This window comes from Lissotriton helveticus, chromosome 3_1, assembly GCF_964261635.1.
Source record: "Lissotriton helveticus chromosome 3_1, aLisHel1.1, whole genome shotgun sequence".
NCBI classification, from domain to species: Eukaryota; Metazoa; Chordata; class Amphibia; order Caudata; family Salamandridae; genus Lissotriton; species Lissotriton helveticus.
In genome coordinates, this window is record NC_136061.1 from 1,286,357,147 (window position 1) to 1,286,933,862 (window position 576,716).

Genomic DNA, 576,716 nt, shown 5'->3' on the forward strand with positions numbered 1-576,716 from the left:
ATGTTTTAAACTTCTAATTTAACCTCACATGTATGGTACTAATGATCAAGCATACAACTCCAGATGTGTTCACTTACACCTGCAAAGATGGCCTGGGTAAGAGGCGCAACCCTACTTTGAAAAGAGAAGATCAAGTGTGGGAAGGAAGGACATTTATAGAGCGCATGGCTACCCGGAAGCTTCCCAGCTGCACATTCGCTAACGAGCCTATGTTTATTTGATTTTATGTTAGCAAAAATGAATTTCCTACTTTGATCCTTGGGGCAAATTATTTAGGTATATAAAGTTCATCAGGAGCAATTCCAAGGAACAACATTATTTAAAAAGGTTTATTGATCACCTGATTTAAGATCTGGCAATGGAAGAAGGGTACAGTTGTTTACTACTGTGATTAACGAATAGAACTGGGCTGGACTGTACAATTAAAATAACAGCCAGATTCAAGAGTCAAAGCTGGTTATAATATTTACAAAGTAATGTCAGTATACTAGTACTAGAGTTGCTGCACTTATACTTCGAAAGTTAAATCCGCAAGAAAGAGAGGTGTAGAATAGGGAAAGACCCGCACCAGGAACAAGAGTTTATGATTGACAAATTGCATAGCTTTCCAGTGGTCATGACAAATGCTGTATCATTTTGAATCTTTGTTGAACGTCCATAAAGAAGCCTGCTATCACTAAATTTGCTTTATGTCACTAGGAATATTTAAACGAAGAATCTCATAATTTTGGTAGATGTTTTTGCATTTTAAAGGCAACACACAGCATTACTTATTGTCTGTTTGATAGTTCAACACACACATATATGATACATTTATGTATATGTGATGTATGCTTATCAGCAGCCTGTGACAAATGTATTGAACACTTCATTAACATTTGAAGATTTGTCACATTTACCACAAGGACATTCAGTGAACTGTTGTGAATCTTTTTGACAGAGGAAAGGTTTCTCAGCGAATGTGTAAAATGGGCTTGGATGAATCTAAAATGAATTTTGTGAACATTGTGGATATCTGTACATGTTATTAATGAATACTCTTACCACAGAACAACTCTTCACTGAGTTAAGGTGAGCGTTAACAACTGCAATGGCTGAGATATGGCCACTGCTTAGATAAAATGCTATAACTTCTCAGACCTACAATAGTTTCTTGAAGTAGCACATAGCTCTACTAAGACAATGATGAAGGTTCACAAAAGTGCATGCTCCATCACTTATTATTGGCTAATGCCATAAACTGCATGTGATGCTCCATCAGTACGTAGAGGATGAACTGAACAGTTCAACGGTCTTTTCAAGTCAATAGCGAATACTTATTTGCACTTTGTGTGTCATCACCGATCCATAGATAATCCAAATGAATGCTCGTGGATAGCTGATGGGTTTTTACCGATCAATAATAACCAATGACAAAAGATCATTATTGACTACTGCATTTTCTGGAATTGAAAGAGCTTTTCACACAGTAGATGATTAGTTACAGCCTAATGGCTGGCAAATGGTTAAGTAGCTTCCCATGCAATCGTTTAAAGACACCATATATCACAGTGAAATATTCCATTGAACTGTAAGGCAGTTGCATCATCGTAGAAAGATGTGTGGGCGTCAATGGGAGTACAAAATGGTACTACATTGGGTAACAACAGAGAAACACGTTACACCACTCTGTGATAAAGTTCAACGTATTTTGTCGACTAAAACTAATGGCTAGCCTTACCATTCTATTGCTTTCTAAACTGCTTTCATGCATGAATGGCAAAGTTGTCATGTGAGTGCAGAATCCGTAAAGAGGACACATACTTGTAAGGAAACAATAGGATTTGTGTAACTTAGTACATAATAAAAGGACATATTTTTGCAAAGAATAATAGATGGAAATCCTAGAGGCTAGCATATTCCTATTTCACCCTCGATCATTATAATATAAACACTCGAGGGGGACGTTTTCATTTTCAGAACATTTTTCACTGGAGTCGTTTGCAGGCATTCCAAACCAAGAAGAAGTCTTGATATTACACCACCATTTTGTTTAAGTCAAAATTAGGTTTAGGTCTTTTATGCCACAAGAGAAGGAGTTGTGTCAGTGTCGTGCCATGGTGTCTATCTCCAGCTTTAACTATGAAACAAGTGTACTGGATTTAAGATCCCTTGAAAACTTTCGGGTAAATCTTGACAATTAAGGATCATTCTCAATTGAACATATTTTACAACCTGCACTGTTAATCCAGTCCATGCAGGATGATGTAAGCCACACGAGCTGATAGTTATATTGAGTGTGGGCTGAAGTGGTGATTTTGAACAACTGACAACTTTGTAAGGACAGTGTTAAAACAGCAATGACTGTGATAACTGTGACACATGGGATTGGTCGGTGCAGCATTGGGACGAGGCTCTGCTCTCATTATTTTTTCTGAATCTGGTGCCAGTGTTTCCATCCCGTTTATGAGTGTTGGGAAGCACTTATGAGCCGAGGGTCCTTGAGTAAATGACTTAATTTCAATGCACTTGATGCGCGCAAGCTTGACATCGAATACAAGCTCTGCCACGCACAGCATTTTCTACTGCTCTGAATATCCCATATCGAGGCTGCAGATAGCCCTTGCATTATTGGGGAGCAATCCGCCTAACAATAAATACTTTGGCCAAGGGTTTTCTTTCTGTCCCTTGTCGCTCAAGGACACAATGACCCGGCCATATCTTTTTTACTATTCTAAAAACGAGCTGACAAATGGCATAAGGCCTTTCTCTTTGGAGAGTAACAGCTCATTTTGCTTGTACACTATTTTCATTCAGTCATGTGTTTCTTCTCAAGATCTCCTCTTAAGGCCTAATTATGAAGTCTGCAGTATTTTTCTTAGTAAATTTGCCCAACTGGATTTACTGATACCATTGGTAATGCTAGTTCCGCTGGGCACAGTTAATGTCGATTACAACAGTGGCTCTGAGATTCCCCTTAGAAATTATGAATTTCCAATATTTCTTGTCCCAATTTGCCCAGTATTCCCCATTTTTCATCAGGTGATTCTTCAGGTTTCCAGAAATACTTTGATCTCGGAATCCAGATTACCTATTAAATCGAGATTACAGCGCAATTGTAATGGGACCTCGTGTTGGGATTTTTCACCTGTTACATATATTTTTTAACATAGCCACATTTGTGCTGTTGATGAAGTTGAAAAACTGTAATAAAACTAATCATTAATTTGGCAAACTGACTGAACTTTTCATGCATATAGGTTTTCACCATGTAAATGGCTGAAGACTAGGCTGTCTCCATGTCCATTCTATCCTTGACCTTCATAATATATTTTCAAAGTAGTGATATCGGCATCTCAAAGCTTAGACATGGATACGGCACATGTATAGATGGTGATAAACAACTTGCCATATGAGGCAAGCTTTACTGCCCATACAGCAATATGCAAGTGGCAGGCTTGTGTAGGACAACGTTTGACACCAGACATAGCCATTCTGCCTCACATTTTAATTAGAAATGTAGGGCTATGGAAAGAGAGAAAATTGGTAACTCACTTTCCTACTTTAGATCCCTCCAGGGAGATATGCAATGAATTGCAAGGATACCATTGTAAGAAAAATATGAGTTTCATCTGTTCATACGAAGCATTTTATAACCCTTTTCTACAGATTATACCTATTTATTGTCGAGGGAATTGCCAGAAAAGTATATTAACCCCCACTCTGAACTAACACTCTGGTGGCACAAAGCAAACAAAGCAAGTGAGCCCTACCCTCCTTGCAAGAGCTCTCTTGTCTCCTAGTCCAGCCATCTACTCTGCCATTCACCCACTCTGCCAGTGGTTGATCCATCCATCCATGCACTCTGCCATCAATCCGTCCACCCATCCACTCTGCCATGCATTCATCCATACACTCTGCTATCCATCCTCCCATGCTCTCTAGCATCCTTCCTTTCAGCCACTCTGCCATCAATCCATTCTGCTAATTATCCGTTCTGCCATGCATCCATCCATCCACTCTCACATTCATCTTTGTACTCTGCCATCCATTCATCCACCCTGACATCCCATCCATCCATCCACTAGTCCTTCTACCCTGCTGTCCATGCATCCTTTTCCCCACTCATACATTCATCCTTTTACATTGCCATCCTATCAACTGTCCAGCCACCCACCCATCTATCCCTTTACTCTGCCATCCTTTCACCAGTCCGTCCATCACTCATCCTTTCACCCACTCATTCACCCACCCATTCATCAATCCATCCTGAGCTTTTGTCTACACCATTCACAGCAGAATCAAAAGTAAGACTTTTTATTCTAAAGTACCTGGGAGGGGTGTTCTGTTAATGCATCGGGAGCTGACATTTTTGGACACCATACATATTGTGTTGAAAGGCATCAGAATATCTGGGATTCTGACTGAAATCGAGGCAGATTATATGTTCACCACGTGGTGAGCTTGATTGGATGTTAAGGATGTTAAGCTACTGGTTTCTAAAATGTTTAGTTTCTCGTAGAATGGTAGAGGGTGGGAATTAGTTCAGGCCATGGCCATCTAATTTCCACTCTGGCGTTGGATAAGACCCATGAACAAATAACTTGTAATGGACAGTCTGAATGTGCCATCTCCTGCCTTCTAATGAGATATTTCAGTCTACTCCTAAAATGGAATCTCGCCTAACATATTTTGCCTGGTGCATTATCCATCAGGTTTCAGATCTGACTGTCTTAAAACTATTTTTGCAATTCTATCTTCTCCTGTTGCAGTATTAGAAGATGAGTGGACACTGTTAGTGTAGTTACAGCATTTGAAAATAAATGATTGTTTAAGAAAGGTGTTTAAGAAAGGTTTAAACCATTTAAATCCAGGCTTTTGTTAAAGTCCTACATGTGTATTATTTGTAGTTCTAGAAATATATTTTCCTAATACCTCTTCACTATAGACCTATGACTGACATCCTGGGGCCAGAGTTGCACATGAGCTCAAAGCAGCCCTTAAAAGTGTTGTAAACCATCCTGCTATTGCACGGAGTGAGTATGCACTGGTCTAGAGTTTGAACCTTCTCTGGGAGAGCTTTTGAGAGGGAGTCCATTCTTTTCCAAGAACATATATTTAATTGAGGAGAATCTCATAAAATTTGCCAATACTGAAAGATCTGGCACAGTAATCTGGAGTACAACCCCTCTGTAGTAGTAAACCATGGATGCACCTGCCACAAGGTTGGCCTGTGCTTACTACTGGTTACACTCTGGACTGCATCTGGAGAGGATCCGACTGGCCATCCAAATGTGAAAGCATTCCACTTTTCTCCCCCATAACTTTGTTACCATGTCCTTTTTGTCAGTCCAGCCCTACCTTGATTTCACTCTCATCATTATATCTTGAGTTGTATAAATGAACTGTCTTTAGCATTACCTTTGTAAGGGTAAGAGAGGAACAACAAAGTATAGGTCAACCAAAATATAAGGGGACATTTATTGGTGTAGCTCACACCTATATTGCATGGACAATTTCAAATTGAATGATTAATCTGAAACCTCAGAGCTAATCCAGAAGATCAGTGGTCACATGGCTGCTGACTGGGCTAGTCCAATGAAGTCTGACTCTACCTGTAAGGAGCAATACAGAAACAATAATTGGGAGCTGGAAGAGGATTTGTAGAATTTACTCTCAGTCTCAAGTAACTGAATGGATCCAGATTTCAGCACCGTAGAGCTCAACAGCAAAACCTTTCTTCCTATAAATATTTGGAAGCTGCTGTAACTTGGGAACTTCTAAAACTCTCTCTAGCTTTGGGGTTAGAAGCAAGCACCGTTCTCCTCTTTGTTGCGTGGGAGATATGTATATGTATCTTATAATGAGTATCTATCTACCATGCGGTTGATTTTTATTGACGGCTCCAAGTTACGCCATGGGCAATCGGAGTGCCAGGAACACAATAATCCGGCAGTAGGCATTTCTCTACAAACGATGCAACCTGGCACAGTCATTTCATTGCCTCAGCTGAAGATAACCAAGACCACAACTCCCAGAATGAAACCTGTAGTTACATGAAAGCTCATTACTAGGACATTGTGCCCCTGACCAGAGTGTCGCGAGACGGAAGGCATACCTTTCTCTCGACTTAGGGTCCAGAATAAAGTACTTCATGACCTTTGTACGATTGTTTCCCCAACTCTTTGGCACACTTGCCTGGTATGAGCATAACACAACAGTTATAAACATTGGCAATCGTCCTATTACACTACATTTTAGGGAGAGAAAACAAGAAAAAAGTAGGTCAAATCAGAGTTATTGTGTTCATCCAGAGTTAACCAAAAAGAGACAGGCTTGCGTCATCCCAATTAATGCCGAAAGCATCAAAAATATGTTTTGCGAGAGATTGCCTGAAAGTGATGAAAAACACCATGATCCCCAGTGTCCAGCTTTGAGTGCGGATTCCACTGCAGTTTAAGTGAATCACTGCCTTTGCCAAAAAATGTTCCTGCATGAAAGAGTGGTCTACTCCTGACATTTAAGCATTCCACGGTCTGCTTATCTGAGCCATTTCTGAAGTTCAGCGCACATTAAATTCTGCAGCCATTCAAACGTGATCTTTCCATCTAGCAGTTGTGAACAGCATGAGGGGTGGAGGGGGACACAAAAAAATGGCTGGAGGACCTTTCCAGAGATCAGCATTATTGATGCGTCCCAGCGATCAACAGGAAGGGAATGCTCCTTGAGAGACAGTGGTGGACACACTGCTCAATTTGTGCCAGTGTTTGCTGGTGCTCAGAATCAGCACTTACCCCATACTAACAGCACGTATTTATGACAACTTATGTAGTGCTGCTATTAGTCTATTTTGAAAAAAAAGCATGTGAGCAAAGTCTTTAACAATTCAAAATACAATTACAAAAAGAGTAACACGTGGATGCGCAGGCTGTTCTCACAGCTTTGGGATACTTAGGGAATCATTTCAGAGAAGTGTCGCATCGCTGCATGAAAGCAGTGATGCAATACTTCTCAGTGCGCCCTCCTTGCGACAGGATGGATGCGTCATATTTATTGTATGATGCATCATGTTGTAAGGAATGAGAAATACGTCAGTATTGCTGACGTATCTGTTGGCACAAAAGTGGCGCAGTGCTGGGGTGTGTCTGGAAACAGATGCAACTCCAGCAATGCGTCCTTTCGGGCCTGCATCACCCTTACACCTGCCATGAGGCAGGCGTAAGGTTTTGACGCATTGGCGTCTTAGAAGTGGTGTTGTGAAATCTTCCTCCATTCCTACGACCCTTTCTTTAGGGGGAATGCGCACCCTGCATACATTATACCGGACGCAGATATACTGTAGCACATGGGTTTACGAAGTGATGCATCTCCCAAGATGCGTCACATTATATTTACGGTGCAACATGGCGCATTATTTACCCTGCCGCTGCATCACAAAAAGCGACGCTACGGCGGCGTAAATGTGACGTAGGACTTCATAAATAAGGCCCATAATGTAGTCCAAGTTGTCACACTTGTAGGACTGTAATGTTAAACACTTGTTATTGGTACTGGTATTTGGCAGCACTGCCAGACACCACAGGTGGTGCAAACTGCTGTGGCCTCCTAAGAAATATCTTGAGATCTGGCACTTATTATCACAAATTAAGCACTGTGTGGTCAACATTTTTCTCATTTAGCTCAACAGCTCCATTGGCTTTAAAAATGCCTGTGTTTCATTTGTTAGCAAAAAAGTGTGCTGGAGCAAGCTGCTTATGCATCAAGTAGGGTAGGCAGCCAAAAGGGGGATCGAGGGAGAAACATTCCACCCCCAGTGAGGATTCAGAATATGGGGGGATGTGGTCTCGTGCCTGATGTAATGTAGCAGGGTCTGGAGTCCATGAGTTGCTACAAAGTTATATTTTGTCTCACTAGGGTCTATTTACTAAGATTTAATGTTCTGTGTTGCATTACAAAAGTGACGCAAAACAATGCTAAATCTTTTTTCACCTATGACGTTCCTGCATAAAAGCTTTTTTACCCTGGTATATAACTTCAAAGTAGCGTCAAGCAGTGCATAGTGCTGCTTTGCATTACTTGCAGCCATGGGGGGCATACCATGGAAGGTGCATGGGCATTCCCATGCAACCACCAAAGGTTTCTGACACCTAGCCCTATTTACTGAAAAAAAAGAAATAGCCAAGGTTTAGCATCAGAAAAGAGCACCCACTTCAACCAGGCGCTATTACGGAGAAATGCTTTCATGTCTCCTTTCTTTTCTGATTTGCATGTGTGCTGCACTGTACAGCACACATTCAAGGTGGGATAAGGTTTAAAATGAGTATCAGCATAGTGTTTTGTGCTGGAAGGGGTTCCTTCCAATACAAAACCTATGCTAGACTCAAGGAGATACCCTTGCACTATGGTGCAAAGGTGTATCCGTGGCACATGGCGCACATTTCTGTGCCGCCGCTAGGGAGAGGGGAGTAGAGTGCCATATTTCTGTAAATATGGCGCTCTCTTGCTCTCTCCTCCTGCAGAGCAGCATATGCGGCTGCTGCACTGCTCTGTGTGACAAGCTAGTAAATTGGGCCCTTCGCATCTATGCACAATAGAATACACACTTCCTCTTGTCTTTCATGGCTGTTTATTATGTGACCTAACCCTGTTCAGTTTAAATGCTTCACGCACTCAATTTTGCTTTTAGTCATGAGAGTTCAAACTGAATGTCATAAACATCAGATCACCGTAAGCTCTAGACTTTCGAGAAGCTGAAAGGACTTACAATGTGGCCATCAACTTTTTTGAACTATATTTCGGGGCGGTAAGGTCTCAATAGCCAACTGTACAAAATATTTGTGACCATTTTTAGGCCATCTCTTGTGAAAATGTCAAATGCTGATTTGAGGAACATATTGGTGTAAAAAATAAAGGCTTGCATTGGAGCACCAGTAAATGTGATGCGACAGCCACAGTAGGAAACCGGTGTTTTCAGAAAGCCTGAGTTTGAATCAAAATCAAGAATAATCAGATGGGGTACAGACAAAGGATTTGGTCAGCCTCGTTTTGGGTGTGCTCTTTCTTCTTTGTAAGCACTGACGTCAGTCTCTTGGTTTTCTGTTGATGATGTAATAAGAGTGACTATACTACCTGGGTTTCGTGCATGTTACATTGTAGTTGGAACCTTTTCTAATTCCGGATGAATAGGAGAATGGTTGTGATTGTGCAGTGTATCAATAAAGTCTGAGATTTTTACGTTACAGTCTCCTGTGTTTTATATCTTTGGGTGAAATTTGAGTACTCTTGTATGTCTAAGAATCCTACTTGACATTATGCAGTAGGGGACAAACTGTGCTGTTATCAAAATCTTTCCGTTTGAAAAAGTTATATAACATGACATTTGACCTACTGACAACACCACAGGAAGTGACACAAAGGCCTATGACTAAAATGTGCAGCTTTTATTTGTTAAAAACAACATTGAAAATCCTTACTGCTTCAGCATACTAATTTCAGCGGTGGCCGGCGCAGGTAAGTGCAGTGGAGAGGAGTCGGTGGGGGGCAGGGTGGGAGGTGGGGTAAGTCAACATATGATGGAATAGGCAAAATGAAATAAATAAAACCTATTACGATTACTAAGGAAGATAACATGGAAAATGCACATTTTTTACCCCACTTTATTTCTTTTCCCTGAAACCTAGGGGCCTCATTTCTGAGAAATGAAGCATCGCTGCGTGAAAGCAGCGATGTGTCACTTCTCAGTGCGCACTCCTTGCGACATACCTGATGCGTCATATTTAATGTATGACGCATCATGTTGCAAGGAGTTACAGATACGTCAGTATTTCTGACGTATCTGTAAGCGCAAAAGTGACGCATTGCTGGAGTGTGTCACAAAAGTGACGCAACTCCAGCAATGCTTCCTTTCACATGGGGCAAGCCCCATGTGAAAGGGCTTGCGTCATTCTTACACCTGCTGTGAGGCAGGCGCAAGATTTTGACGCAACAGTATCCTAGAAGTGACGCAGTGAAATCTCATAGATTTCACTGCGTCACTTCTAGGAAGCTTTTTGTGGGGAAACGCCCCCCCTGCATACATTATACCTGACGCAGGTATAATGTAGCGCAGGGGTTTACAAAGTGACGCATCTGCTTAGATGCGTCACTTTGTAAATAGAGCGCAACAGGAGGCATGTTTTACGCCGCCGATGCGTCACAAAAAGTGACGCATCGGAATCGCAAAACTGACGCAAGGCCTCATAAATGAGGCCCTAGGAGAGGAGCTAGATTTAGAATTAGATGGGCAGAGTAATTCAGCAGAAAAGTGATGAAGTACCTTGCCTTCAGAGCCCCTTGGTTTGCTCACTTCATTTAGAGTCAGGCAGTGTAGTCTGTTCGCTTTCTGGTAGTTAATGCATGTTGGGCCGTTGATGAAATGCTTCTTTGGACGGATCAATGGAGTAGGAAATGCCTTGGGGAAGAGCATTACACCACCCATCCAATTTAGGGTGGAAGGGAAGGTGTAGTTTCCTTTTTTTCTGGCCATCGCTGCCAGGTAACAGCAGATGATGAGTATAGAAAAATATTTATCCCATGTTTAGGTAAAACATGTTTTTGTGTGTCAGGAGTAGAAGTTATTTGTTTTTCAATAGCAAACTCACATTTTGAAAAAAAACCTTTATTAAAGTTTGGTGAACAGGCATAAAAACTGACTGCGGCTTTCCACAGGACTTTTTGTAACTTGACAGGAAACGCCGTGATGGCAGTCCCTATCAAGGTACAGAGATTACTGCTTTACTAGCAGTGATTTTTAAATTTGACGAGCAATAGTCCATCAGATTCCTGGAACTAATATCCTCTTGCACCCTGATGGACTGTGTTCTATTTGCCAAACTCTGAATCTGGCCCTTAGCTCCTAAATTTGTTGTATTAGAAGTTTATTTGTAGATTCATTAGACACCAAACTAGAACATTACCATTGGTAGGTTGGCTTAAAAGAGTAAATTATAGTATCTAGACCGTTAGTTCACTGGTAATACACAGATTCACAAATATGTAGAAAATCCACATAATAAAGACAAACCATTGTACAAGAGTATTTTGTTTCCGTGGTCCATTGCAAATTTGTATATATGCTCCAGATCCATAAATCAACAAGTTCTTGATTGGCTGGACATCACAGAACAATTTCTGTTGCAGCCTCCAGGATCCACTGTGTTGCACCAAGCATAGCACTGTGAAAAAAATAGGACATGAAGGTACATGGTGGGCATACTGTTACATGCTATCTCTTCCTTCTTGCAATGCACACTATGTTGTTCTATGTCCTGGATTCTAATTCCATGGGGAATTCTATGATAGAGTCTCTGGTAACTGAAAGGTCAGTTGCACTGAGCCTTCATGATGACCAGACTGCTCTATGTTGCTGTGCTGCAAATTAAATAAATACCTTTTAAATAATACTGGAATTGAACCTTTCTTACAATTTGGTGACGAGCTGAGGAAAACTGTACTCAACAAGGAGCTGCAGCACAGAGGCACAGTGTTCCTGAACCCAAAAACATAATCTACTGCAGATTGTGTTTCTGCCTCATCAAAAGAAAAAGGAAAAGATTTGACGTTCAACAGAGGAAACCTGATCAGCGTGAGCCTAGCAGTATTTTCATGGTAATTTTTGAACGAATACAGGACTTTCAACTGGTATGGTAAGCGTTTTCAGCTTCGTGCGCATTCGGACAGAGCGAGCGCTTATTTTAAAAATAATGAGAAATTTCCTAGTTATCACAAAGGAAAGTTTCAATTCTATTAAGGACGCGGAGGCGAGGATTTTGCTAGTCCTTTCTCCATTTTATTGGACAGCAAGTTAGAAGTAATAAAAGAAAAAACATCAAAACCATAGACTACCCTAACCAACATGGCAGCGGCAGTCATGGTAGCATATCAACCAATAAGAGTCCATCAAGCAGCATATAGGGATTCCCAGCCGGTAGTCCTTCCTCTTTCTTGGGTGCTGCCGTAGGAAAGAAGTCATCAACCACTAGTCCGCCTTTTGATCGGAACCTAGGGCAGAGAAACAATAATAATATCTTGTCCAGAACAATGTTGAACAAAGTCAAGAACATTGCAAAGGAGTAAATGAAACAATTTGCAGTAAGAAGAAAAGCATAAATGAACAGTAATCCAATATGTACATTAAGACATAAGAAAAAAAGATACTTCCCTCAGACGAAGAAAAAATCATCAGAATCTAGTCTTGGGAGGGAAGGCTCGATACAGCCTGGGTGGGAAAATCCTCGCCTCCGCGTCCTTAATAGAATTGAAACTTTCCTTTGTGATAACTAGGAAATTTCTCATTCTATGTCAGGAAGCGGAGGCGAGGATTTTGCTTGTTCAAAGCTTACTCACCACCAGAGATGCAGCCTCATGGATTGGTTTAAAGTAGAACTTTTTAAAAGTTGAATCTGAAGACCAATCCGCTGCATTCATAATATCTTCCAAACGTCCCCCTACCTGTACCGCCTTGGAAGCCATTGCACCTCTAGTGGAATGAGCCCCAAAATCAGAGATATTAATTCCAGCCCCGGACATAATCCACCTGACCCATCTGGCAATGGTGGGAGAGGAAATTGCTTTAAAAGGTTTTTTAATCGCAATAAGCAACTGTCTCTCGCCCGGAGGGCGGAATTCAAGAGTAACATCCTCATAAGTTTTGAGGCAACGAACCACACAAAGTTTTGGAGAATCTGGAAATGCTGGATAAGAAACAGACCTGGTATTACACTTAGTTCTTCTAGCAATTGTAAATGTAACACCATCCGGGGTAAACATTCTGGCCGAAATGTCCAGAGCACGAACGTCTGAGGCCCGTTTCCAAGAAATCAGGCAAAGAAGAATCGCCAATTTAGCAGAAAGTTCCTTACGTGAAAGATATTGATTATCCTGCCAGGAATTGAGGAAATTCAAAACCACATTAACATCCCATAACCCAGAATAACGGGGTTCTGGGGGACGTGAAAGGCAAACACCCTTGAGGAGTTTACAAATCCAAGGATGCTCACCCACCGGAGAGCCATCAACAAGAGCATGACCAGCGGAAATTGCAGATCTGAAAGAATTAATGGTGCTGTATGCCAATTTCTTTTGAAAAAGTTCAGCGAGGAAGTTAATCACGTCAGTGACAGATGAGCCCACGGGATCCAGGTGTTTTGCCAAACACCAACGAACCCATCTGTTCCACGCTGATCTATAACGTTTAGTGGTGTTGGGTGCCCAGGCTCCTTGAATGAGGAGCTCAGCGTCTTTCGAAAGTGAGTCGCAAGACCAACGTCCCCTGAAATCCTCCAGGCCATGAGATGTAGATGGCCTTGGAGAACTAGAGGATGCGGGTGACCCAAAGGATCCGTCAGAATGAGATCGAACGACGGTAACCGAAGAGGTCTGTCCCAGGACAGTTCCAGAAGAGAAGGAAACCAGCATTGAGCTCTCCAGATTGGAGTGATCAAAATCAGAGATGCTCTCTGTCTGCGGACCTGAGCTGCTACCCTCTGAATGAAAAGGAAAGGAGGGAATGCATAAGCTGGAAACTGGGACCAGTCTTGTAGGAAGGCATCCACTGCTTCCGCACCCGGATCCGGTTTCCAGCTGTAAAAACGGGGAAGTTGGGCGTTCCATCTGGACGCAAACAAGTCCATCACTGGCAGACCCCAAAGGTCCGAAATCCTCTGAAATATCGACTGATCCAGCCTCCAATCGCTGGCATCCCGAAAATTTCTGGATTGCCAATCCGCCACAATGTTCAGATCGCCTGGGAGATACTCCGCCGTGACTGAAATCTGACGAAGAAGGCAGCAATTCCAGAAGTCCTTTGCCAGATCCGCTAGGACTTTGGAATGAGTGCCACCCAGACGATTGATATATCTGACCGCAGTCGTGTTGTCCATCCGAAGAAGAACACAACACGAGACCTTGGTCGTGGTGAAAGAGCGAATTGCGAAAGAACCCGCGAGGAGCTCCAAGCAATTGATGTGGAGGTGAAGTTCTTCCTCCGTCCACCTGCTGCCCACCGAGAGGGATCCGCACCGGGCACCCCAACCCTGGCGACTGGCATCTGACTCAATCACAAGATCCGGACGGGAACCGAAAATCGCCTTCCCGTTCCACGCATCCATGTGATCCAACCACCAAAGAAGTTCTGATCGGGCTTCCAAATTTAAGGAAATCAGCTCCGAATAAGTGAGACCCTTGCGAAGGTGAAACGCCTTTAGTCTCTGGAGAGCCCTGTAATGAAGAGGGCCTGGAAAAATGGCCTGGATCGATGAGGACAGTAAGCCCACAATCCTGGCTAATTGACGGAGAGATATCCGATCCCGACGGAGAACCTTGCGAATCTCCTTTTTGATCTTGGAGATCTTTTGGGAAGGTAGATGAAGCGTTGCATCCGTAGTTATGATCAGAAATCCAAGGAAAGTCATTTCCTGACGAGGAATTAAATCCGACTTCTGAGCATTGATGATGAAACCCAGTGATTGAAGAAGGGAAATTGTAACCTGAAGGTGATGAAGAAGGAGATCTTTGGACTGGTTCATTAAAAGAATGTCGTCCAGGTAAATTATTAGGCGAATCCCCAAGGTACGGAGATGTTCCACCACAGGGCGCAGGAGTTTGGTAAAACACCAAGGTGCTGAGGAAAGACCAAAGGGGAGTGTACGAAATTCGTAAACCTGATTCCTCCACAGAAACTGGAGGAACCGACAATGAGGAGGAAAGATTGGAATCAAAAGGTAAGCATCCTTCAGATCCAAGCGAACCAACCAGTCGTTGTGCAACAGAAGGTCTCTCAAAAGATGGATGCCCTCCATCTTGAAATGCCTGTAAATCAGCCATTCGTTGAAGGAGCGGAGGTTTATTACCGGTCTGAAACCTTTGTCTTTCTTCTCCACTAAAAAGATATTGCTGAGGAAACCGTTTGGATGAAGAAAAGAGGGGATGATTGCGCCTTTTTGCAACAAAGCCTGAACTTCCAAATCTATAAGCTCCTGCTCTGCGCTTGAAAAAGTTAGAGGGCGAGGGCGAGAGAGTTGAACAGGAGAACCGTAAAACTCGATGTGAAACCCCTGAACGGTTTCCAGAACCCACGAATCTGAAGTTATCGACGACCAGGCCTGGGGAAACAACGCTAATCTTCCCCCCATTTGAACCAGAGAAATGATGCAAAATCTTACCATTAAATCCTCTGGAATTGGACTGGTTGCCACCACGTCCCCTGCCTTGGCCTCTGCCTCCTCTGGAAGGGTAAAAGGATCCCTGACGTCCGTCATTCCAGCCGTTGTTTCTTCTGGTTTGACCTCTATTGGGGCCTTGTTGGAATTGGCGGCCGGAAGAGCGACCCCTGCCTCTGCCGGCCCCGCCAAAAACCTTCTTGGGAAAAAACTTCTTCATAGAAGCTTGTGCTTTGTCTAGAGCAGAAAAAGTAGCAACGAATTTTCCTAACTCCTTAACAAAGGGGTCCCCAAACAAAGCACCTTGTGCAATCGGACCCGCCTCTGAAGACGACAACTCTCCCAATTTTGGGTCAATTTTAAGCAACAAGGATCGTCGACGCTCCGCTGAGAGCGCACAATTAGCATTGCCAAGAAGGCACATAGCCCTTTGCGACCAACCAGCAATATCATCAACCGAAAGAGGCACGCCTGACTCTTTAGAGCGCTGGGCTAATTCAATTATTTTCGTCAGAGGACCAACTACATCCAAAAGTTTATCTTGACAGGCTTTCCAAGACCTATCTATACCCTTCTTAGGGTCCTTGATATACTTGGCAAAGAAAGTGCACAATTTCGGATCAATTTCAGGAGTGCACGCCACCCTGAAGGGAAGAGAAGGGCGTGGGCACTCAGAACGCAGGCGTAAACGTACATCCTGAGGTAAAGGTTGTCGAAGCTTAGCAGCGACATAGTCAGCAGTAGACTGTTCAGGAAACCATTCTGATGACCTGGGTCTAAAAATAGTAGATGGGTCAAACATATCAGGAGGAACAAGATCACCCTCTGAAAAACTAGGAGCACTAGGTTTTGGGCGCCAAGACCTGCTCGCATCTGAAAAATCCTCTGAGGAAGCATCCTCATCCTCATCTACATAATCGTCCTCATCATCATCTCCCTCATTGGGAAACCCTTCTTCCGGGTCAAGGTCCTGGGTGGCAAAACCACCAGTCTCTCCGGTTGAGTCATCCCCCCGGTAGGGTGCGCTTCTTAGCGTGCGCGCACTCTTACGAAAGACTTCAGATAATTTGTTGAAGCCCTCCAGGTGCCCCGCGTCACGCTTCCTGGCCGTACGTGGTAGAGCACAAGGAACACCACTGGGCCCTGCCCCGCTGTCCCCAAAAACACCTGAATCAGTCTTGAACACATGGGCAGACAGCTTATTGACACTGTCCTGCAGAGGTGCCAGAGCCTGAGCTATCGCAGAAGAAAGAAGCCTGTCCACCTCTGCAGGAGGGCGCGGAAGAGGCAGCTGTGGCTGATCATTAGAATTCGCCACCACAACATTAGAAGGACTGGACTGCATTTTAGCAGAAAAACTGGTACCCATAAAACAAACACCCCAACTATATATAAGGGGAATCCCCTCACACAGGTACCACACAGGTTAACACTTTATATAAAGCCCGAAACTCAAATATACTGACTGAAAATAAATAGCAATTTATTCAAAAACCAGTCAGAAATACTAATTCTTGCCGTCAAACACGGCGTCCGTGTGAGGAGAGAGGCAAAAATAAACGAAGCGCAAAGCCTCAGCGCATTTACACACCAGCGCGAAGAGCGCTGAGGAGAACAGCCGGTCGGCTGTCAAAAGCCGACACCAGGACTGCGCACGCGCTTAGGAAAAACGCTCTGGCACAAGCCTACCGCGTTAAATACACAATCAAACAACCTACAACAAAGGCGAAGTCAAAGGCTAATCGTAAAATATCAAAACAAAGCTGTCAACAATCAAATTTAAAACTGCCACGACAAAGATCAAGATCTGAAGTAAAACGTGACTTATCTTGCCGAGGCAGCAATGGAGAAAGAGGAAGGACTACCGGCTGGGAATCCCTATATGCTGCTTGATGGACTCTTATTGGTTGATATGCTACCATGACTACCGCTGCCATGTTGGTTAGGGTAGTCTATGGTTTTGATGTTTTTTCTTTTATTACTTCTAACTTGCTGTCCAATAAAATGGAGAAAGGACTAGCAAAATCCTCGCCTCCGCTTCCTGACATAGAATTACCTTGGGCGCGCGCGCTGCGTCTTCAAACACCAAAGTTCGGAGGAATTATTCTTCTGAAACATATTTTTTCCAAGTACGTGTTCACACTACGTCACACAACGGAAGCGTGTGATGAAAATATATGCTACATGCAACGTGGGGGCCATTTTGAAGAGTCAGTAACAACCGACATAGCAACCTGTACGCGGGACTCGTTTTCGCGAAGAACAGTGAAGTCACGTTGTTTTTCCCACCGTATTTAAATATCAAGTACGTTCATCCTTATTTTATTTATACGGTGGATTAACTCATGGATTGGAATTTTCTTTTACACAAAATAAAATAACCAAGGATATTAAATATACTTTACTTTGCTACAAAGAAGAGCATTAACTGGATATTTTATCAATTACATTCCAGTCGTAAAGTAAAGGTGAACCTCTAATGGTATGGTCAAGCTGGAAAGAGTTCGTCAATTACATGAAGGCAATTTATGGGGAACGGATGGTGTAGGAGAGTAGGATCTTCTTACTATGGTTACCCCCACTCTTTGCTGTGTTTCACTGATTTATCGACTTTAGTCTGGCTGGGGCCCTGCTAACCAGGACCCCAGCCTAGCTGCTTCCTCCCTAAACTGATTGCATGTACATTAGGTACACTCCAGTTTGGTTACTGGGTTACCCTTGTTAGTCCCTAGCATATGGTACCAAGGGCATAGGTACCCCAGAGGCCTACCAGGGGTTGAAGCATGTATTATGCCACCCCTGGGAAGCCTTCCAAAATGACACCACAGGTCTGCTACTGCATCCTGTGTAAGGTGTGGCTTGCACCCCTTACTTAGATATAGTATACCTATATCTACCTATATATACAGACACTTATAAACCTATAAGTCACTCCTATGGCAGGCCTTGACAATCCTGAAGGCAGAGTGCTTGGGTTTGTGTAAGAGGGTGCCCTAGCATAAGCTGAGCCCCTCTGCAGCTTTCGGAATCCCTTCCTTATAGCTGTTCTGTGACACAGCCATACCATATACTCTTAAGTGCATTATAACCTTGCGGTAAATGCTAACTTTGGAATGGCTGCATCAAAACATGTTGTGTTTGGTGTTAAAGGAGGTGGGGCAGAGAAAGAGCAGGTGGCAGCACAGAGGACTGATCGGGACCCTGACAAGGACGGGGGCAGGGGGCCCCAGAGAGAGAGGAGGCAGCACAGAGCCCTGCTCGGGACCCTGACAAGGACGGAGGCTGGGGGCCCCAGAGAGAAAGGAGTCAGCACAGAGCACTGCTCAGGACCCTGCCAAGGACGGGGGCTGGAGGCCCCAGAGAGAGAGAAGAGGCAGCACAGAGCACTGCTCAGGACCCTGACAAGGACGGGGGCTGGGGGCCCTAGAGAGAGAGGAGGCAGCACAGAGCACTGCTAAGGACCCTGAAAAGGACAGGGGCTGGTGGCCCCAGAGAGAGAGGAGACAGCACAGAGCACTGCTCAGGACCCTGACAAGGACGGGGGGCTGGGGGCCCCAGAGAAAGAGGAGGCAGCACAGAGCACTGCTTGGGACCCTGACAAGGACGGGGGTGGGGGCCCAGAGAGAGAGCAGGAGGCAGCACAGAGCACTACTCGGGACCCTGACAACGTTGGGAGTGGGGTCCCCCAGAGAGAGCATTCTCCAGGGCAAATCTCATATGAGAAGGGATGAGGCAGCAAAATGGTGCCCTCAGGTAAGCACTCTTGTTAGAAGCACCATGTGGGTCGTCCGCAGGGGGGAGCAAGGGGGGCAGAGAAGGGTGCAAGGCAGAGGGACGAAGGGTGCAAGGTAGAGAGTAGAAGGGTACAAGGCAGAGAGGAGAAGGGTGCAAGGCAGAGGGGAGAAGGGTGCAAGGCAGAGAGGAGAAGGGTGCAAGGCGGAGGGGGAGAAGGGTGCAAGGCGGAGGGGGAGAAGGGTGCAAGGTGCAAGGCAGAGGGGAGAAGGGTGCAAGGCAGAGGGAAGAATGGTGCAAGGTAGAAAAGGGTGCAAGGCGGAGGGGGAGAAGGGTGCAAGGCGGAGGGGGAGAAGGATGCAAGGGGGAGGGGAGAAGGGTGCAAGGCAGAGGGGAGAAGAGTGCAAGGGGGATGGTGATGAAGTAAAAGATGTGCCCCCCCCGGAAACATTTCTGCGGACGCCCATGGCAACACACACTACGTGAGAGAGAATGGAGTGAGCGAGAGAGTGGAGTGAGAGAGAGAGAGTGGAGTGAGAGAGAGTGGAGCAAGAGAGTGAGTGGGGCAAGAGAGAGAGTGGAGCAAGAGAAAGTGGAGCAAGAGAGAGTGGAGTAAGAGAGACAGTGGAGCAAGAGAGAGAGAGAGTGGAGAGAGAGAGTGGAGAGAGAGAGAGAGAGAGTGGAGAAAGTGGAAAGAGAGGAGAGAGTGGAGAGAGTGGAGAGAGTAGAGAGTGGAGAGAGAGGAGAGAGTGGAGAGAGGGAGTGGAGAGGGTGGAGAGAGAGAGAGAGAGAGAGAGTGGAGAGAGAGAGTGGAGAGAGAGAGAGTGGAGAAAGACAGTGGAGAGAGAGAGAGAGTGGAGAAAGAGAGTGGAGAGAGCGTGGAGAGAGAGTAGAGAGAGGAGAGAGAGAGAGTGGAAAGAGGAGAGAGAGAGTGTGGAGAGAGAGAGTAGAGAGAGTGGAGAGTGAGAGAGTAGAGAGAGAGTAGAGAGATTGGAAAGAGAGTAGAGAGAGTGGAGAGAGAGTAGAGAGAGAGAAGGGAGAGTAGAGAGATAGAAGGGAGAGAGAGAGTGGAGAGAGAGTAGAGAGAGTGCGAGACAGTGGAGAGACAGTGGAGAGAGAGACAGTGGAGAGAGAGAGAGTGGAGAGAGAGAGTGAGTGAGTGGAGAGAGTAGAGAGAGGAGAGAGAGGAGAGAGAGTGGAGAGAGAGTGGAGAGAGAGTAGAGAGAGAGAAGGGAGAGTAGAGAGCGAGAGTAGGGAGAGTGAGAGGCAGTGGAGAGAGAGATAGTGGAGGAGGAGACAGTGGAGAGAGAGAGTGGAGAGAGAGTGGAGAGAGACTGGAGAGAGAGTAGAGAGAGTGAGAGTGGAGAGAGAGTCAGTGGAGAGAGAGACAGTGGAGGGAGAGACAGTGGAGCGAGAGACAGTGGAGATAGAGTGGACAGAGTTGAGAGAGAGAATGGAGAGAGAGATAGAGTGGAGAGAGAGTAGAGACTGACTGACTCAGAGTCTGAATACTGACTGACGGAGAGACTGACTGGCTGAGAAACTGACAGCGAGAGAGAGACTGACTGACTGAGAGAGACTGACTGACTGACTGACAACTGACAGAAAGAGAGAGATGGAGAGACTGACAGAGGTAGAGACCGAATGACTGACCGAGAGAGTGACTGACAGACTGACTGACTGACAGACTGACTGACTGAGTGAGACTGAATGACAGACAGAGAAAGAGAAACTGACTGACTGAGAGAGAGAGACTGATTCATTGAGAGAGAGAGAGAGAGAGAGAGAGAGAGAGAGAGAGACTGTGATGGAATTGGGGTCACAGTGAGTATGAAGCTATGCAATGCTTTTAAGATTGCTATTGTCTACTAATAAAAATGTGCTCTTCGTAGTTACATCTGCTTTTGAAATACTGCATTGTCGCGTTGTCTAATGTTTTAAAACGGAAACGAGAAGGAGCAGTGGATGCACTTTTGTCAAAACTGAACGATGAGTGGCCCCGATGTTGTATATCATGACAGGAGTCTGCATCAGGAAACCCACCTAAAATTGGGCAAACTTCCCTGGCGTACTGATGGCATGGACCCTGTTATGAATGGACCACCACCTATGATAGCCTGCTTCAGACTAAGCCCAACCTTCAACTCCACCATCCAGTGTTACTTATAACGGCTGTATTGGTGACAGTGGCGTAACAATCGCCCCGCATCCCCTGCAGTATGGCGGGTCGCTGGCTTGAGAGCTCTAGACTGGCATGGATGGGAGGGGAGCCCCCTCCATGTAGTTTGCATGGGGGGCCCCCTCAAGTTTCTTTACGCCACTGCAATGGGGTGTTTCTTTTCTTTTCTGGCGAGCAGCAATGCAGGAGTGAGGGACTGGCCAAGCTCCAGCGCAGGAGGGACAGGCCAAGCAACAATGTAGAAACGAGGGACAGGCCTAGCCCCAGCACGGGAGAGACAGGGCAATTAAGAATGTAGGAGTGAAGGAAAAGCCAAGCCCCAGTGTAGGAGGGACAGGGCAAGCAACAATGTAGGAGTGAGGGACCAGCCAAGCCCCAACATGGGAGGGACAGGGCAATTAAGAATGTAGGTGTGAGGGACAAGCCAAGCCCCAGCGCGGGAGGGACAGGGCAAGAAAAATGTAGGAGTGAGGTGAGGGACACACCAAGGCCAAGCCCCAGCCTGGGAGGGACACGCCAAGCTCGAGCGCAGGGGGGACAGGCAAGCAGGAATGTAGGAGTGAAGTGAGAACAGGCCAAGGACAAGCCACAGCCCAGGAGGGACAGCCTAAGCCCCAGTGCGGGATGGACAAGGCAAGCAAGAATATAGGAGTGAGGTGAGGGACAGGCCAAGGCCAAGCCCCAGCCCAGGAGGGACACCCCAAGCCCCAGCACTGGAGGGACAGGGCAAGCAAGAATGTAGAAGTGAGGTGAGGGACAGGCCAAGGCCAAGCCCCAGCCCGGGAGGGACACGCCAAGCCCCAGCGTGGGAGGGGCAAGGCAAGCAAGAATGTAGGAGTGAGGTGAGGGACAGGCCAAGGCCAAGGCCAAGCCCAAGCCCGGGAGGGACACTCCAAGCCCCAGTGCGGGAGGGACAGGGCAAGCAAAAATGTAGGAGTGAGGTGAGGGACAGGCCAAGGCCAAGCTTCAGGCTGTGAGGGACCCGCCAAGCCCCAGCACGGGAGGGACAGGGCAAGCAAGAATGTGGGAGGGATACAGGAGGGACGGGGCAAGCAACAACATGGTAGGGGGCAGGTGAGTCAGGGCAAGCAACAAAGTGGGAGGGGTATGGGATAAACATCAATGCCTCCTATATCACGCCAAGGCCCTACCACTGGATACCCACAGGGTGTGTCAATACAATTATGAGAAATTAATTTCCTGTGTAGATACATTACTCTTATTGTATAGTGCACACTCCAAACTGAACCAGGCCCTACCAGTCTTGGAGAGATTAGGGAACTGGAATTTGGAATGATATTGTGACATTGCCCAAGATCACGCAGTGACTCAATGTGGAGAAGCCAGGATTAGAATGCCACATAGGCTGTTTTCAAAACCTGTGATTTAGCTGTTAATCCACAACTGTTTGAGCTACTGTTCAAAACTGTGACCCCGATGCATTGAAATGGCAGTAGGAATCTGCCATCCTCCTGACGGATGATCGAAGAGGTGTGTGAGCGGAAATGTGTGGACACCATGGAATTGGGTAGGACTTGGCAGGGGCAAAGCATTCACAGGCTCCCGGGATGCTAGCCAGCAGAAGGCGAAAGTCCCCTCCCTTGGTGGCAGTCCCCTGTGAGATGCACACTAATTCCTATGGGAAGTTTTTCATATAGCGCTTTGAGTCGATTTTTCTTCTAGCTTCCTCTATGTGCTAGTACTTGGCAGAGAGGAATGAAGTAGTTCACCATTTGCAAGTGTGCCATGAATATGCATGGCAAGGTTGGCCTTCTACCCCTCGAGTGGCTCCTTTCTGTGTGAATAAGTTAAAAATAAGAAAAGCCTTTTCCTAATAACCAGAGACTGCTTAAATGCTTGGAAAAAACATTGTGAAAGGTGTTTATTTCATGTGCCCCGTGAACAGAGTTTGAGGGTTGAAGGCTGTGCTTGATTCGTAAACAAAGTAAGTGCCAGGGCCCTCCTCAGGAGTCCACAGCAGCCTACACCACCCATCGCCCCTGCCAGCGCTGCCAATGACAGTAACAAAACAACTACCAACCTACAAGTGGGACACTTCAGACTATTTCAGACCCTCAAGCTATGAGAATGGCTTGGGCGTAAGGTTATTGTAATTTTTAATGTATATTGAATTAATAATTAACTCTTGTTGTGGTCATCTCTAAATTACCCAGACAGCGCCACCTTGTGGTAGACTGTCACAAACTCAGGTGTTAACAATTAAGTGCCAGTGCCGAGCACCAGAAACCACTGGCTCAATATAAGCTCCAGTTTTAGGTGTTCTACAGTGCACCCAACGGGATCTCTTTTACTGCACTGTTAGACCTGGCACCATTGGCGTGAGTCTCCCTTCCATTTTTCGCTGTTGCCTCGTGTTTTTCTGGTAATAGATGCTTTGGGCACTGTGCCACTGCTGTCCAGTGCCACAGTGCGAGTGCTCCCTACTGTAAATTGATGTATTGATTAGTGGTTCCCTGAGTGGATATTTGGTTTACTTGTCAGACCCTTGTACAGTACACTGAGTGTGCCCAGAGCGTGTAAATCCAAATGCTGCTAGTGGGCTTGCAGCACAGGTTGTGCCACCCACAGAAGCGACCTTGGAAAACGTGTCTAAGATCTGCCATTGCAGAGCCTGCGTGCAGTCTGGTACTGTCATGCTGACTGGGCAAGTGCACACACTTGCCAGTCCCTAAACCTTCAGTTTTCTTCATATTAGTCACCCCTATAGTAGGCCCACGGGCAGGGTGCATTGTAAGTATAAGGTAGGACAAGCCCTGATGTGTGTGGCATGTCCTAATAGTGAATTACAGCCATTTTCATTTTTCACAATTGCAAGGCTACCTGTTCTCCATAGGCCAGGATGGGTTGTTAGAATTGTTACATTCTATAATCCTAACAGACTCAGAGAACATGGTAGAAATTTGAGTTTAGTATGCCTGGACTCAGAATAATAAAATACATCTTTTAGTAAAGTTTATTTTAATATTCTGTGTTTGTAAATACCACTTTTAGAAAGTAGGTATTTGCTTGCCTAACCATTTGACCCCGCCTCTGCTAGGTTCTGTATTCCTTGTCTGGGTTTGTGTGTGACAGGACTGGGGAATTCCAGGAGACAGGGGGGGCTGCCGGTGGTGAATAGGGAGATCTGCATCTAGATGGGAGGGAGGAGTTGTACCTGGGACCTGAATAGGGCTGGGCCTTCCCTCCACAATGCTGACTATACCCCCTGTGGTGTGTCTGATGTCTCTGCCCTGCACACTGAAAGAAGAGAAGGAAGACTGTCAACAAAGTGCTCCTGGACTGTACTTGCCTTCCACAATGCTGGCTCCACCTCCTGTGGGACATTTGATGTGCCTGCCCTGTGCTGTGAAAGGGAAGGAGAAGTCTGGTTAACAGAGTACTTCAGAACTGGCTTGAACTGGGCACAGGCCCCTCTCTCCTTAGAGAACAAAGGATTTTGAGGTATAAGTATTGGGACCCTGATTCCATGAAATTAGATCACTTCTGAACTTACAAGACAAAACCTCTACTGAGGAGAAGGAACCTGAAGAAACTGAGGAGAGACTATTCCCAAGCTGAAGTGCTGTTTGGGGGAATGGCCTGCAGTGGTTGCCTGACTGCCAAAGAGAGGAGAAAAGACTTTGTGGACTTTATCTTTGATTTTCAACTTGTGCAAAGATCTCCTTGGGCTTGGAAGAGAGCTTGCCCCCTGACCGAAGTCCCAGGACCAGTGGACTTCACCAGCCTTTGTGAATTGCTGCTGTTCCAGTGGCTACAGAGGCAGGGAGCTATGACCGACTCTCACGACCGGCCTGGTGTCCTGTAGGCACCGCATTGAGCAACGTCCGCCTCGAACAACGCAAGCTCTGCGCTCACCGACTCCATCAACGAGACGTAGCCTGCACCGGGACTCGAAGGACACCGTGACCTGCAACGCTTTCTTTTTCTACACCGTGACAAACCCCGGAACCGGCTCGCACATCCGTGCCGGCCGCCTCAAGAAAAAGGTACTGTGACTGAGTCCGTCGACATTTGAGTGGGCCCGGACCGTCGCGGTCCACAAGATCATGATTGTCGGTAGAAGGGCGGATCTCTGGGGGGACAGGTGGTGGCCTTCGGAGCTTGGGTCGGCCCCTCTTCCGGTGACGGAATTCAAAAACCTGGGAGTGTGGATGGATCCCACTCTCAGTTTTGTGGGGCACACGAAGAAAACGGCCGCCTGTTGTTTTGGAATCCTCCGGGCTCTGCGACCAGTCCTGAAGTTCTTCGACCCCCGCACCCGGCAGTTGGTAATACAGGCGACTGTTATATCGCGCCTGGATTATGCCAGCTCCCCCCTGGTGGGGGCTAACCTGGCTGAAGTCACCCGCCTCCAACGTGCGCAGAATGCTGCCGCTAGAGCAATCGTTGGTCTTCCTAGATCCTGCCCCGTTTCCAGTACTTTGAAAGCATTGCACTGGCTGCCAGTTAGGGCCAGAATTCAATTCAAGGTACTGTGCCTGGCCTTTAAGATTCTAAAGGGTACGGCCCCTCAAATTCTTACGGACCTCCTGTCCTGGTATGTCCCCACTCGGCCTTTGAGATCTTTGGGCCAAGCTCTTACTATCATCCCTCGATATAAGTTGTGCCGTGTTGGTGGTCGTTCCTTCCGGGTCAAAGCAGCCGAACTGTGGAACTCCCTCCCGGTGGAGATTCGGCTGTTGGAGGATCTTTTCTCCTTCCGTAAGGCTATTAAAACCTTCTTATTTTAACTTGGTTCCTTTTCTTTAGCTGTTTGTGTTTCCTGTGGCTGTTGCGTGTTACCTTGCCATGCGCCAGGACGCCCCTTAGCTGGGGCAGCTGTGCGCAGTACAAATTCACGTAACATAACATTTGTTAGACTCTGTGTTCTTTTCAGCAACGCTGTAGCCGGACAAGGCTACCGACTCGCACAGAACCTTGAACTAAGCTTTTTAAACCTGAACTCTTGAAATTTGATAGTGCTGTGGATCCTTTTTGTCGTTTATTGGTCTTGTGGTAACTCTATATAAAATATACTTATTTTTTATATAAAACCTGTGTGGTGTCCATTTGTAGTGTTGTCACTGGGTTACTGTGTGTGGTCACAAATGCTTAACTTACATCGCCTCTGAACTAGCCTTGACTGCTTGCGCCACGCCGCCTAGAGGGTGAGCCAAGGATTATATTAAGAGGGTAATTCCCTTTCCCTGACTAGAGGAGAGAGTCCCTGCTTGTCACAAGTACCTACCTGTGCCAACCAGAGACCCCCTATTCTAACATGCACTTAATTCATAAAACACTCCACACTTTAGACTGCCTCTTCCATCCACCTGTAGGACTCTTTCAGTACACGCTGTGTGGAAGGCCTCACTACTTCCAGAGCACTGGCTGTGCTCTGGGCGATGCGGTTGACATTTTCTGGTCCCGACACTGGGTATGAAATGTGAATGCACTCCCCACTCTGGGGAGGGTCAGATACAGGATCAAAGAGGGTGGGAAGGCCAGGTCACAGATTTTAGGATTAGTAAGTGTGATATCCTGTCAAAATTCACATATTAAAAAAAGTATGTGCTGCAGAAAAGGTTTGAGGTGCTCTCCTTTCAAATGTCTTTGCCAGGCTTCTCTCCAAACACAGCCTTTGTGCAGAACAGTGATACTCAAAGTATGGCTGCGACCGCATTCGGCCCTCCCAACCACTACATGCAGCCCCCTGGTCCACAGCAGCACTGGGCTGCTGTTTACTCCACTCAGAACTAACATTAAAAAGATGTTTTGTAAGCATGGAAGCATTTATTTAAAGGTTAATTTAAGTTAAGTAAGGAAAGTAACCAGGGAGACCTGCACCGCTTAACTTTAAGAGCACTTTCATTTTCAAAAATATCTTGCAGCAAAAGTGTAAACATATGATGAAGTCTCTTCAAAATTCAAAACGTTTCGGAACCATTTCACCTTAGTACATCAGATTATATCAGTGCACTGAGAAGTATTTATTTTAAAGTGATAGTTTTAAAACATGAATTAAAAAAAATGTATGCCCCTCCTGATGACAATGCCAATAGTGAACTAAGAGGCAGTGGCGGCTGGCAAGGAACGGAGCTGAAGGTGTGGGAGCAAAATATTAAAAAAGAAAAACACTTACCTTCTAGCGGCCGCCTCTGTCTCTCCTCCGTCGTTGCTGACGAGTCCTGGAAGCACACAGGCTCCCCTTAGCCAATCACAGCACTGCAATGCAGTGTTTTGATTGGTCTGAGCACTGTGGTTTGGCACTCATATGGGGACAGGGAGCCGGTGCATGTTCTCCACCCAGGCTGTGTATTACAGCCCACTAGAGAACATGCTAAGTGTGCATGACTGTTTGGTCGGCCCAAGACGGCCAGCCAAGCAGTCATGCGCACTTAATGTGCATGAACCACTCCTCTCCCTGTGCCACCAGCCCTGCCCTGCCCTAACCCAGCACCGCAGCGAAGAAAAATAAAATGATAACACTGTTATTATCATTTCATGGTTCCCTTTTCCACTGCTCTGAGAGCAATGGGGCAACGCTCCTCCACCTTAGCGGAGGACCCACTCCTGCTAAGAGGCAAGTCAGCTGTTATGTGCACTTTTTGGTTGGCTGAGGTTGTTGTTATACATGAACAACATTATAGTTTGTTAAATCAAACACAGGAGAAGACTTTACACAGTGCAAATCCTAAAGTGTGTTTTTCAAGGAACTCTGATATGTTATAATGTAGCAAAATGAGGTTAAGTGAAATAAATTCACTGCCTAGGATCACACAATTTGGTCAAGTGGGGAAGCCGGGATTTATCCCAGGTTTCCTGTTTTCACATTGAATAATTCAGCCCCTTAGATGCGGCCCTCAGTCACACAAAAGACCAAACCTTTTGGCTTCTGGGAAAATGTTGGCGAGTACCCATGGTGAAGAGTGACACCCCTCACAGAAAGGTAGTCTCCATATGGGAGCACCCATTACAGAGGCACAAAGAGGCTTAACCTGACCAACTGAAAGTGTGATCAAGAAAAACAAAAGGCCGGGCCTCACTTAAAGGGTTCCCTTCACCTTGAACAAACACGCTCTGTAGTTCCATCCTTCACCACTACCACCCAACAAAGAGCAGTGCCTCAGGACGTCTAATCAGCAGCCCAAACGAACAAAGCTTCATGGAACTGTTTTTTAGGGAGTCTAGTGTCTGAATCTCCATCCAGAGTAATGCAGGCGATAAGCTTTCACTGTCTGAGTAAGCTGTCCTGGTCCTCCACCTTCTGTCATGTCAAACCAGAGGTGTTCGAAAAGGACACCACCACGCTTTATAATTAATACTATGAGCCAGACCTCGTGATAACATCAGTAGGCATCCTTTCCAGCATCTACAGAATCCTCTTTGAATATTTGCATCCAGCCATTACTGAGCAGCTCTCTGTGATGAAACACTGATCTAGTGGTAACTTAGCAGTGAACTGACTTACCCACCATCCATCATAGTACCCACTATAGCTCTATCTTCACATGCAAATAATGTTGTTTCTTTCTACAGTTTTTCATCCTCAAATTGTGTGCCATCTCAGACAAATGCCCTTTATAGTTCTAAATTCAGGCATAAAAAATACTGATCTTTAATTAAAACTTCTGATGATCACCTCTCCTGTTTCCACTCAAATAGTTGTGCTTCCTGAGCACAACCTTCTCGATATCACATGCATCTTTGCGTTCATTTGTAATAATGTAGTTCTGCTCACAATCATTTAAAAAATCACAACCTCTTCTCTTTTGGAAAATGGTCCCCCTGCAATCTAACACTACCCATCTTCTTTTAGCTCGTCTATTAACCCCACCAAACATCTGCATGAACCCACGTATCCCCCTTTCCCCAAAAATGATCACACTTACAAGTTGCAACCTATTACTGTAATCTCCTACAAAGACGCTGGAGTGACATGCATGGAATGGAATGTTTGAGCGCACAAAACTAATCCCAATATCCAATACCACTGGACCAACCACTAACCTTGGTTCCGGTGCAGCATGCCGCCCGGTGTAAAGTGCTTCAAAGCCTAATCAGGTGTAGTAAGCGCTACATAAATGCAATCACAATACAATCCTATGTTCAAATCTGACACTGGCCACCCGGAGAGATTGGCATGCCCCAAATAGTCAAATAGATTTTTAAGCCTGCACCAGGATGTAGGACATGTTGTTCCTACACCTCGCAGAGTGAGGTATGTGTTTGCACTAATGTGTTAGTAGAAACAGAAAGATATAAGAAAAACAATAGAGTTGAGTGGTGCAGAGTAGAGCGCAGTGGAGTAGAGTGCAGTGGCATAAAGTAGAGTGGTGCAGAGTAAAGTGGTACAGTAGCGTGGTGCAGAGTCGAGAGGTGCATAGAACAGTGGTGCAGAGTACAGTGGTGCAGTGCAGAATAGATTGGCATAAAGTGCAGTGACGTAGAGCGTAATGGTGTAGAGTGGCATAGCATGCAGTGAAGTAGAGTGCAGTGGTGCAGAGTACAGTAGTGCAGTGTAGAGTAACATAGAGCCCAATGGTGTAGAGTGATGTAGCTTGCAGAGGTATAGCATGCAGTGGTATAGTGTGTAGTCTGTAGAGTTCAGTAGTGCAGAGGAGAGTGGCGCTGAGTTCAGTGACCGAGAGTGCAGTCTTGCAGAATAGAGTGGCATAGAGTATAGTGGTGAAAATCAGAGTGGCGAAGAGTAGAGTGGCATAGAGTACAGTGGTGTTGAGTAGAGTGGCCTAGAGTGGAGAGGTGTAGAATGGCGCAGAAAGAGTAATGCAGAGTAGAATGGTAGGGTATAGAGTGGAACAGAGTAGAGTGGTGCAGAGTAGAATAGAGTGGCATAGCATGCAGTGGTGTTGACTGATGCAGAGTAGAGTATAGTGGTGTGGAGTGCAGTGGTGAAGAGTAGTTTGCATAGAGTGCAGTGGCGTAGAGTAGAATAGAGTGCAGTGGTGCAGAGTAGGGTGATGTTGAGTTCGGTGGCAGAGAATGCAGTCTTGCAGTGGAGTGTGGTGCAGCGTAGAGTGATATAGAGCGCAATGATGTAGAGGGGCTTAACTTGCACTGGTTGAAAATGCAGTGGTGCAGAGTGTAGTGGTGCAGGGTAGAGTGGCGTTGAGTTCAGTGGCTGAGAGTTCAGCCTTGCAGAGCTGAGTGGCGTAGAATAGCGAGGCATAGAGTAGAGTGGTGAAAAGCTGAGGGGTGAAGAGTAGAGAGGTGTAGAGTGGTGTAGAGTAGAGCAGCGCAGAGCGGTACAGAGTAGGGTGGTGTAGAATTGTGCAGAGTACAGTAGTGCAGAGTAGAGTAGAACACAGTACAGTGGTGCAGAGTAAAATAAAGTGGCGTAGCCTGCAGTGGCATTGAATGTTGCAGAGTGGGGTATAGTTAAATAATCAACAGAGACGGGCCACCATAGAGTGACTAGTATGTCATGTAGTGTCTGACACAACAACAATTGTTTAAAAGAACCCTCACACACCAACCTAGTTGGTGTCATGCGTCATCATTGGGTTCCCAGTCGGGCAGCCGAATGCCACCCGACTTTGCTGTGATACATTCCGGTCCAGAAGACGCCGAAGTAGGTTTGGAAACGAGGAGCGCCACAATACAAGCACCAAGTAGGAGCTCTGCTCGCCCTGGACACGTAGAAGCATGGAATCCCGTGATTCACGATTTTTTTACAGCTAAACCAACATTTATGGTTAGTCCTTTTTTTTTTGCATGGTAAACACACCTTAGCGAGTGTGTAAAAAATGCTCTGCACACGTAGTCATTGATTTTTCCCACTCACCATTTCACTATTCACCACATTGATAAGATCCTGAAGAAAGCTCACAAATATTTTTATAGAGCTGAAACATGTCGACCTGACCTAAGGATGATTCAGACACTTAAATATAGCCCTAGAGTATTATCCGTGTCATTTTTAACCATAACCTGGGGCACAAAGAATAAAGATTGGTATAGTGAGTCCCCCAGAGGTATTTCTAAACATCACCACTCACACCACTTCATCACACACAAAAAAACAGCTCCACTGTAATCAGGTGTCGCAGCACAGTCGGGTGGCATTCGGCTGCCCGACTAGGAACGCAATGATGAAGCATGACACCAACTAGGTTGAGGGTTCTTTTAAACAATTTATGTTGTGTCAGACACTACATGACATACTAGTCACTCTATGGTGGCCCGTCTCTGTTGATTATTTAATTATTAGATGGGACTAGGACGGCCCACACACTGTCCTAACTCTCTTGATTGTTTCTTGGAGTAGAGTATAGTGACATGGAGTGCAGTGGTGCAGAGTAGTTGGGGTAGAATACAGAGGCATAGAGTGCATGGGGTTTGAGTAAAGTGGGGTTGAGTGCATTGACTTATACTGCAGGGGTTTACAGCAGAGTGCCGTAGAGGGCAGTGGCATAGATTAGAGTGGTGCACAGTAGAGTGGCACTGCATAGAGTGCAGTGGTGTAGAGTAGCGCAGCATGGAGTAGTGTGGTGCAGAGTGCAGAGTGCAGTAGCATAGAGTGAAGTGGCGTAGAGTAGATTGTTGCAGAGTAGAGTGAAGCGGCGTAGAGTGGAGTGGTGCAGGGTAGACTGGAATGGTGTAGGGTAATGTGCAGTAGCATAAAGTAGTGGCGTAGAGCGCAGTGGCCCAGAGTGGAGTAAATTGACTTAGAGTGCGTGGCATAGAATAGATTGTTTCAGGATTGTTGCAGGATACAGTGCAGTAGCATAGTGCTTTGGCGGAGAGTGTATTGGCGTAAGGTGCAGTGGCATACATTGCAGTACTGCAGAGTAGAATGGCATAAAGTGGAGTGGTGTAGAGTGGGGTGGTGCAAAGTTGATTGGAATGGTCGAGACGGGACTGATCTATAGTGCAGTGGCGAAGCGTGCTGTTGTGCATGGTAGAGTGGGGTAGGGGGCATGGCATAGAGTAGAGAGGTGCAAAGTAAAGTAGAGAGGGATTATATAGAGTGAAATGGCGTACAGTGTGGCACTAAATGCTGATGTTCAGGTGGATCCCCACAGAATCCAGAAAGACAGTCACCCAGACACTCATCACCAGCAGACTCAACTACAACAATGCACTCTACACCAGCATCATCCAGAAACAGCTCATGAAACTTCAGAATGTCCAAAAAAACAACAAAATGGTCCTCAATATCCCCCGCAGCAGCCACGGCACGCAACAACTCTGGCAACTCCACTGGCTCCCAGGCATCAAGAGAATAACTCTCAAGATCCTCCCTCACGCCTACAAAGCTCCACACGACGAAGGACCATCAAACCTGAACCACTGCCTCACATTCTACGTACCCGCAAGACAACTCCAATCCTTCCAGCTTGCACTGGCCTCCGCCCCCAGGTTCCACAAGACCAGAACCGAAGGAAGGTCATTCGCCCACCTTGCCGCTAGGACCTGGAACACTCCACCCCTCTACCTCAGGTAATCCTAGTCGCTGACCCAATTCAGGAAGGACCTCTAGACCTGGCTCTTTGACTGAATCTCCACACCCAGAGGGATCTGCAGCCCCCCACCCTCCCAGCACCTTGAAACCATCAAGGGTGAGTAGCTGTGCTATACAAGAGCCTGATTGATTGACTGGTTGATTGATTGAATTCCAGTGGTGCCTAAGTCAGCTCTGGTGGAAGACCATTGTTGTTTCAGTGGAACCTGTTCACCTGTTTCATTCTTGACAACTCCTGCATCCACTAAATAGTATTAAAACTGTTTTGATATAAGGAGGATATTTATGCTGTAGTGCAAATAATGTAGTGGGTTTCCTGCCTCCTGTTTGTAGTTTTCAGGAAAGCAGTAATATGTGCCATCTAGGTTTTATGGCACGGTGCTACTGCACGTGTTGCACACTCTGAGACTTTTGCTTAATAATTGAGTAGTTGTGTAGTCTTCACCTTTTGGCTTGACAATGTGAGTTATTATTAAGAGGGTTTGGCACTCGGACCCACTGGCTGTAAACCTGTGGCGTAACACCCTGCAGCTCCCGCGGTGCGGGGGGACCTCCCCAGCAAAAGTGGCAGATGGTGGGCCAGGGAGAGGGGGCTCCTCTCCATGTACTTTGCAGGGGGGCCCCTGAAGTTTTGTTACGCCACTGCCTCCAAAGAGTGAATCCTTCAGTCCTTGCTGGTCTGCACTGAAGCAAATCTTTGCATTCTGCGTGGGTTGCTGTTGCTAAGGCTTGTTGGGTCTGATCCGGATACCGATGCTGCAGCACTCGACATCCGATGTGGGACAGCTCGAATCCAACTCCTGGTTGTTGTTGACGCCTCCTGGTCCTCGTGGCTGAAGAGTCAAGCTTCACCTCCTGCACCTGAAATCACCCGACATTGGTGGGCATCCTCTTACTGCCCCTCTGGTCACTGGCAAGTGACCCAAACTCTGTCCCCTCTGCTTTCAGGTTCTTTAGATCTTCAATCCACCCTTGGATCCATCCGGACCCTTTTCATCTGATCGCCTGCAGCACTTCTTTGCAGCTCTCCATAGGAAACGACAACGAAACCCGATACGAAAAGACACCTATGCACACGGCGTCCCTGGGTGAGGTAACACAAGCACTTCGGTGCTCCCATGGGTATTGACTCTCGAACTGTCCAGTACTGAAGGGGTTTGTTCCTAGTCCACTTCTAAGTGTCCTTAATCTTTAAAAATCCAATCGCAACTTTCTCCATAGAAGTCAATGGTGATTCGCGGCTGTGTTTAGACACTACACGCGTCCCCCGTGGGTCTCCTGCTTCCCTACCTCGAGTGGTTCCTAGTTGCCCCAGCGTTCTACGGGCCCTAGTCCTTGTCTCTATGTTCACAGTGGTACTTATACCACTTTCTTAGTATATGGTTTGTGAGGCCCCTAGGGCAAAACGTATACTGTGCTAATATACTGTGTGCTACTTAAGAATACTTTGTGTACTTTTGCCTCTAGCCTCATAAAGAGACTAGAGGGATGTGTTTAGAATAAATACATATATATTTTATATATACCTGGTGTGGTTCTCCTTTCATTTGGTCATTCATGAGATCATAGACTGGTAAAACAAGCTGCTTTACATTCCTTCAAGACTTAGCCTGAAGGCTGCTCTCCACAGCTACCACTAGGATAGCTTTCTATAAAGGTTGTCTTTAAACCTACCATCAATAAGGGTCGTTTGTACTGGTGCAAGCTGCCCACTAGAATTGTAGACAGCATATGCCACTACTCACAGATGGGAGCAGAAAGAAAAAAAGTATATTTCTTCAATGCTTAGGATCAGAGGGACAGGTGATTTTTGGAGTGCTTGGTTGGAGAGACCATTGGAAACTTGGTATAATTTTAAATCCTAGGTCAAAGGAATCTGTCATGTTGGATGAAACTTTGTGTTCTAATAACATTTCTTTTACAGGTTGTGAAGACAAGGAAAGATTCATAAAAGACAGTAATAAAGAAGTTTTTACTGATTCATTAGGAAAGCTCAAGGAGTACTATTAGAAGGTGGCTCTGACACTATGGGCCGCTCGGATTTTCTGCTTTTTCAGCACCTTATTTTTGAGCTTTTACTGTGGAGGAGCCTCATAAGTTGGCCCTCACCCACAGTGAACTCAGGATGAAAGAGACTGCATGGGGATTTTACTAGTGTCCTCCGGCTTGACCAGGCCACTGCGTAGCAGCTGGAGTAAAGGACACCAGGCTGGCTACATGCAGACACATGTGTACATGCGTGTGCTGACGTGTAGGGGCTGCGCAGGGGAGCTTCCTTGCGTGCGCAGCCAAAGTGTAGGTGCAGATAGACTGGTGTGACTGGACTTATGCTGAATGGGGTGGTGACATGGAATCGGCTTTATACACTGGGAAGAAACATGCCAGGGAAAGCCGGTGTGTTTTACTGTGTTTGACTTCATTATTCTCCTATGGGGATGTGGAGCCCATGGACTAGATTAACTTTCCTAAGGCCTACGGATTCCAGACAAGTACTAAAAGCCACTGTAACGGAGGTGAGAAGAAGTATTCTGCAGAGTCCAAAGTCCTATTTCTACTACTTTTGGGTAATCCAGAAATGTCATATTTCTCTGGGTCAGCCACAACCAGGGCCTCGCTGAGGGATGACCTCAGCAGGCTGGATTGATTAGCAGCTATCACTGGGAGCCAGGCACCAGGCTGCACCAGGAAAAAGGCAGCTCTGGGGGGGAAGGGTCTTTTTCAGAGACCATGTGCTGACTTCAGCAGGCTAGATTGATAACCTTTCTTCCACGAGCTAAGGCTTCCTCTCCAAGGAGGAGAAGGTGGGTGGAGCTACAAGCTCATCCATCAACAGCTCTCACTGGGTGCCAGGCGCCAGGCTGCACCAGGGAAAAGGGAGCTCTGGAGGCAAGGGGATTTTTCAGAGACCATGTTGCAGAAGACCCTGGACGACGCCATCTTGAACCATCACAGAGACCTGGGCAGGAAGGAGGGAGCAGGGGCAGAGAAGTGATGTGTTGTTGTGTGATAGGGCAAACAGAGACATCCTGACAGCCCTTTCCCCAACTTCTTAAAAGAACTTGCACAGGAAGAGAAGCTCTCTCTGGGTTGTGGTCTGCTGAGGCAGAAGGTGCTGGAGCATGGCGCAATGGGCAGTTGGAAGGAGGAACCCCCTGACTTCTCCCAGGATTCCGAACAGTGCCAGGAGAAGAGACCAGGAACAGTGCGCAGAAGCAAGGGCCTATGCGCAGGGAGAAGAGAGGCCCAGGAGGAGAGCAGGCGAAAGGCTGGCACAGGGAGCCAGTGAAGATTTTCCCTGCTGAATCCCACTCTCAGAGACCTAGAGGGCAAAGGACAGTGCTCCCAGTGGCTGGGGAGTGCCACAAGAAGCAAGAAGAGGTAAAGATCGCGAGCATCGGCAGCCTGGGGGCTGAGATATGCCCCCAAGCAGGTAGGTGACTGTTGACCCCGCATATGACCGACAACGAAGCACGTGGGGCTCTGCCGACGGTCGAAGATGGGCCCCCGGGGTGGGTCAGGTCCCGGGGGCTGCCCCCACAAGAAGAAAAGTCAGGGAGCGCCGTTGCGCTCCCCGTGAACAATGCCCTCATCGGGGTGCCAGGAGCCGACCCTGGCGCCCGCTGAAACCTGGGAATGGGAAGAGGGGACCGGGATCCCAACTGCGGGCCCCATGTGAGGCAAGGAGGCAGGGGAGCGTTGTCGCGCCCCCACAAAAATGTGCGGATGGGGCCTGGGATCCCATCCCCAGGCCCGAAGATGAAGAGGAGCTGGGGGTGGTGAGCACTGCCACGCCCCCTGCAGAGAGGTCTTGAGGATCCCAGGACTCCATCCCTGGGCCCCGAAGCAAAGTCGGGGAGCGCTATTGTGCTCCTATTGAAGAAGCCCCCAAGTGGAGCGCCAGGAGCTCACTCTGGCTCCCGCCGACAGTGGATGGGGGGAGCAGTGTTGCGCCCCCCCAAAGATGTTCGGTGGCCTGGGACCCTATCCCCGGGCCCGAGTGCTGGAAGGCGGGTGGCCGGAGGAGCCAGCGAAGGCCTGCGCGTCTGGCCGCTGGAGTGGGCAGACCAGAAAGGCTGTGCCAGCTCCCGTGGTGGCACGCGAGGTTGGCTCTCCATCAAGATCTCCTTTTCTTTTTCTGACATGTTTTTGATAATGAAGTCATATTTATTTAGATAACGATGCTCCAGTTGTATTTCAGATCGTTTTCTGTTATGTTGTTTATACACATCTGATCATGTTTACACACCCTCCATTTTTGTAGTTCCCCCTCCTTCCGTGTAGATTCTTTTGTGGTACAGCCACACACACTTTTCTCCCATCTCATACTCTACTAACACGGCACGATGGTAGTCTGTTTTCACTGTTGCCAGCGTCAGTCCTATTTCTATGCTCAAGTTCCCGTTATTCCCGTACACACCCATTGCAGAACCGGGCGTTCACCACGGCGGTTTGGAGCACAAACTATTGAAAGCGGCAGACTTGTTCTCTTTGGTAAGCCGAGGTTTCATATCGCTCTTGACATACCATTTACACCGTGAGCAGTTTAGTTACCATTGACGCTTATCCCCGCACGCAGTATCCAGCACTATCCGCAGTTCACGTGCACTTTATTGACCCATTGTTTAGTTCATTCACGACGCCATCGAGTTCCTTGCTTTACACCCAGTAACTAGCACTATAGTCTATCACCTTTATTTCTACACAATCCGCCACGCTTGCTGCACTCCCATTCTCCATTCTGACCCCGGTTGTCACTTTGGATCCTCACTCGGCATGTCCCCGTTTCTTCTGACACATTACAGTTACATATGGTTTGTTTTTCTTTAGACACTTGATCCCCTGAAGAAGAGCCAAAATCGTCTCGAAATGCATCGGGGTGAATCAGGACTGCCATAAAAAATGAAGCTTATGTTCGAACAATTTGTGTCATGAGAAACACGTTTTTGACCAAGAATTACTTTTGGAACAACGCATTTATGATTTGATATGTGGACACTTTGAATAAAATTGATGACCACAAGAATTTATTCATACGCATGGATTACATTTGTTGATACCTACACCTATGTTCTATAGGCGTGCTCAAGAGCCCCCACCTTACCCTTGCAAGGTTTTTCTGCTAGTCTCCATCAAGATGGCCATGCGGGAGCCCGAGTGGGACTGGGCCCCCCGAGAAGAGGAGCGGCCGGGGATGGGCTCCCCGAGCTGCCGGAAACACTCACTGCAAGGAGCAGCTGGGGCTGTGCTCCCCGAGCTGCGAGGTATCCCCTGGGGGTCCGGATGGGATCAGGCCTCTCAACAAGCATGGCGAGGTGGGGGGCCCGGTCACACCCGGGCCCCAGCGAAGGCTGGAGGTTGCACAGGTCTCCCCGGCACAGCGGGTGAGCCGCTTTTCTGATATTCATGGCAAGGAATCGCCCATAATGACTTGCCGGCCTGAACAGGCCTGCAAGGGAGAAACCGCTTTTTCTCTGCTTGTGGTTACCCCAGGAGAATGGGGTCACCACCAAGAGAGAGCCAGGGTGCAGGGGGAGCTGCAGGAGAGCACAACATTGCTGTCTAGCAGCGGGAAACATAGTATCCCATTCTGCTGTGCATTTAGAGCATTTGATAAGTTCAGTTTAGCCACACGTTACCTATACAATAATGACTAAATGGAAGAGCGCAAGGCTCTGAGAAGTGCTCAAAGTTTTGGTTATGTGAACTGGAAGTATGGGAAAGAAAGCCCTGTGCACATGTATGCCATGTGAAGATATTATGGTTTACAGGTAAACTGTATTGATATGACTGGGTAATATTGATTATCATGTGTTAGCGGGATGGTGCTTTCCAGGAAATTATTGCATACAAATGTTCTAAACCATATTGTACACCTTTGAACCCTAAAACTACACCTACATGAGGAGGGTGTCTCCTCAGGAGCTAAGTACAATATTTTATACCTACATCACAGATAGGGATGTAGGGGTGGATTGACCTTGGGAGGGGACAGGAGTGGTAGGGGTCCTGGGAGATTCCCGTACTTTTTTAAGGGCAGGGAGGGTTTCCACAGAGGGGGCCCCAGACATCCTTCCCCCGCCAAAGGTTTTCTTGCCATTGGTGCATGCCAAAACCCCTGAAAGGGTGGGGCAGAAGGTTTCTTTACCCCGGGTAGTAACACCTCAGGGGTTCCCATGGTTGGGGACCCGAAGAAAGTTTTCCCACAGTAGTAGAAGGGTGTGGTAGAGTTGTGTGTCCAGCAGGCCCCCAGGTTAACTGGTGGGGAGGTGAGCAACCCAGGGGAGGCCACTGGTAGTGGGTGGCCCCAAAGGAGGGTAGTTCTTGAATGATAGTGTGTAGTGGTAGCCCCTAGGTACCCTAGGTGGGCTAGGTAACTGACCCTATGGAGATCTGAGTAGGGGTGAGGTACTCCCTGGTTTCCAGGTGAAGGGTTAGTGGTGGTGTGAACCTGAAGTGGTAGCTGGGGTGATGCCTAGCCGGTGACCAGACAGGTAGATCATGTGGGACTTGAACCCAAGGACCAGGAGCATGGGGGTGTTCCCCTAGCTCCAGGCAGGAGGTGGACTTCTGCAAGGTAGTACCACACTGAACACAGGTGGGGCCTATCTTAAGTAAAGGGACCCTGTATTTTACAACGGGGGTGGAGGCCTATACGGGATCTTTAGGGTCCCTGGCTTGGTGTGGTAGTACTACTCTGAAGGCAGGTGGGGCCTATCTTAAGTGAAGGGACCCTGCTCTTCACAAGGGTTGGTGTAGGCCATCCAGGGACCACATGGTTCCCTGGACGGTCTCCCACGGCGCTGCCGGGAGACCGGGGAGAGCCATGAGAGGTGGGCCTAGGTCTAGCTAACTCGGGCCCACAGGCTCTCTGCAAGGGTACTCCGGGAGGAGAGCGCGCTCTCGGAGGGAAGGGTGCATAGGCCCTGTTCTCACAGCGGAGAACAAGGAAGGGGTCTAGGTTCCCGGGGTAGTTTCCGTGTGGAGCTACTGACGGGGAATGAGCTGTAGGATGTCTGACGAGGCACCCTCAGTGTTCTTTCCTGGCACTGCCAGTGTGGTAGTCAGGCCGGTCTGAGGTCCTTTTCTGGGTGCCAGGCCAGTGGCCAAAGGAGCTTCTCTGTGTGGGAAAAGCATGAGTGGCTGTGCTTTCTTTAAGGAAGACAGTCATCCCGTAAGGGTGGTGGCAGCAGAATGACCCCAGTGGCAGACTGAGGGTGAAAGGTTGCATATTTGGGGTGCAAGGACCAAACTGAGAGAGGGTACTGGTTGAAACAAACTCCGGAAGGGAGACCAGCCAGTGACCCAGGGGATGGGATGTAGACCCATCCCTGAAGACCGCATCGGTGCTGAGGCACTGTACCCATGTCCAGAGAAGTGATAGGCATAGTGTTGCATGCCCAAGGGCAAAGGTGGGCCTAGTTAGTCTGAGTCCATGTAGACCATGAGTGACCTAGAGGTATCTAACCTAGAGCCTGGAGGGTTCTTAGGGTAGTCTGGGATCCCTGTCAAGGGTGAAGATTTCATGGATGGGAGGAGTAGGTGGTCTGAGCAGATCATTGGTGAGTAAGGGGGGTCTGGTCAGAACCCCTTATAACTAGTTATCACTGACTACAAGAAGTGTACCCATGTAGAGTGACTACTTCTTCCCTGTAGCAATCAGCTGGGCGCAGTGTATGTTAGGAGGTGGTTCTGACACTATTGGCCACCCGGATTATTTGCTTTTTGAGCACTTAATTGTTGAGCTTTTACTATGGGGGAGCCTCATAAGTTGAGACTCACCCACAGTGAACTCAGGATGAAAGAGACTGCATGGGGACTTCACTGGTATCCCCCCGGCTTGACCAGGCCACTGCGCAGCAGCTGGAGTAAGGGACACCAGGCTGGTTACATGCAGACAGATGTGTACAAGCATGTGCTCACGTGTAGGGGCTGTGCAGGTGAGATTCCTAGCGTGCGCAGCCAAAGAGCAGGTGCAGATAGACTGGTGTGGCAAGACTTATGCAGAATGGGTTGGTGACATAGAATAGGCTTTATTCACTGGGAAGAAACATGCCAGGGTAAGTCAGTGTGTTTTACTGTGTTTGACTTCATTATTCCCCTATGGGGATGTGGACCCCATGGGCTAGATTAATTTCCTAAGGGCTACGGATTCCAGACACACACTAAAGTTCACTGTAACAGAAGTGAGAAGAAGTATTCTACAGAGTCCAGAGTCCTATTGGTACTACTTTTGGGTCATCCAGAAATGTCATATTTCTCTGAGTCAGCCACACCAGGGCCTGGCTGAGGGCTGACATCAGCAGGCTGGATTGATAACCATTCTTCCACAAGCTAAGGCCTCCTGTCCAAGGAGGAGAAGATGGGTGGAGCTCCAGGCTCATCCATCAGCAGCTATCACTGGGTGCCAGTCACCTGGCTGCACCAGGGAAAAGGTAGTTCGGGGGGAAGGGGCTTTCTCAGAGACCATGTGGCAGGAGACCCTGGACGACACCATCTTGAACCAACACAGAGACCTGGGTAGGAAGGAGGGAGCAGGGGCAGAGAAGTGATGTGTCGCTGTGTGATAGGGCAAGCAGAGACTTCCTGCCAGCCCCCTCCTCAACTTCTTAAAAGAACTTGCACAGGAAGAAAAGCTCTCTCTGGGGTGTGGCCTGCTGAGGCAGAAGGTGCTGGAGCCTGCCGCAATGGCCAATTGGAAGGAGGAACCACCTGCCTGCCTCCAGGATCCCGAACAGCGCCAGGAGAAGAGCTCAGGACCAGTGCGCAGAAGCAGGGGCCTCTGTGCAGGAAGAAAAGAGGCCCAGTGTAGACAGCTCTCTGTGAAAATCGTCAGCCTGGGGGCTGAGATATGCCCCCAGAAGGTAGGCAGCCTTTGACCCTGCATATAACTGATGATGAAGCACGTGGGGCTCCGCCGCCGGTCCAAGATGGGCCCCAGGGTGGGTCAGGTCCCGGGGTCTGCCCCCACAGGATGAAAAGTCGCAGGAGCACTATTGCGCTCCCCGTGAAAAATGCCCTCCTCGGGGTGCCAGGAGCCCACTCTGGCCCCCGCTGAAACCGGAGGCAGGGGAGCCCCGCCGTGCCCGACTGGAAATGGGAGGAGGGGCCTGGGATCCCAACTCTGGGCACCGTGTGAGACGAGGAGGCGGGGGAGCGCCGTAGCGCCACCAGCAAAAATGTGCGCAAGGGGCCCAGGACCCCATCCCCGGGCCCCAAAGATGAGGAGGAGCTGGGGGCAGGGAGTGCCGTCATGCCCCACATGAAGAGGTCTCGAGGGGCCCAAGACCCCATCCCAGGGCCCGAGGCAAAGTCATGGAGCGCCGTCAAGCTCCCAGTGAAGATGCCCCGAAGTGGAGTGCCAGGAGCCCACTCTGGCCCCTGCTGATGCTGGATGGGGGGAGTGCTGTCACCCCCCTAAGATGTTTGGGGGCACAGGACCCCATCCTCAGGCCCAGAGTGCTGGAAGGCGGGTGGCCGGAGGAGCCGGCGAAGTTCTGCGCTTCTGCCTGCGGGCTGACCAGAAATGGTGTGCCAGCTCCCGCGGCAGCACGCAAGGGTGCTGGCCGTACGGGGAGCTGGCGGGAGCCACTGGGGTGGGATCCCCCGGTGGCTCTCTATCAAGATGGTCAGGCGGGGGCCTGGGTGGGACTAGGCCCTGCCAGAAGAGGAGCGGCCGGGGGTGAGCTCCACAAACCGCTGGAAACACTCACCACAAGGAGCAGCCGGGGGTGGGCTCCCTGAGCTGCGAGGTATCCCCTGGGGGTCAGGGTGGGCCATGGCCCCCCAACGAGTATGGTGAGGCAGGGGAGCCTGGTCCCACCCGGGCCCCCACGAAGGGTGAATGTTGCGCAACTCTCCCCGGCACAGCGGGAGACCCGCTATTCTGATATTCATGGCAAAGAATGAGAAATCGTCCATAATGCCTTGCAGGCCTGAACTGGCCTGCAAGGGAACAACCACTTTTTCTCTGCTTGTGGTCGCCCCAGGAGAACAGGGTCACCACCAAGTGAGGGCCAGGGTGCAGGGGGAGCTGCAGAAGAGCGCAGCCTCTCGAAGAACGAAGAATGAAATGTCCCTCCCTAAGTCTCCTGGGTACTTGAAAAGGATAACCCCTCATGGGCTCAGCCAGCATTGTAACTCCTTTTGAGCTGGAACTTTTGTTCTACAGCTGGAGGAGAATTGAAAAGTGCACCTAGGGTTGAAGGGCTGAGTTGGGTATGTCTGGAGAAGGGCATCCCCTGGAGGTGAAGAGTTGTAATTGCACCCATAGTGCATGTACTAATGTTATTTCTTTCAGAGGGACTGAAGGTCACATGTGTTATGTGAAGTGCCAGTGTAAGGTGATGTCATAAGCAAAGTGGGGTTATTTGCCAGACATTCCTGCTAGGGTGTCTGGCTGTATATGTGTAATCCTGTGATTTCATGTTTGACGCCTTTAAGGGCTGTAATTGCAATGCATTCTAATGATACACAAATGTGATGACTACTGTCTTTCTAAAGTGATGCTTAAACGTGTATTCTTGCTGCTGCGCTTAGGTGAAGAACCCAGACTGCTAGCCCTTAAGATGTAGAGGGGTATACTTCATGGTCAGTAGGAAATGCCCAGTCAGGGTTTTGTGTCAGCAAGGCAGGGTTACCTATTTTAAATGTTTGTTGGGATAATGGGGTAGGGTCGCCACTCGGATGGTGCCAGTGCACAAGGCGCTTGCTCCAGGTTATGTTCAACTAACTGCATTGGGCGCAAGATGATGTGCATACATGGGAGTGGTGGTACTAGACCCCACCCCCGTACAGGAGGTGTGGAGATGTTATGCAATGTCACAAAGTAATTCCAACAGCTTATGTATATTTGTAAATTGGTGCATAGTATTGAGTAGTCTCTGTGCTTAATAAATGTACTCTTACTTTTATAAGGCAAAGTACAGACTGGACAATCAATTATTGAGTGTTATTTCGGTGCACCTGCAAATGGCGATTACTAGCCCACACCACCTCCCTTGAGTAAGCCTCAGACGGCTCTGCAACGCTACCCTCTGAGACTCAGGCGCTACAATTGGGTGTTTGGTTCCAAGTGAAGAGAAAATGTAGTGATGTTATTTGTGCATGCCTCACATATGCTGCCTCGTCTTCCAACAAGTACTCACACCATAATAAACTTAAGAGCAATATCATCCCTGTCAAACAAAAGATTAGAACTGTACCAATTAATGTTAGGGAGGAGATAAAGGACTTGCTAGCAGAACTCGTATCAGAAGGGATCATTGAACCTATCGACTCTTCTGAATGGGTTCCACCCATTGTTTTAGTTTGTAAACCGTAAAAAAAATCGAGACTATGTGTTGACTTGAGAGCACTTAATGCAGGAATTGTGGTGGATTGTCACCCTCTTCCTAATATAAATGAGGTGGTGTCCATGTTAGAGGGTGCCAACGTTTCTTAAACCTTTGATTTGAGGTCAGCTTACCACCAGGCTCCACTTACAGAAGAATCCAAAATTTGAACTGCTTTCATTATCCCATGGGGTCTATTTCAGTATACGAGAATGCCATTTGGGATGGCCTCAGTTTTCCAGAGAGTCATGTTCAACATTTTTAGGGATGTGGATAATTTCGCCAAATGTTTTCAGGACGATATACTAATATTTTCAGCAAAGAGGAGGAACATCTGAGACATTTGTCGGAGGTATGTTGTAGGTTAAAGAAAAAAAGCACATAAATGTTAGATGTTTAAAACATTTTGGGAATATTTAGGCCACACACTTACAGGTGATGGTGTAGTACCAAAAAGATCTAAGGTAGAAGGAATTTTAAATGCTCCAGCTCCAATTAACAAGGAGCAATTGTTGTCATTCGCGGGCATGTGGGAATACTACAGCAAATTTGTGACTAACTTTGCTATTAAAATGGAGCCTTTAAGGAAGCTCTTAAGGCATAAAGTAATATTTGAGTAGGGTAAAGAGCAGCAAGTAGCATTTATCACCATCAAAGAAGAGATTGAGAATGCTCCAACACTGAGATCGTTCTGTATGAACAAGCAGTGTGTTATAACTGTGGATGCCAGTTTGTATGGCATAGGGGTGTTCTGTCACAAAAATGTGGAAATGAAGAATGAAATGTTTTTTTGCTTCCAGAACCATGAATGAAACTGAACGAAGGCATGCTGTCATCGAAAGAGAGTTGTTTCATGTCTGTGGGCTACAGAACACTATAGAAATTATGTATGGGGAAGTAAGTTTACTTTAAGAACGGATGACAAACCATTGGTTAACATACTCTCATCTGGTGGTGGATGGAACTCTACTGCGTGCATTGCCAGATTAACCTCAAGGTTACAGGAATATTGTTTAAAAACTGAGTTTGTTCCAGGTAAAAGCAATGCTACGGCAGATTTCATGTTGCGTCACCCCTGTAAGGTACATTCCTCTAAAAGGATGGATGATTGTGAAATTGTCACCACCATTCAGAATGTTGTTGTGGGAGGTTTCGGATTCATTTCTGAGGAGGAATAGAGGTCCAGTGAAAGGGAAGATCCATTATGGCAAACTGGTAAAAAACATATTTTGGAGGGTTGGCCAAGGAAAAGGGATATCAGCGAAGAACTCAGGCCCATGTTTAATGTAGCAGAAGACTTAGAATTAGAAAGAGATATTGTCTATAAAAATGGAAAGTGTGTGCCACCTACTGGTGTGCGTGATATAATTCTTAAGTTAGCTATAATTCTCATCCCGGTATGTTTGCTATGAAATGTTTAGAAAGATCATATTTATGGTGGCCAGGAATGGATTGCATGGTCGATCACACTGTTACAGAATGTGATGTCTGCATTTCTAGTGAAAAAATGCTTAAACTCAGTGTACCACCCCTTAAGAACACTGAGTGGCCTGATGAACCTTGGAAGAAATTGGCCTTTGATATATCTGGTCCATCTATTAATCTTCCATCGTATTCACGTTATGCCTTAGTGTTAGTGGATTACCATTCCAAATGACCAGAGGTCAAGTTTGTTTCAGTTTTTACCACTGACAGGGTTTTGGATTTTCTTTAAAGAAATTTTTGCGAGGGAAGGTTGTCCCTAAACCATAGTAATGGACAATGGAGTACAGCTTACTTCAGCCGAAATGGAAGAACATTTTAAATGTCACAACATAAAACATGTTACCACATTCCTTTATGCGCTACATGAAAATGGCCAAGTTCAACGCGTCAACCGGGTGTTGAAGGGTTACATCTCTGAAGTGGTCAAACTGAGAGGTGATTGGAGAAATGTATTAGGAGAGAGAAAATGGATGTATAGGATTACCCCACACACAGTGACAGCAGTTAGTCCTTTCTGTCTTCTGAAAGGAAGGGATCCTGCTTCTAATAAATGTCCCTGGTAGTTTAAAGCGAAATGTAAGGAAAATCTATTTAATGAGCATAATCTGTATAACACTTGTGATAGAGTTAAAGAGAAACAAACCAAGAACAAGGTGTGGTATAACAAAAAGTGGAATACCAAAGACCATGACTTCAAAGTAGGAAACTGGGTGAGAATTAGGAAACCCGGTTTTATTGGAAAGTGTATGATCCAATTTAGTAAACCCATTCAAATTACCAAGGTTTTTAGAAACAGTATTATCACGCAAGATGGTAAATTGTGAAATGTCAAACTTGTTGCAAAGTGTCCTGGGGGATTTAGATTATCATCTGAATCCAAAAAGGTTAACAGCTCTGATCTCAGTACCAACTTGGAGATGCACACCACGTCTTATAATGTACTACAAAATGTAACAGAATCTACATCTTGTCATGAAGACTCTGTTGCCTCCAGAGTTAAGTATTCAGGTCGAAAACCAGTTAAATTATTCGATTTTGTAAGATAGTGTTTCACCTTGTTTTTTTCCTTGCATATCTTTGCCTTTTATTATATAAGGAAGATATGTGACATTCTATCTCATCCTTCTTTGAATGCACACAATATTGTTCTATGTCCTGAATTCCATGGGGAATTCTCTGATAGAGTCTCTGATAACTGAAAGGTCAGTTGCACTGAGCCTTCATGATGACCAGACTGCTCTATGTTGGTGTTCTGCAAATGAAATAAATAGCTTGTAAATAATACTGGAATTGAACCTTTCTTACACATACCCTTACCCTGAAGTCCATGTGAAGAACTCAAAGAGCCATCCTTTGCATTAAAATTAATTTCACTCGATTTGCAACTCCCAAGCAGACTATTGGTACAGATAGCTCTAACTTTGATCTATTTCTAGCCCACTGACACATTTTTGTAATGTTCATTTCTCGAAAAGTAGTCAACATATTTAGACTAACCCAAGCAAAGACACTTCCCTGAGTTAAGTTCTAGTCTCATGCCAAGCTTCCTGTTTTTGCATTCAGGTTTTCTTTACTGAAGGGGCCCACCTTTGACAAATCCGTACAAATTTGAAAATGCTAAGTGTAAGCTTAACATGCTAATCGTGTGCAAATTTTATGCAAATCAGTCAAACATGGATTTGGTGATAGTCAAAATCAAAAATGCATATTTTCAAATATCAGACACCTCTATAATTCATGCCCAGACCAAAACAATTTTTAAATGCAAATGTTTCTATAGATTTAAATAAAGCTAAGCAAATGCAAATCCTTTTATGTAATTATGTTCAGCTATTTTTTCTGCATCAAAGATTCCTCAGGCAGTTTAAAATGAGAAATGTCACTTTTTCACCCCCTTATTTGGCCACCACTGTACAAATTTGGGTGAAATCAACTATGCTGAATCCAAAGTTGATGAACTTTCGTATTGTAAATTTTTTGTAAATTCTTCAAATGGCATACAATTTAATAAGAAGGCAAAACGTGGTTTGTTAATGGAACTGTGACCTGACCATAACAACAAGCTGTGCCACTTGTTTTCTTGTTCTTAATTCCTGGGCTGAGGATGGAGACTGGGAGCGAATCATATATAAATATCAATCCACTCCACGTATACAAATTTGCGCTTCAAAACACGGACCCAGATTCCAGTCTTCCCAGTTGTTTATTGCTTGTTCCGCCATAACATTTTGGCTCTGACGAGCCTTGATCACATATGTATATATATATCACATACATAACCAGTGAAATTCAGCAGTTATAATGTTAGCTGAGCTAGTTATAACTTATGCCCCCACAATGCACTGTTATAACCTCACATATTTCTTCACTCATGACAAGGTCAGTGATATCACTCATGACATCTCAAATTACATCACTCAAGACATCATCCAGTGAGTGTGTTTTCTAAAAGTTTATGATTGTTAAACATATATACCAAGGTACTGCAAAAGTTAAAATAGTATACTTTCTGTAATAATGAGTGATACTAATTCTAACATAGTTTATGGAGTGGCTGTGTGACTGTGTATCCATGTGTGCCTGTATGGGTGTGTGTGTGTGGGTGTATGGGTATATAAGTAGATGGGTGAATGGCTGTGTGGGTGAATGAATGGCTTTGAGCGTGACTGTATTGGTGAGTGAGCGGTTGTGTAACTGTATGAGCGAGTGACTGGCTGTGTAAGTGGTACAAAAGGGGGTGGTGATGGACGGAGCATCTGAACCAATCAAACATTCACACCCAGTCAACAGATCTTGGTTTAATCCATCACCGTTCGCATGAGGCACAGGGTCAGACCAGTGGCGGCTGCTGACATTGGAAAGTGGTGGGCGTAAAGTGATAATCACACTGCACCATAGCGAGCGAGCGTAGCGAGCAAGCCTAAACCCCCTAAGGATGGTTCGGGGGGAATCCCCCCGAGAAAATTTAGAAAAAATAGTGGAAAAATGGTACATTTTCAAGCAAATTTGAGAAAGCAGGAAGGTTAATAAAGCAATTGTGAAAGTGCAGGTATTACATTGTTAAAGAGCTGTCATATAACATAGCTAGCTGCTTATTCAGTATAACTACAGAGCTTTATAACAGACTTCAAGATACAATGCTGAAAACCTCACAGATTGTTTTTATTTAAACTGCAAACAACAAAACAAACAACGTTTTTGATTTAAACAGCAAACAACAAAAGAACCAACTAAACAGGTCACAAACTATCACCATTCAACATATTTACTTTTTGTATCTAAATTCAGCACGTCTGTACAATTTTTACCCTTGCAGTTTTCAATAGCTCACTGTTGTATGTTAGGATTTTTACTTACGGGCAAGTGACAAAATGATTTCTATGACAAATGCAGTGACCCACTGACCTATTTACTGCATTTTGTGCTCTGCATCAGGTACATGTTCTTTGCAGCAGGCACATTAACCTTCTGTGCTACCTTTCCATGAGTCAAAACTTCCCTTAAACAAAACTCTGATCTCTCTCTCGGAAAAACATGAACAATATCCTTGGTGCAACAGCAAGTGTTGCATGGCTAAACATTTATAAGGCCCCAAAGGCGCGACCTGTATGAGTCTTCAGCCAGCACCCTTCATTTATTGATCTGTTCAACTGTTATTCATATTTTGTTTCCACACACAATAGCATGGGGCAATGGGTCTGCCCACTCAATCCATTGGCTGGGTGGCGCAGTTTTGCACGTGTTTGGCCTGAGCCCTGAACACGTGCTCATCCGCCTGAAAAGAAGTGCATTTCAATGCCGACCCTTCTGGGATAGTCTTTTATGTCATAAACTCTATAGTTTTCCATTTTTTTCCAAAAATAAATATATCGATCAAAATTGCATGGTTTGAAAGGCCGAACCAATTGGCTTTGCCATGGCATAGCTTGTACATTATTTTCACCTGCAGCAGCCATCAGCGAAAACATTCCTGAGCGGAGTACATATACTAGTATAAAATAGTATCTCAAGGTATATTTCGTAAACATAAATCAGAAGTGTTGCAACTTCTGATATAAAACATTCCAGCTGAGTTTTTAGCATTAGCTTAGTATTTTTCACAATACGTTTTCTAGAACTACCGTATCCATAGTGCCATTAGGCCCGGCCTGTCCACCTTTAAAAACATAACAGACCAAAACATAGCATTACAAATAAATAACACCTGCAGCATAACACACTTAAAAATTACATAACATCAGAGCTGTTGCGCAGCACTAGAGACAGAGAACTTAGGGGATCAAAAGTGTTGCTGGCACAGCCTAAGATTGCTCCCATGCACGATGCACCGCCACCACCACCAATTACAGCACGACGTCACGCCTAAACAGTGCACACACCCTGACCTGCATATGAGCCTGCCTTTATTATTTCCTCCTGGAAATCGCTGGGCTCACAAAGATGTATGCAGGCTGTACAAATTAAGCACCGGTAAAAAATGCACCTATTACTATACCGAGTATAAATATTAATTTCGTGGCATCACGTGTTGCATATAAAAGTAGTGCTGCCACTTACAAATGAGGGCGTCTGTCTGCTTCGGAGGAAGCGCCTTGAGCGGAAACTTTGGCACTATGAGAGCCCGAGAGGCTTTACTGAAGAGCCCCATCATGACTGACATATGATGAGGGTCATAGACAGTAGTTCGGGGTAGTAGTAGTACAAGCAAGCGCTATCTCAGTTACAGACTGTACACATCTGCACCCTCTGACTGTCCCGTAACCCAGTGGTTTCAAGGGCTGCATTTTAACACTTGAGGTACACATACATGGTGGCCACAGAATCGACTGTGGCAGTATCCTATAACTGCTCACGGAAATACCAGTCCACTGGACTCATAATGACAGCTAAAGTGTATACTGTTGAAGTACTTGGTTGGCAAGTTCACAAGCACAATAAAAAAAGCGCAAATATAGAAATTTGAAGAGAAAGTAATATTGCATACGTATAAAAAGGACATCGTTTTTGTCAGTCTCCACATTTTTCCCTGCCTGATTTTGTTGATGTTAAAAGAGTGTACACTATGCTTCTACTAAACAGTGGCATAGCACATGTGATAGCATTCAGATGGATGACAGACAGAAGGTGAAATGCAATTACAAATGCTACAGAGGGTTTTGCGCCTAGGAGTCCCTGAGGGGTAGGGCGGTTTGGGCATAGTCTGATCTATGAATTGGTGAGGTGATTGTTTATAGGTGGTAAGGGGAGCAGTATTTGACAGTCTTTTGTTGTGATTGCGCTATTTTACCTAAATGACAAGGTCCTCACAACACGTTTCTGATTTTGAGCCACAACTAACAGGATTATTGTATCTGAGTTTGTATAGCCTTCCAAGTTTTCATGCTATTTATCCCTGTTTGAAGCCTAGAAAAAATATTAATTATGTGGCTCCTATCCAAAAGGAGTCACTTCAGTCATAACCGCCCATTTCTCATGTAATGTGTGACACCTTCAGCCAGTACTGGCTTTTACTTCAATACCACTACTCGTGCTGGGATTTTTATTTAACCTACACTTACAATGTTACGAAAAAAATGAAAGTCCCATAAAGTAACAGGCAGTTGGTTGAAAAGTCATGACTTACTGATAAGACGTTACATGGAAATACTTGGCAGCACTTTTTATGGTGCTACGAACCAGCGAATTGGTGATTGCAAACGCTGGATACAACTAAAGATATTCATGTTTTCTACGAATTTTGCATCCCCTCCAAAAACATACACTGTATGCAGGGCCGGGTCCTGCCGGTGCTAAGCAGGTGCGGAGAAGGGTCCTTATTAGGCTCTCCAATGTTTGCCTTCACCCTCAGGGTGAAAATAAAAATCTTCACTCTGCAGCAGTACCATGCTTCACAGGCTTTGATATAACTTATAAGAGACTCGTTTAACTTTTTTCACAGTCTCATGTCAGAATTGAAGCTTTTTCAATATTATATACAACAAAGCAGTAGTAGTTGCTTATTTATTTTATGCAACTAACAACCATTGACAAAGCCAATAGTCCTGGCTTGTTGTAGCAGTAATGTTACTTGTTTTATATATCTGGATGCAGTGACAATAGTAACAAAATACAAGTCAGCCAGCGCAGCACACTATGCTAAACACCGATTTTTAGCTTACGTGTTTTAAAGCAGTTGTAAGGCACGGCCACTGGCCAGGCCCCTTTGAGAGAGACCGCCCCCCAACAGTTTTTTCATCCCACTTAAAGCCCTGACTGTATGGTACCTGCATTTCTATCGCGTTTTCTCCTCACCTGACTGTGTGTGGGTCTGAAACACCAAAATACACTCTGGGCCTCTGGCGCTGCTCAGTGAAAGTTCCACCCCGTCCCCGTCGTTACTTGGTCCATCCGTACCACAGGCAGGCAGGACTCAGTCAGACTCCAAACTGCCCGCACCATTCCGGGGGACGATCGCCGCTTTACTGGGGATTCTTGGACCATTTTCCTCATGAACCATATTCAGCGATGGCCAGTGTGCACTGCAAACAAAATAATCCTTGTTGAAATTTGGATTCTGCAGCTCTTAAACTGTGAGTCCGTGACTAATATTGTGCACAATTAAAGCGCTAGGAAACATTGAAGGCTCACTTGCTGTTAAAAGACCTGCAGTCACACTGCTAAATAACAGTGCTTGAACAACAGTCCATAAGAGTAGCACTGCCACTTACTAGGTCTGAGTAGCTGCAATGACGCCCCTCTGATAGCAGCGCGAAGATGGCGCTGCGTTATCACCACTAGCAGCAGACAGCCCTACACGCCTCAGTGGGCATGCTTTCCTCGTGAAAGTTGAAGTGTTTATTCAGTAAGCAAGGTGCATGCCGTTTTCGGGTCCCAATTTTTTCTAAAGAATTGTATTTTCGAAAAAAAAATCTCGTGCATATTTAAAAGCAGATTTTATATTTTTTTTAAATTTGCACTAGAGCTGATTTTGGATGTGAGTGCTTCTGCAGATGTGTCACGGGGAGGAACGAGGCTTTGAATTGGGCATTCAGATAAAAAAGGAAGAAAGGGTGTTTTCGTTTGAGGAAGAGGTGACATTTACCAACTTTACCCATTACTAATGCCCAGCAAGGTTCAGAAGCTCTGTGTTTTTCAGAAGAGGATTTTTCTTCTCCCAGCTGCCTGTGTGTATCCCGTCCCCACCCTCCCCTGCCGATTTTTTTTAAGAAGATAGTTCCGCGGGTTGAGCTCCTGCTTCCAAGACCCTTTTGAGAGATCTCACGGTCAAATCTATCAACTCAGATTTCAATCCTACCCAGTAGGATAAAAGCAGCACTTCCATTGAGCTCTGTCATTGTGCAATCTATTATTCGAGTGCCTTGAAACGATTTTTTTGTTCTACGCCATAGCAACATCAAATTCCTGACAGCTGTTTCGAAAACTTTAATAAATGAGGGACTAGAAACGGGAGACTAGTTTTGCTGAGTTGGCGCCTCATTACCTGCACTGCACAGAACATGCATACCATTCACTGCAAGAGCTGTTGCTGCTCAGAGAAGAAGATAGAAAGAGTCCAAGCCCACCGTATAAGGTTGTATCTATGCCCCTCTATTTCTTTCATTATCTTTTTCAAACATTGTTTAATGTAAGCTGCGCATATTTACACTTTTGCACCTTCGCAACGCTGTGGACAGTTGCATTGTAATTGCAATTATATCGCGCTTACCCCTGACGAGGCGTTGAAGAGCCTGTGCGCTTGTGTTAAGAATCTGAAGATGCACATAACAAGGCAAGACATGCCAGTGACAAACTATCAGCACATGATGTGGTTTATGCCACTCACCACCATGATGTTACAGTCACCAGTCACCACTGCCGCCACATGCCCATTAGATGCCCTCTCAGATTAACTTTCTGCAGTATCAGAATGATCAACACTGATTCACTGAACGACCATCGCACGACTTCCGTCCCAGAGGTGACTATTGCTGGTAAAAGTGCAGACACCCACGTGCAAGGACAGCTGCGGATCTGTTAGCAACAGCCCCCGTCTATATTTCACCATCCCACTTGACTTAAGATGATGCCTTTGATAATTATTTTGGCACTTCAGAGGTTGTTTTCTCGGCCCACGCTTGTGATGACGGACGCTCTAGTCAGCCTCGTTAGCAGCAACAGATCAGTTTGATGATCATATTATAACATAACTTACGTGTGTGCCGCCCGGACGCGGTCCCGTCGTGCTAATCGATCAACGATGGATGTAAGCTGCTTAAGCAGGCCCGTCCGTCCAGGCAGCAGCCACTGCCAGCCAGCAGGCGGTCCGACTCCGAGTCCACACACACACACGCAGTACAGCATGCGCAGTGACCAGTGCCAATCACTGAAGACAATGGCTCAGAGCAGCCAACGCGCGCTGAACCATCCTGCCGCAGCAGCCAATCCTGGCGCAGCGTTAGCAGCGCCACTGCGCCAGGATTGGCTAAAGAGCAGACTGAAATCTGCCCATTTAGAGACCCGGGGCCCCGGGCCCAAGCCTATATCGAAAGTGATAGAGGAGGGGGTGGGGGTGGGGGGTCTAAAGTATGCGCATGCGCTGGCCCGTCGAAATCTGGACAACTCCGGCCTTTTGAATGCGCACTCGCAGTCACCCTCTCTACCTGTGCGCTGCCTCAGCCGGGGCTGTCACTCTCTGCTGCAGCCCCACGGGCCGGCCCACTTCCTTATGGATGCCCGATCCTGTCGGGCTCCTCCCGGGGCCTTGGTGCGCTCGGCGCTCCGATTTTTTTTTGGGGGGGAACTTGGAAATAAAACATATTTTATTATGCAGTGCAGTGTCGGCGGTCGTCCAGGCTAGTGGGGCAACGCCCCAACACCCCCAATGGACGCACCGCCACTGGGTCAGACTGATTTGCATATGGCCATGTCTGAACTGGGATGGCAGAGTGGGCTAAAGAACCTAGATCTGTTGACTGGGTGTGAGTGTTTGATTGGTTCAGATGCTCCGTCCATCACCACCCCCTTTTGTACCACTTTGTTCCCCATAAGTTGGCAGGGTATGCTCAGACGTGAGTCCCTTGCTCACTTTGCCACTGGATTCAAGCAAGCCTGGCTGAAGACGGCTGCAATGCCAGAAACCGGTCCTAGGAAGCTTGTTTCCGGTCCAGGGAAGGCATGGCTTGGCAGTTCGGGCTGGACTGTTCCCATGAGGCACAGGGTCAGACTGATTTGCAAATGGCCATGTCTGAACTGGGGTGGCAGAGTGGGCTAAAGAACGGTGATGGATTAAACCCAGATCTGTTGACTGGGTGTGAGTGTTTGATTGGTTCAGATGCTCCGTCCATCACCACCCCCTTTTGTACCGCTTTGTTCGCCATACGTTGGCAGGGTATGCTCAGACGTGAGTCCTTGCTCACTTTGCCACTGGATTCAAGCAAGCCTGGCTGAAGACGGCTGCAATGCCAGAAACCGGTCCTAGGAAGCTTGTTTCCGGTCCAGGGAAGGCATGGCTTGGCAGTTCGGTCTGGACTGTTCCCATGAGGCACAGGGTCAGACTGATTTGCATATGGCCATGTCTGAACTGGGGTGGCAGAGTGGGCTAAAGAACGGTGATGGATTAAACCCACATCTGTTGACTGGGTGTGAGTGTTTGATTGGTTCAGATGCTCCGTCCATCACCACCCCCTTTTGTACCGCTTTGGCTGTGTAAGTGGCTGTATGGGTGAGTGAGTGATTGGTTCAGAGGGTGCTTAGTAAAGTTAGATGGTGTGTGAGTGGCTGCATTGTAAAGTAGGTGTCTATGTGAATGGATGTGTGGGTGAGTGAGTGGATGTGTGAGTGCTTGTATGGATATGTGAATGGGTATGTAAGTGGTTGTGTGGGTGGGTGTGATTGCTAGTACAAGTGAGTGAGTGGCTGTGTTGAGAGGCTGTATGTGTTAAGAGGACATTCGCAGTATTCTGGTTGTTTCCTCTTGATGCTGCACACTCCCAATTCCTCCTTGGACCAATCAGTCAAATAAGAAATTTATACTCTTATCATACTGACTCGTCCCCGGGGAAAGGGGAGTTGCAACGAGAGAAAACAAGAGATAACAGGACTCGGCTTCAATCAGCTGGAGTCGGGTTTTGTGGTCTCTCAGGTTGAAGTGACTCTGGGCCTTTCTTCCTTGTCTTTAGGAATTCAATCCTTATTCAAACAAATTAACATCATTAGGCTAAAGAATACTTTCATAACTTCCTCCGTGTATTCCAAAGCTTTCAAAAGTAACAGCGATCAAACCTACCCTAATCCAGAAAGCCCATGCATACACTTCTTTGACATTGTTTGTTTTTTGTTTCATAAAAAGGTTACTGCACCTTTAAATACAAGAGGCTGTATTAAAACAAGAATTTAAATAAACAGTATACATCAGTCTAAACAGTCCTGTTAGTTTGATCAGTGTTAGTTTTAAAATGTTTCATAATGACAGACTTCCGAAACAACTTGTTCCAAAAGGGTTTCTGTAAAATAGCATAAGGTAGAAAAAAAATACACCAAACAATTGTATTGACAGTTATTTCTCCAATTATTTGAATGTGGAATCCTGTCCACAAGTTATTCTTAAAGACCATCACTCTATGGTTAAACAAGCAACAAGTATGCCTTCCTTCACAAATTGACAAGAACTGGACAAGAACTTTTTTGTGAGCAAGCAATGTTTAAACAGAATAAAGAAAGTATTCTCTTTTAAATGAGATCAGAAATGATGAAACGGAGTCAAAAACTTCTTTTCAACCAAGCAATGAGTAAACAAGAATAAATAATGTCAGTGAACGATTAGCATTCTAAAATGCCAGCAAGCATTTAACATTTAACTGATTCCCAATGTCTTTTTAAAAGAGTCTCGAACTTATCTTCTTTCTCAGATAGCGCTATTTTAATGTTTTCTTTTGAGCGCGATGTATTTAAACTTGACCGATCCTGGAGGTCACAAAGAAATCTAGATGAAAAGTCTTACGGCACGTTATGATTAACTGCAGTTGTTACTGGAATTAGTAGAACTGGGTTGGTGAGCAACACGATCTTAATGACGACGCTGGAACAAGAAGAAGCCGGAAGATTCCTGGAGGCGAGCCTAGGGAGACCAGAATCCAAAAGGGGAGATGCGGGACTGGAACGGAACCCACAATGCAGGCAAGAGATCCCCTTCTTTACAGGAAGCGAAGCACCGTTTAGGGATCGAGTTGGGCTTTTATAGCTGGTGTCATGTGGAGCGCTGCAGGTGTACAGCGTATTACACGTGGATTGGGTGTGACGGTTTTACAGCGTGCCAAACCAAACCCATGTGATTCTGCCTTGTGGTACGAAGTCAACAAGCACTGCTACCTACAATTTGCAGTTACTACATGGAGCAATGTATGTTCATAGAAAATATGGAGAGAACAGCAATAAACATAAAAATGGGCAGATTTGATAACAATCAGGGTGAAGCATATGATACTGAACGTGTTTTACCCTTAACAGTATGGGTGAAATGAGTGTTTGTATGAGTATTTGTATGGATCTGTGAATGGGTATGTGAGTGGTTGTGTGGGTGTAAGAGAGGTTGTATAGGGATGTGAGTAGGTATGTGAGTTCTTGTGTGGATGATGTCATCAGTGATGTCATTTGAGATGTCATCAGTGACCATAATCAGTGCATTGCCGGTACGTAAGTTATAGTTAGCTCAGCTAACTATAACTCCTCAGTTTCATTGGTTCTATATGAGTGAAATGTGATATATATATATATATATCCTACTGGCGGTCGCCAGTAGGTAGATATAGTTAGGACCTAGTTTCCATAGGAAATCTGCAACATTCTATAGGGAATAACTTTGGCGCCGGTGGACGAATCTTCGCGAATTTCTCAAGGAAGATGGCCCGCTCGCTCCGTTCCTTCTCTGAAAGTTTTGGGGGGATTCGTCAGGTGGGGGCTGAGAAAAAAGGGGGTCCCAAAACGTGTTTTCCCCATGTTATTTTCCATAGGACCTTTAGACACGGCTACAGCCTGAACGGCTGAACGGAATTACAAGAAATTTGGCAAAATGGTAGAGTCTGATTCGCAGATCACGCTTTTGCTTAAATGGTGTAAATCCCTCCAGTAGTTCCTGAGAAAATTAAAAGAGAAAATATATATATATCTATAAGCGCGCACGGTACGCGTACGGTACGCGTACCCCGCGATTTAAAAAAAAAAAAATGGGGGGGCCTTGGGAGTCCTTGTGGGACCCCCTGAGCAGGCCTAGGGGGTCAGGGTGCTTCTATCCTGCCCCCTTTTTGAGTTCTACACCTTTGTTTTTCTGCTTTCTTGTGCCTCAGTCTACAGAGGCACAAGATGGCTGCCAACAATTTCTGTTTTGGAGTGTTGACAGACAGTGGCAGTTCGGGCTGGACTGTTCCCATGAGGCACAGGGTCAGACTGATTTGCAAATGGCCATGTCTGAACTGGGGTGGCAGAGTGGGCTAAAGAACGGTGATGGATTAAACCCAGATCTGTTGACTGGGTGTGAGTGTTTGATTGGTTCAGATGCTCCGTCCATCACCACCCCCTTTTGTACCGCTTTGTTCGCCATACGTTGGCAGGGTATGCTCAGACGTGAGTCCTTGCTCACTTTGCCACTGGATTCAAGCAAGCCTGGCTGAAGACGGCTGCAATGCCAGAAACCGGTCCTAGGAAGCTTGTTTCCGGTCCAGGGAAGGCATGGCTTGGCAGTTCGGTCTGGACTGTTCCCATGAGGCACAGGGTCAGACTGATTTGCATATGGCCATGTCTGAACTGGGGTGGCAGAGTGGGCTAAAGAACGGTGATGGATTAAACCCACATCTGTTGACTGGGTGTGAGTGTTTGATTGGTTCAGATGCTCCGTCCATCACCACCCCCTTTTGTACCGCTTTGGCTGTGTAAGTGGCTGTATGGGTGAGTGAGTGATTGGTTCAGAGGGTGCTTAGTAAAGTTAGATGGTGTGTGAGTGGCTGCATTGTAAAGTAGGTGTCTATGTGAATGGATGTGTGGGTGAGTGAGTGGATGTGTGAGTGCTTGTATGGATATGTGAATGGGTATGTAAGTGGTTGTGTGGGTGGGTGTGATTGCTAGTACAAGTGAGTGAGTGGCTGTGTTGAGAGGCTGTATGTGTTAAGAGGACATTCGCAGTATTCTGGTTGTTTCCTCTTGATGCTGCACACTCCCAATTCCTCCTTGGACCAATCAGTCAAATAAGAAATGTATACTCTTATCATACTGACTCGTCCCCGGGGAAAGGGGAGTTGCAACGAGAGAAAACAAGAGATAACAGGACTCGGCTTCAATCAGCTGGAGTCGGGTTTTGTGGTCTCTCAGGTTGAAGTGACTCTGGGCCTTTCTTCCTTGTCTTTAGGAATTCAATCCTTATTCAAACAAATTAACATCATTAGGCTAAAGAATACTTTCATAACTTCCTCCGTGTATTCCAAAGCTTTCAAAAGTAACAGCGATCAAACCTACCCTAATCCAGAAAGCCCATGCATACACTTCTTTGACATTGTTTGTTTTTTGTTTCATAAAAAGGTTACTGCACCTTTAAATACAAGAGGCTGTATTAAAACAAGAATTTAAATAAACAGTATACATCAGTCTAAACAGTCCTGTTAGTTTGATCAGTGTTAGTTTTAAAATGTTTCATAATGACAGACTTCCGAAACAACTTGTTCCAAAAGGGTTTCTGTAAAATAGCATAAGGTAGAAAAAAAATACACCAAACAATTGTATTGACAGTTATTTCTCCAATTATTTGAATGTGGAATCCTGTCCACAAGTTATTCTTAAAGACCATCACTCTATGGTTAAACAAGCAACAAGTATGCCTTCCTTCACAAATTGACAAGAACTGGACAAGAACTTTTTTGTGAGCAAGCAATGTTTAAACAGAATAAAGAAAGTATTCTCTTTTAAATGAGATCAGAAATGATGAAACGGAGTCAAAAACTTCTTTTCAACCAAGCAATGAGTAAACAAGAATAAATAATGTCAGTGAACGATTAGCATTCTAAAATGCCAGCAAGCATTTAACATTTAACTGATTCCCAATGTCTTTTTAAAAGAGTCTCGAACTTATCTTCTTTCTCAGATAGCGCTATTTTAATGTTTTCTTTTGAGCGCGATGTATTTAAACTTGACCGATCCTGGAGGTCACAAAGAAATCTAGATGAAAAGTCTTACGGCACGTTATGATTAACTGCAGTTGTTACTGGAATTAGTAGAACTGGGTTGGTGAGCAACACGATCTTAATGACGACGCTGGAACAAGAAGAAGCCGGAAGATTCCTGGAGGCGAGCCTAGGGAGACCAGAATCCAAAAGGGGAGATGCGGGACTGGAACGGAACCCACAATGCAGGCAAGAGATCCCCTTCTTTACAGGAAGCGAAGCACCGTTTAGGGATCGAGTTGGGCTTTTATAGCTGGTGTCATGTGGAGCGCTGCAGGTGTACAGCGTATTACACGTGGATTGGGTCTGACGGTTTTACAGCGTGCCAAACCAAACCCATGTGATTCTGCCTTGTGGTACGAAGTCAACAAGCACTGCTACCTACAATTTGCAGTTACTACATGGAGCAATGTATGTTCATAGAAAATATGGAGAGAACAGCAATAAACATAAAAATGGGCAGATTTTGATAACAATCAGGGTGAAGCATATGATACTGAACGTGTTTTACCCTTAACAGTATGGGTGAAATGAGTGTTTGTATGAGTATTTGTATGGATCTGTGAATGGGTATGTGAGTGGTTGTGTGGGTGTAAGAGAGGTTGTATAGGGATGTGAGTAGGTATGTGAGTTCTTGTGTGGATGATGTCATCAGTGATGTCATTTGAGATGTCATCAGTGACCATAATCAGTGCATTGCCGGTACGTAAGTTATAGTTAGCTCAGCTAACTATAACTCCTCAGTTTCATTGGTTCTATATGAGTGAAATGTGATATATATATATATATATATCCTACTGGCGGTCGCCAGTAGGTAGATATAGTTAGGACCTAGTTTCCATAGGAAATCTGCAACATTCTATAGGGAATAACTTTGGCGCCGGTGGACGAATCTTCGCGAATTTCTCAAGGAAGATGGCCCGCTCGCTCCGTTCCTTCTCTGAAAGTTTTGGGGGGATTCGTCAGGTGGGGGCTGAGAAAAAAGGGGGTCCCAAAACGTGTTTTCCCCATGTTATTTTCCATAGGACCTTTAGACACGGCTACAGCCTGAACGGCTGAACGGAATTACAAGAAATTTGGCAAAATGGTAGAGTCTGATTCGCAGATCACGCTTTTGCTTAAATGGTGTAAATCCCTCCAGTAGTTCCTGAGAAAATTAAAAGAGAAAATATATATATATATCTATAAGCGCGCACGGTACGCGTACGGTACGCGTACCCCGCGATTTAAAAAAAAAAAATGGGGGGGCCTTGGGAGTCCTTGTGGGACCCCCTGAGCAGGCCTAGGGGGTCAGGGTGCTTCTATCCTGCCCCCTTTTTGAGTTCTACACCTTTGTTTTTCTGCTTTCTTGTGCCTCAGTCTACAGAGGCACAAGATGGCTGCCAACAATTTCTGTTTTGGAGTGTTGACAGACAGTGGCAGCCAATCAGCACGAGCTGCATGCTCATTGGCTTTCAACACTTCAATCCAGGAAGTGTTGGCAGCCATCTTGTGCTCGGTAGACCGAGGCACAAGAAATCAGAAAAAAGGGTTAAAAAAAAAAAAGGAGAAAAGGGAGGGAAAAGGTAATAGAGGAAAAAAAAACACAAATATAACTCAAACATATAAAATAGCAACAAAAAAAAAAAAATTTGGGAGATATGGAGGGCACCAACTTCCAAAAACTAGCAGGTAATCAGTCTCACCGATAGAGGGTAGATGGGGTTAGAGACCAAACACACCGACGTAAACCTGGCAAACCAACACTCCAGGAAAAGTGAGGGGGGGTTTTCCAAGGGAGGGGGGAGGGTTGGGGGGTGCAATGAAAAATCCTCAAATGCCTGTATACATTTTTTCACTCTTAAGTCCACCCACAAACAATACCAACCAACACCACAATGTTACTTCGAGAGAGCAAAAACTCTGCTAAAGTGAGGGGGATATAAAGAGTTGTGGAGGGTTAGAAAAGGAGAAAAACATGACAGAAATACATTTTCTATCCTGGAACTTCAACGGGCTGCGAGTGAAGGGGAGGAGACATAGAATTCTACAATACTTCAGGGATTCCCCGGCCCAGATTATAGTGTTACAGGAGACACACCTACTTAAACAGGAAGTGGAAACAATACTGAAAACACAGAAGTGGGTTGATAAATTTATTTGTACGAACCAGTCCGCCAACATTTGTGGGATTCTCATTCTGTTTAAAAAATCAGCAAAAGCGCAAATTTTGGCTTATGAGGAAGCTCTCAGTGGTAGGTGGCTGGTTTGTAAAATAATGTTAGATGGTCATCATTATACACTCGTAGGGTACTACGGTCCGAACCAGGACGACCCATCCTACTTTCAAAAAATCCAAGGGGCATTAGTAACTGTGAATCATCCTATCATATGGGTGAGGGACTTCAATATCGTCCTGAATCCCAAGCTTGATAAGTCCTCAAATTCCAGAGCGTTGGTATCATCCAAATCAAGACCCGTCATGCTGTCCATAATGTCGTCTCTGGGGTTGGCAGATGTATGGAGAGACAGGGCTGGGAATGTTCTTGGGGTCTCGTATAGGAACCTCAAGTACAAACACAGTTCAAGGATCGATTATGCTCTCCTCAGTTACAGTATCCAAGAGACGGTGAAGGGGTTTCGGTATATACCCCCCCCACCTCTCAGACCATTCAGCGATAATTTTCTCTCTGACACTCACGCAACAAAAACATTTTTTGTCATGGTCTTTCGATCGGACGTTACTCTTAGACCAGGTGGAGACCGATCTGTTGGCAGAAGAAGTCTCAAACTTTTTGGAAATAAATCTGGACTCAGCAGAAATAAGTATTGTATGGGAAACCCTCAAAGCTTTTTTAAGAGGGCATATTACAAACCGTGCATCATTCAGAGGAAAAGTCTATAGGGAAAAAATCAGAAACCTAGAACGGGACCTGGTTAGCCTGGATAGGAGATGTGGCTCTTCTGGGGGTACCTCTGCAGAGCAGGAAGAGCGAAATAAAGTGAAGTGGGAACTGAATAAAATACTACAGGAAAGAGTAGAGAGGAGGTGGGAGGCAAGTAAGATCTCGAATTTCGAATATGGAGAGGCGGCTGGTAAGGTTTTAGCTTGGAAAGTCAAAACAGATAAATCTAAAAAGTTTATAAAGGGCATCTGTAAGGAGGGAGACACTACTGTTAGGGACACCAACATTGAGATCGGTAGGGCTTTTCAGGAGTTCTTTCAAAACATATATACCGAAGATATTGAAGACGATCCCCAGGCAAGAAATCTATGGCTAGGTAGGATTCAACTACCCACCCCCTCAGGAGATCAGATCGACCGCCTTGATAGGGAGATATCGGAGGAGGAAGTGAGTAAGGTGATAGGTCAATTAAAGCAGGGAAAGGCGGCTGGGCCAGATGGCCTCCCAGGGAAAATATACCGGGTTTTGCGTCCAGAGCTAGTAACAATATTGACTCAGCTATTCAACAACATCTTCACAATAGGGTCAGTGCCTCCTGAATCATGGAGTGAAGCAACCGTAGTCCTTATACCGAAACCAGGTAAAGATCCAACTGACTGTGGGTCCTATAGGCCGATCTCGCTGCTGAATATCGATTATAAGATCTTCGCTGCAGTTCTATCAGCACGTTTGGCAAGCGAGATCGGCTCGATAATCCATGAAGATCAAAAGGGCTTTATCAGGGGGCGTCAGATGGCGGACCTAACTAGGGACTTGGTTGCAGCAATAGACATCGCCACAACTTTTTCCTTACCCCTGGCCACCCTAACATTAGATGCCACAAAGGCCTTTGATAGGGTCAATTGGTCCTATCTGACGGCAGTATTAAGGAAGTTCCGACTAGGCGAGAAGTTTTGCCGAACTATCCAGCTCCTATATAGAGCTCCTACCGCTAAATTATTAGTAAACGACACACTCACTGAGCCATTTAAGATTTCACGAGTAACTAGGCAGGGCTGTCCCCTATCCCCGCTCCTGTTTAACCTTTATCTAGAGCCTTTTGCGCAGATAATAAGAGAAGAACAGAGTATTATTCCCTTTGAGTTCAGCGGATGGGTGAAACGTCTGGGTATGTATGCAGATGACATTCTTATATATACGTCAGACCCCATTCAGGCCTTCCCAATAGTTGTCAGGAGAGCAGAAGAATTTGGTCAGATCTCGGGGTACCAGATAAATGCGGGGAAAACTGAAATAATGGCGTGGAATATAAACAACACACAACTGGACATAACTTCCTCAATGCGCTATCTGGGAATTACGATCACCCAGGAAGTCAGGAATATAGCTCATATAAATTTGGACCGGGTTTCCCGAGAATGTCGGGCGCTTCTAATGGCATGGACCTTTCTCCCACTGACGATCTACGGGAGGGTAAGCCTTATAAAAATGTCAATTACACCGAAGCTTACATTTACATTTAACAGCATTCCATTAGCCTTTGACCCTAAGCAAATTATGAAATGTCAACAGGACATTAACTCGTTCGTTTGGAATTATAAGGCAACTCGGATAGCATGGAAGAAACTGAGGAGGAGGAGGGAAAAGGGTGGGCTCTCCCTTCCAGACATACAATACTACGCCTGGGCCTTTCAGTTATCATTCTCAAGAATGTTACTGAAAACCCCAACAGACTCATCAGTAGGGAGAATGTTCAAGGCCATGTTAACTGGAACGGGCCTGCCAATGGACGGGTCTTTATTTAAATTAGGAGAAAAGAAGTTTTTCAAGAAGGTGAGGTTGAAGGTCTTGCAGTCGCTAGCCAGAGCTTGGACAAGGATTAAGAGGTCAACAAGGCTGGCCTACTACTCAAATCTGGCTCCAATTTGGGGTTCCCCGGAGCTCCCTCCGTGTCTGGGTGACAACCTCTCGACGCCACTAAGAGAAGGGGGGATTACGAGATGGGGAGACTTGTTAGCTGGAGGGGCATTAATATCATGGGATAATTTGCTTGAAAGGGTAGGCCCAGAGTTATCAAGGTTTAAATACATACAACTAGTAAGCTGGTCTAGAGAGCTCATTAAAAAGAATGCCTCGGTGGGGAGGTGTAGCATGTTAGAACAACAGCTGGTGGAGAAATCTCAGGGAAGCAAAGAAGTGGCACATTGGTACTGGGCAATATCGGAGGAGGTGGACGGAGACTTTGATCTTCCCGATGAAACATGGGCGGAGGACACGCTTCTTCAAGGAGAAGACTGGTGGATAAGATCATTCACTCTTCTATATAAAACTGTCAAACCGGCATGGTTGAGGCGAAATCACCTCTTCACTCTACACAGAGCCTATTGGTCACCACAAAAGTTGGCAAAGTTCCAAGCTGGTAAATGTTGTAATAAGTGTAGTCTTCAGGGCGCATCAGACGTTCACATGTTTATGGACTGCCCTCCAATTAAGACTTTCTGGGCGGAAGTCCTGGATACTCTGGGCTTGATACTCAAAGTATCCCTAACTTGTTCATTAACACTGATAATCTCTGGAATGGCTGATAATGTGACTGGTACAGCAAGGCCGCTATTGTTTTATGCAATTTTACTCGCCAGGCGTCAGATATGTAAATTTTGGGTAGACTCCAAGGCGCCAACACATGCCAGCTGGCTGTCATCTCTAATTGAAACATCAAAGGTAGATCTGGCTAGATCTTGTAGCAGTAAAAACCTCTCTTTTTGGAATCTATTATCTTCTTGGTGCTAGTGTACCGGGGGTTGTCTTTTTTTTTTTTTTTTTTTTCCGGTCCTATGATTATGCCTCCAAACTTCAGAGTCCACTGTGGCGGTTCCGTTAGACAAGAAATGGACCTCGCGGTAGTTTCTACCTCGATGGAGTCTGTGACGGGTGTAGCTGGTCGCTGCCGGTCACTAAAACCTCAACAAACCCAGATTTGGTCTCCCGCCAGGTTGGTCCCCAATGATGTGGAGATAGTTGGTGCGGTTCACTCCGAGTCGCACAAACAGGTGGTTGGCTACAAAGTCTGTGGGCAAGAGGTACAGGCAAATGAGGACAAAAAAAAAAAAGAAATCAGAAAAACAAACGTGTAGAACACAAAAAGGGGGCAGGGTAGAAACACCCTGACCCCCTAGGCCTGCCCACGTGGTCCCACAAGGACCCCCAAGGCCCAAAAAATGTTTGTTAAAAACCCGGTCTGTATTTTTTCAAATTATCCCCCGGGGGGACCAAATTGCGGGGGCATAGTGATAAAGAAGTGTGGGGGGGCCCCAATCCTCCTCCACACTGCCCCGGGAACCGCTGTTACCTGGGGCAAAGCAACGATGCAAGGGGAATTAGTTCCCCCTCTACAAACGCGCCAGGGGGCTGCATTGCAGAGAGGTGTAAAAACATTTTTTTTTCAATTTATATTAAAAATATGTAATGTAATTTAAAAAATAAAATATCTAAAAATAAATAATTTAAAATAATGTAGTAAATCAGTATAAAAAATATAACATTTAATACATTTAAAGATTATCATTTACAAAACCATTGAAATTTACTGAAAAAACCATAGGTTTCAGCCACATTATAGTTAGGAATTACCATTTAAAAAACCTTTGAAATTCACTGAAAAAACTATAGGTTTTAGCCACGTTATAGTTAGGAATTAGCATTTAAAAACCTTGCAAATTCACTGAAAAAAACATAGGTTTCACACACGTTATAGTTAGGAATTAGCATTTTAAAAACCTTTGAAATTCACTGAAAAAAACATAGGTTTCACACCAGTTATAGTTAGCTGGTCATTTTACTCATACAAAACCTTTGAAATTCCCCCGTTATAGTTAGTACTCACTATAACTCGCGCGCCCGCAATCCACTGCTGATGATGTCACATATTACATCATTCATGACATGGTCAGTGACATCACTGATGACATCACTCATGACATCTCAAATGACATCTCAAATGACATCACTGATGACATCATCCTTGTGAAAGAGTGGCAGACCTCCTCTCAGCGTAATATAATCCTTGATACACAAATTCAAAAATAGTAACCAAAATGCTCAAAAAAATGGAGATACCAATTCCAGTTAGAACAACCTATTCAGTAATTCCAAAATCTACATACACATCCAGTCATTCACTAACAGTTCTATATGGGCACTCGTACATATACTCACTCATCATATGTACTCATACACCTATACATCTTATTACACATGGATACTCATCTATAGAGTTACTCACACACAAACTCAGAAGAATCCTGTTGCTGCTGTTCTGCCATTTTGATATGAAAAAAGCTGGAATAAAGCAGAGATCCTTCTCTCAGGAAACCAAAAGAGATAGTGAGGGAAGTGGGTGTTTTTTTTCAAGATTCTGGAAAATAAACTACTTTAAACCAATCAAAAGTGTTGTTTTCATGTTACATGACTTTACGTGCGCAACGTGCGCGCACACATGCGTGCACGTTGCGCGACCGTCGCATATAAATGACGTTTTACCCGATTTTCATAAAAGCTTTTAAAAATGTGAACATGAGGCAGGGAAGAGACTCCCAGACCCCCTAGGCCTTCTCATGGGGTCCCTGAAGGACCCCGAAGGGCAAAAAACAACATTTAAAAAAAAAAATCGTGAGGTACGCGCACGTTGCTCACACCCTCGAGGCAGAACTGAGTCAAAAACAATAGTGGAGAACATGAAAAGGGAGCAGGGTAGAGACTCCCTGACCCCCTAGGCCTTCTCAGGGGGTCTCTGAAGGACCCCGAAGGGCAAAAAAAACATTTTTTTTTTAAATCACGAGGTGTGCGCACATTGAAGAAAAAAAAAAATTGACAAATTTGACTGTTTATATTTTGATTGTAGATGTAGACTATACTGTTTAACTTTATCCAAATCATAAAAACTAGCTGTGCCGTTGCATATTACAGGATACAGTCAATGTATTACAATATACAAAGGCAGTTTGTTGGAAAATAAATATATAAAAAATATAAAAATGGATATAGAAATTAGCATTTTAAAAACCTTGGAAATTCACTGAAAAACAATAGGTTTTACACACGTTATATTTAGGAATTAGCACTTAAAAAACTTTGTAAAATCACTGAAAAAAACATACATTTCACACACGTTATAGTTAGGAATTAGCATTGAAAAAACCTTGCAAATTCACTGAAAAAACCATAGGTTTCAGGCCTGATATATTTAGGAATTAGCATTTAAAAAACCTTGCAAATTCACTGAACAAAACATAGGTTTCAGGCCTGATATAGTTAGGAATTAGCCTTTTAAAAAACCTTTGAAATTCACTGAAAAAACCATAGGTTTCAGGTCTGATATAGTTAGGAATTAGCATTTAAAAAACCTTAGAAATTCACTGAAAAAAACTGTAGATTTTAGGGGTGTTATAGTTAGCTGGATATTTCACTCATACAAAACCATTGAAATTCCTCCGATATAGTTAGTTGTACCAAATATATCTCGCACGCCCGCAATCCACTGCTGATGATGTCACATATTACATCATCCATGACATGGTCAGTGACATCAACGATGACATCTCAAATGTCGAGGGCGTTTGTTCTTACCAAATAAAAGCTGATGGGGTTAAAGCTACTTTGTACCCGAGTGCTTCTTTACTGTTGGACCAACCACGGAGCACGATATATATATATATATATATATATATATAGATATATATATATATATAAAATCAACTCCTTGCAGTTTCCGCTATGTGCAGCAGCAGCACGCCAACAACGAAGGAGACGGACCAGCCAGGTACAGTGAGATGGAATTTATTGCTCACAGAGGAAACAGCTACGCGTTTCGGGCCAACTCGCCCTTGTTCACACTGTATTTTTACTGAGTAACAATTGTGTTTTTTGTATGCATTTGGAAAATAACCACACCTCTAGTGATGATGACACAGGTCACATGGTCATAGACATAAGCAAAAGAGAAAACCATATATATGTTTGCTCATTCTCTTCATTTACAAGCCTTATAAAAAGCAAGAAATAACAGGATAAATCCTTGAAAGCTTCGAAAATCAATGACATTGATAACGAAAATATTTCTGTATAAATACAATATTCAAGTTGTATAAATAGATTTGCAACTAATATATTTCATAGTCAAGTCCATAAAGTGACTAGTGCGAGAATTAAAGAAGCAGCAATTCAGATAAAGTGCATGTAGAAATGTGCAAGAAACTGTGCAAAGGAAGCAAAAAGTGCATACTGCGTGATCAAGAAGTTATTCAATGTATGTGAACTTTACAATCTCAGATCCCTGAGATAATAACATTAAAATTACTAAAACGTTCCTAAAAAGCAGTAAAACCATGTGCATGTGTGCAAGAACCATGAATCTAAGCAAGCTATGCATCGAAACATGATATAACATAAATCATAAAGAAAATGAAAAGACGAATCATCATCATGCACCTATACATATAAATACATATATCAAAAATGCATAAAAAATCTTAATAGAAAAAACAGTAGAAATGTTCACTTTGAATGGAGATATCACAATCTGAAAATAGAGAGAAGAGAAATACAAATTGATAATTTTGAATTAAAAAGCTGAATCAATATATATACATAAATAAATAGTTAAATATCTTTGTATCAAAAAGTATTTACAATCTATCTCTATATGTATATCATATAATTTTATATATATCAAACTTAGTCAATAGGGGGAATAGCTGTACTAATATTTACAAGAAACATGGAAAGATCAAAAATATATGTATATATATATATAGCCACTGAGAATAGTGTCACACTCAACAATAGGGATCCTAACTATTGAGTGGAATATGGCCATATTAGATGTTAAGAGGCATACAAGAGAGCAACGAATCAAAATGATGTACAGTGTATTCATATATATTGGTGCATCTCTTCCGTGGTATTTAAACCATTAGGCCATCTGCTATCAAATTCTAAAATCATTCTGGTTTCCAACTGTCTAAGCATAAGATCACGATCCCCTCCTTTTCTGAGTAATGGAATAGCTCCTACCACATAGTATTTGAGACATGAGACATCCTTGTTATGGACAGTCTTGAAGTGGCGGGCAACGGGGTAGGCCGGATCACTATGAATAATGGCTCTCAGATGCTGCAATATCCTGACGTGCACCTGCAGCCTGGTACTACCAATGTAGTTCAAGCCGCAGGTGCAAGTCAGGACATATACAGCATGGCCCGTTTTGCAATTGTAATTGCCATTTATAAGCTTGACTTCAGGACAGAAAGGGGTCGAATAGCGAGAGGTGTTAGCACCAAATTTGCATGCTCGACAGCTAGAGCATTTGCGAAAACCTCTAGCTGATTGAAGCCATATTTTCTTCTGTTTAAGCTCGGGTGCTGCCTTATCCAAGGATGATCCCATATTTTGAGCTCTTCTAAAAGTAATTATAGGAGATGAAGGAAGCATAGGCCCTAAGATGTTGTCACTTAATAAAATGGGCCAATTCTTTTTTACAATCGCTTTGAGCTGTCTGTCCTCTTTACTGAAGGTAGTTATCAGGCGTGGACAATTGGACTTAGCAATATGTCTAGCAGAGACAGTTTGGGAAGCATTTTCTTGTTCATTAGATATGAACAAGCTTTCTCTGGTTCTGAGTTTAGATTTATCAATGGCCAAATTGAGCATATCCTGAGTGTATCCACATGCTTTAAAACGGACAATCATATCATCTAGGCAAGTTTCAAAATCAGTGTCAGTACTACAGATCCTTTTTAATCTCAGGATTTCTACATAAGGGATACTAGAAATAGTATGTCTAGGATGCATGCTGCTAGCGTGTAGAGTGGTATTGCCAGCGGTGGATTTCCTGTGTAAGGTAGTATGGATAGTACAATCAGATACATACATTTCCACATCCAAGAATTGCATTTTAATGGCATGAATATGAGCTGTAAAATTCAAATTTAGAGAGTTAGTGTTTATCTCTGTAATGAAATCATTGGCTTGCTCACTGCTTCCTTCCCATAAAATGAAGACGTCATAAATATATCTTATATGATCATGCATCCATTTACGGTATTTAATTGCGAGGACCTGTTCCTCCCACCAGCCAACGTGTAAACACGCGTAGCTGGGGGAGAAACAGGCCCCCATAGCAACACCTTGTAGTTGTTTGAAAACATCTTTGCCGAACAGAAAGAAATTGTTATAAAGACACCATTCAATGAGTTTCAGAATGACTTTGTTATGTTCGTAGTATACGATAGGACGCTTGGCTAAAAAGTGACCAACAGAAAAAAGTCCTTGAGTGTGATCAATGCTGGTGTAGAGCGACTCTACATCTAAGGTAATTAACAGCATGTTAGGACTGCATTTTAAATTGGCAATTTTAGTTAAAAAGTCACTCGTGTCTTTTACAAAGCTGGGTAGTTGTTTAACCATATCTTGCAAGAAAAAATCTACATATGCTCCAACTTTTTCACCCATACTTTTGATAGCCGATATAATTGGGCGGCCTGGAATAGGACTAACATTTTTGTGGACTTTGGGGATTAAGAATAAAGATGGAAGAACCGGATATTCCACATTTATAAATTTGTGTTCTTCAAAAGAGATAAGCCCCTCTCTGCGCCATTGTCCAAGTAGTTTGTTTAAGGTAGATTTAGCATTGGTATATTCTTTATAAGTAGATTTAGCATAACACGTAGTGTCATTTTACTGTCTATTGGCCTCTGATATATAGTCTTTCTTAGGCCAAATAACCAAGTTGCCCCCCTTTATCAGAGTTCTTTATAACAATTTCATGATTGTCACTTAATTTTTTCATCAAATTAACATATTCCCGTTTGATATTTGAAAATTTCTTACTTTTTTTGTTCTTAGTCCTGTGGTATAACTTCTTGATGTCATTGTTTACACAGTCGTGGAAAACGTCGATACTGTCTCTAGGCATCAGTGGCATGAATGACAATTTACTTTTGAATGGGCTCAGTCCTGCGCCTTTTTGGCGAATATCAATTTTACTAAGCCTGGTTTGGGTGGCAAGATCAGGATCGGTTGAGGCAATATCAGTAGAGATGGAAGTATTGGCCAAATCTTGTGCGTCTAAAAAGGTATGGACATCAGATGCACTTAAAGCGTTTACATGATCTGTAGGTAATGTATCCGAGTTGCCATCTATCACTGGAATAGTGAGATCATGTGCCGATTTGGTTGAGAAATGTTTTTTCAATTTTATCTTCCGAATAAAACAGTAAACATCTATCCTAGTCGTGCTGTAATCAAAACTTTGAATGGGGCAGAAGTTGAGTCCCAAGGAAAGCAGTTGTTCTTCTGCCTTGCTTAGCGTGACAGTTGATAGATTGATTATAGTGTTGTCTACTGATGTTTGTTTTTCCATGTTTTTTTCTTTGTTAGTTGCTTTTTGTTTATGTTTGAGTCTCCTTGCTTTCCTGCGCCTATTTCGTCTCTTCTTGTTACTTGCCTTTGCTGTCTCGGTCGTAAGGTCTGCAGTCGTTGTTCCACGAGAAAATCCATCTCTTGTTCCAAATTTAAGAACACCGGTCTTTGTACATTACTGGCTATAGAGTCTGTGCTAGAGCCACTAGTGAGTGAGACTGTATCAGAACTGATTTCGTCATCTTCATCATTAGGATTTATTACTTCAGTGGCGGTTAAACTGGCCCCTAAATTGGATGTGGTAGGGGCGTTAGAGCCTTTTTTATTATTACTATACGCTTGTCTTTTAGCAGTGTTATATTTTCTAGCGAAAGTAAAGATCTGGCCGTTGTTGTAATCATCCTGATCACGGGTGAATTTTTGAGCCTTTCGCTGCTTAATTTTCTCCTCATGTTTGAAAAGATGATCATTCATTACATCTGTTAGTTTTTTAATTTCATCAACTTCAGTTCGTGTCTCAATTTCGTTTTCAATCACTTTGATAATTTGTAAAATTTCCTCACGATCAATTGCGGCGTATTTTATCAAAATATGCACAAGATTCATAGACGTCGCCAAATTACTCTGGCCCCACTCCTTTAACATTGCCGGGTTCGGTTTATCAAAACTTGGTGCCAAAAGTAGTCGCAAACCGCGTGGAACGCGGTCCACTTCCGCATATTTGCTTAGAGACCTGTGTTCCCACCATTTTGTTATCTCGATTTTTTTATTTTTCTCCAAGTCTTTAAATAAAGTTTTTAAACTTTTCACGTCGGTGTTGTTGTGACTTTCATTCGATGTTTTGTTGGTTATTCTACTTCGTGTAGATGATCCATCGAATATTCCACTTGCAGCTTCTTCGCGTTTTCTTACTACTATATCGTCCGACATAGTACATTCTGTGAGTATTTATAAGTTTTTAAGAGGAGATATTGCAGTCCTCTATATACATATATCTGGCAGAAGGACGTCTCGCAGCAGTCACGCAGCATCACAGACGAGGCAAACCCAGGTAATAGTGCTTAGAGTTTTATTCCGCTCTCCACCACACAACCACTATGCATTCCGGCCAAACAAAACCTTGATCACATGACATGATATATATATATATATATATATATATATATATATATATATATATATATATATATATATATTACCTACTGGCGGTCGCCAGTAGGTATATATAGTTAGGATTTTTTCTCTATGGGTTTTTTGAAAATTCTATGTCTAATAACTTTGGCGTTTGTGGACGGAATTGGCTGAAATTTTCAGGAAAATGGCACATTTTGTTTCTGAGCAGCCCTTGAAAATTTGGGGGGGGTTCGTCCAGTGGGGGCCGAGAAAAAAGGGGGGTCCCAAAACGTGTTTTTAACATTGAGTTTTCCATAGGGCGGTTGGCCTCACTTTTAGCCCGAACGGCTGAATGGATTTGCACGAAACTTGGCAAAATTGTAGGGACTGGTAGCCCGATGTGCCTTTTGTAGGTCTCAATATATGTGCTCCAGTGGATTTTGAGAAATTAACGTTTAAAAAAAGATATATATCTGTAACAGCGGACCGGGCAGCGGCCCAGGACGCGTACTTTTCGCGCAACGGAGCTTTGTGAAGCGAAGCTGATTGGTTCTCTGGCGTCTGTCAACATTCCAAACAGTCCGTAGCGGCCGCCATCTTGTCTCTCGGTAGGATCGAGAGACAAGAGGAGGCCAAAGCGAAGGGGCAAATGACCATAAGGGGGAATAGTAGATCCTCGCTGACCCCCTAGGTTTGATTTGGAGGTTTTAAAAGGGCCCCGCGGGGCAAAAAAAAAAAATAATAATAATAATCGAACGGCTGAATGGATTTGCACGAAACTTGGCAAAATTGTAGGGACTGGTAGCCCGATGTGCCTTTGCTAGGTCTCAATATATGTGCTCCAGTGGATTTTGAGAAATTAACGTTCAAAAAAAGATATATATCTGTAACAGCGCTCCGCCTCGCGTAACGGAGGTTTGCGAAGCGGATTGGTCATTCTGTCACTGGGCTATAGTTGGGCTACATCTGGCTGATATTTGGGCTACATTTGTTTTTTTGTGTGTCTGGCGGCCATCTTTGGGCTACATTGGGCTACATTGGGCTTCATTGGGCTACATTGGGCTACATTTGGGCTCCAACATATATATAGGCCAATGTAGCCCAATATATATTTTTCAAAGTTAATTTTCGTAAAAAACCACTGGAGCATATATCTTGAGACATAGCAAAGGCACATCGGGCTACCAGTCCCTACAATTTTGCCAAGTTTCGTGCAAATCCATTCAGCCGTTCGAGCTAAAAGTGAGTCCAACCGCCCTATGGAAATGAAGGAAATGAATGGGTAATTTGTAATTAGCAAATAGCTAATCGAAAACTAGGAATGGTAAAGAATCGCTATTTATTCCTTAAAGTTCGCTATTTAGGAAATGCAAAAAACTTTGATGATACATATGGCGGTTCATCTCTAACAAGATAAGAAGCATAGGGATACATTTATGATGACTGGCGCATCACCAGGGATGTGTTAGTCATTCTGTGCCGCTGTTCCGTCACCTATGGTGTGCTGCATTTACAATGCGGCGCATCATGGGGCAAAAACAGCACAGATGCGTGATGTATCTGTGCCGTAAAGGTGGCGCATTGCTGGAGTTGTATCGCAAGTGTGATGAAGCTCCAGCAAGGGTCGGGGGTGCCCCTGTCGCAGGGTTTCTGTTCTCACACAGAACTGTGGACAGAGGATTGGAACCTCGGCGAATTAGGGTGTCCCAAAACTCACGTTAGTAATCAAAAACTCCTTAGCAAGCTAGGTACAGTGTCACATTGGATATAACAAACTCTCAATGTTTAGACAATCCAGAATATGAACTTATAGTACCTCAGGATACGTGGAACTCATGAACAGTCGGTCGTTATATATTTCTTAGAAACCAGAACATGGAGTTAAGAAGAACACATGTGTATTTGAAATGTTTATTTACTAATGCCGTCTTCTGAGGCGTAGTATCTTAGATTATACAAGTACACATATTATCAGTAGCAAAATTACCAGCATAGTCAGTAGTACATAAAAAGCGAATGGTGACAGTATGTTAACATGCTGTAAATGAATAAGAGTTAGCAACACTTATAAGCAGCCGCGGGCCGTGGAGGGAGTTACGGTGAGGCAGGGAGGCGGGGAGGGGGAGAAGCAGGGTGGAGAATACAAGTACACATATTATCAGTAGCAAAATTACCAGCATAGTTACTAGTACATAAAAAGCGAATGGTGACAGTATGTTAACATGCTGTAAATGAATAAGAGTTAGCAACACTTATAAGCAGCCGCGGGCCGTGGAGGGAGTTACGGTGGGGCAGGGAGGCGGGGAGGGGGAGGGGCAAGGTAGAGAGGGCTCCACCCTGCTTCTCCCCCTCCCCGCCTCCCTGCCTCACCGTAACTCCCTCCACGGCCCGCGGCTGCTTATATCTCACCCTCCCTAATACACATATTATATTATTTGCTAAGAAGGTCTCTTTGTGTTGGTTTAGGGCGTGCCCATACTTTAGTGTCTTAGATTTGAAGGAATCACATCAGCATACACCAGCTCTCTCTTCATGTGAACCGCATCAACTGTTGTGTATGTGTGTTCGGCAAAGCAATATAAAACCCGCCTCATGCCCAGAATTGGCAGAAGTTGCACTTATGTTATGAGTATGAAGTCGTGGAGATCAGACCTCATAACAATTCTGTATCGTGTTGTTCTTGAAACTTTAGCACTCGCTGTACAGATATAGTTTAACAAGCAAAGCAGATAGTAGAGCAATAACATATTATTCTCATGTAAACCACGATGAACTACTAGGTGGAAAGCTAAAGCAACAACTAAGTGTCGTGTGCAGAAGTTGCAAAAAAGGAAAAATGGCGTTTAAACCGGTAATGAGCCCATGCTAACTTAACACGGTGTAAAGATATCCAGGACCTAGATGACACCTCCCCATGATCCGGAAACGAACTGAATAAGATAATAGAAGTGCCATCTCATGAGAGTAGATTGCAAGTTTATATGTGGACGGTCCGCAAGGTAAAGCATTAAAAACTAGGAAAATTTAATGCTAAAGAAAAATAAAACAGCCAAGTACTTTATCGAGTCTTAAGCCAATAGGCAAGGTAAATAATAAAAACTTGACAAATAAGTCAATGAATTGTCAATGAAATGCTAGTACTCAGCATATCAAACATGAAAAAGGTCTATGACATAACTGTGTATGCAAAATAAGCTGCAACAGCCTCCAATAGGAAGTCACCGTCTTCATCCGAAAACAGTTCAGCCATCCAATTTAAAAGCGGAAAAGAACATACGTGCTCTCCCAGCACCGGATCCTCTATCACCATCAGAGGACAGCTCGGTGGGTTTTCAAGAAAGCTCTGTTCCAAGAAAGACTGTGCTGCCGCCAGTAAATTCCAGGGACCAAGTAGTCCATGCATCAATGCCACAGCCATAATCCTTTCGCCAGGACAAACCAACTCGTGAGTAATGATAGGAGTCATCAGCTGATTAAAGTCGACGTCAGGAGAAACCGGTCCGCAGAGACACAAATCAATGGCCCAATCGAAATCACAGGTCAGGCAGTGAAATACAGGCTGGACACAGGTGAAGTAGGAGAATCGAAAAGATAATCCATATGCCGTGCTTAATATCGCCAACGGCATTGTGCCATAATATTCTAGCATGCGATTGCGGAACAGTGTCAGCATCTGCAGGGTGGGAGGTTGCATAGGAGGGACATCCATATTTAAAAATGTAAAAAAGCACAAGAGCGTCCGCTGGTAATGCAAGTAAAAATGCCAATCCACGAAGCAGAGTGGAGAAAATATAATGAAAGGAAGCAGGGATGACTCCAAAGATTTTCTCAAATGAAGTCACGAGACCACTGGTAACAACTTTAAAAAAGTGCGCCAGGGCCTTTGTGGAGGATGCGTTAAAGATAGTCGGAACCATCTTGCTGAAATTGAAAGGCAAATCTTAATTGAAAAGGGTCTGCACCTCTGTACGGGTGTTCGCTATGTGAAGCACGAAAGTTTCACGGGCCGAACTCAAGGCCACCTCTCTCTGAGACAAAAGAGCTCTTATTCTTGCCATGCCGTTGAAATGTGCTCCCAAGGTTGGTATTTGTGGCCAGATTGAAAACTCCCTATGTTCATGTGTGGGAGGAAATAGAACATTTCTGCAGCAAATAACCCGTTCACTTACTGTTACGATAAAAGGAATACTTTTAATTAACTCAGAACAATCTTCATTATTGAGCATCAAATAACTACCATTTTCCAACAACTTGAACGTGGGGATGATAGCAGGATCTGGCGTGCCTTGCAACACGCAAGCCATATTTGGTCGGTGTTTGTTGCATGAACCGTGTAACTGTATGTGCCTACACATTAGTGAATGATCTGGCGTCTCAGTGCATTCCTCTCCATTCAGATAAACTTCTTGATCATCTTTGAAACATCTGTATGTGTATGGAAGCGACCAGACCTCATGAAGAAAAGCACTACCTAAAGGTTCATAACGACCTATTGGTATATATTTCATACAATTTGAAAACTTATATAAAGCAAAAGGCAGCGTTATTAAACCGTGGATAAGGCACGTTGCCAAAAAACCCGCAATCCTCTGCTGATGATGTCACTGAGCATGTCATGAATGATGTAATATGTGACATCATCAGCAGTGGATTACGGGTAATAGTATCTCTAGTTTACTCCCCTATAGCTGTCTTTCTTTTAACATAAGTGTCTGTTTCCTTCCCTTATACTTACTGTTTTTGGTTCGCTTCCGGTTCGCGTACCGGCGAGCGAACTGGGAAGCGAACTAAGAGAAATAGAGGTTGGCACAGTTCCAAATATTGTACCAATTTTTTAATAACGGGGAGGTAGTTCTGAAAAGAACTTTTTTTTTATTGTTTTTGTTGTTTTATATTTTTTTATTATTTTTCGGAACATTTTTTTACTTTTTTTGAATTTTTCTGAACAGTTTTATATTTTTTTGGGTTTTTCTTGGAGGGGGCAATGAAAACGATTCATTGTAAAGGGCTCAACAGGAGCAACAAAACAAAAAAAGAAGTATTTATTATTTTGGGCGTTTCGTACAAACTTGCATATGATAGTCAATAGCTCTGTTGATCAGAGTGATGCTTCTTTCTCCGTAGGAAATGAATCCATCGCAAAATACGCAGATGTGTTTTACTTCACCAAATTTCATTTGTATATTTGGCACCATCTCCCTGCCCTCTGGTCCCGTTACTTCCGGTACAACAGATCTTCTGGCCATAATAGGGAGATTATCTAGGTCGTTCCGAAACTGTGCAGCACTGTAGTTGTTAGGATGCCACCTAGTCATATGGCGATGCATTGTGTAGTTTCCGAAACTGTATTTTTTCTCGGTTCCTCTGGACAGTCTATCTTGACATATAAGGCAAGTTACGTATCTTGCATTTACTTTTTTCTGACCTTTGGGAATTTTAAAAAATTGCCAAATGAAGTTTTCTTTCCGGTGAGACGTCTTGGGCTGCTCAGGCAAAAACTGCCTCTCTTCGTGCTCGTCGTCCTGTTCCTCTTCTTCCTCTTCTTGTTGAATTATAACTTGAGCAGGTGGTCCACTCTTCCTTGGATGTGGTGGAGGTGGTGGGGAAGCACCAGCTGAAGCTACTAAAGAAGCCATTGCTCAGTGATCACAAAGGGTCTTTCTCTCACAATGATGAAAGTCAGAGTGAGGAAAGAAGGAGGGATTTTCATCATTTGGGAAAAACAAGAGTTCTCAACCAATCAAAAGTGTTCATTTTAGATTATATGACCTAGTCTTACATCATTAGGAAACCAAAAGTGAAATGAACCAATGAAAAGTGTTATTACCAAGTCACATGACTTGCTGTGTTTACGTTAAGCGCTTTGCAGGGCCTCACGGTTTGCTTCCAGAAACCTGCGCTTTGCGACTCGCTTCGCGTACCAGTTCGCTAACGTAGCATGTCATATGACGTATCACGCGACAACGTGGAACGTCATGCGGACGGGAGGCGTCACGATGTTGTTTTCTAACGCGGCACTTGCGGTAAAGAAACGTTTACCGGCTCGCGGTCTATTTCGCGGCATCAAGGTCAGCTAACGGGAAGCTTCCCGATTCGCGAAGCGGGAACGTAGAAAAAAAAATATAAAAAAAAAAAATTATTCATAAACATATAAAATATATTTTTGGATTTAAAGAAGAATACATTTTACAGCTACAGATATTAGCTGTTAAAAAACCAATGAAATTCACAGAAAAAACCATAGGTTATAGACCATATATAGTTAGGAATTAGCATTTACAAAACCTTGAAAATTCACTGAAAAAACCATAGGTTATAGACCATATATAGTTAGGAATTAGCATTTAGAAAACCTTATTTTACTCACACAAACCATTGAAATTCCATATATAGTTAGTTGCACTAACTATATATTGCGCACCCGCAATCCACTGCTGATGATGTCACATATTACATCATTCATGACATGGTCAGTGACATCACTGATGACATCACTGATGACATCTCAAATGACATCACTGATGATATCTCATTTGACATCAATGGTCACATCAATGATGATATCATTAATGTGACAATACAATGCATCTCCTCACACTTTAATATAACCTCTGTTACACCCAGTGTTAAATACAGAGTATAATTTTTGAAACCATTGACACACCAATACTAGTTACTACATACGCACTCACTGATTCCTACGTCTACACACACATTCACTCATTCACCCATACAATCATTCATACATACAATCACTCATCTTTACAACACTATCATATGCACTCATACACCTATACAGACACTCACACTCTGCCACTCATCCATGGAGTTACTCACACACCTAGTCAGTCCTGTAAAGAATCCATCACAGTTCCATTTTCTAATCTACACAGTTAAACATAGAGTACCTTACATTTTCAAACATATACTAACACATACTTACTCTCTTATAGAATCACTGATACAAGTACACATTGATCTGCACAGAGTCACACACCTCCCAGCCAGCCATACACACACTCAGTCTCCCATACAAATACTTGTGCAACCAATCAATAACCCATATAGCTACTTATATAGCTACTGATCAACACATGCAGCAGCTTGCACAACAACAGACATGCTGATGCACACTTTCAGACAGTTTAGTCACTAACCCGTGCATTTAGTAAGACGCATTTAATCACTCACTCATACAGTCAATCACGCACCTACTAAAACCTTCATTCAGACACTTATACATCCACTCATTCTTCAATATGTAAAACATATTTAAACTTTACAGAAACACATAATCACTGGATGTTGTCATCAGTGATGTCATTTGAGATGTCATCAGTGATGTCATCAGTGATGTCATCAGTGATGTCACTGACCATGTCATGAATGATGTAATATGTGACATCATCAGCAGTGGATTGCGGGTGCGCGATATATAGTTAGTGCAACTAACTATATATGGAATTTCAATGGTTTTGTGTGAGTAAAATAAGGTTTTCTAAATGCTAATTCCTAACTATATATGGTCTATAACCTATGGTTTTTTCAGTGAATTTTCAAGGTTTTGTAAATGCTAATTCCTAACTATATATGGTCTATAACCTATGGTTTTTTCTGTGAATATATATATATATATATATATATATATATATATATATATATATATATATATATATATATATATACATATATATATATATATATTACCTACTGGCGGTCACTAGTAGGTAGTTATAGTTAGGACCTAGCTACAATAGGAAATCCGCAACATTCTATTGGGAATAACTTTGGCGCCGGAGGAGGAATTTGCGTGTAATTTTCCAAAATTTAGGCCAGCTCCACTCCGCTTCTTCTCTGCCAGTTTCGGGGGGATTCGTCATGCGGGGGCGAGTAAAAAGGGGGGTCCCAAAACGTGTTTTCCCCATGTTAATTTCCATAGGACGAATACACAAGGCTACAGCCCGAACCGCTGAATGGAATCACACCAAACTTTGCAAAATTGTAGGTACTGGTACGCAGAGGTGCCTTTTCTATATTTGGTAAAAATTGCTACAGTGGTGTTTACGAAAATGAACGTTAACATTTTTTGTATATCTATATGCGCGCTTCAAGCGCTTACAGGTACGCGTACCGAGGAGCGCACCCGGCGCGCCACTGGAGTGCGCGAGCGGAAAGCTGATTGGCTCTCGGGTGTCTGTCAACATTCTAAACAGTCCGGAGAGTCCGCCATCTTGTGTCTCGGTAGAATCGAGACACAAGAGGCGAAAAAAAGAGGGAAATGATTAAAAGGGGGCAGGGTAGACACCCCCTGACCCCCTAGGTTTTCTGAGGGGGGCCTAGAAGGACCCTGAAGGGCTAAAAAACTATTTTCTTTTTTTTAAAAACGCGGGGTAAGCGCTGGGTGCGTTCCCATGTTCGCTTCCAAGTACGCGTACCCTGAGCATACCACAGGGAAAAACAGTGAAAGAAAATAGTGTGAAATAAGAATTTGGAGTGCTTAGAGGTAGGGTAGCTCTAAAAAGAGCTGTTGTGTTATGTGGGTGATTTAAGTACGTACAAGTAGGTACCGATGCAGAGTCTAAAATTCAAGAGAAAGACTCTGTTCCCTTCATCTGAGAAATGTACACCGTCTCCTCTGTAGATATCTTGCATGTTGTAATGCAAGTTATTGTGGTATATGGAACTCATACAATAGTCTCTCAGGAAAGTAGAAACAGATCCTTTTGGGACCGCCTGAGAAGGCCTAGGGGTTGAGGGGCACTCTACCCTGCCCCCTTTTCACGTTCAGAGACAGACAGTGAGAGAAAGGAGGCAGGAGATGAAGAGATGTCAAATACACAGTGGAGATAATATAGTGGGAGAAGGGAAGTAAATATGAGTAATCTTACTATGTAACATAAAAATGTTGCACTCTATACTATAAGTCTCACTTTATACTAGAATCACTTCGCTACAACCTCATAAATTACAAATAAAAATGAATAAGGTCTCAAACAATTTTTAATTTGTAAATATAAATGTATTCTTCTGAATTTTCATAATTTAAAAGAACTAGTAACATGTTCTCATCATGAATTTCGTCTTCAATCATATCATCAGGAATCTCCTCATGAAAAGTCTGCAATGATGATTCTTGTAACTCTATGGTCTTCAAACATTCGATAAATTTGCAGTCAAGAGACTGATCCAAAAAATCATTCACGTCATCTCCTCCTTGTGAAAATATTTCATTATTGGTGTTGTCAATATCTGGGACATTTAGAATTTCAATAAATGTAGTGGAAAATTCAAAAGAAATTTCCACGGTCTCTTCATTGTGATCCATCTGTAAATTGCAGAAAAAAATATTCACTTTCATTTATCGTTTTTAGTAATACATAATATAAAACTAGCTTTATCAAGTATTTCGTTCTTTACAATTAATTGGGCAGTGTATAGTATCAGGCAGGAACTAGATTTATAAAGCAGTGCATGTGATGAAGCCTATCTTAATCCATAATTATAACAGAAGGACTGTAAATAACTAACAGAAAACATTTTTCAAATTATCTTAAAGTGTACAACATAGTTTCTTTTACAAATTACCAACTCACCTTTTTGAAAGTAGGAGAAGAGTTAGTACTGTGTAAATCAAAAACCAGAAATTGAGCACCAAAAATTCCTCACAAATGTACCTCAGACAGTAGTTTAACAAAATGGCCGTGTTTTCCTCTCATTTTAGATATATACATAACCAATCAAACTTCATCACACACAAATTCAAAACCAAAGTAACATTTTAATTGGTTCAAAATTTCAAGACTTTCAAATGTGTTTTCCCCATGCAGTTTTCCATAGGACATTTAGCCACGGCTACAGCCCGAATGGCTGAACAGAATTACACCAAACTTGGCAAAATGGTAGGGACTGGTACGTAGTAGGGCCTTTTCCATATTTGTTTAAAATTGCTCCAGTGGTTTTTATGAAAAGCAACTTAAAAAACACATATATATAAATTTGCGCGCTTCGAGCGCTTACCGGTACGCGTACCGGGGAGCGCACCCGGCGTGCCACGGAAGTGCACGAGCGGAAAGTTCATTGGCTCTCGGATGTCTGTCAACATTCCGAACAGTCCGGAGAGTCCGCCATCTTGTGTCTCGGTAGAATCGAGACACAAGAGGTATAAAAAAAGGGGGAAATGATTAAAAGGGGGCAGGGTAGACACCCCCTGACCCCCTAGGTTTTCTGAGGGGGACCTAGAAGGACCCTGAAGGTCAAAAAAACGAATTAAAAAAAAAAATTGCAGGGTAAGCGCTGGGTGCGTCCCCATGTACGCTTCCCGGTACGCATACCCTGAGCGCACCACGGGGAAAAACAGTGAAAAAAATTAGAGTAAAAAAATAATTTAGAGTGCTTAGAGGTAGGGTAGCTCTGAAAAGAGCTGTTGTGTTATGTGGGTGTTTTTTGTACCTACAAGTAGGTACCGATGCAGAGTCTAAAATTCAAGAGGAAGACTCTATTCCCCTCATCTGTAAAATGTACACCATCTCTCCTATAGATGCCTTGCATGTTGTAACGCAAGCTGTTGTGGTATATGGAACCCATACCATAGTCTCTGAGGAAAGCAGAAACAGATTTATTCACATGTTTCCTTGCTTTCTCAATCTATGGACAAAATTGGTTGGACCAGTTCCATTTTTGCCTTTGGCATATATTAGAATATACCAAGGCAGTTTTTTGGAAAAAGTGACATCAATTGCCCAAAGATGTCCTTTAAAAGCATTTCCAGACCTACCCCAGTCAAAGTGCCCAGGTCATTTCCACCACAGTGCACAATTATGAGGTCCGGGTGTGGTAGATGCATAAAGGATTTTACCAATGGTATCAATTGGAGACATCTCAATACTCTCTGGCCAATCCACATAATATCCACATTTGGTAAATCAAGGTTGGGAATACCTCTGTTCGCTGCATATTTTTCACTCCTGTGAACAAAGCTATGACCCACAATCCAGACTTTTGGCATCTTCAAGGTAGATGTGGTTGTATTCCGATGAGTTGTGGAAATTAAATGGCAGTTTGAAAGTAGGAGTGAAGAAATAAAAGTGGTTGAGATGCAGTGCCCTTGAAAGAGAAGAAAAAATTGGTGATTTTTAAAGTTCTCCACTGAAAATTAGGGTGCATGCTTTTGTTTTTTGAAAGAAGTAATTGTAATGGTTGAGAAAAAGTCATTGAAAGAAACATTGCACATGATTAGCTAGTACATTGAGAGGTCAAACACCCTTGCTGGATTTATTTGCAACATAGTATGATGAACTTTTCAACTGTGTGCTGAGTTAGGTGGGAGTTACCATGGTAACAGGCTGAATGAGCACTGGGGGAATGGGTGAATATTATGTGAGTTTGAAAGTGTTGAAATGTAGAACCAATTAAAATGTAAGTTTGCTTTTGAAATAGTGTGGCAAGATTTTTTATTGGTTAACTCCAGGGATATGTGTGAAGAATTACAGGGAATCAGGGCCATTTGTGGTTGCAGTGTTTGAGGTGCATTTCAGAGATTCTGCTTAAGAAATTCTGGTGTGTGTGACTGACACTGTTCTTAATCTTCTAAAGCATTTTTAAAGGTGAGTTATGATTCATTTAATATAGATAGACTGCTGTATGCATTATGGGAAGATTAAGAAGCATATTGGGCGTCTTTATTCTTGCATTGTGTGTCATGTTTTTTTGTAATGCTGGCAAACAAAATGAATTGAGCATATTGCCCCATCTCTCTCTTTGTGTGTGTCATTTCTCTCTTTGCGTGTGTCTCATGTCACTCTGGTAAATGTTTTCTGGTAAAATGTCTGGCTTCAAAATTTTGGTCAAGGATCACACTGAGTGTCTGTGTGAAATAAGGAATTATAGTTTCACATTTTTCAATAATGTCACCTGTGTCTGCTGACAGTTTGCCTCTCTTAGCTTAAAGGGTACTCGGTGCTCGTGTCTCAAGTCACTCTGGTAAATGTTTTCTGGTATAATGTCTGGCTTTAAAATTTTGGTCAAGGATCACACTGAGTGTCTGTGTGAAATAAGGAATTATATTTTCACATTTTTCAATAATGTCACCTGTGTCTGCTGACAGTTTGCATCTCTAAGCTTAAAGGGTACTCTGTGCCTGTGTCTCATGTCACGTTGTACCTGCCCAATCTCTCTCTTTCTGTGTGTCATTTCTCTCTTTGCGTGTGCCTAATGTCACTCTGGTAAATGTTTTCTGGTAAAATGTCTGGCTTTAAAATTTTGGTCAAGGAACACACTGAGTATCTGTGTGAAATAAGCAATTATATTTTCACATTTTTCAATAATGTCACCTGTGTCTGCTGACAGTTTGCCTCTCTTAGCTTAAAGGGTACTCTGTGCCTGTGTCTCGTGTCACTTTGTACCTGCCCCATCTCTCTCTTTGTGTGTGTCATTTCTCTCTTTGCATGTGTCTCATGTTACTCTGGTAATTGTTTTCTGGTAAAATGTCTGGCTTTAAAATTTTGGTCAAGGATCACACTGAGTGTGTGAAATAAGGAATTATATTTTCACATTTTTCAATAATGTCACCTGTGTCTGCTGACAGTTTGCCTCTCTTAGCTTAAAGGGTACTCTGTGCCTGTGTCTCATGTCACTCTGGTAATTGTTTTCTGGTAAAATGTCTGGCTTTAAAATGTTGGTCAAGGATCACACTGAGTGTGTGAAATAAGGAATTATATTTTCACATTTTTCAATAATGTCACCTGTGTCTGCTGACAGTTTGCCTCTCTTATCTTAAAGGGTACTCAGTGCCTGTGTCTCATGTCACTTTGTACCTGCCCAATCGCTCTCTTTCTGTGTGTCATTTCTCTCTTTGCGTGTGTCTCATGTCACTCTGGTAAATGTTTTCTGGTAAAATGTCTGGTTTTAAAATTTTGGTCAAGGATCACACTGAGTGTCTGTGTGAAATAAGGAATTATATTTTCTCATTTTTCAATAATGTCACTTGTGTCTGCTGACAGTTTGCGTCTCCTAGCTTAAAGGGTACTCTGTCCCTGTGTCTCATGTCACTCTGGTAAATGTTTTCTGGTAAAATGTCTGGCTTTAAAATTTTGGTCAAGGATCACACTGAGTGTCTGTGTGAAATAAGGAATTATATTTTCACATGTTTCAATAATGTCACCTGTGTCTGCTGACAGTTTGCCTCTCTTAGCTTAAAGGGTACTCTGTGCCTGTGTCTCATGTCACTTTGTACCTGCCCCATCTCTCTCTTTGTGTGTGTCATTTCTCTCTTTGCATGTGTCTCATGTTACTCTGGTAATTGTTTTCTGGTAAAATGTCTGGCTTTAAAATTTTGGTCAAGGATCACACTGAGTGTGTGAAATAAGGAATTATATTTTCACATTTTTCAATAATGTCACCTGTGTCTGCTGACAGTTTGCCTCTCTTAGCTTAAAGGGTACTCTGTGCCTGTGTCTCATGTCACTCTGGTAATTGTTTTCTGGTAAAATGTCTGGCTTTAAAATTTTGGTCAAGGATCACACTGAGTGTCTGTGTGAAATAAGGAATTATATTTTCACATTTTTCAATAATGTCACCTGTGTCTGCTGACAGTTTGCCTCTCTTATCTTAAAGGGTACTCTGTGCCTGTGTCTCATGTCACTTTGTACCTGCCCAATCGCTCTCTTTCTGTGTGTCATTTCTCTCTTTGCGTGTGTCTCATGTCACTCTGGTAAATGTTTTCTGGTAAAATGTCTGGCTTTAAAATTTTGGTCACGGATCACACTGAGTGTCTGTGTGAAATAAGGAATTATATTTTCACATTTTTCAATAATGTCACCTGTGTCTGCTGACAGTTTGCCTCTCTTAGCTTAAAGGGTACTCTGTGCCTGTGTCTCATGTCACTCTGCTAAATGTTTTCTGGTAAAATGTCTGGCTTTACAATGTTGGTCCAGGATCACACTGAGGGCCCCATTAGGATAGCGGGCGGAAAACCACCCCGCCCGCCATGGAGGCGGAAAACAACCGCCTGCCATGGAGGCGGTTTAACCGGCAGACAAATTAGGATCGACCGCCAGTACAGACCGACCGAAAAGCAGCGGAAAATACAAAACCGCCCACAGGGAAAGCGGAGACACCGCACGGGAAATTACGATATCCCCGAGGGTGTCGCGGGCGGAACCGCAGGCACCGACCGCCGTGGTCGAAGGCAGGATTGCATGGGAGAAATGGCGGCCAAGCACCATCAAACTCACCGCAGCGGACGAACATGAAATACATGGCGGTCGATGTCAAAGCACCGCAGTGATGCCAAATACTGCATAAACAAAGTAGCCCTGCCCCCAATAGATACAACAAACACACACAGATACAGAAATGTCAAACAAATATACAAAACAACATAACCACACCCACAACACACCTGACAACCACAATCCAATTGGACACACCCACACAGCTGAGTACAAAGCCACCCCCTCCACTCACCACAATCCTTTGCATCTTTCCAGAACAGAAGGCCACACACCACATCTGAGAGGAGAGGCAAAATCGCACACCACACCCACCCACCCACCACCACCAACACCACCACCATCACACCATCACAATCAAACCCCCAGCACATAACACGTCTCATCACCACACCCCTGCACCCACACACCCCTGCACCCACAAACACCTCAACCCCCCCACACCATGACATCACAAAAAATGCCAAAATTCACAGAGAGTGAGTTGACAGTCATGGTCAACGAGATTGTGAGAGTAGAACCACAACTATTTGGTAACCTAGTCCAACAGACACCATTAGCCACCAGGACACAAATGTGGGAAAGTATAGTCCAAAGGGTGAATGCAGTTGGGGACACCCCAAGATCCAAGAAGGAGATCATGAAGCGGTGGCATGATCTCAAGAGGGTTGTCAAGGAGAGGAGGAGCAAGAACTGGACGCTGGCAAACGCGACTGGCAGTGGCCCTCCCATCCCACCGAAGACATTCACACCATGGGAGGAGAAGGTGCTTGCTATCCTGCTACCTGAGAGTTTCACAGGAGTAGCCGGGGGAGTGGAGGCTGGTAAGTACCGACAAATGTGTAACACCACATTGAGTTTTACCTCCTTGCAATACCCAACCACCAATACACTGTCCATCCCTAACCAACATGTAGCCAGCCTTTCTGCTGAGGAGGCCTGTATGGGGCCGGAATGTCAGTACAACAACTCCCAGCATGCCCCCCTGTCCCACAGCCCAGCAGCATGGAGGCCTACCCCAGCCAGGAGCAAGTGTCAGCCATTGCACTGTTTAACAAACAAACTTACAGGTTGGTAGCCATCTTCACTTGGAGGCTGTTTGTGGCTGTGAGGGAGGGAGGGAGGCCTGTCTCACTACTCCCAGCATGCCCCCCTGTCCCACAGCCCAGCAGCATGGAGGCCTCCCCCAGCCAGGAACAAGTGTCAGCCATTGCACTGTTTAACAAACAAACTTACAGGTAGGTAGCCATCTTCACTTGGAGGCTGTTTGTGGGTGTGAGGGAGGGAGGGAGGCCTGTCTCACTACTCCCAGCATGCCCCCCTGTCCCACAGCCCAGCAGCATGGAGGCCTCCCCCAGCCAGGAGCAAGTGTCAGCCATTGCACTGTTTAACAAACAAACTTACAGGTAGGTAGCCATCTTCACTTGGATGCTGTTTGTGGGTGTGAGGGAGGGAGGCCTGTCTCACTACTCCCAGCATGCCCCCCTGTCCCACAGCCCAGCAGCATGGAGGCCTCCCCCAGCCAGGAGCAAGTGTCAGCCATTGCACTGTTTAACAAACAAACTTACAGGTAGGTAGCCATCTTCACTTGGAGGCTGTTTGTGGGTGTGAGGGAGGGAGGGAGGCTTGTCTCACTACTCCCAGCATGCCCCCCTGTCCCACAGCCCAGCAGCATGGAGACCTCCCCCAGCCAGGAGCAAGTGTCAGCCATTGCACTGTTTAACAAACAAACTTACAGGTAGGTAGCCATCTTCACTTGGAGGCTGTTTGTGGGCGTGAGGGAGGGAGGGAGGCCTGTCTCACTACTCCCAGCATGCCTCCCTGTCCCACAGCCCAGCAGCATGGAGGCCTCCCCCAGCCAGGAGCAAGTGTCAGCCATTGCACTGTTTAACAAACAAACTTACAGGTATATAGCCATCTTCACTTGGAGGCTGTTTGTGGGTGTGAGGGAGGGAGGGAGGCCTGTCTCACTACTCCCAGCATGCCCCCTGTCCCACAGCCCAGCAGCATGGAGGCCTCCCCCAGCCAGGAGCAAGTGTCAGCCATTGCACTGTTTAACAAACAAACTTACAGGTAGGTAGCCATCTTCACTTGGAGGCTGTTTGTGGGTGTGAGGGAGGGAGGGAGGCCTGTCTCACTACTCCCAGCATGCCTCCCTGTCCCACAGCCCAGCAGCATGGAGGCCTCCCCCAGCCAGGAGCAAGTGTCAGCCATTGCACCCTGCACACTCACCTTACAGGTATGTAACTACCGTATATCTTCATGAAGTGTGTGTGTGTAGAAATCAAATAACTATTGTACGCAATGCATAGACAATCAACCTTTATGACTCCATGATGTAACTCTGCACTATGTAATGTAACACGGTGTTGCCATGATTTGTACAACTGATGACAGCAAATTGCACTAGTGTACAGACAGCTGATGATACGCAGATGACACAAACACTGACCACTCCCCAGCTACTCCACAGGTGATGAAGAACTCACTGCTGGGGACAACACCAACGACCAGCAGAGCCAGTCTCCACCTCCGGCACATGGACTCACAGATGCAGACTCCCAGGACAGTTTGGATGATGAGCTCCAGGCCGGCCCATCTGGTGTTCCACAGAGCCAGAGGTCCCAGGCCCCCATCCTCCCCACCACCACCTCTGCTGCAACAACAACGCAGCAGACCCCTGCTGTCACGGCCTCTGCCTCCACCGCAACCACCACTGCAGCCACTGCCACCAACACCACCACTATCACCAGTACCACCTGCAGCACCCTCCCTGTCCCTAGGGATGACCAGCCCACACCAACAACTGTGGAGGGCAGGGAGCCAGTGCGTGGCGCACCAGTGGCGAGGGAAGAGGTCCGTGGCAGCAGAGCAGGTGGGAGGGCCAGGGTCAACACCAGACCTCGGGAGGAGTGGACACCATCCCTGGACCACTTCACCAGAGTTGTGGATGCCTACCAAGAGGTCCAGGGACAAAGTGGCCGGTCGGATGAACTATTAAGGGAGCTCATCCTGCTGATGAGGTCCATCGATAACCGCCTGGGACAGATGGTGGACCTCATGGGCCAGCAAGTGGCGTTGCAGAGGGACAGGCCTGTGTCCCAACCATCACCGCCGTCCCCTCCTGTTGTGCAGCAGGATGACAGTCCACCATCCTCCCCTGCGCCAACAGAGAGGGGCGAGTCCTCTGATGCCGCTGGCCATTCAGCAGGCCCCCCACCGCCAAAAAGATCTAGGGGGCGTCCGAAGAAGAGCCTCGGAGTCTCTGGAAGCAAAGCACCTGCCACACGCCAGTCACGGAGCCAGCCGTGAAGACAACCCTCTTCCCAACTGCATTCACTGTTTGGACTGTCTTTCCCCACATTGCCTTGGCAATTGCACCTGTCTGTTGGACTGGGTCACCACATCCATGTGGTGTCTACTCTTGCATCTCTGCGACCATGACTGTCAACTCACTGCTCATTCCCCACCTTCCTGTAAATATTCCCGCACAAATCACATGTCCACCCCGTAAATAAAATACCTGACACTCCACATTTTGTGTATTGAATTCTTTAGTGCAGTATTTACATTGATGATAATGTCCATGATGTGTAAACATGATGTACAGTATGCAGGGCAGGAACACTCTGGAGCACCTAGGGAGACACAACAGAACTACAGTCACTGGTCTCATCATGCCAACACACACAGATCACTGCTCCACAAATATCCAAATTATCACAGGTACACTACACATTGTCTAGCTGATATGCACAAATACGGTCCAGAATACATCTCCGTACGTAACGTCCATTCCAACAATACCATACATAGGTGACAGAACATGTGGCTATTGGGAACATCTGTGCATATCCATTCACAACAAAAGCTACCACACTAGACTATGTAGACGTTGTAACTTGTCACACACCTTCAAGTGAAGTAGCGTTGGATTAGCTGCTGGCGTAGGTCAACTCCTTCCTCCTCTCCACTGTCCTCATCACTGGATTCAGGTCCCTGAGCAGGTTGTGGCCTTGGTTCCTCACCATCGTCCAGGAGCAGGGGGACCCCCTTGTGGATGGCCAGGTTGTGTAGCATACAGCATGCCACAACGATCTTGCACACCTTCCCAGGCGAGTATGCGAGTGCGCCTCCAGTCCTGTCAAGGCACCGGAACCTTGACTTCAGCAGGCCAAAAGTCCGTTCAATTACCCGTCGTGTCCTGCCATGGGCCTCATTGTAGCGGATGTCTGCTCGTGTCTGGGGATTCCGGAGTGGGCTCAACAGCCATGGCCTACTGGGATATGCAGAGTCCCCTGTGAATGAAAAACACCCATAGCAATGTTGTACGGCCACAGTAAAGCCAGTGACACATAGCACGTGATAGCAGTAGTGTAACTCACCCACAATCCAGGCACGTTCGGGATGCAGATTCTCCATCATCCGTGGCACCATGCTGTTCCTCATAATGAAAGAGTCATGGGCCGAACCGGGATACTTTGCACACACATGTGATATTGTCATGTCCGCAAGGCACACCACCTGCACATTCATGGAGTGGTAGTGTTTGCGGTTCCGATAAATGTGCTCCGTCGCCTGCGGTGCCACCAGAGCCACATGGGTGCAATCTATGGCACCGACTACATGTGGGATGCGCCCAAGTGGATAGAAGTCCCCCTTAACGGCAGCCAATTCACATCCACTGGGGAAATGTATGTAGCGATTGCGATATATCATCATGGCCTCAAGTACATCCCTCAGCACCATGCTGAACATGGGCTGCGACATCCCCCCAGAGTTAGCCACGGTCTCTTGGAAGGAACCAGTCGCAAAGAAGTGTAGTGCTGCCATTACCTTGTAGGTGGGTGTGAATGCCGTAGGATAGTGACGGCGAGGCTGCAGGTGGGGCTCCAATAGATCACACACGATCTTCAATGTCGGTCTGTCCAGCCTGAATTTCCTGATGATTGCCTCATTCTCCATGTCCTCAAGCACAATCAACTGACGTAGGAGATTTGGCCTCCTCCTAGTTTAGGATTATAAAGAATAGGTCAATGACAAGCATCATGAGATGGCCATAGCACAAAGCATCAATGATGTAATGGGAAAACAACAAGGGCCAGAGAGATGCATGGCACATCTGGTTACATGGCTGGCCAATAGCTACACACAGAGGGCAGGCCTCTCCAGTGACAATACCCAAGTGACAGTAACACATCGGGTAATGTGAAAGTGGATATAATGATTGAACTTTTGACATGCGCAGACATGGAGCTACTAGAGCCACAAATGTAATGTGACTTAACATGTCTGTCATACCCATCTGCTGTACCTGCCACACCTCAATGCATCATGTACATTCTGCAACCATTCATTAACACAATGACCACAGTAGCAGGGACACTTCTGGTTGTGTGCATGATCAGTTGTGAATCCACAAGTCAGGTACGATACAATGCAGTGCCACCAGCCCGGTCAAGGTCTGCACTGACCAACAACACATTAAACCTCACGACATCTATGTAGAGCACCTGACGTCTGTCAATCATCATCACACATCAAAACCCTTACTAAAATGGCACAAACACATGCTAAAGTGGCTCACACTGAACGTGCGTCCTCATGTGGATGCAATGGCTGTGTGGCATCGTGTGTACAATGATGTGCCCTACACCATGTAGCTGCAGGGTACTTATACATTGTCCAGGATTGACATGCACAGCAATGTGTACGAAAATGCTAGAACCTACCGCCAGTCCCCGGCGGTGTGACCCCAGCACCACCATCTACCCAGCCAAGGTAGCCATTGGCACATGGACTTGTGTACATGCCGGTGGCTATGCTCCGCCGCATGAGTCGCGGTACCTACCGCCGGTCCCCAGCGGTGTGACCCCAGCACCACCATCTACCCAGCCAAGGTAGCCATTGGCACATGGACTTGTGTACATGCCGGTGGCTATGCTCCGCCGCATGAGTCGCGGTACCTACCGCCGGTCCCCAGCGGTGTGACCCCAGCACCACCATCTACCCAGCCAAGGTAGCCATTGGCACATGGACTTGTGTACATGCCGGTGGCTATGCTCCGCCGCATGAGTCGCGGTACCTACCGCCGGTCCCCAGCGGTGTGACCCCAGCACCACCATCTACCCAGCCAAGGTAGCCATTGGCACATGGACTTGTGTACATGCCGGTGGCTATGCTCCGCCGCATGAGTCGCGGTACCTACCGCCGGTCCCCAGGGGTGTGACCCCAGCACCACCATCTACCCAGCCAAGGTAGCCATTGGCACATGGACTTGTGTACATGCTGGTGGCTATGCTCCGCCGCATGAGTCGCGGTACCTACCGCCGGTCCCCAGCGGTGTGACCCCAGCACCACCATCTACCCAGCCAAGGTAGCCATTGGCACATGGACTTGTGTACATGCCGGTGGCTATGCTCCGCCGCATGAGTCGCGGTACCTACTGCCGGTCCCCAGCGGTGTGACCCCAGCACCACCATCTACCCAGCCAAGGTAGCCATTGGCACATGGACTTGTGTACATGTCGGTGGCTATGCTCCTCCGCATGAGTCGCGGTACCTACCGCCGGTCCCCGGCGGTGCATCACTGCCATGGCGCATTGCATACAGCCAATGGCATGGGTGTTCGCTGTGGCATGATGCATATTTGAAAATAGCGGAAGCTGTGCTCCGCCGCCGCAGAGGCGGTCATTGGATGCTTTTGAATGATGCACCATCGCGGTAGCGCACCCCGGACACCCGCGGTGCGTCACCGCCATGGCGCATTGCATACAGCCAATGGCATGGGTGTTCGCTGTGGCATGATGCATATTTGAAAATAGCGGAAGCTGTGCTCCGCCGCCGCGGAGGCGGTCATTGGATGCTTTTGAATGATGCACCATCGCGGTAGCGCACCCCGGACCCCCACGGTGCGTCACCGCCATGGCGCATTGCATACAGCCAATGGCATGGGTGTTCGCTGTGGCATGATGCATATTTGAAAATAGCGGAAGCTGTGCTCCGCCGCCGCGGAGGCGGTCATTGGATGCTTTTGAATGATGCACCATCGCGGTAGCGCACCCCGGACACCCACGGTGCGTCACCGCCATGGCGCATTGCATACAGCCAATGGCATGGGTGTTCGCTGTGGCATGATGCATATTTGAAAATAGCGGAAGCTGTGCTCCGCCGCCGCGGAGGCGGTCATTGGATGCTTTTGAATAAGGCAGACCCAGACAACCAATTGTAGCAGCTTATTAGCTTCCTAACTACCCCAGGGGGCTATAAATCTGTGGGAGTGAGCCACACATTCCCACTGCTCGCAGAGCCTGCTGCCTGGGACCCTCTCCTGCTTCTGCCTGGGACCCTCTCCTGCTGCTGCCTGGGACCCTCTCCTGCTGCTGCCTGGGACCCTCTCCTGCTGCTGCCTGGGACCCTCTCCTGCTGCTGCCTGGGAACCTCTCCTGCTGCTGCCTGGGAACCTCTCCTGCTGCTCACAGAGCCTGCTGCCTGGGACACCTCACAACTCACTTCCGCCACAGGTCTGCCATATCCACAGGGATGTCAAGAACAGATAAGATCCGTGCCAGTCCATTCACGAGTGAGGAGCTGGGTGTCCTTGTGAACGAGGTGCTGGCACAGTACCCACGCCTGTTTGGTGGCCCCAATGTTGTGGTAAGTCAACATGAAGGGAGCAGTAGGGCAGGGTGGTGTCAGACATGTATTCATGATGCTGCAGTATGTGCTTTTTGATGTGGGGTGCAGACAAACACTGACAGACAAGATGTTTCCAGGTGGTGGGAGTGTGTGTTTTGCATTGTGACTCTGTCCTAGGCCTATACTTGTATGTGTGAGTGGGATTTGCTACTTTTTCGGGCAGACAGAACCAACGGTTGTTTGCCTTGTAGCTGCCTGGACAGTGTCCGCTTGTGATGTAATTTCAGGGTGCCCCTGTAGTCATAGTCAGTGTGCCCCACAGAGTAGGTTCAGTGGCTGCACAGCCAAACGTTGTCCATCAGCCAACTTACATGCTACAGTTGCTTCACACTGATTAGTGGATATGCCCCATCAATGCCCTGTACTATTTCTGAATTACACAGTGCTGTCGATGCATTTGTGTTGAAGCATCATTCTTTAGTGTGATTATCATGGAGACTACGAACCTCAATGTGTGGATGCATTCACTAATGTTTATGCCATGCAGAGTGGCCTTGTGAGGGTATCCCCAGTTCTGGAGGGAGGGAGGTCACTGTGAGTCCCGATTCAGTGTCTGGCTGCTGTACTGATAGATGCTGACATATGACATTGTGTAAATGTTCATTTGGCCTTCTTTACTCTCATTCCTGCAGCTCAAGGTACACCAACGTAAGGCTGTCTGGAGGGCCATAGCAGCAAAGGTGCGAGCCCTGGGGGTATCAAACAGACGACACACACACTGTCACAAGAGGTGGGACGACATCAGCCGGCTGGCTAAGCAAGTGGCAGAGATGACCTTGGGGATGGTACCACGCACAGGGCGTGTGGCAAGGCGCACCATGACTCCGCTGATGGGACGCATACTGGCAGTGACCTATCCAGACCTGGATGCACGTCTGAAGGGGCTTCAGCAGCAAGACAGAGATGGTGAGTATCCGGGGAGGGTGAGTTTGTCTGGGAGTGGATGCATGTGTAGAGTGCCTGTGGCAGCGGTGACACATGTGATGTGCGTGTGCTGCCATGCTGTGATATGTGATGTGAGTGGCAACTGTGATGTGTGTCTGTATGAGGCATTGGCCCACCATGGCCTTACTGTGCAGCTCCTGCCTGCAGTTTTCAGTCCTTGACAGATATTTTGTTGTCCACATGGTCACTCTTCTTTGTGATGGTGGGTGTAGTCCCTATTCTGCCGTACAGCTGTCTCCACTTAATGAGTGTGACACCATGTCTGTCTACTTTGCATGCACCTTCATGGTAGTGGCCCACACATCTGACGACAATGTGAACCCAGATTGGCACATGGTGATTGTAATGGCCTATTTGACAATGTGGCATGTGTAGACAATACAGGTGTGTGTATTCCCCTCTGGATCCCTTTTGGTCTGTAAGTGGTGATGTTTGTTGTGGCTACATCATGTCCATGGGGCAGGTCAATGTGGGCTGGGGGAACACCATCCATGGGCAGGGTGTAGTGCTGTATGTCATCGACATTGGTCCACTCCTGCCTGTTTGTCCGCATGACAGGCACTGTTGTGGACTATATGGTGTGTAGCTGCACAGTGATTGGAGGGTGTGGTGGTTACCATGTAGCTCTAGGCCTCTCATGTGCTGCATTGATCTGATATTGTGTGACCAGACAATGACACTTAGACAACCATGTTTCTGTCACTAATGCAGATTTGCAAGACACCACGGCGGAACATGATCCTGAAAGTGGTGGCGAGACCAGCACGACAGCGGCAGCAGAGCAAAGTGAGACGGAGCCAAGTGACACTGACCACACCAGCGCTACTGAGGGTGACAGGAGTATGCATGAGGAATCTGTGGCTGAGACACAGAGTACCACTTCATCTGAGGGCAGGGGGGATGCGTCCCTGTTAGCAGCCACAGGAGATGGGGAGTCTGCTGCTGCATCAGACTACCAGCGGCCACTGCCCACCCTCCCATCCACTTCCTCTGGGGCTGCCCGTATCCGTGTCACTAAGAGGGGACGGGTGACATTCACACATGGCACCGCTGCACCTGCACCTGTCCCCCCTGCTGCCCTCAGTGCAGAGTGCGTAGATCTCCTGCGGCAACTTTGCGTGGGCCAGACCGCCCTGCTCAATGCCTTCAGTGCACACGATAACAAATTAGGCCAGGTTCTGGCATTCATGGAGGGCATACACTCTGACGTGGGTGGCCTACATCGTACACTCCTGTCATTGTCAGGTACAGTGACGTCAGCCCTCCAACAGGCACATGCCCCCTTTGCAGCTCAGGTGCCTGTGACGTCCACCCAGTCAGTGGCCACATCAGATGACAGTGAGCACTTGGGACATACATCAACTAAACGATACAACACTAGGAGCACAGGTCAGACCCAAAGCAAACAATCCCGTCCACAGACTCCATCTCCAAAGAAGAGCAGGCCCCCCCCCCAATATGCACAGACAAGGTGAAGTCACAGAAGAGCAAGGCCAGAAGAGCATTGTGTCAGACACCAGGCTCACATGCTGCAGAGGCATCACCAGAAATTGACTCAGCTATGCCCACAGAGGATGTGTGGGATGTCATGGCTACACCTGGGGAGAGCACAGGGACACAACCACCTACCACATCAACCCCTGAACAAAGTACATTGAGGCAGGTGGAGGGAAGCCCTGTTGTGACCAGCCCAGTCATTGTGGCAGAGGAGACCCCTGTTGTGACCAGCCCAGTCATTGTGGCAAAGGAGGGCAGTGTTGTGTCCAGGCCAGTGAATCAGGTAGAGGAGGGCAGTGTTGTGGCCATCCCTGGCAAGAAGGGACAGGAGGGCACTGTAGACACCACCCTTGGGGTAAGTGGGAAGGTGGTCACTGTGGGGGGTACACCTTCCAGAGAGGGTAAGGTGGTCCGGAGGCGTAGCCAGCCCAAGCGTACTGCAGGAGCAAGCACTTCTCCAGAGGGAGTGCCAGTGTCTGCCCCTGATGTGGGACAGTTGGGGGGTGTGCCGGTGGTGTCAACGCCACTTCCCATCAACCCCATGACAGGGAAGCAAATTCATATTCCGAAGAAGTGGAAGGGCACCCCTCCAACCTCTCCCACCCACACTGTGTCAAGGGCGTGCATGACTCCACCTCCATGTGCCACGGTGCCACCTGGTCCGCACAGCCTTCCACCTTGCAGGCCCTCTGTTATAGCCACATCACATGTCCCTCTGTCACACCAGTCAAGTGGACCTGCAGTCCCTGACTCACAGCCAGGTCCCACTCCACATGACAGCCAGGAGTGAGTTGTCAACACCCTCAGACGCCTGTGCCACACAGAGGTGTGCTACTCTAGACCATTGTTAGAGATCTGGGTGTGTTCCTGGGCCTGTTGCTCTGATGTACTCTGCCCTGCTCTGCCAAGGACTCTGGGCCTGTTGCTCTGATGTACTCTGCTCTGCCAAGGACTCTGGGCCTGTTGCTCTGATGTACTCTGCTCTGCCAAGGACTCTGGGCCTGTTGCTCTGAAGTACTCTGCCCTGCTCTGCCAAGGACTCTGGGTCTGTTGCTCTGAAGTACTCTGCCCTGCTCTGCCAAGGACTCTGGGCCTGTTGCTCTGAGGTACTCTGCCCTGCTCTGCCAAGGACCCTGGGCCTGTTGCTCTGATGTACTCTGCTCTGCCAAGGACTCTGGGCCTGTTGCTCTGATGTACTCTGCCCTGCTCTGCCAAGGACTCTGGGCCTGTTGCTCTGAAGTACTCTGCTCTGCCAAGGACTCTGGGCCTGTTGCTCTGAAGTACTCTGCCCTGCCAAGGACTCTGGGCCTGTTGCTCTGAAGTACTCTGCCCTGCTCTGCCAAGGACTCTGGGCCTGTTGCTCTGAAGTACTCTGCCCTGCTCTGCCAAGGACTCTGGGCCTGTTGCTCTGATGTACTCTGCTCTGCCAAGGACTCTGGGCCTGTTGCTCTGATGTACTCTGCCCTGCTCTGCCAAGGACTCTGAGCCTGTTGCTCTGAAGTACTCTGTTCTGCCAAGGACTCTGGGCCTGTTGCTCTGAAGTACTCTGCCCTGCCAAGGACTCTGGGCCTGTTGCTCTGAAGTACTCTGCCCTGCTCTGCCAAGGACTCTGGGCCTGTTGCTCTGAAGTACTCTGCCCTGCTCTGCCAAGGACTCTGGGCCTGTTGCTCTGATGTACTCTGCTCTGCCAAGGACTCTGGGCCTGTTGCTCTGATGTACTCTGCCCTGCTCTGCCAAGGACTCTGGGCCTGTTGCTCTGAAGTACTCTGCCCTGCTCTGCCAAGGACTCTGGGCCTGTTGCTCTGAAGTACTCTGCCCTGCCAAGGACTCTGGGCCTGTTGCTCTGAAGTTCTCTGCCCTGCTCTGCCAAGGACTCTGGGCCTGTTGCTCTGAAGTACTCTGCCCTGCTCTGCCAAGGACTCTGGGCCTGTTTCTCTGATGTACTCTGCTCTGCCAAGGACTCTGGGCCTGTTGCTCTGATGTACTCTGCCCTGCTCTGCCAAGGACTCTGGGCCTGTTGCTCTGAAGTACTCTGCCCTGCTCTGCCAAGGACTCTGGGCCTGTTGCTCTGAAGTACTCTGCCCTGCTCTGCCAAGGACTCTGGGCCTGTTGCTCTGATGTACTCTGCTCTGCCAAGGACTCTGGGCCTGTTGCTCTGAAGTACTCTGCTCTGCCAAGGACTCTGGGCCTGTTGCTCTGAAGTACTCTGCCCTGCCAAGGACTCTGGGCCTGTTGCTCTGAAGTACTCTGCCCTGCTCTGCCAAGGACTCTGGGCCTGTTGCTCTGAAGTACTCTACCCTGCTCTGCCAAGGACTCTGGGCCTGTTGCTCTGATGTACTCTGCTCTGCCAAGGACTCTGGGCCTGTTGCTCTGATGTACTCTGCTCTGCCAAGGACTCTGCACTTCCCGATTGTGTTTGACCAGTGCATAGTCTGTGCCATTTGTACATGATTTTGTGACTTTCTGGTGTCTACTAATGTTGTGTAGCTACATCTGCGCAATATGTGAATAAATACAGTTACTTATAGTGTGTTTTCTCTGTCTCCTTTCTGATTAAAGTACTTTTCTTGTTTGCATATGCTTGACTGAGTACCATGCTCTATTTTGTAAATCACCATTGCAAGGCTCTATGTGGCCATATGATTTTTAGACAGGGGGGACAGGGTCTTCAGTCCATTCTGGCCCTGCTGATGTTGTACTCTGTGATGGCTATTTTACAGGCCATGCAGTTTTCGTGTTGGTGAATTGCTATTGCTGCATACACTGTTCACAGGTCACCTTGGGGGACACTGGCAGCACAGGGTGTGCAGCTGTGCTGTGGTTTAGTCGATGTCTATGATGTGATGAGGTGTGTGTGTTTTCCTTTCTGTGTGCCCAGGCGTGTATGTGTATGGTCGTCTTGTGTTGGCCCTTAGTCCTGGTGGCATGGCTTACATGGCATGTGTGGTGTTGGGTGTGGCAGAGGTGTGCAGTGTGAAGGGCGTTAGTTTGTAGTGTATGTATGTGTGCCCCTGTATGGTGTGAGACACACATGTGTCAGCCAGGAGTTGTATGCCTGTTGTTTGTTTTGTCTTGCCCTGTGTGGATGATTGTATGCAATTGTGTGGGCTGTGGGGAGTGCACTGGTGTTGTGTGTTCGTTGTCAGCCAATCCTGCAGTGCCTGTGTCCCTGGTTGTTTGTCGCAGTGTGTGTGTATTGTGCTTGTTGTTACAGTGCTTGTTGGTGTGCATGGGGGTGCATGGGATAGGCGCCTGGCCTGTGACTAGCTCGGATGGGGTGCAGTGTTGGTCGGGGTGGTGTGTCACTGTGATGTTTGGGACCTGGCCATGCCTTGGTGTTGCCCTGCCTTCTGCATAGTGCGCATGTGTTGACCGCGGCGGTGACGTGTCCGTGACCGTGACGTTGCTGCAGGTTGGCGGACGTTGTGTGTTCCGGATGCCGTGGGGTGCCTTGTTGTGAGGTGGGTGATGTGTGGGTGCCCATGTGAATGTGTTGTGCCCCCCAGCGGGATGCCAGTGTTTTGTTTGGGCACTGTGTCGGCATGTGAGATGTGTGGTGCATATGTGTAGTGGCGTACCTGCGACGGCGTCCGCGGCGGCCCATCTGGCGATAGTGTTGCAGCAGGTACATGACCCGATGCATGTGGAGGGCTGGGTCCATGGGGTTCATGTCAGGTCTCGGCGTTCGTGCTCCGCTGTCGACTTTCCGCCTGCTTCAGCTGTGCGGTGTCTCCGCTGCCGTGCGTCTGCTTGTTTGGGCCATCCTAATTTGTCGAGCGGGGCGGACGTCATCGGCCGCGGCGGAGGGTCTCGATTGGCTCCAGCCGCCGCGGTGGCGGGCGCACCTTGATGGAGGAGCGCGGCGCTCCGCGGCGGACGGGAAATGACCTGTGTTTACCTATCCTAATGTGGCGGACGTGAGTTCCGCTGCTCGGGGGCGGAAAAAGCTGTTTTATCGCCGCGGTAGTGCCACCGCCCAACATCCTAATGGACCCCTGAGTGTCTGTGTGAAATAAGGAATTATATTTTCACATATTTCAATAATGTCACCCGTGTCTGCTTACAGTTTGCCTCTCTTAGCTTAAAGGGTACTCTGTGCCTGTGTCTCATGTCACTCTGGTAAATGTTTTCTGGTGAAATGTCTGGTTTTAAAATTTTGGTCAAGGATCACACTGAGGGGCACATTATGATGGCGGACGGACCTGAGTCCGTCTGCCACCATAGAGTAGGAGGGAACCTCCGCATGGGCTGCGGAGTTCCCTCCTGTGCAATTAGGATGTAACCGCCACCCTGGCAGTCACATCCTCTATTTTTAACATTGCGGCGGGTGCGGCTTCAAGCTGCACCCGCAGCAATGTTAAAAATGCACGCATTGCATTTGTATGTAGAAAGTGGCAGGCACCGCGCGGTGCTTGCCGCTTTCTGCATACATATGCAGGGGGTACCATAGGTACCCCCCATGTGCACCCCCACCCCCACTTCACCTAGGGGGCCCGCAACGAGCCCCCGCAGTGAAGTTACACATGCTTTTCCACGGCGGAAAAGCCGCCGCAGATAAGCATGTTTCAGAGCCCATCCTAATCTGGCTGACTGTGTCTGAGAGACACCGTCACCATATTAGTGCTTTTCCGCCACAGTTGTAAGCCAACCGCGGCGGAAAAGCTGCGGACGGAAACCAGGACCCACCAGCCATCCTAATGTGGCGGTGGGTCTTTGGTGGGTCCGCAGAGGATTTTCCGCATCCTCCGGGCCGGCGGTGGCTTCCGCCGGCCCGGAGGATGCGGAAAATCCTCCATCGTAATAGACACCTGAGTGTCTGTGTGAAAGAAGGAATTATATTTTCACATTTTTCAATAATGTCACCTGTGTCTGCTGACAGTTTGCTTCTTTTAGCTTAAAGGGTACTCTGTGTCTGTGTCATGTCACTTTGTACCTGCCCAATCTCTCTCTTTCTGTGTGTCATTTCTCTCTTTGTGTGTGTCTCATGTCACTCTGGTAAATGTTTTCTGGTAAAATGTCTGGCTTTAAAATTTTACTCAAGGATCAAACTGACTGTCTGTGTGAAATAAGGAATTATATTTTCAAATTTTTCAATAATGTCACCTGTGTCTGCTGACAGTTTGCGTCTCTTAGCTTAGAGGGTACTCTGTGCCTGTGTCTCGTGTCACTCTGGTAAGTGATTTCTGGTAAAATGTCTGGATTTAAAACTTTGGTCAAGGATCACACTGAGTGTCTGTGTGAAATAAGGAATTATATTTTCACATTTTTCAATAATGTCACCTGTGTCTGCTGACAGTTTGCCTCTCTTAGCTTAAAGGGTACTCTGTCACTGTGTCTCATGTCACTCTGGTAAATGTTTTCTGGTAAAATGTCTGGCTTTAAAATTTTGGTCAAGGATCACACTGAGTGTCTGTGTGAAATAAGGAATTATATTTGCAGATTTTTCAATAATGTCACCTGTGTCTGCTGACAGTTTGCCTCTCTTAGCTTAAAGGGTACTCTGAGCCTGGGTCTCATGTTACTTTGTATCTGCCCCATCTCTCTCTTTGTGTGTGTCATTTCTCTCTTTGTGTGTGTCATTTCTCCCTTTCTGTGTGAGGCAGGCACAGAGTACCCTTTGAGCTAAAAGATGCAAACTGTGAGCAGACACAGGTGACAATATTGAAAAATGTGAAAATATAATTCCATAGTTCACACAGACACTCAGTGTGATCCTTGTCAAAAATGTTAAAGTCATACTTTTTACCATAAAACATTTACCAGGAGAAGTGTGGCTCAGGGGTTAGAGGCAGCAGACCCGGAAGCTGAGATCGGTCCTGGACCAGGGTTCAATTCCCCGCCTTGGCGGGGTCTTGGGATAAAAATTCCACAGACTCGATAATTCTTGCCCCGGTGCCTCCTTGACTCACGGGTTCACACTCTGCGACTCTGGGCAATAGCTTGCTTAATCTCCACAACGGCCCCTCGTGGCGGGATGCCTGACTTTCACCTTGTGGATACCCTGCTATCTCACAGGGGAATACCAGGAAGGGTTCCCTAAGCAAGCGTTGGGAAACCCACTGCGGGTAGCTGTGCGCTATATAAGCTCAACTACATTTACATTTACATTTACCAGAGTGAGATGAGACACACGCAAACAGACAAATGACACACACAAAGAGAGAGAGATGGGGCAGGCACAGAGTGAGATGACACACAGGCACAGAGTGAGGTGAGACACAGGCGCAGAGTACCCTTTAAGCTTAGAGATTGAAACTGTGAGCAGACACAGGTGACATTATTGAAAAATGTGAAAATATAATTCCTTATTTCATACAGACTGTCAGTGTGATCCTTCTCAAAAATGTTAAAGCCATACTTTTTACTATAAAACATTTACCAGAGTGAGAAGAGACACACGCAAACAGACAAATGATACACACAAAGAGAGAGAGATGGGGCAGGCAAAGAGTGAGATGATACACAGGCACAGAGTGAGGTGAGACACAGGCACAGAGTACCCTTTAAGCTTAGAAATGCAAACTGTGAGCAGACACAGGTGACATTATAGAAAAATGTGAAAATATAATTCCTTCTTTCATACAGACACTCAGTGTGATCCTTGTCAAAAATGTTAAAGCCATACATTTTACCAAATGGCACACACAAAGAGAGACATGGGGCAGGCACAGAGCGAGATGACACACAGGCACAGAGTGAGATGAGACACAGGCACAGAGTGACATGAGACACAGGCACAGAGTGACATGAGACACAGGCACAGAGTGAGATGGTGTAGGCAGAGAGTAAGATTAATAATGAAACTGTACTGCACTGTTGATGTGACACAGTTGCTGTGGTATAAACTTACTTACATTGTAAACTAGTGTTTATATCGTTTACTTGTTGTAATTGCTATGTAGTATGTTTGTAGTGGTCTATAATGTTATTTTTACTTTACCACAGATTGTAATCATCTATAGAAAGATAAAAGAATATGCCAACGAAGGAAAGACGACAAAAAATATATAAACATGATTTATGGTCCAAGAAAACACAAATAGAAGATTCATCCAAAACACAATCTTCAGTGAAAAAAAAGAATGCTCCTGGTAAGCAAACAAAGGACTTTTTAAGGAAATTAATGAAATGTAAAAAAAAAAAAGATGTTCTTTCAAAGAAAAAAAACATCTCTAAATACAAAGAAAAAACTGTGCCCCTCAAAAAATGTTAGACCTGTAGAAGGAGATGATATTCTCTATAGCAATAGAAGGAAAAATCAATTTATTGACATTCGTAGACGAATGTTTTATAACAGAATAGTTTCAAAATTATTAAAAAATGTAAAGATGTATCAAAACACGAGTGCCTTTTACAAGAAGAAAAAAATCATAGTGAAGATTGTGGATCAGGCATCTAAAGTGAAAAATAAATTATATGGTTTAGTAATCAATAGAATTCGTACACTAGATAAGGTAATCAATGTGTTCAAATCAAAATGTAAGTGGAAAAGAATAATTAATCGGACTAATTTTTGTGATGTTTTTTCTGGAGAATGGAAGCATAGTTCAAGATGTGAGACATTTTTTAATGAAGAACGTTACTTTCAGGATAATGATTTGGTGCATGCAGTTGACACCAGTGGTCGAGCATATGAGGTGAAGGACGGTTGTCCGGTTGAAAAATGAAACAATTGTGCCTAGAAATGCAGAAGAGGTGTTAGCTGATGAAGTTTTAGGGAGACGTCCTAAGGCTCCAGTGTATACTTGGAATTGTAGTAGTATTTGTAGTGTGCGACAGGATTCAATTGATTTGTTTCTCAATTTCTTACGGACATATATTAAGAAAAGTCTAAAACAAAAGATGAAGATTTTGCAAGAGTTAGATCCTTGTAGAGTGAGAGAAAAAACAGGTTTGCATGGGCATTCACTGGCTTGTCTTTCAAGAAAAGTATGTCAGAGTGTTTTTCACCATTTTAGGATGTAAGCAGTGCATCATAATAAAGTGAGGAAATTAGTGAGAAGGTTGTATTATGCAAAAAGTCCAGCACTTAAGCTAAAACAGTTAAACAGTGCTCTTTTGCATGGAACTGAATTAGATGTGAAGAACATTTGTTATTGTTATTGTTATTGTTAACTTAGTTTTCTATAGCGCCAACTCACCAACCGGTCTCTAGGCGCTCAAAACAAACAGTGCATGAGGACGAGGGAGAGGTAGGGCATGTTATAAGACTATTTAGCTGAATCGAGTCCCTCCCTAAATAAAAAGGTTTTTAGCAGCTTCCTGAAACGCAGGAGATTCGCTTCTTTCCGAAGTGATTCTGGTAGATTGTTCCAGATCTGCGGAACCAGAACTGAGAAAGACCTCCCTCCTTTGGTTTTTAACTTATAACGAGGGCAGACCAGAAGCTGGGATTTGGCGGACCTCAGGACTCGCTTGGGGGTGTACACCTCCATGCGCTCTTTGATGTAAGCAGGGGCTTGCCCATAGATGGCCTTGTGGGCTGTGCACAGGCTCTTAAACTCCACCCTCTGTTCCATGGGGAGCCAATGTAGCTTGATTAGTAAAGGAGAGGCATGAGATCTTCTAGGTAGCTTGAAGATCAGACGTGCCGCGTCATTCAGGACCACCTGCAATCTATTAATCAAGATTTTAGGCAGGCCTAAATAAAGGGCGTTCCCATAATCCAGCCTCGAGACGATGGTGGCAGAAACCACCATACGGAGTGCGGAGAAGGAGAGAAGAGGGGCCAACTTTCATAACTGTCTGATTAAGCCAGTACACTTCCCTACAACTGAGGAGATCTGACTGGCCATTGACAACTCATTGTCAATCTTTATTCCGAGACTTTTTACTTTGTCACTCGGTATCGGTGAGGGTCCTAATTCCTGGGGCCAGTAGAGATCACTCCAAGGTGAGGCTGAGGTGGAGACCACCAATACCTCCGTTTTTTGCGGATTTATTTTCAGCGAGTTTGCCGTCATCCAGCTGACTGTATGTCTAAGAATGTTCCATGCGCTAGTTTGTGCCAGGAGCGTATTATCAATACTCAGCAGCAGCTGGGTGTCATCAGCGTAGTTAAATACTCGACAACCCATGTTAGCTAGAGAGTCAATCAACGGCTGGAGGTAAAGGTTGAAAAGCAGTGGGGATAGTGCGGAACCCTGAGGGACTCCGCACTCCAGAATACCCACCTCAGAAATGGCATCCCCTAGTTGGATCCTCTGGGTCCTGTCGGTCAAGAAAGAATGGAGCCATTGATGGACCTGACCCCTTATCCCAAAAGCGGTTAATCTGTCCAATAGCAGGGAATGGCTGACAGTATCGAACGCCGCCAATAGGTCTAAAAGTATCAGGGCGCTCGGTTTCTTACTGTCAGCCATACCTCAAAGCTCATCCAGCACCGAGAGCATCACCAACTCGGTGCTGTGATGTGCACGAAACCCTGCCTGACGCTCCTGAAGAAGATGGTGTGATTCCAGGAACGTGGAAAGGGACCTCAGCACATGTTGCTCTGGAATCTTGGACAGGAAGGGCAGTTGGGATATCGGCCTATAGTTTTTTAAAATGGCCAGGTCAGCTCCCGACTTTTTTAACAGTGGCTTAACACGTGCCTCCTTGAGACTGGATGGTAGATGACCGGTCTCCATTGAGCTGTTAAGAAGGGAGATAATATGATCTTCCAGGATAGGGCGTGCCAAACGAAAGATCCTAGGGCGACACGGGTCCGCTGGGGAGCCTGACTTTGTATTGTTCATAATCTGCTCAAGACTTAGAGAGTTTTGTGAAGAAATTGAGTTTTGTTACTTTGGTGAAAAAGAAGACAGTGTAGAAACTGATACAGTAATAGAAGGTAATGTGGAAGAGAATGTACAGATTTCAAGGACAGAAAAATTTGAACATGAAATTACAATGTTTAAGGTCAATTCAAGTGAAAGTCCTAATTTTTCTTGTGTGTGTTGTCGACGAACTCATTATAAGAATCAGACTAGATTAGTTGATTTATATGTAAAAAGTGAAATGGAAAATAATGATGAGTGGAAGGGTTTTGCAACTTATTTGTTGGTAGAAAATTGTTTTGATTTGGTTTCTGATCAACGTATTTGTAAATATTGTTATAATAAATTAAATGAAAACAGAATGCCTGCTAGAGCTGTTCATAATAATCTGGAGTTGGTAGACATTCCTTATGAATTGATGTATTTAAATACCTATGAGTCTATTCTGATTCAATGTGTGCATCCTTTTCAGGCTATTGTTCGCATGGAGCCTAAGACAGGGAAATTGCCTCCTTCAGATTTACAGAGAGGATTAAAGGCAAGAGTTGTTTATTTGCCTCTATATTTTAAAAAACATATTGATACAATTGGTGTAGAAAAAGTAGAAGAGGAACCTCTGGTTATTCTAGTTAATGGTGTTCCAACAAAGAGTAAAAAAATCTGTCAAGAATTTGTGGATGTTAGGAAAGTCAAAAAGGCAACGTTGTATTTGGTAAAAAATAATCACTACTACAAAAATGTATATGTTGGAGAAGAGGAAACAACTGTAGAAGAGGGCAGTGATTTCTCAGCTGGGCAAATTGAAAAAGTTGATGTCTCTAGAAGTGAAGAAATTTATGAACATTATAGTGTTCATCCATTGCATTCCAAAGAAGTAATGGGGAATGCTATTGACTTGTTTCAAATGAAAGAAGCAAAAGGAAGTCCCATTAGTGTATGGAAAGAAAGTTTGGAAGCTCGTTGTTTTCCACAGTTATTTCCAACAGGTCAAGATGGACGATATGACGACCGACCTGTTCAAATTCCTGCATCTGAATACCGGACTTTAAGATTATATGCAGAAGATCCAAGGTTTCGTCAATGCATTCCATATTTGTTTTATCTACTGTTTGAGAGTGACTTGTCTGGACTTTCTTATGCAAGGAACCATATTCTGAAAAGTGGAGTGCATCTGCAAAATGTTTCGGCAAGTGACTTTATGGATAAAGTCAAACTGCAAGACAGTGTTTTGGAATCTCAGCTAATTAATATCATGGCATGTCAGCGTGGTACTAAAGAGTATTGGTACCGTCGTCATGGGAATTGAAATGTATGCTAAGAAACTTAGGAACTCCTACATGGTTCCTCACTCTTAGCTGTGCTGAGTATGCTTGGGAAGACTTACTTCAATTTCAACGAGAGACAAATAAAAACATTGAAAATATTGAATACAAGACACCTGGAGAACTGTGCTCTTTGGATCCAGTTAATGTATGCAGGTATTTCAATCATAGGTTTGAAGCTATGATGTCTTTTATCACAAACAAAAAAAGTCCTCCGCTTAGAGAGGTTTTGGATTTCTTTTGGAGAAAGGAGTATCAAGCAAGAGGTGCTCCTCACATACATATGCTGCTATGGATCAAAGATGCACCCACATTTGGAACAGATTCGGATGAGACAGTGATGAGTTTCATTGAACAGTATTCTACATGTGCTGTTCTGAAAGGTATAGAATAAAACAATTTAAGAGATCAAGTCTTACGCTTTCAAACCCATTTTTGTGGAAAATACTGTCGTCGAAAATACAAATCCAAGGACAAGTTCTACACAAAATGTCGTTTTGCATTTCCGCGTCCAGTAACATCGAAAGGAAGAGTGAACAATTTTATGTCTTCTCTGCGACATACTGTGACAAGAAAATCACCGAAAAATACATACAACCTAAGAAGAAATGAAGAGTCGAAATACATAAATGACTACAACCCAGTCATTTTGTCCATGTGGAATGCTAACATGGATATTCAATATGTTGCTGACAACTCTATTGCTGTGGCTCGATATGTGACGTCATACATAACAAAATCAGAAAAGACGGAACTATAGGAAATGTGGGAGGAAATTTCACATGAAAAGAGTCTAAGTAAGAAATGTTATAGTTACAGTCTGAAGATGTTGTCTCATCGAGAAATTGGAGCATATGAATGTTGTGATCGGTTATCATCAGCAAGTCTATATGCCAAATCTAGAACAATCATTTGGGTGAGTCTAGGTCTTGCTGCAACACAAAACCGAGTTTTGAAATCTGTACAAGAAATAGAGTATTTGGCGGAGAAAGTACCAAACAGTACAGATATTTTGAAGACAAACATGTTGGATACATACTATACAAATAGAAGTAGTCATCTTGAGAACGTTTGTCTCTATGAAATTCTGCAAACCTATACTTTTAAGAGGAACATCACAGAAGATATCAATAGAGGTGTATATGCTGTAATTGGATGTGAAGGATGTCTGGTTAAACAAAGAAAAGGCCATTTGATTAATCATCGAAAATTGAGTTGTGAATCTCCTGACAAAAGGGAATTTTACTATTTAGCTCTTTTGCAACTCTTTAAGCCATGGCGTACAGAAGAGGAACTACTTGGAGATTTTCTCAGTTATGAAGATTCGTTCAATGCAACCAAGGATACCATAGAACATCCTGTTATTTCAAATTATCTGCAAATGTTGAACGAGGAAATTCAGCAAGAAGCTACAATTGCAGCAGAGATTGCTAGAGACAGTTCTCAAGACAGTCAGAGTTCTGCTTCATTGAGTCAGGATCCACTAGGAGGACCAATTATACAAAATGAAGCTGCCACTGCCATGGATGAAGTGGAGAGAGCCATGGAACAAGCTCAGGAGGATGTAGTTAACTAGAATATTTGGAAAAATAACTAAACGTTGAGCAGAGACAAATATATGACGAAGTCACAGAACAGATAGAGCATGGTTTATGTCATGAGAAAAAAGAGTGCTCATGTACATCATTTATACCTGTCCGACTGTAAGTGAGTGGAGAAGCTGGAACTGGAAAAAGTTTTCTGATTAAAGCAATTGCAACTTATCTGCAGAAAAGAACAGAGTCATCGCTGTCTTGTGTTGTTCCCGCTCCAACTGGGTTGGCAGCACATAACATTAAAGGGATTACTTTACATCGTTTATTGATGTTGCCAGTAGAGCATGATAATAAATTACAATACCACAAGCTATCTGGAGAAGCTTGTTGTGAAGTTTCAAGAGTCCTAAAGAAAATGAAACTTCTTATCATCTATGAGGTAAGCATGGTATCAAATGTAATGCTTGCTTTTGTGCATTTAAGAATGCAAGAAATTCTTAAAACAGAGAATGATGTGTTATTTGGAGGCAAACACATCATTGTTTTTGGAGATCTACTGCAGCTAACTCCAGTGAAAGGACAACCAGTGTTTAAAATGCTTACACATGAAGATACCAGGAAGTGCTTAGGAAGCATTGGAAATGTTAACATATGGTTAAATTTCAAATATGCAGAACTGCTTCAAAATATGCGACAGTCAAAGGGTGAAGATTATATAAATATTCTACAAGATGTAAGAATTGGAAAAGTAAGTGAGCATGGCAAAGAAGCTTTACATGCGTGATTAATTTTAAATTTGTTTCCAAACGAAAACATTCTCCCAGAGAATATTTTTAAGAAAATTCCTGAAAACAAATCTGTCATATGCTTGATGCCAACTCTGCAAGAATTTTCAATCTTCAACAACAAAATGTTAAAGTTAGAAAAACAAGAGATTGTGAAACTGGAAGCTATTGATAAAATAGAGCATGAAGGAGCAACTATTATTTTGTCAGAAAAGTTGAAATCAAAATTGGATTCTTTAGAGAAGACAATATCTAAAACTGCTGGTTTGGAAAAGACTCTGTATTCATCTTTAAATTGTCGTATAATTTTACAACGGAATTTACATGTGGCAAGAGGTTTAGTAAATGGAGCAATGGGGCACATTGTTGATTTTGTGGATTACCAAAATAGAGATGGAATTGAATTTATAAAAATTAAATTTGATGGTATTGAAGAAGTACAACAAATCAGTCGTTGTTCTGCTCGATTATTGCTTGTGAAAGATTTATATGTCCGCCGAAAACAGTTTCCTGTTTCTTTGGCATATACGGTGACTATTCATAAATCTCAAGGTTTAAGTGTAGATAGTGCTTTGGTGAATATTGGAAGTTCTGTGTTCAAGGAGGGTATGGCATATGTTGCTTTATCTCGAGTCAGAACTTTATCTGGATTGTACTTGATTGATTTTGATGAGACAAAGATTAGTGCAGATCTGAATTGTGTAAAAGAATATAATAGGTTAAGAAGAGAGTATGCTCCAAATTTACCTCAATATCCTCTATTTGAAAAGCGTGTTGTAGGCCGAAAAAGAAGAAATTAGAAAAATTGTAGTGAAGTTGTAGCAAAAAGAAAAAAAGTAGATGAACCAGTAATTGTAGGCAGAAAGGAAAAGGATTCAGTTAAAGATGTTGTTGGATTTCAGTTTGAAAACAGTTCTGGTGTCAACTGTTATGCTAATGTAGTGGTTAATGTTGGGTTTTTTCTCCAAACTGTACAAGAACAGATTGTTGAAAATCGTGATCAAATATTTTGTTGTTTGTTCAATTCTGTGTTTGAGAAATGTAGCAGTGATAGAACAAAAATACAAAGTGTTTCTGAAATTCGAAATGTTCTGGTCTAAATCAATTTTCACAGAATATTCAGCAAGATTGTCAGGAATTTCTAATGTGTATGCTTGTTGTATTGCAAGATGAAGGTGTAGATGTAGAAAATCTTTTTGGCGTTTCTTATAAATAGCAGCATAACTGCGACAATTGTTCCTTTTCAAGTACTACTACAATAGACACCGACAGATTTATATATTTGACTTTACCAGACTGCAAATCAGTGTCTTTTAATAATCTAGTTAGAGAAGCAAATCAAAACATGGTCTGTACTCAATGTAAAGCTGAAATGCTATCAACATTATTTATACAAAGATATGGACAGTATGTAATTTTAATGTTCCAATGATGTAGTCCTGATGGAACTAAATTGACAACTTTAAATAAAAATGTTGTGGCTACTCAATGATCAATTTCAGGAAGAACCTTTGCAACTGCAGCAATTATTTTCCATGATGGTCCTTCGACAACATCAGGACATTACACAGCTTATTTAAAATGACAAAAAGGCTGGACTAATTGTAATGATACTCAGTTGACTTTCAAACAACATTTGCCTTTTGACTTACCAAATTTTTACCTAGTGTTCTTACAACCAAAATTTTAGGAAAGGTAATTGGCCTATGAAGATTGGAGCAGTTAATAAAACTTAGTCTGCTGTTCAAAATAACTTTGTGAGTGAGAGTGATCAAGATAATAAAAAACTTGTAGTTGTCATAGAGGTAGTGTAAGTGTATCACATAGTGAGTGATATGAGTATTATAGGAAATGTTAATCATGAGTAAGCCAGAGGTGGAAATATAACTATTGTCTCATGATGTAAAAGATGTTGGAGCTTTTCTTTCAGAAACTCGGGTAAATGGAAGTTTAAGAATACTATTGAGTAATTTCCAAAGAAAAGGACTTTCCATATACTATTTGGCCTCGTGGAAAAGTACGTGGATCAAAAGTGAGTTAAGATATGTTTTTTCTAAATTTTACATTATTTATTGAAACGTTGTATGGGTTTTTTAAACACAATCTTTTTGATTGTGTTTTTTTTGCCCGCTGTCATATGATGAGTAGTATTGAACTCACTGTTTTAAGTGAAATTCAATATATTCTGAAAACAGCAAAAATAAACCATATAACATGTTGTACAAGTTAAATTATATTTTGTATTATGAAATGTATATTATACTCCCCTTGTCTCATGCTCACTCACTTTTTCCACCCTCTATCACTCCTCTTAACTCACCCTCACTGCCCTTCTCTTATTCCACTTCCCTCACTTATCCTCATTCCCCATTCCATAACTGCCCTTTCCCTCTCTCCCATCCACCACTTTCCAGCTGTCAGTCACTCTACTTCACTCCCCTTCCCCTTCTTTCCTTTCTTTGCTCCCTCAGTAATTCCCCTTCCCTTACTCACCTTACTCCACTTCACTCACTCCTTCTCTCACTCCCTCTGTCCTCTCACATCCTCACTCCTCTTCCCTCTCTCTCTCACTCTTAGCCTCACTCTCTCCGTCCTCTCACTCTCTCACTCCTCTTCCGCAACGCTCACTCCCTATAACTCACCCACACTCCCTCACTTACCTTTCTTTGCTCCCTTACTCAGTCCTTTTCTCTCACTCTTTCCTTCACTACCTCTATGTCCTCACTCCCTCAGTCCCCTTGTCTTACAATCACTTGCCTTTATCCACCCTCTATCACTCCTCTTTCCTCCACCTCACTGCCCTTCTCTCACCCTCCCTCATCCCCGTTCCCTTACTCCACTTCCCTCACTTATCGTCTTTCCCCATCCTTAACTGCCCTTCCTCTCACTCTGCTCCCGCAGTCACCTTTTCACAGTCCCTCTGCTTCACTCCCCTTCCCTTCTTTCCTTCATTTGCTCCCTCAATCATTCTCTTTCCCTTACTCAACTTACTCCACTTTACTCACTCCTTCTCTCACTCCCTCTGTCCTCTCACTTCCTCACTCCTCTTCCCTCACTCCCTCTGTCTCCTCACTCTCTCACGCCCCTTCATCACCCTCACTCACCTTCCATCCCTCATTGTCGTGAATGCACCCTCACTCACTCCCCCTTCCTTCTCACTCACTCCCCTTCCCTTACTCCCCTTTCCTCATTTAGTTTTGCTAACTCACATCCCTTTAGTATCTTACTCACCTTCAGTTCATTTCTCTCTCCCTCTCTTCCTCTCAGTCACTGAATCTATCTGCCTCATTATCCTCTTAGTAATTTGCTCACCCTCTATTTTTTTCCCTCTCTTTGTCCTACACCATTCCTTTGTTTCCCTTTCTGTGTCCTTCACTCCTACTTTATCTCTTAGTACCCTTTTTTGACTTTTAATCTCCTGCCTTGTTTCTTGTATTTTGAAATATATATTATAAAAATTATAACTTATTTTTTTCCTCTTCCACAGATATTAAATTTAGTAAAAATATGTAATTTAGTTTACATAACTTATAAGGTAAGTTTGACAAACAAAATTTAGTTTCTCATCACTCTTTTCCTTAACCTCACTACTCTTCTCTCACCCTCCCTCAGCCCCGTTCCTTTACTCCACTTCCCTCACTTATTCTCATTCCCCATGTTTACTCCCCTTTCCCTCACTCCCCTCCCACACAACTTCTTTCAGTCCCCCTTCTTCTCTTCCCTTCCCCTCTCTTTCCTTCCTTCGCTCCCTCACTCATTCCCCTTCCCTTACTCACCTTACTCCAATTATCTCACTTCTTCTGTCACTCCCTCTGTCCTCTCACTTCCTCACTCCCCTTCCCTCACTCCCTCTCTCTTAGCCTTACTCTCTCCGTCCCTTCACTCTCTCACTCCTCTTCCGTCACACTCACTCCCTATAACTCACCTACACTCCCTCACTTACCTTTCTTTGCTCCCTCACTCAGTCCCTTTCTGTCACTCTTTCCTTCACTACCTCTATGTCCTCACTCCCTCAGTCCCCTTGTCTTACACTCACTCGCCTTTATCCACCCTCTATCATCCCTCTTTCCTCAACCTCACTGCCCTTCTCTCACCCTCCCTCACCCCTGTTCCCTTACTCAGGTTCCCCCACTTAACCTCATTCCCTATGTTCACTCCCCTTTCCCTTTCTCTCTTCACACACTCACCTTTTCATAATCCCTCTGATTCACTCTCCTTCCCCTTCTTTCCTTCTTTTGCTCCCTCAGTCATTTTCTTTCCCTCACTCACCTTACTCCGCTTTACTCACTCCTTCTCTCACTCCCTATGTCCTCTTACTTCCTCACTCCTCTTCCCTCACTCCCTTTCTGTTACCCTCACTCCCATTGTCCTCTCACTTTCTTATGCCCCTACACTCACCCTCACTCACCTTCCATCCCTCATTGTCGTGAATCCACCCTCACTCACTCCCCCTTCCCTGTTACTCACTCCCCTTTCCTTACTCCCCTTTCCTATCCGCCTCATTATCCTCTTAGTAATTTGTTCTCCCTCTATTTCTTTTTCACTCTCTCTGTCCTTCACCATTCTTTTGTTTCCCTTTCTGTGTCCTTCACTCCTACTTTATCTCTTAGTACCCTTTTATGACTTTTAATCTCCTGCCTCGTCTCTTGTATTTTGAAATAAATATTATTAAAATTATAAGTAATTTTTTTCCCTCTTCTACAGATATTAAATTTAATAAAAATATGTCATCAAGTTTACATTACTTATAAGGTAAGTTTGACAAACAAAATTTAGTTTCTCATCACTCTTTTCCTTAACCTCACTACTCTTCTCTCACCCTCCCTCAGCCCCGTTCCTTTACTCCACTTCCCTCACTTATTCTCATTCCCCATGTTTACTCCCCTTTCCCTCACTCCCCTCCCACACAACTTCTTTCAGTCCCCCTTCTTCTCTTCCCTTCCCCTCTCTTTCCTTCCTTCGCTCCCTCACTCATTCCCCTTCCCTTACTCACCTTACTCCAATTATCTCACTTCTTCTGTCACTCCCTCTGTCCTCTCACTTCCTCACTCCCCTTCCCTCACTCCCTCTCTCTTAGCCTTACTCTCTCCGTCCCTTCACTCTCTCACTCCTCTTCCGTCACACTCACTCCCTATAACTCACCTACACTCCCTCACTTACCTTTCTTTGCTCCCTCACTCAGTCCCTTTCTGTCACTCTTTCCTTCACTACCTCTATGTCCTCACTCCCTCAGTCCCCTTGTCTTACACTCACTCGCCTTTATCCACCCTCTATCATCCCTCTTTCCTCAACCTCACTGCCCTTCTCTCACCCTCCCTCACCCCTGTTCCCTTACTCAGGTTCCCCCACTTAACCTCATTCCCTATGTTCACTCCCCTTTACCTTTCTCTCTTCACACACTCACCTTTTCATAATCCCTCTGATTCACTCTCCTTCCCCTTCTTTCCTTCTTTTGCTCCCTCAGTCATTTTCTTTCCCTCACTCACCTTACTCCGCTTTACTCACTCCTTCTCTCACTCCCTATGTCCTCTTACTTCCTCACTCCTCTTCCCTCACTCCCTTTCTGTTACCCTCACTCCCATTGTCCTCTCACTTTCTTATGCCCCTACACTCACCCTCACTCACCTTCCATCCCTCATTGTCGTGAATCCACCCTCACTCACTCCCCCTTCCCTGTTACTCACTCCCCTTTCCTTACTCCCCTTTCCTATCCGCCTCATTATCCTCTTAGTAATTTGTTCTCCCTCTATTTCTTTTTCACTCTCTCTGTCCTTCACCATTCTTTTGTTTCCCTTTCTGTGTCCTTCACTCCTACTTTATCTCTTAGTACCCTTTTATGACTTTTAATCTCCTGCCTCGTCTCTTGTATTTTGAAATAAATATTATTAAAATTATAAGTAATTTTTTTCCCTCTTCTACAGATATTAAATTTAATAAAAATATGTCATCAAGTTTACATTACTTATAAGGTAAGTTTGACAAACAAAATGTACTTTCTCATCACTCATTTCCTTAACCTCTCTAATCTTTTCTCAACCACCCTCACCCCCGTTCCCTTACTCCGCTTCCCTCACTTATTCTCATTCCTCATGTTTACTCCCCTTTCCCTCACTCCCCTCCCACACTCAACTTCTTTCAGTCCCCCTGCTTCACTTCCCTTCCCCTCTCTTTCCTTCCTTCGCTCCCTCACTCATTCCCCTTCCCTTACTCACCTTACTCAAATTCTCTCACTCCTTCTGTCACTCCCTCTGTCCTCCCACTTCCTCACTCCCCTTCCCTCACTCACTCTATCTTATCCTTACTCTCTCCGTCCCTTCACTCTCTCACTCCTCTTTTGTCACACTCACTCCCTATAACTCACCCACACTCCCTCACTTACCTTTCTTTGCTCCCTCACTCAGTCCCTTTCTGTCACTCTTTCCTTCACTACCTCTATGTCCTCACTCCCTCAGTCCCCTTGTCTTACACTCAGTCGCCTTTATCCACCCTCTATCATCCCTCTTTCCTCAACCTCACTGCCCTTCTCTCACCCTCCCTCACCCCTGTTCCCTTACTCCGGTTCCCTCACTTATCCTCATTCCCCATCCTTAACTCCCCTTTCCCTTTCTCTCTTCACGCACTCACCTTTTCCTAGTCCCTCTGCTTCACTCTCCTTCCCCTACTTTCCTTCTTTTGCTCCCTCAGTCATTCTCTTTCCCTCACTCACCTTACTCCCCTTTACTCACTCCTTCTCTCACTCCATATGTCCTCTCACTTCATCACTCCTCTTCCCTCACTCCCTTTCTGTTATCCTCATTCCCATTGTCCTCTCACTCTCTTATGCCCCTACACTCACCCTCACTCACCTTCCATCCCTCATTGTCGTGAATCCACCCTCACTCACACCCCCTTCCCTGTTACTCACTCCCCTTTCCTTACTCCCCTTTCCTATCCGCCTCATTATCCTCTTAGTAATTTGTTCTCCCTCTATTTCTTTTTCACTCTCTCTGTCCTTCACCATTCTTTTGTTTCCCTTTCTGTGTCCTTCACTCCTACTTTATCTCTTAGTACCCTTTTTTGACTTTTAATCTCCTGCTTCGTCTCTTGTATTTTGAAATAAATATTATTAAAATGATAAGTAATTTTTTTTCCTCTTCCACAGATATTAAATTTAATAAAAATATGTCATCAAGCACACATTACTTATAAGGTAAGTTTGACAAACAAAATTTACTTTCTCATCACTCATTTCCTTAACCTCACTAATCTTTTCTCAACCACCCTCACCCCCGTTCCCTTACTCCGCTTCCCTCACTTATGCTCATTCCCCATGTTTACTCCCCTTACCCTCACTCCCCTCCCACACTCAAATTCTTTCAGTCCCCCTTCTTCACTTCCCTTCCCCTCTCTTTCCTTCCTTCGCTCCCTCACTCATTCCCCTTCCCTTACTCACCTTACTCCAATTCTCTCACTCCTTCTGTCACTCCCTCTGTCCTCTCACTTCCTCACTCCCCTTCCCTCACTCCCTCTCTCTTAGCCTTACTCTCTCCGTCCCTTCACTCTCTCACTCCTCTTCCGTCACACTCACTCCCTATAACTCACCCACACTCCCTCACTTACCTTTCTTTGCTCCCTCACTCAGTCCCTTTCTGTCACTCTTTCCTTCACTACCTCTATGTCCTCACTCCCTCAGTCCCCTTGTCTTACCCTCACTCACTTTTATCCATGCTCTTTCACCCATCTATACTCATGCTCTCTGCCCTTCTCTCACCTTCCCTCAACCCCGTTCCCTTACTCCGGTTCCCTCACTAACACTCCTTTACCATCCTTCTCTCTCCTTCCCTTTACTTTCATCCCCCACTCACCTTCTCTCAGTACCTATGCTTCAGTCCTCTTCCCCTCTATTTCCCTTCCTTCGCTCACTTACCTTACTCCACTTCACTCAGTAATTCTCTCACTCCCTCTGTCCTGTCACATCCTCATTCTCCTTCCTTCACTTCCTCTCTCTTAGCCTCACTACCTCCGTCCCCTCACTCTCTCAGTCCCCTTCCCTCATGCTTACTCCCTTTAACTCTCCCACACTCCCTCACTTACCTTTCTATGGTCCCTCACTCAGTCCCCTTCTCTCACTCTTTCCTTCACTCCCTCTGTCTCCTCACTCCCTCACTCCCATTGCCTCACGCTCACTTGCCTTTATCCACCCTCTATCACCTTTTCTCAACCTGACTGCTCTTCTCTTACCTTTCCTCACCCCCATTCCCTTACTCCGCTTTCCTCACATATCCTCATTCCCCATGTTCACTCCCCTTCCCGTCACTCACCTCCCACACTCACCTTCTTTCAGTCCCCCTGCTTCACTTCCTTTCCCTTCTCTTCCCCTCCTTCGCTCCCTCACTTATTTTCCTTTCCTTTCTCACTGTACTATACTTCACTCACTCCTTGAGAATATGTAAAGAATATAGCTCTTTTTGGAAAATTGGAGGTAGTTTTAAAAAGAACTGTTTTTTTTCTTCTTTTTTAGTTTTTTATTTATTTTTTGTTTTTCCGAACGTTTTTAAATTTGTTTTTGTATTTTTTGACAACAAAAACAAAACTAGGGAATGCCAAACTGCTCAACAGGAGCAAAATAAATGGGAAAAATTAGGGCCGAGGGGCGCAGCGGTGATCTTCTTTTTTTCTTACAATTAGCTGAATACTCTGCTCCCCATAACAAAGCAGTTCGTCACACTGCTTACACCTAATTGTAATGTCACCAAACACAGGTTGAATATTTGGAATCATCAGTTCTGTTCTTCCTCTCACTGATGATGTGGAAGCTCCAGTGGAAGTGGAGGGGCCTTCTTGTGGTAGATTGCGAGCCAGGGCTCTGGTGCTCTCCGGTGCAAAATTAATCGGGTGCCTCCTCTCCACATGCCTTATTAATGTTGCATTTCCAAAACTATATTTCCGGGTGGGATCTCCACGAGAGAGTACAGTGTCACAAATTTTACACGTGACTTTTGCTGCAATTCATTTCTTCTCCCCCTCTGGAAAAGAGAAAAATTTCCAAATTAAGTGGTCCTTCACTTTTCTCTGTGGGGGGACCTCAGGTAGGAATCCATCGGAAGAGTCTGAGGACTGGTCCTGAGAAGGGTTCTGGGAACCAGACATGATGGTAGAAGTTTTGTTTTTGCAGGAAGAGACAAGAGGTGTTGTATCAGAAAAGCAAAGAGGTTGTGATGGAAATGGGTAGGGTGTTTCCCTGCTTGTGAAAAAAAACTGTTATTAACCAATCAAAAGTGTTGTTTTAAGGTCACATGGCTTGACGCGCGCTTACGCTACACGCCCCGGGGTGCTTACGCGGCACGTACGTAGGCGCTTTCGGGAACGCTTCCGGGGGCGCTTACGCGGCACGTCAGAATGACGTTTTGCTAGATTTTATTAAATGCGTTTCAAGGTGAAATACGGGTATTAAAAATGAAAATTAGTACTTTTATTAGTATGCCATTGAATGACTTGCATTATTATTTACATACATGATACATGATTATATTTTTTTCTCACGCGGGAATAGCGCTCTCACTACGTTTACGGGTGTGTTTATGGGTGCGCGTACCCTGAGCGCTCCGGGGTAAAATGATTAAAAAAACAGGAAAAATACATTGAAAAATGAATTTTAGAAAAATATACATTATTTAAATAATTTTATAAAAATATAATAATTAATAGCTATAAAAAATAGCTATAAAAAAACTTAATAATTCACTTTAAAAACTGTAGGTTACAAGCTCGTTATAGTAAGGAATTAGCTTTTAAAAAACCTTTGAAATTGACTGAAAAAACCATAGCTTTGACACTGGTTATAGTTAGGAATTAGCATTTAAAAAACCTTAGAAATTCACTGAAAAAACCATAGGTTTCAAACCAGTTATAGTTAGATAAACATTTTACTCATACAAAACCATTGAAATTCCCACGTTATAGTTAGTTGGACTCACTATAACTCGTGAGCCCGCAATCCACTGCTGATGATGTCACATATTACATCATCCATGACATGGTCAGACATCACTGATGACATCACTGATGACATCTCAAATGACATCACTGATGACAACACTGATGACATCATCCAGTGTCTGTGTGTTTCTGTAAAGTTTAAATATGTTTTACATATTGAAGAATGAGTGGATGTATAAGTGTCTGGATGAAGGATTTAGTAGGTGCGTGACTGACTGTACGAGTGAGTGATTGAATGTGTCTTACTGAATGCATGAGTTAATGACTAAACTGTCTGAATGTGTGCATCAGTATGTCTGTTGTTGCGTAAGCTGCTGCATGTGTTGATCAGTAGCTATATGAGTGGCTATATGGGTTATTGATTGGTTGCGCAAGTATTTGTATGTGAGTCTGAGTGTGTGTGTGGGTGGCTGCGAGGTGTGTGACTCTGTGGATAGATGTGTGACCAGTTGATTCACTAGGTGTATGGGTTCAAGAGTGCATATAGAAACAGCTGTATGGGCGGTTGACTGTGTGCATGGCTGTGTTGGTGAGTGAATGGATATCTCAGTGCTGCATGTCCAAGTAAGTACATATGTAAAACACAGTGCATGTGAGAGTTGGCATATATAAATGACTATACATGAGAGCCAGTGATTGTGTGAGTGGCTGTATGGATCAATGTGTACTTGTATCACTGATTGTATAAGAGAGTAAGTATGTGTTAGTATATGTTTTTATATTTGAGGTGTTGTCTTTATAACTGTATAGATGAGAAAATGGAAGTGTGATTGATTCTTTGCATGACTGACTAGGTGTGTGAGTAACTCCATGGATGAGTGGCAGTGTGTAAGTGTCTGTATAGGTGTATGAGTGCATATGATAGTGTTGTATTCATGAGTGTCTGTATGTATGAGTGATTGTATGGGTGAATGAGTGGATGTGTGTGTAGACCTGGGAATCAGTGAGTGTGTATGTAGTTACTGGTATTGGTGTGTCAATGGCTTCAGCAATGGTAGTTTGTATTTAACACTGGGTGTATCAAAGGTTAGATTAGAGTGTGAGGAGGTGCATCGTATTATCACATGGATGATGTCATCAGTGATGTCATCAGTGATGTCATTTGAGATGGCTGACCATGTCATGAATGATGTAATATGTAACATCATCAGCAGTGGATTGCGGGCGGGCGACTTACAGTGAGTCCAACTAACTATAAGGTGGGAATTTCAATGGTTTTGTATGAGTAAAATGATCAGCTAACTATAACTGGTGTGAAACCTATGTTTTTTTCAGTGAATTTCAAAGGTTTTTTAAATGTTAATTCCTAACTATAACGAGTGTCAAACCTATGTTTTTTTCAGTGAATATATTACCTACTGGCGGTCGCCATTAGGTAGTTATAGTTAGGATTGGCTACCATAGGAAATCCGCAACATTCTATTGGGAATAACTCTGGCGCCGGTTGAGGAATTTGTGTGTAATTTTCCAACATTTTGGCTAGCTCCGCTCCGCTCCTTCCCCGGAAGTTTTGGGGGGATTCGTGGCGTGGGGGCTGAGAAAAAAGGGGGGTCCCAAAACATGTTTTCCCCATGTTAATTTCCATAGGACGGTCTGACAAGTCTACAGCCCGAACCGCTGAACGGAATTACGCCAAACTTGGCAAAATTGTAGGGACTGGTACGCAGATGTGCCTTTGCTATATTTGGTGAAAATTGCTCCAGTGGTTTTTTTTGAAAATTAACTTCAAAAACGCATATATATCTATAGGCGCGCTTCGAGCGCTCACTGGTACGCGTACCGGGGAGCGGACCCGGCGCGCTACGGGAGTGCGCGAGCGGAAAGCTGATTGGCTGTCGGGTGTCTGTCAACATTCTAAACAGTCCAGAGAGTCCGCCATCTTGTGTCTCGGTAGAATCGAGACACAAGAGGGGAAAAACAAAGGGGGAAATAATTAAAAGGGGGCAAAGTAGACACCCCCTGACCCCCTAGGTTTTCTGAGGGGGGCCTAGAAGGACCCTGAAGGGCAAAAAAACTTTTTTTTTTTTTTTAAATTTTCGCGATGTAAGCGCTGGGTACGCTCCCAGGTGCGCTCTCCGGTACGCGCACCCTGAGCGCACCACGGGGAAAAACAGTGTAAAAAAATAGAGTCCCTTTAGTCTCTCACTCCTCTTCTGTCACGCTCACTCCCTATAACTCAGCCATACTCCTACACTCACCTTCTTACAGACCTTAACCTTTACTTTCCTTCCTGTCTCTTTCCTTCTTTTGCTCCTTCACTCTTTTCTCTTCCCTTACTCTCCTTACTCCACTTCACTAACTCCTTCTCTTACTCCCTCTGTCCTCTTAGTTCTACACTTCCCTCCCTCATTCTCTCTGACCCCTTAGTCTGTCACTCCTCTTCTATCACGCTCACTCCCTATAACACAGGCACACTCCCTCACTTATGTTTCTTTCCTCCCTCACTCAGGGCCTCATTTATGAGAAATGACGCAGCGCTGCGCTCTCCTTGCGACATTCCTGATGCGTCATATTTAATGTATGACGCATCATGTCGCAGGGAGTTACAGATACGTCAGTATTTCTGACGTATCTGTAAGCGCAAAAGTGACGCATTGCTGGAGTGTGTCATAAAAGTGACGCAACTCCAGCAATGCATCCTTTCACATGGGGCAAGCCCCATGTGAAAGGGCCTGCGTTAGTTTTACGCCTGGTAGTTATAGTTAGGATTGGCTACCATAGGAAATCCGCAACATTCTATTGGGAATAACTTTGGCACCGGTTGAGGAATTTGTGTGTAATTTTCCAAAATTTTGGCCAGCTCCGCTCCGCTCCTTCCCTGGAAGTTTCGGAGGGATTCGTGGGGTGGGGGCTGAGAAAAAAGGGGGGTCTCAAAACGTGTTTTCCCCATGTTACTTTCCATAGGACGGTCTGACAAGTCTACAGCCCGAGTCGCTGAACGGAATTACGCCAAACTTGGCAAAATTGTAGGGACTGGTACGCAGATGTGCCTTTGCTATATTTGGTGAAAATTGCTCCCGTGGTTTTTTGAAAATTAACTTCAAAAACACATATATATCTATAGGCGCGCTCCGAGCGCTCACCGGTACGCGTACCGGGGAGCGCACCCGGCGCGCTACGGGAGTGCGCAAGCGGAAAGCTGATTGGCTGTCGGGTGTCTGTCAACATTCTAAACAGTCCGGAGAGTCCGCCATCTTGTGTCTCGGTAGAATCGAGACACAAGAGGTGAAAAAGAAAGGGGGAAATAATTAAAAGGGGGCAGAGTAGACACCCCCTGACCCCCTAGGTTTTCTGAGGGGGGCCTAGAAGGACCCTGAAGGGCAAAAAAAGTTTTTTGTAAATTTTTGCGGGGTAAGCGCTGGGTGCGCTCCCATGTGCGCTTTCCAGTACACGCACCCTGAGCGCACCACGGGGAAAAACAGTGTAAAAAAATGGAGTCCCTTTAGTCTCTCACTCCTCTTCTGTCACGCTCACTCCCTATAACTCAGCCATACTCCCACACTCACCTTCTTACAGACCTTAACCTTTACTTTCCTTCCTGTCTCTTTCCTTCTTTTGCTCCTTCACTCTTTTCTCTTCCCTTACTCTCCTTACTCCACTTCACTAACTCCTTCTCTTACTCCCTCTGTCCTCTTAGTTCTACACTCCCCTTCCCTCTTTCTCTCTCTGTTAGCCTCATTCTCTCTGACCCCTTAGTCTGTCACTGCTCTTCTATCACGCTCACTCCCTATAACACAGGCACACTCCCTCACTTATGTTTCTTTCCTCCCTCACTCAGGGCCTCATTTATGAGAAATGACGCATCGCTTCGTGAAAGCAGCGATGAGTCACTTCTCAGTGCGCTCTCCTTGCGACATTCCTGATGCGTCATATTTAATGTATGACGCATCACGTCGCAAGGAGTTACAGATACGTCAGTATTTCTGACGTATCTATAAGCGCAAAAGTGACGCATTGCTGGAGTGTGTCACAAAAGTGACGCAACTCCAGCAATGCATCCTTTCACATGGGGCAAGCCCCATGTGAAAGGGCCTGCGTTAGTCTTACCCCTGCTGGGAGGCAGGCGCAAGATTTTGTCGCAACGGCGTTCTAAAAGTGACGCAGTGAAATCCCATAGATTTCACTGCGTCACTTCTACGACCCTTCCTTGCGTCAATACACCCCCTTTGCATACATTATACCTGGCGCAGGTATAATGTGACGCAGGGGTTTACAAAGTGACGCATCTACCTAGATGCGTCACTTTGTAAATATGACTCAACAAGGCGCATTTTTAACACCACTGGTGCGTCACAAAAAGTGACGCACCAGGAGCGTAAAAGTGACGCATGGCCTTATAAATGAGGCCCTCAGTCTTCTACTCTCACTTTTTCTTTCACTTTCTCTGTCTCTTCACTCCCTTACTCACCTTGTCTCACACTCACTTGTCTTTATCCAGTCTGTATCTCCACTCTTTCCTAAACATCACTGCTCTTTTCTTACCCTTCCATACCCCCGTTCCTTTACTACATTTTCTTCACTTATCCTCATTCCCCATGTTCACTCTCCTTCTCCTCACTCACCTCCCACACTCACCTTCTTTCACTCCCCCTACTTCACTTCCCTTCCCCTCTCGTCCCTTCCTTTGCTTTCTCACTCATTTTCCTCTCCTCTCTCACTGCATTCCACTTCAGTTACTCTTTTTGATTTTTTAAGAATACAGCTCTTTTTTGAGAATTGGAGGTAGTTCTAAAAAGAACTTTTTTTTTTCTTCTTTTTTCGTTTTTTTCTCAACAAAAACAAAAACAGGGAATGTCAAACTGCTCAACAGGAGCAAAAAAAAAAGAATCAAAATTAGGGCTGGGGACGGCAGCGGTGGTTCTCTCTTGCTTGGACAATGGTCATAATACTTTGTCCACCATAACAAAGTAGTGCATCACAATATTTACATTTGTTTATGATGCCATGAAAAACAGGCTGAATATTTGGAATCAGCTGTTCTGGTCGCCCCCTCACCGATACAGTTGCTCCTCCAGTTGAAGTAGAGGCACCATCCCTTGGAGCCTCTCGTGCCAGAGCCCTGACACTCTCCCGGGCCTAGTTCTGGGGGTGCCTCCTCTGAACGTGCTGAATCATGGTCGAATTTCCAAATGAGTATTTCCTGGTAGGATCACCCCGTGACAGGACAGTATGACAAATTCGGCACTCCACCTTTGGAGCATTTACTTTTTTTTATCATCTGGAATGGAAAAAAACTTCCATATGAAGTGTTCTTTTACCCTGGGCTGAGGAGCCTCTACTTCTATGAACCCAGCTGAGTCCTCACTGCTACTGGTGGGTCTAGCAGCCATTATAATCCAAAAAAGATTGAGCAGGAAAAAGACAGGTCTTGCAGTCACAAAAGTGAAAGAAGAAGTGAAGAAAATTGGTGGGGATTTCATTCTTTGTAAAAACAACTGTTAGCAACCAATGAAAAGTGTTATTTTAAGGTCACATGACTTGACGCACTTACACTGCGCGCACCGGAGCGCTTCCGGGGGCGCTTACGCGGCGCGAACGTCGGCGCTTCCGGGGGCGTTTACGCGGCGCACCTGAGTGACGTTTTGGTAGCTTTACGGAAATGCAAAATCATTTCCATTCTGAAAATCAAAAATACTACTTTTATAAGTATGGTACTGAATGTCTTGCATTATAATTTAGTTTTCATACATATTTTTTTTACGAACGCAGAAATAGCGCTCTCGCTGCGCTCTCGGGAGAGCTTACCGGGGCGCGCACCCTGAGCGCACCAGGAAAAAATGATTAAAAAAAGAAAAATACAGTGAACAAGTAATTTAAAAAAAAATAATAATTATAATTAATAGTTATAAAAACAGCCAATAAAAAAAATAAAAAATCGTAGGTTACAAAGTCGATATACAAAGGAATTAGCTTTTAAAAAAACTACGAAATTCACCGAAGAAACCATAGGTTTCACAATCGTTATAGGTAGGAATTAGCATTTAAAAAACCTTTGAAATTCACTAAAAAACCATAGGTTTCACAATCGTTATAGTTAGGAATTAGCATTTAAAAAACCTTTGAAATTCACTGAAAAAACCATAGGTTTCACACTCGTTATAGTTAGGAATTAGCGTTTAAAAAACCTTTGAAATTCACTGAAAAAACCATAGGTTTCACACCAGTTATCGTTAGCTGAACATTTTACTCATACAAAACCATTGAAATTCCCACGTTATAGTTAGTTGGGCTCACTATAACTCGCGCGCCCGCAATCCACTGCTGATGATGTCACATATTACATCATTCATGACATGGTCAGTGACATCACTGATGACATCTCAAATGACATCACTGGTGACATCACTGATGACATCTCAAATGACATCACTGATGACATCACCCATGTGATAATACGATGCACCTGCTCACACGCTAATCTAACCTTTGATACACCCAGTGTTAAATACAAACTATCATCCTGAAATTATTGACACACCAATACCAGTAACTACATACGCACTCACTAATTTCTTGGTCTACTCACACATCTACTCATTCACCCATACAATCACTCATACATACAGTTAGTCATCAATAGAACACTATCATATCCACTCATACACCTATACAGACACTCACACACTAAAACTCATCCACAGAGTTACTCACACATCTAGTCAGTTATGCAAAGAATCAATCACACTCCCATTTCCTCAACTACACAGTTATACACACTAAACCTTACTTATTCAAACATATACTAACACATACTTACTCTCTTTTACAATCACTAATACAAGTACACATTGATCCATACAGCCACTTACGCAATCACAGGCTCCCATGTATAGTCATTTACATATGCCAACTCTCCCAAGCACTATGTTTTACATATGTACTTACTTGGACATGTAGCACTGAGATATCCATTCACTCACCAACACACCCATGCACATAGTCAACCGCCCATCCAGCTGTTTCCACATGCACTCTTAAACCCATACACCAAGTGAATCAACTGCTCACACATCTATGCACAGAGTCACACACCTCCCAGGCACCCACACACACACTCAGCCTCACATACAAATACTTTGGCAACCAATCAATAACCCATATAGCCACTCATATAGCTACTGTTCAACACATGCAGCAGCTTACACAACAACAGACATAATTATGCACACATTCAGACAGTTTAGTCACTAACCCATGCATTCAGTGAGACACATTTAATCACTCACTCATACAGTCAGTCACGCACCTTCTAAATCCTTCATCCAGACACTTATACATCCACTCTTTCTTCAATATATAAAACATATTTAAACTTTACAGAAACACACAGACACTGGATGATGCCTTCAGTGATGTCATCAGTGATGTCATTTGAGATGTCATCAGTGATGTCACCAGTGATGTCATTTGAGATGTCATCAGTGATGTCATCAGTGATGTCACTGACCATGTCATGAATAATGTAATATGTGACATCATCAGCAGTGGATTGCAGGCACGCGAGTTATAGTGAGTCCAACTAACTATAACATGGGAATTTCAATGGTTTTGTATGAGTAAAATGTTCATCTAACTATAACTGGTGTGAAACCTATGGTTTTTTCAGTGAATTTCAAAGGTTTTTTAAATGCTAATTCCTAACTATAACGAGTGTGAAACCTATGTTTTTTTCAGTGAATATATATATATATATATAGTTGCTGTTTAGTTCCGCCACTAATAAATTGGTTTGGAACTACCCCCTGCGAGTGCTGCTTTCCTTTTTGGATTTATGATCCTTGGATGTGTGAAGCTGATATTGTGTAACGGGCACACCCCCGTTTGGCGTGCACCCGCCCACGAGTGCAACCGGCTGGTGTTTTGAAGTTTTGGATATATATATATATATATATATATATATATATATATATATATATATTACCTACTGGCGGTCGCCAGTAGGTATATATAGTTAGGATTTTTTCTCTATGGGTTTTTTGAAAATTCTATGTCTAATAACTTTGCCGTTTGTGGACGGAATTGGCTGAAATTTTCAGGAAAATGGCACATTTTGTTTCTGAGCAGCCTTTGAAAATTTGGGGGGGGTTCGTCAAGGGGGGGCCGAGAAAAAAGGGGGGTCCCAAAACGCGTTTTTCCCATGTTAATTTCCATAGGGCGGTTGGCCTCACTTTTAGCCCGAACGGCTGAATGGATTTGCACGAAACTTGGCAAAATTGTAGGGACTGGTAGCCCGATGTGCCTTTTGTAGGTCTCAATATATGTGCTCCAGTGGATTTTGAGAAATTAACGTTTAAAAAAAGATATATATCTGTAAGCGCGGACCAGGCAGCGGTCTGGTTCGCGGACTTTTCGCGCAACGGAGCTTTGTGAAGCGAAGCTGATTGGTTCTCCGGCGTCTGTCAACATTCCAAACAGTCCGTAGCGGCCGCCATCTTGTCTCTCGGTAGGATCGAGAGACAAGAGGAGGCGAAAGCGAAGGGGCAAATGACCATAAGGGGGAATAGTAGATCCTCGCTGACCCCCTAGGTTTGATGTGGAGGTTTTAAAAGGGCCCCGCGGGGCAAAAAAAAAAATAATAATAATAATCGAACGGCTGAATGGATTTGCACGAAACTTGGCAAAATTGTAGGGACTGGTAGCCCGATGTGCCTTTGCTAGGTCTCAATATATGTGCTCCAGTGGATTTTGAGAAATTAACGTTCAAAAAAAGATATATATCTGTAACAGCGCTCCGCTTCGCGTACTTTTCGCGTTACGGAGGTTTGCGAAGCTGATTGGTTTTTCGGCGTCTGTAAACATTCCAAACAGTCCGTAGCGGCCGCCATCTTGTCTCTCGGTAGGATCGAGAGACAAGAGGAGGCCAAAGCGAAGGGGCAAATGACCATAAGGGGGCATAGTAGATCGTCCCTGACTCCCTAGGTTTGATGTGGAGGCTTTGAAAGGTTCTCGCAGGGCAAAAAAATATATACCGTTTTTTTAGTTTTTTTGCGTGGAGTGCGCTCGGTTCGCGAACCGGGAAGCGTTCTGGGGAGCGTACTTTCTTGAAAATTAGTGAAAAAAGTTAGAGTACAATAATAATTGTGAGTGATCAGATGTAGGGTAGCTCTGAGAAGAGCTTTTGGGTTTATGGTACATTTAGGTACTTATAAGTAGGTACCAATGCACATTCTTAAATTCAGAGTGAAAACTCTGTTGCCCTCATCTGAGAAGTGAACTCCATCTCCTCTGTAGATATCTTGCATGTAGTAACGCAAGTTATTGTTGTACAGGGAGCCCATTCCATGGTCTCTCATGTAAGCTGAAACAGATTTGTTTACATGCTTCCTCGATTTCTCAATTTGTGGACAAAATTGGTTCGACCACCTCCATTTCTGTCTTTGGCATATATTTGAATATACCAAGGCAGTCTGAGGAAAAAGTGCCATCAATTGCTCAAAGGTGTCCTTTAAAAGCATTTCCAGACCTACCCCAGTCAAAGTGCCCAAATCATTACCTCCACAGTGCACAATTAACAGGTCAGGTTTTGGCAAATGCATAAAGGTTTTCACCAATGGTATCAATTGGTGACATTTTAATCCTCTGTGGCCAAACCACTTAATTTCCACATCTTGTAAATTGAGGTTAGGTAAATTCCTGTTTTCAGCGTACCTTTGAGCCCAATAGATGTAGCTATGTCCAACAATCCAGACAGAAAACATGGCGAGAGAAGGTTCTCTTGCAGTCAGATGAAGTGTGGCAATGAAATGGCAGTTGAAAAAATGAGAGTGTAAAATGAAAAAAACTGAGGAGTTTCTGTGTTAATGAAGCAGTAAGAGTGATTGGTGGATTTTGATTGCTGAAAACAGAAAGTTAGTGTGCATGGATGAGTTCGTTGAAAGATGTATTTTGAGTGGCGAAGAAAAAATCATTAAATGAAAGAATGCTTTGGATATGCAGGTGCACTGAGAGTTCAGAGTTCAATTGCAACATTGTTGTGTGAGAGGTCTTGCAAGAGGTGGTTGCTATGCAGAAAAAGCAGAGAGGGGGCAGAGGGGGGAAGGGTTTTGCTTTGAAAAAAAGTGAGGGAAGAGTTTTGATTGGGTGACATGAGAGATCTGTGTGAGGAATTACAGCATTTCTGTGCTTTTGATAGCTGCAGACTCTGGAGTGCATACCTTTTGCTCTGCTGAAGACAAATTGGTGTGTTTCTGAGACTGTTTTGAAACTCAAAGTACTTGCTAAGGTGAGAAAAAATTTCTTTAATTTAGATAGAAAATAGTGTGCTTTAAGGAGAAAATTATGAAGAAAGTTGTGTTTTTCAAATGTTGCTTTGTCTCAAGTGTTTCACAAATAGATTTTGTTTGTTTGAGAAATTGTAATTGGAGAAAATGTGAAGTATTAGTACTGACAGGGCTTTTATGTGCATAGGAGCTGTGGAGTGTTTTCAAATTATGACTTGTAAATCGTTTTTGAGAAAAAGCAATGGTTTTAATATTGATGAGAAGGACATAATGGTGTCTGCTTCTTTATAAGGTAATTGAGAGTCTTTCCCATTTCAATGTAAGAAGTTTGTCTGTGGAGCAAATTGCTTGTAAATATGCTCCCACCTGTGCATGGCAAATTTAAATTTTGAATGTTTCCGTTACATAGGCATGTTAAAGGTGACTGAAACATGCTGCAAAGGCAATCAAAAAATGCTTTTATGTGTCTTAAGGACATTTTAAGTCATTTCCCCATGTGCAGTGTTTTCAAATTATGAGTTGAAAATCGTTTTTGAGGTAAAGGAATGTTTTCAAAATTTATGTGCGCCATATGACCCCAAATTTTTTTTTCAGGGGTGCAGCAGGGTGTTCTTGAGATACCCCTGCACCGTCGGAAAAATTCGTAATTTGCGATGAGGTAATTGCTAATCGCAAATTGCACCTTCATTCCTATGGGCCTCCTGCTGCATGGAAATGAATGGGTAATCTTGCTGAAATGCAAAGTCGAATCTGTATTTAAAAGGGTCTGCACCTCTGTACGGGTGTTCGCTATGTGAAGCACGAAAGTTTCACGGGCCGAACTCAAGGCCACCTCTCTCTGAGACAAAAGAGCTCTTATTCTTGCCATGCTGTTGAAATGTGCTCCCAAGGTTGGTATTTGTGGCCAGATTGAAAACTCCCTATGTTCATGTGTGGGAGGAAATAGAACATTTCTGCAGCAAATAACCCGTTCATTTACTGTTACGATAAAATGAATACTTTTAATTAACCCAGAACAATCTTCATTATTGAGCATCAAATAACTACCATTTTCCAAGAACTTGAACGTGGGGATGATAGCAGGAACTGGCGTGCCTTGCAACACGCAAGCCATATTTGGTCGGTGTTTGTTGCATGAACCGTGTAACTGTCTGTGCCTACACATTAGTGAATGATCTGGCGTCTCAGTGCATTCCTCTCCATTCAGATAAAGTTCTTGATCATCTTTGAAAATCTGTATGTGTATGGAAGCGACCAGACTTGATGAAGAAAACCACTACCTAAAGGTTAATAACGACCTATTGGTATATATTTCATACAATTTGAAAACTTATATAAAGCAAAAGGCAGCGTTATTAAACCGTGGATAAGGCACGTTGCCAAAGCAGTCAACCTTTTGGATTTATACTGGAAATGTTAAAGGAAGAATTACGGAGTAGGGCCTGTAAATCTTTAATAGACAACGAGTAAAATTACTCCAACCATCGTATTCCTCTAACTCCGGGATAGTAGGGGTGTTTAATTTTTTAGAAGTAGCCAATCCAAAGCATTTGGTCTGGGAAATTGTTTCATTCACAAACAACATATGTTTTGGGATGAGACATGCACGGTGGAAAGCCTCAGTGCCTTGTACCTGCCAGGTTCGTGAACCCCAAACTGATGTAGATCCTGGATATTTTTACTCTGTATTACGTTAGCATGGTCTCATTACTGGTTTAAACGCCATTTTTCCTTTTTTGTAAGTTCTGCACACGACACTTAGTTGTTGCTTTAGCTTTCAGCCTACCTGCGTCAAGATCTATGCCTGCTTCAAGCAGGCGCAGGGTTTTGATGTAGCTTTGTCCTATCTGATTGTAAATGCGGCACACCGTGGGTGGCAGAGCAGCGGTGCACGTTAACTGGTGCATCCCTGGGGATGTGCTAGTTAATATAAATCTGCCCCTTTACATTTAATTATGTGCAGGGGACACAGAGTAGGTGAGGTTTATCCAAGGTTAAGAAGAGATGAGTCCTGTTCAGTGAAAAATTGAAGATAGGCTTCAGTATATTATATACTTAAGTAGTGTGTTAAGTTTTTGATGACTGTTATTAATTTACTGTTGGGTAATAGTGGTTAATAACATTTTTTATTATATTTTACCACAGATTCAACTGCACATTATTTCAAGATTTTAGGATGCCTAGCAAAGAAAGAGTAAGAAAGGCTGGAAAACGTCAAAGACAGCAGGAGCATGGAATATTGCAGCAGTCCTCTAACAAAAAGATTTGTCAAGTCACCAAGAAAGCACCGGGTAAGAGTCGAAAAACAGTCATAAGAAATATGTCTAGTAAAAAAAATATTACTACAGAAAATGTTTCACTCCAGAAAAGGAGACCGAATTCAAATGGTAAGGAAAGGCCAATGAGAAATGTTACTGCTAGAGTAAGAGATAACTCTATGCATGAAAGTAGAAGGAAACAACAGTTTACGGATATTCGTAAACGAATGTTCCGCAACAGGATAATTGGGAATTTGTTAAAAAATATTAAGAAAGGTCAGCAGAAAGTGGTTTTTTATAAGAGAAAAAAAATAGTTGAGAAAGTTATTGATCAGGCCTTTGAAATTAAACGTAAGTTATTTATTTTGACAATCAATAGAATTAGGAAGCTAAACAAGGTAATTTATGATTTCAAAAGAAATAGTAGATGGAAGAGAATAGTTAATCGTAGTTATTTTTGGGAAGTTTTTTCTGGAGAATGGATGCATAGTTCAAGCTCTGAGGCATTTTTTAATGAGGAGAGTTATTTCCAGGATAATGATTTGGTGCATGCAGTTGACACCAGTGGTCGAGCTTATGAAGTGAAAGATGGTTGTCCAGTTGAAAAAGAAAAACTTGTGAGAACAGAGATAGAAGAGGTGTTAGGTAATGAGGTTTTAGGGAGACGTCCTAAGGGTCCTGTGTACACCTGGAAGTGTAGTAGTATTTGCAGTGTACGACAGGATTCCATCAATTTGCTTTGTGATTTTATACGGTCATTTAGTAAGAAAAGTTTGAAGCAGAAAATGAAGTTGTTGCAAGAATTAGATCCTTGCAGAGTGAGAGAAGTGATAGGTTTGCATGGTCATTCACTGGCTTGTCTTTCCAGGAGAGTATGCCAGAGTGTTTTTCATCATTTCAGGATGCTAGCAGTGCATCATAATAAAGTGAGGAAATTAGTTAGAATGTTGTATTATGCTAAGAGTCCAGCAATTATGCTAAAACAATTATGCGCTGCTCTTTTGCATGGTTCTGAAATAGATGTGAAAAATATATGTGAAGAAATTGAGTTTTGTTACTTTGGAAGTAAAGAGGAGAATGTTGAAATTGACCAAGAAGAAGAGAGTAATGTGGAAGATAGTGTACAGGTTTCCAGTACAGATAATTTCCAGAGGGAAATTGCGACGTTTGAGGTGAAATCAAGTGAGAGGCCAAATTTCACTTGTGTGTGTTGTCGACGCACTTATTATAAGAATCAAACTAAGTTAGTGGATTTATATGGAAAAAGTGAAAGGGAAAATAATAGTGAATGGAAGGATTTTACAACATACTTGATGGTAGAAAATTGTTTTGATTTGGGATTGGATCAACGTGTGTGTACTTATTGTTGTAACAAATTAAATCAAAACCAGATGCCTGCTAGAGCAGTTCATAATAATCTGGAATTGGTTGAAATTCCTTCTGAATTGAAGGATTTAAATACTTATGAATCTATTTTGATTCAAAGTATCCATCCCTTTCAGGCTATTGTAAGAATGGAGCCAAAGACAGGGAAATTGCCTCCATCAGATTTACAGAGAGGATTAAAGGGAAGAGTTGTTTATTTGCCTCTAGATTTGAAGAAAAACATTAACACAATTGGAGTAGAAAAAGTGGAAGAGGAACCTCTGGTTATCTTAGTTAATGGGGTTCCGACAAAGAATAAGAAAATATGGCAAGATTTAGTAGATGTTAGGAAAGTCAAAAGGGCAACATTGTATTTGAAAAAATATAATAAATACTATAAAAATGTATATGTTGCAGAAGAGGAAGTAAGTGAGGAAGAGGATAGCGATTTGTGTGCTGGTCAAATTGAGAAAGTAGAACCCTGTACTAGTGAAGAAATATATGAACATTATAGTGTTCATCCTTTGCATTCCAAGGAAGTCATGGGGAATGCTATTGAGTTGTTTCAAATGAAACAAGCGAAAGGGAGTCCCATTAGTGTTTGGGAGGAAAGTTTGGAAGCTCGGTGTTTCCCACAGCTTTTTCCAACAGGTCAGGGAGGAAGATATGATGAGCGACCTCATCAAATTCCTGCTTCTGAATACCGGACTTTGCGATTGTATGCAGGAGATCCTAGGTTTCGACAATGCATTCCTTATTTGTTTCATCTCCTGTTTGAAAGTGATCTGTCTGGACTGTCATATGCAGTGAACCACATCTTGAAAAGTGGTATACACATGCAAAACATCTCGGCAAGTGACTTTATGGATAAAGTCAATGTCCAAGACAGTATTTTGGATTCTCACCTGATTAATCTCATGGCGTGTCAGCGTGGTACTAATGAGTACTGGTACCGTCGTCATGGTGATTTAAAATGTATGCTGAGGAACTTAGGAACTCCCACATGGTTCCTCACTTTGAGCTGTGCTGAGTATGGCTGGGAAGACTTACTTGAATTTCTACGAGAGGCAAATGCTAACGTAGAAAACATCGAATTCAAGACACCCGGAGAACTGTGCTCTTTGGATCCAGTCAATGTATGTAGGTACTTCAATCATAGATTTGAAGGTATGATGTCTTTCATCATGAATAAGAAGAATCCACCTCTTGGAGAGGTGTTGGATTTCTTCTGGAGGAAGGAGTACCAAGCAAGAGGTGCTCCTCATATACATATGTTGCTGTGGATCAAGGATGCACCTAAATTTGGAACGGATGCAGACGACTCAGTGATGAGTTTCATAGAACAGTATTCTACGTGTGCTGTTCCAAACGCAAAGGAGAAAAAAAGCCTAAGAGAAAAAGTTCTACGTTTCCAAAGCCATCGATGTGGAAAGTACTGTCGTCGTAAATTCCGGAACAAAGACAAGTTCTACACCAAATGTCGTTTCGGCTTTCCACGATCGGTGATTTCTAAAGGAAGAGTGAACAGTTTGATGTCTTCGCTGCGACATAATGTGATGAAGAAATCACCTAAAAACACATACAATTTGAAGAGGAACGAAGAGTCTAAGTACATCAACGACTACAACCCGGTGATTTTGTCCATGTGGAATGCTAACATGGATATACAGTTTGTGGCTGATAACTGTATGGCTGTGGCTAGGTATGTGACATCTTACATCACCAAAAAAGAGAAGACAGAATTGAAGGATATGTGGGAGGACATTTCCCATGAAAAGAGCCTCAGCAAGAAGTTGTACAGTTTCAGTCTGAAGATGTTGTCGCATCGAGAAATCGGAGCTTACGAATGTTCTGACCGGTTGTCTTCAGCAAGTCTCTATGCCAAGTCCAGGAGTATCGTTTGGGCGAGTGTTGGTCTTGCTGCAACGCGTAATCGAGTTCTGAAACCTGTGCGGGAAATTGAGTATTTGGCGGAAAAGGAGCCAAACAGTACCGACATTTTGAAGAGCAACATGTTGGATACATATTATCCAAATCGAAGCAGTCACCTCGAGAATGTTTGTCTGTATGAGGTTCTGCAAAATTACATATTCAAGAGGAACATCAAAGAAGATACTGAGAAAGGAGTGTATGCTGTAATAGGAAGTGAGGGATGTCTGGTCAAGCAAAGAAAATGCCACTTGATAAACCATCGAAAATTGAGTGGCGAATCTCCTGAAAAAAAGGAGTTTTTCTATTTAGCACTTTTGCAACTTTTTAAGCCTTGGCGTGCAGAAGAGGAACTGCTTGGAGATTTCCTCTGTTACGAAGACTCTTTCAATGCTGCCAAGGAGACCATAGAATGTCCTGCTTTTCTCAAATATGTAGAAATGTTGAATGTGGAAATTGAGCAGGAAGCAACGATTGCAGCCGAGATTGCCAGAGACAGTTCTCAGGACAGTCAGAGTTCTGCTTCATTGAGTCAGGATCCACTAGGAGGACCTCTTATCGAAAATGAAGCTGCCACTGCTATGAATGAAGTGGAAAGAGCCATGGCACATGCTCAGGAGGATGCGGTTAACTTAGAAGAGTTGGAAAGACAACTCAACGTTGAGCAGAGGAAAATATATGACGAACTTACCATGCAAATTGATCATGGATTAAGTCATGATAAGAAAGAGTGCTCATGTACGTCGTTGAAGCCTGTCCGACTGTACGCGAGTGGAGAAGCGGGAACTGGAAAAAGTTTCCTTATTAAAGCAATTTCATGTTATTTGCAGGAAAGGACAGAGTCATCGCTGTCTTGTGTTGTCACCGCTCCAACTGGACTGGCAGCACATAACATTAAAGGGATTACTTTACATCGTTTACTGATGCTGCCAGTGGAGCATGACAACAAATTAGAATATCACAAGCTATCTGGAGATGCTTGTTTTGAAGTTTCAAGAGTCTTGAGGAAAATGAAACTTCTTATCATTGACGAAGTAAGCATGGTTTCCAATGTTATGCTTGCCTTTGTGCATTTGAGAATGCAAGAAGTTCTCAAAACAGAGTATGATGTGTTATTTGGTGGCAAACACATCATTGTTTTTGGAGATCTTCTGCAGCTGACACCAGTGAAAGGGCAACCTGTGTTCAAAATGCTCACGCATGAAGATACCAGGAAGTGCTTAGGGAGTATTGGCAACGTCAATATATGGTTAAACTTCAATTATGCTGAACTGCATGAAAATATGCGTCAGGCAAAGGATGAAGTTTACAAGACTATTCTACAAGATGTTAGAATTGGAAAAGTGACCGAGCATGGGAAAGAAGCTTTACATGCACGATTACTGACAAATTTATATCCAGACGAAGATGTTGTGCCTGAGAATATTTTTCAGAAAGTTACTGAGAAAAAATCTGGAATATGTTTGATGCCAACTCTTGCAGAATGTGCCAAATTCAACAACAAAATGTTGCATTTAGAAAAGCAAGAGATTGTGAAATTGGAAGCTATTGACAGAGTAGAGCATATGGGATCAACAATTATTTTGTCTGAGAATCTGAAAACAAAATTGGATTCATTAGAGAAGAGTATATCTAAAACTGCGGGTTTTGAAAAGACTCTGAATGTGTGCTTGAACTGCCGTATAATTTTAAGAAGGAATTTACATGTTGAAAGAGGTCTGGTAAATGGATCAATGGGTAATGTTGTTGATTTTGTGAAATACAGAAATAGAGATGGAATTGAATTTTTAAAAATTAAATTTGATGGCATTGAGGAAGTACAGCTAATTGCTCGTTGTTCTGCTAGATTTTTGCTTGTAAAAGACTTATATGTTCGTCGTAAGCAGTTTCCTGTTTGCTTGGCATATGCGGTGACAATCCATAAATCGCAAGGTTTAAGTGTAGACTGTGCATTGGTGAATATTGGCAGTTCTGTGTTCAAGGAGGGTATGGCATATGTGGCATTGTCACGAGTTAGGACTTTATCGGGATTGTACTTGATTGAGTGTGATGTCACAAACATTTGTGCGGATCTAGATTGTGTTAAGGAATACAATAGGTTGAGAAGAGAGTATGCGCCACATTTGCCTCAGTATCCTTTGTTTGAGAAACGTGTGGTAGGCCGGAAACGAAGAAATGTGACCAATACTGGGGAGGTTGTAGCAAAAAGACGAAAAGTTGATGAACCTGAAATTATAAGCAGAAACAAAAAGGATTCTGTTGAAGATGTTGTTGGTTTTCAATTTGAAAACAGTTCTGGTGTCAACTGCTATGCTAATGTAGTGGTTAATGTTGTCTTTTCTCTAGAAACTTTAAAAGAACAGATTGTGGTCAATTCGGATCAAAGATTTTGCAGTTTGTTAAATTCTGTGTTAGAGAAATGTAGCACTGATAGAACAAACATAGAAAGTGTGTCTGAAATTCGAAATCTGTTAGACAGATGTTCAGGCCAAACACAATTCTCTCAAAATAGTCAGCAAGATTGTCAGGAGTTTTTAATGTATATGCTTGATGTATTGCATGATGAAGGTGTAGATGTAGATCACCTGTTTGGGCTTTCTTATCAATGGCAGCATGACTGCGAGAACTGTAGGGTATCAGCTACTACTAGTGTAGACTCAGAAAGATTTATATATTTAACTTTGCCAGACAGTAAATCAGTCTCTTTTAATAAGCTAGTAAAAGCAGCTGATCACAACATGGAGTGTAGCCAATGTAAATCTGAAATGATGTCCACTTTATTTATACGAACATATGGCCAGTATGTCATTTTAATGTTCCAACGATGTAGGCCTGATGGAACAAAATTGACAACTTTAATTAAAAATTTTGTGGCTTCACAGTTGTCAATATCAGGAAGGACTTTTGTAACTGTAGCAATTATATATCATGATGGTCCTTCAATAACATCAGGACATTATACAGCTTATTTAAAGTGTAGAAATGGCTGGTCATTCTGCAATGATTCTGTTTTAATTTTCAAAAAAACATTGCCATATGACCTTAAAAACTCTTACCTGGTGTTTTTAAAACCAAAATTTTAGGGAAAGAATCTCGGGATGTGCTCTGAGGAATTTCAAGAAGTTCTTATGGCTCCTACACTATTTGGCCTTGAGGATAAGTGTAGTACAGAGACATAACTTCTAACCATAAGACTGGACGTCATGGAAAAATAACTGCACTTTGAATGAGTTCAGAAAAACTATTTCTTTTTATAAGCTAATTGAAGCAGCGAATCAAAACATGGAGTAGAGGGAATGTAAGTCTGCAATGCTGTCTACTGTTTTACATTGCTTTGTGATTAAAAGTGATGTAGAGAATTAAATAATTGTACTAGTCATAAAGGTAGTGTAAGTCTGCTTCATAGTAAGCAGTATCAGTGTGATAGGAAATGTAGAACATGATTGAGCAAGAAGGGGAAGATATTACTAGTCCAGGATTGTGTAAATGATCTTCAACATTTTAATTCTGAAAGTTGCGGAAATGCGAAAAGACGGGATTGGCTTACAAGAAATCCAAGAGTTATACATGGCTCTGACACGATTTGGCCTTGTGGAATCGTGTGGTAGAGAGCGAGAAGTCATTTATTGTATGTAACATGTTTTTGAAAACGATGGAAGTTTTCTTTCAGAAAGTGGCGGGTTGAAAGTAATAACAGCACAACAGAGTGTAAGCTGTTCATAGGACATCCTTGGCCGTCATGGAAAGTAAGTTAACTTTAAGGAGTTCTGAATTCTGATTTGTAATGTATGGGTTTTTTAAACACAATCATTTTGATTGTGTTTTTTTTTCCCCGCTGTTATATGATGAATACCTTCAAGTCACTGTTTTAGTGAAATTTGATACATTCTGAGAACAGCAAAAATAAACCATTTAACATGTATAATTAATTCTGTTCTGTTTGCATTTATGATGTACATGTAGAACTGTGTAGGAGGCATGGAGAAGGTGAGGCTTCTGTCAGTGTCAAAGTTGTTGCATACAGTGCTCATATTCTACGTAGTCTTTTATATTTCATTACTTTCACTGTTTCTGACAGATCTAAAAAAATTTTTTTTAAAAGAACAGTAAGTATAAGGGAAGGAAACAGACAGTTATGTTAAAAGAAACACAGCTATAGGGAATAAACTAGGGATACTGTTACCCGCAATCCTCTGCTGATGATGTCACTGAGCATGTCATGAATGATGTAATATGTGACATCATCAGCAGTGGATTACGGGTAATAGTATCTCTAGTTTACTCCCCTATAGCTGTCTTTCTTTTAACATAACTGTCTGTTTCCTTCCCTTATACTTACTGTTCTTTTTTATAAAAAAATTTTTTTGGTTCGCTTCCGGTTCGCGTACCGGGGAGCGAACTGGGAAGCGAACTAAGAGAAATAGAGGTTGGCACAGTTGCAAATATTGTACCAATTTTTTTATAACGGGGAGGTAGTTCTGAAAAGAACTTTTTTTTAAATTGTTTTTGTTGTTTTATATTTTTTTTATTATTTTTCTGAAATTTTTTTTTACTTTTTTTGAATTTTTCTGAACAGTTTTATATTTTTTTTGTTTTTTTTTCGGAGGGGGCAACGAAAACGATTCATTGTAAAGGGCTCAACAGGAGGAAGAAAACAAAAAAAAGAATTTATTGTTTGGGGAGTTTCGGACAAACATGAGCATGATTGTTAATAGCTCTGTTGATCAGAGTGATGCTACTTTCTGCGTAGCAAATGATTCCACTGCAATGTACGCAGACTTGTTTTACTTCACGAAATCTCGTTTGTATATTTGGCACCATCTCCCTGCCCTCTGGTCCCGTTACTTCCGGTACAACAGATCTTCTGGCCATAATAGGGAGATTATCTAGGTCGTCCTGTTCCTCTTCTTCCTCTTCTTGCTGAATTATAACTTTAGCAGGTGGTCCACTCTTCCTTGGATGTGGTGGAGGTGGTGGGGAAGCACCAGCTGAAGCTAGTAAAGAAGCCATTGCTCACTGGTAACAAAGGGTCTTTCTCTCACAATGATGAAAGTCAGAGTGAGGAAAGAAGGAGGGATTTTCACCATTTGGGAAAAAAAATAGTTCTCAACCAATGAAAAGTGTTCATTTTAGATCATATGACCTAGTCTTACATCATTAGGAAACCGAAAGTGAAATGAACCAATGAAAAGTGTTATTACCAAGTCACATGACCTGCTGTGTTTACGTTACGCGCTTTGCAGGGCCTCCCGGTTTGCTTCCAGAAACCTGTGCTTTGCGACTCGGTAAGCGTACGAGTTCGCTAACGTAGCACGTCATATGACGTATCACGCGACAACGCGAAACGTCATGCGGACGGGAGGCGTCACGATGTTGTTTTCTAACGCGGCAGTTGCGGTAAAGAAACGTTTACCGGCTCGCGGTCTATTTCGCGGCATCAAGGTCAGCTAACGGGAAGCTTCCCGATTCGCGAAGCGGGAACAAAGAAAAAAAAATATTTTAAAAAAAAAATTATTCATAAACATATAAAATATATTTTTGGATTTAAAGAAGAATACATTTTACAGCTACAGATATTAGCTGTTAAAAAACCAATGAAATTCACAGAAAAAACCATAGGTTATAGACCATATATAGTTAGGAATTAGCATTTACAAAACCTTGAAAATTCACTGAAAAAACCATAGGTTATAGACCATATATAGTTAGGAATTAGCATTTAAAAAACCTTATTTTACTCACACAAAACCATTGAAATTCCATATATAGTTAGTTGCACTAACTATATATCGCGCACCCGTAATCCACTGCTGATGATGTCACATATTACATCATTCATGACATGGTCAGTGACATCACTGATGACATCACTGATGACATCTCAAATGACATCACTGATGATATCTCATTTGACATCAATGGTCACATCAATGATGATATCATTAATGTGACAATACAATGCATCTCCTCACACTTTAATATAACCTCTGTTACACCCAGTGTTAAATACAGAGTATAATTTTTGAAACCATTGACACACCAATACTAGTTACTACATACCCACTCACTGATTCCTACGTCTACACACACATTCACTCATTCACCCATACAATCATTCATACATACAATCACTCATCTTTACAACACTATCATATGCACTCATACACCTATACAGACACTCACACTCTGCCACTCATCCATGGAGTTACTCACACACCTAGTCAGTCCTGTAAAGAATCAATCACAGTTCCATTTTCTAATCTACACAGTTAAACATAGAGTACCTTATATTTTAAAACATATACTAACACATACTTACTCTCTTATAGAATCACTGATACAAGTACACATTGATCTGCACAGAGTCACACACCTCCCAGCCAGTCATACACACACTCAGTCTCCCATACAAATACTTGTGCAACCAATCAATAACCCATATAGCTACTTATATAGCTACTGATCAACACATGCAGCAGCTTGCACAACAACAGACATGCTGATGCACACTTTCAGATAGTTTAGTCACTAACCCGTGCATTTAGTAAGACGCATTTAATCACTCACTCATACAGTCAATCACGCACCTACTAAAACCTTCATTGAGACACTTATACATCCACTCATTCTTCAATATGTAAAACATATTTAAACTTTACAGAAACACATAATCACTGGATGTTGTCATCAGTGATGTCATTTGAGATGTCATCAGTGATGTCATCAGTGATGTCACTGACCATGTCATGAATGATGTAATATGTGACATCATCAGCAGTGGATTACGGGTGCGCGATATATAGTTAGTGCAACTAACTATATATGGAATTTCAATGGTTTTGTGTGAGTAAAATAAGGTTTTTTAAATGCTAATTCCTAACTATATATGGTCTATAACCTATGGTTTTTTCAGTGAATATATATATATATATATATATATATATATATATATATATATATATATATATATATATATAATTTTTTTCACATTTAAAAAACCAAAGGTTACAGGGACATTATATTTAGAAAATATAAATTAAAACATTGTAGAAATTCACTGAAAAACTAAAGGTTACAGCAATGTTATAGTAAGGAAACAGAATTTTTTTTGAAAACTTAGAAATTCATTGAAAAAAACAAAAGTTACAGCAACATTATAGTCAGACTAACATTCTACTTGGAGCTAACTATAACTTATGCCGACACAATGCACTGCTTATGATCTCACATATTACATCACTATATATATCTATAAGTATATATATGTGCATGTGTTTCCACATATGTGTGTGTGTGAGTGTATATAGATACTTGTAGACTGTGTGTGTGTGCATATATTGCTCAATAGGGATATATTTATCCCTTTGGCATCCTTTCTTCGACTGTGGTGTCAGAATTGCTTATCATATCTGTGCTGATTAATTAGACAGAGATGGTCATTTGGCTGCAAACAATTGCCGTATTTAGATAATGAGGCACTTGTTTCCTCTCTAAAATTGCAAACTCATAAAATGAGTGGGGGCCGGTGTGTGCCTGGCATACCCAGCAAGAGTGCTCTGCCCCATTTGCCATCTGTGCCATTCTGAAATATGTGTCTCTTGTCCATCTTGCTTCCTGGCCTGCTTGACATCAGAGTCATCACATGGAAGGCACCACACAAAAATATTTTGTTAAAAAATGTATGCTACTGAAATTGCAATTTCTTTTTTTTCTGGCCGTTGAACATTTGTGTTCAAAATATTTTATTGAGTTTTATGATAAAACAAGGACATTACAAAAATAGAGCACCAAACTAAGTACCCATAAAAGTATTTCAAACAATAGCAGCACCTAAATATAAAAGAGATACAATATAATATGATAGATAATAAATTAAAAAGGAAGGGGACAAAAACATACAGTCATCAATGTACTAAAACCTTAATGGAGCTACTTATAATAACCGTGCATTATAAATAAAAAGCCATATAATTATCAATCGGTTTCCAAAATGAATGATAAGCAGAATTATGAATAATACCGGATAATGATTGGGTAGCATTTCTTCTAGTAAAATTATCCATGACTACCAAGTATGATATGATAATAAAGATACATCTTTCCAACATGCAGTAATAGATTTTAAGGCTGCTGATAATAACAAATATAAGAGATTACAATTCAAGTCAGATACATTTGTAGAAAGAGCAACAGATGTGCAAGTCAAAACATTAAATGAAAAGCATTTCAAAGAAATTTAATATATTTTTAATGGCATCCCAAACTTCCCTCTAAAATGTAAAATTAATTTACATTAAAGAAGCATGTGTTTTAATGGACGTAGATGCAAAAACATTGCCAATAATCAGAACTAGATATAAGTTTAGCTTGAAAGAACTTTAATGGAGTCCATAAGCAGTTAAAAAGAATGAAGGAGTTTGTATGAAATAATGATACAGATAACCATCCAGATATATTATATAACCAGATTTTCAACCGTATATCCTGAGAAAACTACAATGATGGTTCATTATTCCAAAACGTAGAAATCACATTAATATTGCTACCTTGTAATTATTCACATTTTTATAAATTAGTGATATTGCATGGGATGAAAGAGATATTGCTTGAATACAAATTGATGAATCTGTTTGAGGGAATATTATTAGAAAAGGAATTTAATATAGAATTACATAAAAGTTCATATTCAGAAAAATCAGGAGGTAAGCAACATTTTTGTTGCAGCTCATCAAATAAGAAAAAAGTGTTATTATGGTATATATCTTTTAAATAGAACATACCAGCTTTAATCTAAGAGTGCCAAAATGTTACAGTTCGAGAAAGTTTTATCCGTGGAGTGTAGCATAATGACATATCTAAGGTATGCAAAATAGTTGATTCAAAAAAATGAATCTAATCAATCAATCAATCAAAGCATTTGTATAGCGCACTACTCACCCGGAAGGTCTCAAGGCGCTGGGGGAGGGGGGGTCCGCTACTGCTCGAACAGCCAGGTCTTGAGCTGCTTCCTGAAGGCGAGGTGGTGCTGGGTCAGGCGGAGGTGGGTCGGGAGGGAGTTCCAAGTCTTGGCGGCGAGGTAGGAGAAGGACCTTCGCCCTGTGGTGGCTCTTCGGATGCGGGGGACGGCGGCAAGGGCGTGGCTGGTCGATCGAAGCTGGCGTTTGGGAGCGTAGAAGTTGAGGCGGCTGTTGAGGTATCCTGGGCCTTGGTTGTGCAGGGCTTTGTGTGCGTGGGTGAGGAGACGGAAGGTGATTCGCTTGTTGACCGGGAGCCAGTGCAGGTCTCTCAGGTGTCCGGAGATGTGGCTGCGGCGGGGGATGTCCAGGATGAGTCGTGCTGAGGCGTTCTGGATCCGCTGGAGCCTCTTCTGGAGTTTGGCGGTGGTTCCGGCGTAGAGGGAGTTGCCGTAGTCCAGTCGGCTGGTGACGAGGGCCTGGGTGACAGTCTTCCTGGTCTCGGTGGGGATCCACCGGAAGATCTTGCGTAGCATGCGTAGGATGTTGAAGCATGACGAGGAGACGGCGTTGACTTGTCTGGTCATGGAGAGGGAGGAGTCCAGGATGAAGCCCAGGTTGCGTGCGTGGTCTGTAGGTTTGGGTGCGCTGCCTAGGGCGGGGGGCCACCAGGAGTCGTCCCAGGCGGAGGGTGAGGATCCCAGGATGAGGACTTCCGTCTTGTCAGAGTTCAGTTTCAGGCGGCTGTTCTTCATCCATTCGGCTACCTCTTTCATCCCTTCGTGTAGGTTGGCTCTGGCGGTGGCGGGGTCGTTGGTGAGGGAGAGGATCAGCTGGGTGTCGTCGGCATAGGAGATGATGTTGAGGTTGTGCTGGCGTGCGATGGCTGCGAGGGGACTCATGTAGACATTGAAGAGGGATGGGCTGAGCGAGGAGCCTTGAGGAACGCCGCAGATGACTTCGGTGGCTTCTGATCTGAACGGGGGAGGCGGACTCTCTGTGTCCTTCCGGCGAGGAAGGAGATGATCCACTCCAGAGCCTTCTCCTGGATTCCGACGTTGCTGAGGCGCTGTACAAGGGTGCGTAGGCAGACAGTGTCGAAGGCCGCGGAGAGGTCTAGGAGGATGAGGGCCGCTGTTTCTCCGTTGTCGAGCAGGGCTCAGATGTCATCGGTTGCTGCGATCAGGGCGGTCTCGGTGCTGTGGTTGGCCCGGAAGCCAGACTGCGAGAGGTCGAGGGATCCGTTCGTCTCGACGAAGGCGGCCAGCTGCTTGTTGACGGTCTTCTCGATGACTTTTGCGGGAAACAGGAGCAGCGAGATGGGTCGGTAGTTCTTGAGGTCGGTGGGGTCGGCTGATGGCTTCTTCAGAAGGGCGATGAGTTCGGCGTGCTTCCAGCTCTCTGGGAAGGTAGCGGTGTTGAAGGAGGTGTTGATGATGTCCCGCAGGTGGGGTGCGATGATAGCGTCGGCCTTGTTGAAGACGTGGTGAGGGCAGGGGTCGGTCGGTGATCCGGAGTGGATGGAGTTCATCGTGCGGATGGTGTCTTCGGTGCTGATCGTGGTCCAGGCGCGGAGGGTGGTGGTGGGGGGCGGTGGTTCGGTTGTGGCGTGCGTCGGTTGAGTGCTGAAGCTGTTGTGTATGTCCGCGATCTTGTTGTGGAAGTAGGAGGCGAGGGAGTTGCAGAGGTCTTGCGAAGGGGTGATGTCGTTGTTTCCGGCGTTGGGGTTGGAGAGCTCTTTAACGATGTTGAAGAGTTCCTTGCTGTTGTGTGCGTTGTTGTCCAGTCTTTCCTTGAATGCAGTTTTCTTGGTGGCGTGGATTAGTTGGTGGTGTTTTCGGGTGGCGCGCTTGAGGGCAGTCATGTTGTCCGGTGTGGGGTCTCTGCGCCAGGCGTTCTCAAGGGCTCTGCAGTTCTTCTTGGAGCACTTGAGTTCGTCGGTGAACCATGGGGCTTTCTTGCTGCCGGGTCTGCTGGGCGGGGTCCTCAGAGGGGCGAGGTCGTCTGCGCAGTCGCTGATCCACTTTGTGAGGTTGGTGGCCGCTTGGCTGGGGTTCGTTGCGCTGGTGGGTGGGTTCTAAATCATGAAATATTAACTATGTGGATTTCGAAATTGTAGATTTATCAATTAACGTTCTATGAGAAGCCAAGTATGGGAATTAATAAGATGGGTATGATTAAAACAAAAGGAGATCCGTTTTAATATAAATGCTTTATGATAATTTAAAAAATCTGGTAAAATGAATCCTCCATTACCTTTCGCAATTTGTAATTCTTTATAACTTGTGCTGGGAGTTTTAATGTTCCAAAGGAACGTGGAGAAAAGTTTATCAACATTTTTTAAAACTGCATATGAAATTGGCTAGGAATCATAGCCAGGGAATAACATTTGTTATGGGCTATTATAATTTTTATTGAATCGATTTTCCCCCACCATGAAAGATGCAATACAAACCATTTGGAAAATGTGTCTTTTTCATGTAATTTATAATAGCTTAACAATTTAATGGAAGTGTTTTATTAATGGAATTGGGAAAAATAATACCAACGTATTTAAGTTCATCCCTTTGCCACATTATTTCCTTAATGTGTAACATATCAGGTGTACAATGAAGAGTTCCGTTTTATTAGTATTTATTGTATAACCTAACATCTGAGAGTATAAGGAGAGTATATCAAACAATGAAGGAAACGAGGATTCAGGATTACTAATAAACAAAAGTATATCATCTGCATAAGCTAATGTTTTTACAATAACATCATTGTTATTGATACCAGTAATAGCTATATAATTTCTAATAGTAGTGAGTGATGGTTCAATAACAATAAGGTAAAGTAGACAAAGGACTACCTTCGCTGTTACCTCTAAACAGAAAAAATTGATTAGAAATCTGGCCATTGATGAATAGTCAAGCATAAGGGCTCGACTGAAGAGCAGATATCATGCGGATAAAAGAATCATCAAAGTTAAACACCAATAAGGTATGGAATAAATATTGGCAATGATTTATCAAAAGCTTTTTCAGCATCCAATGCAAGTACTCCGGAGGATAAGGGTAAGACCCTTGTTCAATGGCATGTAATAAGACTCTAGTATTGTTAGCAGAGTATCTATTTTTTCAGGATACCAGATTGATCAGGATGAGTAAGGCACATCAGTATGGAGGACTACCTGGTTGCAAAAAATTTAGCATAGAGTTAACAATCTTGATTTATTAAGAAAATAAGGCGATAATTCAATACAATAGTTGGGTCTTTGTTAGGTTTTGGAAGAACAATAATCCAATGCTTCAGTAAAAGAGCCAGAAGTTGAGCCTGAAGCGCTAAAAAAGGTAAAAAGATTAAACAAATGAGGGGTGAGCTGCATGGCAAATTCTTCATAAATTTCCGCTGCAATTCAATCAGAACCAGGCAATTTACATTGCTTAAGGGATTTAATAGCCAATTCAATTTCTTCCATAGTGATTGGAGAGTCTAATTTATCTTTGGTTGACTATAACACTGTTGGTAAAAATTGTCAGTCATGGAAGGATCTCTTGAATGAGGTTTATTGTGCACAGTTGAATACTAATTTAAAAATCAATTAACAATATCGTTTTGGGATAGGGCAATCTTCCTATTGGAACCATGAATTGTAGGTATTTGAGTTTTATCATTTTTAATATGCAAATGATTTGCCAAGAGTCTTCTAGATCTATTAGTATTAAAACATAATTTGGCTTTAGTATTAGAAAGTTGTATATCAGCTCTTCTACTTAAAATTCAATTAAATTCATAAAAGTTTTTTCAATTTTATTTTATATTTAAGATCATTAGAGGTTATGAAGAATCTCTTTAATTTTGCAATTTGATCATCCGAATCCTTAATTTTGGAACTGAAGGATTTGTTTTAGAGAAATGGACGCTCCTCCAATATAGCCGTAAAGGCATCCCATCGAGTCACCTTAGACGTAGAGCCTTCGGGATTAAAAGTAAAGTAATCCTGAAGTGCTGATAACATTTTTGGTTTATTATTTTCGTTAAGGACATTACATCTATTAATACACCATCTATGCTGAGGTTAATGGTTTGAGCTAAATTGTAAAACCAACTAAAGAAAGCATGGTCAGAAATATCGATGTTATAGATAATTGATGCAGAAACTGATGTAATTAATTGCAGAGAAACTAATAAATATTCTAATCTTGAATAAGAGTTATGGGGATTTAAAAAAAATGTAAACATGTTTTCTGTCATATGATGTACACTCCAAATATTAATCAACTTAGGCCCATTAAGATGGCGGTCGGAAAATCACCCCAACCGCCATGTTAGCTGAAATCAACCCCCCGCCTGTCCTGCGGGAAAACCATCGGTTCGATTAGGATCAACCACCCCAAAAATCTGACCGCGGTGGAACAATGCCATCAAAGACCGCCCGTAGCGGTCGGAGCAGGTGGAAATACGTCCACAGCAGTTGGATTCACGGCAGAAACACACCAAACTGCTGCCAGGCCAGCGGAGAGACAGCACGGAAAATTAGGATTCCCCTGCTTTGACAGCGTGACGTACTGCTGTTTCCGACCGCCGCGATCGCAAACTGTGATGAATGGGAGAGCAGGCGGAAGGGCTGTTGCAAAGCCACTGCAGCGGACGCTCCGTGACAAATATGGCAGTCATCCAAAAAAACACTGAACAAGGCCAGCAAGTGCACACAGCAAACTATCCTTTCCCCAAAAACACCTACACATCCCAATGACACATCCCCATGTCAACTTCAAAAATACAAATCCCAGGTCAATCCACAAAACACAACTGACAGCAATATTCCATTTTGACACACCCACATAGCTGAGTATAAAACCAGACCCTTCCCTGGCCAGAATCTTTTGCACTACTCCAGCACTGAAGTTACCAAACCCTGCAGCACATTGGATAGGCAGAACATCACACATTTAATCTGCACAACAGCACACACATCCACCCTACGTACACCACCCCCATCACCCTCACAACTGCACCTCAACACATTAGCACATCACACAACATGGCACCACAGAAAATGCCCAAATTCACAGAGAGTGAGTTGTCAGTCATGGTAGATGAGATAATCAGAGTAGTACCACAATTGTTTTGGTCACCTGGTCCAACAGACACCATTAGCCACAAGAGCACAAATGTGGGCAAGGATAGTTGACAAGGTCAATGCAGTAGGGAACACACCTTGAAACCCTTGTTCCCCATCTGAGCAAGATGGAGCACTCCCTCCCACCCAGAAGCATGTGGCAGCTATTGCATTGTTCCCCCTCACCTAACAGGTAGACAGCCATATTCCCAGGGAGGGCTGTTTGGGGATGGGAGACCTGTACTACAATGCCCACCAGGCATCCCTGTCCCACCCCTAAGCAGGATGGAGCACTCCACCACACCCAGAAGCATGTGACAACCATTGCATTGTTCACTTCAAACTAACAGGTAGGTAGCCATCTTATGCTTCCTTGTCCCACCCCTGAGCAGGATGGAGCACTCATCCACACACACAGAAAGATGTGTCACAAATTCCACCCAAATGTGACAACAGAACAGGCAAGTAGATAGTGCATGCAGCCCGCCATTCCTCTCAAAAAGCATGGAGCCAAATGTCAACACCAACCCACACATACCACCAAAATATACACAGATACAATTGCCACTTACAGTGTGCAGACAGCTAAGCGTATGTAACTGTCACAGAAACAGAAGTGTGACCCAAAAAATCTCATCTCAAAACAAATCAGGGCACTAACATACACAGCACCTGAGCTTGAAGGATCATATGAAAACAAACCAAGCATAGTCTGTCGAACCAAAAAATCTAAGCCCAGGACATGACCAAGGTATTCATGAGATGACAATGCCCAGTACATGCGCAAATGAGTACATGTGCAAATGTAATGCCTGCCAGGTAGAGTAATCAGCAAAGATTCCGCACATCAAGTTGTATTTACCGCCAGTTGTCAGATGACAACATGTCCTCGTAATCACAGAATCTACAGGTGGGGCATTGTATCCATCTACATGTCACGCCATGGAAATCTAATGTATGTACCTCCAAATCATGTCATGAGGCACATCACTGTGCAGTCATACAATGTGTGAAAAAGTGAACTGTGTGTTGCATAACCATTATATAAGATACATCGACCACAAAGCTTTAGGGAGTACGTAAATTACCATTTCCCCTCTGTCCCACAGGTGACCAACAACTGACGGCAGAGGATGACAACATCAACCTGTAGGGCCAGTCTCCACCCACAGAACATGGACTCTCGGATGAGGACTCCCTGGATTATGAGGACGCGAAGCTTAAAGCCGGCCTATCTGGTTTGCCAGCGCGCAACAGATCCCAGGACCCCACTGCCCCCCACCACCTCAAACAGCACCAACAACAACTACACTCACCCCTGCTGGAACAACTTGTTTGGCCTCCACCACCACCAGTGCTGCCTACAACACTCTCTCTGCCCCAGAGGATGACCACCCCACCAACTGATGAGGGCAGGGAGAGGAGGTGGGTGCTACAGTGGTGAGGCAATAGGTCTGCGACAGCAGGGCAGGTGGGAGGGCAAAGGGAGTCGAAGCCAACAGGACACTGGGATCGAAGCCCTGAACAACATCAACAGAGTCCTTGGGGCCTATGAACTGGACCAGGAATGAACGGGCCAGGCTGCGGAAGATGCATGTGAGCTCCGCCTGCTGCTGAGGTCCACTGACACCCGCATGGGCCAAATTGTGGACTTCTTGGGCCAGCTGGTGGCGGTTCTGAGGGACAGGCCTCACCTCCACCTCCCTCCGTTGTCCTGCAGGATGTCCGTTCCACATCCTCCCCTGCAGGCGCAGAGAGGGGGGACTCCTCAGACCCCACTGGCCCGCAACAGAGACCCCCCCTACAAAACAACGAAGGGGCCGTCCAAAGAAATCCGAGGGAGGAACCCATGGCAAAGTACCTACCAAATGCCAGTCATGGAGGCAGCCCTGATGGCAAACCCTCTTCACCATTGCATTGACATTGTTGACTGTCCTTCCCCACACTGCCTTGTTATTGGCATCCATCTTTTGGACTGGGTCATCACATCAATGTGGCGACTACTCGATTGTCTCATCTACCATCACTGACAACACATTGCTTCACTATTCACCTATTCGTAAATATTCACTCCCCTGTCACATGTACCCATTTTAAATAAAAACTCTTGAGCCACAAATGTTGTTGTGTCTGCTCCGTGTTTATTACAGGATGTGCAGTCTTCACCATTATTACAATGTACCTGGAGTATTGATTGCTCGTAGGCAAGGAGAGGCTGAAGGGACCTACGAAAACAGAACAGAACGATATTCACTAGTCAGGTGGTGGCATCACAGCCATCACACAACACTTGCCATCAGGGTACTCCAACCTACCCACATTACAATGAGCAATAGTAGCGACCTGAACATCCTATATCTGTGCCAAACTACCCTGTCCCAGGAACATTGGCACCCATCACTGAGTCAACAACAGGCTGCAGTCATAAAGCTCACATACACCTTTATACCAACAACATCAGCAGGCAATGGCTCCGTTGTACATTGTCACTCACCTTCAAGTGAAGTAGTGATTGATGAGCTGTTAACGCAGGTCGACACCTTCCTCCTCTCTACTATCCTCGTCACTGGACATGTGTTGGTTAGCAGGTGGGGGCCTTGGCTGCTCATCAGCATCCAGGAGCAGGGGGATCTCCTTGCGCAAGGCCAGGTTGTTGAGCATGCAGCATGCAACTACAATCTGACACACCTTTTTGGGCGAGTATATAAGTGCACCTCCGGTCTTGTCCAGGCAGCGGAAACGTGACTTCAGGAGACCGAAAGTATGCTCCACCACATGATGTGTCCTCCCATGGGCATCATTGTAGGGGACTTCACTTGGGGCCCTGGTATTCCGCAATGGGCTCAGCAACCAAGGATGGGTGGTATATGCGGAATCACATAGGTGTGAGATAAACAGACCAACTTAGTAATATGACTGTGGCAGGGGCAACATGTCACACACAGTACGCTACCTGACTCTTCACACTCACCCACAATTCATGCATGCCATCAGCTGTGGCACAATGCTATTATGCATGATGTACGAGTCATGGGCAGAGCCAGGGAATTTGGCACAGATGTGTGAGATGATAATATGCGTCTGGCACATTGATGGAATGGAAATGCTTCTTGTTCCTATAGATGTGCTCACGTACCTGTGGTGGAACCAGGCCAACATGTGTGCAGTCAATGGCACCAACAACATTGGGGATGTGCCCAAGTACATAGAGATCTCCTTTCACAGCCGCCACTTCATGCTTCCTGGGGAAATGGAAATATCTGTCCTTATAGATTATCATAGCAGACAGGACATCACGTAGCACCATGCTGAACATAGGTTGTGACATCCCACCTGTGCTGGACACGGTGTACTGGAATGATCCTGAAGCAAAAAACATGCAGGGCCACCATCACCTTAGACGTTGTTGTGAAAGCACTCTGATATGTCCTGCAAGGCTGCATGTGGTGCTCCAACATAGCACATAGGTCTTGTAGGGTGGGTCGATCCAGATGGAATTTCCATATGACCTCCTCATCCTCCATGTCTGCAAGCACTGTGTAGGGATGATGCACATTTGGCCTCCTCCTAGGTGAGATGAAAGGGGACACATGTCAAAACAATCCAAAGGAGATGTGTTTGTCATCTTACGTTTTGACTGACACATCACCAACAATGACTGTCACCACAGTTAAGCTCACAGCCCAAATCACATGTAGGAACACCTTTAGCTATACCATCCGTACACCTGTCTATTTTTCACACAGCTTGAACCTCCCAAACAAAATTTGACTATGTGAATGCCCAAAGGCATATGTCCACATCTTGCATGTGCAGCCCTGAGAGTAGTTCAGACAGCATATGTGTGAAACAGCAACACTACTGTCCCACACCTAGCTGCTGTACCTGCCACACCGTCTTGCGTAAGACGAACCGGGCACACATCAACAACACAATGAGCCCAGTCTGTGCGTAAACAACAAGTTTGTGCATAAGCCACGAAAAGTAGACAGCCAAATATGCCCATTGGGTAGTCAGACATCCATCACTATGAATTGCTCTGCCCTTTCACACATTAACATGTGTACCCAGTGGAGAGTCCATCACAACACTGTTCTGTGTACATGCCCCGCAATATCCTAAGTGACATGTGAGGGAGTACATGCCAATTATTAAAATCATATACACAAACATGGCATGTGTAGTTAGCAGTGGGGTAAATGTTACATTGGCATTGTGTGCACTGTTGAGAACTGCCAATTGGCCATTGACACGGCATGATGTGCCCATATGTACTGTCAAAATGCTCCGCCACCCAAATCACGGTCAGTCTTAGCAATGTATGGCACCCATTTCGCGGTAGCTACCGCCTGGCCCCAGCGGTGTGTCACTGCCAATGCCAAAGCCACACTAGCGGTAGTGAGAGGCATATACCCATGGTCAAATGGCGGTTGGCATGCTCCGTCACCCAAATCATGGTAATTGGATTAAATGTATGGCACTCATATTGTGGTAGTTACCACCTGTTCCCAGTGGTGTGTCCCTGCCAATGCCAAATCCACACTCGCGGTTGTGATAGGGAAATGTGTATTGCCAAATGGCAGTTGACATGCTCTGCCACCCAAATCGCGGTTTTGGCTCAAATGTATGGCACCCATATTGCGGTAGTACCTCCTGGCCCCAGCGGTGTGTCACTGCCAATGCCAGAGCCACACTCACGGTTTTGATAGTGATATGTGTATTGCCAAATGGCGGTTGACATACTCTGCCACCCAAATCATGGCCATTCTTAGCAATGTATGGCACCCATATCGTGGTAGCTACCGCCTAGCCCCAGTGGTGTGTCACTGCCAATGCCAAAGCCACACTCGCGGTTGTGATAGTGAAATGTGTATTGCCAAATGGCAGTTGGCATGCTCAGCCACCCAAATCATGGTCATTGGATCAAATGTATGGCACCCATATCGCAGTAGCTATCGCCTGGCCCCTGCGGTGTGTCACTGCCAATGCCAAAGTCCTTACAACTAATGGGAACCGAATCGCAGTAGAATAATGCAATTTTGAAAATAGTGGTAGGCGTGCTCCGCCACCGCCGAGCTGGTCATTGGATGCATTTGAAAAAGGCTGACCTGGAATTCCAATTGCAGCAGCTTAGAACCACTGAAACTGCACCAGGATGCTATATATGTGTGGGAGAGAGCCTCACATTTCCACAGCATCTACAGCCTGCTGCCTGTCACCCCTCAACACCAACTGCTGCTGCTCCTGTCTCCAGAGCCTGCTGCCTGACACCCCTCACCACCAATTGCTGCTGCTCCCTTTGGCTATGCTTTGTTCCCCCTAAGTTGGCAGGGTATGCCCAAACGTGGGTCCCTTGCTCACTTTGCCACTGGATTCAAGCTAGCCTGGCTGATGATGTCTGATTAGCCAGAAACCGGTCACAGGATGCTTGTTTCCGGTCCAGGGAAGACATGGCTTGGCAGTTCAGGCTGGACTGTTCCCATGAGGCTCAGGGTCAGACTGATTTGCATATGGCCATGTCTGAACTGGGGTGACAGAGTGAGCTAAAGAATGATGATGGATTAAACCTATATCAGTTGACTGGGAGTGAGTGCTTGCAATGTTCAACACTCCGTCCATCATCCCCTTTGGTTTTGCTTTGTTCACCCTAAGTTGGCTGGGTATGCCCAGACGTGGGTCCCTTGCTCACTTTGAAACTGGATTCAAGCTAGCCTGGCTGATGACAGCTGATTAGCCAGAAAACAGTCCCAAGATGCCTGTTTTCGGCCTAGGGAAGACATGGCTTGGCAGTTTGGGCTGGAATGTTCCCATGAGGCACAGGGTCAGACTGTTCTGCATATGGCCATGTCTGAACTGGGGCGGCGGAGTGAGCTAAAGAATGAAGATGGATTAAACCCAGATCAGTTGACTGGGGTGAGTGCTTGCAATGTTCAACACTCCGTCCATCATCCCCTTTGGTTTTGCTTTGTTCGCCCTAAGTTGTCAGGGTATGCCCAGACGTGCGTCCCTTGCTCAATTTGCCACTGGATTCAAGCTAGCCTGGCTGATGATGTCTGATTACCCAGAAACTGGTCCCAGGATGCTTGTTTCTGGTCCAGGGAAAACATGGCTTGGCAGTTCAGACTGGACTGTTCCCATGAGGCTCAGGGTCAGACTGATTTGCATATGGCCATGTCTGAACTGGGGTGACAGCGTGAGCTAGAGAATGATGATGGATTAAACCTATATCAGTTGACAGGGAATGAGTGCTTGCAATGTTCAACACTCCGTCCATCATCCCCTTTGGTTTTGCTTTGTTCACCCTAAGTTGGCTGTGCATGCCTAGACGTGGGTCCCTTGCTCACTTTGAAACTGGATTCAAGCTAGCCTGGCTGATGACAGCTGATTAGCAAGAAAACTGTCCCAAAATGTCGGTTTCCGGTCTAGGGAAGACATGGCTTGGCAGTTTGGGCTGGAATATTCCCATGTGGCACAGGGTCAGACTGTTCTGCATATGGCCATGTCTGAACTGGGGTGGCGGAGTGATCTAAAGAATGAAGATGGATTAAACCCAGATCAGTTGACTGGGGGTGAGTGCTTGCAATGTTCAACACTCCGTCCATCATCCCCTTTGGTTTTGCTTTGTTCGCTCTAAGTTGGCCGGGTATGTCCAGACGTGGGTCCCTTGCTCACTTTGCACTTGATTCAAGCTAGCCTGGCTGATGATGGCTGATTAGCCAGAAAACGGCCCCAGAATGCTTGTTTCCGGTCCAGGGAAGACATGGCTTTGCAGTTCGGGCTGGACTGTTCCCAAGAGGCACTTGATCAGACTGATTTGCATATGGCCATGTCTGAACTGGGGTGGTGGAGTGAGCTAAAGAATGATGATGGATTAAACCCAGATCAGTTGACTGGGCGTGTGTGCTTACAATGTTCAACACTCTGTCCATCATCCCCTTTGGTTTTGCTACTGTCTCCAGAGCCTGCTGCCTGACACCCCTCACCACCAACTGCTGCTGCTCCTGTCTCCAGAGCCTGCTGCCTGACACCACTCGCCACCAACTGCTGCTGCTTCTGTCTCCAGAGCCTGCTGCCTGACACCCCTCACCACCAACTGCTGATGCTCCTGTCTCCTGGACCAAGTGATGTTGATGACTGAGAAGATCCGGGCCTGTCCCTTCACCACCGAGGAGCTGGAGGTCCTGGTGCACAAGGTGCTCACACAGTATGGGAGGCTATATCGTGCTCCAAATGTCGTGGTAAGTGTTTCAGAGTAGAAGTGAGAGTGCAGGGAGTGCACACATGACGTTGATCTGCTGCAGTATGTACCTGAGAGTGTGGGGTCATGTCATGCACTGCCTAGCATGCTGTCTCCAGGGGAAAGGGGTGTGTAGCCTATTTCACACATTTCCCTGCCTGCACATCAAAATTGGAGGGACATGAATTGTTTCTTTAGCCATACGGTGACACAGCGAGTTGGTAATCCAAAGTCAGGACAGAAATTGCCTGTGTGAATGGATGTGTGGGTCCCTCATGTTCTTCACAGGCTCATCTGTAGCCTTAGCAAGGGTTTACATCCAGAGGGTACTGATGGAATTGTGTCTGACTCATAATTTGCATCATGTATAGGTCAGCACAATGCTCAGGACTTTAATACCAGTGGGTTACACTCTTGGTGGTAACTCACCTATGACACAGGACATTGTAGTACTTTTGTGCACAGCCCCTTACATTTCTACCTGCATGTGTACTGACTTGCATGTGTAGGCACTGTTTAAGCTCTCAATTTGTCCCTTCATGTGACATTCCTGATGCCCCACATTGGACCTCAGTGTGAGCCCACCTGGCCTGCACAGTCATTCCCCAATCTGACAAGGACAAATCACTGAATGTACTGGGTGAAACACGTGTGTTGTTTGCTAGACTATCCATCAAAGAGCCATCTCAGCCCTGTAGATTACACACAACAGGCCTTGTAAGAGGGTGTGAGATTGTAAGATCATGTCCCTCAATGTGACTTTCATGACACAGTGAGCCACTCACAGGGGAAGGACATTGATGGCTGCGCAATGTTGGACTCAGTGAGTCTGCCCAAACATAATTTCCAATGTAATGTCTGTCTTGCTCATAGAAGATGTGGGCAGCCTACACATTGCTTTCTGTGCTGGCATCCTGCATGTGTATGAGATGGGCAGGTATTGTGTCCACCCTCATACCTGCATGCATTTTCATATGATTCTTCCATGCTAATGTACTATGTGAGAAGCTGTATTGTCTCTGCTAGACGTATCTGTGAAGTATTACTGAGTTAGTATCGTGGTCCTGTACTGAGAGATAGTGGTACATAACACAATGTCACTGATTTTCACCCTCTTGTCTCCCATGCCTGCAGCTCAAAGTGCACCAGTGTAAGGCTGTGTGGAGGGCCAGTGCACGCAAGGTGTGGGTCTGGGTGACTCCAACCAATGGCACACACACTGTCACAAGAGGTGGGATGACATCTGCCGGCTGCGCAAAAACAAGGTAGAGATGATGCTGGGGCTGCTTCCTCAGACTGGCAGTTTGGCGTCCTGGAGCATGACACCACTAATAGCCTGCATCTTAGCTGTGACATAGCCTTAGTTGGATGCACGTTTGAAGGAGCATCAGCAGAACACTGGGGGGGAGTATTCTGGGAGGGGTGACTTTGGTTGTGAGTGGCTGCATGTGTGCACAGCCTGGGCCAGTGCTGGGCTATGTGGTGTTGCTAGTGTGATGTAATGGCTTGTAAGTGGCCTCTCTGTTGGGTGCAGCTGCCATGCATTTTCCCTACCTATACTTTCTCATGTCATTGGAGTAATGGCCCTTGACATTTCGTTCTGAGTCATGGCCTTGTGGCATCATCTGCATTGGGGTAGTCAGGGACATCCCATGGAAGGGAACGGCAGTGTGATTCATCTGAGTGTGCTTTCATCAATGTGTCCATTGCCTGACATCAGAATTGTGAGGACTACACATCTGGCACCAACGTGCAACTGTAGTTGTGCCCCAAAGTACAACATGGTGGATGGCATGAGCTCATGGCCATTGTGGACTGTTTTCTTGGAGTATGTGTCTGTGTTGTCCACTCTTGCTGCCTCCAGATGTGACAGTGGCAACATCTTGGGAGGTACATCTTTCCCCCTCAGGGTCCTAGGTGTGCTCAGAGGGATCTGTGTGTCTGGTTACACAGAGCCACCGGCAGGCTATTTGGCTATGTGGTCATCACATGGGTCACTTATGGCACGTTTGCATGATAACACACAAAATTCGACTTTTGAATTGAGGTTGCACAATGTTACTGCACAGGGTGGTGTGCAATATGGGGATATCATCATCTTGTTTTGTGCTTTGCTTGATTATGATGTTTGTGTTAATGCCACTGAACTGACCCTACATCTCTGTCTCATGCAGCATTTCCCGTGGGCACAGATGTACAGGTGATGGACACCAGTAGTGAGGCATCAAGCACAACTGCTACACATGAGCACAGTGACACTGGTGTGACCAGCACCTCGGTGGGGGACAGGAGTCTGCTTGATGAATCACAGCCAGAGATACCAAGCTCAAGGTCATCTGATGCCAGCAGTGATGCATCTATGTTGGCAGGCACAGAGAGCGGGGACTCTGCCTCCTCTTCCACCACAAAGCATCCAGTGCTCACCCTCCCACCTACTTCCAAAATGCTGCCCATGTTCGCACCAGTAAGAAGGGAAGAGTGTCCTTCACCACAGGCACCTCTACCCCATCTCCCCTGCTGCCATCAGTGTTGAGTCTGTGGAGCTTTGGCGCCAGCTGTGTGTGGGCCAGACAACTCTCATAAACACCTTCGTAGACCACAACAAAAAGTTGACACAGGTCGTTGCTTTTATGGAGGGCATTCATTCCGATGTGGGGGGGCTACACCGGACTGTCCAGTCTTTGTCCTCTGCAGTGACGGCAGCCATTCAACTGGCACAATCTCAGAGTCCAGCTCCAGTCCCTTTGGCCACCCCCTGCAAGTGGCTACATCTGATGATAGTGACCACACAACACAGACAACAGGCTCAAAATACAGCACACGCAGCACACAATAGCAGCAGCCCAAGAGGTCTAGAGCGCAGACACCATCCCCCTAAAAAAACAAAGCCTCCCCAGAGGTCAAAGGCAAAAGCCCTTCAGGCGACATTCAGGGGCATAAAGCCAAGAAGCAGGCCTCAAGCTCACATGCCTCATAGGCATCCCCAGCCAAGGACTCTCCTGCCCCAAAAGCGTCTCGCAGTTGCCTGCTGATAAGCTGGTGCCTGCTACGAGTCCATATAAAAAGAGTTCCAATGTAGATTCACCCACAACCTTAACTCTCATCCACACCCGTTTGAAGCAGGGTAAGGAGGGCACTGTAGGGGGTACACCTGGTAAACAGGGGATGAAGGGGCAAAGGCAAGGTCAGGCCACATTTACCGCTGGATCCAACATGTCCCCAGTGGGAGGGCCAACGGCCGCACCTGATGCAGCTTTGTTGGAGAGTGTGCCTGTGGTGTCTGCTTCACCTTCCTATCCTACCAAGACAGGAAAGCCATTTTGAATCCCTAAGAAGTGGAAAGGCACCCTCCACATTCTCCCACGTACACTGTATCTCAGAGCAGCATGACTCCACCTCTACGTGTCACCACACTACCCAGTCCAAGCAATCCTCCGGCTTCCAAAGACACTGATACCTCTACCTCAGCTGGGCCTCTCTCTCCCTGGTCCAGTCCTTCATCTGGCCCTGAGACACAGCCACCTCCTAGTCCGGCTGATAGCCAAGTCTCAGTCAAAGTAGCCCTCACACACCTGTCTCTCCCACAGCGGTGCCTGGACTGCCCATTGTTATCACACTGTGTTGCTGACCATGGCAGGGTACATTCTCACCCATTCCCTGTGCAGGATCTCATGTACCTACTCTGCACGTTGTACTGGCCTCTGGCCTTGCTGTGTGCCCATTGCCTGTGTGGCTTCTCATGTACTTACTCTGCACCTTGGACTGGCCACTGGCCTTAATGTTCACTGCTTTTTGCCCATTCCCTGTGCAGTTTCTTGTGTACCTACTCTGCACATTGTACTGGCCACTGGCCTTGCTGTTCACTGCTGTTTGCCCATTCCCTGTGCAGGATCTCATGTACCTACTCTGCACCATGGACTGGCCACTGGCCTTGATGTTCACTGCTGATTGTCATTGCCTGTGCAGCTTCTCATGTACCTACTCTGCACCTTGGACTGGCCACTGGCCTTGCTGTTACCTGCTGTTTGCCCATTCCATGTGCTGGATATCATGCACCTACACTGCACTTTGTACTGGCCACTGGCCTTGCAGTTCACTGCTATTTGCCCCTTGCCTGTGCAGGATCTTATGTACCTACTCTTCACCTTGGATTGGCCACTGGCCTTGATGTTCACTGCTGTGTGCCCTTTGCCTGTGAAGCTTCTCATGTACCTACTCTGCACTTTGTACTGGCCACTGGCCTTGCTGATCACTACTGTTTGCCCATTCCCTGTGCTGGATCTCATGTACCTATTCTGCACTTGGTACTGGGCACTGGCCTTGCTGTTTGCCCATTCCCTGTGCAGGATCTCATGTACCTACTCCTCTTCACCTTGGCCTTGGACTGGCCACTGGCCTTGATGTTCACTACTGTTTGCTCATTCCCTGTGCAGGATCTAATGTACCTACTCTGCACTTTGTACTGGCCACTGGCCATGCTGTTCACTGCTCTTTTCCCATTCCCTGTGCAGCTTCTGATGTACCTACAGTGCACTTTGTACTCGCCACTGCCCTTGCTGTTCACTGCTGTTTGCCCATTCCCTGTGCAGGATCTCATGTACCTACTCTGCACCTTGGACTGGCCTCTGGCCTTGATGCTCACTGCTGTTTGCCCATTGCCTGTGCAGCTTCTCATGTACCTACTCTGTACCTTAGACTGGCCACTGGCCTTGATGTTCACTGCTGTTTGCCCATTCCCTGTGCAGGATCTCATGTACCTACTCTGCACTTTGTACTGGCCACTCGCCTTGCTGTTCACTGCTGTTTGCCTATTCCCTGTGCAGGATCTCATGTATCTACTCTGCACTTTGTGCTGGCCACTGGCCTTGCTCTTGTCTACTTTTGGTGCCTATCTGTGTAATATGTGAATAGAGACAGTTACTCCCGTTGTCTGCTTTGTCAGTGTCCTAGCTAAGAAAAGGATTTTCTGTGTGGGTATGGTTTAATGTGACACATGCTGTGTATGCCACTTCAACATTGCCAATGGCTGATCCACTTTTTCAGGGTTTTGCAGAGGTGACAGGAACTTCAGTTCTTCTTGTCTCTGAGGCTTGGGGGTGCAATGATGGTGCTTTGTGATGAACTACTGTTGTCATAATCATTCTTTGGTCAGGTTAGCTAAATTGTACACATGTCATGTTTGGATGCACTGCCAGCACAAAGTGGGATTCTATCCACAGGATTGCTGGCAGGCTGGCCAGGGTCACCATGTTTGTATGATCTTTCTTGATGTGTGAACAGCAGAGTTGGTGTACGGTCATCATGTGATGGCCAGTCATCCTAGTCACATGGTCAAAAAGTGTGGAGTGTAAAGGGCGGATTTTATCAGTAGTGGTCATGTGTGTGTGCCCTTCAATGGCAACTGCACACGTGTCACCCAGGAGTTGAGTGCCTGTTAGTTTGATTAGTCAGCCCTGTGCTTGTGATTGTGTGCACATGTGGGAGTTGTAGGTTGTGTACTGTGCAGTGTTGTGGTGTGTCCTTGCACTTCTGTGGGACCCCTACTTGTTGTAGGTGGCAATTGTGAGTATGCAGGGTGTGTGACTGGCAAGTCAGTGTTGTGTTTTGTGGATCAGCCATGTGTCTTGATACTGTTTGTGCTCACTGTGCAGACCTGCTCAGCCACATTGACATTGTGGGTGTGTTTTCTCATGTATTGCGGTCTCTTGAGGCTCTTTTGGCTCCAGTATGGCATGTGGGTTGGGGAGTCATAATATCCCCTATCTGTGCTTCTGATGCTTACCCATTGTGAGTGTGCACTCCATCTATTTGTGTATGGGGCATTCCATACATACACAACATTACACTCTCATGTCAGCTGCCCCCTTGGTTTGCCAGTGTGTGTGCCTCTCCACTACTTTATTTGTTAAACTTTGCTTTGTGGTGCTGATCTGATCACAGGACCAATGTGCCACCCAGGACAGTTTACCAATTGGTTATATGTGATTTTCTTGTGCTGTTTTGCAGTCACTGTTCCTCATATGCAGTTCAATTGTTTGTGCTGCACAGTCCTCTGGTCATGTTGTTTTCACCTGGGTGTCCCATACTTGTGCCTCTGTGGGTGATGGTTGAGCTGTACGTGTGTTTGCTGAGGTTCTTCTTCCCTTCCTTAGTGTGATATTGTATACTCCTTTTCTGTCTGGGCTCACATTGCCTTTCCTACAGGTCTGTGCTTGTTGTATGTCTGAGTATGTTGTTAGTGAGTTTTGTGTTTGGCTGTTGTTTTTGTGCCAGCATTGGTTCAGGGATCCCTGAGTGTGTGTGTGTGATGTTTGTGGATGCCCTCCAGGGAGTGTGATTGTTTGTCAGTGTATTGACTGGACATTATTGGCACCATTCTGTGTGTTTGACACTGGTGTTGAGTGCTGCAGGTGTGAGGTTGGTGGGTGGGTATGTGTGAAGGATCCAACTTGTCTTTTGACAGCCATGGAGTGTAACAATGGGCCCTGTGTGTTGTGCTGCTTACATACACCTGTCAAGTAGTTGGATACAGATGTGTGGCTGAACACTGTTTGACTTCAGAGACTTCCTTTTATCCCATTGCCTATGCATGGGTTGTCTTGTTGTCTCACTGAGTTGTTGCACAGAGGTGACTGTAGTTATCATTCCACTCACTGTGCCTGGCATGTGTGATTTGATGAGCTAAAGGTGTTGTTATATGTTCTTTCACTTACATGTGATGTACACATGCTTAGTGGCTAGCTCCTTGGCCTTACATTTGTGTCCACCTCACTTTAGCTTTCCCATTTCTTGTCCTCCATTGCTGCTGACATCTGGTCTGGGTATGTGCAGTGTGTCAGTGTGGGGTGTGTCTAGTTGAGTGATTGTTCCTTTTTTTTGTGAGTGTTAATTTTGTGATTGGACTCAGTTTGCTTGACATGAGTGTAGTGTGGTTGTGGAGTGAGGGTTGCCCTGGCACTGAGCTTATGCGCTGTGTGTTCCTGTGCAGCACCACCTGCTGTGACTGTCTCCTGGTTGTGTGGTGTGTGGTGCCGGGTGTGGGTTCACCTGGCTGGTTATTGTGCTTGGGGTGCACAGGAGGGGCACATAGCATGTCCCTTAATGGGTGTGGGGAGCCTGGTGTGTGGTGGGTGGAGGGGTGGCCATATGACCTTTATGGGCTGCCCATGCATGGTGCTGGCCCTGCCTTCTACATTGTGCACATGTTTTCCCGTGCCTTCACTGCTGCGGTGACGTGACGGGACATTGTATTAATATCGCGGGTGATGGGTGACCTAGATGCGGAGGGGTAATTTAGTGACAGGTAGGACATATGTGGGTACACTTGTGGATGTGTTCCTGTCCCCACCAGAGTGTCTGGTGTGGACAGGAACCGTCTATCAGACCATGAGGTGTGTGTAGTGGTTGTGTACAGAGTTGTGTGTTTCTGTACCTGCGGCGGCGTCCGCGATGGTGTATAACTTGCTGGTAGTGTATCAGGTACAGCACCGGGAAGACGTGTAGAACTGGATCCATTGCGGTTCGGACCAGGTAGTGTGGCCCAGGAACCTGGTTTTGCACTCCACAGTCGTGCTTCCGCCATCTCTGGTTGGGGCGGTTTCTCAGCTGTGGTGTGACTGTCTGTTTGGGGCATCCTGATTCATACGGAGGCCGGGATGCCATTCTGCACAGCGGTGGGTCTCTATTGGCTCCCACTGCCATGGTGGCGGGCGCATTTTTAAGGCGGTTCACGCTGCACCGCGAAGGAGGGGAAAGGGGCTATGTTCGCCCATTGTAATAGTGCGGACGTGAGGACTGCTGCTCGTGAGCAGAAAATTGCATTTCACGCCACTGCCAGCACCGCAGTGGTGCCTCCGCCCATCATCATAATTGGCCCATTAGCTGTTTTGAAGAATGACTTTAGAGTGAAGAAAGATCTAGGTGGTTGATATTTAGTTTGTGATGGTCTATCTAATAAAGGATCACAAATTAGATTAAAATCTTCTTCAAACAATAAGTGGAATATTGCCTAACTTGATCACCTCTGTAGTAAAAAGAGACCAAAAATTAGGATCATCAGTAGTTGGGCCATATACATGAATTAAAAACATAACTGTGTTTTGAATTAGAATTTTCACTATAATGTAATGGCCTTCCGTATCCACATATGTATTCATTATTTGAAAATGTAATCTTGTTGCTATGAGAATGGCAACATCATTTTTATTATGAACAGCAGGGGAAGATATAACAGTACTTACCCAATTTATCTGCATAAAAGCTAAAACTGTGACATCAATATTTGTCGCCTGTAGAAAACAAATATCTGCTTTATGACTTCCTAAATAATCTAAAATTTTAGTGTGTGGTACAGGATGTCATAAACCTTTAACATTCAAAGATACAATTTTGATATTATTTAAATTTGCCATTTATGGAGAGAAGAAGAGATAGAAAAGAAGAAAGAAATGAAATTTAAAATGTAGAATAGTATAAAGTAGCTTTAGAAATTAATATTAGGAATAAAAGAAATGGAAAGACACAGACAAACATAAAAAAAGACAACATATAAACATTAATGACAATCTTTAATCGCACACGTACAAAATAAGTATGACCGAACCATTGATTCCATCTAGAAAAAATGGTTAACTAAATTAGCTAGAAAGAAAAAATGAGGTTAATGTTCAAGTATCTGTTTCATGTGTATCCATGGAGAGTTGAGAATGTTGATCCAAGAATATATGAAGATCATCAAGGCGCTTGAAAGGACTTTGAGAAACCGTCTTTCTAAATCAGCATAATCAACGGGTCAAACATACCACATTTAAAACCAAGACTTTTCAATTGTGGTCAAAGATCCATGAAGTCTTTGCACATTTTAACTGTTTTTTTGCAAAATCCTGATGTATGAAAATGTTGTTGCCATTAAACATTAATGATGGGATTTCTCATGCTGCCATCCATATCAACACTAGGTGATGATGACATAGAACTTGAAAGATGTGGATTACGATGGGAAGTAATTCTATGTGCCTTATCAATTTAAAATGTCTCAGGAAATCTTAGGCATGAAAGACCAGGTAATACATTCTTCAAATATGACCTGCAATCATTACCTTCCACATCTTCCTGTAAGTTAAATATATGCAAGTTGTACTGGCTGTTCATTACGATTTTCAAAGTCAAGAAGTAAGTTGGTCATAGGCAATTTTTTTGCCACAAGGGGCAAAAATTTGTAAATGTTAACTTTTTTTATCCTAAATCTTAATTGCATTATCAGCTACTTTCATTGAAAGACTTCCATGTCTCTTTGTATATTTTTTACATTTCTGACGCAATAGAATCTATGTTAGAACGAACAGCTTGAATCTCATCGAATAATAAAGCTAAAGACGGTTCATTAGACTCCACCATTTTGGACTTAACTGGAGGTGGAGAAGTATTTTGCTTCTATTTACTATGTAGCACATGTGTATTTTTCCCTTCTATAGTAATGAAACTATAATTTGTAATTAGATGTAATAATAATGCAGAATTAAGCAATAAAAAGGAAGACCTTTTAGTATAAGACAGTGCAGCAGCTAAATTAGACTTTGAGAGTGTCTAGGCCACAGCGTCACCCTTGCCAGAATGCTGCTCCGCCCTCTGACAGGAGTACCTGACTGGTAAGGACCGAGGAAGAACAGGAGAAAGAAAAGACTATCCTTCTGAGTCAAAGAGTCTCACAAAACTACTTACTGGAAAGTGCAGTCACCAAAACGGTGTTGCCAGCAACGAAAATAAGGTAAAGTCAGCTGCAATTAGTAAAAATCATCAATTAAGGGCAGATGCAGGAGGAAATCACGGGGGGTGGCCATCTTAGCTTCCGTACTCGTGCAGCTTCGGAAATTGCAATTTCTAATGCTTAAACGTTTTTAGTTGTAGTTTGTAGTTGATGTAAAAATAATTGTAGCCTATATTATTTATGTTTTTGTGATTTCGACTATGGTAAAAAAGTGCATCACCCTTCAGGGTCTAATGCAATGAAGCTGCTGGCAGTGGAGAAGGGGTGATGTTTAGCACTGATGCTCCTAATCTTAGAATCCTTACTTGGCATTTATTGTCGGCTTCAGGACTTGAGTAAAAGGTTGTGTGATTCTGGACACTCCGCTCTGTCTCACAGTGCCAGATATGGTCATTCAACTCACCGCAGTGCAGCTTTATTCGCAACCATCTGTGCCAAAAAGCATTGCAAATAAATACATATTTACATAGCATATCTGTTAATATGCAATTGTGTGCGATGTTGCTTAATTCACCAAGTAGATAACATACTCAAAGGCAAGTGCTTCAGTCAACACTTCTGGAACATTTTGGGAACTTCGTATATATGGAAACGTTCACACTGGTGCACTGCTCCGTAGCCCTTGCGAGTGCCCTGTCTGGTCTGCGGAGCATAGATGGTCCTTTTAGCTCACAGTTGTGAATACAAATGTCTCGTAGTCCATGCATATTAGGTAAGTAGATTTATTCAGGATAGATGTTATAATGTAGAGCCCCACCAGGAGCAGCCTTCATGCTGCTCAGCGCATCCTCCAACTGACTCTCTCACTCACCAACATTCCACAGCCACCTCTCACACCAACATTCCACCACCACAGTCACACTGGCTGAGCAGCAGGTATAATCCATCTCCTTTTTTATACTAATCACAGTGGAACTCTAAAAAGAATGACATTTACACTAATGCATGTGAAAGAATGACATTTGAACTATAGCATGCAAAAGAATAGCATTAGAACAATTGCAAGCACATAAACAATGTAGCAAAGGACTAACGCGAGTGCATGAATATAACAGATGGAAACAATTCAAGCACAACACAAATTAAAATGATAAAGGCAACGCAGTAAAAAGTAGAGGAAACACACGCATACACCATCTCCCTTTCTAACCACATGAAATACGCACACTACCACACCACAGAACCACAAACCAAACCCAGATACCAACAAGCATTAAAAATTCAATAGGTCTTGCCTTTCATTAAGTTAAAGCCATTTGCTTTGCTATACAATACCATGAGCAAAGCAAATGACTTTAACTTAATCAAAAACGAGACCTATTGAATTTTTAATGCTTGTTCTATTCGTGCGGCGAACAGCGGCTTGTCAGCAGTAATGTGTAAGCAGTTGTGTGTCAGCAGTGGTGTGTCAGCAGCGGTGTGTCAGCAGTGGTGTGTCAGCAGTGGTGTCAGCAGTGGTGTGTCAGCAGTGGCGTGTCAGCAGTGGCATGTCAGCAGTGGTGTCAGCAGTGGTGTGTCAGCAGTGATGTCAGCAGCGGCGTGTCAGCAGCGGCATGTCAGCAGCGGCGTGTCTGCAGTGGTGAGTCAAAAGTGGTGTGTCAGAAGTGGTGTGTCAGCAGAGTGTCAGCAGCATTGTGCCAGCAGTGGTGTGTCAGCAGTGGTGTCGGACTGATGGCCTCAGCCTTTACAGTAGCGGGGACCAGGTCACCTGCGCCGGCAGCAAGCTTGAGCTGCTTTGCATTTAGAGCCCCGATGCACCAGTCACACTGCCTCCTAGCTCTCAGATCAGAACACATTAGACTGTAGGTGTAATAAGCACTCAGCCACTAAGGTCACTTCCCATCATCATATAACGATGATCAAATGGCATTTGGGAGAGCACATGATCTCGTAATTTATGGAAGACGATCCAGGACCACACAGAACTTAAGCCGTCAGCCATACCACGGAGACTCGTAACGTATTTCCTACACAAAAAGCATGGTGTGTGTCAGAATGGTTAAATGGAGAGAAGCTTGTCACATAGACACAGTGAGTGATTTTTCTTCAAGCTGGCGTGCAGAGCGTGATGAGGAACTGTCCTGCATGCGTGCAGCGCTTCGTCTCATTCCCCGGCAGTGGCTTTTAGCATGTCCAGCCCCTGTCGGTTGTAGTTTTCAGGATTCTGCAGTGCACAGATGTGGGGCTTGTTGAAGAGTATTTCTGCACATGTGCAGTGCATGGCGAGAAGCCACCATGCACATGTGTAGTGCCTGTTAATGAGCTGAGCATACATAGACACAGCGAGTGTAAAAGCACGAACAAAAAAGTAAGTTAAAGCACGTTAGAAACACTGATAGAAAAAAGAGAATAAAAGTGAAAACTCATTAAAAAAAGCACAAACACTAAAGTTAGTTAAAGCGCATGAGTGCAGCGCTTTGTCTCACTCCCCGGCAGTCCCTGCTAGCATGTCCAGTCCATGTCGGTTGTAGTGTCCAGGAGTCTGCAGTGCACAGATGCGGGGCTTGTTGAGGAGTGATTCTGCACATGTGCAGCGCATGGCGAGAAGCCGCCATGCATGCGTGTCGTGCCTGTTAATGAGCTGAGCATACATAGACACAGCGAGTGAAAAAGCACGACAAAAAAGTAAATTAAAGCACGTTAGGAACACTGATGGAAAAAATAAATAAAAGTGAAAGCTCATTTTAAAAAAAAAGCACGAAAAATAAAGTTAGTTAAAGCGCATGACAGTGAAATTTCATTTAAAAAAAACAGACGGCCCAAGTTATATTAGGCACTTGACAGTGAAAGCTCTCTAAAAAACAAGCCGCGTTAGCCTTTGTTGAAAATAAACGCGGTAATCCCAAAAAAGTGCTTAGCGGCTAATTAAGAAACACTGTCTCCCACCGCAAGTAAAAGATCCAATCCCAGTGGGCGGTGCCAAAAGTGGACAGGGTGGCAACCCTCAGTGTAATGATTGCTTCTGGTGCAATCATTACACTGTGTTTTGCATAATCCATGACGCAAAAAAACGCGCACAAATCAAAATTGCAGGCGGAGCTGAGACAGAACTTCTGGAACCGTATTGACTCCAAGAAGTCCTCGCATGGCGAGAGCAGTGCATGTGCTGGTAACCCCAGACGAGACCTAAAAAACAGCTGGCTGGCCAGGCCAACAAGAAAGTAGTACCAGGGTAGCGACGACGAGGCACGGTAGGGAACCATCTAAACAACACCAACAAAAAAATACTAAGAAAATGTGGAAAATCACTCCACACCAATCAAAAAGCCTCAATACTGCCCTCCACCCTTACCTGTAGTTAAGGTGGTAAGTGTGGAACACCACTCCACACCAAACATATGGCATTAACACTGCCCTACACCCAAACCCGAAGTTAGGGTGGTAAGTGTGGAATACCACACTACACCAAGTAAAATAGCTTCACTCATAGTTCAAAAGTTCGGCTTCCTCTCTGCCCTTCACCCTTACCCCATAGGCAGGGTGGAAAAAAACACCACGGAAATCACATGGAATGGGGGTCCACTCTGCCACACACCCGTAACAATTTGGCATCTACCCTGCCCTTCACCCAAACATGAAGTAGGATGAAAAAAAAAATCAAACCTTCAACCACCTATGAGTAGGCTTAATACTGCCCCTCACTCTTGCCCCGTAGTAAGAGTGGACACACATTTCATTCATTAAGCTTACTCTCAGCCCTTCACCCATTCACCGTAGACACAAAACAAACACAATTCATAACCAAATCAACAATGTACCTAGGCACCATAGGAGCCATGTTTCTTTGACCTACCAACTTGGCCCAAAAATGTACAAATATTACTCCTACAACAGCACAGTAACCCAATACAATATGGGTAGGGAAAGCCACTCTTTACCACAAGGAACTGCAACTCTGATGCCCCTGGTACACTTAAGTGATTAAAACATCCTTACAGCAAACAACCAGGGCACACCGAAGAACCTTTCATTATTAAAGAAAACCAAAAGCGCTAAACAGGAAACCCTGTTAGAGGACAATGGAAGATACAGCACAACATTAAAGCAAAACGTTTGAAATCTCAGCCCAAAACCAATGGTACGCCACTTTTAAATCTATAGTGGAGAACATTTGTGTCCCTTTCAATTGTGCTAACATATCTTGTATGCGTGGTAGTGGAAAACAATCAACTTGTATATTTTTATTCAAAGATCTCAAATCTATGCACAACCTAATTTCATCACAATTCTTTTTAAGTGCGACGACAATCGGAGACACCGAAAGTGAAGAATCAACTAGTTCAATGACACCATCTGCACATAATTGTTGAAGATGAATATTCAGTTTATCTCTGATGCTTAATGGCACATGTCTAACTTTATGGATGACTGGAATAGCATCAGGTTTCAATATGATTTTGTGTTGAAACCCTTTGACTGAGCCAAGTTTGTCATTAAAAATGGACTTGTGTTTGTCAAGAATGCTCACCAATGAATTTTCAGACTGTAAAGTAGCAACATTGGAGACATTTTCTAAAGAAATGGGGTTATCCGTACCAGGCCTTAATATCATGCGAAATTTAACTTGATCTTTCCAACCAAGAATATTATATCCCTTTTTAGCCACATACATTTTAGAATTAATGATACGTTCCTTAAAGTAGAGATCTTCAGTGAAATATCCCATCATATCTATTTCTTGACCTCCAAAGACCACTGTACGAATATCTGGAGGAAGTAATGTAGTATTTTTCCACTCTTTAAAGAAGAATTCGTCTGAAAGAATGGTAACAGTTGACTTTGAATCTACAGTGACTTTCATTCTTATAACATCAATTTTTATATCACAAATGGGTTCACCCTTATTAACTTAATCTGCTGAATCAACCATGTCTACAGACAGAAGAATTTTGTTAACAGTGGTGCTGCAAGGATTTCCTACATTAGATTCAACAGATTCTACATGCATCACTTTAGCTTTAAACTTGCAAACAGAGGTAAGATGTCCTGTTTTCTTACAATTAGTACACGTTATATTAATAGCAGGGCAATTAGGAGCATTCCCTAAATGAGATTTGGAACCGCATCTGAAGCATTGAAGAGATTTGTCTGATTTTTTCCACTCATGTCTAACATTAGGTGTTCTGGTACGTTGTGTCACGGGTTGTGTTGACATTTGAGGAGTAACCTTATTTACAGCTTCAATAGAAGTGTTTTTTGAATTACACAATTCGTTTGAAGCAGAAACAGATCTCTCAATACCTCTGGCAATTTCTAATGTCTCAATAAGTGAGGCGTTCCTACAGCACAATATTCTTTCTTGAACTTTATCATTCTAGCAGTTCACCACTATTTGATCTCTTAAGTATTGGTCAATAGGCCCTTCAAATTCACATGAAGCAGCTAACACTCTCAGTTCAGCCTAAAACATATCAATATTTTCCTGTTCATGTTGTTTTCGTGTATAAAATGTATGCTTTTCAACAATTATGCTCGGCTCATCTTTAAAGTGTTTTTCCAGTCTCAAGACAGCTTCAGTAAATTCATTCCAATCATCAGATGGAGGACGAACAATAGGAGGTTGGTGATCAAAGATCCTTTGCCCTTCATTGCCTAAGGAGTTGTATAACATTGCATTTTTCTTCACAGGTGGAAAGTCTTAACCATCAATAGCTATTATGTAACTGTTGAATGATTTGTACCATTGTGTCCATTTAATTTGAGGTGTTCCAGGTTCTGGTAAAAAAGGAGAAAGGAGGACAGCAGTTTGTGTAGCCATAATATAATGAACACTTAAAAGCAAGAGACTAAAGTAAGAAGGATATGGAGAAACAAAATAGAAAGTAAAAATAGAGAAAAAAGGACAAAATGTCAAATAAAAATGTAATGTTAAGCGTATGTTATAAGGTCTAAAAAATATTGATATGAAAACACATGAACATAGCATCTACTTCAATGTAGGAGGTACATTAATAAAGTCTAATTATTCATAATTAAGTAGTAATAAGTAGGTGTGCACGTCACCGTGCAAAAGAGAATAACTAGGTGTGCCCGTCACCGCGCTGAAATACCTGAATAATGATGAGGAGCAGGAAGTACTCTACGTAATAGATCCGTGTGACAAGAGAGGTGTGCACGTCACCGCGCTTTGATGAAGAATATAACCTTCGTGTTGCAGAAAGAAAAACGTCTTGTGATCTAAATATTAATCGGCGTGAGAAGAATGGTGTGTGCGTCACTGCACAAAAGTGAAAATTGGCTTCGTGTTGCTGGCATCTGTTTGCCTGCTGACGAGACGCGTTATGACGCGGAGGAATGTGTCTGCAGCATCTCCAGGCGTAAGGAAGTGAGAAACGGTGACACTAGAGTCTCTAAAAGTAATGTAGAATGTCCCGTCAATAGAGCCTCAGCAAGACCTTGTGGTGGAATGGGTAGGCGTCACGAAGAATGGCAGAGTCGTTGAAGAGAACAGCAATGAAGAATTCTACAAATTCAGTAAGCATAGAATTAAAGTTGTTTTTTTTAAAGTAAATATAGTAGCTCGAGAGGTTATTCCAATCTTCAGCTGCAATATTGAAATATCATAACCAAAAATAGCTACTGGTAAGTAATAAAGTATCAAATCGCTCGAAAGGAAAAATCCAGTCTTCAGCGAAATGGTTGAAATGATGAATATCAAAATAATTCCAACTTGTAGTAAAACGATCCACAGTAGATTTTAGCAACACAGGTATTACAAAGAGAAAATGTCAGTACCTCGTTCCAAAGTCACTTAATGGTATCAAGTTGAAGGCTGAAGGTTGAAGGGATAGCAGTTGGTAATCCTCGAAGTAGTCAGCAATCTAAAGGTTGAATCTGGAAGTCTTCAAGTTCAGTAAAAACAACAGGAAATTTAAAAATAATAATCTTCTAAAGATGTAGAGAAGACACTGAGAAGTTTCTGTTAGATATGGATAAAGTCGAAAAATTGAAATATTGTGGGTTCTTTGGAGAACTGTATCTGTCACCTCGTCGCCAAATTTATGTTGCATCCATAGAAGAAATATCCAGAGTCCAGTGTGAATTAAAAGTAAGATTTATTCTCAAAAGAGATAGAGCACTCCTGGTCTAACAGAGTGTCTCTGTAGTTCAGACTCGTGTTTCCAACTGCAGAGAAGAAGCTTCAATAGAAAACATTCTATGTTGCCAGGTAACAGAGAGAATAAAAAATGCATGCATACCTAACCTGAACATTCAATAACTATACTTACAATGATAAAAGAATGTAACAAGTTGCTATTTACCACTCCATGTGGAAAAGATCAAAGTCTCAAGCTCACTCCTACTCAAAGAGAAGGTTTGTGTCCAATGGGAGCGATGAAACCTCCCTGCTGAAAAGCAGTCCGATGAGACAGGTAAAATCCTAAGGCCACAAACAGGTAATTCACTGTTGGTTGTCTTTATTACCAACTGTAGCACAGAGTTTTACAGGGCCACAAGAAACTCTTACTTCTGAGACAGCGGGAAGAGAAATAAACCCTTGCTAGTAGGATTTCCAGATGACAAGGACACTGGTGGGGCACAGGCTTTTGAAATTTTCTTGTACACATCACCATAATTTCCCAGCAGTTCTCTGGACACTCTTTCTTGTCTCCCAGTTTCTCTATGTTTTTCTTCACCAAACCGTATTGTGTAACTTCAATCTGATTGTCTCTCAGCCCACTTGCACCTGCAGTTCTTCTTCAAAATCATGGCCAAAGTTGTGAATAAAAATGTCTTGTGGTCCATCTACATTAGGTAAGTAGATTTATTCAGGATAGATGTTATAATGTAGAGCCCCACCAGCAGCCTTCCTGCTGCTCAGCCCATCCTCCATCTGACTCTCACTCACCAATATTCCACCACTACCTCTCACATCAACATTCCACCACCACAGTCATAATGGCTGAGCAGCAGGTATAACAGTCATTTCTCGTGGTGGCATCATTTAAACTGTTGCAGGGTTGTAAAGAATTATGGCTGCCTAAACCAATTCATGCAGACTGTGTTTCCTACATTGTGAATTTTTCCAAGACATATTGAAACAATATACACATGTGATCCACCCTGCCAAGACACACATTTTACCCAACACAGTAAATTTTGTCTGATTCCAGAAAATTGCAGTAATTAAATCCTTGCTGGTGCTGTTAAACTAGGTAAACAGCAAGATACATTCGCACACGTGAACTTCTTACTAACAAACATTTATTTTTTAAGTACACATATGCACAGCCCTGTTTTTTTACTGACCAGAATGAAAGCTCGGTCAGAAGGGAGGTTACGTTTTGATAGAAGAGGCTTTACAGTTTCATTCAGGCAGAGCACTGCAAATGTGGGGCCAGTTAATGTGTTTGAGCAAAATTATGCTAAAAGCACATAACTGCACATGTTTACTGGGGGAGACAAGAAGTGGAAAGGTTCACACGGGCAGCACAGCAGAATAAATGTTAGTTTTTGTGTCAAGTCAAGTCAAGTCAAGTCATACTTTATTCGATTAGTTAAAATCATAAAAGCAATTCCATCACATTATTAAAAAAGAAACAATTCATATCTTAAAAACATTATTTGTTAAAAACAATCATTATCATATATTTACATAAAGTGCAGATGAACACATCCCCGCATATAGAAGGCTACATTAGGATCACATCTTTGAAACATTTAGCAGCGATTTTTTGGCCTTGATACGCATAGCAGCGACCAAGAAACTTGCGACCCCAAAGATTACCCTGGTACTACTCAAAAGCTGTAGGTAGAGGAGTGCAGGCCGGACTTGTGTAAAGCCTGCATCTCTCAAAATAGGGACCAGGAACTGTTTCCTACTATCCTCAAAATGACCACAGAACATGATAATGTGTATCAGTGACTGTTCCGAAGAATTATCACAGCTACAGGGGATAGATGGATCTGGTTTCCCCCATACCGGGTAGTTCCCCAAGGAATACTGAATGGTATTAAATCTGAATCTTACAAGAAGATTTCGATGGAACGGTCGGGTCACAATTTTCAGGTTGTGTTCTATTAGGGGAGTAGTCAGAAGCATGTAATTAGCTCTGATGCCCGGTTTTAGAACCTCCACTGCCTCCCGTTCCTGCTCTGCTTGACCCAGAAAATTTTCCTTGATCCATAGAACATCACCCTTCTGTATCAAGTTGGGGAAAGAGTATAGATCAGGCCTACCCAGTTTGCAAAAAGTATCCTTGATGTAAACTAACCAAGGGATTTTATTTACTTTGTCCAATGCCATGCAGTCTTTGAGAATAGAACGATTTAAAGTGATTTCAGTGTTAAGCCAGGTCTTGGCCCAGCAAATCAGAGGCGCCAGTTGTAACTGATCGCTGATAAAACCTAGGCCCAGCTCAGAATGCACTGAAAGCACTGGGGTCGATTGAGGGACCGCTAACAGGGATCTCAGGAATTTATTTTCTACTACCTGGAGTTTACCTTGTGGTAGAAATCCCCACAGGGAAGCGCCATGCATTGCTATTGAAAGGCATTTTGACTTATAAACTGTCAGCAGGGCTTCTATTGGGCGTGAGCCCAGGCGTTTTGCAAAACTCAATAAAGCTGAAGTTGATCTGGTGACAGCAATGCCTTTCGCGTTTAATTGGGGGCTCCAAGTGCCCCTTTCGTCAAAAATGACGCCCAGGTAGGTGAAGACCGGGACCCTAGAGATCTCCTCTCCAATACACAAAAACTTTTTTATTTTAGCAGTTTTTGGCCGTTTCCCTGCCACCATCACGTGCAATTTTTTATTGTTTATCTGTAGGTCCAAGGAGGACATAAATTCCCCAAATGAGTCCAGGAGTCTCTGCAGCCCTACCCCCGTGCGGGCCAATAGAACCGCATCATCTGCGTAGAGGAGTACTGGCACTGCAGAATCCCCTACGCGTGGAATGTCCAGTGTAGTCCCCTTCAAGAATGTGTCAAGAAAATGTATGTATAGGGTGAATAGGAGGGGCGCCAAGATGCACCCCTGCCTAACACCTTGTTTAGATCTAAAAAAACCTGTTACTTCCACCCTCTTTGTTAGTTCTTATTGAGGCTCGTAAATCTTGATGCAAGACCGCTAAAAAATTCACCAGGGAAGGGTCTATCCCTATACTAGTCAAAATAGCCAACAGCTTGGCACGGTTGACCAGATCGAAGGCCGATGACAGGTCCATAAACTCCATATATAGCAGACCCTCCTTGGCCAGAGTATATTTGCTAATTAGCATGTGGAGTTTAAGGCATTGGTCGAGGGTACCCCTTTTAGCCCTGAACCCATATTGTAGTTCAGAGAGGACCCCCCTCTCCTTCAGATGTTCTCCAAGTCGCTGCAGAATGACTCTGCCCAAGATCTTGACAGCAGAGTCAATCAGCGAGATCGGCCTATAACAGGCGGGGTCACTTCTTGAGCCTTTTTTAAACACAGGTATTATTGAAGAGGTGGCCCATGACGAAGGGAACCCAGATGTAACTGTGGAATTGAAAACATTAGTGAGAGTCTTTGACCAAAAGTCCAAAGGGGTCCTATAAAGGTCAGCGGGCACACCATCTGGACCCGGTGCCTTATTTTTCGTCATCTCCACAATGGCCCTTCGGACCTCGACCTCAGTAAAAAGCAAACAGGGGACTGAGTGAGTGTATGCTGGGCCCAACTCTGATGTATGTTCCTCCTCACTGTTATATATTTTACTGAAATGGGCAACCCTTTTCTCATCAGGGATCACAGAGTCCATGACCGAGTTATCCATGCTTGAGTAATAAGGATGGTTAATCACAGCCCAAAATTTAGAACTATCTCTAAGAACATCTATTGACGTTTGATTTACCCATGCCTCATTTGTAATGCACTTTTTTCGATTGGCCATGGCAAGTATGTAATTTTTCCTTAATAGGGCCACAAGCCCCCGATTTCTGGGTTTTTGTTTTAGTGCATACATTAGTTCTTTGTGGGCCTTTGGAGCAAGTCTCATCAAACCACCTTGGTTGGTTTCCACCGTCCCACTTCTTATTGCACTTCAGGTCATGTCTGACTTGTACGCAGATGTTAACGAAAGAGTTAATAATCTCTTTACCATCTGCCGTACTATCTAGGCATACAGCCATGTCCGCTTGTACCTTGCTCTCAAGATCCTGCATAAAAGTGTCTGGGACCACCTTGGCCCAGTTTAGTCTCCTACCCTGGTCCTTGGGAATAAGTTTATCATTTCTGCCTTCCAATCCCTCCTTATCCTTAGCTGTATACCCCCCAATAAGTAAAGACAGTACCAAGGGATTATGATCGCTAAAAGCTGAGGTTATAACTTCAAAGGAGGAAACCACATGTACTATACCGGATGAGACAAAAATGAAGTCAATTATTGTATCAGCCTCTCTACCTGTGAAAGTCGGGGCCCTATCCTCCCCCCAGGCTCCCTCGATTTCAAACAGATTAATGTTGGCAAGTAGGTCTTCCAGCAATTCCCCTTGAGGGGAATGTTCAAAGTGGGTGGTGGTTGAACCAGGGGGACCTGTTTGATGTTTTGCCAAACAATCCCATCCACATGGGTGTATATTGAAGTCTCCCATTAAAATAACTTCGAATAAAGCATTATGTGTTGACTTGTATTCATCTAAAAAAGAAGCCAAGGAACACAAATGTGTGTTCTGAGTATCCTTCTCCGGGGCATTGTAAAAATTCACTATTAAAATTGTGGGGGGCTTGGGGCAAGACCATTCTATACTCTGAAAATTAGCTGAGGTTATCTCCAGCTTACTAAATGATCCTTTCAGTTTAAGTGAGGTAAGGATACACAGCCCACCTTTAGGTCTCCCTCCAAGACCAGGGATGGCCTTTACAGAAAAACAGCACTACCTATCTAGACAATAATTTTCCCTTGTGTCCCATGTCTCCTGTAGAGCAATTAAATCATATTGTGACACAAAGTGTAACCATCTGTCATCATTTGCTTTCTTTCTCAACCCCGCCACATTCCAACTGATTATCTTATAGTTGGAATGAAATGTGGCCTGCCTATTCAGCTCAATGTCAGCCGTGTCAGTAGGTAGTTGTCAATCATTAGTGTCCAAACTGGAGAGGGGAGAGAATCTATTGATCAGTGGTACTCCTGAGTGGTGTCCTGAAACAATCTGGGGGGCTGTAGCCATTTCTACTGCCCTCATGGAGTGTTTGATATGAGCTACATTTTGTGTCATAAGCTTTCACAGGAAAACGTTGAATCTGTGGGGCTTTCAGTCAGCGCGGTTTAGCCTGTAAGTGGGAAGGTGGAGGGTAGAAATAACCTAGAGGTAGTGGCCTAATGCCAAGACCATCGAGCTCCGAGCCATCCCACAACAGGGTATCCACAATATTTGATCTTTTAAAATTGACAACCACACAATCTCCTGGAATGGTCTTTTCTCTCTTCCCCACCCACTCAACCCGTCTAGCCTCAATAATATTCGAGGCGATATCAACACTCCCACTGCTAAACTGTGAACACCACCTTCTTGTTCTGGCCAGAAGATCACTCTCAGCTTCCACAGCACCATTCGTTAGGCGTGGGACCCCTGTTAAGGTTACCACTAGGGGTGCCGCTTGTGGAGGAAGATTTTAATGTGGGTAGTTTTAAATTACAAGGAACAGGGGTAGGGCGATCCCGGCCCAAAGGCCTTATTTGCACGCCCTCAGAAGGTTTGACTTGTTGTACCCCCAGGCTTGTCGTTACCCTTTTCCCTTGGAGTGTGTGTCTCGCAGGCTAGATCTGCGCGGTGACACCGGAAGGAGAATCCATGTCTACCTCTTGACTATTCATCTCAATTTGAGTCTCGCGTGCAGCCCTGCTATGTTTACAATCATTATGTTGCACCCTGAATTCCTTCAGAAATGTATCAATGTTTTCGCATTTCTTAATAATATTTGCGACACATAAGTTCAAAGAGTCCACTATGTCCTTGGCGATATTCACAAGTACAGGCTCCAAAAGGGATTCAATTAGATCTTCCATCAAATCCGCAAAATTAGCAGGGAGACTAAGGTTGGATGTTGTGTCCGCTTTCCCTATGGGCTGGTTGTGGGGTTTCTTCCCATTACTGCAATTACTACTAGATTTTTCAGGTTCATGCACCTTCAGTTGCCCCAAACTGCCTCTCTGTAGGGAATCTGCGGGCATATGACCAGCCGAATGGGTTTGCAGAGGGTTAACTACTATAATGTCTGGTTCTAAAGGAGTAGGGGGGGCTGAGTTCAGTCGGGTTACAGAATCCGGGGTAGGGACAGCATCCGGGAGCAAATCAAGTCCCAATTCCTTTTCTACGTTGGCAATTTGATCATTAAGTGCCCCCACTGCAGATGTTAAGTATGATATTATGGTCTCTGATTTGCGGGGCACTTTAGCCTTCTTACCTTCGCCGTCTTTGGAAATCAATTTGCGCTTCCCCATCTGATGAATCAAAGGAGGTGGCCCGGCTTGGCCTCCTCTGGCCCCTGATGGCCACAGATGGCCCGCCCTCTGCCCGGGCTCAGCCTGGCGTCGCCCGCGCGTGTCCCGCGCCGTGGGAGGAGCCACTCGCCTTTAAGCGCCTCCGGGCACGGGATTGTGAGGCGGTGTTGCAGCCTCCCCGTCAGGGAAGCAGGGGATGCTGGGAAGTGTAGTCGCTGGGCCGCTGTGCCGCTCTCCCCTCTCGGCGGCCGAATTCCCAAGAAGCGGCAGCGAGGGAGAGCGGGAATGTCCTGCGGGACCTCTCAGCCTCAAGAAATGAAGGAATGAAGGTGAGTGGGTAGTAGAGCCCCCACGAGCCTGTGCCCCCGCTCCGCCGCTGGGGCCGCTCGCTTTATGCGCCTCCGGGCGCGGGATTGTGAGGCGGTGTTGCAGCGGCCCCGTCAGGGAAGCAGGGGACGCTGGGAAGTGTAGTCGCTGGGCCGCTGTGCCGCTCTCCCCTCTCGGCGGCCGAACTCCCAAGAAGCGGCAGCGAGGGAGAGCGGGAATGTCCTGCGGGACCTCTCAGCCTCAAGAAATGAAGGAATGAAGGTGAGTGGGTAGTGGAGTCTCCACGAGCCTGTGCCCCCGCTCCGCCGCTGGAGCCGCTCGCCTTTATGCGCCTCCGGGCGTGGGATTGTGAGGCGGTGTTGCAGCGTCCCCGTCAGGGAAGCAGGGGACGCTGGGAAGTGTAGTCGCTGGGCCGCTGTACCGCTCCCCCCTCTTGGCGGCCGAACTCCCAAGAAGCGGCAGAGAGGGAGAGAGGGAATGTCCTGCGGGACCTCTCAGCCTCAAGAAATGAAGGAATGAAGGTGAGTGTGTAGTAGAGCCCCCACAAGCCTGTGTCCCCCTAGTTTTTGTGTCATTCTGGCATCAAGGAACGGGGTGCAATGCACAGGGAGGCAGACAGACGTCCATGTGCAACTCCTGGGATATGCAACTAGTTTTTGGCCATATACGAGATGTACAGTTCTAACTCTGAGTGAATATTTTAAAAGCAAAACCTATAGACACACTGTTTTAAAGCACAAGCTTCAGCCCCCTGGGTTTCATAACACTCTACAGTGCATAGTTCACAACATAAAGTCAACTTTGTTGTGAGCCGTGGCTTCAGCAACACTGATTGCTGCCATGTTCATGCCACAGCACTAGTGTTTCAGTTACAATTAGCTGCAATGACGGTGTATGGGAATCCTCAGGTGCTGAATGTTTGTTTTTCTTTGCTGCTCACTAAAAATCCCTGGCTGTGTGTGTATGTGCTTTTCTATTTAACATATATTGTTGCTCATTTAATTAAACATGCAGGGTCGAACTGGCCTATAGGGCAGTCCAGCACTTCCCAACAATTAAATCATAGGCCCGGGGAGTTGGTGGTCCCCAGGGCACAAAAATGTCCTAGGAGGGGAGCCCTGTGTTAGAAATTGAGTGGACATGCCCCAGGGACCTAGCACACCCTGGCACTTTAGTATAAACAAGCATCGCAGACCGTCCTTGTTTTATTTTGCCGATTTTGCCCCAAATTTGTGAACTCATTACATTTTTAAGGGACTTTGTTTTTTAAAAAAGTGCTTTTTTGCCCTGGCAGGATCCCTCTCAAAACTAAGCATCAAGGTGTGGGCATCAGAGTATTCCTACCGTGCCTTATTTTCATTTTTTTCTATTTTTTGGGGGAGACTTGGCTTATGCCGAGTCCCAAGATGGCTGTCAACACTTCCTGGTTGAAGTGTTGGCAGCCAATCAGAGCTCTGCAGATCTCTGCACAAGGTCATTATTATTCACAATTGCTTCACAATTGTAGATATGCCAATTTGTATTTCTTTTAATTTCTCACAATCTACTGAATGTATTTACACCACATAACTGAAAGCATGAGCTGCATAACCAAATGTACCATCCTGCCAAATTCGGTGTAATTCCCTCCAGCGCTCCGAACTGTAGTCATGTTCAAACTAACATGGGAAAGGCACTTTTTGCTACCCTTCCTTTTACTCGGCCCCTGCTTGACAGATCAATCTAAAGCTTCCCATGCACAACAAGACCTAACTTCACACTTTTTTAGGGCAAATTTCATGAAGATTTTTCATAAGGCATTGTAGCTATAGGAAAGTCAAAAACCTCTTATCCTATGGAAACGTGGTCCTAATTATAACTACCTGATGGCGACCAACAGTAGACAATATATTTATATATTTGTGTGTATACGGGAAGAGAAAGAGGCAGAATTAAGGTGAGAAACATGCTGAAACAGGCAAGATAAAGATGAAAAACAAGCAGCAAGAAGCAGAATACAGGTCAGCAATAAGCAGAAAGAGGCATGATAAAGGTGAGAAAGGGGCAGAAAGATAAAAGAATAAAGGTCATCAACGAGTAGAAGGAGGACGTTTAAGATGAGAAATAAGCAGAAAGAAACAGAATAAAGGTCAGAGACTAGCAGAAAGAGGCAAGGTAAAGGAGAGAAACTAGCAGAGAGAGGCTTCTTACCCATTAAGAGACCCACTCAAATACTCATGTTACCATTCACAGACCCTGAGACTCAAGCACCCACTCACAGATCGACTTGGAAATTCATGTACTCACTCACAGCCCCACTCAGACACTCACACACACCCACTCACAGACTCACTCACAGACTCATGCACCTAGCCACTGACCCACTTAGAGACTCATTCATTTATTCACAGACCAACTCAGACACTCATGCACTTACTCATTGAACCACTCAGAGACTCATGCATCTACTCACAGACCCACTCGGAGACTCATGTACCCACTCAGAGAGTCACACACCCGTTTCATTCAGACCCTCATGCAACCACTCACAGACTCCACTCAGACAGTCACACCCAGTTACAGTCCCACTCAGTGAGTCATATATAGATTATGCGAACTCTCTCTTGTTAGGGGCCAACAAGGCGGACATTCTCCGCCTGCAGAGAGTCCAAAATGCTGCGGCACGGGTCCTGCTCAGGCTCCATAGATTCTGTTCTGTGTCAGGTGCCATCAGGCATCTTCATTGGTTGCCTGTTCAAAAAAGGATTGAATTTAAAGCACTCTGTCTTACTTTTAAGATTTTAAAATGTTCTTCTCCTGAGATTCTATCCAATTTAATGACTCCTTATGTTCCCAACCGCCAACTTCGCTCCTCGGAGCAGTTGTTGGCTGTGGTTCCCCGTGTGAAGCTGGCCAGAGCCGGGGGGAAGTCTTTTTGCCTTTTGGCGGCTAGGCTGTGGAATTCCCTCCCTGCCCATGTCCGCCATTTGGATGGTCTCTTCCCCTTCCGTAAGGCCATCAAAACCCTCTTGTTTCCTGCCTAGATTGTGCCGCTGCCTTTGTTCTGCTTTTTGCCTCTAGCGCCGGGACGCCCCTTTGCTGGGGCAGCTGCGCGCTTTATAAAATTACGTTATTATTATTATTATTATTATTATTATTATCATTATTAATATTATTATATACCCACTCATAGTCCCACTCCGAGATCTATGGACCCACTCATGGACCCAATCATAGACTCATGCAGCCATTCATACACCCACTCAGACACTCACACTCACTCACAGACTCACTCAGAAACAAATGCATCCAGTCACAGTCCCACTCATAGACTTGTGCACCCACACACAAAACCACTCAGAGACTCATGCAATACACTGACTGACCCACTCACTCACCCACTCACTCCTAAACTCAGAAACAGACAACCACTCACAGACCCGCTCAGACACTCAAGCACCCACTCAGAGACTCATCCATCCACTCTTAGACCTTCAGAAACATTCATGCAACCACACACAGACCAGGTCTGAGATTCACACACCAACTCACAGACCTACTCAGACACTCATTCACCTACTCACAAACCCACTCAGACACTCACACATCCAGCAACAGACCCACACAGACACTCATGCACCTACTCACAGATCCTTAAAGGTACTCCTACACCTACTTAAACAACCATGTACACACCCATGCAGTCACTCACACACCCACTCACAGACCCTTAGACACACTCACACACCCACAAAGCCCCTCAGAGACCCATACAGCCACTCACACTTCCACTCTCACAGGTTACAATTAGGGATTATTTTTTAAACCGCTGAACTTCACTGAAAATCAATGGAGAGAGCATGTAGAGTCAAAGATGCTGTGCCTCGTCTACTCCGGCAGAAATGATACCTATAAACAAACAAATAATAAGGCTTTGGTCTAGTACAAACTCTATCGCTTAAGGTATCACCTCAAAAAAGCTTTTTCAAATCTCAACCAACCTTTAGTTTTGTTTTCACCTAGATTGTCCTTAGAGGCTCCTTTCTCAAAATATTCAAACCTGTAGTGAGTATAATTTCAGCATCAAACCCAGAAGCAAATTCGGACGGGGTTAGCTTCATCCAAGTCCTGTTTGGCAGAGCCCTGCCAAAAGTTTGGACCAGTTGAACAAAAACACTGGTTACCTTTGTCTGAGGCACGATGTTGCGACTGAGTTCAGCACGTGGTAAAATCAAATCTTTTAATGCGTCTCTCCTTCACTTCTTGTAGTTTTTTCCATCCAGTTGTGAGACTAATGTGGGAAGTTCTTTGTGGTGAGGTCAAAGTGGGAGGATCATGGGAGCTGGCAAGACAGAGTACTGGAAGTTGAGAAACTGGTAAGTGGCAGGCAAGGAGGCTAAGCGAAGGCGGGGAGTGTGGATATCCTTTAAATAAGACTGCTTTAGAACGTTCATAAAGGTCACATGCAATTTGTTTGTATCAAGGAACAGGTTCAGATAATTAACTTGATGCTGCTGCCTTCTAGAAGGTGCTTTAGAATGTTTACAAAGGTCGCATTCTAATTGCTTGGAGCAAGGAATAAGTGCACTTGATTAGTTTGATGAGGATGTCTTCTAGAAGGTGTTTTAGAATGTTCACAAAGGAGATACTCTAATTGCTTATAGCATGGAAAAGGTACAGATGAATAATTTGATGAGGCTGTCTTCTAGAATGTGTTTTAGAATGTTTACAAAGGTCACGTTCTAATTGCTTATTGCAAGGAACAGGTGCAGGTGATTAATTTGATGAGGCTGTCTTCTAGAAGGTGTTTTAGAATGCTCACAAAGGTCACATTCTAATTGCTTATAGCAAGGAACAGGTGCAGGGGATTCATTAGATGAGAGCTGTCTTCCAGAAGGTTAATGTTGAGGTCATCTATGCTGGCTGCTTGATGCTTTTTCTGGTGGATTTTTTGGATGTTTCCATTGCAAGCCTGAAGCCTGACCTTGCATATGCATGGTAAAACCTTTGTAAAAGCTATCAAGCCTTTTCAAACTAACCGGGAAACACCATCTGCAGCTAGCTATTGCCAACAGCATGTAATATGGTCAAACGTCAAGGTACGAGACGTTTGTTCATTCATAAGTGTTGGGAGGAATGATATGAGTCATGCTGGTATATTGTGATAGTTAAGAGAGGTGGGCTGTGCCATGAATCCTTACAGCCATCTTGTAACAGCATGATACACTATTTAAACCATATTAAATCACACATATTCACAGAACCCTGCATCATAGAGTCATTAGTTCCTTCACAATGTCAGATCCTTGTTATTTAAATACAGACTCAATTCATTTTCTGTTACATCCAAATTTTTAAACAAAGGTTTTTTTCATTTTCTAATTTCATTATGCATTGCCTATCTCCTGTGAATTTTACTTTGTCACCTGTGCTCAAAATGGCAAACGTTTATTTTCTATTATTATGCCCCAGTGGGCTTTTAATTCATCCTTAATTACAATCGTTCCAATTTTGTTTGCATGTACCGCCCCTCTAGGGTTTTAACCCTTACTAAGGTAAAACACATTATATCCTCAGAGCTAACAATATTCACTTTAACTTACATTAAAATAAAAATCATACTAAAAATCAAACCAGCTTAGCTGCGGTCTACTCTCAGGGCTGAAACAAACGATGCTGAGGTGTCTATATTTTTCTGCCGGTTACATAGTTCTCTATGCTGTGACCCATCCGAACACACAAACACACACACACACGCACATGCACACTCACACGCACACACACACACACACACACACACACACACATTTTCTTGAAACAGTTCAATAATCAGTGCGCTCTCAGGGAAAAAGGACCCAGACTCAGTACGTTTAAAAATTCACCTCCAGTTTATTCACGACGCGTTTCACTTCAGAGAAGCTTGATCTTGTATATATATATATATATATATATATATATATATATACACACCATTAAAAACAAGGAAACAGATGTTCATTCCATTTTAGTAGACAGCAACTAAACTGGTTTGATTTTTAGCATGATTTTTAGTTCAATTAAAACCTCAACCAGGAAGTGTTGCAGCCATCTTAGGACTCGGGACTTGGTACTGAATCCCAAAAAAGGTACACAAAAGATGTAAGAGTGCAGGGTAGGGTTACCCTGACCCCCTAGGCCTGCTGGTGGGGTAGCAGAGAAGTGGGCCAGTGCCTAGAGGGGCAACAGGTGTGTTTTTTGTTTTTGCATTGAGATCCCATCTCCCGGGGTCCAGAGTATTTTTAAGGGGAGGGGGGCATATGGCTCCCATCCCTTGGTTGCTTTTGGCCTCTGGGGATCCCATGCTCCTGTGCCCACTGTATGTTTTCTGGGGAGAGGGGCCATGAGGCCCACGAGCCTCTAAATACCCAAGGGACCCCTTCCCCTGGAGCCAGCGCAGCTGCTGTGTCCTGGGGAGTCCACCCTGGGGATGGGGGTCCCTTGGGCAAAAAAAGGCTCAGGGAGAGGGGGCCACCTCTTTTTTAAAATTAAAAAGGGCAGTGCAGATGGGGTCCCCGGGGCCTAATGACGCTCTGGGAGGGGACACCAGGGACCCCTTCCCTTTTATAATATATATGGGGCTGGGGGATGGGGTACCACGGGCCATAGTAGGCTTGAGGAGGAGGCCTCATGGCCCCCTGCCCTTTGACTATATATATGCATCCCTGAGGGATGAGGTCAGGGAGGGGGCTATGTGGCATTCTTGCTCTTTAAAAGATATACAGCCTTATGGGATTGGGTCCCATATGTCTCAGGGGCCATGTGGCTTCCTCCCCATTAATAAAATGGGCTGATGCATAGGGTCCCCAGGGCCAAATAAGGCTCAGGGAGGGGGGACACAAGGCCTCACTTCCCTTTAAACTACATAATGCTCTGGGGGTTGGGGTCCCCAGGGACTACTGAGGCTCAGGAGGGGGCCTTATGGCCACCATCCCTCTTTAAAAAAGGCCTTGAGGGATGGGGTCCCCAGGGCCGGGCCCTCTGTCCAACCCCCAGCTGCACATGGCAGAAGGCCATCTGCAGCATGGTATTGGCTGCCTTTCAGGGGGTTGGGCAAAGGGCCTGGTTGCAGACCAGGCCTTGTGGTCAATCCCCCACCATCCATGATCAAAGGCCCTGCACAACCTTGGAGTTGCCTGCCCTTGGCAGGCTAGGCCTTGTAGCTAACCCCCGATGCACACAATTGCAGGCTGTGCACAGCATTGAGATGGGGGTTGGCCGTGGGTCCTGTGGCCAACCCCAACTGCCCACCACCTAAGGTCCTCCACAGCGCGTGATTGGCTGCCTTCGAGGGATTGGTTGCATGGGGGGGTGGGCTGCAGCCAAACACTGCTGCATACTGCCAAAGGCCAGGTGTGGCAAAGGGTTAGATTTATGTATGGAAATACATTAAATATTACTTTAAATTAAAACATACTCTAGAAATGTACTGAAAAAAGATGTAATGTCATATTTAGCTCAAATATTCATTAACAAAATAAAGTTGTAAGCTCACAATAAATTCACCAGTTATAGTCATCTCAAGTAACTATAACCCAGGCCCTAAAGTAACTATTTATTGCGCTCATCAAAATATCTGTAGCCTCAATTTTTCATGAACACTTTACACATTTGGTATACTAGTCATTTTTAGAAAGACTACCGATGAGCCAAACCGGTTATTAACTATCATTATCAATGGGGGAATGGATGTAATGCGAGGCACATTAGTAACAAGAAAATAGCATATAAATGAAAGGATAGCTATATGACAAGATAATCACTATAATTATAGAATGGTTTCCAAACTTAGTAATAATTGGGGATCGACAATTGAGATGTCATATTGAGATAACAGAAATAGTGACATAGAACTCCCCCCCTTTTTTTGCCTTAAACATAGGATTATAAGCTTAATCTAATTGATAAAGATGGTTGGACTTTTCCTCCAACAGGTATAGAAGAATATAAATATTTAATATTCCTAACCAATACTTCCCTGGAAAATATACAGGAGATAGACACAAGAAAAAGACCAGTGGGTAAGTGGCTCAAAAACTTTATGATAGGAGAACTCTTCAATAGACAATATGATGTTAGAATAATCAAAAAGAATAATATTCCATTCATAGGTACATGGTTTTGGAAAAGGACATTTTAATTATTGTGACCGAGTGAAACTGCCCCGCCTTGAGTCTAGTAAGTAAAAGGTAAATGGGTTTTATAAAAATCAATCAAATTATCGATTTGTAACTAGTAGAGATGTTATCCATAGGAGGCACATTGATATAACATTGATGACCCTTGCCCTCCCACTATACTTAAAATGGCCCCTGATATTATCTGTCACACTCTCACTGACATTTATAACGCTATGTTTACTTCAGGTATCTTTCCATCTATCTGGAAAAAAACAGTAGTCAAACCACTTCTTAAAAAAGCCACTCCTGACCCGTCCAAGGTCACCAGCTATAGGCCAATAGCATGTCTCCCACTTCCAGCAAAAATCATTGAAAAAATGATGAGCATCCAGATCTCTGAATTCATAGACAATAACAACTGTCTGGACGACTCACAGTTTAGATTCAGAATGGGTCATGGTACGGAGACTGCTTTAATAAAAGCATCAGATGAAATCAGAATGATCGTGGACGGAGGAGGTGCGGCGGTCCTCATAATGCTCGACCTCTCCGCGGCCTTTGACACGGTCGATCACACCATCTTGATCGACCGTGTCAGAAGAACCGGAGTTTCCAAGAGCGCCATCACCCTTCTCTCCTCCTTCCTGGCCAATCTGGAACAATCTGTGGCCATGGGCGGCTACTCATCCTCCCCTTTTGCTGTTCCTTGTGGCGTCACCCAGGGATCCTCGCTAAGTCCAACACTTTTTAACATCTATGTGGCGGACTTGGCGAGGATCATTAAATCTCATCGTCTAGCAGTTACATCTTATGATGACGATACTCAGCTTGCCCTGGCCGTCAACAACAATGGTTTGGAAATAGCCAACAATTTCAAACTGGGAATGCACGCCATCAGCAATTGGATGAGTAGAAATTGCCTAAAGCTTAACTCGGATAAGACCGAGGTTATGGTTTTTGGCAAATTCACTCCCACTTGGTCTCCGACCTGGTGGCCTCAAGAGCTTGGCCACCTGTTCCAGTTAACAAAGTTAGGAATTTGGGAGTGATTTTTGACAATAAACTTTCCTACATACATCATGCAAACTCCATAGTCTCCGCTTCCTTTTATACGTTAAAAATGATCAGGAAACTGCTCCCCTATCTTCCTGCACACACCATAAAAACTTTGATCTCTACTCTGCTCATGTCCCGAGTCGACTATTGTAATGCCTTACTGCTCAATGCACAGGAACAAATTTTAAATAAACTTCAGCTGGTCCAGAACACAGCCGCCAGACTTGTCACCGCAACACCTAAATTTAAACCTATTTCAAATGTCATTCGGAAACTCCACTGGCTACCTGTGAGGCTTAGAATTAAGTTCAAGGCGTTGTGCATAGCTTTCAAGACTTTCCATGAAAAAGGACCTTTTTTTCTTAAACATTCTCTCTGTCCATACAGGCCAGGCCGCAATCTCAGATCCTCTAAAGCAGTGTTTCCCAAACTGTGGTCCGCGGACCCCCAGGGGTCCGTGACACATTCCCAGGGGGTCCGTAGGCAACAGTTTTAAAAGCACAGAAACGTTTTCTTGTATAATTAGCAGCTTTCCAGCAACAATAAAAGTGTCAAGAGAATGCCAGTGATTAATGTATCTGCTGGAGAGCGAAGAGAGTTTTGTTAAGTGGCAGCTTTTATCTAACTAATGTAGCCCAGAGGGTTAATGTGCCTACTGCAAAGAACGTGTAACATGCATCTTAAAAAGCAGTATTTTATGTGCCTAGGTTCGTTGTTACTGCTTTTGTCACAGAGTTTCTTTTGTTACTGTGCAAAAGGACCTATAAACTGTCATCAAAGAGCTGCTTGCAAACTGCATGGTACCAGTTAGTAACTTCTATTTTGTCCCAATTATTTATCATCCTGATGCTGCTAAAAAGATATATTTGGGTGAAAATACATTTTTTATGTTAAAGTCAATGCTAGCCACTGTGTTATGTTCTGAATCCCGAGTTTGTGCTTTTCCAGACCAAGCACTCTTTAAACATTTTATATACACACTGATTTACATGTATGATTCAATGCCTCTGTATGTGTGTGATGTAAAGTGCTCCGACATCCTACAATGGTATGAGAGATGCTATAAAACAAATGAAATACATGTGACAGAGGGGCTATTACTTCAATATAAAATACTAAGGCCAGATGTACGATCTGTTTTATATGCGCGAACGGGTTCGCGAACCCGTCTGCGCATGCAAAAACCTATTGGGCCATGTATATAGCCTATTTCGCGAGTCGCAATTTGTTTGAGACTCTCTAAATAGGTTTTGCAACTTGCTATTTGGAAGGGGTATTCCCTTCCAAATAGCGAATCTCAAAACCATGTACAAATGTTTTGCGGTTGCGAAACAGTCACAATTACCACCTACTTCAAGTAGATGGTAATGCATTCGCAAATGGGAAGGGGTCCCCAGGGACCTCTGCCTGCCCTTAGAAAACGAAACGAAAATGTTTCATTTTCTTTTTTTTCTTTAATGCATGGTAAACATGCTGCATTTTTTTTTTTAAACTGCTTTATTTAAAAGCAGTCCGAGGCATGGTGGCCTGCAGAGCCCAGCAGTCCACCAACGCTGGGAGGGCTGGCATTCCCAATAGGCTCGCAAATTGCGAGAGGCTCATTAATATTAATGAACATCGCAATTTGCGACCCCATTGGGAATCCCAAACAGTGTTAAACACACTGTTGTACATTTCATTTAGCGACTCGCAATTTGCCACTCGCTAATGTGTCGCCAATTGCGAGGTGCTTAATGAAATGGTCGTACATCTGGCCCCAAAAACCTTAGTACTTGTTGAGTACTGTTTTAATGTTTGAAATTTAACTCATTCAAATTGCTTGGGGGTCCCCAGCTTCCAGTGGTGACTCAATGGGGGTCCTCAGGAGTCAAAAGTTTGGGAACCACTGCTCTAAAGCGAATCTCTTGGAGATAGCCAAAACAAAGAAAGCTACATGGGGGACAGAACGTTTTCGATTGCCACTTCCAAGCTGTGGAACACGCTTCCAAACTACCTTAAAAGTATTCCAACTTTAACTCTTTTCCGAAAACAGTTAAAAACTTGGTTATTCAATCAACAGATTTGCTAGTTACTCATAAACTATCAGCTATATTGTGATCATCTGTCTAGCGCCGAGACACCTTCGGGTATTCGTGCGCTCAACAAGTTTTATATAATAATAATAATAACCTAAGAAGAAGTGAGAACTAACATACATGTGCAAACTGATTTAAATCCATCTGCACTATTGAAATCCCCCTGCAAAGACAATATCCTGTGAGATTCACTAAAGTTACTAATGGTGTTGTAAAATCGATATGATGACGGTTTTACAGTAATTACTAATCGAGTCACTAGATATGTCCCTGAAACAGGACATACTGATTATATCATGTTGGTAATTTTAATTGGGAATTATTATGGAATAGAAGATGCACTGGACCAAAATAGCTAGTCTATGTCCATACAAGTAAAGATTGAATTTAATTGTAATTATTGTTAATTTTTAGATATATGGTCTGTTCTTATGGAAAAAGCTTTGATTACTATTTGAGTCCTGAGGAAGGTGTTAAGGAATTCAGAGATACACCGAAACGCCTCGACATATGGACTAATGAAATGATGTATTGCTTTAAAAAAATATTCATGTATTATGTGTATATGAGTGAAACATACCAGGAAATGTGTATATGGGAAATAGAGTGATATGTTTACTGCTTCTTGGAGCACAGCATTACTGGAGTAAAAATATTGGATGAAGTGTTATATTGTATTTTTGCTGTGTTTTATTGTTTAATATCAGAGTCAGAGTCAAAATCACTTTATTCGATTATTTTAAAATCATAAAAGTATGCTATACCTATACATGATGACTTTCAGAATTATATAGTATATAAAAACGATTTGATAAAAAAATACAGTACATGGATATAAAAGCAGCCGCCTATATACATGGTTCTAGGCATTTTTTTTTTACAAAATTATTCATTATCTAATAACAAATATTTTCTGAATTTGTAGCGTTATTAATTTATTATATACATGGGAGTTCATTTATGATAGCTGTGGCAATTAAACATTTTTTGGTTCCAATGATGTAATATCCCTTAGTCTGTTCCGTCTAGCACGGATAGATGCTATCAAAAAGTTCGCAACCCCAAACATCACTACTGGGGACTCCATAAGTTGCAAATATAGCAGTGCAGGTTTTAACTGTATAAACCCCTTATCCCTTAGCAATGGTACAATATACTTTTTCGTCCTTCCACAAAAAAGGGCAAAAAAACATAAAATGTATTAGATCTTGGTCAGAGAAACTATCGCATTTACATGGTTCATTCTCCATTGGTCTACACCACTTCACGTAATAGCCCCGTAAAAAATGTGCCTGATTAAAACGAAATTTTGTTAAAAGCCACCGGTGGTAGGGTCTTGTGACAATGGTCAAGTAAGGTTGTATAGACATTGTCGTAATCAGGGAATAATGTACCCTTACTGTTGGCTTAACAATTTCTCGGGCTTCACGCTCTATTTCTCTGTTACCAACAAAGTGTTTCTTTACCCATGGAATATCATCCTTGCTTAGGTTTTCAGGGTTAAGGTATAATTCAGGTCGACCCAGTTGCATTGCTGTGGCTTTGATAAATGACAGCCACTGGATATCCTTTGCTCTATCCCGTCCCATACAGGCCTTAATGATCTTGTTGTTTAGTGTAAGGTTTGGGTTCAACCATGTTTTGATCCAAAACAAGAGTGGTGCCATGTTAAGGGTATCCTCAATGTAACCCAGCCCCAGTTCCATATGTGCTGCAAAGGATGATGTGGAGTGGGGCAGCCCTAAGAGTGAATGCAGGAATTTATTTTCCTCTCTCTGTATTTGGGCAGAGTCTTTATAGCCCCATATCGCTGTTCCATACCTTGCTATGGCTATAGTTTTAGCTCTATATATAGCCAGTATGGCCTGTGCTGGTTTCCCACCCAGTCTTTTTGCGAAGCCTAATATAGCAGCCGACGATCTTCTCACGGAAGCTACTCTATTAGAGACTTGGGGTGCCCAGGAGCCCATGTCATCAAACACCACTCCAAGGTAGGTAAAGACTTTAACTTTTGATAATACCTCGCCATTACAGGAGATTGTGTTAGTATTATTCTTCCCTTTCCCAGGGACATAACATGGGATTTCTCCATATTTAATACAAGGTCTATTTTGTGCATAAAAGCCCGAAAGGAGTTAAGAAGATGTTGTAAGCCTATGGAGGTCCTTGATATCAGGACCGTATCATCAGCATACAATAAAACAGGCAATGGGCCCCCCCCATGTATGGGACATCAACGGTAGCTGTAGCCAAGGTATTTCCTAGTGAGTTGATATAAATAGAAAATAACATTGGAGCCAAAATGCACCCCTGGCGCACACCTCTACCCGACTTAAAGCCAGCAGTACACTTCCCCTCTTGTGTCATGCGTATTGACGCTTTCAGGTCTCTGTGGAGTTCTGCCAGGAAGTTCACAAGGGCCCGATCCAAACCCAGCTCCAAGAGCATTGTCCACAGCTTTGACCTATTAACTAGGTCAAAAGCTGTGGACAAGTCCATGAAGGCCAGGTGAACTGACCCCTTAGACGCAACAGTATATTTATTGATTATAAGATGCAAATTTAGACACTGATCTTCTGTGCCTCTCCCAGTTCTGAACCCATACTGCGCATTACACAAGATATCGTTGTTAATAGCCCATGTGGAAATCTTTGCCAGGATAACTTTCCCTAATATTTTATAGGATGAATCAATTAAGGATATCGGCCTATAACACCTTGCATCCCCCCTTTGGCCCTTCTTAAAGACAGGAATTATAATGGACCGGGACCAAGATGTAGGCAATCTAGTGTTATCTGTGCAGGCTACATTAAAGACATTTGTAAGGACGAGGGACCAAATATAGGGATTGGCTTTATACATATCTGCCGGCACCCCATCTGGGCCCGGCGCCTTATGTCCCGCCGTGTCATCTATAGCCTTCTGCACTTCCTTAACTGAAAAACTCATAGGGGGCTCTGAGCGCTCAGGTAATTTGGGTGTAAAAGGCTCTACAGCGATATTACTACCATAGATTTTCTCGAAGTGGTCCAACCATTGCCGTTCTGTGATATTAAGCTCTAAATTGTCATTTTCTTTACCATTAAAAAGAGGTGTATTAACAATCGACCAAAATTTAGCACTATCCCTCAAGGTTGATCTTTCAAAAAGGGACTCCCATGCATTAGTCTTTATTTCATTCTTACGGGTCTCTACCGTAGTTTTGTATTTTTTCCTTAACATAGCCACTTCCTGAGTATCTTGAGGTACCCTTTTTAGTGCCTCCCTTAGGTCTTGATGGGCTTTGGAACACTCCGTGTTAAACCACCCATACACTTTTTGTGCCTTATGGTTCGGCTTACACAATAGATCCAGAGCCACTTGTTGGCAAATTATTTCAAAGGCAATAGTGACATTCCCTCTTTACTTTAACGGGTCTCGACAGGTATTTAATTCTTAACCCACTTTTTCAGAAAGTTCATCAAAAAAGTCATCTGGGATAATTTTGCTCCACTTTACCCGTCTTCCCTGGTCATATACCCCTACCTTTAAGGGGTAATCTCTAATAACTTCTTCATTTAATAGGATTGGATTATTGTTGATCAGTTCCATGATCACCGGGTTGTGGTCGCTGAATGTTGCATGTATAGCATTATAAGAAATAACATTGCGTAACAAGCCTGGAGATACAAAAATGAAGTCTATTATAGTATTACTGCCCCTCGCACTATATGTTGCCACTCTATCATTAGTGTCAATAAACTCTGGCTCGGACAAATCTATGTCTGTCAATAATTCTTCCAGGGCAACCCCTTTTGCCGAGTGTTCAAAATGAGAGTGGGGCAGATAATCCGCATATACATAGGCTCCATATTGACAGTGCAAATTACATAAATGTGTATTAAAATCTCCAAGAAGGATGAGATGAACAAAAGTGGTTTGACCCTCTTTATAATCAATTAAAAATTTGGCAAGTAAGTCAATATTCTCATTACCATAGGTGCCGTGTGGGGCATTATAGAAGTTGACATACACAATTTTATGCTTATTAGGCATAGTTACTTCCAAAGTCATATAGTTAGGGGAGGTGGTGTTTAATACCTTAATGACCCCCATATGTCTAACAGAAATTAAAAACATAAGCCCTCCTCTATCTCTCCCTGCGGTTGAAGCTTGGGCTGCTAGGAAGTAAGATACATAGCCATCTATCCAGAAATAACATTCAGTGTCCCAAGTCTCCTGTAAAGCTACAACATCACAGCCCTTGAACTTCTCGAGCCATATACTATCTTCCCTTTTTGAACGAAGACCAGCAATGTTCCAGCTCATACGTTTCACAACTTTCCCTCTTACCTCTATATTAGTGGGGCTACATTGTATCTGATTTTCCGAGCTCGCAGAGCAGGTCAGTCAATCGTTTTCATCTAATTGTGATAGGGCTGTGAATCTGTTTGATAGCTCCAGGTCAGGTCTAGTTACTGGTGCGATGTCTTTATTGGGTTTTGGAGTAAAATCTGGTGTTTGTGTCGCCCAAGATGATAGACAAGTGTTGTGTCTCGAGATAGTATGATGTCCATTCCAGACATGAGGATAATTATGATGCTTGGGCGATGGGTAGAAGAAACCCAAGGGTACAGCTCGGATTTCTCCTTTCTTTACCTCAGTGGCATCCCAGAATAATCGAGTACACACATGGGGTCTGTTGAAATTTACTATAAGGCAATCCTCAGGTAAGTTTTTTTCCGTATGCCCCAACCAGTCAACTCTTCTCCCTGTACTTATGTTCGAGGATATGTTCCTTGGACCTGTACAGTTTATATCACACCATGACTTAATTTTTTCCAGTAAAGTACCCGGGGATTCTACCTCCCCTGGTTTCAGAGCGGGAACATTTACCAAAACGGCAACAAAAGGGGTAGCCTCCGGAGGTAAGTTGACCCGGAGCTTTGTATGCTGTCTTTTTCCCCCCATGTAGATCTCCTTCATTATGCCCATTAGCCTTTGTGGAGGGGGATACTGGGTTTGAATATACTCTGACCAGGTATCTTTGGGCCCGTAGTGTACAGAGCTGGCGTGGTTATTGTAGGCGGCTTTAGCATTGGGGGGGCAGGGAGGAGATGGGAAGCTATTGATGATACATTTCTTATCACCTCCATAGGTTGCGCCTGAAGATCCAGGGTCCCAGGTATCTTAGAGGGCAAGTGTTCAGGCATTTTTGTTGATAACAATGTATTAATCCCATCACATATGCCCAATATCTTAGACACACATTCTTTTAGGGTGTCAATAATGTCATTTGAGATCTGAACAAGGGTGGTTTCTATTTTATCCGAGAGCACCCTTTCAACCATGTCTCTTATCGAGCCTTCGAGATTACTTGAGATATAACATAATTTTTTATGTTGTTGCAAAGTTTGCGTTTTCAGCCTTTTTCTCAACCTTGTAGCTCTTTTATTGACCTGATTTGCCACCTCCCGTGTGCGATCTTGCTCATTAGCTTCGTTAATTGGATTAGGCTTTTCAGGGCCAGATGTGCCTTGGGCTTGGGGTATAATATCCTTAGCTGTGATAATATGAATCTTAGGTTCCAAGGGGACAACTTGTCTATTTTGTGGGAGGGACTCCAAAGTAGCTGGTGGTGTAGTTTCAATTCCCAGTTCCCGTTCTTTGTCAGCAATCTCTTGGTTTAATTTTCCCACAGCTGTAGTGAGGTATGTCATAATATTGGCAGATGTTGTAGATTTACGTGGGATTTTTATTTTCCCAGTACCCCCAGTAATAGATGTTTGTAACTTTTGCTTACCCATGCTTAAATATGAGGCTTAGGGGAGTGGCCCGTCCCGTCCCTCGTCGTCCCTAGACGGCCTCAAACGGCCCGCCCTCTGCCCGGGCTCAGCCCGGCGATGCCCGTGCGCACTCCCGCGACGCGGAGGTGCAGGCTCACTTTTGAGCGCCGGCTGGCGCGGAAGCTCCGTGTGCGGCGTGCGGCCGCAGGGCATTCTGGGTAGTGTAGTTCTCGCCGTTCGCCTCAGGTCACAGTGTGGCGGCGTTGCTGGCAATCACCCAGAGGTCCCCCAGTGGCTGCTGATGCTGACGCAGTCAGAATCCCCCTACTCCTGTTTGCTGGTAAGGTGTGGAGGTTTTACTGCCACAGTTGCATCGGCATGAAAGCACTTTGTGATTGGTCTGGTGTACACACTGGCAGTCCTCCCTTCAACAACTGCTTTTGCCTATAGCGCCGTGGGCTTGGGCGAATTTACCTGACAGAGTAAGCGGCACTCCAACCGTCCTTCATCCGTCAAACAGCCAGCACCTAAATATAGCGGGTGGGCTGCTTAGTAGGTGGGCGGGAAGACTGTCCAAAAGCGGTGGAGGGCAAAGTTCCGCTAAGATATAAATTAGGCCTTTTGTTGACGTATCCCCATGGGTGGAGGTTCCCCGTGGTCAGCATGATGTTCGCGGGACTTGGGATGACAGGAGGAATCACGGTCCATATATATGTGTTTATTTCAAATTTGCAAAGTGTTCATGAAAAATTGAGGTTACAGATATTGTGAAGTATTTACATCAATATGATGATTTTTAAATGTATTTTAAATTAAATGCAACCCAAAGCAGGTTCTCTTGCTTGCATTGTGTGGAATAAAATGTTTAAATCTAATTAGACATGTGATGACACTTTATGTCTGAGTGCAACTTTGGTTCAGTGCAAACTAATAATAACATCATAATTAATGTTTGAAGTGAATTTTCTTTTGATAAATCATTGATAACTGTACTGTGCATGGGGGGCAAGTTATAGTTAATGTAGAGCACAATAGTTTATATAAAAATAAATAATATGTCTTTGAACTTTTTTTAAGCATCTTTCAGGCAACAAAATGCGACCTTAGAACTCATGGGATATGTGAACTGCTCCTAGCACTTTTTTAATGAAAAAAGATTTAATATTCCACATGGAGCATCCTCACCTTTTTTTAATGTTGGAGGGGTTGGGAGGTGCCCCCAGGGACCCTGCAGGTAGGAGCCAGTGATTGCTTTACTGTGGGTTTGCCAGTGCCCACACGGGGCACCCAAAACATCTCTATATTTGGAGTTCATGGGGTAAACCCCAAGGCCCACGTAGTCCGTGCTGGCTCACCAGCTGGCACCTATTGTGTGCGTATCGGTGGGATCTGGCTACTACCTTACGGTGGGTGACTCGATGCCTACCCTGTTTTCTCTACTCCTGTCTGGGTGAGAGCAAAGTTGAATTGCCTGCCAAGGAGAATTTAGATAGGGAATAAGGCTTAAATTCCACGCCCACACGCTCCTGTAGCAGCATAATGTGACAAAATAATAGTGCAAAAAGACAGCTTTGTATTTTGAGTAATTATTTGCTTTTTCACAAATTTTTGTAATTTCATGAAGGCAAATTACGTTTCACATACCCCAGCACAGAGCCTGACAAACCTACTAAGGTAGAGGTGATGTATAAAATGTATCTATAACAGTTCTTGAAATCATTACCTTTTCCCAAACAGCAATGGGTAAAGAAACTCCACAAAGAGTTACTAGAGGAAAACAATAGACATAGTTTGTGGCTATCATCAAACTCATGATGGTTCATTGGAGGAAATATAAGAGAACATAGAAGCCTACATATGAATTTTGGAAGAACTCCTTAAAGGATAACAAACTATGATTACGATTTAGATGGTTGCCCAAAATCAAGGAATGCCTCCTCTGCACGATCTGTGACTTGGGCCTTATTGCACGGACCTGCTGCAGAAAAAAACAGTGGAACATATAGATATAGGATACAATGGTAACCTTGTTCCATGCACAGGAAGTGGAACCAGCAGAAAAGCTTTGTAGACTTGCGGACCACACGGTGTAATCAATATCCATTAAGCAGTGAAGGAATAAATGAAAAAGAATCAGGTTATCAACACTAAGACATGGCCATTCCCCTCTTAACCATTAACTTTTCCATAGAGACTGATAACTTTCAGTTTCAACCTTACCTAGAAGAAACTATGAATAGTGAGAAAGAACGGGTGAAAGAGATTCCAAAAAATCCTATATTAGAAAGAAAACAAGAAAACAAAAGAGAAACTAAGAAAAAGGGTGTACCTTTTATATTTTTCACCAACAAACCATTAAATCTTTAGCTGAAGTTTTGATCCCAATAATGGACACGCTGTTTGCTCATATTTTTGATAAAGGTGGGAATATGCCTCGTTCATGGGATGAGGCCACTGTAGCCTTGATTTTAAAGCCATCTAAGCTGGTGAAGCAGTGTGATTCGAATAAATCAATCTCTCTGCTTACCCTTGACTATAAGATTTTTGTCAAGGTGTTAGCAGAGAGGTTGAATGGTATTATGAGTGGTTTGTTACATCAGGACCAAAAGGGCTTCATTAGAGGGAGAGGAATTCAAGATCTAACCTACAATTTGATCTGCGCTATTGATCTTGCAACTATATATAAATTCCCATAGGCCGTTATTATGCTTGACGCTACTAAAGCGTTTGATTGGGTCAATTGGGTCTATCTAATTAAGGTATTAGAGAAATCCAATTTTGGGGATAAATTTTGTAGGGTTATTTCAGAAATCTACCATGCTCCAACAGTTAGAATCTTGATAAATGACAATCTCTCCTCTTCAATACAAGTGCAAAGAGGTACAAGGGAGGGATGCCTCCTTTCGCCAATGCTTTTAAACCTATACATAGAGTCCTTTGAAGAAAACATTAGGAGACATGAGGATATACTTCCGTTTAGATTCGGTAATTGAGAAAAAAAAAATCATTATATGCTGATGATATTATGGTATACACGTTAGATCTTGAGAAAACTATTCCCATTATATATAGCTTAGCCCAACAATTTGGTAACATCTCAGGATATGAGATTAACCAGTCAAAAACTGAGTGTATGGCCTGGAATTCTATAGTTTGTTCCCTTCAATTGAAAAAAGAAATGAGATATCTAGGAATAAAAATTACTCAGGATATTAATGATATACCCAAAACAAATCTACGCAAAATTGATAAAGAAATTTCCGATTCCCTAAAAAGCTGGGCATATTTACCCTTAACGTTAATAGGAAGGGTCAATTTGGTAAAAATTATGCTTTTACCTAAATTGATCTTTGTATTCCAAAATATACCGCTAGCCTTCAAAGAAGGAAGCTTGAAGAAAATTCAGTCAAAAAGGAACTCATTTATATGGGCTTCTAAAGGAACTAGAAGAAGGAAGAATAAGGGAGAGCTAAGTGCGCCAGACATAAGTATGTATGCATGGGTCTTCTTAATGAAAACTGGTAAAATGCTTATGAACGAGTTACATTTTTCAGACATAGGAAAAATGTTTAGGGAAATGCTGCAAGACCCAAAAGGAGCCGAACATGCTTATCTATACAATATTGGAGACCTGCGCTTCTTCAAGAAAGTCCAATTGAAATCTTTAAAGGATTTAGCAATCACTTGGAGCAAATTCAGAAAGCTTTTAAACATCAGCTACTACAGCGCTAAGGTGCCTATATAGGATACACCTGGCTCACCCGAGTGGACTAAAGACTTACTAGCAACACCTCTAAAATCAGCTGGCGTAAATTGCTGGGCCCAACTTATTCCAGAGGGATGTCTGCTACCCTGGGAAGATCTTAAGCTTATAACGGATAATCAACTATCTAAATTTAGGTACTTACATATAAAAAGCTGGCCCAAGCAGTAGGCATCTTGGTTGGTATTACAAATGAGATTGAGATCACTTTGAGATCCAGACAACGGAATAGGAAAGAAGTGGCAAATCTTTACTGGCTCCTGATGGACCTGGCAGACGGGGGCTTTATCCTTCCAGCACAGCAGTGGGGCGAGTGCTTGCTTGGCGCTAGCACAGAAGAATTATGGCAAGTATATTTTGACTTACTATATTCTACAGTCCAAGCTGCCAATTTAAGGAGGAATCATCTCTTCTCTCTTCACACAGTATACTGATCTCCTGTCAAATTATCAAAGTTTTCAAAGGGCACCATTCCATGCTGTCCAAAATGCCGGAAGGATAGAACTAACAATGAGCATATGTTCATAAGCTGCCGTAGATTACAGCAATTCTGGGGTCTGGTAATAAAAGGTATGGAAGACATATTTGGGTTTGATATTCAGGTGAGCATTTCTTCAATATTTTTTGGTATCCTCCCCAATTATGATTTGTTACGCTCAGATGTTAATAAGCTGTGTTTTTATCTCACTTAACTAGCACGTAGAGAAATTTGTAAATGTTGGATCAAATGTACCCCTCCAACTTTCCTAGACTGGCTTAACTCTACAAAATATGTATAAAATTGGATATAGCCACAAGTAAAGAAAATGGCAAGAAGAGGGCATTCTGGACACCATGTATAGGATAGATGGATAATCTTTGAATTAGGGGTATGTTTGTCCAATGATTATGCCTCTACATAGAATTACTTCACCACTTGGGTCCGTTCTTGGGACCACAGATAGAAGATGAGAACAGATGAATCACGAGAGGTTCTGTGTAAAGTGCAAACCATTAAGATCAGAGCTCTCTTGCTGATGCCAACATAGGGGGACAGCAGAGTTAATCAATTTAGCTCTGTAAAGATTTAATGGCGTATGAGGACAAAAATTAAAAAAAACACATTTAAAAAACCATTCAATCTTTCTGTTTTGCAAGATGAATTGGGACCTGATAGAATCTTTAACTCAGCTTTCTATGTAGATTCTGCTTTTAAAAGAGTATTTACAGGGACAGTGGGAGGCAAGATCCTTCCCAGGTATGTCCCTATTTTGTCCCAGATAGTGGTCTGCTTTACAGAGTTTATCCCACCAACAATCAAAAACAATTAATAATTCCAAACACTTTTAAAGACAGAACCTCTATTTGGTGCACACACACATTTAGTGGAAGGGCAATTAAAAAAGAGCAAGTGCTTTTAGAATGGCTCTACTGGCCAGGAATATTCACTCATGTAACAAATGTCCAATTTATCAACAAGTAAGTTCCATAAAAGTGCTCAAAAGTCCCCTTCAACTTTTATCCGTCATTGTAATCACATACCTTGCTTCATGTTCACCTCGTAAATGTATACTAGTAATGGGGGATTATGCCTCACTTTATCCAGAGGCTATTACTCTGATATATAATATTACGAACATTATAGCTACTGCCGTGCCTGAGATTTGGGTTTTCAAACTAAATACTTTCCAAACACGGTATACCATTTGTTTCTCAATTAGTGACGCAAGTATGACATGTATTCTAGTATACTCAATTACGTACTTCAGACTATCATTCCAAAATGAACAGACTTTTAGAATGACTCAAGGCTACAATTAAGGCTCTCCTACAAATGATAGAATAAAAAGGGAGAAATTTGGTAAAATATTTACCCGTTGCTCTGTCATTTCTCAGCGGGCTATTCTTCCTTTGAATCACATTTTGGAACGAACCCCAGAACGATTTGGATTTGGTTACTGAACAAGGGGAGAACTGCAGCAAAGTTGAAACCCCCCTCTTTTTTGTTAGTTTAGAAAGCTTTATTGCATCAAGTAAAACCGAGTAAAACATCATTGCAGAATCACAAGCAAAGAGTAACAGCAAAATGAAATACCTAACTGTATGGTGCAATCATGAATAAATCCCAAAAAGAAGGGAATGATAAATAAATATACTAAGAGAAAATGCATTTTTTAAAAGGTTTTGAGAAGAGAGAGAGAGGGGGACAGAAAAGCAGAGGAGGAGAGAGAGAGGGAGGGAAGAAGTAGAAAAGAAAAATGCTAGCATATCAAAAAGTATATATGAACAGTATATAAACAAAATCTAAGTTATACGTCTGGAAAGAAATTCAGTTAAAGGTAACCATAACAAGTCCCTTTTAATTAAAAGGGAAGTGGTAGTGGCGTAGGCACAGTCAAGTCTATGATGGTGACATAACAAATTCCACCAAGCAGTGTAAGAAATCTGCGAAGAATCCTTCCAGTTCGTAGTGATCACCTGCAAAGAAATAGCTATAAACAAGTCTATAAATTTACGAACATTGCTTGAAACAGTCCAAATAGGGGAAGAACCACCAAGGAAAATATGACCAATATCAAAAGTGTGCTGAAAACCTAGAATATCATTCAATTTGGACCAAATTTGTAGTCAAAATGATTTGACTAATGGGCAGTGGAAAAACATGCGAAAAATATCGCTATCTGCATGAGGGCAGGACCAACATTGACTGGATTCCAGGGATTTGAATTTAAATAAATCTGAAGGGGTAAGGACGATTATAAAAAAAATATAATGTCTGTCTATTGCTATCGGAGCGGGAGGTAGTGTGAATTTTAGACCATATGGAATCCCAGACTGAGAGAGAGAATTCCTCAGGTTTGGATTTGGGACGATCAGAGTCGGAACGGGAAAGTATCTTGTAAATGACAGCAGCTTTGAGAGGGATAGAAAAGTCTGGTGGAGAGGAATCAGACGAATCTGATAGGGACTGTTGATGAGATATGAGGGTGGTGAGGGCCGATGTGAGAGCGGGATAATGGGAGGAGTAAGAATTTGATAAGTTGAAAGACGTACGGAGAACAGAGAAATCCAACAAAGAATCGTCAACAAAAAGCTTATCCACATAGATAATGCCTTTGTCAATCCATTCCTTCCAAAAGAGTGCTTTGTTATTGATCTGAAGAGAGTTATTGTACCATAACGGGACGAAAGATTGGAGATGTATTGGAGAAAAGAAGGAACGGAATAAAGAGAGCGCGAGTGCCCTTGAATGTTTGAAAATAGGGGAAAGAAATCTTTTGAGAGGCTGAGACAAGCGAGTAGCAACAAGAAAAGAAAAAGGTAAGAGTTGCGCCCTTTCTAAAGCACTCCAGGCCGAAACAGGAAGAGAGGAGAATCTACTAAAAAGGGCCAAATTTGTTTTAAAGTAAAGAAGGAATGAAAACGGATAAGGTTTGGAAAGTAAACCCCACCCAAATCTTTTGGTTGCTGAAGGCGAGAGCGATAAATCCTAGATTTGCGATTATTCCAAAGGAACCTAATAAGAATTTGATTAATGAGCTTGAAGAACTAGGTGGGAAGGGAGATGGGAAGCAATGAGAGATAGAAATTGACAATAGGGAGAAGCATCATTTTGATGGTTGCCAATCTACCCCACCAGGATAAGAATAGTGGAGACCAGCGGTCTGTGAGGGCGGAAAGCTTAGAGAGAATATCCTTGTGATTAAGTTTGATGATTTCTTCGATAGTATTAGGGTAAAGGACACCCAAGCATTTAATGTGCCGCGAATTCCATTCAAAGCCAGAGCCATGAAACATATGAGGGAGACAGAATTTATTAAGGGGCAATACTTCAGATTTATCAACATTCAGCTTATATCCTGAGACCGAAGAATATTTGTGTAATAAGGAGAAAAGAGCAGGAAGAGAAGTATCAGGTTTAGAGATGTAAAGTAGAATATCATCAGCATAAGCGGTGAATTTGATATCAATATTCTTGTGAACGAAGCCAGAATATGATGGGGAACGACGTATTTTTTCAAGAAAGGGTTCTAAAGCCAAAATAAAGAGGAGAGGGGACAAGGGATAGCCTTGCCTGGTGCCTCTATGAAGGGGAAAGTAAGAGGATTGAACACCATTAACCCAAATAGAGGTAGAAGGGGCTGAGTACAGTAAGTGGATGAGTTTAATATTATGGGGACTAAAACCATGCCAGCGGAGAGCACCAAACATAAAATCCCAATTAACCCTATCGAATGCTTTTTCAGCATCAAGGGTTATAACGGCAAGTGGAGAAGTCAATTTAGAGGCGAGGTGAATAATATTAAGAAGGGTTCTAGAATTATCCGTGATGGATCTGCCCTTTACAAAGCCGGATTGGTAAATGTTGACAAGATCAGGAATAAGAACATTTAATCGGGAGGCTAACATTTTGGCATACATTTTGCAATCAGTATTAATCAGGGAAATTGGCCGATAACTTTTACAAAGTGATGGATCTTTATCTTTTTTGGGGAGTAGACATAACATAGCTTGTGAAAAGGAACCTTGAGATCCCCCCAAGGAAAGGAAATTAGTGATCAAGGAGGAAAGATGTGGTATTAAGACATTCTTGAAATAAAAATAAAAATGAACAGTGAAGCCATCAGGGCCCGGAGATTTGTCTTTAGGTAAAAGGGTAATAGCCTGAAGAATCTCCTTTTCGGAGATGGGTGCATCGAGGGAAAAGAAGTCAAGATCCGGGTTCGAGGATTTGGCGATAGACTGGAAAAATAAATCAATTTGAGCGGTAGAAGAAGTGGATTCAGGTGTATATAAGGAGGAGTAATACTGAACAAAACAATCAAGAATCTTGTTATCCGAAGAGTGACGGTTCCCATGAACATCAGTAATGACGGCGATTTTGGATTTCTGTTTCTTTATTTTGAGATAATTAGCAAGAAATTTGCCAGCTTTGTTACGTCCGCCATACATCTTAGAATTAAATTTAAGGAGGTTATTACAAGCAGCATCCAAAGAATGTTTATTAAGTTGAATTTTAGCTTTGACAAGGGCGGAAAGAGCATCTGCAGAGTTGGAGGTATAAAAGCGATGCTCTAACTCCTTGATTTGTTTGAGAATAGGGGAGGATTTTGAAAGGACCTGTTTCTTCTTACGAGAAACAAAATCGATAATATATCCTATAGCCGCTGCCTTGAAAGCATCCCAAATATAATGAAGTTGGGAGGCCGAATTGAGATTATTGTGGGAAAATTCCTCCATGAAAAGATGAAATTGTTCGGTGAGTTGGGGGTCCAAAAGAAGGGAGTTATTGAAACGCCAACGGCGGGACCTAGAGGCGGGGGAGGGTAACTCAATATCTAAAATAATAGGAGCGTGATCTGAAATAAGGATAGAGCCAATTTCTGCATGAGTTATGAATTGTAAGATGTGTTTGGTGAGAAAAATGTAATCTATGCGAGAGTGTGATGCATGTACAGGTGAAAAAAAGGAAAATTCCAAAGTATCAGGATGGGACAATCGCCAAGAATCAATTAAAACTCTAGAGGAAATGGCTTTATAAAAGGACTTTTGCATCTTGCTGGGAATAAATCTAGATTGGGACTTGCGATCTAGGAAAGGGTCCATCAATTGATTACAATCGCCACCTACAATTAAATCAGCAGTTGCATGTGATGAGAGGAGCTTTGAGAAATCATCCCAGAAAGTTAAATATAAACCTGTAGGACCATAAACATTACAGAAGGATACATCTGTATTATTAACTTGTACATCTAAAAATAACCATCTACCATTGGTATCTGAATATTCATTAGTTAACTGAATAGATAACAATTTGTGAAACAAAATGATAACACCATTTTTGTTATTAACTCAAGGGGAACAGAAAATTTCACCCACCCATTGTTTACGTAGAGAAGACAAATCTTTAAGGGAGAGGTGGGTCTCTTGCAACAAAGCAACTTGGCATTTCAATCTGGCTGAGTGAGATAGGACTCGCTGTTTCTTAACCGGGTTGCGAAGTCCTTTATCATTCCAGGAAATGACACGAAGACTGCTCATCTCCCAAAATCACAGAAAAATAGACTATTAGGTAGAAAGGAAAGAGCATAGCATAGTATGAATAAGCGAGAGAAAAAGGATAGAAAAGCACTAGGAAAAAATGTTGTATGTAAAATAGCAGATGAGATAGTAGAGTCCGTAACCGTCATAGTGAAAAAAAGGAGAGTGAATAATTTGTAGAGATGATGGAAGGACAAAGAAGGATCAGAGTATGAATAAATAAGAAAGAAGGGGTAGAGGAACAAGGGAAAATAGAGAGTGCCTCGAAATAAGGGAGGAACGAAGAAAGTTGAAATAAAAAGGGTGACCAAAAAGAGAAAAGGAGGAAAGAGAACAGGAAAAGAAAAGAGGTGAAATATGAAAGAGAGGAGAGAATTGGAGAATAAAATCCCCCAAGAAGAGAAGGCAAAAAAAAGATGACAAAAAGCCAAAGGACTTTAGTCATAAAGGACACTTTACCAAAAAACATTAGAATGGGAGAGGGGGCAGCGAGAGACCAGACAACCGCACAAGCAGGAGACACAAAAGTCGCAGGAACAATAATTATAAATGAACGAAAAAATAAGAAATCCGAAGATTAACTCTAACCAAATAAGACAAATGAAGGGAACTTAGCAAATAAATAAGAAGGGAAGGCAGTTGGGTGGGTTGCACAATACAGACATGAGGATAATACGATAAGAGATACGTACAACAAAAACAGCAGGAAGGAAACCTGTGAACAAAAAGAAAAGATAAGCAAACTTGTTATGACAACCAACAGAATGCGAGGGAAAACATTCTATCAATGCAAAACATCAAACAAGAAAACAGAAAAGAGAAACATTAAGGTTAGCTGAGTTCCATAGATTCTTCTTTATAAGGGTGAATGAACTTCCGAAGGTCAGCAGGATCATCAAAGCTGTAGGTCCGTTCTTTATAAATGACTTTGAAGAAACAAGGATGTATCAGACCATAACGGGCATTCATCGATCTGAGTGCAGGCCTCAAGTCCAAAAATTCCTTTCGTCGAGAAGCAGTTGGTTTAGAAACATCTTGAGTAAGAAATATTTTATGACCAGACCAGAGGAGCTGCTTATGTTGCTTGGCGGAATGAAGAATCAGCATGAGGTCCGAATAAAGGAGGGAATAGACGATAATACCTAATGGTTTAGAAGCAGAAGATGTGATCTTTGGTCCAAGGCGATGGGCCCTTTGAATATTGACATCCACATTCTTGGAAAGACCAGTAATTGGAAGACCTTGGGTCTTCAAAAATTGAATAATGTTTGACCCTTCAGAATTCTCCAAAATACTGTAAATGCGCAGGTTATTGCGCCTATTGCGTTTTTCCAAATCCTCTGAGGTTTTCTTGAGTTGATCAATCTCCTTGGAAAGGCTGCCGACCTTGGCAACAACATGCTGAGCATCACTAATTTTCTGCTCCACGTCTGTCAGTCTCATATCCATACTCGACCACTTGTCATCTAACTTCTGAAAAGTAGTTGCAGTGTCAGTCATGAATGGACGAATGAGGCGCAATTCCTCCATAATATCCTCCAAAGTGACAGGAAGCGGAGACTTAGACGGTGACGGAGGGTCTTTTTTGAGACGTTTGCAAGTTGCGGGATCCTTACAAATGTTGGAGGAGGAACCATGAGCCTTGGTATTGTGAGAAGGATCCATTTTGCATAGAACAACCAGAGAAGCTGGAGAAAAAGGCAATATAAAGACCAATGATGATGGCGCCGGGCAATTATGACATGGAATGGAATTATGTGGAGCGGCAGATAACCAGACCAATTTCTGACATGAAGTTGGAGCAAAAGATGTCAGATGCGGACGCCAGGCGGAATAACCAAAAAGTATGAGCTCAGTGTAGTAAAAAAAACAAGTAGAAAAGTTCAATCACCAAACTGTCATATATAGAGCACAAGCCTCTGCAACAAAAACATGCCTGAAGTGAATTACAAGCGTCGAAGCAAAGGCGCAGCCAGCAATTGAAAACTCAGCATAGCATGGCCAATAATAGATATAAGACAGTTAATCCAGATACTAGCAAGGGAATCTGAGGCCATGAAGAGCAAAGTTGGCAGCAAGAAGAGAGGAGGAACAACAAACTGCTGCGTAGAAAAAAAAAAAAAAAATGGCGGCCGTAATTTGAAGGGAGATATTGTAATTCATAACTCACTCAAATAGCCATTATTAGGACCGGAAGCAAGTCCATGGGTGCTGAGAGGCATTCCGACGATAAATGCCGCCGTTTGTCTCGTGAAAATCCACCGCGAAAGCAGTCCTTCGTAAACGAGCTCAGCTCGTCATATCGGAGCTCCTCAAGTAGCGGCCATCTTGGAACGCCGCGCGCCGCTCTCTCTCCTGAAAAACCCCTTTTGAACAATATTTTTCAAATAAAAATTCATATGCTTAACATTAGACTAACAGTTCAGACCAACATGGCGAGAGCTTAATATAAGCATCAATGTGCCAGATATTGAAAGTATTTTTGCAGTCGCAAACCCAGTGACTGAAGAAATCCCAGAATTTGTGACTTCAAAAATCCCTTTTTCATTTTTACTAACCCCATTTTGCAATTCAGAAAAGTGTTTCTGAATTGCAAAATGTGGTTTCTGACACATACTGAATCTCAATGTGGAAGTAACATGCAAGGGACTTTCCTTCCAAACTGAGAGTTGGTAAGGTATATCAAGGGTTTGCCTCTGCAAATCAGCCTTCGACCCCTTCACTTTAGGAGGTGGGGTGGCAGCTTTGGGGAGTGTAAGAAGTGGTCTGGGGAACTACTGTCGCTCTCACTGAAATTTTCAAAAATATATTTGTTTTTCATGTTACATCAGCCATGATTCATTTAAGGAACTCGGGCTGCTTAAAGAAATAAGGTTTTCCATTTTGGAATGCAGTCACTGCAATGGTGGATTGTTGTTTCTTGCAGGCCACTCGCTGTAATTCTTGCAAATTGCAGTTGTTAGAAATTAAGTCCTGCCTAATAAATATTGCTTAGGGGTGTTTTTCTGAGCCCCTCACAATTTCATTTTTTGAGGATGGACCTATTTACTACATAGGTCAATTTGCAAAATTATATACTATTCACAAACATTTGGTGTGTGATTTGCCACCACATTTGTGACCAGTATGTTACTACAGTTAACCATAAATATTTAAATAAAGGAGCCCAACTCATATGCTGTTCTAGCTTATCATAATATTAAACTGATACCAAAGTGAAAAGGACCATCTAAAGTTGTTAAATGGGTGAATGATGCACCAGAATGCACCAACCTGATTTACCATTATATCATAACAGAACAGAACAAAAAGAAATTAGACAATGCTCTATGAAATTCTAAAGAACACAAGAAAGTGGTCTAACAGGAAGCAAAGTAAATACTAAAGGGAGAGGGGTTGGCCTAACGGCCTAACGGCTAAGGCGCTCGACCTCGGACCTGGGGATCTGGGTTCGAGTCTCGGTAACGACGCCAAAAACCCCCTGTGATTCTGGGCAAATCACTTAATCTCCCCGTGCCTTAAAAAAAAAAATTAAAAAAAATGAAAGTGTGTCCTCATGTAACGTAACTGGTGCTATGTAAAGCGCTCTGATAACTGATTCGGTTCGGTTCTAGTTTGCGCTATATAAAACTCAGAAGAAAAAAAAAATAAAAAAAAATAAATAAATAAAGATGGGGGTTTTGATCCATCTCATAGTGAAATAATTTCTCTTGTGGGACTAATCCCAAAAGCAGATGGGAGTATAAGATTTTGAATAGACGTTCAGAAACTAATCAGACATCTCAGTCTACTTCTTATCAAAATCTCCACGTCAATGGCATGGTGGAGTAGCTAGGGACAAACACATATCGAACTTCCCTTAATCTTACAAAGGGTGCTAACAAATAGGATAGCTTCTAAATCTCTAGTTAAGAAAAACAGTTCTTTTTATCCTTAAAGGCATACATTCATTCATGGTAATACCATTGCGCCTGCATGGAGCACAATGAACGTTTAATGAACTACATACTGCAATTCCATCATGGTTATGTGGCCATGTATCTTGATGACATAATTATCTATAGTTACAGTCAGCAAGAAAACCCCAGAGGTATTAAATCTAGCGTTAGCTCAATAGAACCAGTGGGATTATATACTAATCCCAAAAAATGTTTTAGCTGACTCCCACGTGAAATACTTAGGATATATCAAAGGAGAAGGGCAATTCAATCCTCAACCAATTAAGGTGATTTACGAAATTAATGAGCTGTATTAAATAAAGGTGATCCGTTGCCAACCTCATTAGGCAAAAACAAGCATGTAAACACCTGCAGCATCCCTCTCCAGAGGTTGTCAATGCTTTAAGCAACTCAAACTAGGAATTTAGATTGGTCATTTACAGTCTCCAAACGTCTCTAAACTTTCCATTTATGAACAGACACTTTGTCTTATCAACCTAGTGAGCACCAAATGGAGCAGCCAATGCTGTTCATTTGTCAAAACTTGCATTCCAGAGATATCAAATGTCCTTCAATTGTGAAAGAGTGATTCAATTTTAAAGGGACAATTGAAGCACCAACATGTTCCTTGAAAGGTAGATAATTAATTTTGTTTTCTTACCATGCCCAGTTTTTAAATGGCTTGATAAAAATGAAGGTACTAACCCACACATAATGCAGTGGTTCCTCACACTGTATCAATACAATTTTTAAACACTGAATAGAGCTTAAAAATATCAAAGCAATGTAGAATTCCTCTCCAGATATCAATTACTGATCATACCTTGTCACCAAAATCCTAGCGAATGGTTCTGAAACCCGTTGCCTTATAATGGTCTCCCAGCTTTCTAAGGCTACTATGAGGAGTAGGCAGAGAAGATGGATGAAGATTTGTCAGGTGCCCCCTAGGAGCATCAAATGGGGACCCAGGTTCTAGGCAAGTTCATTTAATGGGCAACAGGGGAAAGCTGTCCATAGTATAAACCCTTTTGTATTTAGTCTAGCATTAGCCGAGACATGTCTGGTGATATCTAGTGATATGAATGAAGCCCTCGGGAACTTCACCAACTGGATATAAAAGGTGGTAGAGCGTCTCACCCCTGAGCCTCTGCCTAGGCTTATTAGGAATCCTCCCTCAACGCCATGGTTCTCTGGTTCCCTTAAAATTGAGAAACAGCAATGTAAAAAGCTGGAACGCAAAAGAAGACAGGAGTATTGCCCCCGTGGATAGAAGAATATTTTAAAAGGGACAAAAGAAATAATGTGCCACCATTGCTAAAGCTAAAAGCCTCTATTATGCGGAACCAATTGCCCAGTCTGGTAATAATGCCAAAGAAATCTTCGCCATTGTCCAAAGTTTCCTCTCCTCTGAAGCAGAGACTAGTGGCCATACCCCATGCTCTCTTGGTGTGAGGAGCTCTCCTGTGTTTTCATTAATAAGGTTCAATCTCTACAAGCTAACTTTGGCAACGAGGATAGCCAGCTAGTGACTACGGTCCCCTCCCTGCTGTTGCCCCTCTTGACCCCCGCTAAACTTTTAGTCTTCGAACCTGTACCTGTGAGGGATTCACTAGCAGTTTTAAACACCCTCAAATCCTGTTCGCCTTCTAATCTGTGGTCCCTCCTTCCTGAAAACAGACGATGATTTTTTCCTTGTTCAAAACATCTACGCTGGACCCTGCTCTTCCCTCCAGCTACCACCCTATTTCCCTTCTCCCAGCTGTGGCTAAGGTTTGTGAAAAACTGATCAATAAACAGCTATCTGACTTTGTGGAACAACATGATCTTTTTCACCCAGCTCAATCAGGTTTTAGAGCCTCCTATAGCATGGAATCTGCACTTGTGGAAATTTCCAAGGCCATCCGTGAAACTCTAGATGCAGAGGCAGGACTACCGTGGTCCTTCTGGACCTGCCGGCTGCGTTCAAAACCGTGCCCCATGCCCTGCTCCTGTCCCGTCTTCAGGAAATCGGCGTAATAGGGTCAGCATGGAAGTTGCTGAAATCTTACCTCAAGGGCAGAACTCAGGAAATCTGGATGCCTCCTTTTACAGCTACACCCCAGAATTTGTCCAGTGGGGTTCCCCAAGGTTCTGTATTGAGCCTTTTGTTGTTCAAAATGTATGTGTCTTCCTTTATTTGGCTGGCAGAGGATCTGGTTCCCAAAGTCATTGCGTATGCCGATGACACTCAGCATCTTTTCACATGGAATGAAAATGAGTCTTCCACCACCCATGTCAAAACATGCTCAACTGCAGTCTTCCACTGGCTTACATCGGCTCAGCTGAAATGCAACGAGGATAAAACTGAGATTCTTTTCTTTGGTGGTTTCCATTCTTTGTTTTGGCTCTATTTTTGGCTGGATGAGTCCCCTTGCCTACACCCCTGGGTCAACCCACTAAGAATTTAGGGATCTGGTTTGATGAAAAGCTGTGCTTTGGCCCCCAGATTAATAAGCTGACAGCAATGTGTTTTGGCATTTTGAAAGCACTAAAATAATTCTTCCACTTCTCCCGGTCTCAGCAAGGGAAACGGTTACCCTTGCCTTGATCACCTCTCGCAGTGACTATGCCAATGTGTTGTACGTTGGTCTGCCAGGCTATTTATTGAACAAACTTCAGATTGTTCAGAACGCTGCGGCCAGAACTCTTCTGAAAGTCCCTAAGGGGGTCAGGCAACACCTGCGTAGCCTGTACTGGTTGTCGGTGAAAGAGAGCATGGCATTTAAGTCCTTGGTCATGGCTCATGCAAACCTCCATTGCTTGGCATGGGGTATTTGAAAAAGCGTTTCAGGTCATATGCCTCTTCTAGGCAACTACGCTTTTTTTCAAATTATATGGTCAGTACTCCTAAGTTCCATCAACAAAGGTTAGGTGGCAGCTCCCTCTCTCATATGGCTGCTGTGGCTTGGAACCAACTCCCACTGGAGTTACGTGGTCTTCAGGATCCATACATCATTAGGAAGAGACTGAAGACTTTCCTCTTTAATTAGCTTGCTACTCTATTTCTGTTCTCAACCTACTGGGCATGCGCCGGGACACTCCTTGAGTAGCTGTGTGGGATACAAATATTGGAAACATAACAAAACATATGATGATGGGATGGAGGAATTAAGAAGGAATTCAGAGCAGGGCTACAATGCGCGTTTCGAGAGTAGAAAGACATTGGGGAGAGAATATTGCTAAAGTTCGGTAAAGGGGGGGGAGCCAACATAGCACTGAGGGAAGCAGACTCCAATGCAGAACCATGGAAGAAAGCCACTTACCAGGAGGGAGCCTCACTTTAATAAGGATGAGAAGAGAACTGAAGTGGACACTGACATTCCTAAAGTCAATCTAGAACGTTATTTGGGCTGGTGGTTCCTTGCTTCTGTCAGGAGCCAAGAGGATGCCATTGTCCCCAACCACATTCAAGGATGGACTGTAATGGGGCAAGGACATAGGAAAAAGGGAACCAAGGCAGAAGGGTCTAAAAAAAACATTCCTTTCAAAGAGAAAGTGAACAATAAAAAGAGGAAAAACATATAAATGTTCTATTTTGGTAAAGACCCCAAAGGGGGTTACAGGACAAATAAATAATAATTATTCTTTCCACTTTAATTAGCAACTAAAATGTGTATTTGTCATTTGTTTCTATTTATTGTACAACCTATTTTTTTTATGAACCCACACTATTGAGATTTTTGGGGTAAATTGATTCAATGATAAGAGGAATTAGGACCCAAGAAAGAAAATGGCAAAAGAGGAGACAGAAAGAGGAGCAAAAAGATAAAAACTAGCAGAAGGATTCTTGGCTAGACTGAAGTAGGCTAACAAGAGGATAATAGGAAACTAGAATAATACAAGAGATATTTAAAAATATGCGCACAAATAGGTTTTCTGTCTTGTAATAATTGCCCATTTGTCAGACCAGTTCTGTAAAATTAAATAGCAGAGCTAACCTTATTTATTTATTCTAAACATTTTTAAAAATAATTTAGTGTAATTACAAGCAGAAATCCTGAACTCTTCTTCTGCTTACAGGATATTGTTGATATTGTTCTTGTTATTATTGTGCTAGCTGGTACTCTATTGTATATGAGGCTGACAAAAATGTTTGTCAACAATGCATGAAATTTCCTGTCCATTTAACAATATTTATCTTCTATTGGAATTGTTTGTTCTCTGTTTCCCGGCTGCACGAGATTATTGGAGCCGTACACTGGCAGCCTCTGCAGTGTCTGTACAAAGTAATGAGGAGATTCATGATGTTGTATTAATAAAAAATGGTTGTTATTAGCTTTTCCCCGCAAAAGATGTACTCCAAGCAAAGAAGGTAATGGGGGAGTAAAAGGATAAAGTGTTGCTTTCACCTAGGGCCTGATTTAGAGTAGCTATGCAGCCAGGTTACTCAATCATAAATGTTACTGATATCCAGTTTAGGTTATTACATCTGGGATAAAGCCATACATTATAAGGATATTGCAATTCACAGAGGAGTTCCATGGCCATGTGGTGGAACAAGGTTGAAAGACTGTTTCCTTTATAAGCTTATGGAACCCAAAGTGACTTGCAATACCCTTATCATGTATGACAAAGATTGCTTTATTCCTTATAATACATGGTCACACCATGGCCTTCCCTACAAATACCTTAAATCCTTTGTACATCACTCTTTCATATGAAGGAGGGAGCATTTTGCAAACATGAAGAATAAAAATAGAAACTTCAGTGTAAAATTAAACGCATAAAAAGCTGTTAGATATTTGTTGCAAAAAAAGATATTAGAATCAATTTATTACAAGTCAGTTTTTTAAAAACAAAATAACTTGTAGAGTATAGGAACATGCAGTAATATTCTAACGTTTCTGTAATTGCTGGCAACTTCCACAGCTATCACCACTAATTTGACCAATTTCCTCTCTTGGATTGTGGCTGGTTTGGGCCTAATCTAGGAGATTCTGAGTGGGGGCAGTTCATAGATGAACATGACATCTGTCTATTTCAGGAAACTTGAGGCACAACCCAAGTTACTAGGAAAGGGTACTCCTCTTTCTAAATCAACGCTATTCTCCCAGGGGAAGACGGTCAGGAGCTTTAGCGATATGGGTGAGGGTAAACTGACAATGTATACTAAGGCGACTACCACTTAAGACCCGGGATGTGTTGGCAGTTAGAGTGAACTTTCATGATGGCATCTCATTACTGTTGTTTAATGTGTACAATTGAGTGGTTGATAGGAACGAAGAAACCAAAGCCATAAGTATACTGGAGAATTTCCTCTTGCAGTATAAGGGCAATGGGATGGTGTTGGCAGCTGGGAATTTTAATTTCACCTTTTAGCCACTTATGCCTGCTAATTTAAATTTGACAGCTGACCTGGATGCTGGATGGAAAATCCCTCCAATAGATCGTCCTGAACTGAAATGGACCCGTAGCGCTGCACAGTTGTTGGCATTTTCCCTCAAATTTGACCGCAGGGTTGTAAATGATAGATCTAGTTCAGATGGTAAGGGCAGCCGTACAATTAATAGACCTGGCCAATCTAGCTTGATGGACAATTGTTTTATAAATCAGACTGGATGGCCACTCATGTACGATCTGAAAGTAGTTGAAAGGATCGGTAGTGATCATAATGACCTTAGCCTGTTGATGTTGGGCTCATTAGTTCAAGCCCCATATACCAAAGGCCACGTACAAGTAGGGGATGTTAATGGAACAGCTATCAGGTGGAGGTGGCTTGAAAAGCACCCAGATGCCTTGGAGAAGGTGGTAATCAAGGCCAAAGAACAGCTTGTAATATTGGATGGACTTCTTCCAGCATGGAAAAGGCCCTTGAAACACCATTCACTAATATAAGAGACACTTTGATGCAGGGCAAGAAGTGTACTTTACAACCCCAAAAGGAAGCCCCTTGGTATACTAAATCCTGTGGACAGAACTTCTGCCAGCTGCTAAAGTTGAAAATATATCCCAACTTGTGCACTGTAGGGCAATTTATAAATGAGAAGGGGTCAAGAGAGACTGGGAAGATGCACTATGGGATGAGCTAACCTATGCTATGTGCTCTAAAGATAATATAAGGTTTTGGAATACTCTGGTGATGAGAGGAAATTATGGAGGAAGCCAGTGGAATGCTTTGTACAACCACAGGATTTTATATTGCACTTGAGTAATTCATAGTCTTCTAATGCAGACTCTGCAGGGGTGGGCATTGATCCAGCATTGGCAGCAACACATTTGAATCATTATACCCTGGAATTAGAGGCCAGGGAAACAATAGAGGCCATCAGCTCCACTCTTCGAGAAAAAGAGCCATGCCCTGACAGGATCCAAAATGAGATTTGTAATCCAACTTGGACATCTGGGGTCCCTACTTGAATTGTCACTCAAATTTGATGTTAAAGGGTATGAAGATCCCTCCTAGATGGTTCACTGCACGGATTATCCCAATGTATAAAAAGGGTCAACATAGCATCTCAAGTAACTACTGATCAGTCAAATAGATGCCTCACAAAAGATTTTCTACAGGCAAGTACTAGGGTATCTTTTGGACTGGATCAAGGAGAAGAACATAATCTCTGAGTTCCACGAAGGGTTAAGATGCAGTATTGGCACAGTTGATCAAATCTTCTAATTTAACTGCATCTTTTGGAAGGCTGTAACAATCAACGTGGGTCGATTTGTTTATCGCTTTTGTCAATCTCCACGCCGCCTTTGATCTATTCCTATGAGCACTGCTGTGGGGAGCCTTAGATAATATGGGCATCTCCTCCAATTTATTGGCAATTCTGGAACAGTTACACTAAGAAAATTATGCAAGTGTTAGGTGGGGAAGCAGGGTCAAATCATTGAACTTATAAGGACATTGCAGGAGGTGAGGCAGTGCTGAGTCCTGGCCCCAACCCTATTTTCGTTAATTGGCTGGATAGGGAGGGATGTGTCTCCCTCAAAGTCTCAGGCCGACTAATACCTGCCTTACTTTTCGTGGATGATATGCTGCGTATTTCAAACTCACTTAAGGGTCTACAGTATCTCCTGGATGATTTTAGCAATTTCTGTAATGAGCGTGGGTTAGAGCTTAATAGCACAAAACCAAATTTATGGTATTTAATAGTGCACGAAGTAAGAAGATAGAGCTTGCGCTGGCAATGCCCCCCAAAAACATTTTTTGACCCATTTGCAGCGCAACAATTGCTCTATATGTACAAGCTGACGTATCTGTGAGGATGCATCATTTTTCCAACCGCTGCGTCAAAAATAAACTGCGTCGGAATTGCCTGCGCCAAGTATTAAATATGCAAGGTAGGTGTTCCGTTGTAAATTCTTCTGTAAAAGTGATGTATGGATATTAATGACATTTTCTAAAACTGACATAGCCATGGCTGAAGGCCAGGTTTAGGTGCCTTGACATTTCAGGTGGAAGATTGCTGTACTCTCCCCCCAAATTGTTTGCAAAATGATATTGGTATGTGCAATACTACAAAACATATGTGTGCAGACAAATGTCGTTTGGGAATATACATCATTAGACATGAAAAGAAATTTCAACATCATAATACATGTCAGAAACCATTACTTGTCTTTCTGTACATTTCATATTTCAGGAAATATCGTACATTCTGTCAACTAGGACTAGCAACTGTTACCTGATACAGCTGCAAGGGTTTTTTACGGAAAACTCAGATATGCAGGGCGCTCTGCCTAGTGTGCCCATTGGGAGGGTTACAATAGCTAGGTGAGAGTATGGTGCGTCAGAGCGAACCGAAAAGCCCTTAACCGTTCAAATAGAAAATCTGCAAAGACTTTCACAGTATACAGAAACAGCGATGCTCTCGCACACAAACACAAGGTATAATATTGGTAGTTATGTAATAGTAAACATAAATAGCAACAAAGTAGACAGATGCAGATTCACGGGTAAATTTCATAAGGTGGGTTGTTTTAATAGGTCCACAACCAGCCGACACGTGTTTCGTCGTGTAGGAGTAGATCACAACGACTCTTCAGGGCTGGCAACAAAAAACATAATGGAGGTTGTATAGAATTTGTCAAAACATACGGCACATTTCTGTAGACAGAATTGGTGACTGAAGGTGACTGTTTATACACCTCTAAAGTGCCGATCATCCCCATAGATCATGGTTGTGATAGAGGTGGTTGGTGTGCTCTAGGTGACTGGTTCAAAAGAAAATTAAACATCAAACTTTGCATATTAAACAAACATCTAAAATCTCCTATATGACATATTTAGTCAATAAAGTTGGTTATACGAGACGCGAGGTTGTAATTCAGATTACAGTAGTATAACATGTGCCGTACTGATAACGATCCATCACTGAAAAGTCTCAGAGTGAAGGTGCTATTAGTACGTTATTGTCTCAGCATTGATTAGTGTGTGGCTACATGCAAGACTTAGGTGCGTGAAGTGAAGGAAATGTATCAGGGAGCAGAGGGGGGAAGTGCCTACCTTGTGGCACAACCTACACGTATGCAGGTCCGGAAGAGAAAGAATCAATGTAGATAAGGCTGGGTGTAGGGTAAGAGAGAAACATAAGAAAAGGGCAATATTTCCTCAATAATCCTAACAGTTGGGAGAGAAGACTTAAAGTATAGCTTACCAATATTTAATAATGGTATTCGTTCTGTAAATAGTTTTTCAGAATCATGTATTCCAGAGAACATGAGTGTGTTCATCTGCCGAAAATTGAGCCCACAGTGTAAACGGGTGCTCAGTTGAATTACGCTGTATAAAAAGAACCAAGTATTACGGTATTATAGGTTACGTCGAACATTAATAGCATCGTGTCTCCCACACCTATCTCTCTCATAGAATAGAAGATAACTGTACCTTAATATGTGTGGGTATTAAGACGGTGCCGGGAGGGGATCCACCTTCTGTTTGTGACACAGCAAATATCGCTCACAGTCTTGGCGTTTATTCTATTCAAGAAAGGGGTAAAAGGAAGCCAAGGCATAAATTAGAACAGCTATGGTGAAAGCTGTCTAATGATTTAGGAGATCGTAAACCGATCCTATTGTCTAAAAACATGATAAAAGCGCGTATTCTTTCAATCTAACTCACCAGATACGTGGCATCCCTCCTCCTGTATTCCCGGTCGCCGTTTTCCGAGAAACGGAAACGTGACCGGAAGGAGAAAGTGATTTTAAGCAATTGGGCTCTGATAGACTAGACCGTAAACGTTATTAGGTTGTCCGTCATATTGGGAATGTCAATATATTCATATAGTCATTAGCGGCCAAAAGATACGAATATGTGGGAGAAATGTATAATTTTTTCCTCGTACTCACAGAAAGCTCAATAAGCCATTGTGAGCATATTCCGAAAGTATAAATATTAGGTATCTATATAGGAAGACGAATGAGGATGGCAAAAACGTGTATTTTTAAACGACTATCTTCGTGCATATAAAGCGATAGTCAAAAGGCTGTTCAAGGCAACTTAACATCGAGTATAAAGATCAGTACATTAAAAATGTATATGAAAAGACATTAATATTCAGAATCGTTAAGGTTTGGAGGTGATGGACTTTGAAATATCGTAGGTGATGTACCCAGTGAGCCAGTGAGCCATCGTGTGGTTGGTATGTTCTAAACGTATTATCCTAAAGTGAACGACTCCACACCCTTGTGGGTTAGTGACTTGATACATAATAAAATTGTAATAATAGTGACTATAGTGGACCAGATAAGTCCTTAATGAATTTGTGACTCAGTACATTAAATGTTAACAAATATAATATCCACATTATGGTTTATGAATAAACAGCGAAATTCACATCTCAATCGCAATTGTATATCTGCATATTAAAGAAACAGAAGATTAAGCATAAGGTTCTGTATATAGGTTGCATGCGTGGAAACAAGATCTATGTATTCATATGTGGATCCCTTTGATAAGAAATTCAATCGCCCAAGGAAAATTGCATTTCTGGGTCAAAGTTAAGCCCGTGTTCCACGCACTGTAAGCGCATGATCCACATGGCTTCCTTTCGTCTTAGTGTAAGTTCTCAGTTTCCACCTCTAAAATTCAGTGGAATCACATCTATACCAAAGAAACACACTTTGACATCGTCCTCCATAGGTTGGCATTCTGCAACATGTAAGGCCACTGGATATATGTGGTCTCTTCTTTGTATGGCTCTCATATGCTCGGCTAGTCTGTCCTTCAGAGCCCTGATGGTACTGCCAACATAAATTTTGCCACATTGGCATTCAATAATGTAAACCACAAACTTGGTCATGCATGTCCCCCTAAAACTTCGCGCTGAGACCTGTACCCTGCGTTTTCGCAGAGGTTTGAAAACACATCTGTTTCCCCTGTGAGTCGTTATTATTATTTCATGGTCCCACGGTTGATGCACTGTTCATAGCGCCGGGATGCCTCAGGGTAGCTGTGCGCTATATAAGTTTTAATAATAATAATAATAATAATGTGATATTCTGTTTGATGTTGTATATAGTTTTGTCAAATCCTTTAAAGGTTTTCGTCCCGTGTTTCCCCCATATGTACATGGAACAAAAACCACATTTGTAGAATCCTATGCTCCGTGTTGTTAGCCAATTTTGGGCTGGTGTATTAGGGGGAACGGTAGGACTGAGTTTATTCCTTAATGTATATCCTTTTCTGTATGTTATTGCAGGTTTGTTAGGTACCCATTCTTTGAGAACAGGATCTGCTGTCAGGAGGTTCCAATGTTTGTTGAAACTCTTCCTTATAGTTTGATGTAACACATTGTACTCTGTGACTAGTCTCACTTGTTGATTGGAGGATTTAGGCTCTGTGCGTGTCTTCAAACATTCTGGTCTTGTGGTGCGTCTAACTCTTTTCTCAGCCTTTATTGTCTTTCATGTTAGTGATGCAGTTGTCAAATTCAGTTTGTTCACTGCAATTGCGCCTAGCTCTAAGATATTCTCCATAAGGGATTGAGCGTATCTGATGTTGTGGATGAGAACTAGAAGCATGAAGAATGGAATTGCAGGAAGTGGGTTTTCTATAGAGCTTGCTATGTAGTTTGTTATCCTTAACATAAAACTCTAGATCCAGGAATTCCATATTGCTTTTACTGTGTTGCATTGTGAAACTAATTTCCCATGTGTTTTTATTTAGATATTCAAAAAAGGAATGAAGTAGTTCATCGGTACCAGACCATAATAAAAAACAGTCATCAATATACCGACCCCGGAAAACCACAGAGTCAATATATTGTGCCCCCTTAGTACCCCAGATTAGATCTGCCTCCAAAGCTCCCATAAAGAGATTAGCAAAGGAGGGGGAAAATTTAGAACCCATAGCAACTCCCTTTTTTTGACGATACCATTTGCGATCAAAATTGAAGAAATTGTTATCTAGGATTAGATCCATCACCACAATGACGCCGGTCTATTGGATAATATTTTGCCTATAGCTTCCATACCTAGTTTGGGATTGATACTAGTGTACAAGGACACCACATCCATTGTTACTAATGTGGTGCCCTGCTGCCATTCCATGTCTGTCATGATGCTCAGTATATGTTTTGAGTCCTGTATGTGTGAGGGTAAATTTTTGACAAGGGGTCCCAGAAAAAGATCCACATACTCTGCTAGTCTTTCCATGGGACCCCCTATTCCTGAGACTATTGGTCTTCCCGGGGGAAAGGGGAGGTCCTTATGTACCTTGGGCAATGTATATAGCCAAGGAAAAGTAGGTCTAGAGACTTTGAGGTAAAGGTACTCGTCGTTATCTAAAAGACCGGATTGTTTCCAGTTAAGTAAAAGCCAGTTAATTAGCAGTGTTAGAGGACCCATGGGGTTCTGAGCTAGATATTCATAACATGAGTCATCACTCAATTGGCTCTGAATCTTGTTATTGTAATCTACGAGGTTCATAACCACTATATTGCCCCCTTTGTCTGCTTCTCTAATAATGATGTTAGAGTTGTTGCTCAAAGTAGACAGTGCTAAGCGTTCTCCTTTGGTCAAATTATCTCTGTACTTGAATTTTGTATCTAAATTTTATGTGTTTGTTCTATTCAGATCTTCAAGAACATGTCTGTGAAAATTATCTATTGCATTTCCCCCTGGTAGTGTAGGAGTCCATTTAGATTTACACCTTAAACCACTGGCCAACCCATAGTCAGTTTCGACATCAAGCTCTTCCAATAGTTTTTCCATATCATAAGGACTTTCCTCTCTGTCAGTTAAAGAAAGAAGCAAGTGTGTTGTTTGCACGTCTTTAATTGTTAGTAATTCATTGTCAAAAACATTAGGAATATTCATTGAATGCCTAATATTATCACTCTGTCCGGAAAAAAATGTTTTAATTTGAGATTGCGCACAAATTTGAAAACATCAATTTTTGTTTGACAAATATCACCAGTTGCATAGGGGTTGAAACTCAGGCCTTTACCGAGTAAAGAAATCATGTCTATAGTCAAAGGGTAAGAGGAAAGGTTAATAACCTGTACATCTTGGTTTGCTGTGGTTAATTCCTCTCTGTCCCTGATCTCAGTTTCTTTCGGTAATCTTCGTTTACTCCTGCGTTTGCCCCTGTGGGTTTTGGGTCTGGTGCACCCCTTGGAGGTTGTATTCTGTTGCCTCTCCTGATGCGCTGCATCTCTAATAAAAAAGCCGAACGTGTGGTGTCAGTGTTCTCCGTTATCTCAGTTTCTGGCTCACTAAGCCCAGTGGTGCTCAATGATGTTGTGCTAGAACTAATGGAACTATTGGTGGTGGATCTACCTGTTTGTGACCCTTGTTTGTGGCTAGGGATCATGGAGTCATATTTGCGTTCATAGGTGTAGACGCTACCATCTCTGTAATCAGCCTCATCTTTCTTAATTTGACGTGCCTTCCTGTTTTTAATCTCTGCTTGATGTTTGAGTAAGATTTCGTCAAGTAAGGTGTAGTTTTTGACTGTGGCCTCAGGTAGGTTAAGGTCTTTGATCTCCTGTTCTAGGATGGAGATCTCAGTTTGTAATTTGGCTGTTTTGCGCTCAGCACTTTCGATAAGAATATCCATTAATGCCATGGAGTTGTGGTTTAGAGAATCTTCCCATTTGGTCATCAGATCTAGATCTAGATCATCGTATGTGGGGAAGACTTGGGAGCGTAGTCCCCTCGGTATTTGTTTAAGCCGTATGTAATGCTTTAGGGTGGTTCCATCCCACCAGCGTGAGTTTTCTTGTTTTTTGAGTTTCTCAAGTTTTATAAATTTATCTCTGAGACCTTCTATGCATGCTGGACCTGTGGTGGCTGATGCCTGATGTGTGGGCATACCTCTTGCTAGATTCTCAAAAAGATGTGCAGCTACCTTAGCTCTATCCATGGGTACTAAACAACAAAGAACTGATCTTGAAATATTAAATGAACAGTGAGTCTGTGACAACGTGGAGGCGCCCAATCTAAGTGAAAATTAAGATACAGCTGCAAGGGTTTTTTACGGAAAACTCAGATATGCAGGGCGCTCTGCCTAGTGTGTCCGTTGGGAGGGTTACAATAGCTAGGTCAGAGTATGGTGCGTCAGAGCGAACGGAAAAGCCCTTAACCGTTCAAATAGAAAATCTGCAAAGATTTTCACAGTATACAGAAACAGCGATGCTCTCGCACACAAACACAAGGTATAATATTGGTAGTTATGTAATAGTAAACATAAATAGCAACAAAGTAGACAGATGGAGATTCACGGGTAAATTTCATAAGGTGGGTTGTTTTAATAGGTCCACAACCAGCCGACACGTGTTTCGTCGTGTGGGAGTAGATCACAACGACTCTTCAGGGCTGGCAACAAAAAACATAATGGTGGGTTTATAGAATTTGTCAAAACATACGGCACATTTCTGTAGACAGAATTGGTGGATGAAGGTGACTGTTTATACACCTCTAAAGTGCTGATCATCCCCATAGATCATGGTTGTGATAGAGGTGGTTGGTGTGCTCTAGGTGACTGGTTCAAAAGAAAATTAAACATCAAACTTCGCATATTAAACAAACATCTAAAATCTCCTATATGGCATATTTAGTCAATAAAGTTGGTTATACGAGACGCGAGGTTGTAATTCTGATTACAGTAGTATAACATGTGCCGTACTGACAACGATCCATCACTGAAAAGTCTCAGAGTGAAGGTGCTATTAGTACGTTATTGTCTCAGCATTGATTAGTGTGTGGCTACATGCAAGTCTTAGGTGCGTGAAGTGAAGGAAATGTATCAGGGAGCAGAGGGGGGAAGTGCCTACCTTGTGGCACAACCTACACGTATGCAGGTCCGGAAGAGAAAGAATCAATGTAGATAAGGCTCTGTGTAGGGTAAGAGAGAAACATAAGAAAAGGGCAATATTTCCTCAATAATCCTAACAGTTGGGAGAGAAGACTTAAAGTATAGCTTACCAATATTTAATAATGGTATTCGTTCTGTAAAAAGTTTTTCAGAATCATGTATTCCAGAGAACATGAGTGTGTTCATCTGCCGAAAATTGAGCCCACAGTGTAAACGGGTGCTCAGTTGAATTACGCTGTATAAAAAGAACCAAGTATTACGGTATTATAGGTTATGTCGAACATTAATAGCATCGTGTCTCCCACACTTATCTCTTTCATAGAATAGAAGATAACTGTACCTTAATACGTGTGGGTATTAAGACGGTGCCGGGAGGGGATCCACCTTCTGTTTGTGACACAGCAAATATCGCTCGCAGTCTTGGCGTTTATTCTATTCAAGAAAGGGGTAAAAGGAAGCCAAGGCAAAAATTAGAACAGCTATGGTGAATGCTGTCTAATGATTTAGGAGATCGTAAACCGATCCTATTGTCTAAAAACATGATAAAAGCGCGTATTCTTTCAATCTAACTCACCAGATACGTGGCATCCCTCCTCCTGTATTCCCGGTCGCCGTTTTCCGAGAAACGGACACGTGACCGGAAGGAGGAAGTGATTTTAAGCAATTGGGCTCTGATAGACTAGACCGTAAACGTTATTAGGTTGTCCGTCATATTGGGAATCTCAATATATTCATATAGTCTTTAGCGGCCAAAAGATACGAATATGTGGGAGAAATGTATATTTTTTCCTCGTACTCACAGAAAGCTCAATAAGCCATTGTGGGCATATTCTGAAAGTATAAATATTAGGTATCTATATAGGAAGACGAATGAGGTTGGCAAAAACGTGTATTTTTAAACGACTATCTTCGTGCATATAAAGCGATAGTCAAAAGGCTGTTCAAGGCAACTTAACATCGAGTATAAAGATCAGTACATTAAAAATGTATATGAAAAGACATTAATATTCAGAATCGTTAAGGTTTGGAGGTGATGGACTTTGAAATATCGTAGGTGATGTACCCAGTGAGCCAGTGAGCCATCGTGTGGTTGGTATGTTCTAAACGTATTATCCTAAAGTGAAGGACTCCACACCCTTGTGGGTTCGTGACTTGATACATAATAAAATTGTAATAATAGTGACTATAGTGGACCAGATAAGTACTTAATGAATTTGTGACTTAGTACATTAAATGTTAACAAATATAATATCCACATTATGGTTTATGAATAAACAGCGAAATTCACATCTCAATCGCAATTGTATATCTGCATATTAAAGAAACAGAAGATTAAGCATAAGGTTCTGTATATAGGTTGCATGCGTGGAAACAAGTTCTATGTATTCATATGTGGATCCCTTTGATAAGAAATTCAATCGCCCAAGAAAAATTGCATTTCTGGGTCAAAGTTAAGCCTGTGTTCAACGCACTGTAAGCGCATGATCCACATGGCTTCCTTTCGTCTTAGTGTAAGTTCTCGGTTTCCACCTCTAATATTCAGTGGAATCACATCTATACCAAAGAAACGCACTTTGACATCGTCCTCCATAGGTTGACATTTTGCAACATGTAAGGCCACTGGATATTTGGGGTCTCTTCTTTGTATGGCTCTCATATGCTCGGCTAGTCTGTCCTTCAGAGCCCTGATGGTACTGCCAACATAAATTTTGCCACATTGGCATTCAATAATGTAAACCACAAACATGGTCATGCATGTGATATTCTGTTTGATGTTGTATATAGTTTTGTCAAATCCTTTAAAGGTTTTCGTCCCGTGTTTCCCCCATATGCACATGGAACAAAAACCACATTTGTAAAATCCTATGCTCCGTGTTGTTAGCCAATTTTGGGCTGTAGTATTAGGGGGAACGGTAGGACTGAGTTTATTCCTTGATGTATATCCTTTTCTGTATGTTATTGCAGGTTTGTTAGGTACCCATTCTTTGAGAACAGGATCTGCTGTCAGGAGGTTCCAATGTTTGTTGAAACTCTTCCTTATAGTTTGATGTAACGCATTGTACTCTGTGACTAGTCTCACTTGTTGATTGGAGGATTTAGGCTCTGTGCGTGTCTTCAAACATTCTGGTCTTGTTGTGCGTCTAACTCTTTTCTCAGCCTTTATTATCGATTCTCTAGGGTAACCTCTTCTGAGAAATCTGTCTTTCATGTTAGTGATGCAGTTGTCAAATTCAGTTTGCTCACTGCAATTGCGCCTAGCTCTAAGATATTCTCCATAAGGGATTGAGCGTATCTGATGTTGTGGATGAGATCTAGAAGCATGAAGTATGGAATTGCAGGAAGTGGGTTTTCTATAGAGCTTGCTATGTAGTTTGTTATCCTTAACATAAAACTCTAGATCCAGGAATTCCATATTGCTTTTACTGTGTTGCATTGTGAAACTAATTTCCCATGTGTTTTTATTTAGATATTCAAAAAAGGAATGAAGTAGTTCATCGGTACCAGACCATAATAAAAAACAGTCATCAATATACCGACCCCAGAAAACCACAGAGTCAATATATTGTGCCCCCTTAGTACCCCAGATTAGATCTGCCTCCAAAGCTCCCATAAAGAGATTAGCAAAGGAGGGGGAAAATTTAGAACCCATAGCAACTCCCTTTTTTTGACGATACCATTTGCGATCACAAATGAAGAAATTGTTATCTAGGATTAGATCCATCATGCTTAGAAGCATCTTAGTGTGAGCCCACAATGACGCCGGTCTACTGGATAATATTTTGCCAATAGCTTCCATACCTAGTTTGGGATTGATACTAGTGTACAAGGACACCACATCCATTGTTACTAATGTGGTGCCCTGCTGCCATTCCATGTCTGTCATGATGCTCAGTATATGTTTTGAGTCCTGTATGTGTGAGGGTAAATTTTTGACAAGGGGTCCCAGAAAAAGATCCACATACTCTGCTAGTCTTTCCGTGGGACCCCCTATTCCTGAGACTATTGGTCTTCCCGGGGGAAAGGGGAGGTCCTTATGTACCTTGGGCAATGTATATAGCCAAGGAAAAGTGGGTCTAGAGACTTTGAGGTAAAGGTACTCGTCGTTATCTAAAAGACCAGATTGTTTCCATTTAAGTAAAAGCCCGTTAATTAGCAGTGTGCGAGGACCCATGGGGTTCTGAGCTAGTTGTTCATAACATGAGTCATCACTCAATTGGCTCTGAATCTCGGTATTGTAATCTACAAGGTTCATAACCACTATATTGCCCCCTTTGTCTGCTTCTCTAACAATGATGTTAGAGTTGTTGCTCAAAGTAGACAGTGCTAAGCGTTCTCCTTTGGTCAAATTATCTCTGTACTTGAATTTTGTATCTAAATGTTTTGTGTTTGTTCTATTCAGATCTTCAAGAACATGTCTGTGAAAGTTATCTATTGCATTTCCCCCTGGTAGTGTAGGAGTCCATTTAGATTTACACCTTAAACCACTGGCCAACCCATAGTCAGTTTCGACATCAAACTCTTCCAATAGTTTTTCCATATCATAAGGACTTTCCTCTCTGTCAGTTAAAGAAAGAAGCAAGTGTGTTGTTTGCACGTCTTTAATTGTTAGTAATTTATTGTCAAAAACATTAGGAATATTCATTGAATGCCTAATATTATCACTCTGTCCGGAAACATGTTTTTTTAATTTGAGATTGCGCACAAATTTGAAAACATAAATTTTTGTTTGACAAATATCACCAGTTGCATAGGGGTTGAAACTCAGGCCTTTACCGAGTAAAGAAATCATATCTATAGTCAAAGGGTAAGAGGAAAGGTTAATAATCTGTACATCTTGGTTTGCTGTGGTTAATTCCTCTGTGTCCCTGATCTCAGTTTCTTTCGGTAATCTTCGTTTACTCCTGCGTTTGCCCCTGTGGGTTTTGGGTCTGGTGCGCCCCTTGGAGGTTGTATTCTGTTGCCTTTCTTTATGCGCTGCATCTCTAATAAAAAAGCCGAACGTGTGGTGTCAGTGTTCTCCGTTATCTCAGTTTCTGTCTCACTGAGCCCAGTGGTGCTCAATGATGTTGTGCTAGAACTAATGGAACTATTGGTGGTGGATCTACCTGTTTGTGACCCTTGTTTGTGGCTAGGGATCATGGAGTCATATTTGCGTTCATAGGTGTAGACCCTACCATCTCTGTAATCTGCCTCATCTCTCTTAATTTGACGTGCCTTCCTGTTTTTAATCACTGCTTGATGTTTGAGTAAGATTTCGTCAAGTAAGGTGTAGTTTTTGACTGTGGCCTCAGGTAGGTTAAGGTCTTTGATCTCCTGTTCTAGGATGGAGATCTCAGTTTGTAATTTGGCTGTTTTGCGCTCAGCACTTTTGATAAGAATATCCATTAATGCCATGGAGTTGTGGTTTAGAGAATCTTCCCATTTGGTCATCAGATCTAGATCTAGATCGTCGTATGTGGGGAAGACTTGGGAGCGTAGTCCCCTCGGTATTTGTTTAAGCCGTATGTAATGCTTTAGGGTGGTTCCATCCCACCAGCGTGAGTTTTCTTGTTTTTTGAGTTTCTCAAGTTTTATAAATTTATCTCTGAGACCTTCTATGCGTTCTGGACCTGTGGTGGCTGATGCCTGATGTGTGGGCATGCCTCTTGCTAGATTCTAAAAAAGATCTGCAGCTGCCTTAGCTCTATCCACGGGTACTAAACAACAAAGAACTGATCTTGAAATATTAAATGAACAATGAGTCTGTGACAAAGTGGAGGCGCCCAATTTAAGTGAAAATTAAGATACAGCTGAAAGGGTTTTTTACGGAAAACTCAGATATGCAGGGCGCTCTGCCTAGTGTGTCCGTTGGGAGGGTTACAATAGCTAGGTGAGAGTATGGTGCGTCAGAGCGAACGGAAAAGCCCTTAACCGTTCAAATAGAAAATCTGCAAAGACTTGAACAGCCTTTTGACTATCGCTTTATATGCACGAAGATAGTCGTTTAAAAATACACGTTTTTGCCAACCTCATTCGTCTTCCTATATAGATACCTAATATTTATACTTTCGGAATATAAAATCACTTCCTCCTTCCGGTCACGTGTCCGTTTCTCGGAAAACGGCGACCGGGAATACAGGAGGAGGGATGCCACGTATCTGGTGAGTTAGATTGAAAGAATACGCGCTTTTATCATGTTTTTAGACAATAGGATCGGTTTACGATCTCCTAAATCATTAGACAGCATTCACCATAGCTGTTGTAATTTTTGCCTTGGCTTCCTTTTACCCCTTTCTTGAATAGAATAAACGCCAAGACTGCGAGCGATATTTGCTGTGTCACAAACAGAAGGTGGATCCCCTCCTGGCACCGTCTTAATACCCACACGTATTAAGGTACAGTTATCTTCTATTCTATGAGAGAGATAGGTGTGGGAGACACGATGCTATTAATGTTCGACATAACTTATAATACCGTAATACTTGGTACTTTTTATACAGCGTAATTCAACTGAGCACCCGTTTACACTGTGGGCTCAATTTTCGGCAGATGAACACACTCATGTTCTCTGGAATACATGATTCTGAAAAACTATTTACAGAACGAATACCATTATTAAATATTGGTAAGCTATACTTTAAGTCTTCTCTCCCAACTGTTAGGATTATTGAGGAAATATTGCCCTTTTCTTATGTTTCTCTCTTACCCTACACAGAGCCTTATCTACATTGATTCTTTCTCTTCCGGACCTGCATACGTGTAGGTTCTGCCACAAGGTAGGCACTTCCCCCCCTCTGCTCCCTGATACATTGCCTTCACTTCACGCACCTAAGACTTGCATGTAGCCACACACTAATCAATGCTGAGACAATAACGTACTAATAGCACCTTCACTCTGAGACTTTTCAGTGATGGATCGTTGTCAGTACGGCACATGTTATACTACTGTAATCAGAATTACAACCTTGCGTCTCGTATAACCAACTTTATTGACTAAATATGTCATATAGAAGATTTTAGATGTTTGTTTAATATGCGAAGTTTGATGTTTAATTTTCTTTTGAACCAGTCACCTAGAGCACACCAACCACCTCTATCACAACCATGATCTATGGGGATGATCGGCACTTTAGAGGTGTATAAACAGTAACCTTCAGTCACCAATTCTGTCTACAGAAATGTGCCGTATGTTTTGACAAATTCTATACACCCTCCATTATGTTTTTTGTTGCCAGCCCTGAAGAGTCGTTGTGATCTACTCCCAACACGACGAAACACATGTCGGCTGGTTGTGGACCTATTAAAACAACCCACCTTATGAAATTTACCCGTGAATCTGCATCTGTCTACTTTGTTGCTATTTATGTTTACTATTACATAACTACCAATATTATACCTTGTGTTTGTGTGCGAGAGCATCGCTGTTTCTGTATACTGTGAAAGTCTTTGCAGATTTTCTATTTGAACGGTTAAGGGCTTTTCCGTTCGCTCTGACGCACCATACTCTCACCTAGCTATTGTAACCCTCCCAACGGACACACTAGGCAGAGCGCCCTGCATATCTGAGTTTTCCGTAAAAAACCCTTTCAGCTGTATCTTAATTTTCACTTAGATTGGGCATCTCCACGTTGTCACAGACTCACTGTTCATTTAATATTTCAAGATCAGTTCTTTGTTGTTTAGTACCCATGGATAGAGCTAAGGCAGCTGCACATCTTTTTGAGAATCTAGCAAGAGGCATGCCTACACATCAGGCATCAGCCACCACAGGTCCAGCACGCATAGAAGATCTCAGAGATAAATTTATAAAACTTGAGAAACTCAAAAAACATGAAAACTCACGCTGGTGGTATGGAACCACCCTAAAGCATTACATACGGCTTAAACAAATACCGAGGGGACTACGCTCCCAAGTCTTCCCCACATACGACGATCTAGATCTAGATATGATGACCAAATGGGAAGATTCTCTAAACCACAACTCCATGGCATTAATGGATATTCTTATCGAAAGTGCTGAGCGCAAAACAGCCAAATTACAAACTGAGATCTCCATCCGAGAACAGGAGATCAAAGACCTTAACCTACCTGAGGCCACAGTCAAAAACTATACCTTACTTGACGAAATCTTACTCAAACATCAAGCAGAGATTAAAAACAGGAAGGCACGTCAAATTAAGAGAGATGAGGCAGATTACAGAGATGGTAGGGTCTACACCTATGAACGCAAATATGACTCCATGATCCCTAGCCACAAACAAGGGTCACAAACAGGTAGATCCACCACCAATAGTTCCATTAGTTCTAGCACATCATCATTGAGCACCACTGGGCTTAGTGAGCCAGAAACTGAGATAACGGAGAACACTGACACCACACGTTCGGCTTTTTTTTATTAGAGATGCAGCGCATCAGGAGAGGCAACAGAATACAACCTCCAAGGGGCGCACCAGACCCAAAACCCACAGGGGCAAACGCAGGAGTAAACGAAAATTACCGAAAGAAACTGAGATCAGGGACACAGAGGAATTAACCACAGCAAACCAAGATGTACAGGTTATTAACCTTTCCTCTTACCCTTTGACTATAGACATGATTTCTTTACTCGGTAAAGGCCTGAGTTTCAACCCCTATGCAACTGGTGATATTTGTCAAACAAAAATTTATGTTTTCAAATTTGTGCGCAATCTCAAATTAAAAAAACATTTTTCCGGACAGAGTGATACTATTAGGCATTCAATGAATATTCCTAATGTTTTTGACAATGAATTACTAACAATTAAAGACGTGCAAACAACACACTTGCTTCTTTCTTTAACTGACAGAGAGGAAAGTCCTTATGATATGGAAAAACTATTGGAAGAGCTTGATGTCGAAACTGACTATGGGTTGGCCAGTGGTTTAAGGTGTAAATCTAAATGGACTCCTACACTACCAGGGGGAAATGCATTAGATAATTTTCACAGACATGTTCTTGAAGATCTGAATAGAACAAACACAAAAAATTTAGATACAAAATTCAAGTACAGAGATAATTTGACCAAAGGAGAACGCTTAGCACTGTCTACTTTGAGCAACAACTCTAACATCATTATTAGAGAAGCAGACAAAGGGGGCAATATAGTGGTTATGAACCTCGTAGATTACAATAACGAGATTCAGAGCCAATTGAGTGATGACTCATGTTATGAACAACTAGCTCAGAACCCCATGGGTCCTCTAACACTGCTAATTAACGGGCTTTTACTTAACTGGAAACAATCTGGTCTTTTAGATAACGACGAGTACCTTTACCTCAAAGTCTCGAGACCCACTTTTCCTTGGCTATATACATTGCCCAAGGTACATAAGGACCTCCCCTTTCCCCCGGGAATACCAATAGTCTCAGGAATAGGGGGTCCCACGGAAAGACTAGCAGAGTATGTGGATCTTTTTCTGGGACCCCTTGTCAAAAATTTACCCTCACACATACAGGACTCAAAACATATACTGAGCAAATTGACAGACATGGAATGGCAGCAGGGCACCACATTAGTAACAATGGATGTGGTGTCCTTGTACACTAGTATCAATCCCAAACTAGGTATGGAAGCTATTGGAAAAATATTATCCAATAGACCGGCGTCATTGTGGGCTCACACTAAGATGCTTCTAAGCATGATGGATCTAATCCTAGATAACAATTTCTTCATTTTTGATCGCAAATGGTATCGTCAAAAAAAGGGAGTTGCTATGTGTTCTAAATGTTCCCCCTCCTTTGCTAATCTCTTTATGGGAGCTTTGGAGGCAGATCTAATCTGGGGTACTAAGGGGGCACAATATATCGACTCTGTGGTTTTCTGGGGTCGGTATATTGATGACTGTTTTTCTTATGGTCTGGTACCGATGAACTACTTCATTCCTTTTTTGAATATCTAAATAAAAACACATGGGAAATTAGTTTCACAATGCAACACAGTAAAAGCAAAATGGAATTCCTGGATCTAGAGTTTTATGGTATGTTAAGGATAACAAACTACATAGCAAGCTCTATAGAAAACCCACTTCCTGCAATTCCATTCTTCATGCTTCTAGTTCTCATCCACAACATCAGATACGCTCAATCCCTTATGGAGAATATCTTAGAGCTAGGCGCAATTGCAGTGAACAAACTGAATTTGACAACTGCATCACTAACATGAAAGACAGATTTCTCAGAAGAGGTTACCCTAGAGAATCGATAATAAAGGCTGAGAAAAGAGTTAGACGCACCACAAGACCAGAATGTTTGAAGACACGCACAGAGCCTAAATCCTCCAATCAACAAGTGAGACTAGTCACAGAGTACAATGCGTTACATCAAACTATAAGGAAGAGTTTCAAAAAACATTGGAACCTCCTGACAGCAGATCCTGTTCTCAAAGAATGGGTACCTAACAAACCTGCAATAACATACAGAAAAGGATATACATTAAGGAATAAACTCAGTCCTACCGTTCCCCCTAATACTACAGCCCACAATTGGCTAACAACACGGAGCAAAGGATTCTACAAATGTGGTTTTTGTTCCATGTGCATATGGGGGAAACACGGGACGAAAACCTTTAAAGGATTTGACAAAACTATATACAACATCAAACAGAATATCACATGCATGACCAGGTTAGTGGTTTACATTATTGAATGCCAATGTGGCAAAATTTATGTTGGCAGTACCATCAGGGCTCTGAAGGACAGACTAGCCGAGCATATGAGAGCCATAAAAGAAGAGACCCCAAATATCCAGTGGCCTTACATGTTGCAGAATGCCAACCTATGGAGGACGATGTCAAAGTGCGTTTCTTTGGTATAGATGTGATTCCACTGAATATTAGAGGTGGAAACCGAGAACTTACACTAAGACGAAAGGAAGCCATGTGGATCATGCGCTTACAGTGCGTGAAACACGGGCTTAACTTTGACCCAGAAATGCAATTTTTCTTGGGCGATTGAATTTCTTATCAAAGGGATCCACATATGAATACATAGATCTTGTTTCCACGCATGCAACCTATATACAGAACCTTATGCTTAATCTTCTGTTTCTTTAATATGCAGATATACAATTGTGATTGAGATGTGAATTTCGCTGTTTATTCATAAACAATAATGTGGATATTATATTTGTTAACATTTAATGTACTGAGTCACAAATTCATTAAGGACTTATCTGGTCCACTATAGTCACTATTATTACAATTTTATTATGTATCAAGTCACAAACCCACAAGGGTGTGGAGTCCTTCACTTTAGGATAATACGTTTAGAACATACCAACCACACGATGGCTCACAGGCTCACTGGGTACATCACTACTACGATATTTCAAAGTCCATCACCTCCAAACCTTAACGATTCTGAATATTAATGTCTTTTCATATACATTTTTAATGTACTGATCTTTATACTCGATGTTAAGTTGCCTTGAACAGCCTTTTGACTATCGCTTTATATGCACGAAGATAGTCGTTTAAAAATACACGTTTTTGCCAACCTCATTCGTCTTCCTATATAGATACCTAATATTTATACTTTCGGAATATGCTCACAATGGCTTATTGAACTTTCTGTGAGTATGAGGAAAAAATATACATTTCTCCCACATATTCGTATCTTTTGGCCGCTAATGATTATATGAATATATTGAGATTCCCAATTTGACGGACAACCTAATAACGTTTATGGTCTAGTCTATCAGATCCCAATTGCTTAAAATCACTTCCACCTTCCGGTCACGTGTCCGTTTCTCGGAAAACGGCGACCGGGAATACAGGAGGAGGGATGCCACGTATCTGGTGAGTTAGATTGAAAGAATACGCGCTTTTATCATGTTTTTAGACAATAGGATCGGTTTACGATCTCCTAAATCATTAGACAGCATTCACCATAGCTGTTCTAATTTTTGCCTTGGCTTCCTTTTACCCCTTTCTTGAATAGAATAAACGCCAAGACTGCAAGCGATATTTGCTGTGTCACAAACAGAAGGTGGATCCCCTCCCGGCACCGTCTTAATACCCACACGTATTAAGGTACAGTTATCTTCTATTCTATGAGAGAGATAGGTGTGGGAGACACGATGCTATTAATGTTCGACATAACCTATAATACCGTAATACTTGGTTCTTTTTATACAGCGTAATTCAACTGAGCACCCGTTTACACTGTGGGCTCAATTTTCGGCAGATGAACACACTCATGTTCTCTGGAATACATGATTCTGAAAAACTATTTACTGAGCGAATACCCTTATTAAATATTGGTAAGCTATACTTTAAGTCTTCTCTCCCAACTGTTAGGATTATTGAGGAAATATTGCCCTTTTCTTATGTTTCTCTCTTACCCTACACAGAGCCTTATCTACATTGATTCTTTCTCTTCCTGACCTGCATACGTGTAGGTTGTGCCACAAGGTAGGCACTTCCCCCCTCTGCTCCCTGATACATTTCCTTCACTTCACGCACCTAAGACTTGCATGTAGCCACACACTAATCAATGCTGAGACAATAACGTACTAATAGCACCTTCACTCTGAGACTTTTCAGTGATGGATCGTTGTCAGTACGGCACATGTTATACTACTGTAATCAGAATTACAACCTCGCGTCTCGTATAACCAACTTTAAAGACTAAATATGTCATATAGGAGATTTTAGATGTTTCTTTAATATGCGAAGTTTGATGTTTAATTTTCTTTTGAACCAGTCACCTAGAGCACACCAACCACCTCTATCACAACCATGATCTATGGGGATGATCGGCACTTTAGAGGTGTATAAACAGTCACCTTCAGTCACCAATTCTGTCTACAGAAATGTGCCGTATGTTTTGACAAATTCTATACACCCTCCATTATGTTTTTTTGTTGCCGGCCCTGAAGACTCGTTGTGATCTACTCCCACACGACGAAACACGTGTCGGCTGGTTGTGGACCTATTAAAACAACCCACCTTATGAAATTTACCCGTGAATCTGCATCTGTCTACTTTGTTGCTATTTATGTTTACTATTACATAACTACCAATATTATACCTTGTGTTTGTGTGCGAGAGCATCGCTGTTTCTAGTAACTGTTACCTGAGCTTATGGACTATCAATCTTGAAAAGTTACAGTTTGATTTCACTATCAGATACGTAGCTATTAAGGGCCCCGAACATGAATAGATGTAAAATTGCCAAGGATCAGAGGGGCCAGGAAGTGGTGGGGACACTTGACGCCTTCTTGTTGAGGGCTGATTCTGCCCTCATTCATAAAAATGTAATTCACTGAGCGTCGCCTTTCATTGGAACCGCAGATTCCCCAGGGACAATCAGTTTTTGTTGGCTGTCCTTTGCAAAAAAGCTCCTCAATACAGACAATACAGACATTAAATAAGTCATATGATAAAGAAACTCCTACACTCTCTGAGCAAGTGAAAGGCAAAACAAGGCCAAGCATAACTACAAGGGGCCGGAAGACCAAAAATAAAACTAGACAAGACTATAGCAGTGAGTTGTTACCTAAAAAGTCAACGGGGCGGGCCTCAGAAACAGAAAACCTTAGAGGCAACAAGAAGCGAAATAGCAACTGGAAAAACAACCCCAGACAGAAACAGCGCGCAGGGTTTCTGCTTAAGGTCAGAAACTGATGGATCCATTAGATTACCCTTGGGGACAAAGGAGGAAGACTTCTGGAAAATACTAGAAACCATTGTATCTGTTTTAATTGACCCTGTATTACAAAAATTGTTAAGGATTGAAGAAAGACTTAGTAATTTGGAGGGGTGATTTGCAACTAATGGCCTAGTTCTTCGGGAGCTACATTTGGGTATGAGACTCTGATTCAAAGTTGAATCTGGGAGGGAGGCCAGAGGTAAACCAAACTGTCATTATTTTGGACACCGGTATAGTACACTGCAATAATACTCAGGGCAGTCTCCATGGTGTAACAGCCCATTCGGGATCTGTTTTACAATGGGGAGTACCCCCCAAGCAGATCGGAGAGGCCCTGGGACAGGGGTCCCAGGTGCTTCCCATGTACAAGCATTAAATCCCCCTAATACAGCATTAGCTGCTGCAGGGATGACCACACTGGCTAATGAGGGAAGCGATCTTAATCAACCAAGCCCTCGATGATCTAACTGTAGATACAAATCGAACTCTAATGAGACCTGGCACCTCCCGCCAGAAGCAACCCCCTACACTAAAGTGCTGACAAACTTTCCTTCTCTACCCCTTTGGGACAACTCTGTGAAACAAAGTGCTGCACCTACTGAGTCCCAGAACTGGCCTAACCAACATTCTCTTCTCAGAATTCAAAATGGCGAGAAGAATTGGCTGGATTGGTAAATCAAATAAACACCTGGCAGGTGACTGTGTTATCTTAACCTTTAGATCCCCGTTCCTGGTGCAGACTATTCTTGGTAGGGTGGGCAACCAACTTAGTATGACCCAGGGGATTAACATCATACCACTGGGGTACTTTTATAGACAAGCTAAGACCATGTGGAATATCCGCCTGGTTGTGAATCATACAAGCAACATGCAACACAGGGTCAGGGTCCCCGTCAAACATCTATCTTACCAACAAGCACAGACTTGGTGGCGATATCCCTGGCTTACCACCCATAAATAAACTCTCCCTTGATGACAGGAAAAACAAAATGAATAACTATTCTCTAATGCCTGTCCCAAATGGGCGCAGAAATGTAATCTTGGGAGCTAGTAGCTTAATCTGCACAACACCTACAAACTCTAACGAATATCTAGATGTAAATCAGCCACCGCTCATTACCCAAGAACCGCCCCCCAATAACTATAGATCATCAGGGCCCTCAGTGAATGTTGATAGTACCATTTGGACTACTTGCAACCTTGCGTTTTGGAACATGGTAGACTTGCTGCCTAAGTTAACCAACCCTATATAGTGTGATTTCATACCTAATTTTGACATATTATGTCTTCAAGAAACATGGGCGATTGATGCATTCCATCTAAAAGGATTTAAAACCTTTCACACCCCAGCTGTCGAGGTAGCATGTGGTAGGCCAAAGGGGGGTCTATGCATTTATATTTCAAATAGGTTAAATATAAACAAGATAGAGATGTATTGTGAGAAGATTTACCACCAAGTGATAAAAATGTATTTGGATAGAAGACATTGTATTGTATTGACAAGTTTTTACAATAACATCCCTCCGGAAGAAACGGGGGTAGTTATGGAAAAAATGTTTAATTATCTGAAACGCGTATACAATGGCTATGCCAAGGATGCATTTCTGATTTTGGGAGGGGATTTTAATTGTTTCCTGTGTCCTGATACAGTTGGTAAACAATGTGGATTAATGAATGATGATGGGGCTAGTTATACACATTTTTGACACTCAAATTTGGGGGAATTGTTTAACAAGATTATGTTTGCCTTGATCTAGGGTTTGCAAATGAAATGTGCATTAGGCCTGTTCCCGATGAGTCAGACCTTCAATGGTAGAGGCTTGTTCTCCACCATAGATTATATATTAGCATCAAACATCTATGCACATAGACTTCAATCATTCCATACAGAAAATAACTCTCTTAGGGCCAGTCGCCAATTACCGGTCGGTAACGGCCGATTTCGGCCGTTACTGACCGGTAATTGGTTTTCGAGATGTAGGGGCAAATATTTTACAGATTCGGTAAATTTACAGAAACGGTAAATTTACCGAATCTGTAAAATACCAAATCGGTAATTTTACTGATTCGGTAAAACCCAGATGTAGGTAGCACTGTTGACAGTGCTACAGGCCTTCAGAATTCGGTATTTTACCACCCAATCCATTTGGGTGGTAAAATACCGAATACAGGTGTGCATGCACATCTGTGCATGCACACCTGTGCCATGTGACACACAGACATGCCCCTAGGGCATGTCTGTGTGCCACATGGCACACATGCCTGTATTTGGGTTGCTAGAGGGTGTCAAAGTGACACCCCCTGCACCCTTGCTGTAATCGGTATTTACCGAATCTGTAAATACCGATTCGGTAATGCCCATTGATTCCTATGGGCTTCAATGCCCATAGGAATCAATGGGCATTACCGAATCGGTATTTACAGAATCGGTAAATACCGAATCTTAACGATTCGGTATTTACCGATTCAGAAATACCTACATCTCCCCCCTCTATTTTACCACTTCTTAAATACCGAATCGGTATGATTCGGTATTTAAGAAGTGGTAAAATAAAATTACCTACATCTGGCCCTTAGTGACCACTTCCCATTAAGTGTGTCTCTATCAATGCTGGTAAGATCTTCTGGTAAAAGAGAGGAAACAAATCAGGTTCTGCAAAATCTCACCTTAAATAGGTTAAATGGTTATTCCTTGCGATGTGCGAAGGTGAGCCCTGTGGATATTACTAAACAAGTAGTAACTAAGAATAAATCAGCGGTCAACACTTGCCTGAGTGAAAAAGCTACTCCCGACTGTGTCCTCTTTTCCTTTCAGAAAAGTTCAGAAGCTGTAAGGGAGGGGGAGAAATAAAAAGAAAAATCATGGGTGGCTTGATTTGAAATGCACGCATGCGTATGCTAACCTGAAGAGTGAATTACATAAGATCCCAAGAAATCTGGCTAATGTTAGGCAGGCTAGAGTGGCATAAAGGCTTGCACTCAAAGATCGGAAAGCATTCCTTAGAAATGAGGCATGGGAGTCCCTGCATGAGGCCTCCTTATCGAAAGACAGCTCTGCTTTTTCGAGAGCAGTGAAAGCCCCATATCTGATCCCTGGTGATGGCCCATCAATTATATAGCGCTAGGAATCGACTCCCTGAGGAGTATCTCCACGCTTCGACCGCTGGGGAACCCATCCTGGCTCACCCTGAGAGATGGTCCCTGATGGGTATCTCTAAGGTGCGACCAAGCATCCCCGGCGGTCTGGGGGGGCCGTTGTGAAGATGAGGCAAGCTGATGCCCAGAGTTGCCGAGTGTGGTTTCTGACTAGAGTAGGCACCGAGGCGAGAATTATCGAGTCCGCTGACCCTGGTCCACGACCCTGCCGCGTCGGGAATCGAACCCTGGTCCCGGGCCGTTCTCTGCTTACGGGTCTGTCGCCTCTAACCAGTGAGCCACACTTCTCCATCAATAAAAATAGCAATAACAGAAAAACAATGGGTAGAGCACTTTGATAAGGTGTATAATGGCGGGCAAGGGAGGATGCTTCAGATATTTATTACCACGGGGAAACCACTTTGGTCTCTATTTCACAACACTCTGATCTCCATTTTGACCTGGAAGAAATCAACCAGGCAATCGCCATGGGCCTATGCGGAAAGCCTCCTGGGCCTGACCGGATCCCTGTAGATCTATTCAAGTCTAATGTGTTACTATTGTGACCACTCATAACCCAGGTAATTAGGAGCTAGTTGTGTTTGACCTTTCTTCACTATGTGGATGTAATCAATCATAGTACCTAAATTTAAAAGGGGGGACCGCTACGATCCGGGGTGCTACAGGCCAATATTATTATTGGACTCTCTGATAAAAGTGGCAGGCTGTGTTATCTTGGAACGTCTACAAGACTGGGCCGAGGCCAATAAGGTTATGTCCCATATCCAATATGGTTTCTGCAAGGGCTTATGGACAGTCAAACAGAGGCTTAATTTGACCAATATTATAGGTAAATACACACAAGCAAAGCAGGGTAGACTGTTCCTAGCCTTCGTGGATCTTACCGCAGCTTTTGACTGCATTAGGCATGACAAGTCATGGGAAATCCTTGAGGGTATTGGGGTGGACATAAACATAATACATTTTCTGAGACGGCTATATATTGATGCAAGGGCAAGAGTACGATACAATATCACTCGTCAGTGCTCTGTTCCTTTTCTGATTAGGAGGGGGGTCAGGCAAGGTTGCGTGTTTGCCCCCTTCCTTTATAATCTTTATATTAATGGCCTTGGTGAGGCATTGATAAAAGACTATCAAGATCTTCCCCAAGTAGCTGGACGTCCAATGCCTGTGCTTTTATACACGGATGACGCAGTTCTGATGTCACATACTCAAGTTGGTCTAAAAAGGTGATAAACTCCTTTGTAGCCTTAATGGGACACCTTGGCCTTAGAGTAAACACCACAAAAATGTGTAAATTCAGGAATATGTATATAGACGGACAGAAGATTGCGTTTACTAAAAGTTGTTCATACCTCGGTATAATTTTTTTCTCTGAGAATGACCGTTGGGCACAAGCAGTCCGTGCAAAGAAATTAAGGTTTTTAAAGTCTATGGGCGCTCTCCTATATTTTTCAAGAAAGTTAGGTAGGAGGGGCCTGTTGAACTTATTCAGATATATAAGTCAAAATGCATAGCCGCGGCCATCTACGGGGCTGGGATTTAGAGTTTTGCAGATGTGTTTCCTTTGCAAACTGTGGAAAATGCATTTTCACGTTATATTTTAGCTGTATCAAGTTGTACATTCTCGTTTGTCTGCCATTCTGAATAGGGTATACCGTACATAGCTGACCTTATAAAACTGGAGCCCATTCTTTTATGGCACAGGATCTGGACATCATCAAAAACTGTACTCAATCAGGCCATTTTATTGGATAGCATAACACTAGAGGGAGCTCTATCAATCCCCTGGCTAAGGTATGTGAGAGATTATATGCGTGAATATTTTACAGATCCTAGCACTATGATGAGGCTTATGAGGAAAGACCTAAAAAAGAGTGTCTTTCATTATTAGATACTTGTAGATTAACACAAGAGATCATAAAGCCTACCGTGCTGTACAACCAAATGATTTTAACAACCCTTAGTATTCAACCTTATCTGACAATGGTTCCCGGATGCCACGACCGGCTTTTATTAGCAAGGTTTAGATTTGGGTTACTTCATAAATTGATAAGCTTCCCTAAAATGAACGATTGGGATAGAGTTACGCAACTGTGCCCTTGTGATAATCATTCAGAACAATATACCATGCACGTTCTTTTATTTTGTAAATTTTAAAATGAATTAATAAAGATGTGGATCGTAAAAATTCTGAAATCTTTGGAGATCAGACAATGCAGCCCATACTTCATTGTATTACAGCACCTGGAAAATGAACACATAATATGGAGGGTTGCCATGTTTTTAAAGAAGGTTTTCAGTCATAGGAAAAGTATTGTCACATTATCCATGCATGTGTAATGAGGCAACAGATACAGTCTTTTTATGGAATAACTTTTAATCAATTATTTGAAACACTCTAAACCTTTTTCAGTTGTTTAATGAATTAATATGTTTTTTCTTATTGAGTGCTTTCATGGTTTTGTGATTTAACAATCGAATAAAGCTTGTCTTTGACTTTGACTCAGTGGCAATGAACTAGTCTTGAATGGTAAACAACGATGAGAGCACACTGCTAGCCTCTCCTCCGGATCGCCGCTCTGCATTCTGGTATATGCAGTGCGTGTAACTTGAAGAGTTTGGAATACATTTGTGAGTGTTTCACCAAAGTTGGTGCAAGTAAGTACTTAATATTTCCAGAATCTCTAGACACGAGACATGGCTCATGTTTCGGGATAGTATCCCTCATCAGTAGAGTAAAGTTCTGGGGTGGTTGAGAAGGCCGCCAAACAACCGTCACAGGCTTCGTTGCCTCTTAGGCACGCAGGTGCATCTCCAAAAGCTCGTCAGCTTAGGGCTCATGGGAGCCCTTTTAACAGGAAACAACGATGGAAGCACACTGCTAGCCTCTCCTCCGGATCGCCCCTCTGCATTCTGGTATATGCAGTGCGTGTAACTTGAAGAGTTTGGGAAAAAGTTTGTGAGTGTTTCACCAAAGTTGGTGCAAGTAAGTACTTGATATTTCCAGAATCACTAGACACGAGACATGGCTCGCGTTTCGGGATAGTATCCCTCATCAGTAGAGTAAAGTTCTGGGGTGGTTGAAAAGGCCGCCAAACAACCGTCACAGGCTTCGTTGCCTCTTAGGCGCGCAGGTGCATCTCCAAAAGCTCGTCAGCTTGGGGGCTCACAGGAGCCCTTTTAACAGGAAACAACGATGGGAGCACACTGCTAGCCTCTCCTTCGGATCGCCCCTCTGCGCTTTACAAGTACGGCTACATTTACATTTACATTTACATTTACATTCTGGTATATGCAGTGCGTGTAACTTTAAGAGTTTGGGAAAAAGTTTGTGAGTGTTTCACCAAAGTTGGTGCAAGTAAGTACTTGATATTCCCAGAATCTCTAGACACGAGACATGGCTTGTGTTTCAGGATAGTATCCCTCATCAGTAGAGTAAAGTTCTGGGGCGGTTGAGAAGGCTGCCAAACAACCATCACAGGCTTCGTTGCCTCTTAGGCGCGCAGGTGCATCTCCGAAAGCTCGGCAGCTAGGGGGCTCACGGGAGCCCTTTTAACAGGAAACAACGATGGGAGCACACTGCTAGCCTCTCCTCCGGATCGCCCCTCTGCATTCTGGTATATGCAGTGCGTATAACTTGAAGAGTTTGGGGAAAAGTTTGTGAGTGTTTCACCAAAGTTGGTGCAAGTAAGTACTTGATATTTCCAGAATCTCTAGACACGAGACATGGCTCGTGTTTCGGGATAGTATCCCTCATCAGTAGAGTAAAGTTCTGGGGTGGTTGAGAAGGCCGACAAACAACCGTTTCAGGCTTCGTTGCCTCTTAGGCGCGCAGGTGCTCTCCAAAAGCTCGTCAGCTTGGGGGCTCACGGGAGCCCTTTTAACAGGAAACATAGATGGGAGCACACTGCTAGCCTCTCCTCCGGATCGCCCCTCTGCATTCTGGTATATGCAGTGCGTGTAACTTGAAGAGATTGGGAAAGATTGTGAGTGTTTCACCAAAGTTGGTGCAAGTAAGTACTTGATATTTCCAGAATCTCTAGACACGAGACATGGCTGGTGTTTTGGGATCGTATCCCTCATCAGTAGAGTAAAGTTCTGGGGTGGTTGAGAAGGCCGCCAAACAACCGTCACAGGCTTCGTTGCCTCTTAGGCGCGCAGGTCCATCTCAAAAAGCTCGTCAGCTTGGGGGCTCACGGGAGCCCTTTTAACAGGAAACAACAATGGGAGCACACTGCTAGTCTCTCCTCCGGATCGCCCCTCTGCATTCTGGTATATGCAGTGCGTGTAACTTGAAGAGTTTGAGAAAAAGTTTGCGAGTGTTTCACCAAAGTTGGTGCAAGTAAGTACTTGATATTTCCAGAATTTCTAGACACGAGACATGGCTCGTGTTTCGGGATAGTGTCCCTCATCAGTAGAGTAAAGTTCTGGGGTGGTTGAGAAGGCCGAAAAACAACTGTCACAGGCTTCGTTGCCTCATAGGCGCGCAGGTGCATCTCCAAAACCTCGTCAGCTTGAGGGCTCACGAGAGCCCTTTTAACAGGAAACAACGATGGGAACACACTGCTAGCCTCTCCTCCGGATTGCCCCTCTGCATTCTGGTCTATGCAGTGCGTGCAACTTGAAGAGTTTGGGAAAAGTTTTGTGAGTGTTTCACCAAAGTTGGTGCAAGTAAGTACTTTTGGCAGCCTATGCAGCAGCCACATACACACGCCTATTCCCTGCTGATGAAAGGTAACGACCTTGAAACACTTGTCCAGGGATGGCCAGCACAACGGTGGACATACTCGAAATTTTTCTGAAGCACACACGCTGGAACAAACTGCATTAACCAGAATGCCCAAGGGCCAACTCGCTGGTAGGAGGAGCAGTGTGCGACCATATGGATTGTTGTTTATTAAGGCTCCCTTGAGCCTGTCGAGCTGACGAGCTCATGGTTACGCACCTGCACGCCGCGAGTGGTAACAAGACCTGAGAACACTTTTGGCAGCCTATGCAGCAGCCCCATACACATGCCTATTCCCTGCTGATGAAAGGTAACAACCTTGAAACACGTGTCCAGGGATGGCCAGCACAACAGTGGACATACTCGACATTTTTCTGAAGCACACACGCTGGAACAAACTGCATTAACCAGAATGCCCAGGGGCCAACTCCCTGGTAGGAGGAGCAGTGTGCGACCATATGGATTGTTGTTTATTAAGGCTCCCTTGAGCCTATCGAGCTGACGAGCTCATGGTTACGCACCTGCGCCCGCAAGAGGTATCAAGACCTGAGAGCACTTTTGGCAGCCTATGCAGCAGCCCCATACACATGCCTATTCCCTGCTGATGAAAGGTAACGACCTTGAAACACGTGTCCAGGGATGGCCAGCACAACGGTGGACATGCTCGACATTTTTCTGAAGCGCACACGCTGGAACAAACTGCATTAACCAGAATGCCCAGGGGCCAACTCGCTGGTAGGAGGAGCAGTGTGCGACCATATGGATTGCTGTTTATTAAGGCTCCCTTGAGCCTGTCGAGCTGACGAGCTCATGGTTACCCACCTGCGCGCCGGGAGAGGTATCAAGACCTGAGAACACTTTTGGCAGCCTATGCAGCAGCCCCATACACATGCCTATTCCCTGCTGATGAAAGGTACCGACCTTGAAACACTTGTCCAGGGATGGCCAGCACAACGGTGAACATACTCAACATTTTCTGAAGCGCACACGCTGGAACAAACTGCATTAACCAGAATGCCCAGGGGCCGACCCGCTGGTAGGAGGAGCAGTGTGTGACCATATGGATTGTTGTTTATTAAGGCTCCCTTGAGCCTGTCGAGCTGACGAGCTCATGGTTAGGCACCTGCGTGCCGCGAGAGGTATCAAGACCTGAGAACACTTTTGGCAGCCTATGCAGCAGCCCCATACACACGCCTATTCCCTGCTGATGAAAGGTAACAACCTTGAAACATGTGTCCAGGGATGGCCAGCACAACGGTGGACATACTCGACATTTTTCTGAAGTGCACACGCTGGAACAAACTGCATTAACCAGAATGCCCAGGGGCCAACTCGCAGGTAGGAGGAACAGTGTGCGACCATATGGATTGTTGTTTATTAAGGCTCTCTTGAGCCTGCCGAGCTGACGAGCTCATGGTTACGCACCTGCGTGCCGCGAGAGGTATCAAGACCTGAGAACACTTTTGGCAGCCTATGCAGCAGCCCCATACACACGCCTATTCCCTGCTGATGAAAGGTAACAACCTTGAAACACGTATCCAGGGATGGCCAGCACAAAGGTGGACATACTCGACATTTTTCTGAAGCGCACACGCTGGAACAAACTGCATTAACCAAAATGCCCATGTGCCAACTCGCTGGTAGGAGGAGCAGTGTGCGACCATATGGATTGTTGTTTATTAAGGCTCCCTTGAGCCTGTCGAGCTGACGAGCTCATGCTTTCTCACCTGCGCGCCGCGAAAGGTATCAAGAACTGAGAACACTTTTGGCAGCCTATGCAGCAGCCCCATACACACGCCTATTCCCTGCTGATGAAAGGTAACGACCTTGAAACACGTGTCCAGGGATGGCCAGCACAACGGTGGACATATTCGACATTTTTCTAAAGCGCACACGCTGGAACAAACTGCATAGCCAGAATGCCCAGGGGCCAACTCGCCGGTAGGAGGAGCAGTTTGCGACCATATGGATTGTTGTTTATTAAGGCTCCCTTGAGACTGTCGAGCTGACGAGCTCATGGTTACGCACCTGCGCGCCGCGAGAGGTATCAAGACCTGAGAACACTTTTTGCAGCCTATGCAGCAGCCCCATACACACGCCTATTCCCTGCTGATGAAAGGTAACGACCTTGAAACACGTGTCCAGGGATGGCCAGCACAACGGTGGACATACTCGACATTTTTCTGAAGCACACACGCTGGAACAAACTGCATTAACGAGAATGCCCAGGGGCCAACTCACTCGTAGGAGGAGCAGTGTGCGACCATATGGATTGTTGTTTATTAAGGCTCCCTTGAGCCTGTCGAGCTCATGGTTACGCACCTGCGCACCGCGAGAGGTATCAAGACCTGAGAACACTTTTGGCAGCCTATGCAGCAGCCCCATACACACTCCTATTCCCTGCTGATGAAAGGTAACGACCTTGAAACACGTGTCCAGGGATGGCCAGCACAACGGTGGACATACTCTACATTTTTCTGAAGCGTACACGCTGGAACAAACTGCATTAACCAGAATGCCCAGGGGCCAACTCTCTCGTAGGAGGAGCAGTGTGCGACCATATGGATTGTTGTTTATTAAGGCTCCCTTGAGCCTGTCGAGCTGACGAGCTCATGGTTATGCACCTGCGCGCCGCGAGAGGTATCAAGACCTGAGAACACTTTAGGCAGCCTATGCAGCAGCCCCATACACACGCCTATTCCCTGCTAAAGAAAGGTAACGATCTTGAAACACGTGTCCAGGGATGGCCAGCACAACGGTGGACATACTCTACATTTTTCTGAAGCGCACACCCTGGAACAAACTGCCTTAACCAGAATGCCCAGGGGCCAACTCGCTGGTAGGAGGAGCAGTGTGCGACCATATGGATTGTTGTTTATTAAGTCTCCCTTGAGCCTGTCGAGCTGACGAGCTCATGGTTACGCACCTGCGCGCCGCGAGAGGTATCAAGACCTGAGAACACTTTTGGCAGCCTATGCAGCAGCCCCATACACACGCCTATTCCCTGCTGATGAAAGGTAACGGCCTTGAAACACGTGTCCAGGGATGGCCAGCACAACGGTGGACATAGTCAACATGTTTCTGAAGCGCACACGCTGGAACAAACTGCATTAACCAGAATGCCCAGGGGCCAACTCGCTGGTAGGAGGAGCAGTGTGCGACCATATGGATTGTTGTTTATTAAGGCTCCCTTGAGCCTGTCGAGCTGACGAGCTCATGGTTACACACCTGCGCGCCGCGAGAGGTATCAAGACCTGAGAACACTTTTGGCAGCCTATGCAGCAGCCCCATACACACACCTATTCCCTGCTGATGAAAGGTAACGACCTTGAAACACGTGTCCAGGGATGGCCAGTCAATGTCATTTAAAAAAAACTTTACTCGCCACTTGCATCATGGTGCACCAAACTATAAAGTGGAGCATACATTTTGGAAAAAAATATGCATCATTTAAAAAAAAAAATGTTGATGCATCTCTGAAGCAGCACAGCAATGCGTCACTTCTCATAAATGAGGCCCTTAAAGTGTAAGTTGTTTGTCAACAAAGATCCCCTAGAACAGGTTTACAACTTTGAGTACCTGGGTTAACCCTAAACTTGGACTGCACCGTGCAGGTTCAAAAGTCCCATTGCTCTCTACTGCACTACCTCTCCAAACTATTGAAGATCTTTAGCGAAACCCACTCAAACAGGGTCGCTCTCGCCAAAGAGATTTATAATGTTAAGGCCCTGGCAGTGGTTTTAGACTAGGCCTGGGCGTCAAATTCCATTCCGCTCATGGAAATTGTGATAATTTGACATTTTCGCATTCTGCGGAGAGCGCGCAAATGCAAAAATTTCCGCTATCGCGCTGTAAAAATACATTCTTGCTCGCGCGATCACCTTACCTTGATCCCCGCGTTCGCCGACAAGTTTTCCCGATCCGGTCTAATGCTCCACGAGATGTTGGATTGTTGGGAGCCATTTTGCGCTATCTCGCGAGAGATCACGCCTGCGATCACGTCATTCATCTCGTGATCATGCACCGCGAGAGTATGAGATCTTAAACACGTCATTCTCCACCGCGAGCGAGAGCGTGAGGACGCGAACAAGTCATATCGAATGCAACAAGGAGCGAGAGAACCCGAACACATCATTCTCCACCGCGAGCGAGAGCGTGAGGACGCGAACACGTCATATCGAACGTGACAAGGAGCAAGAGAAGAGAACCCGAACACGTCCTTCTCCACCGCAAGCGAGAGTGTGAGGACGCAAACACGTCATTTCCAACACGATCACGCAGAAAATACAGCGAACGGGCAGGAAAAAAACTTCTGCGTCTTTGCGATATTTCCACTTGTTTGTGGAGATTTTCAACATTTTCACGATAATTTACGAAAGTCAACTTCACAAATTCCGCCCACCCCTATTTTAGATGGCTCCAAGATCTGAGGGAATGAAAAATGTAATATTAACTGTAGCGGAAAACAGGCACATTGGGTCCCTTTTCGCACTTCCATCGCCATTGCAATCCTGGCACAGGATTTGGACTTCGTCTGCCCCTGGTGTTTATAATGAACCCATAAGGGATCTCATGTCCTTCCAATCTGTTAAAATAATTCCTTGGTTAACGTCTGTCAGGTCGGCACTAAGGAAACTGGGGCTTAAGAGGTTCTGGGCCTGCCCGGAGGAACTTAGCTGTTTGTTAAAAATGAATCATAAGGCAATGCACTGGGAGTCCGTTTCAATTGATATTATTCGCAGAAACAGAGGTATTTTAACTACAGAATCAATACATTTTAAAGCATTCCCTGCATTTGAAAAGTCAATAGATGGAATTTGTTTGCCCATAGCATGCAAACTCTATCTGCAGTCTAGGTTTGAGGCGCTTCCTACTCAAGCAGTTTCTGCTAAATGGGCACTAGTTTATTTCGAAGGGGAAAATTGTCCAGGCTGCAAAGGACAGAGAGAAGACATCCCTCATCTCCTTTTTTTGCCTAGCCTACGATCTCCAGAGAAAGAATTGGCTGTTGCCACTGTGCATAGAATTGGGTGTTAAGAGGTACTTGGATTCTAAGACTAGATTGCTCCAAGCTGGTGATATTTTTTGTGGCGAAATATCTTATGTCCGGCTGGTTATGGTGATCAAAGCGTATCCCTGTGGAAGAGCATGAGTCACAATAATTCAATTATATTCTGCGTAAACGATGGATGGCCTGGAAGTAGCTGTTTTTATATGGTAGAATTCTCTTATGTACTCTTCTAGTTGTTATTCTCTGTTTGTGTGATCCTATTTTAAAATCTAGGATATTTATGGTCACGAGAAGAAAATTGTACTTTATTGCTAAAAATTGCGCTGATTTCTTGTCTGTTTTAAAAATGTTTGCGTACATTTAAGGGAGTGAATACATCTAATGGTCTTGTTCTAATGGAGCCAGAGTGATGTAATATGCAGAGAAACTGACTAAACAGCCCAAGTTTATAACCCTGCCGTTCTTATTCTGTATAGCCTTTTATGACATCATGATTGCTGTTTTTATGTCATTTTAATATACTTTTATAATCTTGATGCTAGAATAAAGTTATATGAACTGAACTGAGCTTCAATTATGCTCCATGGCCTGACCTGCCTTTCCTCTCCACTGCTGGCTCTGGCTGCAGGCATTGTGACATCAGAACTCAAGTGTAATAAGTTATTACAATTGAGCGACAACTTCATTTCTTTATAATAGGTGACTGGGTGCGTCACAATTTGCTTATTATAAAAAAATTGGAGACTGTTTTTTATATAGGGATTGCACATGTATCATAAGTGCATGATATCCAATGGCACCTGTAATAAGGTGGACAGAATATCTTTTACGATTGTGAAGGAGTAGTCTATCTTTCTAACTCTAAATCAGGGCCTTTGGCCTTTAATTTGAGTTTGGAGGGTGTCATACTCCATAGTCCCATCTTCCAAACTCTAATTAAGGCCCAATGATCTCTTAAATTGTTAGTCATGGAACATGATGTATGCATTATTCCTCATGAGGCAATGCAAATTAATGGGGCGAATATAATTGATTGGTCTTAGCAAAGTCTCTATAATCAGTTTCCCATACTTAGACTTGATGATCTAGTTAGAACAAAAATCACGATGTCTTACATTGAGTGTTGGTATGCCTTTCCAGTTGAAATCAGTGAGCATTTGAAGAGTAATACAGAATTAAAATGTAGGTTATTAGGCTGACACCCAATTTGTTTTATTTATTTGTATGTTTACTTACCTGTAACGCTCCGTAATCCACAGATTACTAGCCCCCACCCTCCCCTCCCCCTCCCCATGTCACCGTCCTGCGGGTACATCCATTACCGACCGCGGCTGATGACTACAGGGCGTTTTGCAATGCTGCCAAGCTGGGGGCTGATTTCACTGCGGTGGGGGCTGATTTCATTGATGGAGACCTGCGTGTGCTTTGAAATAAACAAAGCAACAAGCAGGTCCCCATCAACGAAATCAGCCCCCAGCTCAGCAGCATCCCAATATGCCTGGTAGCCAGTCCGGCTCTGTAAGTTGTTGCCTGGATCACCTCGCCCGCAAACTCTTTCCTTCATAATCTTTGTCTTGGAAAGGAACAGGCTTCTCTCACATGCAACATCAGGTCTCTGTCTTCTTGCAATGTGACACAAAGCAATAGCCAAAGAGATTACTGCAAGTTTAAGAGTTGGCTGGAAGATCTCAGTAAAAGTCCTGAATCAGCCTACCTCTAGGAGCTGTGACACACTAAAACAAGCTCAGCATGCTCATAGCATGAAACAAGGGCACAGTAGAGAATCCATTTAGGCTTGGAGTCAGTATCTATGAGGCTGGTGAATGCATCTCACTGGACCTACAAGGGATACAAGTTTAGAAGTATGTGAATGTGCTAGTCATTTAGATACCTGATTGAGATTTCACTTGTTTATTTTATGATTAAGTTGCAAAATGTTAATTTTTCAGACGATGTGAGCCCTTCTTGCATCTGCATCCACAAACTCATCAGAAGAACAGCTAATATGGAATTTCTTTTATTTATAAGTCATTGTGCTCATAGATGAGCGGGTGTATGAGTAAACCACATTGACACAGTCCTCTGGGTTCCATTTTGGAAAACCCTGGCCTGTTCCAGTGCAAACAATGGAGGTGAGGCTGCTTCACAGACAGTGGATTTACATTGCTAGCATTCCGGAGACGGGAGGAAGGTAATCAGCAGGGAAAGAGGATTCCCCTCAAAGTATGATTTGGTCCTATCTGAATTAGAGGGATAATGATCTTCCTGATACTGCGATTTGGTGGCTGGCACGGATGAAGCATCGGTTTTCAGTATTTGTTTTCAGGGTTCCACCACCCAATTTATACAGACCCTCCCTTGCATTGTGGATGAATATAGCTTTTTAATTGCTAACATCCCCATGCTAAGGGACCTGAATATCCTCCTAGAGAACACCAACAGTGAAATATCCCAAAACATCCTAATGGACCTAGCAGAAATCCAATTATTCCAACCAGGTGAAGCGCCCACCCACAAGCACGGCCACTTACTAGATCCCATGTTCTCTAACCTACCAGAGGAACCACTAGAAACTACATGGTCAGACCACTAATTAATACCATTACAAGTGAATAGCACAAGTATCAAAGTCATCACACCAGCACAAAATTAGACTTAACTAGTCTCAGCTAGATATAGGTGCATGGAAGAGCATGCTAACCAATACCATTCCTGAAATGAGTGGAGCTATAGCCAACAGACATAGCAGATATGAGGACCGGATGCAGAGCGCCTTAAGGATTAAGGGACCTCTGAAACAACATAAAGCCACTCATCCTGGAGAGAGGGCACCATGGTTCTAACCAGAACTCTCAGAACTGGGAGAGTAATACAAAAACCTATAAAGGGCATAGAGGAAACACTATGATGTGTCTTGAAAGGAGAATTATATGAAGGCAGTAAACATGTATAATTATGCCATCAGGAATGCTGGAGTCAACTTTGTTGCCTCTAAGATTAATAAGGCAGCTAATTCTTCTAAAGAACTATGTAATGTGTTAAGGAGTGAAATGAAACCTGCAATTAAAAGAATGCCACCCCCCCCCCATCAGAATCACGTTGTAATATGCGGGTCAACATCTTTCTGGAGAAGGTGAATAACATCTTCCTCACATTAGGTGGAGATGAAGAAGCCTTTAAGTTCCCTCAAATGTAGCCTGGAATGTTAAGCATATTTACAGAAATGACTCAGAAGAGGAGATTGTAAAGTCCTTAGAATCATGCTCTCCTTAAGACCCTGCTACCTCTGACATTATGTTAAAACATGGGAAAGCAGTGATCTCCATGCTGACAAATATGTTCAGCTGCTCACTTAATTCACGGACCGTTCCATCAATGTGGAAACATACTATTAATATGCACCTATTAAAAAAGCCATCAGCCGACCCCTTAAAATGTGAAAATGACCGGCCGATCTCCCTTCTTCCAGGACTTAGCAAAATCTTGGATAAATATAACAATAACAGTCTTTTACTATATGAGGGGTGTGTGGCCTAGCCGGCTAAGATGGCAGACGTGCCTCTCTAGAGCTCTGTCCAGCTGCCCGCGCTATCCGCGCACATCTATGCCATAACCCTCCCTTAACCCACCAGCCCCATGCCTGTGTGAATAATACCCTGAGCTATCTGCTGACACTGAAATCAGAGGCTGAGCGGCGCTCCCCACTGTGTATGTGGCCCCCCAGGTGATTCCACCATGAGACCAAGATGGCAGTGCCCGCCGAGTGCTGGGCACCCTGAGGTTGGGATGAGAGAGAGCCGGGTGCCCGCTGCGAGATTCTGGGATGCTTCTGGGTGTTCCCAGGTTAGATGATAATAGAGACGATCATGAGTGCCCGTCCAGACTCCTTAACAACTTAGGGGACTAAAGGTGAGAGCGCAACTTCATGACAGTGTGGCCCGGGACGCCACAAAGTGGAAGACAGCCCCGCAAGCAAGACCTAGCTGGCAGCGCCCTTTGGCTCTCCACAGCACAGTGCCAAACTCACCCTCTTCCAGCACGGCAGCACAGCGTCCCTCCCCCCCCCGCTCTGCGCCGGGCCTCGAGGCGCATGCCTGCCAATAGTGGCCGTGGTGCGGTCGTTTGCATTGAAGCTCCATGTGCACACAGAGACACCCAGCCATAGCACCCAGAGCACCCAATGCTAACAGCTACCCCAACACACAACTTCCAGCTAGCAGTGATCACCAAGGGATTGGGTGGCGCTGCAACTTTCAGGACCAGACGACCACAGAAACACACAAAGCCACGGACCCACTGGCCGCCAATGGCGTCAACACAAGAAAGTCGCCCTCTCACAGTTGAACTCACGCTCGGACTCCCTCACACAGCACTCCCCAGACCTGGAGCTAATTATAGCAGAACACAGGAGAGCATTGCAAGCGGCGGCAGTGGTGAGATCGCAGGAGGACAGCTCGGATGCAGATAAAGCCCCCCACATGTTCACCTCTAACGAAGAAATAAGCGATGCACATTCCTCCCACGATGGCTCAGTCATGCCCCCAATTGTCACTCAACAAAGCGCAGACACGCTACTATAGACCCCTACTGACAACGAAGTCTTGACAATAGCATACTGCACAAGTTGACACAAACTCCTGAACTATGAGCAAGGTCGTGGGAACACGGGGCAACGAGCCCATACCTCAAGAGTGGCTCACCACGACACATTGAAATGGGCTGCGGTGTATGATCAGCCGTATAGGAGGCTCTTTTTCGCATCTATGATTCAGCATCACAAAGCGGGCAGCCGGGACCCCGGAGACAGGCGCTACCACACAACCACCCCCCACCAAACAACAATTTACAGACAGTACATGAAGTACTGTTTGGACATATTGTCCCCTACGACATGTCCCTTTAGTTGGGAATACTCCCTGTTGTCCAAGTATATTTTTCTCCTGATTCAGGTTTCCCAAATGCCCTTAGCGGAGCTAACTCGTGAAATTCCAAGCCACAAGTGGGCAGTTGACCATTGGGGTGAGGGGAGGAGTTCGGAAGGGAGCGACGGAGCAACGCACAAACACGATTGGCCCGTAGTCATCGAACCAATGACCAATAAAGTCCCCAACACAGACATAAAATTCATCACGTTAAACGTTAGGGGCATGCACACGGCTAACAAGCGATACGACGTATATGCATAAATAAAAAGGCAACAAGCACAGATAGCACTCCTATAGGAGGCACACTTATTAGCGATCATGGTAGATTGTCTCCGTAAGAAGTGGCGGGGTACCGTCTGTGCCACCACATACTCAGCATTGGCCAAGGCACCCTAATCTGGATTAGACTCGGGATCTCCTTTCAGGAACTGTCACGAACCGTAGATAAAGAAGGCCAATATTCCCTGATAGAGGGGATACTGGAGGGCCAGTCCATTCTATTAGGAAGCATATACGCACCCAATTTAGACCAGGACCAGTATTGGAAGTGCCTCACAGGAGTACTCACGCGAAACACCACAGTACCATGGCTCCTAGGGGGTGACTACAACTGCGTTCTAGTCATTCATCTCAATAGGACTCATCCCCTACCGGCACATTCACCAGCACATAGAAAGACAGCCCAATTCCAAATATGGGTGAAACACTGGGCATTGACAGACCCATGGCGAGAACGGAACACAGACACTAGAATTTTACTTTTTCCAATCCACCCCACACAATTTACGGGTACGCCTTAATAAACTCCTCTGCCCCACAACAATGCTCCTGAGAGTACAACACTCCGATTATCTGGGCAGGGTAATCTCAGACCATGACGCACACATAATGACTCTAAGGTGGAGACCGCTCCACCCCCCCCATACCCACCTGGAAATTACCACGTGACTGTATCACAGACTAACAGCCTGATTCATGAAAAACGGGATTTGCGAGTCTCAAATAGCGATAAAATGCGAACCGCTATTGAGAACTCGCAAATCTGAATTCATGAAAATTACCGGAAAAAAAAGCGACTCGCACGCGGGCGCAAAATCCGTTAGCGACTAACGATAATCGCAGAATAATCGCTATTTCCGGCTACCTGCGTCGGGAATGCAAATTGCAATCATGTGCGTCGGGAATGCGAATCGCAATCACGTGCGTCGGGAATGCGAATCGCAATCACGTGCGTCGGGAATGCGAATCGCAATCACGCGCGATCGGGAAAACGGGAAGTCGCTTTTCGAGCACAGTGATGACATCACAACCAGGAAGCAGGCAGTTCCCACCCCCATTCACCACAGTGAGGCAGACCTCGAGGGAGCAAGTTGGAAAGCAGCAGCTATTCTTGTGATTGCGAATTTGCTACTACTCTGCTGCCATGTCTGAGGAACCTGTTCCTGGCCCCAGCAACAGCACAGGGCGCAAGAGGAAGCTAAAGTTTTCTGAGCAGGAGCTCGAAAATTTGATAGAAGGGGTGGTGGCCAACCACGACAGACTCTTTGGGATAAACTCCAGGAAGGTCCCGGAGCAAGACAAAAGGAGGATCTGGCTGGGAATAGCCTCCAGTGTGAACTCCGTGGGTGTGGCCGATAGGTCACTGGAGGAGCTCAAGAAACGTTGGTATGACCTCCGAGGTCGTGCCAAGGAGAGGGTGGCGGAGCGCCTTGGAGAGTCATCGGGCACTGGAGGTGGCGGACCTACAGTCCCTCCCAACACACCCTTGGAGGACCAGGTGGAGAACACCCTTGAGAGGGAGGCGTGCGTTGGCGTCACACTTCTGGACTCCTCCCGCCCCACCCAAGACACCGAAGGTAAGTGGCATGCGACTGCGACCCTGTCCCCTATGACCGTCCCTGACCAAATAGGCTCACATAATGTCCCTTAGTCATGCCTTTGTTGCGCATCAGGAAATGCCCTGAAGCATTGTGGGAGATGTAGTTTGTCCACAATGTAGTAGTACCACAATGCAACCAGACAGGTTCCAAAGTACGCAAATCCACAGCCATCCAGGGAATGTCACCCAGCATGCATGTAACATCAGCACGTCTGACAGTCACATGCAACTAATGAGTATCCACTTACCCTCACAGGTGGCGCAGAAAGCAGCGACAGCGAAAGGCTGCAAATAGATGAGGAGGCCCAGGAGGAGGATTGTCCACCGCAAACACAGGCACGAGCCCCTGCCGCTGCAACAACACCAGCAGCCAGGCACCCCACCGTTGTGGCCCCTGCATCTGCCATTCCACCCACAGCCAAAGCCAGGCCCCCCACCGTTGTGGCCCCTGCATCTGCCGTTCCACCCACAGCCAAAGCCAGGCCCCCCACCGTTGTGGCCCCTGCATCTGCCGTTCCACCCACAGCCAAAGCCAGGCCCCCCACCGTTGTGGCCCCTGCATCTGCCGTTCCACCCACAGCCAAAGCCAGGCACCCCACTAATGTGCCTCCAGTCCCTGCCGCACCAGCAACGCCTGCTGTGACACCACCTGCAGCTGGTGCTACGACATCTGGGCCTGCGACAGCGCCAACACAGCGGCCAGCCACAGTCACAGGCCAGCAGAGCAGGCGTGGGAGTTCTCGCCATCACACCACTGCTGCAATCAGCAGTAGGGGCAATGGACAGAGACATGCCTGTTTGAGCGTAGAAAGACGCATGTTGAGGATCCATCAGCGCCAGTCACAGCAGCAAGGTGCCATTCAGCTCCAGCTACACAAGATTGGGCGCAATGTGGCCGGAGTGGGAGACCGCATGGACCGCATGACGGCGGCCATGGGCCGCATGACTGCAGCCATGGAGGCAAACACTGCTGCGATGATCAAGCAGCGCAGTGCAGCAAGGCGGCGCCACCACCAGCTCATGAGCCGGCTGGCCTCCTACAGCAGGTCTAATTATGTGGCTGCAAATGCCACCTCACAGTTGTCGCGGCGGTCACTCACACAGCAGCACCAACTTGTACAGTGCTGTGAGGACATCACCAGGGTCCTGGAGCACCTCACCACGGCGGTAACGGCACTACACCCTCCTGCTCTACCTGCCACTGTAGGGGGTGACGATGGCAGTGAGGGGGCTTCCAGCGTCAGCAGCCAATCTGCCACACTAGTCCCGCCACTTAGGCGCAGCACCAGGGCAACGCCAGGTACAGGTGCCCCGGAAGAGGAAGAGCCTCAGAGGCGCTTGGGCATAACGCGCAGGAGGCGCAATTGACTCTTTCAGACTATCACTGGCACAGGCTGACTATAAGCCTGCCCTGTCATTCCACACTGCAGTATGAAGGAATACTGTTAGTTGTAAATAGTTGTACTGATTACCTTTTTTTTTGTGAATGAAACAAATATATTTATTTTGCAGCACACATTAGCGTTGTGTAATCATTACATTTTGCATGCAATTGAGATTTGTGGGGTGAGGGAAGAGGGTGGGCTAGAAATTGTTCTCTGTGATGTGGTTGCGACGTCTGTGGCCTTCAGCTGGGTTCTCCCCGCGTGCATGGTGCGCATGTGCTGGTGGCCGGTCATCCCCTTCTGATTCACTGCCTGAGATGTCAACAGGTATCCGGCGCTTGGTTGCAATGTTATGAAGCATTGCACAGACAGCCACAATGCGGCAGCACACAGCAGGACTGTAATACATGGCCCCACCTGTCTTGTGCAGTATACGGAACCTGCTCTTGAGCAGCCCAAATGTCCTTTCTATACAGTTCCTTGTCCGGATGTGCGCAACATTGTAGCGCCGTTGCTGAGGTGTGGCAGGGTTGAGGTAAGGGGTCAGGAGGTATTCCCGTAGGGCGTAGCCACTGTCACCTGAATGAGAGGAGCAGATGTTGATTGCCTGTGCAGCGCAGTTACTTCATAGCAATGTGACATTGTCGACAAAGTGTACTTACCAAGTAGGTGTCCTTCCCCAAACTCTCCCCTGAGCAGTCGTGTGTGGAGTCCGCTGTGCCTGAAGATAAAGGAGTCATGGGTACTCCCTGGGTACTGGGCGACAATGTCAGTGATGATGGTCTTGGCATTGCAGACCATCTGTATGTTGAGGGAGTGGTAGGACTTTCTGTTGCGGAACATATACTCCGTGGCAGCTGGTGGGCAGATGGCGACGTGGGTACAGTCTATGCAGCCGAGGACATGGGGAAAATGGGCTACATTGTAAAATTGTAGTTTTGTCAGGTCCAATTCCTGTTGGCTCGTGGGAAATGTGATGTGACGGTGGAGCTGGGTGAGCATGGCGTCAACGAAAGTGTGGAGGCAGCGTGACATGGTGGGCTGGGATATCCCCCCAGCAGCCGCTACTATGCCCTGGAAACTCCCAGAGGCCAGGAGGTGCAGGCTACACAATACCTGCACTTGTGTAGGCACCGAATTGTTTCGCCTTGTTGGGTGCTGCATGAGGGGGTCAAGTTCATGTATCAGCCAGATGATCATTTCCCCATTCAGCCTGTATTTGGCATATATCTGTTCTCTGGTTTGGCCCAGCAATGTGACCCGCTGCCGGTAAATCCTTTCCTGCCTCATGCGTCTCCTCCGTGCTGCTCGCTGTAGCCTTCGCCGCCTCACCACCATGTACATTCCTGGCATTGTGGAACGCCTAATGCTGCTGCTGAATGTCCTTATGTGTGATTGGTCAGGCCTGAACCTGTTGGTGATTGGCCAACGGTTTTTCAAATTTTACTTAATCATGGCTTTTATGGTTACCACCTGCTTTGAGTTGTCCTTAATTTGCGCCGCGCAAACTGCGATTTTGGGGATTTTCGCAATTGTATATTTTTCATGAATGCCGATTGAGAATATATTGCGTTTCGCTATTTATTTTCACAGATTCCGTGGTTGGTCGCTATTTCCGTATCGCTAATGCTCGACTACCAGGAATCTGCGACTATTATAGCGTAATCGCTATTATGTGTTAGCGTATTCGCTATTATGTGTTAGCGAATTCGCTATTTTGTTCTTGAATGCCAATTCCGTAAATTGCACCCGCAATTGCATTTTCGCTGCGATTGCGGGTGCTATTTAGCTTCATGAATCAGGCTGTAGGTGTTTTGTCATGACCACAGAAATGATATTCTGGAACACTTTGCCCTCAATTCAGGTACGGTAGCAACCAGGCTAATAGAATGGGATGCATCTAAAGCCGTGGCTAGGGGGCACTGCATACAACACATAGTGGGAGTACGTAAGACACTTGAAAGAATACTACAAAACTCAGAGATGGCGCTTGCTGCACTCACAAAACAGGGGGATGCTGCTAGTGCCCCCCCTGACCAAATAACAGCGGCCATAGCCTCCCATGCGGAAGCAATGACAGACCTGCGCAAGTACAATTTCCGAGCTTATGCCGCCAGAGTACATAAAGAGGGTAACATAGCGGGCACACTATTAGGGTGCCTAGCCAAGCAGGATGTAGAAGTTAAACCAATCATAGAACTTCTCGACGATACGGGGACCCCCAGACATTAGCAAGTAGAGATTCGGCATATTTTCCATGAGTATTACTCTAGTATTTACCGGACCCCTGCACAAACAAATCAGCATGTAATTGCTTGGTTCCTCTGCCCCTTACAAATTCCCCATATACCTTGTGCTGACAAACAAGAGTTGAAGACAAAAATCAAAGCCCCAGATGTCACCCATGCCATCAGATCGCTGGTGCGAAACAAAGCACCGGGAATGGGTGGCTTCCGACTCAAATACTACAGCACATTCTCTGCTCACCTAACCCCCAGGGCAGTAGCTATGTATAAGCATGCGCTAAATAGAGCTGAACTCCCAGGCTCACTCCGAGAATCCATTCTGGTCACATTCCTCAAATGCCAGAGGGACCCCATCCTCCCGGCCTTGTACAGACCAATAACGCTGCTAAATGCAGACTGTAAAATGTTAGGAAAAATCCTGGCGGACCGATACACTCAGATTCTGGTGCCACTGGTTCACCCCGGCCAAAGTGGATTTGTGCCGGGGCGTAACACCTCGCAAAACATACGCAGATTTTTTCATGTCCAAGACAGGGTGAAACACATTTCCCTAATGTGGCGTGTCTAATACTAGATCTTGAAAAAGCCTTTGATACTCTGTTGTGGCCGTACTTATTTGCCATTCTTCGCAGGTTAAATGTGGGACCTATCTTGATGAAGTATACAAAACTGCTCTACAAGGGCCTAACGTCCGGAGTGAGGATAGGTAAATATATCTCTGCTCCCTTTCTGGTTGAAAGGGGAACCAGGCAGGGGTTCCCCTTGTCCCCCCTATTATTCACCCTTGCAGTAGAACTCCTAGCGATAAGGTTATGACAGGAGGGTGACATCTGGGGTATACCGATAGCGGACACACTACACTGCGTATCACTATATGCAGATGATCTCCTGATCTATGTCAGGGATGTCACAAGTGAACTCACTCTCTCATCTGGACTGCGCTGAGCGATTTCAGGACAGTCTCAGGCCTCAAGGTCAATTGGGCCAAATCTACGCTATTCCCACTGAGCCCACACTTAGCCCCACTCGACATAATGGTAGGAACCTACACACTCGCCTGGAGCGCGGTTGCACCTAAATGTATAGGGGTGAGGCTGTTTCACTCCCCCGCAGATTTGTATGAAGGAAAACACTGCAAGGTATTAACGGGATTACGCGTGTCAGTAAACTTCTGGAAAACATTACCTCTTGATCCTATCGGACGAGTGTCCTTGGCGAAGATGAAAATGGTCCCTAGGCTCCTGTATCATTTCACCAACCTTTCAGTGATACGGCCAAGATTATTTTTTTGAGAACTAGACATGCTCCTGACCACTCTGATCTGGGAAGGAGGAAGACATAGAGTGGCCTTTACCACACTTTACTTACCCACGACTCAAGGAGGCCTAGGAGCCCCATCATTCGAAGCTTAATTTCTGGTGGCGCAGCTCCATTGGTTATCGTATTGGACGGCGGTACGATACATAGGGGAAACAATCACAGAAGAGGGGAGGATGCCCCTTCCAGCCATACGAAGGCTGCTGATGCCCGGTAACAAACACCTCCGCACTTACCCTCTGCAAGTGTACATAGCACGTACGTGTATGCTGAAAATACATTGCATATCCAGAGGAAAAACCCTGTATTCACCTTTACTCCCGCTAGTGGGATTCCCCATAGCGACAAATATTATATAACTCGCGCCCTCCAAGTTTAGACCAATCACTCCTTTACGGAGATAGAGTCCCTGTGCGAGGACGGACAGTTAATGACATATGCTCAATATGACCTCCACCCGGGGGAGTTCCTCCTGCATCGGCAGCTTCTAGACAGCAGCCGTCCATATTGGGACCTAAACACGGGGGAGCCCCTGACGCACCTGGTAATACACACTATATTACGCATGGGAACAGGTAGACATTTAGTGACCTGGTTATACAAAGCTGTTCGGGAACTGATTATCCGCCCATTGGATTCACTACGACAGACGTGGGAGGATAGGTGGGTCGGGTATTCAATGATAAAGAGTGGGAAAAATCCCTAGAGTACCCCAAAAAGTTTTCCAGAAATGCATGCTTCAGAAACATTCAATTCATTTTACTCCATAGGGCATACCTCACCCAGCAACGCCTCCACCATTTTTATCCTAACACCCACTTTGCCTGCCCTCGATGCCAGACTCCTGAGGTGGACTTTAAAAATATGTTCTGGGACTGTCCCGGCATTCACCAATACTGGGACAGAATACACAAAACACTCCGTGAGACGACCGACATTTTGACTTGTCCTCATGGGAAGCCAGTGCCCTTGGCATTTTCAACAGGCGGAAAACCGAGAAGATACAGTACCAATTCACCACCTTAGCCATTCTCTTAGCTAAAATAGGTATAGCTATGCACTGGCGTGCCCCGGGAGGACCCCCCGAGGCAGCTTGGATAGGGGCCATAAAGAAATGGGGCGCAGCAGAGGAGGAGATATCACGGGATGAGGAAATGAGAGGAATACGGATGCACCCAATCTCCATAAAATGGGCACAATTGATGCACTGATTTACTCACGAAACAACACAAACGTCTTCACCGACAGTCACACAATCGCAGTCTCCACCTTTATCCCTCCAGAGGCCAACGGCAGATAGCATATGATCTGGCACAGACGTTCAGGACAGACACCACAATGCGATGACCCCAGAGCCTCACAGGACATATAGAGCCGAATCTCCATGGGCCCGCCCGCTCTCCCCCAAGTGTTTGATATTGTAACACAGACTGCATCCACAACTAACCACATAACCATGCTATGCTAGTAGCTCCGCTTTAGTTTCCCCAGTTCACTCTGAGGTTTTCCTCCTACCACGGTTATTCCGATTCCGATGATAGCTTAATGGGAACACACAAGTAAATCACCAAGCGAGAGTTCATCACAAAGGAACGCGAAAGTAACACATCAGAATCCCTGATTACAACTGACATACTCAGTCGAGGGCTAGTTCATATAACACCATCAAGTCAGAGGATGGGCACGGGACAATACGCAGAATGTTCATCATACCATGTCTACAATGTCGGAACATGTACTACACGACGACTTCTGTTGTTTTTTAAAGTGATCTCTCAATTGACAACAGACATATGTCAATGTAATTCATGATGCAATGATTGTTATTGATATTATGATTGATGTAATGAAATACAAATTCCCAATAAAAAAAGTAAACAAAAAAAATCTGTCTTTTACTATATTTGTAAACCATTGGCATTCTACACCCTTCACAGACCACTTCAGACCAGGTAGTAGCACAGAAACAGCCTTGCTTGCAGACACAGAAGGGCTTAAAGCAATTTTAGATCAATATGGGTCTGCGGCTTTGATCCTTTTGGATCTTAGTGCTACGTTTGACACCAACTCAAACCCAGTGCTAGTCAAAAGACTAGAGTAAGTAAGCATAACCGGAACAGCAATTAAATGGCTTACCTCATTCCTCCAAAACAGAACTTTCCAAGTTTGTGAGGAAACCACACTGTCAGATATTAATTCTATGAACTGTGGGGTCTCTCAAGGTTCCTCACTGAGCCCCACCTGGTTCATTCTGTATGTCATCTTGCTGTCAAAAATCATAAAGAACTGTGGTTTCTCTGCAATAGCCTATGCTGATGACTCACAGATTATCATCTCCCTCTCCCTCTCCCATCAAACAGATAGTACCTCCATCCACCTTGATGACTGTCTTAAGCATGTTGTAAAGTGTATGGTGGTGAGTAGTTTGAAATTAAATAAGGATAAAACTGAGGTGATGGGAAAAAGACCCCTGGGAGTGGATGGAAGTGAATTTAGGCTGATTCTCTTGGTAGTCAACCAACCCCCAAATCGGGAGTCAAGTGTCTAGGCTGGCATATGGACAGGAAGTAAAAACACAAAGATATGACATATGGAAATCTTATGACCATTAACAACATTAGTAGGCCACGCCAGCCCACCTGGGATTAATCTACCTTGGTCTTCAGTAGAACATTGTCCTGATTATTAATATACAAATTAAAGAAAAAAGGGCTAAAATACAACCTTGGCGTACTCCTCTTTTTATTGAAAAATGACGGGAAACCCTAGGATCTTGATAAAATCTAACCTGAGCATTTGTTGCTTGTGGAGGTCTTCCAGAAAATAATCAATATTGCCATCCACCCCGATGGCCAACATGGTCTGCCAGAGTTTAGCTCTATTCATGCGATCAAACGTGGATGACAGATCCATGAAGGCCAGATGGATAGTACCGGGGCAGGCGTTTGTATATTTATTGAGAATCATAAGTAGGTTAAGGCACTGGGTTACGGTGGACCAGCCGGTGGAAACCCATACTGGGCGGCTGATAAAATTTTGTGTTTCTCTGCCCAGCTAGTCAGCCTATCTAGAAGAACTCAGCCTACCACCTTAACCACAGAGTCCAACAAGGATATTGGTCTGTAGCAATGAGTGCTATCTCAGTTGCCCTTTTTAAAAACAGGCACTATGGTGGAAGTGGCACATGATTCAGGACAACCTGTTTTTGCTGCCGCATTCATAACTGCTGTGAGAATGGGTGCCCAGAAATTTGGGTCAGATTTATAAAGATCCAACGCAATATCGTTAGGACCCATGGCTTTATTGCTTGACAACCCAACAATACCTTTTTTTAACCTCTTCTGCCTTAAAAACCAGTCCAGAAATCCCTGCCTCACAACTTGAGGAACTGTTTAAGTCACGGGGAAACTGGAACATAGCTTTAAAGTGAAGCACCCTATCCTCCTCTGTAATATGGGCACCCACCGTGTTTACTCCCTTTTCATTCAGGAAAGGGCTATTTATTATATTCCGAAACCTAGAAATGTTCCTCAAAGTACTAACCTCAATTAACTCCCTCCAGAATTCCTTCTTAAGCATTGCCTTAAGTCTGGCCATTTCTGTCTTATATTCCCTACAACATGTTCTAACTAATGTGGGGTCTCTCGTGCTCTAATTTAATACTTCCTTCAACTTCCTGTCCACCCGGGAACAATGAGACTCAAACCATCTAGGAACCTGAATAGTGTTTTGCTGTGCTGGGGCACTAAGGAAATCACTTATTGTAGCGGAAATAATCTTAAAAGCCTTGAAGACCTCTCCCAGGGCCAATACTGGTGTTTTACACACTGATAACTCGTTAGCACACATGGTGGTTAGTGATTTATGAAATGCCTCTGGGGGTATCTGGCCCAATTTTAACCTTCTTCCACCATGTGTTGGTCTCACCACCCCACTCTGCCCCCCCCCCCCCCTTGAGCCAATAAAGGTCGACTAAGATAAACACAAAAAGGGTTATGGTCACTATGTATACTAGCCAGAATGGTGAATCCCGTAGTTTGTTCAAGAAGAGGCGTTGATACCAGAATAAAATCAATAAAAGAACCTCCTCCCCACCCATCAAAGGGACCTATTGTGCACATAGGTGAAGCTAAATCAAATTCTTGTAAGAAACCATCAAAGTATATTGCCTTGTGACGTGTGTTCAAAATGAATCCCCCTCACGCTTGGGTAGCCCAAATCAATCAGACTTGTGGTCCTAGGATCTCCACATAAGTGAATATTAAAATCCCCAGCAATCACAGAGTTTTTAAAAACGACATTAAGATGTTTCTTTAAAAAGGAGCCCAACAGAGAAATGTTACACATGCCCTTGGCACAAGACATTGCTCTGTAAAAATTCAAGAGACACTATTTGCAGGACCCCTTACGCAATAGCAAGGACTATATTCAAGGGCTCTCAGTCGGCAACACAGATATCTTGCACACTGTTGCCAATGAAACATAAACTGCAAGACCCCCTCTCGATCTTCCTGAGGAGGGGGTAGTAGCCAGAACAAAGAAAGTCGTATACGACTCCAACGGAAAACTATTCCCGGTCAACCATGATTCTTGCAAGCAATTCACACTGAACTGTTTTATAAATAAAATCCATGAGGGAACTTATTATCTAAGCAAGCTACGTTTCATGACATAAAGTTGCTGTCAATTTCATCCATGGTCCCATTAATTTGTCGAGATTTAGCCTGCTGAGTATTTGGTGGCCCCGGTTCCACAGAAATGGCCCCAACTAAGTCAAATCCAGAGCGCCTAAAGGTGCAAAAGGATTTGATAGCTCCATAAGAGTTGGAACAAGCTACAGCCCACCCCTGATGGACAATGAGTATGGTTTAGATTTAAATTTGTGGGCCAGGAGGAAGGGTAAGATGAGTTCTGGTTGTCAAACGGGGCCCTTATTTTGTAAGACATATTATTCCACTAAAGTGCCTCAGGTTTATAGAAGAATCTGAGAGGAAGGGCCTTAATGGACGTCTGTGGGCCAAAAGAGATGTTAGTTGCGGCTGTTGCGAGAATCCTTTTTGCAATGTGAACTCTGTTAAAATTGATAATAACGCATTCTCCCTTGCAGGATTTATAGGAGCTACCTACCCAATGGACCCTTCGCACCATATTAATGTTTTTCTCCACCCTTGTGCCTAAGGCAGTATTACAAGACAGCCAATATAGCACTTTGTTCTTCAATTGAGAGTAGTCTTCCTTAACACCCTCTGAGAGAGGAGGCACATTCCCCAGGTTCTTAACATACGCCGTTGATTCTAGTGGAAAAATTATATCAATAAGATTCTGATCAAGGCCCCCTCTCTCCAACTCTATTACTCTCAGACATGGTTTGATCCTGTATGGGCATCCTTTCCGCGGGTCCCATTATTAAACCAGGAATTAAGACCTATGGGTCTGTGAAGAAGACAGGGACTGGCGGGACTGCGGGTTCTGTGGGCAATTAATAGCAAGACTCATGTGTCGCTTTGAAGGGGAAGATAGATGCTTCCTGGTGTTTACGTGTGAGGCTGCTAAATTGCATCCTTTGGTTGCCAGATGACCCATTGGGATCCTTGATTCCATATTGAGGGCCTCCCTCTTCAAGGGAATACCACATTTAAGGTCAGGGAGTCCCTTTTCAATTGAGGACAGACATTCCAATAATGAAACCAGTTTTGAATCCAATGTGACCTTTCGAGAGTCTTATATACTTGCCATGTCTGCCTTTGTGATTACTTGATCAGTTGGTAACGTCTAAGATGTCACCTCAGCTCTCAGCCTTTTGACCTTTCCCCCAGACATTTGGCCTTTTCTTTTCGTACCTAATCCTTGGCTAGCTGTCTCAACTCCTTCTGTTCTCCCTTGCATGGCAAGTCCAGAGGTTATCAATTTCTTAACAGGGCTGCCCGCCACATGCCTCTGGCTTGGGGGTACTTGGCCCCCCCAGATTGTTGACCACAATAGTGGGTGTGAGTGGTAAGTACTGATGCCTCGTACAGCTGTCCAGACCCTCTCATTCTTGCACCCCGGGACTATTTAATAGACCATCAGCGCTATCCGTTATCGTGTGTGTCCTGGCTGGATTAGCAGGAAGGTGATTGACAGGGGACCGAGAGAGATGCTGGGCTACCAGCATTATTCCTTTATCAAGCGCTCCTGCTGCCCTCTGTTGGAAAGAATCCATAGTCACTACTGTGCCTGTTGCAGCTCTGCCAGAAACTGTAGACTTCCTGTGTTTCCCCATGGCAGACCCAAATTAGTATGCACTCAACACACTCCAACCGCGGGCAGAAATGTAACAAGGCTCGTACTCCTGCTTAGTGATGCAAAAGGGAACCCCTCAGGAGACTGCTAACATAATCATGTGAAATGGAGGCCACACAAACCTTGGAACCAAAACACAAAAGTCCATAGATCACCTGGATGCTGTGACCCTATAACCAACTGCAAGTAGAGGTTTAAAGATGCCAATAATGTGGTAAGATGGAACACTGCCCTCCCTACCTGCTCCGACGGCAGGAAAAATGTAATGGCCCAGTCATAGCACCCATTGGAAACCTCCACCATGCGATGCACTGCTCCAAAACAGCTGTTGTGGTGAAATCTTAAGAATGAATTAAAAGAGAACCAAGAGGGTAGGCCCAGCCTGCTCCGGTCTCTGATGGGCGCGGCCCATGTGCAGCCTGTGCGCCTCCAGTGCCAAGGGAGAACAACTGCGCATCTCAGTGCGGCGGACAGCCCTGGAGGGTCCGCCTCCTCGCTCTGCCTTGCCTTCTCAGACAGCGAGTTCCTCCACACAATGGCCCCAGCAGCACAAAGATCTGGGCAACAGTGACTTCACTCCAATCTACTTCTTGCGCCACGGGAGAACAACTGTGCTTTTCAGCATGTGGCGCAGGAGGATCGGCCTCCTCGCTCTGCCTTGCCTTCTGGGACAGCGTGTCCCAGCAGCACAAAGATCCCGGCAACAGGGACTTCACTCCACTTTACTTCCCCAGTAAACATATGAGACTCTAGTTTAAGCTTGACCCCTCCACTGAGTTAACAAAACATGTAATTAATAAGATAAATAGGTTTCTGGGATGTTACTGGACTGCCAAATTCCTCACAGTCTTCTTGCACACTAGTCAGTGCCATGTTTGACTCCTCCTCACAGATCTACTATAAATATTTTGTGACAGACTGATGAACAGCTATATCCTGGCTCTTGCGCCTTGTGCCATGTATCTAGGGTGATTACTGGGACAGATCCTGGAATTTGCCATATGAAGTGCAGCAGAACAAACAAGCAGTCACTCAGTGGAATATGTGAGCCAGGCCTGTATCAGCTGGTCTAAAAGTGTCATAAGCTTGGGGAAAGGGTTTGGTATCATATTATGTGCACATGGTCCCATTAGAGCCCCAAATCAGAGTTGCATCCACAGAATCACCAGTGACCCATTAATGAGAGTGAGTAACCATATAATTTAATTTTCAGGAATTTCAAAGGAGATACCATGAAGGCATTTAGGGTGCAGATAAAAAGTGATGATCATCAGTGGTGACTTTGCAATCATGGTTAATTGTTTTGGAAGACAGTGGCAGAGCTGTACAAACAAAATGCCTAGTGCAGTGGGAACAACTAGACAGGTCAATGTGGAAATGGCAATAGTCTAAATACAGCTTTATGGCCATGAAAATAGTACATCTTCCTGTGCCGTTCCAAATAACTGGATTCCTTGTAGCTGAGGCATGCTGCTAATCGTAAGCCACTTTGCGAATTCAATGGTTTAATTGTGGGGACTACAAGGAAGCTGACTTATCAGAGATGGCACTGCTGGTGATGGTACAGTGGTAAACACCCATACATTGATAACTTAATTTTGTGGTGGTAAACAAAGTTTACATTGAATTATTATGCTTCGGCAGGGGTAAAGAACAGGCTTCTGGTGGTTTGCCTATGTTGTCCAGCATGTGGTGACTTGTATGGCCAGTGAATTTCACCAACCTGTGAGTTATTTCCTATATCATATAAGATCTGAGTACTTCCAGTTAGTCTTACTGCTGTAAAATGTTAGTTTTTTTAATATTGGAAGATGCACCACAAACTCCCACATCCTCAGCTGTAAATGTCAGTACCAACTAATCAGAATTCTAAATTGCACATGCATGGCTGCTTATGTGATGTCGTGCTGCAAGTAATGTCAGGAAACGTCACATTGGAGTGCGGGAAGAGGACTTCTTTACAACAGCTCAGTGGCAGCTGATGAGCTGGGCTGTAACCTTTTGAGTAAGCCTCAGCCATGTCAGTCAGAGCATGAAGTCACCAAGGAAGGTCCTGCCAATTATGTTCTCAATGCGTGTTACCTAACTGTCAAACATCTCCAACTTTGAGTCCAGGCAGAGCAAGAATGAAGGGAAAGGTGAACAAAGGGGCTGTCTGGCTAGATGCTGAATCAATGTCTGGACATCAGGTTGCAGCTAATCATAGAGCTGAAGGCATGTGCATAAAGCAGCGCAAAACACATGGCTGCTTCTGTAAAACAGCATTAGAAACATTTTTACTTCCAGGGACTTAGCATCTTATTCACGCATAAACAAACCTCCTAAAATAATCTCGGATCATAATCCTTCAGTACTACTACCTACTTATGATACCAATCTGACTCAACAATGTTCTTGGTCTTTCGATAGGAAGCTGCTATCCAACAATGAATTTATCAAATATATTAAAACCCGGACTGATGAATTTTTTAATATGAATCGCTTTAGCGCGTAAAGAAATATTGTATGGGACACTTATAAATCTGCATTAAGGGGGGAAACTATTAGCTTCTAAAATAAAACCGGAAAAATCCCAAAAAAAGAATATGAATTGAAAATTACAGCCTTAGCTAAAGCCGAGGAAGAACATACCGCCAAAATTATACAAAAACAAGAAGCTAGGCATTTGATGATGCAGGTGGAAGTGCTGAAATCCGAACTAAAGACTAAACTTAGTCAGAAAGCTGCCCAAACATATCAAACACACAGGAAACAAGTTTATGAAAGTGGGGAGAAAGTGGGTAGACAGCTGGCACTCTCTACACGTCAGAAAAATGTTAGGAATAACATCTCCTCAATAGTAGATAATGGGCAGACTTTTACCCACGCGACAGATATCAACTACCAATTCCAAAGATATTATCAGAACCTCTATTCGGAGGAAGCTCCGGCTACCGAAAAGGATATAGTAGATTATCTGGATAACTTTCTTACTAATCCAGAGGCTATGAAGCAACTAGATGATGCTGCTAAGGAAGAACTTGAAAAAGAAATCACACTAGCAGAGGTGGGTGCTGCTTTATCATTATTGTCATCTGGCAAAGCAGCAGGCCCTGACAAATTACCGAGTGATCTGTTTAAGATTCTTAGCCACCAACTATGTCCTATCTTATATGATTTGTTTATTGGGATTCAATGTAATGGTATTCCACCAGCCTCTTGGGATGAGGCCAACATAATCGTTTTTCCAAAGAAGGGAGAATCCCCCGAACAGCTAACCTCTTATCGTCCTATATCCCTGATTAATTCGGACTCCAAATTGTATACAAAGGTATTGGCGCTCAGACTCAGTGGGGTCGTCGACCATCTTGTTTCCCTGTGGCAACATGGTTTTATTCCTGGTAAAGGAACTACAGAACACACCCGTCGGGTAATCACCTTATTTGATGCCATGGTTGCCACGGGGGGACAAATGTCGATGATCCTACTTGACGCTGAGAAAGCCTTTGACCGCGTCTCATGGGACTTTCTTTGGGAAGCTATGAAACGCAATAATTTTGGCCCTAAATTCCTTAAATCTATTAAATCAATGTATCTCGGCCCCAAAGCAAAACTTCTAGCAGCAGGGTCGCTATCTGGCCATATCAACATTGCCAGGGGCACTAGGCAAGGATGTCCGTGCTCACCCCTGCTCTTTGCTTTATATATTAACCCCCTTATTTTGAAATTATTAGAAAGCAACATTATTAAGCCTATTATTAGTTGCCACTTTGAAACCAAAGTATTGGCCTATGCCGATGACATCGCGGTTACTACATCTGACCCGACCGAGGCTATTTGTGAAATAGAGAGAGTGACTACTGAATTCGGGCGCTATTCGGGTTATTCTCTTAACAAAGGAAAAACGATTATTTTGTGTACTGACAACACCATCTGTCCAGATCAACGAAGAGCCGAAAAGGCCACGTATTTGGGAGTTGTTCTCTGTGCAAACACTCAGTTATTACCAAAAGCTAATTTTGATCCACTAGTGGTCAAGATCAAGAACGATTTCGAAAGGGTCAATAGCCTCCATCTTTCCATTATAGGAAGAGCCAATTATTTAAAAATGAACACACTACCCAGATGTCTCTATTTATTCCGGGCAATTCCACTAGCCATTGATCAGGAAATGCTAGTGCTGATTAATTCACTTATGTCAAATTTTATGTGGCAAAATGGGAAGATTCGGAGATCACTTGCATTATTATCACTGCCTTTTGATAGAGGCGGCCTTACTATACCTAATATAACTCTTTATCACTGGGCGGCAGTCTTAAAACAGCGTACTCCCATGATTAGTAGTTCTAGTACAGAGAGCCCAGAAGGCCTTGGTGAAATACCCTCAATATATGAGCTCCTTTTAGGTCAAGAGGCTAAGGGCTTACTCTTACGGAAGACCGAGGCAAGGAATTATAAGGATTTTAAGGGAGAAGTTATAGCCAGTGCATGGAGAATTTGGAATAAAGTGACCTAATATATGCATATTGGGAAGATTAACCGATATACGCCGCTTCTGCGCTTAAATGCCATTCAAGGCCAGGATATTGTTCCTGTTGTAAAGAAATGGGACAAATTGGGAATCAGAACAATTGGCGAGTTTTTAACAAATGATTTCGATACCACCTTTTTTGATTTGAAAGTAAAAAATAATTTACCAAATAAAGATTTTTTTACATTTGCGCAGATATTTGCTAAATTAAAGGCCAAAGAGTCCCTAATCTGTCTTTCTAAAATAGAAATTATGGATGCTATACCTAGAATAAACACCAGGATAGGAACATTGTATAATATTCTCTTGAGTGAGGAACATGATGATCTTGATAAAACGGAAAATAAATGGGTAGTAAAATTAAACAATCCTAATGTAGATATTGATAGAGTGTTAGAGATGAGCCAGAAATTACTTATGGCTAGTAATCTTAAAGCGCAACTTTATAAAACTGTATTTGATCTTTATTTTACTCCCGCCAAATTGTTTTCGTGGGGTATACGGGAGAATGATTTATGTCCTAGATGTACCCAAGGGCCGGCAACCCTTATTCCTATGTTCTATAGCTGTCCTGACTTGATGCTGATCAAAAAAATGATATTATCTTTTTGGGAAGAGGTATTCAGCCATAAAATACTGGAATCAGAAACTTTGTTTTTACTAGGTCATGATTATTCTTTAAATTTAACTAAATCTGAAGAAAGATTACTTTTTATAGGCACAGCAGTATTAAGGCTAATTTTATCCGCTCGCTGGAAAGAAGCTGACCGGCCAAGTTTTCAGATGTGGCTAGCGCGCTTCCTAGCGGTCTATAGATACGAAATTGCTATCTTTGAAACTAGAGGAGTCAAATCCAGGGCGCGCGGGGAAGCACTTTGGCGTCCAATTACTAACTGTAAAGCTGGCATTACTCCTAGTGGTATTGGTTGATCTAAAAAAATTTATGTATTCATTTCCTATGTCTTAAGTGCTTATTGCTGTGCCTATGTTTGATGTTGTCTAATTTAATGCCTCTTCTTTTGTTTGATTAACTGTCCTGCCTGTATCACTTGTTGTATAAGTTTATTTAGGTTATGTTATTCCCAGCTATTTTTTGTAAAATTACTCTTGCTTTTCCTGGTAAAAAAAAAAAAGAAATATTTGCTTGCGCTGTTTTTATACTCTGGTCCTGAGTTTAAGATTAATACAAAATAAAACAATTTTCAAAATGGTTAGACATGAACTTAGCATTGGCGTCTTCAAGATAATGATCTCTTGCTAGATATGATCTAATGGTAAAATTACACCTTTAAAAAATGTTTTAACCTGTTCAAGTCTAAAGTCATATTATATTTTTTATGAGGATCAATTTGTGTTCCGACTTTATACCTCATAATATTTTAAATTTCATGTTGCCTTTCTTTCACAGTAGCATCGGAAATCTTACTTTGAATAGAGACCAAATTTATCCTAATGGCCCTACTTCCTGCTTATAGAAGGATTTTGAGGTTGTTGAAACGTAATAAATCTCAGTGAGTACAAAGTTGGATATGTGATATTTGTAAACTTGAAATTCTTGGGAAATTATTATTCAAAAGTAAAAACTGTTTAGAGAAATTCAACTGATTTGAATTTGAAGGTCTATATTTATGCTTGATATTAGATTTTATTCACCTAATTTTTCCTTATGACTATTTTATACCTTTGATATATACTTTTTTTAAGTTCAATAGTAAGTTTATTAAAGGAATGTAAGTGTCAATAGATAATACAATAAGGCAGTAAATAATCGCATAAAACAAAACAAAACTTAGGATAAAAATAGCTGGATACAGAAATCAGATAACAGTTTAAAGTAAAGAGTAAAAAAGGTGTATAAATTAAGTTGGTGTACACAAACATATGTTGCATTTCATACAAAAAATGCAAGAAAAGTTTAAAGTAATCAGATTACTAAATCAATAACATGAGGAACGTCATGGAGGTTGAAGAACTTCTTGTTGGATAGGGTTTAGGGAAAAGGAGTGCTTAGCACTAGCACCAATAAACATTATGATATGTAGCCATAAGTTTAAGCATTTTGTAGCCATGTGGATGGGATATACAAGGGTTGTATCTAATCTGTGATTATGTCAAATGGCGTACCACCATGCTTGATAAGATAGTTTGGTAAAGTCTTTCCAATTTTTGGTTATTTGTTGAAAGGCAACCGTTAACAATAGATCAATGATCTTTGTGTTGGAGTTTCAATTCGTCCAAATAGGGGATAAGCTTCCCAAGAACACATGAGTAGTACAAAAAGGGAAACTAGAACCAAAGATTAAGTTAATTTGGGACCATACATTTTTCCAAAACTTGTGAACAAGCGAAAATGTAAAAGGTAAGTGACTTAATTCTGCAAGTGGGGATGAACATGTCCAACAAGTATCAGGTGTATCAGTGTATCTTTTGCTTAAAGTAACCGGACACAGCAGAAGTCTATTGTTTATGAAGAAGAGAGTCTGCGTGGTATCTTCTGCCCTAGAGGACTTTCTGATTTTAGTCCAAATTTTATTCCATAAGGACGTCAACCAGCACACCTCTAAATCTTCGTCCCATGAAAGTTCCACTTTTGTTTTTTCTCTTATGGTGCATGAAGAACGTAAACAATTATAGATAACAGAATCTTTAGGGTTGGTACGAAGCAGAGTATGTAGCTTATTAACTGAGGAGGAAGTGGAGGTGTTAGGAGACGTGAATTGAGGAGATGCAATTTGAAGGGCTTGTTTCAAAAGGTTGTACTTAGATTGAAAGGACAAGGGCAAGTCAAAGAGTCTACTAACCTGTGAGAAAGACAACATTTCATTTTGTGCAATCAATTGATGGACCCAGATTAGGCATGTCTGTCTCCAGGATCGCCAGTAGAAAGACCTACCACGTATCAATAACACCTTATTATGCCATATTGTGGATTTGAAAAAAGAGTCTAAGTCTGTAGGGATTGGGGCTGAATTAGATTCCAAAATTTAGCAAGTGTTTTTAAGTATAGGAGTGGATAGGTATTGTGGCCTGCGAGAGAAGCATTCATACTCTTGAAATGAGAAAGGGGAGAGAAAGGAAGGTTCATGTGCAGCCCAGAGAGGACAATCCGCCAAATAGTCAGTGAGCCATTTCTAGGGTTGACAAAGTACAAAAGACTTCTGGTATGTAGAGAAATCAAGGGAATTTACCCTCCCTTCTGATTTTGGGCGTATTAGTTTTGACAATGACATGCGTGGTTTCTTATTATTCAATAAAAATGAGGAAAGTGCAGAATTTATCTTCTTAAACAATTTTAAAGGAATGGGTACTGGAATGGTGGAGATTGTATAAAGTATTATAGATGTTATCATCATCTTTATGGTGTCTAATCGGCCCACCAAGATAAATATAAAGAGTGCCATTTGGCAGTCTGTGTGGAAATTCTTTGTATACATTTATACATTCAGAGAACGTGTATCAGAAATGGATGGAGTAAAATGTAGACCTAAGTATTTGATGTGATTAGGACTCCAAGTGAAATTTGAAGTTACAAAATCATCCTTGAAAGAATATTTAGTTAAATGTAATATCTCACATTTGTCTTTGTTCAATTTGTATCCAGAAAAAGAGGCAAAGGATTAGACTTCTTTTAAATGAGCGGGATAGAGGACTGGGGTTGAGAGATAAATAGCAATATGTTGTCTGCATATGCTGCTTGTTTAATTTGGGTGTTCTTCAAATCAAATCCATGTATGTCTTGGTGTTGACGTATTCTAGATAAAAAGGGTTTGAGGGCTAGGTTGAAGAGAAAAGGGGATAAGGGGCAGCCCTGGCAAATACCTCTACCTAGATCAAAATATGAAGATGTATTACCATTTGCACATACTGCTGCTCATGGATTTGAGTAGAGGAGTGATATTAAAGATATGATTCTGGGGCCAAAATCAAACCACTTAAGAGTGTGAAAAATGTAGGGCCATTTAACTCTATCGAACTCTTTTTCCGTGTCCTATGCTATTGCTGCCAGGGGTTGAGATAAGTGAGAGGATTTAGACAAAATATCAAAAAACAAACAGGTATTATCTGTAATAAGACGGCTCTTAACAAATCCAGATTGTTCCATTCCTAACAATTTGGGTAAATGGGATTCTAGACATATGGCCAAGGCCTTTGAAAATATTTTATAATCAATACTAAATAATAAAGTAGGTCGGTAATTTTTGTAGTATTTTAAGTCCTTGCCATCCTTGGTAATAAGGCAAATTATGGCTCCTGACAAAGAGCCAGAGGAACCGCCTGAGTGTAAAAAATAATCTAAGAGGTTATGTAATTTAGGGAGTAGCAGCTGTGCGAATTGTAAAAAAGCCTGGGGCTTTATCTTTTTTTAAGAGCTTGTAAGGAAGTAAGGAGTTCATTTGTTACAGATTAGATTCCAAGAGTGTAAGATCCAGTCAGGTATCTGAGGAATGCTGGATGGTAGAACAAAACTGAGAAATATGATGCTCGGAAGTTGGATTCTCTGATGTGTAAAGTGATTTATAAAAAAGGAGAAATTCATTTATGATTTCTGTATCCTTAAATTTCAATATCAGATGCTCATCCATAATAGATTCTATATTAAGTTTGTTGTGTTTCATTTTCAGATAATTTGCTAATATTTTCCCAGCTTTATTTTGGCCACCATAAAATTTGCACTAGACATTAATAAATATAATGAGGCATTGTCTTTAGATTCCTTGTTAAACTGTAACTTTGCATTTATAAGTACAGATAAATAGTCTTTTGCTCTAGAAGAATAATAAGAATGCTCCAATTTCTTTATCTTGTTTAGAAGGTTATTTGTTAGTTCACATGTACATTTGCGCTTTTTAGAGACATAACCAATAGTACGGTCTTTAGCTAATGCTTTGAAAGTGTCAGATATAACAGAAAAAAGCAGAGTATCAGTTTGATTAAATAAAAAATATTTGTTAAAAAAGGAAATAAAAGAGGAGGTAAATGATGGGTCTAAGAGAAATGCCATCTTCTAGGAGTGTTGGTTTTTTGTAAGCTATCAAGCTGAATGGAGATAGGAGCATGATCGGATATTAGAATAGAACCAATATCCACAGCTGTTAAGGATTGGGATATACTATGGGAAATAAAGACGTAATCAATTCGTGATTGGGTTTGATGAGCTGGAGAATAATAAGTGGATTCTCTTGTGTTGGGATTGCATAATCTCCAAGCATCAATAAGTTTGTATTGTTTGATAGTTTCAGCAAAAGGTTTATGGGCCTTATGTGGGACAAAAGAGACAGTTGAATTGCGATCTATAAAAGGATCTATAACTTGATTACAATGACCTGCCAAAATAAAATTATCATCAGTACAGTGTGTAATTTGTTGAGCTAAGGAGGTCCAAAAAGAGGAAGCTCCAGTGGTGAGGCATATATCTTAAGTAAAGAAACCAGTTTATTCACAATCAACAATTTGGGGCATAACCAAGTGTCCATCTTTATCAGAACATTGAGAAAGTAGTTTAACAGAAAGTGATTCATGACAAGGGGTCAAAACTCTGTTTTGGTTACCATCTCCTGGTGATAAGATGACCTCCCCTACCCATCCTTTCTTTAATTTTAAAGATTCCTCTGCTGTTAGATGAGATTCTTGTACACATGCTATATCAGCTTCTAATTTAGCCAAGTGAGTGAAAACCCTTTGCCTTTTTATAGGAGAATTCAAACCTCTGACGTTCCACGAAATACATTTCAAAGACATGAGGTGGATACTAAGGGTGGGCGTAGTTTGCGAAGTGGCTTTACGCCTAGTGCAATTCACACTACGCAAACTATGCGTAGCTACGCAAACTGCGTAGTACAAAATGCTGTTCGCACTGATTGCACAGTGCCGGATGCTTGTCCGCGCTGTGCAATCAGTGCAAACTGCATTTTGCACAGTGCAAGCAGTAGTTTTCTGCCGCTCGAGTAGATTTCTACTCGAGCGGTAGTTTCTCAACGCGGACTGGTAGTTTCTCATCACGAGCGGTCGCGAGCATACGCGACCACTCGCAATGAGAAACCTAACCTCCCCACGGTGAGAATCTCGCCAGGAGGTCTATTTTCCATGCTCGCGATCGGCAACTTGATGTTGTTGATTGCAAACGAGGAAAAAGTCTTGCCGGGATGTCATTTTGCTTGCTCGTGGTCACCAACTTGACGTTGAGGACCGCGAGCAACCAACAAATGACCACTGCACTACACTACGTGTGTTTGCACTGTGCTACATGCAATTCGCTTAGTGCAAAGTAGCGCAAACTTTGCAAACAACGCGAATGTAGCGTACTGCTTTGCCCAGGGTTAATGGATACAAAAAGAAATAAAAGACACCAATCCTGACAATCCATTAAGCAACAAGAGACATACCAATGAAAAATCCAACTATGTGAAGAATTAATCATATAATACAAGAAATGATAGAAAAATAGATCTAATTGCATAAGTAAAATATTAACTAGATGAAAAAGGGAGAATTTGAATAAAGAAATGATAGAAGAGCACAAAAAAGATAGAGGGAAAGAGGGAAAAAAGACAAGGGAGAAAAAGATGTAGAAATACAGAAAAGAAGACATACCTAAAAATATCAAACAGGAATGAGGGGGGTGAAACCACATAGAACAAATGGCACGCCAAAATTCGAAGGAATGGCGGACGAGGGAGGACTGCACCACATGTAACAAAACAACGGCAGATTACAAACATCAACAAACCTGTGAAGGGGAAAAAATTAAGACAGTTGTTATAAAGATGCGCAGCCGAAACATGCTAACATGCATCATAACACAACATTAAAACTGAACAATCATGGTGTAAAATATCAGTATAGTAACAGAGAGAGAAAAGGAAACTATCCCGAAAATTCATTGGCACTAAGTGGTTTGAGATATTGAGGCTCCCAAGAAGTCCATGACCTCTGTTTGCAGGAGTTTATGAAGCTCTGTAGTTTGACTGGATCTTCATAAATTGTTGTTTTATTCTTACAGCTGACCTTAAAGAGACAAGGATGGAAAAGTCCATAACGGGCCCCTAAAGAAGTAGATCAGGTCTCAATCAATCAATCATAACACTTGTATAGCGCGCTACTCACCCGGAAGGGTCTCAAGGCGCTTGGGGGAAGGGGGCCGCTACTGCTCGAACAGCCATGTCTTGAGTTGTCTCCTGAAGGCGAGGTGGTCCTGGGTCAGCCGAAGGTGGATGGAGAGGGAGTTCCATGTCTTGGCCGCCAGGTAGGAGAAGGATCTGCCTCCGGCGGTGGCTCTTCGGATGCGTGGTACGGCGGCGAGGGCGAGGCTAGCGGACCGTAGCTGGCGGGTGGGCGTGTGAAAGATCAGGCGGTCGTTGAGGTACTTGGGGCCCAGGTTGTGGAGAGATTTGTGTGCGTGGGTGAGGAGCCTGAACGTGATCCTCTTGTTGATAGGGAGCAAGTGCAGGTTCCTTAGGTGGCCTGAGATGTGGCTGCATCGAGGGATGTCCAGGATGAGTCGGGCGGAGGCGTTCTGGATGCGTTGTAGTCTTTTTTGTAGCTTGGCTGTGGTTCCGGCGTAGAGGGTGTTTCCGTAGTCCAGCCGGCTGCTGACGAGGGCCTGGGTGACCGTCTTTCTGGTTTCGATTGGGATCCATCGGAAGATCTTTCGGAGCTTGCGGAGGGTGTGAAAGCATGAAGAGGAGACGGCGTTGACTTGTCTGGTCATCGAGAGGGAGGAGTCCAGGATGAAGCCCAGGTTGCATGCATGGTCAGTAGGCTTGGGGGCGGTGCCCAGGGAAGGGGGCCACCAGGAGTCGTCCCAGGAGGAGGGTGATGGTCCAAGGATGAGGACTTCCATCTTGTCTGAGTTCAGTTTCAAGCGGCTGTTCTTCATCCACTCGGCGACGTCTTTCATCCCTTCGTGCAGGCTGGTTCTGGCGGTGTCAGGGTCTCTGGTGAGGGAGAGGATCAGCTGGGTGTCGTCGGCGTAGGAGATGATGTTGAGGTTGTGTTGGCGTGCGATGGCTGCGAGAGGTCTCATGTAGACATTGAAGAGGGTGGGGCTGAGTGATGATCCTTGCGGGACGCCGCAGGTGACTTCGGTGGCCTTGGAGCGAAATGGGGGGAGGCGGACTCTCTGTGTTCTTCCAGCGAGGAACGAGATGATCCACTTCAATGCCTTCTCTTGGATGCCGGTGTTGCTGAGGCGTTGGACTAGGGTGCGGTGGCAGACAGTGTCGAACGCGGCGGAGAGGTCCAGGAGGATGAGTGCCGCTGTTTCCCCGTTGTCAAGAAGGGCTCGGATGTCATCGGTGGCTGCGATGAGGGTGGTCTCGGTGCTGTGGTTGGCTCTGAAGCCGGACTGCGAGGGGTCGAGGGATCCATTCGTCTCGAGGAAGGCGGCAAGCTGTTTGTTGGCGATCTTTTCGATGACTTTGGTAGGAAAAGGGAGGAGCGAGATGGGGCGGAAGTTTTTGAGGTCGGTGGGGTCCGCTGTTGGTTTCTTCAGTAGGGCGCTGAGCTCGGCATGCTTCCAGCTCTCCGGGAAGGTGGCGGTGTCGAAGGAGGTGTTGTTGATGTCTCGGAGTTGGGGTGCGATGGTGGAGTCGGCCTTGTTGAAGACGTGGTGGGGGCAGGGGTCAGTCGGAGATCCGGAGTGGATGGTGTTCATCATGCGGGCTGTGTCTTCGGTGGTCACTGCGGTCCAGGTGCGGAGGGTGGTGGTGGGATGCGTTGGTTCGGCGGTTGGGTGCGAGGAAGGTGCGCCGAAGCTGTTGTGGATGTCGGCAATCTTGCGGTGGAAGAATGAGACGAGGGAGTCGCAGAGATCTTGTGACGGGGTGATGTCGTTGTTGCCGGTGCTGGGGTTGGAGAACTCCTTGACGATGCTGAAGAGTTCCTTGCTGTCGTGGCCGTTGTTGTCCAGTCGATCCTTCAGTGATTTCTTCTTGGTGGTGCGGATAAGCTGGTGGTGCTTGCGGGTCGCGTGTTTGAGGGCGGTCATGTTGTCAGTGGTCCGGTCGAGGAGCCAGGCTATCTCGAGGGTGCGGCAGGTCTTCTTGGAGTCCTTGAGTTCATCGGTGAACCAGAGGGCCTTCTTGCTTCTGGGTTTGCTGGGGGGGTTCTTCAGTGGTGCGAGGTCGTCGGCGCAGGCGGTCAGCCATTGCGTGAAGATGCGGGCTGCTTCGTTGGGGTCCGTTGTGCTGGCAGGTGGGCTCTGGCTGAGGGAGGTGGTGAGCTGGTCGGCGGTGATCTTGCTTCAGCTTCTGTGAGGAACCTGTTGCGGGTAGTGGTGGGTAGTGGTTTTTCTGAAGCTGAAGTGGACGCAGCTGTGGTCGGTCCAGTGAAGTCCGGTGGAGTGGCTGAAGGCGATGTGCTTGCTGGCTGAGAAGACGGGGTCAAGCGTGTGGCCGGCGTAGTGGGTGGGGGTGTTGACCAGTTGCTTGAGTCCGAGGTTGGCAAGGTTGTCCAGCAGGGTGATGGTGTTGCGGTCCTTGTTGTTCTCCAGGTGGAAGTTGAGGTCCCCTAGGAGGATGTAGTCGGCGGAGGGGAGGGCGTGTGGGCTGATGAAGTCTGTGATGTCTTCGCTGAATTGTGTGCGTGGTCCCGGTGGTCTGTAGATGAGGGTGCCTCTGAGGGTCGTCTTTGGGTTGGTGTGAATCTGGAAGTGGAGGTGTTCGGCGGCGGTGAAGGTGTCGTTGGCGTCGGTCGTGATGCGGATGGTGTTCTTGTGGACGATGGCGATGCCTCCCCCAGTCTGGTCTCATGTTGAGGAACTCATTACGTCTATTTGCTGAGGCTCTGGCGTAGTCTTGTGAGAAGAATAGGGTTGAGCCAGACCATAAAACATGTTGGGTTAACTTGCTAGCTGCAAGAACCTTTAGTAAGTCTGTGTATTCGAGGAAATACAGTATGACTCCTCTCGGTCTTCGTGAATTCGATAAGCCAGACCATTGACAGCCTAACCTGTGAGCACATTGGATATTAGGCACAGTATCCTCTAGGATATGTAGTAACTGAGGAAGACATGATTTGAAGAAAAGGATAGGATCTGAGACTTCATTTCCTTCTGGTATGCCATAACTACGTAAGTGATTCCATTTATTTCGGTTTTCGAGGTCATCAAACTGTTTTTGAAGTGTAGAAACCTGAGATTGGAGCGCATCGACTTTAGTGTCTGTGAGCCCAAATGAAGCCACTCTTAATTCAACCACCTTGACCCTATCGTCCATCTGGGACCAACTATCTATGGGGAACTGCAGCTTGGTATTTGTTTCCTCCATAAAAGGTCGAAGGGTGTGTATCTCCTCCAACAGAAAATCTAATGAAACAGGGGAAGAAGATTTTGGTGGAGAGGGCGGATCCTTTTTCAGGCATTTTGTAGTAGTTTTCCCTGCTGCTAGAGGGATAGGATTTGACGATGCAGCTCCCTTAGATAAAGACAGTAGTGAGTCTTCCATTTTGAAAAATTCTGTGAAGATTTAGGAATTTTTGATAAAAGATTGTGTGAAGCCTGAAGCAGGGGGGACCTGTTTTGTTCAATCTTCCCATATGAGACAGTAGAAGAGAAAATGTATAGGATAATGCTGGTAAGAAAAGCCACAATGGAGCTGGGAAATTATGTGAGATGCTGCAGAGCCTTCAATAATTGGTGTGATAGTATTTTCACTGAAAAACAGATAAAGCGACCATAATTGGAAGGTATATTAAATTAATAAAGTATCCAAGCATAAAGGCGTGTGAGTAACAGTCCTTGGCAGAATAATCTTACCATATGAGACAGTATGGAAAAGGGCTGATATTCAGAAGCGCTGCTATGAAGGAAGGTCACACTGGAGCAGCGCAGTTTCCATGTGTTAGGAAGCTCCAGAGCTTTCCACTAGCAGTGTAGAAGCATGTCATGCAATAATCGAGAAGACCTTCCTGTTCACAGAGTGCGTTTAGCTAATGGACTCAAAATGTGGAGGCATTCATTCGTTAGTAATTCAATCTAAACTAAAATGGCGGCCGCTAGCTTCGTTTTCATCAGTAAAAGAGATGACCTGAGAGAATAAACAAATGCAACAGCAAGCAGGCAGGCATGTAAACAGCTCTTGGTGGCAGCGCATATTAATAAAGAATGTTCCAAAACGAATAGTTAGAAGCGCGCAGGCCACCATGATAGAAGTATTCATGAGGCAGTAGCATTTCAAAGAAAACTCCACATACAAAATGGCAGCCGTAATCAGTGCTGCACCGAAGCCGGAGGTACCTTCATGTAATTAGGCTCCAGGAGCCAAGAAGCAGTCACCACAGACATTTTCTGGGTCAGGACATCATCCACAGTCAGAGGTGCATCCTTAACTGTGTTAAACAGCAGGCTACCGCGGTCCTTCCGCACCACACCGAGGAGTCTCACTGGGGCGCCGCCATAATCCGCGGGCGTCAAGTCATGACCCCGTTGATCTATACTTAACTAAGATAATTTTTAAATCCTAAAACATAGACACCTTCACATACATGGGCTTTCCATCAACCCTCTTTATCCATTAGTATTTTGTATTGTCATTCACATTATTATTGTGCTTCCCCCAACTAGAGCACACAGAAATATGCAATAGGGAAGCCTATTGCAGTCAGTGGTTTCCTAACTGTGAATAGTAGCATTTAGTATGTGCACGATGTGCACATCTTAGATAACATAGACCTCTTTGTTGCCAGATACTCGCCGACCATTGGATCCCTTTTTAAAAAGAAATATTATTTTTATTTCTTCAAACTTACATTTATTGTTTTTATTAGCAAGAGCCCAGGAGTCCCTATAAAATGCTGCTGGAGCCTTGTTACTGATAACAGTGTGTTGCATCCTGTGTGGGTGCTGGTATTGGTGCCCTCTTTAAATGGCCTTTAAAAACATTAACAGATGGCCACCTGTGCATGTGCATGGATGGTCATGTTTCGGTGGACTTTATTTACTTTATAAAAAGACACATAATGATGGCCACACTCAACCATCTTGGATCGGCTTATAACAAAGAATATCAAACAAAACATTATAGGAGTGCTACCTATGCATGTTCATGCACAGACAGCCACCTTTTCATTGTTTTTGATAACCTTTACTGAAAATCATTTAAACGAAAATGGCATTGCCAAAAGCCATTAGGTAGACAGTCACAGCCAGACATTTTAGCCTTGCTAATGCTTGTTTATTTTGATTGATGTAGCCTGAACGTAAGACTTTCTTATTTGACGTGTGTGTCCTCTGAATTTAGGGTTTTCTTAGTCATGTGGTTCAGCAGAATGGATGTCGTGGAGCCTCTTATTACATTAGTCCTTTTTCACTTTAATAAAATGTAACAAAAACATATTACAGCAAGCATTTGCAATGTAATAGAACTCACATTGATGAGAGTTTAAGCTATTGGCAATGTAATAGTTTAACCTCTCGCAAATGTGAGACCTATTTCATCACTAGCGCCCAGGCGGCACTTTCATATTCATGAAGGGCACGCCCCTTTCTTTAGACAAGCTGCGTCTAAAGAAAGGGGCGTGGCTGGAATTAACGTGAAACCATAGCATGTGGGCTTTGACCAAAAAAAGCATCTATTTGTCAAGTTGACAAACAGATGTTTTTTTTTGTAAAAGCGCCCATGCCATGCTTTCCCTTTAATGTTGGCTGCGCACCTTTCTTTAGACTCAGCTTGTCTAATGAAAGGCACGTGGGCTTCATCAATGTGAAAGTGCCTCATGGGCGCCAGTATACAAAACAAAAAAAAAGTAAATAAATTATTAAATGAGTAAGCGCAGCCGCTATTTTTAAAGAGGAATGCGCTGCTAAAATAAATAAATAAAAAATCGTGTGCACGCCCACCAATAGTAAATAAAATAATAGCGGGCGGCGTGCTGCAAGTTAGTGGGTGGAATAATGCCAAATCATTTAACAAAATATTGCTCACAGCCAAGATAAGCAAAAGACACGCAAATGATGGACGGAATGCAGAACAAATCAAAACATTCTCCCCCATTCAAGAGATCTGGGTTAAATTCATCATTCTTTTGCTCACCATGCCACCCCAGTTTAGACCTGGCCATATGCAAATCAATCTTGACCCTGTGCCTCATGGGAACAGTCCAGCCTGAACTGCCAAGCCAGGTCCTCCCTGGACCAGAAACAAGCATCCTAGGACCGGTATCGGGGGTTCACCCTTCTTCAGCCAGGATAGCTTTATTCCAGTGGCACAGTGAGCCCAGAACCCACGTCTGAGCATACCTAGCTGTGTGCCAGTGTGTCTTTTGCTTTCTCGCCCTAAGTGCGCCAGGTATGCCCAGACGTGGGTCCTGAGCTCACTGTGCCACTGGAATCAAGCCATCCTGGCTAAAGAGGGGTGAAACCCCAAAACTGGTCCTAGGATGCTTGTTTCTGGTCCAGGGAGGACCTGGCTTGGCAGTTCGGGCCTTAACTGTTCCCATGAGGCACAGGGTCAAGACTGATTTGCATATGGCCAGGTCTAAACTGGGGTGGCATGGTGAGCAAAAGAATGATGGATTTAACCCAGATCTCTTGACTAGGGTGAATGTTTTGATTTGTTCTGCATTCCGATCATCAATTGCGTGTCTTTTGCTTTCTCGCCCTAAGTGCACCAGGTATGCCCAGACATGGTTCCTGGGCTCACTGTGCCACTTGAATCAAGCTATCCTGGCTGAAGAGGCGTGAACCCCGAAACAATAGGATGTTTGTTTCTGGTCCTGGGAGTACCTGGCTTGGCAGTGTGGGCTGAACTGTTCCCATGAGGCACAGGGTCAAGACTGATTTGCATTTGGCCAGGTCTAAACTGGGGTGGCATGGTGAGCAAAAGAATGATGGATTTAACCCAGATCTCTTGACTGGGGGTGAATGTTTTGATTTGTTCTGCATTCCGACCATCAATTGTGTGTCTTTTGCTTTCTCGCCCTAAGTGCACCAGGTATGCCCAGACATAGGTCCTGGGCTCACTGTGCCACTTGAGTCAAGCTATCCTGGCTGAAGAGGGGTGAATCCCGAAACCGGTACTAGGATGCTTGTTTCTGGATCACGGAGAACCTGGCTTGGCAGTGCAGGCTGGACTGTTCCCATGAGGCACAGGGTCAAGACTGATTTGCATATGGCCAGGTCTTAACTGGGGTTGCATGGTGAGCAAAAGAATGATGGATTTAACCCAGATCTCTTGACTGCGGGTGAATGTTTTGATTTGTTCTGCATTTCGTCCATCAACTGTGTGTCATTTGCACAGCCAAGATAAAGAAGACCATGAAACAAAAGAAGTAAAAGGTCCAGTCGTTATGGCAGGTAACAAATGCAGACAAGGCGGTACCAAGGAGGGTAAACATCACTTACAACGAAACTTTTACAATGCACTACCATTACAACACGGTCATTACAACGCAAACTATTACAACGCATTGCGCTGGGGGGGCGCTCTAGGATAGGGAATACGTTTAATTTACTATCCAACACCTTCCCTAGTGTCCACGGGGACTGGAGTTGGAATAGTAAATTAAACTATTCACTATCCAGCACCCAAAAGCGCTATGCGTTGTAATGGTATGCGATGTAAAAACCATGTTGTAAAGGCAGGCGTTGTAATAGCCTGCATTGTAATGTCATACATCCCCAAGGAGGGACTAACAAGCCTAAAACTGAATGGCAAGACAGTGTTTAGGAAAGACAATGACTCAAGCCAATTAAAAATATGGGCGGAGAGTGGGCGAGGCATCAAGTCCATACTTCACTACTGTATGCCTGCCTACAGCGCTTGCTCTGCCCAGGCTTGACCTAAAAATGCCAGTTTAAACGGTAAGAAGTGGTGGTAACCAGATTCAGTTGCGAATAAAGTGACGGCCAGAGACATAGAGGACAAAGGTACAGATACTAGTATCAAGGACACAGTTAATTAATTGAACAGTCTGGTCTCCTCCCTCCTGTCATAGTCTGTGATCAGGAGCATGGAGATGTTGATGCTAAGGGGCATTCCTGCCAATGCAACTATAGTTGGACTACCAGAAAATAACGAGGACTTGAGCATCTAGCTGTTCCTTGAGAAAGGAATTACAAATCATTGACTGCATCCTACCTGCTTCATTGTGGCCAAGAGGTTGCAGTGGTTTCCAGCAAAAAGTCCTCCTTAAGCAACGCCTCTGTCAATGTGCTTAAATCACATTGACAGAGATCTAATTCTATAAGAATCAATGAAGGACCTGATAATATGAGTCTCGAACATGATCCTTCTGTTCCTAGAGTACCCACAGATGTTGCATAAATCCATTGACAGCCATATGAACAATTGTGCTAGTTCCACCTCTCTATCTTCCAATTTTTTCAGCATGTCCGAAAGTAAAAGTAGAAAAAATGAATTGTGCACCAGTCCACAAAAGGCTTGGCAATCTGTGCAAGATCAAAGGCAAAAATATTGTAAAGCTTCATACCGAACATCATAAGGCAGTCATTGGTTCATGAAAGATGTTCAACTCTATATGCGAGTAATAGACAAGGTCCTGGACCATTGTAAATAGTATGGATGTGTGAACGGTAACATTTGTGAAAGAATTTACAATAGAGCTCGCCTGTAAACGGGCAACAGAGGAATAAAAGAAGCAATGCCAATAACGGAAGGTGACCTGGAGAGTAATGGATAGTAATGTCCAAAACATGGAGAGTGAGTTCACCCCTGTCTTTTGGTGATAAACCATGACCTACTGAGCCCTACCACAACTTTGCTGCAATACCTACTTGAACAGGTAAGTAACTCTGTGAAATAGCTAAGTTTCACTCAGAGTGACATTCACTGAATATGGGCAATTGGTGCTCCAGTTGGTGACCATCTAGGAAAGAAGGACTGGAATAAAGTTTTCTTCTAATGTCATTCTTGTTTTAGTATGTGTGGGCTGGAAGGGTTTCAGAGAAAGAATTTGGGCAATGTCTTCAAATTTGATTATAGTTGTCTATACATGTTCCTTGCTTTTTTGGGTGCAAAATAATAGATTTAAAAGGAACGATAGATATGGGGAGTCTCATTGCTAAGAATATTAGGGCCTTTGTTGTCTAGTCGAATGTTTTGTGTAACCAGGCAATTTAGACACTAAGGGCCAGATGTGCGACTGGTCGCAAACGGTCCATCAGGCCATTCTGGGGCCGGTAAAATGCATTTTCAAATGTAGCAACCCTATTTTGCAGGTCAGTAACTTTTTTCAACTCTCAAAATAGGGTTTGTGGGTTGCTATTAGGAAGGGGCGTTCAAGCTTCGCCAGACATTATCCAGGGTCCCTTTTCATGTCTAAACTGTAATTGGTGTAGTAATACACCTCGTAGTTTGAGACTTGTTAACCCTACTGATAATGAGCTCCATATTAAATGCATCTATTTTAATGCCAGATCAATGCTAAAGCATTCAGTAGAAATCTGGGATCTATTAAAGGAAACACAACCTGATTTTGTATTTATCACAGAAACGTGGCTGGTTCCCAAGAATAGCCCTGAAAATGCCACTGCCCTGCCTACAGGCTATAAAATCTTGAAACAGGATAGAGGGGTCAGAAGAGGAGGAGGTGTAGCCATGCTTTTTAAGGATTGCTACACCTGTCTTCAAGAGCCTGTGACCTGGCTAGGGAAACATGAGATACTAGCTTTTGAAATTCAGCGGAACCCTTATAATCTATTTGGTGGAGCAATTATCTATAACCCTTCTGGTTGCAAGGCAGACTTTAGTACTCATCTTCTTACCCAGCTGTTCCCCACATGTTTGAAACACAAAAGTTACCTAGTTATAGGTGATTTTAACGTCCATTTTGAGGATATAAATGACTGTTCCACTAAGCACCTTAGTAGCGATATGTAGATTTTGCAGTTAAAACAATGGGTAGGTGAGCCCACCCATATCGCTAGGCGCACCCTGGACTTGGTCTTTTCTAACATAAAATCGATTATTATAAACAAAATTAGACCCCTACTTTGGACAGACCACTCTCTGATTACTTTCTCTATGAGTCTCTTAAAGAAGTCCTCTCGTTCAGATATTCCGATAGTTGGAGTGAAGAGGGCGTGGAGGCAGGTTACTCCAGAGAAATTTGAGCAGCATTTTAACCTCAGGGACTGTGACGAGCCCGAATCAATAGTAGGAACCCTGAGTGCCAATTATCTCCAGGCTAACATTTTAAGTGCCCTCAACTTCTGTGCCCCCCCCCCCAAATCAGAAGTAAACACCAGGTTAGAATCAAATCAGAAAAATGGTACTCCTTGGATCTCAAGATTCGGAAAAGAAAATGTAAAACTCTTGAACATAAATGGAGGATGTCTAAAACAGACATAGATAGACAGTCATACAAGGGGGAAATGAAAAGCTACAACATGGCAATAAAAAAACGCAAAAAAGATCTATTTTTCTAATTGTGTGGCTACAAATAGCGGCTCGTCGAAGGAATTATTTAAAATTGTGAAAGAGCACTGCAATCCAGCCAGTATGTCGCAAACCCTGACTCCATCGCAAGAGGGCTGCAAGGCGATTAGTAGGTTCTTTTTTAATAAGATTGAGGGGATTTATACCTCCTTCCATGACAAGCAGCCAGTTGGTGATCTAAAACAGGAGGTTTTTTTAATTCCAAACCAGATATACTGGTCCACCTTGATAGCTTCAGTCCATTTACCGAGCAAGAGGTGGAAAAAATCATGATGGAAGTTAAATCTGGATCTCCATCAGACCCTTGTTCCCATTATATTTTTTCTCAAATTGCTCCAATTATCTGTCCTCTTGCTGTCCAAGTCATCAATCAATCATTGTGCACCACTGTATTTCCAGAGATCTGGAAGAACTCTACAGTAATTCCCATTGTTAAAAAAGGCAGGTGCCGTTGTCCACAATCCAGGGAACTATCGCCCGAAATCACAATTGCCCTATTTGTCCAAAGTAATGGAGAAATTAGTGAACAATCAGTTGACGCAGTATCTTGAAGCCAATGAACTTCTGGATATCTCCCAGACAGGATTCAGAACAATAGTACTGAGACGACACTCCTAGCAGTATTGGATAATATCAGATGTATGGCAGATAAGGGTAAAGCTGTTGCGCTGATATTATTGGACCTGTCTGCAGCGTTGGATACTGTCTTACACAATCTTTTGCTAAAAACTCTATTCACCGAGGACATCCATTCCAAAGCTCTGCAATGGCTCCATTCATTTTTTACCAACAGAACGCAAACCATACAGCTGGGTACTTTTTTCTCCACTCCATCTACCATCAAATATGGTGTACTACAGGGTGTATTGTTCAGTCCCACCTTGTTTAATATTTACGTGTCCTCTTTGGCAGGGATATGTTGAAAGTGGGGCATCAGCATATGCTCCTATGCAGATGATACCCAGCTGATGGTTGCCTTAGATGGACAAGAGGACTCAAGTCCTAGACTTATTAGATGCCTTACGGAAATGGCAGCTTGGATGTCGGACCACTGTCTGAAATTAAATGCAGACAAGTCGGAAATTCTATTGTTTGGGGGTGCTCGTCAAGTATGGAATTCAACTTGGTGGCCTTCTACCTTGGGTAAACCTCCGTCTCTCAAACAGGTTGCAAAAAATCTGGGAATTCTCGTGGATAACATGCTTACCATGCAGAATCATGTTCATGTACTTTGCGGGGAAAGCTAGGCTATCCTAAAATTGCTAAAGAGAGCATTCCAGTGTATTCCGCTGGAATGTAGAAAGACCCTGGTTCAGGCACTGCTTGTTTACAGGCTGGACTATGGGCATGCTCTTTTTGTTGGTATGGCGGACTACCTATTCTCCCGACTCCAGTTAGTCCAAAATGCAGCAGCTAAAGCGGTATGAAATGTGAAGAAGTATAGTTCCGCCTCAGAATGCACGAATACCCTACACTGGCTCCCTATGAGACAGAGGGCCATGTTTAAATTACTATGCCATACACACAAAGCCCTGCCTCCTTACGGACCGAAAATTCTCCAAGGCAGAGTGAAGTTTTATTTTCCTAATCGGAATCTGCGATCATGCAATCTGGCCAAGGCAACCTCTAAGCGTATTAAAAAGTCTAGACTATGGGGCCGCTCTTTTTCGTATTTGGCGGCAAAATCCTGGAATGAACTCCCAGTAGAACTTCGACTTATCAATTGCCACCAGCTATTCAGGAAAAAGCTGAAGACACATCTATTTCCTAAAGCCTGATAAGTTATAGAATCTCGCCACAATCTGTATCCTTCATTTGTAATGGGCAGTCTGTTAGCGCCGTTACATCCATTTGAATGAATGTCGCGCTTTATCAATAAATAAATAAATAAAAAGGGCATCCCCTCTTAATAGTAAGCCACACTGGAATGTAGGAATGTTTTGCACCCTACCAGGGACTCCTTCCCCTTTGTGAATATGGGCTTCAACATTTTTTCAGAACAGGCATCCCATGGACCACTGCCCACTCTGAAAAAATGAATTTTTAAAAAAAAAATTGAAAAGCATCCTATTGTCCTTTAAGGAAAACAAGTTGCATTAAAAAACTGCTTTATTTAAAAAGCAGCCGCAGACATGGTGGTCTGCCTACTCTAGTAGGCCACCATCCCTGTGAGTGCCGGCCATTCCCAATGGGTCTCAAATTGTGACCTGCCTCATAACAATTACTGAGCTAGGTCCATAGCGAAACATTTGGGAATCGCAAACAGTATCTCAGACACTGTTGTACGTCAGGTTTTGCGACTTGCAAATTGTGAGCTGCTAAAAATCTCTATTTGCGATTCACAAACCCTGATGGTCATACATCTGGCCCCAAATACCACTCCAAGAAAATAACTGAGCAATTATATCTTACTGTGGTATGCAGCTGGCAGGAAGCTGTTGGTTGTCAAAGGCCTCTGGGCAAATATTCAGGCTGGGACCTGAAAACAAGGTGGGAAAAGAAAAAAAAGTTACTAGTGTCTCAAATATGAGAATTGAAAGCACTGCATTGTGGAATTGCAGAAAAGTTGCATACAATCCACATGTTATGAATGGGCATGACCTGGGCACATGATCTTATCCTACCCCAAAATAATGCATACCCACATTGTTCATCGCCAGGAAACCCATGAAAGCAAATAGGCCCACTATGATGAGCTAAACAGAGACAGGTCAGTCCCTCACTCTTCATGTTCCCCATAGGCAAGAGTAGTAACCACTTACAACAGATTCTAGGTCCACTCTGTGGCTTAATCAATAATTTGGAATGTAAATGGGAGGTAGGTGAGAATCATCGGACACTTTAATGACACTGGTAAATGCCTGGTGAAACTTTGTTGCACATACTGAGGAAGAGGCACATGAAAAGGAGGATAGCTGGAGGTGGTAGTGGTCTGTATGTTCTTAAAACATATTAAACTAGAGTCCTAATTGTGGTACAATTCTGCCTGAGAATAACAAGCATTAACTTGTATGTTGTTGTCATGAAGTATCAGGGTACAGTTACACAGTCAGTCTCCGAATTCCTTATCTGGCAGCACATCTGCTAAAGAGACTTGTCCTACCCTCTCTGTAAACCACAATGTAGAAGACTGACATTTAATTGTGCAGTGAATGTAATACATGCAAAATTATCACAGGTCTGTTAAAGCTACTAGTGAAATAATTTTAACAAATAGTATGCAGAAACATTACCCTATACTAGAACACAATCATGGTGGAAGATTCTGGAATTCCCATTACCTAATTGCATTGAGATGAAAACCGAGAGCAATGGAGTTTGAAAAATACTAAGGCCCAGATTTACTAAGGACCTGTGTCACGCTAGGCGACACAAGGGAGGACCTGGCTTGGCAGTGTGGGCTGAACTGTTCCCATGAGGCACAGGGTCAAGACTGATTTGCATATGGCCAGGTCTAAACTGGGGTGGCATGGTGAGCAAAAGAATGATGGATTTAACCCAGATCTCTTGACTGGGGGTGAATGTTTTGATTTGTTCTGCATTCTGACCATCAATTGTGTGTCTTTTGCTTTCTCGTCCTAAATGCACCAGGTATGCCCAGACATAGGTCCTGGGCTCACTATGCCACTTGAGTCAAGCTATCCTGGCTGAAGAGGGGTGAATCCCGAAACCGGTACTAGGATGCTTGTTTCTGGATCACGGAGAACCTGGCTTGGCAGTGCAGGCTGGACTGTTCCCATGAGGCACAGGGTCAAGACTGATTTGCATATGGCCAGGTCTTAACTGGGGTTGCATGGTGAGCAAAAGAATGATGGATTTAACCCAGATCTCTTGACTGCGGGTGAATGTTTTGATTTGTTCTGCATTTCGTCCATCAACTGTGTGTCATTTGCACAGCCAAGATAAAGAAGACCATGAAACAAAAGAAGTAAAAGGTCCAGTCGTTATGGCAGGTAAAAAATGCAGACAAGGCGGTACCAAGGAGGGTAAACATCACTTACAACGAAACTTTTACAACGCACTACCATTACAACACGGTCATTACAACGCAAACTATTACAACGCATTGCGCTGGGGGGCGCTCTAGGATAGGGAATAAGTTTAATTTACTATCCAACACCTTCCCTATTGTCCACGGGGACTGGAGTTGGAATAGTAAATTAAACTATTCACTATCCAGCACCCAAAAGCGCTATGCGTTGTAATGGTATGCGATGTAAAAACCATGTTGTAAAGGCAGGCGTTGTAATAGCCTGCATTGTAATGTCATACATCCCCAAGGAGGGACTAACAAGCCTAAAACTGAATGGCAAGACAGTGTTTAGGAAAGACAATGACTCAAGCCAATTAAAAATATGGGCGGAGAGTGGGCGAGGCATCACGTCCATACTTCACTACTGTATGCCTGCCTACAGCGCTTGCTCTGCCCAGGCTTGACCTAAAAATGCCGTTTTAAATGGTAAGAAGTGGTGGTAACCAGATTCAGTTGCGAATGAAGTGACGGCCAGAGACATAGAGGACAAAGCTACAGATACTAGTATCGAGGACACAGTTAATTAATTGGACAGTCTGGTCTCCTCCCTCCTGTCACAGTCTGTGATCAGGAGCATGGAGATGTTGATGCTAAGGGGCATTCCTGCCAATGCAACTATAGCTGGACTACCAGAAAATAACGAGGACTTGAGCATCTAGCTGTTCCTTGAGAAAGGAATTACAAATCATTGACTGCATCCTACCTGCTTCAATGTGGTCAAGAGGTTGCAGTGGTTTCCAGCAAAAAGTCCTCCTTAAGCAACGCCTCTGTCAATGTGCTTAAATCACATTGACAGAGATCTAATTCTATAAGAATCAATGAAGGACCTGATAATATGAGTCTCGAACATGATCCTTCTGTTCCTAGAGTACCCACAGATGTTGCATAAATCCATTGCCAGCCATATTAAACAATTGTGCTAGTTCCACCTCTCTATCTTCCAATTTTTTTAGCATGTCCGAAAGTAAAAGTAGAAAAAATGAACTGTGCACCAGTCCACAAAAGGCTTGGCAATCTGTGCAAGATTAAAGGCAAAAATATTGTAAAGCTTCATACCGAACATCATAAGGCAGTCATTGGTTCATGAAAGATGTTCAACTCTATATGCGAGTAATAGACAAGGTCCTGGACCATTGTAAATAGTATGGATGTGTGAACGGTAACATTTGTGAAAGAATTTACAATAGAGCTCGCCTGTAAACGGGTAACAGAGGAATAAAAGAAGCAATGCCAAAAATGGAAGGTGACCTGGAGAGTAATGGATAATAATGTCCAAAACATGGAGAGTGAGTTCACCCCTGTCTTTTGGTGATAAACCATGACCTACTGAGCCCTACCACAACTTTGCTGCAATACCTACTTGAACAGGTAAGTTACTCTGTGAAATAGCTAAGTTTCACTCAGAGTGGCATTCACTGAATATGGGCATTTGGTGCTCCAGTTGGTGACCATCTGGGAAAGAAGGATTGGAATAAAGTTTTCTTCTAATGTCATTCTTGTTTTAGTATGTGTGGGCTGGAAGGGTTTCAGAGAAAGAATTTGGGCAATGTCTTCAAATTTGATTATAGTTGCCTATACTTGTTCCTTGCTTTTTTGGGTGCAAAATAATAGATTTAAAAGGAACGATAGATATGGGGAGTCTCATTGCTCAGAATATTAGGGGCTTTGTTGTCTAGTCGAATGTTTTGTGTAACCAGTGCAATCTAGACACTAAGGGCCAGATGTGCGACTGGTCGCAAACGGTCCATCAGGCCATTTTGGGGTCGGTAAAATGCATTTTCAAATGAGGCAACCCTATTTTGCAGGTCAGTAACTTTTTTCAACTCTCAAAATAGGATTTGTGGGTTGCTATTAGGAAGGGGCGTTCAAGCTTCGCCAGACAATATCCAGGGTCCCTTTTCATGTCTAACCTGTAATTGGTGTAGTAATACACCTCGTAGTTTGAGACTTGTTAACCCTACTGATAATGAGCTCCATTTTAAATGCATCTATTTTAATGCCAGATCAATGCTAAAGCATTCAGTAGAAATCTGGGATCTATTAAAGGAAACACAACCTGATCTTGTATTTATCACAGAAACGTGGCTGGTTCCCAAGAATAGCCCTGACAATGCCACTGCCCTGCCTACAGGCTATAACATCTTGAAACAGGATAGAGGGGTCAGAAGAGGAGGAGGTGTAGCCATGCTTTTTAAGGATTGCTACACCTGTCTTCAAGAGCCTGTGACCTGGCTAGGGAAACATGAGATACTAGCTTTTGAAATTCAGCGGGACCCTTATAATCTATTTGGTGGAGCAATTATCTATAACCCTTCTGGTTGCAAGGCAGACTTTAGCACTCAGCTTCTTACCCAGCTGTTCCCCACATGTTTGAAACACAAAAGTTACCTACTAATAGGTGATTTTAACGTCCATTTTGAGGATATAAATGACTGTTCCACTAAGCCCCTTAGTAGCGATATGTAGATTTTGCAGTTAAAACAATGGGTAGGTGAGCCCACCCATATCGCTGGGCGCACCCTGGGCTTGGTCTTTTGTAACATAAAATCGATTATTATAAACAAAATTAGACCCCTACTTTGGACAGACCACTCTCTGATTACTTTCTCTATGAGTCTCTTAAAGAAGTCCTCTTGTTCAGATATTCCGATAGTTGGAGTGAAGAGGGCGTGGAGGCAGGTTACTCCAGAGAAATTTGAGCAGGATTTTAACCTCAGGGACTGCGACGAGCCCGAATCAATAGTGGGAACGCTGAGTGCAAATTATCTCCAGGCTAACATTTTAAATGCCCTCAACTTCTGTGCCCCGCCCCAAATCAGAAGTAAACACCAGGTTAGAATCAAATCAGAAAAATGGTACTCCTTGGATCTCAAGATTCGGAAAAGAAAATGTAAAACTCTTGAACATAAATGGAGGATGTCAAAAACAGACATAGATAGACAGTCATACAAGGGGGAAATGAAAAGCTACAACATGGCAATAAAAAAACGCAAAAAAGATCTATTTTTCTAATTGTGTGGCTACAAATAGCGGCTCATCGAAGGAATTATTTAAAATTGTGAAAGAGCACTGCAATCTAGCCAGTATGTCGCAAACCCTGACTCCATCGCAAGAGGGCTGCGAGGCGATTAGTAGGTTCTTTTTTAATAAGATTGAGGGGGTTTATACCTCCTTCCATGACAAGCAGCCAGTTGGTGATCTAAAACAGGAGTTTTTTTTATTCCAAACCAGATATACTGGTCCACCTTGATAGCTTCAGTCCATTTACCGAGCAAGAGGTGGAAAAAATCATGTGGGAGTTAAATCTGGATCTCCATCAGACCCTTGTTCCCATTATATTTTTTCTCAAATTGCTCCAATTATCTGTCCTCTTGCTGCCCAAGTCATCAATCAATCATTGTGCACCACTGTATTTCCAGAGATCTGGAAGAACTCTACAGTAATTCCCATTGTTAAAAAGGCAGTTGCCGTTGTCCACAATCCAGGGAACTATCGCCCGAAATCGCAATTGCCCTATTTGTCCAAAGTAATGGAGAAATTAGTGAACAATCAGTTGACGCAGTATCTTGAAGCCAATGAACTTCTGGATATCTCCCAGACAGGATTCAGAACAATAGTACTGAGACGACACTCCTAGCAGTATTGGATAATATCAGATGTATGGCAGATAAGGGTAAAGCTGTTGCGCTGATATTATTGGACCTGTCTGCAGTGTTCGATACTGTCTTACACAATCTTTTGCTAAAAACTCTATTCACCGAGGGCATCCATTCCAAAGCTCTGCAATGGCTCCATTCATTTTTTACCAACAGAACGCAAACCATACAGCTGGGTACTTTTTTCTCCACTCCATCTACCATCAAATATGGTGTACTAAGGGTGTATTGTTCAGTCCCACCTTGTTTAATATTTACGTGTCCTCTTTGGCAGGGATATGCTGAAAGTGGGGCATCAGCATATGCTCCTATGCAGATGATACCCAGCTGATGGTTGCCTTAGATGGACAAGAGGACTCAAGTCCTAGACTTATTAGATGCCTTACGGAAATGGCAGCTTGGATGTCGGACCACTGTCTGAAATTAAATGCAGACAAGTCGGAAATTCTATTGTTTGGGGGTGCTCGTCAAGTATGGAATTCAACTTGGTGGCCTTCTACCTTCGGTAAACCTCCGTCTCTCAAACAGGTGGCAAAAAATCAGGGAATTCTCGTGGATAACACGCTTACCATGCAGAATCATGTTCATGTACTTTGCGGGGAAAGCTAGGCTATCCTAAAAATGCTAAAGAGAGCATTCCAGTGGATTCCGCTGGAATGTAGAAAGACCCTGGTTCAGGCACTGCTTGTTAGCAGGCTGGACTATGGGCATGCTCTTTTTGTTGGTATGGCGGACTACCTAATCAGCCGACTCCAGTTAGTCCAAAATGCAGCAGCTAAAGCGGTATGAAATGTGAAGAAGTATAGTTCCGCCTCAGAATGCACGAATACCCTACACTGGCTCCCTATGAGACAGAGGGCCATGTTTAAATTACTATGCCATACACACAAAGCCCTGCCTCCTTACGGACCGAAAATTCTCCAAGGCAGAGTGAAGTTTTATTTTCCTAATCGGAATCTGCGATCATGCAATCTGGCCAAGGCAACCTCTAAGCGTATTAAAAAGTCTAGACTATGGGGCCGCTCTTTTTCATATTTGGCGGCAAAATCCTGGAATGAACTCCCAGTAGTACTTCGACTTATCAATTGCCACCAGCTATTCAGGAAAAAGCTGAAGACACATCTATTTCCTAAAGCTTGATAAGTTATAGAATCTCGCCACAATCTGTATCCTTCATTTGTAATGGGCAGTCTGTTAGCGCCGTGATATCCATTTGAATGAATGTCACGTTTTATAAATAAATAAATAAATAAAAAGGGCATCCCTTCTTAATAGTAAGCCACACTGGAATGTAGGAATGTTTTGCACCCTACCAGGGACTCCTTCCCCTTTGTGAATATGGGCTTCAACAGTTTTTCAGAACAGGCATCCCATGGACCACTGCCCACTCTGAAAAAAATGAATTAAAAAAAAAAAAAATAGAAAAGCATCCTATTGTCCTTTAAGGAAAACAAGTTGCATTAAAAAACTGCTTTATTTAAAAAGCAGCCGCAGACATGGTGGTCTGCCTACTCTAGTAGGCCACCATCCCTGTGAGTGCCAGCCATTCCCAATGGGTCTCAAATTGTGACCTGCCTCATAAAAATTACTGAGCCAGGTCCCTAGCGAAACATTTGGGAATCGCAAACAGTATCTCAGACACTGTTGTACGTCAGGTTTTGCGACTTGCAAATTGTGAGCTGCTAAAAATCTCTATTTGCGATTCACAAACCCTGATGGTCATACATCTGGCCCCAAATACCACTCCAAGAAAATAACTGAGCAATTATATCTTACTGTGGTATGCAGCTGGCAGGAAGCTGTTGGGTGTCAAAGGCCTCTGGGCAAATATTCAGGCTGGGACCTGAAAACAAGGTGGGAAAAGAAAAAAAAGTTACTAGTGTCTCAAATATGAGAATTGAAAGCACTGCATTGTGGAATTGCAGAAAAGTTGCATACAATCCACATGTTATGAATGGGCATGACCTGGGCACATGATCTTATCCTACCCCAAAATAATGCATACCCACATTGTTCATCGCCAGGAAACCCATGAAAGCAAATAGGCCCACTATGATGAGCTAAACAGAGACAGGTCAGTCCCTCACTCTTCATGTTCCCCATAGGCAAGAGTAGTAACCACTTACAACAGATTCTAGGTCCACTCTGTGGCTTAATCAATAATTTGGAATATAAATGGGAGGTAGGTGAGAATCATCGGACACTTTAATGACACTGGTAAGTGCCTGGTGAAACTTTGTTGCACATACTGAGGAAGAGGGACATGAAAAGGAGGATAGCTGGAGGTGGTAGTGGTCTGTATGTTCTTAAAACATATTAAACTAGAGCCCTAATTGTGGTACAATTCTGCCTGAGAATAACAAGCATTAACTTGTATGTTGTTGTCATGAAGTATCAGGGTACAGTTACACAGTCAGTCTCCGAATTCCTTATCTGGCAGCACATCTGCTAAAGAGACTTGTCCTACCCTCTCTGTAAACCACAATGTAGAAGTCTGACATTTAATTGTGCAGTGAATGTAATACATGCAAAATTATCACAGGTCTGTTAAAGCTACTAGTGAAATAATTTTAACAAATAGTATGCAGAAACATTACCCTATACTAGAACACAATCATGGTGGGAGATGCTGGAATTCCCATTACCTAATTGCATTGAGATGAAAAAGGAGAACAGTAGAGTTTGAAAAATACTAAGGCCCAGATTTACTAAGGACCTGTGTCACACTAGGCGACACAAGGAAATGCAAGCCCTTAAGGAAGATTTACTAAGTCATGCAGTACAAGGCAGCTCAAGTTGCTGCTTTGCGTTACTCTGCATTGGGAAAACATTCCATGGGTGCAGTGAGGGTCTTCCCATGCATCCACCCATAGATATCGGAGCATTAACAGATTTACTAAGACTAGAAAATTCAACTGAGAATTTGTCAAAACATCCCTAGAGAGGCATAAGGAGGCATTCTGCAACACATGTAGAAAGAGGAAAATGCCTCTGAGAATTGCAGTCCATACTGTGCAGGTACTGGTGTTCATGCACAGGAGGGGGTGCATGTTGTGCTCCCCATGTGTGCATCCACATAGTGGACGGCACTAGAGGGCCCTGCAGGGCCTCCTTTGTTTCCTCACTGCCACACTTTTCATGGCGGGGAGGAAATTCGCAATATGCTTGGTGAGGCGCAGTGGCCCCATCAAGCATATTGCTGCCTCAATACCACTGAGCAAATGCCAATGTTTTTTTGACTGGCGGTTGTAGTGGTCCCAGTGCAGCCCGAGCGATCTAGTCATAATGGGGCGATTGGAAGACCGACACCACTGCACCCCTGTGAGTCTGGAAGTCTGTGGCTGTCAGACTCGCCCTAAACAACAGTAGAAAACATTTTGGACTTTAAAGAGGTCAAACTTGCTATTCCCAACCCATCCTGGCCAGTGGTTGGAAAATATATTATTTACTTACTTATTAAACAAATGAAATATTTGAAATTCTTCCCATTGAACTCCTGTCCAATAACCCATCAACTCGAAATAATATTTAAAAAATCTTACTATTTTGTTATGTTTAATTCACACAAACATTTCAGTAAAATTATAATTAAAAAAATGTTTATGTTATGCAAAATACACATGAATTTGTATAAAACAACTAGCTTACCCGTCGCGCGTTGCTGCGATCTCATAAGAAAGGAAATTCAAGGAAACTCGTTATGATAACATTCAATTTACATTGTCTCATTTTTATTGAAACGTATTCATTTTAATATGGAAATCATTTTAAAGTGTCGTTTTAATTCTATTTATTTATTCAAGTGCTTGTGGATACACGATATTTTTTGTTTTTCCGTCTGGTGCGTAGACAAATAAATCAGAAGGTTTTCCTTCGCTTGAGCTGGCCACATACAGTTGTCCAAGTGAGAAGCACGGATTCTCCAAATCTAGTCCACACACTTGCAGCGATTGTCCTTGTGCTTTGTTGATGGTCATTGCAAAAGCGAGTCGCACCGGAAACTGTAAGCATTTGAATTCAAAAGGCATATCTGTTGGGATCATTGGAATACGTGGCAACAGTACATCTTCCCCCTTGAATTTCCCATTCAAAATTGTAGCTTCGATGACATTGTTCATCATCTTTTACACCTAAAGTCTTGTACCGTTGCAAAGTCGTGGTAGATTGATGTTTCGGAGAAGAATGATCGGCACGCCAATTTTCAATGTTAAAATGTGCGGTGGCATACCTGGCAAATCCAGTGAATTCAAGAATTCCGTTGGGTAATTGACAACTTCGTCTTGATTCATCACAGTTGAAATACGTGGCAACAGTACATCTTCCCCCTTGAATTTCCCATTTAAAATTGTAGCTTCGATGACATTGTTCATCATCTTTTTCACAGAAAGTCTTGTACCGTTGCAAAGTCGTGGTGGATTGATGTTTCGGAGAAGAATGATCGGCACACCAATTTTCAATGTTAAAATGTGCGGTGGCATACCTGGCAAATCCAGTGCTTTCAAGAGTTCCGTTGGGTAATTGACAACTTCGTCTTGATTTATCACAGTATCGATGGACTTATACGTTGTCGCTTCGCCTGGTATTCCGTAAATGGAAAAATTCAGTATTCGAAAGATTATGAGGTCCCTGGGAGGCCGATATTTCAAAAAATCTTATGCCAGAAACCTTTGCGGGAGTGTACTAAACAACTTCCCAAAGTTTCATGGCGATCGGATGAATGGTGTAGTAATGCATATGCCAGAAACCTTCGTGGGAGTGTACTCAACAACTTCCCAAAGTTTCATGGCGATCGGATAAATGGTGTAGTAATGCATATGCCAGAAACCTTCGCAGGAGTGTACTCAACAACTTTCCAAAGTTTCATGGCGATCGGATGAATGGTGTAGTAATGCATAAAGGACAAACAGACAGACAGACATACATTTTTTTTTATATATAGAGATTAATTAATTAAAATACATCATGATTAAACTATCAAATTAAAATTCAAATTAAGTAAAAATCTATAAAATATTATAAATGATATATTTTAAACAGTTCAGACTCCATTCCCCTACAAAACCAACAAATTGCCAATAAATTTTAAAAAATCAAGAAAATATATTTAATTAAATATATTACCTTACCCAAAGTAATAAACTTTACAAATAAATGACTAAAAACAAACATTAAAATAATTATTACTTATATGATGAAAACTAATGAGATATTACCAAAAAATCTCAAAAATATATATTATGTGATGTGATGTGATGTGTGATGTGATGTGATGTGATGCAACATTTACATAGCACACTACCACTCCAAGGAGCAACTTGGCGCTTAACTCCATATCTGCCAGCAGATGTATGTGGCTATGATGTCCCCACTAGGAGGGAAATCCAACAGATGATAATGTCTAGGCTATCCCTACTAGAAGTGAAATTTATATTAGTGCTTTGCATCCTGTGTCTGACAAGGTATAGATCCACGTTTTTAGAGATTTTCTGAATCTTTGCTCAGTATTGATCTCACGAAGCTGGTGAGGTAGCTTGTTCCAGGCCTTTGCCCCAATCACTGCCAAGGATTTACCTCCCTTTGTCGCCAGCCTGAATCTAGGGACAGTGAGCAAGTTGGCTGTGGTTGACCTAAGTTCCCGAGATGGATGGTATTGCGTAAAATATTTACGCAGATACAGCAGACCCTGATGATGAAAAGCCCTATATGTAATAGTCAGGACCTCAAACAGAATGCGCTTATGAATCGGAAGCCAGTGCAGGGTGTCCAGTGCAGCAGAGGCCAACGATTTACTCGGCCATCTGAGTACCAGTCTGGCGGCCGCGTGCTGGACCATCTGAAGTCTGTGCAGGGCCGATTTATTAGACCCTGCATATAGGCTATTACAGTAGTCTAATCTGGATGTTATAAGCGCAACTGTGACCGTACGTCTGGCGCTCAGAGGAAGCAGGTCAAAGAATTTTCTATGGCCCATTATGATGTTAAAACAAGAGCCGGCCACTTCCCTGGCTTGCTGTTTAAAGGACAGGGTATCATCAAATTTGATCCCTAGATTTCGTGCTGTTGATTGTGTTGGGCGGGGGCTCTGCCTCCTTTGGCCACCACGACTGTGGGGAGAAATAATTATTTAATCCAAATGGCAAGATTTCCATTTTGGCGGAATTGCACTTTAGATGGTTATTAGTCATCCAAGTGAATGTCGCAGATAGGCATTCTTTCAGGATCTGTTCAGCATTGGCCATGTCCTTATCAAGGACAAGTACTAAATGTGTATCATCGGCATAAGCAATCGTGCTGATGCCAAACGAAGAGATCAGTTTGATCAGGGGGACCATATATAAATTAAAGAGTGCAGTCCTTAGACTTGAGCCCTGCGGTACCCCTGTCTTCAAGGCCTTCTCCTCTGAACAGAACTGTCCCAACATAATGACCTGGCGCCTATGCGTCAGGAAATTTCTAAACCATTCCAATACGGTGCCTGATATGCCTGCATTTGAAAGGCGATGTACAAGGATAGCATGGGACACCGTATTGAACGCTGCAGAAAGATCTAGTAGGATCAGGACAGCCTTATTGCCCTGATCCAATGCAGCTGGAATGGTCTCCGTTGTGGACAGCAAAGCAGACTCCGTTGAGTGATGGGCCCTAAAACCTTCTTTGTTGGGATGGAGAATATTATTCTCTTCTAGGAATGTCATAAGCTGTTTATTTACCCACGATTCAGTTAATTTACATAGGGCTGGAAGGAGCGAAATAGGGCGTAGATTAGATAGGGTTGTGGGATCCTGTAGAGCCTTCTTCTGCAGGGGTCTTACTGCTGCAACTTTCCATTTTAATGAAATCTCACCTGATTGCAGGGATGAGTTGATAATTGCATTTATTTCAGGATTAACCTCCTCCATTATGGCTTTTAACAAAATTGGAGGACAGGGATCAAAAGGCGACCCTGATATAATAGAGGATATACAGCCAGATTCATCAAGGGAAATTGCGCTCGCAAAGGGCCAGATTCTGAGAATCTGGCCCTTTGCGAGCGCAATTTATGCATTTATAGAGGATATACAGCCAGATTCATCAAGGGAAATTGCGCTCACAAAGGACCAGATTCTGAGAATCTGGCCCTTTGCGAGCGCAATTTATGCATTTGGGATTCATCATCCCAAATGCAAAAATCGCTGATAAAGAATTCGCAATTGTGTGAGGAATTGCATTTAAGGAATCTCTAATTGAGATTCCTTAAATGCAATTCATGAAACATTTAAAAATTGCGAATTCGCACTTTTGGGCCGCTATTTACCGCGAAGTCAAACCTCGTGGTAAATAGCGGACACTTAGAAAAATGCACTTAAGTGCATTTTTCTAAGTTGTATGTCACACACACACTTGTCTAGTACCAAGCCGCTTGCTTGGTACTAGATCCTGCCTTGAAGCAGAAAGATTATTACGATCTGATACCACGCAAACAGTGGTTTTCAGCGTTAGTCGGTGTCTGTTTGGCGTAAGCTTGATAAGGAAAAGGGAAGGTCTGAAATTCTAGGCTGAGATAATGAATGGGAAATTCATTGAGCTTAGCATGTGCACTTTATGAGTACAATTTGACATTTACTTTGATTTACATATCATGTATAAAATTCCCTTATTTTATTGAAGTAAGTTTTTTTTTTATTGTTTTTTTTTATTAAGAACCAGTATCAGCATAAGACAGTACATTTAGCATTTAAAGACTCTTTTCGAGGTATTTACTTGACTGTATTGGTGTATTATTAAATGACCTGAACATTTTATTCCTCAAATCCGCTTTAAAAAAAAAAGACTATTTTAGAGGTATTTATTTGACAGTATTGGTGTATTTTTAAATGACCTGAAATGTTTATTCTTCAAATCTGCTTTTTAAGAAAAAAATTCCCCTATATTATCATGCAATACTGAGAAATTTGAAATATCTTTGGAACATCACAAAATTGGTTAGTCAAATCCATGTAGAATCCAGAGTAATTAGTAGTATTGTATTTTATGATTAATATGATGTATTGTGGGAATGTGTGTTGTTTTATTTTTGCTGAAAACCTTTTATGGTTCTTTTACCAAAATAAAGACTTAATATTTCAATGATTTTATAGAAGTGACAGAGCGTGGGTTTTTTAACCTCAATTTCTTAGTGAAATCATCAAATATATTTCCCCATTGTTCACATGGACCTTTATTAGTAGACTTGAATCGGTGTAAGGGAGCTAACAATAGAAATACATTTCCAATTTTGTGAAGCCAATGTGACTCCACAATGAAAACCAAGAGTCAATGAATTCCACCACAAAGGTGTATTTCAGAACATTAATCCAATCAAAATATATGTAAAGAAAGAATAAATTCAAAAGATATAACAATACAGTCTGGAGACCAAAATGTGCTAGCAAATTAACTCATAACAAAATGAGATACAAAATAGTAAGAGACACAATGCAAATGGAACAGATTGACACGATCAGGTGTTCCATAAAGACATTTTCGCTTCCAAACCTAAACATACGCTGAGACCAAATTTAAAGTTTATTTCTAAAGAGGAGCACAGATAATGTCAGCAGAAGGTTGAACTTCAATAAATTTGATGAAATAGAAAGAGCGTTCATTATAAAGCTGCACACTCAGAAAATCTTGGCAGAGAGAGAGCTGTTCCCCCTCGAAGCCAGGATTAAGTTTGCCGAATTAGCAATGAAATAACAATTAAAAATACAGTTTCTAGAACATCCATAATTTATTCCCACCACTGAGAACCAGGCAGGTAACTTCGTTTGAGGGGGGTAAATATACTACTTAAATTTCCCATATCCAAATAATTAAAGGGTGAAGCCTAAATTACGCTGCTCCAGAAGTAAAAAGACTATATTCATACTTGCCATATTATGTTGTACAATATTATTGTCATCACAATATTTTTTAACAATATTCCTGTACCTTAATTTGTTTACAACAATATTAAGGTCAAACACCTCTAACTGACAAGCTAACTAATCTTAATTGGATCACAATCTTACCAGCTGATACTGTAGGAGGTCTTGTGAAGAAGGGCTTGAACTACAACTCTAGAATAGATGAGTTCTGACTCCTTGACACAGGAGAGCGTAATGAGGCAGTAGAGGAATTTGTTTGCAGCACTGGGATTCTGAAGAGCTGGAGCCTCAACTGATGTGGCTGCCTCCTGTTCAGAGGTTTCAGTAGCAAGAAGTGAGATCCAGACTGAGGGTGGCTTTTTAAATGAGCTACACACGATTTGAGCTCTCTCCTAAGATCTGGAACAAGAGGAAGTCTCATAGACAAGCAGTGCGTTATAGAGCAGATGTTTCTTTCAAACAAAGCTACACTCAAGGTTCAAACTTACAAGGACAAAACAGAACATCTTTCTGAAATACCACCCCCACCAGATTTGGCTTTGCTGGATATGGATGGTGAAATTGCTTGATCAGGAGAAGAGCATATTCCACTGCTGACTCAAGGGGTTCCCACATCCTATCCCAGAGCCTTTTTCCAGAATATGAGTTATTGTATACTCCCTCAAACCAAAGATTTTAGATGTCATTGGAAACAACTGCTGAATAAATCTCAAATATTGAGAAGAGATGTGAAAAAGATTGCATGTTTTTTAAAGTGATATTAGAAGGGTATGTCACAAGCTCTGCAGCTGGGGTGTATAATGTAATTTTCAATTGGGTTATGACAAACTTCAGAGATGGAAGCACTTTAAAGTACGGGTGGACGCCCCATTTGTAGAGTGCAGAGGTGAACACAACAAGATATTTTATAGTTGTTATTGTTTCATGATTGAGAATACACTGCCAAGCTACACAGGGAGAAACAAAAAGTGACCACTAGTTTGCATGGCTTATTCATGAAGAACCTCAAAAGGGCAGAACAGTCTTTGGAAAGAGCAAATAGCAGAAAGGGCTGCTGCCAAGCAGTGTATACACAACGACCATCACAACATCTGAAACAAATTAGGTGCCTGATGGGAAGTGAGGGGTGATTGTTAAAGTTGATAATACTAGCTGAAACAAATATTGCAAGTAAAAATATGATAAGGTTGACTGCCCTGGCTTTGAAACATTTTGGTCTGAATTCCACTTGACATACTAAGATTTGTTAGCCTCACAATTTCTTTGTCAAATCTACATGTTGTGGACAAGAACCACTCCCAGATATAATTCGGGAAGCTGTCAGCAATGTAATTCCCAAACCATGCAAGTTTCTTATTTAACTAGAAGATGCATTGTCCACTATCCAGGCTCAACCTATATTGCCAAGTCTTTAGAAAGATGATGTAGTTCATGATCAAATATTTGGATACTGGTCTAATATGTGATAATCAGATAGATCTTGTCCCCAAAGCCATTATCAGTTTCAGTGAAGAAAGATCTTCTGTATTATACAAGAAGTAAAGTGCTGTCACAACCTTCTCGCAAGAGGGCAGAGAAATTGTCCGACTCACTTGGATAGGAATTATATTAGGGTGCAACAACTACAGTAATTGTGGTGGGATTTGCTTTGAGTAGTCTGAAGAATACATGAGGCAGAGTTTTCTGTTTTCTCAATTCTCTTTACCGTAGCAATATTAATCATCATGAGCTTGCTGAGAAAGACCAGCAGTGATTAAGGTGATAATGATAGCTGGGAGTGAATATATCATCTCCCTGTGTGAAAGTAACCCACTACTATATGTTTGGGACCGTGATGATTGTATAATAGTTGTCCAGGAAGAGATTGACAGTTTTGTATGGTCTCAGGATTGAGAATCAACTGAGACAGGTCTTGTTTCTTCCCTGTTCACCCAACAAGGGAGGAAACATTTGATTACATGCTCCCCACTCATAAACGGACGAGCCTTCTAATTACAGAGGATTCAGATTTACTCCAGTGAAACTATCAGTAATTAATGTGAACCTCTATTTGCAGGTGGGGCCCACCTGTACTTATTTGTAGGCACCAGCACTTATGTTTCCTTATCACACTTTGCCGAAGAACAAAAGGGAGTAAAACACAAAAGGGGGAAAAAGGAGGAAGAGACAGATGGAAAAACAGTGACAAAGGGAGGAAGGAGAGATGCTAAAAATGTGCAGGAGTGGGAGTGTCTGTTGACGAGTTAAAGATGCAAATAGGGGACTCAACACTAATCAGCTTGGTATTTGGCAGCAGGACCTTCTGCAGCGCTGGTGGCAGCTTCAGGCAAATGTTTGGGCCGACACTTATTATTTAACAAATTAGGCAGCAAGTATCCCTCTCAGTGCTAGGAAGTGACACAGCGGTATAAAAATGAGGACACTCCTGGCATTTCTATACTTTCAGAAGAAATTAGTTTAAGTCAAGATTTTTTTCATCAAAGATATAGACTATTGTAATGGCAGAAAGAAACAATCTTTTAGAGCCTAGAATGACATAAAACTGCTTCGTGAATGAACGAATCAAAATGAATTTATAAAGCACAACTGCTGCTTCATAAGAAGCGTCCTGGCACTATGTCAGTAGTGGAAGTAGGACTGGATTACACTTCCTGAAAAAGAAAGGTCTTCAGCTGGGCCTTAAAGGAATCTTCTCTAGGAATAGACCAGTGCTACAATGGTGAGGCATTCCAAAGACTGTGATCTAAAAAAAGAAAAAGATCTGCCACCTGATCTGACTTTTTGCACTTTCGGTAGACATAACACATTTTAATTGACAGAGCAAAGTGCTCTAGGAGAATATTTCTTGAGCTTGTCCTGAATATAGCTAGAGCCGTTTTGATGATGTGCCCTGTATGTGACTATAAGTGCTTTGAACTGAATTCTAAACTTGACAGGCAGTTAATGTAATTGCTCCCGACCTTGCCATATGGACTGTGTTTTTGGGATATTTAGAACAAGCTGGGTCCCAGCGTTCTGGACTCGCTGAAGCCGATTCAGCAAATCCGGAGAGACTCCAAGATAAAGTACATAGAAATAATCCATTCTAGAGGTGATAAAGGCATGTACAATATCTTTATGGCTAAAGGAAGATAATTTTAAAACTTTCTTAATGATTTCAAAATTGCTAAACAAGTAGCACCCATATCCTGCACCTGAGCCTTGAAAGATAAAGCCATATATAAAATAACTCCCAGGTTCATGGCAACTGTTGTGGTAGTTGAGGCTTGTCCCAATTCAGAAGACTTAGGGCCTTATTTATGAAGGCCTTGCGTCGCCGGTGCGTCACTTTTTCCCATGTTAAAAATGACGCACCGGCGGCGCAAGGCCTTCATAAATCTGCCCCTAAATGCATTTGGCATCGACTGGGGAAGGAGTCTCAAAAACGAAAATTACTGATTTGTCAGTTATTGAGCACCCAATCGGCAACAAAAGTAAGACACCCCTTAAAATCACCTACCACAGTCTCATCAAGCTATTGGAATGCTATTGGAATGCGGGCATAAACTTTCTTTTATCAGCATATGAAGGGATGCTCAGGCTCATTTTTGAGTTATCAGTGCAAGTGGGGCCATCTAGAAGTTAAAGAGAGTTGGGGTAATGCTGAGCCCAGTGAGACACCACTCTCCACTCTAAACTCTCCTGTCTCTGCAAGAGAATTTTATGAGATACCTTGTTGAATGTGGTGGACAGAGCTAATAAAATGACTGCCGCTTTTCTTCTGAGGTTAAGGTTACATCTAATATACTCTGTGACCTCAAAGAGGGCAGACTCAGTGCTAAAGACGGCACAAATGCAAGACTGTGAATAATTGTTATTGTTATTGTTATTATTAACTTAGTTTTCTATAGCGCCAACTCACCTACAGGTCTCTAGGCGCTCAGGACCAGATAACAAGAACCACAGTGAATGAGGACAGGAGAGGCCTGCAACCCCACTTATCTAGCTGAGCCGAGTGCCTTGCTAAATAAGAAAGTTTTCAACAGCTTCCTAAAACACAGGAGATTCGCTTCTTCCCGAAGTGATTCTGGTAACTTATTCCAAATCTGTGGGGCCAGAACCGAAAAGGATCTCCCTCCTTTAGTTTTTAGCTTGTAACGAGGGCAGACCAAGAGCTGGGACTCAGCGGACCTCAGGACTCGCCTCGGGGTGTACACTTCTAGGCGTTCTTTAATATAGGCAGAAGCTTGCCCGTAGATAGCCTTGTGTACCGTGCACAAGCTCTTGAACTCCACCCTCTGCTCAATGGGAAGCCAATGTAGCCTAAGCAGTAAAGGAGAGGCGTGAGATCTTCTAGGTAACTTGAAGATCAAACGTGCCGCATCATTAAGGACCACCTGCAACCTATTAATCAGGGTTTTAGGCAGGCCAAGGTAGAGGGCATTCCCATAGTCCAGCCTCGAAACGATGGTAGCCAAAACCACCATACGGAGTGCGGAAAAGGAGAGGAGAGGGGCCAGCTTTCGCAGCTGTCTGATCAACCCAGTACACATCCCTAATACTGAGGAGATTTGACTGGCCATTGACAGCTCGTTGTCGATCTTGATACCGAGACTTTTTACTTTGTCGCACGGTATTGGTGAGGGACCTAATTCTTGAGGCCAGTAAAGGTCGCTCCAGGGTGAGGCTAAGGTGGAAACCACTAAAACCTCAGTTTTTTCCGGATTTATTTTCAGTAGGTTTGCCGTCATCCAACCAACCGTATGTCTAAGAATGTTTTGAGCACTAATTTGTGCCTGGGTCGTGTTGTCAATGCTCAGTAGCAGCTGGGTGTCGTCAGCATAATTAAATACACGACAACCCATGTTCGCTAGAGAGTCGATCAGGGGTTGGAGGTAGAGGTTAAAAAGTAGTGGGGATAATGCGGAGCCCTGAGGGACTCCGCACTCCAGAATACCCACCTCAGAGATGACTTCCCCTAGTTGAATCCTCTGGGTCCTGCCGGTCAGAAAGGATCGGAGCCATTGATGGACCCGACCCCCTATCCCAAAAGCCGCCAGTCTGTTCAATAACAGGGAATGGCTGACAGTGTCGAACGCCGCAGACAGATCTAAAAGTATCAGGGCGCTCGGTTTCTTACTGTCAGCCATACCTCTTAGCTCATCCAGCACCGAGAACATCACCAACTCAGTGCTGTGGTGTGCACGAAACCCCGCCTGGCGCTCCTCGAGTAGATGGTGTGACTCCAGGAATGAGGAAAGGGACTTCAGCACATGTTGCTCTAGGACCTTGGACAGAAAGGGCAATTGGGATATCGGCCTATAGTTTTTTAAAATGGCCGGGTCGGCTCCAGGCTTCTTTAACAGAGGCTTAACACATGCCTCCTTGAGGCTCAATGGTAAATAGCCGGTCTCCATTGAACTGTTAAGGAGGGAGATAATGTGATCTTCCAAGATAGGACGCGCCAAACGAAAGACTCTCGGGGGACATGGGTCCACCGGGGAGCCTGACTTTGTGTTGTTCATAAGCTGCTCAAGACTTAGAGAGTCTATCTCCGGGAGCTTAGAAATATATGCTTCCAAGGAGATTTGAACTTCCTGTGACGGAGAAGGGCCCTTCAAGGTGCTATTCCTGATCTCAGAAAGAATAATCTCCACCTTCTCAAGGAAAAAGCTTTGAAAGCTATCGACAGTTATTATTGTTTCCATTGTTTCTGGTTTTTTGCTCAGCTCAGTTAAAATTTTAAAGTTTCCTTCTGAGTATTCTCTGCTTGACTTATACGGGCTTCATAAAAAGCTGCTTTTGTTGCCATATTCAATTTTTTATAAGATTTAAGTGAAGATTTATATCTATAATTAAGGATGTTATTTCTTTCGACGTGCCTGGTAATTTGGCCATTTACCATAGATTCCAGCATCTTCAGTCTAACAGGCAGAAGAGAAATAGGCACTTAATTACTTAAAATAAGCAGATATGAATTGTTTTCTTCTCAAAAGTGGCACCATAAGCACATTATTCCAACTTGTTGGCACCTCGCCCAATTCCAAAGATCGATTAAGAAGGGCATTAATCTGTAGATTGATTGAAGTAATTGCCCTCAACAAAATACAGAGAGGAAAAACACAGAGCGGGGATGCAGATTTTACTTTTTGGATGATAAGTTCTGAATCAATTAGAATAATTTTCTTGAAGGACTCAAGCAGCTGACATTCCTTATCCTGCTGAGGGTTAAAGTTTGACCCCAATGAAGAGCTGTCCTCAATCCTATACAATCTAGAACATATTGTTTCCACGTTGTCTTGGAAAAATGAAGCGAAATCTTCAGCTAGCCGCTGAAAAGTTGGAGTAATTTGTTTGTTAGCCTTTTGCTGCAAAAATACATTGACGATTTCAAAAACTGTTCTTAGAGCATTCTCTGATGCAGCTATTTGTTTGGTGAAAAAGTCTATTTTGGCCTACTAAATGTTTTTCCAAAACTGTTTCAGAGCAATGTAGTATGCTCACTTCTTCTCAGAATCATAGTTCGACCTCTATTTTCTTTCACGTTGTTTACATCCTAATTTTGTCAGACAGAAGGCTGGAAGACAACTAAGCTGCTGAATGTGCAGTTCTCCTCCTTATGTGAATTTTTATTGGTGCCAATGTATCAAAACCTTGGGCCAAGGAAGACTTGAAGGAATTGACCACTTCATCAGTTCCCTCAAACATGTTTACCATGAATTGAGAATAAATGTCAACCAAGCTTGAGTCACGAATAGAGTGCCACCGCCTAGAAATCCCCTTAACCATAGTGGTGTCGTTCTGAACAACAGAATGAGACACATAAAAGGAAACTAAGAAGTGGTCAGTCCAGACTATTTGACGAGGAGGACCAGTGAAAAAAGAGCAGTAATTAGAGAAAATTAAGTCAAGTGTATGCCCACAATTGTGAGTGGGACCCATGACTAGTTCCACTAAATTGAGATCAGTCATAGATTCCCTAAACTGTTTAACCAATCTGCAGATGGGATCTTCCATATGCATAGCGAAATCTCCCATTATTTCAAAATTAGAGTACTGTAGGAGAAAAGGACTGGTAACATTAGTGAATACTTCCAAGATCTTAGGAGGACAACAGACTAGGGCACCCGAGAGGGAAACATTATCGGAAATCTTGAGGGAGAACATTAGCCCCTCAACTAATTCTAAGCATTCTAGCTTGATGGTGGTGTACCCAAATTCCGACTGGTAGATTATGCTGTCCCACCACCTTGTCGTCAAAACCTATGCAGGTGGGAGATGGACTAGCCCTCTGCTATAGACAGGGCAATATCGAACCCTGAATCAGCAATGTCCCAGCTTCAGTTAGAAATGTAATGTCCCAAACATTATCATTTAACATGCCCCAAATATACATTTTGTGTTTGGGAGGATCTGATATTAATTAAGCAGGCTTTCAACTCCGTTCTAACATTATTAAGGTCCTTATTACGAGTCTTCGTCAAGAATATTCTGGCAACTAAACTTACACTTGAAGTATTGCTTTAGAAAACTAGCCTCCTAAGAACTTATCAGTACCTCACCACATAGCAGACGAAGTGCTAACAACGCTTTTTACTATAGGATTGTCCCTGTGCCTGGGCTGAGGCAAAAGGGATAGCGTGGCTGGAGCTGGTCACGTTCCGGGCACTGACTGGTGCAGACAGGCCTGCCTTTGCCTTTCATTGAAATTATTAGTAAGATGCCTAGTGAATTACAGAATACTGCCCCTTTCTCTTTGTGAAACAAGCTATAAAATAGGCAGAGCACCCGCAAATTTTAGGATAGGTACTCCCTAATGTAGAAGCTCTCCTGTGACTATAGTTTACTTTCAGAGATGTGTTGAAAGCAAAGGTTTACAAAGGACAGGGATCCCCACAATGCCCGAAGGTGTGCAGATTCTCAGAAGTCCATTAGGTCTTTAATGTGCCCATTGGACACTTTCTGTAACATGATGATTGTTAAGGCTGTCAAGGACACGTATGAAATGGACCCGCAGAAACCTTACGAATGAACCCCACTATGCACTACTTGGGAAATGGGTACCCAATCAATAAATGGTACAAGTTACATGAAAGTGAGCAGACCTGTCTGGGATCAGGGACTGGAGGAAGACGAATCTGGAGTTAGAACACTGGGATGGTGTTAAGTATATACATTCCAAGAAGCAGGTAAAAGTTTGAAGGTTTAATTCGCTAGAGGCACAGTACATCTTAATGCATCAAAGTCAAAGCGTAACTGTCTTTATTGAACGCTGAAACATGTAACAGAAGTTGTACAACGCAGGTACAGCGTTCCATGTTTCAAGCAAGGGAGAGGGAAAAAAGGATAAGAGGAGGGAAAGAAACCAAGGAAGAATGCAACAGACGGGTTAATGACGACCACAGAATGTACTTCGGAATAGTGCCACTAAATAAAAGAACATGAAAATGCTCATGTTCTGGCTCTGATGCTGGTGTTGAAGAGTAGATATTTAGCATATGTTATAGTATTGCACAGTGATGCAAGATTGTTGACTAAATTAAATTAAAACTTTAACATAGTCCGTGGACTGCTACCCAGGTAGATAAATGAATCGAACTGACAATGCCAGTTTTAAAAAAAGGACACCCGCCACGGCCTGGCCTTTAGAAATTGGTTATCCGATGTCGACAAATGGGCACATTCAGAGGTATTCGTAAATATGGGTGTACATTGGTGACATTTTGGAGCAGTTGGAAACCATTCCTACTACAGCAAGTAGATGCACACGGCAATGGGGGAGAGATGTTATTCGCCAGTTGTCGCGATCATCCTATTCCAAGCCCCTCACGTGACCAACACAAAGTTTTCCTGTTGGCCTGTTCCTCCTATACCTTGCTCCCATCACATACAGTACTGTGCCTTCTACCCAGCCTGCCTGCACACTGAATTACCTTCCTCAACCACACCCTGCATCGTCCTGCCCCCTGAACCACCCCCTGCTACCGCCCTTAGCAGCACCTCTTTCTTGTGAACATGCATTTTAGGGTGTTTTTTCATTTCCTCAATTTTCTGATCAAAGATGTCCTGCTCACATTCATCAGGGAGGGCGGTTGGAGATATCTACTTCGCTTTTCAGAATCGGGTAAAATAGGGAAAATGTAGGTGCATTTGCAAGGCTGAGAATCTTTGTTCATGCCAACCTACGTGGTCGTAGTAAATAACCTCCCCCTGCCATTTGTGCAAAAAGTACATATTAACATATAAATTATGAAAATACAGCTATGCGAAGATGGAGTGAAGTAGACAAGGTGTAGTCTCATCTTCAGGCTTAACTAATCTATGCTTCATATTTGTACCCTTTCAAAACTCTCCAGAATTTATCCAATTTGTATTCTGCAACAAAATTGTCAGATCTGGACTTAAAAAAATATCCTGATTTTTAAAAAATGAAATACTTTTTTTGCCTATCTTTTATTGGTCCTGGGCTGCCACTTGGCCAATAAGAAAAATGGATAGAAGAGATGTATTACCTTACAGTGTCTCCTGCCCTGCATGGCCTGCGATGCCAATATGAATGTACATTAGAGATTGAGCACAACTCTTGGAAGTTCAGCACAGGCTGCCGGCACAGCTAGGAGGGAAAGACTACACAAGAGAGGGGGCAGATTTACCAACACTTCGTGCAACGTAGCGCAGCCTGGCAGCTTGGTGCACTGTGCTGCATTGCAAGAGAGGGAGACATCAGACATGTGCCATACTTAAAAAAGATAGGCCCGTTTCTGCTGCCTCGTTGCGCTGGTGCACTGGGTGCTGCCTAGCATCAATCAGGCAGACTTGCACAATGGTGCAAGTGTGACTATGTTTCAACCAGGTTTGTTTTTGTACAGGAAGGGACACCTTATTGCACAAAAACAATCCTTAAAGGGATCTTCTCTGTTTTCTGTGTGATCCCAGGTTTACAACTCTTTGTAAATCTGGGAATATGCCAAAATCCATGGGTGAATGTATGAGAATGCCCACACTTCACCCATGGAATGAAGACCAGGTTCTAGAGGGAGGGCCAGGTGGGTCAGGTCCACCCAAGGGAGCCACTGGCCCGCCCAAGTTCTATTCTGAAGCAGAGCATGTCCATTTGTTTTTTTTTTTAAATTATTTTTCAAGTGTGTTTGTGTGCCTTTAAATTCTGCTAAATCACCTCACTTGCATAATGTTGACTACGGCTTCTAAACCAGTCTGCATGTACAGGTGTGAAAGTCAGCAGAAAGAAGACAAAAGTCAGTAAATTCAAGTTCCCTACAGAGGTTAATAAAGAATGAAATATTAAAAGGACAAATTCAAGAGAATTTTTCTTAGACACAGACAATGCAATATTATCACAAAACCCCATCATAGATGGTCCTTAGATTCACACAAATAAAACCTTAGCTCAGTCTTTGTAGTTTGGCAAAGAGCAGTCAGGCATTACTAGAGGAACATGTGTTAGTCATTTCAGAGTACCAACATGGATGATAAGTAATTGACATGACTCAAGAGAATTCTGAAACTAATTTATAAAAATAGAGTGTATTTTTATTGTAATTTAGACATAAAAATTAATAGAATATCATACATGTAGCCAGAGTTATAGATTTTTGAAGCATATCAAATCAGTGCAGTGAAATACACAGACAAAGTAACATTGTGGTCAAGGGCAAAATCCACTAGTGACAATCGGTCACTTGCTGGTCGAGTTGCATAGAACCCTTGTGGGCCCCAGGACCAGGCTACAACATCCAGATCAATCTTACATAGCTCGTGAGGTTTGGGTGCAGAGTTGTTCTGATCTGTCCTTGGTGATAAAAGGAAGCCTTGGGGTGCTGTTTTTACTGCTTTCACGGAACTGCCAAAACACAACAGGTACACAGCTGCTGACATTGGATAATGGTTGCACAATGTTCTCTGTAGCTAAGTGTAGGGGTTGGGTACCAGACTGATGACCAACAAGCCTTTGCAGCGGTAAGCGCAATGAAAAGCTTTAAGAGCTTAACTGGTTCTGGTGAGTAATGTAGCACCTGACACTTCTAAGCAGGCAAGACTATAACTCCCACAATGCATTGGACCACTTGGATTTGAACGATTCGTCTGAGGGTGCAATGGCCATCGATTCTTTAGATCCAGTAAGCGTTTTTACCTGCAGTTTGCAGGGAACTAGTGCCACCAGCCCAGGGGAGACTGAATATGCTTCTTGCTTCCACAAAGGTCTCTCTTTTTGGGAGTGTGTAGATTTTGTCAAGGATGAGGGTTGTTCACTGAGTCCTATGTCTGATGCCTCCGGGACAAAGTATCCCTGTTTTGTTTTGTGCTGGTGGGCAAAGTCCTGTTGTTGGCGAAACAGATCTCCTCTTGGTTTTTCCTTGAATTAAGTTTGTCAAATATGAGGTTCTGATGTCAGGGGTTTCCCTTAAATCCTAAATTTAGAGGAGTTACGGGCATGTGAGCTAGTATCCAATGGCCTGCTAGTCCACGGTGGTGTAGGTCACCTTTTCTACCCAGAACCCGCTACTTCTGCCCTCCTAAAAATGGCAGAATTCAATTTTAGGTGTACAGAGCAGACTGTCCACCCTGGTGATGTGGCAAACCTTCCTCAGGGTGTACACCTCCTTCATAGGTAATTTCACACCTTGCTGGGGTACAAGCACACCTGGGGTAAAGGGTGGGCTTCTTCAGCCCAGATGCCTATGGGATGCAGTATAACCTTTGAAGCTCACCGCTCTGATGTGGCAAGTCACTACTCATCTTGGGAAAAGAAATGTGTGACCTCCTTCCTGCCCACCATTTGTCTCTGACTCCTAGGAATGATCACATGGCCTGGCAGGAGGTAAGAATCTTGTGTTGGTGGCAGCAGGCACGGAACAACGAGGACTAGTCAGCCAAAACACAGTAAAGCTGTGGTCAACCAAGGGGTAAAGTCTAAGGTGCCCTCTGGGTTGGTGCCATGTCACCCAGGGCACACAAATCATATCAGGGGTGAGAAGCCACATTGTTTGATAAAAAACATGACTTATTTAAGTGGTACCATAATGGAACTGCCAATCTCAAGGGTGCCCGGTTGGCAACTCATGTTATCCTATGGACTGCTAACACATATAGTGGTTTGCAATTGGGAACATCATGTCCACACCTTAAATATAATACTCCCTGCCCCCCGGACCGAGGAGGCCTTTCTTAAGGGTGCCTTATATACATTAAAAGCAGTGTAGGTGCCACTTATGGTGAGGGCACAGTCAAGTTTAAGTAGTTTGCACTGCTCCTGTAGTCTGCAATGACAGGCCTGCTGTTAGTAGGTTCCATGGGTCACCTAGGGTGGCACAAACCCATGCTGCAGCCCTAAGGACCCCTTTGCCACCAATGCCCGAGTACCTCTGGTACCATATCCTAGGGACTTATAAGGGGTAAAGCTTTTTCCAGTTTGGGATTACCGAGTCAAACATAACAGTTTAGACACTGGGGTCTTTGCAGCAGAGTCCTGTACACTGTTGAAGTCATAAACATCAGGATTTAGAGCAAAAAGTTGGGGTGACCATACAAAAAGGGGCACTTTCCTACACACACACACACACACACACACACACACATATATATATATATATATATATATATATATATATATATATATATATATATATATATATTACCTACTGGCGGTCGCCAGTAGGTAGTTATAGTTAGGATCGTTTTCCATAAGAAATCCGCAACATTCTGTTGGGAATAACTTTGGCGCCAAATGAGGGATCTGCCTGTAATTTTCCGCTCCTTCCCTGAAAGTTTCGGGGGGATCCGTCAAGCGGGGGCCGAGATAAAAGGGGGGTCCCAAAACGTGGTTTCCCCATGTTAATTTCCATAGGGCGGTTGGACTCACTTTTAGCCCGAACGGCTGAATGGATTTCCACCAAACTTGGCAAAATTGTAGGGACTGGTACCCCGATGTGCCTTTGCTATGTCTCAAGATATATGCTCCAGTGGTTTTTACGAAAATTAACTTTGAAAAAATATATATTGGGCTACATTGGGCTATATATAAGTTAGAGCCCAAATGTAGCCCAATGTAGCCCAATGTAGCCCAAAGATGGCCACCAGAGACAAAAAAAAACAAATGTAGCCCAAATATCAGCCAGATGTAGCCCAACTATAGCCCAATGACAGAATGTCCCAGAGTGTTCTAAAGAACAACTAGAGCGCTAACAGTCTTACTTATGACAAAAGTATGGCACACCTGAAGTCATCTTGATTGGAATAAAGTGTTAACACTTAAAACATTTAATTTGAAAAGGAACAAAATGAGGGGGTTCATTTTGCCATAGAAATTATGATTAGTGCTGAAGAAAGAAAAATTAGGGCACATTTTGAGTGACTTCTCAAATCCTCTTATATTTCATAAAAAAATTCTGATATGCGGTCTCCCAAGATGGCCACCAGAGACAAAAGAGCCCAAATGTAGCCCAAATATAAGCCAGATGTAGCCCAACTATAGCCCAATGACAGAATGTCCCAGAGTGTTCTAAAGAACAACTAGAACGCTAACAGCCTTACTTATGACAAAAGTATGGCACACCTGAAGTCATCTTGATTGGAATAAAGTGGTAACACTTAATACATTTAATTTGAAAAGGAACAAAATGAGGGGTTTCATTTTGCCATAGAAATTTTATATATATATATATTCACTGAAAAAACCATAGGTTACACACCAGTTATAGTTAGGAATTAGCATTTAAAAAACCTTTGAAATTCACTGAAAAAACCATAGGTTTCACACCAGTTTTAGTTAGCTGGAAAATTTACTCGCATAAAACCATTGAAATTCCCTCGTTATAGTTAGTTGGACTCACTATAACTTGCACGTCTGCAATTCACTGCTGATGATGTCACATATTACATCACTCATGCATATATTTAAATATTTAAACATTACTCGCTAATATATGTATTCACTAAGATACACTTAATAAGCCAGTTAACCAATCAAATTTTTTTTTTAAACACTGTCATGAGTGATGTAATATGTGACGTCATCAGCAGTGCATTGCAGACGTGCAAGTTATAGTGAGCCCAACTAACTATAACGTGGGAATTTCAATGGTTTTATGCGAGTAAAATTTCCAGCTAACTATAACTGGTGTGAAACCTATGGTTTTTTCAGTGAATATATATATATATATATATATATATATACACACTTGGAGAATATATATTTTAGTAGTGGTGTGTTTCATTTTCTTTCTACAATACGGCTTTTCCTAATATGCACTAAACAGGAAAATTATATTGTGCTCTGAAAATAAGTTAATAAAAGAACATTCTTTGTTCCATTCGAATTAGTTCACATGATATGCTTGTATATTTAGACAGCTATGAGTGCCACTTTGCAGGACACCATTTTTAGTGTCAGCATTTCATCCTCCTGAAACTGATAAAATGGGAAACAATTTGCTGCTATTTATAATGCTACAAATATTGCTAATTGAATTTTATGAAATACGAAGCGCTAACATGAAACGCTCATTTGTATATTTGTTTAATGAAAAAGTAAAGGTTTCAAAGGAAGTTAAACTTACGATGGAATGTAGACAGCAACACACTGAAAAGAACCAGTCTCAAATTTACTGAATCACATCAGTTAAGATGTTTCCTATAGTATTACACAACTACCTAACTATTGATGAATACTGCAGGAAGTCTTGGGTTATTGATGATCATTTAGAAGCTGCTAAGAATGCTGTATACCACTGTATGTTTTTGTCAAAAATTATATAATTTATGGACGTCAGTTCCTTTGAGATATATTTATGTTATAGCATGCACCTATTTTATCCTTGCCTTCTGTAAAAATGTATGCATTACGTTAACACAGAGATTCCGGCCCTTGTAAGAAGTTGACCTGAGATACTGCTCCTGATCTTGGTAATTTTGGAATCATGGTAATACTGTACTCAAGAGATAAATTGTGTGCACATATTTCAATACTGCAGATTAGTCCTTATTTTAGCATTTGAAAAAACAGAATGTGGGCGGCATTTTTACCCATGCTAATATCATAAGGTGCAGTCTTAAAATTATCCTCATTGACATTATTGGCTTGTTAAATCTCATATCCTGAATATCCGGAGTCAAATTTATCAGAAGCTAAATACCAGATTAAATTATAGACAACCCCAATAGAAAAGAGCGAGCAAGGTGAAGGATTCCAGGCAGAGTCATGGGAATGTTTTGGTACATTTTGAGGAGTTTCCTAATCCACTTTTTTGAGTTTTCCTTAGGGAATGGCCCCACTTAGTGGGAAAAGAGCTTCCTGTCCAAATGCACTTTTTTCTTTTCTTTCAGCAAGAAAAACATTTTTACCCAAGGCGAAAGCTATAACTCTACATCCACAGTAAGGGGGTCATTAGGATCGTGGTTTCCCGCATCCTCCGGGCCGGCGGAAGCCACCGCCGGCCCGGAAGATGCGGGAAAACCGCCGCGGATGCTTGAAAGACCCACCGCCAAATTAGGATGGCTTTTGGGTCTTTGAATCTGTCCGCCGCTTTTCCGCAGCGGTCGCCTTCCGACCGCGGCGGAAAAGCATTAACATGGCTGGCGGTGTCTATCAGACACCGCCAGCCATATTATGATGGAGTAGAAAGTATGCTTTTTCACGGCGGCTTTTCCGCCGTGGAAAAGCATACGGACCTTCACTGCGGGGCCCGTTGCGGGCCCCCTGGGTGAAGGGGGGTGGGGGGTGCACATGGGGGGTATCGATGGTACCCCCCTGCATTTGCGTGAAGAAAGCGGCAGGCACCGCGCGGTGCCTGCCCCTTTGTGCACGCAAATGCCGTGCATGCATTTTTAACATTGCGGCGGGTGCAGCTTCAAGCTGCACCCGCCGCAATGTTAAAAATAGAGGATGTGACCGCCACCCTGGCGGTCACATCCTAATCTGCATGGAGGGACCGCCGCTGCCCCTGCGGACGGTCCCTCCTACTCTATGGTGGCGGATGGACTCAGGTCCGTCCGCCATCATAATCGGCCCCTAAATTTGGTGGAGATTTGTTCCCCATCAGTTCCTGGAAGTAGAGTTACTCCAGTTATTTTCAGAGTAGAAAGGCAGCCAAGAAGAATTTGGGAATGCTCAGAAAATATATGCTCGTGGGTGTTCCTAAAAAAATTCCAAAGCAAATCACTTGTTGCAATGGCCACTTCCCACATCTTGAGTTGGATTTACTACAGTGACATTCTCTGCACTCTTGGTGGAGAAATCCAGAGTAATAAATGCATAGCCATCCAACTGTCAGGAGTTCCTTTGTGAATTTTTGGTAGGTTAATTTGGTTGTAAACCTATGTTTATGATGGAATTTACTTTTCAAAATAGAGCCCTATAGGTTTACATATAGGAGATAAATATTCAACAATGTTGTACTATGGCTCCATATTGCAATCCGCAGAGCTGTGATGTTTAATCCTTTGTACATATATTTATTTTACCCCAGCAGAACTGTGTGATGTATGATAAATCTGGCAGATTATTTCAAAATAATTCCCCTGTTTTTCAGGGCCGTAATCACGCCACCAAGCATTTCTGTTTTACTGGCTCCAACAAGATGCTGACCTCCTTTTCTCCATTGCTGACAGTCCTGGGGCAAGTATTCTAGTGATGGTCAGGGTGAAAGTACTATTCATTTCCCTGTTAACTCTCAGGGCTTAATGGTCGCAAGAAAAACAATTCTCTGCAGTGGAATGTCATGCAAGTCTCCAAGCAATAGGATGGGCCTGGTGCAAAAGGACTGACAGGCTTATAGTTTTCAATGATGCAATGTTTTACATGGAATGTGGGGTTCTTGTTACATGATATTCAATTATTAGGAAGTGATTTGTAAATCTCACTAGAACCCCAGTGTTTTGAACCAGGAGAATATGTTTTGAAAACAGATATACTTACTACTGCTGTGGAATTCTACATTGCACTAATTTCTGGCATTATTATTGGTTGATGATGTAATTGTCACAAATAATGAAAATAAATAATTCATCAGTATGACATTATTCCTGTGAGATATGTGTTTTGGAATTACTGCTGAAAGAATATTCTACTAATGATCTACTAACTAAAAAGCATTTCCTTTCACAAGGTATGGTCAGTTTTGATAACATTGCTGCTCCACCTTCACAGTCCATACTCTTTAGACATGCTCTGTAGCCAAAAAGCTCTTGCCTGCTATAATCTCTGGACATGGCTATGCTTAGTTGGCACTGGACATAGGGAATGGTAACTGCCCTTGCCCTCTAACAAGTACCATACTAAAAACACCCAAATGGTCGCTTCCTGCAGCTGTGCTCAGAGGTCAGTAGGCACATGGCATGACATGCACCCATGCCCTATGCCCATTTCTGCTGCAGACAGTACAAAGTGGATACTGAGAAGGGCCAGTGTTCTGTTCAAGTGGATCCAATATTAGTAAACATATATAGCTCATATACGGCTTTCACTTCGTGAACTTGTCGAATCTTGGACCTATATTGCCAGTGTCTAAAACAGCAGTTCTTCCAAAATGCTTCATTATGGCTCCCACCACATACAACATCGTGGCCCACCCATGATCTTTCATGGCCCTACCAGATCGAGAATCCTGGAGCAGGCCAGGATTGGAACGCCTCCCTTCTGCAAGGTAAAGTAAGGCAGCGACATGGACTGGTGTGCAGGGGTTTAACAAAGGCCCCCGCAGTGTGGGGGGGCTCTTGGCTTACCCATACTGGAGTGGGCTCCCTCAGCACCTAATGATGTGAGTGTAAGGGGCCCCTTCTGCATATTTTGCTGGGGGGGTGGAGGGCACAAGTTTTGTTACAACACTGCTGCTGTGCTTTACCTTGTATTTGCTAAGCCAGACAGAGCCACACAAGATGGCTTTGCATGGATTAGTAAATACCAGTTAAGGGCTTGTGTTGCCTTTAGTGACGCATGAGCAACACACGTCCCTAAAACATCTTGCTCCTGTTCTCAGCAGGTACTGGAATGACTTTTGGCAGCCATTGTCCTGGCACTCTTTCTTAGGGGTTCTCTTCATCCTGCCCACCTTTCTGTCCCTCTTCGGCACTCGTCTTCCTGCCGCCATCTTCCCAGTGGCACTTGTTTCCCAGTTCCTCCTCCGCACGTTGGACACCGCTTTTTTCCTGGCGTTTGTTGCATTGTCAGTTTGCACTTTATAAGTCGTACTCATATGAACATACCATCAATAAATAAACAATTATGAATAAGAACTAATAAAAATGCTATCACTATAGCGACCGATTCGGGAATATCACCTCCCAGTATTCCATATCGCGACATACTAGACAGAGTAGTGAACCGATACCCAGATAAAAGCTCTATCTGGGCATTCTTAGGTTACTGATTGGCCAAAATGACAATATCCTCGAGTACTTGAAAAGGGGCACAGAAAGCAGCATTTTGAATTATTGACATTGATATACACTGAAAAGCAATCTTGCATTTTTTGAGTGAGAATAACAGCTTATTTTTTATACAGAGTTTACCTGAGGAGTTTTTACTTTTATAACATCCTTAAAAGTCCAGTATATCAATCTCGGAAGGATGAAAGGTTAAGTCATCACTGCCAGGATTGGCTGTTAAGACCTGTAGGTCAAACCATACGTCAGAAAGCCATAAGTGTTACATTGAAACCGCCAAATCTTTCCATTATGCGAAGGAAACCTAATTTTGGGCTATTATCCCTTTCCGTGTTGGAATGACGAGGACACGCAAGCAATGAAGGCTTTAATTATCCTCTCCGCATTGCAGCTCTGAGGCATTGTGGGAGCGCCTTCGCCGTGACGGCACGCACGTAAATGTTTTGACGTGTTGGTGGCAGTGCGCTGACAGATTCTATCTCATAAAGGTTTTTCCATTTTTTTTTTAGGAACGAGCTTGAAAACCAAGTCAGCAGCCTTCACGGATTGATGCAGACATACGAAGAGAAAGGAAAGGAGCAGGAAACAAAATAATTAGTTTGCGACATACTATGAATCCCTGAAAACAGACTTTATTGAGCAGAGCCGGCTAGTCCCTTGGAAGCAACATTGTTTCATTTTTTGCCTATGATTATATTGTATCTCGCTTGGTGCCTGTCAAATTTACATTTCTTGCTTTCCTCGGATAGCTCTCTTTGAAATTAAGGTGTGACCATTTTGTTGTTTATACTAGCACGCAGAGCATGAAAGACATTGCCTGCTCAGGTCCACCTATGTGTGTGAATCAACATTTTTGTAATATGCCAGATACATACTGGAAGCTTTCCACTAGAAAATTAACCTAACAGCCTTATTTACCAAATATATTGATACAGGTTGACTGTGTCACCACTATCCGCTCCCTCTACTCTCGCGCCCACCACTAGGGGGTATACCTGGTAGACTTTTCAGTGCGGGACTAAGATCACTGATTTTATTCTATATCCGTGAACTGACTTCTAGCCGATTGGACAATGTTGTGTACTTTTCTTTCAATTTGGATCCCTGTTAGGCTTTATGGCAACCAGAAATTTCTTCCCCGAAAGACTACTACATTTTTGTTGCATATCCTGATAATGATTTTCAGCTTCCAGGAAAACATTCAAAACTTGATTTGCCGTTCAAATCCATGTCAGGTTTTGTGGGAATCTGTCAGCTTTTCCTGTCAAAACGTAAACTTCCTAGAACCCTCTTCTCACTTCCGTGAGTCATTTAGGGCAACATGTATGACCAGTTTTTGGATACAGGTTTGTGACCTGTTTGCGCATACATGGTCAATGTACAAACACTATTTTGCGACTCGCAAAATAGTGGTTTGCGACTCGCTATTAGGAAGGGGCGAGTGTTTTGTGACCGCAATTGCGGTCACAAAACACTCGCAAACTAGCACCCTCTTCAAGAGGGTGGTAATGGAGTCACAAATGGGAAGGGGTCCCCAGGAGACTAGCTCTAAAAATATTTTTTAAGGGCAGGCAGTGGTCCCAGGTACCACTACCTGCTCTTAATAAATAAACAAAATCGTTTCATTAAAAAAAAAAAAATGCATCCCGTTTTCCTTTAAGTAAATCGGGCTACATTTTTTGAAAAAAACTGCTTTATTGAAAAGCAGTCCCAGACATGGTGGTCTGCTCAGCCCAGCAGGCCACCATCCTTGGAAGGGCCAGTCATTCCCAATGGGCGTACAAATTATGAGTGGGTTATTAATATTCAGGAGCCTCACAAATTGCGACCTCCATTGGGAATCGCAAACAGTGTCGGAGACACTGTTGTACATTGTATTTAGCACCTTGCAATTTGTGCCTCGCAATTTATCGCAAATTGTGAGGCGCTACATCCAATTGTCGTACATCTGGCCATTAGTGGCTGCCAGTGGTCCCAGATTTGGCCCCCTGCATTCCCCCTGTGATCCCTGGCACTGTCCTCGGTTCAGGCTGCAAAAGTCAGCACCAGGAACCAAGGAAACTAAACATTTTCCTCTGAAAATAAATGCAGCATTTGGATTTAAACAGCATTTGCTTACGGCTGCTATTGCTGTGGACAGCCCACAATCCAAACTTGCCACTGTATCAATGTGTCCCATCAGCTTAGGGTTTGCCAATGTGTTGCCTAGCAACATACCCTACAAGGCCTGCAGGCCCAAGACTGCGTCAGGAAGGAACACAGGACAGCATGAGAAGGGATGAGGACTCCTGTCAGTAGTCTGCCCGTCTTCCCGGGATTTTGAGCCCCAGCTGTTTCTTTGGGCTTTTGTAACCAGTGCTGCCAACAAACATCTTTACAGACAGTCACAGCAAGTGCTTTTATTTTCTTCCAATAACTAAGGTTTCAGATTGCTAATGTGCCACATGCCCATGTTTTCAGTGTGTTTAGGTGTGTCATTTAATTGTCTTGTCTGTCACAGTCCGAATGCTTTTTTATTGCAAGTAAAACTAAGCAGCTTGTTGTGTATCGATTTAGATTCCGTATGAATTTCCTGATTCATGCCCTTATATAGGTACAATTCACATTCCCTAATATAGGCATAGAAACCCAGTCCTTATTTAAGCACAGCCCATGCTAACCAAATACAGGCATGGCTACTTACATCCGTTCATCTACGTCACCACGATTTCTTGGAAAACCAGACTATTAAGCCGTTAGGGACATCCCCTTGCTTGAATATTGATTTCTCCAAGAAACTCATTACTATGCATGAACATCTATTCCTTAAAGGTTCATTCATGACGTTCATATGCCCGACTTTTACGTCAATACTGGCATTCTATACAACTTCCAGGTAGAAATATACCGTCACTTGCTTTGGCAAAGCATGGTGTGGTTTGGTGCAGTTCGAATACCTACTTGCACGACGCAGCTCGCCACAGCAAGTACCAAAGGAAGCCAACTCCCCAGCTGACGCACTGACCAGAAGCTGTCATCTCCTGCTGAGAATCCAACACCAGTTTTCTGACTCCCCTTGCGGGGTGTTGGGAAATCGAGCCCCGGGAAAGAGATACCAACCTCTCTCATTCTAAGGTATGGAGCTGATTAGAACCTAGAGAAACCTTTGGCAATTCTTGGCAAAACTAAACCTATGCTAAACCAGCACATACTTCTTCCCTTGTACTAGACCTAGGTTAGGTACATTGGGATAGGCATATTTTAGAAGCACCAGTTGAGTATTGTAGCCTGTGTTATTTGTGTATGTATTTTTATATTTGTCATAGCAACAGACCATCTATTACAGTATTATTTTATATTACTGTTTACGCTGTAAGCATTATACTTCGCATTCTGTCTTACGATTGTAGCAGTTCATGTCTCTTGCATGAGAAAGAAGACTGTTCAATAAACCCTTTTTATTGAAATGCCCGTCTCTCTATTTCTGTGCAACTCTGTAGAAACGAAGAATGCTCGATTGACTGAGGGAAATAGTTATCTATTGTTTTCACGACTCTGAAGATATTGTTCCAACTCTAAGGGAAACCAAGTTGTCAAGTTTATGCGGTTGTCAGAGACTAATCCCTTCTTGTTCATTCGAGAAAGTTTCTAGTGACCTCTGAGTTAGCTGGCACACACAATTAAGTTTAATGTACTCGATAGAGACTGACCTCAGTCCTATGTGAAATCTATAGTGTATATTATTCCAATGCTCAGAGCCTATTAGGGATATAGGAACTACACTACATGGTGCCCAATGTTTGGTAAGGCACTAATTTAACGCTAGATACTGAAGTAACTCAGTCGTGCTTTTCTCAGAGAACCCATACTCATAATACTCCAATAGTCGTCTGGAGTGGGTAAGGGATAATATCCGCCATAGCTGAGTAGGACGAAAAATCCTATGTATTAGCTTTTTGGTTTGTTCAATTTTGAAGGATACAGTGCTCCAAAATATTGTGCACCTTATCTTTGTTCCCTTGAAACTTGCTCTACATTTTTCATTTCAAAATGGCTGACGAAGATACCACCACAAGCAGTGGAGCCATATGCAACAACGATGAAACAACTTTTAACTTTACAGGTTTCCAAGAAACCGATGTGAATGCTATAATCATTCCTCAAAATTTAAGGAAAGCCATCAATATAAAACTAATCAAACATGGCCTAACATCAAGAGGTTATAGGACAGTTTTTGTGATAGAGCCACATGAATATCACCAGACAGAGGTATTCTATTCGTGGATAGTCTTCCCTGAAGCAAATCCAGTAACACGTATGATTCACTTCTACAAAGAAGATGATCCATCAGAGGAATATGCTCCATTCGAGGATATTGAAATTCCACTCACATACCAGGAGCATGAGCTCTGGTTTAACGGCACCCTAAAACATTTAAATCACATTACCAGGCTCGGTCCACTAGGTAGACCAGGATCAACTTGGTCGGCCTTAGCCGCCTACACACCTGATCCTGACATTGAAGCAATGTCAGATGATGAATTACTTAGTAATATACAAAGATTAGTAGAATTATACAGTAAAACCACAACAATCCAAAAGTCCTGAAAAGGTCTTTTCTAAAAACAATCCTACCTCTTCTAAAAATAAGTGGTAAAATAGCAAACAAACTTCAAAAGTGAAGCGTTCTCATTCCCGAGGTAGGTCTCCTCAAAAGGAGCTCTCTGAAAAGAGGTACAACCTCAGGAATAGGGATAATTTGAGAAAACCTGATAGATATCAAGATCTTGATACAAGTTCCACTCGTACCTTTCAGACTTTGTCACAGAAATCCGAAAGAAGAGGACGGTCAGAAAACAAGGAAGAACGCGTGAAGTCCAAAGATGATCAACACGTTCAGAAAAACAAAAAACCTCAATTCACCAAAAAGAAGGTAGCAGGTCTAAAAATCAGAAATGCCGAGGATCTTGAGGACACAACTCAAGAACGGAGAATGGGCTAAGACAATGTTGGACAGCGCAGCAGAAGTAACAATAGCTCACCAGAACTTGAAGGGACTTCTGGAGACAGTGTACTTGAATGAGGATATTGGAGTTGAAACTGCAGATACCAGGGTTAGTTCTCCACATAGGTTATATGAAATAACACTCCGGATGGAGGGAGACATACCAAGAAAAGTAAAAAGCACTCTTTTGGGAGTGACTTTCTAAAGGCTATGACATACTTCAAGCTGAACAAGACTGGCCATCTGAATTTGTCAGGGAGTGCCCACATGGAGTAAATAGTCATTATGCCAGCCTTCTCTATCAAATTCCAATACATTTAAAATATACTTATGCCAGGAAGTGGGCAATCCCTAAAGCTCCAGCATTATACATAAATAATGTAGGATGGGATGAGGATTCTCCTCACCATAAAATCCAGTTGAAAAATCAACCAACTGCGCAAAGGCAGTACCCAGTTAAGCAAGAAGCTAAAAAACAGGCCAGGGAGATCTTAGATCAACTTGAATATCAAGGGGTGATTGAAACATGCACCTCATCAATGAACAATCCTTTGTTTCTTGTCTCCAAACCAGACAATACATATCGTCTAGTATAGGATTATAGACATCTAAACTCTTTTTGCAAAACATTTGCAGAAAAAAATACGCACTACAGCATTAGTGAATAACATTGTGCGTAAAAAATATAAAACCACATTAGACATATCAAATGGTTTCTTTTGTCAAAAGATTGCAACAAAAAGTAGGTATTGGACCGCTTTCACAATAATGGGGACACAGCGTCACTTCTGTTGTCTCCCTCAAGGAATCAAGAATAGTCCTGGGGTATTCTCAGCAAGGGTAACAGAGTTACTACAAACTTATGATGATGAGGCATTTTCATATGTCGATGATATATATCTGACAGACGATGACCTGGATAGGCACTTGAACAGGGTGAACACCATTATACTTTGTTTCGACTCAGAAGGCTATAAATTCAATGTAAAAAAATTGAGAATTGCCCATCTTAACGTCTTCTTTCTAGGCTATGAACTATCAAGTGAAGGCAAAAGCCTGGCAGCCAACTTTTTAGAAAAGTGTGCGCTGCTCTAACCTCCAAAAACACAGAAAAACTTTCAGTTGATGCTAGGTTTCCTAAATTTCAGAAGAACTTACATACTGAACTATGCAGAAAGGGTGTAACCTCTTTACGAATTAATCAAACCTGATTTCAAAACCATTCATTGGAAAAAAGAACGCACAGAAATTTTGCATTCACTCCAAACAGACATGTTAGCAACCAAACATTTACAAACACACGTAAACATATGCAATCTAGTGATCTGAATCATTCCGGGTCAATGCAGATTCAGCTACTTAACTTTTAACGAAGGTGAAAAAGTACCAATAGCATACAAATCACATTTGTACACACAAGCAGAAATGAAATTCACTTCTACAGATAAAATTCTGACAGCTGTTCAAACTGAAGAACTGGGATTTCAAGTACCCAGCGGCACCAGGGACACGCCCAAAGTCCTCTGGGTTCCCTTGCCTTGTTATACAGAGACACGGAATACTTCTAGGTGGCGTCAGAGATCAAATTTATTAGCTGCAGCTAGTAGCAGAAATCCCAGCAATACAACACGGTGTACAACTCAAGAAACTGCTCAATTTTACTAAGGCGAGACATCCCTATTTATACACAAAAAGGTACATTTAAAATGCACGCCCCTGCACCAAAATTCAACCAATAGAAAATACATGACCTCACACAGCATCATATAGTAGAGCTCATTTTACAGTGTCCCAACCCACAAGTTAATATTTAGGCATATCTAAATAATAATCTGGAAGGCCCGGACAAACCCTTAATTGAAAGCGTAACCCATGAAATGAAGAAACTGTAAAGAAAAGTGCAAGATAATGTGCAAGATAACAGAAATGTAAATAAACTTAAAAGTTAACAAATGTCTTGAATGGTGATTGGGAAAGTGGATAACGATCTTGCAGGGAAATTGGCTTGGCAGGGTCAATTCCAGGTAAAAGGCCAGCTTCTGAAATTAACTCCAGCGCACGATGGAAACCTTAGTTAATGTACACATGACCCACAAAAGGTCAGACTGCTTTGCTCGCAGACTAACTTCTGAGGCCTACGTAAAAGGCAACACCAGATGGCAGTCACGACGCATGGCAAAAACCCATGTTTAGAAAAGAAAGTCATGCACTTTAAGAGCACGCAAAATCACAGGACCTCAGACCCTCCTTTTGCCATTACGTAGGCAATAACCTAAACTCATGTCAATCTGAATCTAGGTCTTTATCTATTCTCATCAGGTCATCAAGGTATTGCTGTAACATCATCTTATTATCCTTCACTTCTCTCGGGACGGGTCTTCTCACACAGATTGTAGCACAAAGATTACAAATGGCGGGACCACACTGGATGCATAAACAACACGAAAAAAGGATAGCTAATGCCATACCAACGAACATCAGAATCTTCCATCCCCATTTGGACAACAATTCCCATAACCATCCCATCAACGACCAGTCTCCTTCGTCCATATGAATAGACTCAGAGATCTTATGTAGTCTAGAGATGGCTTGGTACACTGTCGGGGCATTATCTGGTATGAAAACGCAGCAACTAGATCTAATCAATTTGCATACCCCACCTCTATCTGCAAGTATAATATCTAAAACAAAGCGGTTCTGTAATGTCATAAGGCGATCCGCTTGAAGCTCAGCTGTAATATTGCTAAGAGCACCTGCAGTCTCATTTATAGTGGCCTCAACCACTCTCGTAAGCTGACGAATATTCCTACTATTAGCCATAGGACCCCAAAAGGGTAGGAAACCCTTAAAGAAGTCTCCAGCTTCTTGTGTGACAGTATCTTTCGCATCGATTACACCTCTACCATATCTTGTCTTATGGTAATCGGAAACAGCAGTGTATGTAGGGGAAGCAAAAATGGCACGTAACATGTGCCGGAAAAATCAGATGGCAACCATGTGTATGCTCTATCGTGACAAACAAAATACGTGCCTTTAGCTGGCCCGAACGGAGGAGATTTCTGGGACGTATAAACGTATGTGTGAACACACACACTCTTACCAAGCTGAGCTCTCGGATTCTGACCATTACCTTGCAAACAAAGATGACCTCGGTGGGGTTTAATCCAAATAGGAGGAGACCTTTGATGCCTTTCTTTCTCCGTCAAGCTAACACTATATGTCGTCTTATTCCAACCGACATATGCTCGTACCTCATCTCTAGGGATAGCGTTATACGCATCGATATCTCTAATCATATCAACTATTCCCCGTATCAAGGCAATATTACTTGCATTGTCTTTGACGGAACGTACAGGAGAGGCTTCATTCACATAGATAAACATTGATTGGAGTGCCCAAACTGACCCGTTAGGCGAAAAAGGCAAAACCAAATATGGCATTCCCTTATCTGTAGTATGTGGCATAAGACCACACATCCAACAATTCGTGGTATTTATAACTAGCTGATGCTGATGCAACATCTGTATAAACAAATTATTCACAAATTCTGATCTTCGTGTCTGTTCATGTTCAGGTAAAGTATGAAACTCATGTGGAGAAACAGTAGAAAAAGAAAGAGTATGTTGGGAGGTAGATGTAAGTGGCAATTGTGTGACATAGAAAATCCAACCCACACAAGCTAACGTAATATTCACAAGCATAAGAAAACACATTATTAAAAAACATTTGCTACGAACCAATGTACACATTTTCATTTTGAAACCACTTTTCTCAACACCTTTCTCAGACCCAAAAGACTCCATCCTCTAACCGTGCTGTTCGCGGCGGTTGGGTGTTCCGTGCTAAGGAATGCGTCTGTCAGTCCAGGGAAAGCCCTGATACCAACCAGAACCTCGACCTTGTGTCTTCGGCTTGCACTCCCAAGTCTTTACACCGCGACCTTACAGCTGAGTCCGGATGGTGACTTGAAAAAGGAAAAAGCAGAAAAGTCTCTTGATCTGACGAGGTGTAATTCACTATATAAAAAATTCCAGTTTCAATTTTATTTGTCCATATGTACAGTCTTTCGCGGTCTTAGATCGTAGCGTTCTTTATCAGGTACAGTTGGATCCTTAAATAAAAAGTTCCGGATTGGTGGTGTCAATCTTTAGATGAGGAGGCACATCAGCTTGCAGAACATCATCATCCTCCCGTTCTGACCGTGTCCATGTCAAATGAGCATCACTAAAAGGCACAAATCTGGGGACTCGCTCGCAATCTGTATCAGCTATACCATCCCTCACCCACTGATCATACGGTAAAGGCAAAGGAACTTTTTTCGTATGGGTGGCATGCACCCAGTTTTTCTTGCCAGCTACTCTAACAGCAGTTCTAGTGACCAGAAGAACTAAGTAGGGACCAGTCCATCTCGGTTCCAGATTCTTGGTGCGCTGGAAATTCCTAACGAGTACGTAGTGTCCAGGTTCAATGGAATGGCCTGGATCTGTAGTAGCTGTCGGTAAACTGTCATGGACCTGTTGGTGGAGAACACGTAATTTAGCAGTCAAGTCATGTAAGTAATCCACCAACATAGGGTACTCAATACTGCTGTATTCTTTAGGACGAGGCACACCCCAAACATTCGCAGGGCGACCAAACACGATTTCATACGGACTAAGTCCCACTCGAGAATGCACAGTCGTCCTTGTTGACAAAAGAGCCAACGGCAAGGCATCCGGCCATGTAAGACCAGTGCTCGCTTGTACCTTAGCTAATTTCAGCTTCAAGGTACCATTGTAACATTCAACAAGTCCAGCAGACTGGGGGTGATTCGCTGCATGGAACTTCTGATTTATTCCCAAACCAGCACATACTTTCTTCATGATTTGACCCACAAATTCACTCCCATTGTCCGACCATACAATTCTCGGCAATCCATACCTAGGGAAGTACTCTCTCAGCAAAACCTTGGCTGTAGACAAGGCAGTATTATCCTTTAGGGGGTAGGCCTCTATCCACCTGGAAAAGGCGCAAACAACCACAAGGACATACTTCAAATTATTGCATCTCTCCATGTGAATGTAGTCTAACTGTATCACTTCAAACGGATATGTTGGAGGAGCAAAATGACCAGCTGGAGTTGGAGTTCCCTTACCAGGATTATACTTCAGACAAATCATACAATGTTTCACCACGTTCTCTGCACATTTCGGAATTCCGGCATTCTGCCAAACTGGAGCCAACAACTTGCATATTCCTTTCGAACTTATGTGAGCCATTCCATGAGCCATAGTAACCACTGGGAGCACATACGCATCAGGCAACAACCATCGCTGGTGTTCTGACAACTCAACCCAACAACCTGTCGAATCCAACATACCCGTAGTCTCTCTCCAAACACTCACTTCTTTTTCAGTCGCTTCAGCCTGAATCATTTTCACACTTTCTATTGTGTCTTCACACTTTCCACCAGCCATAACCCAATTAGCTGGGCCTGCGACATACATACGGCTCATCATGTCTTTCGCCGTTTCCTTTGCAACTTCATCCGCAAACGCATTCCCTCGACCAACATCGTCCACAACTTTCTTATGTGCACTACACTTCACAATTGCAATCTGCTTTGGGAGAGTGAGAGATTCCAAAAGTTCATTCACCAACTGCCCATGCTGTATTTTGGTCCCATGCGAAGTAAGGAACCCACGCTCTCTCCATAAACGCCCAAAACTATGGGCAACACCAAACGCATACTGACTATCGGTGTAAACATTCACTCGCTTTCCTTCTGACAACACACACGCTCTAGTCAGTGCAATCAATTCTGCTGCTTGCGCAGAATTCTGTGGTATACGTGCTGTCTCAACAACTGTATGTAAAGTTGTAATAGCATACGCTGCAGTCGTTTCACCATTCGGAAGCTTAAAACACAAACCATCTACCCATAGGGTACCATCAACATCCGTAAGTGGAGTATCCCTCAGGTCAACTCTAGCCTTCGTTTCTTCCTCTGTACGAAGAAAACAATCATGCTGTTCCTGAGAATCCGTCTCTGTAGAGATCGGCAATAATGTAGCTGGATTCAACACATTACATCTTTTAATGTGCACATGACTAGCCAACAATGTCAACTCGTAACCTGACAGACGTGCACTAGTAAGGTGCTGTGTCTTAGTCCTGTTCAATAAGGTATCCACTGCATGTGGGACCATCACAATCAACGTATTGTCCAATACCAAACCAGCAGACTGTCGGATAGAAACAGACGCTGCAGCTGTAGCTCTCAAACAACTCGGCAACGCCTTAGCAACTGGGTCTAACATTGCTGAAAAATACGCACATGGACGCTGCTTGTCCCCAAATGGTTGTGTCAACACTGACAACGCACAACCTTCTCTCTCGTGCACGTACAACGTGAAAGGCTTACTATAGTCTGGAGTACCCAACACAGGAGCCGAACACAATGCATCGCGTAGTTCAGAAAAACTTTTCTGACATTCGTCAGACCAAGGAAGAGGATGCAGAGTATCTTTCAGAGTCAACGCTAACAGAGGTTTCGCTAGCAAGGAAAAATTGGGGATCCATTGCCTACAATACGAAGTGATACCTTAAAAGGCACGCACTTCTCTCTGCGTGGATGGCACATTCATTTGTGCAATCGCTTGAATTCGTTCTGGGGTCAATCTCCTTCCCTCCTTCTACAAGAGATGACCGAAGTAGGTCACTTCTTGGCAGCAATACTGCAACTTTGAAGGTGACACTTTATGATGAAGGTCGGACAAATACTGCATCAAAGAAAGAGTAGCCTCTTTACAAATCTTTTCATCATCAGCAGTAATCAACAAATCATCAACGTACTGAATAAGAGTAGCACCAACAGGTAACACAAAACCGTCAAGCTGAGTTTTCAACGCTTGACTATAGATGGAGGGACTTTCACAATAACCTTGGGGAGCTCTCTTAAACCAGAAGCTTCGGCCTCCTAATGAGAAGCCAAAAATATCCCTGCTCTCTTCAGCAATAGGAATACTGAAGAAAGCATTCTTCAAATCGATGACAGAAAACCAAGCTACCAAAGCAGGAATCAAAGTCAACAAAGCAGTGATATCAGGTACCACAGGAAACTGTGGCACGACTATCTTATTGACCTCTCAAAGGTCGATCACAAACCTGTACACAGGTGGCTGAGAAGCATCAGTACGTTTAAGGACAGGCAAAACAGGACTGTTACATACATTACCTCTCGTTTCCTCAACTACACCCTTCTCAACCAGATCATAGACAATCGCTAAAAGAGCTCTCTCACCATCACTCGAGATCTTGTATTGTGGAATACGAGGTAGCCTAGCATTTGACTTAAGGGTGACAACATACGGAGGAATCTTCAAAAGACCGACATCATTTGGACCCATAGCCCAAAGAGTATCAGGAAGCGAACGCAATTCCAGTGGCAAACAATCCTTAGACAAATACATTGGAGAAATCACTTTCTTACCAAGGGTAAGTTGTACTCCTAAAGGAGAACAATGCAATGTTGCATACAATCTTTTCAGCAAGTCCAAACCCAACAGATTCTCACCACAACCAGTCGTTAGAATAAGTGGAGCTTCCAATTCACAAAGGCCAATGGAAAGGGACAAAGGACTAGAAACCTGATTACGAACTGGGGTGCCTGAAAATCCTACTGAAACATTGGTCAAGCCAGACAAAGGTGCGCCAGGAAGTTTAGAGTGCATAATAGAACTCTTCATCGCACCAGTATCCAAAAGAAAAGGTTCTGCCACACCTGATGTAATCACTTCAACATAAGGTCCACTCTGGTCTACTGGAACTGACACTACTCCCTCCATTTGTCCTTGGCTGTCCTGGCAATCATTATACCCAGCACTCTCACCTTCAACACAGTAATCCTCAACATAATACTGGGCAGACTGACCACTCGGAATATTCTGTCTGTCAAAATAATTCGCAGAATTCTGTAGGGAAGAGGAACGCTCATTCTGGGGAAACACACCACGTCCCCTACCCCTAGGAGCTTGCTGAAAACTACCACGACCTCTCTGACCAGATACACCATTCGCACGCTGTAACAAAGCCGGGCAACTATTCTTGTAATGACCTTCCTCTCTGCAATAAGCACACTGATTAGGGCCAGGAAAGAATCGCGGAGCATAAGGCTCAGGCTTCTGTAACAATCTCTGAAATTGTGGAGGTTGCTGAAACTGAGGCTGATTCTGACGAGGCGGATAAGCTTGCTGCAAAAGAACTTTCGTCTTCAACTCTTTAGTTTTCTTCTCCACTTTATCCTTCTCATCTTTATCCTTATTCTCGTAATATTGTGCAGTAGCCAATATCTGGGCCGTCGAAGAGACAGCCCATGAACTCTCAGAGTCCTTTAACTTATTAGAAAGTTCGGGAAGCAAATTAAAGACAAATATATCCACAAACAACCTTTGACCACCCTCCGTACTCATATCCTGACCACTATGATCAATAAACGTCTCTTCAAACCTAGTGAAGAAATCAGATACACTCTCGTCTTTCTTCTGCTTACATGCTGCTAACTTATCCCAATTCACTCGTAAAGCGGGCATCATCGTTTTCATCAGATTAATAATTCTACCTGGTAATTCTGAAACTAGAGGTTCAGGTTTAGCACTTCCCTCCTGTCTACCATCTGCAGCAACAATATTCGCCCAGGTATCACCTAATTCCGCAGCATGATTCTCATGACCAATCTTCGCCCACAAAGGTTGAGGGACTACATTACCCATCAACATATCGATGTCAGCTAAATTCATAATACACGCTTCAACTGTCTGGGGCAACTCCTTGTAATAACCAGCAGCATTCTTACGAGGGTCAGGTAAGGTCTGCTTAAGAGGCAAGACCTCTGCTCTCTTCCAAGGGACATGTACCCATACTCGCTGAAAATGAGCCGGAGCGGCAACAATACCCTGATTTACATTAGCCTGGACTGCTTCTTTCCATACAGGAGGAAATTCTCTCATAGGGTACTGTTTCACTTTCCTCCTAACAGAGGAATCAGGTTCATACAATGTCTGAGGCGAAAGCCTAGATCTGAAAGCAAGTATCGTCTCTACGGCATCTGTAACATCAGATTCAACTATCATCCCTTTAGCAAAATCTGACTGAACATCGAGCACATCCTGCGGAATCGGACCCAACTCATTATCTTCCCATTCCTGACGCAGAAAAGTACACCTTACATCAAAAACATACCTTTGCTTAGGCGGCTCCCACTGAAAGAAAACATCCATAACTGCTGGCAAATCATACCTCGGAGCATTTAAAATCCATTTACGAGCCAACAAAAACAACACAGCCCGTTCCTCAGAACCAGGAAGCTGACTACGACTCTGCTTACGCTCCGAAACAGGGGTCCTATTCAGTGACCCAAACAATGGTGACAACAAATTAGAAACAGTTTCTGTCATTCGTTTTCGAACAGAAGGAGAAGAAGCAGACATAAGAACAGGAGAATAAGTATTTTGAGGCAAAGAAGGTGTAGGAATAAGAACAGTAGGAGTCTCAGATGCAGAAGCGGAAGGCAAAGGAGTTTGAGGCAAAGCTGGTAGCAAAGCTTGCGACCCTAGAATGGGTTGCGCAGGAGGAGGCAAAACCATCTGTGGAGCACCGGGTGGCTGAACAACAGCAGGAGGTTGAACAACAAAGGGTGGAACAACCGGGGGTAATAGAGGCGCAGTAGCACCCTGCACATAGGGAGGTGGCAATCTCAGTAAATGAGAGATCAAAGGATCTTTTTCAGGGTCTTCCATCACTTTCGGAGGAGAAGACGGCAAGGCCGGATAACATTTATCTATGGCCATACTACGCTGCCTATCTGAAACTTCAGTCGCTCGCTCTTCTCCATCTTCCTTAAACTGTCTAGCAGCTTGTAGTACTGACATATTCTTATCTTTCCTATCTCTCTTTGCTTGTTTAATTTCTCTCTGTTTGGCTTCCTTACGCCAAAGGCGGAAAGAGTCAAACATTGCCGGACGGGCTTTCTTCTTAAATAGCTTAACTTCTAGATTGTCTAAAATCTATGTTTCAAAACTACCATGTGGGGGCCATTGCAAAACACCATCCTTTTTTAGTGTAGCGGACCCATACTTCATTATAAGAAATAGGGCCCACTCCGTGTTTTGAATAGAGCTCATAAGTCGGAGTTCCAACCGGAGGTATCGGACATGAATCCTCCAATCGGGAATCCCTGTTACTACCACAAACAAATTCAGGATAGTGGGATGCACACCTTCTCTTAGAAAGTTCCCTTGTTCTGTGTAAATGTTTGTCATCTATGTACTCTATCAATTAGTCTTTGTAGGCGTGCAAGCTCGTTATGCGCTCTGTCCCAATGCGCTGCAATTGAAAACTGAACACGTGGGCACCACATTTCGGTACCCTTAAAGCTGCACAGCCAGAAACGAATTCAATGAATCAATTCATTAAACCTCTTAATTTTTTCACCATTTTCTCCAACATATTTCATCTGTTTTACTTTTTGCTTCTCATCAATTCATTTTACTCATTTGTTTGCCATTCTTTCCAATTCAAAAAAGGTCCAGGAATGCCAGTTGTTTCCTCATGTCACATTTATTGGTTACCCAATGCATTTCGGGAAAATTTCCCTTCTTCGGGGGTATGCCGTGCTATGAGTCAATCTGTATTTTAATAAAATTCTCTTCAACATATACATCTTCATTGTATAATGGTAACAAACGGAAGAACAAACAGGAGCTTTTCAGCGGCGTGCACCGCGGAATGAATGTTACCATTATACAATGAAGATGTATATGTTGAAGAGAATTTTATTAAAATACAGATTGACTCATAGCACGGCATACCCCCGAAGAAGGGAAATTTTCCCGAAATGCATTGGGTAACCAATAAATGTGACATGAGGAAACAACTGGCATTCCTGGATCTTTTTTGAATTGGAAAGAATGGCAAACAAATGAGTAAAATGAATTGATGAGAAGCAAAAAGTAAAACAGATGAAATATGTTGGAGAAAATGGTGAAAAAATTAAGAGGTTTAATGAATTGATTCATTGAATTCGTTTCTGGCTGTGCAGCTTTAAGGGTACCGAAATGTGGTGCCCACGTGTTCAACTACCACAAACAAACCAATTACCAAATTTACCAAGACCAGGCATCTTGCTCACTAGTCTGGTTTCAAACTTTAAAGGGAATCAAAAAATGATACACTCGTAAATATACAAGCCCTTCGGCTTTGGGTACTGCAGCAACCAAATCAAAACCAAGGAACCAGACAAAGTCGTGGGAGCGACCCACTTATACTTAACCAAATATCTGTCACGCCACCAGAAGACCGTCTATCGTCTCGCTTTACAAACATCAATCGGAGGGTCCAAGACAAGGCGACAGTCAGGGCAGCAGTCCTTCGTAGCCGTTGGAAAGTGGGAAGCCTCGCAGAAAAGACCTTTGGTCCACGTCGACATGCAGGGGTCGATGAAGTGGGGGCCCTCCTCCAGAGTTTCCTCACGTGGCTCCTCGCAATCATCGGGCTTGGACCGGTACCACTGAAGTAGCCCCACGTTCGGCGCCAACTGAAGAACTGGGATTTCAAGTACCCAGCGGCGCCAGGGACATGCCCAAAGTCCTCTGGGTTCCCTTGCCTTGGTATACAGAGACACGGAATACTTCTAGGTGGCGTCAGAGATCAAATTTATTAGCTGCAGCTAGTAGCAGAAATCCCAGCAATACAACACGGTGTACAACTCAAGAAACTGCTCAATTTTACTAAGGCGAGACATCCCTTTTTATACACAAAAAGGTACATTTAAAATGCACGCCCCTGCACCAAAATTCAACCAATAGAAAATACATGACATCACACAGCATCATATAGTAAAGCTCATTTTACAGTGTCCCAACCCAAGTTAATATTTAGGCATATCTAAATAATAATCTGGAAGGCCCGGACAAACCCTTAATTGAAAGCGTAACCCATGAAATGAAGAAACAGTAAAGAAAAGTAGTTTCAGATAATGTGCAAGATAACAGAAATGTAAAGAAACTTAAAAGTTAACAAATGTCTTGAATGGTGATTGGGAAAGTGGATAACGATCTTGCAGGGAAATTGGCTTGGCAGGGTCAATTCCAGGTAAAAGGCCAGCTTCTGAAATTAACTCCAGCGCACAAAGGAAACCTTAGTTAATGTACACATGGCCCACAAAAGGTCAGACTGCTTTGCTCGCAGACTAACTTCTGAGGCCTACGTAAAAGGCAACACCAGATGGCAGTCATGACGCATGGCAAAAACCCATGTTTAGAAAAGAAAGTCGTGCACTTTAAGGGCACGCAAAATCACAGAACCTCTAAACCACTGTAGCAAGAGAAAGAGCTCTAGCACAAGGTTATAGTGCTGCATGCGCGATCGTTAAAGGTCGAATGTGTGATGGCAAATTTAGACCTATGGTCACAAAAACACAATCTCTAGGAGATTGTACAGCTCAGCGAGCTGAACTACAAGCATTCAAAATGGCACTTGAAAATACGGATCACGAATTCCCCACACTCATTGTGTGCGATTCCTTTTATTGTGACCAATCTTGCAATGAATATTTACAGAATTGACTTCAAAACGGTTTCAAAGATGCAAGGTTGCACAATCAAGTATAAAACGCTTTGGGGAAAAGTAGTTCAGTTACGAGAAGGACTACAAAACACTCAGGTGATACATACACTGAGTCATCAACATGATGGCGTTCACGCTGAAAGGAATTCATTGGCTGACGAAGCCGATGAGGCAGCTGTGCAAACGGCTTCCGTAGCTGCAATCACTCATTCAAAAACAAAAATAGACAGTGAAATAATGCTGGCTGTCAATGTTACAAGCAAAGGCAGCGGTGCAGTGTTACCTAAAATGTTTCCACTCAAATAATCATATATAATTGATGCGAACAGCGTTCCTTTTGCTCGAATCCCTGGAGTGGGGGGTTGGGTAATTCCAAACATGGAACGAAGAGCGGCTTTGATATACAAAGCACATTTGGGAGAGGGTCTGATACATCAGGGGATCTCTAAAACAATATTAACTTTAAAGGAGATGTACTGGTGGCAGCGATGAATGCATGTATTCACATCTTTGTCATTAACTGCATAAACTGCAATAGAGATCGCAGCACAGAACGCCACCAGATACCTGACAGCATAGTCAGCCGAGTACAGACACCATTGTTAGACAGCATTAGCCTTTCTACGCATAGAGGTCCAGCTGGACAAATTTGGTCCCACAAATGTTAAGACAAGGTTCCTTAGGATGTGGCCTCAGTGCTCGGCTGATGCTCGAACTGTTATAAAATATTTGCGAGTCTTTATTGGCACATACGCAATTGGCATCGCTACATTCTGACCAGGGTCCTCCTGCGTTTAGCTCTTGAGCTTACAAAGAGGCCATGGCCAGTTTGGGCGTTGCATTGCAGTATTCTAGTCCATTCCATCCTGAGGGAAATTTGGTTGTTGAGAGAAAAAAAGGGACATAAACCAATCTATAACAGCTAGGGTATTAGGTTCGGGTGACGGGTGGGTTAAACATCTAATAAGTGTCCAACGTAGTCTTAACATCTTGCCAAAAAGTTCTCAAGGGGGTATCACTCCGTATGAGGTCCTTTTTGGGACAAGAATGTTAGTCTCAGACCTTGATTGTCACATCAGTGGTGGAACAAAAGAAATTTGATATCAAAGATCATTTGGCTATTTTAAAGGACTTAAATGAACTAAGAACAAAACAAAGCAACATGTTCCTGAAGCCAACCACCACTGGGGAAATACCAACCGTCCCAGCAAGGCCTGTCTGGATCCCAAAGCTTGGTGATCTAGTCAGAGAAAATATCATGGACAAGAAGGAATTTGGGCCTTCTTATAGACAACCAGTACCTGTCCTAGCAATCCACGGATCAAGAAATTTTGCTGTCGTCCCTTGCTGGTAAAAAGGAGAACACGCTTGTGTCTATCGACCTGTTCAAACCACACTATGTGGCCAATACTAGCAGTAGGCCATGTGGACTCCAACCAAGTAGCAGACGCACTCCTCTAGTTACAATCCAAGAGGTTCAAACTGAGAGACTCATCACCATTGAAGAATCTGCAGTGAGAAAAGAAGGACTAAGCAATAAAGCATTGGAACTCGTTCCTCTTGAGACCTAAATTACAGTTCGTCATGAAACACCTGTCTACAACGAAGTAACAAGTGATCAAGTGGTTTCAGTGATTTCAACAAATCCGGGTGCTATCCCAACTATTGACAGAACTGCCTCTGGCTATTTCATTAACTTTGATACGTTTTCTGAGGATCCCAGTGAACCTGAAACGACGCCAGCGAAAGGAACTTTCAAAGAACAAGCAACTGAACTTTTTTATCACTTGGAAAAGACTTATCGGTTTTACCATGGATTGAACTTTGGATTGTATTGGGAATATTTTTACTTCTACTTTGGTTGACTCTAGTAATACCTCTGGGTATGCTGATAAATGGAAGATATGTCAAAATGGACACAGCAAGTAAGAACGCCAGCTTACTCCTCAAGCCACACAAATCATCCCATTGTGAATGAAGAGACTTGTCAGCAGTAAATATCACAGCTGTTCCTATACCTGATGGTAAAGCTTGGGACAAAACAGAATATGACATTTTTGGCCCGTCTGAGCTGTTAAAGATTCCATACTTATTCAAGATTTCGTTTAGTGACTTTGTTTCATCTAGTACCTTTTCTGATGATTGGGACTTTGAGACTGTTAATAATATGATGTCAGATTTAGAAATGTCTGCAGTATTCACAAATCATGAATATTTAGAAGGTTCTTCAGACTATGAACAAATGTATTGTTATAACCATTATGGTCATCATTTCTTCCCCAAATCTGCAAGTCCTAGAAATGTATTAATGTATGACCAATGGGAACATTGTCCTACGCCACAAAAGGGTAGCTCAAAAATATTTGCTATGAAATTTCCATACTTTTCAGGGTTCAATGTATCCAAGCCAGAAACATTTTACTTTAGAAATGTGAACAGAACAGGAAGGAAAAGTATGTTGACCAATAACAAACAGATTTATTTGGCAGCCTTTTTTGCCCAACTGTCTAGACTAGGTTTTGAATTTTTGGAAAGACAACATTGAGACAAAAACTGTCTTGGGTACGAAAGATTGGCAGGTACAGGGTGTAGAGTCTATGTTTAGAGCCTGTATCATCCCTGATCAAATGATGTTTTTGGACGACACTGTCTAACAGATGTCTTGCCTTGGGTTTGCCAAGATCAAAGACATGAACAATCCGTGCATACCTACACCTACACCTGAGAGTGATAACACTTCAGAGGGGGAGGTCAACGTACATACTATTTTGCATCACAACAGAACAGATCCAGATTGGAATAAATGGTTGATCTGGCCCACAGACACAAACAACTGTCAAGATAGATTCCTGAACAAAACACAAGGGTTTGAAATCAATAGGCCAGACCCAAGATATGTTCAAAGACAGCATCCTGGAATAGTAACAACATACAGTGTAGGGAAGCTCTGCCTTTATTGGCTACAAAGATCTACACTTAAGGATGTAAAGCAACACTTATCTTTACTTAAAGATGGCGCAGACCTTAGGGAACTCTTGCTAGGACCAAGAAAACCACATCAAAAACGTTTCATATATGCCGGTATATATGCTGCATATAACAAAATATGGAAGATTACGCAAGCAGAGACTGCAGAACGAATACGAGAAATTAATCGTATTCATTTAGAGAAATCTCTGTGGTTGAAAATGGGTTAACAACTCTATCATCTAGGATATATTCATTAGACAGCATAGTGTCTTCTTCCATAGACATCATGGAACAGGACTTGGTCATGTTGCAACATGGTCAGTCGCAACTACGTTCTATCATGCTATTAGGCTGGACATTACAAAACCTTCATTCAGGCTATGTGCTCCTGGCATTTAATCAATACTACGTCACTGTTTTCAGAATTGAATCTCACTGATAAACAGATCAAACTGGCACAAAAGTCGAGGAGACTATACGGTGCTGAACATTGAAAACTGGAAAGATTACCATTCACAGTGGCAGAAAAACCAGCTACTGAATACATGGAACAATCACTCTGCCTGTTACAATTTTCCATTTTCAGTATTGCCTAAAACACATACCACAAGAAACCAATAAAGGGTTTGGCTCCTAAACAGGAAGGCCAAGCCTACTATAATCGAATAACAAAGAAAGCACCAGTTTCTTTCTGTTTCTTCTCAGAACCGAGAAGAAACAGAAAGACTTACACATTGAACCATTTAAGTTGCTATTTGAGAAAGATGCCAAGCATTCCCTCGCCGCTTATGCCTCCGCAATTGTTTCATTTGGACAACAGACATTGAACCAGACATGTAAAAACATTGTGTCCTTTTGCAATTGGCTCCGCGCCACCATCTGCTTGTTTCAAGAGTGACAGTTTGGAGAAATTAAAACGCTTCATGAACGGCTGAAAACTGAGCATTGGAGAAGCTATTCTGGTCCTGATGACAATCCCCACATTTGGAGGGGTTCAAAACACGTAGATCATTGTGTTAAGGCCAATCAAGGACCAAATTTGTATATGTCTTTGATTTAGAAAAATCTATTTTGTTGATGGCCTTGTTGGTTTTGCTAATTCCTTTATTGTTATTTTTTTGTTAATATTCTGGAAATTAGTTGGGGTATGTGTATGACGGAATGTGAAAAGTGTGTTGTGATGGAATGAGTGAGGTGGTGAATCTGATAGATTAAATGGAGTGTTGAGAGTGTGCACAAGTGAAGTTTGTATGAAAGCAAAGGAGTCTCATTTTTGTCTGTGAGGGATAGAAGGGTGGTTTGATATACATGTTTTTTCTAATAATTCGAAGATGTTTGTATTGTGTTGTTGGTAAATCTTTTATTTAAATTGTGCAAATTGGGATTAAATCCAATGGAAAAAGTGGTTGATGTGACATTCTTTCTTTTCAATACACTGAGAATAGATTTTGAAGGTAGTAGCAGCAATGGCGTTTTTTAAAACACATACTAGCAGGCAAATATGGATGTATGACGTTACAACGCATACTTTTACCACGCATACCTTTACAACGCGGTTTTTACATCGTAAACCTTTACAACGCATAGCGCTTAGAGGTGCTGGATAGTGGTAAGTATAATTTTCTATTCCAACTCCAGTCCCCGTGGACACTAGGGAAGGTGTTGGATAGAAAATTAAACGTATTCCCTATCCTAGAGCGCCCCCCAGCGCAATGTGTTGTAATGGTATGCGTTGTAATGCCTGCGTTGTAATGGTAGTGCGTGGTAAAAGTTTCGTTGTAAAAGTTGTATACCGGCAAATCTGAAAGGTTGGGTAAAGAATACATCAAGACATCCTGGGATTTACCATACACAAACAGATGTTTGTGGGGGGCGTGAGGTGTTTCTTAGCGGTTCAAACTGTGAAAATAGACTAAGCGGTTCTCTCCTTTGTCAGGGTATTAATTTACACGGGCCTGTGATGGTTCCTCTAACAACTTGTCCTGCCACCTGCAAGGTTCACCAGCTGCAGAGATTGATCCAATTTTTGGACAACTTTCGAATGGGAGTTACCTCATGTTGAACGATCACAGCTGCTGTGGCAAGTTGCCAGGTATACCATATCTAGTAACTGTGTCATCCAGGGTCACTTGCTGTATGCAAGTATTGTTTCCAAAAACCAAGACAGTCAGGGAGTCGCCTCTATGGCCTTCACTGAACATCTCTTCTATACGACTTGATACTCTAAGCAGAATGAAAGCCATTCTTTTGCAAAAAACTGTGCCACTGACCTCAGCCAAAGAAACCTATGATCTACAAGTCGCAAGGACTTCTGCCAAGATACATGCCCTTTTAAATACAAAATTCCCTATACATTTCTCAGAAATGTTAAGTCGTATCTTAAACATGTCTGATATGAGCAGTATTGTACATCTCTTTAAGAACGTATTTTACGGACTGTTAGCACCTTTTCAAGCGGTCCTCTGAATATTTCCCAACTTCGTGCACTCTGTGTTTGGCGGACTGCCAGTGTTTTGGGACTCGTTGCAGGAATACTATTTTTGCTCCTACTGCTGGGATATGGCAAGCCACATCACCAGCGACACCCAGTTCTCCATGGAGACAACTCTACTGGCATTGAAGTGTCATGAGGGCATCGTCCAAATTCTGGGTTTACCTCGTCTACGAGAAATAAATACCACATGGTTTCTGTCAATCAGACCAATCTGGCAAGATTGCATCTTACCTGTTCTACGCTGCCTGTTATGCGGAGAAGAATCCCTATCTGACACTTCCATCAGTCATGTCAACGGATGTTGATACTTTGCTGGACCCCGTAATGGCCCATGCTCTGTATTGTGTCCAGCGGCTACCAATTCTGATGATGGCATTCATTGAGATCTCACAGACGCAAAATGCTGATGCTGAGGTCTGAGAGGTAATAATAGGCATGCAGGTCCCATCCAATTCGAACATTGCTGATGCGACCATTGCTGAAGGCGATGCTTCACATCTATGTGCGGTTAATCTTCTAAACGAGGTAATCCAACTTTCACCTACAATGGTAGACAACTTTTTGTCAACAGACATAGATTTCATGTTTTCTCCCAGCCCTGACACTGACTTTTGATTTTGGCACACAGTGTTCTGAGAGATTTTGAATTTGACCTTAAATTTTTACAAAACAAAAAACTTTTTCCTATGATTAATTTTTTTTCTCCACATTTTTCTTTTTTCTTTTTTGGCACAAAGTAATCTGCTTATAGTAGAACTATTCATAGAGAACAAGAATTCTTTGAATACTTCCAGAGACAATATTTGACCTTGTCCACAAACAATCAGTTTTATGTAATCTGACATGAAATGGTTTCCGCCCTTTTTCTTCTGTATTTATGAGCCATTTCATAAATGTATATTTTTATGATTCATTCATGTTTGCATTTCAAAATGTTGAAAATATGGTATGAATGAATACTTGCTTTAATGTGTACAGTACCAATGCAATAGTTTGAATATATTATTTGCAATGTGTTTGTAACATGCTTTACGCACTTCGTTTCTAGATACATTTTAGATATGTTATCATGTTTAGAATTTAGTAATGTCGTACATACGAAAGTAGATTGGGTGTTGTGTATCAATTTAGATTCCGTATGAATTTCACGATTCATGGCCTTATATAGGTACAATTCCCATTGCCCTTATATAGGCATAGAAACCCAGTCCTTATTTAGGCATAGCCCATGCTAACCAAATACAGGCATGGCTACTTACATCCATTCATCTATGTCACAAAGATTTCTTAGAAAAACAGACTCTTAAGCTGTTAGGGACATCCCCTTGCTTGAATATTGATTTCTCCAAGAAACTCATTATTTTGCATGAACATCTATTCCTTAGAGGTTCATTTATGATGTTCATATGCCCAACTCTTACGTCAATACTGGCATTCCTAAACACCTTCAAGGTATAAATATACCTTAACTTGCTATGGCAAAGCACGGCGTGGTTCGGTGCAGTTCGACTACCTACTTGCACAACAGAGCTCGCCACAGCAAGTACTGAAGGAAGCCAACTCCCCAGCTGAATCACTGACCAGAAACTGTCATCTTCCTGCCGAGAATCCAGCTCCAGTGTTTCTGATTCCCCTTGCGGAGTGTTGGGAAATCGAGTTCCGGGAAAGAGATACCAACATCTCTCATTCTAAGGTGTGGAGCTGATCAGAACCTAGAGAAACCTTTGGGAATTCTTGGCAAAACTAAACCTATGCTAACCCAGCATCTACTTCTTCCTTCGTACTAGACCTAGGTTAGGTACATTGGGGTAGGCGTATTTTAGAAGCACCAGTTGAGTATTTTAGCCTGTTTTGTTTATGTATGTATTTTTAAATATATCATAGCAACAGACCATGCTATTACAGTATTATTTTATGTTACTGTTTACGCTGTACGCATTATACTTCACATTCTGTCTTACGATTGTAGCAGTTCAGATCTCTTGCATGAGAAAGAAGACTGTTCAATAAACCCTTTTTATTGAAACGCCCATCTCTCTATTTCTGTGCAACTCTATAGGAATGAAGCATGCACGATTGACTAAGTGAAATAGTTATCTATTGTTTCCACGACTCTGAAGATATTGTTCTGACTCTAAGGGAAACAAAGTTGTCATGTTTATGCGGTTGTCAGAGACTATTCACTTCTTGTTAATTCGAGAAAGTTTCTAGTGACCTCGGAGTTAGCTGGCACACACAATTAAGTTTAATGTACTCAATAGAGACATACTGACCTCAGTCCTATGTCAAATCTATAGTGTATAATATTCCAATGTGCAGAGCCTATTAGGGATATAGGAACTACACTACAAGCTATACCTTGGTAATGAGGCAAATTTCAGAAATGAGCACTCTCCCTTGCTCAACCATTTAAGTAATTTGAGAACCATGTTGTTTCTGGCTCTTGCAGTTTTTCAGTTTTGTATGAGTTGTTTGTTTAGAAAACCTCAACGTGTTGAAAGTGTGCCACTTTTAGCATATATAACAAAGTTACTAAAATGTAAGTCCACAGTTCAGTTCCCTCTCCTCCCACTCTCAAAGCTTTTCCTCCTGCTCTATTTCCTTCTCCTTTTCCATCTCTGCTCCTTCTCTCAATTTCTCTTTTTAGGCCCATGTCTCCTGGCTCCCCTATCTCCTATCTTCTTGTTTCTGGCTTCTCTCTCTCAGACTCCCTGGCCTTGGACTCCTGCTCAACTTCAGCTTTCCAGAGAGCCAGCTACAAGTTCAAGGTCCCTATTAGGCTCAACCCACTGAAGTAATTTACTCCTGGAATTGGGGACAGTGGCACCCTAGAGATTGGAGGTGGTGTGTGCACTAGGGGAATGCTGGATATTAACGGGCATGGGAGTTCAACTCTGGAAAATGCATTCGGGTCACACTCAGAGAGTGTCTTTGATAGACTCGTTCTAAGGGGGCACAAGAGCCTGATTCCATAGCGACCTTTCTGATTCCAACATTGTATATTTCCTTAAGTTTACTACATCCGCTTCCCTTTCATCCAATCTCTCAATCTGATCCCTACAGAAATCAGTAAGGACCTCTCTGTCCATACATCTGGGAGCCTTCCAGTCTCTGTCTCTACATAGATCCTTCATGTGATTGATGGACTAATGTCTACTCCCAGCACTGTCTTCACCATTATTTATGTGTCTTTCTGACAAAACTGTACTTATTGCTTTACTAGTGTAAATTGGAAATTACCTTTGTAATGGTTACAGCCTGGATTCCAAAGGGTTAAGTGTCCCTCTGACTGCTGTCAATTATCAAACCCCTCTGCAGAGGGCTACCAACACGCAGGAGTTACTGGGCCCAAATGTGGGGGATGAGACCTTTAACTCCTAATGTTCTAAGGCCTGACCAATTACTGGGTGCACACAGGTGATAGCTGGCACTTCACCGTGGCTTCCCTCCTGACACATGTGGTTATTGACTACCATGCACATGTGAGAGATGGCCCACACAATGGTGGCCTGCCAAACCATACCAATTAAATATCTGGGTCTGCTATTCACTAACAATCTTATAACTATGCTACAAGAGAATGAAAACTCCATATTTATGAAAATCTCTGAGCTACTGGATGGATAGTCACCAACATTTCTATCATGGTGGGGAAGTGTAGAAACAATTAAAATGATGATATTATCACTGATCAACTATCTTATTAGTATGCTCCCTATGATTCTGTCAGAAGACTTCCTGAAGAAAACGGATAAGGCTCTTACCAACTTCTTATGGCAAGAGAAGAAAGCTAGAATATCTCTGGTAAAACTTAAAAAGGCCAAAAGCAGAGGATGGATCGGTCTCCCAAACTTCAGAAACTATCAAAGAGCCTTCCTATGCAGATAATGGGCGGCCTGTTTGTGGAAAACATGCTACCGTCCCCTATGCCTGGAAGTAGAAGTACATTTAATCAAGGGTATCCCAGTTCCAGCTATCATGACTATGCACATGTCTATCCTACAACATTCCAAATATATTATCCAGAACACAAGACAGGTGCTCTCACAACAAGAAATACACACTTTTGTTAAGCTTGACAAATTTAACATGGCTTCAATCTGGGATAACCCTAAACTAAGAATAGATGGCATGGCAACCTTATCTTCTGGTAGGAGTGGTCACAGAAAGGTGTTAATTTTATCCAAGTCCTTTCTCTAAATCCTTCACCAACTACAAGCAGAGAAGGGGCTGACCAACGTAGACAAGTACACATTTTTGAAACGTAATATCCAAATGTCTAAATATTCAATAAAACCCCTTGATCCCCCTCTACCCCTCAGAGTATCCCAGCTGATCATCCACTCTCCCCAATGCTGGAACGGTGACTCACAAACAGGAGATCTATCACATATGCTGTTTCACTGCCCGATTGTGTAATCGTTCTGGGGTACGATCTATGAGTATATAACACATATTGTGCACATCAAACTGAAATTCTCATATATTTTGCTCTAGATCCACAAATGCAAAAGGACAAAGGACGGGACCTACTTGATTTAATGCTCACTCTAGCATGCAAAATAATCCTGGGTAACTGGAAATCCTTCAATTTAGTCTCTTTTCAAGATGTGGCAAATGTGGCTATCTTTTTAAGAGGCGCCGACAGCATTACTCTACAACTTTCTCCGTGGCGCTCAGCCCACAAGAAAATGTGGAACGCTATGGACTCCTCCTCCTTCATCTTTAAACCCCCATGACAATCTTTAACATACGATTCATTAAGGGACACACATGAGGATTTCCGTATTCTAGCTTGGTTTTTATTATCGTTATTGTTAATATTATTTATTATAATTTAATGGTTGTATAGCAAGATCTAACTTTAGTAAAATGTCTTATTTGCTCTGAAAATGGCACTTGTACCACAGTACCACAGCATGTTCTAATAATTATTTAACGATTTCTATTGCTAATGGGTCTGCCAACATATGTAGTATTGATGGAGAAAGGACTCGTAGAAAACAGACTTGCTCTGAAGCAATCCTCTCATTTAACTTCTAATAGTGTATTAACTATGTATTGTGTAAATTAATACGCACAACATTGAACATAAAAGACAGAGAAGCTTGCCTACGTGTTTTTACTAATAAGTAACTCGAGTGAAATTCTAAAATGGCTGCCAACGGGAAATCTTTGTTGCGCATGCGTCAACTGCACCTACGCAGTATGACGAGCTGTTGCTTGGAGGGAATTTCTTGCGCTTGCGCAGACGCTACTAAAATGGCTGCTTGAGAACTCACATGCTTAGCATCTGCTTTGCTGAAACTAACACATGTTATTTTACTAATGCTAATGCGGGGAGAGCATTAATACATAAATGGGATTAAAGTAGAGATAGATAGCATACAGTGAAATCATTTTATTTTGAAATTATTATTTGTCTTTCTGACTTTCCTATTAGTATGCATTTGGGTCTCCCGTACGAATCTAGATTCTATAACCCACCTGACCTCTGCACATGCGTGGTGTGACTGAGCCAGAAGAAGTGATGTGACATTTGAACACAGTCCAAGGACGCAAAAGATACATATCCTGGGAACCAGCTCCAGAGTCCTCTGAATGAATGGAAACACATGAAAATTATACTTTTGTGTCTAATAAGATGTGAATGCGGATGGGAATAAAGATTTGTGAATAAAAATTAAGAGGTGGCATCTTTGAACAATAGACTGATAGACTAAGATGAAAAATAAGCATTGGGTGATGATCATCTCCACTTGTCTGTCCAATCAGAATTGGTAGTTTCACTATATTGAAACATTAATGGGAGGTACATGAATATTGTAGGGTATAATTGAGGTAGTCTTAGTTAGAGAGATGCAGACGAGACGCAGATTCAGATGTGTGAGATCTGGATGCTGTCGTAGTGACGAGAAATGCTGATGAAGAATCGAATACAGAACCATCCATCCTAAATATTTTTACTTAGAAGAAGATTGCGGGAGAAACTAGACGAGGGAGAGAGTGTCAGAGACGGGTGCTACACAAGTGTTGGTGGTGGAGAGGTCATCTATTCTGTTCTGATTCCTGTCCTGAGGCCTTTGTTGCCTGAACATTCCCGGGAGACACTTTCCAGCTCCTTGGCCAGGGGGTTGGTCTCCACACCAACTGGCTGGAGCTCCAAGTTCAGGACAAAAGGTCTTGACTTCCTGAGATATGGCTCCTTACCCAGCATGAAGACTGGCAGACCTTGGTCTCCAGTCCTGGTTCCAATAGCAAGAAGTATTGGCGATCTTCACTCTCTAGATTAAACGTTACTGTTCAACAACATATGGGGCTAATGCTCCCGCCTTTATAGTCCAAATCGAGACACATATGTGAATTAGTGTCTGGCCTTTGAAATTTGTGTTGGGGGTCTCAGCTCCTTTGAAGTGCTCTCTCTGCTGCTGTGCACTTAGTCAAAGGGCACAGTCTGCCACTGCAGCAATGGGTCCAGTTCTGAGTGACCCGTTAACACAGGCCAATGAAGCAAACAGGTATCTCACTCGGCTTAAAGGTTCAACAGTCTAAGCCCTCCTCTTCATCAAGATTCCACTGGTAGTGCCTTATCAGTCATCTTTCTGGCATCTTCCTGACAATGAAATGAGGGCTCCACTGACCAGTAACTCTTCCTGAAATTATAGCACCCTTGGATGGGCACAGAGGATTCTTTGCTCCTCTCCCTTCAGTGTGTGTGTCCCAACCCAGCCCTCAGGAATGTCAGCATGTCTCCTGTCTGGGGGAGGCAGTCCTCACCAGTCCATCCTCTTTAGGACCTGTGCTTCCAAAATGGAACTGACTGGCCTTAATGTTATGTACCATCCACAGGCACACACATGCTACCTAGCCGCACACATTAGTATCATGGGCAGTTCATTGCTACACGCAATACATAGAGCGCACAGATGACTTAAGCATACAGCCTCTGGACTTTACACGAGTGGGATAGTAGGCCCCACTCCAGTGACACAGGGAAAAAGGTTTTGTTTACATTAATGATTCTGCTGAATACAAAATAGGTATGCTGCCGCCACCATACTTGTGTCACTTTACTCAAGATAAGGGCAGTACCTCTCTACCATCATGAGGGTAGCACACAGTGCACCCCTCAAAGTTTGAAGTCAACAGTACTGTGAGACAGGCCTATGCCATAGCACACGCATGCCTGCTCCGTGTTCGCCCGTTAACAAAAACAGCATTGGCATAGACAATAGGTCTCACCTTTGGGACCTTATAATTGTTTAGCCATGCAACACTTGATGTTGTTGCACCAAGGAAATTGTGCTGGATAGCTAAACACTTATAAGGTCCCAAAGGCGAGACCTATTGGCTCTACCAATGCTTGTTATGTTTGGCTTGCGGCATTCATTCATGCCAACCCTGTTGGTGATCTAAGAAAAGAACAAGGAGTGCATCAAATGCAATTGGCATCTTTGTGTTTGTTTGTGTTGGAGAGGTATTCAAGTTTTGCTTCAGATATAGAGCTTATTAGATCTTATAGATCTTATTAGATCTTATTAGATCTAAGATCTATAAGATCTTATTAGATCTTATAGATCTTATAGAGCTTATTATTATTATTATTATTATTAGAGCACCTTATCTACTGTGGCATCTGAAAATTTTCATTGGTGGAAGCGTTAAAAGTATCTGATTTTCAAAAACCATTTTAAATGCAGGCAACATGTGCTTGCACTTGTGTACCTTCTAACAATAATAAGTATTCAGTTTAGAAAACTCGGCCTCTCTCATCCCTCTTGTCATTACGAAGCTTAACACCAGTTAAGTTATAACAGTCTGTAGCCAGCAGTGTGGAAGAATAACAAATGTGTATAGAATTACTTTTGTAAAAAATGTTGTTCGTAGAAACGTGTTTACTTTGATAACATGGTAACAAAAATAGTGAAATAGCCAACAACATAAATGCCAAACGAGTGTTTTGTGCAAAGAGTTATACACAAAAAGACTGCAGAGCAAGTAGAGTTTGCAGGTCGCTCCTTGTATGCCAGACAGTATATAGTTGGTCCAGTGCATTTTGGGTGTTGTAATCACCTGAACAAAAACACTATATAATAATGACTTCTAATGTGAAGGCCAAGGACTGAATAGAAACTGTTCTATTTGCATCTAACAGTCTAGCAGCCAGAGGGGCTCATGGAGACCTGTAGGCTGGTAAAGGCTCCACCTGTGGCTAATCGTAGCTGTTATCCTGCCACGGCTTTGCGCCTAACTAAGGGGCCAATTACCATGGCGGTGAATCCGCGACAGCCGGGCCGGCGGTGAGGCCCGCCAGCCCGGCGGTTGCGGATTCACCGCCATCGACCTTAAAATTCCCACCGCCATATTAGGATGGCGGTGGGAAGGGAAAAGGTACCGCGGCGGACGGAAAGACCGTCCGCCGTGGTCCCGCAAGGCGGGCCTGTTCCGGCTGCCTTGCGGGACCAGGTACAGGGGGTTAATGGAGGCGGTGCCATGCAGGCACCACCGTGGGTATTAGAATGCCTGTTTTTGTGGCGGAGTTTCCGCCGCGAAAAGACAGGCGGAAAATGCCTTCGGGCGACCGTTGCGTGCCCCCAGGGGGGTGGGGGGTGGGGCATGGGGGGTACCTATGGTACCCCCCTACATTTGCATGTACAAGGCGGCAGGTTCCTGCCACGTTGTACATTCAAATGTAAAACATGTGTTTTTACATTGTGGCGGGTGCTGCCACCCGCCACAAAAACATACAGAATGTGCCCGCCAGTGTGGCTGACACATCCTAATTTGTCATGCGGAACCGCCGCACCTATGGCGGTCAGTCCCGCTTGCACCACGATGGCGGGCGGACTTTGGCCGCCCGCCATCGTAATCGGCCCCCTAAGTGTATAGAGTAGACTCTATAAGTACCAATGCAAGACAAAAAGTACAAATAAATCATGCCATGTTGATACAGGGTGGCAAGTGCAACGCTTCTTTTCAAAGGGGTGCGTTTATTCGCCTCTGAGATATCCACTTTTGTCAGTGTGGTGTCAAGTTATGTGTCCATAAATACAAGCCCGCTTGCCATATTGCTGCAGACAGATTAAAATACTGAGAACCAGCTCTAATGCCCGCTAGAGGGCGCACTCTTGCGTCCGTGACTCGAGTCACAGCTGGGAGGGATGCCCAAAGGTGAATTCCAGTGATGCCACAAGACTTTGAAGTGGTTCCTTGGAGGGAGTGGGATGCCAACAGAGTGACAACAGTTGGTGTTACATTTTTAGATTAACGATTTTGTCAGTTCATATAATCGGGCACTTGTATGACAACTATGAAACTGATTTTCAATATTTTAAGTGGTACATTTTGCCCAGACATGTATTGGCCCGAGGGACGAGCACATGTCACCTTGTGATGCTGCTTCGTGTTTGCCCATCTTGCAGTGGTCGGTGATTGATTGCATAGTACCCTGGAGACAAGGAGGGTGGCCTGTCCCGAAGGAATGTTGATAATTTGGAGTAGGCTCGGAAGTGCAGTTGAACCAGGGTGTGGAGAAAAATACAAAGGGGTGTCCTGAGCTCAGGAATTTAACAGCTCCAAGTGAGAATAGATCATGAATTCCAGGAATGGTAGTCCTGGTTTTGGAGTGGCTTTCATAGGACTAAAAATCCTAGTGTACCGTAAAATAACATCGGACTGGATGAGCTACTCTCGCGTGGAACTGAATCGCTTAAGCTCTGGATCTTTTGCGGACCCCCTGGAAGGCAAGGAATCCCAGTGAATGAGTAATAGAGCCCCAGTAAAATAACTGTGCATTTTAGAGGTATTGTGACTCTGTCGCTAAGAACGCGGTGCTCCACTTGTGTTCTATTAATTAGTTGTTAAGGTTTGCGAGTTTAGTTAGATCCAGTGTTGGTAATTGGAACTACAACTCCCAGAATGCATTGAACTGTTTACCTTAATCCTCGGAGCGAAGCACTGCATCCGAGGTGGCATAGGGTGATCTATACTGGACACCTATTTCATGGTGAGTTAGTATCAAGAATGCCTATGCACCTGAATGCCATGTGTGGGCTTGCTAACTTTACAAAAATGTGTGTTGCCGTGCCCACGCTGAAAGCGTGTATCCGGAAGCAGAGGTGTTGTGCTGTGTACTAAAGATAATTCAGTGACGAGACCGTGAGTAGTCCTGATACTATCTGAGCAGGCCATACCTGAAGCTGGCACGGGGGAGTTGGTGACGCAAAGCAGTGCGCGGTGTTGAAGGAATGCGTTTCATCTGTTCGAAAAGGAGCGCAGAAGAGGAATCATGGCTAGGAAGGCTTTTTCCCAAAGACTGCTTCAAAGGGCATCCTTCCTGCGTTGTGCTGCCACTGACGAGTAACAGGAACAGAGCGCCTCCATCAGCACCAAGGCCCGCCATATTCAAAGCGCCAAGGCGGTATGGGTGCCCTGGAGCCAAAACACAAAACGGACCCGCACAGCTCACTGAAAGGGTTCTGACAGGCGCTAAACAGAGAACACAAAAATAACAAGATGTGCGGCGATGGCGCTAAACAGAGAACACAAAAATAACAAGACGTGCAGCCGCGAGACGCGCTCTGTGGTGGGGGAGGGGGAGGAGCGTTGAAGCGCGAGCAAGCAAGACGGAAAGGCGGAGCAAAGCTTGTGTGCGTAACCGCACGCTCGATGCCTCAAAAAAAGCGGTGGTTGACTTTTTGAAGCCCACTAACTAAAAGTATCGCCAGGGCAGCGCATGCGCTGGCTCAGGTGAGACCTAATCAGCACCAGCGTTTTAGATATCCATGCAGCCAGGGCACTCAGGGTAGAGGTACACATCCATTGCCAAGTGGGGACTTTTCCCTCCCAACATATCAGCTAAACGTTTACTTCAGTTCACGGAAATCTACAAGGGACCAAGACCTGCCAGCACCCAGCTGCAGTTTACCCTGAAAGTGGGACTGAGAGATATGCTGAAAACGGACAGTAGCTCCTGGTGAGGTGTTTCCTCTTATTTTACATAAATTAAGGACGAAGGATATATTATAGGTCGTGTCCTATTTGTTTCATTCAAATAAGAAGGTACTTTTCAATCCAAATACAGAGCTTTAGTGAAGTTGTTATGAGACACTGATGAACCGTGACAGATTTAAAAAATCAGCTGCACGTGTGGCATTTCTTTTCTACCCAATAAAGAAGCTGACTCTGTGGAAGTAAGCATTGGATGAAGCACTGAGGGCAAAAGACATGCCTTTGGGAGCTCCTCAGATTTGAGAACTTATGATGTAAGGGAATGGGGCAAGCATAGAGTATTGTCAGCAAGACAAGAATACTTTTACTTCAAAGAAGAGTGAGGTCCTGAGTATGCAAACGAAATCACGAAGGGTCCTATGGTGAATGGTGTCAATGGTCATCTATACATCCAAAACAAAAATGGACTCTGCCAATAGCAATCTCTCCCTTGAGCCTGGCAAACCTGAGTGAAATTCACTTAGGGGCAGATTTATGAGCCCCTTGCGGCACTTTTACGCCGCTGTTGCGTCACTTTTGTGACGCAGCAGCGGCATAAACAATGTGCTATGTTGCGACTTATTTACAAAGTGACGCATCTAGGCAGATGTGTCACGTTGTAAAGCCCTGCGCCACATGAAACCTGCGTCAGGTTTCATGTGGGCGTTCTGTCGCAGGGTGGGCGTTCATCGTTGGAAAGCCTCGTAAAACTGAAGCAGTGAAATCTACAAGATTTCACTGAGTCAGTTTTACGACGCTGCTGCGTCAAATCCTTACGCCTGCTTGAAGCAGGCGTAAGGAGTGATGCACCACGTTATGTATGGGTGGCCCCTGTGCATTGCAGGAGTTGCGTCACGCTTGCGACGCGACTCCAGCAATGCGCCGCCCATACGCCACAAGATGCGTCACGCATCTGCCCTTCCTTGCACCATGGTGCGCCGCATTGTAAATGCGGGGCATCTGTGGTGGCGCAAGGAGGGAATTGCGTGACGTATCAGTTCTGGCGCATCCCTGCTGTATTTGCAGAGATGCGCCAGAACTTGTAAATATGCCCCCTAATTTCCTTTGCCGAAATTACGTAAAATGCCCCAAAAAACACAGACAATGTCACAGAATTATGTGAAATGTGGGGCTGGTATTTTGCGCGTTATTTCACGCAAAAATTGCCAGTTCATCCATTTTGGACATGAGGATGCATTTAGCCTAAAAAAATTGCATAACATTATCTGTGACGTGAACATAGCCCCTCGCTTTATGTTTGTTCACGTTGTTTCCATGCTCCTGCGATAGGATATTTAATTGAACATGTTTATTACGTAACATGGCTTAATGCCGCAATCTAGGGCATTTGGGATGACAAACAAGCATGATACAAAAGGCCGTAAATTACGTGAGATTATGAGAGCAAAAACAACATTTTGCCGGGGTCTATCTATACCCCACTGATTCATTTTCCCCTGATCCCCCAGTCACGGTTGAACTACAGAATTTATAACCTAGCAGCCCCGACATACATTGGCCAGCGAGCCAACACACATGCGTTTTCGCATTACCCCTTCATCGGGCACTTTCTTACAAAATACCAACGAAAAAGGCTGAAAAGAGAAATTGCTAAATGTTGGATTGAAAATACTAACCGTGGCGATTTGTCAAACTCAAAAACAGATTGTTAGAAGAAGGCTTGGACATTTATGGGATCAATTCACGGTGCTTCCGTCCTATCTGAATATTTTGTTAGGCCTTTTCTGCATAGGTAGCCATTTTGGGGACCTTCATACCTTCCTTCACCAATGCATTTCTTGAAAGAATGCTGGGATGTAATTTACCCACCTGTCACCCAGTTTCTCATGCTGCTGTCGCTGCCTTGGTGATGTATTGTGTGGCTCCACAGTGCAGTGTGTGTATTTCACAGAATGATGTCCGGGTCTTATTACAAAGGCAATGGAACTTCACTGCTTGAGGCATGACCCTCTTGCTGAAAGATAAAAAAAAGCCGTGCCTTCAAGAAACAACAGAAAATACCAAGGAGTAAGTTATTAGAGTGGAACCTCAAGCTGCTCTTTCGCATAATAAAAGCAAGAACAGGCCTTTCCTATAAACATGGATTAAAAGCAGGAGTGTCTGAAGTTGCAGTTTGTTTCTCGCATCCTTCTTAAGGCCTCATTAGGAGTGCCCCTGTGTAGGGGGATAAATTCCACACCCAGGGTAGATACTGATATCAGGCCTCCTCTGAGGGTGCAGAATTCACAGGGATAATGGGTTGAACCTAGCCGCGGCGGCTGGAGGAAAGAGCGCTGGGGCCGGCTGGGGGGGATTTCGAGAGACGACCACTAGGGAAAATTATTTACTTATTTAATTTTCCCTAGTGGTCGTCTCTGGAAATCCCAGCCCGCCACCCCACCGCTCTTACCTGCAGCGGCTGGTTGAATCCACTGAGAAATTAGGAATTACTGAGAAATTCAGTAATTCCAGGGCCGATTCCAAATACTCCCTCTTTTTCCCAAGCACTTTTCCCAGAAGGGGAAACATAGGAGGTTCCATGTGTTTCCACAGACCTTGTAATTCCTGATTGGGATTATCGAGCCACTTATAACAAGCCCCTTTAAATTCCATGAAACACCCTGCAAGCTTCACATAGTTGGAATGTTTTTGATATTACCACATTTGAGAGAAAATTGTGTCTATAGGAAAAATGTATCGCGCAAAAGATAAACTTGCAGAGACAAACTCTGCATATACTTACCAGTGTGCATAAAAAACTGTCCAAAATCCAAACTTGCAAAGAAAAAAATCCAAACTTGTGCCTTACATTTAATGGTACCTATGGTATATTTACTAATCAGATCACGTTAAATGTGCAAACAAAAGTATAGACTTTACAGCATGAGCTGCATATGTATACTAGAAGAAGCAGATCAGGCTGATGTTAGCTATGTGTACAGTCAGACATATCACTCAGCCCAGTTTAGGGCTTGCCAGACTGTTGTCTGGAGCTAGCTATACACACCTTCCGAGTGCCACACAACCTTGAGGTCATGTATTGGATCGCCATAAGATGTACCATTATATATTGAAGATGTGGAAATGTGACGTTCATGTGGGATCAGTATGCTCAGCCTGCAGAGAGCAAGGCCTGGCAATGAGTTTTGCCCAGGCTGGGCCATTTGCCAGGCTGGGGCAGAGTTACTGTGGCAATACAATTGATCTACCAGAGACAGAGTTCTCTCCCTGAAGACTAGTAGATCCTTGGACGATCCAAAGATGAGATTCTAGAACTAATATTAGCCCCCTTAACTGATACTTCTTTCCATTGACCCACATTCTCAGTGTGGGTCATTTACTTAGGTCAGGCCCCTTACTCCAACAGGATGTTTTACTTTTACATGAGTCATGCTTGCACCATACAACCATATTACACATGTGACACATTAACAGTGCAGATAGTTGATTACTTCAGAAGAGATTTTGATATGATATGTGAATCACCAGCTTTGTTACATTCAACCAATCAAACAAGAAGTACAATGGTATCTTGATATCATCCCTGTACAGTGACACATGTACACATACCACACAAACTCAATCAGATGTAGTATGATATCCCATTAGGTAGTCCACATGTCCACTCATCACCAGAGAGGAAGCTCTCAGTGACACACATGGCAACCCTTTCATAGTGACATAAGTCTTAGGACGTGGTCTCTTTAATGGTACCAGGTTGCATAGATCGTATGCATCAAGTCAATGGGGCTGGCTATAAAGGTGTCTGTAGAATAATGCACAAGTGGTTTACCCTTCCTAAGGTCACAATGGTGTGTCATGTTTCATAGTATCTCATTTCACAGTACATGTAGGATGGCCCTGGGCTACATTATGTGAGTGGGCTGGCTTAGTGAGTGTAGGACATGACCAGTGATGAGGATAGTCAGCAGATGACTACAAAAGTGTGTAATATTATATCATACAAGAGGAGATATAAAGGGCATTAGTGGGCTCACGCCTGCCCTTAATCACTAATCAAAACACAAAAGATGGAGTGACACCCCAGCGCTAAACTCCAGTTCGCCCTTTAGCGAAACCTGAGAAGGGGATGTGTTGACATCCATGCTACTGTTACTTACTTCACTCCCAGTTTATCGGCAATTCCAAGTGGCTCACTCACGTAAAGTGACATGTTTCATCATTTGCCACCTCGTTCCACCCTGGTAAGGTGGTACTACCAGGGTGGATTCAACCTAAGGCTGGTGCTAATCTAAGGGAGTTCTTAGATATTCCTTATCTTTTCTGGATAATACTATGATCCAGTTGACTGGTTAAATACTCCTTAAGATAAACCATAAAGTGTCCTTTAGTCAGATGGCACCCTATGTATATTAAATAGTTACCAAGGAAGTAACTACAGGAGGCACATTTGGGTGTAATGACCAATATGCGTCACTGCGTATGTATAAACATTCATGCCAACATGTTTCTGCCTTCCATTGGCCTATTCGCCTATGGCACATCAGAGCTGTATCTATAAGTCTATATACTGCAAGGAGTAGGTGCAGAGAGCCCATAGAGTAGAAATATATGGAGAGGAACGACCTCTCAATTATGATCTTTCATTTAAAAACAACCGAGGTCTGTTGCGCTAATTGCTGCATGGTCTGTTCAGGGTGGGTCTCTCCTGTAGTCACACTTTTGTCAAGGTAGAGGACCTACATTTATCCTACCGTGCCCCCATTTGGCTGTTCGAAGGGGCACAGTAGGATCGATGTGGGTTCATGCCATCTTTTGTGTTTTGATAAAAACGTGAGCATTCATGCCTTTGTAGGGCTCATGATGTGAGAACTACATGTTGTGTGTTAACTGTTGATTTATGCTTGTGCTAGATGTATACAACTTGTGTCTCAATCTATCAAAAACCTGCAGTGATAATCTATTTATTCATCTCTTGTATCCAAACAGGACAACACCCATCAAAAGTGGGCCAATTGGAAAGCCATCACCCGGAAAGTGAAGATCCTTGGGGTCTATGGCCGGCGTAACATTAATTGCAGGAAATGGTGGGAGGACCTAAGATGCTGAACCCGGAAGATCATGGAGGTCTAGCTGGGGAAGTCCACTCAAAGTGAATGGGGTTTGCCCGTACCCTGACCCCCATAATGGCCTACATACTGATGGGCAGTTGAGGGTCCAACAGCATCTACAAAGGGGTGAGTTCTGGCCAGAGACGTACATTGTCAAGTTTTTGGGTTACAAGCAGGCATTTCCCCATCAGTATTGGGGTGACCCATATGAGACACATAAGGAGAGTTCTTTTTTGTGTAGGTCTGGTAGTAGGTGCATGATAATGTGCTTTGCCCTTTGTCATTATCACCAGGAACACAGCAGAGTCCAGTCCACTACCAATTTACTGTCTGGAGCAGACACATGACTCTGCAATTTTTGCGATCGCAAACGGCCGATTTTTGCGATTCTCACGTTCTTTGATGTTCTGGGTGACAATTGTATCAAACAGGCCACTTGCCTTCATTGTGTAATGAGTGATGTTCCCTCACTACTGTCTCTCATGTGATGGTAGCTCTATTACATGTGACATGGTATACAGTGCACATTTTATACAGTGACTAAACATCAGCTCCCATTGGTAAGTTTGGTTTCTATAGTGACATGGGTGTGCAAACATCGATGGTGCTATCAGCATTTGTGCCTATATGTTGACCAGTGTACCTTTCCCTGTTGTTATTTCATCTGCAATACTGTTTCACGAATCATTCACTGACTGGTGACATGCATCGGGAGTGAAATGTAGCAATGTAGAGATCATACGTAAGTGCCTACACTCAGTCTTACAAGGCAATTTGTGTTTGCTTTACCAAATTGTGTCATACCAATAGGATTATAGTGATGCCACTTCTTCATGTCATAGATATTCACTGACACAATAACCTTCAAAGGTGTATTGGCTTCTAGGAATGCAATCTAAGAATGGTTTTGTCAACAGTACCAAGCAGGACTGGGGATGTTCATAGGGCTATAAGAAGTCTTATTGTGTGTGCATTTGGAGTATCTATCTGCCCCAAAACTTCAGTCCTCAATGTCTCTAGGCTACTTTTCTATGCCACATGTGATACACAACTAAACAAATCAGTCCAGCGTACATTAGACATTTTTTTGAAGCGTACATATGATGAACTAGCTCGATTCGCCATACGCTATTACTGACTGGGGTTTTCTTTGACTTCTCCTCACACAGATTGAGTAGACTTTCTGTCTATGCGCCTATCATAACTAGTGCTGTGATTTCTCTCACCCGCTCACTCATTTTAGACATTTGCTCCTGCAACTGTCCGACTCGGCTGAGTCTCCAGAACTATCCTTTATAGGAAGTTTGATCCTGTTCTTAGATATCTGACTTTGCTTCAAAATTCTACTTGCTCTTTTCCAGAAGGAACTCTTTATGGGTTCCTGAAAGGATAGGTCCTTTAGATTATAATAGGCACTATCAGGCACATGCATCATTGTAGTCATTTGCGATTTCTTAATTGCGAATTTTAAGAAATCGCAATTAAGAATTCGCAAATGCCTATGCATGTAGAAATTGCTGACAAATTTGCGATTTCTAAACATTCCTTAATTGCGACTCGCAAATTGCGAGTCACAATTAAGGAATCCCTCCCCATTCATTCCTATGGGCCTAGAGGCCCATAGGAATGAATTGGAAGACATTCTCATTTTGCGAATCGCAATTAGCGATTCGCAAATGGAGAATGCAATTTCAAGGGTGCAGGGGTGTCCAAAGGACACCCTGTTGCACCCCTGAAATTGATATGTGCACCCATGTTATGCACACACATGCCCCAGGGGCATGTGTGTGCGTAACATGGGACTTTGAAAAATGCACTTTGATGCTTTTTACAAAAAAATCGCAATTTACCATCACCTCACATGTCATGGTAAATTGCGATTCTTAATTACAAAATCACAAATATTTTTACTTTCTTGCATTGTATTTAAGGAATTGCAAATTGCGATTCCTTAAATGCAATCTCTTCTTGTTTCATGCATTCCAAAAGCAATTTTTGCGATCGCAAACGGCCGATTTTTGCGATTCGCACCGTTTGTGATCGCAAAATGCTTTGATGCATGTGCCTGTATATTCTGAATGGAACACCTTTTATTTGCAATGCCTGTTCTAATGAATCTTTTTGATTATTTCTGTAATTGACATGATCTGACTAACCTAAATAAAAGAAACAAAAATATCAACCAATCTCTTAATGAGAAAAGAAACTTTTAAAATTTCGCTAAACCTTTCTTTATTGGCTGAAGATCAAATGCACAAGAAGATGCTGTAGTGGTAAAAATGTTCCATTTTAACTCAGTGGCAATGGTTCTTTGACTTAGGAAGGCACAGAACTTCCAGGTTTGTTAAGTACGTTTTAATTGATGCTATTTACTGAACATTTCATAAGATTTCCGTGCTTGCAAATCTGGTTGCAGAGGATAGCGTAATACACCCTGAATAAAGCTACAAAATAGTACTCAGAAATAATTATGAAATTTCTGATTCCTAAAAAAACGTCCAGAACTTGAAGATCTGGCAAAGCTGTATGTGGTATGTGTTATTTCCTTGGTTTGAATGAATGTTGATTAAGAAGGAGTGGGAGAGGAAAACTAGTTTAACAAGAGGATGAAGAGGTATTTGAAGATGTCAGACTCATTGTAGTTAAAAAATCCCAGGATAAAATAATAATTGAAAACTAGTTTGCAGAGTTTCTGAGCTGTGGTATGTGAGGTGCTATCACCTGCACCAGTAACATAGGGTTATAAAGTTGTTGAGATTGATTAATTTTGATCGATATTAGTTGAACCTAATTGTGCAAATGGAGGAAACTGCATTGATTTGGGTGATCTCCCGCTGGTTGTGATTTCACTGGTTAGTGCTGAAAAGATTCTTGAATTAATGGGAAGCTTGATTTTTTTTAGTAGAGCAAACAAAGTGTTTTAAGAGTCGATAAAAATTAATTGTGTAGTCATGAAGAATACTGTAAGTGAGGGTGAGCCACTGTGAGGGGTGAGGTTGAGCATCACAGTGTTTTGCGCTGGGATTGGTCAGTTGGTGTGCTTTCATGCAGTGATTGGTTGGTATTGTGGTAGTTTTGCGCTGGGATTGGGTTGCTGAAGTTGAAACTTGAATTTGGATTTGTTTTCAAAGGAATGTGAAAATAACGATTGGAATGTAATCGGTTTAGCAGAAAATTTGAAGTATACAGAACAGAATCATAACATTCAGTTAGATCATGTTGTTTCAGAATAAATTGTCATCATAAAATGTTTTAAAGATTTTTAAAAAAAGATGAGAGGGGATGTTACTATTCCAGTAACCAAAGGTGTAGAGGACGCTTCCTGAAGGTATGCCTACATACATTATGACTATTGAACATGGATTGAATACATGTGCTTGGCTTCACAAATGGAGTAGGATTACTGAGAATGGGGGTGCCTTGAGTCTTCCTAGAAATGGGATATTAACACCAGGATTTTGGATAATTTGAAGGAAAAATTGTATGAAATGAAACCACCAACTAGACCCCTTTAGTGTGAAGCATTTAATGTGTGGTAGAGAGTGGCCTGGGAGAAGAAGAAGAAGAAATACCACAGGAGGACTAATAGGGCAGTGAAGAATTACGTGAATTTCTGTTGGGATGAAGAACAATGTACATGGAGAAAGGCTATTATTGAAGGGACTACATCATACCCAGTCCTTACTTCAGAGATTGTTAAGAAGGGAAACAACAAAGAATCAATTGTGAAGAAAGGGTATGAGTCAGATACTGATTCAGGAAATTAAATAATAGAACACATTTTGAAATCAAGACCCCCACCACAAGTGACCCTAGAAGAGCAGTGTGGATCAGGCGCTAGTACTAGTTCAATAGAGCCAACAGCTCCAGTACAGCAAAGTGCATCCCAAATTGAATGACCACTGCAGATATTGCAAATGTACACCCCAGTAAAAGTTCGACCACAAGTCACTGTTCCAACGGTGACTCCACAGCTGCAGTGACCAGTGTAACCTCAAAAGTCAGTGCTCCTCTGCTAATACAAACAAGTCTTGAGACTCAATTAGTTGCCGGAGGAGTATTCACTTTTTTGTTCCAACTTTCCAGAACTCACAGATAGTTGCCTGGAAGCCACTACTAGTGGTGCTAGCACTTATAGATGGAGGGATAGTAGTACTTACAAACCCAATCTCATCAGGAGAAATAGTTGCGAGTGAGGAAGGATATATACCAGCGTGTTTGATGAAATATCAGAACCTAGTAAGGCAGAGAATGTGGGAACATCTGAGAGGTCAGAGAGTGAAAAAGAAAAACCCTTAAATGTCTTTCAATTGAAAGCTGAATTGAAAGAAACAATAAGGGGGTGTTTAAAGTCCGAACACATAGAACAGTATTGAAGGAAAGAGATAATGTACCTGTGCAAGGAAGTTACGAGAAGAGCTGCTGTAACTCATGACAAATTGACTGAACTCTCTCAGAAATATGAGAAAGACCTTACAAAAAATATTCATCCACACAGAAGCTATAGGGTCCAATTGGATGATCTGACATTTGCAAATATGAGGATTACAGGACTGCGATTGCTTATTATAGAATTGATCCAGTGCATTTACAGGTGGGGCGAGATTGAAAAATTAGAAATCTAAGGGGCTAAGAACGTGAAGAAAAAAGGAAAGCAGCTATTGCAGGGAAGCAAGACAAAGGAAGTGAGGGAGAACCAACAGCATTTCCATTTAGAGAAATAGCAGGAGGAACATATGTACATGTTCCTTGGAGTCATGGTGATTTGGGTTATTCACAAAATGTTTCCCCAAAGTGTGCTGTAGTATGTACACGTGGTTTGGTTGATTAAGATTTCAAAGGTACTGTGGACTGATTTGAATATCTTTTTTAACATTGTAGGGCCTGCAGATTTATGTAAAACTGTGGTGCAGTTGCTTAGAGAGGAACAAGCAAGAGTGACTGGGACGATTGCGCGGTCTCCTATGGTGATGGAGAAGTATGAACCAGCTATTACTTTCTTGAAGGTCAGAGGGCCTCCAACAGATATGGGTTGGCTTAAAATTAAAAGAAGCCAAAGAAGGCTGTACATGATTATTATGAGAGATTGTTGCAGGTGTTCCAACAGCATAGTGGGTGTAAATATCCTGAGGAAAAGGAGATGGGGATTTTTGAGTCCCAGTCTGTAATAGGACTGAAGCCAGAGATCTGTTTGGGCATATTTTAAAGCATGATCTGTTGGCAAAATAAGTCATTCGACGAAATCCTTAGCAAGGCTAAATATTGTGGCAATAAGTTAGATATGAAGCAGAAGAAGATAAAAGAGAAATTTATGTTGGCTCAGAAAAAGCTGGCTAAGAATGGTTTTCAGAACCCTTCTCTTATTGGGTACCAAGGAAGCACGCAGGAAGTTGTGATGTCACAATCAGGTTTTCAAGGAAGAATACCCTTGTCACAGGGAAGAGGTAGATGTATTCTTGTGGTTACAGGATTTGGAACAGATATTGTTGCTATGAAAAAGATTACAGCTTGTTACATCTGTCATAGAATTGGACATTGGAAGAGGGAATGTCGATGTAATCATTAAAATGTTGGCTAAATGTGCACATGCCGCAAGGTATGCAAATGCAGAATGTGCCCTCACAGAGAATAAAAATGTCAGTGTAGGGGCAGATCCCAATGATGCCAATTGCACCTGAACAGATGGGGGATCCCAGATTTAATTTAAAGCAGATGCCAAAACAATAAATACAAATCAATTTCAGAATTCCATGGCACAATGTCAGAACCCAAACCTGAATACCTTGCAACAATTATTTAAAACTTAAGGTTCTGGTTTAGAGGATTCTCGATAATGGTGCCTGAGAGAGGAACAAGACTGCATAAATGGAGCAGCCTTAGAAGTAGACCAGAGTGCCCCATATGTAGATGCAGAGATTTATGGCCACCTCATATTATTTCTCAGTCATACTGGTGCTACCAGATCCACGGTTAGAAAAGCATAAGTTTACCTCACTTGGGGAAAACCATCCAAGTTGTAGGAGTAAAAAATAAACAAATTCAAAATCCATTCTCAGAAAGGGTACCTGTAAAGGTAGGATCCTTTGAAGAGAAGCACCAATTTGTTGTTTGCAATTTACGTCCTGTATTTGTTAGGGAGAGATTTGTTGTGCAAGTTAAATTGCAGTATTTACTGTACACCGGATGGTGTAGCTTTCCAAACACATGATGAGGATTTTAAATTGATCAGATAGCAAACTGAGACAGAAATATTCCCTTTGTTAACTATTGATGAGTTACCTGAAGATCTGAAAGAAATAGTGGCATATATTTACAAGAGAATGGCAAAGTGTGGCATTAAGCCAAAATTGCTAAAACCGCGCTCCGCCATTCTGAAAATGCAGGGATGTGCAAAATTTACAATAATACGGTGCACCACTATATTTTTCCTAGCACTGATGCTAAATTCAGCTGCCTAGCACCAACGCATACACCCTTGCACTATAGTGCAAGGGTGCCTGCATTGCATGGAATAATTGTTTATGTGCAGGAAGGTGTTCCTTCCTGTACATACCATTAAATCAATGGGGTAGACCCAATTAATCACAGGACCTGGGTAACAGTATGTATATAGAAACAAGGTGGTCCCGGATACAACTCAAGACACAATTCATGTAACTCCTGTTGTTAATATAAACAATTTCAAATAAACAGAATGAATAATCATTCATTCATTTATTCTTTATTTCGGTTCACAATAAAACCATAAAAGTCACATAAAAAGACAATAGAAGAAAATACATATCATACTGACATCAGTTGGGGAATCCGAAATAAGAGATAAGCATCTCTATTTAATATTTAAAAGGCGATTGTGATCAATAATACAATAACACACCAACCAAAAGGATCCTATTAAAATACTTAAATAATTAAAATCTAGACATAAAATATTTAAAAATAATAGTCCATTCAATCAAGGACATGATTTCTACAGGGCATATTATTTCTGACAGTTCCACACAGTTCCATTATATTATTATATCAGTACTTGGCTAACAGTAAGGAAGGGATTCTTTAAATGCGCAACTTGCAAAGCGTGCCAGCATGGCATAAATATAACTGGCTACACAACGGCATTTAACACCAAGCCTTGTAACATAGAACAGCATCTTAATTGTAAAACAGAATATGTGGTTTATGTTTTAACATGTAGCTGCAAGTTACAATATATTGGCAGTACAAAGCTACAAGCACATAAGAGGATCCTACAACACATGCGTGCCATTACAAATAACGATGAAAGTTACCCTGTAGCAAGACATTTTAAACAGGTCCACAACAATGATTTGAAACATTTTAAATATTTTGTCATAGATGCAGTGAGTCCCCAGAAGAGAGGTGGAGATAGGGAGCTTAAGCTTAGAAGAATGGAGACATCCTACATTCTAGAATTAGATCCTAAGCACCCCAGGGGGCTCAACACCAGTGAAGATCTGTATACATATCTATGACAGATGGAAGTGGACAAGGAAGTGATTATCTGTATCTCATAATGATTGTATGCTAATATGCCGCGGTCTGTTACATTTGAATTTTTGTATTTTTTGTACTTTTGTATTTTTCTACTTGTGTACTAGTTTTTTACCGGTTTTTACTGGATTTTACTAGTCTTATCTACCATCCTTTTCCATAGACACAGGCTTTTTTAAAGGAAGCTATTTAAAATATTTATATTTATACGCATGTTTTATGGAGAGGCAAATTTTAGGACTATTTATATTTAGATATGGTATTTATATAGGGATTTTAGATATGAATTTTGGAAAGTACATGTATTTAAACATGTATTTTTTATGGTCTGAGGTCCCAATAGGTGACATTGATCAAATGTGTTCACTATCTATTGTACTTGGTATATTTATAGTTCTTTGCTGATTTGCACTTTGTAAGAACATGACATCTCCCAATAATTGCTTTTGGTCTATAAGAGAAAAAATAGAAAATAACACATGGTATTGTTTACAAACATATTTTGATTTAGAACATGCCTAAATGAGGAAACTGAAATGGCAATATGTCTGTATGATATGAAATAACAATGTTAATATTGATTTCTATTGTAGTATTTTAGGGATGAGGGTTTTTAGTAGAGCACACTGTTTTATCAATATTTAATTTTGGGTACACACAGCTGTATTAAGGATTACCACAATTTATTAACTAAGCAGTTGGACAAGAAGATTTTTTGAATTAGTTATGGGTAGCACTATACAAAGGGGCATTTAAGCCGACATACACAGTGAAATGCATGCTAAGTTTTATTAGGGTATCTATAAAAACAACTACAGACTGAGTATTTATTTAAATGCATTTAAGCAGCTAATTTGCAGTCAAAATATCCCAATATGTATTTTACTGTGATATGAAAATAGCTATCCTGGGAACTTGTGAACTTAGATATGAAACATTTCTACTATGTCCATGCTTAGCTATGTTTTTTTCTATGCACTTGCACTTTAAATGGCGAGAGAAAATGAATCATGGTTTCATGCGATCAAGGGCGGGAGCGCCCGAAAAGCGTAATGGCAGAGATGGTAAAATAAAAGAATCTATTGCGCAAATATTGGGTCCACGCTCGTTCTTGTCCTGGAGAAATTGTAATGGTATGTTCGAGTTGGAAGATATATATATATATATATATATATATATATATATATATATATATATATATATATATATATATATATATATATATATATATATATATATATCACGCTCCTGGGTTGTCGCCACACAGTAAGAGAGCACACGGGCAGCCAAGAAGGTTTACCCCTTAACCTTTATTTCTTGGTATAGACGGCATGCAAAGATGGGACAAATGCAGACAGCTCCTTCACGACGCCTTATGCGTTTCGAAATCCTTTCTTCATCAGAGGCTTTTAAATGAAGGTTGCGCGCTGCTCCCAAACGCTGCTTTCATAAACCATGACACGCCCTGAATGAAATAAAGGTTATGGGTTAAACCTTCTTGGCTGCCCGTGTGCTCTCTTACTGTGTGGCGACAACCCAGGAGCGTGATATTAAGCGGCAGGCCAGCCGCGAGATGAGCACCACCCTACGAACTTTGGGGGCCACGAGGAACATCATATACCTACCTCCTGTGGGGCATCTAAGGCGGATGAGGACGGAAGCGAAGGTGGGGGGGCTCATATAGAGCCTTTGATGCAGCTAAGAGTGCTTCCATCTATGGACTTAAAACTACAACTCCCATAGGGCTGCAGGACACTGTTCCATTTGGACGGCCCATTCAGGCCGTGTCATGGTTTATGAAAGCAGCGTTTGGGAGCAGCGCGCAACCTTCATTTCAAAGCCTCTGATGAAGAAAGGATTTCGAAACGCGCAAGGCGTCGTGAAGGAGCTGTCTGCATTTGTCCCATCTTTGCATGCCGTCTATACCAAGAAATAAAGGTTATGGGTTAAACCTTCTTGGCTGCCCGTGTGCTCTCTTACTGTGTGGCGACAACCCAGGAGCGTGATATTAAGCGGCAGGCCAGCCGCGAGATGAGCACCACCCTACAAACTTTGGGGGCCACGAGGAACGTCATATACCTACCTCCTGTGGGGCATCTAAGGCGGATGAGGACGGAAGCGAAGGTGGGGGGGGCTCATACAGAGCCTTTGATGCAGCTAAGAGTGCTTCCATCTATGGACTTAAAACTACAACTCCCATAAGGCTGCAGGACACTGTTCCATTTGGACGGCCCATTCAGGGCGTGTCATGGTTTATGAAAGCAGCGTTTGGGAGCAGCGCGCAACCTTCATTTCAAAGCCTCTGATGAAGAAAGGATTTCGAAACGCGTAAGGCGTCGTGAAGGAGCTGTCTGCATTTGTCCCATCTTTGCATGCCGTCTATACCAAGAAATAAAGGTTATGGGTTAAACCTTCTTGGCTGCCCGTGTGCTCTCTTACTGTGTGGCGACAACCCAGGAGCGTGATATTAAGCGGCAGGCCAGCCGCGAGATGAGCACCACCCTACGAACTTTGGGGGCCACGAGGAACGTCATATACCTACCTCCTGTGGGGCATCTAAGGCGGATGAAGACGGAAGCGAAGGTGGGGGGGCTCATACAGAGCCTTTGATGCAGCTAAGAGTGCTTCCATCTATGGACTTAAAACTACAACTCCCATAAGGCTGCAGGACACTGTTCCATTTGGACGGCCCATTCAGGGCGTGTCATGGTTTATGAAAGCAGTGTTTGGGAGCAGGGCGCAACCTTCATTTCAAAGCCTCTGATGAAGAAAGGATTTCGAAACGCGTAAGGCGTCGTGAAGGAGCTGTCTGCATTTGTCCCATCTTTGCATGCCGTCTATACCAAGAAATAAAGGTTATGGGTTAAACCTTCTTGGCTGCCCGTGTGCTCTCTTACTGTGTGGCGACAACCCAGGAGCGTGATATATATATATATATATATATATATATATATATATATATATATATATATATATATATATATATGCAAAAAAGAAGGAGAGAACTCTGGGTAGGTCTCAGTTTAGGTGGAAAGCAGCTCCAGTTAGAGCACTCTCAACACCAGCGACACTCTAGATCTGCTCACCTCAAATGTCTGTTTTTCTATCAAAGTTTTTAAGCATAGGATTAGCACAGTGCTATCCACGCCGAGATAGAAAATGACAAAGTCTTTTGCCATTTAAACAGCAAAGTCTTTAAGCATAGGACTAGTACAGTGCAGTCCTTGCCGAGCTGTAAAATAACAAAAGCCATTTATCACTCCAGGCACAATATTACAGCTTTGAATTGGTAAAATACCAACTCAAGCCAACCTGAAATGAGTAAAAGCAACCCCTGACACAGTTGCTTTGTAATATTGTGCCTGGAGTGATAAATGGCTTTTGTTTTTTGGTTGCAGCAAGCCTTCACTCACGCTTTTCCCTCCATCAAATAAATGTGGCAGATACTGATCCTGTCGTGAGGCTCTTTTCTTACAGCAGGCAACTTTGTTGGTATTTCATGCGGCCCGCCTGAGCCGCAGAAAGAGCCCCGGTGCCTCACAGCACTCCAGCAACGACGCCAAACGACGCCGCTGCCAATGGGACAGGTGCCGGGTAGATGGAGAAACAGAGTGTAAGCAGTGAGTTGGAGCCTTTTGTCAACACCCACTGTGGAAGGATTTGAATAAACATGCACAAGGACACGCCAGCTCACTGAAGCAATACAGAGACACTACTAAGACCATCATGCCTTGGGAGCGGCCACACCCACTGAGACGAGTGGTGTCTACAAATGGCTGTGTCCGTGTTTTCTTCATGTCCGTTGCCTCTGAGGAAGTGGTGTATCCACGAAACGCGTCAGGCACTTCGGATTCATTTTGGTTGCAGCAAGCCTTCACTCACGCTTTTCCCTCCATCAAATAAATGTGGCAGATACTGATCCTGTCGTGAGGCTCTTTTCTTACAGCAGGCAACTTTGTTGGTATTTCATGCGGCCCGCCTGAGCCGCGGAAAGAGCCCCGGTGCCTCACAGCACTCCAGCAACGACGCCAAACGACGCCGCTGCCAATGGGACAGGTGCCGGGTAGATGGAGAAACAGAGTGTAAGCAGTGAGTTGGAGCCTTTTGTCAACACCCACTGTGGAAGGATTTGAATAAACATGCACAAGGACACACCAGCTCACTGAAGCAATACAGAGACACTACTAAGACCATCATGCCTTGGGAGCGGCCACGCCCACTGAGACGAGTGGTGTCTACAAATGGCTGTGTCCGTGTTTTCTTCATGTCCGTTGCCTCTGAGGAAGTGGTGTATCCACGAAACGCGTCAGGCACTTCGGATTCATTTTGGTTGCAGCAAGCCTTCACTCACGCTTTTCCCTCCATCAAATAAATGTGGCAGATACTGATCCTGTCGTGAGGCTCTTTTCTTACAGCAGGCAACACTGTTGGTATTTCATGCGGCCCGCCTGAGCCGCGGAAAGAGCCCGGGTGCCTCACAGCACTCCAGCAACGACGCCAAACGACGCCGCTGCCAATGGGACAGGTGCCGGGTAGATGGAGAAACAGAGTGTAAGCAGTGAGTTGGAGCCTTTTGTCAACACCCACTGTGGAAGGATTTGAATAAACATGCACAAGGACACGCAGCTCACTGAAGCAATACAGAGACACTACTAAGACCATCATGCCTTGGGAGCGGCCACGCGCACTGAGACGAGTGGTGTCTACAAATGGCTGTGTCCGTGTTTTCTTCATGTCCGTTGCCTCTGAGGAAGTGGTGTATCCACGAAACGCGTCAGGCACTTCGGATTCATTTTGGTTGCAGCAAGCCTTCACTCACGCTTTTCCCTCCATCAAATAAATGTGGCAGATACTGATCCTGTCGTGAGGCTCTTTTCTTACAGCAGGCAACTTTGTTGATATATATATATATATATATATATATATATACATACATATATATATATATATTTTTTTCTTCCCCTTTTTTTGCAATTTGAGCCATAAAGTTAAGCTTATGAGCACGTGGAGTAATACAGTTTAATTTAAAGTCATTATTTTTTACTCTGTTCTTTTCCAAAAGTAGTTATTATCATGTGAGTTTTAGGAAATGTATACTCAATTACAATTTCAGTCCCACTTTAGCTCTTATAATACTCACATTGAATAAAAACTTACTAATACTAAAAACAATTTTTTGAGATGTATCTGTTTTCAATATTCTTTCTGCCTCGGTGCATGTTGTACGGCAGAAGAATAGAACATGCAAATCGTTCTCCTTTGAGGTGCTATTGCATAGTTCGCACCATTCATTTTTATTTGTATTCCTGTTTACTGCCCAATTTGATGTATTTGCATTAATATTTAGTACACCATACCTAAATTTCATGTATAGGGCTTTAGCCATGGGGGGCGTATCTCGTCCATAAACATTTCAAAGCTGGCTATTCCCTTATGTAGAAGGAACTTTGATGTTATTATACCATTATCTGCATGATACATGAACTTATTTTGGATGTAGGTCCAAAAGGTGGCTTTTAGCAATGTTTTGCTACACCCGATCAATGGTGTTGGTGCTTCCCAAAAATGTATGAGACCTAATTCCTCGAACCAGAAGGAAACATGTTTTATCCACGGAGTACCCCTACCTTTGTCAATTTCTAAAATCTCTCTGTGGCCCTCTTTATAGCTGGTTAATTCAGGGGTTGTCCAGAGTCGCACACAACGTAATAGGGGTCTTAATACTGCCTGATAATCCAAACGTTTAACATTTATATCCATCAGGATGGGTATTAATGGTGTTCTTACTGGTAGCCCCAGCACCCTCCTAATGAATTTTTTTTCTCCCGGTTCAAAGGTCTTTTTGCAATATGGTCCCCAGATTTCGCACCATATAATGCAGCTACTTGTACTTTGTATTTATATACTTCGAGGGCAGGGGTCATTGCTTTAGAGGTGCTCCTCCCATGTATTTTTATTAATGGGAGCGCATTTTGAAGTTGGGCAATTTAATTGTTTTCCAGCTGCTGTTTCCAGGACAGCTTTGCTTCCAACGTTATCCCTAAAAAATTAAAACAATGTACATACTCTAGCTTTTGGCCTCTGATTGATAGATTCTGCTTAAAGGACTTGTGTGGGTTTATGGCCATGTACTTTGTTTTACCAAAGTTTATTTCAAGGTCCTTTGCAATACAATATGTATCAAAATAATTCAATAAAGATTGTAGACCTTTGGGGGTTTGAGATATCAGAATGGTATCATCAGCGAATAAAAGGGCTGGCATTAGATCCCCCCAGTTTAGGAGAATCATGTGCACAGCCCAATAAATAACTAGGGATGTCTTTAAAATAAAGAGAAAATAGTATGGGTGCCAACACACACCCTTGACATACACCCCGTCTTACAGGAATTGCCTCCGTCAATTCACCCCTTGGGCCCCATCTTACTTTTGCGAAATTGCCCTCATGCAATCTTATTATTTGCCTTAATAATTCTGTGGGAACACACTGTTGTTTTAAAGATTCCCAAAGCAAATTCCGAGGCACAAGATCGAAGGCAGCCTTAAGGTCTATAAAAGCTATATATAAGTGGCCCTTTTTTATATTTATGTATTTCCAACATAAACATAGAAATCTAAAATCCTGGTCGATTGTGCTTGTTTTTATTCTAAATCCCGCCTGGAACTTTGAAATCACCTTGTTTTCATCGAGCCAATCATTTAATCTCATTAAAATATGTCTAGAATAAATTTTTTGTAAAATGTCGATTAAGCTAATTGGTCGGTAGTTTCCAGGATCATCCCGATTACCTTTTTTAAAAATAGTAACAATTTCCGCCCCTTTCCAAGTTTCCGGTATCGGCGAACCACCCGCTATTGCGTTACAAATATAATTAATATAAGGGCCCCAAACACTATCATCATGTTTTAGTAAGTCCCCTGGGATTTTAACGAATATATGACGATACAACGAATTCCGTTGCAACGCATGCCTTTACCACGCATGCGTTACAACGGAATTCGTTTACCACGCATAAACTTTTCCTCGATTATTTGCGTGGTGACGTCATACGTCGTTAAGAGAAAACTGCATTTTTTCCCGATTTCTCTTAAACAACTCTGATGCCGACGTGACTTCTGGTGAGTTGTTTTATTTGGGGGGGAGACCCCCCCAAACCCCCCCCTTTTTTTTTTTACCTTTACCACATATGCCTTTACTACAAACATCGTAGTAAAGGCATGCGTGGTAAAGGCATTAGTGTTAACCACGCATGCGTTGTACTGCATGCGTGGTTAAAGATTTCGTGGAAACGGCTTCGTTGTAAAGGCCGTTTCCCGTTTCAAATATGGGGAGATCTGCAGTTAAATGAAGAGTGGAAGTGCTGGAGTACAAAAGCAAAACCTTAAAGCTTTTTTAAAAATATCTGTATGTTAAAAAAAAATACATGCATCTCGTTGTATAAAATGGACTGGAGCATTCCATCTTTCTCTGAAATATGTCAAATAGCGGTATTACGGATGCACTGACTTTACAAACTAGTTCTCCGCTTGTTTCCCTGTCTCGAGGAAACAGAACTCTCCCATGTCGACAGGCTCGTCGTCATCACTGCAGCAAACAGAGAGAAAGGGAAGACGGGGGTGGCAAGAGCATCTGTGACAAAGAAGCAGATGGGCTTTGACATTTCCAGTGTAGAACACGAAGGGTTAGCCCATTAGTCATAAAATGATGTGAGAATAACAGATGAGCCTCCGTCCCTTTTACCTGCACGGAGCAGGAGCAAGATGTTAGCAAACATGTTCACTTCACTCCATGAGGCCCGTGTTGCTCAGTGCTCCAGGGGACGGCAATGTTAGCTGGGCCATGCAGAGAATTAGTATCTGGGAATTAGTTAGAAACCAGACACATATTGTATCAAAAGCTGTCTCTGATAAGCATCATGGAGTACACGTAGGCCCAGCCGCCGCGAGGAGTTGCCCGTGGGCCTCCATTGGTCAGCTGCGCTTCCCGGCCCACGCTACTATCCTCTGGTTTAGGTTAGGCGTGTCAAGCTGAAGCGGAGGGTTCACTAATGACGATGATATGATTGCAATGATGATGGGCTCCCGACCTTTCATTAATGTTATTAGAACATGCTCCTGCCGCTTTGGTTTGTTTATACCAAAGATGAACTTTAGGTATTTGCAGGGCACAAGTCCTACAAAAAGAAGTGGGGGGACTAATCTAGTTAGGCAGTATGCAAGTGACAGCACGGCGCGTGACATCATGGCGCATGACATTACATGTGGTATCACACGAATTGACATTATAGGAAGTGGCATCACAAACCATGACTACGTTAATATGTGCGTGTGATGTAAAGTGCTCTGACTGCTTTTGGATGAGTAGCGCTATACAAGAAAAAATAGTGGTACTTAAATTATTTCAATGCGTCCTCAGGGGTACTAAACACTATACAAATTACATTTATTTTGTGTAAATAGTTACTGAGAGAGACCAACACATCTCACATTCTTACAGTGCATGCATATCTAGTAAACAGAGCCTGAACAAAGTGAAAAGCTGCCTCTCTTTTATGTGTGAAGTGCTAAGGAGGTGTGAGTTGTTGTTTCCTCTCTGCCGCATTTGCATGGAGTTGTGAGGCTCCTGACTGCTCCCAGCCAACTCGAACAAAAGGAGGCCTGATGACCCCTCAAATTTGCCCTTTGTTTTGGGCCCACATGGAGTCTAAAATAAGAAAGCCCCATCCCCGCCTGCACATTATTGCTTATCGAAAGCAGACAGTGTGCAGGCGCAGCTGAAAGTGTCCCGGTGTTTGGAAATCTCACCGGGCCCAGTTCAGCACATTATTTAGTAGGACCCAACTTCTTAGCCGGGTGGACGGCGTTCACCCGGTGAAAATAGTTGGTGGACGCCATTCACCCACGGGTACCCCCAACTCATGCCCTGGGCATTAGTCGAGTGAACTTGCTAACCAATGTCCATGAAAGGGAACTGGGTTTTGACAGCAAGAGGCCCCGTTCATAAAGGCTTTTTCTGATAGGATTTTACTCTTGGAAAATCAGGCATAGGTGTCACCTAAACCTGGAGTAGGACACAACTATAAAAAAAAGAATGCATTGTGAATCAGGCCTATGGTAAGTAGCTTAGGAAGGGCCAAGTAGGAGAAAAAGCTGTGAAAGATGCATTTTGATTGGCAGGTGTATATTATTTAATCTCAAGATTCAGAGATTTTAAAAGATACATATTGCCATTAGTACCCTCTTTCCAATCACATTGATTGAACAAGACCCCCTGGTCATTTCATTGCATGTTCTAATACTCGTCAAGGAATAGGGGATAATTAATTTATCTTAGAATGATCAAATCCTGGTCAATACGTGGTAAAATGTGACTCCAGAAAACATAAAGAAAAGGGTAATCTAGGGGCATTCCATCATAGGCATAAATTAAAATGGCAACTGGACTGTATTGAATAAACTTCTTTAAAAAAAACATTGAGCTTGTTCCTCATTACATTTTCGTTTTTAAGACAGAGTTTAAACAAGGGCAAATGAAGAAGGTTGAGATTTGGTTTCAAGAACAGTACATCTACTGAATCTGAGAAAGAATTAACTCAAGAACTAAAGATCAAATGATTTTCAGGAAACATGTGAATATGGATTTGCATCGAAAAGGTAGATTATGAAGCTGCAGCCGTAATAGTGTTCCTACCAGCAGCTACAGATTTACTACTTTTAGGATTACGCATAAAGTACCTATAGCATGGCTGGAAACCTACTAAAGACAAAAGGCTCTAGATGTATTCCTGTGAAGTTTTGACACGCTTCCAGGTTCCATTTCCTCACAGTCTAATGAACAATTAGGCACTCCACATTGTTTTTCTTTTTTTATTTTCTCTAGGGAGAATTTTCGCGTGACTGATGGACATTTTTCCACAGTGGTGAACTGTCCAGTCTGTCTTCCATCTCAAGAGGAGTAGCAGACACATAGCCAGCTACACTTAGCATGTTTTGAATTCACTGTCAGACCCACAGTTATTTGTCGTTTTTCAGAATTTTTTTTCCCCATGATGAAATCGCTTTCCCTAAACCCACTCTTACATTGGTGATGATCCATTATCATCCCAACAGAGCTACGCTGACCATTCTCTGGGGGAGTAAATGGTTAGATAAAATATTTTTTGCCCATTCCAATGGACATACAGGTTTGTGGGTGTTCACCAACTTTACTTGTAAGGCAAACCACACCTTGATTCTCTCACTCCCAACCTCTTCCATGGAATTGTTTGTGGTTTGTGCCGCCTGCCTGAGGTGGGTTGCCAGTCTAGTTGTGTGTCTCCCAGCCCCAGCTTTTGGAGGGAAACCTGGCAGCCAGGGTGCTCTACTCCTCCTGCACAGTGACAGTTGGGACTGGAACTGGTAGGAGCCTTCTTGAAGGTTCTAGCCCTTTCTGGTAGGTGGGGTGAGGGGGGTATCTATAGGGGCGCTGTGCCTCCATGTGCTAAGACTGAACATGGACTGGATTGAGAGGAGACCCTCTGCCAGGAGGTACCACCGCAATGGCCTGTGTGCTGGCCCCTGAGCCCATCTGTACCCCTCTGCTATCTACAGAGCCAGTGAGAGCCTTTGCTGCAGTGGAGACCACTATGTCAGGAGGAGTGCCACTTTGTGAGAGATGACTGCTTCTAAGAGCTGCTGTCCTGTACTGATGAATACCCACTGTCTGCTGATCTTGCCCCGTCTTGTCTGCCTGCTCTCCTGCCCTAGCACCTTGTGAGCACCATCGGTCGTTGGCCAGCACTCTAAGGAGGTGAGGAGCGTAGGCGCTACCCTCTTGTGTGGGACCCTGGAACTGTGCTCCACCTAGTGCCTTGTGAGTGCCATATTTGAAATGCCTGTGCTGCTCTGCCTGCACTCTAGCGCCTAGTGGGACTATTTTCTGGATTACCAGAAGAGGTGTGCTATCTTCTTCCCCTGAATCTTCTGGTGGGACCTAGCACCTCGTAAACGCTATTTTCAAAGTGCCCGGGGAAAAGGAGCTGACGCCTGCAGCGCTGTGCTGTCAAAGCACCATATCCAAGTTGCCAGGAGAAGAGGAGCGGGTGCCCACCCGCGTTATCGTGCCGCATTTTGCTTATTTACTCCAAGCGGGGGCCTACCCCGCCGTTTGCTGCATTCACCGGTGCCCACCCCGCGTGTGTGTCACCCCTGAATGTGTTAAAAATACAGGGGGTGCCTATCCCGTGTTTTGGGTGCTCTCTAGTGGGTGCCTACCCCGCTTCATGCAAATTTTACCGAGTGGGTGCCCACTCCGCATTTCTGCCACACGTTTGCTATTTAGACTGGAGGGGGCTCACCCCGCGGGCTTTATGCTAATTTAGTGAGTGCCCATCCTGTGTTTCTGCCGCCCGTTTGCTATTTAGACCGGCGGGAGCCCACCCCGCGGTATTTCTGCTAATTTAGCGGGTGCCCACCCCGCATTGCTGCCAAATATCGGTTGTGGGCCGCCGCGCTGCCTGCGGTGACCCGGAAGGAAAAGGGGCCTTGCCAGATGCCGACCGGAAGGAGAATCCTGGTGGGAGCCCACCCCGCACTGGACGGCGGCTGGAGTAGGACTGCACTCCAGCGGGGCACCCATGCGTTGAGGGAAGCCCTGTGCGCCTACCCAGTGAAGCCCCGGGTCTCAGGAGGGGGCCCGGGTGAAGACCCAAATGGTGCTGCTGTGGGCGGGGCTCTCGTGAGGTGAAGAGAGCCCCGCAAGTGCAGCTGCCCAGGAGTGAGGCGGAGGGGGGCCGAGGCGCATTGTCGGCGCCTGTCCCTGCCACCTGGGATTCCTGCCGCCTCCCGGGAGAGCCGCGGAAGGCTCCCCGGTGTGAGAGAGAAGAGTCCCCATGAGTGAAGCTGGAGGGCAGGTTTGAGGTGCAGGACCGGTGCCTGTAGTGGCTGAGCAGCCCAACAGGACATCGGACTGCTCCAACGTTGGGGGCCATATGCTTTTTGGAGTCCCCGTAGGGCTCCTACACGCAGCCTTATTTGTTTCAAAGCCCCCGTGGGGCTCCGCCATGGACAGGGGCACAGTGCCCCGGGTGTTACACAGTGACGCCGCAGTTGCAGGTCGCTGCACCGACGGGGAATTTTTGTTTTTAGAGTCACAGAGGAGGGACCCCAACAGACCAGTTCCTACTTCAGTTTCCACAACTGCCCCGCTGGACAGTGTGCGGTTGCAACATTTTGGGGCACGTGTATTAGGAGTACCCGAGTGGGGCTCCCATGGGCACAGTGGTGCCAGTACTCGTTTTAGGGCCAAGTCTTCCCTTCAGAGCTCCTGAGTGGGGTTCCTAAATAAACAGTGGTGCCAGAGACTATTCTGTAGCAGTGGGCAGGTTCATATTGAATGCCAGGTTGTGCCCACTGCCAGTGATATTTATGCCATGAGGGTGCCTCATGCTAGTATGATTATTCCTTTTGCATTCCTATGCCTATTTGGAGCCCTCATGTTGCATGTATGTTTATGGCTATGTCTAATCTAACAGCCTTCTTCTTTGATAACTTTATTTCGGTCGTAGACCATAAATGTGCGAATAAAATACATACAAGCACAGTAATAAAATCCATTGATAAAAACACTTAAAAAAGTTATTAAACAGTAAGTTATCAAACAGAGGGCTGTTGCCCCAGCTAATTCATTATAACAAAAGTAGTCCTTCTGCGCCACATACCATGTAGGAAGCGGGAAACCGAAAAAACAATAGGAGGGGAGGTGTCATATGTTAAAACTCTACAAGCCTGTGTGCATTGTTTAAGTCCCAAGTTTCTGCACAGTGGTGTCAACCAGCATTTCCGTATTTTACTATACGCCGGGCAGAAGAACAGAACATGCGCAATATCTTCTATACTGTTGTTGCAAGCTGGGCAGGTTCTCTCCTCCGAATCGGCCCATTTGGAAGTCAGTGCCCTAATGGGCAGGCAGCCATGTCTTAGTTGGGTGTATAATTTCCTTGCAAGGGGAGGCTGCACTAAATCTAAAAATTCCTCCCTCTTGGGTGCAATTTTCACCTGCAGGAATTCAGTGGACAGCCTACCCAGAGTTGTCGAACAATGTAACACATTAAAGCTGTAATGTCTAAGAGAGGCCAACAACTCAGACCTCTGCAACCTCGGGCAACTCTCCTCAGGGGACTCCCACAGTTGAGGCAAGCCAATTTGGTAGGAGAGGGCCTTGATGTGCGATAACCAGGGTATATTTTTGTTCTTTATCCGCCCCCAAACTGCAGAAAATTCCAATCTGTAATCTACAAGCTCCGGTACGGACCAGAGCCATCTCCAGTACAGCAGGGGTCGTGCGGCTATCAATTCTATAATGGGCTCGAGGCCCAAGTCTAGACACAACGGTATGAGAGGGGTGCTTTGGGGTAGACCCACCAGATTTCTCATAAAGGCCTGCTCAACCTTTAGTAGGCTCAGTGCATTTTTGTGCCCCCAAAGTTCTGCACCATACATATCTGCTGACCTTGCCTGGGTTCTGTAGATCTCAAGAGCAGGGGCAGCTGGTTTAAATTGTGATGTTTTGTGGAATTTGCCGATACCCCCCTATGATCTGTGAAAGTCTCAGGGCGGATCTTGATACCTGGCAACCCCAGATAAAATCTTCGGTCAGCGTGACACCTAGATAAACAAAGGTTTTCACCCGTTCAAGTGGGGTGCCATTCAGTACAGGATTCGGGCGGGTGTGCCTCGGGGGATTGAATATCATAAACTTGGTTTTCTCCAAGTTTATCTCCAATCCCCGCGAGGCACAAAAGGTTGTAAACCCTTCCAAAACCCATTTGGATGCCCGCTGATGTTCGGGACAGCAACAAGGTGTCGTCCGCGAACATCAGAGCGGGCACCCGGCCAGTAGCCAACCACAGGGCATCACTATCCCTGACACCAGCTAATTCATCCACCAAGCCGTTAACATAAATGCTAAAGAGTGTAGGGGCCAGGGCACAACCCTGGCGTACACCCCTGGTTACGGGGAAGTGGGCCGAGAGTTCTCAGTTCCTCCCGCACCTCACCTGGGCGTAATTCCCTACATGGAATCGAATCAAACCATCTAATAAGTAGGACAGGAGGCCTAGTTCTTCCAGCACCCTCCATAATCTCTCCCTAGGCACAAGGTCAAAAGCGGCCCGCAGGTCTACGATAACAAGGTAGAGGCTGCCACCCTCTACTCTTGCAGTTTTCCAGAAAAGGACCTGCAGCCTAAAAATTTGGTTCAGGGTCGAGATGCCAGATCTAAATCCGACTTGGAGGGTGGTCAGTATTGCCTGTTCCTCCATCCACCCCAATATTCTGTCCAGTAGGATCTGGCCCATTAGTTTTCGAGTAGTATCTAAAAGACTAATGGGCCTATAGTTAGATGCATCTAACGCGCAGCCCTTCTTATAAATGGGAGGATCTCAGTTACCAACCAGGTTTCCGGTAACTTGGAACCCCAGAGGACCGCGTTGAACAGAACTACAAGGTACGGTGCCCAGATTTTGGGCTGGGAGCGAAAGAGGTCTCCAGGTAATTTGTCAAGGCCTGGGGCTTTATTTAGGGGCAATCTGTCAATAGCAGATTCCACTTCCTTGAGAGAAATGCTCTCAAGGTTTTCAAAGGGAATCATCTCCCCGGCATCCAGGAGGCCCAACCGATATCCCAAGCCCGAGGCCCCCGGCAGTCGATACTCATGCAGGAGGTCTTGGGCCGGGAAGATCCGAAGGGCACTGTCTACTTCTGACATCTGATCCTGGCATTGGTACACATAAGCGCCAGTCTCGGGACTTGTGTAAAGGGCTGCAAAGTGTGCCTCCCATACTGAGGGAGCAATGTTCGGTAAAACAGCCTCTCCTCGAGCTTTAGCGCCTAAATTGACTATGGCCCAAAATGATTTGGCATCCTTTGAAAGGAGCGCATATCTCAGCATCCTTTGATAGGAGCGCATATCTCAGTTCTTCCCACCTTGCTTCCTCCCACTCTCTCTTGCCCCTGATGATCTCCTTTTTATACAGCAATCTAGTTGCCCTGATTTTTACATTATCTTTGGATTTGATTGCCGCAAGGAGATCCCTTTTTAGTTTCTTACAGGCACGGTCAAACCAGGGGTGTGTCCTAGGCGTGGATCGCTTATTTCCACTTACTGGGTAGAACAATTCCCCTGACGTCACGGCTAACTGCCTGTGTGTTTCTACGGCTTGCTGGTTGAAAGTCGGATCACCCATCTCGCTTATGCGGGGAATTGCGATCTGATATATTTTTGCAAGCCGGGTAGGGGAGTCCACAAAATGGGGCCATTTGATCCTTCTGCTGTTGTTTGTTACCATGAGAGATGGCATCACCATGGCAGGATTGTGGTCGGGGTTTGATAATCTAATGGGTTCTTTTTCCCTAATACCCACATGGTTGGTGTTCTGCATATGGTGCTATGTCCCATGCATATGTTTAGGCCTACTCAGATCTATGACTAATGTGACATATGCTCATGAGAATGCCTCAAGTCAGGTTATGATGTTCTGGGTGTCACTATGTTTGCGCTGTCTTGCTAATGTGTGTGGGCCTAATGCTCTGCCTGAAGGTTTGCATCAATGTGTTCATGCCCAATGTGACTTATGCCTGATCTAAATGCGTTTATAGGCCTAAGATTGAAGCTTAATGGGTTTTTTCCTCTTAAGGCTTACATCGTTGGGTTCCGGCCTAATGTACTTCTACCTGATCTAGGGTTGCCTATGCCTAATCGAATGGGGTTTAAGCCTAATGAGACGCACCGCGTTTCTAGGCCTAATGTTATGCACAAGGTGATTTATGCCTGAGTCTAAAGTTATAATGCTTTATGTTCCTGCCAGATTACGTTTTCAGGACCTATGCTAATGATAATGCCTTATGTTTAGGCCTGATACTTATAGCAATGTTGCCCAGTACCTGGACTTGCCAGTAGGAACTGGATGTTACACATTTATTGATGGACTTACATTTATTCCCATTGGACTGGTGATGATTCTGGCAGCGGCCCGATTAGCCCTGCCTTGTAAATAGTCCCCTGGATACTGCTACCCGTTGCCAGTTGGCGCAGCGTTATATATGCCTGTATTTATGACTCTAATGTGTTTTCCTAATACAAAGACTAGTTTTACACAACCTGGTGTGGAGTCTCTTTTGTAGTGTGCCTAGTGTGTCGCCTGTGAGTGTGTGCTGCGCAGATACTTTACACAATGCTCTGGAGTTTAGCCTACCCGCTCTGCACCACGCTACCCCGTTCCTAACATTGGTGTTCAGTGGTGGGATAGGACTTGTGTTTGTGCAGTACCATAGCGACAACTGGTGGCACTACAATAATCACAGGTTTTGGGGATTACTGTTCCTGATTTTGTTGCTCCCTGAAAGTGGCATTTTGAATGGTGCACTCCTGTAGCAGACCTTGCACCTAGGTCCCTTGTCTTGCACTGTGTCTTTGTGTCTTGCCAAAATGGAATCTGCCTTTGATTTTGACCATCTGTTCAAGTACAGTGTGTTGGAGTTGAGGGGGTTCTGTGAGGAGAGAGATATAATAGTAAGTGGGTCAGACACCAAGCCAGGCCTTCAGGGAGTCCTGATTAAATGGCAAGAGGATAAGTGAGACCGTGAACACTATGAGCAAGAGAGGGCCCTGGCCGTATGCCAGGAGGGTGGCCCTAAGGATCCTGAACAGGAGGTACAAGATGATAGGGCGGGGACACCAGTAAGTGAATGTGTGAATGTGTATGTATGTATACTTGTAAAGCGCACTATCACCTTTCAGGCATCCTGGCGCTGTATATCACTGTGGAACCCTTCCTGGCTTTCCCTGTGAGATGCTCCCTACTGGGCACCCCCAAGGTGAGGCCAGGCATCCTAGCGCTAAGTAGTGAAGACTCCATAGATAGGAAGTCCCATACTGGGTCCGGGGTCAGGGGTAATACTCCATCCGTTTCCCTGTCCCCAGAAGATTGGGTAGATAGGACAGAAGAAAGGGAACATCAGCTGGCTTTGTAGAAGCTCCGGTTAGAGCATTCCAAGGAGATAGCACAGCTGAGGGTGCAAGAGAAAAAGCTGGAGACCGAAAAGATCCTTGCACAGGAAAGGATGGCTGAGTCTGAAAGGGCCTTTGCCAGGGAGAGACTACCTCAGGAGGGTAGGTTTTCCCCTGAGAGTGGTTTCTGTGGTCTGGATTCACTAGTGAAGGTGGAATCCAGTGGTGGCAGCGAGAGTACATCCAGTGCAGGAAGTCCCACTCCCAGAGCCCGGAAGATGGTACCTGGTTCCTGGGAAGAGGGGCGCCGGTTAAAGTTCAAGGGCAGTGGAAAACCAGTCCTGGGAGGAGTTTGTGGAGGTGTGTTGGACTGCACTAGAGGATTGGATGGTGGATAGCGCGGTGAATGATTGGGAAGGGCTCTTCCATGTTATTATCAGGGAGCACATGCTCATAAATTGTTTCCCAAGGTTGCGCCACCACCTGTTTGACCGTGGGCTCTCCGATCCCAGGGAGCTTGCACAGGAGGCAGACCTTTGGGTGAGTGCCAGAGAGTCAGAGGAGGCACTGGGGAGTGATCCTGAAGGGAGTGGCTATGGGGTCTTCCAACCCAGCAAGATGGGAGAGGTGCCGAATAGCCCAGCTAGGTCCCAGGGTAGTGAGAGGGTTGTAGGGCCTCATGTCCTATCTACAAGAAAGAGTGAGATGGGAAGGTGTTCCGAGGTGCCCCAACCGCAGTCTCAGGGCCTGGAGAGTTCCATAAGGGAGCCCCAGGTAGGGAGCCCAGGCTGTCCTGATAGGCCGTTCATTGAAGGGGAGCCCATAGTGTCAGGAGAACCAGGGGCGTCTGTAATCAGAGCTTCAGGGGTCTTCTCAGTTACAGGGTTTAGACCCTGGGCTGGGATGCCAGGTTCAGGGACTGTCTGACCTGGAGGGTGGTCCTCATGTGCGAACATATCCATATGGACGCATCCCTATGTTTGGGCACTCTCGTTTGGTTCGTCAAAAAAGGACAGACTCCACTGTTTAGTAGCGTTACTTTCTTGATTCTTTTAATATCCAAGTTGCCAGGAGAAGAGGAGCGGGTGCCCACCCGCGTTATCGTGCCGCATTTTGCTTATTTACTCCAAGCGGGGGCCTACCCCGCCGTTTGCTGCATTCACCGGTGCCCACCCCGCGTGTGTGTCACCCCTGAATGTGTTAAAAATACAGGGGGTGCCTATCCCGTGTTTTGGGTGCTCTCTAGTGGGTGCCTACCCCGCTTCATGCAAATTTTACCGAGTGGGTGCCCACTCCGCATTTCTGCCACACGTTTGCTATTTAGACTGGAGGGGGCTCACCCCGCGGGCTTTATGCTAATTTAGTGAGTGCCCATCCTGTGTTTCTGCCGCCCGTTTGCTATTTAGACCGGCGGGAGCCCACCCCGCGGTATTTCTGCTAATTTAGCGGGTGCCCACCCCGCATTGCTGCCAAATATCGGTTGTGGGCCGCCGCGCTGCCTGCGGTGACCCGGAAGGAAAAGGGGCCTTGCCAGATGCCGACCGGAAGGAGAATCCTGGTGGGAGCCCACCCCGCACTGGACGGCGGCTGGAGTAGGACTGCACTCCAGCGGGGCACCCATGCGTTGAGGGAAGCCCTGTGCGCCTACCCAGTGAAGCCCCGGGTCTCAGGAGGGGGCCCGGGTGAAGACCCAAATGGTGCTGCTGTGGGCGGGGCTCTCGTGAGGTGAAGAGAGCCCCGCAAGTGCAGCTGCCCAGGAGTGAGGCGGAGGGGGGCCGAGGCGCATTGTCGGCGCCTGTCCCTGCCACCTGGGATTCCTGCCGCCTCCCGGGAGAGCCGCGGAAGGCTCCCCGGTGTGAGAGAGAAGAGTCCCCATGAGTGAAGCTGGAGGGCAGGTTTGAGGTGCAGGACCGGTGCCTGTAGTGGCTGAGCAGCCCAACAGGACATCGGACTGCTCCAACGTTGGGGGCCATATGCTTTTTGGAGTCCCCGTAGGGCTCCTACACGCAGCCTTATTTGTTTCAAAGCCCCCGTGGGGCTCCGCCATGGACAGGGGCACAGTGCCCCGGGTGTTACACAGTGACGCCGCAGTTGCAGGTCGCTGCACCGACGGGGAATTTTTGTTTTTAGAGTCACAGAGGAGGGACCCCAACAGACCAGTTCCTACTTCAGTTTCCACAACTGCCCCGCTGGACAGTGTGCGGTTGCAACATTTTGGGGCACGTGTATTAGGAGTACCCGAGTGGGGCTCCCATGGGCACAGTGGTGCCAGTACTCGTTTTAGGGCCAAGTCTTCCCTTCAGAGCTCCTGAGTGGGGTTCCTAAATAAACAGTGGTGCCAGAGACTATTCTGTAGCAGTGGGCAGGTTCATATTGAATGCCAGGTTGTGCCCACTGCCAGTGATATTTATGCCATGAGGGTGCCTCATGCTAGTATGATTATTCCTTTTGCATTCCTATGCCTATTTGGAGCCCTCATGTTGCATGTATGTTTATGGCTATGTCTAATCTAACGGCCTTCTTCTTTGATAACTTTATTTCGGTCGTAGACCATAAATGTGCGAATAAAATACATACAAGCACAGTAATAAAATCCATTGATAAAAACACTTTAAAAAGTTATTAAACAGTAAGTTATCAAACAGAGGGCTGTTGCCCCAGCTAATTCATTATAACAAAAGTAGTCCTTCTGCGCCACATACCATGTAGGAAGCGGGAAACCGAAAAAACAATAGGAGGGGAGGTGTCATATGTTAAAACTCTACAAGCCTGTGTGCATTGTTTAAGTCCCAAGTTTCTGCACAGTGGTGTCAACCAGCATTTCCGTATTTTACTATACGCCGGGCAGAAGAACAGAACATGCGCAATATCTTCTATACTGTTGTTGCAAGCTGGGCAGGTTCTCTCCTCCGAATCGGCCCATTTGGAAGTCAGTGCCCTAATGGGCAGGCAGCCATGTCTTAGTTGGGTGTATAATTTCCTTGCAAGGGGAGGCTGCACTAAATCTAAAAATTCCTCCCTCTTGGGTGCAATTTTCACCTGCAGGAATTCAGTGGACAGCCTACCCAGAGTTGTCGAACAATGTAACACATTAAAGCTGTAATGTCTAAGAGAGGCCAACAACTCAGACCTCTGCAACCTCGGGCAACTCTCCTCAGGGGACTCCCACAGTTGAGGCAAGCCAATTTGGTAGGAGAGGGCCTTGATGTGCGATAACCAGGGTATATTTTTGTTCTTTATCCGCCCCCAAACTGCAGAAAATTCCAATCTGTAATCTACAAGCTCCGGTACGGACCAGAGCCATCTCCAGTACAGCAGGGGTCGTGCGGCTATCAATTCTATAATGGGCTCGAGGCCCAAGTCTAGACACAACGGTATGAGAGGGGTGCTTTGGGGTAGACCCACCAGATTTCTCATAAAGGCCTGCTCAACCTTTAGTAGGCTCAGTGCATTTTTGTGCCCCCAAAGTTCTGCACCATACATATCTGCTGACCTTGCCTGGGTTCTGTAGATCTCAAGAGCAGGGGCAGCTGGTTTAAATTGTGATGTTTTGTGGAATTTGCCGATACCCCCCTATGATCTGTGAAAGTCTCAGGGCGGATCTTGATACCTGGCAACCCCAGATAAAATCTTCGGTCAGCGTGACACCTAGATAAACAAAGGTTTTCACCCGTTCAAGTGGGGTGCCATTCAGTACAGGATTCGGGCGGGTGTGCCTCGGGGGATTGAATATCATAAACTTGGTTTTCTCCAAGTTTATCTCCAATCCCCGCGAGGCACAAAAGGTTGTAAACCCTTCCAAAACCCATTTGGATGCCCGCTGATGTTCGGGACAGCAACAAGGTGTCGTCCGCGAACATCAGAGCGGGCACCCGGCCAGTAGCCAACCACAGGGCATCACTATCCCTGACACCAGCTAATTCATCCACCAAGCCGTTAACATAAATGCTAAAGAGTGTAGGGGCCAGGGCACAACCCTGGCGTACACCCCTGGTTACGGGGAAGTGGGCCGAGAGTTCTCAGTTCCTCCCGCACCTCACCTGGGCGTAATTCCCTACATGGAATCGAATCAAACCATCTAATAAGTAGGACAGGAGGCCTAGTTCTTCCAGCACCCTCCATAATCTCTCCCTAGGCACAAGGTCAAAAGCGGCTCGCAGGTCTACGATAACAAGGTAGAGGCTGCCACCCTCTACTCTTGCAGTTTTCCAGAAAAGGACCTGCAGCCTAAAAATTTGGTTCAGGGTCGAGATGCCAGATCTAAATCCGACTTGGAGGGTGGTCAGTATTGCCTGTTCCTCCATCCACCCCAATATTCTGTCCAGTAGGATCTGGCCCATTAGTTTTCGAGTAGTATCTAAAAGACTAATGGGCCTATAGTTAGATGCATCTAACGCGCAGCCCTTCTTATAAATGGGAGGATCTCAGTTACCAACCAGGTTTCCGGTAACTTGGAACCCCAGAGGACCGCGTTGAACAGAACTACAAGGTACGGTGCCCAGATTTTGGGCTGGGAGCGAAAGAGGTCTCCAGGTAATTTGTCAAGGCCTGGGGCTTTATTTAGGGGCAATCTGTCAATAGCAGATTCCACTTCCTTGAGAGAAATGCTCTCGAGGTTTTCAAAGGGAATCATCTCCCCGGCATCCAGGAGGCCCAACCGATATCCCAAGCCCGAGGCCCCCGGCAGTCGATACTCATGCAGGAGGTCTTGGGCCGGGAAGATCCGAAGGGCACTGTCTACTTCTGACATCTGATCCTGGCATTGGTACACATAAGCGCCAGTCTCGGGACTTGTGTAAAGGGCTGCAAAGTGTGCCTCCCATACTGAGGGAGCAATGTTCGGTAAAACAGCCTCTCCTCGAGCTTTAGCGCCTAAATTGACTATGGCCCAAAATGATTTGGCATCCTTTGAAAGGAGCGCATATCTCAGCATCCTTTGATAGGAGCGCATATCTCAGTTCTTCCCACCTTGCTTCCTCCCACTCTCTCTTGCCCCTGATGATCTCCTTTTTATACAGCAATCTAGTTGCCCTGATTTTTACATTATCTTTGGATTTGATTGCCGCAAGGAGATCCCTTTTTAGTTTCTTACAGGCACGGTCAAACCAGGGGTGTGTCCTAGGCGTGGATCGCTTATTTCCACTTACTGGGTAGAACAATTCCCCTGACGTCACGGCTAACTGCCTGTGTGTTTCTACGGCTTGCTGGTTGAAAGTCGGATCACCCATCTCGCTTATGCGGGGAATTGCGATCTGATATATTTTTGCAAGCCGGGTAGGGGAGTCCACCAATTGTGCCGCTGCTTTTATTATTTGAAACAAAAGGAGAATGTTCTTTGTAATGTATCAACAATCATGTACACCTAATTTGGCTGACACACCTTCCAACCACATTGCGCTAGTCCGTCTTTCATGTTTGTGACGGTTTCGTCACTTCCGTTTCCCCCGTTCTGGGTTTGTTTATACTGCATTCACAGTTAACACTGGGATCTGCCCCCAGTCGCGCATCGTGAGATGCAGGACAACTGGCTCTATGGGACCCGTAATTGTCAACAAATTCAAGTAAGTCGAGACCCGTCTCGCTACGTATTTAGCACTGAGCTTTTTTAGCCCATTGCGCAAAGGTATCTAACGTTGTTGCGTTCTTGCCCCTAGATATAATTTAACCAACGTCCGGACCCCATCGGACATGTAAGCGTTTTTCTCATCTCGGTTTTCACGGTTCCTCACGATGTATTCGTTCACTTGAGCACTTTTTCTCACACACCGGGTTTCCCTATTAGGGTACAATTATTGGGTTACTTCCCCCCATTATGATTGCATGAAGAACATAACGAGAACATTGTTGTTTACTCATTGTTTATTTGGAATTTATTATGATGGGCTATGTTTGCAAATTTGTGTTTCTTGTTTAACCATTTCAGAGCTCCTTGAAAAAGGGCACACCTGCCCGAAATGCATCGGAGCAGTTTATCATACAAATGAATGTGATGAAAGAAATATGATGATTTAATCAATTTATTTGAATATGCAAAGTTAATATTCAAGCGGATATTAAAAGAATCAAGAAAGTAACGCTACTAAACAGTGGAGTCTGTCCTTTTTTGACGAACCAAACGAGAGTGCCCAAACATAGGGATGCGTCCATATGGATATGTTCGCACATGAGGATCATTAAAGTCAGTGTAAATGGTCGGTTACGCCACCTATTGGAGCACCCATAATTAATTGAAATTGCAAATAAACAAACAAAATCTACATTAAGTTTACTCGTGCTGTGCACCGCGCCTATCTGTTCAATAATGACCTGGAGGGTGGGACACCTGTAATCAGGGTCCCTACCGGTGTGACTTCCAGGGGTACTTCTACAGGTGGGAGGGTGCGGAAGGGGGTGCAGAGGGAGGAAGGACTCACCTCTGGCACCAGCTCGACCACAGGGCTTCGATCCTGGGTTGGGAGGCCCGGTTCAGGTATTGCCTGACCTGGGGGAGGGGCTTCTGTAAGCAGTGTCTCCCCAGAGTTGTCTTCCAGAGGTACTACTCCAGTTGGGAACGTGCGGAACTCTGGGATGGGGTGCAGAGGGAGGGAGGACTCGCCTCTGGCACCGGTGCAACCTAAGGGTTTAGACCCTGGGTTGGTGGATCAGTTGCAGGGTCACGGCCCTGGACGAGTGAGAGAGTGGTGGTCTGAGGGTACCCCGCATACGAGTAGAGTGGAGAACCCAGAAGGAGAGGTAGGAGGTGGAGAGCCTCACCCCTGACGGCTGGTCAGCCTGAGGGTGCGGACCCCAGGTGGAAGGACTAATGGCAGTTTGGAACTGCAGAGATGAGAAGTAGAGTGGCCAATGGGTACTACGGGCCCGGGGCTACTGCCCCCGCTCTGTGATACATCAAGAGCCAGAGACATCTGGATGGCCTAGGGGCCAGTCCAAGCCGCAACCGACTAGAGAGTGCCAGTGGGGTGGCTTAGTTGGTCCCGGGAGCGTTGACAGAGGGAACCACCTGGGTCCAGAGTGGCGGAGAACTTGCTGGTGCCCCTGCAGTTGAGGGCCTGCGTCCCGGTTTTCTCACCCTAACCAAGGAAGCCCATTAAGGCATTGATTGGTCTACCCTGGCTTTTGGCTGGGAGGGGTCGTGTTGGACTTGGCCCTGTTTGCAGGATCATCCCAAACTTTTTCGCCTTCCCCCTAGCCTTTTTGCTGGTGTGGAATGAATGGTTGTAGGATGTTGGACACTATAGCGCTGGTTAGCAGTGCCAAGTGTGTGTGCTTTCTGCCTTACACAGGCTTATATTAGGACCCCGCCCCCCCCCCTTAGGGGACATCTACCCCATGGTAGGAAATGTATATGTCATGTGTGGTGTGAAAGGAAAATAAATGTTGTGCAATGGTGTACACATCTTTATTTTCACCATTGCACAAACTTCCCTTTTAAAATGGACGCCATGGCTGTGTGTTTGTGCCGCCTGCCTGAGGTGGGTTGCCAGTCTAGTTGTCTATATTCAAGCCCCCAGCTTTTGGAGGGAAATCTGGCAGCCAAGGGGCTGTATTCATCCCCCACAGTGACAGTTTGGACTGGAACTACCAGGAGCATTCTAGAAGGTTCTAGCCCTTTCTGGTAGGTGGAGTGAGGGGGGTATATGTAGAGGGGCTGTGCCTCCATGTGCTCAGACTGAACATGGACTGGATGAAGAGGGGAACCTCTGCCAGGACGTACCGCCGCAAGGGACTGTGTGCTGGCCCTGAGCCCATCTGTACCCCTCTGCTGTCTACAGGGCCATTGATGGGATTACTGTTTATTGCAGGAAGGTGCCCCCTCCTACACATAAACAATAAATAATGGTGATTTGCCACTTTTATGTGTACTGGATTCTGCAGTGCACATAGAAGTAGTAAATTGCCATTATTTAATGATTGTTTTTTTATGCATTACGGGACACCTTCATGCACAAAAACAATCAATAATGGTGTGTTGCTCTGTCTGTGTGTGCTGCAGAATGCAGCACAAATAGAAAAAGCAAAAATGGTGAGAAATAAAAGGATTTCTGCTCATTGCGCCAATCTAATGCCTGGTTTTGCATGGCATTAGTTTTTGGCGTTGCCTCAGATTTACAGATCCTTGTAAATCTGGGGCAACGTCAAAAAAGCAACGTGTGTTGCGGTGTAATGCCCACATCAACACCCATTGCACGCACCTCTCACACAGATAATTGAGTGAAAGGGTACCACATTTACAAAGCGGTGTTAAGCCACAAAAATTGGCTTAACGCCGCTTTGTAAATATGGAGCAGGGCATTGTGCCACTGGAACATCAGTAAACATGATGTTCTGGTAGTGCAATTCCCTTGTACATATGCCCCTCTGTCTCTCACACTAGAGATTCATTCAGAAGTCTTTTCAATTGCCTTTAGATGCAGATGCTTTTCTGCTTGCCTTTTGCGTATAAATTCCCCTTTTCCCCCATTTTAGAGCAGATGCTTGCTTCAGTACTTCATAGGCTTACTGGCAGAATGTTTTCATTCAGCCTTCTCTTCAGATTTCTCTGATTTTCTTTAGCTTAGCAAGTGCCCCTATATGGAAGAAAGGAGTTGCTCCATTTTATTTGCGACAACTATATAATCAGTTGTCACTGTTCTTATGATTTTTAATTGCTTTGAATATATTGATTAATTTATGAATTTGTGATTGCTTTACAATTAATCCTGTTGATTTGAGTTGGTAACTTTGAAAATATTTTAATAAACCTTTATGGTTTGAGCACGAACATTCTCAGTCTTCCTTATAGGGCCAAATGTGCTTCACAATATTGAAAGTGTTGAGTATGATGTCAGTCTCAGTCGGAATTAAAGATTTATCACAGGGTACTTCTTGGACAAGAATTTGCACAGAGCAAAGAATAAAGGACACATAAAAGAATTACCTCTTAGAAAATGTTCCCCCATCTATAAGGCAGCTTGGATCAGTGAGGGCAGCTTAAAGTGCACAAGAGTAAGTGGCAATATAAAGGTCATATGGAAAATATGTCAATATTTCTCTTAAGAAAACTTGGCATCCTATATTTTTGGTGAAAAGACTCATATTAGAGTCTCAGCTAGACATTAACGAAATAACAGTTGCAATAAAATGATATTTTACACCGAAAACATCTATTACAAGGCAGGCATTACATCGTAGTGCCTTTACAACACAGTCAGTACCATGACTGCGATGTTACCTTAAGTTTAATTACAACAACTTGCTTCAGGGAATGTGGTGTTGTACTGGTGTTGGATTTTAAGTTCAACACCTACCCTATTGATATACCGACAGGAGTTGGAATAGTAATTTAAACTATTCCAAAGTCCAGCTTTTGCCAAAAGCAAATCGCAATGACTTGCGTTGTAATGGAACTAATGGTAATGACACAGTCGTTGTATTGACTGGGTTTTTAAGCCATGTGTAGTTTTTGCATGCATGGTAACAGATGCTATTCAATTTACACTCACTGAAATAGCTTCCCGCATTCAGTTTTCAAGGGAGGGCATGAGTGAGCTACAGTGTCGTTCTTCAAGGCGAAGCACACATATCTTCATTATATATCACACAAATAAACTGAGAGAGGCACAAACAAAAAGCATGAATGTTTAGTACAAATACTATTAAGTTAATCTAAAGTCAGTGAATGGAACGTGTCTACTAATGCTCCTGTTTTCCATGCATACCACTATCCATAACAATGGCAATAGTACCCAAATTTTCTTTCTTTTAAATTCTGCTATATTTGCACAGTAATGTACTTGACTGAGCATAGCTAGACCATTCAAGTAATCAGTCTGGAACTTATGTCAGCAAGGAAGTGAGCAGTTGGAAATCTAGCACCTAAACTCTGATAATCGGAAAACAGGGCGCCGGCTACCCACCAAGATTCTTAATGGCAAAGACTGATACATATTTTGATACCTTCAAGAAGCAGACAAAGGTCAATACGATAAGGCTTTTGACTGTCAGAAAAAATAACCTGCTGTTCTGGTTTGGAACTGCTTCCACAGCCGCAAATGTCTTATTCGACTCTGCTTGTTTTCCCCAGTAGGGTTTTGGCACCACATTAATGCACGTAACAAAGTGTAACAGATGCCGATAAGACTGTTCGCTCACACGCTGCTTGCTTCAGTTAATATTCTACTGAGATCATGAAAAGCAGCATTTCATTACACTGTAATGAAACACATCCGCCCTGAGGAGACGAACAAGCAAAGCAACAAGGAGTAACGAAAGGAAAAAGAGGTAATGCAGGCAATAAACTGGATGACAAAAGAAACAGTGCAGGAAAGACTGGGATTACTGACTTCAGTAAGAAGTACTACAAAGGCAACACCTATCACAGTGCCGTATAACTTTCCCTAGTATGCGGGGAGCTTGGCGGGGTGAGCACAGCTGTTGTGCGCAGCGATAGTTCTGTTTTCCAAACGAAATAGGGGCTGAGACGGTATCTCTGCGCGAATTGATTTTGTGTCCAGCAAACACATATGTCTCCTTAATTGAGATTTGTACGCTAGTTCAGCAAGTGCAAGATTCAGTTTCTCTTTACCTGTTAAAGAACTTGAAATAATAACAGGTCAATGGTGACGCGTATTGATCAGCGCTTTTCTCCGGTTGCAGGGCTGCAACTGTGATTAGATCCACCCTGGTAAAACAAGAGGCTGCGACAGTGTCAGGACAGAGGGGGAGGCGGTGTTCTGTGTGTCGACAGGAGAGGAAATGGACAACTCCAGCTGAGCAGGGGAATACTGAATGGAATGCAGGAATCAGTTGTACCTGAATGCAACACAATATGGCAGATACACAGACAGACATACTTTGTGAGTGAATAACAAAAACACACCAAGCTCACAGATTTATGGTAGGCAATCTTCAGGGCAGTGTGAAAAATACATGGTGACATGGCATAGCATTTGGGCTCCTTCTTCCTTGCCCCCTGCAATGGCAAGTTATAGGTGCCTGAGAAATAAAAGGAAGTAGGATCAACTACTCTTTAACCATTACAGTGTAACCCATTTGGCTAAACAGTAAAGGTCAGAGTTGATTGATGGGATTAAGTATGGATTGATTACAAATTCAAAGCCAAGCTGATATAAAGCAGTCACAGAAATATAGAATAAAAATATAGAATCACTAAGGGATATCCTCAACGACGTACAAAATGTATCCTCAAAAACAGAAAGCAAATGAGGAATTCTGTAGCTGCAGAAACAAAGGGAAAGGAGTTGGCCTAACGGCTAGGGTGGTCAACCTAAAATCTGGGGAACCGGGTTCGAGTCTCGGCAATGGCGCTGAACATTCTGTGATTCTGGGCAAATCACTTAATCTCCCCATGCCTGAAAAAAACAAGCATTTGCAATGCAATAGGTCTCGCATTAGGAAAGTGTGAGCTATTGGTATTGTAAATGACACATTTTTAAATTTGTGTTGGCTTTGAAAATATATAAACTAATGGCATCGTTATTCACAAAGCCAATTGCTTACACCATTCTAATGCGAGTCCTATTGGCTATGGCAATGCTTGTTAGTAGCAAGCAAGGACAGTGCTGTTGTGGTGCTGAGTGATGATGTGGTGTGGCTGAGTGATGTGGTGGTGTATTAGAGTGATGTGGTGGTGTATTAGAGTGATGTGGTGGTGTATTAGAGTGATGTGGTGGTGTATTAGAGTGATGTGGTGGTTTATTAGAGTGATGTGGTGGTGTCCCAGAGTGATGTGGTGTTGTCCCTGAGTGATGTGGTGGTGTCCCCGAGTGATGTGGTGGTGTCCCTGAGTGATGTGGTGGTGCCCTCAAGTGCTGTGGTGGTGCCCCTGAGTAATGTGGTGGTGCTTCTGAGTGATGTGATGGTGTCCCTGAGTGATGTGGTGGTGTCCCTGAGTGATGTGGTGGTGCCCCTGAGTGGTGCCCCTGAGTTATATGGTGGTGCCCCTGAGTGATGTTGTGGTGCCCCTGAGTGATGTGGTGGTGTTCCCGAGTGATGTGGTGGTGTCCCTGAGTGATGTGGTGGTGTCCTCGAGTGATATGGTGGTGTCCCTGAGTGATGTGGTGGTGTCCCCGAGTGATGTGATGGTGTCCCAGAGTGATGTGAGGGTGTTCCCGAGTGATGTGGTGGTGTTCCCGAGTGATGTGGTGGTGTTCCTGAGTGATGTGGTGGTGTCCCAGAGTGATGTGGTGGTGTTCCTGAGTCATGTGGTGGTGTTCCCGAGTCATGTGGTGGTGTTCCAGAGTGATGTGGTGGTGTCCCCGAGTGATGTGGTGGTGTCCCCGAGTGATGTGGTGGTGTCCCTGAGTGATGTGGTGGTGTTCCTGAGTGATGGAGGGTGGAGTTGGAGGGTGGAGTTGGAGGGTGGAGTTGGAGTTGTAGGGTGGAGGGTGGAGTTGGAGGGTGGAGTTGGAGGGTGGAGTTGGAGGGTGGAGTTGGAGTTGGAGGGTGGAGTTGGAGCGTGGAGTTGGAGTTGGAGGGTGGAGTTGGAGTTGGAGGGTGGAGTTGGAGTTGGAAGGTGGAGTTGGAGTTGGGGGTGGAGTTGGAGTTGGAAGGTGGAGTAGGAGGGTGAAGTTGGAAGGTGGAGTTGGAGGGTGGAGTTGGAGATGGAGGGTGGAGTTGAAGTTGGAGGGTGGAGTTGGAGGGTGAAGTTAGAGTTGGAGTGTGGAGTTAGAGTTGGAGGGTGGAGTTAGAGTTGGAGGGTGGAGTTGGAGTTGGAGCGGGAGTTGGAGTGTGGAGTTGAAGGGTGGAGTTGGAGGGTGGAGTTGGAGTTGGAGGGTGGAGTTGGAAGGTGGAGTTGGGGTTGGAGGGTGGAGTTGGAGGGTGGAGTTAGAGGGTGGAGTTGGAAGTTGGAGGGTGGAGTTGGGGTGGAGTTGGAAGTTGGAGGGTGGAGTTGGGGTGGAGTTGAAGGGTGGAGTTGGAGTGTGGAGTTGGAGGGTGGAGGTGGAGTCGGAGGGTGGAGTTGGAGTTCGAGGGTGGAGTTGGAGTTGGAGGGTGGAGTTGGAGGGTGGAATTGGAGGGTGGAGTTCGAGGGTGGAGTTGGAGGGTGGAGTTGGAATTGGAGGGTGGAGTTGGAGATGGAGGGTAGAGTTGGAAGGTGTAGTTGGAGTTGAAGGGTGGAGTTGGAGGGTGGAGTTGGAGTTGGAGTTATTTATTTATTTATTTATGCCTTTTCTAAAGCGCGCTGCAACCCTACGGGCATCCTGGCGCTGTGAAAGTGCGACTAAGAACTGAGCGACATAGGGCAGACTGAGTGGAATGGGCAAAATGCTCTTGGACAGTTTAGGGAAGAGCCAAGTCTTTATCTTTTTTCGGAAAAGCATCAATTTGTTTGTTTTCCTAATTGTAATGGGGAGGCTGTTCCAGAGATGAGCTGCAGCTATGCTAAAGGCTCTGCCACCGTAAGTAGCTTTCCGGATCCTAGGTACACTAATGAGATTAGTGGATGAGGAGCGGAGGGTCCGTGTGGGCTCGTACCATTTGAATTTGTTTTGAAGAGGTTTGGGACCCAAACCGTGTGCTGCCTTAAAAACAGTGCATAGAGATTTGAACAGGATCCTCTGATGCACGGGCAGCCAGTGTAGCTCGGCCAGAGCCAGAGTGGTGGAGGACCGTCGTCCTCGAGAGAGTGCCATTTTTGCTGCTGACGCCTGGATACTCTGGAGTCTGGAAATCAAATATGCAGGAGATTCCAGTAGCAGAGTGTTACAGTAATCCAGGCGGCTAAGGATAGTGCTCCTGACTACGGTTGCTCTGGTCTGTGCTGGAAGAAGAGGCAGCAGCTTTCGGAGGCCCCGCATGAGGGCGAAGCAGCTGCTCACCTGTTTGTTGACGTTGGTCTCCAGGCTCAGGTTGTCATTAAAGCTGACCCCCAAATTCCGCACCGTTTTTACTGGTGTCAATGGCTCACCTGAGTCTGGAGGCCAAAAGTCAGCAGGCAGGTTTCTGGCTATTCTTCCCACTTTGCATTGCATTATTTCAGTTTTGCCGCTGTTAAACTGTAGTGAGTTGCTTTTTAGCCAGGTTGCCATTTCCAGCATGCAGGTGTGGAAGGTCTCAAGTGATTCTGCATGGGCACCATCAACAGAAATCATCAGCTGCGTGTCATCCGCATAGTTGATCACGCTAATGCCGTGAGCCTTGATGATGCCCATCAGAGGTTGCATGTAGACATTAAAAAGGATCGGACTGATCGCAGACCCCTGTGGGACCCCGTGTGGGACCGTAGCAAACTCAGACTGGTACGGGGGGAGTGCCACTGCCTGCCATCTATCTGTCAGGTAGGAGTGGAGCCAATCAAGCCCCGCTCCCTCCACTCCGGAGGTTTTCAGCCTTGTCAGCAGGATGTCATGGCTCACCGTGTCGAACGCGGCGGACAGGTCCAGCAGAATTAGAATTGCTGATTCTCCCCTGTTCGCCCTCATTCTTAGGTCATCCAGGACCATCAGTAAAGCTGACTCGGTCCCATGGGCTGGTCTAAACCCAAATTGCTCCTCTTCAAGGATGTTATTTGTTTCCAGGAAGAGGGACAGTGACCTACTGACCAGCCGTTCCATGATCTTAATTGGATACGGCAGGAGCGAGATGGGTCGGGAATTCTTATGGCAACTGGGGTCCAAATTCGATTTCTTTAGCAGGGGTGTTACCACTGAATGTTTCCATTTTCTCGGTACAATGCCTGTGCCGAGGGTTTGAACACTTAACTGACGGACTACAGGAAAGAATTCAGCCCCAAATTCCTTTACTACTTTGTGGGGTAGAGGATCCAATGGGGATCCGGATGTTATGTTAAGGGCGATTTGCGCGAACTCTTGTTCTGCGGGAGTATCAAATTTATCCAGAATCGCCCATGGCATTATGTGTCCATCCATTCCTTCACTCTTCTTCCCGTTCTCCATGTTGTTCTTGTGCTGCGCTAAGGAGGTGGGGGCATCCTCCATGCTCTCTATTAGTTTGGTAATTTTTTCCTGAAAGAAGGAGGCCAAACCGTCACATAATTCCTGTGAAGGTTTGATATTACTATTGGTGCACTCAGAGTGGGACAAATCTTTTACAATTTTAAAAATATCACGTGATTTATTAGAACCTTGTAGGATGATGGCTGCAAAGTATTCTGCTTTGGCTGTGGCAATCTATTTCTTGTACTTAGTTATTGTCAGCCTCCAGAGTAGTATGTTCTGTTCTGTGTAATCTTTTCTCCATTGCCTTTCTGCCTTTTACAGACATTTTTCAGGTCTTTCAGTGTTTCCGTATACCAGGGCGCGGAAGGGTTGCCTCTTTTCCTGATTACTTTCAGCGGTGCTATGTGGTCAAGTTTCCTGGTTACATGATCGCCATCTTGCTGGAGGTAGGGTTGCGGTGTAGTTGTTGGGCCCTCCCCCCTCCCAGGTTACTTAAGGGTGTGAAATATTTTCCCGTGACATTCGTGTATTTCTCCCCTGAGGCGGAAGCCGGGGGATCTTTGCTCCTCTTTGCACTTTGGATTGACTGCACGCTATTGATTAAGAATTGCGCTTTTTAAAATCTTGTAAATATTTTAAACAGTACTTTCTTAAATACCACCCCTTACCCCGGCGCGAGATTAGCGTCGCTCCGAGGTTCATAACTCGCTCTCCCTGCCCACAGCGCAGCCGTTTTCCTGGCGCTGACACCACACTCGACCCACCTCAGCCGCCATCTTGCTGGGAGGTAGGGTTGCGGTGTAGTTGTTGGGCCCTCCCCCCTCCTCCATCCCTGTATTATACATGTATAAAAGCATAGGACCTTCCCGTCCGCGCAGCAGGCGGGCGCAGCCAAAGGCGCGTCAAAGGCAAGCCCGTCTGCGCCCGTCCGCGCCGGGACCGGGCCCAGGGCCATGACCCCTGGCCTGGCACATACTAAACGAAATTTGGTCTATTCCCGTTCCTCCCTGATGGACCTCTGACCGCTCCCGGCTCCAGGCTGTATAATACATGACCTAATTTTAGCTCCAAAGGAAGCAATTATGCTTTGTCCACACTGTAACAGTGCGATACTAACAAACAATATCAAGACACATGCCAAGTCACAAACTAATTTTAGAGATACAACCATTGCTATGGCTCTCATTAATGGGCGCTCATTGTGCAAACATAGTCAGGAAATAGCAGATCTTACTACCGACTTTAATTTGGATCTTCTTTTTATTACGGAAACATGGACCGACGATTCGTCGGAACCTGATCTAGTGATTGCAACTCCTAGCGGTTATAAAGTTTATCGACAGGACAGAGTAAGAAAAAAAGGTGGTGAGCTGGCTATTATAGCCAGGGAACGGTTCGCAGTCAGAACCTCACCCATTCCTGCTACCTCATGTGAAGCCCTGCAGTTTGGAATTAAGCTTAGTGCTCTTTGCAATTTTAAGGGGGTACTCTTATATCGACCCCCAGGTACAAAGACAGGCTTTCTGGCTAATTTAAGTACGATATTGGAATCACTTGCCACCGAAGAGTCCTTTACGGTCTTGGGCGACATGAACTTCCATTTAGAAGAAAACAACCATAAAGACACCTCCGCTCTCATTACAGATATGGAGACATTGGGGCTCAGACAATTGGTTGCCTCTGCTACCCATTTGGTGGAGCACACCTTAGACGGTATATTTTCTAATGTTGAGGGTTTACAGGTATCAAACATCTTACCGATGCCGTGGACCGATCATTATGCCATATTTAGTAATATGACAATTAAGGCACTTTCGAGTAAGAAAGTTACTCCTTCCAGCCTAGGGTCCTTTAAAGCCTGGAAGAACATAAACCAGCTAGATCTAAAAACACAGCTGGACTGTACGCGACCGCTGGTGTCTACCGAACCTATTATGGCAACACGACAATTCCAGGACTGGCTAGGCCACGCGACCAATCTTTTAGTTCCCATCAAGTCTATATCTAAGTACAGATCTATTCCAACTGCTCCGTGGTACACGGATGAACTAAGAATGCAAAAACAACACAATAGGAACAGCGAAAGGCATTGGAGAAAAACATACGATACAGTGAGCAGGATCCGTTACCTCGAATCATTGGCCGTCTATAAAGCAATGATTGTAAAGGCCAAAAAGTCGTATTACTCAGATCAAATTGAGAAAGCCAAAAACTCTAGCAAACAACTATATGAGATTACCAAAACTCTGTCAGGCAACGTTCTCGACCTTACTCCACCCCCATCTCAAGTACTGTGTGATGCTCTGGCCAATTTCTTTTTCGCTAAAGTGGATGACATCTACCAAGCCTTTACTTCTAATCCCACTATAATGAACTCCTCTCCTTCCAGTATACATCCAGCAATCGCTTTTACCAGGTTCAAAGCTCTAACAATTGACCATATAAGGACCATTGTTTCTACAATAAAAACAGGATCCGTACTGGACCCCTGTCCTTTCTCAGTCCTCCCACCAGTGATGGACTCTATTACTCCGGTCATTACACAAGTATGCAATTCCATTTTGAGCTCCGGGACATATCCCAACTCTCTAAAAAATACTTTATTGAAACCTCTTCTAAAGAAACCAAGCCTAGACAAAAATGAATTAAAAAACTACAGGCCTATAGCAAGCCTCCCTTTTATAGCCAAAGTGGCTGAAAAGGCCATGAACTCACAACTATCGGAGCACATCGAGAAACACCGATTGCTGGACGACACAATTCGGTTTCGGAAAGTATCACGGTACCGACACTGCCTTAATTAAAGCCGCAGATGATGTGAGAGCAATTCGAGACCAGGGCGGGACAGCAGTTCTGGTACTGCTTGATCTATCAGCAGCCTTCGACACGGTCGACCATAAGATCCTGGTCGACCGTGTCGGAAAGATGGGCATTTGCCATACTGCAAGAGATCTGCTCGCATCGTTTCTCGCTGACAGAACCCAGGCTGTCACCCTGGGGCCTTACCAATCTGCTAAGCTCTCGTTGCCATGTGGGGTACCTCAAGGCTCATCCCTTAGTCTGACACTATTCAATATCTACGTGTCGGACCTTGCTAATGTCATCAAAGCACATGAGATGAGCCTAACCTCCTATGCGGACGACACGCAATTGGTACTGGCCATCAAAGGTGACGGAGGCAAGGTGGCTCAACGCTTCCAAAATGGAATGCTGGAAATTGGAGAGTGGATGGCAACAAATTGCCTGAAGCTCAACTCCGAAAAAACCGAGGTAGTCATTTTCGGACCTCTATCACCAGCTTGGTCATCAGCCTGGTGTCCACCTACATTTGGAGCACTCCCAAGTCCAGCAGCCAAGGTCAGGAACTTGGGAGTTACCTTTGATGAGGGTCTCAACTTTATGGATCACGCGAACAAAGTGGCAACCACAGCCCACTACAAATTACGTATGATAAGGAAAATCAGTCCGTTCCTGCCAGCGGCAGCCACCAAAACTTTGGTTAGTTCCTTGGTCTTATCATCCCTTGACTACTGCAATGGCCTATTCTTAAACGCTCAGGTTAGGGTCACGACGAAGCTACAGGCGATACAAAATGCTGCAGCACGTTTGCTCTCTTGAACACCTAAATTCGCGGCCATATTAGAAAACATTAAAAGATACCACTGGTTGACGATCCGGAATAGGATCAAGTTTAAAGCACTTTGCATAGTTTATAAGGCTCTAAACAATAAAGGTCCGCACTTTCTTAAGGACCAGTTGGTTCCCTATCAACCTTCCAGACAGCTCCGTTCCTCCACTCTTAACCAGTTAGTGATCCCACGTTCCAAAACAGTGTCCTGGGGCGACCGCCTCTTTTTGGTTGCGGCTCCCAAATTATGGAACACCTTGCCTCAAGACATCAGGCTAAGCCCTTCACTCCTCCAGTTCCGCAAGAGATTAAAGACATGGCTTTTTAATCAATAGCTTCCATCAAAAATCCTTTGGAGCATCTAATAACGAGCTGAAGTTATGCGAATTGTCCAGCGCCGAGACGCCTGCGGGTATTTGTTCGCGCTTTATAAATGGCAATAAATAAATAAATAAGATGGTGATCTGACTATCCCACTGGTTGGATTTTTCCCATGGCTATAAGATCTTCTTCAGCGAAGATTAGATCTAGAATGTTTCCTTCCCTGTGTGTAGAAGTAGTTACCCATTGTTTTAGCCCTAGGTTGGCACACGTTTGTATGATGTTATGGTAGGCTGTGTCTAGATTGCCGTTGGTCCATAGGTTGAAATCTCCCAGTACTAGTAATCTGCTATGGGTGAGTGTCAAGTTGTTAATGACAGCAATCAGTTCCTGTTGTTGCATAGAATTCATGAACCCTGGTGGCCTGTAGCAGATTAAGCCAGTGAGGCAGTGGCCTGAATAATGTTTAATCGACATCCCCAAAAATTCAGCGCAGGAGATTTTATCTATGTCCAACATAGCGATGTTCAATTCCTCCCTGAAGATGATTCCCGTTCCTCCCCCTCGCTCCTTAGGTCTCGGGTTATGGTGAATCTTATACCCCACTGGGCATGCCGGACCCAGTTCTAGCTCTAGTCCAGCCACTGTCCAGGTTTCCGTTAGAAACAGGATATCCAGGTTACTGGATTCGATCAGTAGCTGTATCTCAGTGGCATGTTTGGGGAGGTACCTAACGTTTAGTAACCCGCTTCTCAGCTCTCCCTTAGGTCTATATCCTTGTTCTGGATGCGGTGTCTTGCCTGGTAGAATATGGCTGTTGACTGAGGCTTGGGCAGAATTTGCTAATAGGTCGAGTGAGAGGGGGTTTATATGCGGTAGACAGGTTAGACAGTTTGGGCAGGGATTCCTATCCTTAGATGTTATATTAGGTGATAGTCGTGGGCAGGTAGCCTTACCTGCCAATGGATCAAGCATTATCAGTGTCTCCCTACTGTACCTAAAAATTACCCTGCCTGGGGTAGATCGGGCAGGGGGATGGCCCTGAGCCCGGGCCGAGCGCGGACGGGCCCAGACGGGCTTGCCTTTGGCGCGCCGCCAGTGCGCCCGCTGTGCCCGCCCGCTGCGCGGACGTGGCATGGTGTTCTTTTGAGGCAGCCGGAGGCTGCCGAAGACGAGAGCGCTACCCCCAAAATGGCCACCAAGCTCGGGCCCCAGGAAGTGAGGGTGCGATGGTATTACGACAGCCAGGACTCCCTCCACACAAACAACACAAGCTGCGGTGGACCGGGGAGGGGCGGCGCCAAATACCGAGTGAAGAAGGAGGTGAGTGAAATCTGCTTTTTAAGTCAGCTTTGGAGTTGGAGGGTGGAGTTGGAGGGTGGAGTTGGAGGGTGGAGATGGAGTTGGAAGGTGGAGTTGCAGGGCGGAGTTGGAGGGTGGAGATGGAGTTGGAGGGTGGAGTTGGAGGGTGGAGTTGGAGGGTGGAGATGGAGTTGGAAGGTGGAGTTGGGGGGTGGAATTGGAGGGTGGAGTTGGAGGGTGGAGTTGGAGGGTGGAGTTAGAGAGTGGAGTTGGAATTGGAGGGTGGAGTTGGAGATGGAGGGTAGAGTTGGAAGGTGTAGTTGGAGTTGAAGGGTGGAGTTGGAGGGTGGAGTTGGAGTTGGAGCTGGAGGGTGGAGTTGGAGGGTGGAGCTGGAGGGTGGAGATGTAGTTGGAAGGTGGAGTTGGAGGGTGGAGATGGAGTTGGAGGGTGGAGTTGGAGGGTGGAGTTGGAGTGTGGAGTTGGAGGGTGGAGTTGGAGTTGGAGGGTGGAGTTGGAGGGTGGAGATGGAGTTGGAAGGTGGAGTTGGAGGGTGGAGTTGGAGGGTGGAGATGGAGTTGGAGGGTGGGGTTGGAGGGTGGAGTTGGAGGGTGGAGTTGGAGGGTGGAGTTGGAGTTGGAGGGTGGAGTTGGAGGGTGGAGTTGGAGTTGGAGGGTGGAGTTGGAGATTGAGGGTAGAGTTGGAGGGTGTAGTTGGAGTTGAAGAGTGGAGTTTGAGGGTGGAGTTGGAGGGTGGAGTTGGAGGGTGGAATTGGAGGGTGGAGATGGAGTTGGAAGGCAGAGTTGGAGGGTGGAGTTGGAGGGTGGAGATGGAGTTGGAGTTGGAGGGTGGAGTTGGAGGGTGGAGTTGGAGGGTGGAGATGGAGTTGGAGTTGGAGGGTGGAGTTTGAGGGTGGAGTTGGAGGGTGGAGTTGGAGTTGGAGGGTGGAGTTGGAGGGTGGAGTTGGAGGGTGGAGTTGGAGTTGGAGGGTGGAGTTGGAGGGTGGAGTTAGAGTTGGAGGGTGGAATTGGAGGGTGGAGATGGAGTTGGAAGGCAGAGTTGGAGGGTGGAGTTGGAGGGTGGAGTTAGAGTTGGAGGGTGGAATTGGAGGGTGGAGATGGAGTTGGAAGGCAGAGTTGGAGGGTGGAGATGGAGTTGGAGTTGGAGGGTGGAGTTTGAGGGTGGAGTTGGAGGGTGGAGTTGGAGTTTAAGGGTGGAGTTGGAGGGTGGAGTTGGAGTTGGAGGGTGGAGTTGGAGGGTGGAGTTGGAGGGTGGAGTTAGAGTTGGAGGGTGGAGTTGACACCACAATGATTCAGCTGCAGCTGACAGATCTCAGACATGGTGTAGTACAGCTAGTGCAGTGCAGCCCCTGTGTGACAATGAAGAGTGAAAGAAAAGACTCAACAGTGAAATAAGGAAGTAATCCGTAGAGGGCAAGCTGATTGCCTCAAAAAGTGAATGCGGATGTTTGCAGACCCATTTAATTTGCTTTACCTAACTTATTTTCACGAATGGTGACGGCTGTGTGTTTCCATCAAAATGCAACTACCAGGCTGTGCGCATGTGACATTTGTCTGCTTCTGTGGAGTATTTAGTTGCAGTGGGGCAGTTTGCTTCTATTACAGCAGACGTACTTAGCAGCCCCCCGTGCGCCATCGTGAGAGAGGGGCCTGGGATTTGTGAATGTCAGCTGGGTTAAAGAACGCACTTCACATAGCTTGCATTTTTGTGTGAAATGAAGTGAACACTGACTGTCTGTACTTGCGTATCGAACCTGTTTACCTTGGCCTTTTTAGAAGCTTTACTTACCTGGCTATTGTTCTGGCCATGGTAGGGCTCCCCCAACAAAAAGCATCTGCGGGCTTGCAGAGAGGCAGCTCGGACCTAGTAGGAGGATGCCATGCTACAGTTTTGGAGCTCGGAGGCAGTAAGCAGAAAACGGAAGAAAGGAAGTGGACAGAAACTGAGGCAAGGTTCACAGCAGGACTGTTGACAAATAGGCTCACTCCGTGTGTGCTGAGAGTTCAGCGCGTCACAGCACAGCATTTGTGTCGGGGCCTATCTATAATAAGTGAAACGCTGTGTTTATGTAGGAGGGTGGTGGCCGGGCGGAAGCAGTGGCGGTGGAAAGCAACCAGGGAAATGCTGCTATTGTGTGGGAGGGCAATATTAAACAAGGAAGCGAGAGAGGAAACAGGGAGCTAGGAAAACATTTTAGGGAGGGAAGTGGGCAGGGTGGGCAGAGGAGGTGGGTGGGGCAGGGCAGAGGAAGGGGTGAGGTAAAGCTCAGCTAAGGATGTGACAGAGTGTGAAGGAAAGGGATGTAGCACGTAAGAACATCTGATGAGGGAGCGGGGGAGCGGCAGTCTTTGAAGTCTGATGCGAGGCACAGACAAATGGTGGTTTGTGACGTGGCTGGTTTGTGCACCCGCATAGATCACATGAACTGGGGCTAATCCGCCGTTTTGGCAGACTTTTCGGACCGCTTACTAGAAATCTCGACAAACAAGCATTGCTAAATTGTTGCTTTAGGTCGAGACCTAAAAATGAATGTCTTATGTAATCCAATTAGTGCTATGTACAGAGCTCTGATACCTGATACCGGGTCAAGTTCACGCTATATAAAACTCTGTTTAAAAAAAAAAGGTCTGGAGAGTAGATTGAAAGTTAAGATTGTTCTGCCTGTACATGAGATCATCTAAGAAGATCTACTAAATCCTATTCTAAACTAGAAATCAGGAAAACCCTAACAAGTCAGGGAAGCAGAGAAAGGTGCCAGCATATTAGAAGCTCTCTAAAGGAAAACAATATTGTATAGCATAAAACCTCAAAACAGAGCTGTCGCATAGAGGTCTGTACCTCTCAGATTCTAAAGGGAATCTACAGAAATATGATCCTCAATTATAGCTACAACAGAACCTTTGAGAATTCCATGTCACATGTCTCATTATTTTCCGTCTTCAAACAACAAAATTTGGCAACTGCTCTAAAGATTTTTTTTCTTTGGTCTACACATTATAACATTCTTGAATTCCGACTCATGGCAAAGTAGTGAGTCCTTCTAGAATCTCCCACAAACACAAAGCAGGAGTAGTAAGCGCTGTAAAATGCAGTTACAATACAATGCACAATAAAAGCATGGCAATTTTAGGCTACTAAAAGAGACATTAAAAATAAATACATCTAATCTATTTTAAATTGCATGCCCTCTCGAATCCTGCAGCCTTCAAACTAGACCTATACTACATTTTCCTCTTAGTGACTGTACCTGAGCTGTGGGATCTGCCTATTTCGAGCAGGAACCAGGAAGCGTTCACTAACTTGACCGTCAATCGAAGAGCTACACCTCCTGCAACTATTAATTTTTCCTCTGTCTCTTTTCCTGGGTGCAGTGTTTCTGAATAAAGCTGTTCCATGAATAAATAAAATTACTTCAGCTTTTGCTCCATCTCCACTGACGAAGGTCACCAATGTGACCCATTAGTCAAGACCACCCCCATCCTCTTTTCAAGACTATCAAGAGGTGTTGTGCCATTGTCTCTTAGCTCTTTGTGCTCTGTATTCTAATATGTGCAGTTTTTTATTATATTAAAAATGCAAAACTTTATGCATTATTGTACTTGTGTTCACAATGATCAGTTGCCCGCGTAACAATGATGCAGTTACTACCTGACCCCATATTAAGAGGGTTATCAACTTCCGCTAGTTCTGGCTATTAGCCAAGGCCACGGAGGAGTTTGAGACTCAGAGTTTATACCATTTCAAGTTTGTGTAGGGGCCCGACACAAGTCTTGGGGTGCTAGTGCATAAAAAACCCGGAACGGCCGAAGGTGACTCTCCTGACCTCGGTCATCTGGTCCCGGCAACTTAGCAAGCCTAAGATTCTCTTTTGCTAAGAAATACACAATTTTTCCGGCTTACTCGTTTCATGGATTGCTTTTAGTATCTGATCTATAACTAACTGCAAAGTCCATGTTGAAGTCCTAATCCCTTCGGACTCTGTTGTAACCGGAGTTGCCCGCCAAAATTACAAAACAAAATGTTCTGGTTATACATTTCACACTCACGAAGATTCAAACGGCCAAACTCAAATGTTGTAAGAAAAAAAGTGTTTGAAACAAGAGCATGGATTACTTGATTTCCCTAAAGCCTTTGTTGGATTATTTTAGCCTTTCTTCGCTTTGGACAAACAATGACTCAGGTGAAAATGTTCAACACAGAAGGAATGCAGCACGCACATAATGACTCCATGTTCTGCTGCTTGTAAATCCCTCCAGTTACTCACCAATGGAGGTTGTGCTGGAGACGACAGCCTTCTCGCTCACATCTGTTTGACTGGAGCCTTTCAAGATGGAATTCTCAACTTTTTTCTTCTCTGTCGGGGAAGGGATATGAGAGTGAGCCTCCATGACAGATTCTCATAACTTCAGCTCTCTTGGCACGTTTACCTGAATGACAGGAGAGAGGCGTGAAGTTCAAATGTCATTAAATAAACAGCAAACAGTAAAAAATAAAGCATCATACTCCTCAGCCGGTGTTCTAACTAGATGTTACAAGCATTGAAGAGAAAGAGCATAGTGCGGTTGAGTAGGATGATGAGCATGCGCAGAAACGTGGGGGAAGCGCATACCGATGGGGAGATGGGAACGACAGAACACCAACACTAACCAGAGCAAGGAACGACTGCAATGCAAACCACCGAAAATATTAAGACCTGAGAGGCTCACAGCAACAAAGGCCGTCACAACAAGACCACGCGCACATGTGTGCCCACACGCCGAAGGAAGCAGCGCAGCCATGTTTGTAAGTATCGTAATATCAGCAGTGCATCTGGTATTGTTTAAATTTGCACGAGAATACTGCCCTGTGTTTCCCGCTTTGCTGTGTGCAGGGCATGGGCAAACCAGCAATGTTAATGCATGCACGGCTCACAACACAAACAACTGCAGCATAACTAACATAAGTGTCTGAGTTCACTTTCACATCGTGGTGATAGTGCCCGGGAGTTGTGTGTGTGCGCGCGCACGCTAAAAGGAAATGTAAAAAAAACACGGGAGTGGTGCGTGCGGGCGACGGCAAAAGTGAAAGCAAGCTGACGTGTGGTGTGCAATGTGAGCACACCATAATGAGAGAGGAAAGCCAGATGGCACCTCTGCTCGTCATTGTGCGCGTAACCGCATGCTCTATGCCAGACAAAAAGCTGTGGACGGCTTTTTAAAGCCCACACATTAAATGTCTCGCCAGAACAGGGCATGTGTTGGCTCAGGCGAGACCTAAAAAGGCTTACTGAAATTGAAATACCTCTACAAGGGCAATACATAACACCCACAAGAGCAATGCCCCCTGTCAATATTATTAGTAATAAGTCTCTAAAGGCTGCATGATTTATCATTCAGATATAAGATTTAAATAGATTTTGGAAATGATAGGTTCTGAAAATACAAATAATGTCATATCAATTACATAGTTTAATTTTGGTATACAAATATAAATTTAAAAAAACAAAAGCTTCTAATTTAGTTGGCTGAACTGCACACATGAGAGCTACTCACAGGTAGGTGGAGAGCCACCAGTGACTCATGAGCTACACATTGGAGAAGCCTGACCTAGTGGCTTAAGAGGTGCAAAATATTTACATGCAATCTCTCCACCTTTGAAATAAGGATTTGTATTCAAATGTTTGAACATGAGGACTTCTGAAAAGGATACATCATAATTTGAAAAATAATATTGGAAACTACTCTGTCTATAGAATAAGCTTAATAGAAGACTCCAAGAAATTCCATACATCAAATGAATATGGTGGTAGGCTATACCCTCTGCAACAGAAGCAGGCACCTGGGTACAAATGTAGCAATGTAGCAATGTCTCTCATTCATAGTGTCAATGTATTCACAAAGCAACCTAAAATAAGCATTTAAAGAGAAATCTCCCCTTGATAAATGTGTGTGCAGTTTCTTAGTCCCCTCACAATTGTAGGTCACTATCAGCAAGATGTGGTGTGGTAGGGGTTAGCAGTAGGCTTACTCTCTCCTGCCTTATGTGTAGCTGAATATAACCCTGTAAGTAATTCGATTAGTACTACAGCTACAACTATTAGTGTGCCTGCTTTGATATATCAACTCCTATTAGTATTAAAATTGGCTTCCATTTCCTCATTGGAATCTAAACCCTTGGGTTGGACTTAGAAGCTGCAGAGTCTTCTCTGTTGTTTCCAACTGTGCAAGCAGCAAAACCACATTTTAAATAATATGCAACAAAATATGTACAAGAGTCTTCCTTTGCTCTACTCCATGTTCTTCTAAAGGACAAGTTTATGCTCCTTTGTCTGCCTCGGGCCTCTGTACTCTGCTTTCGTCTGTACAAAAGTCTATTTAAATGTATCTAATAATAAACTGTTCAAGTTCAGTGACAATCAGTTCCAGAATGAAGTGTTTCAGTTCTTCGACTAGCACTGGAAACATATTTGCGTCTAAGAAAAGAAACTCAGCAACATCCAGAATAAGATGTCTTAAGGCACTCAATTTTACTAACAAAAGAAGTTCAAAAGTAAAATCAAACTGGAGATCAAGTTCCCGAAGTTTCAATTGAATTTTCACAGTGGGACGTAAGTTCATTCAGGGAAAAAGTACTTCCGAAAGGGCATTCTTGCTCGCTTTGAACTTCTGAGTGCAGTCTCCTCTCCTCTCCCATCACTCAGACCATAAATATCAGTATCCTCAGGAATGACTGGGAGGCCACCTTCTCCCTGCGGGACCAGCCTCCCCTTCTCCTGCCTTGTTGTTATCTAATGTTCTCCTGCAGCCACTCCCGGTTCTACAGAGCTAGGCCCTTTGTTGGGTCTGAATTTGGCTCAGCCACAACCATTGAACTAGTCTCTCCTTTCTCAGCTCCGACAAATGACCCTCCAGGACCTAACGTAGGCCGCACAGGTGTGGTGTCTGGTTCCTGCTGCATCCCTACAGCTTGACTAACCTGCTCGCATTGTCTCTAGGTCACTAATGCTACTTCTGGGAGAGGTGCTGTTATACCAAGGCAAAATGGAACCCGACAAGTATGGGCAGCATGCACTAGTTGGAGAGACCCCCTCATTTCACAGCAGTCGTGGTGATAAGGATCTATTGGAACCGCCCACAACAGCAAGGCTCCAGATAGGTCTTTCATCCGTGTTTTTTCACCAGGACCCAATAACTAGAACTGAGGTCATGGTACTGCTCATGGTAAAAAAGGGCTGTAGCAGCTTCTACCTGAAGGATTTCATTCTATTATTGAAGTGTGTGTCTCAGTCAGATTCCAAAGAAGTCAGGAATCCAAATCTGAGTATTGACACTCTCAACAAAAGCTTTGCTACTGTGAGACTATCATTCCCTCTTGTGGGGTATGCCTCAACCCATTGTGAAAAGAATCACACAACAACCAACATGTACCTCAATTCATTTTACACAGGCATCTCAATGAAATCCAACTTCTTCCGTTGAAAGAACCACCTGACCTATTTATGTGACTTAGTGTTACTGCAGTTCTCTTTCCCTCATTTTTCGGTTGACATACAACATTTCAGTGGCCCAGTGCTTTAGCCATCAACCTAAACCTTGGATTTAACCAAGTTTTCCAAACTCACTACGCCACCCCAGTTTGGACGCGGCCATATGCAAATCAGTCTTGACCCTTCATGGGAACAGTCCAGCTTGAACTGCCAGGCCAGGTTTTCCCTGGACCGGAAACAAGCATCCTGGACCCGTTTTGAGGCATCACCCCTCATCACCAAGGCCAGCTTGAATCCAGTGGCACAGTGAGCCTGGGACCCACATCTGGGCACAACCGATGCATTTAGGCAAGAAAGCTAAAGACACACAGATGAAGGATGGAAGGCAGAGCAAATCAAACATTCACCCCCAGTCAAGAGATCTGAGTTAAATCCATTGTCCTTTTGTTCACCATGCTACCCCAGTTCAGACCCAGCCATTAGCAATTCAGTCTTGACCCTGTTCCTCATGGGAACCGTCCAGCCTGAACTGCCAAGTCAGGTCTTCCCTGGACCAGAAACAAGCATCGTGGGACCAGTTTTGGGGTAACACCCCATATCAGCCAGGCTAGCTTGAAACCAATGGCAAACGGAGCAAGGGATCAATGTCTGTAAAAAAATCACAGTTACAGTCAATTCTGTGAGTGGTGTGCGTGAGTGTCTGTGAGTGGGTGTCTGAGTGTATGTGTGCGTCTGTCAGTGTGTGTGTGATTGTGTGAGTGTCTGTGTGGGTCTATGAGTGGGTGTGCAAGTGTGTGAGTGGGTCTGTGAGTGGGTCTGTGAGTAGGTGTCTGAGTATATTTGTGGGTCTGTCAATGGGTCTGTGATTATTTGAGTGGTTCTGCGAGTGTCTGTGTGGGTCTATGAGTGGGTGTGCGACTGTGTGAGTGGATTTGTGAGTGGGTGTGTGAGTAGGTGTCTGAGTGTCTGTGTGGGTCTGTCAGTGGGTCTGTGATTGTGTGAGTGGGTGTGTTACTGTCTGTGTGGGTCTGTGAGTGGGTGTGTTAGCGGGTCTGCAAGAGTGTGTGTGTGTCTTGTGTGGGTCTGTGTGTAGGTATATGAGTGGGTCTAAGAGTGGGTGTTGACGTGTCTGTGTGGGTCTATGAGTAGGCATCTGAGTGTCTGTGAGTGAGCATGTGAGTGAGTGGATGTACTTTTTAAATTTATGTCTGGATTCACATATCTGCCACGATTTTACATGGGGGCATGCAGAGCTCAGCAGTAGATCCATAGAGCCATGCACCTAGCAAAAAAATCATTTAGGGCATTTTCTTGCCCATCAGGGGTCCCTTACAGACCCCTATATTGAACCCATTGGGTCAAGGATCCTCTACCTTGACACCTTCGGTTGCATTTCAATTCAATTTTACCACCCTGGCACCATTCACTGATATATAAAATTGTGGCCACAACTTTCCAGTCAAGTTGCAGCCAGCCAATGAGAGCCTTGTTTTTCCTCCAGCTCCACGTATTCTCTGCAAGTGGATACATGATGAATCCGTGTCCATAGATATCTATATTTATTTTACCTTTAATAATTCAAAAACTCCAGAAGGTATTCACACCAAATAACAATAAGAGATCCTTCTGGACAAAATCTGCGAAATGTTCTGTAATTCTGTTCATTTGTCAAACAGCACCAAAGTTGTTAGCAAAACAGATACCCTTTGTCCTGCAGAAAAAGTTGGTCCAAACTATAACTATATATATATATATATTCTCTCCACAAACTCTGGTAGCTCGGGTCGGGACACTGGAAGTCCCAAATCTCCTTTCCACCATTCGTGAACCTCAAACACAAACAACTGGAACGCCTCCGTGTGCAGAAGAAAAAGTATTTTTAATGGCAAGAAAGCAACGCGTTTCAGCAAATAAGCCTTTGTCACGCTCCAGAAGACATGTAAACATCACATTATTTAAACCTCTGCATGCATGGTAATAGAAACAGGACTAGCATACCAAAAGTACTCTGTATGTGGAACGCTGTTTCGGCCATTTTGTAACAGCAAGAAAGATGAATAAATCGTGCATACAATATACAAAATTTCCATGTATACACAGCAATATATACACATGTACAATGCGATGCCATTGAGATCTTTGAAAAGGGTGTCCTAATGGATCTTAAAAAATTGAGATATTCAAAGATTCCCTATTCCAAAAAGAACTTGAGTGAACATCAGATGCTGGCCATTCAAAACTTAAAAGCAGATAGCAGCATTGTAATCCGCCGGTTGAATAATGGGGGAAACGTGTTGTTTTGGATAAGTTAAAATATCTGGCAGAAGGGAACTGACAGTTGGATGACATTACATGTTATTGTAAGTCCAATGTGGCAGAAATTCTCTAGTCTAATACTACATATAGGGCTCTATTAGTAGATTGGAGAGAGAAAGGCCTATTGGAATGGGAAGAATTTTAATATCTACATTGTACTCATTCACGGATTCCCATTCTATATCTATTACCCAAGCTTCACAAAAACTACCATGACCCCCCGGGGAGACCCATTGTCTCTTCATGGGTTCCCTTTTGGAACACACTTCTAAATTTATTGACCACTACCTTAGATCATACGTGGTAGTGATGAAGCAAAGCTTCGCATATTTGCGGCTTGCCGAAGTCAAGAACCTCGTTTATGTGTAATACAGTAACAAGTGTATGTTTTACTAACATTTATGTTTAGTTGGGATAAGGATCGTGAAGCTTGCACATGTGTTTTACTAAAATAATTTACTCGAGTCATCTAAAAATGGCCGCCGCTTGTATTTAGTTACTGCGCATGCGTCAGCCACACTCACGTGTCCTGACGCGTCTGCAGAAGTGGAGGGAAAGTTATGCGCATGCGTAATTCATAGCTGTGCTTATCATGTGGTACTGCTCGTGCCACTGCTCTTGTGACTGTATCAATGTGGCTAACATTTAAACGCAATAGTTTTATTTCTTGATGATGAGTTAAAAGTACAAATCCTGTGATGTGTTTTCATATTGACATTATTATGTATTAATTTGTTTTTCGCTTACTTTTCATGTACCGCGGGAAATGGGGTTTGTCTGTACCGAGAACCATTTTGGAGGTCCTTCTGCGCCTGCGCGACTTGCCGAGGCACAGCGGACCTTGACTGATGGAACATAGCCAGTTGGCAGCGATGGGCGAGATGCTCCTGAGAAAGTCACCTCTGCCCTGCGAGAACAGCGAATATGGCTCCTTATATGTTACAATGTAATTGTATTGCTGCTTGCCGTGTAGTCTCTCATGGGAACCACTATCCCACTAGGCGGTACCAAAATATGTTAATGTGGCATACAAATAGACTGTTATGATTGGTGTGTTACCCAAATCCTACCTTAGGACCAATCGACATTGAGGGATTCTGACACTTTGCAACATTGGGGGGTGGTACGCTGTCCCCAAACTGTATATCTACCCTGGGTTCCCCTGGGAGCCGTCCGACTTGTCTGGTTTAGCTGACCTGTCACTGACCCAACGCACTCAATAGGTGACTGAAGATACAGAGAGCTGCGGAGCACTCTGTCCGAATTTGACCATAGACTAAGGTTCTACTGAACCTTAAAGTGCTGGCAAAGCACTTAGCTGGGAGTTCGCTGACCCAATCGGGGTCTTGATCGATAGCTGCAGAGCGGGTGGAGCGCAGGCGTTGCTTCCGAACTGTGGGTTCCGGTCCTGTCCTGAAGAGGTCCTGTCCTGAGGGTTTGCTGTCCTGTCCTGAGGGTCCTGTCCTGATTCCTATTCCGAGGGTATCCTGTTCTGTCCTGGGTGTCCATTCTGCACCTGCTGTCCTTCGAGGGGTATCCTTCCTTGAGGGTTTCCTGTCCTTAACTGACCCGTGGCCAGGGTTTGGTTTCCACACCTTTCTAGGTAAATATTGCTCTGAAAACTCTTAAATCTTGCACCTTCTGAATTTTCAAACTTTTGCTTTAATAAAGTTCATCATTGCATATGTTATATTTTCCATGCCTTTCCGCAACTATTGAAAGTCAATTACATATTTTTCCATAAGTTTGTTCCTATGTCTTCTCACTTGTTAGAAATTATATTTTGCATTGCAGTTTGTCATTTTCTGATATGGTCTAGAACTTCATTGCCTAGATTGTTCAAAGGCCCATTCACCTTAAGTGAAGCGTGTTACTCATTGTAGGCCCTCCTATAGTTACCCACACTTAGTCTGCCCATGTTTAGATAATACTGAATTGCATAGTATTCTTCTCGTTACATTTTATCAGTACTTTAATGATTACTCTGTCATTATTTCTTTATGCCTATATAATTTACGTTATCTTGGTTATTGATTGCCTTATTTTACTGTACCTCATGCAAGAAAATAATGAACTTTAGATAAAACATTTTAAACTTCCAGTTGTCCGTGGTCATTTAAAACAGTATTTGAATGTTGTTGGTTGGGTTTGTATTTTGTTGCCTTTCTTTACAGCTAGCTCCCTGATTCATTGTGGTCATTAGGTACCCGCATCGGTGGATGGTAAGTCGGGTGCACTGAAATAATAGTAGGGAACACACACACACAACTTGGTAGAGCTCGTGAAGTCACCTGATCGAGGTATATGGTGATTTTTGAAAAGTATATGGGCCCTGAAGCCGGAAACAGCGAAAACTATTGGTCGGGTGGCCTCGCGCGCTCTATCAGTTTTTCTGGTAGCTAGAGGATGGTTAGGGACTAGTTGAGAGTAAGGCAGGGATTAGTTGGACTAGTTGAGTCGGAAGCTGCTAGTATATTGATGCTGCTAGAAGAGCGGCTGTTCTAAGAGACCTGATCATTCTCTTGTGAATACGCTGCTGAAACTCATGAATTTTTGCATTGTTATTATTCTTGTTCTTATATTGTTATATGTACTAATCCATGCATTTGTAAACCGTATCGTTTCATGTTGTCCGAACTCCCCGGGGAATTGAAAGGGCAAGTGGTGAATAGAATCCATTGTCCTGAGGTCACAGGCTCGAGGAAAGTTAGGTGCAGGTTAGGATAACCGGGAAGCACTAACTAGGGTTTTCTGAATACATGTGTGAATAAATGACAGTAACGGGGTTCATTGGCAAAATTCCCATAGTGGCGTAACCTAGTAAGGGTCACATCGGAAGAGTAGCAGGTTCCTCGGAGCTAGCGTGAAAGCAGAGGGGTCCGCTGAGAAACCTTAAACTCGGAATATATCCCGGAAAGAAGTGGATGAGTTTAGGGGAATAACAGGTTCACCGATGCTAGAGTGAAGGGTAGGCGGAAGAGATCTGCCCGCAGTGAGTGAAAAGTAAATGGAAGTAGTTTACTTGCAGTAAAACAATTCTTTCTCTGTCTAGACACTTGAGCACTGTGGCGAATGTGTATTTGTTGTAAAATAACCAAGCACTGAGCACTTTAAAAGAACGAAAGTTTCCGTTACCTTGTGAAGGGAGGGGGTCAGCCGCGAAGCGTCTCTGACGTCACTCTGTGCCGCGCTGGGATTGGTAGAAGCAGCGGGCGGGTAGCGGAGCTGGAATTGTAAAGGAGGGGTGAGCGCCGGAGCGTGGGAACTATCTCACGAAGGGGCCGCGCACCCATTGGCGGAGCTTATTTAGTGTCGCGCACCCATTGGTTGCACGAATTTCTGAAGCGCGTTCTGATTGGAGGTAGTTTGTAAACAAAGTTTAGCGTAGAAGTCGTATGTGGCACTCGCAGACTACAGGAACTCGACCTGATCCAAGGCACCTAGGGTTTGAAAGGGATCAGTGGAAGACTAATAGATACGATATTATGTACGGAACCAAGAGAAAATTGTCCCTTGTAAGTAAGGTGAAAAATTATTTCAAAACGGACAAACCAATTAAATCTAGGGAAGGTGTTCTTGTCCCACCACCTAATACTCCTGCCTCATTCATGATGTTTGACCGAGGGTACAATACCTGTGTGTGGTTGGAGAATTGGGTGAAGTACACAAAAGATGACGGAGTATTGGCTTTTCCGTTAGATGGTACTTTCAATGGAAGGATTTTATTTAATTTAAGAACCCGAATGAATGAACTGCATCCCAGACCGAGACTAACGCAGTATGAGGCATTAGAGGAATGGGAGATTGAGGCTTTTGAAAGAGAGAGACCCCGAATGGACAAGGGTTTGACCAAGTGGTACCCCAGGCAGAAACAGGAGTCCCGGGATAAAAGGATGAAACAGTGGAGGCAGAGCATGATTGTTGAGGGTCTGTTTCCCATGATGCCGGCATGTCATAATGTTGGAGCAGGTGAGAAAAGCACCGAAAAGTGTAAACATTGGGGGGGTCCGGGGGAATCAGATGATGAATTGCTAGATGACATTTGTACCAGAAGTCCGCCACCTTATAATGAGGGAACCCGCCCTTCCAGTGTAGGAGATGCTCCCCGACGACACTTCCTCAAGGAAGAAGACAGATTCTTAGGACTGGGAGGGGGTGGTCAAGTATTGCCCTATCCTGAGAAACCCGAACCGGCGGAAACAAGGGATATATATCCCAAAGTGCCCGCAAGCCAGGAAGAAAAATATTCAAGTACGAAAGTTTTTTTTCCCAGACCCTTGTATGAAAGCGAAGAGAAACCATCGAATTCAGGACTGCCTTTTGTTCAACCTCCATATGGGGAAGAACGCAGGTCCTTTAACACTGGAACTTTATTTCCGAAACCAAATTATGGTGGGGGACCAAGTGAAACGCATCCTACTGCCCTGAGTTTTACTCCTCCCTTGACCCCACAGATATTACATGACACCACTTTAAGAAGGATACTAGTGGAAAAGGAGCAAGAGGCTCTAACTAGACAAAGGACAGAAATAATTCAGAAAATCTCCCAGTTAAATACCAGTCCTGAGGCATTGACTATTCCAGTAACTATTGGACCGGTGGTCCCATTGTACGGAAATGGTCAGGGAAATCCGATTACTCCAGTTATGACCCCAGTCATGGCGCCCCCGAGACAGGAACCGATAATCATAGATGATCAGTCCAGTGAGTGCGAGTCTGAAGTTGCGTTCTTGGACTTGCCAAACAAACAGACCGGAAAGGGAATGCAGCAGAGGCATAACCCTTTTAATACAAAGGAAATCAAATTAGAGTCAGCAACAGGTACTAGGAATGTCTCTCTGGTAACTCCGGACGAAATTGAGAGTTGGAGTCGTGAATTAGAGAAACAGACTCCGCAAACGAAACCTTTAGACCTCTACAAACTGAGGGTAGAAATAGAAGAATTAATGGCAGGAAATGTGGGGTTGGATCGATTGAACACTTACTCTGAAGAAGAATTGTCGTTCATATGTAAAAGCTTTACAAGGAACACCAGAGTGCTCCACGAAAAACTGAGCGAAACAGCAGTTAGTATGGGGGTAGATATCTCAAAATCCAAGCCCTTACAGAAACCGTACAGAGCAGACTTCTCAGACAAAGATATAGAGCACCTGAATGTGGCGGGAAAAAAGCTGCAGATTAAAGAATTAATGGGGGTACTGCAGAAATGGGGAGATGTGGAAAGATGGAGAAGCAGGTGGGCGAAAAAGAGGGAAGAGGTTCGCTCCCGACAAGTGACTCCTGAATTTGCTTTAAGGGAGGTAGAAAAACCTGAGCAGTTATGCCCCATGCGCGAAGTTCCAGGAGGGAAATATGTGCATGTCCCCTGGTCTAGGCAGGATATTGTGTCCTTCACGAACGATTTTCCAAAATTACGAGAGAAACCAGTTGACTGGTACAGGCAGGTGGAGAGGTTCGTGAAGGTACAGAAATGTCTGTGGAAAGACCTGGATGGGTTTTTCGACATTGTGGTTCCAGTAGATTTATGGACCCAGTGTAAAATAGCCATAGACTGGCCTAGTGAGGAGTACCCAAGAAATAAGGAAACAGGGGAGCCATCAAAGGATGTCATGCGAAAATATGAGCAGGTAATTCAGCATTTGAAGGAAAAGGTGCCCGCAAAGGAAACGGATTGGACAAAAATAGATAGAACAACACAGGAAAGGGACGAGACAGTGCACTCCTTCTATGAGAGGTTATTGCAGGTATTTAAAACATACAGTGGTATTGATAACATCGATTTGAAGGACATGACGCACTTTATTTACAGGTTTGTAAATGGTTTAAGACCTGAAATTTGTCAGTGGATAAAAGATAATAAAATCTGTTGGCATACTAAGAAAATGGATGAGGTCCTGCGGTACGCTAAGTACTGTGAGGACGAGATGGCAGAAAAGAAAAAGGCCCTTAAGGAAAAGGTGATGTGGGCTCAGGTGAAGCTCGCAGAACAGCAGGAAAAACAATTGAGTAACATGGTTAAAAATGCTGAGAACCAAAATCCTGGGGGAGGGGGTGGAGGAAAGCCCCGGCCCAAATTTAGCAGGGAAGAGGCTATGAAGAAATTTCCCTGCCATCAGTGCGGCGAAATTGGACACTGGCGAAACGAGTGTCCCCAATTATTAAATGATAATGCAAAAACTCCTGATTTAACTCCACAGACGCAGAAAGAAAAACCAAGAAAGACTCAACCCCAGGTAAAAACAGTTCAGGTGCCTCGAGCACCCAAGCAGGTATACAGGGGAAGACCGGCAGAGGGTGAGGAGATAGAAGTTTGGGAAAGCGGGGAGAACAGAAATACAGCAACTTCGCAGTATCTGCTAAATGATACCTTCCTTTGTAATGATCAGGACTGACGGGGCCTGAGAGGGGAGGACGAGGAGTGCGTACTTGGCGCTTCCTTGCCGGTAGACCAGACTGGACCATACATTGAAGGAAAGGTTGACGGAAATGATGTCACCTTTCTGTTGGACACTGGCGCTACCCGTTCTACTGTAAGAACAGTGGACGTTCCAAACCTACCCCTCTCGGGAGAAAATATCCAAGTAGTGGGTGTATCTAATCAATTGATTAGTACTCCTGTTACCGAACCAATGGAGATTTCAATTGGAAATTTTAAACAGATGCATAGATTTGTCGTCTGTGACACCAGTCCAGTGAATCTACTGGGTCGTGATTTGCTGTGCAAAATGAACTGTACCATCTTTTGCACACCAAAGGGTGTTGAAATACAGACCCCAGATGAAGATGGCATTTATAAACTATTGTTACTTAGACCTGACTCGGAAATTAAAAGATTGACCCTGCAGGACTTGCCCCAAGAACTCCAGGAAGCAGTAAAGCCAGAGGTGTGGGATTTCACTGGAAAAGATGTGGGGTTAATGAAAGATGTGGACCCCATACAGATAGCCATCAAGGACAATGCAGTATATCCTAACACTAAGCCCTACCGAATGAATGCTGAAGTGAAAGCAGGTGTCACTCTGGAAATACAAAAATTATTAGAAGGAGACATCATACAGGAAGTGATGAGCAGCCCATGCAACTCACCGATTATGGGCATCAAGAAGCCTAGTGGCAAGTATAGGGTAGTGCAAGACCTGAAAAAGGTTAACAAAATTGTAGTTCCTTGCTGCCCTATTGTCCCGAACCCTGCAGTGATTCTGTACCAGATTCCTTGGGATGCTGAGTGGTTCACTGTGATTGATTTATGTCATGCATTCTTTTCGATACCCCTGCACCCCGACAGCAAATTTCTTTTCTCATTTGCCTTCGAAGGTCACGTGTATTGTTGGAACCGGGTCCCTCAAGGGTATACAGAGAGCCCCTCTATCTTTAATCAGATCTTGAAAAAATGTCTAGAGACTTTGACCTTACCTGGGAACTCTGTGTTAGTGCAGTACATAGACGACCTTCTACTGGCGTCTAAAAGTCATAGGGACTGTGTAGTTGACACCATTGCCCTCCTAAATGATCTGTGTGAGAAAGGGCATAAAGTGGCCCCTGACAAACTACAGTTCTGTGCGAAATCAGTGAAATATCTAGGACACCAGATAGAAAAGGGGGTCAGAAAAGTCACATCAGAAAGAGTGAGAATAATTGAAAAGATGCAGTTGCCCCGTACTCAAAAAGATGTCAGAATGTTCCTGGGTGTACTAGGGTACTGCAGGCAGTGGATTCTGGGATTTGCAGCCTTAGCCAGGCCTTTGATAAAAATGACCACGAGAGGAATGCCAGATATTGTAGAGTGGGACGATGAAAGCCTAATGGCTTTCACAAGACTGAAAAACTGTCTGTGTACAGCCCCTGCGCTGGGAATGCCTGATTATTCCAAAGAATTTGCCTTATTCTGTGACACTCGCGATAATTGCGCATTGTCAGTCCTGACTCAAGAACATGGCACGACCAGAAGGCCTGTGGCCTATTTCTCTGCCACTTTGGACCCAGTAGCTGCTGGGTTACCAGGCTGTCTGAAAGCAGTAGCTGCTACCTGTGCAAGTTTGGAACAGAGTGAGTCCATAGTCATGGGACATCCTGTGACTGTGTATGTTTCACATGGAGTGGTAATTCTATTGACCAGAACTAAAACGCAGTATCTCACCCCTAGTCGGCTGACTAAATACGAGAGGATTCTTGTGGGTGCAGCAAATGTAAGCATTGTTAGGTGCGGCATTCTGAACCCTGCCACTTTGCTCCCCGACCCCTTGGAAATGGAAGGTGGGGATGATGATGAACATGACTGCATTGACCTGACAGAGTTCAGTACTAAACCACGCCCAGACATAAAAGAAACGCCATTGCCTGAACATGATAAAGAACTATTTGTGGATGGTTCCTGTCTAAGACATGAACTAGGAGGCCTGAGTGCTGCTTATGCAGTAGTCTCTTTTACAAAAATTGAAGAAGCAGGTTACCTATATAACATCAAGTCTGCACAAGTAGCCGAATTAATTGCTATGATAAAAGCTTGCAAAATTGGGAAGGACTTACGCATAACAGTGTATACTGACAGTCAGTACTGTTATGGAGTTGTGCATGACTTTGGCCAATTGTGGCTACAGAGGGAATTCATGACTTCCTCAGGAACTCCCATTCGGAATGCAAAGGTTGTTCATGACCTTTTAGAGGCCATCCAGTTGCCCAAAGAACTGGCAGTGGTAAAATGTGCTGCTCATAAAAAGAGCATGGACAAAGTATCACTGGGAAATGATTATGCTGATCGAGTGGCCCAATGGTGCGCCAAAGATCGGTATATTATAAATCCAAAACGAGGGGGGCCAGGAACCAGCTGCCAGCTTCAGGTGTTTGAGGAAGTGCCTACTTGGGATGAAGTGAGAGAGTGGCAGGAATCGGCTCCTTGGCAAGAAAGAGAGAAATGGAAGGAGGATGGGTGTAGACCGAGACGTGTGGATGGTGTGATTTTGGGCCCAACTGGTATGCCTGTGTTACCCCGACACTTGCTTGGCACAATGGCAAGATTAATACACGAAGGATCACACATTGGTAGGGATGCCATGATTCTGGTATTTCAACAGACTTGGTACAGTAAAAAGTTCAGGAAGGTAGCAGAGTCCCTCTGCCAGAGGTGCCTGTCATGTCAACAGATGAACCCAGGCAAGAGGACAATGGTTGAACTGAGCAAAATTGGGAGATCAGGGGGTCCCTTTATAAAAATACAGACTGATTTCATCACCATGCCCCGTTGTGAAGGAAAGCGATATGTCCTTGTCATTGTGTGCGTATTCTCGAAATGGGTAGAAGCTTACCCTACTCCCAAAAGTGACGCACTGACAGTAGCGAAGTGTTTACTAAAAGAACTGATACCTAGATTCGGAATACCATGCATTATTGAATCAGATAAGGGTGGACATTTCCAGAATGAAATACTGGCTGAACTCTGTAAGGCCTTTGGAATAAGGCAAAAACTCCATTGTGCATACCACCAAGAGGCTTCTGGAATAGTGGAACAAGTAAATGGAACTATCAAAAACAGGCTAGCAAAGCTGACAAATGCTACTGGCATGACCTGGGTGAAGGCCCTGCCCCTGGTCCTGATGGGACTGAGAAGTGTTCCTGACCGCAAGACAGGCCTAAGTCCCCATGAAATCATTATGGGAAGAGTAATGAGACAAGCATGGGTGCCAGGAAGCAAACTGTTGAGTATTACTGATGATTTGGTGCTTGAATACTGCAGAAGATTGGGTGACCAAGTGCGTTCTATCTCTCGCCAGATTGGAGACGACGGCATCCTCAATCCAACGACTCCTCTCCACAGCCTGGTTCCAGGAGACTGGGTCAAAATAAAGAAGCACACTCGATCAAGCTGTCTGGCACCAAGGTGGGGAAAGAAACGCCAAGTAATCCTGGTAACAACCACTGCAGTGAAGGTCGCAGGTGTTCCCCAGTGGATCCACGCGGGACACACCCAGAAGGTATTACCAGACAAAGAATTTGCAGAAGAAGGGCAACCAGCAGAGGACCCTGCAGGAGCCAGTCCAGAAGCAGCTGACAACGAGCAACCCAGCACCAGTCAGGTTGCAGGAACAGCAGACGTTGGCCCAGGAGTAGTTGACTACGAACTGCCAAGAATTCAGCCTGCTGAAGAGGTCCAGGAAACTGAGCCAGGAGTAGCTGAAGACGAGCTGCCAAGCATATGACCAGAAGAATGGATACCGATGATTGATCTGACCGAAGATCCTATCAGAACAAGAGAACGACTGTGTGAAGGTAGAGAGTGGATTAGCCAGGAAAAGCAAGGCACAGGCGAAGAACCTCAGCCGCTTGAGATTCACATCAAAACTGAGGAAGGAGAAGGTCAGACAGGGACAGAACAGGTGTTCGATACACCACCTCTAACACCTGATGCAGATAAGGGAGAGACTAGAAATAGAGTGATAGTTCGAGCAGAAGAAAATCAAGAGATCGAAGTGCTTGAACAGGATCAGAGAGGGTTAGGAGAACGGGTTCAGGAAACAGAAACAGAAACAGAGACAATCGAAAGCCAAAAACAAAATATTCCTGAACAAGGCCAGATTAGCAACCAGGCAGAAGAATTTGATGCTAGCCCTGGAACTAGCCAGATAGGGGAAGTAGAAGAAGAAAGTGGAGAAGAATTGCTACAAGCTAAAGAGAACAAGAGAATAAGAGAAGGAGGTGAAGTCCAAGTACCATCTAAGAGACTAAAGAAAAGAAACAACCTTGAGCTTAGGTTCATAAAGAGACTAAGGCTAAGGATAAAGACGGTGGAAGAGAAACGTGCAGAAGCAAGGAGAAGTGCACGGATAGCAGAGCAAGAAGAAAACTCTTCCAAAAGAAGGAGTGAACGATTAAAAAGACAAAACAAGAAATACAAGTCTCCTGAATGGACACTCGTTTTGGAAGAACTTGAAGATCTTGATATAACTGACCTGAGCGACGGAGAGCCCGTCCCTGAGTACTCAGCTGAAGAAGAAGACGAACCACCGTGAATTTGTACAAAGTAAGCTAGTTGTGAAAAGCCAAAAAGAGGGGTGGAGAAACTCCTTCTGAGCCAAAATGTCTGATTCAACAGTGAATGGTAGACCTAGTTGAAGCCGTTTTAAGACGTGTTGCAAGGTGTGTATATGTAGTGTAGTAGTACTGATAGTCATCTGGATAGGACTAACAATTTTCATTCCCTTTGCTGTAAGTAAAGATACTAACATTGTCCCTACTGAAACTGTAAATACTGACAGTGAGGAGTTGACAACACAGAGTGTAGCAAGACATGAGAGAGCACTGAGACAAACAAAACGAGACTTAGAAGCATCAGATGAGGGAGGACTACATTATCATGGAGTTAAGAATAAAACACATTTAAATGTTTTCGCAAACTTGTTAATACACTATGTAGAGACTATGGAAATTGAAGATTGCTATGTCTGCATGAAGCTACCTACTTCTGTGGCTGAAGGCGTGACATACCATCACCTGCCATTGACATATGGAATCTCCTGTAGCATTTTAGCTAGTTTATTTTACAAAAGAGGACCATTACAGTACTATTACTCTAATAATGACGTGATCTTTTCTGAACTTCCAATACGTGGGAACTTGAATCCTGTACATACAAAAAGTGACTCCATAAGATATATGGGCGACTACTTTCTGACTATAGGTAACATTGACATAGCAGACGCACACAGAGATAACTTGACTTGTTCTTTGCGTGAGCAGGAAAAGATGTTCCTGAACATGGCAGAGAAAAGAAGAATTAAAATTCAAAAGAAGGCTAATGACGAAAGTCAGAAAAAGCCAAAGTGGGCAGAGAACATGGAAGGCACCTCATCTGGTGGAGCGGGTCCTGCTCTGTTGCTGGATTTTGAAAGGAAAGGCAAGCTATGTCTTCACCGCGAGAAGACTAGCTATTATAATAATGTTTTCATTGGTTCCAGTGAATGCGAACATAATTACAAGGTAATTGGAGGTTGGGGTTTCAAAAATGGGTCAGAGCCTGTGTTTCCTGGAATTTATTATATTTGTGGGGACAAGGCTTATTTCAAATTGCCTGATCACTGGTATGGAAGCTGCTACTTTGGCATTGTCTTCCCGAAAATATACCATGTGAATGGGAAAGCTGGAAGCAATGAAGATACTAATGGCTTAGTGCGTAGTAAAAGAGAAAGTATAGGTGAAATTATGGGTAGTATTTTCAGTGCACTGATACCTGGAGTGGGAGTGGTTCTGAACACTCACAGAATTTGCAAATTGTCTACTATAGTGGATGTGCTGTCTACTGAAACAGCTCATGGATTTCTGCTGGTCAATACCGAAATGGTTGCGATCAGATCAATGGTTTTGCAGAATCGACTTGCTCTTGACACCTTATTAGCGAAAGAGGGCGGAGTCTGCCGGATGTTGAAGGCGCAACATTGTTGCACTTATATTCCGGATAAAAGTGTACAGATCAAAAGATATGTGAAAAACATTACTAATTTGGCAAAGGAACTCAAACCACTCGAGGTTGATAGTGCCTGGAAGCGACTGGTAGATTGTCTCTCAAATGTAGGTCATTGGCTTGCTAGCATAGGTAAAAGCTTATTGTTCAAAATACTGATGCCAATTGGTATTATAGGTCTTATTATATTTTTCATTTTTATCTGTTGTAAATGCCGCAAGCGCACCAAGAAGCACGAGGTAAATGCAAGAGGGTTGAAACGGAGTGTGGATGAGATTGAGTTGGAGGAAGTGAATGATCAGATATACAAAAAGGTGAAGACTTCTCACCCTACTAAAACTGAGAGAGAAAAGTTAGAACGACTGCTGGAAGAGATAGAGCTATATAAAGTATGAAAGAAAGTTGGCATCTGGTTCCATATTTTTTGTGATGATAGTAAATATCATCAAAGAGGGGATTGATGAAGCAAAGCTTCGCATATTTGCGGCTTGCCGAAGTCAAGAACCTCGTTTATGTGTAATACAGTAACAAGTGTATGTTTTACTAACATTTATGTTTAGTTGGGATAAGGATCGTGAAGCTTGCACATGTGTTTTACTAAAATAATTTACTCGAGTCATCTAAAAATGGCCGCCGCTTGTATTTAGTTACTGCGCATGCGTCAGCCACACTCACGTGTCCTGACGCGTCTGCAGAAGTGGAGGGAAAGTTATGCGCATGCGTAATTCATAGCTGTGCTTATCATGTGGTACTGCTCGTGCCACTGCTCTTGTGACTGTATCAATGTGGCTAACATTTAAACGCAATAGTTTTATTTCTTGATGATGAGTTAAAAGTACAAATCCTGTGATGTGTTTTCATATTGACATTATTATGTATTAATTTGTTTTTCGCTTACTTTTCATGTACCGCGGGAAATGGGGTTTGTCTGTACCGAGAACCATTTTGGAGGTCCTTCTGCGCCTGCGCGACTTGCCGAGGCACAGCGGACCTTGACTGATGGAACATAGCCAGTTGGCAGCGATGGGCGAGATGCTCCTGAGAAAGTCACCTCTGCCCTGCGAGAACAGCGAATATGGCTCCTTATATGTTACAATGTAATTGTATTGCTGCTTGCCGTGTAGTCTCTCATGGGAACCACTATCCCACTAGGCGGTACCAAAATATGTTAATGTGGCATACAAATAGACTGTTATGATTGGTGTGTTACCCAAATCCTACCTTAGGACCAATCGACATTGAGGGATTCTGACACTTTGCAACATTGGGGGGTGGTACGCTGTCCCCAAACTGTATATCTACCCTGGGTTCCCCTGGGGAGCCGTCCGACTTGTCTGGTTTAGCTGACCTGTCACTGACCCAACGCACTCAATAGGTGACTGAAGATACAGAGAGCTGCGGAGCACTCTGTCCGAATTTGACCATAGACTAAGGTTCTACTGAACCTTAAAGTGCTGGCAAAGCACTTAGCTGGGAGTTCGCTGACCCAATCGGGGTCTTGATCGATAGCTGCAGAGCGGGTGGAGCGCAGGCGTTGCTTCCGAACTGTGGGTTCCGGTCCTGTCCTGAAGAGGTCCTGTCCTGAGGGTTTGCTGTCCTGTCCTGAGGGTCCTGTCCTGATTCCTATTCCGAGGGTATCCTGTTCTGTCCTGGGTGTCCATTCTGCACCTGCTGTCCTTCGAGGGGTATCCTTCCTTGAGGGTTTCCTGTCCTTAACTGACCCGTGGCCAGGGTTTGGTTTCCACACCTTTCTAGGTAAATATTGCTCTGAAAACTCTTAAATCTTGCACCTTCTGAATTTTCTAACTTTTGCTTTAATAAAGTTCATCATTGCATATGTTATATTTTCCATGCCTTTCCGCAACTATTGAAAGTCAATTACATATTTTTCCATAAGTTTGTTCCTATGTCTTCTCACTTGTTAGAAATTATATTTTGCATTGCAGTTTGTCATTTTCTGATATGGTCTAGAACTTCATTGCCTAGATTGTTCAAAGGCCCATTCACCTTAAGTGAAGCGTGTTACTCATTGTAGGCCCTCCTATAGTTACCCACACTTAGTCTGCCCATGTTTAGATAATACTGAATTGCATAGTATTCTTCTCGTTACATTTTATCAGTACTTTAATGATTACTCTGTCATTATTTCTTTATGCCTATATAATTTACGTTATCTTGGTTATTGATTGCCTTATTTTACTGTACCTCATGCAAGAAAATAATGAACTTTAGATAAAACATTTTAAACTTCCAGTTGTCCGTGGTCATTTAAAACAGTATTTGAATGTTGTTGGTTGGGTTTGTATTTTGTTGCCTTTCTTTACAGCTAGCTCCCTGATTCATTGTGGTCATTAGGTACCCGCATCGGTGGATGGTAAGTCGGGTGCACTGAAATAATAGTAGGGAACACACACACACAACTTGGTAGAGCTCGTGAAGTCACCTGATCGAGGTATATGGTGATTTTTGAAAAGTATATGGGCCCTGAAGCCGGAAACGGCGAAAACTATTGGTCGGGTGGCCTCGCGCGCTCTATCAGTAGCACTACCATCATACCTTAGGGACACAACACACTTTCTTACCATCATTGAGGGAATACACTGGGAGGATCTTACATCTTGGTTACCCTCGATGTGAGCAGTCTCTATATGTGTATCAAACATGAGTTAGGATTAAAGGCTATTCAGCACTTCTTCAAAACTCACTCCGTTTCATTATTCAATCATTCTCAAATGATCATTAGTATGATTGAATTTTGTTTATTGAACAACTTTTTTATCTTCGATGGTACCACATACAGGCAGTAACAGGGCACTGCGATGGGCACCTGCTTCGCCCCCAGTTACGCAAATGTATTCATGGGCTGGTGGGAGGAGCAGGTGGCCGCGCAGATGGAAGAATTTGACAACAACGTAGCCCTGTGGCTGCAATACATCGATGATATTTTTGTTATTTGGAATGGGGATGAGCAGTCAGCAAAGAAGTTTATTGACAAACTGAATGTGAATGAGCTGAATCTAATCTTTTCTGAGAACATCAGCAAGAAAAAGATTGAATTCTTGGACATAACAGTGGAGATTAACAATAGTACCATACAAACTAAACTTTTCCGTAAAACAACAGCAGGAAACAGTATTTTGAGTGCCAGCAGTGCACATCCACGCAATCTTGTCCGTAGCATTCCCTATGGGGAATTGCTACGAGCCAAAAGAAACTGTAGCACTGATGAGACCTTTATGGTCGAGCAGGCAATCATGTGATGTCACTGACCATGTCATGAGTGATGTAATATGTGACGTCATCAACAGCGCATTGCGGGCACGTGAGTTTTATTTAGCTGAACTAACTATAACAGGGGAATTTCAATGGTTTTGTATTAGAGAAATGTCCAGCTAACTATAACGCCCCTGAAACCTATGGTTCTTTCAGTGAATTTCTAAGGTTTTTTAAATGCTAATTCCTAACTATAATGTGACTGAAAACTATGGTTTTATTCAGTGAATTTCAAAGGTTTTTTAAATGATAATTCCTATTTATAATGTTCAATAAGTATATCTGTTTATTTCTATCTTTTTTAATTATTATCCCATTCTCAACGTAGTAAAAACTGCAAATATTACCACTCTTCAATTTATTCCTTCCTCCAAGAAAATCGCTACAAACCAGAACCACAAGTAACGTTAATAATACACAAACTATGCGTTCTCGTAGAAAAAAACAAAAAGAACACCACTTCCCAAACTTTCAAAAACAAACCAAATCTACAATGCTATCCAAAAAAAAGGCGATATTTCCATTTACCACTAACAAATTGATATCAACATTTAACTAGTGGAAGGACATTGACTATGTACTGTGTAAATTACATCCAACTCACATCCATATCTAAAGACAAATATGTAATATAGGTACTAATTATACACTTCCAACACCCAACAAAATAACAACACTTAGTGTCACCACCAAAAGAACCACCCCTCCTGACCGCTTCCTCTCTACTACCTAAGACGCAGCGCAAAACAGGAAAACGGACCTTCCCAAAACAATATATCCCCTCAACAGCACACTAGCTCAATGTTCAGAGATGTGGCAATCAACTATATGTAATGGAAGATCTCACACATCAACAATAATGTACACACTGCTAATATTACCGATATGCTATACACAACACACTATAGAAACCAAAAACGTTTCCGTGTGTAGATATGCTATTGATACCTGTAGTGTACTGCACAGTGGACCCAACCATATTATCTCAGCCACTGGGGAATATTTCGGTCATGTAGCTGTGTTGTCTTCCCCCCTCCCTTGAAGCAGAAGTGGAGTGGGCTGCTCCAACGTACGCAATGTCAGGGTAAGACTATAAATAATTAACCTACGCCTTGGGCGTGGTTCACTTCTGCAAAGAGGAGAGACTCCCCAACATCGAAGGTCCGCACCCTACCACGTGGCTGCCACCATGACCACGTGCCTCCTCGATGCAGGCCCATTCCGAACTCAACGCCACAGCACCACAGACTTATGTCTGTATCGACTACTGCCTTCGATCTCCACTGCGGACAGCAGGGTTCACAACTTGAATTAAACTTTACATCTGAACTACATACAGCATTGAATCCATCCTTGCTTTATTTAAGGTAAAGAAAATTGTACAATATGTCTTCCGATTTTGTAAAAGGATGTGACAAAAAGCATTCGTCTATAACTGTGCTGACTACAGCCTTCGAGCTACACTGCGGACAGCAGGGTATACAACTTTCCTTCAGCTTTGCATCTGCACTACGGACAGCATTGAATCCAGCCTTGCTTTATTTAAGGTAGAGACAATTGTACTCTATGTCTTCCAATTTTGTAAAAGGATGTGACAAAAAGCATTTGTCTATAACTGGGCTGACTACAGCCTTCGATCTACACTGAGGACAGCAGGGTTCACAACTTCAATTCAGCTTTCCATCTACACTACGGATAGCATTCAAGCTATCCTTGATTTATGTAAGGCAAAGACTATTTTGTTAAAGGATGCCACAAAAAAATTCCTCAATGTCTGTACTGAGAACTGCCTTCAAATGTACACTGCGATCAACATAGTTCACTATTTGATACCAGAAGCGCATCAGCACTACAGACAACATTTAATTCAGTCTTGGTTTATTTAAGGCAGAGACAATTGTACTGTGTCCTCAGATGCTGTTAACTGTGACAAAATAGCATTCATCGATGTTTGTGTCGACTACTGCCTTCGATCTACACTGCGGACACCAGGGTTCACAACTTCAATTCAGCTTTCCATTTACACTACAGACAGCATTCAAGTTATCCTTGATTAATGTAATGCAAAGACTATTTTGTTAAAGGATGCCACAAAAAACATTCCTCAATGACTGTACTGAGTTCTGTTTTGAAATGTACACTGCGATCAAAAGAGTTTACCACTTGATACCAGTGGCGCATAAGCACTACAGACAACATAAAATTCAGTCTCGATTTATTTAAGGCAGAAAAATAGTACTGTGTCCTCAGATTTTGTTAAAGTATGTGACAAAAAAAAGCATTCCTCGATTTCTGTGTCAACTACTGCCTTCGATGTACTCTGCGAACAGCAGGGTTCACAACTTGAAGTCACCTTTGCATGTATACTACGGACAGTAAGGAATTCAACCTTGATTATTTTAATGCAGAGACAATTGTACTGTATATGTTCTGATTTTGTTAAAATAAGTGACAAAAATCATTCGTCCATAGCTCTGCTGACTACTGCCTTCGATTTACAGTACGGACAGCAGGGTTCACATCTGGAATTCAGCTTTGGCTCTATACTACGCACAGCGTGAAATGTAGCCTTGTTTTTCTTTTAAGGTAGAGTTAATTGTACTGTATGTCCTCAGATTTTGTTAAAAGATACGACAAAAAAGAATTTCTTGATGTCAGTGATGACTACTGCCTTCGATCTACATTGTGAGGGCTCACCATTCAGATAGAATGACGATTGTACATGACGCATTCCAGTAGACAAGAGACATTATCCCACTGAGACCCCACCGAACCACGAATCATCATAGGGTACGCACACACGGAGTTCTTTTGGTACCACTAACTCACTGCACCACAAGTCATTTCCCCGAAGCCTTATTAAAGCAGAATTCACTAGGCAAAAAACATTGCTCCCAGTACAGCCCCCCTGCATTACGCATTATCGCAGGGTACGTACAAGCTCAGCGCCAAAGATACTACTAACTCAGTGCACCATAAATCATCGGAAAAAAGAGTGAACAGTTTATGTCAGCAATGAGACATACTATCACTTTTAAGTGGAATTCATGCAGAATCCAATCGACAAAAGACATTACTCCAATTACTTTGCCCCCCTCCCCCAACAGACCAAGCATCATCGCAGGATATGTACATGCTAAGCACCAAAGGTACTAGTGCACCAAAAATGCTTATCACGTGGCCTGACTAAAGGCAGCATTCACAACACAAAAAACATTACTATCAGTACGGCCTGCCCGGACCACGCATCATCGCAGGCTCCACAGAACCTTGTTGTTTTAGATACCACTAACTCAGTGCAAACCAAACTGTTGTGTGGCATTTTAGGACCCTAGTGTAATTTTCCCGATTCATGCCCATATATAGGTATAAATCACTCTATCCTTATGTATACGCATAGAAATCCTAACCATATTTAGACTTAGCCTATGCAGTCCAAATACGGCATGGCTACTTCCACTAGTTCCGAAAATCCACAACGATTTCTTGGAAAAACCCGCCTTCAGCAGTCAGGGACTTCCCCTTGCTTGAGTATTGATTTATCCAAGAAATCATGGAGTTTTCAAAGAACTGAGTCTTTGATGGTGTTATTATGTCCAACCTTACATCAAAGACGGCACCATCAAGGTATAAATATGCCCACACTTGCCCAGGCAAACACACAGTGGTTTGGAGCAGTTCGACTATCTACTTGCCCGACGCCCTGCTGCAGCAAGTGCCGAAGGAAGCCGACCCTCCAGCTGACGCACTGAGTGAGACGCTGTCTTTTCTCTTGCCGAGAAATCCAGTTCCAGTGTTTCCAGGCTACCCTTGCGGGTTACTGGAAAATCGAGTCCTGGGAGAGAGATACAAGACCTCCTTCATTCTAAACCAAGGTACGGAGCTGATTAGACCCTTACAGAATTCTTGGAATAGATTCTTGGCAAAAGAATACTAAACTTAAGCTACACCTCACTTACTTCTTCCCTTGTACTAGACCTAGGTTAGGTACACCGGGGTAGGCGTATTTTAGAAGCACCAGTTGAGTACTTTTAGTCTTTATTTATCAGTGTATGTATTTTATGTATTTTATGGCTTAGAAACCATATCATGCTTTTACAGTATTATTTTATAATACTCTTCGTACTGTACGCATTGTACTTTATAACCAGTATTACGATTGTAGCAGTTCATTTCTTATGCTGAAAGAAGCCTGTTCAACAAATACCCTTTTATTGAAAATGCCCGTCTCTCTATTTTCTTTGCACCTCTGGTGAAACGAAGTATGCACAATTGACTGCGTGAAATAACTATCTTTTGTTTCCGTGACTCTAGAGATAGAGTTCTTATTCTTGGGAAACAACGTTGTCATGTTTATGCGGTTGTCAGAACAGAGTGACCTCTGAGCTAGCTGGCACTCACAATGAAGTCTAGTATATTCGATAGAGACCTAGTAGACCTCAGTCCTACGTCAAATCTATAGTATATACTATTCCAATGCGCAGAGCCTATTGGGAATATAGGAACTACACTACATGGCGCCCAACGTTTGGTAAGGCGATAATTTATCGCTAGATACTAGAGTAACTCAGTTGTGCTTTTCACACAGACCCCTTTTTCCCGTAAAATACTCCAATAGACATCTGGAGTGGGTTAAAGGATATAATATCCGCCGCCATAACTGAGTAGGACGAAAATCCTATGTATTAGTTTTTGGTTTGTTCACGGTTGAAGGATACAGTGTTCCAAAATATTGTGCACCTAATCTTTGTTTCCTTGAAACTTGCTCTGCACACTTTCGGTCAACAAAATGACAGAAAGTGATGACGAGAGGGAGAGAGCTGCATCAGCATCTCAGGCAGTGTTAGATGACACAAATCTCCAACAAAATGACCCGGATGCAATAATCATCCCGGCAAATATAAGGAAAACCATAACTATAAAACTTATAGAAAATGGAGTATCATCGAGAGGTGGTAAAGTAATCTTCGTAATACAGGCACATGAATACCGGTATACAGAGGTATTCTATTCATGGATTCTGTTTCCTATAGCAAATCCAGTAACACACGAGTTCCACTACTGCAAAGTAGAGGAACCTCCAGCGGAATACCTTCCATTCGATGACGTTGAAATTCCAATGCCATACCAAGAGCATCAGCTCTGGTTTAATGGCGCCCTACAACATCAAAATCACATTACCAGGCTCGGTCCACTAGGTAGACCAGGAGCAATACGGCCAGTATTAGCCAGCTATACACCACATCCTGACATTGACAGAATGACAGGTCCCGAACTGTTAGCTCAGCTGAAACAGTTAATTAAAATATACAGACAATTGGTTCAATATGTCATGCGGACTTTAACAGTCCAACCAGCTGTAAGGATTCCACAGCACACCCTTCATCAGGGGAACACAAACAAAATCACACCACAGACTAGTCAGTCATTGGTAATTTGCCCGCAAAAAGGGAACAAATTCCGTTCTAGTTAGCCCAAAAAATTACTCAAATAGAGGCAGTATTCCCTGATAGTACACCTCAAAGAAACACAGAATTCTTTTTACCAATCGGGATAGCACCACATGTAGAGGACTGTGACACTTGGGGTACAGTCTTTGCTTCAATCTACACAAAAACACATGGTGTTCCGCCTATGGCGGTAATACCAGACGTTCTAAGACAGATTCAAAATGAATACGGTCCAGTACCGGCCTTGAATCTTGGTATAAAGTTACTAATAGATTTCAAACGGGTCTCGACTATATTATTAGCTAACATTAAAGGTGAAGCAGTATCCGTGGCAATCCGCCAAAAATTAAAAGTAACAGATATTACTGAGCAACCATATGAGCTTGCCAGAATTTTTGAAAAAATCCTATGAAGAACTAGGTAGAGATAGTTTGGGTGGGAAACCAGTACAGCCCCAACTAACTGAAAATCCTGAAAAAGTTTTATTAAAAATAATTTCACTATTCCTAAAAAGAATGTGGGAAAACACCAAACAGACGCTTCCTAGAGAGAAGTGCTCTCAGTCCAGATGAAGGTCTCCTCAACAGGAGTCCTCTGAAAAAAGATATAACCTTAGAAATAGGGATAATTTGAGAAAACCTGATAGATATCAAGACATTGACACACGTTCCTCTCATACCGTTCAGACTTCCTCGCAGAAATCCGAATGAAGAGGACGATCAGAACAGAAAGAAGAACACGTGAAGTCCAAAGACGAACAGCACGTTAGAAAAAATAAGAAAACTCAATTTCCAAAAAAGAAGGTAGCAAGTCTAAAGATCAGACATGCCGAGGATCTTGAGGACACAACTCAAGAACGGGGAGTGGGCCCAGACAATGCTAGACAGCGCAGCAGAGGTAATTATAGCTCGCAAGATCTTGATGGATCATCTGGAGACAGTGGACTTGAATGAATGCATTCAAGTAGAAACTGCCGACACCAGGGTTAGTGTACCCCACAAGTTATATGAAGTAGCACTCCAGATGGAGGGGGACATAACTAGGAAAATAAAAGCACTCTTTTGGGAGAAGCTATCTAGGGGTTATGATATTCTTCTAGCTGAATAAGACTGGCCACCTGAATTTGTCAGGGAGTGCCCACATGGCGAAGAGATAATTATGCCAGCCTTCTCAAATCACATTCCAATTCATAAAAAATATACCTATGCCAGGAAATGGGCTGTTGACCAAGCTCCAGCATTATATAAAAATCATGTAGGATGGGATGAGGATTCTCCTCATCATAAAATCCAGTTTCCAGTTAAGCAAGAAGCTAAAAAAACAGGTCAGGGAGATCTTAGATCAAATTGAATACCATGGTGTGATTGAAACATGCACCTGTCTATGAACAATCCTTTGCTTCCTGTCTCCAAGCCAGATAATACATATCGTCTAGTTTTGGACTACAGACATCTAAACTCTTGTTGCCAAACTTTTGCAGTACAAAATGCACACAGTGCAGCACAGATGAATAACATTGTGCGTAAAAAGTATAAAACCACATTGGATATTTCAAATGTTTTTTTCTGTCAAAACATTTCACCAGAAAGCAGGTATTTGACCGCTTTCTCAAATATGGGGACACAGCGACAATTTTGCCATCTCCCCCAGGGATTCAAGAATAGTCCAGGGTTATTTTCAGCCAGAGTAACAAAGTTACTACAAATGTATGATGATGAGGCATTATCTTATGTCGATGACATCTATCTTACAGATGACAATTTGGACGTGCACTTGAAAAGAGTAAACACCATAATACTTGGGTTCGCTTCTGAAGGGTACAAATTCAATTTTAAGAAATCACAAATTGCCCACCTCAACGTCCTATTCTTAGGGTTTGAGTTATCAAGTGAAGGCAAAAGCCTGGCAGCCAACTTTCTAGAGAAATGTGCCCTGCTTCAACCTCCAAAGATGCTGAAAAACGTAGTCAATTCTGGGTTTCCTGAATTTTGGTAGAACTTACGCTCTGAATTACGCAGAAAGGGTTAGACCTCTCTACGAACTAATGAAACCTGATTTCAAACCAACTAATTGGACTCAAGAACACACAGAAATTTTGCGTTCAGTGCAAACAGACATGTTAGCAAAAACACAATTAGAGACACGCGACAACATGCGCAATCTTGTGATCCGAATCATCCCACGGAGATGCGGATTCACATACCTAACCTTTAATGAAGGAGAAAAGGTACCATTAGCATACAAATCACACTTGTACACACAAGCTGAAATGAAATTCACTTCTACGGAAAAAATTCTGACAGCGGTTCAAACTGCAGTAGCAAAAGAGAGAGCTCTTGCGCAGGGTAAACGCATAATGATCGTTACACCTGTACCTACCTTGGAGGTAGTAACAAAAGCAAGTATTCCCAATGCTAAGGCTTTACATCCGAGATGGATACAATGGGTTAACTCTCTTGCTGCAACAGACGTTGAATACGTTTTTGACCCATACTTGAAGACACAAGAATTTCTACACTATGAACACAAATGTCCTCTGCCGACCGAAATTATGCCTCTAGAACATTACGGGTGTATAATTTATACAGACGGCTCAGCACAACCCGCAATTGGGGGAAACAAGCCTATACTGCTGCATCCGCAATTGTTAAAGGTCGCTGGCGTGAAGGTAAATTTAGACCGATGGTCACTAAAACTCAATCACTCGGAGACTGTACAGCTCAGCGAGTTGAACTCCAAGCATTCAAGATGGCGCTTGAAAATACTGATAGCGAATTTCCCACACTCATAGTGTGCGATTCATATTACTGCGTCCAATCTTATAATGAATATCTGCAGAACTGGGTTCCAAACGGTTTCAAAGACGCAAAAGGTGGCACAATTAAGCATAAAACGCTTTGGGAACAAGTAGTTCTATTACAGAAAGAATTACAAAAGACTCACGCGATTCATACACTGAATCATCAGCGTGATGGCGTTCACGTTGCAGGGAATTCATTGGCTGATGAAGCCGCGAAGGCAGCTGTGCAAACGGCTTCCGTAGCTGCAATCACTCGTTCAAAAACAAAAATAGACAGCGAAATAATGCAGGCTGTCACCGCTTCTGTAAAAGACAGTGGTAAAGTACTCATATATAACTGATGCAAATAATGTTCCTTTTGCTCGAATCTCTGGAGTGGGGGATAGGGCAATCCCAAACATGGAACATAGGTTAGGGCAAATCTTAGCAGAGGTGGAGAAGTGTGGCTCACTGGTTAGAGGAGGCAGACCCTGAAGCAGAGGTCAGATCCGGGACCAGGGTTCAATTCCCGACGCGGCAGGGTCTTGAGCCCAAATATCCACGGACTCGATAATTCTCGTTTCGGTGCCTACTCGAATCACGGGTTCACACTCTGCAGCTCTGGGCATTAGCTTGCTTAATCTCCACTATGGCCCCCCCACGGCGGGATGCCTGGCTTTCACCTTGGGGATGCCCAGTACGGGTATCTCACAGGCAAAAGCCAGGACGGGTTCCCAAGGCAAGCGCCGAGATTCCTACGGGTAATCGAGCGCTATATAAGAACGCATAATAATAATAATAACATGAAGGGCTCGCCTCTGCACATACAGGTGTTTCCGCCACAGTATCTTTACTAAAACAGAGATATTGGTGGCTGCGCATGAGGAAAAAAACTAGAAACTATGTTCTAGAATGTGAAATCTGCCAGAAGATGAAAGTCTCAACTGTGAAACGACCTGCACAGACGCCCCTTCTGATCTCAGATAAACCATTAGCGTGCATTTACCTGGACCACTGTGGTCCCTTACAAAGGGATGGTAACTATAAATATATCATGGTCGCAGTGGATTCCTGCACAAGATTCATTTGGATGCGGCCTCAGCGCTTGGCTGACGCCCGAACTGTTATAAAAGATTTGCGAGTCTTTATCGGCACATACGCAATTGGCACGCTACATTCTGAACAGTGTCCTGCGTTTAGCTCCAAAGCTTACAAAGAGGCATGGCCAGCCTGGGCGTTGCATTGCGGTACTCAAGTCCATTCCATCCTGAGGGAAATGCTGTAGTGGAGCGAAAAAAACGTGACATAAAGCAATCTATAACAGCTAGGGTATTAGGTTCGGGTGATGGGTGGGTCAAACATCTAATAAGTGTCCAACGTAGTCCTAATAATATGCCAAGAAATTCTCTGGGGGGGAATCACTCCATATGAACTACTATTTGGTACTAGAATGCTCATCCAGGATCTTGATTGTCAAACTTCAGTGGTGGAACAAAAACCCTTGGATATCAAAGGTCGTTTGGCTGTTTTACAGGACCTAAATGAAGCAAGAAGAAGTCTGAGTAACACAACACAAAAGCTAATGACCACTGAAGAAAAACCACCTGTCCCAGCAAGACCTGTCTGGATTCCAAAGATTGGGGATCTAGTCAGGGAAAAGATCGCGGTGAAGAAGGAATATGGGCCTTCTTACAGAAAACCAGTACCTGTCTTAGCAATCCTTGGAACAAGATCAGTGTTACTACCGCCTCTTGCTGGTAAAAGGGAGAACAGAACAGTATCCATCGACCTGGTAAAACCACATCATGTGGCCAATAATAAGTAGTAGGCCCAGTGGACTCCCAAGATGTAGCAGACAACCAAATCTTGCTACAATCCAAGAGGTTCAAACTGAAAGACTTATCACCTTTGATAAACATGCAGTAAGAAAAGAAGGACTATGCAACAAAGCCGTGGAACTTGTACCTCTTGAAACCCAAATAATAGTTTGTCAAGATACACCTGTCTATAATGACGTAGCATCTGACTATACAAATATGTCAAAGGAAAATAGCTCCAGCGATTCAGAAAAATCCGGATGCAATCCCAGCAATTGACAGAACTGCCTCTGGCTATTTTATCAACTTCGATAATTTTTCTGAGAATCACAGTGAACCGGAAACAATGGCAGTTAATAAAAATCTCAAAGAAAAAATAACAGAATTCTTTCATCAACTTGAAAAAACATATCTGGTTTCACCATGGGTTGAATTTTGGATTGTATTAGGTGTGCTTTTTCTCCTGCTCTGGCTCATTCTTGTTTTAAGTTTGGGAAGAATGATAGATAGAAAATATAGTACAATGGACACAGCAAGTAAGAACATCAACTTGCTCCCGCAACCTTACAAATCATCTCATCGTGAGCGAAGAGACCTGTCATCAGTGAACATCACAGCCATTTCTATACCTGGTGGTATAGCAGCATGAGACACAACTGATTGTGACATTTTCTCTCTTCTGGGAGATCTTATCACCCCACCAGCTAAAGATTAAAATCGATAGAGCCCATCGAGTGGGGACTGCACAGCCGGGGGATAGAAGACGACCACGAGACATCCTGGGCAAGCTGCACGCCTTAAAGACGAAAGAGGCCATCCTGAGTGCAGCGAGGCAGAAGGCGGACATCTCCTTCCAGAACTTCAAGTGCTCCATATTCCAAGATTTGGCGCCTGCCACCCTCGCACGACAACAACTCCTGAGGCCCATCACCGCCAAGCTGAGAGATGAAAACATCTGCTATCACTAGTCGTTCCCATTCGGCTTGGCCTTTGAATACAAGAGTAAAATGACCAAAGAAGCACCAATGGAGCGAGGGGTGGTAGTGACCACTAGCTAATCAACACACATTGACAATCTCTGAGCATACTCCTGATCCCCATCCTGACAGCGGAGTCGGAGCACTATATCTGACGCCCGGTGGAGCTGCTCTGTTCAGCTATTGAGGAGATCGGCCTTGGTTCATTCCCTGACCGTCACCTACCCAGCCGGACTTTGGGCACAGTTTTTCTCCCCATCTCCCTGTCTTGCCCATCCCCCATCGTATTTATGTGACTCTGCTTTTTCCTTGTCTCCTATCTATCTGTTAGTATTCAGCATTCTTTTGTTCTTTATCTACTTCCATGCTTCTATCCCCTCTCACCTGAATCTTTCCACTTGCCCGATTCACCGCCTAGCCCCCTGTCCTTTTGTGCCCTTTGACTAAGCACTCCTTATCCCCTTTTGGGGGAAAGATCCAAGACATATACACTAGAGCATACCCGCTGAGAGAGTCCACAGCGCCAAGGGAGCCACTCACAATTGAGGTATTGTATGGTACCCCTTGCCAAAGCACTCCCTCTCCCCTTTTTGGGGAAGGATCCAGTAAAGTAGGCCTTAGACCTCTGAGAGAGTCCACTGCACTTAGGGAGCCTCTCGCAACAGAGATGGGGAAATTATACCACTCCCCCTGGGTTCACAGCTTACTGGACTTTGGGCGCAGCTTTGACTCGCCTGCTGGTTTGTGTCCCCGTCACCCTCCCCCTCCTCTTGCCTTGCCGTGTCTCTAATCCTCCCATCCTCTTTCCCTCCTCCACTCTCTGTCTACTTCCCCTGCTAGTACCCCCCCACTCCTCGGAATATCTCCCCTTGCCTGCTTTCACCACCTACACCCATGTCCTTTTGTGCCCTTTGACAAAGCACTCCTCCCCTTTTTGAGGAAAGATCCAAGTTATATACGCTGGAGTCTCAGCATACCCGTTGAGAGAGTCCACAGCGCCAAGGGCACTCACAATTGAGGTATGGTTTGGTACCCCTTGCCAAAGCACTCCCTCTCCCCTTTTTGGAGAAGGATCCAGTAAATAGGCTTTGGAGTCTCAGAGACCCCTCTGAGAGAGTCCACTGGGCTTAGGGAGCCTCTCACAACAGTGATGGGTAAATGATACCACTCCCCTGGGTTCACAGCTTCTGGACTTTGGGCGCAGCTTTGACTCATCACCATCCCCCTCCTCTTGCCATGCCGTGTCTCTAACCCTCCCCTCCTCTTTCCCTCCTCCACTCTCTGTCTACTTCCCCTGCTCTTACCCCCCCACTCCCCGGAATATCTTGCCTTGCCAGCTTTTTCCCCTACCTATATGTTCCTTTTTGTTTGTCTCATCCTTACTTGTAACTAAAATTGCCATGTTCTAATAACTGTGTAACCTTTGTAAAGCTGTAACCTGCAATGTATTGCCTGATACCCATGTAAAGCGCTCTGATACCTCCGGGTCTAGCCAGCGCTATATAGAATCTTTTAAAGAAATAAAGAAATAAAAAATAAAAAATAAATAGAAAAATAAATGAGAAGGCTGCTTCGACACATGGTGCACACTCTTTAAATCACACCAATGGCACAAGGTGAGCAAAGAAGCTAGTTTCCAAAACAACGGCAAGTCATCTGTCGACGGAGGGTGTGGATAGTGTGCAGCAGCGTCACTGCATAGGAATGTACAATTATCTCCGAACTGTGAGAATAGATAGGTTACAACAGTCTGAGGGGCAGATTTACAAGCCCCTTGAGCCACTTCTGTTTTACTTTTAACCTGGAAAAAGTGGCGAAAGGAGCTTGTAAATCTGCCTCTGAGTTTGCAAGAAAAAGCACTCACCTTCAGACTCTGTGATGGGGTGCAACAGTCTAGGTACGCAATATTGAGAACTCACCATTATTCAGTTGGAGTGCATGGGCAGGATATAGTACTTTGGAAGAAAAACAGCGCACAGACACCTCCTTACAGTGGAAGTTGATGAAATACATTATCCTGAGTGTACAAATAAATAAAGCAAAAATATATGTGTGCAGTTGTATGTACTATGCTATTACAAACTCTATATACTATCTTTCAGATCACTAAACTGGAGGGTGCACTATGAATCAGCACGTGCTTGGACACACAACAGAGGCAAAAGGTGAGCTACGTGCATTTTCTACAGTATAACTGCTCCATCTATAACTTTCTCTCTTTCACAGTTTTAATGTCGTTTTTCTCTCTTTCTCTCTCTCACTCTCACATTGTTTCTCTTTCTCTTTTAAAGTTATGGACGCTGCTGTCCACTCTGCCGTGTACAACCAAAGCTGAGTTCAAGTTATGAACTCTGTTGGTCACAGTGTTTACATAAGGTAAGCAGAGGGGCCTAGATATACAATGCCTCCGATTAAATGCATTAGCAATAAAAGAGCTTGTTTACAAGCCCCTTGCACCACTTTTGTGTCACTTTTAACATGGGAAATGTAGCGGAAAAGTGGTGCAAGGGGCTTGTAAATAAGCCCCAAAGAATATTGTCCTGCATAATGACTTGATCTCTCACCTAATTGTGTCTCATCTCTGAATCATTTTAAAGACCTGTTGGTCCATACTGTAAATCTGACGCAGTAGGCACTTCCGTACAGACACCTCTTGAACGCGGGCCTTTAAGAGAGGTGGAATGTATCAAGCACACTGCAGACGTGCAAATAATCAAATATTGCCAAGTGTTACCTTAACTTGTAATATTTGACCTCATTTAGTCACATCGATGTAATTTTCAACACTTATTTTCATTTTTGTTTTGCAGATTACCTACCCTACTTCTATTGGAGTCCATATCACATTTTCTTTATTGTTTTTGTAAAGTTATGTTTCTAGTTATTTATTACATTGTTATCTTTAAGTTAGGTTTCCAGTTATTTATTGTTGTTTTAATAAAAGTTAATTTAAAAAAGTATATATATCTTCTTTTTCTGACAACATTTCACTATTATTTAGTGTGGTAATAATACAGTTAGAAAACATTTAAAAATAGAAATAGTATTTATAACTTGAAGTATAATACTGAGGCTAACTCTTTACCATCTCTTTCCGGAGTCTATAGCTATGACTAACGGTTCCTATGGAAAACTTTTAAAACTCCAGCACAGTAACTGTTTCGATTAGCAACATTGTGTGGTGAACTTCTAACCTCTTTGCTCACTTAAATGTTCCATGAACTGTTACAATGGTAACAGGCAGTAAGCTGTTTGGGGGTAGGGTTGAAAGGTACTGGCTGTACAGAAACCGTCATATTTACTCAGGATCCTCTACATGACAGAAAGGAAAGCAAAGTAAAACGGAACACTGTGTAACAGACTTACAACCCCCTTGCGCCACTTTCACGTCCAAGGCCCCCCCTGCAAAATTAGAAGTGTGGGGGCCTCAACGACCCCCCTCAAGCCCCGGGTAACCACCACCCCCAGGGATTTGTGTATTGTGGGAGGCAGGCTGCGTGGCCCTCCACCTGCTGCCCTCGAGGGCCCTGGAGACCGCCACACGCCAGGGCCGGCTCCTGCAGTGTCCCGGGGTACCTACCCCCGGGACACTGCTGTTTGCTATGAGAGGGCGGGAGTCTCACGGCTCCCGCCCTCCCATAGCAAACTTGGTTTGGATTTTGAAAGACAGAGCAGTGAAATCTCTTCTCACTTTCAAAATCCAAACCAGATTGTTTTTCCACAAGCAAATTAGCATCTCCCCATGTGGAAAAGCAATGCAAGCTCCCGAAGGACACGGGGAGCCAGCGGGACTGTGGGGGCATTGTGGTTTCCCCCACGGTCCCCAACATTATTTATAAGACCCGGGGGATAGGGTTCCCGGGGATATTAGAAATAACTGACAGGGGCTATTTTTTTATGGTAAAATTAGAAGACACGCACCCAGCACAGCGCTCAGTGCAGCCCCCTGGTGTGCACACGCTGGATGCACGACTCATAATCTGTAGGGTGCGCGACTCCAGCGCCTTTGGTGCACAACTTCTATGCTTTTGGGAGCCGGTACTGCTTTTCCACATGGGGAGCTACTAACATGGAGCTCCCCATGTGGAAAAGCAATCTGATTTAGATTTTGAAAGAGAGAACAGATTTCATTGCTATGGGAGGGCGGGATGGACACACCGGGACACTGCAGGAGCTGGTCCTCCCATAATACATAAAGCCCAGGGGAGTGGTGGTCCCTGAGGCTTTGGAGACCTTGCAGCCCCCCCAATCATTTTTTTCGTAGCCCCAGGGGGTAAAGGCCCCTCGGGTGCTCCAGGAGGGGGGCCACACAGTCCTCCTCCCACAATACATAAAGCCCCGGGGGTGGTGGTCCCTGCGGCTTTGGGGACTTTGAACCCCTCCACCCACCATTTATTTTTTTAGCCCCAGGGGTGACGATCCCGGGGCTGGAGGGCCCCTCTAGGTCCTCCATAAAATGTAATAATTTTGCCCCCGGTATTTAGCCCCCCCGGGAGACTAATTATAAAAAAGTTTCGCTTTATTTTATTTTTATTTTATACGGAACAGTCTGCGCACCATACAGGCACCTGCCGGGTCTTTTTTTAAAAAAAAAAAAACATTTTGTGGGCCCTGAGGTTCATTCTGGGACCCCTTAAACAGGTCAAGCGGGTAAAAGAATTTCTACCCTGCCCCCTTTCTACGTTTTGCCCACATCTTCCACTAACTTCTTCAGCCTCGCTCCTACCGAGGCACAAAATGGCTGCCAACAGCTCCTGGTTTCGAATGTTGACAACCACATGACAGCCAATTAGCATTCAGCACGTGATCGGAAAGGTGCGCTTATGGTGTGCTCATGGTGCCCTCAGGGTCCGCGGATCGACCGCGCCCAAAGATATATAAATGCTTTTAACTGTAGTTTTCTCAGGAACTACTGAACAGATTGACACCATTTAGGTAAAAGGCACAAGTCTGAACAGAGGAATACATCTTTGCCAAATTAGACATAATTCCGTTCAGCAGTTCGGGCTGTAGCTGTGGCTATATATATATATATTACCTACTGGCGGTTGCCAGTAGGTAGTTATCATTAGGACCTATTATCCATAGGAAATCCTCAACATTCTATTCCCAATAACTTTGACGCCGCATGATGAATCTTTGCAAAATTTTCCAAACTTTTGGCCAGCTCTGGTCTACTCCTATCCTTAAGGTTTCGGGATAATTCGTCAACCAGGGGCATAGAAAAAAGGGGGTCCCAAAATGCATTTTTCCCATGCAATTTCCCATAGTACCTATATATGTATATATTCACTGAAAAAACCATAGGTTTCACACCAGTTATAGTTAGGTGGAAATTTTACTCGCATAAAACCATTGAAATTCCCACTTTATAGTTAGTTGGACTCACTATAACTTGCGCGTGCAATGCACTGCTGATGACGTCACATATTACATCACTCATGACATGGTCAGTGACATCACTCATGACATCACTGATGACATCTCAAATGACATCACTGATGACATCATCCAGTGCATGTGTATCTTTCTGAAAAATAAATATATTTTATATATGTATATCTAAAGGTTGATGGAAGAATAAATGGGTAAATAAATGTCTAAATGGATGTTTTTTTTGTGTAAAATTGATTGGTTAACTGACTTATTAAATGTATCTTAGTGAATACATATATTAGCGAGTAATGTTTAAATATTTAAATATCTCGCTCCACTGGGAGAATATTGGTTCAAATTGCAAGGTTGAAGAAGCAGCCCCACGGTGGGTTAAAGGATAGTGCACTACAAAGCCCAGGATGCAGTGCGCCTGAGACACGCCCATAGAGGCAGGTGAGAGCTATTTGAGTGGACACTACCAGAAACTGTTTGATTGACTTTCATGAACATTGCCTCTGAGGAAAGGGTCATCCCTGAAACGCGTCAGGCTTTTATGTTCGAAGGAGACTCTGAAATCTGCTGGGGATCGAGCAAATGAAATGGATTCAAATAAACGTGCTTATTGAAAAACTTCGTGTGTCAGTGCTTCGCAAAAGGCTACCTGTTCTGATTGTATATATATATATATATATATATATATATATATATATATATATATATATATATATATATATATAAATATAAAATTTCTATGGCAAAATGAAACCCCTCATTTTGTTCCTTTTCAAATTAAATGTATTAAGTGTTACCACTTTATTCCAATCAAGATGACTTCAGGTGTGCCATACTTTTGTCATAAGTACGACTGTTAGCGTTCTAGGTGTTCTTTAGAACACTCTGGGACATTCTGTCATTGGGCTATAGTTGGGCTACATCTGGCTGATATTTGGGCTACATTTGTTTTTTTTTGTCTCTGGTGGCCATCTTTGGGCTACATTGGGCTACATTGGGCTGCACTGGGCTACATTTTGGCTCTAACATATATATAGCCCAATGTAGCCCAATATATAATTTTTCAAAGTTAATTTTCGTAAAAACCACTGGGGCATATATCTTGTGACATAGCAAAGGCACATCGGGGTACCAGTCCCTACAATTTTGCCAAGTTTGGTGGAAATCTATTCAGCTGTTCGGGCTAAAAGTGAGTCCAACCGCCCTATGGAAATTAACATGGGGAAAACACGTTTTGGGACCCCCCTTTTATCTCGGCCCCCGCTTGACGGATCCCCCGAAACTTTCAAGGAAGGAGCGGAGCGCAGCGAGGCAAAGTTAAGTAAAATTACAGGCAGATCCCTCATTCGGCGCCAAAGTTATTCCCAATAGAATGTTGCGGATTTCCTATGGAAAATGATCCTAACTATAACTACCTACTGGCGATCGCCAGTAGGTAATATATGTATATAAATATATATATATATATTATATATATATATATATATATATATATATATCAATGCTCCGAAAACTTCTCTCCCAGCCGAGAGAGAAGAAGAAAAGCAGCACTCGCGGGGTGAGTTTCAGAGTTTCTTTAATTTAATCCTGGTGCAGACGCGTTTCGGGCCAAGCCCTTTGTCAATGTAATTACAAAAACGCTATCGGGAAGACATTTTATGCAGCGCGGTGTTACTGATGGAAACTGTGAATGGACTACCCGTCTCAAAGCTACGGGCGCCATATTGGAATGTGCAAAGGTAACATTGTTACATTGATCATAGGGCAAAATGACATTTTAAACAACATAAATCAGTTGATTTTCGGAGCTGTGAATCGGCTCACCAATTAAATTCTGTCAATATCTGTTGTGACATAAAATTGATCAAAAACAAGTACATTTCAAATATACATTGTACATTTCATGATTATTCAAACAGTCCTTTTTTTTTTCTCTCTTATTGAGTGTACATGTTTACGCATTTTATCTCACATGTGTGAATGAAAGCGCCCAATGAATCAAACATTCCATTATTATCTTGCCGTGGATCGGCTTAGGCGGCTCCTATCACTAGAAACCGCGTACTTATACCCGGGGGCACCCCCCCAAGTCAAGACAGATTCCAACAGATTTAGATGAGATGGCTGGCTGTTTACATCTAAATCTGTTGGAATCTGTCTTGACTTGGGGGGGTGCCCCCGGGTATAAGTACGCGGTTTCTAGTAAATTAAAGAAACTCTGAAACTCACCCCGCGAGTGCTGCTTTTCTTCTTCTCTCTCGGCTGGGAGAGAAGTTTTCGGAGCATTGATATTACACGGTGCGCCAACCGTGTAGCGGCACCCACCGCTGGAGCCCCGTCTTTTTGGTGCAATTGGAGCAAGGATATATATATATATATATATATATATATATATATATATATATATATATATATATATATATATATATATATATATATATATATATATAAAGCAAGTTTTCTTCTATCCAAGAGGACGCCGCACACCACTTCTATTTGATTTCAAGTATATTTATTTTCCAGCAGGCATTCTCCACCTACGCGTTTCGGACTGTTACAAGTCCCTGATAAGGGTCATCAAACGTTAGTCCATCGTTTGTGTAATGTATTTATACTGATAATCCCACCCCGCACATTAGGATGCATTGTGGGATCAGTATGCAAAAACAGTTTTATATTATTTTAACTGACTTTGTCAATACGGTTATGGCTTGCGAGTTATGCACTCTGCAAATTTAATTTGTTGGATATGGTAATAGCGATTTACCAACGGATTGTGAGGCATGTCATGTTGACATTAAGTATGTCATTTACCATTATTATTTGTGCCTCCACATCATTTGACTAAAAAGTCATTGGGTAATTTATGGCTGAGTGCCTGATTTTCCAACACTGCATATGCTTTTCTCGCATGCCTGGCACGCACTGACAAAGAAGAAATGATGAAAACGAAATTATACTGTTTTTCTTCAATTGCATATTAGGCTTATATTTCATTATGACATCAGGAATACCTAATCTTCCTATTTTTCAAAGTATGTTTTAGACGACTAGACTCATCAAGGTTATAGTTCATTTAACAGTTTCATATCCGATGTTAATACAGTTTATAAATGCACATACATTTCATCATCTGCATTAAGTCCCATCGGCGTTCTGGTCTTAAATCTAATTATTAATTTGGATTCAAGGCGTCGTAGTGAGTCACTCTGTCACCGACTCGTTCATTTTCATTTATAATGGCTAGGCCTGCATACCTCACATCTTTCCAGGTTTTTCCAGGCTCTTTAAATGGGGACGACTCTTTTGTTGGATGTGTTTACCGGCCGGTCCCGGTCGGGGAAGAGCCCTAACCACATGAAAGTGGTCCAAGCTGCAGTCACCTGGCTTACAGCATTATTTGGCAGGCAAGGTCATTTTGCAGGATGTCACTTACAGCGCAGAGCAGATCGAACATTCTCCAGACCCACTGAGGTTTTACTTTCGAACAATTACACTCTGGGAGCAGCTCACTGAAGCTTGATTTATTTGACTACAAGCACCAGCAGGTTCCGGGGGCGCCAACGCCCACTTGAGCAGGTGCTAATGATTGAAATTCCAAGGCTCCGAACAGAGTTCACAGAAGCCTCTGAAGAAATGCTCGGGGAGAGCATGAAACGCGTCAGGCTTGCAATTTGAATGGACTTTGTTCTTATCTTTTCACGCTGGTTTCCTGCAATTAAAAAACGAAATTTGTATTACCTACCTGGATGTGGCTCTTTAAATGGGGACGACTCTTTTGTTGGATGTGTTTACCGGCCGGTCCCCGGTCGGGGAAGAGCCCTAACCACATGAAAGTGGTCCAAGCTGCAGTCACCTGGCTTACATTATTAATTGATAGTCAAGGTCGTTTTGCAGGATGTCACTTACAGCGCGGAGCAGATCGAACATTCTCCAGATGCACTGAGGTTTTACTTTTGAACAATTACACTCTGGGAGCAGCTCACTGAAGCTTGATTTATTTGACTACAAGCACCAGCAGGCTCTGGGGGTGCCAACGCCTACTTGAGCAGGTGCTAATGATTGAAATTCCAAGGCTCCGAACAGAGTTCACAGAAGCCTCTGACGAAATGCTCGGGGAGAGCATGAAACGCGTCAGGCTTGCAATTTGAATGGACTTTGTTCTTATCTTTTCACGCTGGTTTCCTGCAATTAAAAAACGAAATTTGTATTACCTACCTGGATGTGGCTCTTTAAATGGGGACGACTCTTTTGTTGGATGTGTTTACCGGCCGGTCCCCGGTCGGGGAAGAGCCCTAACCACATGAAAGTGGTCCAAGCTGCAGTCACCTGGCTTACAGCATTATTTGGCAGGCAAGGTCGTTTTGCAGGATGTCACTTACAGCGCAGAGCAGATCGAACATTCTCCAGACCCACTGAGGTTTTACTTTCGAACAATTACACTCTGGGAGCAGCTCACTGAAGCTTGATTTATTTGACTACAAGCACCAGCAGGCTCTGGGGGCGCCAACACCCACTTGAGCAGGTGCTAATAATTGAAATTCCAAGGCTCCGAACAGAGTTCACAGAAGCCTCTGAAGAAATGCTCGGGGAGAGCACGAAACGCGTCAGGCTTGCAATTTGAATGGACTTTGTTCTTATCTTTTCACGCTGGTTTCCTTTTCACTTGCTTCCAGCGCATTCAGCTGCCGCGCTTTTACCCTGCAGCAATTTTTAAAGCATCATTCTGTATTTTAAATCCCGCGGCGCTCTGACATTGCGCTCACCTTGTCGGCGCTCACCCTCTTGGCCGGAATTTCCCTTTTACCACTCTTGTCGGCGTCCGTAGGCCGGGGAAATTTGTGAGGCATACCGGCACTATAACAGCTCACTTCCTCGCACTCGGTGGGGATCAGATAGATTTAGTCGGGTCCGACATCTTGGGTTGGGTACTGAGGCGAGGCACTCCGCGGCCATCTTGCGTAAGGCAAGAGGCTAGTAGGCGGTCCTCCGCACTCTGGGGTGCTATTAAAGAAACTTTGAGGCAAGGTTAGTCAGAACTTGCTTCCAGCACATTCAGCTGCCGCGCTTTTACCCTGCAGCAATTTTTAAAGCGTCATTCTGTATTTTAAATCCCGCGGCACTCTGACATTGCGCTCACCTTGTCGGCGCTCACCCTGTTGGCCGGAATTTCCCTTTTACCACTCTTGTCGGCGTCCGTAGGCCGGGGAAATTTGTGAGGCATACCGGCACTATAACAGCTCACTTCCTCGCACTCGGCGGGGATCAGATAGATTTAGTCAGGTCCGACATCTTGGGTTGGGTAGTGAGGCGAGGCACTCCGCGGCCATCTTGCGTAAGGCAAGAGGCTAGTAGGCGGTCCTCCGCTCAGCGTAATAGTATTTAGGATGGACAGACAGACGCGCAGCGCTCACGCACAGCGGGCGCGTCGTAGGCGCGCCGGAGGTGCGCCAGAGGTAAGCCCGTTTGCGCCCGTTCGCGCAACGGACACGCTTAGGGCCGCTACCTCTGGCCCCTCTGGCTCACTCCGTATAACCTACTCTCGGGCTGAGCTACTTAGACTCAGACCCAGTCAGAACCCGGTAAGGCAACCAGCCAATGCCTATGCTTCAACTACTAGGCAAATTTCCTGTGGGTTGCTTAACGTTAGATCCCTTTGTAAGCACCACACGGAAATTGCCTTCCTCATTGATTCAGAAAAACTCGATGTCCTTTTCCTCACAGAAACTTGGACTCGGGAAGACTGTGAGGTTGAACTGGGCCTAGCCTGCCCCTCAGGCTATAAAATTAGTCATACCCCGCGCACACTCAATCGAGGAGGGGGTATCGGGTTCATTCATAAAGACTCGCTGACCCTTTCCCAGCTGAAGATTCGAGAGGTGCCAGGATTCGAATTGATGGGATTCTCGGTCAAAAAGCAGGAGCTGACACTTTGCTCGGGCATCCTGTGCTATCGTCCTCCAGGACCGGCCTCTTCAATATCGCTCCTTATTGACCTGATTTACGAGCTCTCCAGCTCCCACTCCAAGTTATTGATTCTTGGAGATTTTAACCTGTGGGCAGGCGGCTCACTGGACAATGCATTTTCCTCCCTTAGCCAAGCCTGCAAAGATATCAGCCTGGAACAGCTGGTGAATGCCACCACGCATCGGAAGGGTCATATCCTGGACTTAATATTTGCGGATCCACAATGGGTATCAATAGATGAGATTAAGTGCCAGTTTTGGACAGACCACTTCCTGATTACGTTCTCTCTTTGCTTAGAGGACTACACTTTGCGGGAGGCTGGACTATCCCAAGCCAAGTTAGGGAGACCTTGGTCCCGAATACTCAACATCTCTCCACTACCGAATATCATAGGGAAGGACTTTAAGCTTGGCAGTTCAGCTGAAGAGAGCTATACTCTCTTTAGCCAGTCCATCTCGAGCTCGTTGGATAAGTTGGCACCCCTCCGGAAGTCACGAGGGAGGGTGAATCGAGCTAGCCCTTGGTATACGAGCGAACTACGCCAGCTTAAACTTGGCTGTAAACGCGCAGAAAGAGCGTGGAGGAAACAGTATTTAGACTCGGAGAAAACTGTGTTCCGGTCCGCTTTACAAAAATATAAGGCACAGATCAAGATAGCTAAAGCGGCTTATCTTGAATCCACTTTGAACCAGGCCCCAAACAAGGCACAGGCCCTCTTTAAGATCGTCAGGGACCTCGCCGACCCTATGTGTGCGGCCAACACCGTCCCCACATCGCAAGCTCTATGTGATTCGCTTGCTGATGCTTTCGAGGAGAAGATCTGCAAAATTCTGGAGGGTTTGCAGGATCCAGTCAATCCTACCACTGGTTTGGGAGCTCCGGAGGCGATGGCCAGTCGACCCCTGCAGAGGGTTTCTTACCTCTGTTTGGAAGCTCCGGCCACGCCTTCCAGTCGACCCCGACCAGAGGACCACGCACTCAGCTTGGGAGCTCTGGCGATAGAGTCCAGTCGACCCCAGCTGAATAGCTTTCCCCTCCCCTCTCTGGAGGAGTTTGGCAGCCTGGCTTTTACGATCTCATCTGGCTCGCCTCTTGACCCTCTCCCTCCAAAACTTTGGAGGGTGTTTCAGGAGGAACTTTTCCAACCATTGCACTCCATTTGCTGCCAGTCGTTTGAAACAGGGACTGTACCGGACTGCTGGAAGAAGGCAGTGGTATCTCCACTCCTAAAAAAATCCACGCTTGACCCTGCTTGTCTTTCCAACTATCGGCCAATTTCCCTGCTTCCTTTTCCAGTTAAAATCATGGAAAAACTGGTCACCCGCACTCTGTCCGGCTTCTTAGAAGGTAACACCTGGCTGGATGAGACGCAATTCGGTTTTCGCCCAGCTCATGGGACGGAATCCGCGTTAGTGACCGTGTTAGACAATCTGCGGGCGCGAGTCGACAGTGGTCGGGCAGCCTTTCTGGTGCTGCTCGACATGTCGGCCGCGTTCGACACGGTCAGCCATCCTACCTTGATCATGAGGCTGGAAGAGTGCGGGGTTAAAGATAAGGCCAGGGATTGGCTGATCTCTTATCTGGACAACCGTCAGCAACGGGTATCGCTCCCTCCCTTCAGCTCAGAGGAGCGGAGAGTAGGACAAGGAGTACCCCAGGGCTCAGCCATCAGCCCTATACTCTTTAATATTTACCTCCGCCCTCTGATCCAGCTTATTAAATCATTTGGGATCTCCGCATTTAATTATGCGGACGACACCCAGCTGGTCTTTTCACTGGAGGGACAGGACGCAGTCCCATTGGAAACCTTCCACCGATGCATGCAGGCTACAGCGGAATGGCTCCGATTGAACTCGCTGCAGTTTAATGGGACTAAGACAGAGGTCCTGTACTGTTCCAACGACCGAGTTCCCCGGGATCTCCCAGACGACTTCTGGCCTTCGTCATTCTCAGAGACGGTGTCAGCTGCACAGTCGGCGCGCAACTTGGGTGTCAGTTTCGGGCCCAACTTGCAGCTAGATCTGCACGTAAATAAGACCACCTCAACGTGCATGATGCTGATCCGCATGCTGCGCAAAGTTCTGCCCCTCCTCCCTGAGCAAGCCAGACCCGAAGTAGTGCGGAGTACCATCTTAAGTCGACTCGACTATTGTAACGCACTACTTCTGGAGGCCCCGATAACACTACTGGGCAAGCTACAAAGGGTGCAATCATGGCTGCCAAACTCGCCCTCTCCCGCCCCTACTACAGTTCATCTACGGCAGCCCTACAGGAACTCCACTGGCTGCCGGTCCATCTACGCGTTTGCTACAAAGCAGCTTGCATTGTGTTCAGGGCTATCTATGGCCTGGGCCCGGTCTCTTTGCGGAAAATGTTTGCCTGGTATCTTCCACCTCGCGCCTTACGCTCCTCCTCATCCAGGTTACTCGTAGTACCGCGTTTCCAGAGAGTGAGGATGGGAGGCCGATCTTTCAGAGTAGCGGCGGCCAAACTCTGGAACTCCCTGCCGATATCTCTAAGGAGTCTTGAGGATCTCTTAGCCTTTAGGAAGGCGTTAAAAACCTACCTTTTTCCCAGGATAGGCTAAGTCGCTGAAATTGTTGGTTCATCGTTCGAAGCGCCAGGATGCCCTTGGGGTGACAGGTCTGCGCTCTATAAATATACCACGATACACGATACGATACGATACAGAAGCCTCTGAAGAAATGCTCGGGGAGAGCACGAAACGCGTCAGGCTTGCAATTTGAATGGACTTTGTTCTTATCTTTTCACGCTGGTTTCCTGCAATTAAAAAACTAAATTTGTATTACCTACCTGGACGTGGCTCTTTAAATGGGGACGACTCTTTTGTTGGATATATATATATATATATATATATATATATATATATATATATATATATATATATATATATATATATATATATATTACCTACTGGCGGTCGCCAGTAGGTAGTTATACTTAGGACCTACTTGCCATAGGAAATCCACAAGATTCTATTTGGAATAACGTTGGCGGAGAAATCTTCACGAATTTCTCCAAGAACATGGCCTGCTTCGCTCCGCTTCTTCCCTGAAAGTTTGGGGGTGATTCGTCAAGTGCGGGCCGAGAAAAAAGGGGGGTCCCAAAACGTGTTTTCCCCCATGCAATTTTCCATAGGGACCTTTTGCCAGGGCTACAGGCTGAACGGCTGAACGAAGTTACACCAAATTTGGCAGAGAGGTAGAGTTTGGGTCGCAGATTGTGATTTTTGTTAAATGGCGTAAATCCGTTCAGTAGTTCCTGAAAAAATCAAAAGTAAAATCATAGTGATATCAAGAAACGAAGTAGGCACGCGTGCCGAAATCCATACAATTACGAGCACGAGCTGCATGCCGATTGGATGTCAACTGTCTGTCAACACTCCAAACCAGGAAGTGTTGGCTGCCATCTTGTGCCTCGGTAGCACCGAGTCACAAGAAAACAGTAAAACAAAGTTGAAAAATAAGGAAAGGGGGCAGGGTAGAAACATATTGACCCTCTAGGCCTGCTCAGAGGGTCCCACATGGATCTTTAGGCGCAATTGTTTTTTTTTTTTTTTAGAAATAAAATAAATGCGGGGTACGCATATGGTACTCGTACGCGGTGGAAAAGAAAAAAAACCTAGAAGTCCATTTTATTCTTATTTAGCTCCCGGGGGGGGGGCAAATACCGGGGGCAATTTCTTTCTATAATGGGGGGCTCGGAAGAGTCCAACAGGAAAAAAAGAATGAAAAAAAAAACTAATGTCGAGGACAGCGATTCTCCTCCTTCCTGCGATTTAACAGGTCAATAGACTGTTTCCCATAACACAAAAGTTTATTACAATAAATGTATAAAATTTTAACTTTAGCAAAATCAGGATCAATTTGTGGGTGTGGACTGCTTGCTGAAAATGCTGGTGCGGCAGTTGATGTGCTTGGTGCAGCAGCAGGTGGGTTGTCCTTCAACCTCTGTGTTGCAGCTCGAGCAAAGTTGTTAAGGTGTAAGTTCTTCAAGTGTCGCTCCATATTAGCTGTGCCAAAGGAGTATTTTTTAGATGGATCACCCCTTGAAAGAGTTTGGAAAATTTTACAGGTTACTTTTGGAGCATTAACCTTTTTTTGCCCTTCTGGAAAAGTAAAAAAACTGCCAAATTAGAGCTTCTTTCCTCTTCTTTGGAGGTTCTTCAGGAATTAAATATTCCTCTGAAGAATGGCCGGACGATGAGTCCATCGCTGTTATTATGGTAAACTTTGTTCTACTGGACAAGATTCTCAGAAGAGATGCTTCTTCGTAGAAAGTCAAAGTAGAATTATTAAAATGGGACGGAAGTTTCAACAGTTGTAATAGGAAGTGTTATGAACCAATCAATTCTCTTCTTTTAAAGTCACATGGCTTTGCGTACGCTTACACTGTGATTACGGTACTCTTACGATGCGAGTACGCATGACGTTCCACCGTGATTTGTGTAATTGCTTTTAAAAGTAATATAGGATTATTGAAACTTAAAAAAAATGTTTTCATAATTATCCTAGATAATGTCCTCTGTTAGTATGTTAATTAAATACATAAATATATGTTTTTAAACAATTAAAAACATTCGCGTCTTTGCGTACAGGGCGCCGTACATGACGTCACACGGAAGCTTTGATGAAACGTATGAGGTGAAATCGTATTCGTAGCGTATGCTGAGAATGATTAGCAGTACACACTATGACTATGGTGCGATCACTCTCTCACTGTCAAATCAGAGCACAGGGCGGGCTATGAGAATGGTTAGAAGTGGTCACTTATTGGAGATCCGATTCAGCTGTGTGGCTTATCCACGGTATCATAACGTTACTTTTTAGCCTGTTTAAGTTTGAGGTTTGCATGAAATACTATGCTATAGGCAGATATGGATCTTTAGGCAGCGCTTATCTCCATGAAGCTTGGTTATTATCATTTACATATAGGTGCTTGAGGAGGGAAAAGAAGTCTATCTGAATGGCGAGGATTGCACAATAGCACCAGATCACTCCTTAATTTGTAGACACATACAATTGCACGGCTCTTGTAATCAAGATGCGCTTAATTTGGCCTGAGTTTTGAAAGGCACTCCGACACCTGCAATCATACCAATGTTCAGTTTACTGGAAACGTGAGTTATTTAATTTGAAATAATGCAGATTGTTTTGCAATGTTAGCAGGCATCGCTTACATGATTAGGGTAACTGAGCGTGTGGTTTGCTATACAAAATTTGTGTTTACTCCTCTGCATGGGAAGCTGGATGTTTCCATCTGGCCGTCGATTTCGACCTTGAAAGAAGAGTCAACCAAATGAGCCGTATAAGAGCGTTATTGTCTCAAAAAGAGGTCGCTCTTACATCTGCTAGAGAAACATTTGTCCTTCATGTAGCAAACACCCGCACAGAAGTGCATGATTTATTAAATACAGACGTGCCCCTGCATTTTGGGGAGTTAATTCAGAGTATCTTTAATGCGTCCTTGACTACGGGGTTACCTTACTTTTTTAAAGTTAGAAGCAGTGGCCTTGTGACTTCTTTTCAAACTATGGGGCCGATTAGGATGGCGGACGGACTTGCGTCCGTCCGCCACCACTGAGTAGGAGGGACCGTCCGCATGGGCAGCGGCGGTCCCTCCATGGCAATTAGGATGTGACCGCCAGGGTGGCGGTCACATCCTCTATTTTTAACATTGCGGCGGGTGCAGCTTCAAGCTGCACCCGCCGCAATGTTAAAAATGCATGTGTTGCATTTACATGCACAAAGCGGCAGGCACCGCACGGTGCCTGCTGCTTTGTGTACGCAAATGCAGGGGGGTACCATAGGTACCCCCCATGTGCACCCCCCACCCCCCATTCACCCAGGGGGCCCGCAACGGGCCCCCAAAGTGAATGTCCGTATGCTTTTCCATGGCGGAAAAGCCGCCGTGGAAAAGCATATTTACACAAACATCATAATATGGCGGACGGTGTCTCATAGACACCGCCTGCCATGTTATAGCTTTTCCGCCGCGGTCGGAAGCCGACCGCGGCGGAAAAGCGGCGGACGGAATTCCAGACCCACCAGCCATCCTAATTTGGCGGTGGGTCTTTGGAGTCTCCGCCGCGGTTTTTCCGCATCCTCCAGGCCGGCGGACACTTCCGCCGGCCCGGAGGATGCGGAAAAACCGCCATCCTAATGAGCCCCTATATTTGGTGTCTTCTCTTCATTTTTTCATTCAATGTTTTCCAGCATCTTTGGTGGATTCCCCTTAATACTCGCATTAGTTGCCGGTGTGCTTCTAATAATTTGTTTACTTAAATATGGATGCACATCCTGCAGCACACGAGAATATGTCCCGGCTGATGCTGGTCCGCAACCGAATGCTTAGTTATTACGGAGCGCTGCCTCTGGCTACATTGAGTGCAGTTTATGGATTATCGTTTCGATTCTCTTTTTTCACATGCGTTCAATCTGTCTTCCATTGCCTGAGCTGCGATTTCGACTGGGCCCTGGATTTGTGTCTCTGCTGTATGGTGTCTCCCAACGCGGATTATGACCAGCTGATGAGCCCCTTAGTGGTTCATGACTTGCTCTGTTCTGGCGGTGGGATTATGGCCTTAGCAGCGATACATGGAATATTGGGACGTTGGAATGTTTTTGCAGTGGCGCATGACTTCTTCGCACGCAGTTACATTGAAGATGACCCGAGTTTTCCTCCGATGGTGATAGAGGCTCCGGTCGTTGAGGAACATGTATGTTCATTCTCACTATTGAATTGGATGGCTGAAATGTTTTCAGATGAGAACAATGACTTCCTCTTGGAGGCTGTTGCTACATACTGTGCTCATATGCTGTTGGATTAAGACTCTTTGATTTTTCTACCTATTCTTTATTATTTAGTTACTGTTTTCTATCAAACAGTGAATACTTTTTTTGCAAATTTGAACTTGACTCTGCTTTTCAGGCTTGGACTCTACTTTCCTAATTTGCCCACGTTTAGATCACGTGCTTCGATCGAGGGAGGGTGTCGTGGGCTGAGCCTTGCACTCACACCGTGTTAAGTTAGCGTGGGTTTATTAGAAGCTTAAACGCCATTTTTGCTTTCCTGCTCTGCTTTGCACACGACACGCACTTGTGATATTGTTTAGAGAAGGCTGAGTATTTTGCTTCCCATGAGAATAATTTGTTATGCTACATTTCTAGACTGCCTCGCTAGTTTAGTGTGTATAGTGAGAGCATGGAACATCAAGGTTATCTTGGATACTGTGTCTGTTATTCGGAATGATCCTCGCACGTTCGACCCATAATACATAAGCAGCTGTGGCCACCTCTGATACTGGCGCGTTTAATAATGTATTGTGGAGGCATAATTACACACAGTTTTAGATCATTTGTATCCTGACAGTTTGTGCAGAACTCAATGGTATCCACTACTGCTGAGTACCAGAGGTATGGGTCCGCCCTTGTAATCCTATGAGACCTTCTGTAGTTATAAACTAACCTGGTAGGTAGGGAGGGTGAAATGTAGGTATATTTTAAATCTGTTTCCCTTTAGCATTATAGGATGCTTTCTCCCTTTGTATTTTATGGAATAGTAACAATGCTGACAACCTTGTTTCTGAGAATATGTTTGGTTGTATTATCTAAGGTACTGCACATGAGATTACGGTATTTGAAATAAACATTTCAAACTTGCACGTGTGTTTATTTACTCCTTGTTTTGGACTGCTGTAAGACTATAATGAAAGAATGCTCTTTTTATCCACCTTACTTGAGGTAATCTAAGTCGCATGCAGCCACGGCCGGTGGTAGGTGTAACTGCAGGGCGGTGATGTAGGGAGGAGGAGGGGCAGGGTGGGGGGTTGTAATGTATAGATTACGGACTTTAACAGGTAAGTAAACATATAAATAAATAAAACGAATTTCATTGCGCGCACTGCAAAGCAGTGAAGTCCCGGGGAGAACCTGCTTCTGCTTTGTAGATGCCGAGTTTGAGCAATGGGCTGGCAGCTCCCTGCAAAGCATCAGCCCTCTTCCTCCCATGGTTTAAACACCAACGTGGTGTCAAAACGGATCCGCTACAGCGGTGGGCCCTATTTCGTGACCTGGAAAGCTGCTAATAAATCCATCAAAAACAGGCACCCAAATTTGAAAAAGGCCACAGGAAGTCAAAGTTCAGCTCACTTCTTTTAATACTCTGCAGCTTCCTTGAAAATTCTCAATCCAGAATAACACATCCATAATCAAAACGCCGGATGCGTTTCAGGAAATACAATCCTTTCATCAGCGGCGTGAGTTCGTCCCAAGATGTGAAAGCACTGTTCAATCTGCTCACTTTTCAACCACACACCTGCCCAGGTAGGCGTGGCCATCGCCGTGGCCTTCTGGGATGTGTAGTGCCTTGTCATAATCCCAAGTGGGTGCGCTTCCATATCATGTGCAATAGAACTAAATTAAACCCCAGTGGGTTGAAGTGAAGTCCCGGGGAGAACCTGCTTCTGCTTTGTAGATGCCGAGTTTGAGCAATGGGCTGGCAGCTCCCTGCAAAGCGTTAGCCCTCTCCCTCCCATGGTTTAAACACCAACGTGGTGTCAAAACGGATCCGCTACAGCGGTGGGCCTTATTTCGCGACCTGGAAAGCCGCTAATAAATCCATCAAAAACAGGCACCCAAATTTGAAAAAAGCCACAAGAAGTCAAAGTTTAGCTCACTTCTTTTAATACTCAGCAGCTTGCTGGCAAATTCTCAATCCAGAATAACACATCCATACTCAAAACGCCGGACGCGTTTCAGGAAATACAATCCTTTCATCAGCGGCGTGAGTTCGTCCCAAGATGTGAAAGCACTGTTCAATCTGCTCACTTTTCAACCACACACCTGTCCAGGTGGGCGTGGCCATCGCCTTGGCCTTCTGGGATGTGTAGTGCCTTGTCATAATCCCAAGTGGGTGCGCTTCCATATCATGTGCAATAGAACTAAATTAAACCCCAGTAGGTTGACGTGAAGTCCCGGGGAGAACCTGCTTCTGCTTTGTAGATGCCGAGTTTGAGCAATGGGCTGGCAGATCCCTACAAAGCGTCAGCCCTCTTCCTCCCATGGTTTAAACACCAACATGCTGTCAAAACGGATCCGCTACAGCGGTGGGCCTTATTTCGCGACCTGGAAAGCCGCTAATAAATCCATCAAAAACAGGCACTTCACGTCAACCCACTGGGGTTTAATTGACTTCTATTGCACATGATATGGAAGCGCACCCACTTGGGATTATGACAAGGCACTACACATCCCAGAAGGCCACGGCGATAGAGTGTCGCTGGTGTTGAGGGTGCTCTATACAGGAGCTGCCTTCCACCTAAACTTGGGAACTACCCAGAGTTCTCTCCTTCTTTTTTGCATATATATATATATATATTCACTGAAAAAACCATAGGTTATAGACCATATATAGTTAGGAATTAGCATTTACAAAACCTTGAAAATTCACTGAAAAAACCATAGGTTATAGACCATATATAGTTAGGAATTAGCATTTAGAAAAACTTATTTTACTCACACAAAACCATTGAAATTCCATATATAGTTAGTTGCACTAACTATATATCGCGCATCCGCAATCCACTGCTGATGATGTCACATATTACATCATTCATGACATGGTCAGTGACATCACTGATGACATCACTGATGACATCTCAAATGACATCACTGATGACAACATCCAGTGACTGTATGTTTCTGTAAAGTTAAAATATGTTTTACATATTGAAGAATGAGTAGATGTATAAGTGTCTGAATGAAGGTTTTAGTAGGTGCGTGGTTGACTGTATGAGTGAGTGATTAAATGCGTCCTACTGAATGCATAGGTTAGTGACTAAACTGTGTGAAAGTTTGCATCAGTATGTCTGTTGTTGTGCAAGCTGCTGCATGTGTTGATCAGTAGCTATATGAGTGGCTATATGGGTTATTGATTGGTTGGCCAAGTATTTGTATGGGAGACTGAGTGTGTGTGTGGCTGGTTGGGAGGTGTGTGACTCTGTGCAGATCAATGTGTACTTGTATCAGTGATTGTATAAGAGAGTAAGTATGTGTTAGTATATGTTTGAAAATGTAAGGTGCTCTATGTTTAACTGTATAGATTAGAAAATGGAGGTGTGATTGATTCTTTGCATGACTGACTAGGTGTGTGAGTAACTCCATGGATGAGCAACAGAGTGTAAATGTCTGTATAGGTGTATGAGTGCATATGATAGTGTTGTAAAGATGAGTGATTGTATGTATGAATGATTGTATGGATGAATGAGTGAATGTGTGTGTAGACGTAGGAATCAGTGAGTGCGTATGTAGTAACTAGTATTGGTGTGTCAATGGTTTCAAAAATTATACTCTGTATTTAACACTGGTTGTAACAGAGGTTATATTAAAATGTGAGGAGATGCATTGTATTGTCACATGAATGATATCATCAGTGATGTGGTCATTGATGTCAAATGAGATGTCATCAGTGATGTCATTTGAGATGTCATCAGTGATGTCATCAGTGATGTCACTGACCATGTCATGAATGATGTAATATGTGACATCATCAGCAGTGGATTGCGGATGCGCGATATATAGTTAGTGCAACTAACTATATATGGAATTTCAATGGTTTTGTGTGAGTAAAATAAGGTTTTCTAAATGCTAATTCCTAACTATATATGGTCTATAACCTATGGTTTTTTCAGTGAATTTTCAAGGTTTTGTAAATGCTAATTCCTAACTATATATGGTCTATAACCTATGGTTTTTTCAGTGAATTTCATTGGTTTTTTAACAGCTAATATCTGTAGCTGTAAAATGTATTCTTCTTTAAATCCAAAAATATATTTTATATGTTTATGAATAATTTTTTTTTTTTATATTTTTTTTTCTTCGTTCCCGCTTCGCGAATCGGGAAGCTTCCCGTTAGCTGACCTTGATGCCGCGAAATAGACCGCGAGCCGGTAAACGTTTCTTTACCGCAAGTGCCGCGTTAGAAAACAACATCGTGACGCCTCCCGTCCGCATGACGTTTCACGTTGTCGCGTGATACGTCATATGACGTGCTACGTTAGCGAACTGGTACGCGAAGCGAGTCGCAAAGCGCAGGTTTCTGGAAGCAAACCGGGAGGCCCTGCAAAGCGCTTAACGTAAACACAGCAGGTCATGTGACTTGGTAATAACACTTTTCATTGGTTCATTTCACTTTTGGTTTCCTAATGATGTAAGACTAGGTCATATAATCTAAAATGAATACTTTTCATTGGTTGAGAACTCTTGTTTTTCCCAAATGATGAAAATCCCTCCTTCTTTCCTCACTCTGACTTTCATCATTGTGAGAGAAAGACCCTTTGTGATCACTGAGCAATGGCTTCTTTAGTAGCTTCAGCTGGTGCTTCCCCACCACCTCCACCACCTCCAAGGAAGAGTGGACCACCTGCTTAAGTTATAATTCAACAAGAAGAGGAAGAAGAGGAACAGAACGACGAGCACGAAGAGAGGCAGTTTTTGCCTGAGGAGCCCAGGACGTCTCACCGGAAAGAAAACTTCATTTGGCAATTTTTTAAAATTCCCAAAGGTCAGAAAAAAGTAAATGCAAGATACGTAACTTGCCTTATATGTCAAGATAGACTGTCCAGAGGAACAGAGAAAAAATACAGTTTCGGAAACTACACAATGCATCGCCATATGACTAGGTGGCATCCTAACAACTACAGTGCTGCACAGTTTCGGAACGACCTAGATAATCTCCCTATTATGGCCAGAAGATCTGTTGTACCGGAAGTAACGGGACCAGAGGGCAGGGAGATGGTGCCAAATATACAAATGAGATTTGGTGAAGTAAAACACATCTGCGTATTTTGCGATGGATTCATTTGCTACGGAGAAAGAAGCATCACTCTGATCAACAGAGCTATTGACTATCATATGCAAGTTTGTACGAAACGCCCAAAATAATAAATACTTTTTTTTGTTTTGTTGCTCCTGTTGAGCCCTTTACAATGAATCGTTTTCATTGCCCCCTCCAAGAAAAACCCAAAAAAATATAAAACTGTTCAGAAAAATTCAAAAAAAGTAAAAAAATGTTCAGAAAAATAAAAAAAAAAGTTCTTTTCAGAACTACCTCCCCGTTATTAAAAAATTGGTACAATATTTGGAACTGTGCCAACCTCTATTTCTCTTAGTTCGCTTCCCAGTTCGCTCGCCGGTACGCGAACCGGAAGCGAACCAAAAACAGTAAGTATAAGGGAAGGAAACAGACACTTATGTTAAAAGAAAGACAGCTATAGGGGAGTAAACTAGAGATACTATTACCCGTAATCCACTGCTGATGATGTCACATATTACATCATTCATGACATGCTCAGTGACATCATCAGCAGAGGATTGCGGGTTTTTTGGCAACGTGCCTTATCCACGGTTTAATAACGCTGCCTTTTGCTTTATATAAGTTTTCAAATTGTATGAAATATATACCAATAGGTCGTTATGAACCTTTAGGTAGTGCTTTTCTTCATGAGGTCTGGTCGCTTCCATACACATACAGATGTTTCAAAGATGATCAAGAAGTTTATCTGAATGGAGAGGAATGCACTGAGACGCCAGATCATTCACTAATGTGTAGGCACATACAGTTACACGGTTCATGCAACAAACACCGACCAAATATGGCTTGCGTGTTGCAAGGCACGCCAGTTCCTGCTATCATCCCCACGTTCAAGTTGTTGGAAAATGGTAGTTATTTGATGCTCAATAATGAAGATTGTTCTGAGTTAATTAAAAGTATTCCTTTTATCGTAACAGTAAGTGAACGGGTTATTTGCTGCAGAAATGTTCTATTTCCTCCCACACATGAACATAGGGAGTTTTCAATTTGGCCACAAATACCAACCTTGGGAGAGATTTCAACGGCATGGCAAGAATAAGAGCTCTTTTGTCTCAGAGAGAGGTGGCCTTGAGTTCGGCCCGTGAAACTTTCGTGCTTCACATAGCGAACACCCGTACAGAGGTGCAGACCCTTTTCAATTCACATTTGCCTTTCAATTTCAGCAAGATGGTTCGGACTATCTTTAACGCATCCTCCACAAAGGCCCTGGCGCACTTTTTTAAAGTTGTTACCAGTGGTCTCGTGACTTCATTTGAGAAAATCTTTGGAGTCATCCCTGCTTTCTTTCATTGTATTTTCTCCACTCTGCTTCGTGGATTGGCATTTTTACTTGCATTACCAGCGGACGCTCTTGTGCTTTTTTACATTTTTAAATATGGATGTCCCTCCTATGCAACCTCCCACCCTGCAGCTGCTGACACTGCTCCGCAATCGCATGCTAGAATATTATGGCACAATGCCGTTGGCGATATTAAGCACGGCATATGGATTATCTTTTCGATTCTCCTACTTCACCTGTATCCAGCCTGTATTTCACTGCCTGACCTGTGATTTCGATTGGGCCATTGATTTGTGTCTCTGCGGACCGGTTTCTCCTGACGTCGACTTTAATCAGCTGATGACTCCTATCATTACTCACGAGTTGGTTTGTCCTGGCGAAAGGATTATGGCTGTGGCATTGATGCATGGACTATTTGGTCCCTGGAATTTACTGGCGGCAGCACAGTCTTTCTTGGAACAGAGCTTTCTTGAAAACCCACCGAGCTGTCCTCTGATGGTGATAGAGGATCCGGTGCTGGGAGAGCACGTATGTTCTTTTCCGCTTTTAAATTGGATGGCTGAACTGTTTTCGGATGAAGACGGTGACTTCCTATTGGAGGCTGTTGCAGCTTATTTTGCATACACAGTTATGTCATAGACCTTTTTCATGTTTGATATGCTGAGTACTAGCATTTCATTGACAATTCATTGACTTATTTTTCAAGTTTTTATTATTTACCTTGCCTATTGGCTTAAGACTCGATAAAGTACTTGGCTGTTTTATTTTTCTTTAGCATTAAATTTTCCTAGTTTTTAATGCTTTACCTTGCGGACCGTCCACATATAAACTTGCAATCTGCTCTCATGAGATGGCACTTCTATTATCTTATTCAGTTCGTTTCCGGATCATGGGGAGGTGTCATCTAGGTCCTGGATATCTTTACACCGTGTTAAGTTAGCATGGGCTCATTACCGGTTTAAACGCCATTTTTCCTTTTTTGCAACTTCTGCACACGACACTTAGTTGTTGCTTTAGCTTTCCACCTAGTAGTTCATCGTGGTTTACATGAGAATAATATGTTATTGCTCTACTATCTGCTTTGCTTGTTAAACTATATCTGTACAGCGAGTGCTAAAGTTTCAAGAACAACACGATACAGAATTGTTATGAGGTCTGATCTCCACGACTTCATACTCATAACATAAGTGCAACTTCTGCCAATTCTGGGCATGAGGCGGGTTTTATATTGCTTTGCCGAACACACATACACAACAGTTGATGCGGTTCACATGAAGAGAGAGCTGGTGTATGCTGATGTGATTCCTTCAAATCTAAGACACTAAAGTATGGGCACGCCCTAAACCAACACAAAGAGACCTTCTTAGCAAATAATATAATATGTGTATTAGGGAGGGTGAGATATAAGCAGCCGCGGGCCGTGGAGGGAGTTACGGTGAGGCAGGGAGGCGGGGAGGGGGAGAAGCAGGGTGGAGCCCTCTCTACCCTGCCCCTCCCCCTCCCCGCCTCCCTGCCCCACCGTAACTCCCTCCACGGCCCGCGGCTGCTTATAAGTGTTGCTAACTCTTATTCATTTACAGCATGTTAACATACTGTCACCATTCGCTTTTTATGTACTAGTAACTATGCTGGTAATTTTGCTACTGATAATATGTGTACTTGTATTCTCCACCCTGCCCCTCCCCCTCCCCGCCTCCCTGCCCCACCGTAACTCCCTCCACGGCCCGCGGCTGCTTATAAGTGTTGCTAACTCTTATTCATTTACAGCATGTTAACATACTGTCACCATTCGCTTTTTATGTACTAGTAACTATGCTGGTAATTTTGCTACTGATAATATGTGTACTTGTATTATCTAAGGTACTACGCCTGAGAAGACGGCATTAGTAAATAAACATTTCAAATACACATGTGTTCTTCTTAACTCCATGTTCTGGTTTCTAAGAAATATATAACGACCGACTGTTCATGAGTTCCACGTATCCTGAGGTACTATAAGTTCATATTCTGGATTGTCTAAACATTGAGAGTTTGTTATATCCAATGTGACACTGTACCTAGCTTGCTAAGGAGTTTTTGATTACTAACGTGAGTTTTGGGACACCCTAATTCGCCGAGGTTCCAATCCTCTGTCCACAGTTCTGTGTGAGAACAGAAACCCTGCGACAGGGGCACCCCCGACCCTTGCTGGAGCTTCATCACACTTGCGATACAACTCCAGCAATGCGCCACCTTTACGGCACAGATACATCACGCATCTGTGCTGTTTTTGCCCCATGATGCGCCGCATTGTAAATGCAGCACACCATAGGTGACGGAACAGCGGCACAGAATGACTAACACATCCCTGGTGATGCGCCAGTCATCATAAATGTATCCCTATGCTTCTTATCTTGTTAGAGATGAACCGCCATATGTATCATCAAAGTTTTTTGCATTTCCTAAATAGCGAACTTTAAGGAATAAATAGCGATTCTTTACCATTCCTAGTTTGCGATTAGCTATTTGCTAATTACAAATTACCCATTCATTTCCTTCATTTCCATAGGGCGGTTGGACTCACTTTTAGCTCGAACGGCTGAATGGATTTCCACGAAACTTGGCAAAATTGTAGGGACTGGTAGCCCGATGTGCCTTTGCTATGTCTCAAGATATATGCTCCAGTGGTTTTTACGAAAATTAACTTTGAAAAATATATATTGGGCTACATTGGCCTATATATATGTTGGAGCCCAAATGTAGCCCAATGTAGCCCAATGAAGCCCAATGTAGCCCAATGTAGCCCAAAGATGGCCGCCAGACACACAAAAAAACAAATGTAGCCCAAATATCAGCCAGATGTAGCCCAACTATAGCCCAGTGACAGAATGACCAATCAGCTTCGCAAACCTCCGTTACGCGAAGCGGAGCGCTGTTACAGATATATATCTTTTTTTGAACGTTAATTTCTCAAAATCCACTGGAGCACATATATTGAGACCTAGCAAAGGCACATCGGGCTACCAGTCCCTAATATTTTACCAAGTTTCGTGCAAATCCATTCAGCCGTTCGATTATTATTATTATTTTTTTTTTTTGCCCCGCGGGGCCCTTTTAAAACCTCCACATCAAACCTAGGGGGTCAGCGAGGATCTACTATTCCCCCTTATGGTCATTTGCCCCTTCGCTTTCGCCTCCTCTTGTCTCTCGATCCTACCGAGAGACAAGATGGCGGCCGCTACGGACTGTTTGGAATGTTGACAGACGCCGGAGAACCAATCAGCTTCGCTTCACAAAGCTCCGTTGCGCGAAAAGTACGCGTCCTGGGACGCTGCCTGGTCCGCTGTTACAGATATATATCTTTTTTTAAACGTTAATTTCTCAAAATCCACTGGAGCACATATATTGAGACCTACAAAAGGCACATTGGGCTACCAGTCCCTACAATTTTGCCAAGTTTCGTGCAAATCCATTCAGCCGTTCGGGCTAAAAGTGAGGCCAACCGCCCTATGGAAAACTCAATGTTAAAAACACGTTTTGGGACCCCCCTTTTTTCTCGGCCCCCCCTTGACGAACCCCCCCCAAATTTTCAAGGGCTGCTCAGAAACAAAATGTGCCATTTTCCTGAAAATTTCAGCCAATTCCGTCCACAAACGCCAAAGTTATTAGACATAGAATTTTCAAAAATCCCATAGAGAAAAAATCCTAACTATATATACCTACTGGCGACCGCCAGTAGGTAATATAAAATATAAATATATATACATATATATATATTTAACCTACTGTCATAGTTTGGGACTAGTTTCCATTCGAAAAGCATTTTTTGTTTTGCGAATAACTTTGGTGCCATTGGATGAATCTTTATGACATTTTTTAAATCAGTACAATGCTCATTTCAGCTGCTGTGATGAAAGTTTCAGGATGACCTGTCTAACAGGGGCTGAGATAAAGGGGGTCCCAAAACACTTTTTCTTCATGCAATTTCTCACAGGAAATTGGAACACAACTACAGCCCGAACCCCGGAATGGAATTACACTAAATTCGGAAGGGAGCTAGCTTTTTGTCCAGAAATGTGCAATTTGGTGGTAATTCATTCAGTAGTTTTAGAGATATTAACTGAAAACCAAATTAGTATATCTAGGGACGCGGACCCTCTGCAGATCCACCGGCTGTAAATCTGGCGGTTCACGCATCCAAGTAGGGTACTGATTGACTGGTCGCATCATCACAGAAAAGTTGCGCCCACCCTTTTTTATCTCAGGCAACAGTCTTGGGGCTGAATGTTGTTTGCATATTAATTGAAGAGTTCAGGTGAGAGCTTTCCTTATACCTGTTGTATGTTATAAATGAGTGAGGAAGCATGTTTATTGTGCATTAAAATGGCAGAAATTTATTTTTGAAATATATACATGTACTCTCACATCCTCTTTGCAGCCACGGCCCGTGTAGGGCGTGGCACCGGGCGGTGACGTGTGGCGGGAGGGGCAGGGTGGCGGGTTGTAAAATGCGGGAAATGGACATTCACACTTTCAGTCACAGATCCACACAGTCATACATCTACTCATAAACATCTACATCTTAATGCTAAATATGTTTTTTTTGTTTTGCATGTGTGCTTTTGATTTGCGGATCCGCATTGGCTCCACTGAGTCAAGAAAAACTTATTAAAAAAGGATTTACAAATAAAAAGAACAAAAAGAAACAGGGTGGCTCTGTCAAGACCCTGTGTATTTATTGTGTGTATGTGATCAATACACATAAAAGAGGATGCAATCTTTCAAATTTTTCAGGAGCAACCTGTTGCCTTTGTCTGTGAAATTAACTCCATCAGGTCTGTAAGTGCCATCCATGTCAAAGCATAGGTTGATACTGTAGATTGAGCCCATGTGATGGTCTCTGAGGAACGCAGAAACAAATGTATTGGAATGTTTGCTGACTTTATCTATTTGTGAACAAACTTCAGTTTACGACTTCCATTTCTGTCTTTAGCATATGTTGGAAATCACCAAGGCACTGTGAGGTAAAAGTCCCATGCATTTTCCAAGGGGAACAGCGTTTACAACACATTTTTACAACGCAGTACCTTTACCACGCAACTTTTACAACGACTTGCGCTGGGGGGCGCTCTAGGATAGGGAATAGTTAATTTACTATCCAAAACCTTCCCTACTATCCACGGGGACTGGAGTTGGAATAGTAAATTAAACTATTCACTATCCAGCACCCCCCAGCACCTTGCGTTGTGAAAGTTGCGTGGTAAAGGCATGCGTTGTAAAAGCATGTGTGGTAATGACATACATCCATTTTCCAAAGGTATAATTCATTTGAAATTCCAGTCCTACCCCAGTAAGAGTGCACAGGTCATTGCCACCACAGCACACAATCATGAGGTCTTGTTGTTGGCAACCAATGGAAGCAATTGATGCCACCTTAGGGAAGAGAACCGGAGCACAGTAACAGCCGTGAGGGAAACGGCTTTCACGCAGGAGGCCCTTCGACCTGCCGGGGCAGTCCGCCCACGCCGTGAGGGAAACGGCTTTAGTCCACCGGACTGCAACTCCCAGCGGCCCCGTGAGGTCTCAGCCCGTGGCGCTGGCCAAGCGCCCGGAGGCACAATAAAATCAGCGAAGCGCCAAGCGTTCTTGGGGAAGAGAACCGGAGCACAGTAACAGCCGTGAGGGAAACGGCTTTCACGCAGGAGGCCCTTCTATCTGCCGGGGCAGTCCGCCCACGCCGTGAGGGAAACAGCTTCAGTCCACCGGACTGCAACTCCCAGGGACCCCGTGAGGTCTCAGCCCGTGACGCTGGCCAAGTGCCCGGAGGCGCAATAAAATCAGTGAAGCGCCGAGCGTTCTTGGGGAAGAGAACCGGAGCACAGTAACAGCCGTGAGGGAAACGGCTTTCACGCAGGAGGCCCTTCTACCTGCCGGGGCAGTCCGCCCACGCCGTGAGGGAAACGGCTTCAGTCCACCGTACTGCAACTCCCAGCGGCCCCGTTAGGTCTCAGCCCGTGACGCTGGCCAAGCGCCCGGAGGCGCAATAAAATCAGCGAAGCGCCGAGCGTTCTTGGGGAAGAGAACCGCAGCACAGTAACAGCCGTGAGGGAAACGGCTTTCACACAGGAGGTCCTTCTACCTGCCGGGGCAGTCCGCCCACCCCGTGAGGGAAACGGCTTCAGTCCACCGGACTGCAACTCCCAGCGGCCCCGTGAGGTCTCAGCCCGTGACGCTGGCCAAGCGTCCGGAGGCGCAATAAAATCAGCGAAGTGCCTCTCGCTCACGGGACGCTCACGGGACGCGCCGGGCGAAGCCCAGGCAAAGGGCGGGCCCTCTGTGGCCAGAGGAGGCCAGAGGAGGCTGGGCTGGGCCACGGACCCTGTACTTTGACCTTTGGACCTGTCTCGTTCATCAAAATATTGTGTGAGTTTTAATTTGTTTGTCACTAGAAGTTAGAAGTTTGTGTATTATTTGCTGGTAACTTGGGTTGTGCGGAGGATTATTGTTAAGCCTGGCAAATGGCTAAGGTTAAGGACAATAATCCCGTAATTGGGGCAGGATCCATGGAAAACTATCTTGTACAAAAGGTTAATCAAATTAATAATACCCGCAGAGCGTCTCTGGGGCGAGGTAATGATTCTATCTTATTAGCAGAGTTGCCTCCCCCTCTGGTGAATCTAGCAGTTACAGATAAACAGGAAGGGGGTAATGGGGTTATCACAATTACTGAGGCGCAGGTACATGTAGACCAGTCTGAAGACCATCTAGAAACAGTACCTGACACATCAGAGGAAGAGCCTCCACCCCCGCTACCCCCCGTTAGGCCAGTAAGATTGTGCAGGAAGGCACAATCTAAACATGGGGGGAGGAATTGTAAGTCTAGAGCAGGAAAGTGTAATCCAGCCCCAAGCAGTGGGGTAGCTCTAAAGGATCCAGAGGATGGTAATGGTATGGGTGACGCCAGTATTAATATAGATATGGAGCCATTTGCTCTTCTAATTCATTCTCTAGAAGAAAAGATAGAGGCAAAAATTATTGAGTTAATGCAACCATTGTTTATTTGTAAATTAGACATAATGACTCTGGAAGTGGAAAGATTAGGTGGGTTGTTATCATCGCATTTGGCTTTAGCACCAAGAAGCCCTAATGTAGAGAATAATACACCAATCATTGTGGGTCTGGGAGTAGGCAGAGGTAATTTAAAAAATACCAGGCAGTGTATATCTGCCCTTGAGCCTGCCCCATTTGATCCAATCCCACCAACCACGCAGAACTTAAGGGCTATGGGAGCTCCTGAGGGCATGCCAGTTCACAGTCATGTAAAGAAAACTCGCTATGTCAATCTTCCACCAGACTGTGCACCTTATGTGGCCGTACTTACTAATGTCCCTCCCATTGAGTGCCATGGATATCGGCCCCAAGAGGAATCTCATGATTCTCTAAAGAATAGAACGGTCTCTTGCCTCAATAAAAACTGTGGGTTCCCTGCTAAATTTGCTGACCAGATAATAACAACAAGAAGAGTGAATTGGATCGGACCATCCAGTAAGTCAACAAATGGTGATTGTATCATTGTTAATTTCAGGCACCCCCAACATGTTGCCACAGTATTATTAAGAGCAGCATCATTGGTCTATACTCGTAATAGTATTTGCATACGCCCTCTGGGGTATTTCTATTCTCACCTGATCAAGAATCCACCGATCCCTGGGCCTCCTAGATCATGTATATCCTTAAAGTCATTGACCCCTAATGGAGCCTATTTGTATAGTATTGGTAGCCAGAGTGGGAATGGATTCAAAATTGCAACACATAATAGATTTGATGCTCTCTCGGGATTAGAGTCATGTGACTGACATGAGGCATCTGTTGGGCAGGTAACTCGAAGAATAGAGGACCTGGGATGTATGGAGAGTACCTTGGCAGTAACAAACTCAAATAACGTAATCTCCTGGAATATTGCAGGTTTAGGCACAAAAATGATGGACTGCAACTGGGTTGGGTACATTAAGAAGTACCAAATTATCTGTTTGCAGGAAACCTGGTCAATTGACTGCAAGCATTTTCTGGAAGGGTATAAGGCCTACTATGTCCCTGCAGTAGCAACCACTAGGGGCAGACCCAAAGGGGGAATGGTTGTGTTTATTTCTATAGCACTTTGTTGTAATGTGCGGAGGATCACAACAAACCATACTGGTATTGTTGGGTTAGTTTTACCAGGGGAAAACTGTGGGGCCGACCTGGTCAATTTCTATAATGCTGTTAATTTAACTATTGCTTCCACTCAGATAGTAACACTGAACACCTTTATAAGTAACTCTATGAAGGACTGTGTTCACAACCTCATGGTGATGGGGGATTTTAATGTGCACCCTTGTGGAGATCCCCTTTTTAAAACAATTACAGAACTTAATTGTTCACGTTGTAAGGATTTTCACTTTGAGCATACAACTGAGGGTGAACACTTAAATGACATGCTTAATGAGCTGGACCTAACAACTACGATGGCTTTGATGGCCCCTATCAAGTGCTTTGATACCCCGACCTTTAAGGGGAACGGGAGGGGAACCTTTATAGACTTTGTACTGTTAACATCATCCATGCAGTTCTTTGTGGGCTCCTTTTCCATTGAAGATAATGAATTCAGTGATCATAATCCTCTTACTGTTTTCACGAGGGGTCCATTGATAGCTAAAGAAAGAGAAGACTCCTCTATTGGTAGGGTGATTACCACAGATGGCAGTCGCCGGCTGGGATGGTCCACGGTTAACCCTGATCTGCTGTTTAACGAGATTAAAGTCTCATATGCAGATGAAATCACGGTTTGTACGCAAGAGGGTGCACTCCCAAATACTGTTTTAAATGCTTTCCAATGTCTAGCGGATAAGGTTTCCCAGCTATTATCAGCACCTGTAAAGAAGTCGGATTTTAAAGGACCTAGGTGGTTCAATCATGAGTGCTCAAAAGCCGCCAGAAATTTAAGAGCAGCTCTAGGGACAAAACCTAGGATTAAAGCTGATGTCCAGTTGTGACGAAAGACTTATAAAAATATTATTGCTAGACACAAGGAATCCCTTAGGGAAGATGCGTGGTCAGAGATTCTAAATCCTGCTAACCCTTCAGAGTAGTACTAGATTTTGGGCCTTGGTTAGGAAACCGTTCCTGGCTCAGGAACCGGGTGATGGCCTAGAAAGCCATATATCTAAGGAGGATTGGGAAGCGCATTTTAAGAAGTTATACTGTTGTACTTTGGATGTGATTAGGACTTTTGCCTGTATTGATACTGGTGAACAAATTGTTTTTAATAGAGGTGAAGTTTTTGAGGGCATCTTGGGGCTAACACCTGGGAAAGCCCCTGGGCCTGATGGGATTCCCCCTGACTTATTTAAGTCTGAACCTAATTTCTGGGCGCCCATCTTAGAGTCTGTCTTCAATGCTGCTGTGAAAGAAGGATGTTCACAATCGTGGGGTGTTTCTACAATTGTTCCGGTTTTTAAAAAGGGGGACAAGAGTAGCCCACACTGTTACCGACCCATTTCACTGATAGACTCTATGGTTAAAATTGTAGGAAGAATTGTATTGCAAAGACTTACGGATTGGGCTGAGGAAAAGAATATTATGTCCCTCTCACAGTATGGTTTCTGTAAAGGTCGTTCTACAATAACCCAATGTCTCAACCTCTTTTTGATATTAAGCAAATACACCGTTATACAAAAAGGCACCATCCATCTCGCCTTTATGGATCTGTCCTCCGCTTTCGACTGTGTAAACAGGGGAAAGCTGTGGCAGTCCATGAGGTCGAAGGGGGTAGATAGCGGCTTGGTTGATTTCCTGGTTGATTTACATTGTAATACCAGAGCCAATGTGAGATACTCCCAAGATTTGAGAGTAACAGATAATTTTAGCATTGGAAAGGGTGTCCGGCAGGGCTGTATTCTGGCCCCCTTTCTTTTTAATTTTTATATTAATGAGTTAGATGGTGTGTTACAGGATGTCTGTGCTGACTGCCCAAGAGTAGGCAGGCGTGGAATTCCAATACTTCTTTATGCAGATGATGCAGTTTTAATCTCAAGAACCGAGAAGGGGCTTCAATCCCTGCTAAATGCTTTCAACTTGTTTATGACTGACAGAGACCTTCTGGTAAATAATACAAAATCATTTGTTCTACAAGTTGGTCAGCAACCAAAAAGGTCCTTCCCTTTCAAGATTGGTGAAGATGTAATTCCCTTATCTAAAACTTTCTCTTATTTAGGAGTTCTTTTTGATACAAAACTAAATTGGGAACCGCATCTTGTAAAAAAGAAAGGGGAAATGGTGAGAGTTAATGCATCTATTTTCAATTTTGCTGCCAAATTGGGGGGAAAACCCACTTGTGCCATGTTGAAATTGTATAATGCTACGTCTGTGGCAATTGCATCCTATGGCAGTGAAATTTGGGGGTATGTTGGTGGGGAGCAATTACAGGTTGTGGAAAACTCATTCCCTAAGCGGTTATTGTGTGTCCCCACTGGCACGTCTAACCTTGTTGTACATGAGGAGTTGGGGACGCAATATCTATGTGATCTGTTTTCTTTGCGTCCCTTGACCTGCTGGCTTAAATTATGGCTAAATGAGGACATACCCCTAACGCATTTAATTGTGAAGGACTTTTTGGGTTTGGACAAGGCAATGTGTTCCCCTTGGCTAAAATATCTAAAGTCAAACTTTGTAAAACTTGGACGACCTGAACTTTTTGACAATCCATGCCAAATTTTAAAGGGAGATCTGGAGTTCGTCAAACAGGCCTTCTTGATGGACAGGAAGACCCTGAGAGAAGAAGCGGAGCTTTAGAAACATAGTGTGAGGATTTTTTTTATGCTAAAGACCACTGAGACCCTTGAACCGTACCTGGCAGGTTCACTGACCACATACGAAAAATACTTATTGACCAGATTCAGGCTTAATCTGTTCCATCACCTGCTAATTAGACCTAAGACTGATATTTTTAATAAATTAGCAGCGCCTTGCGGCTGCGATGGAAAGTCTCCGCAGGATTTGCTGCATTTTATTTTTTAATGTAAATTTTATGAATTTCCACGCAAGCGATACTTAGTAACTCTTTTTAAACAACTTGGTTTTAAACAAATCAGGCCGGCACTTTTGTACTTGCAGCTCTTGCACAGTGACAGTATCCTCCAAACTAAAGAATTTTTAAAATTATCTGTCAGACTGAGAAATTGTCTGGATCAGTAATGTTTAATTTGTGAAACTCTGTACTTTTTATGTGCTAATACCATCAAAGTATTTATTTTCTTGCACTTGCACTTTTGTGAAAGGAATGTTTCTTCTCTTTTTTTCTGTGACAAAGTACTGTATATTGTATATGCACTTTTATGGTTTGTAAAAGAACCGAAATAAAGTATTTTGATGATGATGATGCCACCTTAACCCTCACTGGCCAACCAAAGTAAAATCCACATTAGGCAAACCCAGGTCCCTTGTCAATGCCGCTCTTTCCAGCACACACACTACCTTAAAACACAAAGCTATGACCGACAATTACATTCATTTTCAAAGCAAAGAGCAGTAGCACACTATAGAATTCTGCTGATGAATGACATAGATTTGAAAAAGAAGGCGACAGTTAAAAAGAAGCCTACCAAGTAAAATGTAAAATATGAAACTTGATTGGATGGTATAAATATGCTAGAGGTTAAAACTACGTTGTGTTATTGAGATTAAAGTAATTACATGTGTGATTAGCTTTTGTGATAGCACCAAAAAGCAATGGTGTTTGGGATATGTGTCTAATTGCTTACACTCAACCACACCTGCTGCCGCTGGTTTAGGAGTAAGAATACTGTTCTAGATCAGCTGTCAACTTGAGACTTACTGCTAGCAAACAATGTTTCAGATTTGGTCACAATAGTTACAGAGCTACAGGAGCATGGAGAAAGGGAAGCAAAAAAAGATAATCAAACTCATACTGAGAAACAAAAAGACAGAGGAACAGTCAAATTTAACAGGATTGTTAATTAAGCTTCAGTATTTAAAATGTTTTGATCAAGAAGGTATGAGTGGGTAAAAGATGGATGAAAGTGACTAGGATGTTTAGAAAAAAAGGGAATTAAAAAAGAGATTATGTGATAAAAGAAAAGTACAATGATCAGTAAAGGAGAATAAGAAATTGGAGTATGAAAATGGATGTACACACTGATGTAGCCACTGAGACAAACAGTGAAACTCTAATGCATGCAATACCAGTCCCAGGCATTTTGTCATGTATTAAGTGACACAGCACGATATAGATTAATAAATGCATCGAGACAGAGTGGCACACACCTGTGATTACAGTGTCAGAGCCACAGACAGTCTGATGTATACAATACCACATCTAGGTACATACTGAAGCACAACTTGACAGATCCAGAATGAAAGTGATGCATGTGCTAAGACATCCAGACATATTGAAACATACAGTGACATATTGAAGTGCAATGTTATTATGTATACAGTACACACTTAGACACACAGGTGCATAGTAATGGAGCCACTAGTACACCCAGGCACACACTGATACAGTGACTAACACAACCAAACCACACACTGAAAGTCCCTGGAAACCCTAATGCAGTCACTGACACACCCATGCACATAACAATTGACTCACTAAGACACCTATTCAAGCAGTAGTGCAACCACTAAGACACCCAAGGGTACACTGATGTAGGGAGTAAGACACCCAGGTAGAGAATAATATAGCTAGAAAGATAGGCAGCTAAAGCATAATACTGGTTGATACAGAACCAGGTAAACAGTGAGACACATAATCATAGACTGCGTCAAACACTAGTGCACGCACTGATAACCATAAACACATATTAATACATTCTTTAATATACTCAGCCTATCACTAAGACCTAAGAGCATGAGAGGTAGATGGATACAAAGTTAGATGTGACTACTGTAAGAAACAGAGCAAAGAAGAAAAGGAAACTATTACTTGTATAACTAGTTATAATTCATAGAGTAAAGAATACACCAGTTGCTCAGTGAATTACTAATAAATGTAAATGTAAATGTAAATGTATGTATACTTGTAAAGCGCACTATCACCTTTCAGGCATCCTAGCGCTGTATACCGCTGTGGAACCCTTCCTGGCTTTCCCTGTGAGATGCCCCTTACTGGGCACCCCCAAGGTGAGGCCAGGCATCCTAGCGTTTTCGGGGCCATTGTGGAGATTAAGCAAGCTATTGCCCAGAGTTGCAGAGTGGGACCCATGATTAGAGTAGGCACCTAGGCGAGAATTATCGAGTCCGTGGACATTGAGCCCAAGACCTTACCGCGTCGGGAATTGAACCCTGGTCCCGGGCCAGACCTCTGCCTCAGGTTCTGCCGCTCTAATCTGAGCCACACTTCTCCTAATAAAGTTGCTTAATGTTTAATTTATCGTTTATTTGCTTTCCAGATAGCCACATGCATTTAACCCCTTCCACGCTCATGACGAGCTGGGCTCGTCATGAGGTAGCCTCCTCGCACGCTCATGACGAGCCCAGCTCGTCACGTAACATGCGATTTAAAAAAACTCAGCGTACGGGCGGAATTCCGCCCGCACGCATGCGGTTAAAGAAGAGGAATTACAAGGCCTGAGAAGAGACAAAGAAGAAAGAACAGATGAAACAGTATTACTTACTTTAAACTGGGAGAAAAAGAAAATAAGGTGGAGAATGTGCAGAGCAAAGAAAGAAAAGCTGGTAAGAGTACTAAGTCATTTCTGAAAAATATGTCATAAAACATAGAATGAGAAAAAAGTCTTATGTAAAAACCTAATTTCACAATCAGCTGAAAAAAGCAAGGAGTGCATGTTTCTGAAAGTAGGAAATGTTCTAAGAAAACAGGCAGTTTGTCGTTAAGAGAGAAACAAGTTAAGGAGTTACAAGCTAAATTGTTTCGAACTGGAGTAATACAGAATTTGCTACAAAGAATGAAGACGTAGAAGAGGAGAAGTGATGCAATGACGCATATACAATATAATGAGAATGTCCTTGACAAAGCTTTTGCTCTAAAGAGTAAACTATTTACCTTGATATTGAACTGAATGAGGACACTAGACAAAGCAGCCTTGGGTATGAAGAAAAATGCCTTAAAAAAGGGCTTATTAATAAAACAAATGTTTGCAAGATTTTCAAAGGTCTAGTACAGAACCTTATTTAAATGAGGAAGCTAATTTCAAGAGAACACACTAATGCGTGCAGGTAATAAAACAAGTTGTTGTTATGAAGTAAAAGATGGTACTCCTATTGGAAAAGAGGAAATGGTTCCCTAGGAATGTAGAGGAAGTGAAAACTGAAAAGATGCATGGAAGGCGTAGACAGGCCCCTGTATACAAATGAAACTGTAGTAGTATTTGTAATGTTCGTCAGGAATCAATTGATTTATTAAGAACTTTCCTAAGTTAGTTTCCATGCAGAGGTCTGAAACAGAAGATTGCAATTTTGCAAGGATTAGTTCCATGCAAAGTGAGAACGTTTACTACTTTACTGGGACATTTACGGGTATGTCTATCGAAGAAAGTGTGCAGAAACACATTTCATCATTACAGAATGCTAGCTGTTCACCACTCTAAAATGCAAAATTTGGTTAGGAGAATTTTTCATGTGAAATCTTCTGCCTTATGTTCAGGGGAGATGAATCAAAGTCTATTGCATTGTACAGTGGCAGGCGCAGAAAAGGTTTGTGAAGATATTTAGATTAATTTCTTTGGTCTTGAATGGGAACCTATGGAAAATGAGGAGTTGATATGTGCAGCTGTAGAGCAACAGGAGGCCGGTTTCAGTGTGGATAACATCAAAGAAGAGATTAGGAAGTTTAACACAAGTTCTTCTGAGAAACCAATCTGTGTTTGTATTTGTTGTCAAAAGACACACAAGTGATGGACGAAATGCAGAACAAATCAAAACATTCACCCCTAGTCAAGAGATCCATCTTTCTTTTGCTCACCATGCCACCCTAGTTTAAACCTGGCCATATGCAAATCAGTCTTGACCCTGTACCTCATGGGAACCGTCCAGCCTGAACTGCCAAGCCAAGACCTCCCAGGACCGGAACCAAGCATCCTAGGACCGGTTTTGGGGTTACACCCCTCATCAGCCAGGATAGCTCGGTTCAAGTGGCACAGTGAGCCCGGGACCCATGTCTGGGCATACCCGGTGCACTTAGAGCAAGGAAGCAAAAGACACACAAGTGATGGATGGAATGCAGAACAAATCAAAACATTCACCCCAGTCAAGAGATCTGGGTTAAATCCATCATTTGTTTGCTCACCATGCCACCCCAGTTTAGAACTGGCCAAATGCAAATCAGTCTTGACCCTGTGCCTCATGGGAACAGTCAAGCTGGAACTGCCAAGTCAGGTCTTTCCTGGACCGGAGCCAAGCATCCTACGACCAGTTTCAGGGTTTTACCCCTGATCAGCCAGGATAGCTTGATTCCAGTGGCACAGTGAGCCCGTGACCCACGTCTGGGCATACCCGGCGCACTTAGGGCGAGAAAGCAAAAGACACACAAGTGATGGACTGAATGCAGAACAAATCAAAACATTCACCCCAGTCAAGAAATCTGAGTTAAATTTATCATTCTTTTGCTCACCATGCCGCCCCAGTTTAGACCTGGCCATATGCAAATCAGTCTTGACCCTGTGCCTCATGGGAATAGTCCAGCCCGAACTGCCAAGCCAGGTCCTCCCTGGACTGGAACCAAACGTCCTAGGACAGGTTTCAGAGTTTCACCCCATATCAGCCAGGATAGCTTGATTCCAGTGGCACAGTGAGCCCAAGACCCACGTCTGGGCATACCGGCACACTTAGGCAGGGCAAGGACGCAAAAGACTCACAAGTGATGTACGGAATGCAGAACAATTCAAAACATTAACCCCAGTCAAGAAATCTGAGTTAAATTTATCATTCTTTTGCTCACCATGCCGCCCCAGTTTAGACCTGGCCATATGCAAATCAGTCTTGACCCTGTGCCTCATGGGAATAGTCCAGCCCGAACTGCCAAGCCAGGTCCTCCCTGGACTGAAACCAAACGTCCTAGGACAGGTTTCAGAGTTTCACCCCTCATCAGCCAGGATAGCTTGATTCCAGTGGCACAGTGAGCCCAAGACCCACGTCTGGGCATACCCGGCACACTTAGGTAGGGCAAGGACGCAAAAGACACACAAGTGATGTACGGAATGCAGAACAAATCAAAACATTCACCCCCAGTCAAGGGATCTGGGTTAAATCCATCATTTTTTTCCTCACCATGCCACCCCAGTTTAGACCAGGCCATATGAAAATCAGTCTTGACCCTGTGCCTCATGGGAACAGTCCAGCCCGAACTGCCAAGCCATGTCCTCCCTGTACCAGAACCAAGCATCATAGGACCGGTTTCAGGGTTTCACCCCTGATCAGCCAGGATAGCTTGATTCCAGTGGCACAGTGAGCCCGGGACCCACGTCTGGGCATACCCGCGGCACTTAGGGCGAGGATGCAAAAGACACACAAGTGATGGACGGAATGCCGAACAAATCAAAACATTCATCCCCAGTCAAGAGATCTGGGTTAAATTCATCATTCTTTTGCTTACCATGCCACCCCAGTTTAGACCTGGCCATATGCAAATCAGTCTTGACCCTGTGCCTTATGGGAACAGTGCAGCCCAAACTGCCAAGCCAGGTCCTCCCTGGACCGGAATCAAGCCTCCTAGGATCGGTTTTGGGTTTTCACCCCTGATCAGCCAGGATAGCTTGATTCCAGTGGCACAGTGAGCCCGGGACCCACTTCTGGGCATACCCGGCGCACTTAGGGCGAGGTAGCAAAAGACACACAGGTGATGGACGGAATGCAGAACAAATCAAAACAATCAAACCCAGTCAAGAGATCTGGGTTAAATCCATCATTCTTTTGCTCACCATGCAACCCAGTTTAAACCTGGCCATATGCAAACCTGTCTTGACCCTGTGCCTCATGGGAACAGTCCAGCCTGAATGGCCAAGCCAGGTCCCCCCTGGACCGGAACCAAGCATCCAAGGACTGGTTTGGGGGTTTCACCCCTCATCAGCCAGGATGCTTGTTTCGAGTCCAGGAAGGACCTGGCCTGGCAGTTCGGGCTGGACTGTTCCCATTGGGCGCATGGTCAAGACTGATTTGCATATGGCCTGGTCCAAACTGGAATGGCGTGGTGAGCAAACAAGACGATGGATTTAGGCCCTGATCTCTGTACTGGGGTGAATGTATGACATTATTCTGCATTCTGTCCATCAATTGTTCTTTTTTGCATTTCTCACCTCGAGTGGGACGGGTATACCCAGATGTGGGTCCTGTGCTCTCCATGCCACTGGAGTCAAGCTATCCTGGCTGAAGTGGAAAGAATTTGCTGTTTTCTTATTTATAGAGCAATGCTTTGACTTGTACACACAGCAAATTATATGTAAATACTGTTATGGTAAGTTAGTGGAAGACAAAATGCCAGCCAAAGCAGTATATAACAAGTTAGAATTAGTAACAATTCCAAAATAACTTTGAGAATTAAATGTTTATAAATCAATTCTCAAACAATATAGTCACCCATTTCAGGCTTTTATTCAAATGGACCCAAAGACAGGAAAGTTACCACCAATTGAGCTTCAGAAATATATTAAAGGAAGAGATGTGCACTTACCTTTAGATGTTAAACAGAATATTGAAACTGTTGCTCGACATAAAGATGTTCATGAACCATTTATCATTCTTGCAAATGGTGTCCCTTCCAAGGGCAAAAAATATCTGGCAACATTTAGTGGATGGTAACAAAGTAAAAACAAAAAAGCAACATTACACAAGGTACAATATTTTATTTTTTATGAAAATATTGATGGTGTTAAAGATATAACTTATATGGAGGATGAAACATTACCATCAAGTAGGCTGATTGAAAAAGTGGATCAATAGACATTAAAAGAAATTTATTAACACTAGAACATCCATCCACTGCAGAAGTCATTGGTGATGCTATTGAACTCTTTCAAATGAAAAAAAGCAAATGGCGCTTCCATGAGTGTGTGGAAGAAAGGTTTAGAGGCTTGCTGTTTTCCACAACTGTTTCCCAGTGGAGCAGGTGGCCAATATGATGACCACCCTTTACCGATACCTGCAGCTGAATACCGGTCAACCAGATTATTTTCAGTGGATCCAAGATTTCACCAGTGCATTCCATACATTTTTCATCTTCAGTTTGAGAATGACTTGACTGGACTTTTATATGCTGTAAACCACATACTAAAGACAGGAGTTAATCTTCAAAATCTCTCTACAAAGGTATTCATTGACAACGTTGATGGAAAGGCTGAAAAGTTAGAATACATTTTAATTGATTTGGTGGCATGCCAACGTGACATGAATGAGTATTTATATCGTCTTCATGGAGAATTCAGATGTAACATGAGAAACGTATGTGCACCTACTTGGTTTCTGACGCTTGGTTGTACTGAGTTCACATGGGATGACTTGCTTGATATTTTGAGACAAGTTAACTCAAAAATTAAGGATATCAATGTGAAGACAGCAAGAGAACTTTGCTGTCCGCATCCTGCTCATATTTGTAGATATTTTAACTACAAGTTACAAGCCATGCTGTCTTTCATCAGTATCTGAATTCTTTTGGAGTAAAGAGTACCAAGCAAGAGGTGCTCCTCATATTTCATGCTGTTATGGATAAAAGATGCACCAAACTTTGGAACAGACAGTGATGAGTCTGTACTGTCTTTCATAGAACAGTTTGTGACATGTGCATCCCTGAGACAGTAGTGAAACAAGCCTGAGACAACAAGTTCTTCGGTTTTAAACACATAGATGTGGGAAGTACTGTCATTGAAAATACAAATTCAAAGGAAAATTTTACACAAGATGTCAGTTTGGATTTCTACAACCTGTCACATCACAAGGAAGAGTGAACAGCTTTTTATCTGTAGTCAGACATACACTGACATGGAAATCACGGAAAAAAGCAAACAACCTGAGAACAGAGTACTCCAAGTATATTAATGACTATAACCCCTTAATTCTCAAAATACGGAAAGCAAATATGGATCTACAACTTGTTGCAGGCAACTCCATCAATGTTGCTCGCTATGTCGCTTCATATATTACAAAACCAGAGAAAACTGAGATGTAGGAGCTGTGGGAAGATATTACTGCAGAAAAGACTCCAACTAAAAAATTGTACAGCTTCAGTTGGAAAATCCGTTCCCATTGATAAATGGGGTTCCATGCGTGCTGGGACCGGTGGAGCTCATTTAGTTTGTTTTCAAAGTCAGGTGGAAACATTTAGGTAGGTGTAGTATGCGAAATAGAGTGTTAAAGTCTTTCCCAGATATTCAGTGCCTTGCAGAGTTCGACCCGGAAAGTACAGACATTGTGAAATCAAATATGATGGACATGTACGATCCAAGAAGAAGTCCACATCTCAAAAACATGTGTAATTATGAGATCCCATAACACCACAAAACAGAAGCAATGCAACAGAAAACATGGAAGATGGAAAATATGTAGCAATTGAATGTGATGGTTGTTTAGTGGAACATGAAAAAGGACATTTAATTAACCACAGAAAACATAGTTGCCAAACTCCAGACAGATTAGAGTTTTTCTATTTAGCAATTCCAGAACACTTAAACTTAGGCGTGCTGAATTGAAATTACTTGGATACTATGACTACTACAAAAATTCTGTCAAAGCTGTGAAAGACAGTATTGAGTGTTCAGTCTTACCCAACCATTCTTGCATGTTAAATTAAGAAATTGAACTAAAAAAAAATGCTTGCAACTGATGTAGCTCAGGAGAGTTTGTAAAGCAGTCAAATTCTGCACCACTGAGTCAAGATCCTCTTGGGCAACCCATTGTTTAAAATGAAGCTGCAATAGCCATGAATGAGGTGGAAAGTGCAATGGAACAAACGAGACAGGATATTGTTGATTTTGAACACTTAGTTGGACAACTGATTGACTAAGAGACAGAAATAAATATAGAGGCAAAAGCGAAAATAGAGCATGGATTTCTCCATAAGAAGAAAGAATGAAAATGCTCATTATTTAAGCCAATACTACAATATACCAGTGGTGAAGCTGTCACCGGGAACAGCTTTTGAATTAAAGTTCTCACCACTTAGCTACAGTGTACTACAGAATCTAATTTATTGTGTGTAGTAACAGCACCCACTGGATTCACTGAATCCAACATTAAAGGAATTACACAAGATTGATTACTAATGCTACCTGTTGAATATGGCAATAAATAGCAATACCAGAAATTGTCTGGTGAAGCTTTTCTTGAGATGTCAAGAGTATTGAAGAAACTGAAGCTTTTAATTATTGATGAAATGAGCATGATCTCAAATTTAATGCTTGCCTTCATACTCTTAAGAATGCAACAGGTTTTAGGAACAGAGTATGATGTCCTGTTTGGAAGAAAGCATTTAACTGTCTTTGGTGACTTACTGCAACCTGCTCCCGTGAAAGGACACCCTGTTTCCAAGACACTACTGCATAATGAGACTCTGAATTCTTTGGGAAGTATTGGCAAAGTAAACATTTGGCTAATCTTCAAATGCAAGGAACTACTGAAGAATATGTTGAAGATTCTGAAGTGGAAGAAGGATTTATTCTGAAGGACATTATAGTAGGAGTTCTGACAAAGGAGGACAAACGCACCTTAAAATGTCAAATTATCAAGAAGTTGTTCTCTTTTAACAATACAACAGCAGACCTAATGTTTCATTTAATTGAAGAAGGGAAATCCATAGTTTGTTTAATGCCTATAATTCAGGAGTGTCTCAATGTTAATGAACAGTTACTAAAATTGGAGAAAGAATACATTTTAGAAATTACAGCTATTGACAAAATGGAACACCAGGAAGTGAAAGTCCTGCTAAGTGGAAAACTGCAAGCAAAATTTAATTCATTGGAGAATTGCGTGAAAGGAGCATTCCTAGGGTGTTGCCGTGGGTGTTCCCAAGCAACACCCATGGAATCTGAAGCATTCCCAGATTTATGAGAAATTGTAAACCTGGGAATGCATCAGATTCTATCATGTGTCCTAGGAGTGGCTTTAGGTGCAAGAAGGAAAAATGTTTTCATTTTCCTGATTTTTTCCTTTTTCGATGTGTGTGGCATTCTGAAGCACACATAGAAAGAAGAAATTGCCTGAATTGGTTGATTTGTGCAGGAAAGTGTCGCTTCCTGCACAAAATCAATCAGCCCGACAATGCATGCACCCTTGTGCAAGGCTGCCTCTGTTAGTGCATGGTAGCCCATTGTGTGCCAGTGCAGGGGAAAAGGGCAGCAATGCGCTCTACTTTATAGATACAGCACATTCCTGCCCTTTTCCTTTGACGCAGGGCAGTGCAGCAAGATTCCTTGCGGTGATGCCCTGCTTAAAAACCTCATAAATTAGGGCCTGGTGTCAACTGCCATGCTAATGTTGTTCTCAATGTAGCTTTCACTTACCAAATTTTATAAATGAAATTGAACGGAAACCACAGTAAAGATTATGGGGTATATTACCAACAACTAGCGATAATTTTTGTCTCTAACTTGTTTAGAGACAAAAATTATCGCCGCACATCGGCGATTTTTATCGCAGATAAACCTTGCTATTAGCAAGGTTTATCGCAAATGCGATAAAAAACGGCCGCAATGCATGAATATCGCTGAAAAGTCAGCGATATTCATGCATTATCGAGCAAATGCTCTTAGCCATGTTATCCACCTCCCATTGGATAACATGGTGAAGAACTGCTCAGGGCAGGTGTTAGCTTTTGGAGATATTCGCGCTTAGCGCGAATATCTCCAAAAGTTGGTAATAGGAGATAGCGATGTTAGCGACTGTTTCCAGTCGCTAACATCTTGGCACGCCCACTTTGCATGTCATTAGTGATAAATATCACTGACATGCAAAGCGGGGCCCAAGATGGTCGCTATCTCCTATTAGCTGTCACTAACTGGTGTTAGCGACAGCTTGGTAATAGGGAGATAATTTTATCTCCGCTTTCTTGGCTTTTAAAGCCAAAAAAGCGGAGATAAACCCCTTGATAATATACCCCTATGTTCTGCGCTGTGTGGTTTGCAGCAATGTTTACATAGTGATAGGACTGTAATACCTTTTGCTCCGGGCATTTGAAATCTAGTAGATATATGCAGTAGATTAGTACTATTTATTTAGAAGAGTCAACAAGATGCACCAGAATTTATAATGGTCATCATTGGAGATTTAGAATAAGAAGAAGTACATTTTTATGGGATATTTTGACTGATTTACATATGGGAGCCATGAATGGGACAATTGCTCCTTTACGTCTGCCACTCCGATGAATTCTTAGATTTCTGTACTTAACACTGCCGGATTTCAAATTACGTCTTTTGATTAACCCTGGGCGTAGTGGGCGTAGTGGGGCTTCGTGGAGCTACGTGAAGTGGGCGAGAAACTACGCCCACCTCCGCACTCCGCGTAGCCCCACTACGCACCGCAGGCCTCCCTCCCGCCCTCCCTAAATACTTTAAATGAAAAGTGTAAAAGAATTAAAAGGCACTTACCTTGCCCGCCGCTGCCCGCCGCGTCCCCGGGGGTCGCTATCTTCATGGCTTCCGTCTTGTGTATCTAATGCGCATGCGCGGGCGACCGCGCATGCGCATTTCTCGTGAGAAATGCGCATGCGCGGCCGCTCGCGCATGCGCATTAGATACACAAGACGGAAGCCATGAAGATAGCGAACCCCGGGGACGCGGCGGGCAGCGGCGGGCAAGGTAAGTGCCTTTTAATTCTTTTACACTTTTCATTTAAAGTATTTAGGGAGGGCGGGAGGGAGGCGGGTGGCGGCCAGCTACGCTCCGTCTGCGGAGCGTGCATAGTGCCGGATTCTACGCCTGCTACGCAAAATGCGTAGAAGCCGGCACTACGCACACTCCGTGCACGGAACGTAGCCGCCCGCCCAGGGTTACTTTCGATAGATTGATCATAAAGGCTGACCTGCCCAATTTTTAAATAAGATGTAATGTCTAAATTGCATGTATGGAAAATGGGGAACTATATTATATTAATGCTTCAATGATGCAGACCAGTTGGATCTAAATTTGAAACTGAAATTACAAACTGCAAACCTGGACAAATTTCAATTTCTAGAAGAACGTACATGGCTATCAATTTTTATGAAGGACTTAGTACAACTACAGAACACTATACTGTTTACTAAAGAAGTGTAACTGGATGGACGAATGCAATGCCAGCAAGCTTACACTGAAATAAAAACTGTCTTTCAAACTTCCAGATTCATACCTTTTATTTCCACAACCAAAGTTCTACGGAGTATTAGTGTTCAAAAAGTGGTATACAGTGTTCGTTCTATGCAGATCATCAGTGTTTAAGATATCATTCAACCTACCAGGGGTGATATCTTCAAAAGGGACTCAACAATTCAAGGGTGCTTTGCATCTATTGCTAGTAATGGACCACTTATGAAAGCATAGCTTTTTTGAGGATATGTTTCTTTAGATTAGTTTAGTACCTATAGGTAAAAGAATTGATAAAGGATTTGTAGAGCAATGTACAGTATCACTCATTTATAGTGCCATACTGTGCAGTTCTGGAGGGGTTTTCTGCAATCTATATAATTATTTTTCCCCACTGTTCAAGGATGTATCTTTACACAGTAAATAATTTATAATGCATAAGTCTAAAAGCTGAGAACAGTAAAAAAGGGAACATTAAATGTTCAAATTAAATGTTTAATTGTTTTATAGTGTTTCGGTTGTGTAATGCTTTATTATTAACGTGAACATTTGTTTTTGGGAAACGTAAATTTTAATGTGCAAATTTAGAATGTAAGAATAACTTATATTTTAGTTTTCTCTCTTTTTACACAGACGAATGGAACCATTTATTGCAGTAATGTAGGTGACTATTTATATTTTTACCCTTTATCATACATCCAACTAAGACATATAAACAGATATCGGTGCATACACTGATAAACCCGAGCAAATACCGATAGAGATACTGACACACACAGACACACACTCATTCATACACTAACATGCTTAGAAACACAATGATGCATACACTGACAAACACAGCGACACACTCATTCATTCACTGATACAGCCAGGCACACACTGATGCATTTACTGACCCACCCTGGCACACATGTATTTATACATTCATATACCAAAGTGCACACTGATGCCTACACTGACACACCCAGGCACACACTGACACATACACTGACAAACCCATGAACACAATGACGCATACACTGACTCACCCAAGCATACACTTATTTATACAATGACACCCCCAGCACACACTGAAGCATATACTGACAGACCCAGGCACACACTCACGCATACAATGATAGACCCAGGCACACGCTCATTCATACACTGATACAGCCAGGTACACAGACACAACTTCACTGTCTCACCCAGGCACACACCTATTTATACATTGATATACCCAGGCACACACTGACGCATACACTGACACACCTAGGCACACACAGACACACACTGATGCATACACTGACACACCCAGGCACACATTTATTTATACACTGACACCCCCAGGCACACAATGATACACTAGCATACACTGACAGTCCTAGGCACACACTGATGCATACACTGACACATCCATGCACACACTCGTTCATATACTGACACACCTAGGCATACACTGATGTATTTACTGACATACCCAGGCACTCACTGATACATACATTGACATACCCAGGCACATACTGATGCATACACTGACACATCCAGGCACACACTTATGCATACACTGACACGCCCAGGCACAAACTCATTCATACACTGACACAACCAGGCACAAACTGATGCATAAACAGACACACCCAGGCACACACTGACACATAAACTGACAAACCCAGGCATACACTCATTCATACAGTACACACCCAGGCACACCCTGATGCATACACTGAAACACCCAGGCACACAATCATTCATACACTGGCACAGCCAGCCACTCTCTGATGCATACTCTGACTCCCAGAAAAACACTGATACATTCACTGAAATAGCCAGGCACACAATGAAACATACACTGACACACCCAGGCACACATTGATACATACACTGACACACCCAGGTACACACTCACTCATACACTAACATGCACAGGCACATTGTGATGGATTCACTGACACTACCAGGCACACAATGGCACATATACTGACGTTGCTGACATAATCAGACATACACTGACACATACATTGACACACTCAGGCACACACTTATTTACACCGTGGCACACCCAGGCACACCATGATGCATACACTGACACACCCAGGCACATGCTTACTCATACACTAACATACCCAGGCACATTGTGATGGATTCACTGACACTATCAGGCACACAATGACACTTTCACTGACGCTCCCAGGCACATACTGATGCATACACTGACACACCCATTTGGAGACTATATAATTTCAGGGGATATTAATTTAAACTTGCTCACTCCCTATTTAAGAGATGACACAATTCAACAACAGGATTATCAATGGGCAATCTGCCAACAAACAACATATACAGCAATAAATCACAGGCAAAGCAAAGTAGGTATAAGCTTTGTTAAACATATAGTAGCAATGGGATTAAGAATTTAAAATGGAAGACTCCCCTAAGACTCACCTTCAGCATGGACATATCACTCACAAAACCACAAATCAAGAATTGATTATACAATAGTTTTGTTAAACATTGTTGGCAATATAACTTTTTTCCGTATCAGAAAGGTGTCTGCCAGTGATCATAGTCAGCAAATACTTACTACAAATTTATCCAGTATAAAACATCAAACATTCAAAGTCAAAGTCAAAATGTTTAGTTTATTTAGATCATTGATCTCTAAACCACAAGGAATACACATTTATTTTAAAATTCCTAAAATAATTACTAAAACCACATATCGTTTCCATGTGTACTTATGATGTTCCATATCCTCCATCATAGTTAAAACCAATTTCATACAGCAATAAAATACATTCCAACATCCTAAGGGTAGATCGAATTCATTAAAACCTGTTTTAAAATATTAAAAAAATAAAACTTAATTCTCCATTCTTCATTACTTGATCTAATCCTCCATTTCCTATTCTATGAACAACTTTTTAACAGCCTGGATAAACTTTGCCACCGCAATGGCAATATCAAGGTAAAACATATATGTAAGGAGCTCAATTGCTTGCAGACGGGACCTAATGCTATATTTTATAAATATCGGTCGTAAAAACTGTTTTCGCTGGACTACTAATTTTTGACAGTCTATTAATATATGCAAGCAATTACATTTCGTACCAATCCTGCATGTGCATCCACCATCTGGACCCAACAATTCCTTTTTTATTTTGTCATTTGACTGAGCTGGGTTAATCCCAATTCTCACCCTTAAAAGTTCCATCCTAAGACCCCAAATTGGCAGGGTGTCTAAATAGGGATACCAGTTTTCTTTCCTCCAGCTATTTATCAGGGGTTGCACGGCCCCTTTTTTTTAACAGATACTCTATATCGTTTGATTTGGACAGTTCCTTCCCTAGGAGTTTAAGCTCACTCTTTGACTTTGCAATATACTGGGACAGCAAATCCATTTCCACTTTTAAATTATCGCAGATGGAGTACAGTTTCTTTCTTGTTTCATTCACCCACCTAAGTTCACTCTTCTGGATCTCCTCCATACACCATTGTGACACTTTCATCCCTACTCCTGTTGACAGCCGTTTCCAGAACCTTAACAAACCTACTTGTACATGGACATCCCACGAAGTCACATCTAGCTCTAATCTGATTGACTGTAACATTGATGAGCTAGATAATAACAATAGTGCTTTTAAACATTTCCCCTCTTCTCTGTTCCAGGTACTTTTCCCTCCTAAGTATAATATTTCTGCACCATATTGCATTTGTGGGGGGATCATTGCATTGAATGCCTTCAACAGTGGTCTGTGGGACATATCACCATAGCTACTGTTGAAAATTTTCAGCCCGCATACTAAAGCTAGGGCTTTAACTTTCTGGGCCTCCAGGTGCGTAGTCCATTTTAGAGACTTGTCAAACCATATCCTAAGATATTTATAATGGTTTAAACATTCTAACAACACCGGGACAGATGAGAACTATCAATTACAGGAGACTTATCTGGAAAGCACACACTAAAGATGACACAAAACAAACTGGCCTAAAAATTGGCTAATGAATACTTTGGGGAAAAATCTTTATCTGTAACGAAAAAATGGGTATATTTTATACAAAAAAATGTTTAAACTTATGAGTTAACACCCAAACTTAAGAAAAATCAAAAGACAGAAGCTGGAAGAGGAAATAAAATCAATGTATCCTATACAACACAGATTAGGAAAAGGATTCGCAACAGTCTTAGGAGACAGATAACAAAATTCCCAAGTGACATGGAATTGCCATTTAAATTAAAAAGTATTAACCAAAATCTGCAGAAGTTAATCTGGAATGTAAGGAACCATACAAAGCACAATCTCTGGGTTAAAGTTCTTCACACTAGTAACTAACCAAACTCTAGGGAATTCTGGGAAATGAAAAATGGTTTAGCACAACCAAATAAAACAGTGGTATCATCTACTCTGAGTGAAAAAAATGGAATTGTTTCCTGAAACACACCTAAATTCCGACAGTGAAACAACACTTCTGGATGATAAAAGGGAATGTGACCGATACATCAAGAAAGGATTTGGATCACAAAATTGATATATCAAAAAATCACGTATGTAAACTAATACGGAAACAAAAAGATGGCGCACCAGGTCCCAGTGGTATCGCATTTGCACTTTTTAAGGAGGACCCTGATCTATGGTCAGAATATTTTACAAAAGTGTTTAAAGAAATTGTCAGGACATCAACAGTACCCGAATCATGGAGGGGATCATTAATATCACCAATTTATAAAAAAGGAAAGTGGGCCCAGCCTGAAAATTATCAATTAATTACTCTTCAAGACACAGATGCCAAACTATTCGCAGGATTTTTATTATCAAGTCTATCGGTATGGACAAAGGAGAAACAGATAATCCCGCCTAACTAAACAGGACTTATCAAATAAATGGGCACCACAACAAATATACTAGTCCGATCAGTGCTAATGGATAAATGCATTACAATGAAACAACCCCTGTATCTGTGCTTTGTGGATTTTAGCTCAGCCTTCGATTGTGTACACAGACGACTCCTGTGGCAAAAATTGAAGGAGCAAGGTATCCCAGTGTCCCTCTTAACACCAATCCAACTCCTTTACTCTGACATTTGGGTCAGAGTTCAGATGGAAGACAGTATGACTTTAACAGAGGAAATCCCAGCTTTGACAGTCTTAAAGCAAGGGTGTGTATTGTCCCCACTACTTTCTAACATGTTTTTAGCAGATTTAATGAAAGCACTGGACTAAGTGAATGCCTATCCTCCTAAATTAGCTAATACTCACTTACTATACGCAGACAATGTCATTTTACTTAGCCAAACAAAAGTCAGGCTGCAATGTCTGATAAATAGGATATCATTATACTCAAAAGAAAATGGAATGGTTATAAATGACACAAAGACAAAAATCATGAAGGTTAACAAAAATTCAAGGTCAAAATATAAGTACTAATGGTTTCTTGATAAAATGCAATTAGACCAAGCAGGAGCATACAAATGCTTGGGAATATTATTTGATGATAAAAATAACTTTTCTTCCACATACGACTGATATCCAAAGGAAAGCAAATACTTTGATAGCTGCGTTTAGAATCTTGCAAAAATCGCTAGGAGAGCTGAGTTACCAACCATTTCTAAATGTAATATCGGCAAAATTATTGCCAACTTTAACATATGGTAGCGAAGCGCTGTGTGGGAAAGACTCTGAGATAATCAATAATGCAGTGACAAAAATGTTTAAAACCCTCTTTTATTTTCCTCACAATGCATTGCTGGCACAGATAAGATTGGAATTCGGATCGACTAACCAATTGTTTGTACGAAAAGGCCAATTTATAAAAGTATGGAATAGAATAAAAAAGGATAACGTAAATCAAATGTCGAAACTATTATGGCAGGAAATAAACGCAAATAGGAAATCCCATGCCTGAAAATATTTACGTACCTCACTAGATGAATATTCAGCGACTCCAATCTGGGACACTTCAATAACTACATAATCATTTAGAAAAGCTATTAATAAAATAACAAAACATCTATCGCTGCTTATGGATAAAGATTCTTTTGTAAAAAGAAAACATGCCTGGCCTCTAATGAATGGTTTCACGAAGGTGAAAGTTAAACTGTACCTGGAAACCCCATGGACTCTGTAGTATGAACGAATTTTCATAAAAGCCCGTTTTGGTGCATTTCCCGGCCTATGTTATGCTATGCCGTGGCTAAGAACAGAGGAATTGATGCTCTGTTGCTTAGGTAAATTGGGAGAAGAGAACATTATTCACTTGCTGTGTGTATGCCCAGAACTGAAAACTGTAAGAAAAACTGTTCTTAAGAGGCATTTTGACGCATAAGGAGTACGAACTTGCAGGCAAGCCTTGATAAAGTGTCTACACTCTGACGATATAACGCTTCCTCAGGAGCAGCGGTAGGGGTAGGTCGCAAGTTCGGTTCCAAGTCGGAACAGGACATTACTGGTTGAATGTCTATACTGCTGCACCAGATGAGGCCGCAACATACATTACTTTAGGTGGTCTCCATCACCTAGGAGGATCCCCCCTAGGCTATTCGCAGTGGCAAGTAGAAAACTACACTTACCACGTTCTTATGTAGATAGTCTCACTTTCACTAATTTTTGTATTGCATGGTCCTGAAAAACCGCCACACGATCTTTTATAGACAACTACAAGGCGAGAAACATGTCGACCATCAAGGAGTAGAGTAGGTCTTCTGTCACCTAGCTTCACAGAAGCTAGTTATATTTTACTTAGGATAGGTACCCAATAGAATAATAGTTCTTCAGAGGAATCCTTAACCTATTTCATCAACCCACTTTCCATACATCTACATCTAACTAGGACCTCTCACCTCCACTGCACCCTTACGGCAAGGAACAAAAGATCTCCGGTAAAGAGCCCCTTTAAGGGTGCCCGTTGGGCATTGCAGCGCCGGCCCAACGAGGAGCAGGCTCAAATGATGAAGCATGACACCTAGCTTGCTGGGTATGTGAGAGCCCTAGTTCCAAAAGGAGGAATTCCCCCTCCTCCTTTATTTATTTTTAAGACCCCTGTTTGACATACTCCACCATTATACCTACCCTGGTGGCGTTTGGTGTATAATACTTCACGTAGGAACTGCATACTCTTTCTTTGTTGCATAACGTTTAGGGCAGCTACGCTGAACCTAGTTAAAAGCCCACTTACTATTCCCTCCCTTTGGATGTTGATATAACACTAAACTCAGCTTTTGTAAAGTTTTTAGTAAGAACTGGAACAAAATTAGACCAGCAAAATTAAATTGACATGTACTGTATGATGTATATAAATATGTAAATAGTATTATGAAATTGATATTATCAATTTTGATCTACTTAAAAATATTGCTTCATTTATTCATGTTTTTACTACTTATCAGTTTCTTCTTTTTTTAACCTGGACTTCATAACTGGAGCGATTGTTATCATATTGTAAGATTTTAATTAATCAAACAATAAAAATGTTATGAAAAATGACACACCCAGGCGCACACTTATTTACACAGTGGCACACACTTATCCATGCACTGGAACACTCAAGCACACACTGCCACATATACTGACACATCCAGGCATTCACTAATGCATACACTGACACATCCATGCAAACACTCATTCATACAGTGACACACCCAGGCACACACTGACAAATACACTGACACACCCAGCCACATAATGATGCATACACTGAGACACTCAGGGACACACTCCTTCATACACTGACAAACCCAGATACACACTGATGCATACACTGAAATACCCAGGCACACTCACTCATAGACTGACACACCAAGGCACACACTCATTCAAACACTGACACTCCCAGGCACACACTGGTGTATATACCTGTATGTGTCAGTGTGTGCTTGAGTGTTCCAGTGTATGGATAAGTGTGTGCCACTGTGTAAATAAATGTGCGTCTGGGTGTGTCATTTTTCATAACTTTTTTATTGTTTGATTAATTAAAATCTTACAATATGATAACAATCGCTCCTTTCCTCCTTCCTTGCTAATCGTGAACAGTCCGTATCCTTTGGCAAATTTAATTTGTTACCATTTGTCTTACCTTGCGGTGTTCCCCAGGGATCCTCGCTAAGTCCGACACTCTTCAACATCTATATGTCTGACTTGGCGAGGATCATTAAATCACATCATCTGTCTTTAACATCCTACGCAGACGATACTCAACTGGTATTGGCTGTTAATAACAATGGACATAAAGTGGCCCGTAATTTCCAACTCGGAATGCTTGCAATAAGTGAGTGGATGACTGAGAATTGCCTTAAACTAAATTCGGATAAAACGGAGGTGAGGGTCTTCTGCAATGTCTCTCCGGTCTGGTCTCCTATGTGGTGGCCAGCAGACCTTGGACCCCCTCCCACCACGGTTGCCAAGGTTAGACATCTCGGGGTCATTTTTTACAGTAAATTGTCATTTATGCATCATGCAAACGCAGTGGTTTCCTCCTCGTTCTTCACCATAAGAATGATTAGAAAACTTCTCCCCTACCTCCCTAACAACAAGATTAAAACTCTAGTCAACACTCTGGTGATGTCACGCATCGATTATTGCAATGAACTCCTTGTTAACGCCCAAGAAGGGGTAATGAATAAGCTGCAGCTGGTGCAGAATGGGGCAGCCAGATTGGTTACAGGGACAACCAAGTTCAGACCTATTTCTAAAGTCATCAGACAGATCCATTGGCTGCCAGTAAGACATAGAACTAAGTTCAAAGCCTTATGCATTGCTTTTAAAGCAATTCACGCTTCTGGACCAGCTTTCCGGAGACATTCTTTATGTCCCTACAGGCCGACACGATCTCTTCCTTCCTCCACTGCAAGCCTCCTAGAGGTCCCAAAAACTAGGAAGGTATCATGGGGTGACAGATCTTTTACAATTTCAACGGCCAAACTCTGGAACAGCCTACCTTATCAAATCAAGACCAGCACATCCTTGCTAACCTTTCGCAAACAGTTAAAGACTTGGCTTTTCAATCAATAATTTCTACCTTACAGTCAATCTATTCATAAGTGCCGAGACACCCACGGGTATTTGTGTGCTCAATAAATCTCCCAATAATAATAATAATATACTCACACACCCATGCACACATTTATGCACTATATTTACAATAACGGAATAAAAGGAGAAAGACCACCTTTTTTGAATACTTGGTCTGGTTCTAAAAAGAATCATTTTTAAATGTTTTCTTTTTGTTAAGTTCTTTTAATTTAATTTGTTTTTTGTTTTTTAAATTAATGTACTCAAACTACTAGAATGTAAATGAACATGTTTTCTAACTAAGAAATACACCCAAAATATCTGGATGGTATAGCGAAAAAAAAATATTTCAGGGATTATTGCTTAGTGCATGAAAATATTCAGGTGAAGGCCAACAGGCATGTGGCAGCATGAACAATGGGTGGTCATATACTCCAAATTAGGATAATCAGCTACCACTGTTATTGTAGCAGTGGTTGAAGGTGCTGGCAGAGTCACTGAAGATATGGAAGTATGAGCACTAGCTTTGTTTACGCAAACCATTCTCTGATCTGATTTCTCAGGAATGGTCTTGAGATGCTTCCACATTGAAGACATCCTGTGACTGTCTTTTTTACTTGTTCCTTTCCACAGATACACCACTTCACTATCTTTGCTGTGACTTTCTTTTTGCCTGAAGGTATTGTTGAAGAACCTACATACCTCACTCTGGTTTTTGGGAGGTGGTGCATCAATCTCTTCTTCCAGGAGAACAGGATCTTCTTCCTGTGTAGATGATGTTGCTGCTGCCATTGGTACAGATTAACAATTATCAGGAAGTATACAATTTTAAAAAAACAAATATCAATTTGTATCTCTGGCACCCTTACTGTCCAAATAGAAACAACAGGTGTTGTATTATTCATAAAAAAGTTTGGTCCATATGTGGCCAATGAATAAGCAGGATTTGCCACATAATAACATGAAACTGCGGTGCACTTTGACAGATTTGCAAAGTTCCAAAAAATATAAATCAAGCGAGAAACTGTATAAAAAATATAGGGGCATATTACCAACAACTAGCGATAATTTTTGTCTCTAACTTGTTTAGAGACAAAAATTATCGCCGCACATCGGCGATTTTTATCGCAGATAAACCTTGCTATTAGCAAGGTTTATCGCAATGCGATAAAAAACGGCCGCAATGCATGAATATCGCTGAAAAGTCAGCGATATTCATGCATTATCGAGCAAATGCTCTTAGCCATGTTATCCACCTCCCATTGGATAACATGGTGAAGAACTGCTCAGGGCAGGTGTTAGCTTTTGGAGATATTCGCGCTTAGCGCGAATATCTCCAAAAGTTGGTAATAGGAGATAGCGATGTTAGCGACTGTTTCCAGTCGCTAACATCTTGGCACGCCCACTTTGCATGTCATTAGTGATAAATATCACTGACATGCAAAGCGGGGCCCAAGATGGTCGCTATCTCCTATTAGCTGTCACTAACTGGTGTTAGCGACAGCTTGGTAATAGGGAGATAATTTTATCTCCGCTTTCTTGGCTTTTAAAGCCAAAAAAGTGGAGCTAAACCCCCTTGATAATATGCCCCATATTTTCTAAAGTTGTTGAACTCAAATATGTCTACACTAATTTTAGATTCCAAAATATTGAACTATATATAAAGAATATATTTTTTTAAATTATCAGTGAATCTGCTGTTAAGTATTCGCAGATACATTCCGATCTTGTGATCAGAATAGGAAACCATAGAGTTCTTGCGGTCCAGACTCAGTTTCAGTAGCGCAGAAGAACCACGGGCCTCAAAATTGTGGAAACAACCCTTCATTATAAAAGTAACTACATATTTCACTCCAAAAAATTTAGAAACTTTCCAATAAGTTTCTTTTTAAAAATCCCATTTAAATAAAAAAAATTAAACTGTACTAAATAAAATAAAACAAAAAAACTATAAATGGAAACAAAAGTACAATTTTAAATCATAAAAAAAGTAAAATCAAGAAAAAAGTCCTAAAAAATTAAACCTTTATAAACATAGTATATTAACTTCTTACAATTTAGATATAAACAATAAACATTTAAAAAAAACATAGTTACAAACAGTTAACTTAGAAAAGCTCGAATTTTTCTCAAACAATTAAAAAATTAAAAAATCAATTCACTTAAGAGAATACATTTTTAAAAACCTTTGAAATTCAGTGAAAAAAATCAAAGTTCCAGGGGCATTACTGTTAGGAAGTAGAATGAAAAAAAACCCATTGAAATTCACTGAAATAAACAAAGGTTAGAGGGACATTATAGTAGGGTTCACATTTCACTCGTACAAACCATTGAAATTCAGCAGTTATAGTTACCTAAGCTAACTATAGCTAATGCCCTTGCAATGTACTGCTAATGACCTCACAGATTACATCACTCATGACAGGGTCAGTGACATCACTGATGACATTTCACCTGAAATCACTGATGACATCATCCATAGAAAAATTCACACATTTACTCACATACCCACATAACCACTTATACACCCTCTCACACACCCACACAACCACAACCATTGACTGACCAATAAAAATACTGATACACAGCCACTTGCTCAATTACAGAGCCAGTCAGACACCCATTCACTCACCTATACAGGCACTGGTGCACCTCTCTCTCACCCAAATAGCTACTAACACAGTCACTTGCCCATACAACAATTCACACAGCCACACACTCACCCATTCAGCTAATCACACACCTGCTTCTTCAACTATACAGCCACTCACACAGCCATTCACTCACCCTTATATTCTCTGAACACAGCCACCTGCTCAGAAATGTAACTACTCATACACCCACTCATATACCCATAAAACTATTTACATACCCATTCACACTTCCATACAACTACTTTCACACCTGCATACTCACTCATATAGACACTCACATAGACACTGACACTCCAATACATTTATCCACACACCAACTTACTTAACCAAACACCCTCTCAAACATCCAAACACATACCTATACAGTCACTTATATTGCCACTCACTCACAATGTAGGTACTCAAAAAGCCACTCACCCACCCATGGAGCCACTTACACAGCAATTCACCCACCCATACACCCACTCACACACTCATTTATTCACCCACTCTGAAAACACAGCGCCTTGACTACTGAGTACCCTTGGGAGTCATCTACCCCTCTTGTTACCTCCAGTAAGTCCCACACAGTGGGATTGCTGAGAGGATGTTGGAGGCCCCAACCCCTTTCTCCACCACTCTGCAACTGCTGTTGGGGGATGAAGTCCCCTTGGCTCCAGATGGTCCTTGTGGGCCAACTACCCCTCCTGTTACCTCCAGTAAGTTTCACAGAGTGGGATTACTGTGAGGACTTCAGCAGACATGCCCCCTTTCTCTGCCACTCTGCAAATTCACTTCCTGGTGCAATATTGGTTGAGGGATGACATTCTCCTGGATGCTGAGGGACCTTGTGGGCAATGGAGCTCTTCTGTTACCTCAAGTAAGTCCCTTACAGTGGAATTCCTGAAAGCTGGTTGAAGGCCCTGTCCCCCTTTACCACTACTCTGCAAATGTGGCTACCACTTAAAAAAAAAACATAGAAATTCACTTAAAAAACTGAGGTTACTGGGATGTTATAGTTAGGAAATAGATTTTGAGAAAAGGTAGAAATTCACTGAAAAAAACCAAAGGTTACAAGGATGTTATAGCTAGGAAATAGATGTTAAAAAACGTATCATGCCATGGTTAGTGATATCCCTGATGTCATTACTCATGACATCTCAAATTACATCACTGATGATATCATCCATAGAACCATTCACACACCCACTCACACCCCATACAACCACTTGTACACCCACTCACACACCCACACAACCACTCACATACCCATTCACAAACCTATACCAGTACTCATGTTATGTTATGTTAATGATATTTTTATAGCGCACAGCTGCCCCTGCAAAGGGGCGTCCTGGCGCTCATATACCCACAGTCTCCTCCATAGAGGCACTCATATACCCACTTTCTCACTCATACATCCACTCACACAACCATTCACTCAACCATACAGCCACTCATACAACCAGTCACTCACCCACACAGCCAATCACATAGCCACAAACTCACCCCTAAAACACTCATACACTCACTAACTCATACACCCAACCATTTACATACTATTCACACATCCATACAAGCGCTCGCACATCCACTCAGTTACCCATACAACCATTCACACTGACACTCTCCAATACAGCCAATCACACACCAACTCCCTTAACCAAACACCCACTCAAACAGCCACTCACTCACTCATATGGCCACTTACACACTAAGTCACTCACTCATATAACCACTCAGATACCCACTCACTCACCCATACAGTCACTTCACACCCATTTACCTACCCATAGAGCTACGAGCACCACCACCACTCACTCACCCATACAGCCACTTACACACCCACTCACTCACCAATACTGCCACTCAGGCAGCATCTCACTCACCCACACAGCTACTGACAAACCTGCTTATACACCCATACAGCCACTTACACACCCATTCACAAGGATACAATGACTCATCCACTCACATAATATATGTGACAAGTAGTATCACTGAGTAGTTGTGCACCTAGTAAACTAATTTATATTTTTTGTAGTAGGTTAATAGATATGTTTAACAATCATCAACTCTTAAAAAATCTTACACTCAATTGATGATGTTATCAGGTCAGTGATGCCATCAGTAATGTCATTTGAGATGTCATCAGTGATGTCACTGACCATGTCATGAATGATGTAATATGTGAGGTCAGAAGCAGTGCATTGCAGGGGCATAAGTTAGCTCAGGTAACTATAACCGCTGAATTGTACTGACTTTGTATGAGTGAAATCTGATATGAAGGCCAGTGTAGGGATTGCAATGGACATTCGAAGCAATGCATTGGTTCGGATGAGCAATGAATCTGCAATGCTGAGTTTTGGCATCATTATTGAGGCTGCCATCAACAAGAGAGGTGAGGTTCTATGGCAGGGAAAGTGTTGTGCAGTGGCGAATCTAAAGGTGATACATGGGACACAAGATGCGGGATACAGCAACAATGCAAGTCTTTTGCGACAGGTCCCCCTACAGCAGCGCTGATGCATCGATTCTGCTCGAGGATGCCCCGCTCAGTTGAGAGGATGTGTCAGTTCTGCTCAGGGACTTGTCACTCAGCAAAGAAGATGCATCGGTTCCCCTGGTAAGTATCTGTACTAGTGAGGTCCGTTCCCGCACCCCAAACCCACCCTCAGACAAGAGCTTTACTGCCCTTTGTGTGCTGGATATGCCTTTATTTTGTATGCTTCTTGCCCCAATGATTATTCAGTGTTCCTAGCATACTTTGCAAAAGCCCATAGATAGTTCCTACATAGGGCCAAATGTCCACGTCTCGGGTCTCTTGCTCCTTTGGTCCTTGCCCACGTCAGGAGTCTGGTCCTAAGGAGGGATGTAGAAACCCAAAAGAAACAAAACAAAGGAAATGTTATTGCTGTTGTCTCCCTGGCATACAAGGTCGTGAAGTGCCTAGGTGAGGAGAGTAACGGTGCTCACGGGTTTGTGGCCCTTAACCCCGCCCAGTAACCCTTTAAAGAAAAAGAATGCGTTGCCGGCACTTGACTGAGTCCATGACCCCCCTGGGCCATGGTGATGGGAGATCCAGCCTCCTTGTCCCTCCTGGGAGCACAGGCCTCTATAGCGGTGCTCTGTGAGCGTGTCTCTGGTCGGGGGTAATTTCTCTCCACTCGCTGGACATCCACGGCCTCTGGGGGCTCATCTACAGCTTACCAAGTGGTTCCGGTTTTTGTGTTCTCCTCTGCTCCAGTCTTCTTGCTCTCCTCCACTCCTTCGTTTGCTGTCGGAAATCCGCCCATCCCGTCTGTATTCCTCCTTCTTCTTCTGTGATGCTCCCATGATGTATTTGGGCTTCTAGAGCGTGTCTCTCTCTTCTGGGTTGAACCATCACCGCCGCCATGTTAGGTTCCTTGCATTGCTCGTGAGGGCCCTGGCTGGGCTCCTCACAGTAGCTTAGGCCCACTTCAAAGGGTCCTAGACTGGGATGCCACCACTTAGACTTACAGATGGCAGAGTCCAAGTGCAAAAGCAAGGTTGGAGGTTTTTTATGTCCCAGAGGCTTCAAATTCAGAGGCCTGATAAATAGGCCTTGGAGTCATTCTGGGTTCAAGAGATGCAGGTCCAAACCTTCTGACCCAAGCAAGGGGACAGCAGGCAACAGATCAGCACAGCAAAGCAGGAGCCCAGTAGAGTGACAGTCCTGCAGAAACACAGCAGTCCTTCTACCTGACAGAGTATTCAAGGCGCAGAAGTTTACTGAAGTGGTGGTGTCTGAGGTCTATTACTTATACCCACTGGTTCCTTTGAAGTGGGAGAAACTTTAGAACAGGGTAGATGTCCTTACTTCCTGCCCTGGCTCCAGACTCACTATAGGGGGGTATGCATCCCTTTGTGTATGGACAGAACACAGCCTATTCAGGTGTAAGTGAGCTGTGTCCAGCTCCTCCCTCCCATTCTGCCAGAGATGGCCTATTGAGACACACCTGAGCTCTCATTGTGTGTGACTGGCCATATCTAGTCTTGTGATCAGAGAGGTCAAAGGCACCAAATGACTAGAGCAATAAAATGCCAACTTTCCAAAACTGCCATTTTCATAATTGCAATTTAAAATTCGACTTTACCATATGTTTGGATTTTAAATTCTTGATTCCAGAGTCACCAGAATTGAAATGTTATCGCAAGCCAATTGGAAATTACTCTTACAAAAATGTAATAAAGCAATCTTAATGTTATCCTATAGCATATTTTTCAATGTGCTTAAAGGCAACAAACATGTGCGTGCAGACTGGTGTGGTGCCCTGCCCCAACGGCACAAGTGAATAATAGCATTACATGTTGCGCACCATTGCGCTCCAACCACCAGTCGCACAGCCAATGCAGACATTATTCAATAGACTCCATAATGATTTGATTAATCAATTTTAATGCATTTGGAGCCATGTTTTATATCAAAAATTTCAAAAACAGTTCTCCATGTTTTCTTTCACATAAAAGGCTGCATGTTTCCCAATCTTTTCAAATGCTATAGTTATGCCTATCCGGGCCTTTTTCTGTAGTACGTGGGCAAACATTATTCATCCTGGGCAGAAGTATTCACTTTGACCCAATGCATTTCGGGCTGAATTATTCAGTGGTAGCTATAAATCCAAATTGAAAAATGCTATTAATTTTTAACAACATCAGACTTGAAGTTTGACACATTATACGAACTATAATCCATATGTATTTGATATAAAAACATAATAGCCATGCTAAATGCAAACCCAACCATAACATTTTGAACAATATGATTCACTTCAACCAAATCCTCCTCTTATCAACCATGTTACCACACAGTATATGCCAGACACAACTCCATTAATGTGATGGCTTCCCCAATGCAATGATGATGATTTATACCTGCAAATGCAGGACGATGTCCCCAGATGTTAAACCAGCACCTCTCCTAGTTATTGCACCACCATGTGAGATCACACAAGGCAAGCTGCTACTGAACTCATGTTCCCAATTAACCAACCCAATGTTATTTGCCTCTTAAACGCCCCTTGTGTGCTCTCCCGCCCATCACATGACTCTAATTGCCTGTTCAAACACCCACTCTAGAAAAAATAAAAATTCACCAAACATTGCATGCCCATCATTAAACACCCAACCTCTGTGATTAAACCCGACACTTTTTATATTATAATTGAAAACAATATAATCCGTTTTTTTGCAGTTGCATATGTCAAATGCCAAATGTGCATCTATATAAACGTTTTTTTAAAAACGTCTTAAGTTCTTCAAAGCTGTCTTTTTAGCAGTTTTTAAAAACGCAAACTGTACTCCCTCCCATGAATTTGGTGTTTACCAAGCATTCCTTTACATGCTGTTTTCTTTATTTCTTCCATTTTTTTACCCACCTTATTTATCCTGGGTACAAACAATGGAAGAGGCAAAATCCATTCAATGTTCATTTGAAGTGACAGAATGCACACCTAATGCTCAACACTCCGTTTTTTAAAGTGCTCGAAGGCAACAAATATTTGTGTGCAGACTATTATGGTGTCCTTCCCCAATGGCACAAGTGAATAATAGAATAACATGTAGATCGCCATTGCCCTCCAACCACCAGTTGCACAGCCAATGCAGACATTATTCAATAGACTCCATCATGACTTGATACATTTCTAATTTTTTTCTCAATTTTTTTGGTCACATAAAAGGATGCATGTTTCCCTATCTTTTCAAATGCTAATATGTAAATAGAGATGCCTAAATAGTGGTTTTTAATTTGGATTTATATCTACCACTGACGAAGGGCTGTTCAGCCTGAAATGCATTGGGTCAAAGTGAATAGAGCTGCCCAGTATGAATAATGTTTACCCACGTGCAATTGAAAATGGGCCGGATAGGCATATATACAGGATTTGAAAACAATGGGAATTATGCAGCCTTTATGTGAATGAAAACCTGGAGAAAAAAATGAGAAATGTATGAGATATTAGGAGTATTGAAAGGAGGATTAGCTTTGTATGATCAGGTAGTTCCATTCAGGAGTGTGGAAATAGGCCTCGCTGTTGGAACAATATCTATGTGGACTGTTCAGTACAAAATGTTACACTCTTCGTTAGGTGTTTTCATTCAGAACCGCTAAACAATTGTTTTAATTATAGTTTTATAGTTTTAACATGACCACCACGTAAACAACCTTTCCCTCCCAATGGAGATAAATAACAAATTAAACCAGCCTAGTTAATCCCCGCTCTAGCGTTTGCATGCAGGGCAGGTCCAATACCAGGAACACCTAGTCCTTAGTTGCCAAGGTGACCTGGGATACCCCCTGATGACTGTTTTGGTTTTTTTAACCAAAAAAAGAAAAGATTATTCTTATAAGATTGTACACTCTAGACCCCAAGGTATTATAGAGTGGATTTTTTTGAATTTTTTAAATCAAGATTCAGATGGCTTGACCTTCCAAGTGGGGGATTGATGTATGCACCACAAATTGCTTGTGATATTACAGTAGTGTGTTGTACTTTACTTTATGTTGCATTGAGAAGGTCTCTACCTGTAGATGAAGAAATTCATATGTATGAAACAAATAATGATAAATGGTCTTAGAAGAAGCATCGTAACTGATTCTCAGCTACTTTGGCGGGTCCGGTTCTGGGGTGGTGGTGTCCATCCTGGGTAGGTTGGGAAGCGCGCCGCCGCCATCTTGGTGCAGGTACTCAGGAGAGTTAGTTTCTCCAAGATTCAGCCGGCCTATTTAAGGCGGAACTTCGCTCGGGGCAGCCTGGTAAGGTGTCCACTGCTGAGACTGCAACTGACTGCTGCTGGGTCGCGTAATCGCGCCGCCTGCAGCCGAATTTTTAAACTTCCCGTTTTGTCCATTTTCGTTTATTTTATTTTGCATTTAGCAGCCTAACTTGTTTTTAATATCGCCGCGCTGCGCCTGGCCCTCATTCCCACACTCTAATCCTGTAAGAGCACCGCTACTTTGGCGGGAACGGTTCTGGGGTGGTGGTGTCCATCCTGGGTAGGTTGGGAAGCGCGCCGCCGCCATCTTGGTGCAGGTACTCAGGAGAGTTAGTTTCTCCGAGATTCAGCCGGCCTATTTAAGGCGGAACTTCGCTCGGGGCAGCCTGGTAAGGTGTCCACTGCTGAGACTGCAACTGACTGCTGCTGGGTCGCGTAATCGCGCCGCCTGCAGCCGAATTTTTAAACTTCCCGTTTTGTCCATTTTCGTTTATTTTATTTTGCATTTAGCAGCCTACCTTGTTTTTAATATCGCCGCGCTGCGCCTGGCCCCCATTCCCACACTCTAATCCTGTAAGAGCACCGCTACTTTGGCGGGTCCGGTTCTGGGGTGGTGGTGTCCATCCTGGGTAGGTTGGGAAGCGCGCCGCCGCCATCTTGGTGCAGGTACTCAGGAGAGTTAGTTTCTCCGAGATTCAGCCGGCCTATTTAAGGCGGAACTTCGCTCGGGGCAGCCTGGTAAGGTGTCCACTGCTGAGACTGCAACTGACTGCTGCTGGGTCGCGTAATCGCGCCGCCTGCAGCCGAATTTTTAAACTTCCCGTTTTGTCCATTTTCGTTTATTTTATTTTGCATTTAGCAGCCTACCTTGTTTTTAATATCGCCGCGCTGCGCCTGGCCCTCATTCCCACACTCTAATCCTGTAAGAGCACCGCTACTTTGGCGGGTCCGGTTCTGGGGTGGTGGTGTCCATCCTGGGTAGTTTGGGAAGCGCGCCGCCGCCATCTTGGTGCAGGTACTCAGGAGAGTTAGTTTCTCCGAGATTCAGCCGGCCTATTTAAGGCGGAACTTCGCTCGGGGCAGCCTGGTAAGGTGTCCACTGCTGAGACTGCAACTGACTGCTGCTGGGTCGCGTAATCGCGCCGCCTGCAGCCGAATTTTTAAACTTCCCGTTTTGTCTATTTTCGTTTATTTTATTTTGCATTTAGCAGCCTACCTTGTTTTTAATATCGCCGCGCTGCGCCTGGCCCTCATTCCCACACTCTAATCCTGTAAGAGCACCGCTACTTTGGCGGGTCCGGTTCTGGGGTGGTGGTGTCCATCCTGGGTAGGTTGGGAAGCGCGCCGCCGCCATCTTGGTGCAGGTACTCAGGAGAGTTAGTTTCTCCGAGATTCAGCCGGCCTATTTAAAGCTCCACCTTTTTCAACGCGCAGCGGTGACGCGCAGGTGTGGCGCCCTCTCTGCGCCTGAGTCGCGCCAGAGTCCTGCCCGTCTGCGCCCGTCAGCGGCACGTAGGCGGACGGGGCTGGACGGCTGGCTTCTTGACCGTTATTTGGTCTATATTCACACTGCGACTCATTATGCTCATGTATTCTAGTTCTGAGCTTTGCTCCCTCCGTCCTCCGTATAGTCTTTGCCATCATGTCTTTCCCGGAGGAAGGGCCTTAAGGAAAGGCTGCAGCTACTGTGGCTGGCGCCTTCCTGAACGCAATCAATCTTCTACGGTTAGTACACCCTTGAACTATCAATGTTTACTGCTTAATACCAGATCCCTACCTCGCCATGTTATGGATATCTGGAATCTATTACAGGATTCTAAGATTTCCTGTTTATTTCTGACAGAGACTTGGCTGTCTGATTCATCTGCCCCTGATTTGGCTAATGCTATACCTCCCGCCTACAATATATTTAGGAAAGACAGGTCGTCTGGTAGAGGTAGTGGTGTGGCGATCATAGTAAAGAAGAGCATAGCATGTCGCACTTTTCCTGTTGATAATATCCAGGGCAGCGAAGCTCTCGGCTTCACCCTCCAGCTTTTGTCTTCTCAGGCTTGTACAGGGATTCTTGTCTACAGACCACCAGGCTCGGTGGGGCCGTTTTTAGAAGAATTACAGGCAGCCCTTTCGACTCCTTGCCTCAGATCTAATCACTGCCTCCTGTTAGGGTATCTAAACATTCATTTGGATGTTAGCTCAGACCCGGATACCCAAAAACTATTGGATATTACCTCTGTGCTTGGATTAGCTCCATACGTGATAGGACCGTCCCATGAGAAGGGCCACACGCTGGACCAGATCTTCTCTACTCTCCCTATTGGGGTAGATCTTCCCGTGCCAGTTTTGTGGTCGGACCACTTTCTTATTTCCTTTTCCCTCCCTATTATGGTTTCAACACGGTCCAAATTAGTGGGGTCGTCAAAGCATCTCTATAAATCTTTCCATCTGTTCACCAGAGAGATGCTATTAAACACCCTAATCAACTTTCCTTGTCCTACATCTGACAACGTAGAGGACTATACCGCTTTTTTCCATCAATGGCTCTCAGAGTGTCTTGAGAGTTCGATTCCGACCAAGACACAGAACTCTGCCAATAAAAGGATTTCTGCCCCATGGTTTACTCCGCAGCTAAAAAAAGCTAGACAAGATCTTAAAAAAGCTGAAAGAGCTTGGAGACGATCTTATGATCTTTCGGAAAGGCAGAATTTTAAGACACTGACTAGAGTCTACCACAAATCAATCTGGGCTGGAAAAAAAGCTTACCTTGAATCTAGAATAAATGAGGCGGAGCATTCCAGTAAAGAACTTTTTAGGGTGGTAAAAGACTTCACTTCTTCCTCTGCTTACACCCCTATTCATACGCACTCTGAATCCTGGTTGAGGGATCTGGCTGTATACTTTGTACAGAAAATTATTACTATTCAAGATTCCCTCTCTTCCACTTTCCAGCAGCAACCTGAGAGCCTGGGGTGTCCCATGTCTGTTCATGGTCCTCTGCTGTGTGATTTTCCCCCACTGGATCATGCAAGCTCTTTTGACATCCTGTCCAACCTTAAATCTGGATCTCCACAGGATCCGTGCCCGGCCAAGTGTTTAGCGTACTTGGCACCTGTGCTGAATGACTTGGTCAACCCCATTTTAAATATGTCACTCTCATCCGGGGTAGTTCCAAAGGCCTGGAAGAGCGCCATGATCCTGCCACTCCTGAAAAAACCAGCACTCGACCCTCTAGTCCATGCCAACTACAGACCTATTTCCTTACTCCCGGCTCTAGCGAAAGTGACGGAGAGGTTTGTCCACAGATCAATATCTAACTTCATCGAGGAAAATGATCTGTTGCATACCACCCAATCCGGTTTCCGTGCGAATTTCAGCACGGAAACTGCGCTCCTCGAAGTCACAGACGCCATCCGGGAGGAGTTGGATGCTGGAAGAAAGGCGGTATTGGTCATGCTTGACCTGTTGGCGGCATTCGACACCGTTCCCCATGCGCTTCTCCTTACTAGACTCTGGGACTTTGGCCTGCAGGGAACGGTGTGGAGGTGGCTTAAATCCTTCTTAGCCGACCGCCGGCAGACAATCTGGGCTCCTCCTTACTCCGCCGAGATGCCGCTGCTAGAAGTGGGGGTTCCCCAAGGATCCATCTTGAGCCCCCTCCTTTTTAACATCTTTATGGCTCCTCTGGCAGTGGTCGCGGAGTCTTTCGGAGCCCGGATTGTCACTTATGCCGACGATACCCAGCTCCTGTTTGTGAGCAATAGGAATGGTCTGTTCAACGACGATCAGGTCAGAGGTTGTCTGAGTGCGGTTTTCGAGTGGTTAGGATATCATGGACTGAAATGCAACTCCGACAAGTCGGAGCTGCTCTTTTTTGGGTGTATTGCCGAGCCGGATTGGAAACCCTGGTGGCCGCAGGATATGTGTCCCCCTGTTAGTTCATCCCAGAAGGCCAAAAATTTGTGAGTGATCATTGACAGCGACCTATCTTTTGGACCACACATTTCCTCTCTCACTGGGAAATGTTTTGGTATCCTTCGGATGCTACGTAAATTTTTACCTTTAGTATCCATCGAGCTCAGGAAAATCATCGTCCAGGCACTGGTTGGCTCCAGACTGGATTACGCCAATGTTTTATTTTTGGGGCTTCCCAAATACCTGGTCAGGCGTCTTCAAGTTGCTCAGAACTCTGCAGCCCGAGCGGTCTTCGGCCTCCCAAGAAGAGCCAGAGCCACTGCTCTTCTCTCTACCTTACATTGGCTCCCGATTGATAAAAGGATTCTTTTTAAAACTCTGACTACGACCTTCAAGGCCTTACATGGTATTGGCCCTAAATATATTTCCAAACGTGTGTCTTGGTATCAGCCCTCTAGATCTCTTAGATCTGCTGCGCTATCCAAAGTGAAGGTTCCCATTATCAAGCGCGCCAGAGCAGGAGGTCGGTCCTTCCGTTATCTTGCTCCTCGTGCTTGGAATGACCTCCCGATTTCTTTAAGACAGGCTTCTAGCCTGCTGTCCTTCCGAAAGGCCCTTAAAACATGGCTTTTCCCATAGTTGCTGCTGCTTTTTTTATATGTGTGTTGCATGTCCCTTCAGTGTTATGTTTCTCCCTCTTCTGGTGGGTACCTTCGAAAAAGCGCCGGGATGCTCCAAATGGAGTGGTCGTGCGCTATAGAAGCATAAATATAACATAACATAACAGAAATAACATATGCAAAGGTGGGAAAATTGTTGATAATTTCTTTACTTGAAAACAGTATGTTAATTTCATTTCGAAAACCCAATTTTCAAAGTTTTTTTTTATTACCATTGTTTGTTGTATTTTATATTAGATTTTTTAGGAATGTATAACATTAATTCAATGTGTTTTAAATTGTTTCAAAATTGAAGAAATTCCCAAGAATACCTTTGGATATTATCATAACATGCCTCAATAACACAATCTATTAAGACATATCAAATTTTAATTTGTCATTTGATGCCAAAACGTTTATGTCTGAGAAATATCATTTTTATGTTTTCATTAATTATTAAAATTTAAAAATAACTTCAAATGCATTTTTTGTTATATGTTATGGTGAGGTGTGAATGTGTTGTACAGCGATAAAATTAAAAAACATGCTCATTCATTTTTGATCATTTTTGTTTGTTCTGTGGCTTACTTTATAGTTTATTGTGTGTAATAAGTACAGTTAAATATATTGTGGATAATGCTTCTAATTGTAAATGTTAATGTTGGGAAAAAATGTACAATTAAAAGTATGTATTCTAATTTGTGATGTTAGTGGATTATGGGCAGTGTTGTTTTCCTTAAGTCTAAAAAAGTAATCCTATATTTCTAAAACATTGCAGAATTTCAGTAACTTCTGCCCTCATAATTTTTACAAATCTTTAACTGTTATAATCTGAAACATAAGTGGTATGTCTGAATGACAGAATGTTTATATGACAACGTGGCAAACAGACTATGTTGCTCATCTAGCACACATGTAAAATAAGTATTAGTTTGTTTTTTGGTAAATTATCTTCCTATTCCTTAATAAAATATTCACAAATTATACTTAGTTGTTTTTCACTGTCCATTTATTTGTTGTGATATGTCAAACCCTTATCAAGGACTAAAAACATGTTTTTTCTCTGAATAATAAAATAAAATAACGTTTTCAAAATTAGTTTGACTTACAATGCTCACTATTCTTTAACAAACAACATAGACACACCAAAGCTCGGGGCATTTTTAAAAATCTAATATTAAATGTAGTTTCACAATAATATGAGAGTTCATACCAAAATACTTTTTACAAATTAATCAAATTTTATGAATTCTCTATCATTTTTTATTAGGCCACCCTTATTAGGAGAGATGGACCTCAGTATTTCTGGATGATTTTTTTCTCTTTGATCTTCTGAGATTCACACTAACATGTCTGTGGCAACTGTGCCAATTAGGGTCTCTCTGGCTCTTCAAGTTCAGTGTTAGTAATGTTGAGCAAAAAATGTTTTGTTTCTGTGATTTTCTGTATGAAGATCAGCACTTAACGAATACTCAACATTGCAATAAATGAATGACAAACGCAATTCTTGTCTTTATATTCGACAATTTTTTTATGTAAGAGAATATGTTGCTAATGTTTGACTGTGGTGCAATATCAATGTATCGATAGGACAACTTTAAACCTGATGCAAGCCCACGAACAATAATTTTATCAGATCCTGTCTGTGTTAAGTCTCACCCACAGGTACATTGCTACACCCCAATCAAGCAGAAGTATGTGTTCAATCTGTCTGTGTCAGTGTTCCATTAATATCACCCTTTCAGGTGGCATAAATAATTCTCAGCATCCAGCAGTACTCTTCCTCTCTTTGGTCTTAGAAGATGTTTTGCCTGTGATTTACCGGGTTCACCATATGTGTTCTCTCACCTTTGTGAATATGTGTGTCACCAGGCACCAGGTGTAGCTGCACAGAACTCTGCTTTGCACTGTTTTGAGTAACGGAAAATACATGTCCCAAAAAGAACTTGGACCAGGATCAAAAGGACTTCATCTGCCATGACTTTAACATAGCAGACGGGATGCGTATTCTCTGGCTGCAATTTCAAAAATGTTCTTGCCGGCTGTTTGATTTCCAGTATCACACTAAGGCTGACTTCATGACAAATCAATTTAGTTGAATGATTATCCTCAAAACAAGCTTTCCTCCAGGGTGGGAAAGGCACAAAAATATGCCATGAATGTGCAACGTAATTTTCACAGACATTCTGACAATTGTCTGCTCTCAGGTAAAGGACACTTCACTCGGTGGAGAACAAAAAAAAAAAAAAAAAAAAAAAAAAAAAAAAAAAATCTATCAATAGGTGTGGGTGAAATTTGCAGAATTTGGTTTCACATATTTATGCGAATATTATGTGAAATCATGTGGAATTAAGCAGAATGCAAATCTATCGTTTAGCGCTATACTTTAGCACATAATACGTCCTTCCATGCATTTTTGTTGCAAGAACACATTTCCCAATAAAAAAATCCACACATAAAAGTGGTATGAGCAAGAGGTGCTCACATTCTAGCCATTCGTGTTATCTCTGTGTGCTTTCTTTAACAGTTCACTATGAAAGGTTCATAATTAGGTGTAGTGGCTAGAGTTGTCACCTTTCCTAGTGAGTGCCATTTAAAAATACAGGCCAACATAGTAAAACAAATGTTCAGGTGCCAAGCCTAGGCATGGCATAGTTTCAGGAAATTTACGTAACAAGCATAATGGGAAATTCCTTAAATTATGCAAAGTAGACCTGAATAATAAAAATTTCGCCCAGGTCTAATAATCACCCTTTTTCTACTCTTAGATATAAGAAAATATTTCAGTATTAATACTTAATTTCATATTAGTTTAAGTTTTGCTAATGATCAAACTCCATTCTATATTCAAATTTTTATTTTTTACAATATGTATGTTATTCATTTGACAGTGACAATTTCTCAAAATCAAATGCTTTATATGTTAAATATTTAGAATTAAACATATGTCATTTATACTTCTAAAAAAAAAATCACAATTCATTCCAGTTTCTAGTTAAATATTGTTTAGTGTATTTAGTTTAACTAAAGGACAGCTCCATTATGTAGTAGGACATGTTTGATTTTTTTTATACAAATGCATGCAAAAGAGTTAAAAAGCTATGTGAAATCACACAAACGTATGGCATCATCGCACAATGCACAGAGACATATCTCCATGCCTTTGCTCTTTACCATTGTAAAAGGCCCGAAGTTGACGACAGTCTTATATAGGAAGTATTTCGCAGATATTAGGTACTTTGCCAAAATATGTAACACTTGTCTTTCTCAAGATAACTTTTTGTTTTGCTTGGGTTTTTTGGCATTGTTGCTTTTAATACCGTTATAAAAATGTCCAACTATAGAAAAACTAGCTAGCTTCATCAGATGAATATTTGATGCAGAATAATTGGGTGTTTTAGCCTTTTATGTTATGCAATACCTATATCAAATGCTTCAGACAGGGGAACCTGTAGGTTAGGGCTACCTTCTACACAAGTGTTAAATAAAAGGGAATAGGGTGGCTTTTCAGGTGAGTGAAGCAAGTGATTTCAGCATGCCAAAATAGGTGTGCCCATAAGTGTTTCTAGGGATAATTATATAATGCACCACCTGCGGATCAAATTACATGGACTAATTGGGACGTTTTGTAACATTTATATTTTACATTTTAATCTGCAGGATTTAAGTAGCAATAAATCAATTTTTTGATTCTGGTAACAGAATATAAAAACAAAATATTATTAATATATTTTTAAATAATATATTGGTTTTTAGTATGTGTACTTTGCCCAAAATATTTTTTAGTATATTTTTGTGTCATGTTTCATTTTATTTTGGTTTTCACAATAGATTTATAAGTGAATTTTTGTTCATGTTTTTTATCTAATATCTAACTACCATTTACATTTCAGGAGAACTGGAGAATATTGTAGCATTTCAATTTTAAAATGTATGTACTCATCTTTATTTGTACACAACCTTTGATATATTAAATAGTTTGTTACAAACATACTTGAAATTAGATTTATTAGCAAGAGTAGGTAATAGTAAGAAAGGCTGCATTAAACCCTAACATTAGAAGGATTATTTTGCAAGGGTTATATTTTCTCAGAATAAAACAATGCTCACAAATTAGCACTTTCCCCCTTATTCACACTGTCTCAGAAAATACTTTATTCGGTTAATTTAAAAACCATAAAAGCATGCTATACATAAATTTGGATTATTAAAACAGTGATTCACAGCAAAGATTTCAAACATTGAATAAATATAAAAATCAATTAATTAAATGTTTAAGAAACCTCTGGTCCATTTTCATTTCTTTCACAATTTTAAGACCCGCTTCGTCCGGTGAGCTCCTTGTCACCGGAGATGTTTGTTGCGGCCGGAGAGGCTTCCTATCGTGGGCATCCCACCTATCTGCTGCTGAGGGGGCCTAAGCAAGGAAATCCACACGCCGCAAGGACTCCAGAGACGAGGAGCCCGTGCGTGCCTTCACCTGTGAGGAGTCCCGCCTCCCTGCACACCGGGGCCTTAAAACAACTCCCCGGACCCGCTGCCTCGGGTCCCGCTTCGTCCCGTGAGCTCCTTGTCACCGGAGCTGTTTGTTGCGGCCGGAGAGGCTTCCTATCGTGAGTATCCCGCTTATCTGCTGCTGAGGGGGCCTAAGCAAGGAAATCCACACGCCGCACGGGACTCCAGAGACCAGGAGCCCGTGCGTGTCTTCACCTGTGAGGAGTCCCGCCTCCCTGCACACCGAGGCCTTAAAACAACTCGCCGGACCCGCTTGCGTTAATTTAAAAACCATAAAAGCATGCTATACATAAATTTGGATTATTAAAACAGTGATTCACAGCAAAGATTTCAAACATTGAATAAATATAAAAATCAATTAATTAAATGTTTAAGAAACCTCTGGTCCATTTTAATTTCTTTCACAATTTTAAGACCCGCTTCGTCCGGTGAGCTTCTTGTCACCGAAGCTGTTTGTTGCGGCCGAAGAGGCTTCCTATCGTGGGCATCCCGCCTATCTGCTGCTGAGGGGGCCTAAGCAAGGAAATCCACACGCCGCACGGGACTCCAGAGACCAGGAGCCCGTGCGTGTCTTCACCTGTGAGGAGTCCCGCCTCCCTGAACTCCAGTATATACATCAACATCCGGTTCCCGCAGCGTGGGACAAGCCGGACGAGGCCCGGACAAAGGGCGGACAGTCTGTGACAGTCCGTGGCTGAACGTGGTTGGGCTGGGCCCCACAATCAACACCTGCTTTTACCCACCTCATATTCAGGTACTGTGCTCAAGAGTCTAACAACATGGGGAAGAGGAAAAACATGGAGGGACTAGCAGACGTGTGAAAAGGAGAAAGTCAAAGAAGGCTAGTAAAGCAGTCAGGCATGCAGGAGATAACTGTGTAATGTCACGTATCGACGAATTGATTGAAGATTGTAATATTATACTTACATCTAAACCCCCGGCAGAACATAGTTTGATTGAAATTAATGGGGAGAATGTCACTGACTCTACGCAGAAATGCGACAATCATGGTCCAATTGTTGTTCCTGGGATGTTCTTAAATAGAAAAAACAGACGTAGTTCTGATGAAATTCATGGGGTGGTTGAAAGCATCACGACAACGGGAGTAGAAGTGGGGGCAGACACAGTTATCCCAACCCCGCTTGGTCCGATTTTGCTTTGCTCAAACAGGTTCTCTTCCCTTGCTGATATTGACTGTCCAACTAGGGATAACGCAGATTCCCTGAATCAGCTAGACTCATCTGTTTCTCATGGGCCTAGGGAGGGGGCACGGGTATTGGAATTAAACTCGATTACACCTATTTCTGGCGCTAGGGACGATATCACTAACTTATGTAGTCTTGAGAACCGTCTATATAATTTCATTCATTGCATGCAAGACAAGGTTGATAATTTAACAACTCAGGTACTTAATGTAATCTCCAACCCAAACACGTGCTCTAGATGTAGGTCAAACAAAGAGCAGCAGAGCATTGTACCTCTCGAGAAGCAAAGATTACCAACTAAGCAACCAGTGTTGCAGCAACCTAGGGGTGGTATGAGGGGAAAGGCGGATGCGCTGTATAGCGCAGCTGTTAGAGGCAGGGAGGTGCCAGTCAAACCTCTGCCTATGAAAACCCTTAAACATAAATCACCTGAACAAGGAAACAATATTGGGAAAACAAAACTTGATGCTAGATCAACCAACACCCCAACAACTATAAGCCCCCCCCTAACAAAATGACAGGTAGTGGCCCCGCTTTGCTTCACTCCATCCCTCCTGATCCATCTAAAGTATACATGGTAAATGTCCCAAAATTGAGTTTAGAGAAGGACATAGAAACCAAAGATTCCCTGATAAACAAAGCTATTCACTGGATCAGGCATACTGGAGGATGCCGATCCGTGATAAGGGAAGACATCGCTAGGGCTATTAGGCTCTCGCATCCAGGATGTGAAACTGACTGCGTCGCACTCACACTTAAACATGAAGACCTGGCTCACAATCTTACATTATTAGAGTTCAGATCTTGTTCCCCCGATCATTCTCTTTGCCAAATGAGATCTTCATTACCGCAACAGTGGTCAAACCCTAGGGGAATCCAAATACCAAGGACAAGTGCGGTTGGGTCTGGTCTGGACTATAATGATTGGCCATTACCAGACGTGTCTAAATCTAACCCTCGTAGCGATATAGCACCAGACACCTTAACCATGCCCCAGGGCCCCTCGTTGGGAACACCCTCTGCAATATCAGATTATGGGATGGATATAGGGGATAATAGGTCTTTAGACCAAAGCTACGAAGCAGGTATCTTAGCGGGCTTTGACGTCTTTGGCTCTATAATGTCATGGAATGTTGCGGGGCTAAGTGCTAAGATGCAAAGTCCAGAGTGGGCCCTGTTTGTTAGCCAGTTTACTATTTGTATATTTCAGAAACTTGGCTCCTTGCCCCCCAACATTTCCAGGGGTTTTTAAATGTTAGCGTTCCTGCTGAAAGGAGTGATCGCGGAAGACCTTCGGTGGCCTCACAATCTGGGTCAAGCAGGACTCCGGAATCATTGTGAAGGAGTTCCCGAAGAGTCACAAGGATATCCAGATTGTTTCCCTTACATATAATCAGTCAGAATCACTAGACATTTATAATGTCTATGCAAGGAGTACAGGGGGGCAGAAGTCTGGTACTCTTGTTGCACTCGATGATTTTATTGATAAATACTCCGCCCACTCACGGTTGATTGTTGCAGGAGATTTTAATGTAAATTTTGTACCTTTATCAAGTGACGATTCTTACCTCTTAGAGGAACAGGAGAGCCAGTGGGGGGTTCCTAAGCTCGAGCTGAACCCAGTTAAGAGGTGGACTGATCTGGTTATTCAGATTAACTCCATCTGCCTAAATAAAGGGTTAAGGGCGGCCAATGGCAGAACCCCTAAAGACAAGTTGGGTGCTGTCACATTTAAGAGCAAAAAACACAGTTGATGGACAGAATGTATAACAATGTCATACATTCACCCCAGTACAAGGATGTGGGCCTAAATCCATCGTTTCTTTGCACTCCACACCACCCTGGGTTAGACACTGGCTATATGCAAATCAGCTCTGACCCTGTGCCTCATGGGAACAGTCCAGTCCGAACTACCAAGCCATGTCTTTCCCAGACCGGAATCAAGCATCCAAGGACCGGTTTCTGGCTATCAGCCTTCATCAGCCTGGATAGCTTGACTCCAGTGGTGTGGAGAGCCTGGGACTCACGTCTGAGCATCCCCAGCCCACTCGGGGTGAAAATTGCAAAAAACACAGTTGATGGACAGAATGTAGAACAATGTCATACATTCACCCCAGTACAAGGATCTGGGCCTAAATCCATCGTTTTTTGCACTCCACACCACCCTGAGTTAGACACTGGCTACATGCAAATCAGCTCTGACCCTGTGCCTCATGGGAACAGTCCAGTCCGAACTACCAAGCCATGTCTTTCCCAGACCGGAATCAAGCATCCAAGGACCGGTTTCTGGCTATCAGCCTTCATCAGCCTGGATAGCTTGACTCCAGTGGTGTGGAGAGCCTGGGACTCACGTCTGAGCATACCCAGCCCAATCAGGGTGAAAATTGCAAAAAACACAGTTGATGGACAGAATGTAGAACAATGTCATACATTCACCCCAGTACAAGGATCTGGGCCTAAATCCATCGTTTTTTTGCACTCCACACCACCCTGGGTTAGACACTGGCTATATGCAAATCAGCTCTGACCCTGTGCCTCATGGGAACAGTCCAGTCCGAACTACCAAGCCATGTCTTTCCCAGACCGGAATCAAGCATCCAAGGACCGGTTTCTGGCTATCAGCCTTCATCAGCCTGGATAGCTTGACTCCAGTGGTGTGGAGAGCCTGGGACTCACGTCTGAGCATACCCAGCCCACTCGGGGTGAAAATTGCAAAAACACAGTTGATGGACAGAATGTAGAACAATGTCATACATTCACCCCAGTACAAGGATCTGGGCCTAAATCCATCGTTTTTTTGCACACCACCCCACCCTGGGTTAGACACTGGCTATATGCAAATCAGCTCTGACCCTGTGCCTCATTGGAACAGTCCAGTCCGAACTACCAAGCCATGTCTTTCCCAGACCGGAATCAAGCATCCAAGGACCGGTTTCTGGCTATCAGCCTTCATCAGCCAGGATAGCTTGACTCCAGTGGTGTGGAGAGCCTGGGACCCACGTCCGAGTGCAAAAAAACGATGGATTTAGGCCCAGATCCTTGTACTGGGGTGAATGTATGACATTGTTCTACATTCTGTCCATCAACTGTGTTGTTTTGCAATTTTCACCCCGAGTGTGCTGGGGATGCTCAGACGTGAGTCCCAGGCTCTCCACACCACTGGAGTCAAGCTATCCAGGCTGATGAAGGCTGATAGCCAGAAACCGGTCCTTGGATGCTTGATTCCGGTCTGGGAAAGACATGGCTTGGTAGTTCGGACTGGACTGTTCCCATGAGGCACAGGGTCAGAGCTGATTTGCATATAGCCAGTGTCTAACCCAGGGTGGTGTGGAGTGCAAAAAATCGATGGATTTAGGCCCAGATCCTTGTACTGGGGTGAATGTATGACATTGTTCTACATTCTGTCCATCAACTGTGTTTTTTGCAATGTTCACCCCGAGTGTGCTGGGGATGCTCAGACGTGAGTCCCAGGCTCTCCACACCACTGGAGTCAAGCTATCCAGGCTGATGAAGGCTGATAGCCAGAAACCGGTCCTTGGATGCTTGATTCCGGTCTGGGAAAGACATGGCTTGGTAGTTCAGACTGGACTGTTCCCATGAGGCACAGGGTCAGAGCTGATTTGCATATAGCCAGTGTCTAACCAAGGGTGGTGTGGAGTGCAACAAAACGATCGATTTAGGCCCAGATCCTTGTACTGGGGTGAATGTATGACATTGTTCTACATTCTGTCCATCAACTGTGTTTTTTGCATTTGTCACATTTAAGAGCGGCAATAGAGAAAGTAGAATCGATTACATTTTAGTCCATCTTGAGCTGTGGAAGTACTTAGACGACATGTCGTTGTTGACCGCCTTGAGAGCGATCACAACTCTCTATGTATGACTTTCTCATATTGGAAATTGCCAGTCACAATAATGGAACTGAGCAATGTAATTCCCCAAGCTGTCCTCCTCACAAATGATACGCGCCACTTGAAGTGGGCCAAAGTAGCCCAAAGCCAGTCAAACCTTGATTTTATTTTAAAAAATCTAGAACGAGCTACCAAGGAACTGAGCGCCTGTGCTGACCATGATGCCTCAACCCTAGGGAGAGATAGTGTCATTAAGGTGCACAAAACTCTGTTTTCTCAAATAAAGGGCTTATTTTTTAAAACATACAACCCAAATAAAACCCCAACCAACCATTCCCCTAGGTGGTATAACAACGATTGTAGGAAGGCCCGGCTAGACCTAGGACAGGCTATTAAAACCGGTTCTAGTGCCAGTGTTCGTCTTGCCAGGAGCATGTATAAAATTGTCATCCAAAAATCTAAGCGTGCCTGGGATGAAAAAAGGTGGGGGGAACTTAAGGAGGCTAGCACAATCAGGAACTCCAAACAATTTTGGGACTTAGTAAAATGGGGGTCAGGAGGCTGCCCAGAAAAGCCTCAAAACTGGGTAGCCCAAGGGGACTGGGTGCCCCATTTATGCCCCAATATGCTAAAAGGCAGGATTTGCCCGCACAGCAAAGAGAGAGAATGGAATATATCCCTTGGGTGGAAGACGCGTTCACCATCAGGGACATTGAATGCGCGCTAGACTCCATCACACCTGGTAGAGCGCCAGGAATAGATGGTGTCCCTACTGATATCTTCCTGCACGACAGAGAACCATGGGCAAAGTACATTTTTCTATTGGCAAATTCGATAGCCAAAGGCTCACCAGTACCTGGATCGTGGAATGGGGCAGAAATAATCCCTGTTTTCAAAAAAGGCGATAAGTCCCTCCCAGGCAATTATCGCCCTATCAGCTTAATTGACACCATCCAAAAGATCTTTGGCAGATTGGTACTCAACAAAGTTCTTGAGTGGGAGCGCGAGATGCGAATTCTGTCTCATCTTCAAGCAGAGTTCAGGGCCTGTATAAGCACAGTAGACCAAGTCCTACACTTTGCCATGCTCTCTTGGAAGGTTGTCCAATTGTGGGGGGGGGTAGTTTATATGCCGCCTTCATTGATTTGAGGGCCGCCTTTGATCTCGTTCCGCGCACAAACCTCTGGCTCGTACTGAATAATATGGGCATGCCTCCCACCCTTCTTTCCCTGATTGTGAAACTACATGAGCATAATTATGCCCAAATTAGATGGGGTCCTCCTGGAAGTGTCACCAACCAGTTCCCAGTAGAGAGAGGAGTGCGCCAAGGCTGTTTGTTAGCCCCAACGCTCTTCTCTCTCTACATCAATAATGTGGCAAAGGTCTTGATTGAGGCAAATGTTGATGCTCCAATCCTAGCAGGCGCCAAAGTACCTATTTTAATGTTCGCCGACGATTGCCTTATTATTTCCAAGACCCCGAGTGGCTTGCAAAAAGCACTTGGGATCTTTGAAGCCTTTTGTATTAATCATGGGCTTGAAGTTAATGTTTTAAAATCAAAATTCATGTCTTTTAATTGCATATTTCATTTAGAGGGAAAATACTAATGAATAAACTACCCCTGGAACAAGTAAAATCATTCTTATATCTGGGTGTAACCATCCAGCACGACCTGCGATGGAACGAACAGATAGACCTTGCAGCCCTAAAACATAGGCAACTTGCAGGGGTATTGAACAGTGAACATGCTAAGTCCTTGACTAAACCAGTGGCCCCTGCAATTATGGTCTATAAAGGGAAGGCTTAAAGTGCAGCCCTCTATGGCGTAGAAATCTGGGGACACAGGAACCTAAGTAAGTTAACAGGTTCCGAAAATAGTTTTCTGCGTAAGCTTACCATGCTACCACAGAGTACCCCCATGGGGCCCGTCTTCCAGGACCTAGGCATGAAACAAATCAAGATTATTGCAAACCTTCGCCCAGTATTATACTGGAGGCGAATATGGGTCACGCTGGAACTGGAAATATTCGCAAGGGGCCTCCTTGATATCATCAAAAGTGATGTCTTCCACCAGGTAAAATGGTTCTCTGGAATTGGAGCGATTCTCAGAGAGCTGGGTCTGGTGGAGACATGGGAGGACCCGACGAATGCCAGGTTTCCGTCAAAAAAAGCCATAAAGGGCATGTATTGGGGAATGATATTCTCCAAATTGTTTAGGACCACTCCCCCACTTTCACTAACTGGGGTTTTTATGGAGTTCAAGGATGAGACGTTATTTGAGCCATTCTGGGACAACATAACCAAACCACTGGACAGAAAACTTTACTTTCAATTGAGACTTGGCAGTATTCCTGTCAGAGCATTCACATCCAGGTGGTCTAGTGGTGGAAATGCCTCATGTCCATTCTGCCCGAATTCCAAGGAAACCATTAGCCACCTGCTCTTCGAATGTCAAGCATACTCTTCTCCGCGTAGAGCATGGTTGCGGCCAATGGCTAAATTGTTGGGCACTCGTAGTGGACTACTTGCCCTTAGAATCATTTGCACAAACCCCAGCCCCTTAATATATATAGCAGTTGCCAAATTTTTAGGATGGGCATGGGTCATTAGAAGTAAATGTCTAAAGGGATAAGTAATTCTATGATCAATTTCATGACTTTTGATGTACTTAGCTTTGATGAAATTTTCCTATCCTGATGAATTTTAGTTTTTGTAGTACTTCTGTGTAAATTTTATCTCTATTTTGTATCACATGAATTGGTTTAAAATGTACTGCTTTTATGACAATTGTCGAATAAAGCTTGTTTGACTGACTGACTGACTGACTGACAATTTTAAGACATTTTTTTAAATTAATTGATTAGAGCTAGATCATAAAAATCATTTACCTTTTTATTATTTTCCTCCTTAATCTAACTGCTGCAGTAAGGAAGCTAGCTAGGCTAAAGGTCTCCCAAACATTAGATAGCAGCTGTAAAAACAAAAGTGCTGGTTTAACTTGCAAGAAACGTTTATCTTATAAGATTGGGAGGATAAAACGCTTCCGAATGTGCAAAAAGTGCTCACAAAAAAAGATAAAGTGCAATGTGTCCTGAGTAGAAAAATCATCACAAGAACATACCTCCAAGTCCTACACCATCCTCCATCCCGGGGGATCAGCGAGAAAGAAATTAAGCTGATTCAACCTGAATCTTATAAGGAGAAAGCGGTCGTTGGGATTTGTACAACATTCAGATATGGTTCAATTGCACAGGATGTTTTTAACAGTTGGTGAGCACGTACGGTTGGTTACCAACTCCCTTTCGTCTCTTTCCATAGAAGCCATCAACAAATAGGATTCCTATTCCCATTTCATTTCACCTTTTACAATCTTGTCTGGTGAGTTAAATAACTCTCGTCGTCCCAGTTTCACTGCCAGCCTATGGACATAACTCAACCAGGGGATACAAGTCACTTGATCTAGGGCCAGGCAATCTCTCAAGACTTCGCGGTTCAGCTCTAATTCAGGGTTTCACCAAGTTGAAATCCATTTCAGGAGAGGTGCAATAGCAATTACATCTTCCAAAAAAAACAGCTCCAGTCTCCTTTTCACACTGTCATTTCCAGATTTTGTGATATTATTTGTTCTTGAATTCTATTATAAAGAAATGTCTTGTGCATTGGTACAGTTGTGGCACAAGTCCTTGTTGCTCATCTCCAAGCATCTTCTATTCATGTTTTTTCTCATTCTTAAAGAAATCCTGTGACTGCATTGATTTTAGACCTGCCTTATAACAATAGTCTTGTCCTGCTTTCTTCTGCCCTTGAAGAACCACTCCAACAATGCCCACAATAGTGGCAGTGGAATACTGCCCCTGTTACGGGCTCATGTATGTTGGTGGCATCATACACAGTCTTCTAAAAATATAATTGTAATTTTACTATGTAATATGAGTAGGAGCCTGCTGGCTCACTCATTAAAGTTACTGATGTTGACAATGGACTTAGTTTTCTGGACCGAAATACAAAGTCCATGTATTTATGCAAGTGGTGTGTCATGAACCATGATTTAGTTACATACTGTAGTTTGTTATGAATCAAACAGAGAAGCACAGTCCTGTGGCCACAATTGGTTATTGTGTGACCTGTCAATTTGCAAAAGCTAGAGAGGTATCTGAACCTTCCCAGACAGTGGGAGTATAATGGTGACATTTGTACAGCTGAGCAATGGTGATTGTAATGGGAAAGAAGAGGCAGGCTCTTCTTTACAAATGATGTTCGATGCATTAATAGAGAATGACTGTTGGTTATTCTTTGTGAGACTGCTATTTGGTGGATGGTAGGAGTGGAGTTGGAGTAGAAACAAATGATGTCTATTTATTCTGTTCCTGATTTCTTTTAGATGTGGCGTTTATAAGCAGGTGCAGACTTATCACTCACACCTCTTAGTGTCACTGTTGAGGATGCTCTGGATTTGAGAGTCTCTGTAGGGAAGGAGCATCACTCAAGATAAATCTTGATTCTGGTCACCTTAAGAAAGTCATCCCAAACAGCCACAGAAAGAACAGAATTAGAATGAACATCCCATCTGCTCTCCGCATAAAGGAGCCTGATCTGGTAACTCACTTGGTGTTCCATATGCAACTTATGTAGAACCGAATGCCCAAAGAACTAAGGTGCAACCTAGTGTCTGCATGACAACCAGCTCCCTAGAAGTGAGGGGACATTACCTGGAGACCGATCTTGAAGAAGAAATGCTTGCTTTGTCCTGGAATGTCTGCCTAGTCCTGCCTGAGCGTAAGTGGATGGAGTGAGCAGATTTTGCAGGAGGACCTGACTGATGTGGTTGGCAAATGTGGATAACTCAGATGCTGTGGTAAGTCTCTCACTGACTCAACAAGATCATACTTTATGTACTTCTAATTTAGAGCTGGTAATTCAGCTCATTGAGGGTCTTGCCTTACTCCCAAATGGGGAGGAGGTTGATTATGTCATCACCCCCAGCATTGCAGCCATGTCACCTATCCAAATGTGTCCAATTGAGCCTCACTGTATAAGTTAGAAGTTATGTTTTCATGTGGAACATGCTTGTTTGCCACAAAGCACAGTTGTGTTGACCACGGCCAGATGTAGAAGCTACTGCATTAAGATTCTCATTGCTGAAGCTCTGATTAGACTGCCTTGTCCCTAATTATCTATGTGGCCAGACTCAGCTGTTATTGGCTCTCAAGTTGATGTTCTTGGACTTGTGACTGGACTGCTCGAATCTTAAAACACCGGTGCACCACCCGCAGCGCGGGACTGCTCGAATCTCTTTTTGCTGCCGTTATTGCGGGGGGAACTGTTTTAGCTGCCAGCCTTGCTACTGCCCTGCTACTGCCCACCGAAGCGGCTCTTTGCTTCAAGCGCCGTAAGTGAAGGCTCTTCCACAGGGGACTACATCGCCCAGGCATCCTTGCGTGGCTCGCACTGCAGACGTCATCTTGCAGCACCCGGAGGCGCTTAAAACACCGGTGCGCATCCAGCAGCACGGGATGCGCGCAGGCATGCCCAGGCCAAGGGCGGGCCCGTCCGCTCCCGTTGAAGCCAGGAGGAGGCAGGGATGGGCCACCCCCCTTATACCTTTCATTTGGCCCCCACAAGGACCTGGTTAGTGACTGACATTGTTAAAGTTTTGTTTTTCAATTCATTTTTTCTCTGGTAACTAGGTCTTGGGATAAAAAGTTAATAATGAGTAAGACCATCCAGAGGGGGGTTGTCTGTACTCATTAAAGAGATTGAGCTTACCCAAAAAAGATTGTCTCTTGACCCCTGTAGAGCATCTGCTGGGGCACCCTTAGTATGTCCTCAGGAGGGTTTGGGTTCATCGGTAGAATTACCACAGCAATTATCCCCTGGGTCTTCTCCTCCATCGATAGCTGTTACGTCAACCCTAGCTAGAGATCCTACCCCTACTATTTTATTCCCAGATATGATGCTAACACGTCAGCAGTGCCAAACACAGGCTAAGAAGCGAGAGTGTGTAGTCTCTGCCCCATCTAAGAAAAGGAAGGCGGGTGGGTGCCCCTCCACTTTGCACCAGGTCAGTAAAGTGGCTAAAACTAAAGGGGCCTCCCGTGGCAAGAAAGGCCGTGCTCAAGAGGCTGCCACACCCAAGGTTCCTAGTCCCATACCTAGTTGTTCCCCGACTAGTTTCAACCAGATGACACCTGATATGGAGGATAGGCTTTTAGCTAAGTTTGAAGGAAAACTACAGACAATGTTTGAACAGCTGGCACTAAAATTGGTGGACATTGATCACAGATGAACTAATATTGAGCACCAATTATTACTGCCAAAATGCAACACTATAAGTTGCCCTATTGCTTCAAATGAAGTCCTGGTTTCTGCACCAACTGTTCCCGCTAGTGTACCTGCTGGTGGTAAGGTTACGGCTGCCAATATTGTTGCTGAACACCTGCCCCATTTAACGGGCAATACACCAGTCTTTGACGCAATAGCCCCACATAGGAGAGAAGTTCCCGGGAGTAGTATTACTATTAGGGTCCCGCAGGGAGGTATGAACAGCATTTATTGTAATGAATTTCTTAATCTACCCCCTGAGGCTACGCCCTATACCATCGTACTCATGAACGTACCCTATTTACAATCTGGTGTTGAGGAAAACTGGGTTTCTCTCAGGAATAAGGTCCTCCATTTAATAAACTCCAAAACAGGGTTGGGAGGTCTTTTATTCGGGGGCTTTAAAATGGCACGGAAAATTGCGTGGATAGGTAAATCAAAGTAAACAAGCAGAGGCGACTGTGTGGTGGTTAATTTTGGGTCCTCCCACCTAGTTAAAACAATCCTTGATAGGGCTGGTTCAAGGTATCTGAGTGGGGAAGGTATTAACATCTTACCTCTGGGGTTCTTTTACCAAGATACACGGTTGCTGAAAATGCCTAGGGCTGATTGCAACATTGTAACACATGCTCAGGGGATGTACGAGTACTCTGTCCCAACCTTTACCAGATTTGAATCGTTTAATAACCTGGAGGATATTTACTGACTGGGCCCTGCGGTCTTGTCCGGAGAAGTCTCCCCCCGATGGGTTCAGGAAGGTAGGGGCAACCGAGTGCCACGCACAAGTAGTTTGGGTACATCCGCAATCCCCGGGCTTGTGATAATGAAACGGTTCATCCTTGTATCACCATAGATAATGTTCTACCCACTCACATGTCAAACTGCGACCTTGGCCCATTAACAAGTGTATCGTTGGAGTCTTGCGCAGTTCTTAAAATAGTGTCTTGGAATATTGCCTGGCTTGTAAGCAAACTAGCCTCTACTGAATGGACTTCATTTATTGAGGATCAGGACATTATATTTTTCCAAGAAACCTGAGCAGTGGACCAGGTTTTTTTGTGAGGGATACACCAACTTTTCAAAACCAGCGGCACAGGGTGAAAGGGGAAGACCGAAGGGGGGCTTGTCAATATTGTTCAGGCAGCTTCACCGCTACAAATTAGAGGAGATTGTCATCGACTCAAGGGACATTCTCATTGTTAAGCTAGGAGGGAAGGCATCTGACACAGTAGACCTTTTAATTTTTTTTTAACGCATCACAGAGGCAACAGTAACACCATAGTTGCAGGGGACTTTAATTGCACTTATGAACCACTTATTTTGAGGATATGAAATTTAGTTTCGAGGAGGATGACCAGTGGTTAATCCCACCACTGGAACTACCACCCATAAAAATGTGGACCAGAGCATCACTCCAATTAAAAGCACTCTGCCTGGTACATGGGTTGAGAGCAGCAAATGGTTGTACGAAGTCCGACAAATTAGGGATGCCAACATTTAGTAATGGGCATCGCTCTAGTCACATAGACTATTTCATTATTAATAAGGAACTGGGGCCCGAATTGTTAGATATGATGGTGGAAGCCCGGCCTGAGTGACCATAATCCACTTTTAGTTTCTATGCGGGATATTGACCCTAATCATAACGAAGAATTGCCACATTGTCCTGATTTCGAAGTAGGCCACTTATCCAATGATACTAGACGTCTTAAATGGTGTAAGGTCGCACTCGACCCTGAGAAGCTGCAAGTTATGAGTAACTTAGTAGCAAATACTATTGTTACCTTTCAGACAGATGCTGAATTTGGGGTACACTGGGATAGAGCAGGCCAGACACATGAGCATCGTTTTAATCAACTGAAAAGTTTTTTTATTATGAAAAACAAGAATGACCCCGTATAATCCGCCACCAAGGCTGCAGTATGGTATAACTCCAACTGTCGCTCCGCCTACAAAACTTTGGCAGCTGCAATTAGGAGTAAGGAACAGGACTCTATAAGAGAGAAGAGCAGGCTTATAAGGTAGCAAAATCCAAGGCAAAAAGAGACTGGGATGAGGCTCATTGGGCTGAACTTCTCGACGCATGCTCAGGGAGTGACATGATGAGATTCTGGCACCTGGGGAAAATGGGGGGGGATGGATCCCAGTAAAGTTCCTACTAAACATGTGGAACCAGCTCAGTGGGTCTGCCACTTCAAAGGTCAATTTGCTAACAATCAAGGAGCCCAAGAGACCTTTGTTGTGCCATCGCCCTTTCCTTCCCTCAGCATCACTAAAAAGGAAGTAGAATCAGCCCTCCGACAGGTTCCAAAAGGTAGGGCACCAGGTGTCGACTGCATTCCTGCAGACCTTTTTTTACAAGACCTGGAATCCTGGGCAACGTACATTCAACTTCTAATGAATGCCATCGATGAAGGATCAGCGATTCCCAGTTCCTGGGCAGGTGCAATTATCCTTCCTATTTTTAAAAATGGGGATTGCTCCCTACCAGGGAATTATAGGCCTGTTAGCCTGATTGATTGCATTCAGAAGGGAGTGGCTAAAGTGATTCTAGATAGAATGCAGGTATGGATGGAGGAATGCCACATCCTCTCAGACCTACAAGCAGGTTTCCGACGATGTATCAGTACAGTGGACCAGGTGTTCAGGTTAATTCTCATTTACTGGCGTACTGTCACTCTGGGGAGAGGCTCTGTCTATGCAGCTTTCATGGACCTCAGGTCTGCATTTGACCTAGTACCATGTTCTAAGCTGTGGCACAGTCTTTTAAATCTGGGTATGCCATTAGAAATCTTGGCTTTCGTTGTCAAATTGTACATGGACAACTTTGTCCAGGTTAGGTAGGATAAGGCAGGTCACACCACTGAAAAGTTCTTGGTTGAGAAGGGGGTAAGGCAGGGGTGCGTTCTCGCACCCATGCTATTTTCCATTTACATAAACGGGGTATTGAAATACTTTGAAAACTGCCCTACTGATTACCCAAGTCTAGGTGGAAAAAAGATCCCACTCCTAATGTTCGCCGATGACACTCTTATGATTTCCAAAACGAGACAGGGACTTCAACGTGCCCTGTCAAGATTTGAAGAGTTCTGTGCGGATCATGACCTGGTTGTCAATGTTGACAAAACAAAGTTTATGGTCTTCCAGAACTCCCAAAAATACATTGGGGAAGTTAGGATCCAGGAAGGTGATTTAGAGCAAACAGAGATTTTCTCATATCCAGGGGTATTCTTAGACAAAAAAATGAGCTGGGAGCCGCAAATAGACTGACTCACGGTAAGACATACCCAACTCTCGGGTGCGCTGCTTAGGGAGCATAGACGCTCCTTCACCAAACTCGTAGCTCCAGTATTGCAGATCTATAACTCCAAAATTAGTGCCTCAATCCTGTATGGTTCAGAGTTGTGGGCGCATGCGAAACTGGATTCGCAGGTGGCGGCACAAAATAAATTCTTACGATCATTAATGGGTTTGCCGCAATCAACTCCCCTTATTTCCCTTTACATGGATTTGGGGTGCCATTCCAGTAGGGATGTAGCACGTTATAGATTAGTATCATACTGGAGGAGACTCTGGGTGACTCCCGAGCTAGCCGACTATGCATTGGCTGTGCTAGAAATTCGGGATATGAATGTGAACAGCAAAATTGAGTGGTTTAGGAGTGGTAAAAATATTCTCTGTGAGCTGGGTTTGAATCGGTTGTGGACTTCCCCTGAGGGAAGTCTTTTTCCCGGCAAATCAGAGTTAAAGGCAGCTTATTGGTATATGATTTATTCCCAGCAGTTTTCAGCTTCCATCAGTCTTACCCTGTCAAGCACCTTTCTACAAATCAAATCCGAACCTCATACCGAACAGTACTGGGATCTAATCACCTCGACTCGTGATAGAAAACTATTCCACCAGTTTAGAGTGGGAACACAACCCACCAAGGCTTTTACTTCAAAGTGGTCTAATTTGTGTGCAAATAATAGCAACTGTCCTTTTTGCCCAGACAGGGCTGAAACTGTGGCCCACATGTTATTTGCTTGCCCAGCGTATTACAATCTGAGGCGATGCTGGCAGAAACCCTTGTGTTTATCCATGAGAACGAGGTTCTACAGTGAGGCATACAGATTACTTAAAACCGCAGTGGATGGCCCCTTTGTGATTGCCATAGCCAAGTTCTTGGGCTGAGTGTGGGTGATTCGTTTGTCTGAAGGGAGGCACAGGTAAACTTCCTCCTTTTTTAATTACCATTTAATATTCTTGTACATGATTTTTAATGTATTGACTGATGCTCCTTTACAAAGGAAAATTGTCTCGGCCCACTATATGTGTGTGTTTTAGAGTTGTATTAAATTATTTATTGTTTTAATAATGAGTATTATATGACATACTCACAATCATGTGTGGTGAGATAGTGTTATGATCACTGACCAATTTAGTCTCTGTGTTTGTACTGTGATGACTTTTGTGATTTTTTTAAATCGAAATAAAGTTAATAAACTGACACTGAAACTGGATTGCATCATCACAGCATACCTGGAAGATCCCACCACTGGTCATGAAGACTCACTAGTTTGGAGTAAATAGGCCTGCTGAAGCTGCAACACCCATTTGCAAATGGCATCAAGCTCAGAAGAGGGACAACACCTGAAAACAGTTGAGAGCTAATGCTGCCTTCAGGACTTTGTCAAGCAACCTGCACCTGCCCAAACTGTAGTGGTCCAGGTGTGTGAGTAAACCACAGCAGCATGAATCCAGTGAGAATGGACTGTGAACAGAAGGCCAACCCATCCAGCATTTGCTCATGAACTCATCATCGCATAAACTTTATCCACAGTCCTGTTCTTATTGACACACCCTTTCAGTAAAGCGATAATACTAATAGCAGATTTTATTTCTACTTATAATACCCACCACACAGACATAATTTGTTTCTTTATTACTGGCATACCTTATAAAGTCCAGGCATTTACAATAATAATTGAAAAGATGAAAAGATACACTGATATAAAGGATCATTCTCAGTCAGAATAAGATGCCATATAATTGGGGCATGCAATCACACAGTTGCTCAGTACAAAAGAAACTAATGTATGTCGTAGTCCACTGTTATATGACGTGCCTTACATTTATATTGTATATTTTAAATCAACAAGGGACCCCATGTTTAGTCAGCACAGGACCTCAGGGAGCAATAATTATAAAAACAACAATGGTCCCATGCAACATAGGATAAAGCATACCCATGAATACAGACACAGTGGATTCTGTATTTAAGTGACTTGTCCAGCCGGACAGTGGTCAAGATATATTTAATTATATCAACAAAATAGAGGGAGAATATATTTCGACAGTCTCACGTCGTGGGGCACAAGCCTGTACCTCATTTAAACACAGACACTTTAGTACATTCAAAGTGAACAGAAAAGGGCTTTTAGGCAAAAAGCTTAGGTTGTTCTTTAAATCATAATGTGAACAAATATTTTGAAATGTGTCATTACATCAACATAGTACACAATATACACACTGTATAGGGCACATAAATTGGTCGACGGCGTTTCGATCCCACTGTTTTAATTCAAAGGGATCATCATCAGGACATTTGATAAGTGCCTAATAGTTGCGAGCCTCTAAAACCATGTAAAATCCAGGGCTAAGGGTTCATAGGGGATGCGGTCACCGAAGTCAGGACCGGCCAGGCAAAGTCAGGAGTTCCGATCGCTTGCAAGTTGCTGGGGGTACCGGATCAGTCGGTATCACGTCCCGCTCGGCAAGCAAGCTCTTCTGCTGCCCCTAGTAAGTCTTCTTGTTTTTAATAATAATTCTTATTTCATAACTTTTACTGCACCATATTTTTCCTGAACTATTGTTTCTGTTTCCTAATGCTGTTTTTTATCAACAATTATCCTTCGATCTGTACTGTTTCGAAAATCTTGTTATCCCTGCCTCTTATATAATGACTCTCTGTACTACTACTATTAGTCTGTCTGTACTGTAGAAGCTAAGCTTGCCCAGTTGGCCACTCTTTATTTAAAAGGGTGTAAATAAAACTCAGATTCACCAGTAGCTCTAGCCATTGAGTCCAGTCCTTTGGGTCGTCCTCTTGTACTACTTCTAGTCTTATTGATCTTGATTCAATGTTAATCTTGAGGCTTTGACAATTCACACCAACAAATGCCCAACAAGATTTCTTATTATTTTGATATGATAGGACTTTCTACTGCTGTTGTAGGGATTTTGCACATACAGACCTTTGCCCAAGAAAATAGGATGTTGGTGATGGGAGGTTGGACCTTCCTCACACACCTCAATCAGAAGTTCAGAACCCACCACAATCCCCTGCCCGACTAGTTATAGTAGTGTCTTGTCTAGTCTAGTCATAACTATTAGCTCTACGAACCCTCCCACCAAGATACCCAACAAGTAGACAACCCAGAACATAACACACCCAAGCTCTCAGTCATGGAAGCAATGCACATGCACACCCTTCCTTTCGCTCGCTCACTCGTGAAAGTTCAGACCAAATACTACCAAGTGTATGTAAGTTCAAAATTTTTATTTTTAATTGACAAGCTCTGTACGTTGTTCTATAATGCAGCACCAGCAGGAAAATCAATAACATCAGAACAATAAACATTGTTACACTTACTTACAGTTGGGAAATAAATCATGATAACTGAACAGTGGTGGAAGCACCACCATCACATAGGTAAGAATAAAGTTTATATAAATGTATAAATGAAGATCTCTGCGTGAATTCTTCTGGGTAGCCCACCTTAGATGAACCTCGTACTGGTAGTTGTTGCATCATAAGCTCTGCAAAGCTCTGGTTCGTAGAAGGGAATCTTCCGTTTGTAATGCGAAAAATGAAATGGTGCGCGTTAGTATATTGCAAGCAATTCTCAGCCGTGCCAAACATTGTAGCATTTATGGATAAGCAATATGGACTAACAGTACACCAGAACTTCATAAAAAAGTGGCTTGTTCATGTTTTGGTTGACCGCTTGTACGCAGCGCTTAGACAGTGGCAGTATGAAGTCAGGTGGGGTCAAAGGTCTTTCATACAACAAGCTGCAAGGTAACATCACATGTGCAAAAATAAAAGACACACAGGTAAAATGGTTGCATGGCTCCGGCTAACTAAGCAAAGGCTAGAATGACACTTGGGAGCATATATAACTATTAGTGTCTACTCTACTACTACCTGATTTGTACTAGTGATGTATGTTATATACTATTAACTAATTTTTCAATCTTGCTACTGACCAATAGGGGGAGGTGTATATGACGCCTAAAAAATGTGTAATGTTTTCTAGGCGCATTACCGACCACCATTGCTGGGGCCAGCGAAGGCGACGCGGAGGGAGAGGTTGCGGCAGTTGCCGTCGATACCGATGGAGTGGTAAGGGGAGTGCCAGCACCAGTGGCGGGCGGTGGTAAGTTAGATTCATAATCCTTATCTATTGTTGACATTACACTCACTGCAAGGGTGTACTGTATGTATACTGTACTGTTGAGACTTAGTGCCCCATTAGGATGGGGGGCGGATTGCCCCGCCGGGCCGGCGGTATATTCCCAGCCGGCCCGGCAGGGGCAAACCTTCCACCATCCCTGTAGAAAAGACTCCCCACCATATTACAATGGCTGGGGGGTTCCACGGCGGATAGAAACCGTCCGCCGATTTCCCGCACAGTCGACATGTCGACCGGGCGGGAAAGGGTTCAATATGGTGGCGGTGTCTGAAACACACCGCCAGCCATATAATCTGCATTTTGGAATGCCTTACCACGGAAAGGCATGCGGAGTATGCTTGGGGTGCCTGCTGCGGGCCCCCATGAAGGGTACCTATGGTACCCCCTGCCTTTCAAAGCACAACGTGGCAGGCTCCACGTGGGGCCTGTCAGGTTGTGCTTGGGAAAGCACAACGTGCATTTTTAGCAATGTGGCGGGCGGTGCACAATGTTAAAAATTCGGGATGCACCCGCCACTGTGGCGGGCGCATCCAAATTGCCACCACGGAACCCCCGCCCTTATGGTGGGCTATCCCTTTTAGCGTGAGGATGGTGGGCGGACAAAGTCCGCCCCCATCCTAATGATGCCCTAAGTAAGTAAGAGTTGAAATTGAAATTGAAAATTCTTGATATAGCGCACTGCGACCTAGCGGCTTCATGGCGCTGAAATAGGCAGCTGAAAGGGATGGAGTTCTACTGAGGAAGTCAACAGGAGTACGCTTGAGAGAATAGGAAGGTCTTGAGGGCCTTACGGAACTGGAGGTAGACTGGGATTGATCTGATGGACGGTGGGAGACTGTTCCAGAAACAGGGGGCTAGTACGGAGAAGCGAGTGCCTCCAGTCTTGGATCTGCGGAAGCGCGGAACACTGAGGAGGGCTTGGCTAGAAGAGCGGAGGGTGCGGTTGGGGGTGTAGGGACTGATGAGAGAATTAATGAAGACTGGGGCAGTGCGAGCGCGGGCCATGAAGGCCAGACAGCCAATTTTAAAAAGTGCCCTCTGGCGGATGGGAAGCCAATGGAGAGATTTCAGCACAGGAGTGATATGGAGGGACTTGGGGAGGTGAAAAATAAGACGGGCGGCCTGATTCTGAATAGCCTGCAGACGGCGAAGTTCGTAGGCTGGAATGCCTACGAAGAGGCTGTTCCCGTAGTCGAGAAGGGACAGAATCAGAGCCGAAATAATAAGTTTGAGGGCATCAGAAGAAAAGAACCAGGATACTTTCCGGATGATCCGGAGGGAGAGGAAGCAAGAGGATACAACTGAACTAATCTGGGCGTGCATGGAGAGGTCCCAGCTGACTTTAATACCCAAGGTCTTAGCAGAGGCCGCTGGCGTGGGCGAGGGGCCAAAGGTGGAGGGCCAAAAAGCAGCAGACCAAGGAGAGATGGTATGGCCAGTCAGGACCAACTCCGTCTTGTCCAGATTAAGTTTGAGTTGGTTGGAGTTCATCCACCCAGAGATGAAGGCTAGGGTGGAATGAAATTTAGGTAGGGAGTCAGAGGGGGAAGAGAGATCGAATACCAGCTGGAGGTCATCCGCATAGTTATATACGGAGACCCCCATTTCAAGGAGAGAAAGGATGAGGGGGTGAATGTAAAGATTAAAAAGGAGGGGAGACAGGGAAGAGCCTTGGGGGATGCCACAAGGGACCAGGCGGGAGGGGGCAGAAAAACCAGAAAGCTGGACCGCCTGAGTACGTTCGGTGAGAAAAGAGGTGAGCCAGGAGGGGGCAGTGCCTCGAATGCCCGCTGCGCGGACACGGTCAAGTAGAATGGAATGGTCACTCATGTCAAACGCAGCGGACAGATCGAGGAGTACCAAGGCTTGGGGTGGATTGAAGTCAGCCTTGCTCTTGAGTTCATCTAGAACGGACAAGACCACTGATTCAGTGGGGTGGACTGGGCGGAATCCCGCTTGGTGTGAGGCCTGAAGATGGTTTCCCTCGATGAAGGTGGAGAGACATGTGGTGATATAGCTCTCTAGGATCTTCCCGAGATATGGGAGGAGGGAGATGGGTCTGAAGTTGGATGGAAGAGAGGGGTTTAGGACGGGTTTTTTTAGGATAGGAAAGACTATAGCAGATTTGAAAGATTTTGGTACTAGGCCGGATGAGATAGAAGCGTTGAGAAGGGAAAGGGGGGAGCGGGACAGTGGGTAAGAAGCTCTCTCAGGATACGAGCTGGGACACAGTCAGACGGGGAGCCCGACTTGACTTTCTGAAGGAGTTCGAGAAAAGAATCCTGATAGATATGAGGAAATTGATGAAGAAAGGCGGAGGGTAAGGGAAGAACGAGGGAAGGGGGTGACGTAGAAGTTGGAGGGATGTTGGATTTGATTTTTTCAATTTTCTCTAGGAATTTTTTTTAAGGAATTGCTTGAGAAGGGACGAGGTTGGGGTTGGCCGTATCAGAAGCAACTAGATTACGAATTGTGGAGAAAATCTCCTTAGGCTTGTTGGCTGAGGAGGTAATTATCTCCGAAAAATAGGTCGTTTTGGCAGAGAGGATGGCCTTCTTGTAGTTGACTAATAAAGACTTATATTTTACACGTAGAAGAGGGCAATAATTGCGCCTCCAATAGCATTCAGAGCGCCGAAGGTCCAGTTTGAGAGTTTTAAGTTCGTCCGTAAACCACTTTTGGGCATCATGGGGACGGCAAGCCTTAACTTTCTTTAGGGGGGAAACCAAGTCACAGAAAGAAGATAACCAATGATTCAAGGCACCTACTTGAGAATCAAGGCAGAGGTTTGTAAGATCAGTGGGGTAGAGAGAGAGAGAGGCCCCAAGGGAGCTAAGATCAACTCGATTCCAATTGCGGGCCGAGATGTTCTTAGGTATGAGGGGTCTCTCTGGAGGGTCAAGCTTGATGGAGAAAGAAATCAAAAAGTGGTCGGACCATATGCAGGGAAGAACAGTGGGGCAGGGTATGGTACATCTAGCCGACCAGATTTGCTCCAGTATGTGGCCCTGGACATGAGTGGGGGAATGAACGTGAGGAAGGAAATTAAGACACTGAAGGGTGGCCGAGAAGTCTTTGGAGAACTGGACTTCCCTGGGATCGCCCGGCCAATAATTGAAGTCACCTAAGAGGATCACGGATGAATTGTTGACCACGAGCGTAGCTAAGATTTCTTGTAAAGTAGGTACAAAGGAAGGCATATTCTGTGGGGGTCGGTACATAAGAACTATTGTGAGGGGGGCCAGAAGGTTAACTGAACGGGCGACTAGAAAATCGATGGGAGGGTGGGGGAGAAGCTAGAATTGAAAAGTGGAGCGGGTTATCATCGCCATCCCCCCACCGGATTTACCTGCTGGGCGGTCCGCCCGAAGAGCGTAATAGGAGTCAGGTAAGGTGGACAATAAGTCAGGAAGAGAGTCAGCCCAGAACCAAGTTTCTGTTAGAAACAGAAAGTCGGGGGCCTCGGTGTCCAGTAGGTTTAAAAGTTCGAGCTGATGCTTGCCGGTCGATCTGGTGTTTAGCAGGTAGGCAGAAGCCGTGAAGGACGGTAGGGGGGAAAAAAGGGTAGAAGAGGAAGGGGTGTTGGGCCGGGGGGTGAGCGGGATAGGCCTGGACAGGCGAGGTGAAGGGGCGGAAATACCCAAAGAAATAATATGCTGGAGAAGGGGTGGGGGGGGCGATGGGCTGCGATTTGTCATATGAGAGTAACTGGGCTGAAGTGTAGGTTAAAGCAGAGGCAGGGTGCATGGCCCCTGGTCCCGGGCGGTCGCGGACGGGCGCAGACGGGCCTACCTTTGGCGCGCCTTCGGCGCGCTGACGGCGCGCCCGCTGCACCCGTCCGCTGCGCGTTCGCGGAAAACACATCGTTACATGGGTAATGGAAGGGGCGTGGCCTACGATTGTGGGCATGGCCTACGCTCCGGGGATGACGGGGATCCTCCTGCGACCCACTGCAGCGCCTTACTCGGCTGCGCGGGGAGAAGGATCAGGGGATGTCGGTGCCTCAAGAGGGAATGAGAACGAGGAATAAAGTGCCACAGTACGTTTTAAAAACAGAAAATAACACAAATTACAAGTTTTAAAATAAGCGTTTGTTGCTCCCGGCTACGCCTCAGGATTTCGTTACATCAGCCTACAGCGCGTGTCAGCGAATACGCGGCTTTTTGTAGGGGAAGGGGCGTGGCCTAAGATTGTGGGCGTGGCCTATGCTCCGGGGATGATGGGGATCCTCCTGCGACCCGCTGCAGCGCCTTACTCAGCTGCGCGGGGAGAAGGATCAGGGGATGTCGGTGCCTCAAGAGGGAATGAGAACGAGGAATAAAGTGCCACCGTACGTTTTAAAAACAGAGAATAACACAAATTACAAGTTTTAAAATAAGCGTTTGTTGCTCCCTGCTGCGCCTCAGGAGTTCGTTACATCAGCCAGTTGCTGTGAACGTTTGAAGAGTGAAGACACCCTTTAATTGGCATTAGTAAAGGCATTAGGAGTATTGAGTAACCAATGGCCTGATCTATCTGTGACTTCAACTCCGCTTTCAAAGTTTTATGGAGAAGACTAAAAGTCAGATCAGATCACCTGGTGTTGAACTAAAAAGTGAAAGATGGGTGGAAGGAAGAAGGACGGGCGAGATTTAATAGTTATGACTGACAGAGAGAAGGATACGTGTGATGCAAGCGTGCAAATTGCAAAGGTGGCTGATAGTAAAGAATCTGATGCATGGTTGGTTGAATGCCTGAAAAAAATCCTGCAAATGTTAAAGCCCACGCAAGTGGGAGGATAGATACATACCACAAATATTATGTACTGTGCTTTATAGTGCTACCATCCCACTATGTGTATAATTAACTTGTCTTCCTTTTTTTCTAAGAGTATATTTTACAATTGTTTTGTTTTTTTCTTTTTGATATACAGCTACTCCTTTCAGTTCAAAACCCGATAGGAAGGAGTTGGCCACCAAGGCACAGCGCCGCAAGCTGGAGTCAATCCAGTGTGAATATTGGCGGCTGGTGGTCCTGGAAGAGGAGGAGGAGGAGACTGCAGTTCTTGAAGCCTCCTACAGTGCCCCGGGCCCCAGCCACCGCCCTCCAGCGGTACGGCGCCACCTTCTGGTGGCCAGCCGCCGCCGCATTGCCATCTCGGGTTCCCCCCCAATGTGGGTGCAACTGCCGCGCTCTCAAGCGCCGCGTTGCTCGTCTAGAGGACCAAATGTGTGTCCTCCAATCCCCCCCACATAGACTACAGTCCCTGTCTTCTGCCCCTTTTTGAATTCTTCTTGTTTTGGTGGGTGGGAATTGGGCGTTGAGGTTTTGGACATTTGGACTTTCTTACGGACATTGGTTGGGGTTAGGGAGGGGGTGGGTCAGCTTTTGTGTTTTTTTATACATAGTTTATTTTTGTTAGGGTATTTTAAATCTATATTTCTACTTTACATGCAATGTTGTTAATGTTTTGTAGGTGGGGTTACTGTTTTACATCACACTGTTTCCTTGCTGATGCAGGTCCGCCTAAAGCCAGTGTTTGATTTAAAAATTGGCTGACTGTGTAAGACACAAATAGATAGATGCGACACCCCTCACTGATTGAGTTGTCCTACTAGTACTTTCAGCCTCTCTCTTCTAGTCTATGCATTCTTTAGCTGGACTCAAAGGGGTGTGTGAATTCATTGAAAACATGTCCATTAATAATTATGCCTCCCCCAAACTTCTTACCTTTGCTTGATGTTTATATTAGGCACAGCGATGGCTGCATGGTAATGATGGTTTCCATTTTTCAAAATTGCCATGATTGGGGTGGTTTTGGTAGTCGTAGTAGACACTGAAAGGGGAGCAGCATTTGCAAAAAAAGAAAATGAGACAGTTAGTCGACTGTGAGAGACTGTTCGAGGAGTAGTAGAATGAAGTACAGTACAGAATTTACCGACCAACAATAGTATGCAAATATATTTTACAACAAAACATAATGGTGGTGGGGATATCCTACTAGACAGAGTTACAAACTATAGTTGTGTTGAGTCACTTGACTAGGCCTACAGAGTAACAGTTAGTGCTTTGTATGAGGATGACAACAAATCCAATCAATGCCGGCAATTAATGCGGAGGTATATGTTCCTTTGTTAAATAAAAATCACCTCTAAAATATACTGCTCATGGGTGGGCAAGCAGAAGAAGATCATCGCTCTGCCTTGAAATTGAAATACTGCTGCTTTCGCCACATCCGCCCCAGCAAGCGTGTGATTAATTATTGGTGTACATTTAATTTAGTCACACCTCAATAAGTCATACAGCCCAGGGGAAGAGGGTTAGGGTTTGTTAAATGGATGGGAATGGGGGGTTTGGGGAAAGGTTTGAAAATGAAAAACAGACAGTACGCATGGACAAAGACCAAACAACAAACTCTGTAGACTACCATATCCATTATCAATATGTTAAGGGAGAAAAAAGAAATGCATGCATGATGATGATTGATAAGGAGACCCGGATTACATACACTTCTTGTTCAGTTGTTCTGGGCTTAATACTTTTACAGATAGCAAATAACATTTTTAAATATTGGTAGGGATGAATCATAAACAGAGAGCAAACCTAATGATAATAACAACAAGAAGAACACACTGTTGTAAAGATTGTAGACAAAAAAATGAATCAAATTATTTAAAAGATAATGAAAGTTGATACTGTTACTGTGTTATCCTGGTAAAAAATGTGGACTGGATTTGCATCTGGGCATTCCTCTTGGTCCTCTCGTCCATCAATTTTGGGTGTCGCCAGTCGCCACTGCCGGCCTGGAAAATGTAGATGTATTGGTAAGGTAAGTGTGCATTGTAATTTTTTCCCAAGTATAGGGCAAGGCTCGGCCTGTAATTGTAGATGGAAAATCAAAAGGGATATTGAGAAACAAAGTTGAAAGAAATGCACAAGTTATGGTGTAGTGCAACAAAAACACTTTCCGAGGTGGCATGTATGCATCATCTCTACTCTAGTCTGTTTCCAGCATTGACCTTCAACAACAACAGGACAGAGCAGGCCCACAGTGGCGGCACGTCGCTTAGCACATCCTCCGTTTAGAGTACTTTTTTTAGGTTTAACTCTTTTTATTTTAAATCTGCACCTGGAAGGCAAGTCAATCAGCGCAAGAGTACTTTTTTTAAAGAGTTGGACAAAGCACATATCCAAACATAGCATTTTACAATTTAAGTTAGTAAATAAATGCACCGCATTCATCCCACCGCTACACTCAACTCCACTTCTACACAGACATTTGGGTCTGCTGTGGTTGTTGTTGACATGTTTACCTTTTATGCCACTCATGAAATGTCCTCCTGACTTGTTATTATTCCATCAATCATCTCCGATACTTGTTCTGACTGACTGTGAAGATTGGCCTGCAGCAGGAGTAAAATTGTGTTACTACACAACAAGAGTAGAAATATTATTGACTTGAGTCACTCTTTAGTGTGTACAGTAAGACTACTAGTACACTTTGACTTCACTTCATGCACAACAAACAAACAACAAAATTACAAACACCAAATGCTCAGAGCCAGGTGTCCAATGCATGCCATTCATTTTCATTACATGTTCCTTCTCATTTTCTTCGCCATCATCATCATGGACGGAGCTGTTGTCATACTCAGTGTGCAGATTGAGTCCCCTTCCTGTATTCAATCAAAAGCAATGTATATAGCTGCAGTAAAAGTACAAATTTTTTATTAAAAATATTTGCAAGAAGGGGAAAATTGCCTTCAGTTACCTTTAGTGTGTAGTGTAGAAAGATGATTAGGGCACAATGACATAACTTCCCGCACAACAAACAAAAACAAAATCACTCAGTCTGCGACTCTGCGTCCAATGCATGGCATCAATCATTATCTGTTCTATCTCATCTTAAGTTAACGGGCTGTCTCTCGCGGCTCTAAAAGGAGGATAGCTGTAGTAGTCATTATGTTCCACTTCTTTTTGCGGGACTAGAAAAGTTTTGATTTTTTCTTCTATTTTCCATCATCCAATCATCATGAGTGCAATGGATTTAGGGAGATTCAGTATGATGGAGCGGAGGAGCTAGATTTGGAGGATTGTACAGTGAAATGCAGACACCTGAAAATTGTATATTGAAATAATAAGAGTAGAAGACCGTGGTAATGGATTTGTTGTGATTCAAAGTTTGTAACCGGAACGACAGACACACAAATAACGTAAAATAAGGGAGGAAGACAGTAAGTGCAAGCCTAATTGTCAGGGAAGTATAGCTCGTCCTCAAACTCTGGGGGTTCAGCCAGTAGTAGGTAATCATGTGACACACTACTTCCATCACCTGATCCGCTGTCCTCATCTTCCTCCCTTCATTCACGTATTGTGTAATTCGGTGGTATGAAATGCTGATTCATTTTGATCATTGTTAATCTCTCCACGTTTTGGGCGAGAGACTGGTCCTTCTCACTGTTACAATGGAACCAGCAGCACAGAAAACACATTCGGAAGAGACACTTGCGACAGGGCAAGCCAGATAGCTTATCGCCAGCCTGCTGAGCAGTGGCCATTCAACCCTGTTCCTATACCAATACTGCAATGGGTTCTGATCAATGTACACCTCTGTTGGGTCATCCAGATGGGCCTGGACCATCCGCTCAATGTTCAGGGGAGCTGCTGCTAACCTTTTGGGCTCTTTTCTCTGTGCATCAGCACTGTGCTTATTAATGCCTAACTATAAATACCAATCTTGTAACAATTTTACTGGGCCTAATGATCCAGTCATTGTTGCAGTTGTCGATAGTGATGGTGAGTGTTGTGAGCCAAACGCACTGCCCTCAGACTCCGATGTTGCACTTGATGCCGCATACCCTGCTGCAGTACTTCTTGTGGGTTGATCTTGCTGGCTTTTAATTAGCAGCCGTTCATTTTCCAACTTATTCGCTGCCTCAGCTATCCAAGTTTTGTAGCGGGCAACATCCATCTCTGAAAAATAAATGAATATCTTCAGTCCCAATTTTGCCCGTGGATCCAGAATTGTGGCAGAAATGTAATGTTTTTGTGACAAAATCTTATTTTGCACCCTTGTATTTTCAGCTAAGTAACGGGCTAAGCTCTCCACCAAGTCATAGGCTTCCTTTTTTTCCTCTACACCTTTGTATGATTCAGACACCTTCTTCGGCTGATGCTCTAGCATTTGCAATAATGGGATAGCTTGGCTCATTGTACAGTCCTCCTTGCTGACTTCACATGTGAAGATCTCAAAAGGACGAAGCATCTCAGCCATGCATTTAACTAGGCACCATTGGTCCATCTGAAGGGTCATGCCTTTCACAGTAGCCTCCAGTCATCGCATGACATGTTCATTGAGTGGCCTGTACTGCTCAAACAGACGATCAAGCATGCAATACGTTGAGTTCCAACGTTTTGCCACCTCCTGGATGAGTGCTTTGACTGACATATTATATTCGCCGCGGCCAGGGCGACTGACGCTGGAATCTGGGGATCACGGTTCGATCCCCGGCTCCGGCGGCAGGTTAGCCCAGCACCATGTGACTCTGGGCAATAGCTTGCTTAATCTTCCCGACGGCCCCCAGCGCCTAGAGACCCTTACGGGTGATTGTGCGCTTTACAAATGTGGATTATTCACGTTGAATGATCCTCAGCTGCTTCCGAGCTTTAAAAGAATGGCTGAAATTAGTGCATATTCTTCGGCAGATGGTCAGTAAGTTGCTGACTATGGGTTCTTTTTTCAGAAAGTCTTGAACTATAATGTTTATGCAGTGCGCCAAACACGGAACCCTGAAATAGGAACCAAGCTCCATGGCCTTAAGTACATTACTGCCATTATCTGTGGCAACAAAGCCAATACTAAGCCCTCTTGGGCGCAGCCATTCAAAAACCTTGCTGCAAAACTCTTCCAAAATGTTTACAGTAGTATGAGATTTCTCCATGGCGAACATGGCTACAGTTGCATAATTCCGAGTAGCTTTAAAAATCTCAGCTGTGTCAACAACACCTCGTTCAGATAGCTTATCTATAGCCCCCACAAAAGAGACCCAGTGTGCAGTGATGCACATGTAATCTGTGGCTTGGCAACTGGTCCACATGTCTGTTGTCAGGTGGATATTGTGAACAGCACTCTGCTGCAAAGCTTGTCCAACCAATTCCAGCACATCATTATGTAGTGCCGGAACAGCAATTCTTGCGAAATAGGATCGGCTTGGAACCTTCCATTTAGGGCAGATGGCTGACACAAATTCAAGGAAACCCACCCCTTCCACAAATGAAAAAGGGAGAAGGTCCAGTGCTAACATTTTAGCCAGCTTCGCATTGTACAACTGTGCCGTTGGGTGGTTGCGTTGGAACTGCCCCTCCAACATAAGCATGCTCTCAATGGTAGGCTGGATTACTTTCCTTTGTGGTGCTGTTGTTTTCATTAACCCACTTAGGCTCAACGACGCAGTTTGTCTCATTGCAGTACTCGGTATCCTTGGTGTTTCAGGATGACTCAGAGTATGGCTCTTACTGCGGTGCCACTCAGATGTTACTGAGGAGGATGTGGGCGGTACCACTGGGCAGGGCTAGAAATGCCTCCCTCTTCTTCACCTTCTACCACAATTATATTGTCCCCTGATTCTTCATGGCCAACTTCAATGGTTTGGGGTTTTTTACTTTGTTTTAAGTGAAGTAGGTGATTCTCCCACACAATAGAATGGTGTATTCTGAGAATACTTGCTTGGCATCCGGTACCCTAGTTCGTACCAAGCTTACCGCTCTGAACACCTGTACGACAAATTGAGCATAAAGCAACATTCTCCTCCTTGGCGCTAACAGAAAAGAAGTCCCAAACTGGGGAGGAGAACTTTCTGGCACTGCTGGATGTGCCACTTTCAATACCAGATGAACTGGAGGGTTTGCTTGGAATGTGACTCTGTGCAGCTACACTCTGACTTTTACTACCACTACCTACTGAGATGGTTGAGTTGGATGTAGTAGGTCCCTGCCGGGCCTTTGAAAATATGGCAGCTGGAGGTCGTGGTGGTGTAACCTGTGTTGGTTGTATCCATGCTACATCCTGCTCAGAAGCAGCCTTTCTGGATAGGGTGAGAAATGGAATGTTGGTCTCCATCCCCTTTGGGCAGGAGTGATGTTCGTGATAACTTGCTCGTCTGACTCTTCATCAACATCATCCCCCTCTTGTACATCTACCTCCATAACTGTACGTTTTTCTGGAACCTTCCTTTTCAGAAGCATTGTCTTGTGGCATGCAACACTCTCAGACTGAGCTGGTGGCTGCCAAGTGGCATCACGATAATCAGAAGTGGGGCTTGAAGAAGAAGATGATGGACTCAGCCTCCTTTTCCTTGCTGGTGGTCTGGAAGACAAAAGATCTTCCGAAACAGTGGTTTGCTCCATTTTGTCTGCAGGAAGCTCGATTTCCTGAAATGCCCCTACGTCAGGAGCAACAACTACTATTGTGGGCTGTTCTTGTTGCGGCTGCTGCTGTTGTTCTTGTTGCGGCTGCTGTTCTTGTTGCGGCTGCTGCTCCTGTTCTTGTTGCGGCTGCTGCTCCTGTTCTTGTTGCGGCTGCTGTTCTTGTTGCAGCTGCTGCTGCTGTTCTTGATGCGGCTGCTGCTGTTCTTGTTGCGGCTGCACACTTATCTGCTGAGTTTCCGCCTCCGTTGATTGTGTACTACTTTTCAAAAATGACATTTCAACATCGCTGCTCGTTAGTAGACTGGCTACCTCAGCGACACTCAAGGGCTTGGGCCTAGGTTGGTGGGGTTGGACTGCTGGTGCGGAGGTGCTGCTCCCAGCTTGGTTCCCAGACAACGCTGCTGCAGGCATAACTTTTTTAATCCCAAAAAAATTAGTGGGCGGCACCCCAGTCGTGGTTAATGGCACTTCGTTTTTCAGTTCCTTCTTCTCACCAGCAACTTTCTTGGTAATGGACCTGGTACCTTTCTTTGGGGCCATCTTCTTCAGATGTCAGGCAGGACGCAGATGCACAATAAGTTGTGGTCACACGTGAATGTGAGATGCGCAGCAGGACTTCTGTCTGGCTGACAGTACAATGGGTGATGATGATGATGATGATGACACCTCCTCCTCTGGGTTTTTGTGCACCTAAAAGCAAATAAGCCAGGAGAAGAACATCAGTGAAATGTTGCATTTTTTGTTGTGGTTCAGTTACTTACTACTGTACTAGTGCAAACAAAAGATATAGTCTAGCCATTTCTTAGACTTTGTCAACAAGGGCTATGTTATACTACTGTGTACACACACTACAGTCTCAGGAATGATAGGAAAGAGAATAAGAACCACCAAAATAAAAATGTAATGGTAGTGGGGTGGACCCTGTTTGCCATTAAATAATTTGAGCATCACATCATTAATCGAGCTGCTGCTGGCAAAGGGGGTGGATGGATGGAAGCAGTAAGCCAATAGGAAAACCATGTAGGCCTATATGGCAAAAGCAAGACACTAATAACTCCCAACACAAAAGAAGGCCACCAGGCACATGGACACTCACAAATCACAAACAGCAAGCATGGGGCCTGGGAAACACCAGGAGCTGACAAAAGGCCTATAAAAGCCAGGCAAAGAATGCATGCTAAAGCACACTACTCTGCCTTTTTAATGCAACAAAATGCAAATACGAAAATTCACAGGCCCCAAAAAGGTCTGCAGGGTGCAAGCATTGAACACCAGCATGCACCAGACACTTACAACAAAGTCATGTCTTTAAGACGCCCAACATCAGAAAGCCCACGCCAAAATAATACACACTTCCGAACTCAATCCAATGCCATCCATGCCCTAAATCAGTGGTTCCCAAACTTTCGACTCCTGAGGACCCCCATTGAGTCACCACTGGAAGACGTGGACCCCCAAGCAATTTGTATGATTTAAATTTCAAATATTAAAACAGTTATTTGAAAAAATACACACATGTGCACACAAAAGAAATACTCAAATACTAAGGAATTTGGGGCCAGATGTACGACCATTTCATTTAGTGCCTCGCAATTGGCGACACATTGCGAGTGGCAAATTGCGAATCGCTAAATAAAATGTAAAACAGTCTGTTTAACACTGTTTGGGATACCCAATGGGGTCGCAAATTGAGAGGCTCATTAATATTAATGAGCCTATCGGAATTTGCGAGCCCATTGGAAATGCCAGCCCCCCCAGGGATGGTGACCTGCTGGGCTCAGCAGACCACCATGTCTGGGACTGCTTTTAAATAAAGCAGTTTTTTTTTCAAAACATGCAGCCCGTTTTCCATACATTTAAAAAAGAAAAGAAAATGAAACGTTTTTGTTTCATTTGTTATGGGCAGGCAGCGATCCCTGGGACCACTGCCTGCCCTTAAAAAATAATTTTGCATGCATTTGCAAAGGGGAAGGGGTCCCTTGTGGACCCCTTCCCATTTGCGAATGCATTACAATCTACTTGAAGTAGGTGGTAATTGCGAGTGTTTTGCGACCGCAATTGCAGTCGCAACACATATGTACATGGTCTTGAGACTCGCTATTTGGAAGGGAATGCCCCTTCCAAATAGCAAGTTGCAAATCCTGTTTAGCGCGTCACAGAAGAATTGCGACTCGCGAAATAGGCTATGTACATTGCCCAGTAGGGTTTTGCATGCGCAAACGGCTTCGCGTTTGCACATATAAAAACGGGTTGTACATTTGGCCCTTAGTATTTTATATTGAAGGAATAGCCCCTCTGTCACATGTATTTCATTTATTTTATAGCATCTCTCATACCATTGTAGGATGTCAGAGCACTTTACTTCACACACATATAGAGACAATGAATCATACATGTAAATCAGTGTATAGAAAATGGTACATAAAGTAAAGGGGACTACAAGGTGTAGTATTCACATGTCATTCATACTGGTAGGCATTTTTAAAGAGTGCTTGGTCTGGAAATGCACAAACGCAGGATTCAGAACATAACACAGTGGCTAGCACTGACTTTAACATTAAAAATGCATTTCCACCCAAATAAATCTTTTTAGCAGCATTAGGATAATGAATGACTGAGAAAAAACATAAATTATTAACTGGTACCATGCAGTTTGCAAGCAGCTCTTTGATGACAGTTTATAGGTCCCTCTGCTAGATTACGATTGTCATTTATGAAGTGCACAGTAACAAAAGAATCTCTGTGACAAAAGCAGTACTATGTACATAGAATACTGATTTTTAAGATGCATGTTACACGTTCTTTGCAGTAGGCACAATAACCCTCTGTGCTGCATTGGTTAAGTCATAGCTGCCACTGAAAAAAACTCTCATCTCTCTCCAGCAGGTACATTAATCACGGGCATTATCTTGACACTTTTATTGTTGCTGGAAAGCTGCTAATCATACAAGAAACTTTGCTGTGCTTGTAACACTCCTGCCTAGGGACCCCCTGGGAATGTGTCACGGACCCCTGGGGGTCCGCGGACCCCAGTTTGGGAAACACTTCCCTAAATGATGTCTAAATTCAACAGACCACACAGAAACACTTGACTAATAAAGCTGTGGCTACCTGCTCTGAGCCTACTGGATAAAACAGAGCAGGCCTGTTGGCAGACAAGGACAGCCAAGCTTGCAGGCCTAGGCTTCAAAATGGCCACCAGCCACATGGCCAGGCCCAACATCAGAAAGCCCACCCCAAAAAAACACACTTCCCAATGCAATCCAATGCTATCCATGACCTAAATGATGTCTAAAATGTCAACAGACCACACAGAAACACTTGATTAATAAAGCTTTGACTACCTGCTCTTAGCCTACTGGATGAAAGCAGGCCTGTGTTGGCAGACAAGGCCAGACAAGCTTGCAGGCCTAGGCTTCAAAATGTCCACCAGCTACATGGCCAGGCCCAAAATCAGAAAGCCCACCCCAAGAAAACACACTTCCCAACTCAATCCAAAGCCATCCATGCCCTAAATGATGTCTACAAATTCAACAGACAACACAGAAACACTTGATTTATAAAGCTGTGGCTACCTGCTCTGAGCCTACTGGATTAAAGCAGACCTGTTGGTAGACAAGACCAGACAAGCTTGCAGGCCTAGGCTTCTAAATGGCGACCAGCCAAAAGGACAGGCCCAACAACAGAAAGCCCATCCCAAAAAAACACATTTCCCAATTCAATCCAATGTCATCCAGGCCCTATGATGCTTGAAAATGAAATACATTAAAAAACACCAAAGGAACAGTTGGTTCATAATGCACACACCCATGAGGCCATGACTAGCTCAGGCCTACTACTGACTATTACTACCCACAACATTTTTTTTCTTCAAAAGTGATAGTTACCAAAATTAAATTGTAGTTGCAACAACTGCAATGCCCCCGATCATACAGACACAACAACCACTTACTTGTAAGATATCCAATTAAAAAATCCTCAAATCCAATTGCAATGATGCAGCAGACAAAAAGCGTGATCTTTCCAGCTCAAAATCCAAAGGCAGAATGAGCAGGAGATGGACAAAGCACTGGGAGGAGCCTGCTGGACAGGAAAAGGAAGTTGGAGATTCTCTGGCACTTTCTCCCTCTCCCCACCTTTTTAAAAATGAACATCTTGCACCAAAAAGGACAGCCAAATGTCAATCTGAGGATTTTTTTTCATCCAAATCCTCATTTGCAGAAGGTTTCATGCTGCTAGAGCTGATATTCTTCTCCAAATTGAAAATTTTACATGTTCGAGTTCTCGAGATTCACATTACTTCCGCCGGTGCGTCTAAAATGACGTGATCGCGTTCTCTCGCTCCTTGTCGCATTGGATATGACGTGTTCGCTTCCTCACGCTCTCGTTCGTGGTAGAGAATGATGTGTTCGGGTTCTCTCACTCATTGTCGCGTTTAATATGACGTGTCCGCGTCCTCACGCTCTCGCTCGCGGTGGAGAATGACGTGTTCGAGATCTCATACACTCGCGATGCATGATCGCGTGACGAATGGCGTGATCACGAGACGAATGACGTGATCGCGGGCGCCAACTCTCGCGAGATAGCGCAAAATGGCTACCAACAATTCAACATCTCGTGGAGAACGCGACCGGATCGGGAAAACTTGTCAGCGAACGCGGGGATCCAGGTAAGGCGAACGACCAAGAAAAAAAATTCTGGTACGATGCGGATCACAGAACTTTTGACATTTTCGCGCTCTCCGCGGAACACAAAAATGTCAAATTATTGCAATTTCCACGAGCGGAACGGAATTTGACGCCCAGGCCTAAAAGAGGGCACAAATGCAAGGTGCGCCCCTGGGACCCTTCGGTAATATGGCCCCTGGTGTCTGTTTGAAGAATTTCATGTGCATCTTTTTTACAGAACGAGGCTTTTTAAGTTTCATATTTAATGAAATATGCATAGTAAAATCTGGCACAATCCTATATACACATGTTATACATGCACACTGTTTATCAAGACACACTAAAGATACATTTTGCATGTAAGAAGTATGCAATGTGTAAAAGGTGTAAAAGCAGAATATGTCATGATTACATGAGCCCAGTGTGGCTGCTCTCCTAAAAAATAAATTAGTAAATACTCTCTGTGAAAAATATAAATACCTTCCATTCATTTTAAACCCCTCCCTATACAATCGTTATTGTTAGCCTAATATTGTTTAAGTTGTTGGGGCCAACGATGTCACCTAATGTACCTCTGCTCAATGGATAGACACATTATGATGTTTACATGCTAGCTTTTTTCACCTAGAAAATACTAATAAACAACAGGTTTTTAAGAAAATAGCTACTTCCTCACTTATAGCACAAGTGTAGACCATAAATTTGTAAAGTTAATAAATGTCCAAATAAAAAAAAATTAGGTTAAGAATATAGGTAGAATCAACTTATAATTTAGCAGAACCAAACTGATCTTTCTACATAAACTTGTAAGATTGGTGACACACAAAATGTGCATTTATTTTAAATAAATTATGTTGTAAGAATATCTTTTATGTACATAACCTCAGTGTGCCATGAATTTAGCTGCAAAACATAGGAGAAATAACATCAAACAAAGATTCCTACACACAGAGGAAACTAGAAAACATTTTCGCAAAAAAGGGTATCATCTGGATGAAAGACAATAATAAAGGGAAAAAGAATGTAAGAGTGCTGGCATTGTCATCCTTTCCACAAAAGAACAACTGTAACAAATGCTCAGGAACAGAAGCTGCCTATTCCCAATGCCCCTCCAGGAAACACCCCTGACACCTATGAAGAGTGTCCTGAAGTATCTCCACAAGGGGGAAGGGGGAGTTGGATAACATAACAAAAAAGAAGAAAGAGACTGCCTATGGTTATTAGCTTTCCACTCCTTGTCTTTTTGGCGATAGTATGTTGCATCGAATTATTAGGTTCTGGAATACTAAACACAATTATATACTTAGCCCTATGTACATTTAATTCTCTGGATTGCCTACATACATTTTGTAAAAGAGTTATTACAATATACCTATACAACTTTAGACTTTAGCTCCTCTTCTGATTCTCTTCAGTGATCCTTTTCTCTATTTGAAGAGTTCTAGCTCTTACTATCTTACATTAAGAATCTAAGAATAAACTAAATAAAATGTTATGCTTAACCTTTCATTTCTTAGTAACCTTGTATTACGTATGTATTTATTATACCTTCTAAAGTGTCTACATGACTATATTGTATTTAACTTGCTGCTCTTAAATTTGCTTAAACTGTTCTCTTTCTCCTCACTCTCCAGGTTGGTATACGTATTTACAAAAATGTTTTCCAGAGGAGAGGAGAGATGGCGTGAACCAAATGCGGCTTGAAGTTGGCGAATGACAGGCATATGTTCTTGGGGTGTCCAAAGATTCAGATATTTTGGGGAGAGGTGTGCAATGCTTTGGCTGAAATTTTGAAGAAACAAATTCGGGTAAGGCCTCTCCTTGTATTTCTTGGGGAGGATAGCAAATTAGTTAGTGATGAACAAAAACTTATTTTCTATGCTCTGTTAGTGGCGCGAAGAGAGCTGTGTGAAAAATGTACTAGCCCAAACCTCCCTACTTATATAGAGTGGAAATCATCATTGACATTTATTTTAAGTTTGGATGCAATCTTCCTAGGTAAGAGAAGGTATGCCTTTTGGCGTCTGTTAGCCGAATGGTTAGAGAGGTAGGAAGGGTGGTCCAATGATTATGCCTAAAAAGCAGACTTTGGTATAATGCACAAGCCACTCCTAATATTTTCAAATCTCTCCTGAAGGATTGGTACCTGAGCGATGGCTTTCGGTTGGGAGAGGTGAGAGTTAGGGAGAATGGCTATTCATCATCAATCTTTATTTCGGCCATATGGCCATGAAAGATAAACGGTAAAAACATATACAACCATTATAAAATCATCCTGGTAAGCAATTAATACATATTTATACAATGTAAAGTTGTTCCATTCTAGAAATTTCATACTAATAGAATTGCATTTAAAATTATGAATTTAAAATCAGGTGGGAGCCTGTAACTTCAGAATACGGGTGCGAGTGTGCCAGACATTGGTTAGAAACTTTGCTAGTGCAAACACAGTTGGGCTTGAAACATCGGTTTTTAAGATTCTATACATCGGGAGATACTCCCTACAACATAGGTTTCTAATAAGTGGAAGGAGCCAGTATTTCCTCACTGCCTTGTAAATTGGGCAAAACAGGACCACATGTAGATCACTTTCCTCGGCGCCAGTACATACTGGGCACTGCTTGGTAGAGGGCGGTGTTGACCAGGAGCTGGTAAAAGATCGCAAAGGCAATGTGCCATATCTCCATTGGAGAAACAGCTTCCTGGCCAGCACAGGGGACATAGCGTCCAAAACCCTCTCCAGCCTATATGAGTCCTTGCTTTTCACAAATACAGATGTGAGTGACCCCTCACCCTGCGAATCCAAGGCCATGGCTAGTTTCTGTTCATGGTAGACATTTGCCAAAGCTCTCCGTGAGATATTTAATGAGGCATTAGCAGGATCAGACCAAAGATCAGGGAACCCCAGTCTCGCACAGGATTTTTGTATATATTTTATCCAGGGGATCTCTAGCGCTTTAGGATGGGTCAGAAGCTCCCTCAATTCCGCCCTATATGCAGAGAGTTCTTCGCTACTCCATAGCCTTCGCCAGAAGACTATGGGTCTGAGACCTAGTTCGTCAGCTATTGGTCTCAGACCCAGATCCATCCTCAGGGGAAGGAGCGGGGTGCTGGGCGGAAGTGCAACTATCTGTCTGATAAAGTTGTTCTCAGTTGTAGACAGACTGCGGGAAGGTGTATGGCCCCACAATTCTGCCCCATACATAGTGGCACCCCTAGCCTGTGCCTTATAGATCGGGATGAGCGGCCCCAACGGACGATATGTGGAGCCCTTCATCATCCGAGCGATGCCCCCTGTAATCTGTACTAGTTTGAGGTTGGCCCTGGTCTGATGTGGTCCCCAGAACATGGTTTCATTAAGAGTTACACCAAGATATTCGAAGGTGGAAACTCTCTCTAGCCGTGACCCTCCCAATAATTGGTTCGGATGCAGTTTTTGACTTGGGTTCAGGACCATAAACTTGGTTTTTGCAGCGTTGATTTCTAACCCCCTGTCAGTGCAAAAGGCCACAAATGAGTCAAGGATCCTCTGTATCCCCATAGGGGTTTTGGACAGCAGCAGGGTGTCGTCTGCAAACATGATTGCAGGCACCCTGCCGCCGTTCAACTTTGGGGCGTCAGTGTATTCGGTGGCATTTAGGTGGGCGATTACCCCGTTGACAAAGAGGCAGAACAGGGTCGGTGACAACACACAACCCTGTCTAACCCCCCTGTCAACGGGGAATCTATCCATCAATGCCCCAAGTTTCCCGCACCTCACTCGAGCATAATTGTTGTGGTGCAATCTCTGTAGGATTATCAGGATATCCGGGGGGACGCCCATCTCGCCCAGAACACTCCAAAGTTTCCCTCTGGGCACCAGGTCGAAGGCGGCCCTCAGCTCCACAAATATTGTGTATAAGCTGCCGCCTTCGAATATCGCTGCCCTCCAATAGATGATATTCAATCGAAAGACCTGATCCACTGTAGAAATTCCTTTCCTAAAGCCCGCCTGGTACGGGCTAAGGACACCCATCTCTTCCACCCAGTCCTGAAGGTGAGCCCTTTTTGAATATGGGAACCACCTCCGCCCCCAGCCAAGTACTCGGGATTTCCATGCCGCTCAGAACTCCATTAAACAGAACAGCAAGGTAGGGGGCCCAAACATCGGGCTCCTGTTTAAACAGGTCCCCGGGTAAGCCGTCCAGTCCTGGCGCCTTTCCCGATGTAAGTCCTGCTATTGCAGCCTTAACCTCCCCCACTGTAATTAGATCCCCCTCATAATCAGGCCAACCAATACCAGTGTCATTCCTGGTTTCTCCCAGCTCTGAGCTGTAAAGGGATTGAAAGTGTACTTGCCACACCCCTGCTGCGATGTTAGGCTCAATTGCCGAGTGGAGACTCCCCGACCCCCCGTTTACTACTCTCCAGAACATTCGGTGATCTCTTATTGCGAGGGAATTAGTAAGCTCCTCCCATTGGTTCTCCTCCCATTCAATTTTGGCGTGGGCGATTAGTTTTTTGTATGCCCGTCTGCTTTCTCTTAGCTTCTCTCCACCTTGGCCCTCCTTGATGTTTCTAAGAAGTTCTCCCTTTGCCTTTCTACAGGCTTTGTTATACCATGGGGATTTATATTGATGCCCTCTCCTTGAATTCTGTACATTACTGAAAAAGTTGGGGGCAGCACCCTTTATAAGGTCCTCGTGGGCCTGGTATAATTTATCGTGGGAGTCTTTGTTGCCCACCCCAATGACTAGATCTCCCACAATCTCAAAAATAGGGATTAGCCCTGCGTAAAGCCTCGGGAGTTTCTCTTGGCTCGAAGCCAGTTTTTCCCCACCTGATTCTTCTCCTGTTATTGCCCAGTAGAAGTTCAGGTTTGTTCTCATCCCCAGATGTTATAGAGGTTTGAGCGCCGGGATGAATGAAATCAAGTTCAAGGGCATTGTGGTCGCTATCCAGTCTTTCAGTAACCCTAAAGTCCTGGATAGCTGGCCAGTTCGTTATCTGTACCAAGACATAGTCCAAGCGAGATTCTCTTCCCGCTCTGTTATAGGTGGTTCTGCTAGGTACATCGGAATTAATACACTCATTACAGGCTCTAATTCCAAATTTTAGGGTGAGAGCTGTGATCTGCAATGCTACGGGAGTCCATGCCTTTGGGGGAGGAGCTTCTACCGAAGGTACTGACCACCTGACCTCTTCTTCCATTGAAAAACCTTCTAGAAGGCCGGGGAGTGGCTCAAAATGGGAGTTTAGATCCCCTCCCACTATATAGGGTAGATCTCTTGGTATTTCAGCTAAGTAATCTGAAAGTTCATCTATGGTGGGCGATTCCCTAGCGACTCCCACTGGCCTGGAATAGATGTTTATCACAGCGAGTTTCGCTTGGTTCGGCCAGGTCAATAGAACCACAAGGATATCTTCAGATGGCACCGGTAAACGTGAAGCCTCGCAGCCTAGGTGGGATGCCACCCAGGTAGTAAGTCCACCTGAAGGGCGACCTTTACCCTCCCACCTGGCTGGGATGGAGAATGACTGGTAACCCTGGTGCCTATATTCTTCCCTTGCCCAGGTCTCCTGAAACATACAAATGTCCCCAGTCTCAATGTAAGTTACCCAGTCTTGAGTGGCCAGCGTATTGGCTAGTCAAGCCACATTCCACCAGATTAGTCTCATTTGCTCAGTGAGAGGGGTTACAGGGTTGGAGATATGGGGGGAGACAATACCAGATACTACACCAACTGCTAGATCAAGAACGTTATCAGCGGTAAGTCCAGTTGGCTCAGGGAGATCACAGGGACCATTGTCCAAGGTCACAGAATTGTTTAAGAGCAGTCAATCAACCCCATCCAGCCCGCTCAAACAATTAAAACGATTGTAGTGGAAATAGGGTGTATCAGGTGGTTGATTAGCTGGACGTACAACGTATTCCTTGTGTCTGGGTCTCCGTTCCACCCTTGTCCAATTGCCTTGTGGCGGGTCATAATGCATACGGATGGGTGGAAAGAAGAAGGAAACTGGCAAAGTCTGTATGGTGGAGTCCAATGATCTATTTGCCCCGGCACAGATGTGTAAAACAGTACCGGGGTCTCGGAAAGTCACCATAATGCAGTCCCCTATTATTGTTTTCCTCGTCTTCCCCAGCCATGGCACCCTTCTGACCATAATGATCTCGTTATTAAAGTGAGGTGGTAAAGGTCTGTTCCAGTTCAGCCATTTGATGACTTTCCTCTTGAGAGATTGGAAGTTTTCGTTTTCACCCATTTCTAGAGGGGGAGCACCTGCCAACACCACCATAAGGCTATTAGCTTCCGGTGGCAAGTCCGGTCTCCGTGGTCTCGGAGCGGGCTTGCCAGGGGGGGGTGAAGAAGTACTAGCGTTGGCTAAGTCCCCGGGGTTTATGGCTGGTACAGAACTGTGGTGAGCTAGGGCTACTGACTGGGGAGGCATGGTGTTTGAAATATTGGATGGGGTTATGACTGGATTAGCCATGAGTGGCTGCAAGGGAGGAGCAGCAACGGTGCCCTTTTGGGCTCCTGCGTTGAAGGGAGGATTTTGTGTGTTGGGGAGGGTTCCTGTAGATGGATTGGGTCCAGTTGTTCTAGTCTGCTTGCTAACCGTGGTGTTCAGACAGGTTAGGGTTGCCTCTAGGATGGTAAGCCTGATCTCTACTTTTTTCAGACTCTCGCTGATAGGGAGCATTAGCGATCTGAATAGGAATTCTATGTCACCCAGAGATGAAGCAAGGGGTGCTGTGTTAAGCGGGTTAACCCCTGGATTACTGTTGGCAGCAGCGGTGATAGTATTCATGCCCTTGATGGGAGTGGCGGTGTGCACATTCTCTCTAGACCCATCGGGGATAAATACAGGCTTGTGTTTTTTACCAAAGTCTGAATGGGGTATCTTGGCTTTCCCTTGCCCCCCCCTTGTCTTCCTTCTGCGCTTGTTGGGTGGAGGGCCATGCACCTCCGCCACAACAATTTGCTTGGCCTTATTTTTCTTGGCTTGGGCTACGGGGGGTGTTTGGGTAACCAAGTCAACAGACATATTAGTGGGGATTGGGAGTGGGATAGCCTCCGTAGTCTGCTCGGGGAACGTGCCGGGGTTGGGGATGCTATCCCGCAATAGCAGGGGGACCCCTTCTTGGGTTGATAGATCCTGACTGCCATTAAGGGTGCTTTCCTCTTGAGAGATGGGATAAGGAATTATCTCGCTAGGAGGTCTATTTTTCATAATTTCTATGGAGCGGCGACGCTCTGCCCTGCGCTTTTCTAAGGAGCTTTCCTTTCCCCCTTCACCCTTAGCCGATTTAAAATAGTTGTCCAAAGTCCCAGTGTTGCCTCCCCCCGCCCTTACTGGAGTTTCGCATAGGGCTGGTGAGGGCATGCCCGTGTCCTATTCCGTAATCCAAGTACAATCAAGAAGGTGCAGGCGAAAGAGGGTGGGCCCAGCCCTACCTCCTTCGGCCCCTGACGGCCACAGACGGTCCCGCCCTTGTCCCGGGCTTAGCCCGGCGGCCGCCCGCGCGCGGCCCGCGATGCGCGTCTGAGGAAGTGAAGATGTAGTTGATTGGGTCTTGAAAGCGTGGCCAGCCGGGAAGAGTCTCCAGGTGCGGCGTCTCAGCAGCCGCTTGGAAACCTGGGACTCGCAGTCCCGCTGCGCCGCTGTTGGTGGTGACTCTGCCTCTTTCCGCCCTCGTGAAAGTCCGCACTGCAAGCTCCCTTGGTGAGTCCTTGATGCGCAAATAAGTCTCAGGTATCCCTTAGCCTCGAGCGGCACCCGCATGGCTATTAGAAGTGCAATTGGCAGGTCTTTGGATAAATAAGGCAATATCAGAACCTTTCTCTCCCGGCACGGAAAAAGGGCGATTTAGGATGGAGGCGCTGTGGAGGATAATCTGAGGCTAATGACGTTTTCCATAATATTGATATCTTTATCATTAGAGTTCACATCAGTAATTCTATACTTTTGACCTTCCGTTGAACACAATATATCACTATGAGAAATGTACCTAACTCTTCCAATGATAGAAGTTCAGGAGTTCATTTACGAGAGCAGCTGTTCACTCGAGCTCCAGCATTAACGGTTTCTGTTTTTGGAACACTGCTCTCTAACCGAATGGCTGCATTGGTTCCTCAGTCAGGTTACTGGAGATCTTTTGTGCATGAACGCTAGGTGAACACCACTTCGACGAACTGAGTAGTTCATGGTAGCGAGTGCGCATGATCAAGTAGAAGACACTCTGGCGAGGAGAAAGGCACTGAAAGATATCATGACCGGGAATAACCTGACGGAAAAAAATACGAAACAACTACCCTGACTGGACAACGAAGGAGAACCTGAAAAACGATGCGCCTTAGTCAAGAATTCAGGTGAAGTGCGCCAACATTCTAAATTGAGTACTCCTCATAGAATTCTAAGGCAAGACAAAGTCAAGTAAAGTCACGCAAAGCTTCATTTGGCTGCTATGTAAAACAGACATAAAAGCACATAAAATTTACATTTCATAATATTTACACAAATAAAACGAAAAACACAGTTCATTTTGTACAAGATGCTCCAGTTACAATTCAGTGATGAAATATTTCCTAAGTTGGAGCACCTTCTTTAAAAACTTGGCTAATCTCCACAATATATGCTCGTTTTCCAGTAGCTGGAGTAAAAACATGGCTAGGCGGCACTGCCTAAGCCCCTGATCTTTAAAAAAAAGGTATAATTCAAACTTTCCTTGGCTCGGTATAACATTTACAAAACAGGACTAGATGCATAGTGGATTGCTCAGAAATGTTATCACAGGGGCACAGTTACAAATTATGCGACCAATCATTCAATTTCGGGAATGTCACTATCCTATGTACATTTCCCAGTCTGAGCCTAGTTAAGAGGAGTCTGTCAAACTTTCCGGGAACATAAGATAAATAGGCTCCTCCCCAATGTTGCGCATAACAACTGGTGTTGTCTCACACTAATTTTAGAAAATTCCCCTGCCGCTCTGACAGATTTAGGATTTGAAAAATGTTCTGAATGGCCCAGATCGTTCATGAAATCATGGACAAATCTGATCCATGGAATCCTTAAAGCCCCCTCTAGCCTCAAAGTGTCTTGCTTGACCTCCCTGTTTAACTTGGTTTGCTCTTTACACCAAACTCTGTGCCACAAGAGTATGGGCCCTACTTTTATAAGGTTGGCTATATAATGAAGACCTAGCTCTTCATGTCAGACAAACGAAGAGGTACTCGGGGGTACAGAAAAAATGCACCTTAAAAAAGTATTTTCAATTATTTGTATTGGCATAGTATTTGCAAAACCCCACACCTCTGCCCCATAAAGTACCATTGTGATACATTTTGCTTTGTATATTTGCAGGAGTTCTGGGGGTGGTTTCCTACCTAGTTTATTTGGCAAATATTACTAGAGCTGATGTAGATCTAGAAAAGACAATTTTAGCAGACAAGATATGAACCCTTGAATCATGCTGATTGAATAGTATACCCAGGTAGGAAAAGTTTCTAGTTAGAGTAACTTCTTCCCATCTATGAACACTTCTCTTGTCCTCTGTGTCCCTTCTCTACATCTCATAACATAGGTCTTAGAGATGTTGGTATTAAGACCTAAATCCTTCATAAAATCACTGAATCTATCCAAGACTCTCTGGAGGCCATTTTGGGTGTGTGCCATTAGCACAGCATCATCCGCATAAAGAAGTGCAGGTATAGAACGGCCACCAACTTGGGGGAAGTCTTTGCCCTTCAAAAGTAATACTTCTCCTAGTCCGTTAATGTACAGAATGAAAAGAAAAGGGGCCAGCACGCAGCCTTGTCTGACCCTTCTCCTAATGGGAAAAGCCTTAGCGCATTCGCCCCTAAGATCCTACCGAACACTAGCATTTGCTCCACTGTACAACCGCCTTAGAAAAGAGATAATTTTGGGATCAACCCCTACCGTCTCGAGGTCCTCCCACAGCCTGTTATGTCTAACGGAGTTGAAGGCTGTGGCGAGGTCCACGAAGGCCAACAAAAAGGCTCCCTTTTTTGCTCTGGTATATTTGCCTATGAGAATGGACAATTTGAAGCTCTGTTCGATTGTACCAAGCCGAGCACGGAACCTGTATTGTAGGTCTGATATGATCTGGGTGTCTTCTGCCCAATCTAGTAGGCGCTCCAGAATGACTCGTCCTACCACTTTGACCGTGTAGTCCAGAAGGGAGATTGGTTGGTAGCACCCTGTGTTCTGGTGGTCCCCTTCTTTAAAGATTGAGATTATTGTTGATTGCACCCAGGTCCTGGGAAATGATGACTTTATGCTGGCATTGATAACTTGAGTCAGAATTGGGCCCCATAAAGAAATATTAACTGGGGGTTTTACCACCCTGACTAAGTGCCAGTGCCCTATTCACCTCTTCCAAGGTCATTTCCAAGTACACCCAATCAATATTACTTGTATTGATATTTGCCACCCTGAATTTCCTTGATAACTATTCACCTTGGAGAAATAACTAATCCAGGTTTCTTCTGAAATTGCTATTTCAACAGAAGGGCCATTATCGGGATATAAAAAGGGGATCAACAAAACCTTCCAAAACACGGTGCTGTCTTTCTAATGGGCCGCACAATGAAGGGAGTCCCAAGCTTCATTTCATACGGTATGCTTCCTCTCTTTAATAGCCCCTCGTATTCCGCTCTAGCCTGCCTAATTTTTGTTGGAGATCTAGGCTGCCTGTGCAATTCTTTCTTTAGGTTGGAATGATCACTTGTACATTTTTTATTGAACCACTCAGAACTTTTTGGTTTACTGCTATACTGAGCCATCAACAACTTCTTTGCCTCCATGGAAAGATCATTAAAAGAATGCACAATGGCAGCATCAGATGCTGAGTCACTCAAACAAATGTCTAATGCAGCCTTACAGTTCACTATCACCTTTTTAGTCAGTAAATCAGCATATATATTGGCCCACCTTAATGTGTAGCCATTTGTTTTACTTAGTGCTATATCCCCCGACACTCGAGGTGGCAAATTAGGATTCTTAGTTCTATAAGTAGGTAGCTTGAGGTGCAAAGAAAGGGGGAAATGATCACTTAAACTAATGCCTCCTACCCTAAAGGAGAGAACCATGTGTGCATGATGGCATGAAGTTAAAATAAAGTTAATGGTGGTAGCAAACCCTCTCCCATTAAAAGTATGTGGCATACAAAAAGGATTAGCCAATAATTCATTAACATTGGCAAGATCCAATGTAAAGATAAACTTGTTAAACAGATCCCTCACCCTTCAATGGCATAAATCGGTACTGCTCTCTACTTCACTGGACAAGCCGCACAATCTATCATCAGTGTAATTACACAAAACACAATTAAAATCCCCCCCCAAAAGTATCATTGTATCTTGACCTTCAAGGCCTCCATCATATTCTTTATCACTAATCCAATGCCATCCTTAGGGACATTATTGAAGAAATGTATCAATATAATGCAATGGGTTGCATTTAGTGTTAATTTGTCTAGGTGGTAATAACAATTCCCCTTATGATAATCAATTTTGTTTAGAGACAACCTGTTGGAAATGTAAGTACTAATGTCACCTTTTGGTCTTCCTCCCAGGCCCTTCACTGCCTGGGTGTGGAAAGTTTTAAAACCATTTATATGAAGAGGGGTAATTGCCCAAGTTTCCTGCAGACATAGGATGTCGAAATTCTCTCTTAATTCGACCCATACTGGATTTTCTTACTTGGTATGTAAGCCTGATACATTCCAAGAGATGATGGAGCAGGTTTTAATAGCAGTCAAGGGCATAGGGCTAACAGAAGTCATTATAGCAGCAGTGGGGGAATCCATGCAATGTGGCACAAGCAATCCTGTAGGATGCTCAGATTGTACCATTATGGGAGCCAAACTCATAAGACAACCTCCCCCACTACCAAGTACCTTTGTGCACGTCAAGGGTAGAGCTGTGTCTGACATTTCCACTATGTGTGTACCAGTATACAAGGGTAGATCCAAAGAACTAATAACTCTCCCCTCTCCTGGCCCTCCCGCCCGACAATAAATGATGGCAGTCAATCAACCTCATCCAGAGTTTGAGTGGGTCAAAAAAATTGTAAACTGGGACGTCATATCTCTGCTGTAATGGATCTAAGATATTTCTTATTTTTGGAGGGTTTTGTGAAACCAGAGGGGGTTGGTAAAATAAACCCAGGGGGACCATGTTTATTCCACTATTTCTAATCAGACAGTGGATAATTATACGGTATAATTATACATAATATGTTTTTTACCAAATTCAGTGACCTGAAGGTAATCATTACACAGTCCCCTGGGAGCGACTTAATGGACCTTCCAATCCACAGAATTCGGCGTACCATGTTGAACTCCGATAACAGCTAGTTGGAATGACCTGTCTTCATGCCCAGAAAATGTAGCATCTTATTTTTCAAGGTTGACCAGTGCTCAATTTCTCCATGAGGGAGTAAAGGCACATTTGTTAAGACCACAGTATAAGGTGTAGCTTCCGGGGGGAAGGCGGGGGGGTAGTGCCGGTTTCGGTAAATTACCTCTCTCTATGTTTAAATTAACTAGGCTTTCCGTACTCTGCCTCCCCGTGTTCATTTTATGACGCTCCCCATCTGAATTTACCTGCATAAGAATTAGTTTGGGATCATTCTCCCCTCTGCTGCAACACTGTCTGATGAGGGGGGCACAAGATGGCTCTGTTTTGGGAGCAAGGTGGCCTCACCTAGCGCCCCGGGTCGCAACATATGGCTAGCTGAGGATGAGGGGTCAGGTACATGGGTAGCGCTCTAGTCACTGGAATTCCCTGAGGATTGTTTACAGAAGAATCTCACTTGCTACCCGTAGGTCCTGCCTCGCCTCTTTTTTTAGCTAGGACCTGCAGTGGAGCTGCAGTGGAGCTACAACCCGTTCCAAATTAACTAACCTTTCCTCAATTGAGGATAATGTGGGTATCAAAGGTCTTATTAGGCCTGAAAGTATGTCCTCCAATTTTTCCCAGAATTCCAATTGGTCTATTCTTGGAACCACCCTATTGTTATGTTATAGACTGGAGTCGGGAGTGCTTCTGTATTAAAGTACTTACTCCGTTCTCCATCACTGATCCTGGGCATTCGTTCCTAGGAGGCACTAACTTGTAGTTATTTCCTTGCCCTCTCCCCATTTTAGGTGGGGGAGCAGGTCCTTTCCCCTGACTAATCTTGACATTTTGCCCTCGCGTAACAACATTTGTTTTAGTATTTGCATCTAATGATTCTTGTAGAATTGGTGCTGATGCCGAGAGAGTCGGCAAGGCCTCATCCGCTGGGGTCTTAGTGGATAAAAGTTCTGTTCCGGGTGTAGGGGTTTACATGGTATCTACAGACATGGGTGCAAAGGTAGTGGATGTGACATTTTGCATTAGAGACGAACCCGATAGGGGCTCAAGCGATAATCTACACTCTGTCAGAGCTATTTCATGTATCAGGGTTGATTCTGCCCTGTGTAGGAAGGCATCTAGAGTCCCAACTACCCCCTGCCCTGTTAACGTTTTCCGTTTATTCATACTATCAGCCCCAAAAATTTCGTTTATACTTATACGCTAGAAAGTTCAAATTCACAAGGTCAACACAAAGTCTGAAAAGTATAAAAATATAGTTACACTTATACTAAAAAATTACAATAACACGGCCCAGTCGAGTCTCTTTCGGGCTCTGATGGGATCAGACGGGCCCGCCCTTGGCCTGGGCTTTGCCTGGGCGCGGCCCGAGTGCATCCCATACAGCGGGAGCCCATGGTTGAATTCATCGTGCCTCCTGGCGCTGACTGCAGGCGTTGTTGGTGGCGTCACGAGCCACAAGGGAGTCTGGAGCCTGGAGTCTTCTCCCCTGGCAGCAATGGTCAGTTACAGGCTTCCCGCGGTCGAGTTTATCGCGCCTTCTGGCGCTGACTGCAGACGTTGTTGGTGGTGTCACGAGCCACAATCAAGTCTGGAGCCTGGAGTCTTCTCCCCCAGGAGCAAAGGTCAGTTATGGACAAAGTCTAGAGCTACACCTTTCTTGTAATGTCGGCCATCTTGGAGTTTCTCGATCTCCAAGCCTCAGTCCAAGTAATGACCCTTCCTTTCAGTGTGTCTGTAAATGACTGTTCTTGGCTTGTTAGACAAATGGAAAAGTCCTTGCTACTTGGGATCCTGACAGAACCCCCTTGCAAGAGAGGTTCTTCCGGTCAGGGGTTCTTTGGGAACTTTAGGTGAAAGGCCCTCACCAAACAGGGAGCATGTACATCAGAGCATAGTTCCCGGGATCTCTCCTCAGGGCCATAACCTTTCCAATCTTTTAAGTAATAGATCTTCCCTTTTGCTTTCTTGGATTCCAGTATTCTCTTAACTTCAAATTCCTCTCTAGATTCAAATTCTACTGGTTTAGTGGGTGGGGCGACTCTTAGATTAGGTGATGTCTTTTTTAACAGAGAGACATGGAAAATTGGGTGGATTTTCTTTCCTTTTGGTAGTTTTAAACAGTAAGTTACAGGGTTGACTACATTTTCGATTAGGTATGGACCTACAAATCTAGGTTGGAATTTCTGATCCCCTTGTAGCCTAAGGTTCTTGGCGTTCAACCATACCTTATCTCCAATTTGAAATTTTGGACCTTTTTATCAGCATATTTCTTATAATTCTCTTTGGCTCTAACCAAGTTTTCTGTAGCTGCCTGATGAACTTGCATTATGCCTTTAACTATCTCTTGGACTGCTGGAACTGAGATTTCCCTGCCAATTACAGATGAATGTGGGTGCCTTCCATAGTTAAGATGGAAGGGAGAGAAACCAATAGAGAATATTTTTACATTGTTATGTGCGAACTCTGCAGCCCATTAAAACTCTGGCCAGTCCCCTTCCTGATCAAGTAAAAACTGTCTTAGGTACTGCTCTAACTCTTGATTTGCCCTTTCTGTCTGCCTGTCTGTCTCTGGGTGACAGCTGGTAGAGTACCTTGTTTCTATACCTAGCCCTTGCATGAATGCCTTTCAAAAGTGGGACATGACTTGGGAGCCCTGGTCTGAGATTATTACCTTGGGCCCGCACTATGTGGGTGATAACATGAATGGCTAATTCTTTAGCTGTAGGAATTCCCTTTAAGGAAATGAAATGAACCATCTAAGGGAATGCATCAACAAACACCAATATGGTATCAAACCCTTGACTAGAAGGCAGATCCACTATCAAGTCTACTGTAATGGTATGCCAAGGATGTGGAGGGGTGGGCATAGGTTGGATTAACCCCTTAGGGGATTGCCTCTCTGGTTTTCCCCGAGTGCAGACCTCACATGTTCTCATGTAGGAATTAATATATTTAGTCATTTGTGACCACTAATAATTTCTTTTAACTAAGTCTTCTGTTTTTAAGATTCCTTTGTGACTCGCCAGCCTGCTGTCCTGGCTTTCCGTAAGAATTAACTGTTGCAACTCCTGGTTGAATAAATAGAGTTTCCCTGCATGAAATGGCAAGTTGTATCAAATTTCTTTTTGTGGTTCTTGTTTTGCCCATTCTTCTTGTGACATTGCCTTAACTACTTTTTCCTCAATAGTTTCCTGACTCACTGCTCCCACAATCTAGTTTTCTGGAAAATCGGTTGTTGCTTTTGACAGTCTTCTGCCATATCCGTGTCAATTCTTGACAGATCGTCGGCGTTTCCGTTCTTAGTTCCTGACCTGTAGGTGATCACAAATTCATAATCTGTAAAGTATAATGACCACCTACGTTGTCGTGGTATAAGGGTCTTAGCAGATTTTAAAAATGTTAGGTTCCGATGGTCAGTAAGCACCGTTACTGTATGTCTAGCCCCAATCAAGTAATGCCTCCACTCCTTGAATGCATCTTTGATGTCCAGTAACTCTTTTTTCCGTAATTGTATAATTAACTTCTATGAGCTACTGGGTGGAGTTGTCCTGTTCTTTTGTGCCTCTGAGAGAGAACTCCCCCAATTTCCAAGTCTGAAGCGTCCGTCTCCAGGTAGAAGGGTTCTGTGGGGTCTGCATGCAATAAAACGGGCACAGTGGTGAATTCTTTTTTTCAACAATTAAAAGGCCCTTTCAGCATCTTCTGTCCACTCAAAAGGAACTCCCTTCTTAAGGAGTCGAGTAAGTGGAATTAATTTGTGTGAGAATTCATTTACAAATCTTCAATAGAAGTTGGCAAAACCAATGAAGCATTGCAACTCTGTTGGACCCGGCCTCGTGGCGTGGTCCTACCCCTCCCGCACGGCGGGCCCCGGACGACATCCGCCCTCCCTCCAGCCTGGGTCGGCCTCTGGCACACCTCTGCACGCCCTCCAAACCACCAGATCCGCCACCCGGCGGCCCACAACCACTGACACGACACCCTCGGGACGCCCCAGCATTACCGGTCCGGTGCCCACCTCGGACCCTCATTCCAGGCCCGACGCCATCTTGGGCCCATCACGTCACAGACACATGGTCCCGGACCAGCCGCGGCCACGGCCCCAGCGAGCCCGCCATCGAGGCACCAAGAACCCTCCGGGTGGTAGAGTGGCCACTCAACCAGAGACAAGGAGAGGGGAGTTTCGATGGCTCTCCAACCATCCCCGGATGCCTGGTTTCGATCACCCTCCGGGCTCCCTGGGCTCCGGCTCCACCCCCCTGCTGGGTGTCTGGACACCATCATCCCGGCCCCTCTGACCCCCAGGCGAGAGGGTCCGGACATCAAAGGACTCCAGACCTATATCTGGGCCAGCCCCGGAGTAGGACGGCAGTTGTATCCCGGAGTCGAGAAGCCCTGCTGACGCTGTCGCGGCTGACCCTGAGACGAACTCCCCTTGCTGCTCTACCTGGAACCTGCTGGCGCTGCCGCGCTCCATCTTCGCTGTAACCACCTTGGAGCCTGCTGGCGCTGCCACGGCCCACCCTCGCTGAACCATCTCGGAACCTGCCGGCGCTGCCGCGGTCCACACTCGCTGAACCATCTTTGAACCTGCTGGCGCTGCCGCGGTCCACACTCGCTGAACCATCTTGGAACCTGCTGGCGCTGCCACGGTCCACACTCGCTGAACCATCTTGGAACCTGCTGGCGCTGCCGCGGTCCACGCTCGCTGAACCATCTTGGAGCCTGCTGGCGCTGCCGCGGCCCCACCTTCCGGAACCCCCCAGCTCGAGGATTGAGAGCTGTGCGTAGGGTCCCATTGCAACCGACCATCTATAAGACTGTCCCGCTACTATGCCCCTTGCCACGAGACTTTCCAGATCTCTGGATCTGCTGTATATATTGTACCGATACTTCTTGCCCGATAAAGATTGAAAACTCTATCTACGTGTGGTGTTTATTTGTAGTGGTGTGGTTACTCTGCTGTACGATTCTAGGAGAGGGCCCTCCCGTCGGAGGCCTCTCGACATCGCTCGGTCCCTTCTCTGAAGAAGGGTAGACCTAGGGGTGGTCAGTCAGACACCTTCTGCCTCCCCCGGGTTCGCCTTTCTAACAAACTCCTTCACACTACTTGGCGATTTCCATTCCAAAGCAACCACCACCTTTCTTGTATCCATCAATATTCTGGATGGAGTAAGGACAAATCCAAGTAATTCTACCTCTTTAACAATGAACGCACACTTTTTTAATTTCACATACAGATAGCATCAATGTATACAATGACACATTGATCAATGAACTCACTCAACACACTATTTATAAAGTGCGGAAAGGCAGCTGGTGCATTACATAACCCGTAGGGCATCACTTGGTATTTGTACAACCCCAGATTCATCCTAAAGGCTGTTTTCCACTCATCGCCTTCTTTAACTCTGATCAAATGGTATGTACCTCAAAGATCTAGTTTAGTGTATATTTGTGCTTCTTTCACCTGGTCTAAAAGTACTGAGATGAGGGTAAGTGGATATCTATTCTTGATGGTGACCTTGTTCAGTGCTCCATAGTCAATACAATGTCTCAACTCGCTTTCTTTCTTGGAGATGAAAAATAACGGTGAGGAGACCGGGGACTGAGAGGGACGTATAAACCCGTTGGCCAAATATTTCTTGATATATTCCTTCAGATGTTCATTTTCTGTTAAGGCATAGACCCCACTATACATTAGATTAGCACATGGCTCCAAATCAATTCTGCAGTCAAATAATCAATGTGGTGGTTAATTTTCCGCCTCTGTCTCATTAAATACATCCTCAAACTCCTTGTAGTCCGATGGAACTTCACTAGTGTGAATCACACACACTGAGATTCCTAGTTCGCTCAAGAGTGATGCAGGCCGCAGTTCACCAGATCTTGTGTTGGCACAGAAACAATTTTCCTCCCAGACGTCTGAATCCATCTTCACAGCTCTTGACCCCCAATCTATGCTCGGGTTGTGCTCGGTGAGCCATGGTAGACCCAGGATAATCTGAAATTGAAGTGCATCAATTAAATTGAATTGCATTGTTTCTTGATGTTCTTCTTGAAAGTTCAATTCCACTTGTTCAGTGTGACTGATGATGGGTCCAGAAGAAAGGTTTGTCCCATCCCGCTCTTACTGGTTCACTCTTTGATTTTAAAATTGTTCTTAGGCCAATCTTAGTTGCGTACTTTAAGTCAAAAAAGTTCCCAGTGGCTCCTGACTCGATCATGACAGAGACTTCTGTTAAGATAATATGTCTGAATCTTAATGTCATTGAGATTACTAGGTAAGGAGATGAAGACTGCAGAGTAGTAGCCAAAAGATGCTCTTCTGAAGTTGTCTTTTCCTCTGCATGCACCAGCCCAAGTCCACTTATTGGTGGTATTTGGAGTTTTCCTCCTCCTTAGAAAACAGTTTTGTTTTTTTCAGACACATTCTCACAAAGTGTCCACTGCCTCCGCAATACATGCATAAATTATTCTGCCGTCTTTTTTTCCCCTCCTTAGTTAAAGGTCCCCATACTACTACAATTTGCATGGGTTCTACTCCGGGTTGACCTTCAGCAACTCTTGAAGATTCAGTCTTAACTCTGTTGAATCTTGAAGTATTGAATCTGAATTATTTTCTTCTCTCACCTCTTCTTTCGCTTTGCCGAAAATCAATTTCCAGAACAAGGTCTACCAAGACTGATATGTCTTCGGGTCTATTGGAGATTTGGGCTAAATTATCTTTCAGTTCATCTTTCAAACCACGATAAAAGACTGCAGTTCTTTAACTTTCTGGCTAGTCTGTTTTAACTACCAGCTTATTAAACTGGGCCAGATAAGCCACTAGATATTTGTTGCCTTGCTTTAGTTCTAGTAGTTCATTTTCTGTGGCCTGCGATATCTTCCGCTGATCGAAAATCCAAAAGGAATTCCTTCTTAAAGTCTTTAAAGTTACGAAGAAGAGCGTCATCTCGGGTAACCAAGGGCATGGACTAGCTGGCGGCATCACCACTGAGGTATGACAAAATGAAAGCCACGGGGGACGATGCATCTGGAAAAATCGAAGGACGACACATAAAATATAAAGAACATTGTATCAAGAATATTTGAGCCTTCTGGGGATCCCCACTAAATCATTCCAGT